Here is a 556,572-nt window from a genome sequence, read left to right on the forward strand (position 1 = left end):
ACCAGTATAAACAAAAATGACAAAGTTCTAAATAAAAAACAGAAATTAACACAACTTTGGCAGAAATTATATGTTTCGATGGGCTTCTCGGCAAAATCGACGAGTTCCAGTTTTGAAAAAATATTTTTCTAACAGTGCTAATCGTATTTAAGAAGTTCCTGAAGAGTTCCATGCATTATCGCTGTTATACAATTTTTAAATAAATTAATAAACCCCGAAACACGCAGACCTGACATACTAGGATGGGCTTCCAGCCGAATCCGACGAGTTCTGGTTTTGAAAAAATACTTTTCTCACAGTGCTAACCATATTTAAGAAGTTCCTGAAGAGTTCCATGCATTATCACTGTTATACAATTTTTAAATAAATTAATAAACCCCGAAACACGCAGACCTGACATACTAGGATGGGCTTCCAGCCGAATCCGACGAGTTCTGGTTTTGAAAAAATACTTTACTAACACTGCTACTCATATTTAAGATTTTTCTCCGTGAAGCTGGAAGCCCATTTTTTATTTTCTAATTATTTTGCGATATAAAGCAGAATCTTGCTTTTTTTATGCTAGAACTCTAGAACTCTTCTTAAAGAAGCGGGAACTCTAAGAAAAAAAAGGGTTTCTAAAAAATGGGCTGCCAACTTTACTGACCCCACCTTGTCCACAGCGGCTATAAAATGAGCGCCGGCCGAATAGTTATGGTAAATGTGATTGTGCATGATACGTGGGAAAATTATATGTGCGTCCTCACTATTTCATCATTCTCTTTTTAAGGGTATTTTATTAAGATCCAAAATATGTTGAGCGAAAGTCTTTCTTGCGACGTGTTTTATGGGCTGTCGCGGATATCGGTGCATGGCATAACTCTACGATAAGCCTTGCTTTTAAACCGAAATTGCCTGCGCTTTGTGGCGGGAGTTCACATGTCTCAAAGAAGAACTCTACTACCGATGGTAAGTAAAAGAGAGAAAAAAATAATACGGCATGATAGAACCGTTAGATCTTCCCTTCCGCTTTGTGGCGCGTTGTGACCGAAAGTATTCGCGGCAGGAAATACTTTTACGACAGAGCATTCCGCCCGTGACGATAAAAAGCACCAGCAATTCACATGGCCAAGCCGGACTCGCCTTTTCTTCTGATTTATTTACATTTTTGATATTCCCGACGTTACTGACACACGTTTCGTGAGTTCTTCGATCTGCCTCTCCATCGAATTACTTAATCGACATATGATTAATTCGAACGTACAATTATCGGTACGTGACGTATCTTACGATTAAAATGCTGCCAATAACGTGATTTATTTCAATTTTATGGAGGAGAATCATGTGCACGAGAATAACGCGATTATTTCGCGCGAGTTCCAGGAGCGAGAATGTTCGAGCGAACGTTGGAACGCGCGTCCCCGAAGGGCTGGTTCATTAACAGATTACATCGGCATCGTGGAATATTTGAAATCTCATCTCGGACGACGCGACGGCTTGTCGGATGGCATGCGGCCCTTCGCCCTTACACGCCTCTTGAGGCGGCCACTTGAGGCCTCAAGCATAGTCACTATATTGTGGGGGACCGGCTGGCTACCCCAAAAGTGCACCTATCGGGGGTTGGTTCAACGAACACTAGAGGCCTGTGCTAGAACGCAGAGAGTGAGAAAGAAAGAAAGGGAGAGAGAGAGAGAAAGAGAAAGCGGATAGTGTTCGCCTCTTTGATAACTACCAGGCGTTATTATCCGATTCGAGTGCAATTTCATAGTAAAACGGTCGCGGATATTAAATCATAGATGGGTGCAAATCGATACAGCGCGCTGTAGCTTCGTGTATGTACGTGTGTGCACGCGCGCGCGGCATAATATAATTACCATTTATTACCGCAATTTATACAACACGAACACAGTATTGCCGTGCACCGCGCACTGCTCGGTTAAAGCTGAGAAACGCGATCATGTTTAAATTTATGCATGGAATCGCACTGGAACACATTGTTATTTTGCACGTCTGTGTCGCGCGATCGCGAGCTCCCACTCTCGAAAATTATCGTACCAGCAATTTTGACTTAAAGGCTTTCCCCATGGCCGATCTGCGAGTTAATCGCTCCCATGTAATCGCCGCCTTTCTGCGATTTTTTCCAACTCTAACAGAAGATATAAAATTTGAAAGCAGTAACAATTGACCTGTTCCTTTATTCAAATCGGAGAATGCGTTCTTCGCGGTCGGACAATTGATCCTGCGGTCACGTCGGAATTCGTTCCTGCGCAGATTAAAGCTGCTCGACGATAACGGAAAATCCTGCACGGGAAAAAGAGGAGTCGCGCTGACACGCGGAGACACGTGGCGTCAAGCGGAAGGCTGATTACCCGACCATATATCTGAATTAGGCGCGACCATAACTCATTACGCTCACAATTCTCTTTCGTCAGGCGGTCGCACGTTGCGCGCATAAATCACAATTTGCCCTACTGGTGGTCGCAGGTGGACAGGAATAGCGGGATGCAAATCTAAAAAGTTACGATTGCGAATGAAACGTGTGACATGCGTGTAATCGATCCCGCCTCGACGTTTTACGACATTAATTGCGACGATGATGTTTCTCTTGATGCTCGTCCCTCCAGATTAATCCTTCCAGACATCGGCGATCCCAGGCAATCGAGTGAATTGAGCATCTCGGTCAACTGGAAACTGCATCGTTAAGACGTGCAACATGATGTAACAATGTAACGAAACATGTAAAACACCGTCCTCTCGATATTCCGATTGCGTTCTCCATCAGATTTCGGGACGATGTTTTAAACAAAAGTTTGATTGCACGTCACGTCTCCCTTCGGTACATTTTTTCTGAGCATTTCAATTACCTCGCTGGCACGTTTTTGCCACCGACGCACCGTTAATTTCTTGCATGTGCGATCGCGCGGACGAACGATCCCGCGAATGATGGAATAACGTTCCGCAACGGTATTTTTAAAAATAGGAAAGAAGAAAAAAGAGAGACAGATGGAGAAAGATTTGTCATTGCGGACGCGAAAGTGACACTTCTCATATTTCCATTAAGTAAGACAAGGTACGCCGGATGGCGGATATAACGCCGCTACCTACCGCTTTTACCGTGATTAGTGCGCGATGCAATGGAAAGCTGCGTACTATACATACGTACATGTGTCCCTACACCCGTGCACGAACGCAAATGTCAGTGCATCGACATATTCGAACATTGCATGGCATAGTTTGCGTTGCGATATAAGTTACACGATACGCGTACCGATGTCTGCCACATTCATATTGGGTTTTCCTCTCCGGAAGATACGGATTGTTTCATGTGATATAATCTCGTGACGCTCGTCCCGCCGACGTGTCATCTCCTTCGTTGCCGCGAATTTTTTATCCGCACCCGATATTAAAATAGAGAACATAAAGCTGACTGATCAAGGCACAACATAAAGGTTTATTATTGCAGACACTGAAATACTTGCAATCTAAAACTAGTTATAAAGAAATCAATATTTATAGAAAAACTTCTCTTCTCTTATAGTTGGATGCAAACTGTTCTTCAAAATTCTATAATTTGTCCTTGTATTAAACTGTAAACAAAGTTATTTAAAAAATTTTAAATTACAAACAAAATTCTAGCATTTCGCGTATATTCAAGACTTAATTTATTAAAAGTGGGATGCCAAGTTCACATAGATACGGCGGGCTCATTACTGCGTCTCGCGTTAAGCCGGGTGTGTTCAACGCTCGTTGACGGTGATCGTTGATGCGCCAAAGGGTCGAGGAAATCAGCTTTTCTTTTCCCTCCTCGTCTTCTTTTCCCTGTTGCGGATCGTGAAGGCGTCCATTCATTACGTGTCTTATGATAATTGACGACTCGCGGCGAGTCGAGATAGCTGCGCTTCGCGCTCCGGCTTTCTCGAGTCGCATCTAGGAACGGGATCAAGTCAATGTGTGTGCGCAAATTCAATCTCGATTCAATTCCGAGACGCAAGCGTCATTCCACTCAAGTCGAATAATCATCTGAAGATGATAAATATCGAGTGTCACTTCACTCGTGTGGGAATATGAAAATTAAATTTAAAATTTTCATATTCTCTCACGCGATTTTCCTGCACGACGAGTTTTAATGGAATTGAAAATAAAATCTTTTGAATTTATCATATTTTTATATGGAATATATATTTTACGTCGATTCGATGTTCATTTCATTAAGATCCAACGTAGCAGAAAGCGGTGTATTTTTTTTTGTTTAGTAGATTCACACAAGTTTCGGTACATACTTTTAAATGGTTCACGAAGGATATGATCTCGTTTCTACTCTCAGAAAGTTAGGAAAATTTTGTGCTCTCGTGTGCAATCAGTGCGATTAGTTTATCGAAGGGAAGCGTTTAATTGCGTTTAATATTTCTGCTCGGCGAGCGGAACCGGTGATTATCCCATAACGTTGCGCGAAATATTCAGTTTCGATTACACCGAACCGCAAACGTTACAATGCTAGAAATAATTAAACGCGTAATACTTGTGGGCAGCATAACGACGCGCGTAATGCACGCCTGCCCCGCGTGCCGATATTTTTGTAGACGTTAATCCGCACATGATCTCGGCAAAGCCATGAAGTTTTAATCACGCTGTTAATAGACGTCACGATTATCTGTCGCTTTTTAATTAATTCCAAATTAATAACACGCGCACACACGAGTGCGACACACTCCTGTCAAAGAGGAATTCGAAGCAAGAATTTTATTTTTCGCAAAATTATCATTCCAAATTATCATGTAGCATATAATATACGCAATTAACAACGGTCCGATTAATTGAAATGTAATAATCCTAAGACTGATACTTACAATCTTGATGTCTCGATTAAACAAAATTGATAATAACTCATCATACGATTCGATTGCCTGTCTCCCATTTGACTAATTGTAAGATTATTATCCAAGAACGGATAATACGCGGCGACGCATGTTCGATCGAGAGTTCGATCCCCTGATTCATTAGCATAGAATTTCAAACGAGACAGAGCGCTTTGTCCACGATGGGCATTATAATAATTTAGCGTCGCGCCGTGCTGCCAGGAATACGACCGGTTCGCCTGGTCTGCACAATTGGCTTCCACCTGATACGAAATAGATGCAACTCGAACTGGATGGGAGTCCATTCGTACTATGCCAAATGCGGTGCAGATAGTAATTGGCTTCCACTGTCCGCAGCAGCTTCGCTATACACGGTGCACTATAAAAAGACCATCTCCGTGTCGGGGAAACATCGTGCGCACGCAAACTTCACGCGTGAAACAAGCGTCGCTTATGGAATCGTGGCGGTTTATTGTTTTAGTTGCCTGCAGGTTGTAGCAAAAAAATAATTGAAAGGAATATGTATCGATTATATCAGACAATGCTTCTAAATTACTCAAGATGTACTGCAGATTCTTTGTAATCTTCGCACCTGTAATTTTGGTATCACCTTTTTTGGCATGATGAGAGATACGTCTTTTTAACGCGACACTGTGTATGTATATGCATACGATGTGCATATACATAAGCTACGCACGGTAATTCCGCGATTCTTGATTTCATTGCTCCGAAACGAGAAAGCCGCGAGACGGCTGGCCTAATACATTGGTGCAACGGCGACTTTGTTAATTGCGCCGAGAAGTTGTTTCATTAGGAAAATGGCTAAGCCGGGCTGGATGATGATATCGATTCTGCCGAAAGATCTTATTAGAAACTCGGCCAGGTGTATTCGCTGGACCGCAATTAAGTAATAACACCGTTATTACGTATGCAATCGCTACGTTTCCGTTATTGCAATCCTTAATACTCGCGCATTATTTAGCTCGGCATGCAAAGGCAAAATTTATGGGTTCGCATTATTTTAACTCAACTCGAAATTATTCCTCCGTGCGTCGAGATGCACGAATTTAAGAGATACCAGAAACTTTACTCCTCGGTAAAGAGGACAGTGCACGCCGCAAGAATGCGACGCAAGCGTCCAGTCGGGAAAACACAAAAGTCATCGGTAGCGTCTAAATTCAGCATTGCGATAAAACGCCGGATCGGATATCGCCTGCGTTGCTCGATTTTTCCGGATCGCATCGAGATTTACGTCTACCAGCAGCGCTCGAGAATTACCGCGATCAATATGCTCATCAATATGCATGATAATGAAAGTTGCGATCATATCCTCGCTTGCGAGGTCCGGGAACTCCGCGGAGTGTACCGTGAATATACAGCGTTCGATTACACCGCACGCGTCGCTTTAGATAGCGAGATACGGTCGTACGTCATCGCCACGACGAGATCGTCCTGGTCATGTCGGATCGGTTCTCCCGGTTCCTCGTAATCGACACGCAATCGCTAGCCTTCTCGACACCTATAAGGCCTCTCGCACGCTCTCAACGCTGCGTCTCCAGAGATCGACGTTACCCGCCGTTGCCTTTGGGTTCTCCGGGTGGTTTCGTATCCGGTTACGCACCCGGTGTGTGTTAAATGAGAGCTGACAAAAACACGTGTAACTTTCAATCGAGCGAGCAGTCGCTCAAAAGATTGCCGGCGGGGTTCCTTAATTGGGTTAAATAAATTCGTTGGTCGGACGACGCGTGGACATGCGTATGTGTGTGTTTGTATTTGTGTGCGAGCGGTGCGCTTTAGTGTCTTCGCCGACATCGTCGACACGTGTTGCAAACGTGAGGATGCGTCCCCGTGTGAATGCGATAAGATGGACCGTCTCTCTTACACAGTGTCAACGCGAAGGGTTGAAATTGGACGCGAGGGCGCCGTCCAGGAATTCAATAAACTTACACCCTAACGATAGTGCGAGTCTAAGCTGTCGTTCGCAGGAAGCAATTCACATGTATTAGCACGATTAGCACGGACGTTGAATTTTATAGCGTACTATAAAAGAAAATTTATATGTTATGTATTATCGTATAAGATCGTATGATTCTCTACATTGAAACAGAAAGTTTACTATATTATATAATTTTCTCGACATTAATAAATATATTAATATACAGCATTATGAATGCAACAATATACTTCATTGTAGCGGAGCAGTGAGACGAACAAGATGCAACAGCGGAAGCAAGAAATATTTAAGCTGAAGAATTTTTGTCTGGTCGTCGGAGTTTCCGCTTGAGATCTCCTTTTTCTTAAGGAAAAAAAGGAAGAGAGACCGCAAAGCGTAGTTCTTGGTCTCGTAATGTTCCAATTGTACGATATTATTTTAAGAGCACCAAAAACATATTTCACTTTTTTATATTGGAGGAATTAAGAGGAGCATACAATACCCTCTCACCCTCGCAATTTAATCAAACAGTCCGGTTATTATAAATAACAGGAAACTGATCTCCATCATGTTTGCTTGCATTAACCAGTGTAAATATAGGCTAAATGAATATTCCCGGATATTACTCGAGAGATACCATCTGTCACGTTTTTAGGGCTCCGGCGGATCGCGATGATGACACGAACTACGAACAGCCGTGCGGCGTAATGTCCCAATAACCCATGTAAATCTTTTGCGCTGCGAAATCACCGTGTTCGAAAGGAGAAAGACGAGGAGAAAATCTAAAAAGATTAAAACGACGAGGAACGAGCGAGAACAGGACAGATAGCGTGACGTAGTCGGACAGGGAGGAGACGAGGCGAGATTGGAGCACGAGAATAAAGTGCTGAAACGCGACAGCGCGGAATATGAGAGTCGGAGCCTCGCAGCGAGGCGCAACAACCTTTAATAGAGAGCCGTTCCTTACTTTGAACTGTAGCTTCGACACCGACGACGACAATTCCGCGTCATCCGCGAGATCAGACGGCGGCTCCGACGACGCATTGAGCCCCGAGAATATAGAAAATAGTGGAAATTGTAGAAGAGCGCAGAGCACGAAAAGAGTGGAGGAAATATCCGAGACAATAAACTCGATGGAATAACAATGACGGGGCCGCCGTGCTGTGCTTACAATTTTTTATCGCCACAATCTTATTTAATATTAAAATTTTTGAACTGCGCTCAGAATTTGCAATGTGCTCAGAAAAAGAGAGAGAGAGATAGCAAAAAAAATTAGAAACCTCATTACATCAAATAAATACAGATATCGTCCTCGAGTGCTCACTCTATTGTGAATCATGATATACAAATCTTCACATTAATTCCATACTGATCCGACTAGAATCCGTCATTGAAATTCTGCCCGTGCGTTGGAGATATACGGCATGCAGTAACGGAGAGACTGCAGTGAGATGATTTTTGCATGAAGAAAGTAGAAAGATAGAACATGCAAACATCGACCAGTAGCGGTAGCAGTTGGAAATTTGCTACCAACGTGCTTCGTTCTTCATGGTGCTTGCGCACTGCGTGGGAGATTTAAGGTCGTCGTCCCTGAATCGATCGAGAAACTTTCCGAAATCTGCGACAGCGATGTATCTCGTGCGGCTACGTGCTGTCCTCATTCACCATGTGCATACGTTTGTCACACGAGCATTACACGTATAGAAACTGTATCTGCAATCCCGCAGATAGAAGAAACAAAAAAGAGAAAGAGAAAGAGAAAGGAAAAGATAGAAACAGAACCGTAAAAAGAGATATAAATCCGACGAACTGCGATTGACACCACCGAAATTAAATGGTACATGTTGCTAATAAAAGTACATTAGCGAAGAGTTGTGAAACGCGCAAATTGAGTTGACTAATTAGTACTATTAATAAGTTACATTAATTTATTACAAGCAGAGCGCATGCTTCGCCGAGATTGTATTGTAATATCAACAAGTCACCCATTTTCATTATTTCTGCCATTCAATTACCGCGTTAATTAAATGCAACGACTGACAAATGAAGCGGATTCATATATTCATTTCTTTTATGAGATGTTTATCAGATGTATTGCAACACAAATAATGCAAGAATGAAATGTGTCAAAAACTATTTGGCAATAATCTTCTTGGAAAAATCTGAGAACGTCTGGTTCGAGTGGATTAACATTAGACTTGCATGAGTTTCAAACCATTTTTTGCCTCACTTGCCCGAGTGCACTCGTCCAAGAGCACTTTTCAAAACAGGTCAATAAATTTAATGTAAAATCACTGTTTTTTCTTTCAGCAGCCCGTGGTTTTTAAACTTTCGTCGCTCATAATGAATAATCGTGATACTCAAAAAATCAGCTCCCGAGGAACTCGCGCGCCAGTTCTCTCATTAAAATACTCGCGGCAGGCCTCGAGGCCTTCCTCGACGAATTTATTTTAGTAAGTTTGACTTCACAGTAAAAACCGGCAAGTTCGGAAAATGCATGTTTTATGTCACTACGAAAGTTCGTCTCACGTTTCAACGGCACTGTTATCTCGATCCAGTAATTACCGTGAAAGAGCTCGGGCGAGCTCTCTCGAGAATGGCGAGAATATAATTTTGATTCACGCGGAGATCGGCGGCGGAGGTTATTGAACCGCATAACCGGACTAAACGATAGTTTGGAGATCGGAGTTAAATCTGATTGCTTCGGGATTCAAGGTCTATCATCGTCATGCGATGTCCAAGGGGACTCGGCGAATGAGGAAACGACAGGGGAGAAGAGCGGCAGCCAAGGGGATACTCGGTGCAGCATCCAGCGACGGTAAGCCTCGCTGTCGCCCGAGCGAACAATGGGCTTCGTAAAATCGCGTGAATTAGTAAAGGGCCTCTCTGAGGGGGAATAATCGGAAGGAGCGGCTAGATAAGATCTCCGTTCGGCGCTGCTCGCGGAAAAGCAGGATCATAAAGTGCGGCGTGGCGCGCGCGCGCGTGCTCAGTCGGTCGTATTGTAAATTGATAGAGATAAAATCTACTCATCTCTCTTTCTTTATCTGCAGCGTGTGGGGGACGGTGGTGGTGCGACTGCTTGGTCACGGCGATGGCGAAACAGCGAGATTATTTCAAGGCGTATCTCTCGCGGTCTCATGCGATTTCGCGGCATCTCCGACGTGCACACGCGCGTTTCTTTCGTTTCTCCCGCTTCCCAGGGTAAATAGATGGTACAGCAGGGGTGGATGGCGGAGCTTCTCTCGATCGCGATAATTTCAGAGATCCCCGACGAGAGAGAAGAAAGGAGCATCGTTAACGAGAGCCTGTTCCGTGCAACGCGTAACGTGAAAACATTAACGATCGTTTCCGAAGAAAATCGCGTCGCGGGGTTTTAACAGTCGGAGACTGAAAGTCGAGTTTCATTGGTTCTTCGCGTCTAGATCCGCGTCCGCGGGCATTCGCGTGGTACCCCAAGGAAGTGAAAGAGGGAAAAGAAAGCGAGTCGGGGGCCGCAGACAGCTCCTTTGCGGTATCTATCTACGCAAATATTAGGCGAAACCGCGGAAGTGAAAGAGAAGCGGCTCCCCGATGTTTTCATTTAATATCCGCTGAAGGTGCGCTTGGCCCGCGCCGACTGCCAACCGGCATTCAGCGGAAAGATTGCGAGAGTCATTTCCCGTGACTAGCGCGGAGATGTTGTCTTTGAGATAGGCCACTCTGGGGCGATACGAATGCTGGGATGCTAGGCACGCTGGGGGAGGCCGCTCTGCTTGCTCCCGATAGTCCTCAAACCGTCGTGATAACGCGCGCGTTTACGTACCACGTGCGCCCTTTTCAAGGGTTTGCACGGAATGAGAAAAATATAGTCGCACAAAAGTTTACACGTTAATTTCGCGACGCCCGAGAGCGCCAGAAAGCAATCTCTATGTTAATGGTATACAATATCTCATCATTAAATTAAACCAGCAGTATTTCGTTGATGAGTAATTAGCAATTCTGCTAGATTCGAAGTTATTCTCGTAGTACATTTTATCGCGGATTGTACCCGGTATCTTTGCCAACGTTCACACGAAGTCGCGTCACATGTAAAGAGTCTTGTCAAAGAGAAGAACGTCAATCGCGTCCAACAGTTCCGCGGATGCATTACTTAAATGGGTATTAGCAGATTAATTAATGATTTGATTTAACACCGAGATTCTCCGGCGGGAATACGTGATGTCAGTCAGAGTGATAAATTCGTAACACAACGCGAGTGCTGTGTCCCACGCGCATCCGCTGGCGCATCGCCAAGGATCACAACTGCGCAGTGGATGATTATAGTAACATCAGGCGTCGTTGTTACATACTGAGAGCTTAATCAAGTAATAATTATTTCGTACCGCAGCGAAATCTTCGCGCCCGTTTCCATCCCGTAGCGAAAGCGCGAGGCGAAAATAGCCGATCGAGGCATTTCTCCAGGTCTCGTGACGAAATCATGACAACTGTTGATTTTCACCTGGGTACCCCGTAATAAACCGAAAACTCCGAAGTGATTTACGGTCGCAAAGCGTGCGGCACGAACAAAAATATCTTGATAACGAGGGCGAGCCAGCCGCGCGTATGTACTACGTACGCGATCGGAAACGAGAGTATATCATATCTGGCATGCCTGATTAATGCGGTCGGAGTCCGGATGTATGCGGTACGCGGCGATACGAGGCGAAAATGGCTGCTATGTGTTCCGAGGCGAAATTCCACCTGCCCTAGAGTTTAATGTCACCGTGGCGAAGTGTTCTCCCGCCGCGAATCGTCGCTCGCCCGCTCGCTCGCGGAGACAGCGGTAGATTACCGTCGACGGCGCAGCAATTCTTGCGGTGTGACACACTGTAATATTTCAACGCCGCCTTGACGATATTTTTCAGCGGCGCGGCGGTAGGTAGGTAGGTGGATAGGTGCACTGCGAAAGTGCAAAATGTCAGCGAATGATTGCGGCCTCCATGGTGCCGTCAAGACGGAATCGCCGAAAGAGGCTTGCCAAGGGAACCAACATCGCTCTTTATGAAAACTCGATCCGTGTTTCACATGATCATACTGCGGTGTCTTTTGATTTTCGGGGATGTCGAAATCTTGCGGAAATCAGTGTCGAGACATGTCGAAAATCTGATTTCACGTTCCGGTTTTTATTTTTTATTAGTATAATAGCGTCTCAATTGCGTCTAATTAGAGTCATCGCGGAAAAATACGCGGCGAGACGTAAACGTCGCATCACGCTGGATTCCTCCTCGCTGCTCTTCCCTCCGCAAGATTTCATCAGGCTCTCATCGTCGAACCTTTGCCTCGCCCGACTAGACGTGTAATTTAATCGTCCCTTTTTTGCGGGCTGCGGATGAAGTCAATGCCCGACGAGTGGCAGACGAGCGAACATTTCTGGAGCGCGAGGCGCGACGGAGATCGCAATTCAACGCGGTTCGTGTTTCTAAATATCCTCGGAAACGCTAATGGGGGTCCGCGTCTATCCGTCGCGGAGAACATCGTCAGGTGGCCCTATGAATGCGGACGCGTGGTCGCGTGTTGCAATCCTGATTGCGCACGGCGGAGGACGCGGGGCGGAGAAGTCAGTTTCCTTTTAGCTTCCGCCCCGAAAAAAGAAGATCGCGACCCTCGTGGCGAGGTGGGCGAAGTCATCAACGCTGATAAATAAAACGTTAGTGCTGCACACGGTGGCAACGACTGTCTGTCTGCATTCTATGTGCAGCGGTATTCTTATTACGCACGTTCGTACACGCACACACGCACCCTTCAACCCCGTCGCTCTCCTGTTCCCCCCTCTTTGGCTGGTCCGGGGTGCGTTCAGAAGTACGTGGGCTTGCTGCAGCGCACGCACACCGTGAGATCGCCACCCTCGGCCTATCTGCTTGTCTCTCTCTCTTTCTCTCCTCCTCTCTCCATCTCTCTCCATCCCGTCGTTCCTGCCACTTCAAGCTGGTGAAACGCTGCACTCCAGCCAAACAAAGGCAACCTCCGTCGTCACCCCTTCACCCGACACTACTCTTACCTAGTAGCTTAGCGTGTACGGCTCGACCGTAATATTCCGATCCACCATGTAGCACGTGTACGACCCTCTTCTAGGCACGCATGCGAGCTAACCCGCGAGACGCGTACGCTCCTTCATCCCGTGTGCGAAATGTAATTTGAGTAATTATTGCATATCGTGGCCGATTAATTATTCCTCAGGCTTACTTCGCGCGATGTAAAGCGCGAGTTACAATTCGCGGTATAAATTATACTTGCAGAACAGCTGCACCGCCATAGAACGTACTCCGATTTCTACAGAAAAATATATTACCGATTTCCGGACGAAGCTTTCCCACGCGGAGGAATTGACTCGTATTCGCTTCAGTGGATGTGGATCTCCAAAGATCTACGAGGGGTGCCTTCTCCCTTAACGCACGGTTATCGTTGCAACCCCGCATAATCGCTCAATGTAAGCGCGTTCCCTTGAGAGGCAGCAATTTGTAGACTAGTTGAAAAAGTCGACGGTGCAATTCCGACCGCAGACATCGGAGCGTGCATTCGCGTCGAGAGAGCGCCGTACGCTCTCTATCTCTCGTCTCGCAGCATCCGCGACTCGGCGCGCCCCTTCAGATCTCACGCCCGCGAAAACAACGAATAATGTTTTTCGCCTCGCCGAGGAATTGCGTTGAACGTAGCGATGCCTCGTCGCATCTGTTTCGCGTACAATAATGCAGCGAGCACACCTGGGAGGATGACGGAGGGTTGCTCGTGATGGTAAAGCATCGGTCCGGCCGCTCGCCGCTATATTTTTCTCCTTCGCGTCATTATATCGCGCGAGACAAAAGACCCACTCGCATGATTTTCCACGGAGCACTACCTGTTAAACCCCCGCCGCTCGTAATCGTCCTTATTGAGGCGATTCTCGTTACGCGGCAGCGAGATTTCCCGTTTTAATATGTATGAGCCATGAGAAGAGATCGCGGTATCCCTACGTTCTCGTTAACGAAAAGGGGGGAAAAAATGAAATTTGCAAACATCATAATGCTCAGGTACTATTGAGCAATTGTCTCGTTTTCATGAAAAAATTTAGGGCTCGCCGGTTTCAATTACGCCGCTCCCGGAATGCCAGGGGATGTTTCATCTCGCGAATTTAGCTTGCCGCGCGTGCAAACGTTACTTCAAAATTGCATAAAAAGTTGTTCCGCGCGTTGCCCGGGTAAATTATTAAAACTGGAGAAATGAAAAAATTCCGCGGAGTCTCGCCCGGTTTTAGAATGGAGTTCATTTTGCAATCGGAAATTTCGCTACCAACGTTCCACTCGTCGATTACCGCTATGCATGACTGTGTTCATTCGGCCGTCTACATCAAAGTGCAACGTTTACCGGAGCCACGGCCGGGATTACATTCGTTCCGCCGATCGTGCGCGCGTGCAAATTCATTCCCGCAAAATTTCCGCCGCGAAACGCGAGGAACCAAAAAACCCGAAGTCTCTCGGGAGCGAGAACGGAGGGAATTGACGCGTATGAGCGCGCAAAACCGCCGCGAGAACTCTCGCCGGCTCGCGATCAAAGCTCGCACGTTCGGTTCCCTGTGCCGTTAGAGGCTGTCGACCTGGATCTTGATCCCCAGCAAATTGTCGAGCATCTTGGTGCCACGTGCACTTCGTGGATTACGACGCTAGCGATGCAAGAATTTAAAAACACCCGAAGGTGGCGGCGACGGCTTTGAGCACGCGAGAGCCCTCGACTAAGTCCCAGCTTTCTTGAATCATCGCAGTGAAGCGAATTCTCGTTGCACCAGTGATGATGACGTTTCGAGGCTATAGTGCAACGTTACCCGAACGTCCTAACATCTTACATCTTAAACATTGTACGTTTCTTTCGTAATATTATCTTAATCTTAAAAAATGAATGGAATATTCAAAATACTTGATTGTGATATTCTGCTTGCGTCTTAGTTCGTCAAAAATTTAATTGTCGTATATTAATTCGCTCCAATCTTTGTGCTTCCCTTTTGCGAGGGAACACATGTTTGGGTCTAAAAATTAATCGGTTGCTGCGCTCTCACCTTTCGGTAGACGAGTGGTCCCCCCTTTACGTAGAAGTGGTGCTTATCCGTGTCAACGGTCTCGAATTGCTCTGGCGTTAAGAATTGTTCGAAGTCGACTGCTGCAGCAGCGCTGCAAACCGCGCTCGGGCGTTGTGTTTGTGAGATTATCCGAGTAGTAATTACGGCACGACGAGCAGCGCATGCTGGCGGCCGCGATGACTGCTCGGCTGATTATTTCTGACAAATGATCGTTCGCCGGGGTCTCGGCTGCGTCACGAACGATCACGAGCAGTATCGCCTGCAGCGGTGATATTGTTGCAGAACCGAGGCGGCAATGATCTGCCTGGGTGCTTGCGATGATCATGTACCACATGTCGCACTGCATCGCGGAAGTGTCGGATGTACACGGCATCTTGACGATCATCGCATCAGTATTATCCGATAGCGCGTATTACGCGCTGAATTTGCCGCGTTGACGCGAATCTGCTTTCGTATTTGAAAATTTGTACTGATTTACTTCAAAGTACACGTGTCGTGCATCTGGAAACGTAATTACGTTTCCGGTGACCACCGGAAGTGACCAAGCAGCGAGAACCGCACTGAATTTTGAAACCGCATTCGCGGCCTGTTTTTCGGGATCGAAAGCAGTTTCATTTACGCTAACGAGCCTCGCTCGCTCTTACATATGCGAATCGCGCGAATTAGCGGACAATGTTGAGCAAATTGCATTTACGATAACGGATGTTTAGTCCGCGACGGTATTAAGCACGAGGCGACAGTTATATTTGTTCGCATGCGACCGTCATGCACTACCGGCCGGCCGGCCAGTTGCATTTCATGCGGACTAAGCTGCGTTTTGACGTCGCTAACGTTAACACGCGGCGATACCATGGGGGGCAACTGTAGAATTTCCCATAACGAAACTCGTTGGCGCGCGCAAGCCCAGCATTCATCGGACGAACGCGGCAGAGAGCGCGGGATGGAATAGGAAGTCTCTTTTTTTTCCAGTACCGGTCCGGGTTACAAGATCGTGCGGAAAGCATAAAGATAAGGAAGGATACGGTATATACGATCGATGTGTAAGCCTGGTATGCGGCGATAAACGCAGCGTACTATCTCCGGGTATCAGGCTGGAGGAGAAAGACAGAGCAGAGTGCACAACCGAGCAACAAGAACGTCTCAATACGAACGTGAAACACGCGCTGATTAGGGCGCACTTAAAATTTATGGATTTGCGTCTCGTGCGCGATAATCGCGGCCACGCTGGCGCCAGCGACGAGAAAATAACGCTTCTCCTCCGAAACTCGTCCGCAAGCGCGCTCTCGGGTACGATATGGCATGATTTAGCGGTCGCGGTTTAATGATCAGACTGCACTGGATCTCTCAATTGCGCTTTGCAGCGGAATATCTTCAGATTACAGATAAGATCGAATTCGCGAATCAGTCATGAGTTTATCGCACGACGAACGGTTTACCTCTCGAATTAATACAAACGAATAGATCCGTGGGAAAAGACAAACGTACGCTTCGACGTTACGCCTCCCCGATTCGTTTTCGATATCGTCGCGCAACCGGCCGATTAACGCGAACATGATCCGATCCGAATCGCGCAGGTGCGTCGCGTTTACGCGTACGTGTGCGGAAGCGCGCGTACACGGCGCTTCCGATTTTCGCGTGCCTTTTTCCTCTTCGGTTTTTCGCTTCTCCTGCCGCACCCCGTGCAGCCCCGCGATGTCTTCTTTTTTCGCGACCCTGGCAAGAAAAAACGTAGGACGTTTCGCGGGCCGTGAACACGGGAAAATTATCGCGCCAGCGAGACGAAGGGTGGCCGGCTGCAACGTAATAGCGAATCTTTTTTCGGTGATTTCTGCCTCGGGCATGGAAAAATAGCCGGCAGGAGGCCGCATATTACGCGATCGCGCTAAATTATGATGCACTCCCTCCCCCCATTCCTCCGCCAGTCACCCGGCCGTTTTGATAGTAACTCGGTTTACCGCGCATTAGCATTAAGATAATTACCGACGAGTGGAAGCATAAGTAAAAGCGAACCGCGTTGTCTTTTTTATCGCGCGACCGGTAATGATTTACGATTTATGCATACGGCGAAAGCAATACTCGTGAATATTCAACGGGCGCTCCCCCGAGAAATCGTACGCGTCAAGTAAGCTGCGTTTACCGCATTATGCATCGTTAAAGTGAAGACCTCATTTTTGTTTCCTTCTTATACTCGTTGTTCCCTGATTTCTTTTTTTGCTCCATGCGTCATTTGATATTATTCCATTTTTATTGTTATTACATGTTGTTGCTATTTTATTAGTTTTCACTGTTGTATAAAATACGACGCGAATGAAAGTTGAGCCTGAAGATTTCACATTCGTCTGTACGCCAATGACGGAAAGAGCATTTGTTACGCCGGGTTTATATTTGACAGATATCGAACGATATTTCCATCCGACGTGCTTTTGTTTCTGTCCGTCGATGAGTACAAAGCTGCGGGCTCCAATATGCGATGATATTCGTTTCCCAGATGCATATTCTTCTTTTCCACGCGGATCAGAAACTTCACGCTCGGTAGGAGCGCAACGCGACGTGCAAGACTTTCCGCGAGCGTAGATTTATTGCCACCGCGAATCGAACTTTCTGATTAATGAGCGATAAGTTAAAACGTCGATCGAGACGACAACGGGTATGAAACAGTTGCCTTTACAAATCCAACATTACAGAAATTTTATACGATTATAGCTTCATGATAAATCTAACATTCAAATATCTGCAGACATAAAATATAATATTTTAGAGGACTTTACAGAAAAATAGAGGCAGAGACTCGCATCTCGAGGAACAGATTTTAAATTAGTCAAAATAAAAGAGAGTGATTGAAAAAGCACTACGATTCTTCCCTTGTTCCACCCCTCGCGTAATTATCCACAACGCGAACAAGACACATTGGGCCAGGGTTAACGCGTATTATTCCGTATACGGTAGCTCATATCTGGTTGCACGCGCAATGCGAACAACGAGGGGGCAAAAGGAAGAGAGAGAGAGAGAGTGAGAGAGAAAAGAAAGAGGGAGATGTAAAACAATAGGGTATCCCGGGAACGGGAGGAAGGAGGAGCGAGATGCGGCCGCAGAAAGGAGAATAAAGGTGTCAGGTAATGTGATATATGGGATCGATTTGAATCCGGGCGTTTAAGCCGCGAGCCATAATTCAATCTCGATCGCCTTTTCCTTCCCTCTCCGTCTCCGCGCGTGCCTCCACCTTTTCCGCCCCCGCATCCTCGTCCTAGGCCACCATGGTCTTGCTCGGTCCTACGTCGCCGCCATTCCTCAAGGGCACGGTCGACGCGAGATGCATACTTAGATGCGACCAAGCTATTCTCTCTCTCTCTCTCACTCTTGCATAATACATCCGATCCTGTGTAATGTATAACGTGTATTATTAGGGGTGTGATTTAGTTTTGAGGGTTTTTTTTGCTCAAAAACGCATGTATTTAAATATGATAATGAATGAATACCTTAATCAAAATATTTTCCTTCGTTTTCTATAACTTTTTCCCATCTTTCTGGCAAGAGATGGATTCCACCACGATAAAATCACTCTTCTTTTCAGTTGATCCATTCGTCCACGAATTTTCGCACTTCTTCGAAATTATGAAAGTGTGTATCCTCTAAAGCGTGTTGCATCGACCGGAACAAATAATAATCGCATGGAGCAATGTCCGGAGAATACGCGGGGTGCGGTAAGACTTGCCATTCAAGCTCTAATAGTGTTTGTTTCACTGATAACGCAACGTCAGGTCGAGCGTTGTCACGAAGAAGAATCACTTTCCGTCGTTTACTCGCAATTGGTGGTCGTTTTTCGTCCAATGCTTGCTTCAACTTGTACAATTGGTGTCGATAACGATCAGCCGTGACAGTCTCATGCGGATTTAACAGCCTATACCTTCTTCATCCCACCAAATACAGAGCATTACTTTTCAACCGTGAATATTGCGTCTCGGAGTGGATGTTGATGGTTCGCCTGGATCCACCCATGATTTTCTGCGTTTCGGATTATCAAAATAGATCCACTTTTCATCCCCAGTAACAATCCGAGATAAAAGACTCTTCTTTTTTTGCCTGGCGATCAACGAAATGCAAATGTTCAAATGGCACTTTCCGATAATTGATGTGGAACCCATTTCCCTTCCTTCTGAATTTTTCCCATTTCATGTAAATGTTTCGTAACTGTTGTACGATCAACATTTAATGCTCTGGCAAGTTCCGAAGTGGATTGTGTTGGATTTTCGTGCAATAATGCTTGCAAATCTGCATTTTCAAGCTTTCTTGGTTGTCCCGAGCGTTCTTTGTCCTTCACATCAGTATCACGACTTTTAAAGCGTCTAAACCAGTATTCACACGTCTTAATTGATGGGGCAGAATCACCATAAGTTTCCACAAGAATTCTATAACCGTCAGCCGCAGTTTTCTTTTGATTAAAAAACAAAAGCAACGCATGTCGAAAATGCTCTTTCGGATTTTTACGATGATATAAACACGACTGTTATTGCATCTATTGCTATAATGCTACTAAATGTCATGGATAATGTCAAGACTGTAAGAAACAACAGTTATCGGAAACAGCTATTGGAACAAACTGACACTACAGCCATCTGTTGCAAAACCCTCAAAACTAAATCACACTCCTAATACATGCGGCGACGGCTCCTTAAAGTCGCTCTCGTCTACACTGTCTTCTTCGATTACGGACGAGAACTCTATGGGATTATCGCGCCGCTCGGTTTGATATCGCGCCTCGTAATTTTCATCCGGTTATTGTGCTTTCCTGCGCTGCAGCTCTCAGTTCGGTAGCGCAGCTGCGGTCACGAACAATCATCCTGGAAGCCTCTTGCTCGCGGGAGCGAGACCGGTAACGAGGACGGGATGAAAATTTCTGAGAACTGAGCGTTTTGGTCTTTGTCACCGATCGCGTAACGTTACTCGGGGAATATCTCGGATAGACCGGAGAGTAGACCTGCATAGCTTGTTTCTTTAATGTACTCCTCCTTAATGTAAATTAACAATTAATGTTTACGTTAATTACAGTATTCGTTACGCACACGCGTTACACAGAACTCCTCGGTAACGTAAGCTCGTGATATAACGTTGCTAAACTAGCGTTTAAAAATAGCATCTCGCGTTCGGAGATGAGAGATAAACCGGAAATACGGTAACATCACGCGGGCGGAGGTGGAATTTACTTTTCGCGGTCGTTCACGCTGCTGAGACGTGACGGGAGGGTTGCAGGGGGATTTCCCTTCAAATGTATGCGTAAAGCGCATCGAGATACCTATATCTGGGACGAGTAAGGGGGGAAATCTGCTGATCAAGGCTCGCAGCGCGCGATGTAAATATTCGCAGCAGGTAGCACGCTGACGCGATGATAGGAACGTGCGATTTTATTTTGGAAAGGCGTAAGTTTTCCTCGAACCCAGCCCACTGAACGTTTCTCGTTGCCATTCATGCGCTGAACAATCTGACTCACCCCAGTCGTCGCCAATGCTTTTCACTGCACTTGTGGTAACTTCACGTCTGTAACGTTCACTTCTGGTATGTGGTACAATCTTCGGTAATTATGTACTTTAACGGACCCAGCCCCGATGACCTTGACCTTGACATATGTTGTCAAGGTCACCCTCCTGAGTGACCTTGAAGAGGTTTTAGCCGTCGCTCGTTGTTTATTAAAAAGTTATTAACAAAAGAAGTTTAATAATTTTGCACGAATTTTCAGCTGTCCACGCGAAGCAAGGACTTGAGTTTGACATATATTACAAAGGTCACCTTCCTGAATAACCCGCACTAGGTTTCACCCTTCGCTCGTTGTTTGTTAAAAAGTTATTAACAAAAATGTTTAATGAATAAAGCATAATTTTACGATACCATATACGTTTACGAAAGAGTATATTTGATGGAATTTTAGCTTAGGTTAGGTTAGGTTAAGTTAAAGCAGAGAATACTTTGTATTTAATTGTTTGTGCTTTTGGTTAAAGTGAAGAATAATTTGTACTTATATTAAAAGAAACTATTCTATATATTAACATTTCACTGCTTTAAATGACTTTCCTTTCTTCGTTCATATACATATTCGTCGTTTATATCTTTCAATATTCAATATTCTTTCAAAATAACTACTATATTTTCGAAATTTCTTTTGTTAATAACTTTTCCATAAACAACGATCGACGACTAAAACCTAGTGCGGGTTATTCGGGAAGGTAACCTTTGTAATATATGTCAGTATCATGTTCTTGCTTCACGTGAACAGCTAAAAATTCGTGCGAAATCATTAAACTTTCTTTGTTTATAACTTTTTAACAAACAACGAGCGACGGCTAAAACTTCTTCAAGGTCACTCAGGAGGGTGACCTTGACAACATATGTCAAGGTCAAGGTCATCGGGGCTGGGTCCGTTAAAGTACATAATTACCCAATCTTCCTTCAGCCGTCAGGAAAGTACGATTCCTAACCTTTTGGAAACATAAATTATAATAAATTATTGGAATCATAATTTAAAATTATTAAAATTCGCGCATTAATGCGTAATAATATTCAAAAGCAGGTATATACTCGTTCGTTGTCAGACTCGCGCTTTTTTCTCATCGAAAGGAAACAACGTGCATCAGCAAAGATGTACAAGCGTTGATCATACACTCGCGACCGACACGTTCGACGTCCGTAACCTCACTTTGCGCGTAGTCGCCTCCTCGCCTCTCGGCGCCTCGAAAAACTTTTAGGCGCCTTCTTACGTATCACCTGCACGTTCCAAACGCGTCGCACGATATGCACTCGAGGGGAACAAACGGATTTCCCCGACAATCACGGTTCTCTACGACAATCAATCGTTTTTCTCCACGACGCTCACGAAATCAACGATTTTGATTCACGTAGTGGAAAGTAACTATCGCATCGGTATGAAGTTGCCCGCGAATGCGATATCTGAATATTTCGAATATGAAATGAGTTCAAACATTGCTGCACTTGACCGATCAGTTATCAGTTCAAGTGCCGTTGACGAGCACATCGCGACGCATTACGAGAAACGTTTCCTCGGACCGACTTCCTTCCTCGGTAAGTTCCTCCGTTTCTCCGTTAAAAAAATTACGGTAATTTTCGACAATGCGGTCATATCCCCGGGATATTGTTGCACACCCTCAGAAAGGATTTCTGATAACAAGACGAAAAATATTCTTGACTAATTTAATCGTATTACAAGTATAAAAAATATAAAAATAAAACAATTTTTAATTTAAATCAGTAATTTCTATTCTTCTCTCTCGAATTAAATAAGATTGTCTTACTGTCTTCAGACAAGAGTAACATGTACAAATTTATGCTTATATATTCTTGTATGTAGAATAATTTGATATTAGCGCCACTTTATAGTAGGCTTTGTCGATGTCGACGCATCATTTTCTCACAGTCGCTCGTCGACTCGGCGCTTCCGCGTCCTTTATTTCGATAAAACGGCCAATATTTATGTGTTGCAATCGAAAATCGAGAAAGTGTTTCTGTGTTTCTGTTATTTACAATGAATAAGTGCAATACTCTACAAGAAATATTAAAAGATATGGAAATGTAAGTAAGTATATACAATATACTTACTTGAGAAATAAGATTCGAGATAAGACATTTCCATACCTTTTAATATTTCTTGTAGAGTATTGCACTTATTCATTGTAAATAACAGAAACACAGAAACACTTTCCCGATTTTCGATTGCAACACATAAATATTGGCCGTTTTGTGCAGATTCTACAAATTCTCTTACAAGAATAGAATAAGATGTCTTTTAGATCTCACAATATTCTTAAATCAAGATTATTTTGAACTTGCTACAAATTTTTATCTAAATCCTTCTGAGAAAATTAATGAGATAGCACCAAGATTATTTGAATCTAGATTTTCGAATTTTCTATTCAAAATTAAAATATGCTTCTTTTCAATAATAAATATGATTGTCGCTATAGCGATCTTATTTTATGATAGATTAAAGAGTAATAGCATTAAGTCCAGAAATCTTTTCTGTGGGTGCACGGTGCGGCGAAGGAGCTGACGAGTCCTGAGCACAAAAGAGAGAGAGAGAGAGAGAAAGCGAGAAATAGAATACGTAGGGAACGAGGGGGAAAGCGTGCCGGGGAAGAACGAAGATGGGACTTACGCGGTGCGCGTAAGTCGGACGGTGAACGAGAGACAAAACGTAGGAGAGCGGGAGGGGGGGGGGCATGGGGTCCCGTACGCGCTCGCTTCCGTGGCGGACGCCGGCCGGTCGGTCGGTCGGGGGCGTGGAGGGACGCGGCGAGGGGAGAGCATCCGAACGGGAACCGAGTACGGGGCAGTGCACGCGCAGCCGCCGCGACGTGCGCATCTCGTGCGCCTTCGAGCTGTTCCGCCGACGCGCGACCCCGAGAGGAGGCGAAGGAGCCCGCGAAATCGCGATCAACGCGGCACTGCGCGCTCGGGCCTCGCGGCCGCATCACGGTATCGATATTTCACGCACGTTAATGTATCGCGAGTCGCCGGTCGCGATTCGGTGTTTTCGCGCGAAGTTTCAAGTTTGTTTTTCGTCCTGAGCAGAGACCCGAAGCTGGCACAGTTCGAGTATCGCCCGGGGTGTCACGTGACCGCGCGAGGATACACGCGCGCGAAGTTGCAGTGACTGCGCGCCAGCACAGTGAAGTTGCGCGCGGTCGATCGGATGGAAATGGTGGACGCGCGGTGCGCGCGACGGGTACGATGGTTCCGCAGTTTTCGCGTTTCGATTATTGTTTAGATTATTACTCGCAACGCAATTGCAAAATGTCGATTACCGCGTCGCGTGCACGCGCCATTCCCGCGGCGCAACCGAACGATATCGCCTCGCTTCTGTGCAACGGCCTGAAGATCGCGCCGACGAGAGCTAACATGGCGCACTCGGCGAAATCCGCGTTCGTCTAAAGGACTATCGGCGAGGCATTCGCGCGAGTTCCTCGACGTATCACGCGTATCGAGTATTTCGGGGCGACGCGCGGATTTACGCGACCGACTCCGAGTGAATCGCGCGCCCGCCGAGATTCGAATTCCCGCCGTTGTCCGGGCGACGCCGGCGGTCGCGCGCGTGCTCCGGCAATCTCGGCGGTGGACGCGATCGCGAATCCGCGAGTGTGCAATCTCCGGGAATCGTCGAGGGACCGCCACCAGCGATGAGGCTGCTCGGGACGACGAGGGTGACGCGGAAGGCGGAGGATCCAGCGATCGATGATGACGCGCCGTCCTGCGGACGCCGCTGAGGTGCTCCATTTCCGCGACGACGTCCACCCTGCGAGTTCTGGTGAGTGAAATTGATTTTGAAAAATTATTTTCCATGCCTCTCTCGTACCCGGAGCATGTGTGTGGACTATATGGACCGATACGTCCCTCAGTCTCACATGATTTTCCCTGTGCATATCAATTAAATTTCATGTATATTTGAGCGAATGCATTGGAGCGAGAGAGAAAGAGAGATCAATTGTTCGAATAACATTGACTCCGGGAATTGCATCCCCGTTATACAATACGTATGAGCGTATGAAGCAACGTTTACCGTGATTTTTCGTGAAATGTGATATTTTCCGATAAAACTCGATGAAATGTCGCTTATATCCCGGTATTGCGTAACGCGACCCGTTTGATTATTGCATTAGCCACCTTTTTCGCCTGGCAATTACGTTAACGTCGATATGCGATGGCGGAACGTTGTGTGTATAATGGCTATTTTTTCCTATAATTATTGGATTATTCAATTATACGTAGCCGCAGTGCACGATTGCACGCAGTTGCTATAATTGCCGCAACGAAAGGATTGTAATATCCGGATGCGATGTATGCGCGTTTGTCGTGTAAATAGAAATACCGCACCCAAATAAAGTAGATGTTCCTAGATAATAATAAACTATAGATATGAATAATGTTCAGACGACAAATATATTCTGCGTTCTATCGATCACAAATAGCATCTATTATTAAAATTAAAATCTTATTGGAAAAATAATGAGCACTCGCGCGAATAAGAATTAAACGGGCATATTAATATCCGCGTATATAAATTTCCGCGCGCCATGCATTTTCACAGAAACACAGATAAAGCTATATTTTCTTCCCATAAAAATCCAGCTGTAAAATCGAGTTTTATAACACATTTTGTTAGTCGCGATATTAAATATCCTCTAATTGGTATTGCGATATATTAATAATCGTCCAACGATAGACAATGAACGCGGCCGATGTATTGTATAAATCGCGGCGAAATCGAGAAAAATAATAAAAGAGATAAAAGTCACGTCAATCTAGCGAGATATAAACTTAAACTTGCGACAGCGGTGCAATTTCGTCACGGTATCCAGCACTCGCGTGGTAAAAACAGCGTGTTCGGCTACTCGACGAGAAGATCGTTAGTCTGGCGCAGCTTCCGTGAAAGGTTGAAGAACGCGACACACGATTCCGTTGAAGAAGACCCACCTCTTCAAGTAGGCGCTTAAACGTCAACATCTTGGAGAGCGCAGTCACTCGCTACGAGTGCATCGGTGAAGTGCAGCAGCCCGCTACGTCCTCTCGTGATGTCTCGGTTTCCTCTCTTCTCCATTCCCCCTCGTGTCCGCCCCCTTGTGCCCCCTTCCTCTCCCTGGAGGAGGAACGGCAAGAATTAATGCGCGGTATAACGAGAGGAATTCGTATCAACGGAATATTTCCAGCTGTTCTATTAATTGCGCTTCCATTTCCGCTCCGCCGATCGCGCGCGCATATGATGTATGCGAAGCAATATTCGAATCAGGGTTGCTTACCGCGCGGATTGTATCCGAGATCTAATTTAGAGCATAAGGTACACTCGAACGAGAACAATCGATTGCAGCATCTGAATGGGCAATTCTCTCGTGTGTTATTTTTGAGCGCGAACCTCGCGAAGATTGTTTTGCAGCAGGTGACTTGGGATATTGTAATTTGGTGCGACTCGGATTAATTCGGATAATAATTGGTTATCGCACGGAACATATATCGCGCCGAGTAATTTCTTTTTTTTTGTGGCAATATAATATTTATTTTTACATTCGAGATTTTCATACGCGAAAACACCGCTCGCGGACCTCGTTCGGGGCGAGGTAACGCATCGCGGAACACGCTTGAAACAATATGGTTTATTGCAAAATTCGGAGCGGTGTAATTTATCGCGAGGTAGACTGTATTTTGGGGCCAGAGATAGCTCGAAGCGGAATGTATCCGAAACTATGTTTAACCGCAAGAACATTCGCGGCGGACTGTCATAACTTATTTCAAAATGTATTCGGTTTGCGTATCAAGTTAGTTCACTGCAAAGTATACCGACGTAACTTGCAACAAAGTATATTCAACGTAACCTGACGCGATATATTATATTATATCTCGTCCTACATGACGTTCGACGTATCGCGAATCACAGCGGCATAATGACACTCATGGTGAACTCTTACAATTAATTCCAAAATGTATCACTTCCGCTCGCCGCACGTGCAGTGTGCAGCAAAGTGTATTTGCACCGATATAACTTATTGTTATTACAGTGTGCATCCCCGGCGCCTTATCACTGGCGATATTCGGCGCGACGTAACTTATTACTATCTATATATTGCGAGGTAACTCGTTGCGCGGATTACACTCGGTACCACCGTTTCAACCGCAGAACACGCTGGCAATTAGTTACTTTATCGCGGGGGAGGTGCGCTCGGGGTGCACGTAACTTACCGTACGGCAATCGATAGGCAAAGGTGGGAAACGAACGTAGGTGACAGAAACGACGTTTCGGACAAGGGGGTGGTGGGAGAGGACGGGAGACGAAATCACGGCGTGCAGAGGAGAGAAAATTGGAGAGGTCGCATCGCTGATGAGTGTGCTGGCTCTTGAGGCTCTTCGGATCTAGGGGAGGTCCTACTCTAATTTCAGCGAGACGCCCGCCTTCTCGCCCCGCCCCTCCCTGCCTGTTTTCGCGGTCTTCGTTTAGGGCTCGTTGAAAGTGGGACCGCGTGTCTTGCGCGAGTATCGGGGAAAGGATGCAAGAAAGAGCAGAGACGAATCACTTGTCCTCGAGGAAGTTCCATCCGTCGAGTGCGGTAAGAGTGCCCGCGGAGATGAGATAGCGCGAAACAGAAGGGATGGTCTTCTTCTTCTTCTCGCGGCTTTCCGCCTCGCTGAAGAATTTTCCAATTGAGCACCTAACCCCGAGGCCGAACTAATGTTTAACCCCGTTAACAATGGGTGCTTTTAAGCAACGTTGCCTGCGCCTAGAAAACTCGGCCGCGCCACCACTGAAAAATGCACTACGTTACTTAAGCCGCTCGCACTTAAGTAATATTTCCCGGCGCAAAAGCCGGCCGACGGCTTTACGTGGCGTATATTCCGTAAAAGGTCGGCCTTGCAACCGCTGTAAAGTAACGTGTCCGTACCCCCTTACGCAGATGGAGAAAATGCAAAATGTAGCATATTATGTTTGTTGCTACATAGGATATTAGAGTTTCTTATGAGAATGCTGAATGGGTAAATGTAAATGCACAGTTTAGATGTTTTCATAAATGTTTTATTTCTCAAGATAAATGAATTCAAAATGTATAATAAAAATACATAGTGTTTATTAAAAGTTTTAAATATTAGTTTGTGATCATGATTATAAATACCGCAAATGGAACGATATATTTCTTCCAGCGTTTCAGTTTGCGCACCAATTTTATTAGGTGCAAGAATTAACGCTATTTCTTTACAACACTGTTTCGCATGTTTACCGTAATTAGCGATGCAAAATTTGCGGGACGCAAACGGACGTAGCGATCAAACGAAAGAGGAGCGGAAACGCGCGGCGAGGGTGGCGCGGTGTTTCATTTTGTACGAGGAGCATTCTCCACGGCCGGCTGGCTCGCTCTAAACAGGCAATATTACCTATTGACTTTGGCTTGTGGGGTTGGCCGATGGTTGACGGAGCCGGATACGAGTTCCGGCAGATTTGTCTATACGTAACTTGACTTCATGCGAATTTTGATACAAGGTTTAATTGCCAAAATATACTAATATCGGATATTAGAGCATCGTAAAAGAGAACTCGGTGTTCTCGTCCGAAAGATGAAACGACACGTCGCATCATGAAACATTCTACAATCAAAATTTAGGTTTTATTATATTATTTAAAATTCTCTTGGATGAAAATCAGGAGAGAAAGATGCGTACGTGATAATACGCCGATTTCAGAATCAAAGCGATTTCTTCCTCCAACATCCTTTTTCCGCCCGCGAAACGTTGGTCGTCGTGACAGTCGTCGAGGCTCCCGAGCCGTATATTCGAATTAAAGTCCCCTGGTTTTCAGCGGATGATTACTTTGCCAGAAATTTTTGTCGGGCCATGATCTCGGCGACGCGTTCATCCCGGCAGCTGTCCGACTTGTCCTGTGTCTGGTGCATCTCTGGCATTTTCACGCGACCTATTCAGCTCTCGTATCGGGTTCACGGACGCTCGTAAAATTTCGGGCACCAGTCGCAAGTACGTCGTAGGCTGCTTCATGTTTTCCTCTTCGTGTGATCTCATCCCAGCGTCTTGCTCCTTTTAATCTCTTAATGCATCTTTGCGGAGAAACATCCTCGAACAGCTGCGTGTTCCTCCTTTTTCGCGTCATACAGAATTCTCCGATCCGCTGTGATTATAACATATTTTCGTACCTTGTCGATATTGATCTTACGAGTTGTGTATCCGAGTGTATCTTTATTAGTGCGACGATTATTTTTTGATTTTTAATATGCAAATTTGCTTCGTTCGTTTATTCGTTGCTCGATAGATTTGTTATCGCAACAGAAACAATACCGTTCGTTTCTTTCGTAAAGAATATTTTTCTGATATTGTAATAATAAAACTCGTCGCGCTGTATGTGTGCCAAAAATAATCCCACAGCTCATATTTCGTATCGTTATTGTGATTTTTAATAATATTACGTTCCGATAATGTAACGTTCGCTCGATTTTAATTACAATTCGTACAGCATGCAATGACTTTTGCGAATATGCCAATAAGGAGTATTTGGAATTACGGCGAATAAAAAATTTGTGGTATTTTATTTCCTGTTGCTTAAATATGTTGCAAGAGACTGACGCAATATTTCAAGCTTAAGGCTGATCGATTACAATATTCAAGTATAAATAACATACATTTTAAGAAATGCAAAATTTTACATTTCTATAGAAACTAGTGTAGAGGAGATCAGGGAATCATTTACATCGCTTTTATTTAATTTTAATGTCGCAAAATTATTTGTCGTCGGAGAAATAAATGAACGAACAAGGGGTTCTTCCTTTATCACACGTGAAAATTTACAGACGGTATTCCATTTTGTGTATCTCGGTAATGAGAAGTCAAATATCGATGGATCATCAGAGATTACGCGACACGTCGACGATACACCATCCGTCATATTATCGGTTTACCAGAGTGTATATTTTTTTACCCCTATGTTCTCTAATTATATCCGTCGCTCTCTCTGCGTACGGTCAATCCAGATTTCGGACGGTCGACGGGCGAAATAACTCGAATCATATTACATGTACGTTAATACGCTGCGTAACGCACTGACTCGCGTCGAAACGAGCAACGAATAATAAACGGACGGATCGGTAATGGAACGCCCGGATACGAGAACCCGGCCGAGTCGATTTTTTCCCCGCAATAAATGAGTTATTCACCATTCAGCTCGGGGTTCGGCCTGTAATTCCATCGCAAGACCAAGTCACATCCGGGGATTTTTAATTTCTGGCGCAATCGAGACGTACCGACACCGAACCGCTTGATATCGTCATTATCACTCGCGACAGTTTCGCTGTAATTAACGATATCGACAGAAATCGCTGGTGCAGAATCTACCTGAAACTGAAGAATATCGATGCAATTAATTTCTGAAAAGCTGGCAGTACACAAAGATAAAAATTAAATTTAGAAAATTATTAAATAGATCAAGTTTCATTCTGTGGTACCAGCGTGAATTTTACTCGCTAAAAGCACGCGATGAAAGTTCGTAATTTTAATATGTATTGATTGTTAATTGGATTGAAATTCGTATTGTATCGACTTCTTTTTTCGAAAAAGTTGCTACCGGAAAGTTACACAATTTTCCTTATAAAGCTTGAGGAGATGAATAAGTGCATTCACCTGTGGTACCCCGGTGTTCAATTCGGATGGTCAATTTGCAGGAAGTCGCTGCGAAGCCTCTGACGACATGCATTGGCCTCGGGCTCTAGCTCGTGTCTCTTGTATCTCCGATAATTATTCATTTTCCTGCGCGTAATTTGGTTTGATTTAATTGCAAACGATGGGTCGTCCGTCGCGTTTGCGGAGGTTTGCCCCGGGTTCCTCCCTTGCACCTCGCTGCACTCTCTTTCTCTCCCTTCCTCTTTCTCCCTCTGACCCGGCAACGACCCTTCATGGATTTCCCAGACTGGCTCAATATAAACTGCAATTTAATTGCCGAGCCGGCCAATAAACCATGCTTCCTCCGTAATTTCGCGGCCGAGAGCCGCTCATTGCAAAATCAAGAACGCGCGATCGGATTCGGCGACGTTCGCAATTAAGACATTTTTCCGTTTTATTCCCGTTCCTCTTTGTTCTTGTCGCATTCTTAGCGCGCGATCTTAATTCCCGATGCTCGCCGATGGACAAATCGCAATTTAATTTGCATCCGTTGTAATTATACAACTATTAGCAAGTCTTTTGGTTTAATTATACATTAATTAAGATATTTGCAAGCGCTTGTGTAATACAAGTGTGCTGCAAATAGTTTTTAAATTTATAAAAATTTCTATGTACTAAAAAAGTAAGTACTTTTTTATAATAGATCGAGTCACAATTTGCAATTATTTAAGAATTTTCATTTACCGCCGAAAGTTACTATTCGATTAACGTACGTTTTTCCATTCCGCGGTATTCGCATCGCGTGTGGCCAGTCAGTGGCTGATCGTCAATGTAAAATTAGCGTGGGCGTAAATGAAATTGGCGTTTTACACGTCATTACGTTCGACCCTTCGGTTCGCATGTTCCTAATTATTTAAACGACGACACGAAAGGGTGATAGGCGGCAAGAGCGGATACTCTTCGAGGAGAAGCGCACCACCGCGATTTTCGGCGTTCCGCCGTTTATTATTCAGCCGCGCCGGTGGCGATTATCGAAGCGAGTTTCGAAATACCGCGAGCGAGCAGGCGAATACTCCACCCCGTTTATCCCGACGACGACGGTAATTACCGGGCCACTCGAGGCCGCCTCGCGCCGTTAAATTAATCTACCGCCATCGATATCGCGCCGGGCCGTGGCAAAATCCGTGGCCTTATGGCGGTAAATATGCAGTTACACCGGCCAGGACCGAGTCCCGTCGTATTTCATTCGCGGCTCGCGATTTGTCACCTTTTGTGCGCCTTTTACGTCGCGGCCTGTTTCTTAAACACTCGTTCCTATGCTCATCTATCGCGATCCCCGCGTTTATACTGGGCAATACGTGTTGCGTGTGTCGCTATATTGTACGCCGCTCGTTGTACTACACGCGCGTGCCCAGGGGGAATGGCGATGCTTATAGCTACCTAGTAGACGTAGGCGGTATCATGGAATATCGGGTGGCGTTCGATCGAGCGTCGTCGAGAGGAATTCCGGAGGGTGGTATTGTGTCGCGAGAAGAGGTAGAAATCCAACTGAGACACACCGGGAACCGGAGAGGAATTCCTCCGCTCGAAGTTACCGTCGATCTTGCGTCACTCGATACTGCATTAGCAGCTGGTACATCTGCTAGGAAAATCTCCCCGTCGTGGCTTCCTCGCTAATTAATCCGCCGCGAATCACTACGATTTTATACGTGCTATATATATGAGACATCTGAAACCTCGTTCAAGACATCCGTGCGTGAGGAATCGTAAAGTTTCGTTAGAAATTCATGCACAATTTTTAATATCTTGTCATATCTTGATTTACTGATATAATATATAATATTTTTGAATGGTTTTATGGGATGCCTCTTACGATTGCATTAAACTCCTCGGAGGGAGGCAGAATAAGTAAAAACAAAGCCCATCAGGGAATTCCGATGGTGAAAGGGATAACAGAAAAAATCTGTTGAATCGTTCACGTCGATTACCGTCAGTTGAAAGACTGGAAGAATTCTGCGGTTCTTTATTATTGCGCATCTGTCAGGAGCGTGATGAATGAATCGTGGAGTGAATAAGAACGCTTCCATGGAAACTCTCGCTTTAGTAAGTCTGTGTTTAGATGCAGGCTCCGTGTTCACAGTCAATCGGGGCTTCGCGTTTGAAAAACGACCGTATTGGAAGACTCAGACGCATTCGCGGTTGGCGTGTTTAACGAAAAGACCACGCGGTCCCCTCGTGCGCTATTTTAACGAAGTTTCTGCAACGGCAGGCATAATTATGTTTTCACTCCAAACCACGTGAAGGAAATCCGTCGCGAGCGTCGATACGACATTAAATTATTATTCGCCCGTGAATTGCTGGTCGCAAAAACGTTACGAGGTACTTTCGCCCGCTTTTCTTCAGTTTGATTAAGACGGACGTGTTCTCGTCCTGAGTGAAACAAAGTTCACACACCATCTGGCGCGCGGAATGCCCGCCGCATTACCCTTGAAAGCTCACGACTGTCTCGAGAGATGCGCCTCTCCTGTGGCGCGCGCGTATTCATCGCGTAATTAACGTCTGGTAATTATAGGCGCGCAACAGAGAAAGAGGAAGAGAGAAGGCAGAGAGAGAGAGAGGAAAGGCCGGACGCTGCATGTTCGCGGGGACGCGTTCTCGCATCTCGTCCGCCCGGTCGTGGACATTACGAGCTTTCACGAGGCCGCACCGCGTGAATAAGGAACTCTGAAGAGGGTGTTACGTGCATTATGGACCTCTCGACGATGGGCCGAGTGTCGGGGTCTACGAGCCGTTCATCGCTCGGTCGAGACCCCCGACTCGTTCTTAGGCCTTCTTTGAGCCGACCAGCTCTCTCTCTCTCTCTCTGCTTCTCTCCCATTTCTATCCGTCTTCCTCTCCTCTGCTCGTTCTCTCAATTTTCTTTCCTCTCGCCTCATCCTTTCGGACACTTCTCTCGTCGCGTCCAATTCAGCGGTTGCTTGCTCGCTCGGTCGTGTATTTCGCAGGCGAGCGCGTACCGTCGCCGCGGGGACGTCTTTAAGTCACCATCACGCCGAGAATCATCGTGTTCGTGGGAAAACCGATAGGAACGATCTCCTCCTCCTCCTCCTCCTCGCTTCCGCCCTCGCTCACTGTCTTTCTCTCTTTCCCTTTCTCGTGTATTCGGGACACCACTTCGGCATTGACAAATGGAGGTGGTTGACCTCCCGGTTCTTTAAGAGACGCATCAGGCTATTCTCTGTCTCCCTTTCTTTCTCTCTTCCTCTCTCTTCACCTGATGCAACGAAGCTGCACCGCGATCCTCCACCGTTGAAGATAGGTCGGGTGTCAATGGGATTAATGTTGCCCGATTAATGGGACCGTTCGCTGTAGGCGGCACGTAGGAGTCGGGCAGGCGGGAGTGTTAGCGAAGTGTTAGCGATAAATATAGCCCTCCAGAGGCTCGGGCAATTTTCGCGTAGCTCGTTTAGCTTTATCAAGTTAAGTTCGCGCGCCGAACGTCTTCATTCCCGTATGGACGAGAAATAGAGATTCCCTCGAATTTTGCACTGACTGCGCGGGTGGTCCTGCCGAATCATCACTCTGACTGCCAATTTCTTGATCCGATCGCTCGTATCAGGATGACGACGCGAGGAAACCAGGAAATAGGGTTCAAACCGAAGCGGGCGGCACGGCCGGGCGAAACAATATAATGGTTCATCGCGCGCCTGCAGTCGGCAGTACGTTAACGCGAATAATGCGGAAAGTTAGAGCCCCGGCTGATCGACGTCGACGTTGTACACGGCCCTATGTTCTCTCTCATCACCTCCGGCCTTGCGGTCAGACGGGCGAGCGGAAGTTATGCTCGGATCGGCTCGCGCGTGCGGGGCGGACTGCAACGAGCTGTTGCGAGCGATGAGGGAATCATTAGTCAGGTCGATAGGTCCTTCGCTGAGTCATAAAGATAACGCAGACGCCAGACATCCACCCCCGTCGTTGTACGTTTTTACGGTTCTCCGTTATCGTCGCGCTCGATATCCGACTCGATGTCCGGACGACAATAGCTGCGATTTGTTTGATTTTTAGTTGCACCGGGAAAACTGTTTTTATCGTTTCCCTCGGTGGTCCAAACGTAAGTTAAAAGCGACGCGGAATAAAATTAGCCGATGAAATTTCTTTATCTATATAAATACCTCACTCGTAATCGTATATCTCGTTGAACGTGCGTGACCACGCGAATGTATTGCGATTATATAATATATAAATATTATTTTATTTTCCATCCGATTTTCGTACTTAATGGTAGAATTAAACGACATTTAATTAAACATGAGGTAATTTTTTGGGATATAAAAGAGGGAAAATTGAAAATTTATTATTATGTTTAATAAATTACAATAATAGTTTATCATATTTTGTTAATTGTACAATTACAAACAAAATTATTGTTACTATAGTAAATACAATAATAAATACTAATGGAAACAGCTACAAATGAAATTCGCAGAAGCTTGCAGAGATAGATGCTCGCCGAGGTAAATGCTCGCTGATGTAGACGCTCATTTTCAAATATGAATACATACCTACTTGTTAACGGGCAGACAATTTTCTGGAGTCAACATTCTGCTCATTGAAAGTTTAAATTATTCGTTCGACTAGCATGAAGCTTAATTAAGTTAGCTACAATGAAAAACAACGAAAAATATGTTATTAACATTTGTTGCGTTACTTTCGTCTGTACCTCTTCGATTAGAAATTTTGCGCAGTAGGTTTTTTGCTAAAATTTGGTTTGCTTAACTTTGATTTTTGCGATGCACGAGTCTAAAAAGTATACTTCCCCGTTTACCCACGCTTTTATCGCGACATTATTGATTAACGTTATTGATCCTTTTAAATGCGATTCCACGCTATGTAGAACGTATCGATCATCGGACTGCAACTAAATAAAATGCAGCTGCGCGATCGTGAAATCCCAACGTTAAAGCATACTGTCAAAATCGCTACGCGCCTGACGAAGATCCGCGCGGATTAATTCGTTAATCCTCGAGATTAATTCGCGAGTTCCGCGTTCACGTCGATGTCGTTTCGCCTTTCGCTGACTGCGTTCCTGCCCCGGGCTCCGAACGCGCTCGCTCGGTTCCCTTCTTCGGTTCATTAATTACGACGGATTCCTGCCGCTTAACAAAACACTTTTCACTTTTGTCGGGGCCCAGGCTGCGCACGGAATAGGCACGAGTCGCCATTCGGTCGCGAAATTGGTCACGTGGCTGGAAATGTTTTGTGCGCGTGCATCTAAAAGAGAGGACCAGTAAGGGAGAGGGGAAAATAAAACGGAAGAGAAAGAGAGAGAGAAAGACAGAGGAGGACCGGTCCGGGCAAGGGGATGCGCCACTTCGATCGAGCCCGATTTGTTACGTAAGCGAGTGTGCCCGGTGTTCCGCGAGAGACCCGTGTTTATCACGCCGTGAAGACCCTTGTCACGTGCAGGCGCGGAAGACGGATCCAAGTTCGTAACAGTAACGCTCCCGTTGCAAGCAGCGCACTATCCGCACGTATTTCAATTTCATTTATGATCCCCGCCGCGCGTGAGCGCGATGAATGCAGAGCTGTTCATTCGGAACATATTCCCAGGACGATACCGCTCGGTATATCGCTCGACCGCGATTCAAGTCGGCAAGCCAAACGTCTCTGGACATTGGTCTCTTCTTTATGTATGTAAGAACGTGCGTAGAGTTTTTTCCAGGCCCACGGGAGATCTCTCGATCTCGCTTGCAATGATACATTCTTTCACGAAGGGCGTCAGTTTTTCTCTCGTAAAGTTGTTTCTCGCAGCTTTTTCTAATATTCGATGTGAATTAATTTATTAATTAAACTACAAGTGTAAATGACGAAAAGTAGCGGGACAAATGCCAAACGTTGTGTTATTAGTTAATCGAAACGTGGATGAGAGAGGAGTCATAAGAAAAAAAGGAATATCGAGATAGACTAGGAAACAAGATGACAATGTTACACTTTATCGATCGCCTCGGCGTTACGTTAGTCCGATCCCATCTGCAGTCTATCGCAGGAGTCTGGATTCGAGCACGTGACAGGACCATCTTGCGTTAGATATACAACGCAATTATGGTGCCCGTCGGGCGTAATCGCGTAATTGCAACAGACGGGAATACGAGTGGCGAACGTGAAAAAAAGGTTGCTCGCGAAAGGATCCTGTGACCGAAATACTTCGCGATCTCCAGCGAGTATCGACCGTCGGCGAGGCGGCCGACACGGTTACTTCCGGTCGACGGTCAGATTTCATGGTGAATTAAAAATTTCGCATCCTGCTGGCGCGCGCTCCGGCTGGCCGATGAATAAAACATCGTTCTGCGTGGTTAGCCTGATTATTTACACAAGTACGCGGTGGGCAATCGCGAGGGCCAAAATCGATGTAGTCGCCGCTCGTGAATATCGACTTGTTAACGCACGGAGACGCAGTCCTGCGCGTGTTGCACGTTTTTACCAACGTTCGTTGAAAAAAGAGAAGAAAAAAGTCGAAAAGCCATAAAGGAAAAAAAAGCAAAATCGATAAATGCAGTGGCTGGCCGCGAAAATTCGATGGACCGAATCTGACGAGATTGTCGATGCTGACGCGCGAGATAGACATGGACATCCGGATGGCAAAGTGCACTTGGACATAATTAAACGTACAGGCTCGCCATACGAGCTGCCTTCCGCCTAGTTAATGATCTCAATGATTAAAAGCTGGCCGCATACTCGGTGATAGGTTCGTGGCTTTCTCTCGGGAAGGGAGGATATCGAACGATGACGAAGAGCCGAGAGACGCGGCGAGAAAAGTTGGTTAATGAGAAGCTCCGCGCAGATTACCACGTGATTGACATGCAGCAGCCCGGCTCTCGTGTAGGATACGTACCTCGATATCAGTGATTATCTGGACAGATAATTGGAAGTGTATCGCTGATCCAATTATATCGTTTCGCTGCTTAACGCATCTTGCGTGCCTGTGTATGACGTGTGGTATGAACTTAAGGAGCCTTCGCACGCTACCTACTGCCTATGTAATTAATAACACGTGAAATGATACGTTTCAGCTTATATGAATCACATTGGTCGCATCTCAGATGAATGCACTGATTATCAAAACGTTTATATTTATTTATTTTGCAATCCTCGCGGAAAGACAGTGTAGCAAATATAAAGGATGTTTCAAATGCGTCTCTATTTTGATCTTCAAGGAATTGTTCAAATCATGCGTTTACATTTATTTCCTTCAGATCTCTAAATCATTTTTGTTTTTCGACATTTCTTATACGTTAAGAAAATGAAGCTAATGATAGCGATTCTGGTATTGCAAGCAATCGTCGGCCTAGCTCGCGAATATTCCTGCTCTAAGTATTTAAGATACGCTACAGGGTAGCTATCGAGGGTCGATTGGTTCCCTGTACGAAACGCATTTGCACGCGTTAGACGGACACGTGGCTCCGGTTCCTGGGGGATTCGCCGGCGAGTAAGCATAGCGAGCGGACTGTAAAATCGCGCCGGGGATCATTCAGCGCGAAAGAAAAATGGCGCACGGATGTGAAAGACCCCGTTTCGTGCGAACTTCGGCTAGAAGTGGATTAGAAGTGGTTCGATCAGGGGCGATTTCGTTCTGCTCGTTAATCTTCGCCGAATGCAATCCGCGGTGCGACACAACTCCGGAAGCGAGAAGAACGTCATCCCTTCCATATTGACGGAACAGTTACTTCGCTATCGCGAGCAGCCGTGTCGTCTCGGATTTACTCGGCTTTACTTGGTAACGAGGGAAAGCGCGATCCAATTAGAACCATGACCACGTTATTACCATAAAACATTTCGGTCGTAATTCGGGCAAACGAATTTGCCATGTCGCGCGGCGGTCCCCAAGGTTTATCTCCGGGGATTTAACGTCAAGGTATTTAACTGCTTCGGTTCGATCGATTGTTCCTATGAAATAACGAAATAATTAGGCGACTCAAGTAACTCGCTTTCCTGTTTCAAGTATCAGAAGTACTCGATGCCTTGCCGATTGTCTCGTTGGTGTCCGCACAGTTTCGTACAGCTTTAGTCGTTTTATGATGAGACATTCCACTCTCGTTCGGTTCAAACGTGGTACGAGAGAAGAGCAATCGAGTAACTGAGATAAGTCCTCTGCCTGCACGAGTGGTTAATAATTTGATGCCTAATTTGTTTGTCGATATTTATGGTGAAGCGTCCTTTCAGTAAACGTCGCGCAAAATATCCCGATATCGCGCAATTACGTAATTGGTTCTTTAAGGTAGCTTTGTCCGCGTCCACTGGTATTGCGGCTGGTATTAGTCCGATTCCAAGCGAAACAAAAGCGAGGATTCGATTACTCGATTGGACTACGAGAGTAATTACGGAGTAAACAGATGAATGCGCTTTACAGTAACAACCTCGCTATGATATTTCCATTAATCGTGATTACGCGTATACATATATGGTGTGACAAGTTCCGCTGATCTTTTCTTAAGAAAAATATTTATAGTTTTATATTAATCAAAACATTTAAAGATTTTTGAGGACTTTTACTTTTTTTGAAGTAATCTTCAAGACACAATATTCTCTACTTAATTTCGTGATTTGAGCTTTGCTAAATTTTCGATTCAAGAGTAAATTGCCAGGTATTGAGTAAAAATATAACACAAAATGATGTAAATCGAGTTTTTACTGAGGAATTTTTACTTCCAGTCTAAATTTATCCAAAAAAGTCCGTACGTTAAAATGGGCGCGCTAGTACCGGACGTGTGTATTTAAGCGTGCTCATTCGATGTTTCCGTTAATAATACAATTGAAATATCGTCAATTTGAAGCCGTCACTAATGCGCCGGTAGGCTGCACAAACCATTTACGTGAGTATGCACGACAGTCGACTGCGGTATTAAATATTTACCTGCTCGGTACCGAGCATCTTCTTGAATCCGGATTCCACTCGGATTCTCCTAAACAGTTATGTCTATTCTGGATATTGCCATCTAAGGACGCACTGTTAACTTTGATGAATGCCGTACGTTCGGGATAGTCTATCTTCGACATCGTTCCGGATACACACAACGTATAATATTAACGATAATGAACGTCGTCTATGAGCCAGAAAAAATCGAAAATTTATTCATCGCTAATCGTCGGACGTAACGTGTAATTTCGGAATTTATGAGCGAAATGATTTAATGCAGGGGCATAAGACACGCTGGAAAACGGAAACACTAAAGCATAAGGCAGTCATTTAATTATTAACTTAATTAGCGATAGGCTGATTTTCGTGCGCACGATATCGCGGACGAATTTGCATAAAAATATTGTCCCGCAACACGCGACGCCCTGCCTCGCATCTCGGTCACAACTGTTCCCTTTCGTTGCACTTGACATAGACGATATCTAATTGTGCGCAATCATAATGCTGCGCTTCCGCTGGCAACTCTCGCCGAGAGCCGCAATTTGCGAATTTGTCCGCGGCGGATGGTGCTGCGAGAACGAGAATAATGAGAGAGAGCCGAGAACGGGCGGTGCGAAGACAGATTCAGCGACGTGCGCTGCTGAGTTTTGCTTTCTATAGCTCGACGAATGAATAAAGCGCTCGTCCCATTCAAGAATAGAATCGAACGGTTGCGCCGGGTTTGCGCCCGCGTACTTACTTTTATCGCGGAAAACGTCTGTCAGCACTGATTATCGCTGCTACCTGTCGTTGCAAATTCGCTGGAAACTTTAATTTTACCTCTCAAATTCTTTTCTCGTTCGCACAAATTAAAAGAACACTGCTTGTCATGCTAATATTTATTAATATTGAATGGATTTGTATGATTTTAACATTAAAAATCTTCCTTTTTACTACATTATTCACGAAACATGTATGTTCATCATGTATGTTAAATATGTATGTGTGTTACATCAGGCGTGTCTGGGCTCCGTGATACTGGTGTCGTTTTTTTTTTATTTAAAATCTCTTGAATAATTTAAGAGAGGGCCAAAATTACATCCTCGCATAAAGCCTCGCGCTGGAACGGCTTGTTATGATCATTAAGCCGTAGGAGATGCTCGATGTTGAGATAAAAATCAGACGCCGAGAGCAGCGAGGCCGGCGAAATCTGGTTGGGTAAACGGTCTTGTAAGCACGCGCGTCTATTTTATGTGAAACAGTTTGTACGTAACCATCGATATCCGGCTTACGAGCACTCAGGCGATCCGAATTCGCATTTTATTGCTCTCTAATACTGCCACGAGAATGTAGGGAGAATTTACCTTCCCCCTTCGCTCGTTTAGCTTTATCTCCTTCCGCGGATCTTGCGTCGACGTCGGCAGAGGAAGGAAAACAGTGGGATATGTGCATTAAGCCGCCGTGGCTTTTATTGTACCTCCTTTCCGCGCGTGCTGATCTCGAATCTCTCCGAAATCGATCCCCCGCGATTGAACTTTAGACGGGCGACGGTCCTCCGCCTGCTTATCGTCGCAAGACGACGTCTGGGTCGTTGCATGCGAATATCTTGAGTTCTGCGCGATGTATGTAATACGTAGATATGAATAGAGAAAAAGAGAGAGATAAAGACAGCGAGACATAATGGACGAAGGGGAGTGGTAGAGGAATACTAGTGATTAGGCTGAGAGAGTTCTTTCCGGTCCTACGAGTCCGGTTCAATTGGCCTCTGCCGCACTTCGACAGACTCGTTATATTTGAAAGAGCGCAAGAGAGTAGTCTCACTGTCGCGACAGTCGAATTGTCGACATCACGAGTGCTATATTTTATTTTGGCTGATAGTGGATTTTGAGCTTACTCCGTTATCGATACTGAAAACTGACATCGAATATATTCATATACATCGGATTAAGAGAGCTCATATTTGGTTTTTAGATGATGGTCGATATAAATTTGCTACTTTAATTTACGTTAGTTTAATCCCCGGATTTCTCCGAATCTTGATGTGCTTTTCGTGATCACACGCGGAAGGCAATCTGCAACCGTCGTAGTACTTTCGCCCGGTCTCGTTTGGAGACGCGAGACGGTCTCTCGTTAATCCCGCGCTAAACCACACTTAACGCCCAGGGCTTAGACAATAGATCCGCGGTGCCAGCGTCACGGCAAGATAGAGGGGATATTCGCTGCAGGGGTGGTTCTGTCTGTCTGTCTGTCTCTCTCTCTCTCTCTCTCTTGCACGCCAGCAGCTTCCTCTCGAGCAGGACGTTGAAAGCCACTCCCGGGTCCCGGTGCCTTGCGAGCCAATATAAAGCGATATATATCCGTTTTCCCAGTGAAAACCAACCTAGTCACAGAAGGACCTGCCTTATTGAAAGTAGAGGACATAGCGAGAAAAAAAGGATGGAAACGAGGAGAGGTTTTATTGAAACCGCGTGCAGCACTGTTTCTATATCGCGTTCTCATCGTCGCTCTACGCTGGCGAACCGTCGACTTTTGATTCCCTGAACTCCTGGTCTCTGCGTGTGTATTACGAGATACGCGTGTGCGTGCACGTATGCATGATCCCATTGATTTGTTTAATAAATAACGCGGTATTGGTATTTATATTGCGAGCGATATAACGCGGTGCGCGAGCAGGGTGCGATAGATCCCGTCCTTCTCGACCCTCCACCGCCCACCTGATCGGATTTATTGGAATATTTGCGTTACACTTTTGATCAGTAGTAACAATCCCGCATGCACATCACGTCGCCGTCGCGCTTTGAAGAAGCTCTGAAGCGCGATACCAGACGAAACCCTCTGGATTCATCGGGCTTTTCCGATACTATGTTTAGAGGATGCAATTTAGAAGCGTGCTTTGATCGCGAGGGGGACCAGCATTTATTCATTTATGTCGCCGCCGAAGTTGCAGATCGACATTTGAGAGGCGTCACATTACGCGAATTGAAATTCACCTTTGATACAACGCATGTAAATGCATCACGGACGTCAAAACTAATCGCACGATCGATTCGTCGCGTCAGCGAGGATTAACGAGAGTGATCTCGTTAATCATATACACATATGATAATATGATACGTAGAAGGGATAATTTTCGGTTCCTCGATCGTTCCTCCGATGCGTTGCTCTAAATCTTCATTGTTGAGAGATGCAAAATTTCTCACACACGCTTTAATATAATACCGCGTGAGCGTGTTTTGCTATAGACGCGTAGCGGGAGCTCTCTGGTAGTACCCTAATATTATCCTCGTGCATTTCTGGTTGTCGGAGGAATTTCCATTAGTGGGAGCACGAAATATTCTTGTATCGCCCGCGCCCGCGCCTGCTCGACGTGAGCTCCTCGTTTCCACGAGGCGATCCTCGATACCGTTGGATACGTGTAATCTTCGACAGTGGGCATTATCCCCGTAGAGTAGCGAGCGAAACGTGGTAGTAAAGTAACGGGGCGTAGTTGTGTGTGACGGCAAGGAACTTGTCAGCAAATCGGTTTTCCGATGTCGCTTCGCGAGTCTTCTGCTTTGGGACGCTTCACGCGCTCGCGAGCGCAGCAGCTTTAATTTGGAATTAAAGCGGATGGCGTTTCCCGAGTTAACTCGAACACGTGAGAGATAAATTAAAGAATTGCATCGGCGACTACGCTGCTTCTTTAAAAATCGTTAGCGCTCGACTCGAGTTTCTCGCGTGTCTCTCGCGCGCGTTATCGTCGCTCGCGAACACGAATTAAACGTTGCGGGGCATTACGAAGCCGACTTGGATTCCCAGTTATCGCAAACGGGGATAAGGGGAGAAAAAATTGTTCGCTCGTATCGCGTGTGCCGTTCGCATGACAGGTATCATCATATCCCGCGCCGCAAGATTGGGGGGGAATCGTGCAATCGACAGCGCGTAAACGCCTAACTCATAACGCGTGAAGTTCGTGTTTGCGCGCGGCCGTGTCGCGTCGTTTCGTGCGATTGTCGCGAGTCGCGGTACGTGCCGTGTGCGACAGCCGGAGAACGTTTCCAATAAGATACGAGCAATAAAAGGCTCGTGCAACGCGGTGGGACTCGCTCGTTCGCTCGCTCGCAGGTTCGCACGCGCGTTTCCATTTGGAGTGGGTACCGATGCAGGGGAAATGCAAGTACGTATGAGCAAGCGAGAGAAAGACAGAGGGAGAGAGAGAAAGGCGAAAGGGGGGCCTAAAGGGGCAGGAAACGTCGTCGTTTTGGGATTTACGCCGATCGATGCCCGACCGTTAATCGGCCAATAAGAAGGGGCCCCATGTACGGATCGCGGGACAAAGCCGACCATTATTTTTCAGGCGCGCGTCGCTCGATCGACGCCTTGTATTTCGCATACTTTATTACACGGTATTACCCGGGCCCCATCCTCTCGCACGAGGTCCCATCCGCCCGCGTCCCGGTCCCCGTGGGCGAGGCTTTACGAGTTAAACCGTGCTCGGCAGGCGCGAGAAGAAGGCGCGAAGGACGAAGATAAAGAAAAAAAAGAAATGAGCGGAGAAAGGATGAGCGAAAATTCCTGAGAAATCAGGGAGAATGATGGGGGGAGGAAAGGAGCGTGTAAGAGATGAAAAGAGGAAGAGGACAGGGACGCCTCAGCCTCAGCCGGACTTAACGGACCGTAGAGAGCGTCGTCGCTCTTCGTGAATATATGAATCCGTATTTTTCCGTATTTATCCGACATTTTATTTCGTCGAGCTCGAATATTTCCAGAAACGTGCGAATTGTGCAGTTGTCAATCGTCATAAACGTTGTTCCGAGCGAGTTTGCGAGACGTCTGCCGCTCAGGCGAGACTTGGACGAAAGTTTATTCCTTTCACGTGTGTAACCGAACTTGCGTTTCGTTCCAAACGTGCGAATTTCGTTAGTCTGAGTTAGTCTTCGGTTAGTCGCGTGAATGTATCGCGTCAGGAGAAAGAGAAGAGTCTGAGCTGGGAGCGGAATCAGGAGGGGCGCGCCGCGGAGAGGAGATGAAAAATCTGCCGAAACGACGTTCATTGGAAAATTGCAACCGGCCGCCTACGGGACAGGATGATTAATGCTCGCGCATACGTACGTAGCTGCATCCCCGGCGGAGTGCATCGTCGGAAGTTTCGGCGAAGTTTCCGCCAGCGCACCAACTTTTTCCTTCAACACTCTTCTCGTAGTCGAGCCGTTGTGTAGCTTATCGCGCGGAAAAGACTGGCGTCCGTATCGGGGAGTCGGGGGACCACTCAGCTCGGGATATCCGTCGAACGTTTCCGCTTGGGAAAACGACTTGTAACAATTTTCGCGAGATACGTAGTCGGGATGGTACAACCTCTGCATGCAGGAATATTTCGCACAAAATGGATCTCCGGGTCCCCGATGACTGCTAATCGATACTGTTGATCGTCAATGAAACGTGCAACGCAATTATTACTCGCGAATTATTACTCGCGCGTCCGTAAATGCGGAAGCAGAGTGCTTTTAACTAGACGCGTCGGGCATGATTTCCGCATTTTGTTCCCGCGAGCAGCGGAAACGCGGATTATACCATCCGCTCGCGGTTCTGCGAAGCGGCGAGCATAATTCGCACTCGAGTCGAATTACGGGCCGAACGAGGCACTTGTCCGCGGGACGGTCGTGCCACCTCGAATTCGAGGGGGATGAGCACCGCTGTTTAAATGGCACGATTATCTGTCTCGTGCTTCAGTCGCCACTCTTTTGCTCTCGCTTCACTTCGCTCTCTCGCGGTACACAGTGCTACCGTCTTTCTCGTCCTCCCTTGTTCTCCGTTCCGCTGCACTCCCTCGCCATCGACCGCAGCATTGACTCGAGTGGGTTTTTGCACGGTACACGAGAGAGGTCGGCGACTCGCGTGACGCAGCTGCGGATCCTTAAAAACGGATCCATTAAAGTTTTTCCGGCGCTTTTCCCGGGGTCGCCGTCGTTGCTGGTGACGGTGCGCCGTGATCCGGGATTGCATTCACGTACATGCACGTGAGAATTGCCGGGGCACTGCCGCTGTCCCCATCGCTGTTCCATCCACCCGTATACACTCGCGAATACATTCGCGGAAACCCTCGAGAGACCCGCTCCATTTTTATGCCGGTTTCTCATCATCATGTGCAACGTGCAACATGCATCTCGCGCCGATGTCGCGTAAACAAGTCGCCGCGATTTCGCGCTTTTGTCTTTTCCCTCTTCGTCGTCGATAACGGTGGCGAACGCGAATAATACGAGATACATGAAATACATCCTCCTCACCGTTAACACACCGGAGCACGCTCGCGGCCGCTCGTTCGTGGGAAACAAGCACGAGGAATGCAAATCCCGAAGGGGAAAGGAAAAGGGAAAATCGGGCTTGATGATACGAATCAGCAGCAATTACGGTCGAGAGTACGCCTTATTTTGAACATACATCTAACATTTCAGATTTCTTGCCTGATCTTTTGCGTGAAGTATTTCTCGAGTTTGACGTAATGCGACGTTTTGTAACGTTAAACATTCAGCAACGAATGCGCGCGACGTTAAAATGCAAACATAATTTTATCAATGCGCTCACGTACAGACTGTTAGAAACCGTTTAAAAACACGGGAGATGCTTGCGAGCAATCTTGTTAACGCACTTACGTTTGCATTAATTTAAGCTGCAGCCGCGAGCAGCACGCATTACTCGGACAAAATTACGGAAAAAATAATATTTCAAGAGCACTCCTTTACGTGGGAGCTCTTTTGTAAATATACCGTATGTCACCATGCGAAATGAATACTAACCGTGACGGTTGCGCCGCGGACTGCATAGAAATATCCATTTGGGAATGTTCCACTAGACGTTCAATTTACCTGGCTGCGTCTATTCAGTCGTACGATTTAAATTCTGCGCAATCTGACTTACATTTATGCTTTCGCGAAGCTCTTCCAACAATATTCCCGCAGAGATAGATCGATGTTGTAAGCAGCCCACTCGACGCGTGTACCGGTTGCCCGGAAAGTCATGCATTTTCTCCGAAATGCCGATTGTCACCACGAAAAACGTATTAATTTTCTGTTGCGATCTTAGAAATTACGAAACTATTTTAAGTCGATCAAAAATCTTGATTGAAGAACTTGAGTGATCCTCAAGGATTCAAAAGAAAAATCTCATTATCCAGACATGACAACGATAAATTTTTTGTGACTTTGTGTTTGTCTGATCTCACAACAGATATAAATAATCATCTAAACTCTAAACTCATCTTATCTAGGAATTAACAAAAGCAATTGCTTACAATTGTCGAAAATCGTTTTCTCGTTTGATCAAGATTTCGAAACGGCGTGTGACACTGAAAGTGAGCACTGCGACTTTCGTCCGCGGAAGGTTCTTCCGAATTCGCCAGGAAACCATCGCCATAGAACAGAGCGTGCGCCTTCGGAATACCGTGTGTACATAACGTATCGATAAAAATGTGAATATGTTTGCACTGCATGCTATCGTGTATACATACCGTATGTACTTCTTTCCCAGAGTTTTGCGGAGTGTGCTCGAGACTTACGCGAGCGAGTAGGCTCGTCGGCGCGATGCCTCGAGAATCTCGTGCGAGCCAGAGAGTGAAAAGTTTGCTGGTACGGTCGCTTCTCCGTAAATTCGCGGCATGCAGTGAATCAAACCGACCCGTTGCTGTCGACGCAGTAGTACCCCTCCGCCCTTTTGCGCCTCCTTTTCCTGCCTTTTCCGTAGGTGACGCAGTCCCTCGTAATTTAACATTCTGCACCTCCGGCTCCGGCAAATCCGATTTGGCCGCGACGCTAGATAAACTCGCTCGCGCACTGTTAGATAGAGGATGAACCGGCAGGATTGTTTCGACTGTTAGGAGTGTCGGAGAGAAAGGTAGAATTTTATTGTATCCAGGATCAACTCTGTGCAGCCAAAGCAAAGAACGCAAGGTGTATGTTAGCAGAAGTTAAAGGAACGTGTATTTTCTTGCGAAATATCACACGGCGAAATTCGCGTAGAGGAATGAGCGACAAACCGCGCGAACCCGACAACGTTACGTAGCAGGAAACGTGTTAACATAACGTGTTAACGTAACGCTATAAAGCACGAGACGAATAGCTCGCCAGAATAATTGCACATGGAATATCGAGACGGATTTAAAAAGAGGAGATGCTCTCGAATGTAAGGGTACGCAGGAAAGGCGCATTCCCTTTCGGATCCGTAGGTGAGCCATTTTCCGATATTTGCCCTCTAATAATACCACCGCATCCGATTTCCAATTTCCGATGCAGCGCTGCGGGAGGCATTGGAGATACGAGCGACGCAGCTCGAGAAGACGAATGGCTCCATCTTCGACGGGCACGAGGGTGGAAAATCTGTGAACGGTGTTGTAAAAGCGAACGCGGTTATACGACGCGAGCTGGGAAAAATACGCTTCGACCGAATGAAAATTGCCGGAGACAACGTCCGCGCGCGCGAATCACGCGCGTATTACGTCGACCATGACGAGCACTTTAATTAAAATAATTACCGCAAATCGCACATATCTATTTAAGAGTTTTTACATATTCAACGAGGATTTTATTTTCATTAAGAGAATCTCTTTTACGTTTTTCGAGATTTAATCCGTAAAACTGCGTGGAAACCGTAATTTGTATTTTCCAGATGAAAACCATCGTCCTCTTAATTTTCGTGCGTAGTTAATTATACCTAGCTAGTGCATACCTGGTAATAATCTGAATGTTCATTCGAGAAAGATCTGCCTTTTTCTTCGGAAAGCAAATACCGACTCTGAAGCGCCGTACTCGTTCCTATTTGATTCGCTTAAGCGGCGATGGCAAGCCGAGATCCGCTGAAGTGTATTTGTATGCTCTCGGCTAAAGCAACATACTGAAAAGCTTTGCAATCCTCTTCTAGCTGTTCGATGGACTCGACGGTTTGTCAAGCAGAAGAGCGGAAAGCCTCGTCGCACGCAATTACCGGCTAATCCCACACTTCGCGTATGACGAACGGTGAAACGGCGACTGAAATTAAAATAATCCGCAGAATAACCAGAATAATCTCGGAAATTTTATTAATATCACCAACTGAAATATATCTAAAACTAAAATATATTTAGAACGGGATGCTCGACGTGTCTGTCATCAGTGCATACAAAATTTTTCATAATTTCCGACTTTTTTCTGCTCATCACGAAAAAAAGTTCTGGTTTTCGATGAGCGGAAATGGATGCTCTCTTCAGAAATGTAAGAGATTTCTCGGAGTACTCCGTATAGTGATTTAACCGACAGCGGAGGCGCGGCAGTAGTTTCTTGGCTTGCCTTAGACGCGATCTTTCCATCAGAAATTATTGCTTTGAGACCCACGGAGAAACTTGCTAGCCCCCGAAGTTGGTGTAGGTCGTCTAGACGCGTCGCAGACGCGTTCTATAGCGCGAAGAGAATTAGGGTAAGAGGAGCGAGGGTAAAATTCTCCAACGTCACGTGGGGGAAACATCTTGCAAACCGTATCATCTGGCGTTCTCCGGATAATCCGTTAAGTAATCAAAATTGGATTCTTCAATCGCGATCCTCGAGCCGCAAATGATTCAAGATTAGAGATTTCCACGTAATTGCGAATTTGCATGAAATCAAAGACAAATCAGAGTGGCAAATTTAGAATAGGTTTCCGTCTGGGATTCAGTTGCAGGGACGTTCAACGTTGAAAATCAAGCTTCTCTCCGAGATATCATATCAGAGCGAAGAGCCGTTTATCGACATGTACGATGACCAATGAGACCGAAATCCTATCGGCCGACATGGCCATTAGTGCTGACAAATCTGACGGATGACTTGAAGTCCTGGGAACAGTGGAATTTAAAACTGAAAGCATTCTTCGCGAGTATTGACAAGGGTAACCGACTGCCATTACGTCTTACGGAGGACCCAAACCCTTCCTGCTTCCCGACCTTGCTATCCGGTTGAAAGCGTCCTCATGGATTATTCACCGCGATACGAGAGTCGTGATGTGTCGTCTCTCTGAGTGAAATATTTTAGCATAATTTCCATTCTCGGAAAGTTTCTCTCGATCTTGGCGCCACGCGAGCAAACGTCGAGCCACTAGAATATTTCAGATATACAAGAATTCGCGGATTATCATACGAATGCATGTAATTTATTCATATTTGTGTGTTACACTCCGAATTATTTTATATTTAATGTATAATATAACGTATATCCATGGATCCATACTGCGCGTACGGATTTAAAACAAAATTAGTTGGCATGTTTAATTAAATCCGCCAGAAAAAAAGTAAAAAAAAGAAAGTAAGAGAGAGAGGAAAAAATAGAGGTAAATTCAACCGTGTGCGTAAAACACATTTAGCATTAAATCGCAAGGGAAATGCGTGCCATGACATTTCATTGCTTCTATTTTCGAGCTGCAGGATGACACTGGTTCGTCTCGGGACATGGGAATATCCAGCGTCTGCAACAGTCTGCGAAAGATGAAACGTATCGCGCGTATATTCCACAATGACAACCCGCAGACTCCGCGTGCATCCTGCAAATGGGAATAAATCCCATTCGGCGGGAGATTGCTCCTGTACGACCGGCGCTTTTCACGAGAGCGCGCAGGAAATCCCAGCGAAATCCAAACAAACCGGAGGAGGACCTGGCGTTCGTTCACCACCTACGAGATTTCGAAAGGGACGCCGTTTTATTTATAGGAACTTTCGCCGCGGCACATGGCGAGGCACGCGCGGAATCACGCGTGTTTCCGTGCGCGTGAGTTGCACGCCCGCGAGTAAATTATTTGGATAAGTCGGCGTGGCCTACGGCCTGCGCGTCTATGACGGTTCTATGAAGCGCGAAACTCGGCCACCGTTTTAGATACGAAGGGCGAAGGGCAACGAACGTGCGCTCCTGCTCTCGACGGCGCGTCAGTCAACAATTTGCCTCATTGTTCATAAATACTCCGAGCTGGTCGCGATGTAGACGCAGATTATTTTGATCTCGTCATTTCGAAAAATGTTTAGCGCAAGTTTTGATATTCGTGTGGGCATTTCGTGGTTTTAGAAAATTGTTTCATAGAATAATGTAATACGCAATATTTTATAATAATTCTTCTTTAAGCGCACGAAAAGATAGATTTAAAGGAGACCTTTTAAAATGTACGCGAAGTACAGTCTTCAAAGTTCTTAATCTATTATGGAACAAAGTGTATTATATATATTCACCGTTTATACATTAATCGAATTATTCTACCATTTAATTATTGCGGGAGTACAAGCTGAAACAATGTCGGTGGACGGTAGTGCTTTAATGGACGTCTCGAATAGTCTTGTAACGTGCCTATAAATATTCAGTTCTAAGTAAGCTGCTTTGAGTGACGGCTTTCCTTCAATACGGTATAAGTATTTTACAGAAGCGAGCTACATTACTTTATGTCGGTCTCGGATTTATTTTTTACAACTACACGTTTATGTCGTAACTCAAAGAGCCACGCCAAACCATTTACGGAGTTAGAAATCATTAGGGGAGAAAAAAATCAGGTTGAGAGGGTTGAGAAAATCAGGGTTAAAAATCTACCTGAGCTTGACGCCTTTGGGACGGTCCAATCGACCACTGAAAGAGAAATCAGTATTTTCTGATAGGCTATGTGTTTGAGTTGCATACGTGCATATGTTTGATTTTTCCGCCGCTTCTCTCTGTTCCCTCGGACCGCTTTCGATGTGGATGGATTATTCGTTTAATGGCCAGCTAAATATTGACTCTTGGTTATTCGGTTTGTGACCTGACTGTCGGCGCGCGTATTTCGCTGTACATAAGCTTGTCTGTGTCTAGGCACAGGTACACCTGCGGATACGAATTGCCTAACAGAGGCACGCTTACGCTGCAGTTTGCAAACGCGCAATCTATTTGAAGACTTTAACAGCGCAGGTAAATATCGCCTCGCGATCAAACGCTCGGCGAGTAAACGGCGCCAACTTAAAAGATTATGAGAAGAACCTCGATGAATTACGGCGTAGTCTCCAGGCGTTCCTTCCCGATCCGATGAATCGTATTTCATAGCCTCTTTATAGAAAAAACTGGGTATTGTAAGTAAAATATTTATACATGTGGAATACATTACTCGATATTAAATACAATCGCGTCATTCCTGCTTTTTAAGAGATTGCAAGTACGCATAATATAAATATGCATAATAAACAGGAATTAAATATAAAATAAGAAAATTTTATTATAAAATGAAATATATTACATGCGGAAATATACAGGGTGAGGCACCTAAAACAGGCCACCTGAATATCTCGGCTGTTATTGGTGATAGAACAAAATGTGTCAGACCAAACTTGCATGGTTTCGAGGGACACATAATTTGTCCTAAATAATTTTTTATTAGGTGAACGCGTAGAGGTCATGTGTAGGTCAATTTCGTTTTTTTAAATGGTATGATGTTTTTTACGTACCATCTAGTAAAGCGTTTGAAGATGCGCACATTGATCTACGGGTCAAAATCATTCAAGGTCACTGAAGGCTAAAACTTCTAAGTGCTAGAACTTTTTCATTTCTGAGTTTACGGTATTTTCAATAGCAGAGAACTCTAGGCAATATAAAAAATATAGATATCAACAACTCAGAACTTCTAGGAAAAGAAAAAATTTCTAACGGCTAGAACTTTTTCATTTCTGAGTTTACGGTATTTTCAATAGCAGAGAACTCTAGGCAATATAAAAAATATAGATATCAACAACTCAGAACTTCTAGGAGAAGAAAAAATTTCTAACGGCTAGAACTTTTTCATTTCTGAATTTATGGTATTTTCAATAGCAGAGAACTCTAGGCAATATAAAAAATAATGATATCATCAACTCAGAACTTCTCGGGAAAGAAAAAATTTCTAACGGCTAGAACTTTTTCATTTCTGAATGTACGGTATTTTCAATAGCAGAGAACTCTAGGCAATACAAAAAATAATGATATCATCAACTCAGAACTTCTCGGGAAAGAAAAAATTTCTAACGGCTAGAACTTTTTCATTTCTGAATGTACGGTATTTTCAATAGCAGAGAACTCTAGGCAATATAAAAAATAATGATATCATCAACTCAGAACTTCTCGGAAAAGAAAAAATTTTTAACGGCTAGAACTTTTTCATTTCTGAGTTTACAGTATTTTTAACAGCAGAGAACTCTAGGCAATATAAAGTAAATTATTTTCCCTTGCAGTTGGCCTTCAATGACCTTGAATGATTTTGACCTGTAGATCAATGTGCGCATCTTCAAACGCTCTACTAGATGGTACGTAAAAAAACATATCATACCATATAAAAAAACGAAGTTGACCTTCATATGACCTCTACGCGTCCACCTAATAAAAAACTATTTGGAACAAATTATGTGTCCCTCGAAACCATGCAAGTTTGGTCTGACACACTTTTTTCTATCACCAATAACAGCCGAGATATTCAGGTGGCTTTTTTTAGGTGCCTCATCCTGTATAATATATGTATAAGCAAAACATCTTTTTAAAAACTAAAAATATCTGAATATTTCCAACATTCAATATATTCAGAGGAAATAAATGTTGCAAAGAGATCGGATGCCGAATGGAAGAATGAAATTTCGTTGCGTGAAATTTCGATCGTGTGCTTATCTAAAAGAGTACGATTAACGTCGTAGCGGCATTATAGCGAGCGTCGCGACGCCCGTCAGATCATCTGGCCGTTTCTCTTTCGAAAGTAACGTCCGCCCGTCTCGTCAGCTGGCCGGTACGTCTGGTCAAATAAAACCGGTGTGTTTTTAATGATCCGCGAACAAATACGCGTGCATTCTGCGTATGCGCGCTCGCGCTCCGCGACGATGGCGTGTGTCGCATGCGTGCACTCGTGCGTCGCGTCGGAGCGGTTTCCGCCGCTTGCAGAGGCGCCGAGGGATCCGCGTGCGAAAATATATCCGCGCGTGGCGGTGCGTGAGGGCAAATTCATGGTTGGCTCGTGTAAAAATCACTGCCTCGCTCCGATAGACGCACTTGAACACACGCGCACTCGCTTACGCTCGATAATTAAAGCCGTCTAGCTTCCGCGATTTTCGCGCCGACAGTGCGATAAAAAAATTTTTTTCTCTTCTGCCGCATTCGTTCTGCTGCACATGCTGCGAGCGAATCACGAGTGCTTTTATTATTATTAGTGGGATTTACGTAATCTTTTTTTTCGATGTGATCCTTGTTCTTCTTCGGTACCGACCTGATGCAGCGGTCTTATTTGTTCTGCGCCAGCGATGCGATGAAACTCTCGAGAAAAATTCATCGAACTCGCGAATGTTCGTGGTTTGGATTACAAACGACGGGATTTCTCGCGTTGCATCGTCGCCAGCGACTCTAGCAACAAGTGATATCCGTTCTGGTCGCATTTCCTTTTCCACTCTCATCTCTATTTTCCTTCTTCGTTCGCCGCGCGCTTCACGTGGCGGTGAGAGCACAGCGCTTATGCCATTTTCTGTCTGTGCGTTTCTGCCAGCAGTAGCTTTGTGTCGCTCTGTATACACGGCGTGTTCCAGAGTGTTTTGCCTTTTAACGAGTGCGTCGCGCTCACTGATCAAAAGTTTCACGATGCGTCCCTCACAGAGACTCACAGAGATTCTTAATCGATAAAACTCCTTCCTCATTTTCATCTGTTCTCTCTATACTTTTTGTGTCTTTGCACGAATATCTTCTTTTCTTGTTATCGGACGTACTCAATTTACTGATTGTTCCACTCGAAAACCTTTCTCATATTTTACAATCTTCAACGTGCAAAGTGCGTATGCAACTACATTTTCAGCAACAGTTTAATTTTTAAAATGCACGTTTTATTCTGCACTTTCGTCACTTACGCTTACTTTGTCGCTTCGTCGACGATGAGCGGGATAAGCCGGAAGGGAAAAAAGCGCGTCCATGCGCGGCAAAGCAAAGGCAGATTTGAGCCGACGCAATGTTTCAGATTCAGGACGAGAAGGAGGGAAAGCTAATGGATCCTGCGGGATGCTAATGGCTCGCAGTCGTAAGCCCGCGCTCTATTTACAGCTTGAACCAATTACGGCTAATTCGACGGCTGTTTATTAGTCGATTAGTCGGATACATTCCGCGAGACCGCCCCTCGAGGACGTCTTTATGAACGATGCTCTTCTGCGTTTGATTATCCGCGGTGTGTATTCAAGCCTGTAGACGCGTCTTGACTCGCTGCACACTGTCGCCGGATCGATCGGTACTCGGATGTGAATATACAGATGAAATAATGTAGGGAAAACGGGTGGGATACTTGACAAACTTATTATATACTTCGAATATATATTAGTATATATTTTAATACGGATACAAAACTCTTACGACTCGCAACACGATGTGCTCGGTATCGTGGTCTCGCAGGATCTCTCTTTTTTTCGTCCTCGTGCTCCTTATAAATCCTCGGAAAACGTTTGCGTGAAACGCCGCATGCTTTAACCTCGAGCCGACATCATAACATGCCGAGCCGGATTGACAATAGTCGAGCCGACGTGATAACAATCCGAGTCGGTCACTCGTAAATCTTACATCTATTAATTGCCGATTCTTTTAATACGGCCGCTTTCAAACAACATAAAATAATAATACGCCGCTTATGTTCATACCGCAACCCTACAATAATTTAGATAAAGCGTGGCTGGCGGACGGAGATATTTAACGTGGCGTTACGATAAGTAAACGGGACAAGTGTATGGACGATACGATATGATATGATATATCATGGCGCTGCAGTATTTGGCTTTCACACACGGCTATCGGTTACTTCGCACGAATATTGAAATATGATGACATGGCTCTGATTAAGGATAATCAAGTGTCAGCAAGAACGAATTTATGTCAGACTTCGTTGAAAGAAGAGTACTTTACTAATGTAGCATTGCGTATATCGAAGATGTTACGTATATTCGATGAATAATGCATGATCAGTAATACGATGCTTAAAGAAGATGCTTCACTAACAATAAATTATTACGCGATGCTATTTCCGATGGCAAATAAGTCCACGCCCCTTAAAACAATGGCATTCGGATTTAATGCGGAGACAGTTTATCAGACGATATTGTCTGCGTGTACTAATGATGTCAATAAGATCGCGGAGGAAAGGCAGCGCACGACCGGCGGGGCAAATCGTTTATATGCCTCTCTCTCACAGAAAGCGCGACCTAATTAAGCGAAATATGATAGAACCTTACTTACGGTTTTGCTTCGACCGCCCAAGAAACCGCGTTCTCGTAGAGAAAGAGAGGTAGAAGGAGAGAGGAAGTCGGCACTCCACGAGAACGAACTTTGAAGTCGCAGGACTGAAAATAATTTACCACGATGCCTGTCGCTTTGAACGTCGCTCCCGAGTGCGGCATAAATACCCTCGTAATAGGCTCCGAGACTTTTAGGGAGATTGAGGGTGGGTAAACGCGAGAGAGCTAGAGATCTTAACTGCGAAATCCTTCGAGTCACGCGAGCCATGGTCGGAACCCGGCCCGCTCTCGACTCCGCCGGTGTAACAAATCAATTAGCAGGATAATTATTGCTTTTCATTCCCGAACCGGTTCCGCGCATCATCGTGCCACAGGAATCAAGATATTCGGTCTCTTCCTCGCGTCCCTTTTACCGTATCGCCTGCAACAGAGAACCCGGCAACCTTTTTCATCTTCCGTTGAACTTTACGTCGTTCACAGGATGATTATACGCGAGCTGCTTCGTGACCGTTCTTTGACAAACGAGTCGTGATAAATCAGTAAAAGTTTCGACGTGTGCGAGTTTTTCAACGTAATCCGGTGCGTAGAAAAAGTTCAGATTTTCTCCTCTTTATGAAAGTATTAAAAATGATTATTACACAACAGCTGGAAACAGGATTTTACACTAATGTTTCTAGTAGGATATAAAATAAGTAGACAAAACCTAGCAATTCTTGCTAAAATTAATAACCTAAACAATTATATATAGAACTAATTTGAAGGTAATATAAAATGTCAGATATGGAATGGTGAGGTAAATCTCGAAAAACATAAATCTTTGAGTCACTCGGGACTCCGAGTACCAAGCTCGCGCGGAATGACTTACCTATTTTTCGTGCGGGCGAAAGATGCGCTTTGAGACGTTGGTTTTCAGTCCCGAACGTCATATAGCGAGCGATTCTTGCTGAACACCAACCGCAGCTTTCTATCAGCGAGTAGATTGCATTCTTGTATCGGTGATTTCCAAACACAATCGTGTGTGATTTTTCGATTTCGTGGTTTTCGCAAGACGGAACCAGCAGTATCTTTATATTTCACGTCGGCTCTCAACGATGATCTCAACGGTGCCAGGGAAGGGACAGGGGATGGTGTCCATGGTAGAGGAAGGAATAGCGTGCCGGGCGAAAGATCGCTCTGAACAATTTAACCTTCTTTCGTTCGCTCACTCGGAAAACGGAAACACTTCCATTTCCCGAAACCGGCCGGAGAAAGTCGAAGATCGCTCCGTGCTTTCTTCTCGCGGCACCAACTTACCGCTTTCGCTTCCACTTTGAATTGTTTTACTGGTCGTGCGTGAGCCATCGTAATCGTGATCGCGATCGACCATCGATCCATTACGATCGACAGCGTTTAACTCGTAATATAACCACGCTTCAGTCTTGATTGATTGATCTTTCTGTTCAGGGAAATTTAGAAAACACATTTTCGAAGTACAATTTTTGTAGAGGAATCAATTGTGATTAAAAATTACTTATGACAATAGAGACTTTTAAGTCAAGATTTAATTATCATATTATTATATATTAGACTTGTTGCAATTTATTTTTACATGGCTACATTCTCGATGATAGACTTGAGCTGCATGAAAAATTAACATTCCGCGGGACTTGTTCGAGGAATGCCCGCGGTTTCAATATTTCAGAGTTGTAGATATCGTCTAATTATAGAGTTTCTTCAAGTACGCTTGTGGATCTACCCCTCCGGGATGAAATGTAGCATGATAATGTGGAAAAAGCCAGATCGTGCAGGAAACAGCGGTGGAAAAGCGGAAACCGCGGGAAGACGCGGGGGTTGGCGCGGCAGCTCGGGAAAAAATCACTCTTTATTGTTTTCGTTAGCTCCGCGCCTGTCCTTGGTTCGAGACTCCGCCGTATCCTCGTGAAGACAAGCAGAAGAAAGGGTGGAGGAAAAATATGGGAAAGTGTAATAGAAAAGAACCGACGGCGTAGGTTACGGGCGTTGAATAATAAAGGCTCGTACGTTCACGTTTCTTCCCGCCCTCGAATGCCCGGAATTCCGGCAAAACGCTCGTTTCTCTTATCGTCTGTGATCGGGAAGTTTCGAAAAAATAAATACCTTCTATGAGATAAATCTAACTCGGAGCAAAATTAGAAAAGTTTTTCACGAAGGGAGAGCGTACTGCCGGGCGCGATGTTGTTTCACGCGATTTATTAATAAAAGAAATAATTTGCGCATAGCAAGAGTTTCTGATTAATTTGATATTATAGATACAATGGAAGATCTCAATGAACGTGATTTCTCAACGAGTGATCGGAATTTGTCTTACGCGACCTTCCTGTCAGACATTTTGTCATGCGATGTATCGCGAGACATGTAGGGATCGAAGGGATCAACCCTCTACGCAAGTAGGGGCTAAAAGTTTCCCCATGGCGAGGTGTTTGCGCAGGCCAGCTGTTGACGGCTTGCCTACGGTCGCAAAAGCTTAAATACCTACTCTACCAGCCCGTGCGCCATTCATGAAAATTCAGGAAAGGGTCTGGATTTCCTATGTTCCCGCTTGGGGCCCAACTCAGCCAAAAGCACGTCATGATCGACGACTTTGGCCCTTAATTGTTTGTCCTTTGTCCGATAGGCGATTAAGCGGATCATCCGAGCGCACAAGCATATCGAGTAGGCTTCACGATCGATATTCCAGATAAAATCTTGTCACAAGCTTTTGTACGTGTGTCACGTCGAGTCATACGAGACCTCCTCATCAAAGGTAATCAAACAAGAAAACGATTCCAGTAAAAATAAAAATAAAGAAACTGATTGACGTATATTTGAATTTGAATTTAATACGATCATAAAATCTTGTAAACGTGATTGTTCTATAATACATACATACGTATCAAACATATATAATATATAACCACATCCAAGTTTAATGGTCGAAATTCTCCCGACAAAGCCAAGCGTCAGAGATGAAAGGTATCGATAGTACCCTCGTCACGCGGGTAGCAAAAGCGTCGCGCCAGCGAGTCGAAATCGACAAAGTCGCGAGGAAATCGCATGTCGCGCGTGGTGACACGCTGCGATAATCTTTAGCTAATTGGACGTGCGTATAAATACGCAAGATGATTGGGTGGTGGAAAGTTAGGCAAGTTAGGGTGCGTCGATAACAATGGATAATCCGCGGCGTTCACGGGGACCGCGCGTTCGAGAGTGGATCCTTGCGTGTTCTCCCCAATCTCGCGCCCGCCTGGATATCCGCTTTTGCGGGCTGTTGGGGGGTGGTATCCGTGCGCGCGGATATGTAGGTACTCGCGTGTACTCCATGGGTTTATGGATAAAGGATCCCAGCAGCCATATGGCGCCAAAGCGGAGCCCTTACCACCCCTTTTCGTTCTCATCCCCTTCCGTTCCCTTCCACCGCGTCGCGTCGTACCTTCCTTCTCTTTCTCTCATTCAGCCGCTCTCTCACACCCCCTTAGGCATCCGTCCTCCCCATCCTCCACGCACGCTTCAATTCTCTAATGGATTTGTGCTCGCTGATTACGTCAGCCTACCTAGTACGTACCTTCTATGCTGCAAGGTGCGTGCGCGCGTGCGTACGCGCCGGGATGTTCATACGACGTAATCAGGGCCTCCCCCATATTAGCCCGTTAAGCGGTACGCGTGTCTGAAGCTGTTATACATTACGATGCAGTCGCTGACGAAGGAGAACGGGCACGACTCCGCAATAGCAGGGATTGTCACGTAATAGGTAGCAACTGTAATCTTGAATTTCGGAGGATAACAAAGGAAGATGTAGAAATTGTCGGTGTATGTGTAGAGAAAATTTCAGAAATACACGAAGAAAATTAAAATTCAACTATTCATCGATTCAACCGATGGTAACTTTATCAATGCCAATAACCGTATGCAACAAATGTGGTACAAAATACATTTACTTACAGATACACGCGCGCACGTTGAATCGTCAATGGCTCTTGATAAATCCGCCAATCTGCGCGAACCGAAACAAATGCTTATCTCATAATGGACAATAATTGGGAACGCAGGCCGGTCGAGATGTCGAATGCAATTTCGATTTCCGCGAGACGCGTGCGGCGTGCACGTGATATCGGCGCACAATATCGCGTGATCACCAGCATAAAAATCCTTGGTCCATCGCGCGAGAAGATACGCGAGGAGATACGCGAGGAGGGCATCGGGGCGACGCGGGGTATCGGTGGTATCAATGGGGGCCGGAGTGTGTCGCCGGGTTGACGTATAAATAAATTAAGCGCGCGTAGCCGTTGTGCGGGTCGTCGTGCGTTTACGGGTGGTCCAGCCGGCCGGACGTTTATTTCAGGAGCGTTATATACGGGAAATCAATGGGACGTAATTCCATCGTCGGATTCCCTCGCCATGGCCGCGGCGCGGTGGCACGCGTGTGAGTGCGTGCATGCGTGCATGCGCGCACGGCCGTACAGGATTATTATTATTCACAAGCTGATGAACGCGCAGCAGACAACATCGCGGATGTTTCGCGAATATCAATTAGGCTGTGGAGAAACGACGAGGCCCGACGAGGCGCCCGAGACGACTCGAAGACGCTCACGCTGTAGCTTTCAGCGCCAGCTTATTGTATTATTGTGTCGCGTACAACGCGCTTGATACCGATTTCAGTTCAGCTGAAATAATGTGACAGATAAAAGCAACATACGTATATTCGGATAGAAATTACGATCGCCCCCTGTCGATGCATCACACTTGCGCTTTCCGCAGCAACCGCGACGGTACATTGAATCGTGAGGGTGAACCCGATCGCACTCGCGCGTCAATAAATCGGGCGTCGCGTGATTGATTGGAACCCACCTGAAATCAGCCGCGCTTGTAGCGTCCACCCTCGCCCTTTCGTCACGGGGAGGAAAGCGTTCCTCCGAAATTTGAAATTCGATCACGTGTCGACGCGCGTGCACGCGCGACCGAACATATCGGGCATGCATGCGGCGCGTTATCGTCGCGGATATGATCGTAACGGTGCATATTTATGGGACGGATTCTCGCGCGCCGAAGAGTCGACTTCGCGCCCGAACAAACGAAGGTTAACCGACGTTAACCGTTGACGACCAGGTCATCAATATTTCATGCCCGCTCGATGATGGCGTTTACTTCTTCTGGGTGCTGGTCAGGATCGACCTCGGGCAACGTCGTTCTCCGCTGCGCTTTCACGCGCGCTCCCGCGCGACAACGCGTCCAATAAATATGTCGCCGTCGGTGCATGAGGCAATTTATTTTTCTCTTTTTTTATGCCGTCCAGGATCCGCTATTTTCGAACGGGCTCTCGACAATGCTCGTGAATTCGATCTGATGAACTCGATGACGGCAAATGATCGCACGACGTCAAATTTGCGCACGAATCGCGAGACGGACAGAATCGAAAATTATCCAGTTTAATCAGTGGAACCTGCAAGTCGACGGATGCTTTGGTGGTGTCGACTGTCGAGAGTGCTCTTTGCGGTATCAGGAGTTTTACGAGCGACTCACGAGAGCCCTGAGAGTTTGATACGCCCGGTTGGACAAAAATGAGCGCGTTCGCGAGTATTGCGTGTGCCGAGCACTATAAATTGTCTCGTAGTTAGGTAGCAGCCGAAGATAGTGAGAACCCGAGCGTTTCGGTCCCGATAGTGCGTGACATCGAAGAATTTATTGGGCCATAAGGCTCGCGAAGGACGTGAGAATATTGCGCCATTTTACCGACAATAAAGCGAACTTTGTAGCCCACGTAACTATCCGAACGAGCGATACTTAATCGTAATGACACCATCAGCATCGTGTCCCCGCTCACCGAATCGCTATTGAGTTGTCTCCTGCAAGAGAATACAAGCACAGGTTCTAAATATTCTGAAAATCTATGTGCAATCATAATTCACAAGCATTTTTTATTTAAATTATCTGAATTCGTTGGCGAACAATATTTTCGGGAACAAGTCTGATTTAACAATTAATCTACTTTCTTCAAATCTCCAAGTTAATAAAATTGAATTTCGAGCATTTTTTTAAATTCTCCAAAAAAGAGATTCTTGAACAAGAGTTTAATCGACTGCATCGCAGTTGTACGGTTACTCAGTCGTTGGCAGCGAATACTCACATTCCGCGTCTACGACTTGCGTCCATTACGACCGAATGGCGTTTCTATCTCCTCCGTGAAAACGCACGAAGACGATATGTGCATGACAGTCCGCATAAACAATCCGCATACCTCGGCATTGCTATCTCGCTTATCAGGAGCGGTCAGACCGACGGGATCGACTTAGTTCTCCTGAAAAAATGAGCAGCTGGATCGATTCCTCATCTCGCATGTTCTCCTTTCGTCGTCTGTACCGCATGCTCCAACGACATCGTCTCCTTGCTAGCTCCGAGATTTAACGAGACACATGAGTTTACGCCACTCGCCACCTTCTCTCCATGTCCGTAAACCTATGCACCTCTCGCTACCACGTTTGTGCACACCGTGAAGCACGCACGTAGTCGCCGCGAGCGAATATTGCGCGCACGGTACCATCAAACGTCGTAATTCCCCCCGGGGTGGGTATGCACCTCGTCGCACGTGACACCGTAAACTTCTCCCCAAGTGCTCGTGCTGAGAACGTGACCCGCTATTTTTGGCACCACCTTGACAGCCATCTCGGACCTTCCGGGTATTCTTGCGATAATTGCGGCGCTAAAAATAATAGAGGAACAAAGTGGAGCGATACCACTCTTGATATAAATACAGCTGCATGAGGCAGAGATTATTATATACGAGGCTACTAATAGAATACCGGGAATATCATGGGAATAGTATTATTTGTTAAGTAATGAATGTTGAGAATACATATGAAAGGTGGATCCCTCAATTTCTGGAGATTCTTCTCGACATTAGTTCTTCCCGACTTCTTGAGTGAATTTTCAATTTCCCTGGTCTATCTTTTGAGACGGTTGTAATTCCACCGGGATTCGCCTCATACGTGATATTATAAAGTTCTCCTCGAATACGAATCGTACGAGGACTTCGTGTACAGAAATGCAGAGGGAAACGTAGGGAAATGTAAGAAATGTTGAAAATGCTTGAGATTTTCAATTTTCGATCCTCTCCTCCTCCGGTTAACGTGGTTTTTTCGAAGAATCCTTAGAGTTACGCCAGTCTTGCTGCTATACTAGTGTCGCGTCGTTAAAAATTACTGCCGGTACATAGAGATGCTCGGCGTTTCTGTGTTCAAGGAATTTTTCATACGAGCAGATATTATCGAGAATATAGATCCTGAGTTTTACGTTTTTCACCGACTTCCCGGTATCCCCGTCGGATAAGAGATACGTGATCGTCGCTGATCCCATAAATAAGTAGCATTCTTTTCCCACCACGCAAAAGCGGAGCGTGGCCAGAGCGAGACGCTCGTTTCTCAGGTAAAATAACGTCTCGGGAAATTCGTGCGGGCTGGTATAAGAGCCCGGAATTTAATATTAAAAGCTCGTTCGGCGCATGAAACGCGCGTCGAAGAGGAGCTTGTATCCCCGGCTGGGATTCTTGAAATTTATCTTTTGCTGTATGTATTCGTTAAGCTCCGAGTTTTTCCGCCTGCGAGTAGTCGACCGAGACTTTACGATCTTTCTCCCTTGCGCCCATCCATCCCATCGACCCCCTTCGCCCCGTGCCGTCTCTCGTTATCTTCGAGAGCGTCTTCCGCGTCATCTGGACCGTCGGGTCTGCGCTTCGTTATGTCGGTTTCCTCGTCGACCCGCCTGCACGATGAGGAAATCTTCGAAGATACTTTACCGCGTCCGGGCTTCATCAAATATCGCACGTTGCGGAACATTCATTGAACCTGTTGACTCTTTGGGCTTCTCGCCCAGAAACTTGAGAAGATCTCGTTGCCCGTACTCCCGGCCAATTAAAACGTCGCGAAAGTTAAATATAATGCGCCGGATACTCCATCTTTCCTCCGTTCTCCTTCGGGGTGCTTTTCAAGATTTATTATCTTACCTCCTTACTTCTCCCTCGCCCCTTAGGTGACCGTATTATTGCGGATCTGCGGCGCGATCTCGTCTCTCGGAACGGAGTCGTAAAGCATCACGCTTTTTCCACAAGCATCTGGTGTAAAGAGCACAATGCATCATCGACATGCTGCTCGCGTGAATATTTCGCGTGGAAAAAAATCAATATTCATATTTGAACGCCGATGAATGGCGCACAACACCCTCGGGCTAGCAGTCGAACGATAAACACGTAGCACGCATTATAAAAGAAAAAGCTACATTTAATCTCTATTTTAAATCTTGCACGAGGCGCACGCAGAAAAGAGTGCTCGCCCGCGGGCGAGATTTAGTGAAAGAGAAAGAAGAACGAGAGGAACTCTCATAGTTGTTACGTAGCGTCTCAATAGGACGCTCTCACGTCGCGTCATGCAAGAAGAACCTCTTTATCGCGTGCGACGACGAGGGTTGAAAATTCTGATACCGTGTCAGTGCACGTTGGCTCGCTATCATAATGACATATGTTAATTGCTCTGCGGACTACAAAAAGTTTTTCTATATTTTTTATGCGTGCAAAACATAAAATTTAATAAATCAATATCTAATACTGTTTTGATATAATTTTCTATTTTTGCCCGAATAATTGATTTCTTTGTAAAAGAAAGATGTATGCAACCAAGATACCGATACCTTGCAATTACCGTAGTGGACACACAGGCGGCTGGATACTTACACGTAGCAGTGAGACAGAGAACTAGAGAAACCCGATCGATAGTTCGATTCCCGGTTCACTCTCGTCTACTTGTCTACTGATTGCTGGCTTTGATCTCCGTAATCATCATAGCCCCACGAATCTCCGTCTCTTGTTCGGTCCTTTTCAACCTTACCTTTGGCTCCTTGCGCGATATTTGGCCACGTCTTTGGACGATAGTTGTAATAGTTCTCGTTCGTTAATGATGACCTTTCTGCTGTCAAACGACTTCGCGAACGTAATCTTCTTTACGCAAAGTGCTTTTGTGAGCTCGTCCGTAACTCGCAAATATACCAGAAAGTTGAAAGAATATCGTAGAAGCTTACTTTTGTGCCTCTACAGCTTCTTGAAAAATAAATAAGCTAAATAGAAAAATAACAACGCTCTGTATTGTAGAGGGATTGCATTGTGTAGGGTAGTGTTTGCGAAAAAATAATCGCACAATACCGATGAAGAAAATGACCAAACCGTGCAGCTCTCATCCAATTTACGCTTTCAATTACACGGCGATATTTTGCGCGCGAAGTTAATGCGACGGAAGACGGCTAAATTAATGCACGGAATGCAGAGACCACGTCGAATGCATCGGGCACACCCGTCACGTAATACGTTTCTCTCCGAGTTAATTAACTAACAAACGCTAGTTAATTACAAGCGGAAATTCAAACAATTTATCTCCCTTTCGCACGCCTTTCCCCACTGACCCGTATTACGTGTTTGCCCTTTCCATCCCTTTACATCGCTTTAATCACTTTACCCAGGATGTCTCACGCGTTTCCCGAGTGCTTCCAAAATATTTTCATTCCGCGAAATGTGAAAATTATTTTTCTCGTTGCGATCGGGAAATCACATTTTCCGCGAATGTTTCGATACATAGGAATCGACTTGGTTTCGCGCCCGCACAAATGCAATCGCGGGGATTTCCCGACGACGACGGCGGGGATGTTATTTCTTTTCGCGGTGAGGGTGAGAGGCAAAATTTGAAATTCATTATTTAATTAAGCTCAAGGAAATGAGCGCGGAATCGAACGTAATGGAAGGCTTAAAGGGATCCGCACAGGGGGAACGAAACGACAACAGCACGCTGGAACGGCTGCATGGTGCGTAGGAAAACATACTCGGTGGTGCGTATATACGTACACACGTACGTATATACGTACGTGCGAATCGGCACGATAGCCAATTTAAATGCAGATCGCGGTTTAAACGCCGCCGACGTTCGAACACATGAGTCCGCCGGGCGCGGGACACCCCCTGGAAACCCCAGAGTTTCTCTCTTTCTCCCTCTTTCCCCTGCTTGCTCTTCTCTCCTGTCGTTTTCCCGCGCTAATGCCACCGCTGGGATTTTAATCACGAGTTTCCACCCGGCGAACCGTGCGGTCCGTGTTTCTGCACGGTGATCCCTGCGCCAGGCTGCTCTCCTCTCTTTTTTCTCCTCGTCGCTCCGTAATTGCGACATTGTCGAATTCCTTCGCACCTCGTGTCCGCGTCCCGGTCGCCCAATAATTCATCCCCGATACGGTAATCTAAGGGGCCGACGTGTAATAATGTAATTTCCGAATTCGCGCGACGCGATCGGGATCGACGCGCCATCCATCAGCTGACTTCAGTCGAGCTTATCGCAGCTCGCGAAATTACGGCTCTCTCAGTGCTGTATGCTCGTGCAAATTGTTCGCTCCGAATTCTGTCAGTTCTCCGGTAAAAAAATTTCGTAAGCACCGACCGGTCGCCTTGACCTGCGGGGAGATCTTTCGGACAAATTGAAAGCCGCGCACGGTACGCTCGTCGTAGTCGAGTGACTCGGCTTGGACGCGTAAGGGTGTCGAGGCATGGCTTATGAATATTCAGAAATCGTGCGTGTCGTCGCTACGTGACGCATATATATTCGCGGGCAGCTGACACGAGGGTCGGGGTCGAGCCGAAGGAAGGAAGGAAGGCGGTATCGGGATCGAGGCGGAGACGTGCGGGGCGGTAAGTCTGAAAGGATAGAGTGCTGATGATAGCAGATAAGGTACGCCGTGTCTCTTGCCTATCGGTCTTACCCCTCCGCTCTCGGGTTACAAGAGGGAGAATCGCCGATAATCCGCTTACGCACGACGGACAGATAAACTGTTTATTATTATTTTCGCTCGTCCTGCTGCGATATATATATATGCAACTGCAGGATCTATCGTTGGGTACCCGAGGGTGCCCGACAATCTCGACGGATGTGCTTTCGACCACGGATATTAGCAGCTAAGATCAATGACGGTTCTTTTAATGGCGAGACACTCGTGGCGATAGACTCATTCGACGTTGGAAATTAAAGGACTCTGACAGCTTGGGTCTCGGGGGGGATATGAGCAGGCAAACATACAGTTGAATTAATTGTGAATAGACTCTACTTTAATTCACTCGATGAAGATGCAAATTGCGGAGACCGATGAGAGAATCCACTCTTAAAAAAGCCGTGTTAAATCAAATCGAAATCATTGTTGTCTTTTTTCCGCGACGCTGATTGATTATCTCGATTCGCGTTGTGCGTTATGTTCAGTTTAGATTACCATCGCGCGGCTGTCTTCGCGTGGAAGTTAACAATTTGTTAGAGTGTGATAATTGTGCATATAATAAATAATAGATGAATATTATTATTCGAAAACATTATTAATATTGAAAAATAAAATAGCGCGCGCCTGTGCTGTACTAGTAACAATATAAATATCCCAGAACTCCTCGGAAAAAGAAAAAAAATTTTAATGGCTAGAACTTTTTCATTTATTGTTTTAACGAATTTTAAATCATCGAGAACTCTAGGCAATATGCCAAATAACAATATAAATAGCACAGAACTCCTCGGAAAAAGAAAAAATTTTTTGGGCTAGAACTTTTTCATTTATTGTTTTAACGAATTTTAAATTATCGAGAACTCTGGGCAATATGCCAAATAACAATATAAATAGCACAGAACTCCTCGGAAGAAGAAAAAAATTTTTGGGCTAGAACTTTTTCATTTCTAAATCTAAAGGGTTTTCAATCGTCGAAAACTCTTCGCAATATGCCAAATCCACTCTTAAAAAAGCCATGTTAAATGTCTTCGCGTGGAGGTTAACAATTTGTTAGATTGTGATAATTGTGCATATAATAAATAATAGATGAATATTATTATTCGAAAACATTATTAATATTGAAAAATAAAATAGCGCGCGCCTGTGTTGTACTAGTAACAATATAAATATCCCAGAACTCCTCGGAAAAAGAAAATAAAATTTTAATGGCTAGAACTTTTTCATTTATTGTTTTAACGAATTTTAAATTATCGAGAACTCTAGGCAATATGCCAAATAACAATATAAATATCCCAGAACTCCTCGGAAAAAGAAAAGAAAATTTTAATGGCTAGAACTTTTTCATTTATTGTTTTAACGAATTTTAAATTATCGAGAACTCTGGGCAATATGCCAAATAACAATATAAATAGCACAGAACTCCTCGGAAGAAGAAAAAAATTTTTGGGTTAGAACTTTTTCATTTCTAAATCTAAAGGGTTTTCAATCGTCGAAAACTCTTCGCAATATGCCAAATCCACTCTTAAAAAAGCCATGTTAAATGTCTTCGCGTGGAGGTTAACAATTTGTTAGATTGTGATAATTGTGCATATAATAAATAATAGATGAATATTATTATTCGAAAACATTATTAATATTGAAAAATAAAATAGCGCGCGCCTGTGCTGTACTAGTAACAATATAAATATCCCAGAACTCCTCGGAAAAAGAAAAAAAATTTTAATGGCTAGAACTTTTTCATTTATTGTTTTAACGAATTTTAAATCATCGAGAACTCTAGGCAATATGCAAATAACAATAAAAAAAAATTCAAAAAAAAAATTTTTGGCTAGAACTTTTTCATTTATTGTTTTAACGAATTTTAAATTATCGAGAACTCTGGCAATATGCCAAATAACAATATAAATAGCACAGAACTCCTCGGAAGAAGAAAAAAATTTTGGTAAATTTCATTATTTTTAACGAATTTTAAATTATCGAGAACTCTGGGCAATATGCCAAATAACAATATAAATAGCACAGAACTCCTCGGAAGAAGAAAAAAATTTTTGGGCTAGAACTTTTTCATTTCTAAATCTAAAGGGTTTTCAATCGTCGAAAACTCTTCGCAATATGCCAAATCCACTCTTAAAAAAGCCGTGTTAAATGTCTTCGCGTGGAGGTTAACAATTTGGTAGAGTGTAATAATTGTGCATATAATAAATAATAGATGAATATTATTAGTCGAAAACATTATTAATATTGAAAAATAAAACAGCACGCGCATAGCGCGCACGCCTGTGTTGTACTAGTTGATTATTAAAAATGCAAGAGATGACAAGTAAAAACGATATACTCGAAATTCATTATAGAACATGTCGACAGACTGTGAACGATTTCGGGACACCTTGTACATAGGCAGTTTGGCGAAGACACGACTCCCGATATCAGTCAGTCAGTCAGCAAGTCAGTCAGTCGCGTTCTCACCCCTGCGTGTCATAAAATCCATTTTCCCGCTTCTGGAAGGGACGAGATTCGGAGGAAGGACCGCCGCACGAGGAGATCCGTCGCGTAATCCAGTTTTATTACTTTTCAGTCAGCGCGGGGAGTATGAGATATTCCCCACTTACCCGAGATTACTTCCATGGAGACTGCAGCAAACGAAGGAAAATATTTCTATGGTCGGCGAGACTCCATTATTTCTATTCTCGGTGGTTACTTTAAGCGTTAAACTCTTTTCATCGTTTCATCGTTGACCTCCTCACGTAGATGCGAAGCGAAACCGTTATTTAATTACTTTTTTTAATGAAGAGATTAGCTTGGATTAACTTTGCAAATTATTTTTGGAGGAAGAAGAAGTTATCTTTTTATTTATTCTTTGTACTTTATCAAAATATAATCCCAGAGTTCCTGATGCTCGCAATTAGGCGAGTGCCAAAGGATCGACGATGAAGTGCACGATGTCTGCGGCGATGTGCGAGTGTCGGGAATCGACGTGTGAGGGTGACCGTATATCACTTCCGCCTCCGTTATTGGTTAATCAAATAGTAGGACCTCTTCATTAGCCCCTGCCGAAATTTGCCGTCAAAATCCGTAATACCAGCCAGATGGCTCAGCGTGACCGTATCGGACTCCATTGAGCTCTTCTGGTCCGTGCCTAATCTACAAACGAAGTTACATACAGTTTTCCAAAAATGACAGCCTGCTGCCAAGTGTTGTATTGCAGAGAAATTGCTGGTTGTCATCAGTAAAAATTACTTTTAAAGAGAAAAAAGAGGGAGACACGAGGTTCTCCATCTTGTATAATTTCATGTATCATAATTCTCATGTTGGAAAATTTTTGTTTGAATAGAAATTTTTATCCTTTACAGTAAAGTCGAAAAGTTCAAAATATTCAGTGTTTAATAACTTTTTAATGAGTATTAACTTGGATTAACTTTGCAAATTATTGTGTATATAATATATTGAATGTAGATTAAAATTTGATTGCCAGAATTAGATTAAGCTGTACCTAATGATTTAACCATTGCGATCGTCACGTAACCGCCGTGTTCCGTAATCAATTTAAGTGAATTAATTATCCGTTCATTAGCTTAACTTCATTAATTAATTCGAGCGGATATTGATAGCAAAATGTTAAATGCCGCATTTGCGTTCTGCGGTTGTTCGCACGTATTGACGCGCTTCGCGCTGCGCGAAAACGATGCGGAATCATCGTTTGTAGGCTGTTAGGACCGCGGCTGCAACGCGACGAAGTAATGGTTGCGGCGGTGATTAAACACGACGAAGGGGTACTTGGTACGGTTAACGGTACCAACAATCCGCACTGAGAGATGATGACTCGCAACGCGATTGATTATTCCCACGCAAAGCGATTCTTGACCGCGATCTGGCACGCGAGATGTAACGAACGTCGATGATACGATTAAAGCGAGTTAATTGGTTTATTGCTCGACTGTTGCTAAACAGGATGAAAATGTTTGTAGTACACGCAAACACTTGCATAATTCTGTGGATTCGACGAAGTATACTGCGCTCCGCAAAGAAAACAAAAAATATCAAATGCGTGAAATCAATATTTGACACAAAGTGCAAAATTTCTGTTTTTAGAAACACGTGAAGATTATACTAAAATAATATGAGAGCTAGATTCATCATTTGATAAAAATGCAGTTTATTATAATCTCAATATTATCTCAATATTAATTTTAATTATAATACTCGAAGAGGGAGTTATGCGTGTAAGCATTTTTTATTAGATATCCACTAAAGAGTCTCTCTTTGTGAACGATGCACCCCGCTGCGAGATTATCGCAGGGTAGTCGGATCTTTTTTTCTGCGATCGCACAGGGGTGGCGGAAAAACTTCGGCGTGAATCATAGTATGCGGGGTATACAGAAAATAGACGGGAAAGAGGCACAGCAGGCGGATGCGCACACAGAAGCAATCGTAAGTGGGTATGTGTAGTCAGTGGTGTGCAAGATGGTAGGAGAAGATCGACGGAAATACAATTAGATGCCTTCGAGACACAAAGAAGTCGATGATCTCATTTGGCTCTGGTCTCGTCGAGAGGTGATTCGGGGATCTATCGATTTTGTTCTCCACTTTCTTGTTTGGTCTCGTAAATTATATCGGGCGTGTGATAATTCCTGCCCGTGTGTGTGTGTGTGTGTGTGCACGATTACGAGGGTGTATCGTGTTCGATCCGATTGCAAAATCCATCCGTTACTTACTTACGTACGTCACAAAAAGTTCGCCGTGCGAGACAAAGCATGCGTCACTGTTACATTACTTGTGGCGCCGATAATTAATATTTCGTGGCGTTAATTAAACTTGCGTTTCCAATTAAATCGCAAGAGCTATTTCTCCGCGTGATCGACGGCTGGCTGATTCCGCGGATACCGGCGAATCGACGTTTGAGTACTTTACTAATTATCCGCCGCGAGAGTAAATGGTGTTTGTGAAGTGCTCACGCGCAGAAACGGTCGGGTGGGATTCGCTAAACAAGCGGTTGTGTAACCCCGCCCGCGACTGAATATTTCATTACCGCAATGATTTATTTCACCTGTGATAACTGTGCTGGGTTTAGGCGAATAAATCCTCACTCAGCGTAATTAAATCATCGAATCGCATGACGAAATATTCATGGTTGGCGGTCGCTCGCTCCGCGAAACGGCGCACGCGTGTGCCTTCCAACGAGCGCATTCCGGGATGCTTTTCCCAAATAGATTGACAAATTATTCATTTCTTGCATAAAACACACAAACAGATATTAAAGTTATAGGATACACTATCAACTAAAAAAATTGTCGGAACGAGCAGTAATTCCGCGACTCACATGACCGAGAGAGAGTAGGGTCGACATGCGACGAAAGGTCAGGCAAGAATGGAGGGACTACGATACAAAAAGAGCTCCCTTTCACAGAGCGTTCCCTCTCGGTGGCCCTTTTCGGACGCAGCCGTGCAAGTGCGACGAGCACGGCGTCTCGCGAGTTCACGGGGCTCTCGCGACTGAAGTGGACTACAACTACGAGGTCCTAAGTCCTTAAGAGACGCACCGCCAACGTCGCTCGTATCTCGTGCCGAGATTAACTAGTACTGTTTATTGTTCGACTTCCGAAGCGCCCGGGACTTCATTAGCCGGAGTTGCGGCGCGGCTTCCCCGGTAAGACCGGTCCAGAGAAGACGCGACTACGCGGCGGCGGAGGTAGGGGGCAGGACTACAACTTGAGAAGAAGTTGCAGAAGAAACCCGGCCGCGTCTTCCCGGTGTCCCGTTAATTAATTAAACGAAAGGAGCGGAACTCAGACGCGTCGCGCTGCCCTGTGTGTATCAGGTGCGTTATTACCGTGCCGGAAGCGCAGCCGGACTGCTAATTTTGTAAATTCGGAATGCCGCGCGCGCGTTTGTATTATCGAACGCAAGCGGCTGCTCCGGCTGGCGTAAATAATTAGCGTCTCGCTAAATGGCAGCTTTACAAGGAGCCTACCTTGATACCGAGACGCGTGGCCCTCTTAATGATCTTTGTGCGTAAATGCTCGAGGAACGAGGATCTCGAGAGAAACTATGGGAAGCTTTAGACGCGCTGTACGTAGTCTACAAAATATGTAGTTGCAATACACTATAGTTTTCGATTAAATTATAATTTACCCTATAATCGACTGATGTATCACATCAATAAAAATCAATTATTCAATAAAAATTTGTTTTTCCAAGACTCCAGACGACACTCGCGTATAATATTCAGGATATCACGAGCAAATCACTTTCATCGTTCAGTTTCCCGCGTGCGGACGATAAGCGTCTTCTGCCGGCGCGCAGATTTCACCCCCGCTCATCGCCATTCTTTCATCCCTCGGGCCCCCCGCGGGTTGTGAGTCAGAAGTCATGTAGCGGAGGGGGCTGGGCGCGTACGAGAAGGTGCAGTTCGACCGATTTGGCTGACATAACGCCCCGTCTGCGCTGAGTTATGGCATCCATAACTAGCACCCACGTCTTTCATTAACCCCGCCATTGTCGCGTGTTCCGCGGTCGCGCTGTTAAAGGGGCACAGGGAGAGACGATCACGCAGCAAAGGGGACCGAAGCGGCGGGACAGCTTCTATTTGTTTTTCCTCCGCTCGTATTTGCTCGCCATATGTCCCACTTACTGCATGCTCGCGAGGACCGCTCGAGGATCACGAGAAAACTCGCAGGATATACCGCGTGACCCTCGACGCATCTTTTCGGGTCAGATCGATTACGCATAATTGTAATAATCTTATTGTATTCAGTAATTTCTTGAGGTTGATCATCCCTCACGCTCGCGCTGTTTGGGACACGTATCACAAGAGCGAACGATGAATCGCGCCGCTAGTTTGTCGTGTTCAACGAGAAATGGATGCAATCGTTCGCCGCGCTAACCGCACGCGTGAAAACTGACGCCGCAGTAATCCCCTTGATAACAAACAACATCGATCATAATTCTGCGCGGGGGTAGCAGCTCGTCGCATCTGTCGAGCGGAACAGAGACAGGCGTTCAGTAGAAACGAGCGTTTGCGAGGCGCAGATAAACGATATCGATCGATCACGCGAGCCGGCTCGTGAAAGGAAATCAGCGCGAAGATGCGATATGCAAAGAGAAAACTGCCTATTATAATCAAAAATGCGCTGTCGAGGTGAGAGTCGCGGGCGCGAACTTGCATTAATTACATCTTGGTTAATTGACAAACAATCGCTTGATTAGATTGCGCGTGTTTAGTTCAACAGCTATCGTATTATTCCGTCGATATAATCCCGTTTGTTTTTGATGAGATATAATTCGGTAGAGCTAAACTTGGTTTAAACCGCCATCGCGCACGTATAATCGATAATACGTGCATTATTATTCACATTAGCATAATTGCCATTTCCCTATAGATTACACATTACAAAATCGTAGAACAAATAGTACCATTAAAAGTATTAAAACTACGCACGCGAAGTTACTTAATTTCATTGTGCACGTTCGAAACGTTATATTTCGAACGAAAGAGAACGAGCTAAGCGTATGGTGATTCATTTGCTGCAATTTTTTTGTCCGTTTGTATGAACTAGCGCTCATTAAAACTATGAAGTGTACGGTACATACACATATCTTCATCTGCTAAGCAACTTTCTTCTGGAACGGAACTCTCGACCTCTGTGGCCGCGGTGTTAAGATTTTAATCAGTTTAAACTCAAATGTGTGCGCGACTTTAATCAGGTGCTTGACTCGAGCTTAAGTAAGTCTCGGCTGGAAACCTTAAAGGGGATTTAAAAGGGTGCTGAATAAATGTGCAAAAGTTCTTCGCACTGCAGTTCCCGATGGAGAACATCATAATGTGCCACGCAGATTGTCTTTAGAGGTACTAATGCTGTATGTTGCTATGATAAATTCTAAAATTTTTTAATTCTATAATTGCGAAAGTTGACATACTCAATGTTGTAGCGATTATTAAAAATCGAATTGCTAAATTTTTTCGCTCGATTCTATTGCAAAAAATGATTATCAGCGACCGTTTACGATGCTTGTGCTCGGCATCCCGGATGATCTGCCGCGTTGGAGGAGGGTACAGTTAAGAAAAAGGACGCGGGATGTCGCGATGAGAAACACGTTATATTTTTAGCGGGGCCTTTGATATAGCTGTGTGTGGGTGGGCTGTGCGGTTCCGCCGGCTTTTTAGTGTACGGCAAACATCGCCCGAAGATAAACTAATTTGTCCCGAATTTATAAAGTCTGCTCGTCTGTCTCTCGGGCTGCGGACAAGATACATAGATCATTTACTTGCTTAAATAAACGTCGGGGGAACGGGAAAACCGTACGCGTGTTGCCAGACTCGCGCGCGTATTTTCAGAAAACTTTCCGCCTGCTTTTCAAGTACACATATGTATAGCTGAAACCTACATATATATATATATATATTAGGGGTGTGATTTAGTTTTGAGGGTTTTTTTGCTCAAAAACGCATGTATTTAAATATGATAATGAGTGAATACCTTAATCAAAATATTTTCCTTTGTTTTCTATAACTTTTTCCCATCTTTCTGGCAAGAGATGGATTCCACCACGATAAAACGACTCTTCTTTTCAGTTGATCCATTCGTCCACGAATTTTCGCACTTCTTCGAAATTATGAAAGTGTGTATCCTCTAAAGCGTGTTGCATCGACCGGAACAAATAATAATCGCATGGGGCAATGTCCGGAGAATACGCGGGGTGCGGTAAGACTTGCCATTCAAGCTCTAATAGTGTTTGTTTCACTGATAACGCAACGTCAGGTCGAGCGTTGTCACGAAGAAGAATCACTTTCCGTCGTTTACTCGCAATTGGTGGTCGTTTTTGGTCCAATGCTTGCTTCAACTTGTGCAATTGATGTCGATAACGATCAGCCGTGACAGTCTCATGCGGATTTAACAGCCTATACCTTCTTCATCCCACCAAATACAGAGCATTACTTTTCAACCGTGAATATTGCGTCTCGGAGTGGATGTTGATGGTTCGCCTGAATCCACCCATGATTTTCTGCGTTTCGGATTATCAAAATAGATCCACTTTTCATCCCCAGTAACGATCCGAGACAAAAGACTCTTCTTTTTTTGCCTGGCGATCAACGAAATGCAAATGTTCAACCGGTTCGCAATGGCACTTTCCGATAATTCATGTCGAACCCATTTCCCTTCTTTCTGAATTTTTCCCATTTCATGTAAATGTTTGGTAACTGTTGTACGATCAACATTTAATGCTCTGGCAAGTTCTGAAGTGGATTGTGTTGGATTTTCGTGCAATAATGCTTGCAAATCTGCATTTTCAAGCTTTCTTGGTTGTCCCGAGCGTTCTTTGTCCTTCACATCAGTATCACCACTTTTAAAGCGTCTAAACCAGTATTCACACGTCTTAATTGATGGGGCAGAATCATCATAAGTTTCCACAAGAATTCTATAACCGTCAGCCGCAGTTTTCTTTTGATTAAAAAACAAAAGCAACGCATGTCGAAAATGCTCTTTCGGAAGTTGCATTTTTACAATGATATAAACACGACTGTTATTGCATCTATTGCTATAATGCTACTAAATGTGATGGATAATGTCAAGACTGTAAGAAACGACAGTTATCGGAAACAGCTATTGGAACAAACTGACACTACAGCCATCTGTTGCAAAACCCTCAAAACTAAATCACACTCCTAATATATATAGCCAAAATATCAATTAATATTCAAGAATTGCAAATTGAAAATCTACTCCAATTCGCATCCTAATGTTTAAATTAAAATGCATTGAAATCTCGTCACAGAGTCCTGTAAAATTTATTCGAAATTAATTACATTGATTACTTTTTCGAATATTAACAACAATTGTCCAATATTCTCGACCAGTCCCAATATACATCCCAAACCGGAAGAACCGCGCTCTTTTTCGATCCTGCGGTCCCGAGGGTTTCCGGCTTCCGATGTACATTGCCCATCGACGACGGTAACTGCGTTAATTTGTCAGCTGGCGATCGGGGCGGTCCATTGTGTGCAAGAATGTGGTGGTGAGGAAGGGAAGGAGAGTGCACGGGAGAGGCGGCCGGTTACACGCGCGTGTCGCGCACGTGATGCTTCGATATGCGATCGCCATGAGAACGTCGGACCGTGGTCACATGTGGCGATCACGTCGCACCATGAGAAACTCCCGGACATGTATCTTTGGCCGTGCGTTGATACGGGTACGCGCAGTTGTGCGCCGATGATTAATAGGAATCGACAGAAGCTGAAGCTGCGCGTCGCCGACGTCGCCCGCTCGGGAAATATCGCCGATAAATCCTTTGAATATAGTTTCTCTGCTGTCTGTTTCTCTATCTGTTTCTCTGTCTGTCTCTCTTGCGATCGCGCGGAAAATGAAATATTTTTCCCCCTGTCTGCTTCATCCTTCTTGTTCGTTAATAACATTCTTGTTCCAGCACAAACACGCGCGCATAATAAAGGAACTAAACGACTGCGAAATGCATTCTGATTAGGAATATTACATACCAATCGAGCGTTATTAATTTCTCGCGTTCGCCCGTGGGCGTCACGATCGGCGTCGATCAAAATGCACGCGATAATCGTGCTAATATGCAATTCCGCATGAAACATTGTCGAAGGGTTAACGATTGTAAACTGTTTCTCGTTAATTTCTCGTTAATAACAATTTCGTCGTTCTCCGTACGTTTTGCACGCGGATGCACACGAAAGGGCCCGGTGTCCGTAAAATGTATTATCATTAAGAACATTGTGTGGTTGATCGATCGTGATTAACGTACTGCGCTCAAGATACGCATGATGGCAATCAATGGCAACACGCGTATTCGTCCATTGTGACGTATTAAACAATCGCGTGCTCGTTTCCGTCGAACGTGCGAGCGATTTTTCGGGTTTGATTTCGCATTCAACTCGGAGGATACCTCTTCTCGTTAATGACGTTTTTCGATCCTCGCCGGAAACTGCGCGCGTAACGACCGATCGGTCTGTAACGTGCGTGAGTGCGTGCGTGCGCCCTGCGTGCGTGCCAATGAAAGAGTTGGAGAGACTGGGAGGCTCTTGTTAGGGACACAATGTGCACGTCGCTCGGTGGATGAAGCTCGGACGTTACGTGTCAATCGAACGTTATTAATTTGCGGTATTCATTATCCTCGTAGATAGATGGCGATTAGCGTCGATGATAATGGCACGAATTAGTCATGCCGGCGTATTATGTCGTATTAAACATCGGCTGCGCGTTTCCGCCGCGAACGCGAGCGATAGCGAGATCAATAATTTATGTGGATATGTACTTATGTCTCTCTCTCTCTCTCTCTCTCTCTCTCTCTCTGCATCACGATAACATGACAGAAATTCGGAAATATTTATCTTCGATCAGATCTGCGATTTTTCTTCTTTTAGTGCAAAAATATGTACAGCGCGATGCAGCAATGTGTCAAATCGCAATTAAATATAGAATCCTTTTTTTATGCCGGGAATAAAAAATCGCTAAACATTCAAGTAATGCCATTAAATTTGCAATAAAACGTATGCACACGTCACGGCCGAATATCACGCCTGAATTGATGCTTTTTCCAAAGCTGTTTTTCCAGACAGATATACTGCATTAATACTCAACGAACATGCACTAAGCTATCGATATATGGCATACTTCTTCAACGTGGCTTGATAGAAATCCCTAATACTGGGTGATTTAACGCGAATCGATCGCCGTGTTAATTCGGGACTTCGAAATTCTCGCCGGAGTTCTCTCCCCCGGGCGGGAGGGAGGATACACGCACGGCTGATGGCGACGCATTCACCATCAAAGGTGCGGAAGTGAGGGTCACGAAGAAAGAAATCCCCGGAATCGCCTTCGGCTGGGTGGCTCGGTGTCACGCGTGACGAACGCGAACATGTGCGAGATCTTCCGCGTGTATACACGCGTATTGTTTTCGCGTTGCAGGGGAATCTGCACCGCGCTCGTTTTACACCTCTCACCCTCGCCCGCCGTCCGCTTTCGCATTCACCCTCCTCGGCCTATGTGAGTTCGCGAGTTCCACGAGTGGGCGTTATTGTGTTACGGTGTACCGTCGCAGCAGCAGCTTCGCAGAGAAAAAGACAGGGAAAGAGAGAGACTCCCGACGGCGCCCTGGGCCACGAATTTGGGCGCAAACGTTATTATTTTTCGCAATTTGCTAAGCAGATGCTCCCTATTGTGAAGCCACCCGTTCCTCTGGTTCCTCCGCTCCGTCGCACGGAAGTTTATTTTCCCGGCTCGTCCACGTCCAGCTCCCTCTGCCCCAACCCACTCGGTACATCGCGATATTTTGTCTCCGTTCGTGCAGCGAAACGAATTTTTTGCGCACAGACCCATGCAATCGTGAAATCTTCATAGTCGCATGTACCGGCGCAAATATGCGAGACTTGCGAATTGTGAAAACATATTGTGCCAGCTAGAGAGTCAGTTTTAGCACTGAAATTTTTCGAATAATTTACTGAGTGATTATTTTAAGGACACAAACAATATACTTTTTCGCTCTCTGAGTCATTCTTTGCGAGGAGAAAGCAGCCACATTCTGTTTTGTATAAATAACCACATAAATAAAGGAGCAGAACAAGGAAAGGAAGAAGCATTTAAATAACGCTTTTTGGAGCAAACCCAGATAAAAATGTTTTAATAATTTGTCTTTTACATTTCCACATACATGTCGCAATTCTTTCAACCTTACTGTTTCCAGCTGCTTGCATAGCAGCTTGTACTTCCATTAAAGCACCCAGGAAGTATCCTCCTTCTGTCTCTTTATCCTCGTACACGGCTTCGTCTCAAGTTGCGCGTGAGCGAACGAATGGCGCGTATCCGTGCCGGGGGCTGAATATTTAAACCAACTTGCCCTGGCGCACATTGTTTCACCGGCATCCCCATCTCGGTGTGGACTACACACGTCGGAAAATAATGATCACCCCCGACCGTCGCCGCCGTCATCATTCCACCCCTTTCCTCCTTGTCTCGTTCTTTGCCGGCGCGTCGTCCGCGTCGCCGCGCTTGCGATACCGAAGCATCCGCGACAACAATGTTGCACTACCGGCGATATTGTACGGACGCTCTTCTTTCTTCCGTTCAAGCAAGGGGATTGGCGGTAGGGCGCCGATTGTGAGTTTTCTTCGCTGTACACCGCGATATCTCTGCTTTTTTTCTCTTGAAGATAATCCTATGAGATAGAACGCGCGGACAAATGCGATCGTGGATGGATAACGGAGTTCGCGTCTGCCTCTTATGATGGTCCATCGTCCATCGTCCACCATTTTTTGTAACCATTTGATCGGCGTATCAATGAAATAAAGGGTGGATGAACCCCATGGCTATCACGCGCGCCATATTGATTCGATTTTTCCTTCCATTTTTCGTAGTGTTCACGCCCGTTCCGTGATACGCGTGGGCTGAACGTTAACGTTACCGAATTGTACCCAGATTCGTTTGGAACGTTAAACGAGCTTGAATAAATGAAGGAAAACAGACGCGCAAAGGGTAGAGGAGAACTACCAAGTCGACGACGCACACCAGCAAGTTTCAGCGTTTACAGTCGTGCCGGCCGGTAGTCTCTTTTTCGTTTTTCTTGTCAGTCCTTTCCAAACATTCACTCTTTTCGAAGTTTATCATCATTTCTGTGATCTTCGGTGCCGCCAAACTTTCGGAGAAGCGATACTCTCGCGCAGACCGCACCGACGATTTTCCATTTCATTTTATCTATTAATACACCTTGCTTTTGGCAATATGTAATTATTAATTCAAATAACAGATATAAAGTAAGAAATAAATTGAGTACGACTATTCTGTATAATATATTGGGTCGTCCGGAAAGTTCATGCCGATTTTGAAGGAAAATTCAAAGGCAACATTTTTTTATGTCGATAACTATTTATTGACTTATGTATGCACCGTTTTGTTTCACAACCTTTGTCCATCTTTCACGCAACTGGAAGATTCCATTCTCCCAGAACTTCTTAGGTTTCTCGGCGAAAAACTCCTCAAGGTGGTTTTTTATGTCGATCAAAGAGTTGAAGTTCTTGCCGCTAAGAGAATTTTGCAAAGACCTAAATAAGTGAAAGTCTGAAGGTGCAATGTCTGGTGAATACGGTAGGTGAGGTAGCACATCCCAGCCAAACTCCAACAATTTTTGTCGGGTAGTCAAAGAAACATGAGGTCTGGCATTGTCCTGATGGAACACGACGCCCTTCCTATTAGCTAATTCTGGACGTTTTTCCTGAATCGCTGTCTTTAATTCGTCCAGTTGCGAGCAGTACTTATCTGCATTTATCGTTTGGTTGTGTGGTAGGAGCTCATAATATAGGATTCCTTTCCAATCCCACCAGACACAGAGCGTGACTTTTTTTGGATGAAGACCGGCTTTCGAAGTGGTTAATGCTGGTTCATTTCGCTTACCCCAGGATCTTTTTCGTTCTACATTGTTGTAAATGATCCATTTTTCGTCACCCGTCACTAATTGCTTCAAAAATGGTACGTTTGCGTTGCGCTTGTACAGCGAGTCGCAGATGGAAATGCGATCCATTAAATTTTTTCGGCCAAATTATGCGGAACCCATACATCATAGCGACTTACGTAACCAAGCTTCACTACATGATCGTGGACAGTGGTTTTCGATATTTTCAGTATCTCTGCTAATTCACGTGTCGTGTAGCACGGGTTATTCTCGATCAGTGTCTTGATTTGGTCATCATCAGTAGTAGAGGGTCTGCCCGAGCGTTCTTGGTCTTTAAGGTTAAAATCACCAGCTCTAAACTTAGCGAACCACTTACGTACGGTTCTTTCAGCTAAAGCGCCTTCTCCGTAAACAGAACATATCGAATTTGTTGCTTGTGAGGCATTTTTGCCTTTCCGGTAATAGAAAAGCATCAAGTGTCTAAAATGTTCTTTGTTTTCTTCCATCTTCAAAAGAGTACAAAACTGACACGAATCAATTTATCTGAAACAACTTTTTTCCTAAAGATGCGTTGAAATGTCACCTTTAAGCATATGTATATAAATCGTATGTTTTCAATAACATTGATATATTCAGACATGTTCCAACGCCATCTGTTAAAAATCGGCATGAACTTTCCGGACGATCCAATAGATAGTATTCCTACAAATAGTTTTAAAAATATTTAGACAATTTTAATCTGTTCTTGTATTCTTCGGATTCTTGTATTCATTTTATTAACAATATTTAGAAATGAGATCGTTTTAAGAACAAAATATTTTATTTTGTCCGTTACAGATACATCATGGAGGTGCGGACAGAAAGACCGCGAACCGCCGGCCGAATTGCGCCAACCGGAAGAGTAACACCAACGGTGCATCAAACCGGTGGAGGCCGAAGAAAAGCCATACCGGTCCCACCGCCGAGAGTGCCAACTCCTATGCCCACTGCGAATAATAATCAGCAAAGGTTAGAATTACGAAAGAATTATGTAGAAAAGATCAACTTGAAAATTCCGTTTCCTCGTTCGACGATTTTTTCGGAATACAACGTACACAATTATTCAGAATTTTAGTTTGATCAATAGCACGAATAGTCACGTTGACAATGCGACAACGAAGAATAAGTAATTCTGAATCGATCTCCCCGCGCCCTCCCGCTCCATTCAGTCGCACGGAAATGTTCCGGTGGCAGTGACTCGATTGTCCGATTCGCAAGTTCGCGCGGAACTTTACGCAACGGCGATATATCGAGGAGATCGTGCTCTCGGAACTCGCGAGCGCGCACGGTGCACCCCCTAATGCGCACCCATTCGTCCGACGACAGGGGCGGCGAACAACTTTGTCCCGCGGTCTGGTAGCGGATTTTACGGCGAGTTTCTAGTCGCATCAATTCCTCGCGAGGATAGGTGCCATTAAGTGCGTCGCGCCAAGGTGCAGCCGTGGGTAGTAGCATGGCTCAGGGTAGGTATGGCTGATTAAACTTAGTCCGGGGTAGCGCGCAGGGTTGTCTCGTTGCTGGTCGCTTCTCTGATCTCCTCCAGCAATCTGCTCGAGCGGTGCGCTGGCTCGTGCAGAACCGGGGATTTGCCCGCCGCCACTCGCGGATAATACCACCCTCGAGATGTTAAGCCTCGGTCGGTCGGCGTATTTTTCGGGGCTGGTGTACTGGTGCCCGCCGGGATGCTTGGGGATTTCCGAGGGTAGTTTATCGGGGCGCCGCAAACTGCGCGCGTAACAGTGGCGCTTGATAATTGAAGAGCTAAGTGGATGACGGTGGAATTTCTGACGCAACCGGGGTGATTATGCCGGAACTCACGTGTAATGATTTAATTGGCAATTTTATGGGGAAAGCGCTGAATTCTCGTTGAAGTCTCTTTTGTAATGTTACCTATAACGTTACGTTAATTTTATTTAGTTAAGAAGATGTATTAATCGTGAAGGCGAACTACTTTAAGCTAATTTCACAGAACTTCGGCTCCGAAATTAATTTTCACTAAAGTCGTTTTCATGTTTTTTCTGCACTCTTCTCTTTCAGTGATATCGAATTCGTGTAAAGCCTCGCTCTCGAGTATGTCGCTTACGCGTCCTGCCTAATTAAAGTTCTTCCCGTCTAATTAAGACGTTTTCCTTTTGCGCTGAATCTCGGGAACTAACGTTTTAGATAAAAGTGCCCAGTAATAAACGCCGTCCGGGAAAAGCTAGAGAGACAAACTGCACTTCCGCGTCGCCTTGTTGACATTGTTGATTATCGGCAGCTTGCGAGTACTTTTAATGAGCCTGTAATTAATTACTGTACAATCGCACCCTTTTCCTCGAGTAGACACCGGAAACGGTAAAGTGCACTAGGACGGCAGCGCGCGGCAGTTTTCCCCTCGACCGCGTGTATTTGCGCCAATTAAAGTCGTTTGCGATCACGACGCGCAATTTTTCAGCAAAACTTGTTCGCGCAGCTCACGGGGTCCTCCATTTCTTTCGGCGATAATTAGCTGACGTCCACGAGATTCTTTCAAGCCGCAACACCGTGAAACGACGTTCCGCGCGAATCACAAAGCTCGTCGAGATTCATATTCGTAATTACTCGTCCGGACATGGACACGACGTGTAGTCGTTAAAAGACCTTAATCTCAAGCTTGCGCTCCAGAGCAGGAAAGAGAAAGAGAGAACGAGGAATGGAAGGAGAGAATAATGGACCGTAGAAAGGGTGGAGGCGAATACAGAGATTAGGGAACTGAAGGTTATCTCGAAAAGTGGTTGTCGTCGTAGTCGCAGTATTCATAAGCCGCCCCGGGCCGCATCCCTGTGATTTTGCTGCGCATTACGTTGCTGTTCTATGCGAGCAGATCTACATTCTACCGGGCGGTCGGACTGCAAAACAGAGTCTAGCTCGCGCTTCGTGCACAAGCTCAAGATTATTAAATGTATTACGCGTATTGCACACATGCACGTGCACGATACCAAAATTGAACATTACTATCGAAATCGAGGTAATTACGAGCAGATATAACGCGCGCATTGCGATATCCGCGAATGGTCAAATCGTTAACAATCGTCATTTTTTAGTATTTTACAATTTATTATAATTTTTCTTAGTTTATAATAAGTCTATTTTTCTATGGTACAAATTTGCCGGGTTTTATTCCGTTGATAAGATTTCCTCTTCGTGACTATTGAATATATTTTTGGGTTTCTGAATATGAATTGATAACGCGAAACTCGAACATTGTAAAATTCGAGCCTATTAATTACGACTATTTCGACCGCAAAAAATGTTCGCATCAACTCTCGCACAATTTCCAAGGGAAATTGAACGCACGCTGGTTAAACGCTGATCATTGAAATTCTACGATTTTCTGGTTCACGGTATTTTTATGATTTCCGTGGCATCCCTTTCCTCGATTTCCTTTCTCTTTCCCGGCGCGCACGTACATTTCATTAAATACCCCTTTTTTTCTCGCCGCTATTCGCGGCCACCCTTCGTAAATATTCGTGCGGCGAAGGTTCTACAGCTATTCGCGATGAATCCCCGTTTCCCCGGGAGGGTGGACGTAGACGCGGAGTGAACGGTCGGGCGAGACAGGGGAAAGGGGCGGGTTGCGTCAGGAAGTTTGAAGTATTTTCCTCATAAAGCTTACGAGGTATCTAAAATATTCGCGACGATGCGGATTTCGCTTCGGGATTTTAATTAATTAACGGCCCGACACACTGACGGACCCAAACGAAACCTGTACGAAACCCGTTCGGTCCGTCAGACGACGTACATGTGTACATGCGTGTATATGTGGTGGGTTTGGGTGGAGGAAGCAAAGGTTCATTAGAACCTCGCGCAGCTTGAAATTCTGTCGACCACGATGTAAATAACTCACTCGTGCTTTATATAAAGCACGAGGGAGGGGACCTTTGTGCCAAAGAGCCGCCCGTATGCGTTCATTAGGCGGTGTTTAGCGTAGTTACACTGGTACATTTCGAATCGCGTTCGCGCGGACACAGACGTAGTGCGCGCGCGAGTAGAACCACGAGAAGAATCGTTGAAACACATCGAGAGGTGGTGAGAGAATTATTCGGTATCACTCGGAAACGCGAAGCCTCGCCGTGCCGATCCGCTTCGCGGTAATTGCATGGAGACCGACGGGAGAAAGGAACGCCTGTGCACGACTACAGGTAGCGTACTACATTAATAACTCATCTAGCGTTCATCGGAGTACGCGAGATCGTTTTGCAAACGACGCTCCAACTAGATGATGGTATTCGGAAAATGGTACTCGAGGTCGCGACGCGATCATTTTCTTTCGAAGGACGCAAACGCGAGAGATAGGTGGATGCATAAGAGGAACAACGATATCTCGCGTTTTGTGAAAACACCGTGGGACACCCCATCCCATGAGATTTTTGTCGCGAATGCATGAATTGCGCGAAGTGGATAAGGAGCACCGCAATTATCTTCGCGACTCGGCCGAGCCGCGTGGTCGCTTCCGCTAGAAAATACAAATACGAAAGACAATAATTCCAGTCTCAAAGCGATTCTCCAGAATCTGGTCCGTCTCATGGGAATATCGTGACTAACAAATGCCGGTTGCCATCGCGGCGGTATACACGCCAATTAGCTCGTATTTTTCGTCAAAGAGATCAAACCCCGATTCTGTATTAGTACAGGGCCGAGAGGTTACGGCCGTAAAGAGTCGTTGGTAGAGACAAAGTAGAGGCATCGTTCGAGAGATAATATCAAAGGATAGTTAAGCCGTAGTATTAGGGGGGTGATTTAGTTTTGAGGGTTTTTTTTACTCAAAAACGCATGTATTTAAATATGATAATGAATGAATACCTCAATCAAAATATTTTCCTTCGTTTTCTATAACTTTTTCCCATCTTTCTGGCAAGAGATGGATTCCACCACGATAAAACGACTCTTCTTTTCAGTTGATCCATTCGTCCACGAATTTTCGCACTTCTTCGAAATTATGAAAGTGTGTATCCTCTAAAGCGTGTTGCATCGACCGGAACAAATAATAATCGCATGGAGCAATGTCCGGAGAATACGCGGGGTGCGGTAAGACTTGCCATTCAAGCTCTAATAGTGTTTCTTTCACTGATAACGCAACGTCAGGTCGAGCGTTGTCACGAAGAAGAATCACTTTCCGTCGTTTACTCGCAATTGGTGGTCGTTTTTCGTCCAATGCTTGCTTCAACTTGTACAATTGGTGTCGATAACGATCAGCTGTGACAGTCTCATGCGGATTTAACAGCCTATACCTTCTTCATCCCACCAAATACAGAGCATTACTTTTCAACCGTGAATATTGCGTCTCGGAGTGGATGTTGATGATTCGCCTGGATCCACCCATGATTTTCTGCGTTTCGGATTATCAAAATAGATCCACTTTTCATCCCCAGTAACAATCCGAGACAAAAGACTCTTTTTTTTTTGCCTGGCGATCAACGAAATGCAAATGTTCAACCGGTTCGCAATGGCACTTTCCGATAATTCATGTCGAACCCATTCCCTTCTTTCTGAATTTTTCCCATTTCATGTAAATGTTTGGTAACTGTTATACGATCAACATTTAATGCTCTGGCAAGTTCTGAAGTGGATTGTGTTGGATTTTCGTGCAATAATGCTTGCAAATCTGCATTTTCAAGCTTTCTTGGTTGTCCCGAACGTTCTTTGTCCTTCACATCAGTATCACCACTTTTAAAGCGTCTAAACCAGTATTCACACGTCTTAATTGATGGGGCAGAATCACCATAAGTTTCCACAAGAATTCTATAACCGTCAGCCGCAGTTTTCTTTTGATTAAAAAACAAAAGCAACGCATGTCAAAAATGCTCTTTCGGATTTTTACGATGATATAAACACGACTGTTATTGCATCTATTGCTATAATGCTACTAAATGTCATGAATAATGTCAAGACTGTAAGAAACAACAGTTATCGGAAACAGCTATTGGAACAAACTGACACTACAGCCATCTGTTGCAAAACCCTCAAAACTAAATCACACTCCTAATATATAAAGCACCGGTGTCGGAGGGAAAGAAAGCGCTTCCGCAATTTCTGAATACGTATCCGACGCGCGCTTCGCTTTTGTAAACTTCATTTATCAATAGAAATTATTAACTTATTTTTTTCCTGTCGTTTTTTGCACGACTTTTGTGAACAACTCAGTCTACATTCGACTGAATGTTAAATGTGAGGATATCCGTGATACCATGGACAAGCGCGAGTCGTGTTAATAAATATGCGTGGTATTCTAGGATTTCGGATTTTAATTTTAATGATGAATACGAAATCCGGTCTTTCGTGAGAGAAAAATATTCGAGCAAGGCTGCTTGCCGCGACTTTTTAATATTCAGCATTAATTAGAATCCGGATCCTTTACATATAACGTCCACTTGAATGCAAATGAATGACACCAGATTCTATTGTTACTTTTGCAAACTGAGTCATCCTCGTCGTCTTACAAGTATAATCGCAATGTACAGTAATCGAATCGCGTTTAATAAAATATTCACTCTTCTTGTTAACGTCGCGGTAATCGAATTGTCTTACGACATGAATCAACGCATTCTCCGCGTTCATTTGAACTTTATCATCCCGGTTCAATATCCTCTCGCGCGTGATGCTCCCGTATGGGTCCAATTTGAGACGGGTTGAAAGACTCTGCCACTCGATTGATTTGTCGCACATGTCGAGAGTTAATTAGCTCCGAGCAGGCGATGGCAACCTAAAGGTTCTCTGGCGACCTTTAATCAAGCGATTAATCAAGCGATAGCTGGACGTTATCGACCACCGTGTGTGTGACGATCAAGACCACCTAGAACTTGGCGTTAATCAGCTTTCTTGTGCTTTAGTTAGTTATTCTTTTTACTGCAGCTTCCAATCCCGCTTGTTATCTCTCTCTCTCGATTTTGCAATCCTCTTTCTCTTTCAAACTGGATATAACTTTTAACTATGATAATTACTTCTATATTGTTAATAATCTTGCAATTTATAGTTGTATAATTTATATTACAGTTACATAAGTTTTATCATTTTACTCTTCTGAATATTTTGATGTTGATAAAATTCGATGATTTATGTCTTCAAAAATGATTTTTCTTGCGCATTTTTATCGGCGAATTGACTTTTAATGGCGATGCCTTTTTCCCATCAATTGTTCGTTGTTCTTTTCTTTCCCATACACAATTTCCATGATATACCAGTATCCCCCGAGATATGCACGCGGAACCCAACGACTCTCGACTGCAATTTACTTTTTTACGGCCGTTGATAGCGATTTATTTCTTTACGGCTTTTCGTGGACGATTTGCCGTTTTTACGACTGTTGATAGTAAGTCGCTGCACTTTACCGTATTCGATAGCGATTTATATTTTGTCGCTTCGTACCGTTTGCCGCCTTTTCTCGTCCCGCATCGATCTGCACCGGCGAATTCGCCGCATCGGCTTTTGATGGATTGTGCGAGTACGCGTGACTGCGTCGCCTCAAATACGCGGAGGCGTTTAACGAGGCAGATTTTCACAGGATCGACTGTTGAATACGGACATCCTGCTGCTACGAGCTCGACACTGCGTACGTTTAGATCGTGTGATTTCGCGAAATGCACGTATTAAACCGTATATGGTACACCATGCTAACCGCACGGGTCAAAGGCATGCGGGAATTTTTAACAAACCAGCGAATCGCCCTTTCTTCCATCGGCAAAAGGGATTCCGAGTCGCGAGCTTGTGTGATGTGTCTCAAAAATACCGTGATTTCCATCATTTCAATCTGTAACGTGGTCGAGAGAGATAATTATCATCTCTCTTCTTTCCCTCGTGTTTCCTCTTTTATCGTTTTTAATATACGTATCCATGTAAATAATAGAAGCCCTCGAAATTGATATCTTTTGCTTCATTTTTACTGCTACAGACTATTGCTTTAAGTACCAGTATATGCGGAACAATCGGCTGATACTCTTTACGTTAAGAAATGTTTTTATATTTTCGAAGAAGTGTTGATAAGCTATCAGATTTTCTAGTAAAGTTTGAGCTTGCACAGCACAGAACGATCTGCTTTATCGGCGCGCGATATACCCGGTGTCACGATAGAAAACCGTTGGTATCTCAATCTGGCGGTAGGTCACAGAGGCGTTGCAGGGCTGCTGCAGCGTCGGGACGCCGACAGTGCCCGGCGTCTCCGTTAGATAGGCGCCACTTTCCGGGGGTACCGTCGCCTCCCAGAGGGTGGTTCTCACCCCCCCCCGAGCAGCAGGTCGAAACTTTACTCTACCGAGATTCGTGCGGAAAACTTGGAAACCTCTGCGCTGCTCCGTAATTAATTAGATCCGGAAAATAGCGTGTGTCGTGTGCCGATATCAATTGCGGAGTCGTATCAAATTATAATTTTATCGCAAACTCGATAATAAATGCGTTCGATTTTCTTGATTCAGAGATTCGCCACCGAGCAAACTTGCCGTATGTGACACTAATTATATTAATTATCCGAGCGATCAGATTCATTTCTCGATCTCTCACGGTTGCGTTTCGTAAAAACGCATTTGATCAGCCGCTACTGGGATAAGCATGGGGTAAAGTGTCACCTAATTTACCGCGACGAAATAACGCGTGATGGAGCCTGCGAGTCATAATCGGGCATCATCTAATGCCGAATGCCGAATCGCTTTTCGTTCGCCCGGCACTCGTTATCCCGAGAATCACGTCGTATTTATCCGCATAGTGAATACTTTATCGGAGGCGCGGGTCGTTAACCTAATGGAAACGGCGTTAAGGCCGGCAGGGGGGATCGATATGGGTGCACTTTCGCCCTCGTCATCCACGAAGGCCGAGGCCAATCGTGAGAAAAGGCGTCGTAAGGAAAGGCGAGAGAATCCGCGCGGCTCTAATAGCGCGTGAACGCACTTAATGGAACCATTTGAATTATAATGCGGCCGATCGGGGCTGCGATTGGCAGTTTCCACCCGGCGATCTTGAAGAGAGAGAAAGAGAGACCGCGTTCACGTCTTGCCCCAATCTTCTTTTCCGATTAGAGAACCGGTACCGGTCAATCCCGCACCGTTACGAAGCAACAGCTGTAATGATAAAAGATTAATAATTACTACGGTGCATGCGCGCTTTACATTTTCTCCGCTCGTCGACATTCGTTACGTCGATTTCATTTTAATTGCGTGTAGAAGCGCGAATGCTTAATTAACGTGAGCGAGAGGCGGATGCAGTACGCGTGTAGCGAAAGTCGTCACGGACAAATGATAATGTCGCTATTGTGAGAGTTAAATGCTAAATACGCCTAATGAGATATCACTCGATTAGAAACTGCGCCTCACGAGTTGCCTTTCGTTAATTAGCATGACTAAAACAAAAGAAGTTTAGTCGGGATCTATACAAGTCATATGACTAATATATCAATCAATAGCTTTCTTTAAACGTGATTTTGATTTTATCAAAATATTCTCGAGAAAGCAGAACTCAAGATTCTTTTATAGTATTTGAACAGAAATTAAAATTAAATTAAAATAGTGTTTGAATATAATATTACTATTCCGAAATATAATTTGTACGTGTACATCCATTAAACAAACGTTTGTTTATTCATTATTATTATAGACTGAGGGATGTCGCGAGAGGCAACGATCATTAGATTACCGATGAGGGCAAAGTTCAAACGCGCTGCAGACCGAGCTACGAGCGTGCACTATTTTGCAACCGTCGAGATAGCGATCGATATTTCGGCCGTGAAGCTCCGTTAATGAGATCGGTTAATTCCACGCTCGTGCGTCCCCGTGTACACGTTTACAGGTCGTTACAGCACCCATAACCGTCATCCGAAACGTTTATAATAATGACGCTAACTTACGTCTCTATCTGTAGTATCTCAGATACTCTCACAATGCCCTCGCGGAGAAACGACGAGGACGAGCAAACGTGGGTGGTTCACGTAACTGACTTCGGGCTAAGGTCCTCGGACACGGTATAGACACCGCAGTAGTGGTCAACTATGGTTTCACACGTATACTCGAATCTGTAATCAATAAATAAGGATCACGTTTTACATTAATGTTACTATCTGCCAGGCTTGTACTATTTTTACAGCGATTTCTTTATTATTTTAGAACTGGATATAAATTAATATAGCTGTGCGTGAAATTTATTTTTATTAAAAATCGACGATTTACGATTAGAAGTATGTGTGAAGAAAAGTAGATTGTAATACCGAAGTGAAATCAATGTTTCTTACTCGCGTCGCTTCCGTGCTACTTGGATGCTGTCGGTTGACCACCTGTGGGTCCAGGATATGTACACAATCGTGGATGCAGGGTACATACGTGCGTGCATAAATGCGCGAGTTAGGCGCGTCTGGTGCCAATGATCCACTGTGAATAATCGACACCGTGTTTACCCGCGTTTACCTGCATTGGGTGGACAAGTGGGCGTGGGACATGGATCACAGGATTATCCTGTCCAAAGGATACCCTGTCTAAGGGATATCCTGTTTAAGTAGACACTATGCTCCAAGGCCATCGAGCATTGTCTCGTCCGCGAAACATGAGAATGCATCTCGGGAAAATTCGCCGAGCGCAGCAGATTACTTCTGTCTTGTTTAAATTAATTTTTTTAATTATATTCCTCAAAATATTTTATAAAAATATTCCTCAATTAATGTGAATTTGATTTTTAGCTTGCAGTTAGACGGTGTTTTTTCGTGATTTCATTATTTTCATTTGAAACACCTTTACAACTGGTCCTCGAGTTTTATTATGTGGAAAATATTCATTCGAAATCAATCGAGAAATGAGTTTTGCCTGATGGAAACTATTAAATATTGCGTGCAAATAATTGGACGGTTAACAATATTGCTTTTCATTTTATCGCTCGTGGGACAACGACCATCGAAACAACGTGAGACTATAACACTCGGTGACACGGATTGTTACCGGAAATATCTGTAACGGACAGTGCGTAGTGTTTTAATTTTATTTTTCGGCCGGTTATCTCGCGATATTTACGGTCAATATATCGCGTGCCGATAGTGTGCAACCCACCGTTTTATCATTCGCGTTGCACGCGTTAGATATAAACCGGCCATTATTATAAACACGTCCAGGACCACGGCGACCCATAAAATTTGCGTGAGACCGCTTTCCCGTGAATTACGAGGCGTAATAACGGAGCACAATGGAGCAGATCCTGATTGAATCTGCTGTAAGATTTTCCCAAGGCTGAGCAAAACGAGCGAGACACGTTTATCCAGCTTATTAATTGCGCGCGCGTTCGCCTCGAAATATACTTGCAATTAAGATATTAAACGACACCCCGTTACACGCGCAAACTGGATCGGCGATATTTACGCCGACGTTAAGGGCGTACTCTCTCGCGCGCGTCCTGATTAAGCAGACAAGATTAAGATTCAATACAACCATCATTAATTCAACGTACTTAATAAAATACAAAGTACTTAAAGAAGTACCTACACGAATACCTGCACGCGTGCAAACACTTGCCACATACAACATTCATTGATCCTCGTTTGCGTCGCGTAAAGGCGGATTCTGAGCTTCACACACGCACGACGTACACGTTGCACGATTCTCTTGAATCTCCTCATCAGTGGCGCAGCAATTTTTTTCTGTTCACTCTGCCTTTCTCTCTTTTTCTACGAGATACTCGGAATTATTGGGATTATTTGTAAGCTCGTTCTTTAGTAATGTGGCTCCGATGCGAGCACTTCTGGTTCATTGCCTGCGAGCATCGGGTCGCGATTGCATCGCCCTGAGAAGAAATCGAACCGCACACAGACAGGCTCGCGAGCGCGATATCGTTACACGGGTCCCGATGCCTTGGAGCGAGTCGACTCTGTTATCGGGCGGTGCTATCTCGGGCGTTAGCACACGCGTTTTAACGTCGGTGTAATTAATTAAAGCCCGAACCGGGGCGCGGAGCACTGTGCAAATAGCGGAGGCCGCGGAAATTATGCGTCGGTGCGTCAATATCAGCTCGCGGAATGCGCTTCCATATACTTAACGAGACGGCGCGGCCGCGAGCGAGTGAGCGAGACGCGGGGAAATTCAGAGTGCGGTGGTGTAATAACATATCGACCTGCCAGGTGTACACTCGCTCGCACTGAGTCGTTCATTGAGGGAGATACCCACGCGAGATACACACAATAGTGATATTTCTCTGATATCCTCCGCGCGCTATTTCCGTGCGGCACGATACCGCGCGAGCGCTAAACACCCTTGCACCGTTTATCCCGCATAATCCATATATTATCACCCGACTCTCGCCTGCGCTTCTCTCTTATCTGCGAAACCTTTGGCCGCTTTGTCGTTGGCTCTTTCTCGACGGCAGTAACGAGGCATCTTCGTCGTTGCGGCCGCATCTCACGAGCGATTAACAAAATCCACGTGTTCTCGTACGTGTATTATAATATTTTCGCGAGATTTCCAGATTCGCGTTTTCACCGTCCTGGATGCTGTCCGGTTGCGGATGCATACGTTTAGCTGTTATTTTATCATCACTGATAGCTACGGTGAACAATGCGTCATTACGAAATGACATCGGCATGAGCGATGGCGCAAGATTTCGCGCATTCTCATCTATGGAAATCTGAAGGAAGCAGTTGGCTTTCTTGGCAACAGCCACGCGAATCGTGTCACGCTTCCGCGATTCTCATATCGTCATATTAAGGGGGGAGCCTGCTTTAGAACGTTGAAAATAAGGTATAATTTTACGAATTTTTTTGGAGAAACTATACAGTAGATCATTATAAAACTTTGATGCATTTATTAGTACATGTTTAAAGATAAAAAAAATTATTTTTTGATTTGAATATATCGCCTGTAGCGGTCGTCCTGGAGGCATCTTAGTGCAGCCGGCATTGTAAATTGGTGAGCATTCTCCTGCCTCCAAATTTCATCCAAACTGAAAAATTGAAATATTTTCTTGTTATTTATGAATTCCCATCGTCGATGAACCTTTAATATTCATAAAAACATTAAGTTAAACAATTATTTTTGCATGAAAAAGTTCAAAAACTTTGCCTAAAAATCGTACTTTTGTGTTCTAAGCTCCACCATTTTAGCACTTTTCAACTTTTTTCTTCTCTCTTTGGTTCATCGACGATGGGAATTCATAAATAACGAGAACATATTTCAATTTTTCAGTTTAGACGAAATTTGGAGGCAGGAGAATGCTCACCAATTTGCAATGCCGGCGACGCGGCTGCACTAAGATTTCTCCAGGACGACCTCTACAAGCGATATATTCAAATCAAAAAATAATTTTTTTTATCTTTAAACATTTACTAATAAATGCATCAAAGTTTTATGATGATCCGCTGTATAGTTTCTCCAAAAACAATTCGTAAAATATACCTTATTTTCAGCGTTCTAAAGCAGGCTCCCCCCTTAAGTAACATCTTCTTAAGATTTTCTTTCCTGTTCATTGAACGCAACGTCAAAACGAAGCGACCAATTAATTTGCGAGACTGGATTCCAGACTATGAATTGTGATTCGCGCAACGTTTTACCGTTACCAGTGACACGTATAATTATACATATCGACACACGTCATCAATCGTTATCGATTTCCTTTACAAATGACCACTATTTTCCAAAGTGGTTATACCAGGATTCAATGTATCCAGCGATATATCAACCTTCGAAGCTATCCCCGCCCGAGTTCGTCTTCGAAGAACGTAAAATCGATTCTCCGACCCAGTCGGAAGATTACACGCGCGATAAGGCGCGTATCAATGAACAGGCGGAAAAGCGACGAGGTAGCGGCATTCGGTCGCAAGAAGGAGCACACGGGGATCACGCATGATCACGGGTCGCCGATAAATCTCCTTCGACGCTCACAATCGCCACTTATGGCGGCGATTTGGTCTGTGTTGCGGGATCACCGGGGGTCCCACAGGGTGTTCGGAGGCGCCGTGCTACATCGGCGCCGGGAATGTAATGCGGTCCACCACGTGGAATGCTCAGCGAACGCGTGTCCTAGCCTGATGTTGATGGATAAGCGAACCGCGCACCGCTGATGCGCGATTTGTCATCGTGCGGCTGATGCGCGTGCACGTCGTTGTTCTCCACATTTGTATCTTACTATTTGAGAGATAGATGTTGCTCGCCACTCGATCCTCGTGGCTAGAGACACGTTTCCTCATGTTCGTCACGTTGTCAAGAAAGAACGATACGTGGGCGACATGTGAGAATCTCGCTCAAAGTTAGTATTGATGAAATTTTTGGAGGGATCTATCAGAGCCTCCATATGTTCGATTATTCATTGATTTAAGATTGCGTGATCGAAAAAACGAGTTGTTCCACAAAAGCTCGTTTCAGGCGCGCGTATACAGAGTGAGGCACCTAAAACAGGCCACCTGAATATCTCGGCTGTTATTGGTGATAGAAAACAAATGTGTCAGACCAAACTTGCATGATTTGTTCTAAATAGTTTTTTATTAGGTGGACGCGTAGAGGTCATATGAAGGTCAACTTCGTTTTTTTTAAATGGTATGATATGTTATTTTACGTACCATCTAGTAGAGCGTTTGAAGATGCGCACATTGATCTACGGGTCAAAATCATTCAAGGTCACTGAAGGCTAAAATTTCTAAGTGCTATAACTTTTTCATTTCTGAGTTTACAGTATTTCAAATAGCAGAGAACTCTAGGCAATGTAAAAAATAATGATATCATCAACTCAGAACTTCTCGGAAAAGAAAAAATTTCTAAGGGCTAGAACCTTTTCATTTCTGAATTTACGGTATTTTTAATAGCAGAGAACTCTAGGCAATGTAAAAAATAATGATATCAACAACTCAGAACTTCTCGGAAAAGAAAAAATTTCTAACGGCTAGAACTTTTTCATTTTTGAATTTACGGTATTTTTAATAGCAGAGAACTCTAGGCAATATAATAAATAATGATAACAACAACTCAGAACTTCTCGGAAAAGAAAAAATTTCTAAGGCTAGAACTTTTCATTTCTGAATTTACGGTATTTTTAATAGCAGAGAACTCTAGGCAATATAATAAATAATGATAACAACAACTCAGAACTTCTCGGAAAAGAAAAAATTTCTAAGGGCTAGAACTTTTTCATTTCTGAATTTACGGTATTTTTAATAGCAGAGAACTCTAGGCAATATAATAAATAATGATAACAACAACTCAGAACTTCGCGGAAAAAGAAAAAATTTCTAAGGGCTAGAACTTTTTCATTTCTGAATTTACGGTATTTTTAATAGCAGAGAACTCTAGGCAATATAATAAATAATGATAACAACAACTCAGAACTTCGCGGAAAAAGAAAAAATTTCTAAGGGCTAGAACTTTTTCATTTCTGAATTTACGGTATTTTTAATAGCAGAGAACTCTAGGCAATATAAAGTAAATAATTTTCCCTTGCCTTCAGTTGGCCTTCAGTGACCTTGAATGATTTTGACCCGTAGATCAATGTGCGCATCTTCAAACGCTCTACTAGATGGTACGTAAAAAACCATATCATACCATTTAAAAAAACGAAGTTGACCTTCATATGACCTCTACGCGTCCACCTAATAAAAAACTATTTAGAACAAATCATGCAAGTTTGGTCTGACACATTTGTTTTCTATCACCAATAACAGCCGAGATATTCAGGTGGCCTGTTTTAGGTGCCTCACCCTGTATACAGGGTGTTTCCTAAGTAAGTAGACAAACTTAAGGAGGATATTCCTTGGCTTATTTTAAGAAGAAAAGGTCATATAAACATATGTCCTAAACTGCTTTGTTTTCCAAAAAAAAGTATCTGTCATTGTAAATACGTCTTGCTTGACGAGCGTTTCCATTAGCAAGACCGTATACGAAATGCATATCTGCCATTTCGGCGTTTGTGTAATTTACCATAATTAATAAAATTACTAAACTTAATAGGAACTAATAAAGTTTGCGTTAAAAATAACGTGATAGCAGTGATGCTGGATAGCGTGCTTTTGCAGTACGAGTCAACAGCGATGGGGATGGAGTGGGAATGGTCTCGCGGCAGCCGCGCGGCGCAGTCTGAAACGAGTGTTCACTTGCGGCGCCGTGAGACCATCCCCACTCCATCCCCATCGCTGTTGACTCGTACTGCAAAAGCACGCTATCCGAAAAGTGAACGAAAACAGTGATGTACTTTTTTTGGAAAACAAAGCAGTTTAGGACACATGTTTATATGACCTTTTCTTCTTAAAATATGCCAAGGAATATCCTCCTTAAGTTTGTCTACTTACTTAGGAAACACCCTGTATACCAGAGATCATACTACATGACTTGTGCCCAATTGATCAAATCTTGAGTGACGCGTCAAGCATGAAATAATTTCCTGAAGGAACCTACATTTGAGAGATATTCCGGAGAAAATTCTCCTGACACAGTTTGCAAAGCGAGACTCCACGACCGCGTATGATAACGTTCGACGAAGCGTTTGTGTCATCTATCAAACAATCGATCGCGAGAGGATAGATCTCGTGAAGGAGCGTGTTCCCGATACTTGACGTGAAAACGACGCCCTGTGCAAGAATCTCAATTATTCATGACGACTCGCACTCTTGAGTGTACCTTTTACGTGCTCTACACCATTGCACCATGCAAAGCATGGGGAACCCTCTGAGGACCCCTCCTGTGCCTTCATTTCCTTTTGCGAGCTAGTAACGATCGTCCGTGAAGCCATTCGCGCACGTCCAAGGCTCGCTTTGCGCGCCCAGTGAAATATTCTGAAATTATGCGGTAATATCTGGTGCGGCAGCGTAAACGCTCGTACCTACACCCATGTACGCTAGTTCGTTCTCGAGGGAACGTGACCTGTGCTACGGGAATGGAGAATGCAAAGATGCGAGGAGTTCCCCTCAGGATCTTCGGGGACTTTCGCTCGGGATCTTCCTCCTCTTGCTCATGCGGCGAAAATGTTCATAAACCGCCTCGTAAAGCACATTCGTAGCTTCCCACCATGCGTTCCCCGCTGGAGGATCTGCAAAACGGATACATCGGTATTAATTATGCTTCAATGGGTCCGCGGGAGCGGTTTCGTAACTTTCTGCCAACAACTTCGGGATTCCAACAAGTGGAAAGATTCAGAACAGGACGAAGGATGAAGTAGATCGCCTGCTGTAGTGAAATGCGACGGCGTAATGTCAGACAAAGGTTGCACAGGAATAAATGGTGATGTGAATGTCCATTTACGCTGCATTTTCCGCACTGCCTTGTTTCTATCTTTAACCCCCTTTTTACATATGCACGCGTCTTTCGTTTTAAAGATAAAAATGTGAGCACGTCGCAATTGAGAAGGTAATGAATTTGTAAAGTGAATCAAAGAAGCGGCAAAAAATTGTTGTTAGTTGTGTGAGATATGATTCTTCTGTGACAATAAAATCGAGAACGTATGAATCTTTGTTTCTGAAATAGCGAACGGTGAAAGCGCGCGGTGAAGCCATCGACCGCCAAAAATCTCGCGTTTAAATAAGCATGGGACGTTAATCGATGGAATCGTGCCACTGAATTAATTCGCTTGCGTGACAGACAAGAAAAACGAAGGGCCCTCTTTTTGTGGATGGCCCTCCTTTTTTTCATCCTGTAAGCAGTCAATGAATATGGACGGTCTTTGTGTCACGGCTCGCAGAGCCGAAGCTGCGTATACACGATATATCCGTTACAATTTATTTGATTGTCTGTTGGACGTACCAAGATTTTTCCATCAAACAAGTATCGGATTATACGGGATGCTTCATGCGCGAATAAAATTACGTCGGGGATAAGGAGTGCGTGAGGGAAATTATCACGATACCTTCCTCGTATTTTAGTCGAACTAGTACAAAGCTGGTCATTACGCGTATCTTCTCACTTTTACCGTATGTGAACATGACTATCTTCACGCCGTTTTAATTCTCGCTAGGCTTTTAAGGCTACCTTAACACAATACTTTAATGATCATACTTTGGATACTTTGCCGCGCAATTAAAGTACCGTTGATTTATGTTGATTTACGTGCAAAAGCGTTTGCTGCAAGAAGTTCGCAAATGTGTCTTCTTGCTTGTGTTTTACGACGCGAACTGCTTATATAGCCGTCTACTGTTTTATGAGAGACAACGAGAGAGGGTGGATTCGTCCGAAATGCAGTAATGAAATGTCGTGCCTAAGACACTATTGGACGACAAGACAACGCACTCATGAGATCCGGGAAGAATCAGGAGATTGTATAGATATACTGGCCATGTATGTGTTGCGCGATGGAGAGACAACACTGAACATTTGCACAAATGGCTATGCAGGTTGCACTTATAGACATTATTATCATATTTTTCTTCGGGGACTCAGGCTTCATTGAATCTGCGCCTAATAATTGCCATAAAAACGTTTCCCATTGTTACGAATTTTGTGCGATCGTGCTCAGCATCGTCGCCATGAAAAGTCGTACTATTCTGTTATGATCAATTATTGCGAATGGATAAACCTCCACGTTTCGTAGATATTAATACAAACATCGTCTAATTCCAGATTGTACGGCGAGATTGTACGATACACAGAGGCGTTCTATTTAGCTATGAGGTATACCTATGCATAGTTCTGTAATAAAAAGTGCAAATTCCAGCGCTGCATTGCGCGCCCATACCACGCCGTAATATCGAATTTTCGTATTGAAATTTAATACACGGTAATATCCCGAAATTCCCGGCGTAGGTGCAGAATTAAGCTGGAAGCTGGAAGGCAGTTCATGCACACCAAGAATTCCATATCATTATCAACGATCGCGAACTAAAATTCAGAGCGTGAGCACGGGTGTGTCTATTATCGGGGGCTCGTAATATTATGAAGTACAACAATACTAAATTAAATAAAATATACGTCCAGCCGTGATTTAAACGCGATGACCGCGTCACGCACATGTATATACGTCATTTAATTAAAAACAACTTTGCAATTAGTTTGATCAAATTTAGATGACAATAGAAATTTCCAATTTTTAGAATAGAATGATAGAAAAATATCAAATTGTAATTTGTAACTAGTTTTCAACTAAATCAATTTTCCGGTGCAAACCGTTCGGACGTCCAATGAGAGACGGTAATATTGTCAAATGGATTTCTATCTCGAATCTCGTTACTGTCATCTATTAACTCTTTTCAAAAAAAGCGGAAAACATCACCATCACATACCACTCACCTCTCGAATTATTCGAGTGTGAGGAGCACTTTCACGTAGGATACACGGGAATGGCATTTCATGGAAAAGACGCGCCTTCTCGTTATCATCATCTTATGATAACAGCAGTAGAGTGTCATGAACAATAAACGCCGGTAATCAATCTTGGGATCTTCTCCAGGAAGTTTCATATCCATTCATCCCGCGCTCATTTTCGCAATCCGCGAACGAGAATCTTGGATAACACGCGCGAGAAAATGGTGAGGAAAGTAGTCGTCCGGTTAGAGCATTAATGCCTTCAATAGTCCGGCCGCCCTCGGTGAAGGGAACTATTTCCAGACCGAGGGATTCCCAGATCCGGGCAGAATAGCCGCGCAAAGTCCTCGCGCCGAATAATCGCACGTGATAATCGTTAGGTTGAACGCTGATCGCTCAGTTATTCTCCTGCTAACTTGCCAGGAGAAATGCACTGTCAGTCGAAGATATAATCGTCTAAAACAGTTTGTTTTTTGCACTTGTTTGCCAATCACGTTTAAAGAATGTTTTTGGTCTTTTAATTATTACAAATTGTTTTCTTTATTTTATTGTTGCTGTTCATAGTAATTAAGAGCATAATTTCGGATACCCCTTTAAGGTATTTTCGCGGTTATTTTATTGAATAATCTTCGGATACCACCACTGTAAGACACGATAACGAAGATAATCGCATAATTCGTAAATGCTTCTTGCTGCGGATCCTCATTAAAAAACGCGGCGTTTCCTAATTTCCCAGTCATCCCGCTCGGGCCGCCCTTCATTAACGCGGCCGGGATCCGTCGTCTTCGGAACATGCCGATACTTGTCGTGCCTCCACAATTAACCGAATTAACGGGCAATTAGTCCGGGAACCTCGGCACTCGAATAGCGCGGGAGTCGGTCTAACGTCTACCTACCATCTCGGGATGCCCATCTTCCCTTCTTCAGGGCCACGTCATCCCGCCGCCCGCCGTCAATTTCTATCCGACGTTCCATCATCTCGAGGCTAAAGTGTCGATCGAATTACATCACGGCTTGTAGACCCCGGAGGAGAACGCCTTCGCGTTGCCCTCCGTGCCTTCCTAAGTCGAAGACCCTATTGCATATGAATATAAGTGTATTATCATAATATCGTATGCCGAGGGTGACTCCACTTCTTGCTTGGCTGCTGGGGGGATGAAATCTCCGGGATCGCGAACGTCGCCGGGGGATGGAAGCCCACTTTTGCGGGACGTATAGACGGCGAAAATCTCGATACGTATATGCTGGAATGCAGAACCGACTCGAAGGAATGCGCGCGGCGCCGGATATACGAGCTGCTTGCACGCGACATAGCGTGAAATATCGCGATACATTCGTCGAACCGTGAAATTCGACCCCTGAATAGAATGGTTATTAACTGGAGAAAGTTCCTGAGATATGATTGCTTAAAGCTTAACGTAACCATCGTCGAAGAGACGCTATTAATGTCCTATTAGCGTGACGCGACCGGAATCAATTAATGTCGATGAAATGAGTATCATATCTTTGATACATACATATATTCGCTTAATTATCCTTTCTACGTGGATTCTATGGTGTATATATAGCGCCGCCGGTGCAGCCAAGGGAATTATCCTTCTCTCTCCGACGAGCAGTTCTTCGAGCCGCTGACAATGCCATTCACGTCTCGATCGAGGTGTCTGTATTTATCCCCGAGCCCGCTCGGATTTGTCCGTCAATTAAACGAGCGCGCTTTAATTAATGCCAGCCCATCACGGCGTTGTAAGCCTATTCAGATATAATGTCAAAGATTGACATCCTGCTTAGGAAGTCGAGGAAGACGAGTCGACCGACAGCCCATAATGATGAGCGTATAAAGAACAATGACGAGAAACGAAACTGAAACTACGAGAATCCTTTTATAAAAATTCTGAAATTAATTTAAAATCTTTGTTTTCGAAAAAGGAAAATTGAAATCAAACAGATTATTTCTTTTTCAAGACTATTTATTACTTTAATTGAGTGTGTGACGCAAGTAATTAAAAAATTTAGGAACGATCCAAAGTCATTACAATGTGTTTCAAGAAAAAGTGAGTCTCCTTTTCATTGTCCCGGCGTCTTCTCCCGTCGATTACGTCAACATTGATTGGAAAGTGCGCCGATGCAGGCTGACGAGAAGCGTGCCTACCCAGACAACGAAGTTGAAGGAACAGAGAGGATTGTTACCTGTCCTCGGGATAATGGAATAAATAAAACAGGTCGGGCGAGCCTCCTCGTTCCACCGACCGTCCTCCCATTGTGCCGTCCTGACTTCGCAGGAATCAGCTTCACCAGTCTATTACGTCTGCTCCGTTTCTCGGATCGTTCGGGGAGAGCGCGCGAGGCCCTTCGACTTCCCATTCAGAACCTGCCGAACGGATGCTGGAAGATTAAAGGGGCATTCAATATCGAAAAGACTCGGCGCACATCTCGCTTTTTACGCGAACGCGCGACGAAAATCGTAACGCGCATTCTGTTAAATGCATGAAAGCGATATTCAAAGAAAATTCATCTTGAAATCGTTGTATCGTATTTATTTCATTTAAATAGGACGCAAACATTCTTGAAGATTATCGTGTCTAGCACATTTATAACTGCTTTGTTTCCTCGCACAAGGACACAGTTATTTCTGTAACATTTGCGACGCGACGTCGGAGTCGAAGATGGCTCGCAAGTGGGTCCATTTATATCCTTCAAACCTAACGAGAACTCGTCCCTTCGCTCGTCCCAAGTTTGCGCGGCGTTGAGAGCATAATATATCGGCTGGCATACGGAAGCGGGAGAACCGCGCGCGGTTGCGGTTCCGTAGTTTCGGCAGCAGCAAATCGATGGCCATTACTTTGATAGTCCCGTTTTTAGTTGGGCCTGCAAGCGCCCCTTCCCCCGGTCGGCTCCCGTTTCGCCGCCGTCATCTCGCAGAGAACAATGGGTCACGAATCAGGGGCGGCGTGCGCTAAATCTCGCGAGGTCCCGCGACCACGGCCACGTGAGTCTTAACGATGCGTGGAGGCAGAAGACGAAGGCCGTTTCGGTGGCCCGGCGCTGTCGTCTTTCTTTCCTCCCCCCCTGTTCGTGTTCGTGCCCGGTCTCATTCGTGAAAAGGGTCGCGGCGGGATTAACGGCGGCCGCGGCAGTTACGCCGTGTCCATTATTTTCCTCGTAGCCTTTTCTTCGGTCGCAGGAGCGGAAACCGCGCGATCATCGTCAGCTTTTCTCCCGACATGGGGAGTCTAATCGCGGCGCATTAGTTATATCCCGAGATTAATCGCGCTTCTTGCGAAGCCATGGTCGCGGGATCGTACGTAGTACGGACTCGTGTTTCCGCGGGCTTTTTACGGTGTTCGCGCAGTTTGCCGATAAAGGCTTCATTTCGCATTTGTTTCTGCTGTTCTATGTGGTTACACATGGAGCTTCATGCTTCCCTCAAACCGAGACGACAGACAAAAGACGGTATTAGAGGAACCACGCGATTCGCTGGCGCGTTACAGTTCTTTACAGCTCGCGGATGCCTCGCACCCTTCGAACGTTCATCATCCCCCGATAAGCCACCGTCTCCAGGACGCATCAGGGATATCAAAGGTGCGAGCTGGGAAACAGAGAAACCTCCTCAAGACCTCGAAAGGTGTCTTTTCCGAGGATCTCAGTCATGATATCGCGCGTGAAGAGATTCCGGCGCGTTCTCGAGGCTGAGAGCGATTGCGGAGCCGCGCGAGGAGGCACGGCGCGGAAAGTGGTTGCCGTCGAGAATGAACAAAGGTGGGAAAAGAGAAAAACAAGAAAATAACGACGCGTTCTAGCCGATTATCGTTATCGTCGATGCGCTACCGGCGATTAGGCTGCCTCGAACGCGTCCTCGTAAGCGACAGAATATGATATTCGGATATTACGGGTGTTCTACGAAGGCATACGTGAGAGTGGAAGAGGAAAAATAAGGCGAAGCCGGGCGAAAGGGATGAAGAAAAGCCAGAGAAAGAAGATGAGACAGAGAGAGAGAGAGAGAGAGAGAGAAGAGGGAAAAGAGGAGAGAGCAGCCTGGAGGCGAGCCGATACCATCTGATAGCCTATTTATCTTTCGACGCGCTTACCTGCAGCTCATCCCTTGCTTAGTGCATTACACCAGCTCCTTTACTTGACATCCCTGACTCGTTGTTCTCGCGTAACCATCCTCGTAACCAGGAAAGAGTGATCGGAGAGAAACAACCGACGCGGTTGATTTTCGCGCGGTGATTTTCGCGCGCGATTTGAGCTCTACTAGCCGAATATTCCGAACGAGCTGCACATGCGACCAGGTGCATCGAGCTCCGTCGTTTCGAACGTCGATCGTGCGATGAACGCGTTATCGATAGGTAGTACCGATCGATGCCAAAGGGGAAAGAGAGAGAGAGAAAAAGATGGAGAAAAGATAGCCGTACGCGACCGAAGACCAGACTCGATTGTATCGCGTTATGGGAGCGCGGCTCGTCCGCGCAATGGCAGATCGATATCGCGGGTCTTAACGGATTTACGACCCGTCTTATCTCTCAAAGACACCGACGAGCATCCCTCGCGATCGTCCGGCACGGGGTCGCTTAACGATTTCGTTCCGTAATCTCGGCCGTGCTCAATGCCAGCGATTGTTCGAGGTTTGGAAAGCTCGGCGCGCGATACTTACGCGCGATACCGCATTTTCTGGGAAACTTTTATTTTACCGCGCGCGAGCAACGGCGAGCTCGCTTATTGAGATCGTATACCGAACCGCCGGACGCGTATTTGCATTGAATAGAGGGTACGATAGGCACAGCTTTGCGCAGCAGGCACGCGGGTGATACATAGAGAGTCGGCGTGGACGGTTTATGAAAACGTAAATCTGGATTTCCTTACGGTGGCGACGGGTCTTTTATGAATACCGGTTTACCGGGAATTACCGGGGCTATAAATATCAGATCTATGATTACGTGATCCATATGTATCACGGGATTTGTGAATACCGTACGGTAATTGTTGCGAACACGTAATTTGCGATATACGCGCGTTGGAAGCGGAGCACGAATGTATCTTCAATTGTGCACCTTATCAAGGAAGATGATTATTTTAGGTAGGGCGAGATATTAAAATGGCGTTTATGTAAGGGTGGGACGCGTTCAGAGTGCGATAACTTCTTGGCTTTCCGGAGACCACGTTGTTGGTTTATCGCGTCGAGTGTTATCGCTCTTAGGTGCGAAGACGTCGAACGTATCGTCCTGTGTAAGTAGACGTAGTAGACATTGTTATTTCCTCGGAAAATACATCGTTATTCCTCGTTATATCCGGTGCACTTTTGAGCGGATTTCTCCGCTGCAAATGCTGATCGGTGGTTAATGTCGAAGATCATTGCAAAATATGAGGCTTTATTCATTTATCTTCATTTTCCTCGCATTTTCGAGTCGCTTATTTATTCAAAACTATTCTTGCCAGATTACGAGTTGTTACGTCGATGAAAGCCCAATGAATATTACAACACCTTTCCATCTTGTGGTTCAGGATAATTTCTGCGATGTGGGACAAACTTGGGAACTTTCAACATAAAACTGAAAAATTATTCATTGCATCAGTAATGAGAATGCAATTGTAATATCATCTTTATTTTATTTAATGCGCATGTAGAAGAAAACATGATTATATTGCAAAGAATTTAAATGTCAAATATATCACAGAGGAAAAAAAAGTATTAATCCGATTGATAAAAAAATCGTACCGTACGGTAATTTAACGTTAAATTTAACGATCGACGTTTCCAGAGGAATAAAACGGTCATATATCTTTTCGCTGAGGTATCGCTATAATTGCGCATAAATAACCGACGGGAAATAGCCGTCAAATGGATTGTCAAAAAATTTGCTGAAACCGCTCTCGTCGTAAACGGGCCGAATGACGGTCCGTGCGAAAAACCGCCACAGGTGTCGTTATCCGCAATATCCATACGCGCGAATCGGGCATAAACACGGTGCATAAAGACCGGCAAATCGCCCGAGTGCGGGCCTCCACGTGCAATATCCTCGAGATACCGCGGTTGCGAAAGTGCACCTTTGCCTATAAATGCGACCGGCAAATCGCCGGTATACGATCCCGCGCGATCGCGTGCCTCCGCATAATCAGAGCTGTTTACACCACCGACGAATATCGATTGCACGCGACATCAAGTGCGCGCACCTGCCTGGCTTTTGCCCAACCGGCGCACGGTATCGGTAGACCAATCGGTAGATTTATCGGTAGACCGCGCGTTTTTCGTGACGACGTGCTAAAATATTAAAAGATTACGACCAACGTGGATGTCCAGGGCGAATTTCAGCCGAGGGAACTATGCGACCGAATTATCCGAGGAATCTCCCCAACGCGCGAGACTTTGGGACATTCTGTAGACGAGTTGGATGAAGATAGTTGACAGGGATTGTTGGAGAGTTGCTGAGTTCGCGATATCTCGGCGCATACACCGTTGACTCTGACGGAGAGAGATCCGTTGGAAAAGTGTCGATCGCGCGGCGGGTACCAGGACCGCGCGATCGGGATCCGCCGAGAGGATCGTTGACCGATCATACGTTACGGAGGTAACGATCGATAATCTCCGGCGCTTTGCGGGAAATGATCGGTTAAGCAGATACCCGAAGCGAAGGGCCGCAGGCACGATCGAGGGTCCCGTCGATCGATTTTACTCCCACTAAATAGCGGGATTTACGTTTTATGCGGCGCGACCGGGCGCGCTTTATCGCTCGTGAAAATGGCAAGAATGTTGCCCGCGCCGTGTGCGCGCACGTTCCCGTGGTAGCTGCGTTTTATTCCGGGATGGCCGTGGGGAACGTTGTTAAATCCACGTTCAGGGGGAAACAATCGAGGCGTAAAATTTCGCGTACAATCTCGCTCGGTAGCAGTGACTCGCACAATGATGCGTGATGATCGTTTTTTCTTCGAGCTGATCTAGAATGTGGATTTAGTGTAGATTAATGAAAACATTTGATGTCTTTCTGGCGGAAGACAGCTACCAGATGCGAGACTGTATCAGAGCCCGCTGTGTTACTGGCAGTCTGCTGACTTAACGACAGTGCAAGGGCGGGTAGTGAGCGAGAGAGTGCCCGTTAAATTATCAAGTTTATCGTTCCTGCACTCGTAAAATCCAGGACATATCCGGGAATACACTATTGGCTCCCGATTCCGGCTCGAAACCTGGTGGGACCAAACATACGTCCAAACCAAACAAGATTTCGACTGTCTCTTTGGTTTACATATTTTTAACAAATTATATACAAATTATAATACAACAAAAACCTGAAAAATTCCCGTCAGGTTTTGTCCGCGAAATGAGAATATCCATTTCAAGTCGAATTTTCCGTTTTAAAGAGACAACCGTAAGTTCTCCAGATCGACGGTGCGAAGAGGCTCGATTTCGGCAAGGCACCGTACATCCTTGTTTCGCTCGCTCCATTGCGCGCGGGACGAGATAAGTTTCTCAAGTCTACCGTGAATTTTCATTCAGCGAGCGGCCAGCACGGATTTCCGTGAGAACCGTCTCGAGGGGTTTGTATAGGGGGATACACCTGCGGGAAAACAGGGGGACAGCCGGGCGACCGCGAAGCATTTACGGAGATTTAGAGCGAGCGTAACGGCGCGGTCCGTCTCGGCTCGGCATCGGATTTCGTCCGCTAGTCGGTCTTTCTCTTTTTCTCTCTATTTCGTATCTTCTCCGGCTTCCGCCAAGAAGAAGGTGCTGTAAAACTTGCGGAGACGAGTAAAAGGAGTACACGTGTAGTCCTGAAGATTATCTCCCACCGGCGCGCGGCCTTCGTGATCTCGCTTCTGCCGTCGTTCCTCTTTGTCCCACATCTCCTTCCTTATTCGAGCTCGCCTCGCAGATGGCTACTTTTTCATCCTCCGCGTTATTAACTCCCACACTCATCTCGCTGCGCCTTGTACGCGAGAAGAGAATAGAGAAGCACCACGTTTCCAACTTGGCTGTCTCAAATATATTCGCGTTGATGCGGACGAGTGAAACGGGACGAGCGATCGAACGGGTCAATGATCGAACGTTTCTCCGAAGTCTTGCGTTAACGTTAACGTGCAAGCTCGCCTTGGTAAATTGCTCGGCATTCGAGAATGCACGAAATACATGCCGGCAAGCTAGAAACTCAACTCGTCACCGCTCGAGGTGCCTTGCGTCTTTAAGGTACTCGAGGTGCTGATCCGTAGCCGGGGCAATAATTTAAACGGTTTCGGGGGATCCCGGTAATAATTTAACCCGGCAGGGAGGCCTAAACCGTCAGCTGCTCCACGACGCAGGCACAGGGCGACGGAGTCGCGATAAACTCTCATAATTCACTTATGGGATATCCACGGCGTATCAGCGTCTCGGCTCCCGCTCGCTTCGCAGTCGCGCGTCGCTTAAACGCACGCCTGGAGCGGAGGGACTCTCCATTCAATGCGAATGCGTGTTTCGTAACGTTTGCATATATATATACGCGCGCGATTATTCATAGATGTGCATTGTGCGCGCGCTTGCCGGGATTTCGCGAAAGCAGGAGCGGTTTGAGAACAGCGTGGACCCTCCAGAAAAATCAGGCATAATTACATAGTAAGATTTTGAGACTGTTTTGCGACTGCAATAATTGTGAAAAATATAAAACAATAAAATTATTTTTTAGAATTAAATCAATCACGAGACTTAAATTTCCAAACTTTCACATGGAAAATTGAGTTTAGTCACGAATTGGATGCTGCGCTAGGTCTTTTCTCGGTCCAGCCCTGGCAGAAACGAACGGCGAATGTAAATTTCGGTACAGCCTGCCACGGGATAGGCGGATAATTAATTTTGCGCGTAGCAATGCAGCAATGTACGGGCTGTGCGTAAGACGTCGCGAGGAAGTTAAAAGGTACACCTGCACGTGGTGTAACCCACCTGGGGATTAATGGGATAATTGTGAACGCACGATGGGGAATTCAGTCACTGTCTGACTACGCCGAAGTGCGCCTCGCGTCATTAGAATGCACGCGCGGTAAATAATAGTGCCTCGCAGTCGTAAGAAATTAATGGGAGGAAATCTTCCTGTGACCTCTCACTTTGTTGAGGCTTGGAAGTGACGCGACAGCTGGAAATTTTACATTCTCCTGTGCACAAAGTCTCGCCAAAAGTGTTAGAAATGCAAATATTCAATATCGAAACTGATCTCGAAAATTTGACAAGTAGCCGCGTATTGAAAACAAAGTGTGCTTCACGATCCGAATATAATTAAAAATTATATAATTAAACATAATAAATGATTTCTTTATGTGCGAGCACGAATAACAATAAATAAATTATCCGCTTCTTACTAGTGATTTCACTTAAACAGTCCTTCGTCCCGGAGAATTAACGGTCGATGTACTCGCATTCTTCCAAGAACGGTATCGTTACGCTATTCCAATGAAGACATCAGCACTCGTCGGTTGCCGACTGCGATTGCAACATTATAATGATCCCTCGTGGTCGCAGATACATATCGTATCGACCTCCTCTCCTCATTCCGAGCCGTTTCTGCGTTCATGTAAAGTGCAATCTGGCGCGATGGCCGGTGACGGTGGCAATGGTGTGGCGCTTGCACAATAGATTCAGTTTGATACATTGCCGTATGACACAGTAGACCGTTAATTTCGCGGCCTCCTGTTCCATGTGCATTCCCTCATCTCGCCTCGGCCGCGTTTAGATTGCCATTCTCCGTCAAACGTTCACGTTAATAACTCATCCAAGTAAATAATAGCAGTTAACGTCATGCGACCTGTCATTACCCAGATTTCAGCACTGTCGATCGACTCCGAGCGCAATTTGCATTCAATTTATCCGTCGTCGAGATTGGAGCTGGCGATCTCACCGCGCCAACAAGAAACAAACATAATGACCGTTTAACGGCTCCAGAGTGCTGATCGCGAGGGGTTCGGAAAAAATCTTCCCTCGCTCGCTCGCACGTCGCGTACAAGTCGACGTAATGATTTACGGGAATTGCACACGCGCGCTGCATCGATCGCGACCGGAATACCAGGCGGTGTTGTGCACGCGTCGCGACGAAATTCAGGCACGTTTCGACGCACTTTGGGCAAATCGAGGAGCTCTCGTTGCAGTCGTACGCGAACGTCCTCCTCTCGAGAGGAGACACACGTGCCCCGACTCCAAAGTTATTTCACGCATGCCGGGAATTTCGTGCACGCACGGCTGACCTGACATCGTTCGCCAAAATATTCCGGCAAACTGCCCGTCAACTACGATTATGATCGTGTCACCACCTGAAAAGCGACAGAAAATCACGCCAAATCGCTGATAAATTTCCCTGTGATTCGCATTCGCTAATTTTGAACAGCGCAATATACCTTTGAATACTGTTGAGCACCAAGATGTAATTATAAAGTGCAATATTTATGAAACATTTGTACTTGTTAATTTTCTGGCATTTGCAAAGCAATTTGGCAGCAATTTCTTAGATACGCAGCGCATATCAAATCGAGGCTGCGTCTTCTTCATTCTTCGGGTTCAGCTTACTCGAGTACATTCGATCTGAGGAATGGTCCCATCGCCAATTATGTCGCATAGCATTAATCTTACCCGTGCTCTCGCTTTCTACGAGAGCTCTCATCTCATCTTACGATGTACGATTCTGTTTTAGGAACAATGCCAACGTCGCCGTCCCGCCCACCGTATCGGCCGTGTCGAAGAAAGAGCCGCACGAGAACATCGCCCGGATAGCGAAGCGGTACCTCGACGATAACATGCAGCAGGCGTGGATCAATCCTCGTCTAATATCGATGGTGAGTGAATATAAATGCATCGATTATGCGCGGGCTGCGCACGTGCGCCCATCCGCGCCCATTATTTTTGCTCGCGAGCACTCTTGAAAAGATACGCGCACTTTCCGAACCGACCGACGAATTAATTTGCAGACTTGAGCATCAGGAAAGTTTTCTGATTAATTTATTGGATGGAAATACGCACACACGTGTACACACACTAATGTTCGTTGCTCGAAAGCCGAAACGCGGCGAATTTTTAACTCGCTCGTGCTATTTCTGCGATTTCCGGTTGAGGAGCCCGGGTGACGCAGTACGGGATCTCTCGGAGCATCAAACGACGGTACCGGGATTCTCCCAGCGCCGTTACTCGCCGGAGGAAAATGCTTTTACGATATCGTAAGAGCTCGATTCGGAAAATGGCCGCGGCAAGCTGGCGACAAGTTTTTTCAAGACGCTTCGAAACGGCTTACGAGGGATCTCGCGTCAGATGGCTGTACGATTTTTACGTGACGAGATTGCACTCAAATCCGAGCTGGAGCACTGGCGAACGAAGGAGCACAGCTTGGCTGACCGGACGGTCGCTTTCCTGAATAGAAAACGATTATATTATATCTCCAGGCTTGGTCTCCAGTTAATTGGAGCAAGAGATCGTCTCTTAGCGGATTTATGTTTATCGTGCCTTGCGTCAGTTATGATGGACATGCTAGCTATCGAACTAGCATCTAGTTTTCATGAAAGCGAATGTCTTGATTAACAGTCCGGAGCCTGTTACGGTTCCCGATGCATAAATATTAGATGCATCTCATGCCCCATCAAGGTGGACAAGTGGTCGGATCGGTGTTGCTGACGTTTCGAATATTGCGGAAATAAATCACGCGCGCACACAGCGCCTGCTCGAGTGTCTCATTAAAGTCGTAACTGAGCCGCTCAACGTCTCCGCGCGGCTTTGATTCCGCGGCTGGCTCGGAAGTCAGCTGGATGCATCTCATCTGTTCGCGCGACCCAGATATCGCTCGTCGGCGAAATGGGGATTCAACAATGGGGGGATGAATGCTAAAGCAACTGTAGGTCGGCCGATCTAAGTGTCATTAGGTTCTCTTCCTTTTTAATTCATTGCTTTTCAATGATGCCTCGCGAGAAACACACGGCGAGCAAATGGTGAAAGCACTCTCGAGCCTTTTCATTCTCAATATCTCGCGTCTTCCGTATGGTGGTTTTTCTGTGAAATTTTTATACCACTTGCAATGCACGGTACGAGTAACGCGGAACGCATAAATAAGAAATGTGGAGCTGTAAAAGTGACGTAGAAATATAATTTATACCGAATCTCATGAAACTTGCAAGTAACTCGAGCATTTCAGCGGGAAGTTTAAGTTCGATAAAACGACCGAAACAAATGTCCGATTCACCGTCGAGCGGTAAAATATAAATGCTCGGGAAATAATTAAGCTAAAATACTCGTTCGATAATTATCGAAAAATACGCTGCGCTAAATGAGTTGTTCGATTCCCGCTGGTTAAAAGAGTCGACATCATTGTGGGCAATCTTGCAATCTTATCCGTTTATCCTCGCGCGTATCTCCTCGCTTTCACGCGCGTAAATTCGGTTTATGTCGGCATTCCGCGCACGGTGACCGGTTATATGTCGTCGGCGGCTCTGCTCGGCACGGCGCATATCGGAACGCACTCGGGACAGGTAGAACGAGCGGACCGGTCATTAAGCGAGCCAATAACAAACTCGTGATCCACATAAACCTTCGTTACGTTCGCGGGTGCTATTAGCCCGTGCAAGGCAGCAATCATCGCCGGCAGGTAGGACTCGTTCCGCCGTAACGCGCCGAGGCGGCAGGTCCCGGTCGCGTCGTGCGAACTCATTATTTCCACCTCTTCCCGTTCCTTCTTCCCGCGTCGTCGTCCTTTTGCGGCGCCTTCCTCGGTCTCTTTTTGCCAGCGTTGTCGGCGACCTTACGTAATATCTCAGTTGCGTGTTTCCCCTCGTGCAGCTTGTTGCACCGATGATGACTCGGCTGTGTGTGCGCAACACCTGTGCGCGCCAGCACGCGACGAGCCCTCGGAAGAGGCGTGCAAGGTGCAGTGATGCGCGTTACGTCCCGGCGCAACGAATCGAAAATCCCGCGAGTCACCTCTCCAATACAAACATCACGCTCGGAGCCGAAAAATCTACGTGAAACCCGCGATCTACAGGGAAATCTGCTGACCATCATGCTGACAATCCGAATCGAAAAGAAATCGAGACACGATTCAAGTCTCGGAAGAAATTTTTTTGTTCCACATTCCATCCCAGATTTTTTTACACCATTTCGAATAATTGAATATCAAGTGCGTTCAAAGAAGCGATCCTTCGCGATATTTGATTAATCAAACCTATCGCAAGACACTAAATACATGTACGAGCTAAATTTGAGCACTGATCAGAGACCTGCCTGATCGTTTCTTTCCGTCTCTGATACCAACGTTGGCGCGTGCATTCATCGGTATCGCCAAGATTTATGATCGTTCCGTATTACTTGCACCCAGCGGCTTTATTAGCATGATTGGTCGCTCGGAGGATAGATCGCTGTGCAACCGGATCTCGTTCCCCGATCAGGAGGAGTATCTCGATCTTCCTGCCGCAATGCCGCGAGCTCGGAAGCGGCCCGACGTTCGTTCAATGCCACGTAGTTACCGGCGCTTCGTCAGGAGCCAACGACACTATTTGTAATTTGTTACGAGGGTCGCCTCGTTACAGCCGGCTTTAAATCCTTACTATCATCCTACCGACACTGCCCATGGGCGACGGGGGTTCCGCCCCATCGCTAAGTACCGAGCGTAATCCAAACCTCGGCCTTAATGAATTTTCTTATTTAATAAGAGAGCGCGTCTAACAACCGCGACGACGAACGCCGGAGTTGACTGGAAAAAAATCATTTCACTTGCGAGAATGCTTGCGAAAATTGTTGCGAATACGAGTAAGGTGCTCTCGTTGCCGTGGTTCGCGTGTAATCACTTCGATAATGATCTCGGCGAGCACTCGCATCGAGATCTTGCGTGTGGTGTAAAATCTGCATCGTGCGTATTTTACACCACATGAGACAGCCATTCAAGAACCGTTTCGTGTATCAAACGTCGTACACGAATCGTTAATGGAATTCTCCATATGATTCTCGTGATGACGCGCGGATACGCGATTGATAACGAGATATGAAAGTTAATTAAGGAGCGCGGTACCTCGTCTCCCGATTTCATCAGCCGTTTAATAATCCCGAAAATTCTGACGATCAGGAAGGTCTGTGTGTTCGCGCGCAGCCGCTCTGTATGTACGCAACGTACATACGGAGTGGCGGCTTAGTTCTCCCCCGACGCCTTCCCCGAGTGCCCTGCATTCGCCTCCTTTAATAACAATAATAATAAGAGGGGGACGGAGGGGGCCGTTTTAATCAGAGGGTTCGCCCGTCTGACGTGATTAACTCGAAGGGCCGAGGAGGACCGAGGAGGAAGAGGAGGAAAAGGGCGGATGCCGCACTGTCATTTCGGGTGTTTATCATATCAGCGAGCTGAAGGGAGTCGCCCCCGCCTGGGGATGGGGTTAAATCTTTCGACGTACGACTTGTACCTTCGTTTTCCATTGCATCTTTTCGTCGGCGGTCTTGCCCTTTCACCCCGCTCCCCGTCCTCGTTTCATTATTCAACCGCTTGAGTGAGTGGAGAACGTTCTTCGTTTAGTTTCACCGTGGTCTGCGTATCCTGCGAGGATAACGCGAGTGTTGTGCAATGTTAATTCACCGCCAGCGGGCTTTGCCGAGGCAAGCGGTAGAAATAGCACGAGGCGGAGAAAGAGAGATAAGCAGATAATGCCACTCGCCAATAAAAAAGAAAAAGGATAGAACCCTCGGGATATGCATTTTGCACGAAAAGCTGCGGCCGAGAGACTCCCCTGTTCCCCGTTAACACTTTCTCTATTGTCATTCTGTTATTGGAAAAATCGGTTATCGGAAAAATAAAGCAGCTCGCCGGCCGGGTGTAAAGCCGCGTATTTCCCATAGCCGAGCACTCTCATACCGTGGTAAATATCCTTCCGAGAAGGATGTAGCCCTCCGCAGGGAAGAGAATGGACGGGAAATGCGCGACTGTGCCCTGACTGACAACGCCACTCTTCCTTTTGGCACAAGCCGTGTCTGCGGAATCCCGGCATCGGGAAGAAGACTCCTCCGGCTCCGTTCCCTCGTTTCTCTCCTCGATCCCCTTTCGTCGATTTTACGTCTCGCGCTTCACTCCGGAGCTCTAATTAACAGGGTTTTCCCATGGGTCTTCGAGAAAGGCACGCTCTGACAAGTAATGGTGCGATACGAAGTACCATAAAACGACTCGATCGACCGGCCGTTCGAATCCACGCGATGGAAATTTTTTTAACAGCGGAAATACGATTTCTTTGTTCTTGCTAGAGAAAAGTTTTATGGATTTTATTGAAATTGCACAAAAAACCCAACTCGATTTTTCTAATGCAATTCGAGCTACATAAGCTCTTTTCTAGTCGCGCTCTATTATTTCTTCGCGTCTAAACATTTTTTAAAGAGATTTAATCATTCTGACAAATAAATCTTTCTTCATATTTTCATGCTGTGAATATTATTATTTAACGTTATTTACAAAAAAATGCTAGCGATTAGACGTTGTACACATATTTCTCGCATTTGCGATGCGCCAAAGCTCAAAATTGTACTATCTTTCGCGTTCGCAGTTCTTGCACTATCGCCGGCTAACTTGAGCAAAGCAGAAAGAAAAATTGTTTTCTTCCGAGGAATGTTTTGTCACCTTCAGGGGATTGTATCGCGACGAGATTCACCCCGCGTAGTATCGAGGTATCGATATTTTCGTCGTCGCGGGATTACTCGTCAAGAAATTTTTCACACGGCTCTGCGCGATACTCGCCGCGATATCGACGGCATTTTTGTAAAAGTCATGAGCTTGGAGACAGCTGCGCTTGTGTATTATTCTCGGATCAACGGCAAAGTCGCGAAACGAATGTTTCACTTGATTCTTCGAGGACAATTTATTTAGATGCCATTATCGTGTTGACTCTCGCTTGGTTCTGCGCGAACGCGGTATTGTTTCTCCATAATTCCAAGATGAAAAGCTGGTTTTAGCTTTCCGCTTTTAATGACCACTTTGCAAAATATATAGCATACATAATTTTTAATAATTAAAGGATTAGTCTCGCACTCTCCTGCCTATTATTTTGATAAGAGCAATCGATGATACAGTTTCACGTTGATTTTCTGAAATCTATTTCGTGTGCAATTGCGGCGACGATGTCAGTTCGCAGGTCGGTGACTCGCTGAAGAAACTAGCATGGCGTTGCAGGGAAGATAAGCGTGAAGCGCGGATAGGAGGTTGGTTTAATATTCGGCTTTGTTCGCTTCATTAGCGCGGCACAAAAGTGGCTTAAAATAATTGAGTCTACCCCGCGGGTATAATGGCCATTCTGATATCCCATTGTTGCCGAGCTTCGGACTCGTGATTCGCCGCATTATCAATGGGTGCTTATTTCCTCATTGTGCCCGCGCCCATTGTTTTTGTTTAATTTTTCAACCCCCGCCGCGCAACTTTCGGTCCCTCTTCCCATCGTCGCCGTCGCGTATCCGGCCAGTACGGTGACGAAAAATTGATTTATCGTCGGATAACCGCACGCGTCTTAAAGTTTTTGCGGCCGCGAGCATTTTTGCCGCTTTGCCAGCGCGGAATGATTTATCATCGGAAATTCCTTTATCATCCTTCTTGCTGATCTAGCCGGTACAGCGTCCTTAATTTTTAACCGTGGGTCGAAGCAGCGGATCCGTAAAAAAGTCGGCGGAAACGGGACGATTATACGCAGTGCGTCCCTCAGGAATATCGCTGGCGTTTTCGTCGATCGCGATTTCGGAGTCGATTTTTCTTTAACGGGAATTCTACCGGACGCTTCATACGCTATCGTGATATCTGTTTTCTTTTTCACGTCGAGTGCCTTGATAGAGACTCATTATAATAGAATTTTTAGTGTTTTATATAGTTTAGGAAAAGATTCATTTTCTCGTTTATTCTCATGACCGAGCTGCGTCATGAGCTGTGATTGAATGCCGCGTAAAATTAGCGCCGCGATCTTCAAGTCTCTTTTCAGCTATCTCTGTTGTTCATTTCTCCAACGAGGTGCAGGAGCGGTCTCGCGCACTCGAGTCGCGAGTTCACCGTCCCCGGCTACGTTTAATTGAATTTTTAACGCGAACGTTTCATTTCACTGGCATAAATGAAGACAAAGGCCGCGGTTTTTTAATTATCACATTTCACGAGACGAGATACACCCACCCGGGGGGGGGGGGGGACACCACGCTTCTTGCCCGTGGGAGTGCCATCGTGGTGCCTTAAGAGCGTTGGAGAACGAAGTGGCCGAAATAGCGCATTCATGGATTCGCGCTCATAACGAAGGGCAGAAATGGTGCACGGAAATACCGGAAAACGTCTTTAAAAGCGTCTCTTTTCCTAAAAGGGAAATGTGACCAAACGGAGACATAGTTAAACGAATATACACCTCGACTCGAAGCATACAAAATTAAAGTTGTTGCAATTTTTGTATAAAAACATGTAAATTAAAAATTAGAGCTTGATATTAGCAATTCAATTTTTGCATAGCTTCCGAAAATGCTCGTGCAATCTGCGACTAACGTTTCTCGCTGACTCTTCCGACCGATGGGATCACATCGAGTTTATGGTAAATTGGCCAAGAAATTCTTATCATTTCTTTTTTCGACCTCTCCGCTTCCTCATTCTCGGTTCCCTCTCCTTTCCATTATCCCGGCACTCCACTTTTACGCATCTCCTCGCTTATCGTTCATTGTGAAGCTTCACGCAAACAGTATTGCAGTCTATTTTTATATCCTCTGAGTAAATAGCTCGCCTTCTATTCTTATCGATAATCAAACATATCTAAGAGATTGCAGTGGTTTCAATCTCCGTTGCGTGAAACGAGACTTGTTTACAATGTCTGCAAGGAGGACAAGTAATCTGTAGAACTTTAGATCGATCTTACACAATTAGCGTCACCAGGCGTGCTGCAGCTCCGAAACGCGCGTTGACGCTGTTTTCGCGTAGCGTCGTGGCTTCTTGACAGCTTTTGGATTTTGGAGTAATTAATAAAGCGCGCCCGCGCGATTAGGGTGTAAGCTTGCTTTACCCCATGGCTCCTCGACCCCTTTTCGTGACGAATAGCAATGTGAACGAAATCTAAAGGGTCAAGACGCTCTCTTATGGCTTCGCGCACGATATTTTGATCGTTCTAAAGAGTAATCAACTTTTCACGAGTAAATTGCATTTAATTAAATATTTGTCGTAGCAAATGCAGTTTAATTGTTTCCATGTTTGTAGTCGCCGACTGCAACACTCGGTTCGCGAAAGAATGCGAGAATGCCGCAAGATCACGCGCAAAGTGGCGACATGATTGATATAATCCGCGTCTACCGAAGCGGGCTTTCTAATTCGTTCATCGAGCAATTGACTCCCAACACTCTTGCAGTAATCCTGACTCTGCAACCCTCGGCAACCCCTCGGAGAAATCGCCATGGAGAACGACTCTCGGTCCCCTTCTCACAACTCGACGCGAATCGCATCGGAAAATCAATCGGAACGGCTGCTCCCGGCGAAAATACGCGGCCGTGTCGCCTATTATTCATCGACGTCGCACACGCAACGGCGTAATGCCGCGGATAACGTCGCGAAGCGCGTAGCACGCTCGGCGAGGGCGAGCGTGCGTGCGCACGCTCGAGTGGCGAGTCCGCGCGTGAGGGCGTAAGGGGTAATATCGCGGAACGAGGGATACAGTCCGCAAATCCCCCGTGATCCCCTCTTCAATGCGGGCGTTGTGCGGCGTCTTAGGTTTATGGATACCTTAGCCCCGAGCCCTCTGATGATCTCGATTTAATATTTATAAACCGGATATATCGCGGCGCGCGTACCTGCGCCCGCGCGCCGCAACGACTCTCACACTTGCCGCGGGAGATTGACTCGATCTCACCCCCGACGTTTTTCCAACGATGTTGCTGGGACTCTCAACGAATGCCGCTGAGATTCGCGGGCACCGACGTCGTCCTCATTTTTCATCTACGAGTTTATTATTTTATAATTTTACCGTTGGAAATTGCGTTTCTTCGACTGGTTTCTCGTATCTTGCATTTTGTATATTTATTGATGAACCGTCACGTGTGTCTTGTTCAAAAGTGAGTTGTTAGAGCCACTTAAAAGGGATGCGAAGGTCGCGGCTTACCCCCTACAAAATTAATGCCTTCCATTTGCGAATGGGGAGAGATTCGAAAGCGGAGGAGCTTGCATCGCGCGCGGCCTTTACAGTAGCTGTCACAATCGCCGAATCGGGAAACGGAATTCCCGATCTTGCTCTCGCGTGTGCACGCGCGCGATTTCGTGCGATGTCAACGACAGCGGTTGCGCGCCCCTAAAAAGATTCGGGTCATTTGGTAAAGTGCTACTTTGTGTCACATAAAAAACGCGTCGACGTCCCTCATCGCCAGGCAGTTGCTTCACAGTCAGCGTTTTCCAATGGCCAGGACCTTCGCCCTCCGCGATTTCGGCGACGGAGAGGGTCGGCGTGGAGAGGAATAGCTCGAGGTGATGTGCGCGTCCTCCCTTATTTTGGAAGTTGCCGCATCTTCACCGGTACCTCTTCCGGTACATTGACCGAAAAAACGTGGTTCACAGACGCGTATTTTACTTATATAAGCAGTCGCCTCATAAATGAATCAGCGTCTAATTTATCTCGTATGTGAAATTAAGCGGAACGCGAAAGAATTCAAAGCTTTAAAAGCTTTCAAAAAACGGCGGAATACTCGCGACGACAATGAAATCTCAGCTTTGTGACGTTTTCATCGAATGAGGTTCCGCGGAATTCGGTTGGTATTGTAGTCGCGAAACGAATTACGCGATACAGGGTAAGAATGGATCGCTGTTCCAGCCACCGGCGTCGCAAACTCCCGCGGGAAACTTTTCCGGCGCTTCCCGCCGCGCAATCGTAACGACGCGCCGACGAGGGGGCTGAAGAGAGAGAGAAAGAGACGCAGAGACAGAGGCAGAGAAAAGAGACGAGGAAGGAGATGCAAAAAAAGCCGTGTGGCAGCTTAATCGCTTCGGAAATGCATAGTGCGTTGTCGGGGCAATAAGTTATCCGTGGCAAGAGAAAAGATTGGGCAGGGGTGGATTTCCGCGGGGGTGAATCGTGCGCGAGGGTTACAGGAGAGGGCGACGTGGAGCTCCGTTAATTTATGGACTTATTTTTCCTGGCATGCGGCGGCAATTAATCCTGCCCTTTAATTACTCCGTAACGCGGCTCGCGAAAGGATCCTTCGAACTGATTAATCGGATTTGGTCGCAGTTGTCGTCGGACAATCTTGCCGTTGACGAGAGATGGGTCCGTTGTATCAGAAACGGTGAACGAAATTATAGAGATTCCTACAAGTCTCAAATACGAAATTTTGCTTCTCTAATTTCCACAAGTCGTGCTAATTATTCGCAGAAATGTAGTAATATCTCGCACTTTTCTCGCAATTGTACTCACAATTTAAAATAAGCAATTTAAATAATTTGGATGAAGGACTACAAAATTAAACTGATACTTAATCGATACTTATAATGATATTGGTACGTTTCCAATTTTTATTGCAAGCGTCGCGTCGTTGCGACAAGATAGTGACAACGTATCCACAATAAGAGCTATCATTACACGCAGTCGTTACTTGAAAAGCGCAAGTGGACGACGTTGCTCCGAGAGGGCCCGGTCGTCCCGCATACATTCGCATACTGCACACGCGATGCGCCCCGCAACTCTGTAATTACATGCGCACGGTTGCCACACGATAACGATATCCCCATAACAAATCTCGGGCGGTAGCGCCGGTGGACGGTGCACGCCGAGAGTTTCCAGTTATCGCGGAGAAACGGCCGTCGAGATCGCCCGTCCGCCCCGTATCAACGTGCGAACTCGCTCGTATTAATGAAGTCTCTCGGGCTCGAAAGCGAGCGTATCGAGTTGCAATCTCATCCAGCCCCGGCGCATCGGCTTCTTTCCCCGACCGACCGTCTGACGAGAAACAAAGCAGCCGTAAATCCTCCCTCGGCCGCCCACCTCCTCTTGGGATTCTTCTTACTTCCGGCGGGAGTGTTTTGGGCGGTTGCCCGCCACTTGCCGGGAATATATCCGAGATTCGCGTATCTTTCCGCCCCACTAATTTCAGGGTCGGGGAGAAATGACCGTGAAACAGCGAACGATACGGAGGAGCGCGGAGATCGTTAAGTGTATTAGGAAACTGTTACTCTCCTGCGACGAACGCGTTTTGCGATCCCTCTCCGAGCAGCGTGAGCAGCGTCGGCTACGATGGAGACGATAAAGACGAAACTCGCTTTTGGATCTTCGGAACCGCCGCGATAACAGGACGAGCAAGGGAGAAATCTTGGATAACTGTTTTATGAAATCCAACGTAACTTGGAATTATCTTATTATACATCAGCTTTCTTCCTTTTTTTTAAAAAGGCATGATGATGAATTTGGAGAAAAATGTCAGGAACGTTTTAAAATGATTTTTTAATATTTTTTGGAATTAAATATTACTGAAACAGGTTTTTTGTTTTTCAGAGATATAAAGCAGTGCACGATTTAGACGTATCAGAATCGTTTCCACCTGTTTTGCTAAACGACAGAGCTGTGGGGAGTGCCGGAACATTTCTTCCATTTCTTGATGTTGCCGTCGGAGCCTCACGAACTGCACGAACTCTCATTTTCCCGCGCGGTAACCTCCTCCTTCTTATAAATCATACTTCTATTCGGTTGGTTAACCCGAGAGTTGCCCGCCGTATCCGTCGTCGGCGACCCTTCCTCCGCACCCTGCGGCTATGTTTATGTGCCATTTGCTGGGAAAGTGAAATAATCGTTGTCGTCGTACTTTCGTTGTCGGCGCGCTTGCCATTTTCCTTCCCCTTGGCCACGGCTGAAGCAATCATCCCATTTCTCCGTGCGCCATTTCGTCCGTTTCTTGATCCACCGCGAGAGCTCCTGTCTTTACCAAAGCAGCCAGATAAAAGATGGTAATTGTTCTGCTTCCTCCTACGCGCGTGTCATTTCCATCGTCAAATATTTGGTGCCCACATTTTGCCGAAAATATTAAACCGACACTCCGCTCTCGAGTGAATTAGCGGTTTTACGCGCAAAATTCTTCTCGTCCTCTCGTCTCGCGGAGAATGATATTCAACGAGTATTCTGTTATACTTTGCGGTCCATTATGCATCGCAAAATTCCCGATTCCGCGCGCGTTTTCCATCCGTCCGGCAAAGAGTCGGGCGTGTTATTAGCGAGTAATGCGCGCGATAAATGATTTTAAATGAGTTAATATCTGCAGCTTCGATATTAAACTCCGCGTGGCGTATCGGAATTCGTTACGGGCCCGGAGAATGTGCGCGGGTATCGACAAAACTTCCTCGCCGCTCTCGAAACGGCCGTGAGCGCGAGGGCCCTCGGACACGATATATTGTGGTCGGATCGACGTGTGCTCGTCGGATTTCCATGTTCAGGAATTCCGTCGGAATTCGCAGTCTGTCTCATTTGCGACGATTTCAGCCGGCTACGCCGCACTTTTTCGACGCGCCGCTGCGGTTTTCTCTGTAAAAGCTTTACATTCTTCCCCGGAAATTTGGTCGTTTTTCCACGCGCCACAGTTCATCGTTGCTTAATTTTAATGCAGTAAACGGCAAACGAAAATAGAGTTACGCGATCTCCACTCGCGTCGCGATATCAAAATTGGTTAAACGTATAAATATATTCGCGCGTGTTTTTAACAATCGCACGGCAGTAAAATGATAAATAGACTGCAATCGCCACACTAAACAGAGGAACCAGATACTAGAACATGATCATGCTCGGGTATACCTTGACATTCTCCGATGTGGGACTGTAGAGATGATGTATGCACGTGCCATAATTCAGAAATATCGAAGCGTTCAAAGGATCCTTTGGCAACCTCTTTCCGTTATTTCCACTTTAATGGCGCCGGGTCGTGGATGTGTATAAATTTCAGGGCGTACAGCGTTTAAGAATGCACACCCGCGGTTCCCACGCCGTCGGCGTGTAACTGTATGCATACGCCCGCGATTCACGGTGTGTTATTGCATATGCTTGTGAGAATATCTTCTCGCATGCTCATTTCGCGCTGAAAGCAACCGTGCTTTCAAATCATCCCATTAATTTATTTCTATCAGGGTGGTTAGACAACGCTCTTGACGGTCGACATGTCGAAATTGCATATCGAGTTTCGAAAATAATTCTTCGCTTAGAATCTTTTTAGTATTCCCGTATATACAGGGTGAGGCACCTAAAACAGGCCACCTGAATATCTCGGCTGTTATTGGTGATAGAAAAAAATGTGTCAGACCAAACTTGCATGGTTTCGAGGGACACATAATTTGTTCTAAATAATTTTTTATTAGGTGGACGCATAGAGGTCATACGAAGGTTCGTTTTTTTAAATGGTATGATGTGTTTTTTTACGTACCATCTAGTAGAGCGTTTGAAGATGCGCACATTGATCTACGGGTCAAAATCATTCAAGGTCACTGAAGGCTAAAATTTCTAAGTGCTAGAACTTTTTCATTTCTGAGTTTACAGTATTTTTAATAGCAGAGAACTCTAGGCAATATAAAGTAAATTATTTTCCCTTGCAGTTGGCCTTCAGACCTTGAATGATTTTGACCCCTAGATCAATGTGCGCATCTTCAAACGCTCTACTAGATGGTACATAAAAAAACATCATACCATTTAAAAAAACGAAGTTGACCTTCATATGACCTCTACGCGTCCACCTAATAAAAAACTATTTAGAACAAATTATGTGTCCCTCGAAACCATGCAAGTTTGGTCTGACACATTTTTTTCTATCACCAATAACAAGCCGAGATATTCAGGTGGCCTGTTTTAGGTGCCTCGCCCTGTATATCTTACTGTCTGCATCTTACTGTCGCGAACATTGTACAAAATATTTTTACATTATACAAAGTCAATATAGAGCTGGCGATTTATACTTATTTATAAAATTTGGCTTAAAAGCAAAGTACAACTTCAATATATAAAAGCCGTATTCTTCAACACGGCGCGTGAAAATGATTTCAAGGGTACGGCTGGGCACAATGCGGACTCGTCGAGAAATTCCGACGCGCGTCACCGGGGGATGGCCGCTTCTGCTCCACCCTCTCACAACCGCGGAGTTGACGGCTGATTGAAAAGTTAGTGCGCCCCCAATCGAGAAGATGAGTCCCCGGAATCAAATCACGGCTACGACGAGGGTGGATGCACGGGGGAAGGACGGGTCGCCGTGCCCTCGCGCCGGCAAGGGAGCGCAGGAAAGGGCCGTGTGGAGATCGTCATGGCGATTTGTCTCCCGAACCATTAAGCAGTATTGGAGCTCGCTTCCGCCAGGAAGATCAAATCTCTAGCGACTCGTTAGAAATGAGAACGACGTTGTTTCTCGATCCGCGCCGCGAGCAAGCGCTCGTCACTTTCGTAACGCCGATCGTCATCGATTTAATGTGGATTTTGCAAATTGCCGTTGGATCAGCGAAATGAGCGGAATGAGAAACGTGTTGAATGGCCCATTCATGAGAAATCTCAAAGATTACTCGACTCGTAGTCAATCTGAAGAAATATCTCTTAACCGGCAATAAAATCGACGGTTTCGTCGAACTTTCTCGCGTTTGACCAGACATCAGTTTCTCCACTTAGCTTGGCACGCGAAATCTCCGCGTGTAATTTATTGCAATCTCGGGGAACAGCTCGCGCTGTTCGCGTGAGATACGTTCGATTAACGTGACGTTAAAGGTTTGGATCAGTTACGAGATACCTCGCAGTCATAGATGCGATAAAAAACTTACTAAGGAAACGTACGGGATCGTTTAGCCCCCGCAGTGCATCGGGGGTTAACCGCGCGGTCTCTTATAGTGGTGTTTGATCCCTCGCACGCGTCGACCACGACTCGATCGCGCGCGGTCACGAGAAGCCACGGGCGGCCACGCGCCCGGGAGCCGAGAGGAGACTGCGTGTCAAATCGCAATTTGTCCGAAATGCTTCCCGAATCGCGAGAAAGAAAGGGACCACCCGGATCGATCGCATTAATGACATTTTTACGTGATACGGCGCAGCGACTCGCACGCGAGTTATCGCCCCGCGGAGAAAAAGGAGCGTTCGTCGTCCGCTCGTCTCGCCGGTAGAAGGCCTTTCGTCGCTCGCATTTAGTTAATCAGATTAGCGCTGGTAATTAGCGGATCCCCAGAAATTCGTTTGTGAACGAGCCTCGCGCGCGCTGGTAATTAGCGATAACAGTCCGTTAATTACACGCGTTAACGAGAGGCTCGGCCCCGCTTCACTATGCTCCGCTTCGCTCCGTACGCACTGCATCGCGCACGGCTCGTTTTCTGATGGATCCGCGAATCGCGTGGCCGCGATTCTCCATCCGTGTAATTAATTGTCGCAAGCACAACAAAAACGCTCGCGCCGCGACTCGCCGCTCATTACTTCCGCTCGAGAGAAGCGCAGCGGGGCGTCTAGAGAAGCAGGCGACTTTCATCCCTATCTGTCGCTTCCCTTTGCCTCTCGTGAAACAGGCGATAATAAACAAAAGAAAATTGTTTTTCTCCCTTTGGTCAGGGGAGACGATTTCTCGTTCTGCTTTCTGTCGTTGCAATCGTCGCTGCGGGGGTTGGTCCGTCGCGCTGTTTTTTTTGTGCACTGTAATTAATTACTTTGTCTAATTATCGCGAGTCGCTGCGACTTGGCGAGCCGCAGATAATGGCGATAAAATTGGGTTTCGATAAAAAGATCCCTGTCAACATCATTGTCAGCATCGATGAGGGTTGTTTGATGTACACGTTAAAAACACATATTTCATATTTCACATATTTAGCACTTATTTCAATATTATTATTGTCGTTGCAACTACCGCAATGTCAGCAGTCTCATGCTCTATCCCTCGCGAATATAAAAGATGATGTGAAGAACCGTTGCAGTCGCGTGTTGAGGAAATCGTTGAAGAATGACGCGACTTCAAAAACTACAGGCAATTACGGAAAATTATTATTATCTAGGAACATTACTGGCTATTTTTCTTTATCGAAATACCCTATCGTATCACAGCTGTTCAAGATCTGCTGGTGGCATCGATCACGTCTCCCGTATGCCGTAGGATGTGCGCATCGGTCGATTTCTGCCCAGGCGCGCTTTAATTAAGATTTATAAGCGTTTTCGGCACAATGCACGTCCACCCTCGACGAGCGCCAGGAACCGATCGGAAGCAATTCTCCCTGACGTGGGATACGCGGGACATAAACCATTCCAGCGCTTAACGCGCGTCCGGAGGAATCGCTCCTGTCGCGCGGAGAGCCACGAAGCGGAATCTGGATGGACGCACCGCAGAAATCCGCAGTGCGCTTTAATCAATGCTAACAATCCGTTTATGGCGCGGAGGGTTGGGGTCGCGTTCGCGAAAACCCGAGGGGCGAGGATGACCTTTTCCAGATCCTTGCGAGGGTCAGTGTTCTCCTCCCGCTCGTGCACGAAATTGCGTTACCGCCCGGCGAAGTTCACTTCATTGGGACGACACTGGCCCGTGTCCCGCCCTTCCTTCGTCTCAGAAGAAATCAAGCCATCTCCGTTAATGTGGACGCGAGGGAGAATTGATCGCATCGATAGCTTCCGCCGGATCACCGAACAAATGATGAATAATGCAGCGTAATGTAATTCATTAGTCTCGTTTCTCGGTCACATGATCCAAGAAGAAACATGAAAAGAAACTGATACAAATTAATTATAATTAATTAATTATATAACAAAAGAGAGAAAAGATAAAGGTTTTGTTTATTAGCCATATCAGATGTTACAGAAATTTTGACAGCGTTCTAGTAAGCAAACTTGTATCTTTGCCGCGGCAAGAAATCGCAGCAAAACTCGGCGTTCAGATTAGCGTGGCTTATCAACAGTCAATTAAAGTCTGGCGGCGATCACGTTTAATTGATGGTTCTTCGCAGTCAATTAACTGCTCGTCATACCATCCATTATGTTCTAACTTTCGAACATGGCGAGCAGTCGTCTCGCATTTTTCTGCATCAGGCAAATTCACGTCCTTCCTCTTTTTTTTTACTGCTCTTACTTGCCTTTCTCTCCGGTTCCTACAGACCTCTTTCTTCCTTTTTACGATGCCAAAAAAAACCGAGAAAGAATCGTTTACGAGGACGCCGAATGAATATTGCAAGAGCGATGAATTATTCATTCAATGATACATCGGCGATACGTCGCGTGTGTAGAATTATATGAGAATCACATTAATATCATATTATCGTACATGTTGTTCATTCTTTGCGAATGTAATCAGATCTTTCATGACGTTCTCGTAAGATCACATCGATACGTATCGATTTTTATTATTTAATTTTGAGCTCCGTTATTCGCAAGGATCCTCCTAAAGATACGGTTGACGCGTTGCCAACTGTACGTAACTGTACGTGTACTGTTAATTAATAACGCGAATCCTTTGCAACGTATTCGGCGATAATGTAACCTGATCCCTGCGATCATGTATATGTATATGTATCTCTCTCTATCTGCCCCTTCCTCCCTTAGCGGAAAGCCGTCGACGACGTGAGTGCATTCGGGCGCGTTTGCACTTTCGGCTGCGGCGCGGCGCGATGCAACTAGGATATGGTGGCGGCGGTTTTAATTACAATGCAATTTTCCTTGCGGTGCCCATCCCTTTGAAATGCTGTTAGGCTTCCACTCGAATACACGAAGCAATCACGTACCTCCTGGGCGAGGGAGCGTCACTCTGTCTCTCTCTCTCTCTCCCTCGTGCCGCCGCGACGTTTTGATCCGCGAAGATTAAAGGGTCCCGCCCTCTTCCCTTCGCCCTTAACGTGCCCGCGTCGTCACGCTCGTGCCCCATCGCGCGGTGGTGCGCCGAGTTTGGCACGGTCGCCGCAAGTGCGTAAATATGGCGCAGAGCGTTACAGCGAGCCCTTTCTCAAGCTCCCCGACCACGAAGGGACTCGCCTCCACTCGAATCCTCAGATTCGAGTTGTGCTGCGGGAAATCCGGCAGCGTCGTTTCCAAATAATTTATTTAATGATGGTAATGGAGCCGAGAGAGCGCTATGATGGATGCAATTAATTTGCAGAGACCGAGCTTTGATTTACCGCTTTTTTACGACGGACCTTTGCGCAAAAAAGAAGTGACAATATTAATAATAAGAAATATACAATAAATATATATTAATCGTGAAAAGTATGTAATATATGTTGAGATTTGCAGTTCTTCTTAATAAGTTTAGAATCTTAAATACGTACAGTAGATTGGACCATCGCGTTTCAACGTTTCATTGATGACGGTACTTCGTTACGCGGTATGTTTTCTACCCTCGAATACGTTTTTGCAGTCCACCCTCGGGCCGAAGTGCCGTATAAAACCCATTTACGATCCAATCCGGCCTGATAAATTCCAGAAAACGTACGAGTCACGGACGGGATGCGTGTTTGGTGTAGGGAGGATGCAAGAACCATAATGGATTATCGAGGGACGGCGTTCGGTAATCGAATACCATTTAGGATTAAAACCCATCAAATTTTCCTTCCTGCCGTTATCGCGGCAAGACAGTAATGTTTCTCTATCCACGCGCGTTCGCTCATCCTTGCGGTTTTCGTAACGTTTCCGCAATATTTTCCTCACTGTTATATTGAATTTTTACTCAAATTTTCAGAGTAACTGTTATGCATTTTTGCATAATTTTTTCATATATTTTTCATCTTTATAATCCTCATGTTTTTTTATCGCCAAAACGATAATCTATAAAGTCGTTTGATCGATTGTTAATAAAAATCTCTTCATTTCTTTTAATGATTCTTTTGAAATCTCGTTCCACTTGACTTACCAGTTCAAGTATTGTTATCTCTGAGATTCGATATCGACTTCGTGGAGGTGCGAACAGTTGCTCATGGCTTTAAGATCCCGTAAAATTGGGCCGTGACGGAGAAGTTTGCTTTTTATGTCTCTGTTCCTGCGACCCTTTGCCGGCGAAGAGAACGAGCCTACGAATGCCGAGTAATTTCTTTGTCGTCTTTTAGGAACGACGTTCCCCACGTATAAATCAAAGAGCTCGTAAGGGCGTAATGATTCAGCGGAGAGCTTTTGTCGCAGGCGAGTGGCCTTTCCTCTTCGGTTTTTCGCTGCGATGCTTAATATCTCGCGGGGAACTTTTCACGTAATAGTTCAGGCGGTTTTTAGTATCAGACAAAATGGAACAAAGAACGCCGGTTATATTGAAAGTTTCGCAATTTTTATATCGTTATATCGTCAAATTCCAAGAAATCAATATATTCTACACGCAAAATCTCACAATAAATTTTTATATCGTATTTCTCCCTTATCGCAATTTATTGCATAACTTCCAACTTGAAGGTCCTAATCGTTGATCTTCAATTTCATTATCTCTTCGCAGATCCGCTTATCTAACGCGTGCATTAAATGCCCTTGTGTTCCTAGTAAGATTATCCGCGATCGGCCCTTCTCTCTCCGCAACGTACTCGAGACGCGATCGGGCCCGGATGATCGATGGTGACGCGAAACTTCGGCATCGCGCGCGGTCGTGCAGAGCGCGCAAGTGGACAGCAAGCTGGAACGAAACGCGCTCGACGATGGCGCCTTCGTTTCGAATCCCGACGTAGGAGGAACAGACACTGACGTTCCCATCCGTCATGATGTCGTCGGGCAGCCAGCGGCCCTTCAACCCTCCCGCTCACCCTTCCTCGGAACTGTGTGCGATCGGCGAACCCCATGTGCGCACGTTGTCGACGTAATCGTGCACCAGGTGCCACGTTGACGTCCCTTAACGAAGGACGCGGCTTCCCCGCGCGCCTCCTCATCCCTCACCTTCGCGCTTCTCTTTTCCTTCTCTTTACGGGCTCCCTTTCCTTCTTCCGGGGTGAAGAAAGTGGTCCACAGAAGCGGGGCGCTCTCTTAACAAGCATCGGCCGCTCGTGCTATAAAAGAGCTTTTTTTCTGCTTGTTAGATTGTTTGCTCGCCATGGGTCCTTGCTCGATTCGGACACGGCGACGACGCCGCTTTATCGAGATTGCACTGGTTGGATTTTTTGTCGCTCCTGTTTCGGTGATCAGTTCGACCCGAGTCGGGTCGGGAACTCGTGGGAGTCGCCGCCGTCGCTGTCGTTAGGTCTCGTTATCACCCTCGTCGATACTGATAGTACGATAATGCACGTGCATTCTACGGCGCAGCTATCTTCGTCGATTACTAATAGTTTGCTTTGTCTTGTAATTAACGCAAATGATCATGAGGTACAATAATCTCCAATCTTCGGATATTCAGGCGAAACGAAGGGAGAAGGGAGAAATCGTTCATTCTCGATAGCAAGATCAGCCGCTCCAGCGGAACGGGTTCAGATTAACGGAATTCTTTGGCGGGCCCTTAATTTTTTCCGGATGCCCCTCGCTCGCTCACTCGCGCGCGCTGCCGTCCCGCCAGACTTCGCAAATCCTTAGGCCAAACAAGCGGCGGAGGATCTGGCAGGTGCCATTTGCCATTGAAATCCCGCTGCCATTAGAGACGTCCGATCTAAATCCCAGTGGCATTTGCGCAGCGGATTGTCGTCTTATCCGAATGGCCCTTGCTCGTCCTCCACCACGTGGCCGGGCACGCCGGGTCTTCTTCCCGGTTTTCTCCCTCGCGCATTTCACTCCTGTTATTTCACTACTTCGTCCTTCCTTCCCGTCTTCCTCCCGATCTCTGCCTCTCTTACCGGCTCCGGCCAGTCGGTCGATGTAGGACTTCTCCTGGACCGTTTCTGGCGGCGAACGTTACCCTGTTAAGATCCGCAAAGCAAACAGCAACCGACAGATAAGAGTGTCCTCCGGGAACCCGGCCGGGATAACAGACGGCTTTAAAAGGTTCGCGGCATTCTCGCCCGCCTGCGACATATGGCCCTTCCGTCCCGAATCTCGATTTTCCGATCTCGAATTTCATATACGCACGTCCGCAAATATTTTCGAAAATTCCCGTCAGATAGAGCGAACGTTAATCAGAGATTGTCATCTTACTTCGTGCGTGAGATTGAATTTTTGACATCGAGGTTTAATTGCACGCTTGTTCCCCATTAATCGAATGAGAAATAGATATTCCATTATTGATATTATAATAATTAAACAATTTTAGCATCTCCCGCTACATGAAACTAGTTGAAACGTAATTTGAAGTAAGTAATTCGATATCATGATGCACAATTAAATGTATCAGTATAATGAACGATGGGAACTGTGTAACGCTATCTATGCGTGTATCTGTGTCGGAACGCGGGAATCGCGCCAAGTGAGCTTTGACGGATTAACCCTGTCTCTCGCTGACGGGGCGCGGTAAACTCGTCGGCGGTGAATTACTCCGTGCGGAGAGACAGAACAAGTCAAACAACTCGAATGACTCTCGACAAATGAACGTTAGAGTTTGCCGCGGCTCCCTTGGCCTCGCGGTGAGCAAATACCGGGGAAGTTATGTAGTTGATTTTGCCCAACAAAGCTACAATTCGGTTGCTCAACGTGCGCCGCCAGCCGCACGTGTCTCGCGCTTCCATCTTGCCGTATCTTGTCTTCGCGAAATGCTAATTTAGTCGCGTATCGATGTTCCGCTATTTGTCAAGTGCCCGCAAAGCCGCTCGCGGCGATCCGCGTTTTATGCGAAAGGATATTTTACAGCTCCTCGGCAGTATGCGACTTGGTCTCTTTGCATGCATCGGGCAATCATCGTCAACAGTGGTGTGCACAGGGTATGCTCGAAATCGCGCGATCTTTCACGTATCTTAAGAATCAAGAAAAATTTGTCGATATCATGATATCAAGATGATTTAAGTTATGGCGAAAATATTTTTGATTTCTGAGGTACTTTCTGCACATGTCCTTTGTAAAACAAAGATTTTTTGATATCTTTATTGCCAACAAAGCTATTCAATTCCCCATCCTTCGGATGCGTATTCAATTAGTTTGTAAATTCACTCGGCTTCTGAAACTGTTCGTGGGTGTCGTTTTCTGTTTGTGCAAGATATAGCGGGACGATGGGAAAGATTGAATTGGCAAAACGCTCGAATAATTTAAGCTTTTATCAAGCCGCGGTCACGACGACACGGAACCGCATTAAACCGATTGCCGCGTAGCGCAATGCCGACACACACGTTTATCGCGATCTCGGAATTACGCGAGTACTTTCGATCGTTGAGTCCCAGCTCGAGTAAAAAAGTATCGAGTGAACGTCGCGTTTTCACGTGGCTCGATCTCATGAACGATCTCTCCGTTTAATTAAAGGAAAACAGCCGACTGAACGATCGCAGACGTGAACTTCGCGTGGCACCGTCGCGAGGACGTAATATGCACAATCACCTCGCTAATCAGTTAATTGCGTGATTTTCTACTCGTGGAAAAACAGGATTAGATTCGAAGGGAGAAAAAGAGAGACGGATAGCGAGAAAGCGCAGATGAGCGCAGCACAGTTTCATGATGTGGCGAGAATCACGCTATCCGGCTGGATCATTAACGCGGATTTGGGTTGAAATACGTCGAATGCATCACCGCCCCGCTGTCTAATCGATAAAACTTAATCAAGTAGAGCAGTATTATTTTATTATTTTAACATAGTAGTGCACGTGTGTGTGCAGTTATGTATTAGGAGTGTGATTTAGTTTTGAGGGTTTTGCAACAGATGGCTGTAGTGTCAGTTTGTTCCAATAGCTGTTTCCGATAACTGTTGTTTCTTACAGTGTTGACATTATTCATGACATTTAGTAGCATTATAGCAATAGATGCAATAACAGTCGTGTTTATATCATCGTAAAAATCCGAAAGAGCATTTTCGACATGCGTTGCTTTTGTTTTTTAATCAAAAGAAAACTGCGGCTGACGGTTATAGAATTCTTGTGGAAACTTATGGTGATTCTGCCCCATCAATTAAGACGTGTGAATACTGGTTTAGACGCTTTAAAAGTCGTGATACTGATGTGAAGGACAAAGAACGCTCGGGACAACCAAGAAAGCTTGAAAATGCAGATTTGCAAGCATTATTGCACGAAAATCCAACACAATCCACTTCAGAACTTGCCAGAGCATTAAATGTTGATCGTACAACAGTTACCAAACATTTACATGAAATGGGAAAAATTCAGAAAGAAGGGAAATGGGTTCGACATGAATTATCGGAAAGTGCCATTGCGAACCGGTTGAACATTTGCATTTCGTTGATCGCCAGGCAAAAAAAAAGAGTCTTTTGTCTCGGATTGTTACTGGGGATGAAAAGTGGATCTATTTTGATAATCCGAAACGCAGAAAATCATGGGTGGATCCAGGCGAACCATCAACATCCACTCCGAGACGCAATATTCACGGTTGAAAAGTAATGCTCTGTATTTGGTGGGATAGTGTACTATGAGCTGTTAAATCCGCACGAGACTGTCACGGCTGATCGTTATCGACACCAATTGTACAAGTTGAAGCAAGCATTGGACCAAAAACGACCACCAATTGCGAGTAAACGACGGAAAGTGATTCTTCTTCGTGACAACGCTCGACCTGACGTTGCGTTATCAGTGAAAGAAACACTATTAGAGCTTGAATGGGAAGTCTTACCGCACCCCGCGTATTCTCCAGACATTGCTCCATGCGATTATTATTTGTTCCGGTCGATGCAACACGCTTTAGAGGATACACACTTTCATAATTTCGAAGAAGTGCGAAAATTCGTGGACGAATGGATCAACTGAAAAGGAGAGTGATTTTATCGTGGTGGAATCCATCTCTTGCCAGAAAGATGGGAAAAAGTTATAGAAAACGAAGGAAAATATTTTGATTAAGGTATTCATTCATTATCATATTTAAATACATGCGTTTTTGAGCAAAAAAAACCCTCAAAACTAAATCACACCCCTAATATAAATGCCGGTTGATGTAATCCATTTATTTATTCCCAACGAATTCGCGCGATAACTCACGGAGCACACTCGGCCCGACATTATTCCGCAGCAACGCATAATTCTTTAACGTAACATTCGTTAAGTTGTTTAACTACGGGCGCATCAACTATGAGAGTGGCATCAAGCGGCATGTTAACGAATATCGTTATCGAAACCGCACGCGTCACCACACGAGGGCGAGTGATTTTACACGCGGCGCTTTTTTTCCTCTTTTCCCCTTTTTTCATCTTTACTGCAGACGTAATGCAGTCTCGCTTTATCTCGCCCGTGCAACGGAACGTCCTTCGAGAACAATCTTTCTCTCACCTGTACGCAATATTAGAAATACCGGATCGTTACTCCACGCCTCGTAGCTCCCTCCTTCCAGTTCTATCGGGATGGAGGGACCATTCGTTGCGTCTGCTCGCGCCACCCCGACCTCCCTCGCGAGGTTTTCACTCTCGACTTTCTCATTTTCGCGCGGGCGATGATGCGAGAGAGTCTCGTGTGTCTCGCGATGATTATTCGGAGTGATCGAGGGAGGTTCCCCCGGGTGGTGCAAACTCAACCGTAAGAGATTGCTCGGCCTCTATATCTTCCAGCGCGTCTCACTCCAAACCTCGCCCGTTATCCACGTATCATCTTTTTGTCTGCCGGGCTTCTGTCCCGGTGGCTGCCCGCTTTTCTGCCGCGCCATTCAGTCAATCGGGAAATTTATTCGTTCTTGAGGTGCGACTCCATCGAACAGTCTGCAATCGTGCTGCGTCTTGCTGACAAATAAGAGAGAAATCCTCTGAATTGTCGATGGACCCTACCATTGTCCAGTTTTTCGAGATTCGATGTTGCCTCACACGCATTTCATGATCATGCACTACATTTATTATCCGATCATTCTATTAAGATGAGATTAACGCGTTTTGCGCGTAAAAGTTCCTCGATTTATTGATAACCGATATCTCTCGACGGTTGATGCTTCTTTTCGGTCGGCCTAACGAGGAAGAATGCTCGCAGCGGATATTCACGGCCAGCCCCGTAAAACTCCGCCAAATGAACGATGACTGATTGCTGGGGATAATACGTTATTCGTAACCGCGATGCGTGAGCGCTCGCGGTAATCTAACGATGCATTCGTTCCCCGCGAATGTTCCTCGCCAAAAGGAGATGCGAGCAACAAAACAACCGAAAATATTCTCATTCGGTCGTGCAACCGAGCGTTTGTAATTTGATTGGCCACGGCGAAGGGCTGGAGACGGCATTGAGACAGGTCAGTCGCCGTGAAAATCGGATGTGCCGACCCTGATACCACTCCCTCTTGCCTCCATCCTTTGGGAGAAATTCAGTTGCAACATCCGGGCATCGCGGTGCTCTCTTTGCGGTCGATGTGAAACGACATTTGTCGCTCCGACGCTATGATCTGCTTTTGCTCAATTGAGATACGATGCAATAGCACACTGTTGTACATTGTTGTTATGCATGCACCGAGCTTTAACATTGCAGCAGCATCCAGTTTCAGGGGCTTAATTAAAATTGCGAGGAAAAAGAAAAAAGAAAGAAGGCGATGGTAGTTCACTCTCGTTAAAATGAAGCTGTTGGGAACGCTGTTAGAGAACGGAAGCGAAAAACAATTACAGTTCAACCACGCAGACGGTATGTGGATTATAATAAAGTGCACATGAAGCGCGGCCGAAAGGTCGGCGAGGATCTCCTTCTTGACGGCGCTTCTCCCCAGCTTCCTATACGGATTTCGTTAAGCAAATCACTTTCATTCGTTGTAACTTCATTGCTCGTCATCCTCGTGAGCAACCACGCGGCCGGAACTAACCGCGTTACCCGCCTTTATTTGGTGTTTGCACGCGGAACTTTGTTCATCGCCTCATTTACACGGTAACCAAGGGTACTGCGCTCCGCTTTTGCTCTTCCCCGCTATCTCGTTCGTTCTCTGTTCTGCGATACTTCCACCTTTTTGCTTTTGCGCTTTTGTCTCCTTTATTTAGTAGTTTCTATCTACCGCGCGCTCTCCTCTGCTTCTCCGGGGGAAATATTAGCCGCGGGCGCAGTGGCGTTAAAGGGGAACGGTTAAATTAATAATTCCGAATTGTGCGGGGAAAGAGACGGAGAGGGAGGGAGAAAGAAAGACACTCGCGATACCTTTGTAGTTGCAGTTGCAGTTTCTTAGCCGGCGAAATCGGCAGCAAATGGAAATCTGGGTCCGCCGACTTTCTGAAGAATCCAGTTGTCCGCAGGTGAATGGATTGGAACTTGATAGTTCCGCGCGAACCAGCATTATCGCAATCTCGCCGCGTAATTGACCAGTTCAGCTGGATCGAATGTATTCCATCTTGTAAAAATGATGCAGTCTACCTGCATTGATTAAATCAAGGAAGGTTCGCGGGAATTGGTGAAATCATTCGTTGCAACAAAATTAACAGCGAAAGAAATTACTTTATTAGTACGTATCAAGAAGACACTTCACTTTAATCAATTTCTACAGCTTAAACGTCGAGTTTACTGTAATCACATCGAATTTGTTTCCATCAAGGTATCGTTTCCGTTAACGACGTCTCTTGCTCTTCACGGAGATGCCTTTTTAATCGTCCGTATAAATTATCATCGCCCCAATACGTCAGGGTTTAATGATATAATTTTTTCATTAACGCGGTCCCTCGTAAAATATATACGCCGGCTCGATTATCCGTCGATCGCCGTAATTTTCACGCGTCGGCCTAACGAGAAACGAGGTCACTCCACGAACTCGTAACAGGGCACCGGCTGCACCAAGGGGGAAATCTTAGCGACGCCCGTAATTATAGGGCCCCATTTTGAGACGGGCCTCACTATACGACGGCGGAGCTTGTTATTGGCAGCGTAAACAACATGATTATCTTTTTCCGCAGTGGAACCGCAGCTGAAAAAAGAATCTATTAATATTTATGACGATCCGGGAGAGCGTGCGATTCGCCTGGATGCCCTATGGGGAAGTTAGGCTTGCCAAATTATGCGACGGGATGAGTTATAGGCTGCAACGCGCGATCGTTTCCTGCGCTTTTATTACCATCGCGAAACATACCTGCTACACTCGTAAATGAGTGATGAAGACGAATGATGAGTGCATCTATCAATTTCGCGAATGTCGTCGCGCGACTCGTGTCGCACAAACCTTGTTGGATAAATCCATATCGTTCTGATATCTGAAGATGGTTTCTGTCGTATTATAATATCCGAAAAAGAAATCGCACTTCCGTGAAGTAGAGAAATTACGATCATATTTCTAGAATATAATTATTTTATTCGCTCCTGTGAATAATCTCGCATGGTTCACCTATGAAAAATAATTAAAAGGATGTACAAATTTAATATCGTGAATGATGTTTATTTCTGCGAATTTTAGGGATAATTGAAAATCTTCTGCGGGCTACTCAGAGAGATGTCCTCTATAATATATGTGAAGATCAAGATAATTGAAGGTGATTCCGTTATATTAAATAATTACCATATATATATATATATATTTTTATAATTAATGAAAGGTGAATCGATGACGTACATCCAGTATGGAACTTTCATATGAGTATAAAATTTATTTGAATTTTATACGAAACATAAGGCGCACGAATGCGATTTCCCGCGGGCCCGAGCAACGTTTCTCTTTAATGATATTTAATAATGCCGTACGTCATCCGCGGCATCATCGCGAAAAAATGGTCCCCGCATCGCACTTACCATTCGTTTCAACAGAACGGATTCGATCATCGGGTCGAGTAACGAGCGTTTTTGTTTTTATTACTCCGAGAAATCGCGTGCACGGCACAATCGACATGCAATGGCGATATTTTATTTTGACGTACCGTACAATATTTTTTTTTATATCTGTCACTGGATTTATACGATAAACAGGATTCAATAATCTACCGGGATGGATGGCCGAAAACCCGGCTGTTATTGATACGATGGCACGTTTTATTCGCTTGCATATTTATTTGTTATAAATTTAAAAACGGTGATGTTTACACAGCAGCTGATATTTATCTTTGACGCGTGTACATCTGCATGCTTTTATACGCGAAACGTAAAGCCTCGAATTTATCTCCATGAGGGCGGGGAAGGGAGAAGGGGAGTAAATACGTTGGAGGTGAATTAAGCAAAATCTGATTTTCCAAATAATTAGACCGCCGCTAAATTATACGCGGCATTCGCGCTCGCGAATGCAAATATATTACACACGTACCTACACGCGTGTCCCACGACAGCCAAGAATGTAAGAGCGCAAACAGCACGGAAAATCGAGTTTATCAGTTCGCGAGGTAATAACGTCGTGAACTAAGCGCTAGACAAATTGAAGAATGAGCATATTAATTACGTCCGTACTCCATTAGGATTTACCGTAGACGCCGTCGCCACATTTTCACGTTACGAGCGAAGTCCCGTAAAAATAGATGGACATTAAATTCCCTCCAAGCGACGAATACCGGGTTAACATTCTCGGAACGGTCGCTCTAACGAGTATCACGATAATAAAAGTGAAAGGCGAGTGCACGCGCGCGCGCGCGGGTTCGCCGCGCTCTTCTCTGTGCGCGTTTTCTTTGTCGAGAAAGGGGTTGAAGAAATTGGCAGGAAGGAAGCAGGGAAGGAAGCAGGGAAGGCAGGAAGGAAGACGAAGAAAACGGACGTAGGGAGAGAAAGAGAGGCAGATGCCGGCAGCGTGATACCCAGCTATCTCCGGGCGCCTTCTCAACATGTTAATTGTATATTTGAGGTGAAGCGATAAACAAGGCCTCGTCGGTAGCTCGCTGCTCTTGCCGCAGAGAGTCTTCATTACTGGCTTGTAATATATAACCGCAGCCCCCGCGGGGGCATTCCCGATTCGCGGAGCGAGTTACGAAGTGTCGGCCGTACACGTACCGGGTGATCCGAAGAGACGCGCGGATTAGATTCGAACGATTGTTTTCGCGAACTGATCCCCCCGCGCGATCAATAATTTCCCCGGCTGGTTCCAGAGTCTGGTTACTTCGTGTAGTCACCTGGACCAAACTCTGGGTCGAACGTTTCTCTCGTTACCGGAATGAGCACCAGCCGAGGAAAGGGTACGTTACCTCGGCTTCGCGAGTCAACTTTCGTGGACCGTCGCCGCGGCTAATCGCACCCGGACATCTCGGTCGTTCATCGTGCCTCGCGGCGTTCTGGATAAGGGTTCCGCGCGGCAACAAGGCGAAATCGCGCGTGATCTCGGGTACATCGGTTTTGAAAGTGGTCTCTTGAACGCATACAGGGTGTCCCGCATCTTTTTTCATCTGCGTAGAGATCTCTATGATCTGTTTGAAATATCCTTTTACACTGCTTCTACAAGAGTCACTGAAAGAATTTGAAAGACTGAGTGTGTTCACGGGAAAGAAAGTGGCATCGAATTCAATTTTTATGAAAAATTCCAGCTGCGATTTATCAGGAAAATGTAGAAGAATGACACTAAACCGCGGGATATCTCGCACATCCCGCTTTCGGATTCCAACTTAACGTCCATTAATCGATTTGAAAGTAGTCGTGGGGTTCGTACATGAACATTCTCTGGGACGTCCTGTATACGCGTGTACCGATCGGCCTTCGAGTTCCGAGGTGCGAACCGGTTTCCCCGGCTCGATTTTCGACACGAGCTCCGAGGCCCCTTCAACCCTCTCGGTCTCTTCCGACAGGGTTCTTGCGCATCATTTTTGTCCCCCTTGTTGGAGTGAGCGAGGTTTTATTCAGGACACGACGTGGCGGATAGCGACGGCACGCCCTCCCGGTGTCAGATTTTATTTATCTCACGGCGGCTTTTTGTTTCGCGCTAAATACTCCGGCGTTTAAGAAGACGGGCTTCCCCGATTTATGGCCGCCGTCGTTGTCTCGAGTTCAGTTTCTTGCTCCTCTTCGTCGTTCCCGCCGACTCGCCGCGTGCGATTCACGCGGATCCTTCTCGAGGATACTCGTCCCGTCGCTTATCCTGCGTCGGCATCTCGTCCCCGTCGAAAGATACTCCGATCGTTGGCCGTAAACTTGGAAGCGGCATTATAAAGTAGCAAAAAAATTGTAAGAAAAATTACAAAGAGCACGTGATAAGAAGTTCGCGAAGAGTATTCTGATTAACCGTGTCCTGTCGCATTCTGTTCCAGATAAACATGGAGGCAGTAACCTCAACCAACTACGACTCCACGAATCTCAGCAGGAACTTCAATCAGGTCGGCTTCAACACCTACAATTACTCGCAGTTCGAGGAGAAGTACAAGCCGCGGCAGATATTCAAATATGGTGACGAGTACCTCGAGTATGGTCACCGACTCGGCGCCAATGAGAGATTTGCTCGTTCCAAGTACCCGATAGACAGCACGAGACTCGATCAGAGGTACTCGCGGAGCCACTCTCAGCCGGAACGGCAGCATCATCTGTCCCAGGAGACGCGCTCCAAGTCGCAGGACTCCCGTGAGCTCACGTTCTACCAGATCGATCCGCCCGTGAAGCCGGAGAACGTCCGCCAGCACGACGGCAAGTCGCATCAGAAGACGAAGAAGGAGCTGACCTTTTACGAGATCGACTCGACACCATCCTCCGGTCAGGAGAGGAAGGAGAGACACGAGACGTGCAAGGAGCGCGTCGATAAGTCGGCCAAGTCTCATGACAAGTTTCACGCCGTGAGCCAGGACAGATCGCAAGCTGCAAAGCACAGGCAGGCCCAGGATCAGCCGAAGACGGCGAACGCGCTGCCAACATCCAACTACCATCAACTGAACCGGTCGCAGTCGGATCTCACCGAGTGCCAGCTACCGAATTACCACGGTCATCGGAACAACCCGTACATTGACCCACCCAAGTATCGACAGTTCGACAGGCCGCCGCGCTATCAGGAGGCACCGCCGAAATCAGATCCGCCGCCCAAGTATTATGCCGATCCGCCCAAGTACGCCGAGGTGTCCAGACGACAGGACGATCTTAAGAGGATCCAGGTAAGCCGTAGTATATAAACCGTAGTGGGGAAACTCCCTTGAAACTTGACCGACCGCAGACGGTGTACTCGAGGCCGCTTCGCGATCTTATCTCTTGATGTCGTAACGATCGGAGTATCGTAGAAGCCACGTCCAACGGTCATCATGCAATTTCGTGTAATCCCGCACAACGCGAACTTCATTTCCCTTCGAAAAATTTTAATTCCAGATAATCGTGGTGCGAAAGAAATGCAAAGTAAATCTCGGAGTGAAGTAGGAAATGTTTTTATTACTTTAGATTGTTGAACTTTATATTGTTGCAATTTTTCCTCAAAAAATCTGCTACTTATTAGCTGCTCCAGCATCATTGCTCCCTTTCGCCGGCTCACGTGGCGGCCAACCGAGTGCACCCGGCGTGGCAGCTTCGGAGCCAGCGCGCGTGGATCGTAGTACTACACGCCGACTACCATGTCGCGTTATCATTTGATAGGAGGAGAGAGGCAGACGACAGGCCGGCGGAGGCGGCGGGGGTGGCGGCGGCGGCCTCAGCGGCTGCGGCGGTGGCGGTGGCGGCAGTAATTCCGGTGCAGGAAGGGGGAACACCGGCACTCATGGCGCCGAGACGCCCTCTAATCTGGCCAGTATCACGCCGACCGCGCGAGAAGCAACACGCGCCGTGACCACGCGGCAACGGCTTGCCCACAAGACGTGCGACGTGCTCGTCACCAGCAACAACAACAACAACATCAATAACAACAGCAAAGAGAACTTGCTGCAGGAGACCGGCGATGATTGCCACCTGCCGTTGCCACCTCGCTGCCGCGTGGAGTCGCTGAAGAGTCATCATCATCATCATCATCAGCATCATCAGACCCGCGGGATCAGTGGTAGCAACGGTGCTAGCGGTGCAGCCGGGAATGCCCTCGTGGACTTCGAGGTAACGGCGTGCGATAAGCACAAGAGCACGGGGTCGGAATCGAGTCGGGGTGGCGACGCGGTCCAAGGTCGTCCTTGCGAGAGATCCATGCTGAAGATCGAGAAGCTGTCGGGGAAGGCGGCGCTGCACGCCACCGGCGAGACGGTGGGCAAGTGCGGCGCGGAGAGGACCAAGTCGAGCGCGCAGGAGATCGCCGGCTACGGCAAGCACGAGGTCAGCAAGGTCACCAAGAGCGGGCATGATGTCGGGCACGGTTACAAGGTCGAGAACCTCCGCTACTACGGCGAGCTTAAGGGCTACGGGGGTGATTACAAGGCTTACGGCAACGTGGACAAGCAACCATCCGCTTCGTCCGGTGTGCTAGTGTCCGCGCACGAGAAGTCGCATCTGCTCCACGTGCCCATGCCCTGCGAGAAGGGCGACAAGTGTCACGGCAAAGGCTCGTCTGTCGCGTCGGATCGTGCGCAGGGATACGCTGGCCTGGCCAAGACAGGTCAGCAGCAGACGGAGAAGAGTCATCACAGTGGCGATCATTACTACCATCGATCGTCGCACTCGAAGCCGCCGAGCGCGTATCAGATGTACCAGGGTGCCAAGTATTCGTACAACGGGGTGCCCGGGACGCCAGCGCAAGCCAGCGCAGCCGCGGCTTTCTTCGCAAGGTCAGTGCTAATTCAATTTTCCAAAAGCGGAATACCATCGTGAATGAAGCGCTAGAACTTTTCAGCTCTTCCGGTGTCGCTGATCTTGGCGAACACCGACGTGTTCGTCTATCTGCGAAAGTAGGGGGTTGAGGGAGAGTTATGAAACGCTACGTCCGTGCGCAAATTTTTATTTCTCTTAACTTTGCTTAACTTAACTCTTGACATTTCTGATGTTGAATTTAATTTGAACATTGCAGGTTTTAAAATATTACTTTATAATAATTTCGATAACTTGAAATCATATCACGCGATCGATCGATTCGATTGACATTTTTCAACACTTTGGATTTCTCGGCAGGACGGCGTAACGACACGCTGTCGACGATTAATGATTAATAAATCAGAATGAAAGATCTTACATGAGCGGTCTGCGCGCGCGAAAGTTTAGTACGGCCATTACGCGATTTTTGTTTGTACGGGGAAATTTATACTCTCTTATCTCACATCTTATGTCGCGAGCGAAGCGACCAATTTACAAGATCATAACCGCGTGTATGGATCTCGTATTCCGTTAGCGCGTATCTAGTGGTCGAACGTAAAAAGTCGACCGCCAGGCATTTTTCATCGTTATCAAGCAAGTCTGCTACTTGGAGCGTGAAGGCAATCGAAGCGGCGCTCGCGATACGCCGGCAAAAGCGTTATTTATTACGCGAATCGATAGCTTCTTTGCTCGGGCGGTCTGCAAATTTCAAGCCACCTAAAAGCCCAGCACTTTCTCCAACTCGACTTTTACGCGTGACTTTACTTTCCAACTCGGCTCCAATTGACGAAGATTGCAACGCGCGCTGGCGAACAACGGAACGCAAAGTCAAAGTACGTGCAATCGAATAATCAATCGAGAACATCTTTCTTTTGTGAAGACATCACGCACGCGCGCGTTGAACAATTCATCCCCCTGTCTGCATCTCGTGCATTTTCCAGGTTTCAAAGAGGATAATAATAACTACCCGAGTGCAGTTGTCCGTACAGTAACACTCGGCTTTAAGCCTCCTTGTTTCTTCGTGCCGCGAGCGCAGGCAACGGAGGTGCGAAAGCCCGAATTTCTCTCGGCCCGTCGGTCTTATAAAGCGCATTTTCATCGCGCCAGCCATCCCCGCGGAGCGGGGCACGCATACGCGTTCCTCCTATTCTTCCTGGTTAGGTCGGAGCCTGGAGCTTTGATCTCGGTACTCGCGTACCCCCTGACGTTTTCCGTATATGAAAAGCACGCAGAGGCCGCGGGAGCGTGCACGAGCGAGCGTAAATCACACGCACGCGTGTGGTTCACGCGCCAGGAGAGAGAAGGTGAGAGAAAGAGAGGGTTCGCCACGCTCTGTCTCGCCGAGGGCTCCGCGGTCGCAGCCATCTTTCCCCCTTAACCTTAGGCACGATCCCAGCCCTTTAATAACCTTGCTCATAGCTCGTGGATATTGTAAGGCACAATGGCATTCTTGGGACCGCCTGCTCGTGGTACTCCCGTCTCTCCTTTTCTCTCCCATTTCCGTTCTCCGTTCTCCGTTTGTGTACGCATGCATGCAAAGCGCGCGAGAATCCGTGTGAGTTATTAGCGGCGGCTAATTACGAAGTGCGCTTAATAACGACGTGCGTCGGGAATCGAAAGTTTTCTGGACGACATGACGGCCGAGCGCCCGAGGGAGGAGCGCTCCCTCCTCGCCGTTTCAGCGCCGGGCTTGGTAACGCCGGCCCGCGCAAATTATTCAAAGCGAATGGGACTGTTATTATCCGGATGCTCGGCTATCCATGCATATAATAAGCCCGGGCTTTCAGCGAGCGAGCGCGACCACGGTCGGCCTCAGGCTTAACGCCAGGTTTTAACAACGTTCCGCGGCAAAAGCGATGACGCTGCCTGATTATCGAGGGATATCCCCGAACAGGGATTTAAGTTGGCAATTGGTGCATCCGCGGTCGCATTTGCACCGCGCGATTCACAGATTCGCCCTTTTGCGTGCACGGTTGAACCCCGCGCACCCAATCAGCCCGGTTCAGGGGCGCGCGTCACACGTAGCGTATTTTTTTCTTTCTCCTTCCCTCTCTCTGAAACACAACCGATATCAGCTCGCGATATTTATGAAACAAACATGTTCCATCTGTTACGAAAATATTTCTCGCTCTGTTTTAATGGACGCGACAGTGGTGGTGGTAGCGGCGGGTCGTCGCCGTTAAATGAACGAATACCGGGAGGATATTGCGGAAGCGCAACTTACTTGTCGTTTTTTTATTTTCTCTGTCGACTTCCTGTTGGCTCGTCAATTTTCCGACGACGATATTTTCATTCTCGCGTAAGCTTCTCCGCAAGTATCCTCCTCGTGAGTCTCGCTAGAAACTGTGGAATCGCGATGTATAGCGCGCGCGCTGTTACAAGTCGCTTAGCTAACCCGTCATTAACGCATAATAGCGTATAGCGGGCATCCCGGCGATCGTGCCTCGGATCCCAATGATCGCAACGCGATCGTGTCGCCACAATGTCGTTCTCCATGTAATGTCTCTTCGATTCTCTCTCCTTCCTCCTTAACGATTCCGTGGAACGTGGACGCTCATCGACGCGTAGGAAGTCGCCGTGCGACGAGAATCGAAATTAATCGCGTTCCGGGCGTGCCACTTGTACTTTTTTCTGATGCTAATTGAACTCTTCAGAATTGTTTTAGCCGTCCGCATTGTACTTGTATTATCAGGATCTATCATTTGTACTCGCTGTTACTGTTCCATCACTGCCGGCATTAATTGGCCTTTCTCAATGCGTGAATATGCTAAGCGAATGCAAATTTGGTATTCATAGGGTAACGTTTACGACCAGCAATGCATGCTGCTAGATACCCTTTCACAAATATTAATTAACGAGCTGAGAAAAATGACGGGTCGGTTTAATTGCGAGGCTATGATACGATTACAGAATCGAGATACAAGTGACAAGTCAGCCTGCAAGTTACACGTAATAAATCAAATATGGAATTAATCTAATTTTTGCGAAACGTTCCGTTTGCGCCAGTCGTAAGTCCTGTCAAAGTATTCGCGCGGTTTTTGCAATGACTTGAGCTAGCGTTTTCGAGATTTTTCTGCAGCCGTGTATCGCTGTCAGCGTGAAAACGAGTTTCGAAGATATTCCGGATGTTATCCCGCCGAATCGGCGAGCGAACGCCGGCGAACTTTTCGCTGGGAAAACTCGCCAGTTCGCTTCGCGTTTCTTATTCGATTCGATTCGATTCGGGAATGGTCAACGCGTTTCGTCTTAACCGTTTCCCTCCCTCACTCCCGCCCTCCTCTCACCTCGTCCCCCCAGACCGGATGTAAATCTGTTTCGCGAACACTGCCGCGAACTTGCCGAAGAGTGGCTGCGCCTTTTTTTCCAAATTTCCCCTGTAGTCGGACTCTGATGGAGGTCGATTTCCCGATGGGCCTTGCCGCTCGTAAAGTTGAAATTTCAAAACTTTCGCGTTCTCTCCCGGAGTTCTCTCTCTCGGTACACACGACGGGCGAGCCCGCGACGGTGCTCAGTGCACACGGCAAATAAAATTGACCTAGGCTCCTCCGATGTGCGACGGAAAGAAGGAGCGGGAGGATGAGGAACAGGATGAGGAGGAACGGCATCGGAGCGCGAGGAAGAGAGGTAGAGAAACCGAAGGCGGCGGGCCAAGTCCACCCGTATTGTTGGTCGTCGTGATTTTATTGCACCCTTTATATTGCCTCCGCGGTACTCTCTCGTTTCCCTCGTCGCTGATGCCACGCTCATTTCCCTCTCCTCGCGTCTCCCAGACCTTCCCGCGTCTACGTCGCTGTCTCTCACTTCCGAGCCCTCTCGCCGCGCGTCTCGCGACGATTTTTACGAGACAGCTTTCCTTCTCTCTCTCTCTCGCGTCTCCCGAGATGCATCCCTGAAAATTGCAATTCCGGGGACTGCGGTGGGGAGAGCGGCGGGAAGATTCGCTCGTAATCGAGAAACGGGAAATAATATCAGGAGGGAGATCCGGTCGCACGCGTGCGATCATGGGGACCATCGTGATCGAGGAATCATGCGATGCACGCCGATCGTTAGGACGCGTCTCGGAGGCGACCGGGCTTGCGCGACGGCTTTTGTGTCAGCCGCCTGTAAACGTATCTTGCGTCTCTTTAGTACGTTTCCTGAAAACGAAAAATCTGCAGGAATGCAAACGTTTACGCGACTGAAGTGGTCTGAGCAGGCGGAATTCTACTCGCGCGAGCCGGCGAGACGTCGCGAAGATCGCCGTCGTGAAATCGCGGAAAAGGGAGAAGGCATCTCTCGGGATTTTTCGTCTCGAGCGAGCGAAATGCAGGCGCGCGCGCGCCTTATTCCACGCACATATTTATAGCATATAGAATTTTGTCTTCGTCGTCGGCTCCGCGTGGGCATCGCAAAAGCACGCCGGGATCCTATTAGACGTACACGGGATAACCCTTAATTAGGCAGATGGGATGCGAGGGACGCAAATACGCGCTTGCACGCGCGTATTGCTCGTGGAAACGTATCCTATTTAATTTGAGAGCCGAGGAAAGATCGTTATCTCGTTATGTGCGCGCAGGCGGTGTTACATCGTGTGCCTGCGCGCGGCGGTGATTACTGGCGCGCGTATAAGAAACCGCGGAATTATCCGGTGGGAATAAAACGGAGAACCGTCGATGCGCAAGATTCGCAAGGCAGGACGAGTGAGAAGAGACCGCATCGTCCCGAATCGAGAATTCTTCTTATTCCTGATGGCTATCTCGTTTTTCCTTCCGCTTCCGAGAGAAGTACCACGGTTCCTTCCGTTTCCACAATAATTGCACGCGGATGTAGATAATGTCTCCAATTATCTATGCTTCGTCTTGTGCGGCCTCCGAATCGACGCGATCCCTTGCGCGTTTTTCAACGTCAAGCGCACAGACCGCAAATTATCTCCTCGTGATCGCTCGGTCGTCATTCGACCAGCAGCCGGGACCCGCGGAATGATCCGTTAGTAACCTGACAACGTGCCCGGCGACGACCCCGGACATATCCTGTGGGTCACCGGCGATCTCCCCGGACTCTTGGTTCAACAGGTAGTGCTCGCTCTCTCGCCGTAGAGCCCGAGCTCGCCGGCGACCCAGCCCTCTCCATTATATTCATATCATGTAAATGCGCCCTACCGCGCTTCGGCCGGCTCCTATTTTCCACCCCTGTACCAAGCCAGACGTAAAGCCGTAACCGGGCAGAGAGAAAGGGACGGAGAGGAAAAACGAGAGTGCGTGCGAGGGAGAGAGGAAGAAAGAGAGAAAGCGAGTCCAGGCGAGAAGGACAAGAGGGAAATGCCGTCTCTGCTTTACATTTATTCTAATGGGATAATACCGGCTGTCTTGGCACCCGGACGTGGCGCCTCGTTTGCCGTAATAACTCGTCGGCTGTATCCCGGCCGCGATACCATTCGATTATCTCCGTCGCCGGCGATTTGTTCTCTCACTTCTCCCGTTCGTGTCGTGCTCTCTCTCTCTCTCTCTCTCTCTCTCTTTCTCTATCTATCTTCCTGTGTGTGAGGTCGCGCTACGCGATCGGCTACGCGTCGTAATTGAAGAGGGTGGTTGAACGGCGCGTCGCGTTAATGACCTCCGCTGTCGCGTTTGTGGCTTATCGGATCTAAACGCTGATCGATAAGCTCGTAATCCGCCGACCAGCGAGCCAATCCTCAGGCTCTGATCCAATTTCGGCAATTAAGATTCCTTAAGACCGAGTCGCGCGTCAGTATTGTCATGGAATGATCATGAAATGATCATAGTGGAATTTTGATTGGATCTTTTAATACGAAACATTTTCTCTTTCTCTCTCTTGCTTTTACCTCTCGTGTTTCTTTTCGCTTAATTTTTCATATAAACAACAGCTTTGCATGTTTTCTTCCTCTTTCTCGTGATCTCCTTAAGCATCCTCTGAGCCTTCTTTATATCTTTATTAACGCTGCCTACGCTCACCATGCGCTATCTCTCCTCCATCTTTCCTACCTAGTCTGAGAGGATTTTGGTTTTAGTACCCGAGAAATACACACGTAGAGATCTCTTCGTACCTTCCTCCAATCTTTTTCTCTCTTGCATTATGAATCCGTAGATAAAAGGAAGCGTGGAGAAAACGCCTTGTACATCTCCTCTATTCTTTTCTTTTTCTTCTTTCTAGCTCTTTCACCTTCCACTAATACATCGATAAGCCATCGACTTGTCTCGCCATCGTCATCGTCATTGGCTTCATCGTGTGGGTGTCACACACCCGATCAGGTTTCTCTTCGCGCGCCACGTCTCGTCGCGCATTGATGAGATCAACACTAAATGATGCACATCTATCATTTTTAATTACGCAGCGGCAAAATGACGTGGAAGAGCGCGTCAGGAATTAATGCGCGCGCTTGATAAACGGAGCTCGCTGGCGTGATTTATTCGTTTATACTCGAAATTATTCATTCACCCGAAAAATCGCGGCGCCTTTAATGAGTCGACTTAACAAATCTCCTTGCGCGTTTCCGCGACATCTCGGCGGATCCGCACGTCGGACAGGATTCAGAAATTGAAATGGTTCAGCTCGAGGAAAACTCGTTCGTCTTCCACCTTCGTGTTGCATGTCCGCATCCCTTGTTGGAGATGAACCAATTTATTTCCGATCGCGATGATTTATCTGGCGCAGGGTAATCAATAGCGAGTAATCGACTGATTAAAAAGCTGAGGTGCGTAACTGGACGCCAGCGGAGTTCATTTAGCATAGGATGCTCGCAGGCCGGTGCAACATTTAATTTCAAGAAGTCTTCAATTTGTTCCGTAATCTACTTCTGCTTATTAATTACCTTTCCGGACACGTTAAATCGATGGCTCCGAGTTCCTCTTTCAGCATGATGCGAGTAATATCGGTTCGATACGATCGCGAATCCTTTAAACGTTCCCGGTACGTGAACGTTTCAACGTAATTATGAAATCTCAATAAGGAAGTGTGATTATCGACATGATTTCTAAGTCCGCGTGCAACGCCTTCGCGAGTGGACTTCTCTGCGATGTTACGATAAATTAACGTTATTATTCCGATTGGTCTCGTCTAATCTTTCTACTCCATACGAGGAATTCGTGCTGAAAAAACACGTTCCTCATCATCATCCTTAAGTGGAGGCATTAATGAGCACGAAGCATCTCTGCGTGCGAATGCGCGACGACAACGGTGACTCGTCGTCGTCGTCGTCGTCGTTCTCGTTGTCGTTGTCGTCGTCGTCGAGTCTTTTTCGGTGCTCCGATTGAGACCTCGATTTCGCCAATTAGAGGTGAAATGCCCGCATTACGTCGATTAACCGCCGGTGTCTTAACGAGTTTCACGGGAGGCAATTATTAACAGCCGATAGCCGGCCGCGAAGACGTGACCGGTCCCGCGCGTATCCCGCGCAGTTTGTAATTACCGTGCCGGATGTGCATGCATACGTGAGTCAATGTACAGGCAATTATGTCACACTTCGGTCCCGATATTACTTTTCAATTTGATGTCGCCAATACGCCGATGGATGCTGCGGCACTGCATCGATCCCTTTTTTCCCCCATTTTCTCTCTTCCTCACGATGCATGCCAATTAACATGTATCTGCGCGCGCGCGTATGATCATGATTAGCCGTGTTAAAGCAACGCGTTGCGGATATTGAAATCGCACTCAGGGCGAGATAGATACGAGAAAACGGTGGTTACGTCCGATCGCGAGCGTGTCCGTGCTATTACATCGCAAAGCGGCGGCGCGCGTCCAGATTTATTACAATAATTTTATCGACGAGCATCGTATACATGCGGATGATCGACGTGACGTTAGATTGTTGCGCGCGTTTCACCGATTCACGACAGGGAACAAGCGATAAAAGAAAAAGAGGAAAAACCAAAACAGCTGAAGAGCAGTGAAACTTTTACAGCGGTTTTACATCCAATCCGGGGAACTCGTTCCAGGTTTCGGACAACCCATTTCAAATGTCAGTACAAGGGACCTTTGGAGCCCTCTCCGCGGGCAGATCCGGTTTCTCGTCCAGCGCTCTTCCGCTCTCCTTAAAATTCCTCAGGCGTCGCATGCAAAGCGGAGAAACGCGCGCACGATCGATCAAGCAGCCTGACGCGATTCGAACGGCTTTACGGCACCGTCGTATCGCACGGGGGGATTTTCGTACCCTCCTCGCTCGCGTGAAGTCATGAGGGACCCTTGTACCTGGCCAAGGGAATATCGGGAGCGCGTGAGCGTCATTAGTTATCCAGCATTATGGCCGAGGAACGATTCGAATCAATTTGGAGGTTCGTAACCTCGGCTACACGGGGGGTCCGTGGTCGCTTCATATATCACGGTCCAAAGGCGACCAGCGGTCTAAAGGCGCGGCGGATCGACATTCTCTTCTAGATTTTTTTCGGTCGTCAAATGTCGTAAAAGGGAGGATCGAGCGCGACCACTATGCCTTTTTATCGGCTCAATTAGAACGCGCGATTTTACACCATCGACGGGACACCTGCGTTTTATATCTGGTCCCTTCGGTGTCATCGTTATACCAGGTCGCCTATTATATCAGATCAGGTGTATCAGTTGCCTCGTAAACGACAAGAATCGATCGCGCTGGAATGTGATTTCTCGTGAGAAGAGTTTTGCGAGCGCGTACATCTCATGCTTGATTTTCGAATTTTTTGTGTCGCCGAAAATGTCACGGATATCTGTGACAAAATAGCGAAGAATCACAAGAGGAAGTAAAGAGCAACGTAAATTTGAGATATTTAACTGTGTAAAATTATATCAATAATTATATCAATAAGTTTCAAGCATCTTTTGATTCTTATTCGGTAGTAACATATATTCCGTTTAATGTTTTTAACGAATATATGTTACAATCTAACAATGTTACATTGCAAGAATAAAATTATCTGCTTAAGATCGAAATAAAACGGAAGAAGGATTATCTAATAGTGATTATAATTTACTGAATCATTTTTATGCACATACGTTTTTTTATAATGAAACTTCCCGCAAAAATATGGAGCTAAGTAAATTCAAATATTTTTTATGTTTTACGATTTTTCGACCCGGCATCCGTGGCGTTTAATTTAATTCCACCGTCAAAGCTGCGGCCGCGAACGACCGTTTCATACTGTTTTCTCGTCGCCGGCATTTTGTCACGCGAGCAACAATCCAATCGATAAAAAAATACAAACGAGCCCGAGCCCACCAGCGGGTGGTTGTCAGCGAGAAACGCACGAGCGAACTCCGCTCCGGAATAAAAAAATATATATTGCCTTCCATATACGCGGGAGTCGTTGCGCGTAGAACTTTTAATTTGCAAAAAGCACAGTGCCGAACCATAGCTCGATGACTCGTGTTTCTAGACAAATATGCCTGCCGGCACTTCGACGAGTCGTGTATTTTGTAACTTGCACTGTTATTTGTTTGCCTTGTCCAGTAGCAATAGCAGTAGTAGTAGTTTGCGAACGGCAACTAGCACAGTTTTGTTTTTCCATCCGTTATGCACTCCCTAATAAATTTTAATGAATACAGCAATCAGCCTCGTGAAGACATCAATTCTTGTTCGATCAGCGGGCAATTGAACACGATGCAATTGTGACCGAAATCTAAATAGAACTTGATATTTCGCGACGTTAACTTTTTCAAACACGGTCGGTCGATTCAGTGGAAGTAAAGCAAATATTTTCCGCTAACGCAGCTTCATACAGATATTTAATTGGTACGCATCTACCGCACATGTGAGGTCGGGAATGAAACGCCGGTATCTGTTTGTGAACTGGCTCGCAAAAGGAGTCTCGTAAAATACCGGGCAATGCCATTAATAACAGGAGACGAGAAATGCTTTGTGGCCGCGAACGTGCAGTCGGTTTCAACGATTCGGCCGCGCCATCGAGCGTTTATATTTTATGCATACGCGTCCTTTTACGCACACGCGGCATTTACGCTGGATATTTTATAATTGCAACGGCGAAAATTCGAGTCCCGGCCGGCCGTAATGGTCGGCCACGCGGTATCATGCAATTTCAAAAGGTTCCAGGAAGATCCGATCACTCGCGCGCGGTACGCTCCATTTTTAAATTGGGCAAATCCACGGAAATCAGACATGCAGTATCTGCAGATGGAAAAAATATAATAAAAATATAATCTACCTAGAAACTTATGTATAATACAATGTAATGCATGTTTTTTACTAATATAAGACAGTGTGTCGTCGGGAAATTATTCGTTTCTCATGACCCCCGAGTGTCACCTCGGTATCGCATTTCGGCCGATGCGGACTGCAAGATTCAATTATAGATGCCGACAGGTAGACAGGTAGACGTTGAATCACGATTTATCTATCCCTCTACGATATTTCCCGCGATTTTATAGCGGCGCGTCCGCTTCGTTGTCCTGTCCGCGTTGCTTTCTCATGGTGGTTTCCCGGACGCTCGTTCGGTCCTTAAGTATTACCTCGTTTTGGAGATTCAATTATAGATCCTAGGCTCTAGCGCGGGAACCGAACAGATGCATCAGCGCATCGGCCATGCATCTCAATTTTTATGGATCCCACGTTACGAGGAGTTAATGCGCTCTGGCGCAGTACGCTTTACGGATAATACATAAATACACTGATAAAATCGGTGTTACAACGTCTATGGTCTTAATTGCGAGTATCGTTCGTGTCGCGAAATTTCAAGCCAACAAAAGAGCGTGAATTTGTTGAAGTATTAATTTAAATATTATTTTAATAATTATTCTGGTCCCCCATTTTCGCGTGAAACACGATCTTTCCGATGAATATAACTCAGTAAAATGAAGAGAAAAGGAGGGAAAGAGAAAGGGAAGAGAGAGAAACAAGATGCTTATCGATATAATAAAGGTACGATTACGGAATATTTCGATGATAATAAAACGACAAATCTCATACAAATTATCGGCAGGCCGCGTGAATAACTTGCCGGAATAATTAGCGGAATAATTAATCACAGTTAATTCGGCGTGAATCGCGAACGTATTTTTTTCTCTCCCTCTCACGTTCCACCGATCACCATCGCAGATTACTCTCCCGTCCCTCGAAATAAATATACGTATAACGTGTTTCTGCGACGGTGAAGTATTCGAGAGGGTGTAAGCGAGGATTTTTTATCGCTCCAGGACGCGGTCTCGACCTCGTCGTATTCCCTGCGATCCGGAGCACGATGGAATATCGTGTAATGGGTGACGATAAAACGCGTTGTACCATGCTCACAATCACCGCGACAAAATAACGAACGGCTCAATTAGGCGCGTCGTAAAATGCAAATGTATGCGCGTGCCGCCTTCGAACGTGCCAGGCCGGACTTTCCTTACGTTCGCTTGCACGCGGCCGAGCGGGTACACGCTCGCGCGTACGCGCGGATAAGTAGGAAAGTCGTCCATCCGGAACCGAACGGACGTAATAACTTTAATTGTTAATTAACGCTAGCTTTGCGCGGGCCGGGCACCGTGAAGCCCTTGTGCCCCTCGAATATTACCGTCGACAGACCTGTTCTTTGTTCTTTGTCTTTGGGACTCTTTGCGAGATTCGAATGCCCTCTCTCTTTCTCTGTCGCTCGCGCGCCTAAGCTCTCTGCCGGCTGCGTCTCGTCGCGCGAGATAATTAATACCGTTGAATTTAATTACACCAGGCACCGCGATGCGTTCAACGTGGAGATGTGTTTGCGTTTTTAATTAGTGCAACTCCTCTCGCCTCTCGGCCAACGCTACGCGTACGCGCGCCACGGGTCGCGCGCTTTTTAATATAAATTCGCGGCAAGGCTTGTCCCAAGCGGATCCTCTCGCCATCTCGTATCTCGTCCGGTCATTTCCGGCGGATCCTGACCGCTCACTGAGATACTCTTCGGTCGGGATCCTGCGCGAGCTCTCCCACAAAATTCGCCCCTCCGTTAAAGTTGCGCGTACTTGAAAGCGACTTTTCCTGTCAAGAAGAAATGGGCACCGTGCACTAAGCAGCTCTGTACTTATTGTTGAGCTCTCACGAAGCCGTCACTTTTTGCTGCTCCTCGAGATTACGAGGGCGCACTTAATATTACCGTTTTCCTCTTACAGGGAGCAAACCAGGTAGCCTGTTGCTTAATAATAATAGCACGGGAGGAGCTTTTTAATTCCCATTGCTGACTTTTCCATGAAATCCTTATGAGGTGCTTACGTGTTACGGAATTATTTAATAGCTCATTAATGAAGCGCAGTTGCATCTTGAGCGATATTACTAAAATTTTCGCTTTACAACCCATCACGACGGGAATGCGCAATGAATTGATAATGATACTCCTTCCCCTGTCGCAATTTGCTTTCGTGAATGAACGTCGATCCGTAATCGATCGCGAGCACGCTGACGTATCGCATAAGCTCGAGTGCAAAAAGCTATCGCATAAATAGGATTTGTCAAATGGACCGACGTAAAAAGGACTCGATCTTGCAAGGCTCCTGCAACGGGGCGGCTCTTTGTGCAAACTCAATAGTCCATTCATCATCCTGACTACTCGATCAACGCCTGGTATACGCCATTTTCATGAAGAAAATGGCGAAGAGAGTGCAGATTATGTCCCGGTCGAACTTTCTACAACATCAACTTATTACTCGATAATAATGTGTCTTACATGTACTTGCATATGATACGCACGAAGAATATAGTGCCAAAGTTCGGAATGTTCTCCTAATTTTTGCTCTTTTTTATGCGCTTTTTCGTCGAATGTAAAATAAAAATTGGTAGATCAATGAAAGCATTTTATTGAGAATATTTGAAAATATTATCAAGAGATAGTAATAAAGGTATCATTATTTTTGCATTCGGACTTGCTGGAACTTTAATAGAGAGTCGGTTTGACCACTTTTAGAACGTGAAATGAATCAGTTCCAGTTTTAATCTTTACGAAATTCGCGCTTTCCCTCCACGTGGACGGCACTTTTTGGCCGTACTACAAGAAAGAATGTCGCGATTTCTTTCCTTCACGTTTCTCGTAATTCTAACGATGAACGAGACAGAAATACCAAGAGAGAAGCCCATAGCGAAAGACAGATCCGACTGCTTCAGCGATTCTCGTCACATTCGAGGCTCCTTCACAACTCACTTCGCTCTCGGAATTGCCTTCGGTCGAGCAGTAGCGAACGTTTGAGCAACGAGTGGCACGTCTAAGATAACTTTGCGATTTTATTGGACGTCCTCGACGATTGTCCAAAGTCGCTAATTCCGAATTGCCTAATCCCGGACAGAAAAAACTTTCGAACTAATTAAATTTCAGGGCAAATCTCCAAAATAGAAATCTTCTTTCAGGATTCATTTTATTATTCCATTTATTAGGGGTGTGATTTAGTTTTGAGGGTTTTTTTGCTCAAAAACGCATGTATTTAAATATGATAATGAATGAATACCTTAATCAAAATATTTTCCTTCGTTTTCTATAACTTTTTCCCATCTTTCTGGCAAGAGATGGATTCCACCACGATAAAACGACTCTTCTTTTTAGTTGATCCATTCGTCGACGAATTTTCGCACTTCTTCGAAATTATGAAAGTGTGTATCCTCTAAAGCGTGTTGCATCGACCGGAACAAATAATAATCGCATGGAGCAATGTCTGGAGAATACGCGGGGTGCGGTAAGACTTCCCATTCAAGCTCTAATAGTGTTTCTTTCACTGATAACGCAACGTCAGGTCGAGCGTTGTCACGAAGAAGAATCACTTTCCGTCGTTTACTCGCAATTGGTGGTCGTTTTTGGTCCAATGCTTGCTTCAACTTGTACAATTGGTGTCGATAACGATCAGCCGTGACAGTCTCATGCGGATTTAACAGCTCATAGTACACTATCTCACCAAATACAGAGCATTACTTTTCAACCGTGAATATTGCGTCTCGGAGTGGATGTTGATGGTTCGCCTGGATCCACCCATGATTTTCTGCGTTTCGGATTATCAAAATAGATCCACTTTTCATCCCCTAGTAACAATCCGAGACAAAAGATTTTTTTTTTTGCCTGGCGATCAACGAAATGCAAATGTTCAACCGGTTCGCAATGGTACTTTCCGATAATTGATGTGGAACCCATTTCCCTTCTTTCTGAATTTTTCCCATTTCATGTAAATGTTTGGTAACTGTTGTACGATCAACATTTAATGCTCTGGCAAGTTCTGAAGTGGATTGTGTTGAATTTTCGTGCAATAATGCTTGCAAATCTGCATTTTCAAGCTTTCTTGGTTGTCCCGAGCGTTCTTTGTCCTTCACATCAGTATGACCACTTTTAAAGCGTCTAAACCAGTATTCACACGTCTTAATTGATGGGGCAGAATCACCATAAGTTTCCACAAGAATTCTATAACTCTCAGCCGCAGTTTTCTTTTGATTAAAAAACAAAAGCAACGCATGTCGAGAATGCTCTTTCGGAAGTTGCATTTTTACGATGATATAAACACGACTGTTATCGCATCTATTGCTATAATGCTACTAAATGTCATGGATAATGTCAAGACTGTAAGAAACAACAGTTATCGGAAACAGCTATTGGAACAAACTGACACTACAGCCATCTGTTGCAAAACCCTCAAAACTAAATCACACTCCTAATAACAATCCGTTTTAAGTGCGCTGCTCATGTAAGTTCATAGTAACTTCGAGGTCCATCGGTAAGGTCAAAGATTCAGAATGGGGTGCTGACTGCCGGACGTGCGAAGAAATCCCCGAAAGTATCGGAAGGGTCCCGGCCAGTCGTATTAAGATCGCATTTGGCGTCGGATCGCGCTAGATCCTGATGGATCGCTCGTCGATTACGTGGCTCTAATCCGGGCTCGCATGACTACGGCAATCCGGGGACTCCTCGTCCCGGGGAAATAATTTGTCATTCCACTCTCGTTCCGTGATCCTCCGCTATCTAAGATTCGGGGCCGAGCGGCCCGGTCGCGCGTCGTGTGTGTCGCAAAACATTTTCGCTCCTCGTGGCTCGCGATACGGCGATACATCTTCCTCACGCTACAACGCCGTGCCCGTCACTGCATTATACGGGGAGCAGGGAGAGACTGCCCTTCCGGACTATGGTATCTCGTAAACAAAATGGATATGAAAAAACAAATAACGAATAAAAATCGCACGACACAATACGTCGTGCACGGATGATGGATCGCGCGGACCTTTCGAGCCGCTCTTTCTTAGGGAACTCGTTTTATCCAATATCGCGCTTATTTTCACGTGCCGGCACGCGTTAAACTTTCGCCCTCGTGACGTGGGACACCCCGAGACACGCATTATTGCGAATCTAATCGAGCTTGATCTCCGCGGGATATTCAGAGAAATGTGAAACTTCACGCGATGGCTCGCCGAAAAATGTCGAGAACAAAAGTAAAGGATTAATTATCGCCTTTCGTGCATTTAGCGTCATCGGAATTTCCATTTATACGCGAATTATGTGATCATATTTTCTGACGTGTAATGTTACAGATAACGAACAGAATAGTTCACATGAAAAAATCACGTTATTACAAGTTTGAGAAAAATGTGAGTTGCTCGTTATCTCCGCACATTTATTTGAAATAATTATTTCTCAGATACATTGACTGCACTTCGAAGTTCACGATTCTGATACCATACCTTCCATCAACGCACAAACATCCGTTTTCGTTCTCGTTTTGATGTCCGCCCCCCAACATCGAGATGTCGACTCTCGATACGGCGAGTATTATATACTCAGACAACCGCAAGAGCGCCGGTCGTTTCCGAATGCAGAATGCGGCTGCCGCACGTGTGTCGACTCGGATCCCAAAGTTTGGCTACCCGGAAGGACGGGTCTCCCTTTGAGGTCTGCTCAGACAGAGAAAGAGAGAGACAGAGAGAGAGAAGGGTCTCTTCCCTTTCCTTGATATTCTTGAAAGTTGTGCGCAAGATAGGCGGACGGCCAGCTCGGACCGACGTGTGATTAAGTTTAATTTCGAGTTGCGGAAAGATGCCGAATCAACTTTCTCGCGGAACTTCATTCGCCCCCCATCGCTCGCAGACATGTCCGGAAGTTGCGAAGTGTTCACCCTTTTTTTGTTGTTCCGCCCATCGCCGAACGTTGTACGAAGCTTCGCTTGTTTCGCTAAAAATTTCACTGGGTCGAGCACCTGCAATGGACGTCACCCTTTATGGTATATTCTCTTATGGTATTACTAGATGACTCACCCTCGAGAATATATACCTCGACAAGTGTGTCTTCTCCTTCCTTAACGAACAGTAGCGTTACTTTTACTTTAATATCATTAATTACGTTCGCGTTACATAATCCGTTGTCAGAATTATCACCGTATCATCGTGTTAATGATGATTTTACAGGATAATTCTGTTAACAGGAAAACCATAAGATCGTGCAACAGTGTCACGGCGAGAGGATTACATGCATGCGCGTGCATTACACGCACGGGGAAGGAGGAGAGAGAGAGGAGGAAATGTTGTAAACATTCCCCGATCGAGATCAGAAATCGAGCATTCTCGTGCGCGTACGTATCTTCCCTCGAGCGCTATTAAAGTCGACGATCCGCCAATTAGAAATCTCGTGTGTATCAGCGGCAAACACACGAGGCAACGTACGTGCCGCCACCGTTACCACTATTACCACTATTATGTGCTGCTACTGCTATTACTCTGCTCGTTATTTCGATAGTCACGCGAGAATGCCTCTCTCTCTCTTTCTCTCTCTCTCTCCTCTCTCTCTCTTTCTCTCCCTTCACGTCTCGTTCGAGTACCCGCATCCACTTCACATCGTGCGCGCACACTCTCTACGTCTCAGCGCAAGACGCACCTCTCAATGATCTTGCTGATGATGGTCCCTCGGAAAAAATACTCGTTGGATTTTTTACATGCTGATATCATTGTAATGTTGCAACATGTACATATTTTTTAGCATATAATATATATATTTATTTATTATTAATTTATAAATTAAGAAGATATGTGGAGGAGACATTTAACAGAGTTTCGTTTTTCATTAAGAGTAATTACATTATTAATGTAATTACTAATTGGATTTGTTACATGTAATTATGAGATAATGGTCATGTTTTGCTTTATCTTATTTATTGATTTAAAAGCAGCGAGAATAAAACGCTGACAGAGGGACTGGATTAAATGGCTTTATGGGACACAATTCAGTTTAATGGATTTGGTTATATATAAACAGTTTCAAGGGACGACGCATGTAGGTTAATGGATTTTAATTCGAGTAATTTGGCCCTTATGTTCCTCCATCTAATTTTAGCTGCTCGTTTTTCGGGATTCCATTGATCGTGTCACACTCGCATCCCCGTTTGTCCGCTTTAAAGTCACGATTTTCTTGTTCTCCGCGCGTACCCCACCCCGTGTAACTCCGCGCAATTTTTATCTCGAAACTTTGCAACCCCGAGCTGCAGGCGAAAAGCCTATCCGATTTATCCTATAGGGTAAAAGCCGTGGAGCGTCTCGAAATTTTCGTGGCATATTGTGCTCAGCCGCGGTGGACGTTTCATAATTCCTACGGGGATTCCGAGTGGAATACCGTTTTTGCCCCATGGTAACACGTAGCGAATGCCGCGTTACGAATAGAAACTGGACGTCGAACGAAAGGTGATTAGCGACCGATGAAAAACAAGAATCGGATGGTAACGCAAAAAAGGTAACGCGCGCACATATAGTATTGTTACCCCGTGCGCGGGCGAAAAAAATCCACAATGAGGGCGGATAAAATGGAGGGGCGAGAGAGGGTGGTTAACGCTGGGAACGACTGGACGAAGTTTCTCTCTTTCTCTAATAGACTAGCGAGATAGAATAAATAGTGTTCCGAGTTCCATCGGACCCCCGCAAGTATCCGAAGCCAAAGTCGGGGAGTAAATCCATTTTCTGCGACCGCGGAATACAATATAAGCGCTTTCTGACAGACGGCTCGTCGTCGTCCCCTTCGGGCTAAGTTTTTGTCCTTCTCCTTCGCCGACCCTCCGTTTACTCGCGTCGGAACTTTCGGCTACTTGGGAAAGCCGTGTAGGATAATACGATTACAGGAATCCTTCCCGATATCAGGATATCCCTGCGAGATTAGAATCCGGAAAGCGGAAATCGCTCAAACGCCGCGTCGCATTGGCCTGATCACGTTGCTGCATTAAGTTTCTCCGCGATTCTCTCTCTCTCTCTCTCTCTCTTTAGTTCTTGTTTTTATGATATTATCATGGTTACGGAGACTTGGCTGAAGCCTGTCATTTCTGATTCTGTAGTTGCGCTTGCTGGTTACAGACTCCTTAGGTGTGATAGAACTGGTAGGCAGAGTGGCGAAGTGTGTATATACTATCGCGACACGCTCACAGCCGTGGAAATTCTGTCATCAGTTTCTGATAAATATGTTGGAGGATCTGAATTTTTGTTTATAGAGCAGTTCTACTCTTAGAAGATCGTTTATGGGCGTCGTGTATCGCCCTCCGAGAGTTGCGTTTGCGTCGAGTTTAGAATCTGCTTTGTTCGGAGTCTGCCAGGATTACTCTCACAAAGTCATTATGGGCGATTTTAATGCGGATCTATTTTCGAATTCCGCGGATAGTTTATATGAGCGTCGGATTGCGGAATGCGGTGGGTTGCATCTTGTCCCGTATGGGCCTACTCACTTTACGGCGACGTCGGCGACCTGGTTGGACATATGTCTTGTAGACTCTGCTGAAAGCATAGCAAACGCCTACCAGGAAGCTGTACCTTTTCTGTCTGCACACGAGTTGATTGCTGTTACCTACAAGGTTCGCGGGCATCGGCGGACTCGGGATGGGACGGTATTTACTCGGAATTGGAGGGGATTGGAAAACCTTTATTTCTAGAGTCCATTAACGCTCTAGACATGTCTGTGATTAATGGGTCTTGCTGTGTAGATGAAGCGTTGTGTAAGATCTGGAAAGATAGTCGAGACTGACAGGTCGTATAGAGGATCAGAATGAAAACAAGTTGATCACAACAGTAGGAGTATTGGCCGTACAGCCTAAGACCTAGGCGTGTGAACCAGGGATCCCGGAGAGTTCGAGTTCAAATCTAAGGCAGTCTCCTAGTTATTTTTCGCCTCTTACAATTCAGAAGTGGGATAAAATCCGCTACCCCTCGAAGACAGTTGAGATTCATCCGCTATCCCTCGGAGAGGAGGGAGTTGAGAAGCAGCTGGCCGGTAGTGAAGCCTGAACATGGAGGTCGGGACGGACTCAGAGGAGTGAACCAACATGGAGATTGGGAAGGACACAGAGGAGTGAACCAACATGAAGGTTGGGAGGGACTCAGAAGAGTGAACCAAAAATGGATGTTGGGAGGGACTCAGAAGAGTGAACCAAAAATGGATGTTGGGAGGGACTCAGAAGAGTGAACCAAAAATGGATGTTGGGAGGGACTCAAGTGGAGTGAACCGACGATTTGGAGACATTCGGGGACGAATGTAATGTCAGGCTGGCCGAGCTGTAAGATCTGGAAAGATAGTCGAGACTGACAGGTCGTATAGATCGGAATGAAAACAAGTTGATCACAACAGTAGGAGTATTGGCCGTACAGCCTAAGACCTAGGCGTGTGAACCAGGGATCCCGGAGAGTTCGAGTTCAAATCTAAGGCAGTCTCCTAGTTATTTTTCGCCTCTTACAGTTGGTAAAATTAAATGATTTCCTCTCGCAGCGACAGGATGGGTACGCGCAATCCTTTTCCGTCCGGGTGCGTAGGCCTCCGGCGCCATGGTTTACGCCCGAAATAAAGCGTCTTATTCGCGAGCGTAATCGGGTCTATGCCCGAATTCGCCGCGCGTCACCGCCGTCTTTGGAGCTCAGGAGTGCTTATAAGGGCTTACGGAGACGGGTCAGAGAGCGGGTTCGCGATGCTCGCTCGAATTATTGTTTTTCACGTTTGTCGAGTATTAGGGATGCACGTAAGCTGTGGATCGAGCTGAACAGTTTGCGTGTGGTGCGGGATGGGAGGGCTGTGGGTGAGTGTGCTCTGGACCCCGACGCTGTGAACGACTCTTTTTGCGGGGCTTTCGGGCGCGCTCCCTCTGAGATGTGTCTGTCGCGTTTGCGTGTCTCTGACTTCGACGACAGTCAATTTTTTTGCGCATGTTACTACGGAATATCTGATTAAGCACTTCCATTTCCCGGACTCTAGGGTGGCGGGGTGTGATGGCTTTTCGGGCTTCTTTCTGAGATCGTGTGCCGCAGCTCTTTTTCCGATATTGTTGGAGATTTTTAATTGGTCCCTCAGCTCTTCATGTTTTCCTGCGGTTTGGAAATCAGCTCTCATCACGCCAATACCAAAAATATCGAATCCTACGCGGCCGTCTGATTTTAGGCCGATCTCTATCCTCTCCGAATTTTCTAAAGTGCTTGAGCGCGTTGTGCGGGACGATGTCGTGAAGTACCTGAGTCAGTCTGGCTACGCGGATCCGACACAATTTGGTTTTAATGCTGGTGGTTCTACTCAGGCTGCCCTGCTGAAGGTTACTGACGATATTCGGAGGGGGGTCGACAATCGCAGGGTTACCGTGTTGGTGCTGTTCGACTTCTCTAAAGCTTTTGATACAGTCGACCACTTTATTCTTCTTCAGAGACTGGCGGCATTGGGTTTCTCCTGGCCTGTGCTTCGGTGGTTTTGGTCGTATTCGACGGGCAGGAGGCAGGCTGTTAGGGTCCGTCAGGGGACTTCCCGTTGGAGGTCGGTTTCGTCGAGCGTGCCTCAGGGCTCGGTTCTCGGACCTCTGTTATTCAATCTGTACACGTCCGCCGTAGTCTCGGTAATACAAATTGTCAGGTTGTGAGATATGCTGACGACCTACAGCTGTACCTCCACTGTGACCCTGCCACCCTTGGTGATGGTATTGCTCGCGTCAATGAGGATATCGAGGGGCGCTCTGCTGCTGGGCATCGGATAACATGCTGCGTTCGAATCCGGGGAAAACCAAAGCAATGATTCTCGGTTCTGCCAGGTACGTAAACTCACTCGACCTGAGTACAATTCCACCTATCAGAATGAGCGATTCTGTCGTTGAATTTGTTACCTCGGCTAGGAATTTAGGGATTTACATCACGCCAACTCTCAGCTGGCGCGAAACGGTTACTGCAACGTGCAATAAGATTTACCGCACACTCTATCAGCTGAGAACTAATAGTGGTTGCCTCCCGCTTTGTTTGAGGAAGACACTGATCAACTCGCTGATCTATCCTCAGCTTGATTACTGTTCGGTGGTCATGTCCGATATAACTGGGGTGGAGAATACGAGACTCCAGCGAGCTTTAAACGCCTGTGTGCGTTTCGTTTTTGGCGTGAGGAGGGATGAGCATATCGCTCCATATTTCAGAAGAGCTGGGTGGTTGAAGGTGCATGAGCGGCGCGATTACTTTATAGGTGTCTTGATGTACAAGGCTCTGCGGTATCGGGTCCCACTTCATCTGTCTGAGAGGCTTCGCTATGTGACTGATGCTAGAGACAATGTGTGGGCTTGACCTTGTCGTTCCTAGTTGTCGTACTGCGACTTATCAGAGCTCTTTCATTGTCTACGGTACGCGTCTCTGGAACTCCCTTCTCGCGTCCCTGCGTAGCTCAGCCTCGGTGCCGGTTTTTAAGCGTGCGTTGTATGATCATCTTTTGGAGCTCTCCGTCCATTAATTATAATTAATGTTCTTCCAGTGCATATTAGTGTAATGTAAATTTTGTATTAACTTGTTATTACGAGATGAATTGTATTAACTGAAATTCTGTATGGGTTTACCCACTTTTGTTTTTCTTTGTACTTAAGGGCACGTACCCAGTACAATAAAATAAATATCTATCTATCTATCTCTCTTTCTCTCGTTCGCGATACTCGTGCAAAAAAATGCGATTCCTTTCTCGAGTTACAATTTCTCTGATAATTCCATAATATACCACGCGCTTGGCCTGCATCCATTTATTATGGGAGCAACGAGGCAGCTAAAATTAAACCGTATATTTTACCGTAACGGAATAATCCGCGACGTCGTCCATTTGTTACGAAATTGACGATATCACGGCGACTCTCATCCATTACATCACCCTGTGATTTCTCAGCAGCGCTTTCGCGATAATATCGCGCCTCGTGCAAATTTGGCTTAATTTCTGGGGCACGGCGTTACACAACGGAATCGGTTGCCTCGTGCAGGTGAAAAGTTATTCGAGCGGACGCGCGTTAAAGTGGCACGCTGCACTTTAAGCCGTCTCGATCTCATTCGTTAACAACGTTTCTTTCGCGTCGCGAAACGAGCTCCCGGCCGCTTCTCGCTCGATTCCACTTTGCCATGTCGAAGATTGGGTACGCGCGTACGCGATACGTTCGCGGAAGCTGTGCCGGCAAACACGGGGTAATGAAGCTTCCGCTTGAACTCAACCTCCAGGACGTGGCGGCGGAGGGTGGGTGGACGCGACGCTGAACGGTGCCTGTTTATACTTGGGGGTGGGCGGCGAAATAAGTGAATAAATTTAATGGCGCCCTCGGTTATTCCATTACTTCGGGCGCCGATAAAAAATTGCATGGAGATACACGGAAACCGTGGACAACTTCTCCGCCACAGTTCCGCGCAAATATCGTACTAATAAACAACGAAACACGCACCACGATGAAATATAGTTGATTCCCTTTCTCCCTTCCCGTAAAATTCAATTAAACCCCGATCTATAATTTTGTAACGGGTCCGCCGTTTCATCGACGTTTTGTAAAATAGTAACAATATAGCACACTGCACGCGCAAATTAGAGGGACCGCATTTGCGCGTGGACGTAAACAACTCTTGAATCAGAATTTTCATTAAAATGCGAGAGATACAATGTGCAAATAAATATCATTTTAATAACAATCAGTGGTTCGAAAAATCACAGAGAGGAGGATTGTAATTATTTGTGTTGGATCTGTGGGCAGACATCAGCAATGCGATCGGGAGGAGCGAGATGAAGAGAGGAAGAGAGAGAAGGAATGTAGGAGAGAGGCGGGATGACGAGGAGACACCGATATTTCTCGAATGAACTCACGCTGTCGTGGCGTGACGTTATCGCTTCATCGTGTAATATTGTAATTATATTGCTGCACGTCACGAAAGGCTCGGCGCGGGTTACCGAAAAAAAATGTGGGGCCACGATTCGTCCCGGTGAGTGACGGTTACGTTATCCCAATCGTGGCCTTACATTTTAGGGTTTCGAGGGCGTGCGTGACTTATCCGCTTCCTCGTAAACTGGTGTTGCTCGAGTGGCTGCTCGCTCGCATTCACTGGATTTCGCGTGATTAACGCGATTTTTAATTACATCTCCCGTAAGGCGTCTGGCGATTTACGTTTCACATAATCCCTTTGTATTCGGAATTATATTTGAAATTGTTAACTATTTCAGTTTTATTCGGTTAATTTAATTCGGGTAACGTTAAAAAATATTCGCGAATATGAATTGCACTTGGAAAAGTACAAAAGGATTTAATTATTATTTTTATAATTACATCTGGGATTAAATAGTCTGTCTTTGTCTTCTTCGAAAGAATATTTTCGGAGCGAGATGCTCTGTTTCTCGATCTAATCAACGTGGGATTCTAGTTAAGCTTTGACTCGCTGTCTTCGCTATGTGTGCGTAAAATGCGTGTACCAGTGCGGAAGCCTCCTCGCAATCGGGAACGCGTAATTCTGCGTCTAGTTTATGTCGGATAATCGCCATCGAGAAGACGTCAGTGCAGCACGCAGGCTCTTACTTCCCAGCACCTCAAGAAATTTTTACGCAAAACTGGATGGCTTCTAACTTGAAACGGACACTTGCCTCCCGTTTCCGACTTAACATTCTCGCGAGAAACGCGCGTAAGGAGACGTCTACTCTTTTCCTAACCGCTTTCTCATTCGTTTCACGTGGATACGAGGAGAGACGGTTTTGACTTTCCTCGCGCGCGCGTCTCGTCCATCAGGTCGTGGCAAATTAATTGTCCGGGATCCATCGGGCCGGCTGTATCTGTCCATCTATCTGGATCCCTTAATCACGCGACGCGCAGCGCGTTTCTCTGAGCGCACATTCACGTTGCGTCGTCCTCCGGGCAGCGTAGCGCCGGTCTTATCTCAGACGGAGATTGGCTGCGGGCCGAGGCGTGTGCGCTGGGTTGACAATGTTATGGATCACCGAGGGTGTGCGTGCGTGCGTGCGTACGTGCGTGCGTACATGCGTGCGTGCGGGCGGGCGGACGGGCGTGCTCGGACAGCCGTGTAACCATTCGCATAACGGTCCGACCGCGGGGGTCCCCCTTTCGTCCTTCCTCGAGGTGCACAGTGTCTCCTTTTGAGCCCAGTCCCTTGTGGAGGATGGTGGGTGCCGCCACTAGGTCAAACGGAACGAACACGATGCCGTATACCGTCGCTACCGCGTCGCTCGCGAATGACGACTGGACCACCTGGGTGGTCTCGCTTTTAAAGGCACTTCGTAGCACGTAACCGCGGAGCGTTTTGCAATCACGAGATGAAGAATAATTATAGTAATGAAGATATAATTAGTCTTATACAATATTTCATATTTCTCAATTTTTATTAATAAAATTAATTAATGTTTATTAATAAAATAAAATAGTTTTTCTGTTGCGTCGCATTGTCATTCAGATTCGCAATTATTTGTTACTTTTGGTGTCCGTTCTTTCAAATTCTAGGTACTTTCGATAATCGCCGACTAACTGCCACGCAAACCGAGAACTGTCGAAGTATTTCTTGCCTTATTGCGTTATTAACCTTTATTAACTACGGAGAGACACCACACTCGTAATGCTTCTCACGGATGTCAGTGCACTTTCGTCGTTCTCTCACCACGTGCGGTGCGTCGCTGTCCCTTAAACAGGCTCGCGTGCATTTGTACGGTCGCCTTGCTCTTTAACCCACCCACTCACCCATCCACCCTTTTTCTGTTTCTCCCTCGCTATTGTTATATCGCTTGCTAACACGACATTAATACATTGCCGAAGAGTTATGAGGCGGCGACATGCTCAATTCGGGGTAGGAACTTTTCGGGACTTTGAAAAATCGCCTCGCGCGCTAAAAGCGTCAGAGATTAAAATTAAATCGGAGGGCACTCCCCCATCGGTCGGTGGTTGGAAACCGCCGTCGCCACCACATCACTGCCGCTCTGCTATCATTTGTCCCGGCAACGCACGTGTCGGCACGATTTTTCGCCGATAATTAAGCGCCACCGAATTCCACCGACGTCAATCAGCTTACTACATTGCGTTATCGGCATTTACCTTCGAAATCCCACGCGAAAATCATTTACCGCGACGTCCCTCCGCAACCGATGATACGAAACGAAGTTTTCGCACGTCGCTTATCAGCGAAACGTCATCCGACAGGTTTCACGCTCGCACCGAATCGCACAGCGACGTTAAAACGTTAAAACGCGCGGGATACGCGCAAGAAATTAGCCGTTCTCCTCGGTTAGTTTCCCGGCATCCGTGGTGCATAAGAACGTGCAATTTCCGCGTCAAACGCGCGATCGCCGACGCGCACGGCTTTGATGTCTAAGGGAATTCCGCTCTCGGCGGCGGAACACGGCGGAATAAATATTCGCGTATCGGTGCCTTTGAAAAATGCAGCCACGTCCATTTATTCCTGGGCGTATTCGGATTCGCGTTTTCGGACGATTCGCGAGGGGGATGGAGAGAATCGTGGCACGGGGGCGCCCTTTTTGCGTGCCCTCTCTCTGGCATCGAAGCAGGTTTTTGACGGAGCGCGGTAGAGTCGTTCGGAATTTAATTACGGCATCGCACGGACGCGGGGCGGCTTTTCGGGTGAGTGACCCGACCGAATTTACCGGCGTATTCGCGGTTAAGCCGAAATTGCCACCATCCGCGCGCGTACGCGCGGACCGACGCGCGAACCGATAATTGAAATGCACTTTTCCGTCGTCACGGCCCCGGCACGGCACTGTATTTAACCGCTGATTTTTTCCGCCGGAATAACAATCCTCCCCGGACCGTCTCTCTCTTCCTGCCTGTTTTGTCGTTCGCCGCTTCGCTTTCTGGCGAATCGGATCGGAAGCCATCGCGAATTCGAATCGGTGGATCTTCCGCACGATCAATCCGATTTTACTTTGTTTTACCGCTCGTTTCACGCGAAAATTGACTCTACTCCGTCATTTCCAGCTCGGGAATTTAAATAGAGTCCACGCCTCTCGCATGTAATTCAGACAATGCAGGAATTAAGATGCTTCTCAGTATTTTCTCAATTTTTTTATTGGTTTGATTGTTTCTTCCTAATATATTTTAAATTATGTTTTGTTGATTATCCGCGCTGTAAATGGATTATGTAAAATGTAGTGAATATGATTAAATTTTAATAAAGTTATATACGTGAGATAGGGCCAACTTTAGCTCGAAAATGTAATTTTTCAAAGTTAGAATGTGTAATAAACTTCATTAGACATAAGCCTTTTTTATGAAGTATACTTCTGGTATACCAGAATTGGTACTTCATTCTGCCACCCGCTATATGGATCGATTGCATCACGCAGGTTCCTGTGTTATCTGCAGCGTGTGTAGCAGACCTTTCGGAGAGCTCGGACCAACGCTTCGAAGAGGGCGATACCATTCTGTTTTCGCGTTCACGTTAAAGCAATTTTCCTATTATTTAAATTCTGCATTGAATATATTTAAAATAAAATTGTCGAAACAATTTGTACGTTAATTTGCTTTATGAATTAATTTTTAATAAATAATGTTGGACATAGCACTCCAAAAAACAACATCAAAGCAACATTAGAACTTCGTATCAAGATTTCTGAAAAATATTCAAGTACAAAATAAAGAAACTTGAAAATAGAAATAGAAAACAAAAGTCGAAATTATCTCTACTTGACCTCAGATCTTTAGATTTAACAGTTTCGACTTGATATTTTAGACTCAACAGCTCTATTCAATTTTTCATCGTTGACGAAGTTAATCAAGCAACCGATCGACTCATGCATATGATTCGAAACGTTCCCGCTCGAGAGAGACCATCTGCCGATGACATCTCGATCGGTCCACCTTTTTCCGGATTCGATCAGACTAAAACTCATAATAATTGCAAAGCCCCGCGCCTGTCGTCGGGCTTGCCCGTCGAATACGGGGACGAGTCATTAAAGCATAAGTCAAGCGCCGATCGTCGAGGAAGATAGTGTTCGCCGATCCGTCGGTCGCCGACATTCTCATAATTGCCAGTCGCTCGCTCGCTCGTTCGCTCGAGAAATTTTCCCTGAGCCGAGGGGAGAGACCGAGAGATCAGAACCGTGCCCTGCGCTGGTCCCCCGCGAGGGGAAGAGAGAGAAAGAGAGAGACAGAAACAGACGGGGAACGGGAAAGAAAAAAAGCAAACGGATCGGCGGACGCGCTAATCCCCCGGGATATAATCCGCTGCGAAAACGAATTAAAGACGATAACGCGCGGATAATGGCTTTTTGAGGATCGGTCGAGCCTGCCTCTGACTTCTGCCGCCGCCGAAGAGGCAATTTCGTGGTTTTCGCGATTCGCGCGACTCCCCCTCGTTCTTCTCTTTTCCTCTCTGCATTTCTCCCTCTTTTTCTGCGCGATTCCTCTCGGCGGTAACGATAACGCGACGAGGATCGACGACAAACGCGCGACAGCACGGGTGAGAAACGTGGAAACGAAATCACACCGGGAGATGACGAAGGGCTCTCTCTCCGAGCGCTGCCGCGCCCTACGGCGCGGGAGGGCCAAGTATCGTTGGGATGAGACTAATCGCCGAGATGAGAGCCCGAGTCGCATGGGTCCCTGCATTCCATCTGCGTATCGCTCTCCGTGATTTTGGCGGAGAACTCAAAATCGTGAGTGTTCGCCGTGAAACGCACCAGATGCTTACGAGAGGGAGATTCCCTCCGATCGTGTGTGCGCGGGAAACGACATCGCCGAGATGAAAAGACACGGAAGGAACTAAAGCGAGTAACTACTAATTTATCGCAGAATTGCTTGTGCAATGTGCACTTTCATGTGATGGACTCTAATCTCGATGAAATGGATACTTAATTGCGAAGTGTCCATTAGAACTCGCGGATAATGAGAGTCAGTGATACCGTTAGCATCATTGAAACTACTGGATAGCGATGATGCAATAATTGATTATGGAAATTACGGATCGGAAATAACGGAGATTCGCGCTATTATTTGTGCGGAGCGATATCGAGCGCTTAGAGTAACGGCAGTGTCGGCCGGCCGATATAAATTAATTAGAGATTAGCGGCGACGTTTAATATACGGTCGCGGGTAGAAAGCGGATGCGATTAATTAAGACGATGAAAGGAGAGCGTTCGCGAGATGAGAGTGCGCACGCCGCAGGCGGGGCTGACTGATATTTAACGCGAGTCGACCCACGGCGAAGATATCCATCTGTATGCGAAATAAAGAATCGTTGCTATCGAGCAATTAGAGCAAGAAGTGGCTCATGCTTTCCATCACGATATTTTTGTGACCGCGACTGATCACATTATGATGAATGCGACGTGCTTTCTATCGTGCATCAGAGCATTTTTAAAGCGCGCGGAACGGAGCAATATCGATCGCGCGACTTCACCGTGCTGATATCTCTGTATCTAGAAATCCAGTTAAAACGCTAGTACTGTCATCCGATTCCCAGAAATTTCTTTAATCCGCGCGTGATTTTCCGACGACGTTGAAATATTTTCCGATTGGACGCGCTTTTAATCCGCGAGTGCGCGAGCAAAATGTCCATCAAACTTCGCGTTAATGAAGAAAGAGCATAAATTTGTTTATCGAACGTCAGCGGTGAGTGGTCAGCGAATCTCGTTACGTGCGCGTCAATCTATTTTCTAATATCTGGTCCTGTCAAAAGAAGTTAACTCCATTAAAAACGTCAATCTTAATCTGCATTCCCGAAAAACTGTTTCTCTCTTCAGAAATCACTTGTTTTGTTGGTATTTCTGTAACAATAAAAACTATTTTCCTCTCATTTTCGCAAACATTATTATCATCGTTGTGATTTAAAAATTCAACGGGTGATTTAAAAATTCGCACGATGTGGAATCGAAATCTCCATTTAATAATTTTTTGATGAAAGTAGAAACACGACTCTCACGAAGCGGAGCTTTCTCTTGTTCCTAAGCGCGTGCTTGGGACTCGACGTCGTAAAACTGCATTGACGATCCCACCTTTAATTCAAGAGAGCAATCAAGAGAGCGCCGGGGTGTTATATCCATCGGCTGGCGATAATGTATGCGAATCCCGACACGGATATACACGAGGGAATAGAGAGAGACGGGCTGCGGGCCACACAATGCGGCCGCGCGATCGCCGGGTTTGTTCCGATTCTTCCTTTCGGTTTCCGGAGAAAATAGCATTCTCGAGGGGTGCATCAAGAATGCGACGGTGGAGAGAGAACCCTAGGAGATTTCTCCGTTCGCCTCTATTCACTCGTACGACGACGATGGGAGACGGACGGGGGGCATCGCGCGCCGGCGGTTACCGCCAAAAATATCCAAACTATTCGGAGCCATTAAGAGAATGAGAGAAAGAGAGAGAATGGTCGGTCGCGGATACCGCGATTCCCCACAATCGAAGGGGTCGTGCGAGCATAGACAATCAGTGCGACGTGCGATTCGAAAGATTTGCAGACTTCACCAGCTGTCTCCAGAAAAGAGACAGCCGAGACGCTCTCGGGATCTTGCTAATCCACCTCGGATCGCAATATCGCGGTGGATTATGATAATGAGCTTCTGAAGAAATGATTCCCGCTTGCTGCATATCGAGAACTCCTGACTTTTGATATTACATCTCGAGGATTAAAGTCGAACATTAAGACATTAATTTAGAACAAGTACTAGTCGCAATTAGCACGAACGAGTTGAATAAACGCGTTTAACGCAGAGCAAACCCACATTTATTACGCGTATTTATAGAAACCGGGATCAAGTCGATTAGATACTCATTTGAACGCAAGCGATCCCGCGAAGAATTGTCTCTCGATTTACATCGCAGCTGATTAAGAACGGCGGATGGGACATTTTGCGATATTCATTATCGGTGGCAGCTTGTCAGCGTAGGCAACACAATTATGGCAGCGGTTGATCCGGCCAGGACGACGGTTCTTGCTGTCCCGGCGGCTTTCCGCATGCGGGTCTCCTCGCCGGGCTCCGGCGGTACTCACCCTCCGGGCAAATTATATTCATATTTGGGGGATTACGTTGGCGATCCCGTCCCTCTACCGGCGACGGGATCAGAAACCTTAAAGGGACGCCGTGCTAATTATTTCCCGGCACGATCTTCCGTCCAGATTGAATTTCGCGATGGCGGCGACCGCGGCGTAGACGTCGATGACGGAGGCGAGAACGAGATCCCGCTTTGTGCGGGTGACGTCGAATACGGTCCATTGCACGCGCGTACGTATCAGTCGGCGTGCTAATTAGTCATGCCGCGGTGAGTAACGAGTGATAATCAGGACGGAAATACGCCACTTCTCGCCGCCGCTCGGCATTGATTTATGGATTTTGGCATGGACTGACGTTTGATGTTAATTGGATCGTAAAGCCGACGTTTTCCCTTCCCCCCCCTCTCTCTTTCTCTCTTGATCTTATATAAATCATATTTCATACTCTATTTCGTGTGAGATGTCTAAATGTTAGACTTCATTGACGTTACAGATTTGTCATTTAATAAAATCAAGCATCGATTATATCGATAGATCGATATGCTCGATTTATCATCTTAAATAGGTCTTCGTGCACTCGTGATTACTTTTCAGTATGCAGCTATCCCTAATGAAACCGTGGCGGCGAAACTTTCCCGGCATATCCGGAAGTTGGCGCGCGTTAAGTAAGTCGTTCGGGTGGCAGGAAGCGACGGGTGGTGGTTAAAACAGCGCTCTAATGCGAGCGCGGGAGGCGGAATCGCGACGGGACTTCGATCCGCTTGCCGCTGCTAATTTGTACGGCGCGATATTCCGTGCGGCTTAACCGAAAGTGTCAGATCGCGATCGTTACAATCGCGGTTACAATCCTGGCGAGAGTGCGATACCCGCACTCTCGCGTAAGCCGCACGATAGGTAACGCGCGGCTGTGTGGCTGCAAAAGGCATGCACATTCCGCCTTGGGCTGTTTTGAGCAACTCCCGGACTAACTCGCGAAAGCGCACACTCAAGTTATTCGAAAGTCACCGAGGAGGAAACATCGAAATTCGCGTTGATAGCACACGTCGCTCCGGCCGACTCTGCAAAGTCAAACTCCGGAACTACCATGCCGAGGAGCATCGACGTTCTCCTGAGAACACTCTTGCGAATGCAAACGGAGGCAAAGAACGAAAAAAAGATATGCAGGAAAGAAACGGCGCGACTTTTGATAAGCGCAACCAGTCCTCGATAATCCCACTTTCCCTGTCGCGGTGCCCGACTTCATTCGTTGATTCACGCGGCATGGACTGGCACTATCAGACATAATGAAAGAATCGTTCAAACGTTTCTGTGCGCGCTCGAATCCAGCTGCCAGGCAGATTCCCGAAGCCGACGTCGGCGTTCAACGCGACCGCGGCTTAATCCGCTTTCCCGGCAGGGAGAAATAAATCTAAATTTGAAGAGTTAGAGTCTGACTGCGGAATTACTGCGGGCGCCGTATCTCTCCGACGTCGATGTTACAGTCGTCAGCGCGAAAATGCACTTTCGATTTGCGCGGCGGACTTGGGCCATCCGTTACTACTCGCTGTCTCGAACCGACGTCGAGAGGTGTTTTAAACTTTCGCAATACCCGACCCGAGCTCCTCCGGCGTTCTCGCGAAACGAGCCATTCCGCCTGGCGGAACTTTTCGCCACCGTTCCTAGGGATGGGCAGGATCACCCCGAAGACGCCGGAGCACCGCGCGACCCTAAAGCGCCCCTCGCGATCATTTACTGTCCGCACGCGACGCCCGACCGCGAAAACGCTCCCGATGGCCGCATTTATATTCGGAGCGTGTCCATACGCGACCTGCGGCGGGATCCAGCCGGCATATTGCCGTCCCTCTGCCGCGCGAGGATCCCATTTGCCACCCCCCGATGCATGCGACACGCGAGGGAGACACGCGCCCTCAGGACCTCCGCCCTCGAAACAACGCGGAGCATGTAGGACGACACTCGGGCATGAAGAGCGAGAGAGACGTCAGTATTGTCGTGTATTCTGATATGCTCGTGGACTCGCACGTAAGGAGACTTTATCGTTACGAGGATGGGTGGAGGAAAGGGTCGGTGTTTCTTAAATCGAACGATACGCTCGGATAGGGAGGACATTTTATCGCGCCTGCATGCGCGCTCACCGAGAATGCGCTGTTTCTCTTTCTTCAAGAGTCTCTGTCGAGAACATTATCGGGTATGCGTTAAAGATTGCATAAATCATGATGCATGCACGGACGCATATTCGTATTTGTGGCGAGCCTCCGTGATGCTTGGAAAAAGTGGTTTTTCCACGGTGTGCTCGTAGAATTTATTGTAATTGTTATGTATATTGCGCAATTTCATAGTCCTATCATAGGATTTTGTATGGAAAAAGCTGGGTGGCAGTCTTATTTGGAATAATAATACGTGTGTTGTTATTATTAAGAATTATTTTTAATTTAACAGCGAGATGGAGATTGTTTCATGTGGAAAGTAGAACAGAAAATTGAAAATTTCTGTAACATTAAAAATATTTCAAATATTTTTATTGCTCTTTTGTCGTTTAAATATTAAACAAACTCTGTCGATCATTAACCTAGATTCCGGCGCACGCGTCGCCGCAGCCGAAGTAAATTCCTAATTAAAACATTCGTAATTAAAGTCAATGTTCCGTCGCGCAAACCTCGTCGGCGGATGGCTGAAATATTAAACGCGCGCGAGAGAAAGCGTCATTCGCCGGCGCGAATATGAAACGGACGGAATGGAATAAATACATAATCGGTTAGGCGACGTCCTTTCCGGTAAAGAAAGAGAAAGAAGATCACGGCGGAAACGCCTGAGGATTTCCGGAAGAGCAGGCGCGCCACCTTTGCGTTTTCGCGGATCTACGCGTCAGAGATTCTTGATAAATGTGTTACATATTCTCAATTGCAGCCTTAATTTATAGAAATTTATAGAAATTGTACTGGAGAAATTTCTGAAAGTGTGTAGAACTGTATCGCGTTTCAGAAAATTACTTTCTTTTCAACGGACATTTTAGATTGAAGGAGAAAAATGATTCTTCCGATTTAAACTTCTCCGACTTGGCGTTCGCTATTTCTTTCTTTGCCACAAGTTATTCTTTTACATATCTACATCGCGAGTGCATTTTTTGCAAGTAGTTCCGAGTGCAACGAACGCACCTGGCATAATACCGCAGGGCAATCTCTCGATCTCTGGTCGATCGAGGTATTGCGGAATGCTGTCGGCGCGTCATAAAAGCGAGGGTGCCCATTATTCGCGAGATATACCTTGTCGCTGGGTGCTTTTTTGTCGTCGGTGGTTTCCGCGTAGTGCGCTCGCGCGCAGCGAACATGCGGCCAACGGGCCGTACAACATATTTCTGTTTTTTTCCTTGAACGTTTCATCCGGTTCAAAGGCTCCCCCGCGTGCTTTTTGCAACGTGAACGACACCAGGTCACGAAGCGATTTACATTCAGCGATTTTGCATGCGCCGCGTACGCACGGGATCCTATTTTAACCAGCTTTATTCCCCATGTACGATCCCATTTACCGGAGATACTAAAAAGTGTACGAACATCCGAGGGAAAATCGTGGAAAAAATTCCTTTTATGAAACTCGAAAGTCCTTTTTTCTCGCATAACTGAAAAATTGTCAAATAACGCTGAAATCTCTCGTTAATCCTATTCCATGATTCCGTTCACGTATCAAACTAACGTAGGAATATATCATCGTGCAATTACCTACTTGACAATGATGTAAAACTTGACGAACTTTCCCGGAAAACCCTTTCACTTTGGAGTTATCTCGCTGTACTCGTGCCTGATAGCCCGCCGTTATCTGCCGTGCCGAGTCCAGTGCACTGATGATACGACACTCGGGTGAGATACCTCGGAACCGTGTCTAATTTACATTCGTATCGTCCCCCGAGTGAACGCGCCGGATGTCTGTCGGTTTGCTGCCATTATCCTCTAATCATTCGTTCGTACGGCGAAGCCTTACGACGTCCTTTCCTCGCGGAATTTGAGCACGTGTACATTTGATAGCGTGGAACTTAACAATGTCATAAGCGAACGCAAATTACCATTCGATGTTTGTATAATGAAATTATATTATATTTCTTCGAGGAACGCTGAAAATTTTCTTGCATCTGTCATTAGCAAGGAGTCGGCTTCTCTTCGACCTGTCACCTTTAAACCGTCTCGATCTCATACAGGTCGTATCAGAAAGCGCACGCCTTCTCCTCCTTTCTTTAGCTGATTTGAAGTTGATCTTGATTCACATTGTTCATATCAAGTAATTTTACGGTTGAATTCTCTCTACCGAATTTTTTTGTCGAAAAATATCATATTTTAGATCGCTCGAGACACTTTCGCATTCGCGACTTCTGATACGCCCTGTATATTAAAAGCGACTCGCGGTGCTGAAAGAGAGCGAGAGTGAGACGACATCGAGGGGTCGACAACGGGCTCGTTTGAGCGTGCTAACCGCCGAGGTTAAACCGCAGTCAGTCGTCACGGACGAGACTCGTAGGAGAGCGGAGGGTGGCTCCGATAGACAATGGGGGTGGTATCGTGGAATCGCGTCCTGGCACGCATTGTGCGTACCCTCTAACGACGAGCGATTACCGGCCCCCGTTTCCTGGGGTCGAAATGATCCCGCGAGCGCACGAATCAGCGCGCCGGCTGTCCGCGGAGCACGGAGGATTTTTTCTCCGCACGAACGAGAGCCAGAGAGCGATATCAGAAATTTGAGATCTACATCTTTCCCTCTTTAGAAACAAAATCTGTGCGCGAGCACTTAGCTTTCTCGATTCTCTTTTTTTACAGAGAAATGAGGAAGTCAGTTGGATAGCGCAATTATTCTGAAATTAGCCGTTATCGTGAACACCCGTTCGTATCGTATCGTTTAATTTCACAATACGAGAAATTACTGGCCGCTGTAAATATTTCTGGTCTCCCTCCTCCGCCACCGATTCCATTAACATATCACAGCTGATAAATGCGCCGCTCGCGCAACACTCTTTCCGAAGGGGGACCCTTTTAATTAATAGACATTCATTATCACTCGGTGACTTGTCGCCGGAACGGCGCTTTTTTCACGCTTTGTATCGCGAGAGGTCTATTAATAAGCTCGCCGCCACTTGACAACCTGTTAACAGCGGATCGCCGTAACTTTCGTCACCTTCTCTCCCTCTCAAGCCTTCGCGATACTAAACCGAGGAAATAACTCGTCGCGAGACTGCCGGTCCCGAGAAAAAGCCCGGGACGATATAAATGCGTGTCATATGCCGCCTTAAAAGGTTCGATCTGGCTCGCTAGCACGAACGTTTCACAGATATGCATCACGGGAACGAAAACCCTCGTTGTCCCGGGGTGGACGTGCGCCAGTCGCTCGAATACGACCGATCTAAAAATCCTGATTCATGGTGACCTGCGGAAGCAGCCGATGCGCCAGGATTTATGGCCCTCTTTTGGGTATAAGCTACGTTCTCGATCTCACCGACGTCCGGCGAATCTCGCGTTGCCAGAGTGTTTGCGAATCGGACACGATTGAGGGATACCGGAAAGATCAGAATCCTTCAACGTGTGTCGTGAGATACACCGTGTTTCAGCCTGAACGCGTGAAAATCACGATCGTGCGATTTTCTTAGCAAAAGTTCCGCACGGTTTCGTTGCTCGCGGATTTTTTCAATCTCGTGATCGAGGATACCTTGAATTTCGCGCATCGAGATCTTTATCATGAAAATTAATTGGAATTAATCGGAAAGGGAAACAGTTTTTATCATTCAAGTTTGATCACAGAAAGAGCTTTATTTGTCTCAAATATTTATACAGAAAAAATTGATAGAAATTTAATGAAAAATGTTCCCATTAGAAATGCATCGCATTAATTCGCACCCCGTCAATTACTCGTGTCCGTATTGCCGGCGAGCCTTTGTCCTAGAACGTTGATGAACGCCTCTCCTTCTCTTTCTCCCCTAGGATTTCCGCTCAACGGACATCGGCTCTAAATTCGCCGAGAAATCAATCACAGTCACTGTGGCTAGAATTGGACACCTTGTATATCCCGGCAGAATTCACCAGCGCGTACGGACACGGTCGATCCCGGGCAACGGTCCGGCGCTTTTACGACGCCGATCCGCGGTGATCCTCTTCGCACACTCAACTTGCGCAATCAGTCACGTTGATTTTTCTCTTCTCCCTGCGTGCTGCGGCCGAGCTCCGCTCGGACTCACCGGACCGTTGGAGCACGTGGAAATATCGCGTACCGGAATGCGAGGAACTCATTTCCGGGTGTGATGTCGTGTACGTGGTCGGTTCTGCACGCTCGATTCTCGCGTGAAAGTGGAGGAACTGCGGGCAATCGGAAACTCGTTACGCGATTTATCTATCATTGAAATTATTTCGAATTTATGGGCACATTGAGACGTACTCTTCTCTCTGTTTTATTAGGAGTGTGATTTAGTTTTGAGGGTTTTGCAACAGATGGCTGTAGTGTCAGTTTGTTCCAATAGCTGTTTCCGATAACTGTTGTTTCTTACAGTCTTGACATTATCCATCACATTTAGTAGCATTATAGCAATAGATGCAATAACAGTCGTGTTTATATCATCGTAAAAATGCAACTTCCGAAACAGCATTTTCGACATGCGTTGCTTTTGTTTTTTAATCAAAAGAAAACTGCGGCTGACGGTTATAGAATTCTTGTCGAAACTTATGGTGATTCTGCCCCATCAATTAAGACGTGTGAATACTGGTTTAGACGCTTTAAAAGTGGTGATACTGATGTGAAGGACAAAGAACGCTCGGGACAACCAAGAAAGCTTGAAAATGCAGATTTGCAAGCATTATTGCACGAAAATCCAACACAATCCACTTCAGAACTTGCCAGAGCATTAAATGTTGATCGTACAACAGTTACCAAACATTTACATGAAATGGGAAACATTCAGAAAGAAGGGAAATGGGTTCGACATGAATTATCGGAAAGTGCCATTGCGAACCGGTTGAACATTTGCATTTCGTTGATCGCCAGGCAAAAAAAGAAGAGTCTTGTCTCGGATTGTTACTGGGGATGAAAAGTGGATCTATTTTGATAATCCGAAACGCAGAAAATCATGGGTGGATCCAGGCGAACCATCAACATGCACTCCGAGACGCAATATTCACGGTTGAAAAGTAATGCTCTGTATTTGGTGGGATGAAGAAGGTATAGGCTGTTAAATCCGCATGAGACTGTCACGGCTGATCGTTATCGACACCAATTGTACAAGTTGAAGCAAGCATTGGACCAAAAACGACCACCAATTGCGAGTAAACGACGGAAAGTGATTCTTCTTCGTGACAACGCTCGACCTCACGTTGCGTTATCAGTGAAACAAACACTATTAGAGCTTGAATGGCAAGTCTTACCGCACCCCGCGTATTCTCTGGACATTGCTCCATGCGATTATTATTTGTTCCGGTCGATGCAACACGCTTTAAAGGATACACACTTTCATAATTTGGAAGAAGTGCGAAAATTCGTGGACGAATGGATCAACTGAAAAGAAGAGTGATTTTATCGTGGTGGAATCCATCTCTTGCCAGAAAGATGGGAAAAAGTTATAGAAAACGAAGGAAAATATTTTGATTAAGGTATTCATTCATTATCATATTTAATTACATGCGTTTTTGAGCAAAAAAAACCCTCAAAACTAAATCACACCCCTAATATTTGCGATTCGAGAGGAAATTGGTGATTAACAGCTCGTACGATGACGCAGCGCTGTTCGCTGTAAACGTATTTATGACTAGTCGTTAGCGGCCGAGCGGGGTCAACTCCGAGATAATCCCATAATTTTTTAACTGTCCCCACGAACGGTGTCCTCGAGGGACGTAACTCCGGGATGTTCTGAATCGAATAGATAGCGAGTCGGAGCTGCCACGAGCTGACGAGCCGGGATTACGCTTTGATCCTGCCGAGTCCGCGCTTCCCCTCGCGCAGAGCCTTTTACTTAACGCGGAAGTCGTCGTACGAAGCAACGAGACGGTCGGCTCCGCAAAGGATCCCGGGTACTTCCGTGTCATTGGGTATTCCGTTCAGCTCGGGCCGCGCGTTTGTTAACGCGCGCCCCGTTATCGCCATGATTTATGGAGCGTATATAAATACGCAACGGTAACGTATGCCACCGATATCTGCTTCCACTCTGCTACTTCCAGCGGAAATCTCTCGCGGTTCCGCCGCGTAAATTTTCCGCGAGAAATGAAATATAAACAGTCGGTGATCTTGGCGCGGCTAATTACTAGCTGACGCCGAGTTAAGGCGCGCAAGCGAGCCCGACCACGAGCTGCTGTGAATAACAAATTTATGGCTCTCCGTGCGGACGGGATCGCTCCAATTACTCTATCCGCTCGGGAAATTTGACGTTTAACCGCCACCGGGATAAAGAAGTAGGAGGGTCCGGACGCGAAATGAAACGGATCGTCGAGGAGATCTGTCTGACACGCACCGCCGCAGCGGTAATATTTATGACGGCGTAGCATGGGTGAAATTATCGAGCTAACGATCAACTGCACTCTCCTCTTCGTAATCCACTTTCCTTGCCTTTCCCTGCCACGCGCGAGAAATGTACAATTATTATTTTTATATAGTTGCAATTATTATAATTATTATAATTCCTGCGGAATCGCGAGAGAACAGCGAGACGCAAGAGTGAAATTTTCAGCTCGGATGCCGAGCGCATCCTCACAGCGGACCGAAGATTAGGAAGTGCATCGGGCGAGAGGTGTTCTTGGACTCGAGAGAGGAGGTCGTTCTGCATGAGATTGCAGAAGCGATGAGGAGGGTTGCCGGTGGCTCAACCGCAAACACCTCACGTACCGTCGTGTAGATTAAAGCTCGGCATCTCCGCACGGTCTCCCGCGTGCGCGCCGAAAACACACGGGAAATCTCGCGAGTTCACGGATCAGAGAGGGTGGGTGGAGTGAATCGGGGGTGAATCGCGATCGTGGAGGCGCGATGGAACGGGGTCGGGATGGTGACGACGCCGAGAGAAAAAATCAACTCACGAACTTACCCGGGATCAGACACGCGTTCTGAAGGGCTGGTAAACCCGGGGGTGGAGGGTCGGTACCGTTGTCGTCCGTCGAGAATAAGACGGTGTTCCGTCACGAGATCTCCGGCTAACTTCGCCGACGTATTAAAAGCTCGTAGGAATCGCACGTGATCGACGTCGTCGATCGCGACGGTCATTGGGATTTCCGGCGCGCTGCGAGAATCCGTTTTCCATTACGTGCATCTCGGCACATTCGTTCCCCGTGCCGCGGAACTCGGCCCCTTTACGATGTAATCTTGCATTATTATAGTAGTCTCGCTCATGAGAAGAACAGCGCTTCGCTGAGCGCGATTACGTAAAACTAAAGATGATTTGAAACATGCGTTGAATCAACACGAGTTTATTAAAATACGATGTCTAAATGCAACTTTTCTTTCGATTGTTACTGACTAATTAATAAATTCACTCATGACCAGTAGCACTTGCGCGTTTTACCGAAAAGTTTTATCTTGACGTCTCAAGGAAAACTATGACAGTTCTATTCCCATTAAAGCAAAATGAGAAATTAAAGCAGTCGCGCAATTAAAAGTCACTGTCTTTCCTTCGTTAAGCCAATCGTGATAAACATCGAGCCTACCGTCTCATCGCGACGTCTCATCACGGATTCTGCTGGCATGAAGGTCCGCCTACGAGCGGGACAATTTCACAGCCGTTAAGGGGGGAACCTGCTTTAGAACGTTGAAAATAAGGTATAATTTTACGAATTTTTTTTTGGAGAAACTATACAGCGGATCATTATAAAACTTTGATGCATTTATTAGTACATGTTTAAAGATAAAACAAATTATTTTTTTATTTGAATATATCGCCTGTAGAGGTCGTCCTGGAGGCATCTTAGTGCAGCCGGCATTGTAAATTGGCGAGCATTCTCCTGCCTCCAAATTTCATCCAAACTGAAAAATTGAAATATTTTCTCGTTATTTATGAATTCCCATCGTCGATGAACCTTTAATATTCATAAAAACATTAAGTTAAACAATTACTTTTGCATGAAAAAGTTCAACAACTTTGCCTAAAAATCGTACTTTTGTGTTCTAAGCTCCACCATTTTGGCACTTTTCAACTTTTTTCTTCTCTCTTTGGTTCATCGACGATGGGAATTCATAAATAACGAGAACATATTTCAATTTTTCAGTTTAGACGAAATTTGGAGGCAGGAGAATGCTCACCAATTTGCAATGCCGGCGACGCGGCTGCACTAAGATTTCTCCAGGACGACCTCTACAGGCGATATATTCAAATAAAAAAATAATTTTTTTTATCTTTAAACATGTACTAATAAATGCATCAAAGTTTTATAATGATCCGCTGTATAGTTTCTCCAAAACCAATTCGTAAAATATACCTTATTTTCAGCGTTCTAAAGCAGGCTCCCCCCTTAAACGCGTACTGTCCGCTCTCGAGACTGCTGGCATCGAGCTTTCCCCCAAAAACATGGACGAATCTCAATTTTGCGGTGAGTGCAAAACGCGCCACGTCTCGTCTCTTAATCTAATAGCGCGAATTCCGCCGACTTTATGGTCGTGATTCATTGCGGACGACCGCCATTGTCTGCGAGCTGTCTTTAACGCGCCACTAAATAGGCACGTGTAAAGAGCAATGCGACCGTCAAAGTTACTGTTACGATCCTCGCGCGCGTTTCTTCGCTATACGTTCTATTATACTTTCTCTCGTGAATCATCGAATTTTATTCCCGTACTTCCGCAAACGACGTGAAGACGATGAGCGCAGATCTTAGTTAGCATTAAATTATTCGAGTTTCGTCCGCTCGTGAAACAAAACTAACAATACGCGCGAGTCGCGGCAGTGATCTAGACTTGTAATTTAATAAGATTCTGATCGCGGAATCTGACGCTGCTGGAAATTATCATGGAATGCACCAACAGATAAAACCCGCGGTGGGCGGAAATAAACTGAGCCAGCCCGTTAATTGCGATTGCAAATTGATTCCGGTCCGTTCGTTCGATTTATTCGGGATGCCTGGACACATCGGCGTTTTAATTATCAAGTTTTACATCGCGTTGCCAATATTTTGGGAATTCGCTTGTCCCGAGCCTGTCACTTTCAATAAAAACGTCCGCGCCGACGAATAAATTGTAAATTCGTTCTCGTAATCTGCTTCAAGATAATGTTCAATCGGGATTCTCGGGCAATCTGTAAAGATTAATGACACGTTCGCGCTACGAGATCGATCCGCTCGTGGACGCGCGCAGATCCGGTACAGCTTCGGCGCGACGCGCGGAGCGGCGTCGCGACGCTGTCGGCCGTAAACGCGTGAGGGCCGCGCAGCCGTAATTTCGTGCCGTAAAAGAGGAGGCTCGCAGGAGGGTGATTTTAGGCTCGCATCGCACCACCCCTGAACTCGTTATCGCTTTACTGACCCTTATACGGTCGCCGACGAATATTTAAGGGCCACAAAAATCGAGCAGACGTTTCGGGACCGTTTGATCGACGATTCCCTGTCGCTTTTTGCATGTTTCTGCATATACCAGATGCGCGATACCAGATAGGGAGTGCGTTGCGCCCTCATAAACGCAATGCTGTTTGAGTTTCGCGAATCGCGATCTGCATCTAGTAACATTATGTATTACAGCGTCGTTAAAATTTAATTAAGTTCCTTTGAAACAATGTGCCGTATCCGGCGAGCGGAATTTACATAGCGAGTTATCGGGCTCGGATCTAATATTGTCAGACGCATAAAAAGACTCGCAATCGAGTCCCTCGATCGATACATGCGTGGGAGGATTTTTAGTTGTATCCAATCTGCGGGTTTTTAGATAGCGTGATTGCGACCGTACAGGCAGAAGTTTTTATGTAAATGCGTTATGCACATTAGAGTAATCTGGTTTACCCATCATGCATTATATTGCTTTGCGATGTCATCTCTTGCACATTGAATGCCTTCGACAAACATGACGGCAATGCCGGCAAGAATATAAAATTAATACTAATATTGCATGGAAATTATTGCATCTCGATAATGAACAACGGGAGCTGATGCGCGCGACATGGGGAGTGAAAATTATCGCTCCCCAATGTTCGCCCCTGGGTATAAAGAGGGGAGGGCGCGTAACATTTCAGAACACGAAATAAATCCGCGATCGTGCGGGATAATCGGGTGTAGCGAGCTCACGTGATTAAGAGCCCGATACATCTAATTAAGTGCTACATAATACGATACAGCCGTGTTGTGCGCTCGGGAAAACTGTAACATTTCCGCGACACGCTACGGAAAATCACGCGGCGAGGGTTTAGCGCGCTCGTGCCGCGCTGTGCTCGCGCGTATTAATTCCCCGTCGTAAAGTTTCCCATTATTTTAACAGCCGCTATTCGTAGGTCGACGATAAAACTTCCGTGGTACGGGATTTCACGCGGATCGTCCACGTGCGCACACGTGTCTCTTTCTCTCCCTTTCCTTAATGAAGAAAGGAAACGGGGATCGTCTGCGCGCCGAAGTCGCGTCAACGCTCGTAAAGCGAGAGCTCTTCTCTGTCGCGAGGAACGGCGGGAACAGATAGCCGAAGGGACGGAGAATGGATGACGAAGGGCGGCAAGTAGCCGAGGAGGACGAAGCGACTCGTACCCGTAGACGAACCGGAGAAATGGTCCGGCTTAATCCACGCGCGCACTTACGCACGCTCCGCGGAGCGGAGCGGAAAGGAAGAAGCGTGGCTCACTCGCGCGCGCGCGAGCTTTCGGCTCGTTTCTCCCGGGTATAATGCCCGCGAAATAGCCCCTTTAGTATGATATACGTATCACTTACGCGGCGCGATAATGAAAAGATTTGCCGGCTCTTTATGACTTCCGCGCAACGGCTAACAGGATCGTTCGTTTCTCGCCCCGCGGCTCCTCCAACCCCCGGCCGCCCTCCGCTCCGGCTCGCTCACGTTTTTCTTCCTTCGCGCGGATTTCCCGGTTTTCTATTTTTCCCGCGTTCGATCGGTATATCACGCGCACAACGTGCGACGTGCCATCATCGGTTCTTTATGTGCAAGCTTGAACAGGTTGTTGCGGCTTAGGTAAATGGGCGAACGCAATAAATCTCCGATTGTAGCATCGATCGCCAGCCTCTCTCAGCAATTCCGAAGCGCGTGTCTGTAGACTTATACTACAGGCACAAATATTTTTCATCGGCTTGCAAAAAATTTCGTGTCACTTTCCACGTATTTTTTCCTCGGCGCGGTAATAAAAACGAGACAGTGAAAGGAGTTTTGCGAGCGCGGCTTTCTACGCGAATACGTGCCGGGTTACTAAGTGCTCCGGTAATTTATGTTACCGCGCGGCGACTCGATCGATCCTGTGACCAGTAAGCGGATCGTTTTAGGAAGAGACGACACCGCGAAGAAGAAGAGGCTAATATACGATCGCGCTGTTTCACGAGGCGAATCGCTTCTTCCGCGACTTCCCGCAGCGATCCCGTAGCATCACTGAGGGCGTTTAACAAGTTCACGACGACGAATTGTGGGCGGTCGTGGCTGAGTTAGGGCGACGTCTCGGGGAAAATCGAGTCGAGTAAGCGTATCGCGTATCAGCCGGCAGTTACGCGGATGAGCGATGCCGCGAAAACATCGCATTTCGCTCGCTCGCGCCTCTATTTCCGCGCGCGCGTTAAATCATGCTTAAAATCGGAGCCCTTGCTCGCTTTTTACCTACCTAGCTAGCTGGTAATTTATGAAATCCACTCGTTCCCCGGGAAGAAACGATCGTGCTCGAGCACCGCGCACGGTTCTTAAATACACGACTCATTTTACGGTTTTCCTTAAGATTCTTCACGGTTAATCGTATTATCATTTATACATCGCTCTAATCTCGGGGTAGAAGAATGACGACATTTCGCCTTGACAAGAAAATTCCTTGATAAGAATGTTTCTTTCATATCGAGCGACGTTTCCGCATGTTTATTGGCCACAATACTCCCTTTATGTACCATATACAGTATTATGGAAAAGACTTAACTCTAGAGAGCACAGGATATAATATATTCCGCTCCACTCTACTCTACTCCTCGCTTGATCCTGCTCCCATAAAATTCGCCCTCTCGCTTGCTCTCGTTGCCGCCTCGAAAATTCACTCGCTCCGCACCGTATATGTATACGCGAGTGTGTCTGTCTCTGAGAACTTCGCGCAGCTCCTCTTGCAGGAGAGCTTGCACTCTATTTCCACGACGTCGCTCTCCTTGTCTCGTGACTGCGCGTATTCCGGTAACGAGCCCGCCGCGCCGTGCTATCGGGGAGGAAAAAGATTGGATTCCCAGGAATTTCGAGAGAAGAATTTTTTAATACGCGTGCATAAACATTCCGCATCGGGCCGCGCGACGACGGCGTCCCAACGACGTGGGAACGTTCCTCGCGCGGCGAGATCCCTCTCGATCGCGGCGCGTCGAACGAGAATGAGGGAGACGCATCCTGAAAACTGCGAGACACCGCACCATCCTTGACGATTTATGCAAAACGTCATCGCGGACCGAACAATAGAACGCAATTCGAAGCGGCATACAACATTCAATAAATAAATTAAAGGGATACCCGAGACAGTCCTGGCGATGCTCTTCGCATTCGGAGATCTTTACCCTCCTTGATCGATACCGGCCTTGTTCGCTCGGGGCAACCTTATTGTTAGATCATGGCGCGAAGCACAGAAACGGCAGAACGTAGGAATGCAGCGGTCCGCGTCAAAGGGTCGCGATCCCTTCCGACTGCGCCCGTCTGAATCGTCGTTGGCGGGCGTAAGAACGAGGGGAGGTTGAAGAGGAACGAGGAAAGAATTCTTCCAGATACTTTCGCAGCGGGAGACGCCTCGTTCCCGCTTCTGGGCGAATGCAAGGAAACCTTGCGTTGCTCGCGAAGGACGAGGGGCACGATCGTTAAAAGCCGCCGTCATCTCCGCGCTCGTCAGCTTTCTCGTCTTCGGGAAGGATTTTCCGGCGTCCTCAAAGAGTCAATGCGAGGGGTGGGACTGGTGCGAACAGGCTGATCCGAGACGGTGCAAGTAGAAAGCGCAGATTTTATAATCCGCGTTTCGAGTCAACTAATCCTCGTGCATTAGCCACATCCGATATACAGGGTGGGGAAAAGTTATTGGTCAAACTTTCGCCAGTCGATTCTACTCGTCGAGATCGCCAACATTGCATCATAAACATGGTGCCGCAAAATTAACTTTCAAGGTCATTTTCAATGTCAAATTGTTTAATTGGCTTAGTCGATTCTACTCGTCGAGTTGAACAAAAGTCTCAAAGGGACTATATGCCGGAAATCAATATTTCATAGAGAAATCTTCGTTTGAAGTTTTTAGAAGCCAAAAAATTTCGTAAAATTAATTGTGATGAATGTAAAATCTGCTTAATCTACCCGATCACAACCACCACGGCCACCACGTCGAGGCATGCTACAGCAACGTTATTCTTAGAAAAAATTTGGTAAAAAATTAAAACATTTTTTTTTAAATTTTACACTGAAAATTGATTCAAGATCAGCGGCGGTCTTCTAATAATCACGAAAAAGGTCTGGATATGGATGGAAAGCTTCTTAAGCACAAGTAACGAATGTCTTATGGAGCGATATATTATTCCTCTCCGAGGCAAATGACCGTTGCTTTAAGGAACCAACAGCCGTTGAAATGTTACTGGGTACCAAGATACCCCGAAGGGAACAAAAATCTACCACGCCCACGTCGTTGTTCCTGGGTAGCGCTAAGAGTAGATTAAGCAGATTTTTGACCTTGAAAACGAATTTTTCGGGGTCATTTTTGGGAGGTGATTTTCGCTAATCATGATCAGGATATTCAGAACATGATTTTAAGAACTTTATAAGCATCAGATTTATTTTCTGACTTCATAAAAATCGATTTTTTTGAAATTTCAGGCAAAAAAACTTAAAACGAAAATTTCTCTATGAAATATTGATTTCCGGCATATGGTCCCTTTGAGACTTTTGTTCAGCTTGACGAGTAGAATCGACTAAGCCAATAAAAAAATTTGACATTGAAAATGACCTTGAAAGTTAATTTTGCGGCACCATGTTTATGATGCAATGTTGGCGATCTCGACGAGTAGAATCGACTGGCGAAAGCTTGATCAATAATTTTTCCCCACCCTGTACATCCGGGGAAATCCTGAAAGATTCGGCGTCGAGATTTGTTTACAATGTTCGCTTCAGCCGAGATTTGCTCCTTTATTCATCACGTTTGATCCGGCCGCACGCGGCGACAGTTTTGATTAAACTAACTTTATGTAATGAACCCCCGCGAAGGCGAAACAAATTAACCGAAACGGGATTAATCCAACTCGAGGATTATCTAATAAGCGTGCTTATTAGTTTTCGAAAGTCCGAAAACTTTCTTCGTTTCCTATTTTTTTCTAATCTGCTATGGAGTTAATTCCAGCATATAATCTTGTTTGATCGGACAGAGATCGAAAAAGCGATCGAGAGCGAGAGGGACGAAACGTGCAAATGGTATTCGGATGGTGAGCCTGTTTGCGGTTGCGATTAATTGTCGAAATAACTGTGGACACGCGGAATCGTTTAGGTTCACGCCCCAGGACGTGGTACGTCCGGTTGGAACGTGTGTCTCCGGACATCGCGGGACATAATATACGGGGACAGTTACGGTCCTGGTGCGACGTATATTATGTTCCGCGTAAGTGTAGCCGCCCTGGGCGTTCGTTGCGTACCGCCCTACGTGTACGAGAAATACGCTCTGTGAAAAATGAACTTGGTCGGCCCTAAGTTTGCTCAACGATGTCCTCGCGATGTCCAACCATCGCGTGATGCATCCTCGATCGATCGGAATCGTCGAGTTGACGTCCGAGCATTCCGTGCTTTTCTTACCTTACCGTAAAGAACAAGAGCGTTTTTTAAATAAATCCATTACATGGAATCTACTCTGCCGCTGGAATCGCACGGAACATTGTTCAAGTGTAATGTACAAATGTTTAATTTTAATTTCGGATCCCACCGCGCAAGTAAATAAGGGGAATTTTATTCTCTCTCGCGAGCGCAAGGTGAGCCTTGTTTTAACAGCGCATTTTCACACCGAATTTCGTGTCGTGGCGAAACGAGATTTTATTTTCCACCCTTTCCCGCGCACGCGCCACGTGACACGGCCGATTTGTTCCTTCGTCGTCGAAATCAGTTGTACGATAAATAAAATCCGCAGGGAAAAAGGTATACGCAGGGACGAGAAACGCGACGAGTCTGCCACGGCTCGTCGCGCTCTACGCGCGATACACGCACGAATACGCGCGGTGGTGTTTCGCGGCTGTCACGTAGACGGCGTTTAAATTGAGCGCAGAAAAACGCGGCTCGTTTCGCAGCACGATCCCCACGTGCCGGAATTTTTCTCTCGCGACGGCCATTTCTCGTCAAGTCCTTGCACGAAATGACTCATTATCGTCGCCACTTAAAATAGAATTGTAGTTCTCCATGACATCTCTTCCTCTCTCTCTCTCTTTCTTTCTCATTTTATAAAATACCTACATATTTTTTATAAAATATAAATAAAATGAGAAACTCTAATGAAACAGACTGCAAAGAAAATCTGTTTCAATTAAATTAGCTTATTTTAATTAATTTCATTTCATTTCATTTATTATTTAATTAATCCTATATGAAAGACCGTCATCCATGCTGTTTTCCATGGAAAACGATGAAAGAATCACGCACAAGTCTGTCGCGGACCGAAAGACAATGGATCAAGAGACAAGTCGCGCCTTCGCCGCCGATTACGACGGTAAAGGCGGCTGCTAAGCAAAAGCTCTCGCTAATTGCACTCTCGACTTTAAATATCTTTTGCTCGAAATGTAGTCGCGCGTGCCGCCAGACGCGGCCGACGAGTCGCGCGAATATTTACGACCGCTTCACCCTCGCGCGGACCTCGGATGCTGCTGCGCGCGAGCGCCGCTTTAGCAGGCGCGCGCGAGAGGAGCAAGAGAGAGAATCCATTCTTTCCGTATTAAAATAAAATTAAACGAAGCCCCCCGTGACGAGAGAAGAATGGCCTGCATGAAAAATCACCGTCCGCCTCTCCGCGAAGAAAGGATATTACGGATGTTACGCTCCTCTCGCTGGAATCGTAAATCTTCCCGTGCACCGCCGTCGAGTTTCGCGGGGTTTTACGAGACACCAACTGGCTGCTCGTTGAGGCCGACAATTCCTCCTTGACCGATGAGCGCCTTACCCCTCGTACATCGTCGGACGTGATTTTCATCTTGACGTCGCGCCACACGCGCGGAACGGACGCACCGACGAACAATCGATCGTCTCTTAAATAAAACGCCAAAATGTAAAACTCCAACATGTGCAACGTGATAAATATTTATTGCTATTCTTCAGAAACATGGTTAACTTTACAATTGGATACAATATTTTATAAACATTTGACGCCGTCACTCGATGTCGATGCAGCTTGCACCGCGACAGAAAATGCCACGCTGGAGATCTTTGCCGATAATGAGAGGCTTCCGGCCAGTATCCGATAGTTCATCGATAAAGCGATACGAAGCTCGGATACCCGTCGTCGCAGACTCGAGACCGGTGTCAATTAGGAGCTAATTGATTTCGAGTGTAAATCTAATGCACGGTAAGGCGTTTTTCAACGGCGCCACGCGGCGCTTCGGTCCTTCACGGGGTGGTTGCGGTTGCGGCGGAGGGGTTGCAGGCAGAGCTTGCAGGCGAGAGCGGTTGTTCCCGCTAGATTTACGACGGCGAGGTGGGCCAACCCTCCCGCCACCCTTATGGGTTCTCTCGCTCGTATTCCTACGGCTCCTTCCGTTAATGAGTCCCGATCGTACGAGCGCCACATGTTTCCACGGCTGTGCTGCGTGGTGTTTTCTTTTCTTCCTTTCTTCTCGCCTTTTTTTCTTTTTCTTCTTTTTTTTGTTTTCGGGGACCAGAGCTTTTACGGTTACGGTTCGTGCGTCCGGTTCCCGCTGACGTACCGAATCCGCGTGTAAAATGTAACTTGACCGTTTTACTGCGCGCGCGTAACGCTGCGGCCCGGGGGCCGCCATTAAATGCTCGATATTTTCGGGTTTATGTTATATTCATGCCACTGACTCTTCTCTCCACCGCCCCGCTTGAACCTCGCCTACAATGGACGAATGGTGCCGCAACGGGAAAATTTCATCGGCGCGCGAAATACAGATAAGCAAACAGATATATCCGCTGGATATGGGCGATGATGGGAAATCAATCACTCGATTGATGCGCGTACGCGTTTATTGTTCGCGGGGCCGTCGAGGTAACTCTACAAAAATTTTATCGGCATACAACTCTGTCGTCGTGCACAGGCACGCCGGTCTCTCTCCCGCCGTTCCGTATTTTAATTGGCAGCGTTCGCGTCCAGGGACTCGATGGTACGCCATGTTCCCTTCACTGCATCGGAAAAAAATAGAGAGACTTTCGTGACACGTTCTCGTACGAAAACGGATGGTGGCTTTCGGCGCAGCGAACGCGACTACGTACCGCAGGTGAGATGCGCGAAACAGATCGCCCCTGGACCGCAATCCTCGTCCTTTTTGCAGTTGCTCTTCCTGTCCTGGCTATCGACCTCCCGCCTTCGTCTGTCCGGCAAGTGCAGAGCCACGATTTCCGGTTCGCCCTTTTTTCGGACATGTGTGAATGTCAATGTTGTTATCGTGGAGAATACTCCGCAAGAATGAATGAGAGAATTCGAGCGACAAAGTTATCGTGCAATTAAAAATTTTCCCCAAAAATAATATGCGAGATTGCGATGAATTGTATTATGTATTTTTTTTTGTTTTTGTATTTAAAAAGTTGTTTGGGGTGCTATTGGAATTATTAATAAATTTGGAAAAATTAAAATTGGGTTTTTTTAAAGAAAAACAGCAATTTTGAAGAATTTATTTCAATGTTAAATTAATATTAATGATAATAAGTTCTTATATAAATATAAAACTTAAATTATCAAAAATAGATAATTAAGATTTTATATATTATTAATTGATATATGAATGTTTAAAAACTTATATGTAAATGTATAGATTAATGTATATTGATTATTAAGATTATTATTAAACATTATAAATAATGATAATGAAAGAAAATGTAACATTATGTTATATAAAATATTATGAATCTGATTATATTAATGTATAAAATCTTAATTATCACAAATAACGTATATAATTGTTAATTAAATATTATAGTATTAGATTTTATGTGATCATATCATTATTATTTATTGAATATTATTACTTAATAATATATAAATACCTTATATAAATAATTAAGTGTTATTTAACCATTCAATAAAAATTAGTTTACTAAAATATAATGAGTTTATACTGATATTCTAATTGGCTAATAAACATTAAGTGATGTGATTATCGGACTACTCACAGATTCCATGGAGCCGTCCATCTCGATCACGTGGATGTCGGACTTGCCCTACGGCCAAACGACCAAGCGTGATTAGCACGTAATCGCGATGTAACAGCACGGTACGCACGATCCGTTTGATCGGCAAGATCAGTTGAATTAAGTCGATTCTCCGTACCTTCTTGTCCTGTATGATGCATGACTCGCTGGCCAGCACGGTGTACGTTAACAACGCGAGAAGAAGAAGTCGGCTCATGTCGGATTGCGCGTTTGTTCCTTGGAGAACTGCGATGCCTTACGAGGTGCAAGACTGCGCTTTATATCCGTTTTCGTTTCGCAAAGGCGCTCGTTACGAAATTGTTCCATCAGCGCGTTCTTATCGGGGAAGTCGTTAAACGCGCAGCCTTCGAAAGGCGAAAAACAGCCGAGACAAACACGAGCAGAAATTACGCGGCTGATTCCCGACGCTGCGTTCAGCTGCATCCGCGTGATGCGCACATTCTCACGCCTATTTATCTAAATTAGAAAAAAGAAGCACCGTCGTAAAACGCGGCCTCGATACACCTCACGCTATTTTCGACTTAAGGAACCGAGACGTCGCTATCTCAATTTTATGAAGCCTTTGAAGTACTTCCAATGAATTTTATCTGCGAAGGATATTCCGATGATGCTTGACTGATTCATTCTCACCTAATTGAAAAAGAGATTCCTTGCTTCTGGTTACCGCGCAAAATGGAGAAACCACGTTATCATATAATAGAATATTATTGTTCCTGGCGCAGCATCTCGATTCAGATTCAAAGAAGCATCTGGGTGAGCTTGCGTCTCTCAAGAATGCTCTCTTATCGATTGTTTCCGATGCGTTACGACGATCGGCGCAGACTTGCCGGCGATGTCTGCGTATCTTCATTCGATTTCGCAGTACCCCCTTAAGCGATATATATTTCCGGGCTCTCCCGGTCCTCAGAGACAGGCGAGAGGATACTTACTGCGCATTTTCCGCGGAATACCACGCCGCCTTCCGTGAAACAAGAAATACGAGACGTTCGTTTTCCGATGCTCGAGCACAGCCTCGAGTCCCGCGAGTGCAGTATGCATTTTCGTGTTCTCTTGCCGGGCGCGGCAATACTCCGGCAACTTTTCACCGGAGATCGACTTTAATGACCGACAACGAGGAGAAGGAGGAAGAGGAGAAGAGACCGCCTTTCATCCACTCGTGAAATGCAGGAAGAACGAATCGCCGTTACGAAACGGTGGGATTGAAAACCTTTAATCAGCCGCGCGAGCATTAATGCACTTTGTTATCCCGCGATGGTACCGTTGCAATTTGTCGCGGGACAAAAGGGGAGCGAAAGCGATGCGAAAAGGGTTGAAGTACCGCCGGCGCATCATAGTCTGGGGCCTGCCGGCCGGTTCTTAGCCGCGTCCGAATGATTATCGTGCGGCCCATTAGCACTTGAGCCCGCGCTTATAATCAAAGAACGCGAATAATCAAAGATGTTTTTCCGCCGACGGCGAAACGGCCGCATTAGGAAGTTGCACGCTCGGCGCATCGCGCATATCGTTATTCTCGCTACCTCGTTATCTGTCTTTGAGAGCCGAGTTCTCTTTCACGTCGATATGCACCTAGCCGCGTCCGCCCGCCTCCGTACGGAGAGATCCGGTGTTCGCATCGCATGTTTGCCACGAATGCGAGATCATTAATATCTCGCTTTCGTTGCGTCATTAGTTCGGGAACGGAATATCACCAGGGGAAGATTTATTTACGGCGTTTCCTTATGGCTTTGCGCCCAAACGAAGGTTTAAATATGCGTGATTACGTGTGAACATGATAATGAAATCACGCGAGAGGATCGCGTTAAAAGATTGCACATCTCCGCTGCGGTGAGCGTTACTTAAAAACCGAATGAGGAAAGAATATACAGGGTGAGGCACCTAAAACAGGCCACCTGAATATCTCGGCTGTTATTGGTGATAGAAAAAAATGTGTCAGACCAAACTTGCATGGTTTCGAGGGACACATAATTTATTTTAAATAGTTTTTTATTAGGTGGACGCGTAGAGGTCATATGAAGGTCAACTTCGTTTTTTTAAATGGTATGATATGTTTTTTTTACGTACCATCTAGTAGAGCGTTTGAAGATGCGCACATTGATCTACGGGTCAAAATCATTTAAGGTTACTGAAGGCTAAAACTTCTAAGTGCTAGAACTTTTTCATTTCTGAGTTTACGGTATTTCCAATAGCAGAGAACTCTAGGCAATATAAAAAATATAGATATCAACAACTCAGAACTTCTCGGAAAAGAAAAAATTTCTAACGGCTAGAACTTTTTCATTTCTGAATTTACGGTATTTTCAATAGCAGAGAACTCTAGGCAATATAAAAAATATAGATATCAACAACTCAGAACTTCTCGGAAAAGAAAAAATTTCTAAGGGCTAGAACTTTTTCATTTCTGAATTTACGGTATTTTCAATAGTAGAGAACTCTAGGCAATATAAAGTAAATTATTTTCCCTTGCAGTTGGCCTTCAGTGACCTTGAATGATTTTGACCCGTAGATCACTGTGCGCATCTTCAAACGCTCTATTAGATGATACGTAAAAAAACATCTCATACCATTTAAAAAAACGAAGTTGACCTTCATATGACCTCTACGCGTCCATCTAATAAAAAACTATTTAGAACAAATTATGTGTCCCTCGAAACCATGCAAGTTTGGTCTGACACATTTTTTCTATCACCAATAACAGCCGAGATATTCAGGTGGCCTGTTTTAGGTGCCTCACCCTGTATATACATATATATCTCACACGGGAAACGGAGGAAAATTAGAAAAAATTTATTTAGAGAGTATTGTACTGCACAGTTCTAAGCTTTTTCTGCGAAGGAACATCGTGCCGCTTCTCGAGTGAATCTATTATCGTTGCGACGTGTATGCTCCGTTAATTCCCGACGCCGCATACTTAAAGCGAGGGAAGTGCAGCTGTTTGCACAGCGTCGCCGCTACTGTTGGCAAAGTTGTCGCGTGAAGGAGTTCAAACTAGACGGTGGCGGAGTCCTCGACGGTCCGTCGACGTGACCGGAAGCCCTTTGTTCACCTGATTGCCGAACAACGTGGAAACTACTCATTAGCTTAGCAAATAATGCTCTTCCGAGTGCGGTCCTAACGTTCGCTTAAACATTCGCTCGCCACTGTCGTCGCGATTACTGTGCCACTTAAACCCCAGCATTACCAGCTTCCTTAGCAGCTATCGATATTTATAACGGATAACGAATAATGAATTATTATTATTTTGTTTAAGATATAAAATAAATAATAGGTAAAATATAAAATTTCGAGATAGACGAGACAGTGCCACGCAACGTTTGCCGAGCTTTCCAAGTTCGGTCTCGATATCCGGATGGAATTTTCTCTTCTCTGCCATTACAATGAGCTTCTAAAGATGAATTTTCGATGGGTGATGGTAGAATTATTCATAAACGCGTAGCATTTCCCCATTTCGATGATCTATACGGCGAGGTGAGACGCGCGCGAGAAAGGGAGTTCTGTCGGTTTGTTCGGATTGCCGAGCGTTTTACGAAAACAAATTGGAAACACTCAAGAAGAATAGAAACAAGCGTACTACTGGTTTACCGCAGCGGTCGCTGACTCCGCGAGAAAGAAATGCATGGACCAAATTAGCTGGAACAGTCACGGTCCAGACGACAGGTTGTGAATGATGAATGCTGCAGGTAATACTTCGCGAAAGGTAATTTCGAACTTTCCCGCGGTATACGGGAAGTCTAGACACTCGTTTGTGAGAATAGTACGAGCACAAATCTCATAAACTTCAGGACATACAACTAAGTACCTGAAGAGAAGATTACGAGCTTTCTGCCGCTCTGCCACGGATACGTTTAATAATGCTAACTTATGCAATTATAACAATAACGAATATAACAACGCTGACAGAGATCCCGAATAAACTTGGATACAACATTAAAATATATCCATGCGTTTATTCAATACAGAGTACTCCGATATATCATATTTCTACTCGTTTCTCGACACTTTATATGTAAATTTGAAAAATTTATATGTATATTCGAAAAATATCACGATACAACATTTAATGGAAATATAATAAAAATTGCTTTTGCCGCCATAATTAAACGAATCAAATGAATAAAATCAAATAAAGATAACATTTTATTTTCATTTGAAATTTTAACTCGCAACGATTTTTCAATTTTTAGATAGTAACAGTAATTATATGACTAATTCGTAGTATTACCGAGAAAAAATATACAGAATGATTACTACAATTAATTCTCCGTCACTTTCTTTTAAGAATTCGAAAGCACAGATGCCACCTTTGCTCTTTGCAATCCCCATAGCCGTGTACGCTCTCCAGAAGAAGCGCGTCGCTCTTGCGCCTGTTAATCCTGTTAATCGCGAAAGAACGCGTTCGTGGAAGCAAATCGAAAGCGAAAAAGGCGAGGCGACGATCCAGCTCGTTGTCACGCTAAACGGTCGACGCGTTGCACGCGAGAGTGAACGCGAGAAAAACGAATCACAGATTCGCCGGCAGATCGTTCGTCAGCTCCATATATTTAGAACCGTGGCCGCATGTTCTTGACGTGGCGACCGGTCCCGCTCTCTCCTTTTCCCCCGTTTTCCAGACTGACATTGTCGAGCGAACCTCGAGACTCCTCTGAAGATCAACGACGACGACGACGACATCAGCTCCGCTCCGACACGCTCTCCTCGCGTTTTCCTTAGGTCTCGGGAACTTTTGCGAGTAAGCGCGTACATCCGACCTAAGGCTCATCCGATTACCGCGCGGAGAAGCGGATTACTTTTTGCGAATATCGCATTTTTCACTTTGCGAGGAGGCAAAAAATTATTTAACGCCGGTCACAGTTGCGCGCGCGTGTGTGTCCGCTCGCGCGCGCGAACGGACGCGGACGCTCGCACAGACCGGGTATATTCCCGGGCGCTCATGCAGTATTCATCCGAAAGCGTTTAATAACCAATACCGTCGGCGAGCGGAGTGTAATATTTTTTATACCTGTATAGAAAAAAGCAAAAAACTAGAGACAGAAAAAAACGACGAATAAAATGAATAAAATAAAATAGTGATCCGATATATCGGCGCGAGATACACGGGCCAGCGGACGGGCTTCGTTCGGCGCGTCGATCTGTTTTCGCAGATTTTTCCGCGGACATTATCGCTCCAATGGCCGATCTTTACCTTTATTCCGTCCCGATTCTGCTCATAACCCGAAAATAACGCACTCCAATGTCGATCGTTGCTACGCGATCCGCCACGAATGAAGATTAATGATAAAGCTCGACGCGCATTAAACGGTACGGATAAAAGGTCCCACGAAATTATTCGATATCGATACGTATCTATATGTGTATACGCGTGTACGCATATATACGTGGACGCGGCACGTTATTGATATCGGTCGCCGGCACGAAAATTGCCGTGGACGGGACGCACGCACGCACATATTTACGCACGCATGCATACGGAGTCCGTGGGAAAAGCGGCTTAATTGGAGCGATTATCCCCTCGTTCACAAAGAGATAGCGACCAGCATTTCGTGATGCACTTACGTAACGATTATACCCCGCCGTGCACAGGGCAGTAACGAGACGCGCGTGTGCTCGAGACACATCGTTATCGATGGAACTAATGCGGGACGGAGATTAGGTCCTGTGGTCGATACGGCGATGCCCTCATCGTGTTTAAAACGGCCCCGGCGTGCCCCATCAGTCACTTTCCCGTACTTCTTGACTCCGTGGAGGAGCCCTTTGTCTTACGTGCGGATCGATACGCGCGATTAAAATAACACCGCGGATTCAGAAACGATAAAGCGTCGCGGCGCGGTTGACACGAGTCGATATAATTTCGCCAACGAGGATAGTCGAGTTTTTTCAACTCGCTGGAATATTCAGGATCCAGACATTTAGTATTATTAATAAGATCGATACGTGAAATCTCATATAATCAACGATAAATTATCATTTATTCATCATTGTACATGCGCGTGATACGGATTTTCGCTTGCCATCGCGAGCGCGCGAGCGGTACGTCGTATGCCCAAATCACGTTTCTGCGGTATTTTCCTTTTTTTTCCGGGGATTCCCGACGATGCACCGCGCAATCAGATAGCGGTTCCTCTCTCCTTGGATTTCCGAAGGCCGATTCGTCTTCCTCCGTCGACACCCTGTCGTCTTTCGGGCAACAAACCGGCAGCCTAAACCGTTTCCGCCCTTGCGCCTACCAAAATAATATGGTCTAATTCCGACGGTGTCCCTCGGGGAGCATCCCGGGGGAGCAATAAGGGGGGCCACGCGGAAATACTCACCCCGGCATTGAATTTCGTCCATCTGTCCGGTCACGGAGAGGACAGCCGCGAAACTTCTAATTTCCCCATACGTCACGTGCGCGAATACCGTCATGACATGGCCAATCGTACAAGCCTTCCCGCTAAAGGGACCATTTAACCCTTTTTCCCAGCCAGGAGCTAATCACGGAGCTATTTTTTGTGCTTGTAACATGCAAATGCGTCAGTCAGGAAGAGGCTCGTTCGCCAAATAAATAATTTGGCCCGCGCCTATCTACTTCGGGGATTCCCCATGTATCAAACGCAGGCATGGTGAAACACAATACACTCGATGGCGCGATAAATATACCTGGCCTGGGAGAGTTCGTGACTTAATCTACAAGGGTATCTCGAGCGTACAAGTCGCCTTACGCACCTATTCGTGGATTTATGGCGTTGTTCGTGCTTTCAGACCTCTCCACTTTCCGTATCGATATCCGCACGCGTTGCGTAATAATGCGCGGGAGTAACGTCGCCAGCGTATTTGCCGGTAATGGCGCAGACTTGCCTCCGAAAGCGAGCTTACTTGTACCGACAGCACTAGCGTATCAAATATACCGATATAAACGAAGGACGGAGATATTATTAAGAAAAATATTATATCTACGAAACACGGAATGAAAAAGAAATGACAGGGAAAAACACCTTGCAGATCTCTCTGCTAATCGCCAAAGTTAATTGATTAACGTTGCAAGACAACGACCTCAAAAACTCATCCTCTTCGCCGTATGTTAAAAGAACTTAACTAATTTAACTAATTTAAATTTGAAATATCAGAGAATTTAATTTGGATTCTAAAAGACGCATTTAAGCTTTCCTTAATTTCACGATTCATTTTATTAATTGATGTATTCAACTTTCAATTATCCGGCTCGACCATTTAGCGAGTCTTGATCTCGTCGACATATCGGAAATTCGCAAATAGATCGGCGCGATGAGGATTTCCGTCCCGGTGAAAGACTGCAATTCACGTCGTGGAAGCCTTATGGGAATCTTCGCGAGTCTATGGCAGGGAGGAGGCCCGAAAGCTGCACGACGTCGGATATATTTCGCTTGCGCGGCTTAGGGACACCATTCTCCCCGGCGTCTAAGGCGGAAATCCTGGGCAGCGCGTCGTCGTCGAGATTCCCGAAGTGGAGTATCGTGTTCGGGTGTCTTCCGCGTCTTTCAGTCGCGTCGCTCACATCCCCGAAAAGAAATCGCGAGCGCGGTGGCGCGGAAACGCGGATTCCCTCCGTCACCGCCGAGCACTTCCGCCTTACAAAGACTTTCCGCAGTTGAAGGCTAAACGATAAACCAAACAACGATACTTATCGGATGTTGCGCGCTTCTTTCTGGAATTGCATATTAAAATACTTCACTTGTTCAATCCAAGTCAGAACTTATCACGAATACCAAAGTACTTTACTATATAATACTAATAATTTCGGTGCTGATTCAAACGGACAAAGGGAGAAATCCAGCAAGAAGCTAGACGGAAATGATCGCGGAGAAATCGGTGACGAATTTCCGCGAGTCCAGCAAGTGCCGCGGGAGACAGTGGCATAATAAATCTTACCACTCAGCCGTCCGACAGCGGAATTTTGCAGCGGGGAAGAAATTTCAGCGCGGCGGCGACTGCGACGGCGACGGCGACGGCGACGGCGCTTTTTCCTCCTCGATATGGGAAACGCGTCTAATGGAAGAGAGGGCGACAGACGCTCCGGGATGTCTTAAAGCCCATCGATTCGGGGCGAACCTGTCGGATAACTCGGTAGTAAGACTTATCGCGCGTCGTAGAACGGCCCCGAGGAGACAAGGGTCCTTCACGAGTAGGGCAGTTTGTCGAAACCCTCGGCGACAACTATCTTCCGCAGGCAGTGGCTCTCTCCTTCTCTGCCTCTCTCTCGTTCGCTCGATAAGTGGCTTAGAATCCCGCCCGTTCTCTCTCCCGGCTCTTTGTAACCGCCGCTAGTTGTCCACCTTCGAAAACGATCCCTCGAACGCACGGAAACGACCGAAATGGCCCGCTTTTTCCAGCCGAGCAGCTCGTTCAGTCAGAAACGCGCCGCGTTTCAAGCGGTTCCCTGCCCATCGGCACGTGCGTCGATTCCTGCTCGTCGAGGTAATCCCGACGGAAACCGGCCATTTAACGCCGATTCGAGCCTGTGCAGCGGAAGCGAAGCGGAGCGAGAGTCGTGCGGGACGATTCCGTTCGACGCGCGGCGGGTTCTAATTCGCGAGCGACGTGATACGCAGGCTGACGGGAACAAGGGACAATAATTGTTTCTTTCGACCCCCGTGATCCCTGGATCTATAAATTAACGGCTCCTTCGGGGAGCCCTCTTCTTAATTGGGCCCCGCGTATTAATCCCCCTCCCGAACGCAACCGCAAGGATTTATTTGCGGGGCGACACCGAGGGGAAAGAACGCCAGTGATAAGCGGGAGTCGGAAACTGGCTGGAAACGTGGAAGGACACGTGGGATTACGAGGTCTTAACTGTGCGTGCCGAAATGGACGAGGATCGCCAGTTGCCTGACGTTGCGGCGCGAGACGTCCTCGGACATTCGAAACGCGTTGCTCGGAAAATATATCAGCGTTATTGTATTTAATATATTCCTAAGATGCATGTTATATTGAAAATTTTTTAGCTATTACTCCGGATTTTTCCTGAATAACAGTATCGAGGCGCAATAAGCGCTAAACTACTGCAATTCTGAAGCCAGATACTGCCGAACGTTCTTTACTCCTCGATCTCATGATGTCTCATTCTTGTGAAGATTTCAGCTTTAATAAAACTTTAATTAGTGATTCGTTTGGATGACATTATAAAGATTGAGAAAATGATAAAAAATTCGGAGAAAATGATAGAGAAATTTTATTTGCTCTTATCAGTTTATAATGTTGACAACAAATTATCACGGGATGACGTAGGGAAACAGTGATATCTCTAGTTATTACGACTCCTTCATCGGTATATCCTAATTTGATTCACATTTGCGGAGATTAATGATGCGTGCCGTGTGATATTGATGAGGCGTAATCACGCGTTCATTCGGTTTCCCCGATAACGCCACGCGGGGGACTCGTCGCGTCGGAAATGGTACGCCGAAACGCCACGTTAAAATACGCATTAATCGCACGCTATAATTTTTCGGCGCGCCGTCCACCCCGCCGAATAAACGAGCCGCGACTGAACGGGCGCACACACAGGGGGAGAAAGTAGACAAATTTGATCAACGGCTGCGACACCTTGACGTCCTATTCGTTTCCGGTTGTCGCGTCAGCTTGCTGGAAGCGACTAATTAATAATAAGCGCTTAATTAAGCGAATGGATGCGCGCTTTTGTCGGTTGCGCTCGCAGATACGGATGGATGCTGGACGCGACGCACGCGAAGAGGGACACAATTCAAAAGCGTGTTCCACGCCCGCGCTCGCGTGTTTACGGATACATTTGTACAATCGGATGTGCAGCCGCGTGGCGATGCAACCTGCTACTGCAAACGCTACTGGTAACGCGCAATTATTGGTAAACTAATATTTATCAGACACGTGCGCGCACATTTACCTGCGGGTTTGCCAAACAATACAAAATCGGCATGCGGTCGCGTCGCATAAATTCGCCGCGCTCGTTCTCGCGAGCTGTGCATTTTCGCAGCGCATCCCCCCGAAAAAGCCTCACGTGACATTTCACTCCGGGATGCTCGTTATCAAATTTTTTTAATCGAGTATCGAGTTACAAAGCGTTCCGCGCCGTGTTAAAATATACGCTTTGCTCTTTGCGCGAGAATTCTGAAATTTCGAGTAGCGGACGTCGCGTCGATTGGTTGGCTGTTTCCGCGTCTCTCGCCAACTAGGGCTTTCCGGAGTGCGCCAGATAGACAGAGCGACGAGGGATGCGTCGAATCAAAAGATACGTCAAGAGGATCCCGCGTCATTGTCGACGTCACAACGTTTTATCGCGGCGATTTTCGAACGGGCCTGCCCCTGCATCTCCTGTTGACTGAGGGAAGTTAAATAGGGGTGACTAGAAGAGAGAGGCTGTCGTAACGATTTGGGAGCCGCTTTGACGTCGCGTACCTCCACCCAGCTCCTTGTGAGTAAATATATCACGAGCATCCACACACAGACGCCGGATAAGGGATAAACAGCCGTGGGATCCATCTTAATTTTAGAGCGCGGCTCGCGCAAAGTATGGTTCTCATGGTGTCGCGATGGAGAGAGAGCAAGGCGCGACTAATTGAATCACGAAAGGAATTAGCGTAGTGGGTGCGCGTGATCTGCCGCGGGGGTGCAACTGAAGATTAATGAAACGATCTCGCTAACGATCGCGTCCCCTTCGAAAATCGTTAGTGCCCTTGTTACCCTATTTACCGCCCCAAATCGTTGCTATTATATTCAGTACCGTCGCGACCATCAGTATTATTATGCATAACTCATTTCTTGATTAATTGTTGTACTTTATTAGTACAACTTTACATTCTTCTACCGACTTGTGCTAACTCGGTCGAAATGAACGAGCGATCGCCCCTGATCACTTTCCTTTTGTTATCTACGAATCTGTAATTAATGGTCGCTCTGGATCCGCGTATTCGTGCCATCTATGAACGCACGCGGGTGCGTGCATCGCAATCTCCGATCGGGCTCCCGCGATTAGGATGGAATTTCAGGGCGTGCTTCGCGCGCAGGGGGGTGAGGAGGGTCCCTTCGTTCACGACGAGGGGTGCAGGTATCGCAGGTGCGCGATAATTAATAAACAAACTCATAGATATGCGATAGAACGTCCACGCGGGATGTCGCGTGAGATTTACGAGGGGGTAGCTTTGCCCTCCGCTCGCTTATCGTCGATTAGAAACGCGAGCGCGCAGCGACCTTCGATCGCCGTCTCGTTCGCGCGGAGTGGCCTTTTATTTTACTTCCTCCCCCGAGGGTGGCCCTGGCAGTTACTCGGGGGTTAAAACGCTTTCCAAGCGCCGAAGTATAGGGCGAACCATGCGCCGTGAGCCTTCCGCGGTGAAAGTCGTTGCATCGCGCAAAAACAAGGGTGAGTTACGAGCGAAGGGCGCGTCCGCCCGTCCGCCTTTCTCCACCCTCCCTCTGTACTTACGTGCTCGCGTTCAGGAGCCGGATAATTCGGGCGATACATTTGAATTTGCCGCCATTACCCCCAGGATCGCCCTTCCCGTTTATCTTCGTCCTTCTCCCTGGGGATGTTTCCATTAGGTAATTATCGCGTCGACGGACAGGCAAAGTCTGCATTTTTCCCGATAAATCGACTGACTCTTTCGATGAGTCTCAAGCTGCATCCGCGATCATCGAGAGTTGAAGATCAACGACAAGCGATATTCGTTCCTATACAATCATATCAGTAAAAAATTATTCACAAATATCTGTTTAATATTGGGTCGTCCGGAAAGTTCGTGCCGATTTTAAAGGAAAATTCAAAGGCAACATTTTTTTATGTCGATAAATATTTATTGACTTATGTATGCACCATTTTGTTTCACAACCTTTGTCCATCTTTCACGCAACTGGAAGATTCCATTCTCCCAGAACTTCTTAGGTTTCTCGGCGAAAAACTCCTCAAGGTGATTTTTTATGTCGATCAAAGAGTTGAAGTTCTTGCCGCTAAGAGAATTTTGCAAAGACCTAAATAAGTGAAAGTCTGAAGGTGCAATGTCTGGTGAATACGGTGGGTGAGGTAGCACATCCCAGCCAAACTCCAACAATTTTTGTCGGATAGTCAAAGAAACATGAGGTCTGGCATTGTCCTGATGGAACACGGCGCCTTTCCTATTAGCTAATTCTGGACGTTTTTCCTGAATCGCTGTCTTTAATTCGTCCAGTTGCGAGCAGTACTTATCTGCATTTATCGTTTGGTTGTGTGGTAGGAGCTCATAATATAGGATTCCTTTCCAATCCCACCAGACACAGAGCATGACTTTTTTTGGATGAAGGCCGGCTTTCGGAGTGGTTAATGCTAGTTCATTTCGCTTACCCCAGGATCTTTTTCGTTCTACATTGTTGTAAATGATCCATTTTTCGTCACCCGTCACTAATTGCTTCAAAAATGGTACGTTTGCGTTGCGCTTGTACAGCGAGTCGCAGATGGAAATGCGATCCATTAAATTTTTTCGGCCAAATTATGCGGAATCCATACATCATAGCGACTTACGTAACCAAGCTTCACTACATGATCGTGGACAGTGGTTTTCGATATTTTCAGTATCTCTGCTAATTCACGGGTCGTGTAGCGCGGGTTATTCTCGATCAGTGTCTTGATTTGGTCATCATCAGTAGTAGAAGGTCTGCCCGAGCGTTCTTGGTCTTTAAGGTTAAAATCACCAGCTCTAAACTTAGCGAACCACTTACGTACGGTTCTTTCAGCTAAAGCGCCTTCTCCGTAAACAGAACATATCGAATTTGTTGCTTGTGAGGCATTTTTGCCTTTCCGGTAATAGAAAAGCATCAAGTGTCTAAAATGTTCTTTGTTTTCTTCCATCTTCAAAAGAGTACAAAACTGACACGAATCAATTTATCTGAAACAACTTTTTTCCTAAAGATGCGTTGAAATGTCACCTTTAAGCATATGTATATAAATCGTATGTTTTCAATAACATTGATATATTCAGACATGTTCTAACGCCATCTATTAAAAATCGGCACGAACTTTCCGGACGACCCAATATTTGTTCTTCTCCACATATCTACGTAATGTTACATCCGTAAATGTCGTGGAAATTGTGATTTCACGCTCGATTATTCGACCTCTTCTTGCGGAATCAGCATACTATTTAAGAGCCGAGGATCGTTGCGGTAATTTCCACGGAACGGAAACCGCGAGATATCCGCCTCTTATCTGCCCGAGTACGCGAGCGTCCACCATTTCTAGGAAGGGCCGTATTTCTCAGATTATCGCGTGCGCATCCGCGCGAGCGGAACACAGGTTTTATCATCAGCGGCGTAATTAATTATCGCCCGGTTCGTAATCGGTCGGCGATTTAAAGCGCGAGATCGAGAAGCCCGAATCGGCAGCGCGCGGTTGCGTGATCGCGCGCGACCAAGAAATTCGCCGATCTAGCCGTAAGCTGGCCTGCTCTTCGTGTGCATAATTTAATAATTATTTTTCTCCTTTGATTGCAGGTAAGCGACGAACGCGATGGCCTACTTTGCGCGGCGAGGAATTGCGCTCTCGTGTTTTAGCGGAGTGGCCGGATGACGCCGAGTTCACGAGTAGCTTGACAAGTCGCCTCGCACGAGCGAAAATATTTTCGCTCCAGAGTTGCAATTCCGCTTGATGCGTGTATCCAGGTACGGCGCGCTATATCTTCGCGGCGTTACGATAAATTGTCGCGGCGCCTCGGCTAGACCGCCATTTACGTAAACATGTCCGCTCGCGCTCGTGTGCACACCTCGAGCAAAGTGGAATATAATAAAACACGGTGGAGGATCGATAGACCACGAGAGAAGCTAAGTGGGTAACGTAATGGTGCCTGGGTTAACGTGGAGGGTGGTCGGCGCGATGGTAGGGCAAAGGCGCCGGAAAAACTTGCAGTCGTCCTCCTCGGGATTCGTCTCGCGAGTGCTTGCCGGAGGGTGTTCTCCACTCGACTACCGAGGAAATATTTTCCAAGGGGTTTTCTCGCGATCTTGCGTAATCTCATTCGCGATATGTCGCGCGGTGGAGAATGGCGAGAGACCGATGCGTCGAGCTCACCGAGCGAGCGTTGCTTTATAATCTCGCGTTATTCCTCGCCACTACTTCCGTCGTCCTCGTTGACGTTGACGTTCCCCGACGTCGTCACGAACGCTCCCAGCTGAGAAAGGAGAACGAGACGCACTTTTACGAGCGCTCTTGCAGGCGCCGTAAATTTCGCGTTTTACGCCGGTCGCACCGAGAGCGTTTTGCCGCTACGGCTTTTCTACGAGGACAATGCATCGACGATGATCGGCGAACAATGCCGCACTTTCCCGGAGCTTTCGCGCTTTTGATAACTCCGACGATTAGGCCGGCGACCGGCGACTTACGGAGCGAGTTCCTCCCAATCGCGAGGATCGTCGCTCTCTCGCTCTGCGTTAGCGTAGGGATGGTAAAATCCGAGGGACCGTTTACGCCTTCCCGTCCCGTATTCCCTTTCCCTTCCGCACGTTCCGGTTTACGGTGGTTCAATTATCGACAGTAAGGACCAAGAATAGGGAACGCCGGTAAATCTCAGCTGAGCGCAGTTGTGGAGAGACAACGACACGAGAGTCGGGCCTTATAAAAAAAAGAGAAATTGACATCCTCCGAATTTCTCAGTTTCGAATTTCTTCATGACGAATTTGTGATTAATCTATCGCGTCTCACGCTTCGTGTTCGATGTGTCGCCAGATGAATTACGTTCGCGTGTCCATTTTGACGTTCGTTAAGGTAGATAGTCCAGCGCGATTCGTAAAAATGGAACTTGCCAGAAGAGAAATCCAATAACTTCTCGCGCAGAACTTCGTGATAAGTTAAAATCGGGATTAACGAATTAAACAGTTCAACGGGCGGCTTTAAATAAATCCCGTGAACGAGGAAAGAAGTTTCATAATCGTCAGCAAATCCGATGACTTCTGGCAGATGGAGCAGGGAGTAGGTAGAGGGATAATAGCATTTTATTTCCAGAAATACAATGTCTTCGTCTAAGATGTTTTTGAGTATGATACGTGCTTTGCATCGCACTGCGTGATAAAAAATAATCAATCTTTCCGCTCCTGATTTTTTATTCGTTTAGTTGATCTCGCAACAAGTAACAGCGCGCGTGATTGCTCTCTTCTTCCACTTGAAGGAAACGTCCTCATTGAAAAAGACCATTCCTCACGTCGAGTCTCCTGAGGCCACTTCATTAAGATGGCCTATCAAACGACGGTCTCTTCCGAACGAGCCGACAAGGGGCCGTTTCCTCGACCTGACCCTGTCGAAGACGAGGGACAGCCGGACTCTCGAAACACATTCATGAGTGATCCATAACGAAGGACAGACGGCCGAGCGAAGTTTCTCCTTGAGACTCCGGCACAAAGAGAGACGAGGGAAAGCCAAATGGAATCGCTTTTCCGACTTCTGGCTGCGGTGCTGCCTTTCGGGAAAATTCGATCGTCATTGGAAAAACCCTTTTCTCGAGAGCTTCTCTCGCTCGACGGACAAAAGAGCTCGACGTTAACGAGCACGATCCCGAACTCGGTTCTCCTTCGCTCGAAAGTTTCTCATCACGAAGATCTCCGGGCTTGCAAATTAACGGCGCGAATCGCACGTCTGCCAGAGATTTTATCGCTCTCGTTATTCTTTACGGGAATATAATTTATACGGGGAGAGATAATCCCCGGAAACCGCCGCGCGATCCGACGTGGATTTCCGGAAACTCCGCGATATATGCCGGCGTGCTCCATCTCGCGTTTTCGCACAAACGGCGCTCCCGCATACGACTCTTCGTATCCGTTTTACCGACTTCCAGGGAGCCGCGACGATCCGCGGGAATGGGGTCCTAAAACTTTCGATACTTCCTTCCTGCCTCCGTCCCTCCTCCGCGATGGCAGAATCGTCCTCGTTCCCGGCGATCCTCAGAGATAAGCCTAAAGACAATAGGGTGCGCTAGTAGGAAATGACAGCCCACGACGCTCGAAGATCCAACCCCAAGATTAAGGGTCGTGAAATCTCTCCGTCTACCCACGTGCCCTGCTGCTTCTCTCTTTCTTTCTCTCTCTTGTGCACCCCTCATGCTTTTCCCCGCATCATTTTATAAACTTGGCGAATCCCCGCTCGCGAGTGAGCGCCCACTCGAGTTCCCGGCTGAAACACTTGCCGAGCTACACGATTCAGGAGGGAATAAAAAATCGGAGAGGGCCGAAGAGCGCTAAGCGAGGAAGAGAGACGGAGAGAGGGCTGGTCCCTGCTACAGAAATGCGTAACCGGTATGTCAAATCCTTCGCGGACGAACGCAGGCACGACGTCTATCCGGAGATAAGAACAAACGGTGCGCTCGAGAAAACTTAAACGGTAATAGGAACGAACTTGTCTCTCCCTCTCTCTCTCTCTCTCTCTCTCTCTCTCTTATCTGACCGTGATGGTTTTCCCTGCCTTGAAAGATTATCCCCTGAGTGGCGGCGCTCGGCGTTCCCGGGCATTCTGCGTGTAACGCGACGCGTAAAGTGGCCGGATAAAAACCGCATGTGAACCGCGGGAAAGATATCTCTGAATGTACTCGAATATACTTGAAGAATGAGTATCCGCGAGGGAGAGTCCGAAGAGACAGACCTCGGTCACCTGCGAGGGAGAACAATTATAATGCTCGTGATATTCGAGTTCTTGATTGCCAAGGCAACGAAGCGGACTTTTAATTCAAGTAGTAATTAAGCGAGTGCTTTTAGAAAGCACTGTTGTCAACGTTTGTATTTCTGCAGTCATATGAATTGTATAATATAAGCGTATAATATAATTACACTTTTATTACCGTGTAACTACCCCCGCTTTACCAAGAGGGTACAAAAGTACGGATAGATTAGTGTCCCTCATGTCTACTAAATCAGTCACGCTGTAGGCACGCCTAATCACTAACTGCAGTCAAACGGCGCGTTAATCCGTGGAGTAGAGCCGATCTCGAATCTATGCAAATACAATTACCCATCACCATCTCTCTCTCCCTTTGCCATCGAACTGTGCGGCGCCCTTGGCGCCCGAGATCGGTTCTTATCAGGTCGTTTCTCAGAGTATCTTGCAAACGAGGCAGGATCATCCCGGGGACTATGTTAATGCAAGGGGGAGAGCCTTATCCCGCGGGATTAGCCAGGTTTGCGGGCCCATTCTCCACTCTTTTTTCCGACCAAAGTTTAACCAGAAAGGATCGATCGTAGTTTCCTCTCGTAGGCACGCAACATCGTGGTCTATTAAGTTCGACATAAACGTACGAAAGTGCAGGATAAATAAAATTCCCGTAAAGATCGCTCCATGATCAAGCCACGTTAACTGCAAGCATTTCTTCCGAAGACAACGTTCCGCCTGCGCGCAAAGATTATCGTGCATGCGTTCTTCTGCGTGCGATTTCTCGGTGATCCCAGTTAAATTGGGGATTTGTAGAATTTTTGCAGCTTTTAATTTAAGTTTCCCTCGTTTCATTACCATTCTCGCCGCGATAGGAACAAGCCGGCGGGAGCGTGTTATCCCGCGGGCGTGGCAGTATTCGGAACATTGCATGGTGCAATGATGGTTCTCCGGAAAATTGACGGAGCGCCGCGGATTCCGGCTCTATTAATCGCGAGAGTGCACTCGCTCGCGATTCCCCCGCAGATGCGGGGATGGCACTCGGTTATCAATGCGAGCGGCAAATCGCGGGGAATTCGCATCGTATAAATCAGGATTTAACTAAGGGCCCCGGGCAAACGAGCGAGAGAACAAGAGGGAGTCCCCGACAAATCGATGCGTTAGATCGCGCGCGTCTCGACCTCGCGCGTATTTCATCCGTCAGGAAATAATGATTCGCGCTGCATCACTCGTTCGACGGCTCGGATGAGCGGTGTCCCGATGCAAAATGACTTAAGCTCCCCTCCTGTCGCGCTAAGAGCGATCTGAACTCGATTTCTCCGAGATGACGCGAGGATCTCTCCATGAATTCGCAATGGTGTACAAGTGAGAACCCGTGGAGCGTTGTTCTTTACGAAAGGAAGCGTTTTGCTCGAGCAAACGAGCAGAAGACAACCCCGAGGAATAATGATGGTGCCACAAACGATGATACGATCGAGACTTTAATATGCTCGCCGCCGCGAGAATGATCCGCGCGTTCTCTTCGCCGGCTTGGACGTTTCGTAGGTTTTCCACGAACGCAGGATGTTTTCGCAAGGCACCGTCGACGGCAAACTCCCGCTTCACTCGTTCGCTCACTCGCGCCAGAAATAATCACCGGACAGAGCGAGTCCAAACTCGTAAAAACGGAGTTACGTTCGCCAGCCGTTGCGCGCTTATCGTGCTCGTTCCGTGGTCGACTTCTGACCGCATAGATAACGCGAGCGGACGCGCATCGCACTCACTTGCAGTGCCAAATGATTCGTAGGATCATCGTAAAATATTACACGTGAGTGTCGTCAAATGCGCGTAGCGCGCGCACGCCGACGCGCACTGAGACAATCAGTCAGCGTTTCGGAAAAGGGACGGCATTCTGAATTCTGATCGATCGGTCCGATGATCCTCGCCCGGTCCGAGATAGAGCGCGGTTTTACTGCGGTCCCCGTAGATGGATAAGGCCGCACCGGTCATTCGGTACGGCCGATCTGCGGCGCGATAAAAGAAAATTACATCTGCCGAGCGTAAATCGAAATACGCCGCCGCCGTCGCCGCGTCGATACGCGTACGGTTACGAGCCGCAGTTATGCCCGCGTGAGTGCCGGGCCTTTGATAGCGCAAAATACACGCCATGATACGACGTGGTTTCTTTTGTGTCGGTGGAAACGCCACTGGCGCTCGACAGCGCGCGATCGCATCATGCGAATGCAACGCGAAACGGTTGCAGGTAGTCATTAATTTTTTCAGTGGGCGTTTATCGCCGCGCTGATCAGACATTCGGAACGAAGTGTCGAATCGACATAATTCCTGTGCGCGTATTACAAGCTCGTGCGAGCGCATTGCGAGCCGTGTGTGTAATCCGGTAATAACTGGCAATTAAAGGCCGCGAGTGTGAGGAATTGATCAATTACGGTTTCCTAATTACGTTTCCTGCGCAGATAATCCAATCGCATCATATTTCATCAGTTTGAGCGCTGGCCGGGAGTCAGCGCGTTTGCGTAAACTCGCTGCTTTCTTGCTTAAACCGATTATGCCAGAACGCAGTGTAAAATAGGAAAGGAGTCCGAGAAGCTCGAGAATAATTGTGTAGCAGGCGTTTCAAGTTTCTTCATACGTTGTTCAGCATGGAGGGATGAGGGAGGCGCGAGAAGGAAGGGTCGGGCGTACTGTAGATTTCACGAAACACATTTCCATTCTCATTCCCATAAAAAGTTCTGGAGCGACCGCGGGGAAGCTTAAGGTAACGAAGAGAAGCGACGACCGCTGTCAGCGTCTTGCGACGAAGTGGCTGATTTTTATGAGTCCCAAGGGTCTTTCCCTAAACGTCATACGCACCAGCATCACGGTAAACCGTTCTCCCTTCTATTTCCGCTGCGCGGGACGTTAACCATTCTTCATAATTGTCAGAATGCCACGTTGATGGTCGAATGTGCACGCCGCTGAGAGACACGCTCGGTGAGTCTCGAATTTATTCCTCGAGAGTACGCGCGAAAGACTTAAAAGCCGACTTGAGAGACGAGTCGCCACGAAACGCGGGGGAATTGTACATTGTGTAGTTTTGATTACCGTATTTTTATCAGCGTTTACGAGGGTAACGCGGGGAGACCTTTTATGTACGTCTCATGCAGAAAACGGGGCGGTCGCCGAAATTATGCTGCCGACAGTAGTTCTCCGTTGTAACGTCATGCTCCGGTATACGGGGCTATATTCGTTTTTACGCCACTGCGATCGGGGATTGTGAAATCGCGTTAAACTCCCCCTCTGATAGGCGATTATGCTCAACGAACCTTCTGCACTTACGCACGGCGTCACGCAGCCCCCTTCGGATTTAACCAGCGACAGGCTCGTGCCCCGACGACGAGACAGAAAAAGTTCATCGCCAATAAAACGCCAGGCGGACAGTTTGCCGTTAATAGCGTCGGTGAAATACGGCGCTCGCCGTATCAAACACGCTCGAACGACACCTCGTAGCGTCTCCGCGCCGTAAAATCGATTACGAACGAATTCCGAGGGCCATCGACGGGCCATTTTAAGCCGCACTTATGGCCGGGAACAGCTGTTTAATTAAGATAATCAGTCGCAATAAGCAAGTAATGACGGGTAATGGAAACCAGCTAAACGAGGAGAAGAGGCGTAACGCTGGATTTACTCGAGATTGAGCGTCCTCCAAGATGAAACCCGACGTAAAGGACGGAATAATGCTCGTATCGACTTTGTACCTTCGTCTACGTCGTCGCTCCAGATGTATTTGAGTCTTTAAGCGAATCTTCAACCGAGTTAATCCCGTGCTGAATTAACGCTGCTAGAACTCGAGCGGGCCGCACGAGGATTTAGCTCGGACGTTCAAACTTACACGGGGACAGCATAAAGAATCGTAAGTCGGCAGCACGTCGAGCTAATCTCGCTTCCGCTTCCTTCGCGGCACAATGGAACTTAATTGACCGGAAGACGTCAACGCGCGCGCCGCCACGTTTCGTCGCCACGAACGTTCCTCGCCTCGCAAAATATTCCTCGTCACTTTCTCGGTCCAGCGCTCATTAAGTCGCGTTAGCACCGCGTTAGCGCCGGATCGCTGCATAATGTTCCGTGGTGAAAAGTTTTCCCGTTAAGCGAAACCGTCTCCCGGCCTCGTTGAATTAATCAATACGCTCGGAACGAGTCGCGCGCGTTCGCGTCTCCGCCGCGATACTCGAAACGGGCGCGCGAGATGATGGATCTTTAATTAAACGACACGACCCGCGCGTCAACGCCTCGCCGAATCCAAAATCACTATCGAGCATGGAAATGATCGAATTATGGTGTTACTTTATCCGACAAATTGCGGAAATACGAAAACACTGACGGAAATGTTGCGGAAAATCCGAGCTCAGGGACACGTCTAATATGATTGGCAGTTAAAATTATAAACAATACAATTTCGATTTAATCGTAACTTACTACACCGGATTTTTTCAAAATCTCGATACGACGAGCGAAACCGTGAAACTTCTTCAGAAGTTCACGACTATCAACTCTTCCAGCATTATCTCTCTTCGATCCTCCGCTCGTTTCCTCGTAGGTTTCCGATTCCGGTCGCAATCCCGTTGGAAAACAATCGGACATCGAGTTCCGCAAATTGGCATCTGCCTGCCGATAGTTCGATCGCCCGGGACCATTGTTGTTGCTGCGTGAACGAATAGTTAATTTTTCGCCGTCGCGGCGCCGCATAAAGTGGGCCAGTGTGTACCGATCTGTCGATGTGTCGATTACTCGGGACAATATACATTATTCCCCGGTGCCGTTCTCCTCCGCTTGGCGTTCGCGAGCTCGGCACGGTCTCGCGCGTCGATCGATACGTCAGCCCGGTCGATGAAAGCTCCCGATTTCCATATGCACCACGCGCCGCTACGTGCATTCGTATTTCCGTCGCCCCAGCAGCAGCAAGGCGCAATGCCGCCGGTCGCCTGTATCGCCGACGGTTATTGCATCGCAGTCAATATCAATCGACAGTGTTTCAACATTAATCGCCACCGTGCCCGCCGTTTTCGGCGGTTTCTGGGATATTATGTTGGAGTAACGGGGAGATCCGCGTAACTGCTTAACGAGAATGCCTTTTTCGCGCGCGACAAACGATTGTTTAAAGACGAGAGAAGATCGTCAAGTTAGAATACGAATACCAAGAATACACGTAGCGATGATGTCAAACTAACGCAAAGCGAACGCGACAAAATAGCCACGTATGTGCATCACAAGCGAATGGTAACGATGATGCTCTCATCGAGCAGCCAATTCGCATATAATAAGAGTAATTAATTTTATGTATATTTTAATCGCGATTTTCACGAGTATAGGATTGAAAGGAAGAGTGAGCGAAAAGCAGCATTAGTGCCGATCTCCGATCGGAGAGAACCGTATTGATCGAGCTCGACATGTCCGCTTTTTCGTACTAATGTCGCGTTTCCTCGTCGTGGCAATCTATGCATGTACAATTATTCCCGGACAAGGACCATCCGAGGTACACGCCGACAGCGGCAGGATCGAATTGCTCGTTTCCATTGGCCTGCTCGTCCTGTCATTCGACGCCGCAGGGCCGTCAAGGGCGGATACCCCGGCGTCCTGCAGTGATGTTACATCGAAGTGCATCAGCCTCGTAGTGCACTCCGCATTCCGGTTCGCCTGCATAAATATTCCTTCCGAGGAACGGCGTTACTCCAATGAATATTGCGACGATATATTACCCTTCCGCGTTGATGCCATAAGCGCAATTCCGTTTACTGACGTTCGCCGGAATAACTGCGACGGAGTCGACGGGATATTTATTTTATTGCATCGCTTGGATTATTGCGTCTCCGATAAAATGCACGGAAAGATCCGCGCAGATTTGCTTTTCGAAATCTCATTCTCCGGCGTTTCTCCAGCTGCAACCTCAACCACCCCCAAGTCATTCTGCGCCAGCCACTTCGTGATGATTTCATGCTTTCGCATTATTTCACGACACGCACGATACGTTACGTCGATGTGACGGCGCGTCGCTTGATTTCAGAAATCGAAGCAGGATTTCGCGCGTTTACCACGAACTTCCAAGTCAGCCTTGTCACGAGAGTCGATCGGCCGGCCGGCCGAATGCGTTTCCACGGTGTCGCTAATGCGCTAATGTCGATCCGACATATAGTCCAGCATAGTGCTGACGTGCCCGTTGTTTAGGACGGAACAACGACGTCGTTGTTCCGCCGAATAACGGATACGGACGTGCACGTACACGTACTCGGACGTCCCTCCGGCCATCCAGTGGGATGTCCCGCGAATTGCGTTTCCGTGCTGCGACCGCGTGCGAGTACGCGGGACCCCGTGGCCGACGGTGCGTTTTATGGTGGACGCGCGTATCACCGAGATGGGCCGCGGCAAACCGGAAATGGGTCAGAGCCGAACGACACGGTGCATCAATTTCTACGATCTCGCGCCCGCTGCTTTATTACCGCGACGGGGGTGGTCATTAACAAGGAGAAAAAGCCTCTTTCCCTCTTCTCTCTCACTTTCTCTGTCTTTCTTTCTCTTCTCCGCGGTACGTTTATTTTGCTAGTAACGCGGAAACCGGCGGCCGCCGTTGTTTTTCTCGAACAATGGAGCAATATTTGATGCCGCGGAAATGGAAATATATTTAATAACCGATACGCCCCGCGCGCGCGTTACGGCTGCGGCGTGGTTCGCGATACGCGGTTTGTTTTGTCCGACATGGATTACGCGTTGATGGAATATTATCGATACGCCGGTGGCACCATGGCACCGAGAGGGACGTGTACACCGTAAAATTTTATGCGTCGGACATTGTTACGCGCAAAACGAATTTTTAGCCAGCGGCCTGATTAAACGAAGGATGCGTGCATGACTTCGGTTAAGGAAGCCACTCATTCCTCGCTCCAGGCTTAATTTTATTTCGAGTAGGTGTCAGAATAAACAAGTTATTAAAATAAAGCTTAAATTGTAACGATATTAATGATAATAACGATAATAAATATATAGAATAAAAAAATTAGCTTTTTATTTATCTGATTCCTGATAATACAGATTTTCGTATTCGCGATAATTTTTACGAAACGCAGACTAACGAAATATTAATAAGTAACGCATTATCGCGTACGCTCGTACATTTTCCATAAGCGTCATCAATAAAGACTTCAAGCTCGTGGTGTATCGTACGTGGTGCAGTGCGAGGTTTTAATTATCCGTGTTGTCTTTCCAGCGAAGTTGATGTTGATCGAGAGGAACGTTTCCATTCCTGCCATTTGTCTCGTTGCCTCACGTCTTCCCGCGGGACCGTGCCGGCGATTTGTGTATTTTGACGAGTTTCGGGCTCGTCAGGACCGGATGTCTCCACTCGGGAGACCCGAGAGGCGCAACCAGCTGTCTCTGGTTTTGGCCTCCCTCGACACCCGCCGCCACCGCCCCCTTCTCCAAACGGTTTCCCCATCCGCAGGTCAGAACGCGCATCGTTACAAATGCAAATAGCGTCTCGCACGCATTTTTTTCCGCTTTATACCGCGCCGCAGTGCGACGAGGTCGGGCCGAGCGCGTTCGGATCCAGGAAGAGGATTATTAGCATAGAAACGTTAAATGAAATTTACGTGCGCGCGTCTGCCGCGCATTGTCCCGCTGGAACGTATGCAAATGCAACGAGACAAGGTCCGAATCGCCGATTTATGATTGTACTCAAAGGGAACCTTCCCGAGGACTCTTGAAACCGTGTCGATGACATGTCTCTTAAAATTCAATGATACGCGATGTTGCGAAGCTCGTTTATAAAATATATAAAATATATTATGAAATTTTATATTGCATTAAAAATTACATTTTCGAGAAAAAGTTTCCCGAAAGCTCTTGAGATACCCTAACCCAGAGATCTGCAGCCATCGATTGGCGCCGGCTGAAGAGATGATAATGAAATTCATGAGGTATAATAATCACCGCATTTAACGGTACATATTTTTTCCGCAGAAAATAGGAGAGTCCCTTCCAGCTCGCCCTTACACTTTTGACATATTATTATTTTCTCCACGCGCCCTTAATAAATCCCCCGCCGGGATTTTATGAAAACGTCGTAATAAACACTCGTAGATGCTGGTTCTTTTCCCGCTTTGCCGAATTCCCGCGCGCGCGCGAGAAATGCCGGATACTGAATCATTTTACCTTACTTTTCCGAACCGGGGAAGACAGGGGAGGTGAACGCACACTCGCACGTGCAACAAAAAGAAAAAAAACGAAAAGAGAGAAAACGAGAAAGAAAGAAAAGGGAAAAACGTCAACGAACCGGTGTCGGTGGCGCCTGCGCGGGTACCAACGACGCCGGGGTACTTTCTCACGGCGTGGCGCCGCGACGCCAGGCGTCGTCAGTAGCGCGGCGTGCGCCGTCATACTCGCATGTTACTCTTCATCGAGCCGCGCGTGCACATGCAGTGCGAGGTGTCGCACGTCTTTTCGTCTAGACACAGCTCTGATTTTTCTTTTTATCTTCTCTCTTTCTTTTTTATTTTTGCGAGGCGTTGCAAATTACATAATAAAAATTTCAGAGAAGACTCGCGATCGGTTCGCCGAACAGAAACGCGCACGTGAGGACTCAGAATTTCAAAATCAATCGCGGGATTAATTGTAGAAACAAGAATCCTGAAAAATGCCGTCGATGAACGTATCGTCAGGGTGATAGAGAAATTTTTCTAGGACAGTATTTGATGACGAACTGCGTGTACTTTGACGAGAAATCAAACGGAAAACGCATTTTCATATCCATGAATCAGATTTCAATCTGAATCAACATCGGAGATACGATTGCCAAGAAGGAAATTATCAGTGATGGACAAGTGCTCCACGTTCACCATTACGCAACGCTGGACTTTGTTAAGAAAGGGATGCGGGATGGATGAACGAAGAAGCGTCGCGATCTAGAAGCGGCTCGCGGAAATGATCGACGATAAGAAACGGAGATTAACAAGAACAATATATATAATTTTCAACATTCGAAGTTTATAACTTTCGAAGACTTCTGCCATAATGTGCAAAAAGTGAACGTTAATAACGAACATGGTACCATGTGTGTCGCGAATTAACAATCTTCAGCAATCTTGAAGAAGCAAGGTCGAGCCAGTTGAAAGATGGACACAAAGTAAGCCAAACGAAGAGCACTTTCAATCCTCGCGTATTCAATAGAAGAACGTAAAGACGTGCGTTTCGCGGGCTGCCGAATAAATTGCGATAAATCGCCGGTTCGTGCGGGAGCGAGCACGTGTCACACTTCTACAGCAATTTCGGGCCCCTCGTCCCGAATGTTGAGTCGCTCTCGGTCTCTCTCGCTTCGTTCGCCCCCGAAATATTACCGGTTTATTACCGCCTGCGCCACCACGTTGTGCCACGCCGCGGCAGCTGTCGGCAGACGTTTACCTCCCTGTTGCTCGTGCTATCAGTCGTTCGTACCAGTTACGGTGGCTCGACCGCGGACGGACCTGTTGAGACATTCGAGTGAAGTTTCGTCAGACGCACCGGAACTTTCGAAACTCGTCGGCGTGCTCTGTTCGATACTTGCTTGCGAGATGTCGACTGTCGGGCAAATCGAGAGTACCATAATGATAGAAAAGTTTAACAAGACATTAGAATAATGATTCGGGTATGTTCGATGGAGCTAGATCGTCCTGACAAGCTGTGTCTTCATCGAGCTTAATTAGAACCGTTCTAATCAGATTTTATCGTTGACTCTGACATTGTCGATGGCTCGCATCGCTGGGCGCGCTTCGCTGGCGAACTGTGAAAGTGTGGTGAGAGAATTGTGAAAACCCGGAATTTGCGTGGCGCAGCCAAGGATCCCGAGCAGAAGATTCCTAGGATTGGTGCGGACGACATGGCGACCGGTCAGGAAGGCAAGGAATCCCCCAGGTATTGCTTTCGATGCAACTTCAAATAATTAAAGCAGCACCGAAACACTGCATTCGACATATTCGTATCGAGGGATGCATTGAAACAAAATTCATTTATGTGCATCCCATGAGCCATTTATTCCTACTAATAATTTAATCGTAATAGCATCAGGGAATACTCGCTCTTAATTTTGATAACGATAACCGACGAATTTTCTCATAGTTTCTCCTTCGGAAAATGTTTCCTCGGGAAAAACGTTGACTCGTTAACATCCAATCGAGCCTCCGTAGTCTATAATCAACGAGATTATTCCTTCCACTTAATTGCGCGTGGCGGCGGACTCATTACCGTGACTCGCGATTAATTGCTAATGGATAATTAAATTCCAGCTGCTCCTCTCATTATCTCCCGTGTGTATCGCGATGTACAGTGTCTTCTCGCGCACGCGATCATCCGCGCGTGCATCATTCGATTACGAGAAACCGATGAAGAAAGAGTCGCAGCAATGCGATCGCGCGCCAAGGATCGACGATCGAGAGATTCGTTTCTGCCGATCGGACATTGGAAATAAAATCCCAAAGAGTCTTCCCTGTTCATTCGGAACATAGCACGTATTCGTATATAGGGATGCATCTATGAACGTGATCGACCATCGGACGCGTTGCAGTTACAGTTGCATGTGTCACTCGACTGTCGAGTGATACGTGCTGCAAGGGTGCCCTCGGCCGAATGTATGGGAATAGAATCGCGAGAGCAAAGTGACCATACAACGATTAATTAAAAATTGAACAAACCGAAATATGCGTCACTTTTCTTTCTGAAAATGAGAAACACGACTTGCGCTACAAATCCGCGATAATCTGTTCTAATTTTCGTAACGCAAGAAGTCTCGAGACGACATCGCGTAAAGCGCGCGAGTTGTCTCTTGCGCGTCCAGATTTCCGGCGCGAGAGAAGCAAGACATCCCTTCGTTCGGATCGCGCACGTATCCCGGTACCGATATCCCGATATCGATACGCGAATAATCACGAAGGGAGGACAAGGGTGAGACCTGAGGAACAGTAGATGCGGCGTTTCATTACTCAGCAGCAACAACGTAGCGAAGAATACCGGGAGGAAAAGGACCACTGCGATTCTTCCATCGACGGCGACCTCTGCCCTTCCGCATCCTCCGTCTCTACTTATTATGATCCCGTGTCGTTCTCCTCGAAGCCGTTCCTCCTCCCTCCTCGTCGACCCCCAATCTTCCGGATATTGTATGAACCGCGACAGACCGATCATCTCTCTTGCCCGTCTTTCCATCTCGCTCGCTCTTCCTCGTCCGGTTATTACGAAACTCGCTTTCAACGAGAAGACGAAGGATGCTGGAGGAGGAGCAGGGTAGAGCAGGGCGGTAGGACGAGGCGGTGGAAAACGTCGGACGTGTGCCCGCGAGGCATTGTCATTTTCATCGGCTTGCAGTTTTCCCGCGGCTTTTCCTCCATCTCCTCCACGTCGTTCTCCTTGCCGCCGTCTCCTTCCTCCTCCATCAGCGCGAAAAGCCAGCGGCAATGAAAATACGTTGGCCCTTTATTCCGCCGCGAAGCGTGCATCGGACGTACGTATGTACGTTCATACATGTCTGGGCGTTCGGTCGTTCGATACGTTCGGGGTGCGCACGGGGAAGGGAGACGATCGTAGAATCCCGACCGGTGTATTGTCGAGCCCTTTATTGAAAATTAACATGAAATGAAACGGCATCCGGCGTCACCGCACCGGACTGCAGCCGCGCGGACGATACCGCATACTACACCATTATTCAGGGAAACCGAAAACGCCACGAGCGAGCGCGCCTGTCGACGCTCACAATTTCACGATGGCGATGTGTTAATTAGCATCCGGTTTGAAATTTAATTACATTTCGTAGCCATTATCCGCACGCAATCTTGAAAAGCACGGACGGCCGAACTTCGTGCTTCTCGAAGGAAGCTCGATCGCTGAAACGCGGACGGTTAACTTCTTTTCCGGGCTGCCTCGATTTAATTAAACAGCAGATTTAATTCCGCATCGCGTCGCATTGAACATCGAGCCACAATCATCTCGGAATAAAAGGTATCGCGGCGTAATTAATTATTACGAGTTATTAATGGCTCGGTATCCTTTTGTCGAGATTTCATTGTAAGAAGATCAGTTAGTGGTGTACGACAAGTCGAACAGAATCTTCGGATAGAATGGTGGGTAGAAACGCTGTCGCGACGGAAAAGAACATACTGCAACTGTCAGGAAAGGCGAGGGCGAAATTGCCGCGGCAAGAGAGCAAGATATGACAAATCTCATCGCTGATGTCGATTTCGTCCACACATTCGTCGCGCCGGTTACACGTGCCCCACGATGCAGTCGCTTTGTACCCTCTATTTGTTTGTCCCTATCTCCCTAGCTGGTCGCGTAAGCTTTTCCTCGTGGATGCCGTCGTATTTGTTCTGTCGTTGATGCGCGTCAATCCTCCTCCCTCGGGACCACGAGAAGATATTCCGTCGGCTTTGTGAAGTTAGAGAGATACGCATTATACCCAGAGCAGAGAAAGATTATAAATTTAATACTTATCTCTATATATATAATTCTTGTAAAATTTTCCGGAACTTTCTGGATGTCAGGCGATGTCGTTTCCTCGATGCGAAAATTGTGACGTTTCCGAGGGAATGCGATTTTCGTGATTTTACGTGATGCCGTTGGATAAAGATATATTTTTGAATTGGAGAGAAGAATGAATTTTTCAGCCGGACAGCTCTATCGTGATCCTGAATTTCACGAAATTTCCTCCGCACATAATCTGCAATTTTAATCTCCGAATTAATTCTTCTAGTATTCGTATCAGGCACGCGTCTCGTCACACAATCTTCTGGAAATTAATCGCGTACTTGCGCACGATATCACATTGGCATAGAAATGGAGCCGCGGCTTATCTTGCGCTCTCAATCTCGCGGGCTAATTCAATCTCAGGTACCTTCAGTAATCTTCGGGCATTCGCGTATCTCGTGTTATTCAGCGTGATGAACTGACGGCCCGGGGAAAAGCCGGTTTAACCCGGCGAACATTTGACGAGACAGAGCGGCATCAAATTCGCGATCGAGAAGCCGCTCGACGAGGAAGTCGACTCGCGCTGGGCTCAATGAAATTTCATAAAGACGCGACGTTAACTTCATCGCGAGGTTTTACAGCCCGTCATGGGCAACATCACGTAATACGTATTTCGTGGAGAGCCTTTCGACGGCGGTTTACGACTAACGAACGATTCTTCGCTATAGAAAAGAAAGTGTCTCGTCAGCGTCAGCCTGAAAAGACGAGGAAAAGCTTGCCGGCGAGAGGCCGCTGGGAAAATTACGCTGCGGGATTTCGCATGCGGCGGAAAGGAGACGGACTGCTGTAATTTGTTTTCGGTCTCCTTTGGCTATTCGCTCTTTTTCTTCCCCTTTTTTTCCTTCCTCTCTTACATGTACTTTCAACGAGCGGGAGAGCGGGTCCCCTGGCCCGGATGAATCTTCAAGGAGTTCATTGATTAATATTTCCTGTGACTGGAATTGCGTTTAATTTTCGGACGTACGCGTTGCCATAATTAAAACCGCAGTCCACTCGCGAAGAAGAGCGAGAAACGAGGAGAGCATGTACGCTATTTACCTGTTATCCACGGGCTTTGTGAAAAAATACGTGTTTTATTAAAGCATCACGTCTTGCAACTCGACTCGCACGTTTCCACATGCGCATGCAACTTGCGAATGGCCAAAAGCGCCAACAGTAAAGTTCCTTTTTTCCGCGATCTGTATTTTCTCGGATGCGGTTGTTGAAGAATCTACGGACGTCGAGGTGCTCGCGGATTAATTAATCCCACGACTCTCCTGGTCGATTACGTTGCATTAGGGAAAACTTCCTAGATAACTGGGACCATAATTTTTCTCGCGCGACGATTACGTTCTCGCATAAAGTACGGCGTGTACATCCGGCCATGACTCGCGCCGCATAAATCAGCCGGCGCGTTACTCCACCGAACGCGAAACGTCATGCGACGATATTCGTGGATTACGGGTGGTTCTCGGTCACGCTAAAGACCGGGTAGAACGTCTTCGGAAGTCGTGCATCGTAATGAATTACTTTTTGTTTCCGGCACGGCCGTGTACCGAGCGAAGATCGGCAAGTCTCCTCTCCAAAGTCCATCGGTCGCGCTCGAGTCTGTCTGGAAATTAGTTTGAGTATCTCGTGAGAAAGGAGAGAGAGAAAGAGAACCTAGTCAAGGAGAGACTAACCAGAGGTGAACCAACGCGCGCGAGCGAGCGAAACTCGCACAAAATGACGGCAGATTGAAAAAGTTTCCTTGGTCGGCGTCGACGGGCATTCTCCTTCTCGCCAGCGGCGAGTCGCGGCTTATCCGGCTTAAACGGAAGTGGGATACGCGCGATTATGGTCTCCATTATTGAAAGAAACGAGCCTGGCGAAGTCGGCGCGAGCTTGCTCGCGCCGAATCGTAAACCGCGCGACTCACGCGACGTTTCACAGATTGCTGAAATTATGAACGACGATTCGAGCTGCGCGCGTGTACACGATACACGTAGCTGACCCAGGATTTCATTCATGGAATCTACGGGGTACCTGAAAACCACCGTCCATTTCGTTTAAGTAAAATGCTGACTCGGCGAGGATTTTAATTAGCAAACGTCGTTGTTGGTCGCGCGAGCTCTTCATTTTCGGCATTAAACGTCTTGGCGATCGAGCAGCTCCTAATTAATCCCGCAGCAGCAGCGGTTCGAAAAATTGTCGCGTTGTTTGGCGGCACTCGGTACATCGTCACCCACCGACGGTGACGATTAGCGCGATTATCCGCAAATACAGCAGCATACAGCTTGGGTAATCATGAGCGCGTTAATTGGTACCCGTTTACCACGCTTATCTCTGTACTTAGCGCGCGCGGGCGCGCGGCCAGCGATACGGACAATTCATTTCTACGCAAATGAAAGTAAGGTATTAGAGTCGTATTTCCCCGCGGACGTGCACCGCGTGTCCCGCATGCTAATTTGGATCTCCACGGCGTGGCTGGATTTAGGATCGCGCGGACGCGCGGCGATACGTTAACAGATTCGACGATTAGATCCGCCGACGAGACCGCACGCGACCTTTAGCCGCGCGATAGCCATTTAATTCATCGCTCTTGCGAGGGCAGTCCCGTGCACGAGTCGGAATAAATGAGGCCGAGATAAGCGGCAATTTTTCAGATAAACTTCGCTGAATAACGGAATCCGCTTCGAAATCATCCGAGAAATAATATTTGTTACGTAATTGATATTCTTGCCATTTATTCGGACGCAAATTTCATGTATCTCGAAAGTCTGGGCGACGCGTGTGCTTTATTTTCAGAGTAGCGCATTTCGAATTGCGAATAAATATCGCAATCGTACGCGCGCCACGTTAAAGACTAATGAAGCGGAGCGAGGCGAGAGCAGGCGAGAGAAGTTAATTACAGGCTCTCTTCTTACTTGTCGCCATTTTTCACGTGCACGGATTCATCCGGCGGCGAGAGTCGGCGGCAAATAACAGAGAGACCGCGCTTAGCGACGGTGAAGAGAGGAAGGTGCGAGAAAGGGTGGTGATGGGATAGGTAGAGACGAGGAAGGCAACGACGGCAAAGGTAAAGCCCTTCGGCGAGATATACCGATGGCCGTGAGCGGCAGCAAGAAGAGAGATGAAGAGCGCGAAAGAGCTTTTCTTGCCCGACCAGCTTCTCCCTTTTGCCTCCCACTCCCTCTTCTCGCCGTGGAAATCACCTTTAGGAGCCAATCGAGCCATTCACGCTAAACCTGCGGACCGCCGATTACGGATTTATTTATCGGTCCTATTGTCCTTTCTTCCCACCAGCTCCTCCTCCTTCGATCTTGTGTCGGAGAGCCTTTCTTTCCCGCCACGACATATTACCCTTCACCTTCGGCCGATCTTACGACGCCTTTCTATCCGCGTCGGTTTTCGCGTCCTGGACAATTTGTCAATTCCCCGACCAGCGTGCCGGCGTTATCTTAAATCAATGTTGCCTTTTCGCCGGGAAACTTGCTTGCGGTTAGCGGTGCGACGATTTTCGCTCGTCGTCGTTGTCGTCGTCCAAACGATAGCTTCGCAATGAAATCATTTCCCAACGGAAACTTCGTGCGGACGCGCGTGCTTTCGTGTTCGATTAGTAACCACGAACGGAAACTGAATTATTCCGCGGAATTATCGATGGCGATTTAAAAAGCAATGAGGAGAAAAACCATCGGATCGTTTAACTGCAGCGTCCCGTACGATAATGGAATTATTGTAATATATATTAATGGCCGTTGGAACAAACGTGCGCGGGCTCCCCTCGATATCCGCCGCATTGCCCGCAATAATATCGCGTAAAACGGTCTGCTCACGATAAACGCCACGTAAACGCGGCCCTTGGATTTTGTTAAACGCACGCGAGGCGCTCGATTTAACGTCGGTGCATCGTGCACCGGCACGAGCCTCATGAATGTTTAGCGCGACGCAACTTTGCGTCTCGTAAATGTCCGCGTTTTTCCGACGTGATTGAAACGACATGGTTTTAACGAGTTTGCCACATTGAACTGAACGTCGACGCGAAATTTCGCTGCGAGTAGTTATCATGGTTATCAGGTCGTCGCACGAACCTTCCCTTTACAAGTGTCGGGGTGAAGAATACCGCACGCGGTTTTATTTAGACGCCGTCTTCGTGTCGCATGCGAAACGTTACGAAAGAACAGTACATTTCTTCCCAAGTGGTGCAACGGGCAAACTGGCTTTTGTAGAGATGCATGAAATTTTATAATAAAGTAAAACTTTAGTCCATTGAGCACACACACACACACACATACAAATAATATTAATTAGAATGGGAACTTCTGTTAGTGCTTTCCCTTCCGAGGAATTTATCCGTCATTATGATTCATCCACGTAAAGTCTCCCGGAAATATGCACGGTATGAGAAACAGTTTTTTTCTCGTCGCTTGAAAAACGTTGCCCGCTGCTTGCAGCGAGCCTCGTAATTATCCGTCGTAAATATCCCGTTATACTGGATTGAATTGCTCGTTTCTCGTCTGGATCTACGCGAGCTACCAAGGGCCGCGTGCAGGAAACGGCACGGCAAGAAATATAATCGAAAAAAGATCCTACACGCCACACGCAATGCGTAATATTACTGGCGCGTGCATATCGATCGTACAGAAGTCAATCCGAGATACAATGTCGACCGTGGTGGTGCGAATCGAGAGATGGGCGTAAGTCCGTCAGGAAAACGACCAACAGCCTTTTCAGCAGAGCTTTCCGCACGCGGAAAGCCGATGTCCCCGCAAAAACGCGTGATCTGTGGTACGTTTCTTCCCTTCCGCGATTCGTGACGATCACAATGCACGAGAGCGAAAAAACGTTTCGCACAAGTGACAGACAGCGCGACATTCATTCTCCGCGGTCCGTCTGTCCGTCTCTCCGATCTTTTACCCGGCTAACCAGTCACTGGATCGAAACTGCTTCGAGTAGGAAATATCCCGATGCATTGGATTCAGACGATCACGCGGATACGCGATGAGTTGAAGCGAGTCTAGGCGAATCTAAGCGTATCTAAGCGGAGACGAGTGTGCGGAATGAATGCTAATGCCGCGATCGTTGTTCTCGCAGCGTCTTCGCATACGACCGCTGCACGTAATCCTGATCTCAGCTTGGACTTGGCTTTTTCCTATCATTGTTCTCGTCGTCGTCGTCGTCGTCGCGTCGCGTCGCGATGACGATCGTAAATCTTTCGGTCCCCGGAATTCACTATTGCGCTATTCGGCCGGCTTAATTAGCGCCGCTACGACCCGGGAATAACAATAGCGGAAGACACCGGGAAAAACTCCCAGACGGAACTTTCTTAATTATGCTAGCGTGCGTAGGGCCGTCGGATAAACCCTCCGACCCGTGACTTCACCCCCGCGCGATCTTCTTCCGTAATCTTCCCACCCAACTCCTCCTCCTCTTCCTTCTGCAGCCGCCTGTCCGTACTTTTTTTTTTCTCTCATCCCACCGACGTCGACGACGTCTCTGTTCCGTTTCTCTCGTCTCACCTCGGCGAGCGACTCCGCGTGCTACGTGACGTGCACGCTGAAACGTCCGACATTCGTCGTCGCTCGATATGTACCCTCGATGGTATCCCGCGCGTTCGCATCCCCCTCGCACGCACCAGGACCTACCTCCTGGCCCAGGACGCGGTCTAGTCCCTCTCTCCCTCCTCGTCTCTTTGAACTGCCGCTTCGATTGTCTCTCCTCCGCTCGCACGCTTCGCTCTTCTTCCCACGCGAACGAACCCAACGACCCCTTCGTCGTGCGTGGCCCGGACGATATGGAAATAAAATCAATACCATTGTTTCGCGGTTTGCGCCGTGAAATTGGGTCGTATTTTATTTGCGCCATCAAGACGCGCACGATGACGAGGAGGAAAAGGTGGAGGAGGAGGAGGAGAAGCAGAAGGACGACGACGACGACGACGGTGCCACCCTCGTAGGCACCCCAGGCAGAAGGGTGTACACGCCCTGATTTATTGATCGTCGATACGCCGATCGTGTGCTCTCCTTCTGCGTCCCTGTCCCTCCTTCCCTTCCTCTTTCTGCGGTATTTTTTTAGGCTCCTTCCTTATAGCTCGAGCGATCTGCCATCGAATACCTTTCCAGATTGCGTGTGTGTCGCGTCACGTACTTAACGATACCACGGCAATAGTTACGACTTCACTTGGAAGCGGCGTAAAGTCAGGAAACTTGGCATTCGAGTAGAAATGTATCAATTTTACTATCAATCTCGGAAAGAGGAAAAACTTGAAATATAAAATCTTTGCAACCTATTTACTTCTATCTTCCTTTTCCCGAGCTAGACTCATGGAGCCTATGTCACGTCCAGGGAATTCAAAGCGATTCAAGTTCTTTTTGTGTGCTGTCTATATGTCGGGCTTTAAGGCGGAAGTAGAGACGCGCCGCGATGAATGTAGTTTACCGGGTATCGATTACGAGCGCGATACTAGAGCGAGTCGTCGGGGAACGGCAACTTTTGCCGTGCAATGTGTCAATGAAACGTCGACTGCCAACGTGGAAAACATACACGGCATACAGCCGTGACGACGTTAAGAGACGGTGCATGGAACAAGAAGAACGATTGTCGCGAGAGTTATAATTGCGAGAACAGAGCTGAAAGCGTTTTGCGCCGCTGACGCTGTCGCTTGCGATAGCTATAGCTTGAAATATACAGACACGTGAGTAGGTCGAGATCCAGACAAGCCGGCCGGAGAAAAGTAATTCCGATTCACCGGATATAACTACGGGGGCGAATCGATAGAGCCGGACACCGCGTGAAACACCTGGGCTTCCGTCCTTTAACCGCGGACATAAATGGGGAATAATCTCATTGTACAGCGACTCCGTCGCGTTTACACACGCTTAGCTTAGCAATATGAATAATGTCGCACCGCGTGCCACAGTGTATTAAGCTGCATTAATCCGCAGGAGTATCTTTACCGCGTGAATGTTAATTGACGCTCCGCGGCGCGGCAGCTCGCGGTTCATCACCGCGGCTTTACGCGTCGTAAAACTCGTCGGCTTCCACTCAAGATTTGCCAGACACGTCGCGGATGAAACCACGTGAGGCAGCCTCTCGACGTCGCTTTACAACCGATCCCGAGGGCTCCGTTCCGGAAGGAGGCGCGGATGCTGCGGGGCGGTATATCTCGAAGAATGCGCTTCGGGGATTGATTTCCTCCTCCTGCTCCTCCTCCCAAATCGCGGCGTCGTCATCACCTGCGGCGAAATAAGGTGCGAACCGCTGTAACATATATATCGTAACATTGCGCGCACAAGACACACAGTAGGCACGCGAGTGGTGTGCATTAAAACAAAGAAGCGAGGGTGGAAACGCGAGTGCACTCCTCGATATGTCTGTGCCTATTACGTTATGTCAAACCCGACGCATCCATCATACAGTCGACGGCACTCAGACGCTTCTCGGACGCGGTCACGCGCGCGCAACGCCCTCTTTCGCGCGAGCGTGTACGCATGAGACGCGTGTAAATGCGTTAGTATTGTTCACGTACGTGTTAGGCCAGGCACGCGCGTTTTCTCCTGCTCCAAGATATCCCGGGTCCCGAGGGATGGCCGTGGCATCAGCGACACTGACGTGACCCTAAGGGTGACGCATGTCGCTCTGACACTTTCAGAAATATGCGCGGGAAGACATCTTTCTTCTTGGCGATTTCGCCCGGAGATGTCTTGGCCGCAGCGACATTCGCTTCCCTCCTTCGCGCCATATAAAAAATGTCCCGTTCCCGTCGTGCCTCGCGTGAATGATGCGCCTCCGAGGATCCGATTTGACTTTGTAATCTTTTGTCTCTGCTTACGGTTGAAGAACGTTGTTAAAAGAAACCACGCGACGACGCGTCTCACGTGTTTTATCTTGGTTTTGTTTAACGCATCTTTGTCAAGCTTAATTTTAATAATATGATATCATTCGTAACTAATTTCATAAGTTTTGTTAACCGCAGTAGCAAGCATTCGTTCGCGTACAATAAAACCTATAAATAATCGGACTTTTGCGGCAGCTCTTTTTTGGCACTGCTGGTGTACGGAGACATATGTGCGTGCATTAATCAACACTCGCCTCCAACGATAACGGATCACGCAGACGGCTTTTTTGTCGCAATTAACACCCACGCGTGACAAAACCGGTCGCCGCGCGACAGCACGCTTTCGTCGCGATCAGCGCGCGAGAACGCTCGTGTTTTACTATTTCCGACGGGTATTCTCATCCCTTTGAAAAATGAATTACGGGCCCACGGTGGCGAGACGTCGGTCAGTAATTTTAATTTGAGGCCCGCGGATGCTCGGCAGTGCGGTAATTTAGGACACGCGCCGGCGAGGGGAGTGAAGAGCCGGCGGGTTATATGCGCGGCGTCTCCGAAGATATTTTAATTGTAGAAAATTTACTATCGCCATGGGGCAATTCAGGGGGTACCTTTGATCTCCGAGACGGCACTCTGAAACTTGCGATGAATGTTCCACGGATCCTTAGGGCGATTTTTCGGCCGAGACTGAAAGTTTGATTAAGTGCCCGGGCAAAGGCGAAAGAGCCCGTCGATTTAAAACTGAAAGTTCATAAGCTCGCGATTCGTCCTACATGTAAATTAATTCTCGTGTCATAGAATTATTTCCACCAACTTGTTTTACGAATACAGCGCGCGTTTAATGCGACCAAATCGATTTGATTATGTAGAGAAAACTTGCGCGCTCGCAGTGCTCGCGTTCGATAAAGCGTATATACGCGAGCATTATCAGCGCGAGCGTAATTCATTAATTAATGTTCGTCGCGAAGCTTCGTGCGAGGCGACTTTTTCCGCCTGGCAAAAATAATGGTTTTTACTTGACAAGTGAACGTGGCACGTTCCCTCCGGAGCATGACTCGCCGTTCACGAGCGCTTCGAGAAACGCTTCGATTAAAAATAAACCAGCGGACGGCTCGCGCGCATTTCGGCTATGTACCATCACGAGAAAAGACGAGAAACACATTCGGTCTCCTCTTTTTCCCGCCTTCTCTTTAATCTCGCCGTACCGCCACGCAAAATAAATAGCCGCGACTTTAAACGTTAAAACAGGAAGCACCCTGATAAACGCCCGTACTAACTGTCGTCATAACTAATCATCCCTCCTTTTTTTTTTATCTTGGCGCACGCGAGCGAGTTTCTCCACTTAGCAGCAGGTATCGGCGAAATGATGCAACATTGTTTTTCCACGCGTGCATTTCCCTTTAATCCATTATACATACGAATGTCATGGCCGTATTTATATGTTTAGTCTGCCTTTTGTTCTCGACCGGCAATCGCGATATTATGTACAGTATTTAGTCGCTGTTTCCTGCCGCTAGGAAATTTTGCAACAACGTGAAAACAACATCCCGGTGACGGTTCATCAAGAAGACGAGCTCGCTGCACGAGATTCCCAATGATAAAATCAGGCAACGAACTCGCTACAGCAACGAGAAAACGTTGTTTCGTCTGGCATAAATTTCCGTCTCCGCGGAACAGCGAAATAATCCGCGTGATTTAACCCGCGGGCTAATTACCGATGTGAGCGTCGGGAAAGAGACCGAGAGACAAAGGGGGAAGGAGAGAGGGAGAAGAGAAGAACGAGATCCTCTTACCGTGCTGGCCATTGCTCGTTTTCTTCGGTAGGATTATGGAGCAACAAGCGAGGAGCAATCCTTTGTTGCTCGTTGTACGTCCAGCGAAGTGCGGTGAGAGATGGGAAGGGAAGACTGGACGAGGGTGGGCACGTAAGACTCGACGAAACTTGGCGAACGCGTTGCCGCAAGACGAGACTTCCATCCTCGCCGACTGCATATTGGTCCGGGGATGAGGGATTGCCAGTGAATGAGGTGGCAGAAATAGGAGCTTCGCGAGAAGACGGGCTATCCTCTCCCGCCAAGTCGGACGAAGTTGCAGTCGAGCGTTGTCATTGCGCTTTACACGGCAATCGAAACGCGAGAGTTACCGTAATTGCGGGCTCCTCCGCGCGAGAACAACTTTGGCTCGTCAGTTGCACCCAGAAAAAAAAGAAAACCGCAAATTTAATTCAAAAGATGCGAAGCACGATCGTAAGTAAAATCGCACGTGTTCGCTGAAAAATCCCGAGTTCTCCCCGAAAGCTGCTTTCATGTTGGAGGATAGTCCGATATTGAACGGAATTTGCATCCTCTACTTGTATTTAAACTATTGTACTTAAACTATCAAATTTAAGTACAATAGTCTACCTTCACCTCATATTCTTGTACGCTGTGTTCTACGGCGAATCTACGCGAATAATCGTGACGCGCGTACGCACGAGACCTACCCCCGTAAGACTCTCGAAAACTTGGCTTAATATTGCTTGAGTGACGAGGGATTAGAGATAGCTCCGAGGCGGTAGGGTTGAGATGGGGTGGAGAGAAAGTCGAGAACTTGCATCGGGTCGGAGTTGTATACTCGTGGCGGATTGCTTACCGCGTCGGAAATGCTGCCGCGCAGACTGACGCGAGGCTGTTCTTATGCTGTAATACGATCTCCTCTTGCCACGATTTGGTTATTGCATCGCGCTATACAGGTATACGCACTGCAAACGAGCATTCCGATAGTCTAAGGTACTTCGAAGAGAGCCGCGGAATCACGGCGAACCTTGCGAAGAGCGGTCTCGCCCGTCTGGAACGGTCCGCCTTCCATGTGTTTAGAATCTGATCACGTAAATGTTGTTACTTGCTATTGAACGGCCTTGCTATTGAATAACCATTTTGTGGAGACGATAAATCGTCACACTCAATGCTTCGGAATTGAAGGAAATTTTATATTCATTCTGAAATTGATTTTGCTTATACTCTCTCTCTCTCTCTCTCATAATTTTATTAATTTCGCCGTAATAATTGGAAGTCAACGCGTCGCTGTTTCTGCTCGAGACGTCACTCTGCATTTCCTCGCATCGTGGATTAACGCGTGTATTAACATTTTCCAGTCGTTAACGTCGCGGCCGCGATACGCTCCGCTGATGAATACCGAAGCGGAAGGTCGGAAATTGCGTGTCGAGCTCGCGGTCTTGCAGCTTTCCGTATGCGATGAGGATTTTTTCGTGGCATGGTCGGCGCGGCATTGTAAGATCCGCGAGCGATACAAGCACGGACGATCGATCGGCGACGGCACGGTCGTAAAACGCGAACTTGGCGAACTCAACGTAACCCAGAGAGAGAACTCCCGTCCGCAGCGTGCAGGCACCTGTCAAGGCACCGCCGCTTATATATTAACGCTGGCGGGGATGGTGGATGGCTTGGGGTTCGGCAAGGGGGTGGCTTTTGAAGTCGCATAGTTTCCTGCAACGGCACGCAGACGTTGCGTGTCCAGAAGACGACATTACCGATCGTCGACGGCGGTTACAGCGTGTCCCCGTGTGTACGGGCGCGTGTGTGCGTGCTCCCGTAACTATGCCTGGTTATCGTCACGTGCGGCATTATGGGAATAGTTTGCAAATTAAGACCGCGTACAACACACGAGGATGCGACGGGATGAGAGTACGCGCGCGATGATCGCTCGACACCGAAGTGCCTCGAATGACGATGAGGTTCCTGTTGATCTAGTTTAACATAATGGAACTTGTAACGAAAGTGAACTGTATGATCCCGAGTACGTTTGGAAAGATCCAGAGAGATTGGAAAAGTAGAGAAATACCGTCAGTTTTTCCGGTCTTCTATGTCGCTTTAGCTGTTCGTCTTCACGTTTTTCTGAGCCATTTTTCCGATGATGCGTTGATCTTCATCTGCGGAGAGAATGAAGCGACAGACTTGTAGTACGTACGGTTCACTGGAAATATCTATCTTCGGTTGCGTTTCTAGGAAGTAAAGATGAACCAGCGTCAATAGGCAGAGATGAAAGGGCTCTTAGAGTTACGACACACTTGGTCGTGTGTACCGTGCTACCGAGAGAAGTTCAAAAGCGGAAAAGAGATTAAGGAGCTTTCATGCGATTATTCTGTCATCCATAAAATCTACTTCGTTATTTCGCTTTCGGATGTGTCTGATACTCATTAAGGACTCATTAAGGAACATTTAAGTAACACTTATTCTCAACGAAAATTTCATTTCCTCAACGAAAAAGAACCGTCTCAAATATATCAAAATGTGCAATATTAAAATACTCGAAATGTATCTATAGTTATTAGAATTATCCTCCTTCCTACACGATAATTACGCTAAATACATATATTAGGGGTGTGATTTAGTTTTGAGGGTTTTTTTGCTCAAAAACGCATGTATTTAAATATGATAATGAGTGAATACCTTAATCAAAATATTTTCCTTCGTTTTCTATAACTTTTTCCCATCTTTCTGGCAAGAGATGGATTCCACCACGATAAAATCACTCTTCTTTTCAGTTGATCCATTCGTCCACGAATTTACGCACTTCTTCGAAATTATGAAAGTGTGTATCCTCTAAAGCGTGTTGCATCGACCGGAACAAATAATAATCGCATGGAGCAATGTCCGGAGAATACGCGGGGTGCGGTAAGACTTGCCATTCAAGCTCTAATAGTGTTTGTTTCACTGATAACGCAACGTCAGGTCGAGCGTTGTCACGAAGAAGAATCACTTTCCGTCGTTTACTCGCAATTGGTGGTCGTTTTTGGTCCAATGCTTGCTTCAACTTGTACAATTGGTGTCGATAACGATCAGCCGTGACAGTCTCATGCGGATTTAACAGCCTATACCTTCTTCATCCCACCAAATACAGAGCATTACTTTTCAACCGTGAATATTGCGTCTCGGAGTGGATGTTGATGGTTCGCCTGGATCCACCCATGATTTTCTGCATTTCGGATTATCAAAATAGATCCACTTTTCATCCCCAGTAACAATCCGAGACAAAAGACTCTTTTTTTTGCCTGGCGATCAACGAAATGCAAATGTTCAACCGGTTCGCAATGGCACTTTCCGATAATTCATGTCGAACCCATTTCCCTTCTTTCTGAATTTTTCCCATTTCATGTAAATGTTTGGTAACTGTTGTACGATCAACATTTAATGCTCTGGCAAGTTCTGAAGTGGATTGTGTTGGATTTTCGTCCAGTAATGCTTGCAAATCTGCATTTTCAAGCTTTCTTGGTTGTCCCGAGCGTTCTTTGTCCTTCGCGTCAGTATCACCACTTTTAAAGCGTCTAAACCAGTATTCACACGTCTTAATTGATGGGGCAGAATTATCATAAGTTTCCATAAGAATTCTATAACCGTCAGCCGCAGTTTTCTTTTGATTAAAAAACAAAAGCAACGCATGTCGAAAATGCTCTTTCGGATTTTTACGATGATATAAACACGACTGTTATTGCATCTATTGCTATAATGCTACTAAATGTCATGGATAATGTCAACACTGTAAGAAACAACAGTTATCGGAAACAGCTATTGAAACAAACTGACGCTACAGCCATCTGTTGCAAAACCCTCAAAACTAAATCACACTCCTAATACATTAAACATATACATTAAATTAATACTTCAGAGTAATGCGTTCACCAAGATTTTAATTAAATATCTACATATTACACACGCATTTCTCGTAATCACATTTAGCCGCGTGTTTTCCATGTTTCCATTTTTAGCAAATCTAAGCAATCTACACTTACGTGCCATTTACGATTCACGGATCCGCGAAAGAATGTTTGTGATTGTAGAGGAAACACGTTCATTCATTCGATCGATCGATCAGTCAATGATGCCAAGACTCGCACATTCTTCTCGCGGTATCGCTTAAAAGAGTCGTTCGTGTCCGATGTACGTCCAAGAGCGAGCACTTGCCTCCTCTGGTACTATTCAGAAGCCGGCACGTGGCTGACCGCAACAACGTCTATACCACTGCCGCTCGTGGCGGCGTCGTACATCGTCGTTGTCGTTGCGGCGGCCGAGTGGAGCGGATCTCGATGTGGTCAGCCGGTCCAAGCAACCGTGGTCCTCGGTCCAGCATCCCCCAGGAGACGGAGCGGACCTCTCGGCGGGTAATTGCGTGAAGAACGTCGACTCGAGATAGCCGGCACGCGCGCGGGGTGAGACACACGACTCGACGAGGAAACGCATTATCGGTGATGTCCATCTCGGTGGTGGTCGGGGAGATTGTCGTGAGCGCGAAGAGGAACGTTTTCAGGGGCGACATGCTATTCTCCTCGCGAATAGACGAGCGGATTTGAGGCTGCGTGCGACGCGCGGATAACGTCTTGTTTCCCCGTTTTTCCCTCGCTTCTCTCGCCTGTCTCGCTTGTAGAGGGTGAGGAGGAAGGTCGCGCCTTTCTCCGGAAAATTGATCTACGTTCTCGGGGCGGTAAGCTGTATTCGGCGAGAGTACAATGTTCGTCGCGATCGAATCCGACCTGCGGATAGTCCCCTCGCGCGACGCCGGAACGGACGAATGGACGGCGCATCGCGCCGAGTGCAATTCGAGAAGGGAGAACGGAAAAACGAGATACGTGCCTCCCCCTGCCCACGGCGCGAACGTACATCATCCGGAAACGCTGTTTCGCGCGACGCCTGAATGCCGCGCGCGGCCGAACGCGCAGATTTTGTCGCCGGGCGTCGGGCGCTGGTCTTCTATCACCCGAAAGCACAACCTTGCGGTTACGGTACATCCCATATAATAATGCGTTATCGTCGAGCGACGTCGCGTTCATGGCAATCCGGACCGTGCTTTTATGAAATTTAACGTCGCTTCGTTCGCTCGCGGATGAAACGGCGCCGGTTGGGATTATCGCGAGATACGTCCCGTGATATTCCTCGCGCGTAAGTCATCCGACATCTTTTATGGATAATACATATTTCGCTCGCGTCCAATAACGGCGACGACGACCCCGCAAAAATGGGCAACGCGCCGCGCGCGGGGTGGTACACTTTTCCTCATTGTAATGAAAAAATAGCGTTGTCGTGTCTTGGCGTTTTATCGAGTTTCCCGACCGGCCGGCCGGCCGGTCGGATTAAGCTGACGGGGAACACGGACGGGAGGGAAGATTGCGCGGGGGTGGCTGGTTGTGTGAAAGGGTGACGGGCGGAAGCGCGCGCTCAACGGCCGCACGTCCCGGCTATGGCCGCGTGGCTGTATCTGCAGTTTATTGCCGCGAGATACAGACGCGTCCAGGTCGAATACTCGCCCAGGGTAGGGGCTTGCGAGAGAGTTACGTTTTGTGATACAGGCCACGTTCGACGGACAAAGAGCGCCGTTTTCCGGGGGACGGCAAGGCGATGTCGTAAACCCGACACAACAATCGAGCAGCGCATCTCGCTCGTGCGGACCGGGGCGCAAAAGGTGGCAACTGGCGAAGCGAACTTCATCTTCTTTCCTTCGAGATCTCGCTCGTATCCGTCCTGGAAATGGCGCTCTAGAAACGCGATGAAACGGGGTTGTCGCAGCGCGACTGATCCGACAAAAAATTCATCGGACGTGCGATCATAAAACGTTTCTCGCGCTGCTTCTTACGAGCAGATATAACTGATCTCGCGATAATCGTCGTGTGAATTTCACGGAGATCCGCTCGGCGGATGGAATGATCGCCGAACGACTCGCGTGAGATTATCGTGCACGTTGGCATCTTGATTTTTACCGCACGTTGATCCTCCGAAGCTTTGCACGACGCGAACGTCGAGCGACGATGACGACGATGGAGCGTTATCACGCGTTAAAATATTCTCTCGCCGCGACGAGGGAAAAAAAGACGCGGAACTCGCGGAGAAGACTCGCGGGGGTGAAGAAACCGCCACGCAGCGCGTAGGCAAATTGCGCCGCCGCTCGATAATGCCACCGGTTCGTCGTAACTCTCGTTCGCGCCTTCGGGGAATATTTTTTCGCCCACGTCGCTTTCCATGCCCACTCCGTCCAACCCCCCGCGTCGCATCGCGCCGCACCGATAACCCGGAATTTTACAGCGGGTTGCCGTAAAGCGCCGCGACTCGCAACCCCTGGAGGTGCATCAGAGCCCTGTCTGACATTTTTAAGAAATTCCACCGCCCGCCTCTTCTTCCCCCCTCAGCCTCTCCATCACCTGCTTCACCCTTATCCATCCGTCGTCCACCGTTTTTTCGCCGTCGCTCCCGGCTGACATTATGCTAACCAGTCTCTCCGACCCTCGATATTTCGAGTCGCTCGTCGCTCTCCCGTTGATCTACGAGCTCTATCCGCAGTTTTCCTGTCTCTCTTTCTCTTGCACCGCCACTTGTTAACGCCTGCGAGACCAGAAGCTGCACCTCCCAGGACGAAATACCCTCGAACTGTCAAAATGTTACAAACCCGCCGGTCCCCGGAGAGCTCAGGGGAGAGCGCGGGGGTTGCCGGGACGGAAGTACGGAACGAGATTTCATCCTACCCTGCGTGAGTTATCGTCCTCGAAACCGATAGCGGCCTCTGATAACCTTTTCTTATCCGGATTACAATCCAGCCGCGTGCCGCATGAATGGGATTTTGCATGAATCGAGTTAGGAACTCCCATCCCGGGGAAAGGATAGCGACTCGGGATAAGAGCAACTACTTTACGACGATCGGCACAGTTAATAGATAAGTTCAAGCTGGTGGAAGCGGCTCGGCGCAAGCGAGGTTCTAATTTTAAATTCTATTCAATCTCCAATCTTACTCATCCCCGGCGATGACGTAAAATTTCAAGTGAATTCTAATTATAATTTCCATGCATCAATCGCGCTTTATGAATAACGTTTGCAATTCAATGTCGCTTTCACGGATTTCCCAGAACCTGATATAGGTAATCTCAACGCGATTTTTTAATTTATTAATTCTTTTTCTTTCCTTTTTAATTAATGATATAATTCTTTTTCTCTCAACGAAGGGAGAAAGTCATTGATAACGTTCTCCAGACGTCAATCTCTTTGCGGACGTGGGCCATTCGTTCACAACGGCATTAGGCAAGGGTTACTTTGTATTATCCGTTGCTCAGACGTGTTCCTGTCACACACCTGGCATATTTCAGCATATTTCGACGACGGGAACCCGATACGCGCCGTCGGGACTGCGGAATCGGAGCGATCGTCGCCCGTCGACGTCGGTTTATCGAAAATTTATTCGTTCCCACCGACACGCGACTGCCTGCCGCTTTGAAGAGGACCGACAGCCGCCGGCGAGCGTCGTCGCGGCGCTCGCAAATGAAAGTTACTCGATATCGCGTCAATAATGGTTCGACGTGCGCGACAAATGGCGCGCCAGCGAAAAACGGCCAAGAAAGGCGCGGAGCTCGAGCAAAAGGAATACCAGACAAACGCTTTTTCCATCGGAAAAAGCGCGGAAACCGCGCTCGTAAAAATGTCATTGCGCATCCGCGTGGTCCCGCAATTTTTGGCCGCAATACGTCATACACGCTCATATTCGCATCGCAGACGAGCCGCGTGACGTGAAAAAGGCCAGCGATATACGGTCGCTCACCGTCGCGATTTTGGTCCCCCCTCCCCCCCTCCCCCCTCTCCCCGACGTATTCCATGCTGAAGACATTTTTTCACATTACACCCGTTCGTTCAGCCACTCGCAACGACGCCGATTTATATCTCCGACACCCTCCTGTGATATCAGAGATCGATTCATGGGGATCGATTAGATCCAAAGTGTCGCAACTCGCGTGTTGCTGCCTCTCCGACGCATTATGGCTGTTCCATCGGAAACGTGATAAATATGGAAAGCGGATGAATTCTGTGAGACTACCGGCGCGCCGGGCAAGCTAACGAATTTATTGCGACACGCATTTTTAACTCTTTTACCCGCCGGCGATGAGAAATGGTCACCACCGTCTGGTTTCATCCTGATGCCAAAGAATGATGTCGAATAAAAATCTGCTTTTCGCAAGGGTGGATGTGGGGTATTCTTATTTGATACGCTTGTACATATACGCTTATATGTATCGCAGAATCCATTGCTGCGATAATAAGTTACATTCCTGTTTTGACACTTTGCGCGCGACCAGGCGCGATTCGATCGGCGCGTCACGCGCAATTCGACGATTCGTCTGCGACTTGCGTCAGGACTTTGCCAGAACGAGGAAATGCGCTGAATGCCGGCGAGAATATATGGCGCGTTTCGGAAGGATCCCGCGATCTGCCGGGGCTATACGGCCGCATGGAAGGGCAAACGGATTGTCGTAAATTCGCATTCGCGTAGACGCGCGAGCGTGCAAATATCCGCGCCGAGGAGAACTTTTGCCAACTTCCTCCGACGCTCATGCGGAACTTGCATCCCTGAGCATCGCGAGTATTTACATACTCGCTCCGAGGCTCGCCAAGCATTTCTCTCTCTCTTTCTCTTTCCCTTTTCGCTGGCTGCGAAGAGCCTTACGTTCTCTAATCTCGCGCCCTTTGCTCCGATAGCTGCGCGAACTTATAATCGAAAGGAGTTCGCGAGCGAAGCTTATCGAGTGATGCGCCAAAGCGGTGTTTCAAGCAGTTATCAAACGTTACTCGTTCGATCTCTTCTCCCCGAATCAAGAAACAGTTTCCGGTGATTGTTCACTTTTTCGTAACGACCAAGCAATTATAATATTTAGTATTCGCGATCACGTGTTCTCCATTGATTACCAGCGCGAGATCTCCCGTTGCAAGTTCGAAGATCAGGAAACTCACAGCCCTTGGCCGATCCCGTCCAATCAAACTTTTCCCGTAACGCAAATCAAATTTCCACGGTTCCACGCACGATCGGAGACCCAGGCGATTCTTCGAGGACCTTGTGCTTCTCGTCGCCAGCCTGAATATTTATGGCCGCTCGTCGAGAGGGGCGCACTCGTTTTCGCGAGTCCGTCGACAATGGAGATCGTCCTGTCGTCGTCGTCGTCGTTGTCGCAGCGAGCATGCCCATTAATGCGACGATAAATCAGGGCAATGTTCGAAAATTACGCGTGTAACGCGCCGTGAAATGAACCGATCGCCCGTCAAACCGTGCCGTCGTGAGATTCGGCACAAAGGGAAATAATCGTATTTCACTCCGTGGGGTTTCCGCTCGAGCCATTCTTTTCTTCCCGCACACGCTACGCGTTTCCTTCTGTTTTCATTCCCGCTGTGAATATTCGATGTTTCGCGACGCGAGAAAAATTCCGCGCGGTTCTTGAGTGCGTGATTGCTATAGCTCTATTAGCAGTTGTTACACTCAACAACAAGTGCGTCCGCGATTAACGTTAGACAGAAACCAGACAGCCGCGTTTCAAGGGTCAAACGCACAGCGAGGCTGCGAACGGCTTCTCATCACGTTCCGCGTAACGCACGTCAGCAGCTGCATCACTCCGTGCGCGGAATTGCACAGGTCATTCCTCGTGATGTCTCGTTAATGGACAAGAAGCATGCATGTGAGAATCTGACATTGAGGTCGTAATCTTATGTATAATATTACATTTGATCAAAAAAGGAAAAGAGACGTTGTGTCAAATGATTTTAATCGCAAAAAATTGATTTGATATTAAAGGTAATCTCTGATTAACATTAAGAGAGATCGACAGTTTTTCGGGACGCTTTGACTGAAATAAAATCTCTTTGCATCCTACGCATGTATCCCTCTCGTATTAGGAATTTCTACAGGTGACAGCGTGACGCAAAGTAATATTTCGTACCCACTTGCGAGTGCACGCGAGTGCAAGGCTACAGAGAGACACTCTCGGCGGAACGTTCGCGAGATAAATATTATTCATGCGCGATTGCGGACGAATTTATTTCGCCACTCGCGTCCGCTCGTCTTCCCCGTGACACCGGGCGTTCCGTCAAACGTCAGGAATTCCGCCCCGCCGTATAAAGCTGCGGCGGCCGCATCCCTTCGTGGATCGCGGGTGGATGCATTCCGGGTGCCTGCGGGCGAAATGTTTCTCCCGCAACCGTCCATGTAGAAAGGAAATTATATCGACAGCTCTTACGGGGACGGGGACTACGAGCAATGGGCGCTTTTCCTCCCTTTTCCGTTTTCCTTGATTTTTTTCCAGCGCGATCGGCACGGCGCCTTACGAGACTCGACAGCGGCGAGGCAGACGAAGGACGAAGGGCTTGGAAAAACGAGGATTCGGCCCGTTTCTTGAGCCTCAGTGTCGATCTACAGGAGTCCGTGGAACGACCAGACCGTTCTATCGCGCGAAATCCCCCCGTACCGCTAATGCAACTCGAGGCAAACAACGTTTATGTCCGATACGGGAAACTTTCCTCTCACATCTCCCTTCGATTCTTCCCTTTACCCCACGGATTTTTCAGATTCGTCTCGCGATACGCATTATTTTGTATATCTTGCTGTACTTTCTCTATCTATCCCGTATTTCTCATTTATATTTTCGATTATTGTTCTCGTCATTGTTACTTTTCTCTTCGTATCGCTTTCACGAAACAGTTTGTCATGTCGAGGTCATATGCACTGCAATACAAGCTATTGTCCGTAACAGCTGATTCGTTATGCACGAACAAACGGCGGCAGCGATTCAATCAGAGTTCGCAGCATCGATCAGCTGAGACATCCGGGCTTTCTTTCGATCGCGGAGCTCTCAGAAAGCTGCTCCCTTCTTTCGCGATGATGTCCCATATGATTTACGATGCGGGAGCCGTGCACGTACATCGATGTAAGTTAAACGAACCTCTCTCGTAGGCGCGATACTTTCATGGATGCTCATAACTGTGAATTTACTGCCATGCCGCTGCACGTACTCGGCAAAAAAAAAGAAGATCGACTCGTCGAGTATCCTATGCGAGGAAGTTTGCTTATCCACAGACGAGGTACACCACGAGTTATCGCCGATGGCCTTTTTTTATACAAGTATAAACTCTCGTTTACGAGTGCGTACTTTCTTGCGGAAATATTCCCTCGGAATATGAGATCGGCCATACACTGCCGCCGGCTACTTGCTCGCTCACTCGCTTGGTAGCGGGATTCTGGAGTGAAAAATCCCAAGGGATCGTGTATCAAATTTAGCGTCTCGCGGCGTAACGAATAAGTAATTTCACTCGCGAGTGAACCAACCGCTTTCGCTAAAACAAGAATGCACGATCGCGCTCGTTTGATGAATATCGATGAGATAATGAAGGTGATAATATGAGAAACGCGAAGCGCGGAGTGGAGTATTTTGTGGTTTTATATTTATTTCGCGTTTACCATCACGCTCGATCGGATTGCCACGCGGAACCAGCGCGATTTTATTGACAGACAAGCTCTCTTTATCCGTTGAAAAATGAGGAACGCGAGATTATCGATTCCGCGCCTGAAAAATGGACGAGCGAGGAGTACGAGAAGGCGGCCTAGAGGACAGCGGAGAGGACTGGTAAGGATTAAAGCAAATGCACTCTTGATTATCTCGCCGCGGTCGTGGCGCGAGACCGGGTTCGGGCTAAGAAAAATACGGAGAGAGCGAAGGTAATGCGAGAGGCCGATGAATACGCGGTCGGGATTTTTCACGGATCGATTATGGCGATTCAATTGGGAGACGGGGTGGGGGGGACGGGAGTGCGGACGGAATTTGTCGTTTCGACGTGGAGGCGAACGCGCCGGGACGCGGTTTATCCGCAGGAGGGGTACAAAGAGAGGGAGAGTCCTGGTGAGAGCGGCGACGTCCTCTCGAATGTGCTCTCCATCCATCCCGGCGGGATCCCGTCGGTGTTTTCTTTCCGTTTCCGGGCAACCAAATGGAGAAAGGTGCGTGACGGAGTCCCGGTGGTGAGACGGGACGGGACGACGCGGGGGACCAAGGAAGGAAGGAACTACGCGACCACGACGACTGCAAACGGGAGTTTGCCGAGCCACTGCGGCACTTCGGGGTACGCCGGTGCGAAGTAAAAAGAGACTAGGACGGGCTGTTACGTAATTTATGGAGCGGTTACGCGCAGCTCGTTCCCATCCTCCGTACCCGCGGGGGGCTCGATCGCGCAATGGGTCACGATCTCAAGTGTGCGCGCACCCGGGAGAATTATTCAAACATTTGTCGCACCGAGAGTGACGTACCGCACGACCGCAAAAGGAGAGTTTCAGAGGAGAGCGGAAGAGATAATCAGAGGGGAGGAAAGAGAAAACAGAGGAAATTATTGGCGAGGAAACGTGCGATCTTTCTCAGGAATACCTTTTCAAGAGACATTAATCGGATCCCAGTATTTATACAGAATGGAGATTTACGGATTTTTCGAAAAACTGAGAACGACTTTTCAGGTTTATACGCGTCGCACATTTTTTTCCATGATTTTGTTATGCGTATCCTAAATCCGTGCAGAAGAGAACGTCGTTTCATCTGGCGCGCACCAGATATTTAGCCGCAACGTGGAATTCTTAATGACACGGTACTCGAGTGTATTATTTCGCTGTGCTACGGATTGCCGCGAGGAAAGTCCAGCGCAAAAGCCGCGCGCACGTTTCATAAGCGGGAGCGATGTAAAATTTATAGATCGTAGAGGTAGCGTGTAAGAGGCTTAACTTTTCGGGCGATAATACTTCGCTAGTAATAGGTCGGAAGCCGGATTCGCACGCAGGCACACACACGCGACATATATAAAATGTATACATATACATATACGTAATAATGCGATTACTGATATCGGTTGCAACGGGTAGGGAGAGCCGCATTTCAACTACAATTATCCCCCGACAGTATGAAATACCGTATGAAATATCGTAGACTGCGCTGGCTGTGATAACGTCAGACCACGCCGTCACTGATAGTCGCGACGCGAATCCGTCGCGAGCGCGGAAACTTTTTCCGCGAGTATTCCGCGAGCGTAAAAGCATTAGATATTTTTCACCGGGTGTCCATTAAGGTGTTTACAGAACGAGGAAGGTGCGCGAAGGGGCTTTGTAACTTTCCGCAGGCAGGAAAAGCGGTTAATGAGGATGCAAATTTAATCCGTCCAGAAGAAATTTCATTTGTCACCAGTCTCGACAAATAATTTGTCGTGGCTCGGTGAATCTTATATAACTTTCAACGTTATGCGCGGTTATCAAAACCTATCCGCTGCCTCTTGCAAGAGGCAACGCGAGATATCGTCGATAAAGCTCGATCAGCACGACTATCGCCGATAACCATAATAAAAAATTTAAAAAGAATATGATATTAATTAAAGAATCGATAAGGGCGAGCTTTATGAACATTTTATTCTCTCGGAGAATTTTCCTTCGCGGAAGGTAGTTCGATGAATATTAAAATTACGACGGAACTAAAACTACCCGTAAACTGTCGTGCAACGTTTCGTACTGGCACATGCGAATAAAATGATTAAACTTTGCAGAATTTCTCACAATTTCAATGAAACATGCTTCTCCTCGTTTCGTACATTTGTATATGTGTTCTGTTCCTCGTGAACAGCAAGACCAGCATGATGATACACGCGGTTGCTCGGCGGTCTCGACGTTATCGTCTATGCTCGACCCTCGGGGGTTCATTCGCGGTTTTAGTCTTGTCGGGCGGAAAAAGCTCGATCGCGGCATGCACCGCTCTTGTGGCTTGTTTAATTAATCCGCCGCCTATAAAATTCTCCGTGGTTGGCCCCGGGTCGCGCCGCGTGCTCGTAAAATCTCGTCACTCGCGGCACCCTCGAAAGTTTTTAAATTCACGTGGCCATGGCCGATATCGGACGTGTCGCGGCGCGAGATATGCGACCTCGGTAATGGGACCGGACATTTAGAGCGTTTCGCGCCATAATTTCCTTGATTAAGCCGAGATACGTGGCGGATTGCCAAGAAGGGTGGCGTACCTCGGCGGCTTTTCCGCCCCGGCTGCCTCCCCGACGCCGGCGATGGTCGGCAAGTGTCCGCTCGCTCGTAAATAACATCGCGAATTAAGCGCGTAATTTTCGCGCGAATTACGAGCAGTCCCCCTCATCTATCTCGTCCGGGTTTATTTGCGATACTTTTACTATAAAAAAAGCGCGCCGCAAAAAAATTTACGATTTCCCGACGAAGTGCGCTGCCGGATAACGAATGTCCGACGCATCGAAATCTCTGCTGGGAAAATCGGTAATACGGCTGGAAAATTAGTCATTTCGCGAAACGCGCGCTCCGCGCGAGGCCGAGCGACAGGTAGAGAGACACGAATGACAATTGAGCGAGAAGTGACGGTGGGGATTAATGAGAGCAGAATTTTGACGGGAGTTAACTGCGTCGGAACGTAATGCACTTTTGCATCATTTTGTAGCGCGAAACGCGTGTATTTTTGCAAGTGCGCATTTCGCTCTGGAAGCGGCACGAGAGTCACGCGGTTCGATTTTAGTCCCCTTTTCTCTGCGCGCGCGTACAAATCGCGCCGTTGCGCAAGTCGTATTTCCGCGGCGTGCAGTTTAATATTCCACGTATCGGCATTTTATGCCCCGCTTTTAAGATATTAAACGTCAATGACGATGGGGGCGGATACGTGGGGATTTCGGCGATATTTCATTGGAAGTTTTGAATACATGTATGAGACCCCGTACGCATCTGTTCCTCCTGATTGATGAAATAGATTGTGCTCTTGTGACACGCACCTGCGTCTACCAACGCATCCTTTCACGTTCTGTTTTGGATTCTCCAAGGCACATATTGCGAGGTGGAAGATACATCACTTTCTCTCTCTCCAGAATGGGCGTTTCCCATCGGCTTTGCGTAATCTTACGACTGCCATCGGCTCGCAGTGAAACGCCGCATTGTATTTTTATCTTGCCCTCGTAACAGTCGTGGAATATATCAGATTTTACGATCTCAGCGCGGACTTGCGGAAAATTAATGTTTGTTCCCATTTAGCAACACATTTATAAATTGTAAACTCTGTTTCCATCTGCCAACTCGCGAGTTCAAGTGGCTCGTTACACGATGAAGTTAAAATTCCATTAAACGTACATTGTTCATACATACTTCTACACGTTAATATTATAGTTTCAAATGTTGAATGTTAATTTAATGAGATAATTGCATGCAAACGTATTTTTTTGTTAGCATTAGACATGTAACGCACGTGGTCAGGTAAAATATATGTTCCTCCTTTCGCGCAAATGTACCTCTGGATACCACTTGTTTCGCAAATAATTTTAATGTAACAACACAAGCGCTTTAAGTGACGCGCGAATTATCAAATTTCCAGTTGTTTTTCCGCGTGCGTGCGTTCGCTCTCCTCCGCGTTGAATTTGGATCATCGCGTTACTGTTGAGGAAATACAATTCGCTGGAAAGCTCCTGCGTCGCTAATGAGGCAGACTGCTTAATTACGTCTGCATTAATTACAGAAATATCTCACCGGTATCCGTCGTGTTTCATGACGCGTGCTACATCAAGTCGGAGAAAGAGTTCGCAGTAACGTTTCGGCATTATTTTCACCCGCAGTGACTCCGGCAGACGTTTGAGAGGAGCAGCAGGAACGTCCGCATAATCGCCGATGAGACAGACGGAAGACGCATTGACGCAATTGTCCCTTTGGCGCGTGGCCAGCATCGTTACGGCGGCCATGAAGGAAAAATCGAAAAGAAATCTGCATTGTCCCGGGGCATCGATAAAACCCCGAAAGCGCGGTCCTCTTCCCCCGAAGTTCAGGGCGTAATTTGCTCGTCGAAGTTCCGCTCCATAAACTTGATACCCGCGCGCGCACCCCGCCTTCTCTTCTCCACTTGGTCTCTCAGAAAAGCTGACTGTAAATAATTAAAGCAAGCATAAAACTCGCCGGGGCTACCGTGGTGTTCCGCGAGGCTGCGCTCGCCCGAAGCGCAGAAAAAGCGCATAAAGTTCCGACGGGGTGAATGCAGGAGGAGAGCACCAACCCCCCGCGGTCTCTCGGGCAGTTCTCGCTCGTTAAAAACGGCCACGTCGGCCGGCCGTTCTCGCGGCTCACCCGCTCGCTTTTTTCTCTCTGTCGCATGCCGTTTATTGCGCGCAATAGCGTTGATAGTGCGCGAAAACAACCCTTTTGAGCGGCCCAGCAAAACATGCCGCGTGTCGACGGATGTAACGGCGGCTGCGACGAGACTGTTCGCACGCTCGCTCGCTCGCTCGTGCCCGCGTTACACCAGTTCAGCGTCGTTGCACCGGAACAAAAAACAGCCGAAAGCTTTCGCGCGCAATATTTCGCCGGGTGCCCTAATTGCCTTAAAGGTTTTACATGGTTTCCGGCAGCTCGTGCTGCGTTCGGCGCGCGTCGATCCCGGTTGAGACAGAATTGACGAATTTTGACTGGTTTCATAATTAACTTTGAAGCGGCGCGTTTTCACGTACCGATATGCTTCGTGGAAATTTTCTCCTAACTCTAATCTACTCAGCAATTAATTTTTCAATCGTCTGTTACGCTCCGCAGTTTTCATTGCAAGGAATTCGGATATCGGAGATTTTATTCCGCTCCGCAGGTACCCATAGCGGACTACCTTTTATTATGTAATCGCTTCGGGGGTTGATACCGCATCTGCTTTGAATTCGTTACCGGAAGAGAATTGTTACGTTGCTCTCCCGTTCCCCGCGAGAAACGCAGCTCTCCCCGGCGTAAAAGTTTTGAGAGCCGCTGCTCTAGTGAGCGTTATATGAACCTTTTTACTGTAGCCATCTATCTCAAAAACTATGGTCGTCTGTCCGGAAATTACCCTATTATTTCACCGTGTGCTTCAAGGGACCAGCTTAGAGTGGCGTGATAAAGTCATCCACCTTTTCTCCCTTTGCCTCCCTCTTTTTCTCGACCCAAAATCTATTAAAGAAATCGTCGACGGACACACGTCGCAATCCTCGTACAAGTCGTTTCACGGGCCGCTCGCTCGCACCTGCTCGCGCGAAAGAGCAGCGAACGACGTGATTCACTTGATGAACGAACGAACGAACGGACGGACGAACGACCAGACGGACGGACAGACGGACGAACAGTGCGGCCGGCGCGAAGCGACTGCAACCCCGCGGCGATAACCCGTCCCCTTTCCATTTTTTATGACACCCGAACCCGGCGACGCGCGGGAACGCGAGGGGTCGACGGGGGTTGAACCGCGGTGTCGACCTCTCGGGGGCGAACGAGGCGCGCGCGCCCGAGAGGTCGCTGGTATTTCCAATTTCACAGAGCGTGGGTTAACGAGGCCCACGAGGGGCGGAGAGAAGTTAGGGCAACCACCCTCCGTAACTTCCCTCGCTCCCTCCGACGCCTTCGTCGCCGCCAAAACTGACGCCGACGTCGGGTACCGCCACAGCGCGCACCCCCTTTAAACGCGGCTACCTCACCGCGCACCCCGCACGACGTTCCATGAGGTTCCGGCACATTACCTTCGCTGATTACCGGGCCCACCCCGCGGAGTATGTCACCCAGTCGCCCACGAGACACATACCTTCCGGTATAGGGCGACCCTTTCGCAGGTACGGCCAACCACCTCGTCTAACCGAGATAGGCATCGCTCACGAAAACGGAGACGAGAGCGAGCCTGCTGGATCCTCGAGAGAGGCTCGAGTGTTTGGCCGCTTATAGGCGTCGCGTCGCTTGATACGTCCGCACGGATCCGACGATGAAATTTGAGACGCGAGTAATATTCCACTTTACTGATACACGTTTTACATATCATGTGATAAAATATTATAATGCGATGAAATATAATAAATTCAAGGAAACACGAGGCAAAACGTAATTAATTATATTAACGTAATTAATTATATAATTATATTATAAACGTAATTATGCAATTCTGTGGCAAGTGCTAATAATAATGTAATCGTGATGTTGGTTCTTGTGTCAGCAGGGCAGCGCAGAAATTGAATCTGTCGTCGAGTCCGCATCGGAGACGACGCTCCGGCGACGAGAACATCGGACCTGACGAGCTGCCCATTTTTCCCAATGGATACGCGGCGCTCCTTCTCAAGTCACCACCTCCGGCACCACCCGCCCTACTCAGGAGGATAGGCGTAAAGGAGCTCACGGGGGTCGGCAAGGTAAGCTATCGATATCGCTGCCTCGGGCCGCAGGCGACGAAGTTTCGCTCGTTCACTTCGGAAAATACCCGACCTATGAATTTATACCGGCCGATCGTTCCCATCACGACCACGATGGAATCTATATAGACATACCACGTCTGGACGTTAACCTTGCGTCTTATAAAATTGCTTGAGAGGCTCACGAAATTTTATAAGACACTTTTGATAACATGAGACCAGGACTCGATGCATGTAAAATAGACGCGACTTTAGAATCAAGTGCGTAAACCGCAAAAAAGTTTTTCTGGAAAACTGACGCGACGTTATTTATCGATTTCCAGATCCATAAAAAGGAAACCTGAATGGAATTAATTATTTCTCCTGATGAACGGATAAAACAAATTCGCTTCCTTGCGATTGTAGAGGAGGCCACTTCCGTTCGAATTAATCAATCACGTGAACCTGACGCGAACGCGTTCTCGCATAGGTAACGGCGTCTGTTCTTCCTCGATAGGATTTCCGCGCAGTTTAATCGGGACAGAAGAACCCGCAGCGGGCCTCCGCCTAGCCGTCTGATCCGGAAGCACGGTCGACTTCCGTTCGTTTCGTTTGCGCGGCGCTTACCGTAAATCCGCGGCCGCCCAATTCCGCCACGGGGGTGGAAGAACGCGGGATATCCGTCTTACGTGCACGCCAACCTCTCGTATGCGGATGAAAACAGCCGCGGCATGCACGAGCGACGCGTCTTTGGTACACGCGAGCGTGCACGCAACGCAGGAGCAGAAATGAACGTCGCGGATCCGTATGCGTGAATGATGTTAATCAAGAATGCATTCTGATGTTTTCTTTTGCTTCTAGATGATTGCAATTCTTGATTTTGAACACGACTGATGATGGAGAAAACATTTTTTGCAAATAATTCGCAGGACGTATTTCATAATATTGGGTTGGCCAAAAAGTAATTGCGTTTTTTTCCAATAGATGGACATACGTGTCTTGAAATGTAACTAACGTCATTCTAAACCGCAAATTCATTATGTAGGTTAACAACTCACAGTTCAAGCTTGTTTTAGAAAAAGAAAGTACACAGTTTCGTTAACAATTGTTTGTTTGCCGTCGATTTCAAAATGGAAAATCAAAAAGAACATTTTCCTCATATTTTGTTTTATTACTTCCGAAAAGGGAAAAACGCTGTGCAAGCTCATAAAAAGTTATGTCATGTATATGGCGAAGATGCTTTAAAACTGCGGCAGTGTCAAAATTGGTTTACTAAATTTCGATCTGGAGATTTTAATGTGAAAGATGCACCACGCTCAGGAAGGCCAATCGAAATTGATGATGACAAAACAAAGGCACTGATCGATTCCAATCGGCGTTTAACGACACGAGAGATTGCTGAGAATCTTAACATATCGAAATCGAATGTTGAAAACCATTTAAAACGACTTGGATACATTAGTAAACTCGATATTTCGGTACCACATGAGCTCAAAGAAATTCATCTCACTAAGCGTATTGACACCTGCGATTCTCTTTTGAAACGTATGATAACAGGCGACGAAAAATGGATCGTCTACAACAACGTCATACGAAAAAGATGGTGGAGCAAGCGTGATGAACCTGCTGAAAGCACTTGAAAAGCAGATATTCACCAAAGAAAGATTATGCTGTCAGTCTGGTGGACTTAAAGGTATTGTGTATTTTGAGCTGCTTGCAAGGAATCAAACCATTAATTCAGACGTATACTGTCGTCAACTGGATAAATTAAATGATGCCATCAAACAGAAACGTCGAGAATTGGTGAATCGCAAAGGTGTTGTTTCACCATGATAACGCTAGACCACGTACAAGTTTGGTCACTCGTGAAAAATTGTTGCAGCTTGGATGGGGTGTGTTACCATGATGTTACCACATCCACCATATTCGCCAGACCTGGCACCATCAGATTACCATTTGTTTCGTTCTTTGCAAAACGCCTTGAATGGTAAAACCTTTACTGCTGATGAGGATATGAAATCGTTGTTGGAATTGTTTTTTGCTGAAAAAGATAAGAACTTTTTTGAGCGCGGAATCATGAAGTTGCCTGAAAAATGGCAAAAGATAATCAAACAAAATGGACAATATATTGTTTAATAAAGTTTTTGTTTCCCATGAAAAATTTTATTTATATAAAAAAAAACGCAATTACTTTTTGGCCAACCCAATATATTAATTCAGCGGCTCGATGAGCACATATAAACGCGCATATCAAATTGCGTTGGCGCAATTATTGTGATCGGAATGAAACTCACGACCGATAACTTGATGCGAAATCAACGCGATACGTATATCCACTCTCGCGTTTATCCACTGATTTCTCTAATTTAATAATCACGTTGCACACGATCGCGCGCGCGAGACCGCTCCTGGACGACGCATTCGGATCCGCGGAAAGGCGTGCGTACGTACAAATCTTCGTGCGGCCGTGCGATTTGAAATGCAGATGAGCGTCTCGCGCCGCTATAAGCCGCCGGGATGCCTCCACTCCGGCGCGCCCCCGAGACTACAACAGCCCCTTCGTCGCTGTTTCCATTCTCCGTTCGCCGTTGGAGCCAGTCGGCAGAAGCGAGACGGAGAATTAGAACGGGAAGAGGGGTGCGGGCGTCGAATATCCGGTTTAAACTATCAAACTGGATATCCGCAACGGGAGCCCTCGGAAGCGGTCCCAAGTTCGCCAAACGCGCTCGAAACGTGAATCGAGATGGAGAAGGTAGAAATTGGGCGGAGCGGATCGGACTACTCGATAGATCTCTCGACTTTCCATGGCATTCGCAGACTCTATGTTGGTAGCATGATGCATATACATCTTCAGGATTTCTAGGCGATAAAAAAATAAACTATATTCCTCCTGCAAAACTCGCCATTTACAAAAGTCGCGGAAATCTTAAGAAAATTCCTCTTTCTGGCGAGTCCCGGAAGTGACATCGCGTATATTGTCATAGCATTTGTTGTAGAAGCTACGAAAAATTAGCTCTTTAAAAATCTTTCGATTGCATATATTCGTTGATTCGCACGATTGTCGATCTTACTGCATTACGACAAGTCATAAATTGTTTAAATGTGCACCGCGCGCGAGTGGTGTTGGGTCAAGTTCGCGTGGCAGGTCGGGGCGTTAGATTTGATCAGTGTGTTGATGAAGATGAAGTCGGACGAAACGAACCGAAGCTCCCCGTGTAATCTCCGGAGTGTACAGACGCGATATGCTTAAATATTTGCGCGCGGGATAACGATGAGGATCACGCGGCGACGACGGCGAGAATGATTTGGCCGGTCTGAACATAACCGTCCGTATCTCCTGGCGCGACGAGTGCAAGCGCGCGCGCGGAAAAGAGGACGCGATATGATGAAGAGCAAATTTCCCCGTGGTGCTTAATTATGATCGAGTTATACGGGACGTCCGGTAATGTCCGCGTCAAACTCCAGCAGCGTCTTTATAAACTTGGAATCTATCCTGACGAAGTGCTGGTGCGAAACATAATTAAGGGCATATTTTATTCAAAACTTGAGAGAACTCTTTTTATTTCGATTGACTCGCTTATGAATCATACGTTTTTGTATTTCGTAGGATACGTCGCTGATAATAAATATATCGATATTAATTTCATATTGATATAAATCGTACTAAGTTGATATTATTATATAAATATTAGATTGTAACATATATTCCTTATTAAAAACACTAAAGAAACGGAACGAATATATTTTACAACCCAATAGAAAGCCACGAGGTCGCTCAGACTCTTTCTTTATTCTCCTTCTTCCAATTACGAGCAAGTCACAAGGTTCATTCGCAAAGTAAAAATTCAGAGATCGCTCGATATTTTACGAGATCGCCGTGCGACGTTTCCGAACTTCGACGACGACGTATGTCTGATTTTCTTGCGGCCGGGGTGACGGTTCAGGAAGAGGATCCTGAGGGAGCTTAACGTGGTCGGGTCTCAGGAATTCTGACGAAGCGTGGGGCACAGTATAGTATTACATGAAAGGGATGCTCGTTACGTTTTGAGACGCGCATCCCCAGCGGGATAAAAGCCGGCGGCGACGACGACGACGACGACGACGACGACGACGACGACGAGCCAGCAGACCGGGGAATTGTTTTTCGAATTAATTTGTCAGAAATAACGGCTTATTGTTTACCGACGGGCGGAGCTAATTAAAGTGGAGGAACGGGGACCGCGACTGCGGAAGGATGCGGAAGGTTAAAGCGCCGTTCCTCCGCGGCGGACCAGCCATATTGTTACGCGACGAAGTTCGTCCTGGCGAACTAAGTCGTCCGCTTTTCCATTCCTCTCGCTTACCTCCTCGCTTCCACGCGAGGCATTCTACCGCGAAGGAGATATCCTTCAGCGGAGAAAATAAAGTTTGCCCGCCAAACCGGTGAAAGCGCTCGGCGCTAAGCGCGTTTGACTCGCATTAATTAACGGGCTTTCCCGCAATCCGCCGTCGACTCTTCGGATTTCGGTTTATTCAAGCTCTCGATTATCCGGCCGTTTCCACGGCAATTTCGTCACGGAAATTAAGAGGAACTCCGCGTACTCTGGGCAGCGAGTTCGCGCGCGAGTCAGACTGAACTTTACGCGATGACTAGACAATACAGCTTTTAATGCGTTTCACTGATCACAAATTTTCGATCTGTTCAACTTTATTCGAAATTTGGTTCGATAGCTTTTCTGACATTTTACAATCTTATTTCTATTGTACAACGTATAATTAACATTATGCTATTTGCTTCTTATGCTATTGCTCTTGGCGCTCGACGAGAAACTTCTCGAAGATCACCAAAGCCTTCCGGACATCGTCAGCTGCAACACTGGATGCTCGGCACAGGCACAAACTCGCAGTTTCTTCGCGCGCGTGTACGTGCCATCCTCACAAATAGATTCCAACTTACCGTCGGTAATTACTGCTTTCCCGACAAACGTGTGCATGAGAACCCGCGTCTCGCGAGGCGGTCTGTCCGGATATCTAGTGTCCTCCAACCGGGACCGGAGAAAGAGGGAGAGAGAGAGAGACAAGAAGGGCTAAAGCCGTCCGTGCAAAATGGTGGCCGCGCGAGCGGGTGCTTTATCCCGGTTTCGCGCTCGTTTAGAAGACGAGTCGTCTGCTACAGTCGACCGCTCGCTTGCTCGCCCGCTCGGTTGGTCCTTAAGCTAGGCCGCGTTTGAGCGCCGGCGTTTTGCCGGAACGTCAGAGAGACTTTAGAGAGCCACCACAATCCCGTCTCCCCCTTTCCTTTCCCGCGTCTCCGTCGCCGTTTCTGTTTCTGGCGGTACTTTCGGCCGGCTCTGTCCGGCTTCCAATTTGGAGAGCCCGGACTATCGCGGCGTGTCATTTCAACCGGAGACGCGACAAAGCTACAATATTATACTGATAGCGAACTCGGGTACATCGCAGTACACACGCGAATAGAGTTGTCTCGATCGCGAGATAGCCACTGCGATCACGGGTGATGAACTTCAGTGGCAGAAACGTTCTTGGTTGGTGCTCGGTGCGGCTAGCCGAGATAACCGGGATTAGGTTTTCCTTCAGATCGCTCGGAAGATGTATTTCATTTCCGCCCACTGCAGCGTATTATTCCTCCAGCTCGATTCCATATATCCAAGCACGGCCTTTCTCATCTTCAACATATTGGTCTCCGCCCTTGCAAGTTGATTTAAAAATTGCTCTGTGATTTATACACCAGAAACAATCTTTCTAAAGTATTGGGTTGGCCAAAAAGTAATTGCGTTTTTTTCCAATAGATGGACATACGTGTCTTGAAATGTAACTAACGTCATTCTAAACCGCAAATTCATTATGTAGGTTAACAACTCACAGTTCAAGCTTGTTTTAGAAAAAGAAAGTACACAGTTTCGTTAACAATTGTTTGTTTGCCGTCGATTTCAAAATGGAAAATCAAAAAGAACATTTTCGTCATATTTTGTTTTATTACTTCCGAAAAGGGAAAAACGCTGTGCAAGCTCATAAAAAGTTATGTCATGTATATGACGAAGATGCTTTAAAACTGCGGCAGTGTCAAAATTGGTTTACTAAATTTCGATCTGGAGATTTTAATGTGAAAGATGCACCACGCTCAGGAAGGCCAATCGAAATTGATGATGACAAAACAAAGGCACTGATCGATTCGAATCGGCGTTTAACGACACGAGAGATTGCTGAGAATCTTAACATATCGAAATCGAATGTTGAAAACCATTTAAAACGACTTGGATACATTAGTAAGCTCGATATTTCGGTACCACATGAGCTCAAAGAAATTCATCTCACTAAGCGTATTGACATCTGCGATTCTCTTTTGAAACGCATGATAACAGGCGACGAAAAATGGATCGTCTACAACAACGTCATACGAAAAAGATGGTGGAGCAAGCGTGATGAACCTGCTGAAAGCACTTGAAAAGCAGATATTCACCAAAGAAATATTATGCTGTCAGTCTGATGGGACTTAAAGGTATTGTGTATTTTGAGCTGCTTGCAAGGAATCAAACCATTAATTCAGACGTATACTGTCGTCAACTGGATAAATTAAATGATGCCATCAAACAGAAACGTCGAGAATTGGTGAATCGCAAAGGTGTTGTGTTTCACCATGATAACGCTAGACCACGTACAAGTTTGGTCACTCGTGAAAAATTGTTGCAGCTTGGATGGGATGTGTTACCATGATGTTACCACATCCACCATATTCGCCAGACCTGGCACCATCAGATTACCATTTGTTTCGTTCTTTGCAAAACGCCTTGAATGGTAAAACCTTTACTGCTGATGAGGATATCAAATCGTTGTTGGAATTGTTTTTTGCTGAAAAAGATAAGAACTTTTTTGAGCGCTGAATCATGAAGTTGCCTGAAAAATGGCAAAAGATAATCAAACAAAATGGACAATATATTGTTTAATAAAGTTTTTGTTTCCCATGAAAAATTTTATTTATATAAAAAAAAACGCAATTACTTTTTGGCCAACCCAATACATTGCCGGGGCGAAAAGTAAAATGTAATTTTTTATGAAACTCCAAATATTTTTTAATCACGTATACTCAACTGTTCATAATTCCGCCAAAGTAGTCACGATACATGCGATAAGCCGTGAATAATAGTGACGCAGGAAAAATTATTGCATGTTTCCTGATGGTTCGTAAACGATCAGGATGCACGATTCGCTCTCGCCGATAATGGCTATCGATGGAAACGAGCACCACGAGGATCAATTCCGCGCGGGCGCGCTCACGGCGAGCTTAATAAGCGACGTATTAGAAAATCTCTACGGAATCTCTTATTTCTATCATGACGCGGACGCACGCGAGGATCGATCGATCGCCGTTATTCGGACGTGCCTTGCCTGGAGGTACTGGCGCAAGGACATGCGCAATTTTGCCCGTGGAAGCTGCTGACCAGAACTCGTCGCGGTCAGCGGTTTGAACCTGCCGAGCTTTATTGAAATGTCCGGTCTTAGGCTCCCTCCTCGTCGCAGCCGCTTCGTTACGTGCAAGACGGAAGGGAACTCGGTCGCCTCGAACACCCTTCCTGACCCTAGAATGCCTAATGAGGACCTCTGATTTTACTCGGAGCCCCCAGAGCCGGACGTCGCAGCATCCCGGCCAATCGCGCGCGCCGCACTAAATACGGAGATCGAGTTCGGAATTCGTTATTGCGCGACGATGCTCCTTGTATTTGCAAATTTACGAGATGACTATGCTTTTCCGACGCAGATAAAAGGGACGAAATTAGAAATTAACCCTCGCGAACCCCCGATACGCCCCGAGTTGCTGAAAGGAAGCTCGGAAGTGTCGACGTCCCTACTTACTATACATGATTTCAAATATAACAGAAACTTCGAATTTATGTCGTACTAGAGAAATTCCTTAATATCTTGATGCGCCAATTTTATGTATTTGAATCATACTTTTTGACTAAAATTCGCTAAGAGCAGTAAACCGTGTCATCATTTTATCAGTAAAGAAATTCGCAGGGCAGAATCACGATCTTGCAGGAGTAGCAGATATCGTTTCTCACCCGGCGAGTTTGCACGTGGGATAGATCGCGCGGCGAGAAAATTAAGTCCTCCGCGCCAAGATTCATTACTCGCAGCGATATGAAAAGTTCCCTCTCCGTGGCGCGATCCGTGTCCACGCTAATTTCATTTCCCGCGCGCGTTACTCTAATACGCGGCGATAACAAGGTTTCGCCGATAGGGTTATTTTAATAATGAATTAATCTAGGGGGGGCATTATATAGGCGCTAGAAAGGGGCGAGGCAAGAGTGTTTGCGGACAGTCCATGGGGACCACCGGACCACGTGGTCCACGTGGTACCCACAGGATAATTGGAGGTCAGTGCGGTTTTAGGGACTCCTCCAGTCCCTCGCGGACTATTCTGGAGGAACACCTAAATACGGACCGCGCTCGACGGCCGGTCTCGCATAATTATCCGGATTTCTGCTTCGATTTGCCGTGCAGTAATTAAGGAATAGCGGCTACGATGGTATACTGCGCAGACCACGGCGTCAGTTGAGCGATTAAACGTACTTTATGACTACGATAGGCTCACGAGTACTGGATAAGATCGAGGTCAACTTTAAGACCTTAGTTATTAAAGATTTGGATATTTTTATTCAAATTTCTTAGAAAAGAAGAAATTCGTTGTTATAAAAACTATATTTAGTAGAAGGATATAGTTATATTTTTAGAATAGTGAACTCCTTTTTTGATTTTTCGTTAAAATTCTTTGCCGTTTTTACTTTGCTTCATTTCGGAAAGTTAATTATATAAACTTTTGGATAATCTGATTGTTATATTTTTAGGTAGACCGCTAAATGCGATTATACTACGATTTATAAACGTTCCAAACACGCTTCTAGTGGCGTTTAATTAGCGAATGGGCATTAACTGAATAGAGAGGGAAAATCAAATTAGCAGTGGAAGGAAACTGCCAGCAAAGAGGAAGTACGAGAAAAACCGTTTTGTTGTTAGCCGCCGGTGCTTATCGATTTGTGCTTTTTTCGAATGCTCCCACCGCGAGGGAAACTCGCAGCGATTAATGTTCTTTTACCCAGCCGTATCTTGTTACTCGTTATTTATAATTCGTCTAATGACTTCATTCAATTAGTAGGCCATCAAGTGCAGGCTCTCGATTATGCCGGCAGATTGATAACGCCATATCCCTCATTCCTGCATTTAATAAATGAGACGATGCAGGAGCCAATTCTCCTTTTGCTTAAGTAATCCGGTTAACTCGCGTTTCGATCAATCAAGCGCGAAAGATCGCGAGGGACCGGAAAGTGAAAAAGAAGCGTTTCTCGGGCGACGTGCTTCGCGAAATAGCATCCTGTGAACGTGCGGACTCCGTCGACGGAAATTAGTTATCGCTGCGCTTATAACCATTCCTTTTTTTTTATTTTTAACACCGCGCTGCGAGATAAATTCTTAACGAAGTTGTGGAATCGCCGTCAGAAATACCGCGCGTGGAAAATCAGTGATGCGTTTCAGCAGGAGCGTCTTTTCCGGTGTGCATTCGACATTCGCTGGGCGCGGAATCTGTTGGGACGAATATTTCGGAATGAATTCCTGTTTAATTCAGTGCCCGAGAAACCGCGCGTACTCCCGCGGGTGGCCGACACGCTGAATAAACCAATTAATAATTATCGCACGAGCCCATCTGACCCGGTATCGACGAATCGATTCTGCTGCATCGTTGCACGTGATGACGCATGATCGCCGATTACGAGAGCAGAATATTTATGCCTGCCATGCATGTCTGAAAAGATCCGCTCGACGTTACGTGGGAAAACGTCCGATAATAAAATATCTTCTTGCGGGGGATGATACTGGAGAATATAATATCGGAGAATCGTGGAAATGCACGGTGCGGTGAGCACGTTAACGGACACTATTATCTCGATGCTGCACGGACGTACGTGTGTTAATATCTCGATGCAAATTATGCGTAATTACAACATTTGATTAAACCGTTCGTAAACAAGGTCGCCGGTTAGACTACAGCAATGTCGTTATATTAGCGTGAAACGTATTCGTTGAAATTCACGATCGCATTAATTCAACACGTTATGTCTCGTTTTCCCTTTGCGGCGTATGACGCATCGATAACGCCACGAATTTTCTTCGGAAGATATCGGTGGAAATTCGCGATTCGCGATTGCGTCGATGCGGACGGGGAAAACACGTCTGTCGGCATTAAAGCACGATCGAATCGATGCGCTATAGGTGCATATTTGCACATAATTCGGTTATTTGCGAGCGCATCTCGCGCACCCAGAGACCCGAAATTCCGACCCGGACGCTGTATTAGTTCTTCGGTCTTTGTGCCGTGGGATCGACTGCGCCCACGATGCTCGTTTCCGAGGGAAGGGCAATGCTGCCGTCATAATTACACGCTCCAAGCGACTTAACGAGCATCGGTACTACTACTAAATATACCGCCAGGTACCGTTCCGCTGTCCCGAGATTAACTTGAGCTAAATGCGCGCGTAAGTTACGTCGGCGGGGCACTTTGGCTAAATAGCGAATCCATTAGTGTCTGCTTAGCGTAAGTGAGCCGAGGGATGTCGATAAATTAGTATTTATGGATGTACCATCACCGTGCCATAAATGCATAATTCCGCGGACCCTTATGCGAACGTATACCGAGAAATGTTCCGGAAAACGAGAAACGTTTTGTGTGCGCTGCTGCAACGAGAGATTTACGATCGCGATCAACGAGGCATTTTTGGAGCTTTTTCAGATAGACTGTAAAGAAAATAATTAAACGTCTGTTCTTTCTCTCTTTCCATACATGTATAGGTAGATGACAGGGCGATGAAAAATTGCGTGTAGATAAGCGGGGATGAATTCTGACAACGTTATCCGACGACGATAATCGGCGCGGCTTGGAAATTGAAGCGCAGCTTTGCGTTTCCGCGTTAGATTTCCGCTTCGCTTTCTTCCTCTCCCTCCCTCACACACTTTTATAACGTGTACGCTTACACTGACCACCATCCTCTCCCGCTTCATGTGCAATCCGAAAGAGTGTACCTTCGGCACACGGACGACCGCTCGAATCGGTCTGCCCACTTTCTGTTTGCTCGGCCGATGAATATCTCGGTGTAAATGCGGACACACGGTGGAACGGGAGTGCGCGCCGCACTCCTGGGGGCCCGCACCGTCGGACCAGCGAGGAAACGCTGTTTAATTTCGGCGAACACGCCCGCTCCGCGTCCGGCGCTTCCGCTGTTTCGCACCGCAGACGGTCCGTCTGGGATGAGGCATCCATCGTGAGAAAGAAATCTCTCCTCCAGCCTGCAGCTTCGCATCGCGACACTCGCGCAAAATGCCGCGCCATTGTGACTCCCGCAGGTACACATACAGGGTGAGGCACTTAAAACAGACCACCTGAATATCTCGGCTGTTATTGGTGATAGAAAACAATGTGTCAGACCAAACTTGCATGGTTTCGAGGGACACATAATTTGTTCTAAATAATTTTTTATTAGGTGGACGCGTAGAGGTCATATGAAGGTCAACTTCGTTTTTTTAAATGGTATATATTTTTTTTACATACCATCTAGTAGTTTGAAGATGCGCACATTGATCTACGGGTCAAAATCATTCAAGGTCACTGAAGGCTAAAATTTCTAAGTGCTAGAAATTTTTCATTTCTGAATTTACGGTATTTTCAATAGCAGAGAACTCTAAGCAATATAAAAAATAATGATATCATCAACTCAGAACTTCTCGGAAAAGAAAAAATTTCTAAGGGCTAGAACTTTTTCATTTCTGAGTTTACGGTATTTTCAATAACAGAGAACTCTAGGCAATATAAAAAATCATGATATCATCAACTCAGAACTTCTCGGAAAAGAAAAAATTTCTAAGGGTTAGAACTTTTCCATTTCTGAATTTACGGTATTTTCAATAGCAGAGAACTCTAGGCAATATAAAGTAAATTATTTTCCCTTGCAGTTGGCCTTCAGTGACCTTGAATGATTTTGACCCGTAGATCAATGTGCGCATCTTCAAACGCTCTATTAGATGATACGTAAAAAAACATCTCATACCATTTAAAAAAACGAAGTTGACCTTCATATGACCTCTACGCGTCCATCTAATAAAAAACTATTTAGAACAAATTATGTGTCCCTCGAAACCATGCAAGTTTGGTCTGACACATTTTTTTCTATCACCAATAACAGCCGAGATATTCAGGTGGCCTGTTTTAGGTGCCTCACCCTGTATATATTGTATTACATTTTTATTTCCTTTTTCTAAAATAAATTTGTAAATTGTAAATGTATAATTTGTTCTGTTAATTTGAGTATAATAGAGTACCTTGATTGTGCTAAATAGTAATTTTTCTTTCTTGGTGAGAGATACAAATTTATTTGAAGAATTCAGTGATTTTCTTGGATAGAGTTTATATACTTGCTGAGAACGCGAGGGTTGTCAAGCGTTCACGAGCATCGCGACGACGCCCGTGGCGGTTCTCGGCCCTTCGATAACCCGCAACCCCCAGGAGAGCTCGTACGACACTCCCTCTCTCTCTCTCTCTCTCTCTCTCCCTCTCCCTCTTTTGATCTCTCTTGAGAATCAGCAGTACCGGTTTAATAAATGTCCCTGACGCATGGACGGCAAGGGTACAAATCGCCTGGAACCGCAGACACAATGCTTAGTAATAGCAGTGGACGGGTTCGCGCAGCCGGTCCCACTGGCAGGTTCCCCGGGTCACCGTACTTCGCGATGCCCATTCGTTATGTACCCCGATTCCGATTGCTACTGCTGCTGTTGCCAACGTGGTGAATGCGCGCGTGCGCGCGCGATCATTGCGATTTGATTTCGGCACAAATCGACGGACAAACGACGGTAATTAATCCCGGGTCGTTGGCCCGCGGCGCGCCCGCCAGGTGTTCGAGCGGGGTCTATCGGAAACATCATCGCGTTGATACCTAGACACGACGTAGCCGCCCACTTGTAATACGAGGACATCAATCCGCGTAACTTAATTCGAGCTAGTTAATTCGAGCCCTGGAGGGATAGAGATGGAGTGACTCTGGGAGATTTCTTATCGAGTGCCGCTGGCGTTTGAAATATTACAGTGTTTCTCGGATAAACGTACCTTGATCTCTCCGTCATTTGGATTTTGGATCCAAACCGACAATTGATGCAGCCTCAAACGAAGCTGCTTGAATTATATACAAAGAGGTGAGAGAAGTCTTGGAAATTTTTGATGCTACCTGCATCAGCCTTCGCGACGTGTCCTCATAACTAAATTTGTGACCAACGTTCGGTAGTCTGAATGGAACGCGATAGGTACACGAATTCTGTTCTGTTCTCCGCCGTGTTCTCCACGATACCGTTCCAGACTGCGTTTCACGTACGATCCCGTCGACGTCGCGCATTTTCCCAGAGAGATCGGCGTTATTGACATTTATTCCCGCGCATGCAGCATCGCTGTCACTGTTCCGTAGACGCGAGACTGAGATCCTGAATAAACAATGCTGTCGATGTTCACACGAGCCGGCCCCGGAATCCTTGAAGGATTCATGTGCGACCGGATTCATGCGTGTCTGCTCCCGCATTCCCTTTGAGTTTGTCTCTTTACGGGAAACACGGAGTCGCATATTGCTCCGGCGAGTCTCGGCAAGAACTTTATTACGGTGTACCGGCGCTGTGCTGGCCACGAAAAGATGGCCGAGTCCCCGAGGAACACGTATGAAATACACAAAATCAATCTCGATGCTCTCGTGCATGCCGCCGCCGAGATACGAGACCGGAACCGGCGGAATCGAGTTCCGCTGATCTGTTTATAACGACGGTGACGATGCGATCTCGCGAAACGTGTGTACCAATATCGACCGTACACGGAAATGCGTTTATAGGTAAGTTCCTGTTGCAATATTGCCTTTGGAATCCACCGGCGCAACTTCGTTTCCTCCTCCCCCTCCCCCTCGGCTTTTGATCCCATATTACGTGCCGCGAATCTATCGAGGGAATAAATTGATCGTGCTCGACTCCGAACCACGCGATAGTTCGCTAACTGGAGATCTTGTTACAGCGCGCGTCTCGCGTTGTTCCGGCCATTAAACGAGCGTTTGTTCCGAACTGAACAAATCAAAATTAACGTAATTCACTAATCAGAATTAATTTCCATGAAACTTTTGACAATATAATGCCGAAATGAGATTGAAGTTTCCAGTGGCCAGAGAGAAATCTCTCGTCAATCTCGTTACCAGTTCCCAAAGCCGGAAGAGGAGATCGAGGTAGCCGCGAATTAATCCTTCGAGCGTGGCGCATCGGGTTGCAGACGCCTGCTGACTTACGGGGTGGAGCACGATGTTGTTCGGGTCAGTCGGAGAATTAATAGTCCACCGGTGAAAACCATCGGAACGAGCCCGCTCGAACGCAGAGGAACAGAGAACGGCGAGACGAGGCGGCGTGATGGGAGGAGGCCAGCGGAACGGAGGGAAAATTGCGTCGCGAACGAGTAACACGAGTCGTTAGCAGCTAATCCGCCATAGGGAATGTAGGGGGACACGGGTTCGAACGAGGGTGGTGGTGATGGTGATGCCCCAACCCTGTACCGAATTGTACGGGCTCAAGAGTTGCGCGAAAACGAGAGGACGGCTTTTTGGGGGCTCGCGAGAGGAAGAGGGTTTTAGCTTCACAGACGAGGAGCGCGGGGGTGCAGGGATGAGCGAGAGGGAACGACATGCTGGGGGTCCGAGCGAGGGGGCACCAGCCGGCGGGAGCTTTCTGTTGATTCAAGTGGGCACGTGATAAAAATGACAATGATGAGTTAATGCAATAACTGTGTACCTTCCGACCCTCGTTCGGCAGTTGCCGCGCACACATCTGTAGCATCACATCGTCCGTGTGCAATCGTGCGCGTAAAACGCACGCACGTAGACGGACACACGCACAAAATGCGGCGACGGGACGATCGGATCGCGACGACGACGACGTGTTGGTATAATTTTCGAGGGAGAGAGAAAGAGAGAGAGAAGATTTCTCGATGCGCGCGAGCAAAGTTGACGTGTTAATTACCGATATGAGGCTGAAATTTACGTGACTATCGTGCCGACAGTCGAATTAACGACGACAGTATCAAAAGCGGAGGAGGAATTGATTCCGGCGCCGTGCGAGCTGCGAGTAAACTGAATAAAAATATTCAATTACTTCTGACATCGAAATCAAATGTTTTTATCTATCGTGAAATCGCGAATAATTTCGCTATATAATAATACATCCGCCTCTTTAAAAAATTAATCGCTAATTTTTAATCGCGCATACTTCATCAATGAATTCAGATATTCCGTTATTTTTCGAGGCATAGTGTTCTTTGATGTCGTCGAAAAAAACGCGTCGGAAGTCTCTATGCTGCCGGCGTATCGGATTTGTTATCATAGACGGATCGGTGTCGCGCGAAATTCGACGGTGCGCGATGCATTACGCGTAAAATTAATTGATCGGCGCGAGAGGTCCTCGATATATTCGTGCACGCCCGTTTCGTTGGCGAATTCAAGCAGACCGGACCTTTGTAGAAGCAGATTACGGCGGTACGAATGATCGTCGATGGAAACTGTATTCCTGGTATTTAGCGGCGACCGTTGCCAATTTACTTCGCGCGCACGATAAACCCGGCTGAACGGGATTAATGTTCAGCAACCGGTGCCACCCTTCGGACCCACTCTTCGATCCAGCCTCGTCCTCGTGTTACGCCGCCAAGGATACTCCTCGTGCACGCGGTGTAACGGCATCGGTTTCCTTCCAGCGTCCTTTTTCCCGCTATGTACCGTAGCACCCTTACGGCGCCGAAGCGTGTCTCGGTGCCGAACGTGCCGGAGGTACAAAAGCGAGTTTCGAAATACCGAGCGGGTCGTTGCCCGTCTTCTAATCTCGTTGTGCGACGCGAATCTCGATTTAGCGAGTCGCCTAAAAGCAATATCCGCTGCAGTCGAAGCTATGTCCATTTTCGAAATGCTCGTATCGGCTTGTACGTAATTAGAATACGTGCATATTGAAAGAGTACCTGTATGTATCTCGGTTCATCTCGATTTCATGATTCGCAATTGTGTAGTGCAAAATGCAGTAGTACCGAGACATCGAGATCGAAATAGTTCGTAACAGCTCTACTATTTTAAAACATCGTAATTGAAGCTAGAACATGACGCGCGCGTATCACAGCGTGAGAAAGCTATCGTGTGATCTAGCAGGATTATTCTGAGAGTCCTCCGCGGCATCAAACGACAGATTCGTTTGTTTCACTTTTCTTCCAACACGCGAAAAAGCCCTACGTGAAATTATTCATTACGCGTAATATTTGCGGTTGGCGATTCACATAGTTCGAACGCGATTAAAGCCGGCCCGTAATAAATGATTATTAAAACGCGCCGGCACCGGACGTCGATGAGGAAATTCTCGATTACGCGTGATGAAACGGATTAACATAAATCGATCTCGCGGCTAATCGGTGCAGCCGAGGGTTTTCGAAAAAAAATACTCTACTGCGGCACGCGCGCGGCGATCGCGAGAAGTGTCGTCGACCCGGCATCGATTCCGGTATTTATATAAACGTTCATTCGCGTAATGGCTTTTTCATTTAAATCGCGAGAAAGCATCGGCGACACGCGGCTAAATTCTCCAGCTGAATCTTCCTCACTTTCGCCCCGCTATCAACGCTCGCCTTCCACGGTGACACGGCGAACCGTTCGGTTTTCGTGGCTCGTGGATGTTTTTCGAGTTAATTGGCCACCGGACAGCCGAACACTGCATCGGGGTCCGAGATTCGCTGCATAATTAATCCCACCGTCACCACCGGGTTCACGATGCACCGTACTTGCGCAATTCGAACGCTCGGTCGCCCCCCTCGCGCCTGATACAGTCAGTCGACCGGTTGGTCGATCGTTCGGTTACTCGAAAACATCGACTTACATATTCAGTGGACCACCGCTGCACTTGCTTGCTGTTCGTCCTGATACAACGGTAGCTTGACAGTGAGGTGATTTAAAGCCGGACGCGTCGGGCTCGCGATAAAGGGAAGCGCGCGGCGCAGTGGTGCTTCGCGAATGCATCTGCGTCGAATTTTGGCGAACGGTTTCCCCGGCGAATTGAGCCTCTTCATTTGGAATTATTCCGAACGGCGGCACGATAGTCAGTGAAGAGAAGCGAGCTCTCCGTTCAGCATGTAATGCTGTAGATACCAAAGAAATGGCTCCAGTTTCCGTTTAATAAAGAGCCAAGGATTGAACTAATCGAACTTAATGCATACCCGGCGATGTAACGGTTACATGGTCAGAGTACATGATCATGTTCCCGATACTCGTTCATTAGCAGCGTGGTTCGATACACTATCCTCTTTGGGACGTAATGCTTTACCGATGTCCGCGTCGGCAAAGTGTCCGTTAATTTACCCGCGAAATAATCCTTTCTCCATTAAGGTGCCGTTGCTTCGTTGTGGTAGGAGGACGAGGGAGGGAACTGGTCATTTACCAGCGCAAGGCGCCTCGTTCGCTCACATTTTCTAAGTGAACGAGTGCATCAGGGGACCGTCACAAAGAGAATATTCATAAAGTCGGGGTGAGCGAGCGCGCTCTCGTCCTGTATCCTTCGCGACAGAGGTGCATGCAGGGCGGAAGGACGAACTTCGGATGGCTGAGCCGCTTAACGACATACGATACTCAGTCGGTCCATTTCCATCAGCATCCACGCGGACTGAGCCTCCTTGCAGCCGATGGACTGCACACTCGCGTCTCGAATTTTGCGATAATAATTCGTACGTGCGTGAATACCTTCGCAAATTTCAGGCGAGTCACAATTCGTACGCATTTCGTACTCGAGTGGTACTCGCGGAATTCGTGCGAGAAAACGCGCGCGTCCGAGTGCGAAGAAATTTTATCGCGCGCTCGTCCCGTTCGCGCCGTAGGCCTCGGCCTGTTTTACATTTAAAACGCATTACCGCGCCGGCCGCTTCGAGGCTCGCGCGGCGATAAAATGAAATTAATGGTCCCACCCGCCGATTCGAGATATATCGACAGGATGGCGGGGGCGTCGGCGGGGGTGGCGGCAGACAGAGGAAACGCGCGTGAGGAGAAAGAAAGGGCGCATCGAGATACCGCGCGGGGGTGTCAATCATTCTCCCGCAAACTTGGAGAAACCGCCCCTCCGCCGTGGCACAATGCCGAGCCGATACATAAAGCTGAAACTCAGTCGCGATGGGAACACCAAGCTTCGGTAACGATTTTGCGTTTGCTGCTGCCTCAATAAACGTATCTGCATATATTCTGCGTCTACGGCTTCACTCTGGGATAATTAATTAAGATGAATCATACGTTAGCAGTCTAGATGTCTGAGGGTTCTTTAATCAATTCCTGATTGATTTTCTATTAGTGAAAACATTGGATTTCATCAACGTCCTTGTGTTCTGAAAAATTCGTGAATAGCCCTTCGGTTATTATAATGAGAAATTAAATGTTCGGCGCACTGTGTGAAATACAATTGCGAAAGAATGCGGCTCGGTCATCTTGAGACCGTGCTGTTCGCGCTCATAAATTTGGGAATTAATTAATGTCCATGCGTAATGGCAAATCTAGTTTTGCCTGCGGAGTTCTCATTATTTTCATCGTCTATTTTGCGGCGCTATTATAATTCATTAAATGTGATTAATTAACGGAGTGGTTAAATACCATTATCGCATCATTAAACCGTACAGAGGATAACATAATTACATTCATTCAATTGCGAACGAGTTCGATTTTATGAATTACTATTACGCGAGCTAATTGGCCGGCCCGATTAATCGATAGTGCCGATTTTCGTTACAGGATGGGGTAGAATATCGCGATGGGAAACTGCTGTTTGTTATAACGCTCGAATATTAAAACGTTAAATAATTTCACGAGCGATAGGAGCTCCAATAATAACATATTCTCTTTCTCGCTAAAAGGATTTATTTATTTATGTATTACATTATTATCAAGCTCTTCAATTATAATATTTTGAAGATTTTGGCGATACAAAAAAGGTTTAGCCTTCTTTAAACATTACATCCCCGGTAATCTCGGCTCGCGGAAAGTAGATTAGCTGTTTACGAACAATCGGCAGCAATTTCATGAACACGAGAATTTCATTCGATCGCAGTGAAAGCCGCGCGACACAAACACGTCGAGATGGGTAAGAGTGGCGGCGCAACAGAAAAAAAGAGAAAAGGCAGAAGAGGCGGAAAACATAGGAAACAGCTATTTTCCTGCGTTAGCCGTGCCGCTTTTTGCTCCTACGGGGGTGGGGGGAGGGTTATAGCCGGCGGGAATACCTCGCGAGGGTCAGAAAATATGAGGAGACTCTCCCGCGCGGTAATAGACGAGCACTATTAATTAGGTAGATTAAACTTTAAGTGCCCATCGTTAGCCGGGAGGGCCGGGCGGCGGGAGGCGGTTCGTTATCCTCCGGGAGGCACGGAACGAGAAGAACGAAAAAAGAAAAAGAGAAAGAAGAAAAGAAAGAAAGAGGAACTACGGGAGCCTGGTTTGCCGATGTGACATTTACACGCGGCCGGCAGAAAGAACAGCGGAAGGTAAAGGCTGTCCCGTTCTTTCTTTCTTTGCTTCTCTCCCCCTTTTCTTCCCGCGTGCACGAGTGCTAATCTCGGCAAGGGAATTCGTTATGAGAGTAATGGAGCGGCGCGGAGCGCGCGAAACGGATTAACGCGATACATCGTCGTCTCCCATCGCCGTTTCGCGAGCGGGCTCGTCGGGGCTTAATCGATTCACGCGGCACCGAGGCATTCGATTTTTGATAACCCGCCGCTAATAAATAGTGATTGCGGCAAAGGGTGGCTGGACCGCGGGGAGACCGCAGAATCCGTTTAATACCGGCTGGTCCACTCGCTGTATTGCGTCCTTTTTCTTGGCCATTCGCTTCCTCGGAGCCGGCCGACAGTGCTGCTTGCTCCTGCCACTTTTTCCGTCCGTGGTTCCCGCGAGACTTCCGGTACCCGTCTGGCTATCCGACGTTAATGGACTCCCTTAAGACTCGGCCGCTACGGTCTCGCACGAGCGGACGACGGACAGCCGGACGAAGTAACTGTTTTAACAGAAATTGTATTTGATATCTGCCCGGACTCTCTTTTATCCGGACGCTTTATCGGTGCCGCTGATGTTAATTTCGTTTGTTGGACGGCGTAAACTGATTTTCCACTTCAAGAAAGACAGGTTCTTCTTGAGCGCGCGCGATGCACCGATTCGCGCTTTCGCATTCCCGGTCGAGACGTGATACAAAAGCTAAGCAAAGCGGAGTGCGCGACTCGTACGAGAAGTAATTTCGTGAACCTTCGAAATTACTTCCCGCCTGCGTCGTATGCGGGATCGAATGAACAGAATTGTTATCGGCGTTACAGCATCGGGAGTCTCCGCGCGTTTCGCGCTTATAAGACTCCAGCATCCTCGAAATGTACCATGAATTCGTGTTCACGCGGCAAGGAGGAAGACTAGCACGACGGAAGGACGCAGGGATTTTCGACGACGTCACCCTTCCATTTTGAAATTAAACCTCCCGATTTCATCCGAGCGAGAGCTCGGATTTCCTAGGAGATCGCGTCGGAAGAATGCGAGGTGGGCGATGGTGTATCGCCTCCACCTTTGCCATCAAGTCAATAATCGATAGTACTCGTACTCACGGGGCTATGAACCCCGACGGGATCATCTCTCTCGCTCTCTGCCCTCCCACTCACGTTTTCCACCCCCTCGCCGCGCCGGCTCGCCGCGGCGCGGTCGTGGCCCGTTCAGAACTTTAATAAAATATCTGAAATACCAATATTGTTTCACGCTCACATTCGCGCATGTCATTATATTAGGACCGAACCGATTAAACGCGCGAATGCACATTCGGGTATACCGGATAATTTCCCCCCCCTTCTCGTCCTCCTCTTCTCCCTGGTCCGGGATGCGGGCAAATTACATAATTCGGTTGAAACTTCCGCGTCACAGGGCAATTCGTTGTGCTAGGTTATCGCGCACGATAAAAATGTTACGGGCCGCCAAAACGCATCCACCCTCTCCAATCGCGTTTCGCCAGAATATCGCCGAACGTCGGATAAAGCGCGCGTGCACGATGTACTTCGCTTTCATCCGTGAATACCCTAATTAAATTATAAGTATGTGTGCGCATCGCTGTACAGAGACAAATAAACGGGACCGGTGTGTCGCGCAATTGTGCAACTGCAATTACGATAATAGCACCCGACCGAGACGTCAGAGCGCGCCCGTTCAATTTGCATTGCTTCTCGCGCGAATCTCGCGATTCCGCACTGCTTCTCCGATTCCCTTGCGCTCCTGTCTTTTCCTCTCGTATTCCTCCAGCCCCCGTCTTGCGAGCGACTTTCGTATGAACTTTCTTCCGCTCGCTTTTGTATCTACGGGCGGAGGAGACAGGCGACGTCAGCGCGCGACGAAGACGAAGGTCCGAGGACGAAGTTCTCGTCCGAAAAAGTTCGTCGTAACGAGGAGACGGGGGATTAAACAGTACCCGAGCCCGTTCGCCGGGAAAAGTTGAGTGCGACTCGCCATGTCCCCTTCGTGGCACGCGATGTCAAGAAGACCGGAAATAATTGTTCCGGAATTTCGAAGCACTTCAGTCGAGACTCGTACATTTTTATCGATGCGCCACATTTCTCCTCGTGGAAAACGTCGTGCTGCCGAGTCCTTCAAATGATGATAAATTCAAATGAAAATAAAGATCGGTCTCCAACCCGTTCGCATCCCCTCGCGCGCGCGCGAGGAAGTTTGAGTCGTAATCCATTTCTTTCGCCGCAAATCATTCTCAGCGCCGACAATGCGCTTAACCGTTAATTAACGGCGTGCCTTGGGAGACAACGTTGCACTGCTAATTAACACCGGTTACACGGAGCGCGGCTTTAAGTCTTTCAAAGGCGCACGCCGAGTTCAAAACTGGGATCTCGTGACTAATTACGTCTTTAGATGCGCATTCGTTTGCGCTATTTACCGTCGTCCCGGTCGTCTAGTCTCCATGCGGCTGCGTTCTAACGCGTAAAGCGGAAAGCGATGCCGAGGGGATGACTTTTGGTGGCGGTGCCGCGAGAGTGCCACCGGCTGGAAGCTGCACAGCAAATCCGAATAGGCTTGCTAGAACATCAGCCTTCGTAGACGCGACTTATTATCGTGCACCGCGAAAGCACGAAGGAGCTTAGATCGCCGGGCAGAAGCTTTAAGGTGGCTTTAAGGAACCCGACGTAAGTCCGGTTGGTAATTACTCCATTATTCTCCTTGCGCGAGCGAGCATATAACGATAATAATAATTAATAATGCGCAAGCTGTGCTCACGACGTCAAAGAACTCCTCTCTCGTCTGCTTTATCGATGTCTCGGGTCGATGGAGACGCACACGTCTGCGGCGAATCGCCAAAGAAGTTTGGACGAGTTTGCACGCAATGAACAAAGTTGAATAATAAAGCTATTGCATAATGCTTTTCTATGTATCCGGATGCAGTTTCACATGCATATTCTTTTTTTTTTTTAAATAAAATTTGTAAAATTTGCAAGATTAGATAAAATATGTATCACAATCTATAAGATTTAAGATACGATTACGAAACATCGTTGAATTCAACTATCGAACGTGAATAAATATTCATACGCTATTCAGGAAATAAATGTGAGTAAACGTTCGTGGGGATAAAACCGTCGGGCAAATCCCTCGGGAATTTTTTATGAGGGGTCCGTTCGAGGCCGCAGCGGAGATTTCTTTCTACGTACGTGTTGACGAGCGGTTAGCGAGCGAGCGTAAGAAAAAGCGATTCGCGAAACGCGCGAGCGGGGCGTCGTGACGGCAGCAGACGCGGCCACCGCGGCGCGGAGAGCCGCGGCGAACCGCAAAAAGTGCGGTTTGACACGAAGTCGACCCTTCTCAGACCCGGCGAACAATCCGGCGGAAAACAATGCCCGCTTCCACTCCAACTTCCGCTATATTGCTTCCGTCTTCCTGTCCGGGGCTCGCTGTCTAGCCGCGAACGCATTTCGCCGGCCGCTTCTTCCAGCGTGTCAGACCGCGTTTCGGGCTTCTTGTTTGTCCACTTAATGGATAACACACGAATTAACAAAGGGCCACGTCGATGTTTTCCGCGCTTGCCAGACGAGTAAATTGACTGACGCCTGAGCGAGGTTTGCGATGGAGTTTCTCGCGATCGGAATTAATGCACGCCGCATGGCGGAAATTACTTCTTCGGCTTTATGAAGACAGACCTATGATAGGGAACGTACAACTCGCCTATAACGGTGCATGACTTGATATTGAAATTTTCGCTCGTTTTTTTGTAACTCGATTTATAATCACACGAAAGTTATCACGCAACTGATACGCCGCTATCGACGTTACGTCGAAATCAATACAAAGTTTGGCGCTTGAAAAATAGCGTGAACGTGCGTCGAAAACGTCGAAATGCAGCAGCTTGTTCTGTCGAGAGTAGCAGCCGGAGCTTAGAGAGTTGTACAAACTCTCTTTCGCCGAGGCGCCGAAACACTTCCGCGAGAAACAATGGTCCCGGTCTCGGGTTCCGGGCCTTCCGCCGCCCCTCGCGGTCCTCTCGTTCCTTCTTTTCGTTCCCTCTGTCTGCACAAACAGAGCTTTATCCTCGATCTCGATCCCCGCATACTTCATCACGGCGGCGTAATGCGGTGCACCGCACCAATTTGTCTTCCATTCTCTCGAGTCGCTTTGAGGATTCGTTCTTAGGAGAGGCGCGCACTCGCAAGGATGGGAATGCCGTTGTTTCGCGAGGTGACTAAATGAAGCGGTCACTTTTTCGGTATCCGAGGCAGCCGCGACTCACCGACTATGTTCTGCTGCGCAATCGCGCGGAATTTCCTTTTATTCCCAGTGCATAGGCGGGAGAAAGCGCAAAGGAAGGCGACGAGATAAGAAGGAAGATCAAATAAAAGGAGAATATCCTCAAATTGGGGAAGCACTTACGCGATCCTCTGGCGGACTTTTATTTTTAATGGCATCGATGGATGGAAAAAGTTGGGCGGCCGAGTAAATAAGCGACGGAGGTGGAAGGAAGCTGAGCCCTCTAAGCCGGCCGCCCCTTTTAAATTCTCGAGGCACAGCGGCGACGAGGGTGAAACGTTGGCACCTCAACAGAAAGAGAGAGAGAGAGAGACAGGGCGAGAACGATATATAAGAAACGTAAATCCACCGATTCCCTCTTCTTCGTACTCCTCTCTTTTCTCGCCGCTTTGGCCCGCCCTTTCCTTAAGTGTACATGTACGCGCCTTTACCTTCCTTCACGAGCTACGAAGGGGAGAGGAAGGCAAAGTGGAACGGAAGAGAGACAACCTCTCCGGAGCCAGCGTTCTTCTCTTTCACTTTCTCTTTCTCTTAGGAAGAAGAGAGCGCTTATCTGACTTGCTAATGCACCGGCGATATCTCACAGGATTGCGGCGAGGCGCAGAAGGGGAGAGGCTTTGGCGGCTTTGATTATTCGGACCATGGGCTTGGTGTTCTCCTTATTGTTCCCCCGTTCCCCCACCTCTCGGGGCAGGTGACTAGCGAGATAAATTTTCCGAACGTCGATTCGAAGATATCGCTAACGCGTTTCACAACTCGCGACATCAATTAGTCGCCGTTTGCGAATCTCCGCATGCTTGCGGCGTGTTCGTGTTGCTCGTTGATCAATGCAGAATCGAATGTGGAGGGTACGGACGAGCGGCCATCAAAACGCACGCGTGCTGTAGTCTAATCTCTAATGCATCCGCGTTGCGGGTTTTGACACGCGTCACGCGTGCCGGCGAACAGCGGCACGTTCGGCCAGGCGAGGAGATCGATATTGTTTCTGTGCACAGATCGTGGACTGAGAAAATAGAGGGTGCTGCCTAAAGTATCGTTTCGCTATGCAAAACACCGTGACATTAATATTGATCAAATATTTTCTTGCCATTTCGGAGTATCTTTCTTGGTTGAATTAAGCGGAAAGCCGAGAACCTTTGTAGATGTTTCGTCATAACAAGAAAATTAAAAATGCAGAAATTTGATTGGTTAAATACCTTTGCAGTGTTATTTTTTATTTTTATCTTGAGGACGATTCGCGGGGAAGTTGAGGGCGAAATATATATCGTACCACCTTTATCGCGACACGAGAGGATGATGTTCAGTTCTCTCTGCCTATAAGCGTTGTATGCTGATCCACCCCTGTATGTCGGATATTGGGATGTCGAGAATGGGCGTATTCGATGTATTATTAATCCCCGGATAACAATGAACAGCGGTGCAGAGCCGATGGAATTCGCAAATTGAGACCATGAAGAGCATTCGTAATCTTGGCTGGCGGTTTTCGCCATTATTATTCCATGCATGTATAGACTGACGTTCCCTTGACATTTCACGGAAGGAAAAATGTTTTAATGATCCTCCAACAAAACGTGCGTACCGGAATAGCTTGGAACGTGTAGTTTATTCAGCTACGATATCTATTGCGGGGATGATCATAGAATGGTAATCACATCTTGACAAAAATACCAGTGATGCTCGATTTCGTTTCATTTAATTCTGCCTCCCTCTCAAGAGAGTTGCCTCCTTTAAATTTTAGAAAATACTTCGGTCGTTTAATCCTTAATCGCGCCACCGGCCACCAGTCACTGCCATGTCCCCCTTTTTTAAGGATGAGTGATGTCTCGGGGGTGCACTATCTGAGAGATAACCTCCCGTCCCGAAGGGCGAAAAAGTTAAGTATATAATTACTTGGGGATGACGAAGCTGGCCGGATGGAACCCCAGAAGAATGTGCTGACTGTAATTTGAATTAACCGTGGACGACGTTCTTCACCATCACTGACTCTCGCCGAATGTGATTATTTCTTTTTCTTCTTAAGCAGGCTGATTTAAAATTAATTAAATAATGAAACAATCGAAGAATATATAAAGAATTAAATATCATTTCGCGATCGGAATTGTGAGTAACTGGTTGCATCGATTCGTCGCACTCATGTCGTAAATTAAATGCGTTTCCGCGGGGAGAGAGCGGCAATTATTGGTAACGTCGAGTGAAAAGGACGACAAAGTGATTTCTCAAGCCGTTACTTCGCCGATGCTTAAGACCGGTTAATTAGGGGAGTCGCAGACGAGGGAGGGTGCAGATCTCGCGGCAATGAACGAGGTTCGGTATTAAAATGTAAATACCCGGGGGTCGTCCACCAAATTGACAAATGAAAAAAAGAGGTCTGGAGAGGAAAAAAAGTTTTTGACCCACTGTTCAATTCCATCAACCCTCGTCCCACTGTTTCCACCCCCCAAGCCGTCCTCCCTCGAGGATAAACGTGTCCATCAGACGTCTCGTTATCGCGGCGCGGGCGAACATGCCGTCGGAATTCTTTCTTTTCGCGGAAACTCCGTGCTTAATGAAGATGAGCGAGGTTATGATATGCTCGAAACACTTGACGCGCCTGAACTAATTGCATCACGGAGATACTGCATATTTATAAAAGCTCGCTGTGTGCAAATAACAATACGAGCCATGCGCGTCAGTATTACGCTTTCGCGACTAATTAACAATTAGCTGCGCGAAGTACAGACGCAAATTTCATAATTATATTGAAACGATTACGCTCGCGGTGTACGCGGGATTCGCTCGCGGTGTCGCGGATAATTTCCACACATTCTCATAGATAATGAAGTCTTCATGAGGGATAAGCTTCGAACTTTTCTTTAAACATCATACGAAAAAAATTTGCGTTTTTCTCGTTCTTTTATACGTGCTCGTATAAAGGAAAAACGCTGGTTTCCTGTATTTTATTATATTATGTCATAATTAATTCGCTTCCCGTGTAAAAAAATATATAGGGTCCTAAGTAGGACCCGATTAATTTTCCTCAATATTAATATGGCCCTAGAATGGTATGTAACAAATATTTTTTCGGGACCTTATAAGGAAATAATAAAAAATATAATATCTAATCGGGCCACGATGTGGCAATGATAGGGCATCCCTTTTTAGGACATCCCTATTTATTCCTTATAGGGGCCTTTACTTTCATTAGGCCCTAACAATTTTCTGCACGGGTTGTTAACTGAAGTTTCCCCGTTTTGCATCATCGCCCATCTTGGCGCGGAATGTTTCCAGGCAACTGTCAGCACATTCCGCATTCATTCAGAAACCATCCACATATTCGTTATATTAGGGGTGTGATTTAGTTTTGAGGGTTTTTTTTGCTCAAAAACGCATGTATTTAAATATGATAATGAGTGAATACCTTAATCAAAATATTTTCCTTCGTTTTCTATAACTTTTTCCCATCTTTCTGGCAAGAGATGGATTCCACCACGATAAAATGACTCTCCTTTTGAGTTGATCCATTCGTCGACGAATTTTCGCACTTCTTCCAAATTATGAAAGTGTGTATCCTCTAAAGCGTGTTGCATCGACCGGAACAAATAATAATCGCATGGAGCAATGTCCGGAGAATACGCGGGGTGCGGTAAGACTTGCCATTCAAGCTCTAATAGTGTTTCTTTCACTGATAACGCAACGTCAGGTCGAGCGTTGTCACGAAGAAGAATCACTTTCCGTCGTTTACTCGCAATTGGTGGTCGTTTTTGGTCCAATGCTTGCTTCAACTTGTACAATTGGTGTCGATAACGATCAGCCGTGACAGTCTCATGCGGATTTAACAGCCTATACCTTCTTCATCCCACCAAATACAGAGCATTACTTTTGAACCGTGAATATTGCGTCTCGGAGTGCATGTTGATGGTTCGCCTGGATCCACCCATGATTTTCTGCGTTTCGGATTATCAAAATAGATCCACTTTTCATCCCCAGTAACGATCCGAGACAAAAGATTTTTTTTTTTGCCTGGCAATCAACGAAATGCAAATGTTCAACCGGTTCGCAATGGCACTTTCCGATAATTCATGTCGAACCCATTTCCCTTCTTTCTGAATGTTTCCCATTTCATGTAAATGTTTGGTAACTGTTGTACGATCAACATTTAATGCTCTGGCAAGTTCTGAAGTGGATTGTGTTGGATTTTCGTGCAATAATGCTTGCAAATCTGCATTTTCAAGCTTTCTTGGTTGTCCCGAGCGTTCTTTGTCCTTCACATCAGTATCACGACTTTTAAAGCGTCTAAACCAGTATTCACACGTCTTAATTGATGGGGCAGAATCACCATAAGTTTCGACAAGAATTCTATAACCGTCAGCCGCAGTTTTCTTTTGATTAAAAAACAAAAGCAACGCATGTCGAAAATGCTGTTTCGGAAGTTGCATTTTTACGATGATATAAACACGACTGTTATTGCATCTATTGCTATAATGCTACTAAATGTCATGGATAATGTCAACACTGTAAGAAACAACAGTTATCGGAAACAGCTATTGGAACAAACTGATACTACAGCCATCTGTTGCAAAACCCTCAAAACTAAATCACACTCCTAATACATTTGCTTCGCAGGGCGCGCGAGTAAATACGCCGCGTGTTCGATCCCGCCGCCGCTGCGTTTGGCGCGAGCAGCGATTAAAAAATAAAAAAAAGCAGTGGAAAAGAAAAAATCTCCGGGGGCGGCGGCGGAGCAACAAAAATGGATATCCGGGCGCGCACCGACGCCGGGAATCCCATCAAAGGCTCCATCGGCGTGTAATTGTCGAGTCTCTCCCTCTTCTCTCTCGGCGCGCACACGCTCGCGAAAGCTCCGCTTTACACGCGCGTGTCCGCGCGCGCGATCGCTGGACATCCGCACAAAGTAGCGGCTTGACAGCGAGCTCTCGCCGACATATTATGAGACTCGGGCCTCGTAAATGTTTAATGGCCGCGGCTTAATTGTGCTTTTGAATCAGGGTGCGCTCGGCTTGTCGAGCGGAGAGAAGGAGCTGGAACCGGAGAGCGAGACGGATCACTCTCGCTTTCTCGTCCTCTCTTTCCCTGACGGTCCTCTGATATTCATGCATAGATGAAATGTACCGAGCAACGAAGCCGTTCGAGGCCTGCTATAAAATGCATTAGAAGAACAGACGTGAGAACGAGAGAAAGCGGGACGCGCGATGCGACGATAGAGCGAAAGAAATACGGCAGATTGACTGTAAATTACAAATCAGCCGATTGAATCTCGAATATTCTCGCGTTGCTTTTCACAAAGTAGCATTTTGATGCGTTCATTTCGCATGCGAGACACGAGTTGTGATTTCATGTGACAGAAATGCAGAACTTTTAGTACATTGTTCGCCGTTCTGCGAAACAATTCTTTATAACGTGCATGCGTTCCTGCGAATTCTTCATTCTCGATATCGAAATGGCAAAAGATTCGCGCCGCGCTCGAACAGGAGGTCACGATCCATTAAGAACAACGACGCGCGCGTCCACGCGTTGCGAACGATTCCGCGCGCGTGAACCGCAACGAGGGATGTACGATTCCGTTACGAAAGGGTGAGAATCGACAGCCATAAAGGATCGCGGGAGAGGAGAGCGTCGTGCGAGCGCGAAGTGGCGGCGTGCTCGAGCTCGGATGGTAGGGACGGGAAGGTAGTGCACCCTCAGGTGCTGTTCCGGGGTGGCGGGCAACCCTTTCGGGGTAATAATCGGGAATGATACCCCAGAGAGGCGTCTGGCCTTCGTGTATTAGAACGAATGGTAATAATGGAACGGTGCATACTAACGATGTTTATAACCGAGGATGCGTGCCACCGTAACTCGTTATCCGCGCTCCTTTCGTGGGATTTTTTTCAAGACACAAGATTCGTGGCCATCGCTTCCGATGTCGCATGTCAAGAAACGAATCTCAAACACGATTTAAGGTTTTTTGATATTTCCTTAAGAAGATATCGAATGCGATATCTTTTTACGAATGAATTGTTTATGAAACTTTTTTCTACTTGCGTCTTTTAATAAATGAATAGCGGTGACTTAATTAGGCGATTGTAAGCTCGAGATCTAACAATAGAATTCATCAAACGATACAACGCTTTAGCCGATCTCGTATTTCGCATTTTATTACTTTAATACGCGGGATAATATGTGACGCAAACAGCTTAATCCTCAAGAAAACGGAGCTTAACACCGACGAACGATGTAATATATAAAGATATAAATGGAGAAACAGCTTGAGACAATGTTATCTCTAGCAATAAAATAGTCAAATTAGTAGTCGCGCGTAATATCTGCGTCGCGAGACTTTAATGCAATCGGGAGTTTAATTTACAAAATCTAACGATGTATAATACAGCGCGTCCAACGATTTCAAATAACCGATATACTTTCCCGTGTCAACTAAGATAAAGCGTGCATGACAGCGTATATCAATTTCTCGGCGGTCTGACTGCGTCCCACATACGTCACGATGGACGACCGACTCAGAAAGAGATAGAGAGAGCTCAGCGCGGAATTGTGCATATTTCCCGAGTTATCTGTCTGGTCACTGAACCTTATCCATAATTCGGACGCCACTGCGGCGCGGATCCTCCCGATATAACTCGGCGAATTATCGAATCGCGCCGTCGAATTAAAGCAAACGAATCGCGTGCCGCGGGCGAAGGCGAACAGGAGCGAGGGGGAGGGGGAGGGTGAGATCGATTTCGAGAGATTTGACCTCCCCGTCGTTGTCGTGAGCGCGACGGAACGCGCGGCGCAGGGGTCGCCGATGGAGAGATGGTGCAGCAAGGGTAGATCCACCGCGGTCCGCGGGGCGTAAGGATGGACGGAATTTAGATTGCTTATTAAACGTCGAATAAATAATGGCGGCAGTACCGACTTCCGAGTGAAGTACAGCGGCCACTTCCACGTTCCGGAGATTTCTGCGAGTTCACCTCAGGCCGATCGAATTACCCCCGTCGCACTCTTTCTCTCTCTTTCTCGCTCTCGAGATGGAGAGCGAGTTTGATCGTTTGCGTTAATCGGATTCTTCGGATCGCGTTAACCGGATATTGAACGGCGACGACTCTTTCGCGACATTTGTAAAGCGATATTGTTGCTCAAAACAGAGCAGATTGGTTGCTCCCATATAAAAATATGTTATATAATTCTATAATGTGCAAAAATATAGAAACAGATCATTTAATTCTGTAATTTGATACATCTTGTAATTTGATTTGCTCTTCTCTGATTTGAATCTTGGTACTTCCGGCGTTAACTAGCTTCTCCGTTCCATTTCGTCTGGTCTGTGTCGCAAAGCAGCGGCCGTGACTAATGTTCAAAGATTTCTCTGACGAAATCGCTCACGTGGACTTCTTTTCCGCGAGGCGAAAGGGTTCTGGTATATTTATTGCAAGAAGGTACCGGGACTTCCGAGTATTATTTCAGCGAGTTCGGAGCCGAGGCTCTTAGTGTTCCGTCTCGCAGGTAGTTTCGCCAGGTGTTGTTAAATTGCTCTTTTAATTTGCAAAGCACAGACGAGCGAGCGAGCGAGCGGCCGCGCTTTCGCTTTCTCTCCGAACCACCCCCGCCATTGTACAGCGCACCGTACAAAGGGGTTGCCGACTTTGTTGTTTCACAGTTGTGCCAACATCACCGGAGCATTCTCCAACGTCGTGGAACACTGGGCTGCCAGCAGTTAGTACAACCATGACGTCTGCTGATCCCGAAGAATAGCAGCCGGGAATGAGAACAGCGGGCGAAATTGCGAGAATTCACCGGTGAATTGTATTACGACATGAAGAGAGAGGGAGAGAGAACTTGACATTTATGCGAATTGTTAGGCTAAGGAGACGCTCCGCTACATTGCGTCTAAATATATTATGATGGCTAGTTTCTCAGACGATGCTCGAGTTGGAAGCTTCGAGAGGATAGATCGAAATAATCGAGCAGCAGATAATCATCTGACTTGTCATTCGCGTAACAAATTCGACGTTTACATAAAGAAGTCGAGAGACACGGTCGATAACTTCTTTCGCGATAATCGCTCGGACCTTAGCATCAAATATGTAAATACCGTGACGATTTGTAACGATGTTCTAACGTGTCGGCGGACTGAAGCAGAATCCAATATTTGCTTGCGTTTCTTCAGCTTTAAGAATTCACGTCGGAGCTTGGAGAACTGTGCAAAGGAAACCGAGTATTAATTTAACATTTAAGAGTCAGATTGGGAACGGCTTGCATGCGGCAGCCCACCATGAGAAATTCATGCATCGAGGTAAGAAGATTACGTTTGTTCAAATTTACGGACGCGACATGTCGTCATTAAAACGATATTTCGCTCCGATCCAGCTTGCTGCTCCCTCGGTCGTTCAACCCTGCGCTTTATTATAATTCCTCTGAAAAGGCACTCGTCGTGGCGAGCACGATTGAGAAAGAGAGAAAAAGAAATCCAAATCGAGAAAAAGCGATACCATTCCGACCCTTGAAAATTCCGTATCGAATTCGCTTTTGGATGAATTTACGTGATCTTATTTGCCGATTTTACGAGCGGAATCACCGCTCAGTTCCCTTCCGTGTTCCGGAATACACGCTACGATACATCGACTTTTAATCCAAATGGGGTAAATGGCGCGGAGTAACAGAGTCGCTCGCCAGATTCTTTTTCGTGCAACGCGAAGCTTCGATCTATACACGTCGCACGACAACGCTGTGGGGGGTTGAGCGACGCGATACATAATTCCGCTCGCTCGGCTGACGATACACGACGTCTACCTGGTTGAAATATGCAGGCCTCGTGAAATATTGACCGTGGTAAGTCGTCGCCGAGGTGCAGTCTCCTTTGGGCGCTGACCTAGGAATTAATCTGCTTAACCCAGTCTCTGTGCATAGGGCCGATTCTTTTGCTCGTAAAATGAAACGCTGCCTCCGCGAGACGCAACTAAATTCGACGTAAAAATAAATGTTTCATATTACTATTTCATAAATTAATTTTATTTATAAATTTTATAAATTATAAATTAATGTTTTCGCGACCTGTTGAGACTCGTTTCGCATCTCCGTATGAGGCATGACGCGACGGATAGACGGAGAGAAATAACGGATACGATAAAGGTAAAAGTCCATCGTGTTTCACGTCGTATGTATGTACGTGACGCGAAAAATTCACGTGAGATAAACGTGGAAAAAAAGCGAGCACTAGGAGGGATGCTCGCGGAAGCCACGTTTCGGACTTTCGCGTTTTCGCGCTTGACGTGCCGCGCGTTTCATTTCGTTTCGCTGCCGCGAGTTAGCATTCCGCTACTTAAAGCCGCGACTGGCTCCTCGGAAAATAAAACGGCGTTCTTTCACCGGAGGAACTTTCCGTTAAGCGCCCCGCGGAATTCGCGGTAGGACGCGAGAGCAACGGCGTCCACCCTCTTTCTTCACCCCTTTCTCCTTCTCTCTCCTTTTCTCGGTCGCTCTAACATTCTCTCTTTCTCCCTCTCTCTTTCTGTCTCACCGTGCTTTTGTGCGAAATAATTCAGACATAAAATACGTACCGCGAGTCGCGCGAGTTTGCGACGTAAGCGTGCCATTGTTTTCGCCGCTTCCCTCAGAAAAGGCTGCACGGCATGAAGAAGAGAGAACGGCCAAGTGAAAGTACGGGGAACATCTCTTGGAGGAGAGACGGAGGCTGAGAACTACCAGACTCGCTGATTAAAGCTGATCCTTGTCTCTACTGGAATCGCTTCTCCGAAATCAAATGCGCGTTTATTGCGATTAGAACGGAGAGAGCGATCAGCTAGCAAAAGCTTAGATCGACGAGACGAGACGCGAGACTAAGATCTAGTTATTGGCTTTACGTGGAAGTTAAGTTATTGGGAATCAGCTTCGAGGCGAAAATATGAAAATGACAAAATAAGCGTGCTCTCTTTCGATCCCGCTTGCAATTTACGCCGCACCTCCTAAATCAGAAACGACACAAATGGCCCCTCTCGTCTCCGCCAGATCCGATAATATATATTCCCTATTACTCCCGCGTGGCATATTAATTAATTTACGAGCGACGCGACGGCGATGCTCTACACGTGTTGCCGCGCTTTACACATGTTTTTACTTTGCGCGCGTATTATTCTTCTCGGACGCGGTCGACGGTCAACGAATGGGAGCAGCCATTGCAGTATAACAAGCAGAAATCGTACTCACGCTGCGAACGCACGGCAGCTCGGAAAAACGTCTGCACGTTCCGGAGATTTCATCTTTTTATTAGCCCCCGGCGTGGTTCGTGGCGCATAAACGCGGTCTGCCGTGCCACGCTCGCATTTCGCCGCGCACACGATCGCCAAGTGCAATCTGTAAACGCGCACGTATAGCCACCCTGCGATGGCATCGATATCCTCACGGGAGAGGCATCGAATGGACACCTGCAACACGCGCGTCCCGAGGTCAACCGGGATCAGGTGTCGCAATTACGACGTAATGTGCTACCGATGCTGTAATTAATATATTAGTTTTTTAATACGATGTTACAACAAATGGACTGTGCGGCCGTTGAATATCAAGCGCGAAATCTGACGCTGATCTGATGACGTTGCCCGTGGCGGTGTCGACACGCTCACTGGCATTTCGCAAGAAAACAGATCGACGTATCTGTCACCGTGACGAACGATGACGTATTGAATTATAACGCGTTGCCGCGCTCGGAAAATTGGCGGAAAATCCGGGTGCCGCGTCGATGTGCTTAACTTCCCGCGTCGCCGTGATTGTATTTTCCGCGTTGGCTTTTACGCCACGCCGGATATACCGTAACGAGAATCCGCGCTCGCGGCCGACGTGAGAGAGGTATCAACGCGAACATTTCGCGTAACGTAATGCGCAGCACGTGTAAGGATTATTTCTTGAGAATCGGAGCGAATGATTAATGCTGTTAATCTAGTCTGGAGTGTTTCTATTTTCAGAATTATCCAAGTGCAAATTCGTCGTGAGATCCATGACGGGAAATTCGCGACTTCCTGCGTGATTGCTTCGGAATGCGCGGATCAGCGAGTCTCAAGATACGTTCTACCGCGGAATCGATTCGCCGCGGAAAACTTGGGCGTAATGAGGTTCTACAAAGTGGCACGCCTTCGAGATTCACAACTAGTTTCCGCGTTACCGTACGGCCGCTCCGACCGCTCGGCGCGCGCCGAATAGCAATGCGCGCCGATAATTTGGGCGCGTGATGCACATATCCGCGACTCGCTTATGCTTGTTAAGTCGCGTTTCTGCGGCCTGTTATTCACACGCGTGTCACGCATCGCCATAATTTAGTTGCCCGGGAGTTCTCCGCGCGGAGAACCACCGAGAAACTTGTGCAATCTCCGCGCGGCACTCTCGCGATTACATCCAGATTTAATCTGAATCCCGGCGTGGTTCGCTGTTTTTTTCCGCGCTACCGTTACTCGTACGCGCGTACACCGATGCGATTTTCCCCGCGCAGATCCGCACGCGTAATCCAACTTTAACGAGCGTACCGCGCACGGGTTCGCAAGGCAAGCAGCACGCGGCGATCGACCGCGAATTGCATCGCGCAGTCGAAATACCGTCAGCGCGTTGCGGTGTTTATTTCATAAACACGCGTTCAAAAACGATCAGCGGCGAGCGGGGGATTATTTCAGGTGCGGCGGATGGAGATTCCGCCGTGAATCGCGCCGGGCTGCCGGTATAGCCGATCATGAACGAGTATTAATTCAAGCGGAAGGCACGCCGCCGCACGTATCCGTCTCCGCTCTAATCCAATTCAGCTTACCGCACGATTTTAGACGTAAAACTCGCTCCGCTTACGTAAACACATAATAAACACCGCCACTGCTACCGCCGCCGCCGTTCAGTTTAATCCCGTCCCACGGGAAATTCCGATCGGTGAAACGGATTAAAGGAAGACGCGATTTCATTTGGCTCGCACGCTTAATGCGCGCCTCTGCCAATTGAAATTTCACATTGATCGCGAATACCACCTCGTCTAATTGATCTCTTTCGGATGTCGGTCTCATCTTTCGCGCAAGCGAACGGGCACCGCCAGCCGCAGCCGGCTCGTTACGCGGGCGCTGCTTTATTTAACTCGCGCGCGTAATTTTGCGAGGTTGCGAGCGACGAGCTGCCACCGTGCATCTCCTACCCCCCGAATGGGGCGACGCGGAGAGGACTGCATAATACGTTTACCCGCGTAGACGTGCGCGTACTAACGATACACCCCGGATATGTGCGAGAGCTGAAGCATCCGCCTAACGACCGCGACTCGCTTCCTTGGCACCGCATGCCGTTCAATTATCCCCCGTGTCTCTGCACCCCTAATGGCAATATCGCCCCGGAGATAGCGCAATTCGTGCTGTTAACGCGAATACCAACGCGCGAAGTGTTACCTGCCCTCTCACGTGAAATTCGTCGCGCTGCTGGAACACGAGTTCTCGTCGAGCTCTCTCTCTCGGGACTTTTAACTCACACCTTCTATATATTTTCGTTAACCCCTTCGTCCCTCGAAGAGTTGCCCTATAAATTACCTAAATGTGATACGGACGTCGGACGAACGTGTAAAACATGTCTTAATTCTTCGCGTGTTCTCTTTCTGACATATTCTCTGGACTCTTTTATGATTTTTCTGAAACGTTTCTACCATATTTATCTCTTACTGTCATTTAGCTCTTAAACTGATAGGCATTGTGATGAATTAAGCACTCAGACGAGATGAAAAGTCGTGGACTACATACGAGGTTAATAATCTCGATACGATACGATGTCTCATATCATTTCATTAAAATCACAGAACGATAAATCGTTAAAATTTTTAAATTTGACTCGAAATGACTAGAAAATCTAATTAGCCAATTCTTATCACGTGAAATTCGATCACGTCGCGCTCTCTTCTCGCGGGATGCAAAATTCACGGACTAATTTGCATAGAAAGAAGAAGAAGGCAAAAAAAGACGATGTCGCGTCTCTTATCAGCGCATAGGAGAGCCTTCATTTATCACCGCGTCTCCGAACTGTCTTCGCTTCTCGCGCCTCGATTCTCGAGACGCGCGCCCTACAGGGCTTCTCCATTACCCCCCTACACGCACATATACATCTCGGCCCAATCTTCCATCGATTGCGCCCGTCGTGCCGTATCAGAATGCGGCGGTCGTCCTGTTCGCTCGCTCGCTCGCTCGTTCTCGTACGAGTCGGAGGGTGCTCTCGCGACAAGGGAAGGTCGGCAACGAACGGGGGGCACAGGCGGGTGCATAAAGCGAGTTCATATTTACGCGTATGGCGGGGTCGCGTGCCTCGTGGCATAACGCCAGCGGGCATAGCCGTACATTCACAGCGTCCCTTTCCTAGCGTCCCGGTCGGTGGTTTGCGTCGGTCGACTGGCCGGCCGGCCGGTGCGGGGCGTCGGCGTCGACATCAGCGTCGGCGTCGGCGTCGGTGCACGGGGCCCGAACGCTCGCGCGTACTGTATATCATTGATAAACGTCCATATCGCGAGCCCCCCTTGCCACTATCTTCCGCCCGACCGCGTTTACCTCCTCCCCGTTACGATCCAGACACCACCGTAACGTATCCATTCCCGGGGGTATGAGAAGCTCACCCCCTTGCCTGTAACGCGCATTGTTTCTTGTCCGACCTGTGTTTCGTGCCGATATCATCTACCGCCAGCGGACCGGCTGCTCTCAGGGATTAAGTTCGCATCCAGGAGCAACGTCGGATCCGATAGAAGCCACGGACGATGCACATGTTAGATGGAGGGGAGTCGGATCGTAACTCAAAGGGTGCTGATGAAATCATCGAGATTAATGGAAAACTGCGAAAGCGTCGCGCAGTTTTATTAACAAATTACTGCAAAACTGTACAATGGGGGATTTATGGTGTTTCGATTATTCTTATATTTTTACGCGTGGATAATTTTAACAATCACGTTGTTTAATCGTTATTATTACAAATTATTGCAAACTACATGTTCTGTATAATGGATAAATAATGAATAAACGATAGGTTCACTGAACTCTGCATGTGTAAAAAGTGGCGGCACAGTATGGTATATTACGCGAAAGGGAGAGAAGTACACGGCGCGAAATGCGAGGAAAAGAATCGAGTCATACATTTTTAATGAGGAACGATCACGATCCTTGCATCTTCTAATGTTCTCGAGATGGTGCGCTCGATGGAACTTTAATGGCGTATTAATGGCCGGCGCGCGTGTCTGCAAAGCCCATGCCGCGCTCGGCAGGGTGAGCAAGGTAAGGGCGGAGCGCCGGAAAAGAAGACGACGAAGCAGACGAAAAAATAGAGCCGACGGAGATCCTCATGACGGTCTGCACGTGTCGCTGCCACGAAGTAACGAGTGCTTTTACTCCACGGTCGACTTTAAGTTTTCTCCCCTCGGACTTACTATATCTTACTACTCGCGAGACCAGACGTGTCCGTTGCTCGCTAAAGTCCGCGCGTCAACCTCCTCAGCCTCCAGTTAGTTAGCTCTTAACGTATTATAACAATAGCTTCTCTTAACGCGGGAAATTTCATCACGCGGAGTGCACGTTCGTCATCTACAATTTATATCTTGACGTATTATAAGATTGTTCGCTGCCAAACAACACAACCCTTGCTTTTGCCGTGAGTAATGAAATATATAATAAAATATAAAAGTCGACAGAGCCTTTCCTTAACATCAAGACATAAACAGTGCGTGTTCCAATGCTGAAACGTATTTTGCTGAAACAAGTGCACACGCAAAAATTGAAATTCGAGTGCTTGTACGCGCGAGAGATGGTCGACGTATTTTTCGTAGACTCCGCTACTTCGTGCTAGTTTCTAGTCGACGTGCAACGGACTATGCTGCGACACGCCGGACACTTTGGGGAACTCTCGCTTTATCGAAACAGCCGCAACTGCTAGCAGCGGTTAAAAGGGTGGACCGACCGGGCAGCAGTAGCCGGTAGCCCTCGGGGGGTAGTCGCGGGATTCGCTACGGCCCTGTCGGCGGGTGCAAGGAGGGTGCGGCTGGGTGGTAGCACGGCAGGTACCGCATGATTCCCATGTTTCCTGGTTCCCAGGACTAATGTTCCCTCGGGCGGGATACCTCGCTATATCTGGCCACCGCCCCTCAAAACGACTGTTCTTCCACACTGCTGGTCGATTCTCTCTCTCTCTCTCTCTCCCTCCCCCTGTTTCTCTCTCTTTTTCCTTTTCTTTCCTCTCTGAGCCGCTCCCTGCTACCGGGTGTCATAATAAAGCCTCGATCTTCAAGATAACGACGCAGCTCGCCGTAAAGCGCTTTACATTCGCAGTAAAAGAAACGTTAATCACGGTGCCAGCTGGGGAAAGACCGCTGCTGCCTCTCTGCCTGCCTGCCTGCCTGTCGGATGAGCTTTACTGCCGCGCAGCTTTTATATCATATAATCAAGCTGCGGTAATAAAGCGTGAATTAACGGACCATGCACGTAATTCGATACGTGATTTCGCAGTGAGTGGACGCGGCTGGACACCATCGTCCTCGACAGCGTGGCTCGTAAATCGCGTGTAAACTATTTTATGTTATTCAGTTATGTGCATATCACAATTTCGCAACAGTTGTCTTCCCATAAGACCGGTCGCCTTTCGACGACGACGAGCGTTGTTGGACCATTGGACGGTGTTACGGAATATTGGCTCGTAGAGTCGACTTAAAGGTATTTGAATGAAGATCGCGTTCACACGAGTCTTATGAACTTCAGTTCTGCCAGGCACGCAATTTCTTATTCGTGATGCGAGCAATTTACATGAAACAAACCCAATCAAAATTACAAATTTCTATAATTCCGCTTGAAAATCGCTTCGGCTACTTAGCGAGATGCTTGAGGCGAGAAGAAGCTTACTGCTTCAATGTCTCAAATTTCTCGCGGACTCAACCTCAAACCGCGGAAAGAATGAGCTGGGTATTAAAGGATTAAGCCTTCTTCTCGATTATACGACGTTACCACCGGATTAAACACTCGGGCGTCAGCAGCGCGGGATGCTGCGTTAACTCTCCAGCCAACTGTCGCGAAAAGCAAATATTGCTCTACCTTGCTGACGAATATTTATTTCGTAAAACTCGCCAGCCAGGCGCGGCGCATCACGGTAAATTAGCGTGTCCCGTGTCTTATCGCGACATTCCGGGCAACCGATTAACATTAAACGGCGCGAACGAGCGTTTCCGTGGGTTCCTCGTCCTTTCAAACCGGCATGAAGCTAAAAGCCGCTCTGCAAATTCTTCAACCGGACACCTCGATTCGAGAACACACGAGTCGCACGCGATTGTACCGAGCTAAACGGATGTCGCTTCACGAGCGACTGGAGAAACGTAAGAGTCACGCAATTTCCTCGGGAAGCCGCGGCATCCCCGGACCGTCCTGCACCGTTAAGGTCCTCGTAAATTTCCTCATAAGAGTGGCCTGGCGGCGGTCCAACCGATGGGCTCGAAAGGACGACGGCCGGAAACGCGCTGGTCGACGCGAGTGGAACAGTTCCGACTGGGCGGACATTGAAAGCTGGACCAATATTTTCGGCGATTAAGGAGGCACACGAAGCGATCGCGGAGGGAAGGGAAATTGAATCTCTCGATCCCTTACCGTTCCCTTCCTCTATCTCTCTCGACAGTTTTATTTCTCTCTCTCTTTCGCTCTTCTTCTCTATTCTTTCGGTTGTTCCTTCGCGAAGCCGTTTCCACTGCCGTTTTCGTTGGCGCCTCTCCAGAAAATATCACCCGCTGCCGGCTGGCGCGTGTACCGACCCCGCCGTCATTCTGCAGCCATTCGCGGAACGACCGGCCAAAGTGCTAACCGATAAATATCGAAACACTTAGCCTCTGTTTTGATAGCGACTGCATTCAGTGCGCCCCGGCCCGCCTCGTGCCCTCTTCCCTTCCACGCATCCCTTCTCGCCGGTATTTTTCTTAGCGCACGACTCGTTCAACTTCGAACCCTCCCTCGATCTTGCCGGGCAGGGGTCTCGGACGTGCAAGTTGAAAGGCGGATCGGGCGCCGTACAAATATCCCGAGTGGCAGCTGTAACTCTTTCGCTCCTTTCGCGAGATGTACGCATGCTCTCGTCGGCGATGTATCGCAACACTTCCAGACGACCGAAGATTCTCCTCCGCGCTGACAATTTTCCCCGCACAATTTTCTTCCTAATCTCGCCTCGTCGCGATATAAATAAATGAATGAACTTTATCGCAACAGATTTGAATTGAACTTGAATCATGAAGAAACTACTTGCTACATAATTATACATAGCATGCTTCCATTTTTCCCATGCTTTCTTGAGAATGATTCACCATATTCTTTATCAGTTCTAACAAAGTAGACAATTTACACCTTATCGAATTCATTACCGTTGCACAGTGGGACAAAATCCCGAAAAGCTGGTCAAAACCTCAAAAATGAAATTTTGATTCCGAGAATTTTGAATGGTGGAAGATGTAGAGAGATGATTGGTGCATTAAATTCTATAGGTGAAAAAGGCCTACTCTCATACCTGCGTCTGTGTATTCAGTTCAAAATTAACCTTCGTCTAGTGTCACGCATCGCACGAAAACATCGCACAAAATAACGTGTTACAAAGAACGTGAATAACTTGGAAAGGAAATATTCAATTTAATTCAATGTCATGGAGATGCTTCCTGGAGGTAAATAGAATATATGTTTACACTCATGGAAGCTAAATTTAATTTTTATCGTGTTGAAATGAGATATGATTCAAAGCGGTTATGAAAACGATATAATTGTAAGAACTTCTATTTTCAACTAGAGGAAAAGTTACATATCCCGCGAAGATCAAAATTTTGGGCTTTAGTTTAATCTGTTATCTTACGAAATTCACAAGAACTAGCTGCCCGTAGCTGCCCATTCGGCTGTAATAATTTGTAATACTTAATCTAACCAACATAACCTTATTTTATTTATTTTAACTTCCAATCTGACGTGAAAACAATGCAGGCGCAGTTCCAAAATATTTAATGAATTAGTTTGTACTTTGTTTATTTTACAGCATCTGCTGATGAACAATTACAGTATACCAGAAAAGAAGTTTTTTTAATTATAAAAAAGCATTTGAAAGAGGAATTCTCTGTTTTAATAGAACACTTAGAAAGAAGTATCTCCGAAAAAAGTGGACGTTCGGTATATATCGTCGCGATTTCTTACGAAAGTGTTCGAGAGTCAAAACACTGGAAGATACTTTTAATAGGCTTTTAATAACTTCTGATCCATATATTTCCAGTCTCAGAAAATTACCGCAGAAAAAACTAAAGAGTTTATGTCGGGAAGCTGTAGAGCTATTACTCCCTTCTGCAGTGTCTCTTACAACCGGAACGACAGCGATTCAGAAATTGAATATAATTCTGACATGAATTCCGATTCTGACATATATTAATTTTATTAACAATTGTTTGTAACGATGAATTTCAATTCTGATGTAAAGTAATTTCATTAATAATTCTTAATACCGATTTTTATCCATATTTAAAACCTATTTTAAAATAAATAGCCAATTTTTTCAAAAATCTAACATTTTTCATAAATGCGTCCTCCATATTGGATCCGCCATCTTGTTTACAGTATTTTTGACTTCGGATTTGTAATCAGCGACCTCGAAACCTTATGTATACCAATGTTTTCTCGAATCTATGTACAATTAAGGTTTTGGCCAGCTTTTCAGGATTTTGTCCCACTGTGCGTCGTCATAAAAATTTAAATTTTATCTTTCAGTTTGACGACTCGAAGCAACGAAGATAATATGCTTTCGATACCGGTTCGTCATTTTTCCAGCGAGGGCTTCGCCCGATCGTAACGTCGGGAACTTCATTAACGCCGGGCCCGTTCGCTCGTTCTCAGACGCGCGAACCCGATATTCGGCCTGAGAAACGGGCACAAAACGTTCGGAAACGCACGGCAACGCGAAATAATTATATGGCTCGCCGTGGATGGTTTCTTTCGCGTCGCGATATCGAGTTTATCTTTATACGGTCGACTGAATAGAAAGCCGGGACGGATTGGAGGTCGGGACCGTAACGGATATCCTATTATCCATTAACGTGTACCACGCGACGGCATCCTCCTCCACCTTCTCTCCTACCTCTCCGCCACCTTCCGGCACTCCCTCCCGGTCATCCTCTCTTCGTTTCAGGACGATTTATCGATTTCGTCGGGCAACTCCTCTCGCGCGCTATTTAATTCCGTGGATATTTCGAGCGTCGACTACGTGAGATGCGAAGCATCTCGCAAGCACCGCGCGTGATGCAAGTGGCTGTAATATTATTAAACAGTTCATCCCGATCGGCTCAGCTGTCGTTTGACTATCGTGGATCGGCTTGACTTAATTAGCACATCCGTGTGTACATGCATACCGGGAACCGATAGACGAGTCATTGTCAAGAACCGCCATCTTGGCAATTCGAGCGACCGTGAATCACAAAGAGGATAGAGGCCGACCAACTACGAGCTCGTTTCGGGTCCAACTATTCGCGTTTCACCGGACGGTAGTTGCGCGATGAAATCCGCGTTTCGACCGGCCGCAATTTTGCGGCGACTGAAACTCCAATTGCAGGCGCAGTGATAGGTCGTTCATTGAGCCACTGCAAACCGCTTAATTCTATCCCAGCGTATTTAGTTCGTGGCTGTCGCGACTATCCGACTAACCGCCGACGCGCGTACAATCGCGTGTCCGGAGTCACGATGCAGTTGCATTCTGCGTTTTGTATATTCGAAAATATCTCCCGAGGTTGAAAAGGGAAGAGGAAGCGAGGAGAATAGACAGCTTGCCGGCCCGTCTACGGTCTTTCCTCGCAATTTTTCTCGATGCGTAATAAAGGACGCGGGATAATCACATTTCAAGGTGGAATTGGACGGCGGGTGCAACCGATTCACAGAGTACGCGTGAAACGGGAGCGACACGTACCTTTTCCGCCAGCCAGTTTCAAAGGTAAGGGGCGGCTTCTCCCTTTTGTGACGCGTATTAAAGCCGGTCTAACGAGGCCTCGATTTATCGAACATGCGGTTTCGGCTGCCCGCTCACCGCGAGCACTGTCATTATGGGCTATTTTGCGGCTTTTTCCGTTTGAAGTGTTAATCAACCGGCTACCGCAATGACGCCTCCGCAAACCAAGTCTAAATGGCCCGAAATGTAAACAGCCACGGCAACATAAAGGGTGATTTCCTCCCTTCGCTTTTCCGTTTGCGCATCGTTGCCTTGTGCATGTTTTATCACGAACGCCGAACATATAAAAAGTGTGCAACGTAAAATTCCTGAAAAAAATTCGGATTGCCAGAAACGTTTCTTTCCACAATAACTTGATTGGTTTTACTGAATGATTTTTTGCGCCCTCGAAATCGTTTTCCGTCACGTTGATTTTTCTCTGAACAATCCCAGGTTTCACGAAAATTGCCAGTTATGGCCAGATTCTAATTTCGTTCAAGCGAGAATAACGATCGTCTCGTGGAGTTATGCATGCGTTTTGAAGCGATTTTCGCCGGTCAATTCGCGTGTGATATAATTCCGTTCCCACAGCGCTGGAAAATTACATATTACAGAGTCGCGTCGCATAATTTGCGAATCCAATTTCGCTTAATGTCCATCACAATGAAAATAACGGCACGACCCCCGCGTGCGTATTATCGAACGCACATATAAGATACAATGCACGCTTTGTACGCAAAGGACACATCATGCAAAAATTCCCTGCCTGACGTGCTTTCATTGATATGCGTTACCCGCATATTTAACAACTTTACAACAACTTTATCTCACTGCAAACTCATGGACGATAAAGTATTTCCGAAGTTTTCGTTGGATAACGCGAACAACATCGCTGCCGCGTCGCAACACTCAAGTTTCCGATAATCATGCTGAAAAAGAGAGAGAGCTCGATTGTGCACCGCGAAAGTAACGAAAGTCTAAATTAAATGAGCCACTGATCAAAGCTGATTTATATCCTTTGATGATCCTTTGGCGCAAGGAGGACGCGGTGGTGCGGAATGGCGAAAAACAAGATTGTACCACGTGGCGAGAGAACGATGCGACCCGCAGCAGCAGCGGCAACAGCAGTTCGGACCACCCCTTCGTGCGTGCAGTAATGCGACTCCGTAATTACGTTATTCGCGGCTGATCGGCCCGCCAGTACGTCCGCGTTAACGTAATTATCAAGGAATCGATCACTTATTCCGCTGCGCTCCGATATTCCGAGCTTCGCCCTTCTCTCCGCTCACCCTCCCGTCCCTCACGCGCGCGCGCGATTCCCGTCCCCGTAATTCCTCGTCGTTCCGTCTGCCCTAAGCTGGTCTGCACTACGTCCGCCCGACGAAAAGTTTTCCGCGATTGGACGCCGGATGCAATTAAATTGCAACGCGACGAGCACGCGACGGGAAATGGTCCGAAATGAAAAAGGGGCTATGAGCTTCATGATTCGAAAAGCTGCCGGACGAATTGGAACCGGCGTGTATCGATATATCTCCGGAATACACCGTATTCTCGCTTACGAAGCCTCATAATACCCTTTTGCGCATCCCTTTTGGTCAGCCCGCGTCCGCTCGAGCTTCCCGCATCGCGAACTCGAAAAAAGAATATAGTTCACCGTTTGGTTCGATTTTCGCTTTGAAGAACGAAGAATGATTCAGTTTTTCGAAGTTGGACCAGCTCTCGTGACAGGAATTTCGTTATCCAAATTTAATCAGAGATTTCGCGATCGTCCCGTTACGTTGCCGCGCGATGAAATACGATTAAGCTCGCCGGGTCTCTCGATGTTTCATCAGATAACACTCCGATAGTAGATTGGATACGTCGAAAAGACATCCGGCTTTGAACCTCTCTCTCTCCCTCCACCCATCCCCATCAGCTCTCACGCGAATACCGAAGTCCCTCGGGTGTCGAATGGCGCTATCTCAGGTAACACTCTTGCGAGATATCTATCAAGCCTTCATTTTCCCGGTGCCGTTTGAAAAATCGAAACGCAGCAAAGACTCCCCGGGGAGAGTCCTGTGCTGCTTTCTTCTTCGTCGAGACCTTATCGGAGTACGTTGCGACAGAGGCCAAACCTCGGTTTTTGCAACGGACGGACAGACGGGGGTGGTACAGTGAACCGGGAGACATTCAACGTTTGCGTGCTGGCGGAATCGTCTCATTTGCATAATGCTGTTGGTACTGGTTGGCTGCCGATGCGACGAGCGGCGGCGAGGGTAAAATTGCGCTTCGTGAGAAAGTGAAACGGCAAGGACAGCGGTTCTGCCAGCGAACCGCTTGGGATCGAGTGGATATCTGACAGGTGCGAATGTGCTTCCTAGACGCACTTTGCATCTTCTTTCTTACGACGGATAATATCCAGCTGAGTATCGCAATCTGCATACAAATTCGCTTAAACAGGAAGCGAATAAAAAAAGACTGCCGATTGATACTAATTGATCTCGTGAGAGATACGAAATTAAATATCTCGGCGATATTGTTACGAAATATTTTCAACGAAGTGTTTAATTAACGAGAGAATTTCAGTTGCAAAATTAAGACCGGAAGTCGCTTCTGGTAAAGCACAGCAACAGTCTAAATTCGGAAAATGTCGTTCAGTTTTATACTGCATAATAAAAAGCAATTATCGATTTTATTATATGTATATTCAATCGATCGGCGATAGCCACGCTCGCGAGTTGCGTCGGAAACAATGGCAACGTCGGCAAAAAATCGTTTATCGTCGGATTGATATTGCACTAAAAAGGGAGTACAACTCGCGTAATCGTGGGGGGAGGATTTTGAATGACGGGCACGTTCCTGCAATATGCATAACCGGGACTCGGAACACGGGAAACCTCTTTGTGAGGCGCGCGATCGGTTCACTAAATCATTCATTGCCTTGGACCGTCTCGGATGACTAATTAACGTCGGCGCAGATTGCTTTATCCAGCCTTTCCCCGCTTATCTAATCGATGTATGTATAACTCCGTGAATTTTCCGACCAAAGAAATTTTACAATGTTAACCCTAAACATTAAATATAATACGTATCGTTGATCGTTAAACATTTTCTGATGATCACAAGTTAAATCTATAATTTAACAACGTTACGCAAAATTCTACATCGTTCGGAAGAAGAAAGCAATCAAAAGTACAAAAGAAGAGACACATTCGTAAGAGTTAACTGTACCACGCATCCTCCTTGTTCTTATTAAACATTTAAAATATATGTAAGATAGAACGTATCTTTTGTGAACGTAATGTGCTATCGCACAATCTTATCTCAAGGCACTCTGCTTCTATTCAAAGCACTTTCGCGACTTTCCACATGCGATCATCAGAGAAATACGAGACAGTATTCTTGGAGGGAAAAAGGATCTATCTTCTTCCTTCATGCCAAGGCAGTAAGCCAGGAAGGGTGAGTGATCCCGGCTCTTTATTTCCTCTTCGACATCGTTAAGCGAAGGTCGAGCCCGTACCGCGCGACCCGGCCCTTTCAGAGCGATTGAACGATTTGAATTAACGGCCCTCCGAAAAGAGGTGCGGAGGCGCACGGGCGGAGGGATGGTTTTTATCGGGTCTGATACGAGAGTAGCCGATGTCCCGGGATAAGGCGGGACTATAAACTAGAAGCTGCGAACAAATCAATGTGAGTGCTCTCCGGTCCGAGGCGTCGCGACGGAGACGAAAGGTGGAGAGGCGAGTTCACCTCGCAAGCGCATACGCGAACGCACGTATCGATGCAGCTGCATCAGTCTGCTCGTCAAGAGAAAAGGGGCGTTTTTTCAGTCTATTCAACTCATAGAGCACGGAAACGAAACCGTTTGATTTTGTACGAGAAGCTTCTCACGTTCCTTGTAGTTGTACCAGAACGAGCATAAGTCGCGCTGAAAAAGTTTCTGTTCAACAAAGTTGATAATATTTGGAAGCAGTAATTTTACGTGTGTCTGAATTGGATACCGATATTCGAGAATCTTTGGGACTTTATTGTAACGTCGAGACCCTTAAGAAATTTAAGGATTACCTTTTCACGGACTTAAGTTTCGAGACGTGGACAGAGTCGAGATTAAAGCTTCGAACTTGTTCGAAATTTTCTTCGAGCTTTAATTATCGACATACAATCTCTTCGCGAGCATGTAAAAGTTCATTGCTACTGAAACTACCATAGTACTTTATCGGATGGACGACCGATGGGAAGAATGAACGAAAGCAATGAAATATTGAAGGCGGTGACTTCATATAGAAGCTGGGAAAAGCGAATCGACGAGCTGGATCGCGTGAAATCAGTGAAAGTATTGCGGGCTCGCTTTCCTGAAATTTAAAAACGCGGGGGAATGGGGAGGAGAAGGTAGGAAGATCGTCTGTACGGATGAAAATTTCCTGGACTTTGGATGGTTCTTGAAATGGGATGAGGATTTTCTATGGAAAAGATTTCATGAAAACCCCGGACGAAGTCTGCGTCTGACAGTCCACGCCACCGAGCTTGGACACCGGAAGTCCGTGAATTGAAAGCTCGTATGCTATGAGAGGGAGAGATAGAAGGAGCGAGAGCAAGAGCGAGAGCGAGAGAAAGAGCGTTGATATCCGCGACACAAAGTTCCTCTCGAAAACTCCGAGTTTCGTGAATTCGACAGCGTGAAAAACGAATTTGTGATTCTGAGGCTTCGATTCGAAACGCCGCGTTAATTTAATCGAGCACATTATTATTCCATAATAAAATTTTATTTCATCATTTGTATCATGTGATACTCTTGTTATGTACATGATTTTGCTGAGTTCCGCTGTTGATATTTGCAAACAAGTTCTGTATATTCTTTTTAAATAAATATAAAGTTTATATAAAATCATTGCTTTTGTATTTGAATTTTGTATTCCCATCATCCACATTTCTCTTTATAATCGAATTTTATAGTCCTCAAATTCCTAGAATCACAATTTTTGGAGTCTGTTCTCGTGTTTCTTGCGTTATAAATAAAATTGGAATTGATACATATCAAAACGCGTAATTTACATAAAAGGTGCAATAAAAGAAATCGAAAGGGCACGAGACCATCCACCACGTGCGCCAGCTTTCGGGTCCGAGGACCGGCATTCTAAGACGCCCAAGTAGAAACGGCCAGCGCGGGCGGACGCTGGAAAGAATACGGTAAGGATCACCGGGTGGATAGGGACAGACCGAGTGGACGAAGGGGTGAGTTTACCAGCGAGAGAGCCGGGGGCAGGACAAGTCGGTTTATCGGGTCTCGCTCGACGGCGCCATTGAATGAACAGCCGTTTAGACCAGGCGGCGTATTGTCGAACCAGACATCACGGAAATTCGAGTGCACTCTCCCCCCCGGCTGTCCCCCGCGTGTTCTCCTCGGATCGCATTTTCTCCTCGCTTACGTGTTAGCGCCGACTCGAAACGTCGGCGACACGTGGAGACGCTTTAGCCGATCTGTACATCGTTCCCGTCGTCGTCGCGCAAACGAAGGGCTTCATGCATTTTTGATAAACGCCATCGTCCTCCAATACTCGCGACTTCCTGCTTGCCGGCGCGCGTACGGCTCCAAAACGTACGTGACGGTGTGGCGCTTGAAGAGTCTCGATAGATTTTCGAATGCTATTAGGGACCGTCTGGCGTGTATGTTGTCACGACGACAGCTGCAACTGCCCTCGAAGGGACTACAACTTGTAATTGAAAACGATGGTATGTGACAATCCTACTTTGTTTAACTTGACTGTAACGTCTCCTAAAGTACATCAATTTTTATTCCTCTTGAATTGTATAGGTGTATACATAAATCCGCGTACATATGTTTCACAATATGTGAGACAAGACCTTCGCGAACAACAGTCCGTTTTAAATTCAGAGACGAGTGCGATCAAAGTATCGTTTTGTAGGTATATCGTCCCCGAGATTTAAAAGGGGTTAAAATGCAGCTAGAGGGTTGGAGAGAAAATTGAATTCGAGGCTCGGCCGTAAAGGGGCGCGGATGGCGCGACTTACGCGAAAAGTTTTTCAGTGGCCTTAAACTCGCGCGTGTAGCGTCGTCCTCTCGTGGATTTCGATGTCACCGTAGGCAGCTTGGCCGGCGAAGTGAAATTATCATCTACTTTCGGATGTTGAGAGCGCTTAGTCCGCCTAAGCACGGGCAATTTACGACACTTTCCGGAGGTTTAATCCGCGCGTCTGCACACTCGAGTGTCCCTCCTGCGACTTCACACACGTCGTCTGCTGCACGTACATACGACTGATAAGCGAATCGACTTTAATACTTTACGCGAGAAAAATAAGATAACAACTTTTATTAAGATCAACTTTTATTCTTATGAATAAATTACTAGATGTATGCAAATTTTAGTCACTTTGCATGTTTTATTCAATTGAATTGAAAACTTGAGATACTGGATAACATACGTAACAATTTTCCTATAATAATAGCTTAATAATATCCATAAAATAATGATGTACAATATACGCTACATAAATACTATATACGTTTTCATTAACTAATTGCATAATTACTCCTTTAGAAGCTAACGCGAAAAAACAGTTTCGCAGAATCTTCGGCTCGCGATTAATTCGGACATCGATTTAACTAGGATGCACTGCGATCCATCTCTGTAAGATACAGCAGTATGCTGTTACCGGTTTAATCTTCCGATCGGACGCGCGGAATTTATTTCCTCACGGCAGGAAAACGATTCGGTCCGCGCGGCGGATTGGTGAACGAACGGGATGGTGGCTACGCGGCACGACTGCTCGGCAGATTTTGCCAGGTGCAAATTAAGACGCGTCGAGGATCGATAACGAGTGAAATACGGCGAGCGTCATCGCCGGGTAATCCGATGTATTACACGTATTCGTGTGCCGGCGAGAGACACGGATACCGGTATCCCCCGCGTCGCGTAATGCAATTTGTCCGCGTGGCGGGTTGCGAAAGGCAGAGGAAGAGAGAGAAAGAGGGCCAGGAGAGTGTGCGTATTCGTAGATGTACGTGCGGAGGTTGGAAATTTTTTCGGAGGCCACTCGAGGATCAAGCCCCCTTTATTAAGTGTAGTCTGGAGGGCGAAGAGCGGTAGGCAGTGCGAGCGAGCGTTGCCAAAATTTCCAGCAATTTTTCATCCCCCTTTCGCTCGGCCGAAACGAAGCGGGAACGAGGTGGACCTCTCCGCGTCCCTAAACTCGCACGACGCGTGTACGCAGCCGGCGCGGAGTCGAGTAATAAATGGAACGGAGGTGCGGACGCGCGCCTACTTTTCAATTCGGGAGGCCTTCGGGGGTCAATAAGTGTCGACGGATGATGTACAGCGTTCTCCGCCAAACGTAATAAGGAGTACCGGAATTCACGGTGGGGTGGGACGCAGCTTCCATCCTCGACGACGGTCACATCCGACAAAATTTCGTTGTTAGAAGCGATCTAGTTAGCAAAGTTTCTTCCTTGAGATTCTCAGCTCATTCCTCTTATATCATTTTTAGCGCATCAATTCACTGATCTGATAGTATGCGCGCGACGAATCGATACCTCCTCAAATGACGCGGCATTTCGTACGAGGTCGTTGATCCGAAAAGCATATTAAACTCTCTATAAATTGGCACGCTATAAATATCTGATGCTTCAGGCGAGATTAACATTTACTGCACGTCATGCTTCTCTAAAATCGTCGATGGAGACGCAATTTAACGAGTCCATCTCGAATTTCTGCCTCGCATTTAGCCGCACAGGTAACGCGCCGTCGAGGGAGAGCGTGACTGAAATTACTCGCGAAGGAGACTTTTAATATAAATTCATACTTGCCGGCGTAATGAATTATTCAGGACGCAATTTGGAAAAACAAATGGCGAAATAGCGCGCGTTCGCCGCCGCCGCTGCCGCCCAGCCAAAAGAAACCGACCGACGCCGCGCGCGGCTGCGTCGAGATTGCTGGAAAAAGTAAGAGGAATAATGCAGGGAGTACTAAATTTTTCCCGTTTCAATTCGCGACTTGTTACCGCGCGGAGATGGATGCTGGAATTTGTGCATTTTTAACGCGCGCGCGCACGCGCGCGACATCAGCGTTTTTCTACACTTTTCTCTTTCAGATATATGAGAGTCAATACATGCTAATGTATTGACTCTCAATAGCAATAAAAATGCCATTTCGAAATGAAACAGGAAATGCATGCACTTTGAAGTCGAATACAGGTCCATTCGTAATTATACAGGGTGAGGCACCTAAAACAGGCCACCTGAATATCTCGGCTGTTATTGGTGATAGAAAAAATGTGTCAGACCAAACTTGCATGGTTTCGAGGGACAAATAATTTGTTCTAAATAGTTTTTTATTAGATGGACGCGTAGAGGTCATATGAAGGTCAACTTCGTTTTTTTAAATGGTATGATATGTTTTTTTACGTACCATCTAGTAGAGCGTTTGAAGATGCGCACATTGATCTACGGGTCAAAATCATTCAAGGTCACTGAAGGCTAAAATTTCTAAGTGCTAGAACTTTTTCATTTCTGAGTTTACGGTATTTTCAATAGCAGAGAACTCTAGGCAATATAAAAAATATAGGTATCAACAACTCAGAACTTCTTGGAAAAGAAAAATTTCTAAGAGCTAAAACTTTTCATTTCTGAGTTTACAGTATTTTTAATAGCAGAGAACTTTCTAGGCAATATAAAAAATAATGATAACAACAACTCAGAACTTCGCGGAAAAAGAAAAAATTTCTAAGAGCTAGAACTTTTCATTTCTGAGTTTACAGTATTTTCAATAGCAGAGAACTCTCTAGGCAATATAAAAAATAATGATAACAACAACTCAGAACTTCGCGGAAAAAGAAAAAATTTCTAAGAGCTAGAACTTTTCATTTCTGAGTTTACAGTATTTTTAATAGCAGAGAACTCTAGGCAATATAAAGTAAATTATTTTCCCTTGCAGTTGGCCTTCAGTGACTTTGAATGATTTTGACCCGTAGATCAATGTGCGCATCTTCAAACGCTCTACTAGATGGTACGTAAAAAAACATATCATACCATTTAAAAAAACGAAGTTGACCTTCATATGACCTCTACGCGTCCATCTAATAAAAAACTATTTAGAACAAATTATGTGTCCCTCGAAACCATGCAAGTTTGGTCTGACACATTTTTTTCTATCACCAATAACAGCCGAGATATTCAGGCGGCCTGTTTTAGGTGCTTCACCCTGTATATACATACATCGCACAATGCAAAAATGGAATACTCCATTACTCGATTTTTTCCATACTTTCCCATACAGGGTTTCTCCCCTGACGAAAAATCGGGACAAATAACGTAACGATTTGTTTCTCAATCTCACTCGCATGATACATATCTTCGCACAAACGTGCGTTATTTATTTCTCCCCATTTTCATTTCATTTATCTCTATGACAGGCCGCGCGCGTGCACTGCCAGAATCGCGCGAAATTCCCAAGGCTTGCTCCGGCAGCGTGCGCAATTACGTGTTTCGCACCTAACGTTTGCGGGCGTGCTGTAAGTATCTTTCTTTCACGACAATTTTACCGTCGTCCTCATGATCTGACGAGCTTCCGTACAGCTGTTGCAGCACGCCGCGGTGGCGGAAAGGGCTCGCAAGAGAGCGCTTTAACGGCCGATGATAAATCCCACCTGCCGTGGCAGCTCGCCGATGAAATCGCCCTGTCGGGGTGGCGAAACGCGGGGATTATTTCGCGTCGCTCCTCGTATCCCGCGAATGCGGATGCCACTCACCCTCTCGCCTCCTCGAAAGGGCGGGACAGGTCGCGACGCGTCCCCGAAACGAGTTGATTGTATCCCGAGACGCTCATATGTACGCGGCCGGGTTGACTACCCGTCCGAAACACGAAAGTGCACTCCGGCGAGTTACGAGTCGGCGAGGCGCCATTAAGAGCACTGCTTGCCTCGGTTATTAAGAGTTATGATCGTACGAGACACTTATTAACTTCCTCCTGGGCGGCCTACACTTGTTACACCCGCTGAATACGCATGCATGTCATTACGACGACGTTGATCCTCGGGCCGGCGCGCGGACTTCCCTCATTTTGTCTTTTTCGCCTTCGTTTTTTTTCCTCTTTCTTTTACGAGCTTCTTTTAGGACCGCTTAGGGCGGGCAACGTGGTGCTAATTTTATGGTTAGCTGAATTTTCCGTTGCCCACGTCGTTGTACGCGGGGCCGCGTAACGCGGAGGAGGATAAACGACCCGCTACGCTACGGGGATTACCTCGGGACGTGACATCGCGCGATGCAGCCTGAAGATTACGTGGGAGGACATTCCATTATCTCTTTTATATCCCGGTTCGTTACGTCGATACGTTAATCATTTAACCGTGACAACCGTGCGGGCTGCGTATTTCATCGTACGCGGCTCGCGTTAAGTTCGCAATGAATCAATATCTCGTGTATCAGACGTGTCCAGGACGGAGCCATTCCTCCATCAAGTCCTTCAGCAGGACAAAACGCGTGTGAAAAAGAGAGAACTCCCGCAGATATTTCGGTGAGACGACCTGTAAAGTCGTCGTACAGCCCGTCATTCCGTCCGACGTACTCGTGACGCGGCTCATCTCTCCCTTTCTCATCTTCATCTCGAAGGGGAGAGACCTCTCCCTCCTCCCTGCCTCGTAATGCCCACGTCCGGAGCAGTTTGGCAGTTTAACGAGACAGTTGCCCGCGGTTGATCTACGTTTAGATATTTTTCTCATCAGCTTTCGTCCCGGTATACAGTGCCCCGCGAAGCCCCGGTACTGCGCCGGGGTCGAAAGAAGAACTCGTCGTCTAGGGTGGACGTGACAGCGGCGAAGGGGGACAAGGTTGGCGGGAGGGACATATTTTTCTTGAAATTTGTCGCGGCTATCTGCCCAAAGGGATCTACCCTCGTGTATAATTCCCAGCCGGAGAAGCTGCAAATCTCGACTCTTCTATCTCGTCCCTTCATCCCCCGCCTACGTCCCGCTCTGCGCCGCCACTGGCAACTGATATAAACGTTCGAGTCTTCCGCGCTTACGCGCAGCGGGGCAGAGAGGTGAAGAGAAGACGCGGTGGAGAATGGTGGATTTACGCGCGAATCGTACGGTGGCTTAAGCCCGAGATCCTCCGCAGGTCTCGTGACGAGAGACGACCCCCGGCGCGACGAAGGAGATGCTCAAACTCGCGTTCCTGAACTTTAACTAGCTGGAGAGATATCCCGTGTCCTCGCGAAAGGAATTCCAAATTAGGATACTGATAATACTGGTCTGTTCGTACTGGTAATCTTAATAATTTATAAATTACTTTCCATGTCAATTAATTCGACAATTAGCTATGAAACTCCAACAATCAACCCGCCGTCGACTTATTCATATCCCTAAACACATACATACTTTCATATTTAGATAATAAAATAAATGCTTCGACACTTTTGCAGGGCACGCGTCAGTTTTCCGCCTGAAGCTTCTCTCTCCGAATACACGAAGTTATTCCTCCGGTTTCTCACGCGGACCCTCGATGTGAACGCGATCCCGCACACGTGGACCACGGCAATAGACCTTGACAAAGTGCGCCGAGCCACTCCCCCGGACTGAAATCCACCCTTAAGGCGCGCGCGCGAGTTCGGCGCGCGGCGCTCTCCGCTCGCGAAGCTCCTCCGCTCGGTGCTACAAATCTTCTCGCCTAACGCGCGCGTTACGCTTGTCCTGTGCGAGGCGTGTCGCCGAGGAGTTAAACGCACGGCCGATTCTCGCAGATGCCTAAGACGGATTTAACGACTCGCTCGGCACGGCTCGTCTCGCGGGGCAGGGATTACTCGCGGTGGCTCACGTATATACGTGTCCTCGGTCACGTTTATTCGGCGGAATTAACGGCGATAACGATCGCCGTAACTTGGCGGCGAACGCGTGCTTCAAGCCGATAAGGGATTCAAGTAATCCCTTCTTCGATAGAATACGGAACATCCTAGATATCCTGGTGTTGATTCGAACGAGCTGCTCTTCGATCAATTTGAACTGAAATTTGTATAAAATAAATTGAAATATCGACAACCGTTGATTGATATGTAAATTGTACGCAGATTATGATACGTTTAAATTATTATGCAAACAATGCACAAGTAATAACATGAATTCAGATATATATTTCTTCTACGTAATCAGATAATTTTTTTCAAACAGACTTATCGGTGGATTTCAATTGGGCATTTCAATTCACATCGTTTATCGGGATGCTCGGCGCTCAGTATTGAAAGGAGTGAGTTCCGCGGCTGCGAACATCGTGCAATCGGGTTTTGCACGGGCGAGGTGCAACGACCGCCTCCGCGATTCAGCGCGTCTAATCGCGCGATCACGCGGAAAATATGCACCCCGTCATGTGCATCGACCCCAATGTAGGTCAGCGAAGTCAAGGTCGCGTTCTTTAATTCGCCGGTTCCCCGAGCACGCGGCACAGGGGAAAATCGCCCCCTCGTTTTTAGCTCGTTTAGGACGTGCCGGTGAAGGGGGACGGGAGCGTCAAGGCGCACGTTGCGAGAGACAGCCCGACTGTGAAACTCGCTTCCCCTGCTTGCCGCACCACCGTCGAGGAAGCCATCCCTGGCATCCCCCGGTCGGCTGCTCGATCCCCATGGAAGCGTACATATTTAACGTGACCCCGTGTGAATAATCGATGGGTGAAGGCGCTAGCCATTTGTACTTCTCTGGTTACTAACTGCGCCTTCTTTAAAGATTCAGACCACCCCCACGAGCGAGACGTTCCTTTCTACTTTTCTAGTAGCAAAGTGCAGCCGGTCGCGCGACGGGCGGAAAGGAGGAGTCCTCTTACCTGGCTTGACAGTTCGATGGTGACGGTTGTACCAGACGAACTTGGCAAACAGCATCTCAAAGCGGTGGATATCGACATTGTCTCGAACGCTGCCTGCCGCTTGCAATAAGAGCATTAGACGCTCCACTTGTACGTTTTGTTTTAATCCCGCGCGATGCGTTGATTTAATTTACGCCAAAGTCGTTGAAATGTCTCGTTAAATAATGAAATCGCTCGTACAAAATGCGATTCTTGCTGATCTCTATTTCATCGATATAATTACGAGTGACTACTCTGCACTGGTAAAGTGCAGTTTCATAAATAAAAATATGAAATTACAGGAAACCAGATTTAATCGTTTGATATATTACAAAGGTAACTCGGACGAATAAATACGTAACTTTATATGAAAAAAAGTGATCAACGTGAACGCCATTTGTTAACTTCTCCGGCGCGTTTTATCGGCCGAAACGCAGTACTGTGTACTTTCACGTTTTAATGAAATTTCGGTGCGTTGGTTTGGGGACACCGTACGTCGAAATATACCTGGGCTCGACAAGCCCGCGCCATTGCGAAGCGGAGGCATCCGTCATAAGTCAGATGTCCTGAAAGATGCACCGTGAATTATTTGTTATAGCGCGCTACGAGCGGTCGAGCTCCCGCTCCAAAGCGACATCTCGAAATGCATTTCGTGGGGAAGAGACCAAAAGGAAAGAGAAAGAGAGAGAGACTTATTTCCTCAGGGCGGACAACACAGCCCGGCTGATTTAATAACGTGTGCCCGCCGCCTAAGTATTATTAATACCGCGGCGTACTCCCACGCAACCTTTCCTCCCCCCGGTCGCAGGAAAGGGTTGAAAACGGCACTCCATTACGAGTTACGACGGTCGGCTTTAAACTTAACTTTGCCCCTCTGACTTCTGTTCCGCACGAAATTTGCATCTTCACGTGCGCCACGTGCGTTACTCGCGTGATAAACGAGACGTCGAGCGGCAGATACCTTGGTGAGCGCGCCTCCGTACAGCTTCCTGGACCTAGTCGACGATGTCGTCTCGACAATGTCAGAATGTCGGACAACCGTTTTTAACAAAGGTCACAGACGCGATATTCTTCGCGAACTCGCTATTTCGAGGCCACCTTGACGCGATTCGGATCGCAGATCGAAATATCCGAGACGGGCGTTTCAATTAACATACCGTCAAATATAGGCAAAAGTACCGATGTTTTAGTATCAAAAAAAGAATTGGGTCACGGTCTGCTAAAGATGACTCCCGCAATGTTGCGACGGTCAAATGGAGGGGAAGAGTCGCGATTAAATCGCCATGATCGACCGAGATCAGGCGCGATAGGTCTCTCATGAATAAACCCGCGCTTTTTCGAGCCGTTCTCCGAGTGGAGCCGCGCAGATAGAACGATAACTGGAAATTGAACCAGAATCACGTTTCCTCCTCCCAGCTTTTTCCAAGAGGGTTGCGTGCCGCGCGGTTTGTGCCGTGCGGTCATCCTGTTCCTCCGTCTTCCCTTTTTTCGCGGACTTTCCCAGATTTCCCGCCGCTTGGAGACCCGGGCAAATGCGCTTCTTGTACACGTAGAAGTATCTGGGCTCCGTCTTGAGCTTGTCGCGCGAGCAAACAGCCCGAGCTAATGAAAACAAAACAGTCTCGCAGCCGGGCTAAGGCTCCCCCCAGCGATAGCAAGAACCTCCACCGGCGGTTGGCTGCACCGGCAAGGTCTACACGAAACTGATAACAGACGCCGAAGAAAGGCGGATTACGAACTCGGGGGATCTCTCCGTAGAGATTCGGTAGACCTGCGCGGCGCGCACCTGATTTGCCTATTCAAATATGCCCTCTTAACACGAGCGATAATTCAAACGGCATTGTCTGCCAACGTTGCGCATTCAATACACGACTCGAAACGCGAGCAAGACACATTAATCGTAATAACGATAATAATAATAATTCGATGAAATTTCGCGCGACGACAGCCCGGTCTTGACAAACAGAACCGCCAAGAGTCATCCCTAATTGCCTCTCTTCCCCCGCGAACCAATATTTAACGTAAATGTGCTCGCGAGCGCGAACGCGTGACTTGGCGCGTTTCGTGGGTCTTGCCGGAAGTGCGGCAACCGCCGAAATTGTTGTGCGGTACTCTGCGTCGGCGGCGGCGACCGGGTTCGCTAAATTACCATTTCCGACTTCATCAAGCCGGAGCGGAGAGGAAACTTGCCGCAGTTATCCGCGCGGCTCCGCTCCGTGGGCCCGGTAAACCCAACCACCTTCGCGCCGGCACACTCCGCATTGATATTAATGCTGCCGCCCTCCCCGTGGATTAATATTAATCGTCGTGGCCCGCGTACGTGCTCGTGTTGCGTGCTCGGGGCCACCGGGGGGCTGTTCCCCCCGCAAACATCCGTCGTTAGGTATCTGCCGGCGCCCTCGCGCCGTGCGTGCCCAGCCACCGCGAAAATTCGAGTCGACAACCGCCACGCCGGCTCGGCGAGGCTTCGAGGGAGAAACTGCGGGGGTGGGCACCACCCGTGAGTTCGTTTTAAGAAACCCCTTCGCGCACAACTCACTCGGAGCGTTCCGAGCCCCGCCCGCCATGGTTTACAACCTGCCGGCGCAAATCGCGTGCACCGCTGATACGTACGTACGTATATTGCGTAAGGCAAGCGTGACGGCAACTGGAATATTGCCTTTTTTACTTTGCGCCGGCGTTTAGGATCCATTTGGATCTCGCTCGCGAGCATTCCGCACTCTGCGATTGATGTAACGCAAACATCTCTGCGTGGCATGTGAGCTTTCCGTTATCAGTTCCTGCTCTGAGTTACTGGTTTTCCAATCTACGTTGTGAACGCATTTTGTGGCGCACGCTTGCTGGAAGAGGAAAAACGTCGAAGAAGAGAGAGGTTCCATGCGAAGGCAGCTCATCTAACGAAGTAATCCTAGTTAATCGACACACATTTTGATGGCACTTTCTTTATGCACTTAATATTACTCGTTCCGGAAAGCCTACCTTTGTCAACCGCAATTTCCGTAATTAACGTCGCAGCGTTTGCAGCGTGCGTGGTATTTTCGCTTCGCGCAGCCGTAATTTCTGCCTCGCGTACTCGCTCTGCTTTGAGGAATCCACGCTAAACGAGCACACCCGAAATACTTTGTAAAACAGTTACACGGGATTTGATCGCGGAAGTAATCGCGGGTTTTAACCTTTTAAACCCGTGAAATCGATCGCACGAGCGATCACAGAGCTCAGCCGGCCGGCAGCCGGAAAGAAGCGAGCGCAACGTTCAAAGAGCGCGCGAACGGTATGAACCTGTCGAAATTGTACATTCCATGGGGGCCTCAAAGCCGCGGCTCAGACTTCGTTACGCGGCATCAACCCTTAATCCGCGTTGCTTTTTCGGCGAGTCGCCGTTCGCGTAGCGCGTCACGCCGCGCTTTGTGCCGCGCGTTACTTTGTTGTACCAGTCACCGTCGAGAAAATCATGAAAAAAATAAAAGAATCACGTATATGAATGTGTATGCGCGTACGTATGTGTGTGATGGGACTGCGATCCGCGACGGAAAATCCTCCGCTCCCCTACTTTTTTCCACGAGCAATTACACCGTTCGTTTAACTGCGCGCGTAACCGAGTTATGTCGGCAGAAAAGATTTCTAACAGCCGGATTACCAGGCTTCGACATTGCGTTGCATTGCAACGACGACGACGACGACGACGACGACGAAACAACTCTCTGTCTCCCTTTGACTCTCGAGTCGAGAGACGTACGAGTGATTTTACGCAGACGAAGAATATATTTTTGATGGAACGAGAGTAATAACGTCGCATGAATCGTGGAGAATATTCCTCTCGAGATGCAGCTTGGCTCCGTGCAACTTGTCGCGATTAAAGAGCAAAGAGAAAAATAAAAAGGGTGAGAAACGAGATACACTTCTATCTTGCAGTATCTCGTTAGAAACGATTGTTATTCCGACAGCGTTCGACAAACAAAACTTGCGACTGCACGTTTCGCTCATTTACAACTTAAAGATTTACATCAAGCGCCTCTCGAAAATTCTTTCTCACCTTTAACCAATAGCGCTAACAACAGCGTTCGCAGATTCATCTATAATATATAAGGGATTATCTCCCTTTCTCGCGTCGCTCCAACCCTTTCTACTTGTCTCGCGAGTAACTCGAACATCGTTACCATTTACGGTGCAGATTAATTCCCGATCCGCCGTGCAGTTTGCGACGAGTCGAGCGAATGAGGCGTAATCGAATCGTAATTAAGTCATTACCGATACAATGGCGAAGAACATTGAACGCGTCACGCGACAAGACACGAGATTGTGTGACGCGAGCGGATCCACTCTCGAGCGAATGTTCCGCGAAAAATTTCCTCGTCGGAAAAGTCGCGAAGCGCATCGCTACAGACGATCGAATCAATTTTTGTAGTCGCGCGACTAGGCTTTGCATAATCCAAAGCGATAAATTTTAAATCCGCCTGAACCGCGCATTTGAGTCCGACGTGCGTTATCCTCGTGAACGAATCGCGACTCGATCGCTTTTTTACGAAATTGTAACGCGGTGCAGATCGTAACACGCGCTACACGGAAAAGCCTCGTAAAATTGGTGGCAAGCTTGCATTCAACCGCGATTGCACAGTGAAGACCAGCTTGCACGGCGTACGAGCTCGTTTAATAAAATATGATCCGAAACGAGTTATTCCTTCTAGAGTCAGTGGAAAATTTCGATTAACTCGCGCGCGCGCGAGCTCACTTTTTATTCGAATGAAGAAAAACATAATTAAAAAGCTTCTCAGTTATCACGAACCGAAAAACGTCAACCGGAAGCTTTGCAATCGATGCAGTTGCAGTCGATGGATCAGATGTTCCTCTTCCGTTCTGCTATCAGCTTCAAATCTTCCCATAAAACCGAACCTCGAGTTTCTTATACGAGCCGAATACAGTCGCTGACCCAAGAGTTTGCTCTCCAGTCCGATTCCTCCGCCAGGAACGAGACAATTACGTGACTGCCAATTCGGGGCGTGATTCATGACTTGGAAAATACGAGGTAATTTTCATTTTTTATCGTTCGCCATGTGCTCGAGAATCAATCTCGAGGCGACCGTAAAATCGCGGTGCTAGCAGACGGGGCGTCATCTCGCAACGACGTTAAGACAGAAAAAGAAAGACGACGAGCATATATAGGTATGTGTATATACACGTACATACATATACGTATAGATACATATCTCTCGTCCGAGGAAAATGGCAGGAGCACGATTTACGAGCGCCACTTCGTACGATGTGGGCTAAAGTTCGCCGGGTTTATGCTCGACATTAAACCTTCACGACTGCTGTAAGCCACCTGCTCGCGGCGTACAATGTCCATTTGAATGTACTTCATCGATTATTATCCCGGGGGTCGAATTAGGCAGGACGTGATGGGATCCGTATCGACGACGAAGCGACCTCAAATGGATGCATGATTGTCGCAGTGCAAATGCGCGACTAGCTGAATTATGTATTCGGCATATCGCGATGAAGCCATTTTACGGTTCTCGTCTTTCTTTCCGGACGATTAGATTCGCGCGGAATTTGCGAGGCGAAAGCGAGAACTCCGTTGCAGCAACGAAAGTAGCGTTTGCTCGGTCGTGATCGATCAACGGAGAAATACGATAATAATTATCACATTTCTTCGCCTTGTCTCTTTCTATATAGTTCTCATTTTTTGTATGATTGATCGTCATTTATGACTTCAGATTTTCCATAGACTAGAAAAGTAAAAGTTAATTTGAAATATCACTTACACATCCCAAGTAATAATTTTTCAACCGACTAAACCGGGATTGCATCTCTCCTTAATTCCGTGCAATCCGCTTTGCTGGATTTCCGAGTGAAGTGCTTAAACGATAAGTTGCCAACAATGTAAATCAAACGATAAACTTACAACTGCTTAAAATTCCTGCGAACTCTCCGCGGATCTGCAGCCTCGCATTTCCTCGCGAACGAGCACGAAACATCCTCATTCTCTCCCTTTAGTATCTGCCGTATCGAGTCGACCGCGCCGTATAATTCGGCTTCCGTTTCCCGCGCTCTTCTCGTACAACCCGTCGAGTAATTGTTTACGCGCCACGTCGGGCTATCGAACATGACGCACACGAGCGAGCACGCCGACGTACCTGTTGAAAGCTCCAGGTGCGGGTGCAAACCTAGCCAGGGGTGGGTGGTTCTGACCTACCCTGTCCTGCCCTGTCTGCCCTGCCTGCCGCCGTTCCTTTCGGGTCACAGTAATTCGATACGAATGCGAGGAACGGACGCCTTTTTGCGTCGGCTGCGCACTTGTTTATGCCGCGCACGCCAACGCCGACATACCGGCGGAAAGCGTGAAATTGAATAAAGTTCGCAGCGGGAGAGCAGGCGGCCGTGCGGGAACGCACCTCGGGTATATCGAGCGGAATGATATATTTGACAAGGTCTATATTGATACATGCATATTATATGCGTGAAAAGGAAGAGGAAGAGGCCCCGCAGTCCCGGCCGTCTGACCACACGCGAGCTCGTATCACTTACGGTTGCCCGGCTCGCGTCGCCTCTCATCCTGTATCGCGCTTTCTTTTCTCGTTCTGTACCGACACATACATCACGCTTGGTATCGCAATAAAACTTGGGCGACCAGAAAAGCAGAGGAAGAGAATCGGCTTGGCTCGAATCCACGATTTATAGTTTCAAACGTAAGATTGGTAGCTCATGCGTAAATTAATTCTGAATGATTTTCTCATATCGTCGAGCGTTACTTTGATGTTCCGAAAAGAGACATTTTAATAAATGCAGATGGAATTTAGCTATTTATGGCAACGATAATATATTATAAGTGGACCGAAAGTGGCCTGCATGCATCGTGATTCATTTATGAATATGTAGAGGCGTATGATAGCGATCAAACACCGGAAAACTGCACGCAGAGCGCGAACATGAATATGCTAAGCGCAATGCGGTATCAGGGGATGCACAGTGATTCTTTTTTTCTCGCCAAGCCCCGATTTTCGCGCGCAGATTACAGCGTGGATTCCACGTGCAGAATGATTTCGCAGTTTTATCTGTCCTTTCGTCTCCGGTTGGCCGCACGACGCGAAAAAGCGCTGTTATTCTACTCCAACTTAAGCTCTTCGACATTATGAAATAAAGAGAGCAAATTTACGAAAATGAAATCGGGGGAAGTCTTTACTTTTTTCAGTCGCAATCCCGAATTACTCTCAAAAATTTAACTCCTCTCGCGCTGGCAATCTCGAGCTGCTCGAGCGTTCCCCTCGGGAAGGAAGGAAGGAAATTAAGTTTGAGATACTTCGAGATTTTTTTATCTCGCTCATGTGCATATACCCTAGGTAACTATTTTTAATAATTTTGTTTGCTACACCCTTTAGGCAGATATAGTTAAGCAGCTTTAACATGGCTTGCATAATTGATCTGATTCTTCCGCATTAAACATTCAATATTTTACTATAGTTGGATAAATACGAACTACATTTCCAGCAGAGATCTAAATCATGCAACAATCTCCAGAGAATTATTCAACAGCAAATATACAAATGCATCTACCATTTTCTGTTTTATCATTTATTCATTCGCTACCATGCAACACGTAATTTCTTCTTGCACGTTCTAGCCGTAACGAACACGAGTCCGGTTCGGAATGTAGAGGCAAGACACGAAGGAGCGAAAGGGCACCGATGTATTATCAATTTCCTCACGCGCGGAACGAAGGCGGTGAAAGCGCTGAAGTTACAGAGCAGCGGTGTACTAAAGCATTAACTTCATCGCTTACAATCTATATTTTCTTCTTTGACGGGCGTACCGGCTACAGGAAACACGAGAAGGTTTATTAGTATTTCAGACAGGTATTCCTGTTCTATCCACCTAGCAACTCGATTTAGCGGAGCAGCCGGCATTCGCCGAGCAATGAAATTACACGTAACGATATTGAGTGTTACGGCATCGGGCGCGGGACAAGATAGATAACATTCGATAAAAGGGTACAATGATCCCGAAATTTGAACTCGTCACTTAGTGACTCGTTGTCACTTAGAGTACGATGTACCTGCCAGGGAGATCGTGCTCGAAAGTTCTAAAAAGCGGGGGGGACTTTAAACGTTCAAGTTCCTTCTTGATCGATTCGTGAAATAAAACCTTCTTCGCCTTCTCCCTTGCTCGGTAACTTCGTTGTGTCAAGCAACCGGGCATAAATCGTGATCTCCGATACACGCTCGTATTTTATTTTTATCGAAGTACGAAAGAAGAAGAACGCTTCGAGATGGAAAGGACGAACCGATCGATCGCAGAGATAACTTCGGCAAAAATTGGAAGTGGTTCGAGCAAAGACGAATTCGTTTCGACTGAGTATCAGAAACGGGCACAGCGAAGGGTTTTCGATGCATAATTCCCGGACCGCGCCCACGTCGACGGAACCCTTCGGCCTTCGTCGAAAAGCATCCAGCAAACCGCGACGTCAACGTTCTCTTCGTTACGGCTGCTCGTCACGCAGACCGTTCCTCGGATATAGAAACCGAGAATTACGAGCGCGGGGAAAGTTCGGGCTTTATCTCGGGCTTTTATTACATCGGCTGTCAGGCGTCGGGCGCGGGCGAGAGAACGCGTGCCACGGAACACGTGCGATTTAACTCGCGACGACAATAATTGCGCACTGCACTTTACGAGCGCTCGTCACGCCCGTATCATTGATTCCCTGAACCATACTTTGGCTTGTTTCTTTCTGCACCCTTTGCTGCACGACGTGACGCATAATCCTTGTAATCCCCGCGGGTGGCCTCTAATAATTTTCTCCGCGAATCGCGTTCGAACGGTCGCGCTTTAATCGGCCGACAAACCGACCGTCGTGGTAGTTGACAAAAATCGCGGCTTGCCCCCGTGCATAGGTACCATGTCCCGTGATTATTCACTATTTTCGCATCGGTGTTTCGCGAGATATCGTCGCGGAAAACACACGATAGCCAGGCGGGACGATAATTACACGCGCGTGTAAACGACTTGTCGTCACGCGAATCGTACATTAATCCACCGCGCTCCGCTCGAGAGGAGAGAAATTCGCGCGCGCGCGGATAAATAATAGGAATGTACATTTTATTATAATTGCGATATAATCGCATGTTGCCTCGGGTGCCGCTTTGACCCATTTGCGTTGCAGTCGCAATACTTAATGTTGATAACGGTAAATAGCCTGCCTAATGAGAAGTACACGACGGTCGCGTAATGCTCGAGTGCAAAATTGTTTTTTCGACATCGAGTGTTTGTTTAATCTTCGCCGAAGTCAAATCAAGGAACTTCAGCATTTTAGCCGGATACAGAATGACGAAAGGAACGTACTTCTCATGCGCGACGGGATTTGCGGATATCTTCGTCGTCAGTGACGGAGCAGGCTGAATCCTGGTGCTCGAATTCCGACGTTTCTTAACCCTCGTACGTGATTTCGATACTTTATCCCCGGCCGATAGACGGCAATCGTCGTGTCTTCGCCGCCGTGATTTATTACACCGCGGCTTTAGGCAGAAGCGAGCAATTTACATTCCCCGCTACATGTACGTTCGGTTTCATGCTCGGCTCGACGGTATATCCAAACGTCGAGACGTCTCCCTCGGCTGCTACGCTCCACATCGAAATTACCAGGGATTACGTACGGACGAATTGCCCGACGCACGTGGTACACACACGGCAACGATAAAATAGTGTACTCATGGCACGCTATCAGGAGTCCGTAGTGTTATCGCCAAAGAAAATGGCGTCTTAATTAGAAAATATCTAATCTGATGGATTTTCCAGTTCTGATTAACAGAGATTGTTTAATATTACAAGATAATTGTAGAAATAAACTGAATAAAAAAATATTTATTAATATTGATTATTATCGGATATCATTTTTCTCCTCTCTTTGCCTGAAAATCTACCAAAAATAAATTTCATGTTGTATTTTTTTTCCATTTGAAAAATTTAGGAAGGCAAAATTTCTGCCTTGGATAAAGTACTATAATGACGGGGGAGTACTTGTTAAAAATACTCGCGAGTGCTTTATCTCTCATCATATCTCGGGCACGCTCGTCTTGATTATCCTCGAGATCAGCGTCTAAAATTTCGCGTAAGAACGAGCGAGTGGTGTCTAATGGACCCCCACCGACTGCCATCATGCTCAAAGGACGCTGGGATCCTTCAAAGGATCGCCCGTGCCGAGTTTCATTTGCATTCAAGATTACGATGGATCGCAGCACAGCGTGCCTTTCTGCTGTAGCACGACGCGAGCCTATCTTTTCCGTCGTACGGTAATTGGGTCAGCGGGGTTAGATGCACAGAAAAACGGACGGATGACGATGGACGAGACGCGAATATCCGATACAGAGGAGACGGCAAGGACTGGGCTGACAAGAAGGCCGACTTCTCGTCGAAACGAAGTGGCCTGAAATTAGTTTACCTTTGGAAACCAATTTCTTTCTCTTTCGTTGCCCTCCGCCCGCCTGCCACTTCCTGTCTGACATAAGAGCGATTTTTCTCCTGCGCGCGCGGGAAGAAGGGAAGAGGGATTCTCCCGGGTAACGAGAGACGAAATTGCCAAAGGGAGGAAAAATAATAAATGAAAGGCACGAGTCTCGTGAGCGCGCTAGATCAATGCCTGATAATACGGTAAGTAATACAGCTATTCTCCACTTCCGTCGCATTACATTGCATTTATGCAACCAGCTGTGTGTCACGTGCAACATGCCCACATACTGATAGTCCACCGGCCTAATTACATTCCGTACCGCAGTATGATACCGCGACTCTGTGAAAACGTAGAAACACGCGCGATCGAATCTATTCCAGTGCGATAACGAGCAGAAAAACGCCAAGGCACGCGACGTGAGAGTCGCGGACCTTTTAATGAGCTCGCGAGGGAGTAGCGGATGGTTTTCACGAGAAAACATTAGCGACATCATTAACTTCTTAATGACAAGCTCGTTGTTACAACAATAAATTCTTCCGGCTTGGCAGCTATCACGATACAAGCCTTATTTAAAAATCGATACTTGGAATATTATACTCGCGTTTAGTCTACATTGAGGAAAATGCCAGTGTGATGAATTGAAGATAGAGACTTTGAAAACTGATAAGTTTGGAGATTTTCTCTGTGCGTTGCTCATCATGTTCGCCACTTTTCGCCATTACTCTATTCCATCTCGGATGTACATTCACGCCCATCGGTGTATACACGAGAACACCAGATTATCACGATGTAAAGTTAAAGCGGATTTGCGCGCGTCCGCCTTCGTAAGTTGAGGAATGTATCAAGCGTTTCTGATTTGCTCGGAAAGAAAGGAGGATTGAAGAAAGAAGGATGAGAACAAGAACAAGAAGAAGAAGCAGAGGACGGAAACTAGTAGAAGTTGGTGGCGCGGAGAAATTTATGACTGTCATACTTCACGGCGCGTCAAGCTGTGTTCCTTACGGCTTGACTGCTATAATCTAGGCACTTAGCATCTCGGAACCCGAATGTGATATTTTCCAGCACGAGGAGGAACGCACGAGAAACGTTTCCGCTCGTTTACAGAGGATGACGTACATTCTGCAAGATTGCAGTCGCCGATTTCGCGAAACTTTGTTCGCGAAAGGACATCGAATATGCTAACAGATTCAAAGCGACAAATTCCTAAGCAGATACCTTCCTTTGACGATTCCGTTGGTTATCGCAAACTGCGCGGGCATCCATCTCCATCCACATCTAGCCGGCAGAATCAATAATCAAAGAGGAGAGCCGAGCCGGTCAGAAGACAAGATGGAAGATCAGGAGAGCAAGGTGAACGTCGAGCAGCAAGCAGCGATGACGAGCGAGCATTTCGAGTTGCTCCTTTCCTTGGCGGCGTAATATTAAACGTATAACATATACACGGCCAAGCCATTATACAGCCATTACGACGTCACACCGTTGTACCAAGGTATACCGGCGTGTGCGATTTCAGGCTCGGTCCTGGGCTAAAGTAGCGTGCGGCACGCTCCCGCGCCGTACTCCCGCTATCGCTGCTTGACTGACAACCCTAACCGACGCAGGACCCCTTTCGCACAAGCCAGCCTGAGTCCGCCTAACTACCCCTCCGCCTGCCCTCCCGCTGCCCGGTACACTCTGCCCTCTTCACCCGCACCTTTGTTAACGGGACGACCGCGGAAGTATTGCGTTACCGCGTGTACGTTCTTTCTCTCCTCCCGTGCCCGCCACGTCGCGATGCCTGCATACTGAATCGCGAAATTCCGTCCGGCCGAGATAAGCCGCATACCGGGTAACGCGCGAAGGGCCAGGGTGCAGGGAGCAATAGCGAAGGAATAGAGTTCTTCCAGCGTGGGGCAGGAAACACGTGAGGAAGGTCTCTACATTTTGTCGGAGCGCAGATTAGAACTACGTGGGAAGGATAAACCTTGCTCGGATGCTAATGCGACCGGTTGAGAAATATTTTCCGAGCAAACAATCTTACAGTCTGGCTAATCTTGTTCGCGGTAAATTGACGGAGAATTATTCATCTCGATAGAGCGGCTAGAAAAAGAAAGCCGCGCTCGGTCTTAATAACGTTGGAAGAAGAATTGCATCGAATCGACGCGGTAGTATTCAATTATCTTTTACTTCTTGATTAAATATTGAACGAAAGGAGAGTTAATAAATTTTCCTCACTTTGTTCTTAACGTTTCGAAAGACGTGAGAAGTACAGAAAAAAATCCTTCTGCGAAATTGACTTCTGATCGTGTGGCAGGAACGCGGGATTGTGTGCGTATCGCCCTGCAGGTGCTGCTTCATCGTCGGGGAAAATTCGACGCTGATGAGATTGCGTTCGCCACGTCTCGCGAAAATCAGATTTGTCGGTAGTACATCCCTTACGAGGGGCGAAATGCCCCTGACCCATTTCGTGGCGTAAATTTCGTTCGAATCGCCCGGAGGTCTTCACGGTGTAAATTCCTTAACGGCCGAGTCAGAAACTTTAGCTCCCCTTGTAGCTCGCCCCGAGGCCGGACATTTAGATGGTTTTAGCGATATCGAACCATAAATACGTATCAAGCATTAAACGTCGCGTCCTGCGATATATTTCAGTGTTGTATCGTGAAAAACATTACAAGAATACATCCATAAAAAAACATAATACCGTATCTTGAAAAATATCGTACTGTTTATTCAATCTTGAAAAAGTCACGTTATTGCAGTCCATTAAAATAAGTAAAAACCGGATTAGTCACGTTGCCTAGTAAGAGTAAGCACTAGTAAGAGAACGAGGAGTACGTATAATAATATTGCAAACATTAGATGTAAATTAATTAATTAATCCATGCATTTGCGTGCGGCGTGCTCCTTCCCTGCCTGCGCGACAGATTACGACCAGTTTACACGCGAGATCGATTCGCCTCGCGTCGGCATCGTCGATCGTCGGAATCGCCCCGGGGTGCGACTGCCGAGACGACGGTTACTACAGTTTTAACGAAGGGCTGGCACAACCGCTCCCCACGGGGGATGACGATTACTTAAATAAACCGCGTTCGGCGAATAATATTCGGTTAAAGAGCGCGCAGTCGCGACGCGCGAGCCTTTTGATGATATTCGTTGTCGAAGTTAAATCCCCTCGGGTCTTCGCTTCTCGTCTCTTGCGAGCGAGGGCCACGCCACGACAGACTGCGGAGCACCGCAGTGTGCCTTGTCGGAAATCGGAGTCGAGATGCACTCCGGTTTCAACAATTAGTTTCCGTCATTCACGTCTCGCTCTCTCCCGCCGCCGCAGCTACCCTCTCAGACAGCGCACGTGAAAGCGCTTTGCGTTCCGCCAAACAGATCCTATTTAACAATGGCTAATATCTCTACGTGGTGTTATGGGAGAAAGAGTATTGCTGAAGCTGAAGCCTGGAATTATGCGTGCTGATGCGATAAATCAGATTACGGCAGACGAAAGCGGCCATCGCAAATTGTTGTGAAATCCCGAACTGCCGCAAAGCCGGATACCTTAGATGTCTGCGAAATAATTAATAACAAATTAAACTATCCGTTCCAGTTACAACGGATGCGAATAGTGCGCTTTGTTATTAATTATTTCATACTTTGTCGTTGCTAAATGAAGGAAATAAAATGTGTGATAATTTATCAGCAATCTTGACTATGTTTGCGTTAATATCTCTCCCTTGCTTACATGTATTCAATCATATTTAATCTTGAGTAAGTTTACGCCGCATTACGCGTACAGGATGTGCTTTAAAGTTGCTACCAAATCCTCGCAGATTACCCAACTTTTGCGCTAAACTCGTGCCGGCATTGTCTCGTTCTCGGTGCTTCAGTAATTGTTATTACAGATCATTACGGAACTTTTGACGTCGTTGCTATTCGGGTGCGTGCATGCGTACACACGTGTATGTGTGTGTGTGCTCGTGTGCGATTCTGTACCGGATAGCAATTTCGCTTTACGGACGCCGGATCAAACCGTAAACTTGGCATATGGCTCGACTGGGACTAGCGCGGCGTATGCTACGTATCCCTTATGCAGAACGTGTAATAGCCAGCAGCGAATGAGACTGTGGCGGTTCTTAGTCCGTATCTTGTCGACGCGTTACGCACTGACGCTCGTCCGAGCGAAATATCATTAATGCCGTGCGAAAACACTGCTTTGTGCAAAAACATTGTTTTTCACAAACCAATGTTTTCCTCACGCTCTAAATGCAATTACCGATCCGTGTTATCGTGCATTTCGACCTAACGAGTTATACGTCGCGTTACAGAATTGCGCGGATAAATACTCGCACGCGTTTCGGCCGAATTTCATCTCGGCTTTCCATTCCGCGCGTTTTCGCGCGCGTCACTTTCAGTTCGCAAAATGATTTGCAACGACGTCGCGTTACATCGGACTTGTTTATCGTTGACGCAGATCGATCATCGCTCGATCCCGCACCGCGCGTGCAAGCCGATGAGCCGACGATCGAGGACCAGACGGGAATTTATGTGCAACTTTGCGCGACGTATCGCTCATTTATAAGCGCCGGACACGTCGCGCCATGATCGTAAATTGGCGGATAATACCAGCGGTAGACGAGTGCCGTCATAAAACACCTGCACGCTGTAACTTAACATGTGTACGCGACACATAAGCGCCTTCGCCGGTCTTCGAGCGTTAAAGAATTAACGTGCCACCTCCGTCCCAGGTGCCTCTTCCGATGACGACACTCGAACGCGATATACACGGGAGACGTTCTTTAATGGCTCATCAAACGTTACGCCGTTACTTCCGCCACGGTTAATGAAACCATTTCACAGTAATCAAATTTGCGGTTCGCGTATCGCAAACTCTGCTTGCAATGAAAACATTATTAAGTTAACTAATACAGGAGCGAACAATTTTGCAGTCACACTAGTCGAGACTCTCACCAACAATAAGAGCCAACGTTCAATTCGTGTAGAGGCACTTGAACGATGAGCAGTTCAGTAAATTACTCGACGGATACAGTCCTTAGTAGACCTCGAGGAGATCGCTATGATCACCGGCGCGTTGATCATAGTTTATCGCCGAGCTTTCGTCCGAATCAGTTACGTGTTTCAGGCCGGACCACGGGCTAATTAATTCCAACGTACCGGCGCGTAAACCTGGATTCATAGCCCGTAGAGAGGACGCATAAATTCGGGCAGAGCAACGGTAAACTCCCCGTTCCGTTTCGCGAACTGTACGTACTTGGCCGAACTTTGATGGTTACGAGAGTCAGGCCTGGCTTACCGTAAGCCATCACTTCCGAAATGTAATTTTCGCGGCACTTTATCGCGGCACGTAAAAGTCCGAACCCATGCACGGGATAAAGGCTAGTCCCACACGAGGGGACACAATTCTCCCTTCGATTTGACGAGCGAGGGAAGAACGATATGTCGAGGAGGCATGTCATCGGTGCTACTCAACGAAATCAGAATCGCGAACGCGAAATCAACTAATGATCATTGTGGCGATGGCGGTCGGTTTGAAAGCTCGCATATCGTGTCGCGCATCAATTCGCAATGGGTCCCATGTAAAATTCAACTTAACGGCCAGTCTCAATTTCGTGTGGAATACGCGCGTGTGCGTATGATACGTTCTCTCCGAGTGTTACGCTCGACGATTGATTACGCGCGGCGAAAACTCGCGCTCGTGTTCGCGGGAAATCGATAGCGCTCATTCCTACGGGCGGAAACACTATCGGCGACGGTGCCATGAAAAATTCAGTCGCACCACTTTTCCGCGCGATTAGACTCCGACGGTGTGCAAGGAAATGGCGTTAAACTTGAAAATATGAGAAGCGAGTAGTGGCGAGAGCTTTGATATAAAAAAAAATGAAAACCAGAAAAAAGATGCTTTAATTCTTATTTTCGCATTGATAAAATGATAGACGTTAATTTTCTGTTTTCGAGCGAACTTTACTTTCCTTATAAGCTAATAATACTACAGATTATTGCATGTAATAATCGTAACGTATCAGAGCGATACGGCTCCGCAAAGTGTCCCTCTCGAGCCGGCCTCGAGGACGCGGGGACCGATCATCCTCCAAGTCCATTCGGGCGGAACCGATATCCACCCTCGAAATCAGCCACGTAACGAAATACCGGGTGACTACGGGTGAGCAGCACGTAGGGACGAAGCTTGCAGCTCGCAAACAGCCGAATTTCGTGAAACGGAAGGGACACGGAGGGCGTAAATTCACCTTCGAGACTGGGACACCCTTGACGGAAGGGTGGGCGAAGGGTGCTGAAGGGGTCCGCGATCGATGCATGCAGAGTTTCAGCAATAAGATCGGCGCGGGGAGCCGTTTTATTTCCGGTCGTGGCGATTGTACCGATTCGGTCCTCTCGCAAAACTATCACGCGGTCGGAGGGATGCGCAAGAGGCGACAAGGGTGCCGCTGTGGGGTGAGAGAGCGGGGTTGATGTCAGACAACCGCGGGAGACGGAGACAAAAAAGACGCACGTCTGGTTTTGTACCTGTGCGCGGTCGCAGCGGCGGGGGCGTTGCCGCATGCGAAAGATAGGACGTGCACCGCAATCTGAACGAAATCTCCAAACGCAATTTCCTGGACAGACAGACAGACAGACAGACAGACAGTCAGACAGACAGACAAACGGACAGACAGACAGGCGAGCGGACGACTAGCGGTGCGAGCAGATTCGCGAGCAGATTCGACCGACGACATCGATCGTAGCGGTGCACCGAGAGGACCGGATGTGGTTTTAATAATGCATCGCGATGACTTCACGCGCGCGGAGAAACGCGCCGCGGCGCGTCTTATCGCACCGGGACGCTCGAGTTCGCTTAAATCACGCGCGGGCGTATCTCCATTCGTGAAATGTGGCGCAAATCGTAGATAAGAATAATTGAGTCTAGAGAACCGACTCGATACCAGTTACATCGTTCTTTCCTCTCCGCGTGTTTCCGATCCACTTTCGATCCGCTTTACTATTCTCCTGCAGACAGCAGTCTCTTGCAAGTAGACTCTTTTTAGACTTGCAGGAATAATGTAATATTGTCAAGCAGTAGCGATTTTGTCACTTGCTGACACAACTCAACGGTTAATTGAAATGCTGAGAATAAGTATCGGCAATAATAAATAAAAGAAATAAAAATTAAGAGTCGAAATTTCGCAAGCGAAGAAGAATTCGCAATGTTACAGTTCATACAATATTTACAAATAAGTCACGAATGCAAGCGCGCATCGATCGCCGTTGTGCAATTTGCAAAATGCTGAATTGACAGAAATGGCAAAATGTTAAAAGCCATGGTTAAGTGGGGTCGCGGGTCCATTCGGCGTACGATTATTAAAAAAGCAGCAGCTACACTTGTTTACCAGAATGCTCAACTGCCCGTTCGACGTACGCGAGCGATATTCGATTTCACGAGTGGCCGGCAAATATCTTCTCGCGTATTTGGATACACGCGTCTCTCCGCTATCACGTTACCCGTTGTGTCCATTGCGGCTCGAATATCGTAATTAAATGTCATGTGCCTGGCTTTTTAAGCTGCACGATTGCTCGATGTTTGCCCACATTTACGTTCATCGAGGAGCGAGTCTTTCGGAAAGTTGCAACTAAATTATTCATAGCGCAGAAATTTACATATTGCAGCCATCATGCAAGAAAAACGCGGACCGCAATGTTTCAATTAAAGTCCATTTACGTACAACTGACACAGTCTCGCATGGATAACAATGAGATATCATCGTAGCCAGATTATCTCGCCGTTATTTTCATACTGTTTATGTAAAATAATGTTACGTTAATCACGACATTTACATAAAATAATTGGCAAGAACGTCACTGTGGATCGCGGTGGTTATAATTGTCGTATCAAACACGATTTTGTTACCTAACGTTCCGTCGTGACGTATATTCCATAAGTATCGTGGTTGAGTTCAATGACCGTTCGGTTAACGTGGATCATAGTAAATTTAGACCTGACGTTCATTTGCTAGTAGAAACCGTCTGTCAGACAATTTTGATGAGCGCATTATTCGGTGCGAGAGAAGAGCTGATTCATTATGCAGTATTAACCTATTGAAACGGATTCACCGGGCGCTTAAGTGACGGGAAAGCTTTATCTTTAGTCGACAAATGTAATCTACTGCGCCTGTCCAATTGGCAGATTCCAAAACTAATTTAATTTCACAATGATTAATGTAGTTCTCATTAAATGCTGTAATGCTCGCGCGATCACGGTTGAAGAGTTATATTTACGCTCGCGCCGCTAAACGAATGATGAATAATACAATTAATTCCGTTAAAACGCGCCATCAGTAACGTTCATATTTTATGAAATATTCCATTTAATCTTAGAAAAATGCAATTTTTACATTTCACATTTTCGCAGGAAAGTCACTCTCAAATTAGCATTTAATTCTCATCTTCCACAATTAATCTCGACAGAAAAGAAATTTAATAGCAATTTTCTTCTGTTTCTTCAGGTGAAAGTCATGCTGAGAGTGTCGCCCGGAGACGGAGGCAGTTTCTTCAACGCGGATAAGCGGAAGAAGCAGGTCACCCTGGTGGATCCGGCATCCGGTCAATCCTCATCGGCGGAGGATCGTCGGCCGACCGTGGCGGCGCCCAAGATGTTCGCGTTTGACGCGATATTCACCGAGGAAGACTCCCAGGTAGATTACATGCAAATCGCAAAAACACGTGCGGATATGGTGGCAAGTGTAACTGAGACACTTCGCCGCGGGATTAAGTCAACGGAGAAGCGAGCGGGATTTAATTTCTGCCATTCAGAGTGCCCCGTTAACGTTTTAAATTTCAAATGGCACTCGAGCGCGACGAGCAGGGCTCGAACAAAGCGGCATTTATAACGAGCGCGTTTGAGGCCGCTCGATACTCGAGAAAGGGATCGTGCACGCGAAAGAGAGACTAGGAGAGAGACGTCGAGTCAATGACGCGTCTTCGTCGCGGCCAGCTGCTCCGGAGAGTAGTGAGTAGCAACAGCCCTCGATGAGAGGGCGGTTGCTGCCCCGTCCTCGAAGACACTCTCCTTCGCTCGCTCGGTTTGTTCTCGCTTCGGAAAATCCTCTCCTTCCCCGCGGCTTGATTCTTCGAGGACCTCTGGTCCCGGCTCGGCGGAATTCTACGAGGGGAGAACGCCGGGTCTGAGAGAGGGCTTGAGGAAGTTCGCGGTAGATAAAAGAGGAGGAGAGGGCTGCGAGAGAGCGAGAAACGGCGGCGAGAGCAGGAGAGAGTCCTGGGACGTGTACGTGCCCCGCCGAGGACTTACGTCCGTGGTGGAAACGTAAGAGACGTCCCTGCCGGGCGCATAACTAAACTAATTTCCCGACCTCTAAACTCCACTCCTCTCCGACAGGAAAATCCATCCCCTTCCGGGCGAATGTTGCTCTTTGCCTGTGACTTCGCCGGCGTTGCTACCGACTGCGTTCTCGTCGGACACTTTATCGCGTTACCGCGCGGCCGGAATATTTTTCTCCGTTCCTCGTGTCGTGAGACGCGGCGGTGCCGCCTCCGTTTTTCGCCATCAAGATATCCGTAATCTCCCGAGATGCGTTTTTTAAGCTGAAAATGCGCAGAGCGAATATTTCTCTCATAAATCGTCGTCTGAAGATAACGTCTGACGTGGGTTTCGTCGTCGAGACAGACTTTTGGTGTTTCACGGTATCATTCGAAATCAATTTGTCGATCGTTATCACCGATAATTCTCCTCCGCGTGCCGATGTACTCTCCCGACGAACTGCATTATGCAATCTTGACGGACCGCACTGCCAGAACAGATACCCATGATCGCGACGGCGCGGGCGTTATATACACGTATTGAGATATTTCGATGCTCCTGAGAGACATTATTGAGCGTCGGATTCAAATGAGCCCGGAGCTACTGGATATTCCCGTATCTCGCTCTTGCGCTCCGGCTCGACAACGGCTATCTCTTCCTTGTTCCCTCCGTCGCTCCGTTCCTCCAGCGATATACCACGTCTCGTACTCCAGAGAGAAGGAAAGAGAGAAACAGAATACTCCGTCCCACTTACACTTTCCTCTCTTCCGCGTCTTCCTGTCCGGTCGGACCTCCCTCTTCTCTTTCCCTTTGGTATTTCACCCTCGCGGCGGCTGTGTTTAGAAGAACCATAGAAACCAATCGATTGATTCGATCAAATGTCCGTCGGCCACGGCGATTGTCATCGAAGGACACAATAGGCCGTCTCTGCTTCCCCTTGCACCCTCCTGTGCTAGCCCTTTCCCCTTTTCTCCCTGCGTGGTCCATCGAATCTGGCTGCGAACCAGCTGGGCTTCTACACGAGGATGGGGGGAGGATGAACTCCACGGGATGAAAGAGCCGAATTCGAAAGAGCGAGTTCCAGCGTCCGGCGCGACTTTCCGTCCTTCCCGATTGGCCGTCAAACGCATTCTCGCTTGAATATTTTAAAGACCAGTCGACCGCGCCGGCCATTCCATTGGGCCTACAATCGTTCATCATCATGCCGGTCGATCTCTTTGACGTTTTTGTAGAATCGCGAGGGGGGGGATCGATGCGGCCGATCTCGCCTCCGCCCTTCGAGAGCTCCGCTATCGATAGCGAACTTCACGAACGAGCGCGGTCGTGACAGTGGATTTTCCTCTTTGATGCCGGATGAACGTAAGAGTGACGAATCATTGAAGCCAAAAAAAAAGAGAAAAAGAACAAGTCAAAATATAATTTCGGCGCAATAAAACGCAATAATTTCTGCGACTTTCGTTTTATAACGTCATATGAGGACGTATATGCAGCCAAAAGCTGGATTTTGAAACGGCGAAATTCAACTATAATTCAACATTGTTTTTCGACTGAACCAGACACACGTGCGCGCATGCGAATGATGTGTAACGCATCAGCGAAAATCCATCGATTTTTACGTTTCACGTTCCACGTACCATCGACAAGCGAACGATGATCGCGACGGCAAGTGGACATTTATCGACAATTCCCATCCGTCGACGACGGTAATTTTAGCGGTGACATAATCCGCATGATACGTGTTTGCGCGTGCTGCATCCGCCCGGCATCTCCATAAATACACCCCGCGGGCAATTTACGTCTATACATTTGAGCTGCAAGTCAGCAAGGATGTCCGCCGGCCAAAGAAAATACGGCCGCAATCGAAATTGCAGCCGCGCCGATGTTTGCGATGAGCAAAGCCGTATCGGGCGCAATTTCAATTATTAACACTTCGACCGGTCAAACATTAGCGGACCGGTTGTAATCGCGGCGCGAATCCCCGGCGAATCGCGGCTTATTTGATAAAGTCCACGATAAATCGCGATAAAGCTGCAGATTCATTTAAAAGTCGTTCGCTTTTAACATGGTGCACGAGCGTAGGGTAGAAGTCATGCTGCAGTGTGCGAAAAGCGATGTCGGCAAACTAAGCTGGACCAAGTAAACGAGTTTATCCCCGCGCACGAGTTGTAACAGGAGGAAATGAAAAGAAATGGAACGGAATCCTCTTGTGCGGTCTGGAGCGCGCGAATCGTGCGGAACTTCCGTCTCTCTCGGCGTAACCGATCACGCGAGCGGATACACGTGGCCCACAAAGTGCACCGAGCAACTTGCCGGAAACAATAGACGAGGTCGGGAAACTAGCAAGCCGCGTTTTCACGACGCGAAGTAATATTACACCTCTCAAAACGGCTTGTCGGAGAACGAGGTACTCGAAGGCGCTTGTTCGCTTTTCTCAATGGTCCATAAAACGAGTTCAGTTAACGCTCAGAGCGCCGAGTTATAAATCCAAGTGTAGTTACTTTCGTTTCCTCGAGACTACATCGCTTCGATATTTTCTTTTTTTTCACGTTAAGTTTGTTGTTGCAGCAAATTCCTTTAAACGCGCGCTTAAAAACTAGTTACTGGGAGAATTGAAAGAAAAGTGATTATCGGAGAACACAAATGATCGATTACAGGTCCACAGTCTGCGTGAAATGAGCGAATATTCCCCTCAGCATCTTAATACCCAACGTATCTCTGCAGTAAACTCTAATGAAACATATTTCATTAGCATTATCGTGATCCGCGCGATTCGTTTTACGTCCGTGTATGGTAAGCAACGGCGCGTAAGCGGCAAAATCCGCCGGAAACTAAGCCGGCTACTTGAGTGCCAACAATGAGCTGCCAATGGGCAGACCGCGCGAACGAAACCCGGCCGCGAATCAATCGACATCCATCTCAATTATGCGCGTCATACGCGCAAACAGCCACGCATTCGGCACGCACGCACGCGGTATATCGCTGTGTGCATACCTCGCCGACAATTCCAAGCCGGCCAGGACAATGCATCTCGGCCGGAATAATTCACCGCGGCCATTATAGCCGCGGCAGGACAAGGGCTTTATTATTGACTTACGACTAATAGTCACGCTGTGGATTACGCGAAGGCGCGCGCGAGCGTGTATGCGCGTCCGTGTATGTACTCGGTCGTTGTGTGGGCGTGTGTGTGTATGCACGTCACCGATCTATTGCTCATTTGCCAGGGTATGTAGATTGAACGAGCCGACCAGTGAGACCTATGAGCCCGCGATACCTTGCGAATCCTCGTGAGAATTCAACTGCTTCGCAAAAATGCATAATTGATTGTTGGGGGTGTTGAGATTTTATAACTAGTTCCCCAGATTCAGCAAAATATTAGGAAATTACGTTAAGAAAGTGTCATACTTTTAGACCCGCAGAGATAAAATCGGAATAGCATAAAATATAAATCACGAGACGAGAATTTCACGATGAGAATAAAATGTCAGCATGACAATCTGCATTTTGGTTGGTTGGATACATGTCGCGTGAACACGTTACTAAATTTGCGTTCTCGTCATATTGAGTCTATGTTTATTAATACAAGTTGTTTTAAAATACACGTGTCGGACTTGGAAATAAACTAAACTTGATTTAGTTTATTTGGCAGTTTTGTCGACATTTCACGCACTAAATTTGCGAGTTTGTCATGATCAAATTCAGCAGTCGCTTTTAATACTCGCCCTGGCACGGAGATATTTCGCATCGGCAAATAAGCATGTGACCAGCTCTCGTCTCGACCGTTTACCAGCAAATGCACGGTAATCTATAAACCAATCATACGGTTCTGCGTCCGGAGTATCCTGTCTGCCTCAGTCGCGTCTACACTCCTTGTCCCTTGGACCGCTCTGTCCGGCGGCATATCCGTCGTATCTTCCCGAGTGACGTATTTCCATATTACAGCGGGATTAATTTGCGCCGTAGAGCGCGACCGGCTGTTAAGCAACGCTGATGAAGTTTGACAGGTGCCAGCTGATCGGCGGCGAAGACAAGCGAACAATCGCTGCACCTCACTGCATCTCGGAGATGCCCGGATCTCGGAGATGACAGACGACCACGGCAAACTGTGATCAGCCCCGTCCTCGCGGAGTACACTCAGTTGCGACGTGGATCGAATAACGACGTGTGAAAATGACATTTGCGGCGCAAAAACGGAACGGGACGTTTCCCGCGCTCGGATCCGTTCAGCCGAAAAGAACTCTCCGGACACTAATCACCGATCTCGGCGAGAATTTGATAAGCTCGTCGTCCGTCGTAGTAATTACTCGCGAGTGAAATTAGATTTACCAACAAGATTTCATGGACTACATTCGCTACACCGGAAATGAGGGGATTATCGAATTATCGGATGATACTTCTCGGAGTGTCAGGCGGTTCGATTTTCAGGAAATCGGATATCATCGAGAGAACGGGACGGGTAAAAAAAAGTGAAAAAATCGAGCAACGAAGAGGAAAGTTTGAAAAGCGAGGAGGGGGTGCTGCCGAAGGGGAGGTCTCACGGTTTCGATTTTGCATCGCTCAGGCAGGCACCGGGATTTCGCGAATGCTTTTTTGATCCGGCAAGCCACTCCCGCCCGCGCAGGGGTTAAAGGGCGACGGGATGAGGACCGGAGAGAGGGGAAAGCAGAGTGAGATCCGGTAGGCCAGGGGATAACGCCAGCGCAGGGCGGACGGCACTCGCTCTCTCCCCAGGCGCCAATGACGCCAATCTCCCGTGTAAATCGCGACATATTTCACGACATCGCGCGACGGAGGGGTGCGAGCCGGCTCTGCCATCCTTCCGCGCCACCCTCCGCGCGCGTCCTCGTCTCTCACGCCGCGCACCATTTCGCGGATCAGCTGCCGGAGGTGGATGAAAAGTTTTCCGAGTTGTTATCCCGGGAGTTATCGCGCCACCACGCCGACGACGGCTCGAAAATTCCGCGATGTAAACGCGATCGGCCTGCGAGCGGCGAACCACCAGGCTCTCTCGCCGGTTTCCCCGCTTATTGGCATAGCCGCGAGCTTCCTCCGAATTTATCGGCTGACGTTTCGTAAACTGCTGCGAGAATCTGTCAGCATCGAGGCGATTTTTATCACGTGCGTACATCGTATAATCGTACGGCTCGTTTATCAATGACTGACATACAGCATTCAAGCCGCGAGTAGATAATGACCCGCTGTAGCGCAGTAATTTTAATCATTCGTTCGTCGCGACTGTATCACGAAGAATGCAGCTCGTTTCCGCTGTGGATAATTACAAAAAAATTCGCTCCGGTAATTATTTATTTATTCGCGGACATTTAATCACCGTGTGTCGTTATTTATTAAATTATTAGTCATCGATCACGCTGTGGCTGCACGGGCTCCGCTTAGGATCCGTTTTTCGCGGCCGCCGGCGCGAATTATTTATAAACGAACAGGTTAAAATGAATCACGGTATGCCGAGCAGAAAGCGCGTATCGCAATGCAATTTTTGGAATTACCGGCTCGTAAATTCCGACAGGGGTATTTCCTGGACGTGCGTAAGCGTGTGTTTCGCACATTTTACTCCCCATGCCGCGCGTACCCCTCCCGCCCGGTGCCTCGTCTACAACCGCTAACCGCTCGTGTCTCGTCGCGCGTATGCGAGGGCGAAAAGCACCCCCTCAGGGCTGTTTGTTTTTGATACGGTTTTCATCGAACAACGTAGACATTCCGTGGCCCGCGCCACCAGCATCTACATGCAAATGCGATTACATCTTGCTCGTACAAAAATGTGCTACTGCCTTGCTTACTCTTGCCAATAACACTCCAAAGTGTTACGGTAAAACGGAGAGATTATCGTAAGATAACTCGCGAGCGCGATTAAGAAAGAAAAAGCAGTTGGTTCTGTAAATTATATTTTTATTTTATGTCCTGAAAATAAATACTTAGAAATAAATACTCTTAATCAGTTCATTGTAATTAATCAATCATTATAATCTGTTAATTGTAAATATGAAGAGAAATATCAATTCAGGCCGATAAACAAATATTAGAAATGTCAGAAAAAGGCAAAGTATCCTAAAATCCGCTTCAATAATATCAACGAGAAATTTCTTGATCGACTCAAAATCGATCAATTAAAACGTCATTCATTATTAAAAAGCTAAAGAGATGTAATAACGCAAATTATCGAGTGACTATTTTCGCAGGGCCATTATAAAAGAAACATTCGCAGGCGCGAAAAAGAGAGATCGCGCCGCAATTGTCAGAAACGAACACACGTGATTGGCGTGATTGTGAAAAGGTCGATGACGCTGACAATAGATGATTTAACGTCGGCCACGATAAAAATGCTGATCGCGTCTTTCTTTTTTTCAATCGATAGCAAAATTTCTGTTCAGCACGTTTTTCCCATTTTAGCGTTCATGATCGCGCCGAAGGAAGAAATTACGTGACTCGCATTCGCTGATGCGCGAGTGCCGAACCGACGAACAAACAAGCGATGATATAATTATCTGTCGTCCGAAAAAGCGCACCGCCACTTAATAGCGCATTTATTTGACTCTCGTTGAACGACGTAGAGGAACGGTGCTCCGCACGGAATATTAAAATAGCAACAAAATAGAACCGCATCCGATCTAGCCGGATTTTGTTCTCGCGCGCGATGCAAAATTTCGAGCTTCAGCTCGTTTTACATGACAATATTAATTCCGCGACGCCGCCTCCGGGCGTTCCGCGTCTTAACGAGATTTCGTGCCTTTCACTGCTGTTTCTATAGCTAAATTAATATTGATACATCAGCAGCATCGCGCGGGAATTTGCATAAGAACGTCGTCATAGCGCATAAACGCGTCGACCAATGGAACGCCCGACGTAAGCCGCTGTATTGTACTGCCAAGTTTATACCGAGAGTCTTATTGGTCGAGACGCTTATGCGCGATGCTCTTATGTAAATTTACCCGCGATAGGCTTTAGTTTATGCTTTTACAAAAGCGCAACGCTAAATAGCAAGTTCTGCTATGGTGCTATGGTACGCAAACGAAGCAATATTTCTTGTCGAAGAGAAGCGAGGTGATTTCTCTTTTGTACAAATCTTATGATCGATACCTCTAGTCGTAATTTCCTCTACAAAAGTGGAACCTCTCGCATTAAGATTCGACTGAAAAGAACATAATATCATCTATGTTAAATCGCGTTGATGCTTTCTTCGTTGGAAGAAACAACGGTCCAGTCTTGTTTGCGGAATACTTCCTCTCGCGTGGATTAATTGCGTTTATCGTCGTACAAATGGCGTGAAGTACTTGAAAGAGGCAGACTTTTCGTGCCGTATTCCCTTATCGGCAATAAAAGTGTTTCGCGAGCACATTGGATGGAAGAAGCACGAAGTTCACGAGCCGTGAAAGCACCGGGCGCTCGGAAGTCGAGGAATGTCCATGGCGGAAGACGTCACCTCCGATTCCTCCCCGAGACATCTGCCGGGCGAGGCATCTGGAAAACTTGCGAATTAAGAGATTCGCTGGCGAGGCGCGGGCACGGGAGAATCGTTCGATTATTTCCAGCCATTAAGGGAACCCCTCCGCGCTCGTGCCACTTGAGCGTCATGAGGGTCGAGGCGCGTTTTCCTCCCAGCTTCTTTTCGAGAGAAACTTTCGACACGAGTTTTACATTTCGCGCGTTCGGTGAAAGGCGACGCAGGGACGGAGAACGGATGATTCGACGACGGAGAGCGAAGTCGACGAAATCGCAAGCAGTGAGGGCGGCGGTGAGCGACCTTCGTCGCCGGATTCTTCTTCACGAAGACAGGCCTCCGAGTTGCGGCACATTCGACCCTCCGCGCAATTGGTATTCCGGTCCGGTACGCCAATATTGCGTTACCGAAACGCGTCGCGCAAACCGAATTCAAACGACTACCGAGCGTGATGACACGACGCCGCTTGTAAGTCACACCGCGGCGCGTGTCTTTTAATTCGCGCCACCCCTCCGTCCCTCGAAATAAACTACCCCTCCTGCTCTCGAGATGAACGCGATTGAGACGTCACGTTCGCGTCTATCGATTTTTCTCAATTGCCAGTACTCGCGATAATCGTAAGAGGGAGCGTTGATGAGTTACGAGAGAATTATTTTCAGGAAGCTATCGGCTCGAAATTACAGGAATCGCAAGATTCCTTCGTTCGTCCATTATCCTAACTTGCACATCTGGCTCGCTAAGAAACTTCATTCGAAAAAAAAGTTTCACGACAGTCGCGACACAAAGAGCCGACTGGACCAATTAACTAATTTTCGTCCGATTTTATTTTCGGTTGCACGTCGCGCATCGATTCCGCAGATTTCGATTATTAAAAGGACATCAAAGCCCGAAGTGGATTGCTATTGTTACTCATTTTTAACTGGCGAAAATCCGAGCGAGCGAGCGGGTTAAACAGTATTACGCACGGGCGTCTGGCCCGAGGGTGGACATCACAGAGGGGCGTTCTCTCGCTGGTGAAAATTTTCAAAGGCCCGACATCGATGGGCTCTCTCGCACGCGAATGTAGCTTCCAGGACCCCCTTCCCGCAATTTCTCCCGCCGCTACAACCGCACGGACGCGAAATCAAGTGTTCGAGATTATGACGGTGGCTCCGGTCACGTATTTCATTAACTGTCATGCCGACGGTTCGGTCAGGCGGGAGAAAGAGAGAGAGAGAGAGAGAGAGAGAGAGAGAGAGAGAGAGATTGGGGGCGAGATCTCCTGGCGAGCGAGGGCTCCGCAGGTACCTGTGAAATATGTTTGCTTTACATCCCTCGGGATGATCCCGTTATAATTATGAATGTCGTTGTTGTCACCGTGGTAAGTGTCAGATATAGTTTCGCGCCGATCCCCCGCGATTCCGTATGGTTTCGTATGAGAGGAAATGTCTGATTACGTTTAGACATTTTCCACTCGTCGTCGAAATATCTTCGATATTAAATCAATATTTTGCAGCAACTGGTTTGAGAACAAGTAATATGAACACTGCGGTTTGAAGATAAAGGAGATTAAATATTGTGCTTGAAATAACTGATTTTACATAAAGATGAGTCTCTCGTTATATATACAGGGTGTCCCATGGGAAGTTGCTGAAAGTAAACGATTGTTTCTCCCCTCCATGACTTCAGAAAGGGTCTTACGGTTAACGGTCGTTCATCTGAGTGTCCGCAGTTTTATTCTGGTTGTGGTAGATGCAAGCCCGTGCGCGTCAAAATGAGTAATCTGACGACGGAAGAAAAGATTTATCTTGTCGAGTGCTTCTTTCTAGAGGAAAAGTTTATAGCAATGCTTACAGGGGGTTTCGTACTAAATACGGAACACAAAGTTAAGAGCGAAAACACGCTGAAAAGGTTAGAATTTATTATTTCTTTAAACGTATGCGTTACGTCACTCCATTTTTTGGCAATAAATCTGCATTAAAATAATGTTTTGTGTTATTTTTATCAGAATTATCGATAATTTTATGCAGTATGGAACTATTCAAGACCGTAGACATGATCTGCCAGGTCCTTCTGTGTCTGTAGCTGCAGAAGAAAACATTGAAGATATTAAGAAGTATTTTGAAGAGAATCCAAATTCTTCCATTCGGAAAGCTGCCCAAGCTCTTGAAATATCCAAAACAACGTTACACAGGATTTTAAAACATTTCCTGAAAATGCATCCCTATCAAATAATATCGCATCAATTGCTAACCAAACGCGCTATGACGAAACGTGTGGAATTCTGCAAGACGATAAATGGAATGTTTGAAGATGGAGAACTTGATGCAAAATTGATAATTTACACGGACGAAGCACATTTCTGGCTAAATGGTTATGTTAATAAACAAAATTATAGATTTTGGGGGTCGGAAAATCCCAACGTTTCCCTAGCTAAACCTTTACATCCACAAAAAATAACAGCATGGGCTGCGATCTCGGTAAAAGGAATTTATCTGCAATTCTTCGAATCAACAGTCACTGGTGAAAGTTACAAGCAGCTTCTCGAAACACAATTCTTCCCTCATACAAAAAAAAAGAGGCCTGGTCAGAGGATTTCATTTCATACAGGATGGAGCGACACCACATCGAACCCAGGAGGTCTTCGAAACAATCCATAAAGTTTATGGCAATCGAGTCATCGATCTGGATACCCCAAATTTGCCCAGGGGGGGCTAGAATGGCCACCGTACTCGCCGGATTTAAATCCATGTGACTTCTTTCTTTGGGGATACATTAAGGACCATTGTTATGCCGGAAATCCAGAAACAGTGTCAGATTTAGTAGTAGCTATTAAAAAGGTCGTCAGCAACATTAAAGACGACATGTTAGAAAAAGTTTTCACAAGTTTTCGTAAAAGAATTGATTTTTGTACAAATTCAGATGGTGCACACTTTGAAAATATTTATCATTAGCTTACTTGATTATTAGCATATTTTTCATTAATAAAATAAACTAATATACAAACATTTTGCTAAATTTTATTTATACCCATTAAAAACTGCAGACTTTCCTCTTTCCAACGCAATTTTTGTTTTTTCAATAACTGCATACGTTTAAAAATGACAGCTGATTAGTTTCAGCAACTTCCCATGGGACACCCTGTACTATTAAGTTATGTTCTCTAAAAGTCAGAATATATATGACGGCTTCGCGACAAAGTGCGAACAGCGGAGTTCAATTTAATTGACGTGCGATCACCCGCGCATAAATCAACGAGCAATTCCCTGTCCAGAATTCCTTTATCAAGGCGCAGTGAAAAGGAAAGGCAGTTTCGTCGGCCGTGAATCGGTGTAAATCCACGGCGATATCGGCAGACTCGTTTGCGGCTACACGCTGTACCGCCCTCTTTGAAAACGAGCAGCGACAGATTGGCATTACCATATTGGGAAAGGGACTAGACTCCTTATTTCCCTATCCTTTCGCCGTCATGGGAAAGGAAAAGGGAGACGGAAGAGAAGGCCGTCGTCGGTCTCTTTTTCTCTCCCTCTTTTTCCTATGACACCCCCGTTACCTTACTTCGACTCTCCATCTCGACCGTCCTTCCGGAACATCCCCTTTCCGATCCCCCGATACACTTCTGCCTCCTCGTGCTTTCTCTTTTCTCGCGCACGTCCCTTTTTCCATCTCGGGCTCATCCGATTCTCGTCCACGAAGATTTCAATCTTGTTTGGTCGAGGCATCGACACGTCCTCATCTTCCTGTCGATTTTCCCTGCAAACTGCGGAACCCCTTTTCGTTTCTTCGTCTCTTTCTCTCTTTCTCTCTCCCGTGTTCGGGCTTGCGTTTGTTAAGAGGCGAGGAAGAATGGTCGTCCTAACGGCATTCTATATCGATCGCGACGCATCAGCCGCAAGCCCGATTGGGAATCCTCGGCAGCTTCCGCAGGAAATTCGCGGAACACGCCTCCTGAACGAACGACCCTCTGATTTTCGCGGGTCTCTACCTTCCCCGAGTTTCGTCGATATTCGAAATCCCGATCAGTGGTCGGCCGGTCGTCCACAATTCTCTAACCAGGGACCAGCCCTTTCCGAAGAGTGACGGTCTTGCTTGAGCTTGAGAGCGTTATTTTCCAGCCTGAGAAAAGTCTTTTCTAGTCTATGAATATATTAAGAGCAAACAAAGGGCCATCTCCTATAATCTCGCAACGTCTTCCCTCCCCCCACGAGTTCCTCTACTTCACTTTTCACTCCGGAGACGTTACGCGCGTTTATTAAACCCGGCCCTACGCTTTCTTAAGCACTTTACGGGAGTCCGGGCGTGCCGCTCTTCTCCACGAAAATGCTTGCTGTTCCGCCTTTCTCTGTTCTCCCGTCGCGATATTATTACGAGGCGAACGCAATTAAAATCGCGTCCACTCGGTCGACCTAAAATTGCACTGGCGTTTCAAACGCAAGAATCGACGATAATTCCAAGTTTGAATTTCGAAATTGCACGAAATTGATTACAATCGCATTTAATTGATCACTTCTTAATTAAGTTTCGGCGATCGTCAAATATGTATACATTCGTTCGTTATATTTCTTTTCAGACCGAGATCTGTTCGAGCGCTCTGACGGATGTGATTCACGCGGTCATCAACGGGACCGATGGTTGCCTGTTTTGCTTCGGACACGCTGGTTTGGGTAAGTTCAAAGACCTATGACGTTACGTACTCCTTTCTCCCTTTCTGATTTAACGCGTCTGATTAGGAATTTTAATTCTTATCTTGTGCTCAATGACTCGTTTGCCTCAGTTTCCCGAGTTTATTGCAAATTGCACAAGATACGATATGTTGCGCGGGCAACGTCCTCGCATGCTGCACCTCTCGAGCGCACATATAAAGACGTTACGGAGCTCTCTCGGAATTTAATAGACTCCCGCACTCCGAGAAATAACGCCTATATCTTAGAACCCGCGCGAGTCGAGACAATAGTCCGCTGCTGGAGCTCTCTCGCCAGCTTTATTCGACGAGCTCTCGCGCGCTTTGCGTTGGCGAGGTAACGCTGGCATCGGTACTCGACTGCGCGAAACGCGTCGTGGAGAATAAAAATAATTATGCGAAACGTGAATATCTCTCGCAGAATTTTCATCCCGCGGGCCTCTTAACGCCGTCAAATGCAAAATGGGTTCCACTACCATATTACTACTTGCTCCCCAGGAGTACTTATCCCCGGTGCTCCTCGAAGAGCCCGATGCAATTGGACGACACTCCGCTTTCTGAAACAAAATAATCGCGACATCTACGAAACAAAGAACACGACTTCGTCTTTGGATTAATACGACAACAATAAAATATCGAAATTATTATGCTACACAAGAGCTAAGTCATTATGAAATTCTAGCTGTTTTAGTTACTTTACTGTTTTAGTTATATTGTAATTATTTTACAATATATATTTCTTTTTCTTGTTTAATACTATCAACACTGGCTAAATGAACTTTATCATTTAGAATTTAGATCCTTGGATAACTATAGATTAAACATAACTACAGATCGATGAGACGAGTTTTCTTGTATTCTTGTAGGGCAGAATCTTGTATTATTAACGCGACAGCAATTTAAATTCTCTTTTTACTGCTGGAGCATCGTTATTCGTTCGTAGACGTTTCGATACGCACGCTTTTCTTGACCCGTGAAATAAATTATTCGAGCATGTTCTCTCGAGAGAGAAATATCGCGAAGATTTTCTATTCAGATCCTCCTACCTTCGTTCGCGCGATTCCTCTTCGTCCTGCGAGAAACACGCCAGTGAAGGCGCGGAGAGTTGTTTTACATTTTAAGTAGTGATATCGAGTTTGCATGCAAATGCACGATTATGCGTGGAAAGTACGCGAGATTCCCCGGGTGGTAATGTCGGCGCGGAAAGAGTGCGAGAGAAGGGAAGGAACCGGGGACACAAAGAGGAATGCGAATGAAGAACGAGGAGACGAAACCGGAAGGAATGGTGATAATGTATGCCACTGGGACACACTCTCTCCCTCCGATTTTCCGAATCTTAATGCAGTTCGAGAGATCCTGCACATCCTGTTCGCTCATTTTCTGCGCGAGGACGAGTATTGGATTAACGAATTTACTGAGAATACTACAGTCATTTTGCGTAAAGCGCAAATTTTAAAGCACACGTTTATTGATCGAAACATATTTTCAGTAAAAGGGCAATGAATATGTAGTTATTTTACACATAAAAGTTATAAATATGATTATTCAAGGAAAACCATGCATCGGCAGTGGAAATATTTTCGTTTTTTGAACCGTTTTTATAATTCTGCCAAAAAAATCGACAATGAATCCTCGTTAATATCGCAATCGCAGACGATGCTCGTTAAAATATTTTTGATATCGACCGACTAAAGTTCTGATAACACGATAGACGCCTTTGCGCTCGCTCCTGCAGTCGGTATCAGAACCAATTAAACTTTGTAAAATGATACTCTCTCGTGACGGGTTTCTTGGCACTTTCTATGTTTCTCGTCGGAGGATTTTTTATATTTATACAGACAGACAGATAGATGGAATCTTATTTAAACACGGTATATGCAAGTAAGATAATATTAATCGAACCGGACAGATCTCGTTATTACGAAAGTGGAGTTACAGATCGTTACAAAAGTCCCCACACGTAATAAATTCTTGATAAATTCTCCCCGAAATCACGCGAGCAAAATACCGCCGGAGGAACTTTACTTTCAAGATTTACTTCATCGTCGAATGCGCGTGCAATTCCCTAAAGCGCTGCGGCCTTTAAAGGGTCTCCCTCGTTCTTGGACCGATATGGTTTCATAATTCCGCGGCGCGTCGAGGAATCGTCGGTCCGCAACGTCCAAGTTCGCGCAGTCGAGCGGGGGAGAGGAATCGATAAAGTCGAAAATAAAAGGAGGCGCATCTATGAGATAAGAACGTAACGACCATAGACAAAGAGCCACGTAAAAGGAAGCCAAACGAACTCGCACGGTGAATTTTTCCCCCGTCTCTCGCGTTCTCTCTCTCTGTCTCTTCTTCTCTCTTCCAAAAGGTACTTCAGGCAAGTCCGCGAGCAAACTGCTTTTGATCATCGCTACGTGAACGTTTCTCTCCCTCTCACATTTCCTCGCGCTTCCCGAATCCCGCGTTTTCCTTTCTCGCTTCCTCCGACTTCTTCTCGGTCTCCTTTTCAGTCCGATCTTCCGCTAACCCTTTGCCTCCTCACGCCATCGTTCTCGACGAGAAAAAGGATGACGGGAAAGAGAGACCGACCGCACGGTTAGAACCGAGGAGGAAGACAAGTCCAAGGGGAGGATTTGCGTGGATCTGTGAGAGGTGGAAGGAACGCACCCTACGGAGGCAATCTAATCTGCTCGACGATCTTCAGAACGGCGCACGCCTTTTATTTCGCGATGCGTTCGCCAACCGAGTACGTACGTCGTTCGCGTACACGCGCCTTCGTCATCCGCGGTCTGACAAATCGCGTGCAAAGAGCTCTCGGGGATGGGAGCCGCGGCGAGATGGGGAGAACGTGGAGGAAGACGAGTGAAAGGACGAAAAAGAGGGCGAAAAAGAAGAACGTGGGATGAGAGAAACTTGCGCTCTCAAAGCAACGGGACTTGTCTCTCGCGAAGGGACAGAGGGCGAGCGGAGGGCTATACACGGATATAGCGACGACAATGGTCCCGTTTGTACTTTGTAGCGCGTTCCTAATTACCCTGTGCGCGCGCGCAGATACCCTGCCAAACCCTTTGAGATCGTGGAACGACCGTGAAAGTGGATTATGCAACGACGATGGCAAGGGGAAGAAGCACGCGTGCTTGATGCACCCGAGACCACCCTCTCGTCCCCCTCTCAAAAACATGAGGCTTTGACAGTGATAACCTTAGTAAGCGATTCAGTCAAAGGAATGTGCGCGTGCTCCTCTCGTTTCGGCTCTGCCCTACACGGCTTAAAGGATTCTGGTTCCTGCCAATTATGCGTGTACACGATATAAAGCTCGATGCAATGCGCGAGTGTATTATTTTTCTTACAGTAAATTGAAGCGTAAATCTTAAAAAATTCTCTTCATAAATATATGGTTGTATAAGCTAAAAGTTTCTGTGCTGAAAGCTCGTAGAGCTGAATCGGGAGATAATAACGTTCGGTGATTCATTTGCAAACCGGAAACCTGAAACGATAATCGTTAAGCCCCTAATTGCTCACAAATAAATCAATTAATGCAATCCCGAATATAATATTACTTCGCTTTAATAGAATATCTCGAAACATATGAGATTGCTTATCGAGAAGAAACGATAAAAAACGACACGGGAATTAACGAACCCGTAATTAATGTCACGATGCAATCCGTGTTGACGTTTTTCTCGCGCAACAGGATACCCGAGCGGAATTTTAATTATCGCTCGCACTCGCTTCAAAGTATCTTCGCGTGCAAGTGTCGATCGTCGGTCGCCCGAGAATGCAGCAGTCTCCGCTCCGTTTTTCTGCCTCGTCGTCGTCGCGAGCCTCGTGGCGGCATAGCGCAAATTCTTGCGGAATTTTTGCGGTTTGCCCACTCGAATCTCGCCGGCGGCGATGCGCAAATTTTCCGAAGCATGGATTGCCGGGTAAGTTTCCCGAGAGAGAAACGCGAGAGGTCCGTTACCGGCGAGACGGTCTCGAACCCTCTCGTTTTCCTGTCTCCCGCGCTTCTAATTAAATAACAACATAATTCACCGTCTTACATTAAGACAATTAAATAACGTTTAAGATTCAACGGCGGCTGCTGCTTTTCCATTATTCCGCCTTTGCCCACGGCTCTCCGCCACCCTCCGCGCCAACCCCTAGGATATCGTAAGCCTCCACCCACTTTTCTACCGTAAGTCGTCTCCGCTCTCGTCCGACTGTTTTATGATTTTAATAAGAGCTCTTTTATTTCTCTGTCAATAGTGGAGCGTTTGAGCACCGCTTTCAATTTCGCCGGAAGTTTCACGCTAAAGTTCCGCGCTCGCTGCAATACATGCCGCTGTCGCCGTCAAACGCCCCGCCGTTTTTGCGCGCACGGGCTGTAATGACGTGCCGATTAATTTTAATATCTGACTCGCGCGCTGTTGCAAAAAGCTACTTCTATTTCGGTAAAATTCTGTTCCTGCAAATTCTCGCTCTTCTATTTTGGCGCAATGACCGATTGTCATTCTAGTCATTTTAAACGTATCCACATATATATACGTATATACATACATACATGCATATACACAGTGCCGTTCGCGAAATAGTAAACAAATTAAACGGCCCGCTCGTGTCCGACCGCAAATCTGGCATCGCAATTATTGCACCCAGCCCGGCCGCGTACATAAACGGGATTTTCGAACTCGGCCATGTGAATTGATTCGTCGCGACACGCGCGAGGGAGGCGGAAATCACGATTATGCCAATCAACAATGAAGCTTGTCCACATACCGGTCGCACCGGTGGCAGCAGTTACGGGCGTTAATACGATCCCTGCGTCAATAAATCCGTCAGTCCGGCAAGGATCATTCGAAATATTAGCTTTGACCGCTCATCGCGCGCTCATCGACGCTTATGAGGGAGTACAAAATATTCGATTTTTATTGCACGCTCTTCCTAAATATGATACCTCTTTTCAATGGCTAATTACAAATTTAATTGATCATCAATGTGCAACAAGGTACTCGGGAGAATCGAAGTCGCGCGACTTCCGGCACAACTCGTGTAAACCAATCGGTTTTACTATTAATCGCGATGAATAATTTTCAGTCGCACCATTTACATTTACATCGCGCCTTTAACGCCTACACAACGTCTATACAAGCAGTAATCCCGCGGTTCACGTAATCAGCGAGAATGTCTAACAGTTTCTCTGCTCTAATTCAGGCAAGTCGCACACCATGCTAGGCACACCGGAGGCTGGTCACACACTGGGTGCAATCCCTTGCGCCATAGCGTGGCTCTTCCGTGGGATATCCGAGCAACGCCAGCGAACCGGCGCCAGGTTCAGTGTACGGGTCAGCTGCGTGGAATTGACCACCGGCCAGCAACAACTGAGAGACCTGCTTGCGGCGCACGCGAACGGTGAGTAATCCTTCCAATTAGCCGGCAAGTGTCCTCGCGTGAAAGAGCCCAGGACTTTTTGTTCACGGCGTCTCTTCTCGTTCCTGGCCAATTAACGTTATCCACTTAGCGCCGATCCGCGACAAACGACGTAGATATTACATGGTATATATATACTTGTATACATGTTATATCATGAGTGGATTACGAAGCACTCGTCTCCGTTCGAAAAAATGTCGAACTTTCTTCAGGATAGAATTATCCAGATATAAATTAACTAATGCATCATTAATAAATAAAATCAGAACTTAAATTGCGATTGTTAGTATACAATAGTATACAAATTAAAGTATCTCGCAATTCAACGTGCAGAACATCGTAGGAGAAATCTGCAAAATGTCGACCTGGAGAATCCTTCATTTTACTTCCCGCAGAATTTTCTTTTATCGAGGGAACGACCGGCAACGATCTCCGTGAAAATGCGAACGTTTCATGGCCGTGATCGAGTTTAAAGACGCGGGACACGGCCGGACCGCAGAGCCGCATACGGAAATTGCAATGGCTCGCACGTTCCATTTGCCTGATACGCGCATTGGTCCGACGAGGACGACCTCCGACGTTCCCGAATCGGTTCCCGACGAAAACCGGTCGTGTGGCCGATCCTCGAGAGCATGGAACGAGATTGTCCTCCACCAACCGAAAGTGATGCACGGAGGATTCCGCGGTAATATTCAGGAAGTAGGACGATAGTCGGCATTCGGCCGCAATTTGGTTTCGTCTTCACGGACGGCCGAGTGGACGATTTGGTCCGTAAAATTGAAGGGCAGGATTATTTCCTCCCCTTACTTCAAGTTGACCGCCACCCGACCGCGTTCTTTCTCTCTCTCTCTCTTTCCCTCTCTCTATTTTACTTTTGTTATCTGCTCCTTTTATGCCACACATCTCGAAGAGAAGAGAAGCTAAGGACTCGCCGGACTAATAAAGAGTCGCTTCCTTGGAGGGTGAATTGCTATGGTGCACTTATGGGAACGATCGTCAAAGCTCTCCCGTCAAGAGCATCGCCCTGAAAATTAACTGAGCTGTCCGCTCAGGAACATCCTCCTTCTTGTCTTCTAGAATGTGATCCATAAATTCGCGCGATATCTCTCCGATGTCGGACATTGCACCAGTTATAATCTAGCTGTACGGATCAAATATACGGATAAATGTCTGCAACTAAACGTCTCGTGTTTGCGAATTCCGATATTCTCTCGACCTGTTTCTTCATCATATATTACCTGCGGAAATAACTTGGACAAAGAGAAGGAAGAACTTCTCAGAAGATTGTCAGCGATGCGTTTATGACAAATTTATTGTCAAGAGAATCTTCTGCAAATATCGATTTCCCATGCATCCTCGATACGTAAAACAAGAGAATATATTCTCAGTTTCGATATTACGATTGTAGAGATACTCTCCAGCGCGTAGAATCGAGTGTATTTTCTCTCGGGCACGCTAAAACCTAATTGTCTGTTATGTCGCGAGGCATCTCCTCGGGGATTTCATAGCCGCGGGAATTAAGACGTTTATTAGTGTAAGTTACCGAATGTTCCGGGTACGTGCGATGCGCGCACTCCACGTAAAACTCGCGTTAGATGCGTCGTTTGAATGCTGGCTTAACGACCGCGTCGCGCGCCTTTCCGTTCTCCCCGGACTAATTAAGATGCGATGGAATTAATTTTCCAGCTTATTAAATAATTAACCTGTATCTATAGGACTATCTTGACTTTGTAAATCTATCCTTCCTGTTTCAGCTGTCCTCTTCCTCTTTCTTCCTCCAAATCTTATTTCGACTCGGTATCAGTGGCGTAGCCTGGTATTTGAGCCTCTCTTCACTCTTCGTATTCCAAATAAAGGATTCGTTTGCTCTTCGGTTCTTCCAGCTCTCCACGATTATTTTAAATGATAATACGCGGATAACTTGTGTATCTCAAGAAAATGAAATATAACGTAAGACATAAGTGCGTGTAACAACTTTCAATCTTCCATTATTTTCTTTCTCGTATCTCTATTTATATTCATCTTTCCTTTTTCCTCCAATCTATCCATCTTATCCCTTTTCTATCTTGTATTTTTTTTTTATCTTTTCTTGCTTAACATACGAGGACATTAGTTACGCCACTGTGCTGCAACCAGCGCGTTCTTCGTTCGAGATTTAAGTCGAGTAGCGGCACCCTCCAAGTTCGCGTTTTCCCCGAGGAACTTGATAATCCCGCCTGGTAATTATTTAAAGTTTTCGACGGCCCGGATCTTACGCGAGCGCCGCCGACGAAAAGGGGGAGAATGTCTCCGAGCAAAGGTTTACTTTGTTACTCGTAACTGTATGCAATGGAATATTTAATTAAGCTTACGCCCTTAATGCAATAATTGAGGCAACTTGCGGCGGAATATTTAACACTTAGCTGAGCTTAAAACTGGAGCCGCAACTTGTTCACGCCGGGTGTCACAAATGAATGCATTCGTGAATAAGTAACCTGTGCCGCTGCTGCCGATTTATATTCGCCGTTATAAACATATGACTTACCCTCCCTCCCCTCTCTCCCGGATATACATCATACAATACATGAATGCGCGCGCGTTATTCATCCCTTAATGCAATTTATACATGCACATTTAATATTAATATTATAAATATCAGAGCTGTTTTTTCCATTAGCACATTAATCAGTAATGTGCAAATGTCCAGTCGCTCAAATGGTTACTAAAAGCGTATTTACTAGTTTATTGTATTCAATGTGGCGTTCTATTAAATACCAGATGCTCTTAAAAAAATAATCGCGCAGGCGATACATCATTATTATTGTAGATAACCTGTTCGAAAAATCACTTGCAGATCATTCGAGTCGATCATTATATCGTTCTGATTGTTTAATAATGTAATTATATTCGTGGCAGTTATCTGCAATCAAGCCGGATATTTACAGTAATAACGTATAGTTTGTGAAATAAATAATAAACATATCAACGAGAATATCGACCGGTGCATGATGCTACATAAGCATAGGAGAACACGATACATCGGCATAAATATATTAATATATTGTTATTAATCCGTAATACCTCTCTCTCCCTTTCTCTTTCCCGATGCAAAAGCCATTTTCTCTCATTCGGCAAAATAATTTTGAATATCATGCTTTATATATACGCAATAAGTCCTTTCGCGCAAGAAATTGATAAACAAAGCGAGCCAGAATTATCTTTTCATCACTACATTAAAACGCAAATTCTGAAATATTAAAGATTTTGAAGTAATTGATGCGGAAATGTATAATAGCGTCATCAAAGATGTACAGTTTTCGTAAGATGCAATAAATCTTGATTTGACATTTGCAAATAAGAGGAAAAGAAATCTATATTTTTTAATAGTAAAGTACGATTATTTACTTTTTCGATAAAAATCTTATTTCTACTGATGTGATAATATCACTAACATCCGATTACCTGTTTATTCGACAATTGGAAGAAACGGGCTTTGAGCTTGACTATACGAATTCCCGCGTGGCAGATTCCCTCGAATCGTATTCATTTTAATTGGCCGTATGTGCATATCAATGGGCGGTCTGGCGCGAACGACAGAGAATATTTTTTATCCGCCCGTCCCTCGTCCGCGATAATTCCGGTTATTGTTTTATATTTCTCCCACGTATCGGTCTCGCGAAGATAAGGGCGAGGGTGAGGAATAATAGAGAAGAAACAAAACGTCTTTCTCTCTTTTTCGCGCTGACTCGCTTGCGCGCGGCTTTTAGCGTGTACGACGTAAAAGTGAGACGAAAGGAAAAAGCGCAAAAAACTGCAGGGGGAAGGCGAATTGAAAGGGAGGAAAGTGAAAAGGGGTAGGAAAGGACAGCGACATGTGCGAGACGGGGGTTGCTGCACGGCGTTTTACATTCCGTGCTTTCTTGATTGCACAGGATACAACATTCCCATCCTCCTATCCTCTCATCCTCAGCTGTATCCCAGATGAAACGTGAAAAATCACCGCTCGAATCACGGCGCGATCGACTTATTTCGGGAAGAGAGATGAAGTGGTTTGTCTCTGAAAAAACTCAGTCGAAGCTTTGAGAAGAAAATAAACATTCAAATATGCAGTTAAATTATTAATCAGATTGATTCAAACAGGTTTCTTAAAATTCCTTCAACTGCATAAACATATTTTGTGTTAACATTCTTTTGATAAATCTCAAATTAAACAGTGCAGCAGGAAATGTCAACCAAAGTTTGAAACGATTCACCACTACGCCGACTATCATTTTACGAATATTCAGTTACACGAATCGTTTGTTAATACTCAATTTAAACTGTCATCACACCGCAAACAGTAACCGCGATACCGCATCGACTAGAAGCATGGAAAATACAACAGTTTGATAAACTATCAGAGTTGTTACCACGACTCTTGCTCTCAATTTTCAATTTTCAATATTCAATCAAATAATTTCTAAGGCAGCGCGTAATCACAATCGCACCATCGAGAAACAATTTATCATAAATCGATATGAATAAAGCTACCCTTTCTAAATGATTTTGCGAATGTTAATATTAATTTCTAAAATTTCTCGTTTAAATTAAAAAAGTTTCTACATAAATTTATCTAACATTAATATATTCATTACAGTTAGAGAGAGTTTGTAATTATTTCTTGCATCATTTATTTTCTCCAGAAACCCTTCTTTTACAATCCACTATTTTAAATTTAAACTGTGTTTAATTTTAAACCGTGTCTCAAAATTACAGGTTTACATGTTCCTAACAGGTTGACTTAAGATCATCAGGATCGTAACCGACGGTATGTCGTGTACGTGAGGCACAAAAGGCAGGCGCCGTTAAAGTGTCGAGTGGAAGGCGTACCATTCTCGAAACGGCCGTAAGTTTCCTTCCCCATGGGGAAGTCGGCCACGGTCCATTGCCCGACACTGTTCGCTCGGAAGCCACCCGGTACATAAGACGACGGTTTTCTTTAATTGCTCACTGCAAAGTACATCCGTACAGCCTATCCCCTCGTAAAAGTTACGGGGAATGCTTGCGGCGAATTATCCCCTAGGTGAAGGAAGCGACTCGCGTTGAACTCGGCGATAATTAAACACGCTAGAACGTTAATAAATGTATATTACCTATAGAAAAATTAAAAGTGTCACGACGCGATGACGCAAACAAGGAAAGAGCGTTAAAGTAGGAAATAAAGTGAAATTTTGGCAAAGCACGCAACTACGAACGTGCAGCAAACTGGATATTATACGTGGCGTTGACTTTTCGAAAGGAGAAACGATAAATCCGTGGCTTTAAATCAAAAGCGCAGTTTACATTAAAAGCTCTCCCCGCGGGACTTCCCGCCGGCGCAAAAAATAAAGTTGCCGACTAAACGAGCGGCCGCGTGCGCGCATTACGACGGAAAGTGATTTACACCCCGGGAAAATACGGAGGAACACGCCTCTTCATCTCGGGGTGTGAGGCACGCCGTCGAATTTCGGCGACAAGCGATAATTCGCCCATTAATCCCGGCTCCTTCGCGGTAGAACTTTCGCCAACCCTTTCACGTCGCTCGCATATCCGCGCCGTTCGTCCAGCGCACGGGGGTAATATTCTCTGGCAACACTTATTTCAGCGAGCGTACGTTGAGCACGTAGACCCCGTCGTTCTCCGGCGACGAAACCCGCTCGAGTGTCTCCACTCTAATACGCGATCCGAGGGTTCGTTAATTTTCTTCTGGCTCCCGAGTCGTCTCTTCTTCACCACCGCAGGGGAAGGGTGAGCCGCGATATTGCACGTGGATACACTGGGTGTCCTGCGACATCGAGCGAGTCGCCTTATTCCGCGCGCGCAGAGTGGTCCTGCTAGCTCGCAGTCGATATATCAACCATGACACTTCTGGAAGAGCCGGTCGCGGCCGCGTCTCCATAATGCACTCCCGTGCGCCCAAGTGAACGAAGAAATAAGGACACTTCGAGTGATGTATGATGCCTAAACGTGGCGGACGCTCTCTCGGCGAGTTATCACTCTTCGAATATTATTCGATGACGTTGGTCGTCTAATCGGTTTTATACCTTTGCGCCTCTTATGCGACGGATATCTTGAGCGTCGAAAGCTCGCGAACAGCGTCGATAGCGATAAAATTTTTACAACTGTTATAAAGATCAATTTCCCGAGAGGTCACGTTGTATAATACAGATTCTATGTGCTGCATCGTCGAAGGAAGGGACCTCAGGGAACTCGCGTCAATGACCAGGGGCGTCGCATTCTGTCTCGCACTATCTACTGAGTCCATGAAATGAAAGTGTTTCAGGATATTAAACCGTCAGGAACTCGTAAGGCGTTATTAAACCGTAAAGGACAAAATTGCTTTGTTCCAGAAAGAGCTACATGCATAATTCTGTTCTCGGTTCACTGTTCCACGTAATACCTCTTCGATCGGCTATCTCTCTGCGACGCGGTGGATTAAAGAATTTGTCGAGACGTGCATAACGATGGTATTGTCATTAGCCTAAACTTTTTTATTAAAAAAAAGATTATCTTATCAAACTTCGAAGGTCTCGTAATATTAAACGATCCTCTTATCTCGTAATGTGAAATGGTGATATTAAAATGACAGTATTATATCTGTAACGTGCACTCTGATGATCCAACATTACCGTTGCCTTTAAAGTATCGCAATAACGAAGCGATTCACGCTATCCAAGACGCCATCCAACAACCCCCGAATTCCGGCGCCGAGAAATCCCGTAACAGCGGTCGCCGCCTTTAATAACGATGCAAGCCGGATAAAACTGTCCGAAGGGCTCTGATTCATAACGATACGTCACGCGTGCTCGGGGCAAGAAACTTCTCGTGGAAATATTACGCGGCTCGGGAAACAAGTCGCGTAGCGGGACGCAGCCGGCCGTCCGGAAAGGCGAAACAGATTTCCTTTACTGCCCTTTTGCCACAGCGACGACAACGACGAGGACGAGGACGAAGACGACGAAGACTGGTACAATCGAGAAGGGAGCCGAAAACGAGAACTGTATTCGAAACGCGTCGAAAAACGATTTATTCAGACGAAGGGTGCGGCCGTACCTTTTCTCGAGCCCTCGCAGACACCCCCCGTGAGCGTGCGCCAAACTCACCCGCTCGCAGGATTGCCCTAAAAGCAGAAACCGCGTCCATCATGCATCTCCGCGCCGAGAGGAGAGTGCCGCTCGCGGATCGCCCTTTTACCTCACACTCGCGGTACTCGTTGTCGCGGTGCCCGTCGTCGTCATCGTCGTCGTCGTCTCTTTCCTCACAGTACTTCCGCACCACAGGGCACAGATGCCGGTAATATTACATCCTCCGGTCCCTTTTATGGATATTGCTACGCCGCTCCTGCACCGTACATCCACGCTACGTATCTGTGTGAATTATTATATACGCGGGCGGCGCGCACACACATAGATCTGTCACGTATATCCGTGCAACGCCGGCTAGACCAGGCCCGGGTCCTTATTATTACCTCGAAGTGTAGCGTGTCGTGAATTTCGGGGCGTCATGTTCCAGTCGCGAAGTTTAAGCTTCGTTTCGGAGCCGTTTGCGTCAACCCTCGGTCAAGGAGTTGGGAAATTTATATGGTATAATGAAATCTGGCTTCCCCATAATACAATGGTAAAATGTTATTCTATGTGTCTGTTCACCATATTACACGCGTCTGCATTGACGCGTCGATGCAACTATCATATGACTTTATATTGAAGCAATCTCACTCGCTCTTTAATGTAAAAGTTAAAATCACTCGGAAATCGAGAATAGAATCCATCGATTTAATAATAGTAAATTCGCTGCTTATTTTATCGCGAGTTTTTGTGAGAAGAGCGACGAAACTGCGAAGACTCGATTCGAGCCACTTCACGCGTCTCATAAATATTAACACCTCCCTTAATCTGGATTCTTACGAAGTCTCGCGGAGAGAGACTATCGCTCTCGCCCACTTTCGCGATTCTATTAAGGGCTTTCAACGTACAGGATCCACGGAATTATCTAAATTTCCACCAACAGAGAAACGCGCGCGCTATCGTCGATTTGTGCGAATATTCCGATGTCGCGTTTCTCTATCTTTCTCTTTCTCTCTCGTGCTCTCACTCTTGTTGGATACGCCTCGTCGAATTTCATTATCGAACATCTACTACGGTTAAGTCGGTTCCCCGGGACTTCGCAAATTACGGAAATCAAGGGGGCTCTGGGAAGTCTAGAGGATACTCCGGCTTCCTGCCTTCGCGCGCGCACACACACTCCTTGTTCTCCGCATCGCACGCTCAACTGCTCGACGCGAATCGGCTTTCGCTCAGACTATGGTACCTCTCGTCTAATATGATCGGATATAATCGAGATCAATCGGCCGCGATGACTCGACGTAGGGCTCGGGGAAGCTCCCGCTCGCCGGAAGTACGTGGCGTAGGTTCGTCGGCCATTTGCCCGGCGCGCGGCGGCATAAAGGACACGTGGTAAAAGGTTTCCGGCGGAGGAACAGATGTGAAAAGTCGCAGACGGCCTGGCGGAAATAAACTGCGGCATATGCCGTCGTGCTCCGTCCTTATCCTTTAACGTTCTTTTTATCCTTACGCTCTTTACGACGTCGTGCCGGAGGGATAGGCGGAGACGAGCTCGCGCCCGGCTGTAAAAGGCTAATTGGCAATTTACGAACGTGCGCGGAGTTATCTAAACACTGTAGAAACGCGAGCGACGTCCAGCATATCAGTCGCGGGCTTCGCCGAGCGCACAGGGACGCGGTCGCGTAAAACTACGCGTCCGGCTCCGGATCGGTGTACGAGACTCACAGTGAAAAGGTAATTTCGGGTGGACGGATACGCTCGTGCACAAGCGCACGATGTCGAGTATAAAGCCAGCCGGAGTACTCGGAAAGCATTACTCGAATTAAATTCTCGCTGCGCCTCCCGTCCGAACCTCTTCATGGACCCGCGTTTCGCGGGCACGAAAGGAGTGCATTACCAAACGTCGCGCTCTCAACCAGTTGGCGTTTCTTTCAACTACTCCTCCTTGGATCGAGCTTTAAGTCACGTTAAAACACGCATGTGTTCAAATTCTGATATACAATACTGAATACTGCTCGCATTTCCGCGAGAACCCTACTCGAAATCCACTCGTCAGTTTTACGGACATCCCGGAGTTCTTCATGTTCCATGTGCGGAATATGCTTCTCGTAAAAATGACGTGTTTTTCCTCGCTGCTAACCGCGACTCGCACGTATCGCGGACGTTTCTTGATCGGAAATCCGCATGAATTCGCCATCGCAATTTTTTACGAGCGCTTTTATGGATCGCTATGGATTCGAATGCAACGACGCGAGGAAATCCTTGGTCTGCATTTTCAATCCACCCTCGCGGACGACGCGCTTTCGAATATCCCTGCGCGAGAAACGACTGAATGCGCGCATGATGTTCGCGATTGCCTCAGTGTTCCACATTTTATGACTCGAGATATTTTTCTAAATAAAATGAGCACATTTTTCACGTATAAATAATAACTGTAATTATTTATTGCGCTGCTGGCTTACTGCATTTATATAGACATGTTTAACTATCTTTACACGTTTCTTTTAATAATAATATATTTTTGATATATTTGAATATTATTAGAGATGAGTTTTCATATATATATTTCAAGCTTTCAGTATATGAGCCCTGTGTCTCAATCATCCCAAATAGTCCGCATGCCATCAAATTCTACGTCGCTCGTGATTTCCTCGGTCTCGCTCAACGTTTCGTAATAGCTCACGTAATCCCACGACGTTTATCGCCTCGCGCTCAATCCGGGATAATTGATAGCTCACAGTGCTTTCTTCGGGATTTCCTTTCAAACCCTTTAGCCGAGTAACTAGCCTCTTAACTGTCTTTCTCCGTCCACGAGCAGACTGCTTTATTTGCACGGCGGAGCAGTAACGATATACGAAGATTGCTTCGACCGGTCCAGGATCGTCTGATCCACGTGCATCCCTGTTCCCGTGCCGTAAGTGCCCTTTTACGCTGATCGCTGTTTACGCTGTGTTACGCATTATACTGATTATTCACATGCAGAGCCGCGACCGATCGCTTTCGAGCGGCGTATGGGACGCGTGATAAAGCACGATAGCGAAACGCAGTGTAACTCCTGCGACGTATCTTCCGACGTTTTATCGACGTCGTAATTCAGGACAAGACGTCCCGCGGATATCGCGAACCCCGCTTCGACCGATTTACGACCCCCGACTGGCGCGCGCACCTGCATCTCGATCCTCTCCTCGTCCCGTTCTCGGCGGATATTATTTTTCCGCGAAATAATGGAATCAAATAAACGAAGAATACCGGGGATGGAACGGGCTTAGGCGAGCTCGAGATAGAATCTTGTGTGCGAGGAGGGATGTATTTATTTGGAGAAACCGGGGGTGGCCCGTTCTTCCATCGTCTCTTTATGATCGAAATACATAGCGATCGTTGCGTCACAGCGCCGTAATATGACAGGGCGAAGATGGGAACGAACGGGCGAACAAGCGGCAGATGCACAAGCTATTTACGCGTTACGATACGAGAAAAATCCTAACCACGTAACCACGTGAGATTTATCGCGCTTAGTTAGCTGGAGTATTTCCCGGCAACGAAAATAAGAATTACGCCTGCGATAAATGCGAAATAATACTGTTATGTAAGAGTGCACATTATTTCGCAAGCATTTTCCACACGAAGTGCGCTTCGCGCGAGAACGCGGTGACAAGCGTCACGTAACCGGTGATTCTTTTGCTTCCAGACTCGGAACAGTCGCCGGCCGTGTATCTCAGAGACGATCCGCTGTTCGGCACCCTTCAACTGCAGCAGCACAGCGAGCTCCGCGCACCCACGGCGGAACGTGCGGCCTTCTACCTCGACGCGGCGGTCGCCGGTCGTCAACGAGAGGATAGCGACGCTCACATGCTCTACACGTTGCATGTGTATCAGTACAGCGTCGCCGGCAAGGGTGGAGGTAAAATAATTCTACCCCAAATCTTCCCAAATCGCTAATCTGAGTATGAAGTCGGAAACCGACACCGTGCACAAGAAAAGTCGTCCCGCGACATTTCAGACTATTTGATTATGCATCTCACGCTCATCGATCTCTCGAGGAAATCGTGAATCTCAGTTATGTCAGTAACATGAATGGAAAACGGCTATTTAAAAATTGGTCATATGTCTCTTTACCATTTCGAAGTTCAAGTATAATGACGTTTATCACTGGCTTCTTGTAACATTATATGTCGTTAGTTTCCTGTTTATCATTGTAGTTTTCGATTTCTATCAATTTTTATCACGACATACAAAACGAACACCGTTTCTCTCAAATGCACAGTCGCCGGGGGTAGAAGCCGACTGCACCTGATGGACTTGGGCAACTCGGAGCGCGGCAAATCCTCGGGCGGAATCCCCTTATCTGGCCTGGGCAACATCCTGCTCGCAATCTTCAATGGTCAGAAGCACCTGCCGTACAAGGAGCATAAACTCACTCAACTGCTGAAGGAATGTCTCGGCTCCTTGACCTGCCATGCGGCTATGATAGCCCACGTGTCGCCCAACGCTCAGCACTATACCGAGACGCTAACCACCGTGCAACTAGCGTCGAGAATCCACCGAATGCGACGACGGAAGATCAAGTTCGTTGGCGGTGGCACGCAGGGTGCCGGAAGCGGTGGGAGTTCCGGCGAGGAGGCGGCACGGCAGAACAGCGAGTGCGATCCGAGCTCGAGCGATCTGTCGGCCGATACGGTGATCTACGTTGGACCAAGCGCTGATGACGCCACTGATGGCGAGCACCCGCCCGTCTACATACCCAGCTTGAATTCAGGAGACAATCGTTGCGCGATGGGTAGAGTGCTTCGCGGTTCTGCTGCTGAGAGACCGAGTAAGATTCCGGAAGAGCGCAGCCCGGCCCACAAGTCCTCGAAGACGGTGAAAACGCTGACGCAGACCGCGTCGAAGCAGACCTCGCCGGCGCACAGCGTGACGCCGAAAGCGAGTCCGGCCAGGAAGAACTCGTCGTCCAAGAGCGCCTCGGCTGCCAAAGTGAACGATTCGCCCGGTAGCAAGATCCCTGTGGCCGCGCCGAGCGGTGGATCCGATGAGCAGTGGATAGACGGACCGAGGATCTCCAAGTCGAAGGTCGCGGAGGCGAGGCACATGTTGAAGGACTCACATCACAAGCGCGAAACGTGGATCGACGGGCCGATGCAGCTGAGCGGTGCGCCGGCGTTGCAGCTGCACGCGCAACAGCATCAGCACGCGTCGGCCGGCTACGGGTTCATGGACAGTCACAAGAAGAGTATGATCAGGAAATGGGTGGAGAACCAGTCGTCGCAGATACAGCGAGCGAAGCACGCCGCGCCGCGGCTGGAAAAGATGTCTTCGGGCCAGTCGTCTGGCCAGTTCAAAGAACTTACACAGTTTAAAACCTGCGGCGGCATGGACGACGACGACACGTCGCTGTCGACTGCCGAGAGCGACAGCCTGAAGGCGAACGAGATCGAAGACATCACCGAGAAACTGAGCGCCAAACTGAACCTACTGAACGTCAAGTCCAACACGGACTCTGGATTAGATCTGACAGCCAGTCCGGTGATGGATGATAGTGTCGACAAGGGAAAGCTTGACCTGCCGGATGATGAGGACGACGATGAAGAAATTGTCGTACCTCCACCGTTGCCACTGATTGAACCACTCAGCAATGGCGTGAGTCGAGAGGTGTCCATGGAAAGTCTAAATCTATCGCACAAGGACATCGTCCTGCCCTCGAGGCACTCGTTATCCTCCGAGGACGAGATTTTGGAGATTGTCGAGGTGGAGGACCTGGAGCCGGTACCTATGCAGGATTCGTGTCTACAGGTGACTGAGGAGGACATTGCGCTCTGCATGGGTGAAAATCCTCTGCCCGAGAGCGATCAGGAGGAACATCCTTTGAGGATTCTCAGCCAAGAGAATCTCACTGTAGTATCGACTTTCACAGGTGAGCGAATCAGTGTTCATATAAATATGTCTATCTCCAAGAGAATTTCTTCAAATACTTATTATACTTTAATAGCAATCTTTTTTAAAATTTAAAATATAAATACATCATGCCTTTCAATTCGCGATATCGATTTAATTTGATTTAGTATAATTTATATGATATATCGAGAACGTCCTGTACTTTTGATTAAAAAGGTAATAACTTCTCTAAACTCTTTTTCTTTACGTGCCCCCACATTTCTCGTTCGTTCCATCGCGATTGCTTCCGTCGTCAGTACTCGAACAAACTTCTGTGAAAACTACCCTTCGCGTCATCTTGAAATCGACTTCTCGGTCTCAGGAACACGTAATAGGCCATCCGACAGAAAACAATAATCCATTTGCCACGAAGAGAGAAATCCCGATGCAATTACATGTCGATGCGGCCCCATTTCGAATCAAAGCAGACAGTTATCTGAGAGTTTCGATATTTTCGATATTTTCGATATTTTCTCTCATCGTTCGGTGGTTTCTTCTTGCGCGAGATACAAACTTCGACAAGCGTAAGAAATGGTACGAGACGGAAAAATCATTTCTAGACTCCATGTCGGTGATGTCGGATACGGAGAGATACAGGGCGCACTACGCACCGCCGGTTAGCGCGGGTGTACTTCCAAGGCCGTACTTTGATCACGAGGACTTTCTCGAGCAAGAAACCAGGCACAAGTTCGATCAGCTAGCCCGCCTCCACGAATTGTACCAAAGCAAGCTCGCGCTCGCCAACGTCTCCAACTCGGTGACTTATCAGAGGGAAAATTCATCCACTGTCAACGTGCGAGACGCTCCATGTAAGTCTCGCCAGGTTCTCCAATTCGATCGAACATTCACTCGGACATTCGTATGGCGCAAAAATCCTCTCGGATCGGATGTTGCCCGTCAGGATTACCTACCATATGCGAATTTCGTAATCTTTTAACATTCAATTCGATCGTGATCGTCGATCGCGTTGAAGATACGGTCTTGCGCGCGATTTTAACCTATCCCGGAATTCGCGTAAACGCTAGTATTTATATCAAAATTCTTTCTTGATTGAAATAAATTTACGAAACTCCAGATATACAGGGTGAGGCACCTAAAACAAGCCACCTGAATATCTCGGCTGTTTTTGGTGATAGAAAAAAATGTGTCAGACCAAACTTGCATGGTTTCGAGGGACACATAATTTCTTCTAAATAGTTTTTTGTTAGGTGGACGCGTAGAGGTCATATGAAGGTCAACTTCGTTTTTTTAAATGGTATGATGTTTTTTTACGTACCATCTAGTAGAGCGTTTGAAGATGCGCACCATTGATCTACGGGTCAAACTCATTCAAGGTCACTGAAGGCTAAAATTTCTAAGTGCTAGAACTTTTTCATTTCTGAGTTTACGGTATTTTCAATAGCAGAGAACATTAGGCAATATAAAAAATAATTATATCATCAACTAAGAACTTCTCGGAAAAGAAAAAACTTCTAACGGCTAGAACTTTTTCATTTCTGAATTTACGGTATTTTCAATAGCAGAGAACTCTAGGCAATATAAAAAATAATGATAACAACAACTCAGAACTTCTCGGAAAAGAAAAAACTTCTAACGGCTAGAACTTTTTCATTTCTGAATTTACGGTATTTTCAATAGCAGAGAACTCTAGGCAATATAAAAAATAATGATAACAACAACTCAGGACTTCTCGGAAAAGAAAAAACTTCTAACGGCTAGAACTTTTTCATTTCTGAGTTTACAGTATTTTTAATAGCAGAGAACTCTAGGCAATATAAAGTAAATTATTTTCCCTTGCAGTTGGCCTTCAGTGACCTTGAATGATTTTGACCCGTAGATCAATGTGCGCATCTTCAAACGCTCTACTAGATGATACGTAAAAAAACATATCATACCATTTAACAAAACGAAGTTGACCTTCATATGACCTCTACGCGTCCACCTGATAAAAAACTATTTAGAACAAATTATGTGTCCCTCAAAACCATGCAAGTTTGGTCTGACACATTTTTTTCTATCACCAATAACAGCCGAGATATTCAGGTGGCCTGTTTTAGGTGCCTCACCCTGTATAAAAGAATAACAATAACGTGAATATAAAATTAATAGTGGAACTCTGCCACTCGACTGAAGACAACGAATCATCGTCGGACGAGTGATAAGATTTAATTGAGGCACTACAGCCAGCTACCTGCGGTTTACATCTACTATAACATTAACGCAGGACAAATTCCAGCAGCGACCGTCTTCCGTCCGCCGTCTCGCTGTCAGTCCTTGTCTCTTTCGGATGTCTTGTTCAACGACAATGCGAGCAATCATGGCAGCATCTACAGCGAACCCGCATACATAGCCGGCAAGCCCGATCAGGAGAAGATCTGCGATAATTGCCGTCAGAGCATGTCCAGACCCGCCACAGCCTCGTATTGGTATCCCAGCAGCGTCGCCCATCTCGCCAGTCCCAGAAGATACTGCGGTAAGCTGGGTGAGTGCAACATCTCTAGTCTGAGGCACCCGGACGGCGCCTCGAATCCCAATCTCAAGGAAGAGATCGAGAGGATACCCGGAAACGGCGCGTCCGGCTCGGACCCCGAAGAGGAGTACATAGAGGCGAAGAAGCTGTTTACAGCCGCCGAGAGATCCGAGCGAACGGTCACAGGAAAGTCTGACTTTGAAGAAGACTTGAAAATCCAAGGTACGCGAAGACCAACTATTATACTGTATTATATATTACATTCCAGAAAACATTCTAAACTGTTTTCAGAATCTTTCATAACAATTGCACGAACACTTTACTTATTTTAACATAGAAAGATTAAACTATAATAAACTTTTATATAAATACCGAAAGTCTTGAATAATCTTTTTCAAGAACATTTAAAATTCATTTACAAATCAGTAAACTTATTTAACATAAATTAATGCTACCGCATCAAAGACAAATTCCGTAATAACTCCGCGCATTTTTGTATTTTATATTTCATTGGCAATTTCAGGTGGCACACCCCTGCAATTGCCAATGCCTTCTCCGACGCCGTCCTCTGGACGGATGCAACGGAAGATCCTTAGCCTCGGCTCCTCGTTCGGAATAAACAAAGAAGGCTCCGATTCCGGAGCAGACACAACACCACGCGCAGCTACCAAACTGTCGCCAGCTACGCTGTCCAGACATCGCGCTGAGAGCTCCGGCTACGACAGCATCGTTAGGGACAGCGAAACCAGCAGCATCGCCAGCGACTCGTCCCGGCAGACCGGAGCGTTGCAAGAACATCAAAGTGAGTATCGAGCATCTGACTTCGACTGACCATGTTTGAAAAAACATTTTGGCGAAAACGTAACTGAGATCGCGAAGCATAAAGTCTATTCTTCCAAAATGGAATCGATACACATCTAACAAAATTACTTACACTAAAAATAGAACGTAGAGAACTGCTTCGAAACCGATTCGGTTCCTTATACGAATACGAATTAATAAATAAAATTAAGAATAGAAGAAATAAAAAAAATATGAATTAATCAGTTGATTAATTATGTCACTCGTATGACAATTATCACTCTTGAACAATCATCATTTATTCGAAAAAAATAGTTTAGCTATTCCAATTTTTGCAAGATTACTCAAATTTGGTCGCAAAACACGAATGCGTTTGCCGCGAGAAGCGTCCGCATGCCTAGAAAGGATACGCAACCCCTCTAAAACGACCCCTCCGTACGGTGATTCTCCTCAGGTGGCGCGCTGGGGGTTTTAACCTCGACGTTGTGCGGGTGTTTCAGCGGTGGAACGGCGGGCGGCAGGGTGCGGGCCTCGGCGGTCGCGGGCCCATTGCCGGGCTCAGCCGGGGCCGCCCGCGGCACCGGCGATTCTCGCGTACACAGGCGAGGACGTAGACATCCTGGACAGGCGCGCGCGGGTACGCTCGAATCCACGTGGAACGATGTCCAGGATACACAGCCTGCGCCTGCACCAGCGCCTTCTTAGGCTGGAGCTGCGCGATGCTAAGAGGCGCCTCATGGTGCCCGACAACCGCTGGGACTACAATCGTAAGTACGCCGATTCCTCACGATACATGCTACGCGATAAACTTCGATAAACTTCGATAAGCAGATTATTTAATTTCTCCGTTACATTGTGTCACATCTATTTTGTGCAGTTTAGTAATGCCCGGAATCGTACGATAAATGATGGTCATCTTCATCTGTCGTATCTTTCCTCCTCGTTTTTATTTATCATTTTTAATGTACGAAAATATAGAAAATAAATAAAAAACTTCAACAGTCAAATTGGCCATCGATGATCAATTTTTCATTTACGATATTATTCAGCAATGCAACGAGTCATATGCAAGTAAGCTCTTCTTTATGTTTGAAAAACAGTGTACGTGGAGGACAGCATGGACTGGCGGGATCCATCATTTCTGGAGGCCCTGACGGTCGAGACGTGCATCTTGCAGAAGAGAGTGGAGGCCTGTAAGAGCCACGTTCTTCTGGTCACCTGCTTCGACTCTTGCCCTCAGCAACAATACACGCCAACATCGGCCGAGATTAAAAGCACCTAACGCAGACTCGGATCAGCACGCACCACCGCGTGTTGATCACTGATCCCGCCCACCCTACGAATTTAATCGAATGTTGAAACGAGACGAGCGAGGTCGCCGAATGAAACGGAATGAATTAGCGGGGAGATTATTGGCGTCGATGTCGCTCGACTCCGTCCAGTAGTTGTTAATTAATGATGTATTCTGGTATCGTCATCGTCATCGTACGTCGTCGCTATCGTTAAGTCTAGGTACGGTAATTAGCAAAATTCAATAAACGAGAAATAAGAAGGAAGCTAAAGCGAAAGTTTCAGCACGCAAGTGCACGCACGTACACGCACACGCACACGCACGTGTCTTATGTCGAGATCGCATCACGGAGTTGTACACGAGGAGCGCATTCATGTGTAGAGATTTCGCGGTCGCTTCAGTTTCAACGGTGTCTCTCAGGATGCAGAGGACAAAGAGATGTCGGGTGATTCTCGCATTTCTTACGTAGATACTTTACACGAGATCCGATTCCGATTTATCCGAGCGCGATTCATTAGCGTCGCATTCTCGCCGGCGTTAATAATTTAACGGTGAGAGTTGGTGCTTCGTTCTTACGTCTATCATCCGTCAGAGTCATTTAGAGCGTTATCACTGCCATCGCATCTGACTGCCGTTACTAAACTATAAGAGAAAAATGTTCTAGACCTAAAGACTGCCGGCCGACCGGCCGAATTATCGAGTTCATTGCAGATACAGTGATGCACTGAACAACAAGATGACGAAATCGTCGTGGTAGGCTAGACACGCTTATCCCAATACAATACGTGTTGGTATTCGAGTAAAAGGATCGATCAAGACGTACCGACTAAAATACAGTTCAGTGAAAATTGAGAAAGACCATGAACGAGCAAGTCAGGTATGATTGTTGAAAATATGCAATCTCGATGTGAAGATTGATGAATTTTTTCCTTTTCTATCTGTGCTATCAGCTAGAGTTCTGATATTCAAGGGGAGATAAAGAAATCGTCGAGCGACGTTAGTTAACCCGGGTTGTCGATGGAAATGACTCGTAAAGGTGGACTTAAGGTGCTAGGAGTAAATGCGAATTTGTTCATGGGGAAAATCGAGCTTCGTTTCCGGGGGGAAAAGCCAAACGAGAGCAACGCACTGCCAAAAAAGTGCAAGAGAATCTTTTCTACGATTAATGAAATCGATCGATTAACGAAACGCGCCGTACGTAATGTATCTAATGCACGCACGTTAATTCATGGTATTATCGTAGCTTTAATCGTTATCAGCAGTTACCGCACTTCGTAGGGTTCTGTAACTCACTTAGACGCGAAAGAGACGTGACAGAGAGCGAGAGAGCGTATAAGAGAAAGAAAGAGAAAGAGGCAGACGAAAAGAAAAGGATAGAATGAATGAAAGAAAGAACGGAAGAAAGGAAGATCACGCGCGCGCGCAAGATAAGAGAGAAGAGAAATAGAAGTAACTATAAATCGTAAACTTTTGCTAATCGTAAGAGACGTTACGGTTCTTGCGAGTATCGTGGAAACTCGAGGAGAAAGAGAGACAGAGAAAGGGAGTGAAGCGAGAGCCGGAGGGAAACGGGAGCTCGAACTCTCTCGTTCCCGAACGTGAGAACGTTACGCGAAGAGAGGACGCGGAGGTAGGATATAGGCACAGACGGGTATGAGATCGGGGAGAATGAAAATAGACGGGATGAAAATAAATCGGTATGGGAGTAATGCGAGGCAGAAATAGAGGCATTCTAGTTTTCTGATGCGAGTAGACGACGTGGTGGACCGACGCCCAATATCGATGGAGAACCACCTCGTTTCTCTCGTCCCGAACTTTTGTACCTTGAGGTTCGTTTATGCATGATACACACGTATATACTCGAATATATAAGCGCATACACACGCATACACGCAATACGAACGTCCACGTATCCACGTGGGTAACACACCGAAACACGCACACACCGGGCCTGCATTTGCACTCCGCATTCAACGCTATACGCGATTCGATTTGTTTATCGAGTGATATCCTTAAAGTAATTCGAGGAGTAAAAGTCATCATTGCATCACCTTCGCATTATCGCATATTGGAAATTATGTGATCGCGTTTAACGTTGAACAAGAAATGCACATGCGGATCGAAGGCACGAACGTCATTTTCACGGATTCATAGAGTGGCGACAGATTGCCGATCGACAAACGGTTCGCCGTCCACGGATGAAAAGTTACGGACCGTCGACCCCTTCGTATCGCCCCATTACTAATTAAAGAGATCCCGTACGCTCATTTCTCCGTGTCTCATTCATCGATGACCAAAGACGCGAGTTCGCCGCCGAAACGTCGTCATTGCTTCGTCTATTGATTCGTTCTGTTACGAGCGAGTGTTCGATTATATCGCTGAAGCGATATCGTCCGTCGCGAGAGGAATAAAATTGGATACTTTTTCCTTGCTAATTCATCGCTCGAGCTATCGCGACCGACTATGGTGGTCGTTATAATTCACGGCGCAGCGTTTCGTTCGCCAGTCTTCCCGATTATATCCAGGAAGCGAAATCCCACCCATGTTTTCGCCATCTCGAAAGTCGCGGAAGTCGTCTTTATACTTTACGTCACGTTTAGATTCGTGCATGTGATGTTGATTTTACCTACCGTCGCGTGTCCGAATTCACCCTGAGTTTAAAGACACCGCCAAGAGCGTGTCAGTCCGTCTGCCGTGAGTACAGTAATAATAACGAATTATAGTGATAGTAATTATTAATTGTAACTAGAGAGCGACCTACTTCCACTTTCCACTGGGAAACAACACGCGTCTCTGTATCATAGTACTTGTATCATATTTATATTTTATATGTACAAATTAGCCATGTAATTTCTTGTAATAAAGATCAATTTACAACGTGTACCGTGAGTCATCTTTTCTCTCTGTTATTTCTCAATTTCAGCTGCCGCGCAAACCACTTATTTTACACCTTTAAAATGTCACTAATTATCCTCGCAAATCAACTGCAAAAAAATATCGCAAATTAAGAAAAGGTAGGTACATGTAAGTTCTACGAATCAAGCGTCTCAGATTTGTCGTTTTTCACGGCGGATTGCGTTACTTCCAAAATAAATGGCACGCATATCGTCAACTGAACGAGCGCTGGAAGAGAAGCGACCCTGACGAATTCCCGAGACATTTTATTGGAATGTTCTAGGCCGCGACGCAATTCTAGACGACGTATGCGAATGTAGGTCCACCTCCGTTTGTCTGGCGACGTTGATACTTTGTTTCACAACGTGAAGCTGCACGCGACTTCGCGTAGAAACGAGCACGGCGTCCAGAATGGACCGTGGAGAAATTGCGTGACAGATAACGATAAAATTAAGACATTATAATAAATGATTCCATTAAATAGATTAAGTACATCACAGAAAGGTCAAATCTTGATAAAAATAAGAAAGTGTAAAAGAACTTTTCTTAGAACTTAGATTAAACAGTTTAATCGAGTTAAAGTTTAATTGAGTTAAATAATTAAGATGTCTAGATGAGTCATTAGATTATAAAAGGCATAAAGATTCAGATCCATCGATTTGAATGCAATGTAGACAACGTAATCAAAATGCAGAGCGACGCTCGAAAATCATTGCCTCAGTAATGCCCGTTAATGCAATCACGGAACGTGTAGCCTTGCAGTCAATTATGCTAGTCACCGATAAAATATGATTATGGTCACAATTAAATCCTTAAAATCCACGCACTGATTACAACGTGTATCGCGTAATCGCGTAACCTTGGCATTTGAATAGTTCGAAGATGCAATTGAATCAATGACGATTTCATGCATGCGAAGAGAATACGCGCCGCTGTAATACGCGAATGATAGCCGCGTACGTGCAATTTGATCGCACGCGCGCACACATACCACGTAATTTACGAATCTATCACTGAAATCACACCTTTATCACCTTATTACAAACCATTGTTGACTTAAACGCGGGAAACGTTTTAACTGTGCTTTCACGCGCTGCGAAAATGACGATGCACATCGAATAATTTTCGGAATATTTCGAAATAGGTACGCAAATTATCAAGATTCTTTGTAGAAATTCGTTATAAAGAATCAAATTCAAGTAAATAAAATAAAACTTTGTCCTCGACACAGCCTGCCACCAATCCCTTAATCCGGGCAACAAATGTGAACGCTTGCAATTGAAATGCACGCTTAAACGATAAATCGCAACGTGCATGATCACGCAATGCAACTTTCGCGTAACAGCATCGCCTCCACGAGGATTTCATAAGATTACATGAGCGTTATTTATCCCACACGATAAAATCTCTCAAAGATCTCCTTCCGGCAACAGAAAATAAATCGTTCAATGTTTTACAAAGAAAATAGAAAATAGAAAACTTCGGTAATTTATCAATCTGCTGCTATTTCCTGTATATTTGGTCATTCACGAACGGCTGAGATCAACGCATCATCACGTCAAGCGATCATCACTCGTCACGAGTGGTGGTTTATAGATAGAGAATGGAAAAGAGAGGAAGATAAGCCCAAGAGTCACGTTCGGAGAGATACTCCCGATTGCACGTTAGGCTATTAGCTGCGCCAGGATCGGGGATGGGGATCGGAGCGTGTCACGAAATTATCAGCGAGCCTGGCGTTTCGTCTGCTGGGAAGAGCGACAACGACGACGACAAACGGGCGGCCTGCGGAGCCGCGGCGGCGGGAAAAGGCGATTAGGGGGCGACAAGAGCAGACAAGAGCTCGTGGCCAAGTCGAACAGCAGTAACGTTAAGGCAGTCCGAGAGAATGGCTCGCGACGCAGCACGCTGGAGCGTCCTGCTGGGCCGGCTGGCCCTAATCGCGCTGGCCGTAATCGCGCCCTACACCGCGGCCCTGTCCCGGAACGATCTGTATCACTACACGGGACAGGGTGCATCCACCCTCGAGAGCGGCCCCAACGGGATGCTGATGTCCGCCGAGACGGCCCTGAAAACACCCATCGCCTTCTACGACAGGATCTACAACTCGATATTCGTGAGTACAGATCGCAATCCTGGACGCCGTCGAGTAATGTTCTGGATATTCCGACCTTCGTCGAATGCTTAAATGGTCGAAGAGAATATTATGATTATCATGAATATTTTTTTGCTGTTAATGAAACTTACACTTTTATAAATTTTCGTTGGTTGAGTGATACTACTAATATATTGAAGTACTATAATGAAGATAGATGTTAATAATGTTTTCTCTTTTCCCCGATATTCTTAATGCACGAATTTTTGTGAAATAAAAGATGGATTTTTTCACAGTCACTCGCGATATATTCAGAACTGTTCACTTTCATCTTATAATCATGCTCGTTGTCCACCAGAAAAATCTCTCTTTACGCACATAGCTGTCTTTCTTGTTTCGTCCTATTTTGTAAATGATGATACAATTATTACCAGACATTTAAAGAAACTTGTGTATACAGAGATCAATATTACATATACACATGTTGTTATCGACATATCACAGTATGATATTTTTTGAATCAATGTCAATGAAAATTTGCGAAAGATAACGAGAATTGTAGTGGGAAGCTTAACCGACTCTGTGACAAGCATGCATATAATTAATCCTTTGATCTTAATTAGAGCGTATAAAATAGCTACACGAGTTCATAAGCGGCTTAAATGTTTTAAAGTTCGTAAAATAATAGAATATATCATGCAACGCGCTTCATCTCTCTGATGACATAATCGTTAAAATTTCTACTCTATTAAACATCCAAATTTCTTAGAAAGCACTCAACTAATAAAAATTTTTATAAACTATTATAACCTTATATTAGAAATCGGTATGTTGCGCCGTTTGTATTTGTGAACACGAGTCAAAAGTTAATATTAGATAAGTTGGCTATTTTTGTTTTTATATTCGTAATCCGATTAGCAGTAGAAAAGATCATTCCAGTCAGACAAACGCGATTAAGTTTGATAACCCGCAACAAATCTGCGATCATGTTATATTTTTGCATTTGCTGCAATATTTGTCTGATAATCTCGTTTCCTTTGCAACGAGATAAATTGCATTTTATTTTTTGAAAGAAAACAATTTATAATTTCGAGATATTCTGGAGTTCAAGTTAAAATTGGCATCAAATTTAGATCAAAAGTAATTCTATCTCATTTCCTATCCTTAATCATCATTAATACGAAATTTCCTGATTACATTCCTGATCACATTTGCTCTAGAAGAAAAATCTATAATGTAATCGAATGAGAAAATCTATTATTGATACAAATAGCAATAAAGTCGTCAGATGCATCGATATGCTTATTTTATCCGCGCGACTATGCAGAAAGAAAAACTTTTATAGAATGTTTCCGGCCATCTTACAGATTAGAAAACTTAGCGTCTGTCGTTTACGCGACGAAGTTCAATTTATCGTGATCTAAGAAAAAGTTGCGAGACGGCGAGACGAGCATCTAGTAAGACGGCGGCGCGTAATTCCTTGGTTAATATCAATTTATTGTGCGCGCTAGACGACGATGACGGAGTCGCGCACGCATCATTCTCTCAATTCGGCTCGCGGGCCTAATCCGGTCGACATCTTCTCGCACGACACGAATTCATTGCGCTCACGATGACGAACGAATGACTCTCTGGACGGCACAATCGCGCTTAATTGCGGCGGACGCGCCGCTCGTCGCGTATAATTTACGGGGGCCTCTTAATTCGTATGAATGAACGAGCGACAGCGGCGCGAACCGGAAGACGATGCAACGCGCATCTCCAGATGCCGAAACGAAACGCGCCGAAAGTCCGGCCGGAGGGAAAGCGCGCCTCGAGGAAGCGCGCGATGCAAAAATGCAAGCGATGCAAGAATGCAAGAGAATGGTCGCAGCAGTTCTCTCATAATCTCAGTTTCGAATAAAAATCTGTTCGTATTCGATTCTGAACGATTATCGTCGAAATCATAAGGCATGAAAAAATTCCGAGCATAAATCTTATGAAACTGATTGTGAGATAATTTTGTATTTGCAGTGTCAAACTTTTCAAGTCTCGGACATGACTTTCAATAATTTAATTTAAGTTACGGACTATGAAAACGTTAAGCAAACATATCGAAATAGCTTCTGAAGACTCGTTCGCTTTCTTGAACATCCATCACATCTCTCCTTCCCATTTCGAGGAGTAAGAAATCCTGGGATCATCGAAAACGCAACGAGACTACATGCTCCGGTCCGTTCCTCGTTAGCGGCAAAGAAAAGATGCTCGGATCTTGATCGCGCTCACTTGAGTCATCGCGTGAACATCGGTGCGAGGATAGATGATCGTGGAAACCGGCAGCGATCAGAAAAGTTCCCCGCGTGAGATCTCACGTCGCGCGTGATCTCACTTTTCCGCGAATCATTGTACTACCGTGGAGGCGGCGGTGCATGAATGAACGTTAATTATGCGCCTGGTACTCAAGCACAGATTAACGCGCAGGATTCATCTCCCCGGAGCGATTTATTGCGAATCAAGGTGCATGAGCTCACGCATGGAAGCGTTTGTGCATTACGCCTCCGCGAGGAGGCGGAAACGTGTCATCAACATCTTCTCGAATGAAGAATAGTCTTCCTAATGAGACCACAAACTTTAATTCAACAGAAAGAGGGGCACCTTCAATAAGCCGCGATTAACTTAATCAGCATTTTATCAGCTCTTTGAGGAGACACATCTTTACATCGGAAAGATACATATCATTGAAATGATCAAATTATGCAGGTATTGTATAAAGTACCTATATTAAAAGCTGATTGTGCAATTTTCAATTTGGAACCAAAAATTGTCATAATTTATTGATGCCGCGTGCTTTCAAGCAAGGCTGCGATAGGAATATCGGTCCGAATACCGATTCTGGAATTCATTTTCGAATCAACATAACGTTTGCAAGTCGCCGCCAAAGCGCGGTATTAGAGTCATGATCCGCCGTGATCCGTTCCATTCATTGGGGTCCGTCAATAATTCAAGCGTCCGCACAAATCATCGTCGCATTATTGATGACGTGCGTACGTGCGTTTCGCTTAGGGACGCGCGTCGAGCCGAATCACACGCGGAAACTCGGCCGGCCGGACGGGCGCAAAGTATAATGACGGATAATTGTGAGAGACTAGGCGGATTAAGAGCCTAGAATGGGTGATTCTCGATTTTGCAGGCATGGAAGTAATACGTGCACTCTCCTACCTACAGTGATTGTATCCTCCTGACAGTACAAGACACAAATATCGAGCGCTACTGCCGTGCTTCGCACGGTGAAAATCAGTTTTGTATACTCCGTGAAAATTCTTTATTGTCTTTCTCAGCGACAGAAGCAAGGAGCAGTAAATATGACAGAAAGAAGAATGTTTTAATTTAGGATCTCATTTAGATATTAATTCGATTAAAAATTCCGAGCTTATTAAATTCTTACGTAATTTCTCTTATCCTTCGATGTATGTATATTTATTTCTAATGATTCTTTTGATCTTAACATTTTCCCAAGTTTTTCAAAACACTATGCACAAAATTACCATTTGACGTTAACAGAAATGAAAAAAAAACTGAGAAACATTAAATGCACCGTTTGATAGCACAAATCATCAGGCGATTCACGTTTAAGTATTACCATATCAATTATAAGTCACGCATTAACGTCATGTGCATCTCGCGGAAACATAAACATCGGCCATTAATCTTGATAATTTTTCGCATTAATTAAGCTGCATTCGAGGAAAAATCGTGCCAATGCGTATCCTACATCCGCGTCGCACGGGAAAATCGCACGCCTCGCCGTGACCAACTGGCCATAAAAATAACGTCACTTGATTCTTCAGAAAAACATCGTGCTAAAAATAATTGTACGACGTTTCTTACTTTTGTGCACTGAACGCGTACGAAAAGCTCGGCGGAGCACTCGCAATCGAAATACGCGATAACGGGCAGACAACCAGTCTACGGCGTGGAACCGTCGTACAATTAGCCTTGGCATTTTCCCACATTATTTAGCGGAGTGTCAGTGGGAGGAATTGCGAAACTCCGCTCGCGAATTCTTCCAGAACGTCATCGCCGGCGAAGTTCAATTAGCCTCGGCACGAAATTCTCAATTAATTGCAACATCTTTTCGAGTTTCCTTTCTATGACTGGACTTCCGGCCTACATATCTCGTCGCGCGAACCTTGAAATCATCCGCTACGACTGAAGCTGCAGTTTCGCGACGCTGCAGAGGATTGTTCAACCGTGCTGAAAATCAACTTTATATGTATAATATATACTTTAATTCTCGCATATCTTCCTTGATCCAACGCACTCATTCCATTCATTTTTTTGGATAGCCATCTTCGCAGTTTGTCAGAAATGCCAAAAGAAGAGAGCGCGTGCCACGTAAAACTTGCTAGCCGAGTAAACTCAAAAATAAAGACTTCGCTTGGAACGCAAAGATGGGTGGAAGTAAATTGATATAGGAATTTTACTTCGTACGCGTTATAAGGGAGATCACGTAAGAATTTAGGAAGCTCGGAATTTTTAATCTCTCAAAAATGACGCAAGACGATCAAACGATAATCGTCATCGTACAATACTACTCCTCGCAGAGCGCTCGTACGCTTGTATTTGCTATGCAATTTTTCTGGTGCAATTCAAAATGAAAACAGATAGTTTGAATAAATTACTTCCGCCGGTTACTCCTCTCCCGTTTAATGAATCTGTTTGTCGCACGCGCACACTTCGAAATAGGGATTCAGACAATTTGATAATAACGGGATCAATTGCAGGCGCTTTCTTAAAATCGTTAACCATTCTAAAAGAGGAATAAGGTAGTTTCGGAGACATTGACAGAAAGCTGGACATTTGTCACAATCTGCATCATCAGTATTAATTGACATTCATTAAGGTACAAGATTGGTAGCTGCCTAAAAAGAGATTTATGCTCCAATTTAAAAGACTTAGCATTCCGGGATTCCAATGGACATTCCCGTGCCCGTTTAATAGAGCATCGGAGCACGTGGGCGGTATTATTATTACGCGGGCCCCAGGTCAGTGGCAAATCGCGATCTGGCACAGATGCATATCGCGACGTATCCGCGAGCGAACTAAGACGCGACGACGGTCTACTTAGAGGACCTGCCTACACGACAATCATCTCCATTTCGTCGGTTATCGCCGACGATTCGCAGTCATCAAAATGATTGTGGCCGATTGCGCGATTGCGTTAGCGCGCGCGGCACGCGTTACCGAAACCGGCTGCCTCTTGATTACCGTCGCAGATGACTCGTGCGCGCACGAGCGAGCGAGCGACCACTACTATGTGCTATTGATGATTCCGCATGCACCGAGGTTACCGCGGATAACATCGAGGTCCCGGGATCAGCATACGAATTCATGTACATCCGTTCTATGCACGCGCTCAGCCGCGCTTACGCGTCGTCGAGATGTACCATGGATGTTCATTGCGACCGTTCGTTGAGATTGTTATAACGGATTACGAACGACGGAAATGTTTGCTACCGCGCGTCGTTAAGGCGAATTACGGTGATAATTTTTCGTGAATATGTATGGAAGATATCCAAGCTGATAATAAAACATCTGTGTTTGTTAAGCGTTAAATAATACAGTGAGAAATTACTTTCTCTTTAATAATTGTAAAAAATGTGTAAAATAGTAAATTTTTTTAATTGAAAATGCTAAATTAAAACATGAATTATGAAATCTTTGTCGATTCAGAAAGTAATCTTAATTAATAAAATCACTACCGATAAAGAAAGAAAAAATCGTCGAACGATTTCGCTCAAACAAATCCCTCGTTTCTATCCCCGTCCACCTTTGATATTGAAACATTCGTCGATGTGTGGACCGATCAGAAATTATTTCCGTAGTCGTATCCGACTTGCCAAACACTAGAACGTTATCGACGGTATCAGGAAGAGAATCGAACGACCAGCACGGATTCCTCCTGTTACTTCCAGGCGGTACTATCTATTTTCACCGTTTTCTCCCCATTCATCGTGGTGTGTGTACGTGTGTGTCATCGGCTCAGCTCTAACCTATGACCTCCTCCGCGATAGCCTCGACGGTGATAGTGGACCGAGCTCTCCCACTAGCTGACTTACGCGAATGTCAAAACGTCCGAGCACGTAGACGAGCTTCGGCAGCGGCTATCGGTATCGGCTTGATGTTCCCAGACATCGATTATCGGATGCCTCGATGACCGATACTGATTACCGGCCCGTAAACTTTGCGCGTGTGCCCATAACAGAACGAATAATATCGATTGGACGTCGGAAATTGGAAGGCATTCGCTTGTTTGAGCTAATTGTTGTTACGGTTGCTGGATTTAGCGCTCGGAAACGAACCATACGCGATATGAACAAATTACATCGAGAGAAAATCCAGAAATTCTCTCAACAAAATCGCTCGTGTCAAACGTCTCTCAACGATGAAATAAAAGACTAGTACCTTTGCCCAACGAAATCATAAAACGAGTCTAATGTCAGGATAGTGTCGCAATAGGGATTATTACTTTGTCGCCCTAATTCGTGTCAATTCGCCTGAACCGGGTCGTCGGTTAACGATTGCGCGACTTGAGCATTAAATTCGACGCGGCGCCCGTGATATTAACCTCACGTGAAAACAATATGGGTCATTTGAGCAATCGGACCAATCCAGCCTGAACTTAGAATGGCGCATAAGAATTACCAACCACAAATCGGAACGTGGGAACACGAGACACGAATGCAAATCGGACGTCAAAATTTCTCGTGAATATTAAACGAACGAACAATACTTCTATTCATCTGCTTTAGAATCTGAATATTGTTTTGCAAATATTCATCGTTTTTAAGAGAAATCATAAAATTGATACTTTTCTTTTAACAGCCTGTTCTAAAAAGATTGAAAGCTGGTACGTAATTATGACGTAAGTTTAAATCGTTCATTGAAAATAAAATTAGAAGACAATGGATAGCGTAATATCAAGTTCACTTCCTTGATTTAAAAGTTAAGCAACATTGTCATGCCAAGAGCGAGCACAGTGTGAGAACCGCGTCGATCACCTCCTCCCAGCGTAATATTTCGAGCGGTTGCGCTGCTCTTTCGGGGGAGTTTTAATTTTGTCTGCTTAATGACTACGAGAGCTCCTGTTTCTTACGAAGAGACAGCTGCGCTCCGACGCTGCACGGCGAGTGCAACGTATCAAATGTGAGGCAAGAGTCGCGCGTTTGGCGCACTTCATTTTAGCCAATTGACGAAACGGATGAGCGGTCCCGATGACATGCACGCGCGTGCACGATCGCTCTTCCTTCTCTCGTACAGAGAAAAGATCAGAAAAGAGTAATAAAGAATAATTCCAATTTTATTTCTCCGCCAGTTGTACGATCCTTTCCCCCCGGAGATTAAACAAAGTTTCGCAATATGAAAGAATGATAAGAAACGAGGAATAACTGGATTCGGATCTTCGAAAGACGATTTTGTCGTGTACCGAATTCTCACCTTGCGATTATTTTATAACGTTTATATAATAAACTATAATTTATATCCACTGTCACGAGATATATCAAACTATTAATTATAACGTTACATTAATAATAACATTACATAACATTAATTATAACATCTTCGAATAATACAATCGCTACTCGTTAGATTTCTTTCTTTCGCTCTACGAGTTTGACTAGAAAAGCTCGTTAACGTCCTGCAGACACATTTCGTCACTCTCACCGCGGCTCCTCCAACGAGATCATCACGATTCCTTAGCTAGACTAAGCTTACGCGAGTGCGACGCCGTGTTCCCGCGTCATAACGAGCGCACGAGTCGTTGGGTGAATGACTCCTCGACGACTCGAGCACTCGCTCGCTCATTAACGTGCGTGCGTGTGCATCGCGGGATTCGCGCGACCAACGTCTATGATACGGGGGTCCAAGACCCCCTCTTTGATTACATCACCGTCGATTTTCGCCAGCACGTGCCGACGAATTACCTGCTGACCCGCTGACGCCGATCCGACCTTTCGCACATCGCTGGACGGGATCTGATTTACTGTCGCGTGCCGACTCGTTCTCCACGCCGGAATTAACGCGGCGTTACCACGGGTCGACGCACTCTGCCATCCAGATTCGCGTTGCAACGCGTCGAATCGCGACGAAGATCGCGCAATTATTACAGCACTCTTATAAAACATCGCCGAAAAAGATACTCGAGTGTCGCGAATGTCGTTAATTAGCGTCGCTTAGTTAATGAAACTGCAGCGCTGTAACAGAGGAAAGTTAACGCGCGTTCAGGATACTAATGATAACGTGGTATCTAATTGATCATCGTGCTAGGTTGAATAACGTGACGTGTATGTGTAGGATTATAACTGAATGTTCAAATGAATTATCATTTCTATCTCAACGTCGGAAGACGCCAGAGTAATCGCCATACATTTGTATTCTGCTATACTTGTGTAGAATGCTCTTATACACACACATAAATAGATAAATGAAACTGTTGAAGGTTTCGTGACCGATTTATTTCTTCATATCGAGCATACTGGCAAATGTAGAATAGAAAGTGATTAACAAACGTCGAAAATCGGTTTCTCCACTTTCAGGTAAATGGGAACGGGGTTCTCTCGTTCGCCAGGGCCATGCAAAGGTTCTTCAACATCGCGTTCCCTCTCGATGATCCAGTCATCTCGCCCCTCTACACGCACGTCGACACGAGGGGCTCGGGGACGGTTTATTGGAGCGAAACCGATTCTCCCGAGATTCTTGCCAGAGCCGGAGGGCTGGTGCGAAGCGCCTTCAAGAACGCCATCGACTTTGTACCCACACACGTCTTTCTGGCCACTTGGGTGGATGTCGGTTATTACAACGAGCGGAACGATAAGGCAAGTTTTGAGCATCTTTGAGCATTCTGCACTCCCCGTTTCTTCGACGAGATAAGTCTTTAGTTTGACTTGACGAGAATTTCTGCCGGCACTCCTCTGACTTCCGAGATCGCATTTGGAATTGAACGTTTCCTCGCGTAGGGAAGAATAAATCCGCGTAATAAGCTTTCGCGAGAGCGGCATTCAACAGCGGGGTAGTTTTTCAGGTGAACACTTATCAAGTCGCTGTATCATCCAACGGCACGCATTCCTTTGTCGAGCTGTTGTACCCGGAAAATGGTATACAGTGGATACAAGGTGAATCGCATCCCAGCGGGCTCCCAGATGCCAAGGCGCAGGCGGGATTCATGAGCGAGGGCAGAATGTATACCCTGAGGGGCTCGGGCACCGACCAAATTCAGAATGTCGACAAGTGAGTAATGGGGGAGAACGGAGGCGGCGCGGCGCGGCCGTATTCACGCGCGCGACGTATTCATGGGGCCTTTGTAATTGTTTTCAGGTGGTCGAACATAAATAGGCCTGGCCACTGGCTATTCCAAGTCGGCCCGATCGACGAAGGAGAGAACGTGAAATTTCCAGATAATATAGAAGGTAACGAATTTTCTCAAAACAATTATCAGTACGATAAAAAGTCAGTAAAGTGTCAGAAAGGAAATGTATTATAAAACGTTTCAAGGTATCAACATATATTTGCTCGATCATATATATTTTTGAGAGATCAAAACATTGTTTAACATGTTTCCAACTTTCTGTACGAGTATGACTTGATATACATCATGTATATCATTATTGAGATAACCAAATTCAGGAATAACAGTGCCAGATGCTATACCCACGAATTAACCAATATACATTCGTTAGACACCATGACTATGCATCAAGCGGCCAGCTGTAGGACCGGCGCCACCACTTGTCACAGCAAGGCGACCTGCGTCGACTACGAGATTGGGTTCTGCTGCAGTTGCAAGCAGGGCTATTTCGGCAATGGGAAATCCTGCCAGCCAAACGGTAAGCTATTCATCAGCGCGGCGTTCGCGATTCCGTAAAAAATTCGCGTGCTCGCGGTCACGAGATAAGCTCGAACTAATGGCATGCAAACGCGACCTTTGAAGTGTTCTCAAAAGGGGGAACCAAAGAAGGGATCTCTCAGCGTTTCCCCTCACAACACTCGACGACGCTCCGTCTAACGCGGACAAAGGTACGCAGAAGTCGCAGGGCAAATAGATGCAGTAAATAGCTGCGTTTGCCCGCGTGCTCTCTGATCTATTCATAGTTTCCGAGACTGATTCTTACGACTTCCATGGTAACACCGTAAAACGGCAATACGAATACCCTGAAACGCGAGCTGTGCGGCTCTTTGACGACCGTCTGCGCGTAGAAGCGCGCCTGCCAATAATACCATTTCCATAAGAAGAGAGCTGCGACGTTTCTTTAAGAAATACAAAAGATTGAGATTGTATCTCCCGAAGCGCTACTTTGCGCACTTTACACAAACCTCGTATAATCTATACAATATCTCGCATGCGGAAAACGATTACGCAACGATGGTAATTTATCAAAGGAGATGAGCGATGATATTGAAAAGGGAAATATATACTGCGGAACTTTCTCTGAAAAATTCAATTTTCAGACGTGCCTCTTCGTGTGATCGGACGGATAAGCGGCACGCTCAACGGCATTGAATTCCCCTCGAGAGATCTTCAGTGCTACGTGCAAACCAAAGATGGACGAACATACACCGCGTTATCGAGGGTACCCGAAGAAATTGGCGCCAGTTTCCAACTTCTTGGCAACTTGGGCGGAGTAATCGGCTGGCTGTTCGCGAAACCTGTTAGCGACACCGAGAACGGATACGAGCTTACAGGCAAGAAGCTTACGTTATATTTATACTATAGAACTATAGAATTCTCGGAAATAGAATCTGTCCACGTAACATCTTTGAGATATCTCAATCTCTTCATCTGATTGAAAAACCTACACGATCTTCTATATCTTTTTAAGTAAATTAATAACTGACGGAACTACATGATACGCTGATGTTATGAAAAACACAATAAAAATTTTCAGGCTTCTCTTTAAGAATAATCATTTCTACATCCGGCACTAAGTACAATCATGATCGTCCTAATACCGCATTCGACTAATTTATAATTGGAGAGATTCACGCGATAACGATCACACACAGACGTTCATACGAGCATGTTCATGAACAGGCGGCTTATTCAATCACACGGCCGAGCTGGTCTTCCCAGCGACCGGCGACAAAGTGACGATACACAGCAAGTATCTCGGATTGGATGTCTTCGGTCAGCTCAAGATGGAAGCGGACATCAAAGGTTCGGTGCCGTACCTGGAGCGGGACACCCGAGTAGACTATGGCGACTATGACGAGCTGTATACCCGCGCCAAACCAGGATTAATTCGCGCACATAGCGAACGCACTTGCAAACTCCTGCGGGGCGGCGGAGACGAACGAGAACTTACCTTCACGCAGGATCAGGTAATTAGTTACCATGAGTGTCCGTACGGAATCTTCGATCCTGAGGACGACACGACCAGGCTTAAATTCTCCCGAGGCATCACGACGTACGAGGCCACCGAGAACATCATCCGATTTGCCATCAATACCAAGATAACGCCTCTCGAGGAGGAGGACCCGTGCATCCAAGGACGACAGACCTGCGGCCATCATAGCTCTTGCGTGGTCGACGGGGACAGTTTCAAATGTGTGTGCAACGCGGGGTGAGTGTTTGATCTTAGAAAATCTCTTTTAAAAAATTTGAAGAAAGTCGCTCCTTATACTTGAAGATCTTAAATGAGTCACGATTCTTTGAACGAGTATCGATAATGTATTATATTTATTATACATTGTTAGTGTAGCATAATACTGAATTTATTATGTTTTTCTAAAAGGTATCAATATCTGTACGAAGAGGATGGCAGTGCGATCTGCGTGGACGTGAACGAATGCACGGCCGGTAATCATATGTGTTCTCCAGACGCGCAGTGCATTAATCAGGAGGGCAGTCACATGTGTCAATGCCGAGCTGGCTTTACAGGAGACGGTCGAATTTGCGAAAGTAAGTGCACTTGCAATTATTTCGTAATAAAGTGTTAGTTCTGCAGTCGCAGTTACCGTATCACGATAACAACCGCCCCAAAGTCGGTCATTCTTCTCGCCACTGATAGCAACGAGAGGAATCTTAACATCTGACAATATTTTCTCGATCAAACATTATTTTTTAATTGTCTCTCTTCTGCAGGATTATCGACTTGCGAAAACATCCGCTGCGGGGATTACGAGCAATGCACGATGATCGGAGGCGCGCCTACGTGCATCTGCATGCCTGGTTTCGAGGACACAGAACAGGGTTGCTACCCCGCTCAGCATGGTAAGAGCATTTTCGAGATATATATTATGATATATTATGATCGGAAGCTGATATTCGCCGATAAACGCGATAACTATTCATTTACAGTGTCCTGCAATGAGGAGGAGAACTGCTCGCCGTACGGACTCTGCAGTTACGATGGAAATAGAAAGAAGCACGTGTGCATCTGCATGCCCGGTTATGTCGGTGAGTGAAACGCGAGGATTCTTTTGCCTGTGGTTGATAATTTATCAAAAACAATTTCGAATATGAGATGTATAAAAATCGTAGCATCTAAGAAATAACTGCGAGATTCTGTGTATATAAATCGTTAATATTTGGATACAATATCCTACTTATCACAGGCTGTTTATCTGCAGTAGGTGTCCACGCATGTGACAAGGAATACTTGGTAACTCATAAAAATGTGTCATCTTCGTTATTTTTTGTCTCTTCATTAATAATTCTTCGTGCTGTTATCTCTCATAGAACCTTTTTTCATACATCCAAAATATATAATATGCGTGCTATACATTGTAATTTGATAAATGTTTGATTGCCTTAATTGAGTATATTTTTCCAAAAGAATTTAATTTTTAATATTTTAACGCGCATTAGAGACGAAATGATTAAATTAAATATACTCAATTGTCGTTTATCGCATGCAACTCGATGCAAGTGTAATCCACAATCGTATAAACCCCTCTAAACTTGTACATTTTCTATCCGTTATTCCCATACACGACTGATCGCAGGCGATGGGTATACGTGTTACTCCGAGTCCGATGTCGCCACGACAGACGAACCGCCACGACCGCAGTGCCTGATTGGGGTGTGTTGGTGCCCGAGCGGCTGGGACTACCGCAACCATACCTGCGTCAGGCAAGAGGGAGAATACACGACGGTTGACTACAATCGGGACTGTAAGTTGCGCGCAAAACAATCCCGTCATCGGTAAATCGTACGACGTTTCCCTCCGCATAACTTTTGCGTAACGCGACAGTTTCGAGCTCGAACGACAAGATCGATCGCAATTTCTCTCAGTTATTTGAACGTGCATCGTAAGCATGTTACATGCATGTGGCATGCATAGCACGAGGGAATTATTGACAAATAATGACATTTCTTAATTGCAACGATAATTAATCGAGCATCAATGTAATAACTCCTCTTGTCGAGATGTTTGTAACGTTAAAAAATTGAGGATTCCCGGAAAATACTACCAGGATACGGAACTGCAAAATTTCATGATAAAAATTCGGACATATAATGAAAAAAAACAGTCCGTGTAACAAATAAGAGTAATATTTTATATAATGGAATAGCGTAATGGCTGTATTACATTGTGCAATTATTACATATTCAAACCGCAGCACCGTTTGAATTTGAACATGCGTATATTTTCCGGGAATCGTTCAATTATACAAGCGAGTACTAAAATATCCAGTCGCGAATTAAAAACGCGGTTTGTCCGAAAAACAATTTTGCACGAATAATAATCGCATGCGAACGTATTAACACGAATAAATTGCGTCCTCGCTCCCCTACACGACAACCGTATTTCCTGACGAAGCAGATGTACGATCGTTAACAGTATGCGACGAACATCGTTCGTCGATACATCATGCGTTTTAGTATCGGCACGTCCGCTCCAGGAATGCATCAACGGCGTCTGCATATGTCCCCGGGGATACAGTTACTCCGATTTGGAACAAATTTGCGTTCCGCTACCAGGATACCGCCACGACACGAAAGGGGGTTCACCAGGATTTAACCGTATGCACTCACGATGCACTTACGAGGCACTCACTGCTTGGCTTTAAGTTTACCCATGTTCATTAACGAGCATTAAACTGCTTTTACATGCCTGGGAGACCATCCTCTTTAACGAGCGTCTGCCCCCTCCGTATGACGAGCTATCCTTTATTTCCGCGCGCGATTGTTCAATTTCATTAACCCGCCGCCGCGATGCGCAGCCCGTCTCGTCTTATCGCGATAATTAACGAAAACGCTCGCGGACTCAGACCGCGAATTCAAACGCACGCACGCGGCAACGTTTTTGCGACAAAACCGCAGCAGTTGTTGGCGGTGTAATGAAACGCGTCGACGTCGTTTTCACGAGGCACGATACGAGTCGCATGAACTCATAGCAAGCGAACGAGCTTGTACACCTGGGCTTTTTCTTGAGAGGCAGGCCGAGCAGGGAAGAAGTTTACCCTGTAAATAAGTGTACTCGAAGTTCCGCCATCGTGCGAGTCCTTAAACTCACTTTCAGAAACTTACGATGCGCAACCTTTTAGTGAATAGCGCGAACGGAAGATTGCCTCGAGAAATTGGGAAATGTGTCTGCAGAGCGTATAATTCTCCTGGGAGGGAACTGCGGGGCCGTATTCAAGCATGATTAAAATATCTCAGCCCCGTTAAACGGTGGAACATGCATTTTTCATGTTTCATATTTACGTTGTGAACGTAGAAAATATTTTCCTCGTCTCAAAATAATTTCATGCGCGCGTACGATATATGATTTCGTATCGAGATGCTCGGGCGCTTCGGGCAGAAGATGTTTTCAGTGTTCATGCGCGAGATGTAAACGTTCCGAAAGCTGTGCATCAAATGATATCAAACTAGATTTGATATCCCGAGGATTCTAAACCTGCGTCAACTTTCGTATTTTCCGGTGATATTTTCTCGCGAAACTTTCATCCCGCGTAACACTATAATAACACTATCGATTCGTCAGAGAGAGAGAGACGCGGAACGAACACCGGGTGTCCCAGAATACCGCCAACGAACATACACTTTGCACGTGGTTGGCGGAAGAATTCGATAATTACGTGCTCGTAATTCCTCGTGATCGCACGCTCATAAAACCGCGGGCAGGATCTCGCCGTGTCCATTAAACTCTTCGGTCTCGCTATCGAGACAGCCAGCCATCGTCGCCGCTTGCCATGCAATGTATCATAATCACGCACACACGCTTGTGTCCAGTATCATGCAACGTGGTGAACAGGTGTCATCCCTACGCCCAGTGCATCTACATGGCGGCTACCGGCGACTACGAGTGCCGCTGCAATCCGGGATACGAGGGCGACGGTATGGAATGCATCAAGACAGGTATGTAAAATCTTGCATCTTGCGTCTCTTGCGCTTAGCCAACCGACAATCGATAAGAATGCATCGGAGAGCGCATGTTAAACACCCCGCGGCAATATATTGCAGAACGTAACGCAAACTTGCGAGGAAAACTTTCTCACGTGAATACGGTAAGATCAGAATTTTTAAGTTATTGTTGTTGCGCTTTTACTAAAAGCACGAAAGTTTCATAAAAAAAAAAGAAGAGCATCTCAACAAAATTCAACATCAAACATTTTGTTTCCTCGAGGCGTAACAGCGCTCTTCGATACGCTTCTTCGTTCATACTTTTGCAATCGTATTTTCCTAGAAAAGTCGAGAATCGCGCGAAAGGAGTGTGAAGGTACGTTAATCATATCATAATGCTGTGACTTGCTCATCTTTTTCTTCGAACAGAGATATCCTGCTTGGAGGTGGACATCTGCGACCCGAACGCGTCCTGCCAGCACGAGGAACCGCTGGCAAAGTGCGTGTGCAATCCAGGATACGAGGGCGACGGAACAACGTGCAGTCCTATCGGTGCTTCCCTACTTTTTTTTATCAATTTTTGTTCCGCCAATTTCGCACGTGTCGCACTTAGGCGCGCCTCTACAAATGCCGATTTCTTCGATCTTTCGATCGCGACGATCTTGAGCCACGCATACATATTGCCTCCTTTGCATCCGCCGCATTACCATATAAATCGAGAAAACCACGATCGTGATCTGGCTCTCGGGCGTTCTCGGTTCGACCAGTAATTATTTCAAACGATATCAAACTCGCATGCGTTCTCTTTTACAATCGCCCCGCGCGACGCGGAATCGACTCGAGATACGGTCCAGGTCCCTAATGATTTTCTCATGTTCCAGACGAGTGCAACGACAATTCTGACTGCGAGGAGAACGAACGGTGCACCTACCATCCCATGAGCTCACGCTACGAATGCACGTGCAATCCTGGATACAGCATGGTGGACGATCGATGCGTGCTGTCCGATTGCGCGACGAATCCGTCTCAGTGCCACGTGAACGCGCAATGCGTGCCGTTCGGCGACAGTGGCTACAAATGCACGTGTATAAACGGCTATCACGGCGACGGTATGCGGCAGTGCGTGGAAGACCACATTGGCTGTAACGTTTTGAATAACTGTGGTCGAAACGCAGTCTGCGGATACAATCAGACGTCGGCGAATTTCGCGTGCATCTGCCAACCGGTGCGTATAGACTAGTACCGGTGCCATAATACAAGATAATCCACGTATCACGTACGTATCGTGCAGTCACACGTAATGTATTACGTGATACACGTTGCATACGTGAGTATGTAAAGTAACATTGTACGCGCGCTACCAAGTTAATCGTGAACTTTGAGAATATTCTGAAATTTAGCTTGATGGGAATTTAAAGATTATACAGGACAGAAACTTGCTCACGTCGAAAATAAAAACAATTCAAACCGTTCTATTATCAATTTCGTCTCAATTATATTCACTTTCATCAATAATCTAAGTATCAATAATCAACTTTATTTCGAAACTTCATATATTCAATAAAACATCAAATTCCAAAGATCAGATATACTTGTTTTCGACGACGCAACATCTGACGATCACTCTAACGGCGAATCACGGTGTAAAACGGAAATGTGATCGTGATTCTGCTTTTAGGGCTACTACGGCGATGGGTTCACATGTCTACCGCACACCTCGTGCAGACACGACCCGAATCTATGTTCCGTAGATGCAACCTGCGTTTCGGCCGGCGAAAATCAGTTCACCTGCGTCTGCAACGAGGGTTACACCGGCGACGGTATACACTGTAAACCACGACCGAGGCATGACTCCAACTTTTTGCTGGTGAACCAAGGGATGGCCACGCTGCGGATACCGTTTGTACCCACGCCTATGAGCCCGGGCCACCCGATCTACATCGCTTACTCGCAGATGGCGATCGCCTTGGACATCGATTGTCTCGGAGGCAAAGCTTACACCAGCGATATTACCGGTAAAAGCTCATTTGTATTCAGATAAAGCTATCTACTCCGAATGTGGCCAGCGTGTATCCTTGACGCATCTAAGCTTTCAACGCTCATGGCGAAATAATACAGTTTCCATGCTATTATAGATGCAAACGCAAAGCTCCAAGCCGCGTAACACGACAAACTTCGAATTTGACCATTTGATTTATTGCTAACAACGTTTCCCGATGAAGTAATTATGATCCGAGAACGGGATAATCTTACAAGATAAAATCGCAATCTGTCTCTCAGGCAACAGGATAGTCGAGTTATCTTATAACGGATCGATGGCGCAGACGTTCATTCCGAAAGTTAGCAGTCCCGAGGGATTGTCGATCGATTGGGTCTCGAGGAACATCTTCTGGACCGATTCCGGCAAGACGACCGTCGAGGTCGCCAGTCTCGTGACAAAGAAACGCAAAGTCCTCGTTTCCGATGGACTGGTCAATCCGAGGGGAATAGCTGTTCATCCATACCGGGGGTAAGGATGCCGGCGCGGGGGAAATCTATTTGCAAAACTTTTCAGTCCCGCGCACTTCGGAATTCCTGTCGATCTTATCTGGAATCTTTTGCGCTATCTGTACGAGTGAAAGGAAAGTAGAGCGATGCATCTCCTCAAGAGATTTAGATCGCGAATTATTTTACATTGCATGCGAATTATAGAAAATCATACAGCTTTCCTTAAATTTTTAAGTAACTGAAAGTTGTTGAGTTTAGTTGACAGAAATCATAGAATGCTTTTAATTTTACTTTTCAATTTTTCAATGTTATAATATTATCGAAGTACTTACATTAGTTATTAAATTAACATATTGTTGACGCGCACAGTCGTATGTCAAAACTCACGAAAATTAATTAATACCGTCGTTTTAGGAAAATATTCTGGTCCGATTGGAACCGCTCCTCTCCCAAACTCGAGTGGGCCAATGAAGACGGTACGGACCGAGCAATCTTCCTTCAGGGTGATTACGTTAAGCTGCCGAACTCATTAAGTATCGATTGGTCGACGGATGAGCTCTGCTGGGCTGACGCCGGCACATCCACGATAAGTAAATACAGATTTTAATCACGTGAACGCTCCGAAATAGCATCCATTAATCCTAGCGGAAGAATGTGTGACGGCGCTATATATATTTCGTTATCGTGGTACTCGCTGATTTCAAATGATCTCTCATTTTCAGGCTGTATCGAGATTGACAGTAGGGAAGTCAACGTCGTCGCTAACGAGCTTACTTATCCGTTCGGCTTGGCAATTTCGCAGAATTATTACTACTGGACCGATTGGAAAACGTAAGACAAAGTACACGTCAGCAATCGCTGACAATTCTTGCATCACGCTCTCCTCTGCGTTTCAGACACAAGATCGAAGTTGGCATGAAAACCAACGGCGAGAGGCGACAGCCCCTATCGGTCCCGCCAGGTGGAAGCGGAAAATTGTACGGCATCGTGGTCGTTCCCGAATCATGCCCGAGAGGTAAATTTTCCTGTTCCCGCAATTTTTAAGGGCAGGAGACATTCTCGAAGTGTAACTCCAAGTCGCTGCCTCGGCCAAGTTTTAATCGAGACCAAAGACAGAGTTAACGAGACTTCGGAATTTTTCTTGTTTCTCTTTAATGACAAATTCTTCGGAGGAAAAATTTAATATCACCGTGGATTCCATAAATATTCACGACCGTCCTCGTTCGCAGTAACCAATGTGTGCCAGTACGACAACGGAAGGTGCAACAAGGATCAGCTCTGTCTACCGGACGGCCAGGGCGGCAGGACGTGCGCGTGCGCGGACGACGCGACAGGACCTTGCACCGACTATCGTTATCCATCTTAGATTCGTCCACGATCTCGCCACTGGGAGGAAAAACGGAGTCCTGCACTACGTCCGACTAACAATACGGTAGCAGATAAGAAAGTCTCATACTGGAGCTCACGTCGAGCTAAAGTCGCAAGTAACTAAGCACTAGACCAAGTGTTTAATTAGAGCTATCATCGACATTGTCAAGTAACATCTACTTTTGTATCTAACAGCCGCGACGCGCGCGATCCAAGTTGTACTGCGACCCGGCTTTATTTAATAAAAATAAACGAAACGACAGATGACGTTGGTTTTATTCACCACGTATATATTTATTCATCACGTTTGCACTAGTTCCGCCATCCGAATCTTTCCGGATTTCTCTCGCCTGATTACTCTTATAATTAAATACATGAAAGTAAAATAGAGACCGTAATGTAGAAAGTACAATGGAGAGAAACTTAATAAAAAATTTCTTTATAGAGATTAAATATAAAAGAATTATCTAATATAAGAATTAAACCTGGCACAACGAGGAATGAAATTTCATTAACCGGCAATCACGGTTACAGAAACGATCTCTTCATTTACGGTATATAACGCTAATGAGTACGTACAGCGTTAATAAGTAACTGTAATACTACCGCTTACACTCTAAAACTGTACAAAAGAAAAACGAAAAGCGGAAGTAAGCACGATTTTTCTTACCAAGAACGCAGTTCTGATTCTCTAACTTTCTTTATTCATAAAATAACAACCGATTAAGTAAAAGCGAGTTGGTACCTAAAAACACGTTCGCTGCTTTATTCCGGGATTTCGAAGGGATACGTGTTCTCCTTTCAAACACTTCCTGTGTGATTTCCTCAGTCCCCCTCTGTCGTCCGAATACTGTCACAAAATACTTCTTTTGAAAATGGTATTTAATCGACCGCGGTGAAATTCGACGGGCGATACGGCGGAAACGAAATGAGAAGACGATATAAAAGATAAGACGGCGACCTCAAAAACCGACAAAGGAAAGACTCGGTGCTCTTCAATGGATCCGCGCGAAGCGACGAGAATCTTTCGGAAACGCGTCTCGAGAGAGAGAAACGGAGGGACGCTCTTTCTTCCCGGTCGCTCCATATAATAATGGCAGAATTCTGAAAATGGAAGGTAGTCGTAACGAGCGATTATCTCGTGACACTCGTCGGGAAATTATATCTCTTGGCGCCCGGTGCTCGTGCGCTACGTGATAAAACCAGCGAAACAAGTGCCGTTCCATTAACGAGTATTCTTTCTCAGGGGTTATTGCGAAAACGCATTACGTAACGCACGAGGCCACGTGGAAAACGAGCCGACCTAAAATAAATCGGAAGATCGATGCGTCACACATGAGTATCAACGAGAAGATCACGTATGTGACTTCTTTTTTAACGGCACGCACATTTTCGTTGTAGAACGGAACGGCGTGAACGCGCCTATCTTCGAAATCAGTAGATAATAATCAATTCCGATCGATGAGCTGAATCGATTACCTGACCGAAGGTTACATTGTGAAATAGATATAACTGGATACATGATGGTATGTTTCTTTGTATCTCTGGAAACCTTGAAAATCAATACGGCACGTTATTTTCCATATGAAATACGACTCCTGTACCTTGATTGTGTATAAAGTTACGTTTATGTGTAATCGGTGTTACAGCGATACAAATTATAGTCACAGAAGTCAGATAAAAGCGGTTCAGTCTTTTCACGTAAGAGTAAGTACTTATCAGTCTTTGAAAAAATTAATTATTTGACACAACAGAAAGAAAAAGAGAGAAATTAATTAAATATACAAAAGGAAATTACCTTTTATATTAACCCATTTTTAAGTAATTATAAAGCATTTAACGTGTATCTTCTTTTTATAATCGTTTAATTAAAAGTTACGTAATTTACACATTTAAGCAGAAATTAATAAAGCACGTGAGAAAAAAATATTTCTTTTTATATTATAATAATATAAATATTATTTCTTATGACGTATTAATTCTATTATACCAGTCAATCTTGCAAAACTAATAGATATTGCAACGGAATAATTAACTTCGTCTTTGATCGAATGAAGGTAAATTTGTTTCATAGGAAGGAAAGTATCTCAACGCAACAAAACGCTTTCGTTATACTTGTCCTCAGTGTACTGCATAAAACAATGCAACTAGACACAGGAGACAAATAGCGCAACTTCATTCCTGTTTTTCGACGACACGAGGATCGTGGTGTATAAATTAGACCGGAAACAACTTGGAGCAGCTGAACGTTAATTTATAGTCCGTAGTAAAGCCATGAGAAAGCACTCGTAAATGCGAGCGCAGTCAAATGATCGACGCGAACAATCGAACTTCATCAACTAATAAATTCTTTTGAATTTACTTGATGAGTCCCCGAAGAAAGATAAAAGAATCTTTAAATCGACTGATTTTACGATTCCATAAATATTTATACATCTCGGAATACAGAAATTCCTGAATTTCTCACTTCTTCATCTTTGAATCTCAAGAAATTAGAGAACGCGACTTGATAAAGGAAGAATTAATGAAATCGGAAATAATTCAAGAACTTCGGATATTTCAATATTTTATCGTGCGAAGCATTAATCACCGAATTCTAGGATTCTAGAATTAAAATGGCGGGAAGGGCTCTTTTAACGTTCCAATTGATCATCGTACACGTAACTGCAGTTAGCAATTTACGCAAATAAGCACTGCCTTTGGTGATCGGGGAACGCTGAATACCCCGGTGGATTGGAAAAAAACTGGCTGATGTCTGGCATCGACAGGTGCTCGATCAGACTGTCGCGCTATAGCTTTTCAATAAGAGCGCCCGCCGAGGAACGTAATACTGGCCCACGTGCAATGTTCTGCCATCAGATGATTATACTTCAACCACTCTTATCGACACATGAACCTTCGACTAACGAGTTTTAGAAGATCGAGATTTTCCGACATTTGTCGATAAAGTCGACAAATATGCTCGAAGTTCGTACTGATCGTACCGATAAACATGTCTCATTACTCAGCACGCGAATCAATCAATTTTTCACCCAACGATGTCATAAAGATCTCAGAGAACTTCGTAAAACGGAAACACCGCAGAGAACATTTTGTCCGGTTCCTTGTAGATTAGTTGAGATCCAAGTTCCTTTCAACGGTAACAAAGTTTCATTTACTAAGTTAAGTAAAACTTTCATCGCGAAAGTTGCGGCTAACAATTATCATAATATAGTTGAGATGACCTGAGGGAGTTTGCCGCAATCAAAGCGAAATGAAAATTGATAACGAACTATTAATCTCGCCCATAAAATCGACGTATCTTCTCTTCTTCTTATAATCTTATTCTCGTAATTCTCACAATTTAAAAGTTTCCAACGTCAATCTACTCCTGTCCATGCAATTTCGATCCAACGGCTCATCTGTAATCACGAAAGAAACGTTCTCCGCGCGCGTCCGACTAGTTTATAAATCCTATTTTTCCTTCATTTACCTAGTTATTGTTTCCACCAGAGAGCTTGCGCGCGCTTTTCGTTTCCTTCATTATGAATAATGCATAGCGTGGCTACAAGATCCGACCGTTTACTATCTTATTACAACGTTACAAAGGAAAGAATGGGGCAAGCGCGAGATTAAATCATTAAGATTAAATCATTATTCTGCATTCAGCAGGGCAGAGGAAGATCGTTGAATGCCTGCATCTCAAATCCATGCCTCTTAGCGCGTGCATCGCGAGTTGAGTCATCCCTGCGAGATCACCATCTGGCTCGAGAATAACCATCGTAACGATAATACGTGCATCCCATCTAACGTGTCGAGCGCGCATCTCGACGTAAACCCGGCAAAAGCGAGAAAAAGGCAATTATTATCGTAAATGCCTTCTTGGGAGTAAATGTCTTTTGTGGGGCAGCTTTTACAGGGGCTTCGCGCTAAAAGTGTAGCCCCAGGTCTCGGGAGGATAATGCGTCGGTGCGACGGAGACGGCGCCGGAAGAGTCGCGCCGAACGCGCCGAGATACAGCAGAGAGACTGCTGCCGGGTGCAAACCGCGGCTAGTAGTCAGTCGGCGGTCGGAGTCCGCGCGCGGCGTATCGTGGAGCGACGAACTCGTAATACTCGCTCGCTCGATCGGCGACGTCGCGACGCCGCGGCTGACTCGGTGAAACGGGAGCACGTGCAGGCGTACGTACGTACGTGCATACATGCATGCGTGCGTGCGTACGTACGTGCGTGCGTGTCACGGCAAGTGAAAAGTGCGCGTGTTTGTCGGACGGAAGCGCGGTGTGATCATCAGCAGTGATCGAGCTCGGGTTTTCGAGCGGAGTGCCTCGGGGATACGGCCTCGTCGACCAGGCACTCGTCTCGCCTGGACCAGTCTCGTTCTCTCGTATGTATCCACGATCGCGAGTCGCACCCGGGAAAGCACGCAGTGGACGCGATCCGGAGCAACGCGTTCCGGTGGTCCGCGCGACAAAAATATCCGCGAAAAATCTCGGCAGTTTGCCAGATGGCCTCGAGAGCCTTCGTCGCTTCGAAAGTAGCTTCGATAAGATAATCGAGAAATCATTGTGAAACCAGAGGGGGATGATGAAGCGCGAGATCGTTCCATCGTCGCGAGCGAGCGGCTCCGAAAAATCGACGGACTTCGCGATGACGTAAGGGTGTTCTTGCGTGTTTCACGGAGTTTCGAGATTCTTTTCGGGGGTTGTGTTGCGTCCGATTACATATCGCGTCGACACACCGCGCGCACGCACATGCACAAAGAGAGAGAAAGAAAGAAAAAGATAAAGAAAGAGAAAGAGACAACGGCAAGCGCATGAATCCACGGCTATTCTTGATGAACGGAGGCTGTGTCCGACTCTCCTCCAAAGGGAGCGACACGTCTGACAGCTGAAAAGGAATACCCGTGCGAAGAAAAGAAACGTCAAGTATTCCAGGCACGCGTGTGTGACAGCGAAAACTCGTTCGTCCGATCAATTTCTCTTCATTCTTCGGAATTCTTTCCAATTGCATAAGTCGTGCTTCTCAAACATGACACTATTCGAATTTCGAAAATCTCTGGTCAAGATACTCTCACGCCGAGTAAAGTTATTTAATTATTTCTTGATACAAAGAGCGCTGTATGTGACTGCGAAAGGGTCTAAATGCGCGAACAACAAGCGCAAGTATTCCATGCACGTCTCGCTTCTGTCGGCGATGTTACTGCGAAGAAATCCTCGTGCTTTCATTAAGCGAATACGCAGCGCGAATAATTAATGAACAAATGAATCGTTGATAACTAATTATCTAAACTTTTCCCAGTTTAATACCGCGTTTTAAACGCGAGCAACAACAGGAGTCCCGGGATGCCTGTGCGATATTTAAAAACTCTGATAATTATAAATTCTGCGAGATACTATTTTATCTACGGGAAACCGAAGCTCATGAATAAATAAATTAGCAGAAATACGGTGTGAGGGGAAAATCGAAACGAGTCGTGCGTGTCTGACGTGATGCCACTTTTTCCCCTGAGTGTCACAAAATTTATTCAAAACGAATCGATTATTTTTTTTTTCGCTTTTCTTTCCGCGATCGCGAATAGAATCTGAAAAATATAATCGGCGAATAGAAATAGGAATAGGAAATACCGGAAAACCCGCTGCAAATCGAAACGCAGCTATTTCACGGAAAAACTGCCATTTCTGCAAGCACAAAGTGAAATGCAAGCTTTCGTCGAGGTCGAAAATCTTTCTACTTAATGACAGTCTGCGAATTCCAGCAATCTTTGATTACAGATAACGTTAACGCGTGATCGAAGGAAGGCTGTCACGTACGATGTAATTTAATTGGATTGGATGTAATTTAAAAGGATATTGCCTAGGAATCATTCAAAAAGTTCTCGCACGCAATGTGTCAAGGGCGGAGAATTGGTCGACAAAATTGCAACGACATCCGAAAGCATGTAGACGGAATTCGTTCCGAATTCTTGCCGAGTGGAATCATGTATTCAGTTATGCGCGAACAGAAAAAAGCGAGAAAGGGAAAGAAAGAGAGAAAATGTGTGCGTATCGAGAATGCAAGATCCCTAACAATATGAAGACCTTTTAATGCAAAAAATGTACAAAACAGGGGACTGTTAACTTTAATGTCATCCTTCCATGAATATGAATATTTTTATGGTAACGCAATTTTGATGTGCTATTAAGGCACTGAATAAATGTAAAGTTACATTAAATTAAAGTTACGTTAACATAAATGTGACTCTTTTTTAATAATCAACTCTCGCTTGACACTTATTATGCGATCTTTCCCCTCGTCACGCAAGCTCCCTCCATGACACAACAAACATAAAAGAAAAACTTTATTTCACTCCTTTCTCCCGCAATTTATAAAATTATAAAAAAGCCCGTTATTTCCCAGCATTTCGCGTTTCGAGAATGTATCTTCGACAGTATTTACGTAAAATATTGCCGAAATAATTCGCCCACGAAATTGAACGAAGCCCCAACGGAAAGCCCGTGTTCGCGCGACACTTCGCGGCGCCGCTGTGTCGCCGAGTGCCGTGCGATTTTCACCTCCGCTCTGGTTGACACTGCGGCGCGAGCTAAACGACCGTTTTTATTCCACGCGGGGAAAAAGAAGACCCGCATAGGGTACGAGAAAGAACGACGCGAGGCAGAAACGGCGCGGACGCGAGAAAGAACTCCAAGGAACACCACCCTCATTCGCGCGAGACGCACGTTCGCATTTTAATCGGGATTAAAACTGCGAACGTCGCGAAACGTCGTCGCCGTGTCTCGATTCGTTAAACCGATACAGCCATTAACGACCCCCGTAATCTGCGCTGAATCGCAGCATCGTTCGATCGCCGCCCATCCCTTTGCCCGTATCTCTCCACGCGATAGTAACTCGGTTATTTCGCGCGGGCGTTTCTTCCGTCGTTCGCGGATGTGACACGCGTTATTCGCAAAGTACAAACCCTCCGCACAGCACGTGCGCGCGAATGCAAGTGTGTCGATTGTGTCAGTTGCTTGTCAAGAATACCGTGCCAGATATTACGCGCGACTTATTCCGTTGCACGATTTCAATGTAATCCTGTTTACATCATCCACAGGCGTCGCGTTAGTCCGCAAATTCTTGACGAATTACTTGGATCTGTCACTCCAGATCGGAATACATAATAACAAGGCATACTTTTCATGCTTTGCAAGTCGTACAAAATTTACGAAGGATCTAAATTTACGTGATCTAAAAAAGCGACAGTAACGGTAAATGGATTTGTACGCGACAAATTGTACTTTTCGGAAATGGAACGTCTTTAATCGCTTCCGGCGAGGCGCAACGCGAAGACGACGGCAATCGAATGACTCGCGCGAGGAAGGGTTTATCGGTTTTCAATTTTAACCGACGTCGCCTCGGCTCTCCGGGAGGACAATTGTCGCAAAAGAGGCCACGGCGGTACGCGAGGGGCGCACACAGGATTCCGTACGTTCACACGTATTCGCGTGCACGTAGGTACGCTACAGCCCTTAACCCTTAACCCGCCTCGTATTGCAACCCGTCTTCTTTCCAACATCTGTCGGCGACAGAGCGCTCACCGGCGCGCCACCGCTCCCGTTAAATTCGCCACGTCGATACTATCCGGTGTCGAGCTGTATTTCACTTGTAAATGATTTTTTCCCGCGAGTCTATCTCTCGGCACCTCGTCCATCCGTCCTTTACCCGCCATCCCTGCACACCCCTTTGGCACAAACGTGTCCCTAAAATATTTATGTGCGCACAGATATCGGGCCTGGAGCGCGGCTCGATCGTGCCTACCGCACGTGAATGCGCCGCAGGCCGATTAATATCAGGCCACCTGGCCAAATCGCGTTCCGATTGTACAGGGAAGAGAGGAAAGGACGGGGAAAAAAGCAAAAAAATGCCGTCATTTCGGAAACGCGCGCGCTCCGGGCGTTTCGCGCGATCTCACGCGCGCGCATCCCCTCTCGGTTCGCGCTGAATTCCCACGAATTTCAGGAATCACGTCGCCGTGGGAAATTAATCGGGCGTGCCCGCGTGTGCGTGCATGCGTGCCTGTGTATGTATGTGCGCGGGGGAGAACGCGATCGACGAGAGTGGCTGTTTTTCCGAGTGCCGGAACTTTCCCCGGATTCGGCGAGTGGAACTGGCGGCGGAACAGGAAACGCCGAGTGCAGCACAAGTGCTTCGCCAGGGGCGGCGCCGAGTGGAGCGAGTCCGTGCGTGCGCGGTGCTGGATAATAATAAACTGTGCTGGATAATAAGCGTACGGCCACGTGGGAAAGCCCGACGGGACATTAAATGAATGTTGTTGCGGCGGACCCTGGCGATCGCGACGGGAAAATCGAGGGGGCACGGCGGGATCGCTCGATTTAAATTCATAGATGTGCGAGCGGACGAGCCGACAATGGTGGCTCGGCTCCCGCAACAAGTTCTGCTGCTACTCGTACTCGGTGAGTAAGATAAAGCCCACGAATAACAACACTATGAACACGTAATTCTACTTTTCTTTGATAATATCGATCGTATTCCAACGAGAAGATGGAGAACATTTGATTCAATTTTCAAGATACTCTTCTCGCTGTAATGCAGTTAAGGAATACCCGACTAAGAAATTGTTAAGAGAATATCCGTAAAGGAGACACGACAATAGTAGAAAATATTTGTTTAGACACCTCTAAAATTTAATCTCGCTAGAATTTGAAATTTCTAAAAATTAAGATACTATTTTTCGCAGCTTGTAAATGGAGAGACAGATGTTCCGGCATGTCGGATAACCATATCCAGAATAACTCGTGTATTTTTACCTTCAGCTCATTGGTCGTGCCGATGTGAGAGCGTCGATGCGACAGGCTTATTTTAAAAATGTAGCTCAACCCTCGGGAAACTGGTGCGAGCACGAACACGCCATCAATTCGTACTCGTGCTTTCCGAAAATTAATTGTTCCCCGAAACTTCATTTACGCCACCTTCAAAATAAGTGTGGCTCATATATCCTCTATATTTAGATACACGACCGAGTTAACCAGCTATGTGTAAGCGCGCGTGTGGGATAAACGCATATAGCGTCAACTGATTTAGCACTTTCGCCGTTTCGCACTTTTTTCCTTGGGGACGTCGGCTTGCGTGATATCGAGTTTCGATGTTGCAACGAGGACGCAGGCGACGCAACACGGATCTCAAACTTTGTTTAATCCCGCAATGTGTTTGTTTTGAGCGAACGTTTGCCATTTCTTACAGCTGGAGAATCGAACAAGAGAATTAATTAATGCGAATTCAAACAATTCCGATAATCGACGAATCAATATGAATTCCCCGACACTGAAACAATGCCTATTATTTTCTCTGCGGTGCGGAGAAAATTTCCATTTCTGAGAATCCTACAAAATTAATTTGATTTTCGCGTACAGCTTTGCAGAGCAGAGCGGATTTCACGAAACTTTCCGTGAGCTTTTGCAAGTTGCATCACAGGTAGTTGCGATTCTGACGGCAGTAAAGAGTGACGTTATACGAGCAATTATTAGGACGAAGATCCAGTGCAAACAGTACAGACAAAAAGCACGATAAAAACGAGAGGCTCTAACGTGACGCGTCATTTAATCGTAGCGGCTTTTACACGCAGTTTCAAGAAGGAGTGAAGTTTAGTCGCACGTAAAACGCAAACGCCTTCTCGAACCACTTTACCCTTGCTTCTTTTTATCGCGTGCTGTCCATCCCCCGTCTAGCTGCGTGATGGCGAACGCAGCGCTGAACGACGTTGTTGCGCAATGCGACGAATCCACCGGACGTTAAATTTTTCGTTCGATCCGAATCCGGCATGGATTAAGGTGATACGTTCGTTTAATCCGCCTTGAAGGCCGGATAGAGCTCGCGGGGTGAGAAGTAGAAGTTTAATTAAGCCAGATTACAGGGACCGAAATGAATAAAGTTTCGTCAAAGAGGATCACGCGAAAGGCGCCTTACGCCGGCAAAGATCCATCTTGGCTAAAGTAAGATCAAATGTCGCGGAGGCGGAGGAATAAATGAAACATTAGATCGCTTATATATACACGCATATAATGAATGCGTACGTATATGTTTATAGGGAAGAACGAAACCATATAAACATTCGCATATTCATATAAAAGTTAATCCGAAGATAAAACATTAATAAATAAATCATTATGAGTCTTGAAAATTTCGAAGACAAAAATCGAATTGTTAATTGAACTATTTCGAAAATCGTATACGTGCATTTCTCGTGTTCGCAGCACATACCCAGTATTCACGTGCGTAGTAAATAAATAGTTATCAAAATCGTAAAGCTATCGTATAAAGCGAAACAGATTGCTGAAAAATAAATAAAACACGTCCTGTCCCCTTTTTCAATAAAAACTACAATGATTTGTTGCAGCCGTTGCTATCGCAAATTATGGACGGACCGGACGTTCAAGTGCCGAAACGATTTCCCTTTTTGTAATCACATCCAATTTCCACGTGTAAACCACACGGCATCCCGGTGTAATTTCGGTGGACATGACAACGCTTCGATTTTTGCGCCAAAAAATTCCGTCCAATTTTGCGAATCGATTCGCACGATCGTGCGCTAACGTGCAGCATTTTTCTCCCGTGCTTTAAATCGATAATAATACAAACGCTGACAGAGCCCTTCGTTGATCACGTAGCACGTCAGGTACTACCAGTTGCATCGTTAATTCGCGGCGAGATACGCTCTCGGCGAACGTACCGCAATTTCCCGGCACAGCCGCCGGCAACGATCGACTTTGTGCAATTTGTAGATTTTCTTGCCACTTAGCGGGGGCCCCGATCAAAGGGCAAATAATATCACCCCGCGTTATCCGCCCAATTCATCTCGAGGCAATCGAACACCGCGCGATACTGATCGAAAATTGTCGCTACGCTCGATAATTGCCTCGAAATAAGAGGAACCACATCGAAATTGAAACGCGGTGAGCACGAGCGCGCGTGCGAGCGATGCTCGTAATGCGTAAACCGAGCATGAACGACGCGCTCATTATCGACGGTAATTATGAACGTGATCATCCGAGATTAGAGGCACGAGGTCCCCGCGTTCCTGCCGCTCCGTTTTCCCTTTCATGCTAATACTCATGAATCGCGGATCACATCTGAGCAAAATTGCATAATTTCCTTAAACTGAAAATCTCGCGGATTTTCTCGAAAGACTTTTTTTCCGACGCTGGACGAAGACTTTATTTAGGAGAGATTAACTGTGGGACCAGTAAAGATTGTACGACGAAGACAAAGTTCCCGGTGAGGAGAATTCTCGTGAGATGGCTTGATTATTCGTCGTTATACTTAATCATATTATCGATACGAATCGCGAGACTGTTCTGGCGATGTAATATTGCGCGCAACATTGCACGAGCGCGCAACATTGACGAACCCTTTGTTGATCGTCGAGTATCGTTGCTGCACGATGCACGCTGCATCGCTGATTCGTGGCTAACACTCAGTCAATTGCGGCTTACTGCGCCCGCGCTGCTGCAATTTCAATCGAGCTATTAACATTGCGCGCCCGTTCGCCACGGCAATTAAGCGCCGTTTAATGCGTGTTTCACGGTTTAACGTCGTGCGAAAGGGCTAAGTGGCAGAGCGGAGAAAAATGATCGAATCCAGTTCGAGTGCTTTTTGACAGGCGCATGAAAAATACAAATCGGCAAACGATGCGCTGCAACTCGATTGTACATTAACGTGACTGGCGTGCATCGCCGATTGCACTCTGCTCCGTCGCATTGTACGTCGTTTTGTAAATGGCAGTGTTACAACGCGATTCCTGGCGAACTGTGTAACGTTTGCCAATCACACTCGCATCGATTCCGAGAAATTACGATTAATAGTACGACTGCTTTAAACTAAAAGTTATTATTTTAGTTAATTAATTATTTCGTATGTCCGCGTAATTTAACGTGGATAATAATCTTTGTCTTCTTCCATTTGTTAATTAATTCGTAAGTCTGATGTTATGTACAAATAGCATTATATATGACACGGAATATACGTTCGATAAATATTAATAATTATATTCTTCGTGTACACATTGAGGCCAGCAAGTGAAGAATGCTAAGTGGAAGCACGTAAAATTAGCATAGATCATTAGCGAGTGTCATTAGGATTGTGAGATGGATTGAAGAGGTTCAATTCAGAAAAGATAAAGTCAATTTACAAAGAACCAGAAAACTCCTGTTTCAATGAGACAGCTATTGTAGAAATCGCGCAATTCTTCCTCTCGCCGGGGATAAATGCATTGCGCACGATTGTGCCTCGGTCTACTGGTTTCTCGTTTTGAAACGAGTGTATGAGATAAAATCTCACAGGTGGATTACACGACATTGTAGCCTCGCTCTGTCAAGAGATAAGTTGAATCTAAATTCAAGATCAATAATAAATGGCCGATGTACATTTATCGTTATATTCGGATTTTTCTTTTATCCCAGTTTCCCTCTCTTTTCCCGAAGACGGATGTAATTTCATAAAATCTGTTTTTTTCATCCATTTAGCTGATATATTAATGAAATAACATTCTTTGGTATTTTCGTCTTTTATTTCCTAAAAATATTTTCGACTAAAATTCCCAGCGTTGTTGAACTCAATTTCTATAAAAAATAATGTATCTTGACTGACACAAATTCAATCTGTACGTTACAATGCGTAATTTGTTATTTGTTACACAAAACATCCGATCTCATTTGTAATGTTGACGTTTAACTGGTACGGACTGACTTACTTTTGAATAACATGATAATATTTTCGAAGCATTGAATAGAAATAAAATTCTTTGCTTGTAGGTGATTAAATGAAACAAGTTTAATTAAAGTAAGAATTATGCGTTTGATTTTAATCTGTGTGCATGTGATTAATTACTGTTCAAATAATATATGTCCTTTCGCAATAGTACATAATACGAGAACGATAAGAAATAAATATTAGATTGAAAAAGGAATAAGAGAAGACTTCTGTACTAATTAAAAGAAAACGCGCAGCAATTTATATTTCCCGATACCCGCAAATAATCGGATTGCAAGAAATACAGTTGAACGTAATAATTCCGCCTTCATCACAGAAACGAGGCTGGATTTATATCAGGAAGATCACTTTAATTAAAAGTTGAGTTGCGTAACAAACTGGGAATTCCGAGCAGCGCAAAGAATTCTTTTTTTAAATTCATTATCGCGCGAAAATGAGTATGAAGTCTGTTTCTCCGGCAATAATCAAATTAATCGTACGACGAGGAATGAGAGTTCATCATATGCTCGTTAAACTCCTTAAGCTTCTTGGGTATTATAGTTTCTTGTGCTTGATCTTCGCGATATTATCCGCGACGGAAGTGAGTATATATGGAGCATCGAATTTTTGCGAGCTTTTGCAAGCAAATCATAATTGTTGAAAGAATTGTGCATCATAAAAATATGAACCACGTGATTATAATCACACACAATGATTATAATAAGGCTAAATATAAATACAATTATATTCCATTATTCCCGATTTACTCTTTAAAATATGTTATCAATATTCAACAAAACTGTTAAAAATTTTCCATAAAATATTTCTTTCTCAAAAAAATAAAAAATTGCTATTTCTAAAAGAAGCTTACGATAGTGGATATTGGATTCGCGGTACAACTTTAACGAAGGTATCAAAAACGTTATTGCATTACGTCGTCAGTTATTGCTCGCGAAACAATGTCAACTGCAAAATTCGGGATTCTGATATTACAAACATCGAATCGCGGAACATGAAGTCACTGGGCGTTTACGTACTTTAGTTTGCACGCGTTTATAACAAACAAAAATCGCGCGGGGTACGCATTCTCTATTGGAGAATAGAACGCGTCAGTGCGCGACGAGCGGTAGCAAAACTGTTACAAAACAATTTTCCTGTGAGCGGTTAGCATCTAAATGCAAAATGCATTACACAGTCCATTTAATTGAAAATTTTGCAGTTCCACTGGGCGCGTGGTTTGCATCTCCACGTCAACCACGTCGTTTGAATAAACCGTTATTGTTAGCGATATCGACCAATTTGTATTTTAATCAATTGCTCCGTTGCTTTTATATTTCTACAATGGTTGCACTTTTTTTTCTTCTCTTAGGCATCACGCACACAGACACGTACTCGCCGATGCATACAAGTTATGGTAAATTTATACCTCGGTAAACGTAAATGAAGTTTTCTGTCGTGACGTGGAATTATATCGCACTCTTTCGCGCCTCTCCGAGATCCCCAATCAACCACGACGCGTTGTCAATACTCGTCGACAGAACGGCATCTTGGCGCTGATATAATAGATGACTAAAGTTTCGAGCAGATATCTGGAGGATCGCGTGACAAGAATCGCCTGCGAGCTGCAGGACGAGGATAATCCGTTCGGACATCGATCGTGTTTGCATGATTCTGGGATGGCGCATAAATATATCCGTTCCAACCTGCGTTTCCCATTCAAATGCACCGTCGCGCTCGCGGGAGATTTCCGGGTGCATCGAACCAATTTGTAAGTTTCGGTGGGACGTTTCGTGCTTTGCATTGCGTATCGGAGATTTGTGGCCAAGTGGACGTGTAATCGGGACGGACGAAGGGATCCGGGAAAGGGAGGAAGAAAAGAAAACCAATGCTGGAGCGCATGCCGAAGGATCCCAAACATAAACGAGACTGATATATTTACATATAACTGCTTTTGAAATTGCTGTCAACATTTACCGCTAAATATTCTCATCAAGGAAATTTTAGGAGCTTTCCTATGTGAAGCCTGAGTTTTCATTCAAGTACCATCCCATCAAAATAAAGTTAAATCCCTGCATTTTGAGACCCCGCGAGGTTCAAACTTTCTGACGCGCAATAATCCACCGCTGCGAATAATCGGAAAGGCGAAAATGAAACGGGTGCTTTCCGGACTAAAAGCGAGGGCAACAATTTCCATCTTCCGGATATGTCCCGATTCCCAGCGGAGGAAGCCGAGAGAGAACTCTTTCTGCAACGTCGGCGGCAGATAAAATGCACGCGATTAATAGACGTTCACCGTCTTTTTGCCGGGTTATCATTCCTGCGCGCGAATTGTTCCGCCGGACTCGATTCTGGCCTGAATTCTGGCACACCGACAGATCGCCGATGATATATAAGTTATTCGTGATCGCCCGTGACCCGGAATGTGTCCCGCGTTGGTACGCGCTTCCACACCGCACGAATAATGGCATAATAACAAGTCCGAGGAAAGAGGATGACCGTGATGAAGAAAGCCAGCAATATAGCGCGAAAATAAAATTGATCGTACGAGGAGGACAGGCGAAGGCTGACTTTTACGTTCCGAGATAGGCGGCAAACGAGAGAGCTGGTTTTTCTGGAGATTTTACGAGCGCGCCGATATATTCACCGGTGTGAATATAAATTGGGGTAATTGAGGCATGAACGTCGACAATGACGAAGCACCGTCAGCGTTCGCATCCCGTTTATCAGCGAAATTGTGGACGCTCCGTCTCTCCGAAGAAAGTCGGCTCGCGCTTTGACACGACACTCCGAAGTAAATGAGAACGAGCTACGAAGCTACGAGATCTTAAGAAAGGAAGGCACTTGTATTTGAAAAATTGCTTGTTTACGAGATGTGAGGGGTGCGCTATAATGGCGTGACATAAATCTTCTATAACCGTTAAAAGAAGTGTCTAAAAGAAAAACAGAATTGTTATTACGTACGACATCGCCTTATGTAACTTCTCGTAAATATTTAATTTTTTATTATTAATTATATAATTTTTTTAATTAATTATTTTAAACCTATGTTTCAACTGCAACGTTCACGGGTCTGATCCTCCGTTTTCGCGGGTATTTCATACTTGAGCTCGCCACGGGTACAGCACACGGTAAGTATTTTACAACAAGCACAGGGCAGTTTGCTATTCATTACTATTCATAAGAAAAGCAAACAATAATGTTTTACGATGCAATAAAATGTCCCGTTCCCTCTTCGCGATTATACGCTTTTGTTAATGCGAAGAGGAATTTAGGGTCGTTCCAGGTGGAGATAATATGTAACTAGCACCAACAATCTCTTTAAGCTATATTTTAACGTGCTCTATCCCAGAAAAAAAATGGAAAGCACATGAAAATCCGAAAACATAGTGAGCTAATAAATCCGCCGAAAAAATTAGCAGACTCCGTTAAAATAAGTAAAAAATAACGTTTTGTCATAATTAACGTTACGCCCTCGTATTTAATTAGATGCACGTAGGTATATACAATCTAATAAATACTACCACTCTTCATCGATAATTTCTTCATAAAACTGTCGACGATTCGTGATTCAATTATATTTATTTTCGCAGATTTTCCATCAACATTCAATTTACTCTTATCGCAATAAGAAACAGTTGAGTTCATTGACACGGGACATTCAAATAAGTTTACGTGGCAGGTGTGCAGATTCTTCGAGGAGAGCGAAAGAGGGTAAAAGTGCACCGAAGAATGACGGAGCGAATGACGAAGGGGAAGAAAAGCCTGAGAGCGGAGCGGAATGCTCGAGCGAGCATCGACGTTGAAAGAGAAAAACCGCATTTAACTGCATAAACGTGGTTACGGTAAAATTTAAAGTCTATCAACGGCGAAGAAGGAATATTAAAGTCGCGCCACTAAATTCGCGAGTGCTTCGCTACGTCGCGTACGAAATGACAGAACTTCCCGGACTCTTGAATACTATTTCATGATCCAAGGAGAACCACGCAATCATCCGCGAGATGAAGGGAGAGAGCTCAACGGAGCGCGAGGGTGGAAATAGATGGTAGGATTTAAAAATAAATACACGGATCGCGGAAGATCGGCTTAACCATAGAAATCGATTATTCACGCTAGAACATCCACTGCACTTTTCTACGCGCACGCATTATGCCAGACAGCTTTGCCGGGCAGCGATAAAATACGGTATTTCTCGCATTGAACGGTTCGATCGGTGCGAACGGAAAGAGTGGAATTCGTTCGTACGGTTCGTGTTTAAACTCCATAACTTATGCACTCTCACATCGAATATAGAAAAAATATATTCGCGTAGCAATGCGGTGTTTTATAGTGCGACGCTTTTTCGTGATAGTTTATGGTATTATTCTTCATGCAAAAATGTGAACTATAATTTTTTCCAAAAGAAGCTTAACGTTTCTGTAATGTTGAAAACGTTACCTTCTAACACGGTGTCGTAATGACAGAAGTGAATTAATAATAATCCACTGATTTTGTAGAACAAAGGTAGAAGTGAAATACGTGAAATCCTGTGAACACCCCGCTTGTCGAATAAATCATCGAATTTGCTCCCCCACGCATATTTCACGCGACGTACGTGTCCTCTTCCGCATGCCAAGTTAAATTAATTTTCAAACATTATTATCAATAGAAATCAAAATGTCGATAAAGCGACATGTTATACTGCACATCCTAATTTACAGAGAACGCGTTTGATATCTTGAAACGTTCATGGACCAGTAACTTTTATCGGCGCAGTCTTTCGAGCGTGCAATGGTTTAATTTTTTACATTTTCAGCTGCTCAACGAATGCGTTAAATCGTGTTTTATGCTTTAATTCGCATCTCGCATTCGCATCGGAAATTCTACCGAAATGTAAAACGCATTGGAAATATCGTTCCATACGTGACGCCAAAATCGCTATGCTGTTCGCAAAAATGTCGATCGAAAAAGCGGATGAACGCACTTCGGACGATTGCGTTGAGAGACAGAAAAAAAAGAATGACTATCACGAAGCACTCCAAATGATTACACACCAAGAGGAGCATCACGGTGCCACAGGGTGGAAAATGCGGGACAGTGGTGTCATTTCCGGCGGCGCGGCAACTCGCTTCCTGCCGGAAACTTCCGGTCAACGCTAGATTCGAAAACGCTCCGCAGCAACTTCTGTTCTCGCTTTATTGTTATTACACACGAACGCATCTCCAACGAGGTGTGCTACGGAGATATACGTCTACCACGTGTCTATCCACGAGAAAGAAAGATCTCTCCCGCTTCCTCCGAGGAAAATATGAGAAGCCTCGAGCTTACTTCAAGTTTATACAATTTGTTGCATACATTGTCACGCACAAGATATATCACGCTCATAATTCGTGATTTCACTCACGGTACATTCGCGGAAAATCTAAAGTAAGTCCGAAGTCTCTTTCTAGTCGAAACTCGCTAGATAATAATAAAATCGGATTTTCTAAAATTCAGGGAAAATACTTTAAATGTATTACCTTACACGAATTTCCATTTTACCAATAGAAAATTTTATTCCATTTTCTTGGTTTTTTAGCAAATCTTCTCTCAAAGTAAGTCAAAGCAAGGAGGTCGTCACTTGAGAAGCGTCGCGAGTTTCTTCATCACCTGTGACTTTTGATCAGCAATTAAAATTCGGGGGCGGTACTCATTCCCTTTCATTCCCTTCGCAACTGGTTTCCGAGTATAAAAGTACAAACGAAGTTGCTCGACTGCGTTCTCGAAGGAAAGCCCTCGCCCGCTCGTAACAATACATAGCAATCTCGGCAATGTTTGTCGTGCCGCTACTAGAAATTACTCGGCCGCCTTTGTTGCGGCTTCTCTTTGCGGGCATGGACATTCTCCTGCGGAAGCACCTTGCGCCTCAAGAGAAAGAGACCAACGAGGCACGAAGGGAGGGCACCGAGTTCTCCGTGCACACCATCGTAAAACGACTTCGCGCCGGTAACGAGACAGCTCCATCACGGGACACAGGGATATTGCCCTTTGAAATTGCCTCTCGCCGGCATACCGAACGAAACCGTAGAATTCACGAGTGGACACCGCCAGGTAAAAAGGAACAGGAGGAATAGAGGCAACCGTTGTATGGCGACATTGGGCGCGATACGACTCCACTCCGTGCGGCGAAGATGAGATCGTAGTTTATTTCGATCTGCAAGGCAAACGGTGACCATCAAAGACGAACAAATACTAGAGTTTCTGACTGTGCGGCCCACATGCTCAAATCTATCGTACGCGGGAAATAATCCTGACAAATCCGATCCGAGTTTGCATGAACTGAGTAGGGAGTCTGTACGAGAGTGCAATATATTTGAGGGAGTGCGCGCGCTTGCACATTCGTACTCGACTTTTTGCACGGCGCGATATTTCGAGATCTTACGCGGATAACGGCTGCGAGCGAGATGAATGTTAATGGCGACTGCGTTCGCCAGAAACTGCCGCAGCATTGTTGCTATACACGCCCGTTATATCGACGGGATCAGAGTGGTAGTTCTATGACCTGGCCGGCGCACGCGAGGAGACGAAGAGATATTAATATCTCGTACTCGGGCCATCTCTTAATTCTCTCTTTCCTTATGTACTGCCTTTCCAGATATAGTCCAACGTTGTGTAATCGGCCAGATTAACTCGCTCCGATTATTATGAGCTCGAGCTACCAAAGAGAATGTTATGAAAAATCGGGGACAAATTATAACGCTCCATTATCCGCATCAAACCGATCTCGTCGCAACGACTACCCGTGTAAGTTTTTTGTAGCGATTGAGGATTAATTCGTAACCGTGCGAACGATGCAACCTCTCGGTGCAATTCTTCGGCTCCCGAAATTTAATGAATTTTCTGCGACCGATTCCGCAGATCCCCGCGACTTACTGTTTCATGCGAAATTAATTATCTTCAAAATGACACAACGAACGGCTCGCAGTACGTGCACATGTCTCGTTGGTGTTTCAATCTTGGATGGCACGTCGACGAAAACCACGCCGAAGCTTGGCGTATTCATTTTGTTAATAAACCGCACCCGCTCGTCCGCTTGCTCATACGGATATATATATATATATACATGCATACGGGATTGACCCAATTCTCATTAAATTCCTGGCAGTCGTTACGACGCCCATTGCTCGCCCATATACGCTCGTTGTACGCGTACGTTTCCATATATCTCGCCTGGTGTAGGACGGAAAAAAGATGAAGAGACAGAGCGACGAGACGGGGGAAAAAAGAGGAAGATCCGCCAGCGAGAAAGCCAGTCGTTTCTTCAGTCGGAATATCTGCGAGCGTTTGAGAGACAATACTTTGTTCCGGGCTTTGTGAAACGCTGAGGCATGCATGCGTCCCCGCGGCAAACGATTGACCCACATATTACAAAATCGCGCACTCGGCCGTGAGTTTTACCGTCTACCGACGTCGGACTTCATTGTTTTCGCCGCGTACAGCCGAACGGAGCAAAACTGAACGAACAGACGGAAAATAATAGCGGAGATCGATTCGCTGAATCCGGTGAATAAATGCGCTTATGCACAGATTACAAAAACATTTTACAACGCTGCCCCTTTCATTGTTTTTCGGGACCGATTGAATAAAATGGTAAGCAATATTGTCGAAATAACAATAAACGCCAAATTATCGTTATATAAACGTGTTCAAATTTATGGATTATTGTTAGACTACACAAATGTATATTTATATACAGGGTGAGGCACCTAAAACAGGCCACCTGAATATCTCGGCTGTTATTGGTGATAGAAAAAAATATGTCAGACCAAACTTGCATGGTTTCGAGGGACACGTAATTTGTTCTAAATAATTTTTTATTAGGTGGACGCGTAGAGGTCATATGAAGGTCAATTTCGTTTTTTTAAATGGTATGATGTGTTTTTTTACGTACCATCTAGTAGAGCGTTTGAAGATGCGCACATTGATCTACGGGTCACACTCATTCAAGGTCACTGAAGGCTAAAATTTCTAAGTGCTAGAACTTTTTCATTTCTGAGTTTACGGTATTTTCAATAGCAGAGAACTCTAGGCAATATAAAAAATAATGATAACAACAACTCAGAACTTCTCGGAAAAGAAACAATTTCTAAGGGCTAGAACTTTTTCATTTCTGAATTTACGGTATTTTCAATAGCAGAGAACTCTAGACAATATAAGAAATAATGATATGAACAACTCAGAACTTCTCGGAAAAGAAACAATTTCTAAGGGCTAGAACTTTTTCATTTCTGAATTTACGGTACTTTCAATAGCAGAGAACTCTAGGCAATATAAAAAATAATGATATCATCAACTCAGAACTTCTCGGAAAAAGAAAAAATTTCTAAGGTCTAGAACTTTTTCATTTCTGAGTTTACAGTATTTTTAATAGCAGAGGACTCTAGGCAATATAAAGTAAATTATTTTCCCTTGCAGTTGGCCTTCAGTGACCTTGAATGATTTTGACCCGTAGATCAATGTGCGCATCTTCAAACGCTCTACTAGATGGTACGTAAAAAAACATATCATACCATTTAAATAAACGAAGTTGACCTTCATATGACCTCTACGCGTCCACCTAATAAAAAACTATTTAGAACAAATTATGTGTCCCTCGAAACCATGCAAGTTTGATCTGACACATTTTTTCTATCACCAATAACAGCCGAGATATTCAGGTGGCCTGTTTTAAGTGCCTCACCCTGTATATATATACAGTTTAGGTTATGAATGTTTTATAAAATGTTACGCAATATACAGTATGCTGGCTTTCTACATGAAAATAACCGTAATTTGTATCCAAATGAATTCGCATCGGTTATAATTATTTATATACTCGAATTCAGATCAACAATACACATTTCGCAGCGTAAATAAATAAAAAGTTTCACAGGATAATTAATCATATTGATCTTAATTGAAGCATGATTGTATCAAGCAAATGACATGCACCGTTAATTTGGAATAAAGCACAAATACTTTATGATTATTTAATGAATCATGTATTTAATAAATCATTCATGTATCTATGAAATCGTATAACTGCCAATTACGCTAGATTTTCACGATAGAACGCTGTTACATAAATAATATTAATTAGAGACTCTGCGTCTCTCTTCTCCCTCCTCTCCTTACCGCTCTTTCTCTGCCTATTACGATAATTTGCGAAACGATCGTGTTGTTTCTACCGCGATATTATCAATTTACGTCCGAAGCAACCATAATTACATCGTGTCATTAGCGCGATAACAAAGTTCATTATTAATGACAGGGAAGGCGAACAATGTAAACAAATTTGCCACACTCGGCCATCGCGCTCACATGCATTGCTCGGCTATTAATAAATTGTCACGAAATCTATGCGCGACGCATGTATCGCGCAAACACCGTTTAATTTCATTATACACCATGACGGTACTACATGTTTACTTTAAGCTCGCATTGCATCTCGAGCACGGGGTACTCTCGTGTGTAATCACCTAACTCAAATTGGTCCTGCACTCTGCACTTGCATGTACATATATGTATTAAAGCATTCCAAAATCTGGAAGTTCCGCTCTAAACGATCACGTGGCAGTTTCCTGCATATTTGTGACTTTCCGTGAGCACGACATCACGTACGCAACGTTAAACCGAACAACGCCTGCTTATTTTTCGTATGTAAACGCACTGACCGAGAACACGAAGAAATAACGTGCGAGATCATCGGATTTCATCTTTAAACTTCAAGTCTATCGGCAACCAGATTATTTTGATTAATTCGACATAAGTTTTATTTTAACAGACAACGTCCACAGGATATTCCACCGCAGCGGAACCGCAATTCGAATATCGGATATTGAAACAGATAAGACCAGAATATAATCTCTGTTAAATGGAGATCGAGCATGCTGGGGATAGTCCATCAACGGAAAACCCTCGATGGTCGACATCCTGCGTGCGACGTAGATTACGCGTCGAAAACTACGCTTCGAAAATTCCGCGACGCGACGGCGTTGACATTTAATCACTCCTGACTTGAGTGCCGGCACTTCAGGGCCGTTTAGCCATTTTTTCGTACGTCGACGACAGGAATAGGAAACGGTGATGTGTGCACGAGGCTTTTCGAACGATAATAACAGCAGTAGCCGATCGGATGCGACGTAAATTAGAACGGAATGCTTTTGTATCCTAGCAACACTGATGCTTTCCCACCTTTTTAAGTTTCCTGATGCGAGCGTTGCGATGCATCTCCATGCTTTCGGGATCTAATCAATGTTCGTGCGGAAGCGTGGATCGTAATCGCAATCAAAAACCAGTATCGCGATGTGACACCGGTAATGCCATAAATGGACTCAATTATTCGACTATCGCATTCATTTTGTACCGGCAAATGAATCGAGTAATCGAAAGAAATGATACGTATCTTCTGTAATATAAATTTAGTAGTTAATATAATTTTAAGTATCACTAATTGATTAAATTCTCAGTTGCAGCGGAGCATGCACGAAAACTTCACAGGCGTATGCAAACTCCTTAATTCGCATTAATCTTAAAATAGTAAACTATGTTGCAAATCCGGATTTGCGCTGTGTGCTGCACGCGAAAATTATTCCGCACGTTTTGCGTTTTACAACGGATTTAATTCAGCTGATAACTTCTTCAAGGAATGCATTGTATATATAATATGTATGTTTCCGAGCCGTGTTTATTAGTTATCTGTTATATGAAGCGCACAAGCATACAGAGTTAATAATTAATTAAATATCCTGTTGCATAGTCCCGCTGCCGTAGCTTCAAACTCCCTTCACCCTCCTTCCGTACAAACATTTCCATACCTAACTTGTGGCGGCAAGAGCGCGTAGCAAGAGTTCACCTTTAAGGTTCGTAAAACCCCTCTTGAAAGCAATCGCAATGAAATTTCAGCTGCAGCAAACAATCTCTAAGCGACTGGGACACTTCTGGCCACTAATTAAAGTAACTGTACGTTTTTCTAACCCACGAGAGTCATCAATCTTCACAGCGGAGGACCGAGGGACCAAGTAATTCGCTAACAAGGACGGCGGAATAATTTTCTCTCCCCATCGCGCGCTCATGAAGCGAGCTTCGATGTCCCAACCGCAGCTTTCGCTTTTTCTGTCGCGGCGTCCTACTTATCGAGGACAAAAAGACGTAAGGACAGAAAGATGGCCGCAAGAAGTACAGTAAATGGTGGCGGTCTCGGTTAACATCGCGACGAGTCTTGAAGGGTACGAGCGAAGAACGTTACGATAATGTTCTATGAGGGATAAAGGGGAACTTATGGTGCTCGAATCCGGAAGCCTCGCTGGAAAAGTTGGAGAACGAGAGACCGAGAGTCGAGAATAATAGAAACCACTAGACGTGGCGGCCACGAGGACAAGGGCGGAAGGTCGGAACGTAGCGGAAAGAATGAACGACTGGATCCTCGCGGGATCTCTTTGAGCCTGATCTTGGAGACCGAAAGGGCGAGATGAGAAACGGAAAAGACAAGAAATAAAGTACGAAAAATATCAGTGCCCAGGCGAATACTGTAGTAAGCGCAATATGCAGCTCTGCTCGGAAATTTACGCCACGTCTCATGAATTGCGGCGAGTTGATAAACAGCGCGATCAAATAAATCTTAAAATTGTGTTAAACAAACATTTGAAAAATTGACGAGCACATTCCAATGTTCGTGAAAATATTGAATAATTTATCACAATGTTTTTTCTAATTCGCCACGCTTTCGTATGTGCATTGCACATTTAGTCGCGATTCTGCAAATTATGTATAACGCGGAGTAATGAATAAATCTAGGGTATAAATGTGGTAGGGTATAAATTCATTAACGCAACGTATTATTATGCACTATGATTATTATATGCAATAAAATGGCACGCATAGTATATAACATAGCGTAACACATGACATAATATATGACACAAAATGCACGATGCTTGCTGGCGCGAATCCTGCGTGTATTATAGGAGAGAGAAGAATGTCATTGTGGATGGCGACTTCCACATTTAGCAATTAGAGTGCGTCAATGCCGAAATTGTTATCGTGGCCATTTCAGCACGTTATAATTCAACGAGACCGCTCGGCATATAACATAATGGCCTATTATCATACTAATCATGTTCCAATCAGATGTGTAGCATCGATCAGACTCCGCGACCGCCCATGATCAACCGTCATCTGCATTCGTGATCGCGCTATTCACGTCGCTAAATGTATCATCACTTGGAGACATCTTTTCCCGCGTATTGATTACGGTTTCACGACCCCATCCGTTGCGTTACATTTGCGTTAATACGTTTGGCACGCTGCCGTACCGCTGGTCAACGTTTCCCGCGTCTCGCCCAGCCGTTTCCAGAGACGGCGGAAAATAAAAGTTTTTAATGCACCATCACCAGAAACCGCTCGTTACATTTTCGCCCGCGATCTCGTCAGCTCGGCTTCGCCAAATTGTCGCTAGCGCACATTTAATCGACGATCCGTAAATTCGTAACTATCCACGTTAAACCGTTTAACGCGATGCAGTCCAAGAGAATCAATTCGGAAAAAGTTGCTTTTAAAATATGTATATATGGAATTTTATTATATAATTTAGTTGATTAATAAATTACATTCTCAAGCTCATGTCGTGGGATTAAAAGTGATATGTTGAATCCAACGAAGCGGGCCATATCTTGCATCGCGCGTAACAATGTTTTTGTCAAACGTTACTTAGCGAGAACGGCGGGCCACTTTTACTGCACGGGAAACATTCCTCCCTGGGGGTAAGCGTGTGATTTCTCCCGACCACATTGCCAGCATGGAATGGCATCATTTCTAGCGAAAATACGCAAGCGTTCTCGTTTCGCGCCAGCAAGGCTATCAGCGTGTCACAACAAATCTCTCTTATTACAACGCATGCAGCATGCAAAGGTGCATAATGGGTGCCGCTATTATTACCGCCATTAGACTTCATACTTTGCGTAAACGATCGTTACACTGCAAAAACTTCGTTTCTCTCCGCTCGCGAAATTGTTTTCATCTGCCGCGTGATTTCTGATCGCGATGATCATACACGTATTGTGTTAAGCCAGACTGAATCAACACGTGATGATACAGAAGGGTTCACAGTCATCAATAAAATCTCTTACAAGTAAACCTACGAAAGTGTCACTCTCCGATTTTTCTGAAATTTGGATATGTTATAATACATGAAAAACTAAGGGACACGTATTTTTTTTAGCGGCGGAAAAACATATTTAGGGGGTGAAACGACCCCCCAAAACGGGGGGTAAAATGGAAAAATTGCGATATCTTTGAGACCAGTGAAGCCATTTTAATGATTTTTGGTATGAAAGTATCTTTCGATAGAAGACGAAAATCGGCCTAGGTATGTTGGAAGGGGAGTGAAAATTCAAAATCCTATTAAATACTCATGGTATAAAAGTGGGTATATAAAAGAAAAACCGTTGGAATTTGATAATCCCGTTGATTTCTGTTTTAAAATTGTGAGACATCTTGCGGGTTCTGCAATGTGTGTGCAGTAATAAGATGTGCTTGGTGTAAAAAATCTTTGTGCATAATACATTTTTTTAACGAATATCATGTATGCAAAACTTTCAAAAAATGATTTAATTGTCAAATCAGCCATTTATAAAATAAAAGTAATAATAAAAAAATTAATGAAATAAAAACACAAAAACAATTAAAACGACAAAAAAAATAATAAAATTGAAATAACAAAAAAAATCTTTCGTTACCTGTACATAAGCGTTCTAACAATGAATCGTGTTCTGACACACTTACAGAAAATAGTGAGAGGCAAGGGGACTCACTCTAATCATTTTTCATTTCATTTTTTAGCTACATTGTTTAAACAAATTTGTTATAAACGATTAATATTTTTAACATGTTTAATTCACTTCACATAACTAACAATAAATGTCAAAAGTTGATTTTATTGTATTTTGAAAGTCGCATGTCGAGTTACTGTCTATTCAAGTAATTTTTCGAGTTTTCGTCCGCCATATTGAATTTTGAAAATCTGATTTCAGATTCGGATTCAGCGACTTAAAAAACCAATATATTAAAAAGATCGAACAGTTAAAAAATATAGTTTCACAAGGTGTTTCATGTGCAATGCCAAACGAACGCGGCAATTTAGGGATTGTTTACCCCCTGAATATTTATATAAAACAAAACAAAAAAATACGTGCTCCTCAATTAGCTTTCCTCTTAAAGTTTTAATAGATTTTACTTCGATCAGATCAAAACTGATTTTTTGCAGCAAGAAATTGGTCACTTTAGGGGTAGTTCACCCCCTAATTTTCACTCCCCTTCCAACATACCTAGGCCGATTTTCGTCTTCTATCGAAAGATACTTTCATACCAAAAATCATTAAAATGGCTTCACTGGTCTCAAAGATATCGCAATTTTTCCATTTTACCCCCCATTTTGGGGGGTCGTTTCACCCCCTAAATATGTTTTTCCGCCGCTAAAACAAAATACGTGTCCCTTAGTTTTTCATGTATTATAACATATCCAAATTTCAGAAAAATCGGAGAGTGACACTTCCGTAGGTTTACTTGTTAGAATTGTGACACGTTGCGGTCGCCGTCCACCCACGAGATCGGAACCTGGAACCTTCCCTGTCTGAAATTACTCGCATTCAGAACTTCCTACATCTGAAACTTATCGCAGCTTCCCTCGTCGATGGCATTCCATACAAGTGCGCTCACACTTGCAAGAGATTCTTTTTAATCGTACGAATTTGCAGTAATATAAAGTAACAAATATTTTAATAAATACAATGACATGGAATGTATGTAGATTGTATGTATGTGAACTATCTATCGAGAGTTAAGTTCTTTAGAGAGAGAGTAAACTTTCTTTAATAAAATTTGTGACTTTTCAAAATATTTCAAGTGTGCGGTAATCATTATTTGTTCAACATGTATTCTTCTAGCAGCGAGTTTAGACATTTCAGAAGGAGCAGAAGCACCTTATTAAATACAGAATGCGTCGTCTGACGTTGACTGAGACAAGGGGCAAAAATACGTCTCGGATACGTGCTCCGAAATTCACCGTGGGCGATATCGCGTACGTGCATAAGATGAAGGATTGTGCTCGTTTAAGGCGACGCACGACACACGTCGTGAAATCTTATTAGCCGAAAAACGTGGCGGAGCGCAACGAGGCATCTCCTAAGACTCGTAGCAACGCCTCGAGAGGAAAGCGAACGATAAAGCTCTAGGTGTCCCCGAGTATACTGCGTTTTGCACTGCGGGAGATCCGAGACGGTGCACGCTTTGTCGGATTCCCGAAGGAGATGGAGAATCGCAATTTGCGAGAGATCCCGTTCTACATAGCTTTGCCGACGTATTCTTATTGAAATTTCCTTAATAAGTGCATCTAACTCTGAGCATGAGGGGACTTTAACGACTTATAAAGGATTCCTGAATCAAGAATAGTCTTTATTCAGTAATTAAAAAATTTAATTTAATCTGAACGTGTGCGAGATAAGATAAGACGATGTGTTCGCAAAATCGTTTTTCGACAATCGCCTTCAAGAAATCTGGAATATCAGAAGTACAGGCATGCCGCGCCAGCCATTCTCGCGTTAACTTTTTTTACCGCACAGCATTCCCGCGAACTGCAACAAAGTGCACATATTTTCTGTTTCAATTTTATCCGACGAACGTTTTGGCAGACTCGCCATTCCTAGAGTCGCACACTAGAAATTCCCGTGTCATTCGCGCGCAGATCCGCAAACGGCCGTATGTTCTGAACGGAACGAAAAACACGGACGTTTCCAGCGAAACCTCATTCTACGAGCAGCACCGAGTTGGCTGGACGACGCCTGTAAGTCCGTCCACCTTAAAGCGGATACGTCGAGATTCCCTCCCGCTTCCCTCCTAGACGAGACGTGGTACTGGGAACAATCGTGACCGACGTGATCCGACACGGTCTTCGAAGTTTCAAAGAGGAACCAACTTCACGACCAAGTCGCAACCAAGTTTCGAGATACTGTGTAACTTGAGAGGGTTTCGCAAGCCGCCAACGCCGCCGCGACTTAATTAAAAACGGAAATCTCTTAATTCTGAGATCCGCACAAAGAAAACCGTACAGAACTCTGCATCAAGGCGAAGAAATCTTTTTGCACTATTACAGGTTAAGTAGATAATCGCGTCAGCTTTCATAGCGAGCGTCCAGTTTTACAATTCTCGAGTATCATTCAATTATGAAGCAAAGTTGGTAAGTAATGTCGTAAATATTACAAGTAACGTCGAGCTGCGCTCGACGGTGGACGAAGAACAAATCAAACGACAATTCAAGTTCGAGGATCGATCGGCCAAGTCTCTTATCGGCCGATTCGAGTCTCACGTACGTGGAAAGGTTTCCAAGTAATCAGAATAACAGGCAATATTGCGAAGCGAGAGTTATTAATCAACGTACGCGATTCGCTCCTCCGTACATAGGTAAAATCGAAACGTTCGACGGCTTAACCGACGAATAAATCAATTCTATGCACAAATGAACCTCCCCCGTTGTTCGCGGCGTCGGGCAAACCACCGAAACGAATTAATAGCGTCCACGGGAAGCGAGCGCTCGCCAGAAAAAAACATGGAGAAAAAAACGCCAACGAAACGAATTTGGGCGCTGCAACTCGCGGGAATGTAAGCCGAAATAATGCCCACGGGGTGAATGCTGGGAACCTTATTTACTCGTGGAAATGAAAACCGGCAACTACACCGGTGTAATTCGGTTGGTTCGCGCCAATGTATCGTAAAAGTTCGGTGCCCGGTGCACGTACACGTGACTATATCAACTTAATTGCCGCGGGCAGTTACGCAAGCGTGATTATGCTTTGCGTGGTATCAGAACGAAGTTACATATTATAACAGGTACAACGCACAGCTGGGGTGCACGTACCCTGTGCATTGCGTCGGTTTTTAATATAAATCTTACATCCTTTGCGACGTATGCTTCGTGTGTGTGAAGCTGGCATCGTATCATTTCGCGGAAAATCATTAATTATTGAGAGTTCTGGCTCCCTTTTTAATAGTTCTAGAGTTCCTTATAGGTTAAACACATAGTTCTGGCCATTAAAGCGAAAAAATCGCATAGTGCAAAGTGAGACGCCAACTTCACGCAGCGTCTCACTTTGTCCTGCGACAGTTTTCGCCATAATTCCGGCTAGATTTTAAAAGATCACAGTTCTACATGCGTTCTAGAAAGAGTTCTAGCGAAACAATTTTTTTCATCTTTTTATAATCATTAAAGCTAAAAAATGTTTAAGGGAATGACGACTGGTTAATTTCAGAGAGTTCTGTGCTTTATGAAATATTTCTCGTGTAGTTCTGAACATATTTAACCATTTTCGAAAGAGTTCTGAATGCAAACATTAACAATTATTTAATAAAAACTTTTTATCGTCCGAGAAAGACGTATCTACGGAGATATAGGTGAGACGCTGATCGATTTTCGAGAGTTTTGTGAAGATGAAAATATTTCTCGTGTAGTTCTGAACGTATTTAAGCGTATTCCAAAGAGTTCTGACCGCAAACATTAAAAATTATTTAATAAAAAATTTTTATCGTCCGAGAAAGACGTATCTACGGAGATATATGTGAGACGCTGGTCGATTTTCGAGAGTTCTGCTTATTCTAAAACAGTTCTCGTATAGTTCGGGACATGTACAATGCCTTTCCAAAGAGTTCTGACAGGAACGATTAGAAAATTTTTAAAAAAATTATTTCACCCGAAGAGTGGACGTTTTCGACTTTACCAGTGAGACGCTGGTTGATTTTCGAGAGTTCTGCTTATTCTAAAACAGTTCTCGTATAGTTCGGGACATGTACAATGCCTTTCCAAAGAGTTCTGACAGGAACGATTAGAAAATTGTTTAAAAACTGATTTCGCCCAAAGAGTGGACGTTTTCGACTTTACCAGTGAAACGCTGGTTGATTTTCGAGAGTTCTGCTTATTCTAAAACAGTTCTCGTATAGTTCCGGACATGTACAATGCCTTTCCAAAGAGTTCTGATAGGAACAACGATTAGAAAATTTTTGAAAAAATTATTTCGCCCAAAGAGTAGACGTTTTCGACTTTACCAGTGAGACGCTGGTTGATTTTCGAGAGTTCTGCTTATTCTAAAACAGTTCTCGTATAGTTCCGGACATGTACAATGCCTTTCCAAAGAGTTCTAACAGGAACAACGATTAGAAAATTTTTGAAAAAATTATTTCACCCGAAGAGTGGACGTTTTCGACTTTACCAGTGAAACGCTGGTTGATTTTCGAGAGTTCTGCTTATTCTAAAACAGTTCTCGTATAGTTCCGGACATGTACAATGCCTTTCCAAAGAGTTCTGATAGGAACAACGATTAGAAAATTTTTGAAAAAATTATTTCGCCCAAAGAGTAGACGTTTTCGACTTTACCAGTGAGACGCTGGTTGATTTTCGAGAGTTCTGCTTATTCTAAAACAGTTCTCGTATAGTTCCGGACATGTACAATGCCTTTCCAAAGAGTTCTAACAGGAACAACGATTAGAAAATTTTTGAAAAAATTATTTCACCCGAAGAGTGGACGTTTTCGACTTTACCAGTGAGACGCTGGCCGAAATGTCGGAGTTCTGGCTTTCCTAAAATACTTTTCGTATAGTTCCGCACGTACTTATGAATTTCCTAAAGAGTTCTATGCATCAGCGACATTGTATAATTTTAAAAAAAATTAAAACTGCTCGAAAACTGCATTTTAAGACAGAAAAGGGTGAGACGCTGGCCGAACTGTCGGAGTTCTGGCTTCCTAAAATATTTTTCGCATAGTTCCGAAGGTACTTATGAATTTCCTAAAGCGTTCTATGCACCTCTCATACATAGCACTCTGTAGGAAAATCATAAGTACGTGCGAAACTATAAAAGTATTTTAGGAAAGCCAGAACTCCGACATTTCGGCCAGCGTCTCACCTTTTCTGTATGAAAGTTCACTTTTCGAGCAGTTTTAATTTTTTTTTAAATTTTACAATGTCGCTGGTGCATAGCACTCTTCAGGAAATTCATAATTACGTGTGGAACTATACGAAAAGCATTTTAGGAAAGCCAGAACTCCGACATTTCGGCCAGCGTCTCTCTGGTAAATCGAAAACGTCCACTCTTCGGGTGAAATAATTTTTTAAAACATTTTCTAATCGTTGTTCCTGTCAAAACTCTTTGGAAAGGCATTGTACATGTCCCGAACTATACGAGAACTGTTTTAGAATAAGCAGAACTCTCGAAAATCAACCAGCGTCTCACTGGTAAAGTCGAAAACGTCCACTCTTTGGGCGAAATAATTTTTTCAAAAATTTTCTAATCGTTGTTCCTATCAGAACTCTTTGGAAAGGCATTGTGCATGTCCGGAACTATACGAGAACTGTTTTAGAATAAGCAGAACTCTCGAAAATCGACCAGCGTCTCACATATATTTCCGTACATACGTTTTTCTCGGACGATAAAAAGTTTTTATTAAATAATTGTTAATGTTTGCATTCAGAACTCTTTCGAAAATAGTTAAATATGTTCAGAACTACACGAGAAATATTTCATAAAGCACAGAACTCTCTGAAATTAACCAGTCGTCATTCCCTTAAACATTTTTTAGCTTTAATAATTATAAAAAGATGACAAAACATTTGTTTCGCTAGAACTCTTTCTAGAACGCATGTAGAACTGTGATCTTTTAAAATCTAGCCGGAATTATGGCGAAAACTGTCGCAGGACAAAGTGAGATGCTGCGTGAAGTTGGCGTCTCACTTTGCGATTTTTTCGCTTTAATGGCCGGAACTATGTGTTTAACCTATCAGGAACTCTAGAACTATTAAAAAGGGAGCCAGAACTCTCAATAATTAATGATTTTTCGCGAAATGATACGCCAGCTTCACACACACGTATGCTTCATATCAAATACCGAGAAAGTCGGTTATTTTTGTAATTTCAGTACGGTAAATGCATCGTAAAAATACGATGCTGTTCGAATGTTAAATGCGCGAACGTCTGCAGATGCAGATAACATCTCCTATCTATTCCCGGCGACGTTCTAATCATGGTGCCGCTGTGCTTAAGCACTTAACTTTGCAAAGCCTATTATCTCAGTAATTGCGGATTAAAATTGAATTATATCGTTAACTGTATATACCGATCAGAATGACATCGAAATCAATAACGCAAATTATCTCACGAAAACGGCTGGTTTAACTCGACTTAATAAAATTTAACGGTATTGATGAAAGTCATCGAGCGTGCATTATTATGATTTAATATCAATTTAGGGAGGTCAAGTGCCATCGGCGCGATCATTAAAGTCATAAACGGAATCAATAGTAAATTTATAAAACTCGGGGAAACGGAGATAACTGTTCCGTCATAGTTCGCTCTTGTTTCCGCAGAGCTTAGACGTGATATTTTCCCAGATGAAAACCGCGAGTCGGTATAATAGCCGCGTCAGCTAGCTTAAAAAGTATTTCCTGCTGCTTATCCTTTTCTCGCCTCTTTCACTTACGATTTAAACGTCCTCCGCGACGCGGCCGTCGCTATTATTGCGAAGAGCGAGAGATATATAACGCGCTATGCACACAAGAAGTAACAAACAGCGATATAATTCTCGTGGCTGGCAGGAATGCATTTGCAACTTTTAGCGTCCAATATCTCATGGCCAGAGCCACGAAAGGATGCATAATGCGATTCGTTTGTGCGCGCAATGGTCGCGGTAAACGCGGGCAGGAAGCGCGATGCGGCCCTTGCATTTCCGATTAAAGCCGGCGAAACCTTAATTAAAACGTGTTACGTGCAAATAGGTAATCACCTGTATTACATCGAATATCGAACACGCGGATAAAATATTCGCGCCCGATTCTACGCATTCCATGATGGTAGTTTAGTTCATTTCATTTACAATTTACGGCTGATCAAATTTTCTCTCGTGCCGCTCTTTAATTACGACCAACAAGCCAATTTAATTAAATCAAGCCCGGAGGACAAATACGGTCAAAAATTCACCATATATTAGCTTCAAGAGTCGAGTATGAGATCAACGAATAAAAAGAAAGTCGCGATTCTATCGTTTAATCCACGGTTAAATGATCTGTGTTATCAGTTGAGTAATCAATTTTTGATATTAATTTTTTATTATAATTTTATAATGTACATTGACAAATTTTGTTCGTGACTGTTCTGCGCGTAACGAAATTTTCACCTCACATCTTTACATGCATACATACATACATCTTTCCAGATCGTGGATTGATCTTCGTGCATTCTCATCGATCGCAGGGGACAAAAATTCTAATAACATGCAAATTTTTCCTAGAAAAAGGAAGGTATGATCGACGTATTTTCCGACCAAATCGCGATCGCGTCTCCGTTTTTTGTCCTCCATTTTCATACGGAGAACGAATGCTCGCCGGTTTTCACTAATATTTCACCATGCCGCGCACCGCATCACGAGAAACTCGAGCTGTCTTGGCGTTTTCTTAGGAACGCCATACGCCATACGCCATACGCGCGTCTATTAAATTTTTCCGCGTTTCGCTTCGTTCTCCACTTACGGGTATTCTCGGCGTCGCATCGCGCCAGATATCTCTCCGCAATAATTGAATTTCAGCAACCGATTTGATGGGAAGGTGTGTGCGGTTTATCGCGCGAGAAGAGAACGAGAAAGAAAGAAAAAGAGAAAGAGGAGAATAATACTGCCAAATATATCGTCCCCGCGCGGACCACACCGCTAATTGCCTGAACCCGGCGCGAATTATTAACGGACCGTTCACGCAGCACTCATTACCACTCAATATCGATTCGGCCACGAATTTTATTTGTCCCTCCGATAACTGCCTATATCGACGTAAATACGCTATGTGGCGTGACGGCCGCGATACATAAATGCCGATTGCAATATTCGACGCGCCTTCTATAACGCGCATCCGACGAGTGGTGCGTAAACGGCATAAATACGCGTATACCGCATCATTTACGGTTTAATTACCTCGTCGATGCCGGAAATCCGACTGTATTTAACGTCCTGATAGATCTAATATCAATCTGCAGCAAGTAAACGAAAATTTACGCCGAATCGTTGCAACTGCCAATTAATTCTGCCGTTCATCAAGTTGCTACCGGTTGCATTATTCTTCTTGCACAAACTATCAAAAATTCAAACATTCAATGGCCCTCGAACTGAACAAAGGAGGTTGACGTAATCGATTTCCAATTTAATTACGTCGATTGACTTCGCGTGAGTTACCTCGACGGAATCATTTGGGTTCCCGTAGGGAAAATAATTCGCTCTAGTACCAGGTGCGTCACGAACGCAGGGATAATGAAAATAAACAAGTGCACGCTAAATGCAAACGCGATTCCCGAGGTGCACGACGCTTTACCGTCTTAGGAGAGAATAAGCGAAGTTTCGTTCCCAGTTACAGTCGGAATAATGTACAGAGTTGTCCCACCTCGCGGCATTAATTAACAAACGGCCCTAGTAAAATTGTACACGGTGCAATTTCTGAAACTTACACGAAACGCGGATCGTCGTACAGCCGAAATCCGATTAAGTTCTCGATAAGGAGACCATGCACTCTACCTTTCGCACGGCGAATATTCTGCACGCGTGTGCATCCCTCCATGCGAATTTTTGATCGACTTCGCGGCTTGGATGCAGAAAACGTCCACGAATTCTTTGAAGTTCTTCGAAGAAGCGGCGTCGAGCGAGCGGAGAATTGTTAACCAGACCCGGGGTCGTTGAAGAAAATCCAATTATTACTTTCCCCCGTTGCTGAGGAACGTACCGATATTTTGTTCTTTTTTATTACCACACGAGAGAGAAATTACTCGCGAAGTCGCAGAGTGCTGCGTCGCGTAATAACACAGCCCGGCTTTATTAACTCTTACTGACCGTTACTAAGTACGTTTCTGGATTAATAATTTTTTAGTTTAGTTACCGCGTGCACAATTATAACGCGATATCGTGTGCTGCTCGCTACCATTCTAGCTGTAATAGGAACGAAGAAATAATTTATGCATACGGTATTAAACGGGAGAAAGCACAGCTGCACGCTTACAAATGCAACACATATGCTCATTATTGAATGAGACTGCATAGGTTCCCTAACAAAGGATATTATCGTCCGTCAATTTGACGTAGCAAAATTAATTATCTCGCAAAAAGCGTGACAAGCCCGTTTCACGATTAGCAGAATGGATTTCCGCGCGTATATCCGATTTTCCCGCGATTATATTCCCATTATATTTCTTTTGCCGCTTATTTGCGGATGCAAAGCAGGCGCAAGCGATGCGCTTCCGCTGTTGCGACCTCCAATGTCGAACGAAATGTACTCGGTTCTCCATTCCTGCACCAGACTCGCCAGTGTTTTCCTCGCCGATATAATGTATTTTACCGTCGAGCATGCCAGCGTAATACTTATGATTCCCTGGCGAGTATATCGCACACTGGCGCATCTTGCGCGCGAGTCGACGCAACGGAAATCGTTTTCGTTGCAAAAACCGCGCTTGAAATTTCGATCGGTGACTCGCGACAAGAAAATGATTTACGTTTGAGGAATGTCATAATTCGGCTCGCGGGCGTCTACGGGGATCGCACGAAAATCAGGAAAGCGGATGATGCGCTGCGGCCGAAAAATGTGCGAGAGCGCAGCCTCTGCAGAAATGTCTGCAACCGGATTGCGTAATTGTACGAGCACGTTTTAATGTATTCCGTGATTAAATTCTGCTGGGGTCACTGGTTCTCGGTAGCATTATATAATAACCTTACGATTCTTCAACGGCATCTGGAAAATGCGTCGGGAATTTGCACGAGCACCGCGCATAAAGACACATACGCTGGAACGGGAAGCTGCGAAAACAGAAATCCGCTTACTGGCGGCCGGATTTCCAGCGAATTTCGCACTATTATCTCACGCCAATTAAAATCTCCTGCATAGTCCGACCGAAAAGCGAGACCGGCTGCGTCGACGATGAAGCGAGATGCGGGAGACGCGGGGCGAATTTTATGAGCTGAACGATCTGCGGAGATGCAAATTATGCGGGACCATATGCACGTTCGGACCATGAATGCAAATCGCACGGAAAGAACTCTACGTAAGATTACCGTATATGAGTTCTCGCATGCGTCGCATGCGAACGTTTAGAGCGCGAATTAAATCAGTCCGAATGTTATAAAGCGTACAGAATTACGAATGTGAGCAGTTTCCGTTACACGATTGCAGGTAAACGAACACGAATATGGAGTAACGCGAATCAAGAGGATGTTACATGAGGATGTATGATTCGAAGCACATCTGCGAAACACCCCATAGTCGACACGTGTACGCTAGACACTTGAATCCAAATGCGACTGTTTGATTTTCATCTCGTGTTTAAATTGAACGCAATTTTCATTTCAGATAAACCGGAACACAACAAGCGGAATGTGAATATGCCACTTATTGTTGTCTAGCGAAATGTTCCGAATGACCAAGACTCACGATAGTAATAAAAATATGCGAACATTAACACTAAACCTATCGACAATATGCGAACATTAACACTAAACCTATCGACAATTTATATATATACTTATTTCTATCGAACATTATCAATATATAACAATAAGTAAGGGACAAAAGAGAATGAGATTGCTGCTAAATTCTGAAGAAAGAGTGAGAGTGAAGAAAATGACCAACGCATTGAAATTTCTGTTCATGAATTTTTGTTGACAAATTTTTAATCAAAAGTTTAAAAACGGTCCGGCGTGGTAGGTTTAGTGTTAATAACTTTCAGAGATTTTAAGAAAACGAAATCCCACAATCTCGTACTATTCACATTTTATCTGACTTGTAATATCTTATTATCATGTATAATTATTTATGCATATAATTTTGATAAACTCACAGTTGCTCAGTCGTTGTTTGATACTCCTTTTCTTCCTTCTTTCAATGGTCCATAAATGGGTGTTCAGATATAGTACTTATGAACACGGCACCCCCGACATCACTTGTTTGCGAAAATTTTAATTACGCGAACCGCGCAAACTAATCATGTGGATCAGTCGAGTACGATTTCACAGCTCTCAAAATGGCACTCCCAAAGTGGCGTGTTACAATAGTATTCGCAAGTTAATCATTCCCAGTTTTATTAATCCGAGCGATTTTACTAACAAACATTTTCCACAAAAAATGTGTAATAATAGAGACGGAGTGGCGAAAATCGCGCGTTATTTGCGATGCATTCAACTTTTTCACGCTTCGCCGAGACGGTTGATTCAATGTAAAATATTAAAAAATGGTGCAAAAATCTATGTATATTAATTCAATCAATTCGAAATTAATTACTTACAAATCGAGTTTTTTATAAACAAGTAGTTAAGGATATATTTGTTATGCATCCATGGCTTCAGTACAAATTAATATTTCGTGAAATTAAAGTCGTTGCTGCATGTGCTTCAACTCGTGAGCTCGTCTTTGCATGGAATAACGATGTCGAAACGTTATATGTGTACTCGGCTACACGTTCAGAAAGATTGGTGAGAATATATTAAATAAAACGTATGATGTCAACAACACTCACGATAACACGATACACATAATCCACCGTTCGTCAGGTTATCATTTATGCTTTGAAATGAATAATGAATTTAGTATTAATTCGATAATATATTTCACATTTATGCATTTTTTTGTCGATTAATATAAAATCTGACTCAAAGTAAATTGTATATGTAATTCAATGTCGCTAGAAATATAACAATAAAATAATATTGTTACGTCCGTTATATTACTTCGAGTTGTCTTGTTTCGAGTGAAAATATCTCGCAAAATATTTACTTTAAAAAGTATCAGATCAATATAAACTATTATTTGCTGAAATCAATACTTGTGTGGAGATACTGATAATATATTATTATAGAAAGTAAAATAAAACCGCTACTGGTAGAAAATACAATAATAAATTATAAGAAAAATATTAACTGCTTTCATAATAGTGTCTAAATATTCCCGGTGTTGCTTGAGAAATATTCTTGCCTCGTTTTACCAGATCCGACCAGATGAAGTAATAAAATATTAAAATAAATCGAACTAGACTGATTGAACCTTTGGACTGAGAGATAATCAGAAGAAATTGAATGACTATACTATAAAAATAAGAGAGCACATCGAGCTTAATGTGCATTTTAACCCAAATTTGGGAGTCATCGCGGCGGGCAATGCATCAAAGTGTGAATAGCAGCATGCATTTTTCATCGGTTTCCCGATGCGTCTGAAAAGGTTATCTGGCACACTTCCCGCACGGTTACAAAGGCAAGGAAGATGCATATAGTCGAATAAAGAGCGAGAGGCACTCGCGGATCGATTCGCGGCGGTAATCAAATTTCGCAAGATGAGCCTTTGATGCGGTTTTACAGTCGCGTAATTCGCTAACACGAATTAGGACTATACACTTCGCAAGTGTGTTTAACTTCAGAATAAACGTTGTAAGCGCGAGACTGCGAAGCAAGACGAGTAGTTAAACATTAAACGCCGCAGGTATACGATAGTTGCATTATGTCGTTTTGTTAAATCATTATGTATTCATGTAACGCGTAATCATAATCCACCGCGTTCGTCAGGTCATCATTTATGCTTTGAAATGACAATGAATTTAGTATTAATTCAATAATATATTTCACATTTAATACAATTTCGCTATATAGCGATCATACATACAGTATCGAAGTTCTAACAATCTTCTTCAGTGAAAAACGTGGCATTACACGCGGGGATAGTACAATATCAGATTTCATAAAATGCGGCACATATTGCGGCCGATATCGATTTTAATCATTTACGTTCACGACAATTTCCATGCAAACGCTTTTATTTCCTATACGGTGATATCGAGACCGCTCGTTCACTATAGAAGCGAAGCTTTTAACGTAGACACTCCAATTTTAAGGCACTACATTTTCATCGTCTTGTCTCGCGCACTGTAATAAATTTTCGCACGACGATTATGCACGGGATGTCCAAAAATCAAATAATAAATTATTATCTTACTGGCCTTGTTGGCAAACGCAATCCATGTTGTGTTCCATTTATTCGATCTTATAATCCATCGTTAAGTTACGATGCAGAATAATTCAGTGCGATAATGCACCAACTTCACAGTTTCGAATTTTTCAGAATCCACCGGAACGGTTAAGGCTGGCGACTATCTCACAATGAAATTTCGTAACTTCAATTAAAAACGATTGCCAGCAACGACACCGTTGTAAAATACGGATCACGCGCGCATTTACATTCAACTCGTTATCATCCTAAAGAGCGGCTCCTAAAGGGATGTTCGAGACACATAGACCGACTCGCAACTTCCCGATATCTGCGGAAAGGTAAATTAATGCGGGCTGGTTTCCCTGCAACGAGTAAACTACCGGCGCACGAATAGAGGCGACCCCTTTGGTGCGGAGGCGACCGGGCAATCAAGAAGTTAATTACGACAATGTTATGCAAAGGCGTCCGTCTTCTCTCGCGTTGTAATGGCACGACGGCTCGGCGATCCACGCCAAGAAATTCTCTCTTTACCTGCGTTCGACTTATAACCAGAACGAGCGGTACATTAAACGGGCAGCGCGAAGTTTTACCCTCGTCTCGCCGCGCCGCATTTTTTCCAGCCTTGCAATGCATAAATCTTCCGACTAATGTCGCGCAATTTGTAATCCGCGGCAGCTTCCAGTACATAAAGTTCATATATTACATCGTATGAATCACTACTTTCCGCGCGCTACTCCGTTTCGGCAATCGTTAGCGTTCCAATATTCGTTATATCAAGCATAATAACGACATAACGCGTGACGAACACGGCGAATAAGTTACCATTAAACGTTGATCGCTGTATCACATTTTCGACGAATTGTGGACTTGCGAGCATTGCAAAATTGAGGACATTTTAAATACGCCTTAATCGGAACTCTCTTTTTAATTGCGCGAATTGCGAAACGGAAACGAGACAGGAATTCATCGGGGGCGACGATTCCGAGTGTTAAGTCGCTTCCGCTTGTCGTCTATCGACCATCGAAGGATTAACGGTCGTTCGCACGATTCCGCATCCACGTCGGATCTACGTGCATCGACATCCGGTTCAGTGACCCGAGATACATCCCGTATTATGCATTCATAGACTCGGCTCTTTTCCTCTCTCTCTCTCTCTCTCTCTCTCTCCCACCGCACAGTATCTTTATGAAAAAGTTCTCCCATTTAAACGCTTAAAATATTAAAATATTTTAGTGGACTCGAGTGGTTGAAAGGTAGAAAATTTATAAGATGGTAAAGTCTGATAGACCCCAACCATATTCACATTTTTATTTAATTTAGTAACGTCCAACTCGCCACACGCGGCTATTTCCACATGCATATTATTTTCCTCTTGATTATACGAGTATTTCAATATAATATCTTTTTAATTGCAACATGGTATTGATGTGTGCATTAATATAATTGCGCGTTATTGCAAAAATCGCGAAAATTTCTTGAAGATCGCGTAATTGCTGCAATTAGAGTACGAACGGTATGAGGGAAGCTTTCGCGTCTATTTCTTTGCTAATTTCCGCAATTTGTTGGTAAAATGACCCATAACTCACTACAGGGAGGGGCCCACGCAACTAAATACACTGTAGGATAAGTAAAGCTTAAAGCGTACCGAGATAGAATAAATGGTCGGGTGGCCGAGCGCAAGTGGAACCATCTCCCTGTGGTTAGCCCTGTACAATTTTGATAAGAAAAGCTCCAACTTGGCCAAGAGCTACGCGTAAAACGTTCTTTAATACCTTCTCGGGTAATTAAACGATTTCGCACGAGATGCGGCGAGCGAGCGCCACAATAAAAATCATCAGTCATTTCATGCGAACGCGGACGGGACATGCAGGAAAAACTGTGGCGATTGCATCGCCGCAGACCCAGAAATTAGAAAGACGCGACCCAACGTATCATGATACACATATACACGCACATATTATACATACGCGTACATACGGGTACAGAGTCAACAACTGAAGAAGGTAGACAACACGCGAGACGGAAAGCGAGAAAACAATAATAGAGGAAGCCGTTACAGACAACCGTCGTAATTTATTAAAATCAAGTAAAAGTTGTATTTTGCTATACGGATTGCGCCGATGCACATGCACGTCATATTTAAAACCGCGAATCAAAGTTTAGAGACAGTTAAGCGTAGCCCGCGGAATGGATAGGAGAGCGAAAGGTTTTCTCTCGGGAAGATTTTGAAGTCTTCGAGAGATTTCCAGGAGGACACAGAAGTCGAGACTGGCGAGCAAACAAGCAGAAGTTCATTCGACCGGTATATCTCAGCGAGTGCGGGCGCGTTCAACGGGTGTATTCGGAATTGAGATTTACAATAAATTTCGGACGGACTCTCAACGCAAAATTAACATTTTCTTCTTTTGTTACACCCGGACACATTATTCTCCTGACACACAAAACACAGATAACCAAAAAACACGTGTCGAATATAATCTTCCTCCGTCGTCGTCTTGCGAGAATTTCATGAGAAGGGTGAACGAGAGCGCGACACTTCCGAAATAATAATCAAGTCGTGGAGCGTGTTGGTCCTCCTCGCGCAGCCTCTCGCCGCGCCGTGGCGGTGCAGCAATCTGGCCTCGCACTCGACGACGGAAGAGGAGGAGGAGGAGGAAGTTACCCGGAGAGGTCTGGGTACCGCGTTCACACGAAGGGATCGTCATATTTTCCTGGTGTCACTCGTAACTCATTCCCTTCACCCTGCTTTAAGCGCACCGCGTGAACCGGCTCAACCCGCTCGCAAAGACGAGCGAACTTGGTACATTATGTACGTCTCGTTAGAGCGACGAGATCCGTTCGTGCCAGAGACACGGTACACGTGCGGGCGCGCGCGTTGAATAAGAAAGTCGCTCGATAAAGAGAGGAGAGGACTACCGCCCGCACGTTCTCGTCGCGCGCCAAGAAGCCGATGAAACTTGTAAGAAGCGTTCGTCACACGCGATAACTACCTCGCATCATCGTCGAGACGGGACGGCCGAGTTTCGAGTCGAGAGGAACATTCCGAGTACCGGCAAACCGCCGACGAAATCGTCGTGGGAATTTTGCATCGAGTCCGAGAATCATGCGGCAAGATGGATTGGATGTTAACTCGTGGTAACTTGGTTGTACGGAGAACGTTGAGAAAACGAGCTGCCATTCGATCGATTCGAAAAGAATGGGAAAGATGAGTAAGAGACGAAGACGTAATCGAAAAATACTGGGAAGTTTCTTTTATAATTATAACAACAGCAAGAATCTTTTAAAAAATTTTAGACGAAAGAATTAATTTGAATGATCATTAATCACAGGTATAACAGCGGGAATGTTTAAGTTATGGATGAATTAACTATGGAGTTTGATCATACATTCATCTTGCTTAAGAATTATTACTGCTATATGTATAGAATTGTATCGCAGCTAGTCCTGCATAATTAAATTTTCCAACAAATTTTGAAATGAGAGTACGCAAAGAAAACTGAATCTTCTAAACAGGAAAAGAATTTATCTGGTAAATTCTGGCACCAATTGAACATGGGCGTTTCCATCATCCATCAATTTCTTATTTCATTTAGGTCGGGAAATTGATGTGCACTCGTTCTTTTTCGCAGCCGCAACCTTCGTAAGAAACTTCTCTGCACAAAGATCGATCACACTCTGCTATCTGACCCATTGTTACCATGAATAATATTTAAAAGTACTTGAAAGCACACAATACGCGCATCACATGTCAAATAGTGATTTAAAATAATTTATAATATTAATTATGTATTCGAGACGGATGTAATCATTTCTTAAAATAATATTATATGTCCCTTTGAAATTACGATTCCCGAAAATAAATGAGACGCGGGACCAGAGACATGTGTGTCATAATTTTGCAAAGCCTAGGTACATAATGATTCTGATAACGTCATGGAGACAAATGCACATTAATCCGGAGTTGCATCCTATTATCTTGTCGCTGGTCTACCGCAAACTAGTCTCATCAATGCGACACGCAATTCCCCAAGATGCAATACGATCTCCTCCTTCACGCATAGATTGCATCCCAAGCGACAGTAAATCATGCAATCTGATAATCTTGCATAAAACGATAATCATAATTCTTCCGTTCTCTTTTACGAATATATTTTTCAACTAATTTTCGTAATACGATTATTCCAATTCAATTCAACTATACTTATTTTATAATATATGCCTGTTATATACCAAATTTAGCTTTATTTTACTAAAATAGTCTAATATTTCTTTTAAGTTAATACAGTTTCTTATTTTTGAAAAATTTTGTTTAAGATATCCATGCAGGCTCTCAGCGAGAAAACCGATACAGCGCAAGGATTATGTCAAGTAGAAAAGATCGCGCATTATTCCGCCATCAACAAGTACATGGCTTGCCAATTTCCGGAGTACTTTCGCGGCCACGCATGTTTGCGTCGTTTCAAACCGGTCTGAACGATTGATCGTCCAGAAAAATTCAAAGATATTCATATTTTTTCTGGACTGGTCCAGTATGGCCTTTCAGCAAAATAAACATTCACATGTGCAAATACACACAGCACCGGCGCGGATACATCGAAATCGTATTTGCGAAAGTGACTGAAATTCGCAATCTCCCGCGCTTTGCAGGCAGCAGGTTACCACACCCAATATTGTTTTTCATAACATCAGATGGAATACAAAACGGTGATGACTTCTGATAGCCGATCGACCAATCAACGGATGCTTATTTTATACGAAGGACCAAATACGCGGCATGCATGCTCTTCCTAATTGTCAGTCGATAGTGTATACGGTCAGTAAACGCGAGTGACACACGTTCTGCTTGTGCAAAACCGATCTTGAACGTGTATTCTGCTGTGTATAATCGCATAATTGCAGCACTTATTAATTTGTCAATTTACCAACAATTAACATGCCACGAAACATGGTTCAAATATCTATACGTTTAGCATTTTTTTACACACTATTTCTATACTTTATAGTTTTACAGAACCTAACTTATAATTATCAAAGAGAGGAATATCTTATTCGGTGAGAAAATAATGTACAATATTTATAAGATATATAAGATATACTTAAAGATAACCACTTATAAGAAAGCATATGATAACCCGCAATTTATTACGTTGGCATAAAGCAGCTCGTACTAAATACTATGTACATAATTTGATCCAGACCGCCTGCGAACCGTTAAATCTGAATTTTTCATCAACGGCAATAAATCAAGGTTTCGATTATCGCGTTTGAGATATATGGTCGCGAGATTTTCACTCTACTCTAAACGATTACTCTGGCTCGAGACTGCGTGCACATTCGACGTGTGATACGGCGACACACAATCCGATTATAACGTTGCAGTGGAAATTTCGTTGCATCAATATCAGCGTGCCATCGACTATTATTTGTTCTGAGTCCTGCGCCGGCAGCAGCAGGCAGACGCGTTTCGATCCTACAGGATTCCCGTAGTGACATTTACTGCACGTATTTTCCTCGGTGGCAGCTGGCGCACGCCACTTTGTACAGCCGCTCAAATCGTACGCGACGACTCTCACGCCTGTATGCACGAAACGCGTATCTCTCGTTTTCGATGCATAAAGTGCAACATTAGTCGGTGGAAAATAAAATTTCGCGGGGAAAAAAGCGTCTGCTGTGCTCCGTAAAACGGAAATAAATAAGCTTCGTGACGTTCGCGGAAGCCAACGAACTACTGGAGAGCATGCAACAGCGTAATTTGCAAACAGCGAGAAATAACTACGCTGCTGTATTATTGCTGATATTTTATACGATACATTAAGATTCTTGTTCTCAAATCAATCGATGCAAAAAGTCGGACTAAAAGCTGAGGCACGGATCATCGCGTTTCCTCTATTGTTTGATCGTTCATTTTCTTATCGAAAACGTAACTTTTTCATTCTCCGATTCATTACTGCCTCGTTACGATAATTATGAGATTACATTAGTTATGAGATAGGAAAGCGCAATGCGTGCTCTAATTGCTCGTATCTGGTATTGTTCGACAGACCAGGTCTGCTACTGACGAACACTAACGGACATAATGGGTTATACCATAATCGGAGCCTTGGTACGGAGATGCTTAATGCACCGAATACGAACTGGACTTTGTGCGGTATCGTGCTTACCTTGCGTAGCTTGCGATTCCACAACGGCTCTAACAATAAGCCTAAGGGGACTAAATACGTCAGTTGCAAATATGCGTGAGGATCTCGTATCACGCGTAATAAACCGCGCTTCCACAGAGAAAGAGAGAAAACGATTGATAAAACACTTGATGAGGAATCAGGACAAAATAGAATACGAATAAAATACGAATGAAATATGTACGCATCGTCGCAATTCGCATCATCGTTCGCGATATTTTCGTGCGGAAACTGAGCGGATTGCGTACCATATTTCGGATAAAACATATGGGAATTATTTAAAATGCTAAGCAGCAGACATGCGAGCCGCGCTTAATTATTATTATTATTATTCCTTTTACCTCTTGCATTCACGGTAATCCGCTGTGTAGAAACATTATGGAACATTAAGCTCGCGCGCGCTTCGTGCGCGATGTTAATTACTTCGGCGTTTCCATCTCGTCATGATACTTCGTAAAGTCAATACAAATTTAATTTCTACCAACCAGATCGCAAGAAGTAAAAGAACCTGGGAATTACTAAATCGCAGGATGATACGTTTGCGTTAGATGATTACAGCGACGCCATAACGTAGTTTCGTAATATTTTTCAAATGTATGAGATACTCCCTTACTTTGATTGAAATTTTTATCTGAATAAATGTATCTTGAATTTATCTAAATCAATCATCTTCATGAAATGACGCGTTAACGATATAATGTGCAGCATCGCAGAAACGCGCAGGTGCGCGCACGTTGCAAGATCACGGCAGATATTCGACGTTGTTGTACCAAAACATGACGGCAAGGAAGAAAGCCCACACGAATCCGCGCGTGCACGACCCGCGTTTGTTTGCAAGCTAAATTGCAGCGGAGGAGGGAGTGCATGCGAGGCCAAAGGAAACCCCTGATGCCGTATACACAAACGCGCCGAGGTGGTTTCAAAACACGAGCGCGATCTCAAAGCCCGGTCTCGCCGAATGTGGGTTACAAAAATACCGTGTGCCGTTGCACACCCGGAATCCCCTGGCGCTACGGCGCGTGCCGCGCGTCCCGTCAGGCAAAATAGCCGGCCCGGAAACCCTACGTGATATTTCGATTAATGCGAAATGGAGGTCCGCGGGGGTGGCCCGCGCACGTATTTCCATTCGTGGCCACTGAATGCACGTACGTATGCATGTACACTTAATGCACTGCTACGCGCATCTGCACTCGCGGAATTACAATGAAAGTGTACTCACCGGTCGGAGAGTGTGAAGCTGCCGTTCTCTCGTCGCCTGCGATGCTTTTCACGTCGGTGAAAATTAAGCGTGCACGCAGACACATTTAAACGAGGATGAGCAGAGAAGGACGTGAGCTCCCACCTGGATCCGCATCTCGGGGCTCCAAGAGTCCGTGAGACACGCGCGATTCGGCGGAAATGCGAGCGAGCGAAGATGCGATGGGGAACGCACGTGCACGTTCAGCCGAGCGAGTAAATCGCGCAAATGGAACGAAAGGATTTTTAGGGTGACTGGCACTGTTGAATCGTCATGTCCTTGGTCGACGACCACGATGCAGGCGTGCACGTGCACAGCACACGACACTCCCGTTCGCGAGTCTCACGGTCGGCCGAGCGGAGGAGGTTAGAATCGCGATCCGCGCACTGATCAACGCGTCGCACCACCGATTGTTCGTTATTTCGCGCGGCACTCCCGATGTTCGTTGCTTGTGCGATGTAACAATGACCGGAGAGATCTGCCGGCAGCCATTATGTGACACCGAGCATCCAACGGCGACTTCAAGTCGCGACAACTTCACGGCGGTGCGCGGTACCTTGCGATCGCGAATCCGAGTTGCGTTTCCCGAGTTTGCGACTAATTATGGACTCGTGCACTAATCAAAGTGATGTATCGATGATTGCCCGTCTCTTCGTACGACACTCTCGATGATGACTGCCGGCGCGACGCAATAAAATGACGAACCACCGACGCGTGAGTATCACTGATTCGTACCGTTCCGCCGACGATCACCGAATGACTGCGAAAGAAGCCGGGCATCCGAAGGCAAGTTCAGGGCGCGGCAACTTCACGAAAAACTCAGCTCTCGCAGATTCGAACATATCGTTCGGAAAACAATCACTATGTACGTATCTATAATATTTACTCAGTATTCCACAAATACGCAGTGTACGTTTCACTGAGCGAACAATGCTCAATTATGTCCACCGATATAGCTCCTCTAGAAATCACGTTCAAGTTTAACTTCAGCGCGGAACAAACGTGAAACGAGCAACGATCGATACGAAGTGAAGATACAGGGTGTCCCATGGGAAGTTGCTGAAACTAATCAGCTGTCATTTTTAAACGTATGCAGTTATTGAAAAAACAAAAATTGCGTTGGAAAGAGGAAAGTCTGCGGTTTTTAATGGGTATAAATAAAATTTAGCAAAATGTTTGTATATCAGTTTATTTTATTAATGAAAAATATGCTAATAATCAAGTAAGCTAATGATAAATATTTTCAAAGTGTGCACCATCTGAATTTGTACAAAACTCAATTCTTTTACGAAAACTTGTGAAAACTTTTTCTAACATGTCGTCTTTAATGTTGCTGACGACCTTTTTAATAGCTACTAAATTTGACACTGTTTCTGGATTTCCGGCATAACAATGGTCCTTAATGTATTCCCAAAGAAAGAAGTCACATGGATTTAAATCCGGCGAGTACGGTGGTCATTCTAGCCCCCCCTGGGCAAATTTGGGGTATCCCAAACCGATGACTCGATTGCCATAAACTTTATGGATTGTTTCGAAGACCTCCTGGGTTCGATGTGGTGTCGCTCCATCCTGCATGAAATGAAATCCTCTGACCAGGCTTCTTTTTTTTGCATGAGGGAAGAATTGTGTTTCGAGAAGCTGCTTGTAACTTTCACCAGTGACTGTTGATTCGAAGAATTGTAGATAAATTCCTTTTACCGAGATCGCAGCCCGTGCTGTTATTTTTTGTGGATGTAAAGGTTTAACCAGGGAAACGTTGGAATTTTCCGACCCCTAAAATCTATAATTTTGTTTATTAACATAACCATTTAGCCAGAAATGTGCTTCGTCCGTGTAAATTATCAATTTTGCATCAAGTTCTCCATCTTCAAACATTCCATTTATCGTCTTGCAGAATTCCACACGTTTCGTCATAGCGCGTTTGGTTAGCAATTGATGCGATGTTATTTTATACGGATGCATTTTCAGGAAATGTTTTAAAATCCTGTGTAACGTTGTTTTGGATATTTCAAGAGCTTGGGCAGCTTTCCGAATGGAAGAATTTGGATTCTCTTCAAAATACTTCTTAATATCTTCAATGTTTTCTTCTGCAGCTACAGACACAGAAGGACCTGGCAGATCATGTCTACGGTCTTGGATAGTTCCATACTGCATAAAATTATCGATAATTCTGATAAAAATAACACAAAACATTATTTTAATGCAGATTTATTGCCAAAAAATGGAGTGACGTAACGCATACGTTTAAAGAAATAATAAATTCTAACCTTTTCAGCGTGTTTTCGCTCTTAACTTTATGTGTTCCGTATTTAGTACGAAACCCCCTGTAAGCATTGCTATAAACTTTTCCAAAGACTCATATAAACTTTTCCGTCGACGGATTACTCATTTTGACGCGCACGGACTTGCATCTACCACAACCAGAATAAAACTGCGGACACTCAGATGAACGACCGTTAACCGTAAGACCCTTTCTGAAGTCATGGAGGGGAGAACCAATCGTTTACTTTCAGCAACTTCCCATGGGACACCCTCAATAGAGGCGCGATATTCAAATTTGAAATTTCTTCGATTTATCGTCTGTTAATTCGTCTCTCTCGAACTTTAATAATACAAAAACAGGAAATAAGACGATTAATAACAGCGAGAGAGTGAAGAGATCGAGAGCAGAGATAAGCGATCCTAATAAAAGAAAGAAAGAAAGATAAAGATAATAGAGATGGACGTAATTCGTTACATAAACCCTCGCTCCGGACGCCGTGCGAATAAAAATCGCGAGTTCCATCTCTGTAATCGTCGCGTTTTGCTTCTTCGTCGGTCTGCGCTTTAAATCCAGCGGGCTTCTCCGCGTAGTCCCGGAATAATAATCAGAATGGATGTTACTTCTAAGGTCGGATAAGGCGGCGGTTCGCGGATGAATGGAATGCACAGGGCAGGGAATAGATCGTCCCGGAACGGCCGGCGTTGCTCGGGGTAATTCGTAGCAATTTAAAGCGATTTAGCATTGGCCTCTCGCTGCCGGCCCCGCGAGGATTAATCGGACGGATGTGACTGAAAAACGCGTCGGGAATCCAGAAGATCCCCCCCGCTTCTTGGCGAAGCGAAAACCGAGGGAAAGATAAGAGGGACGTGGGCCGAGAGAGCGAACACGAAGTTCCCGATCTCTTGCCGGATCGCCAAGAGGAGCCGCCGCGCCGTTCTCCGGCGCAGACGAATTTAATTTGTTGGTGGCGGATATTTATCTCTCGACTGGCGCACTGGATAATTAATCGTCGAACGAACAAACACTCGTTCACGATTCGCCTGCAGATCCGATAAATCGTTACATACTGCAGGAAATTTGATTTAAATTATAGTTTAGATTTAGTTTATAATTATAGTTCCGAGTCACAGATTATTCGATCGCATAAAGGCCAGAGATATTCCTGGATGATCAAAACTTGGTCCTGCGTTCGATCTATGCACAAACAATAACGGTCGACTCAGAACAAAAGGAAACCGATCGAGACAGCAAGGAAGCTCGGAGCAGAGGCAGGCTTTAGCTTTCCGACATGATAAGTCGGTTTTGGATTGCGGCCGGTCTCGCGGCTTGATTACACATTCGATTCGGAGCTAAACGAAGAATATATATATAATAATAGATAAATAGATAATAAAAGATAATAAAGTTATTTTTTTGGGGAGAAAAAAGGGTCAGAATTATTACAGTACGATTAAACAAGATCTTCTTATTTATCTTAGATTTAATAAATCTATTCTTTACAGAAAGAAATACTTGGATCAACAAAGGGACAAAAATAATACAAAGGAAAAAGAAATTCTGTCTTTTGCAAGCACAAGTGAGTGATATATTGTTAGCAAGAGGCACCGTTGTATCATCGTTCGCCTTTCTATCAGCAATTGCATTTGTCGCGATTTTTGTGAGATTATTATTCTGTACAATACGAGCTAACTGATTCCTGCGCCTTGTATGCATCTTTTACGTAATACTGATGTTTCATTCAAGAGCATTCACGAAGGTGGACAATGCCACCCCTTGTTGCACGTTGCATATTGGAGTTCGCTGAAATCAGTTTGTTATTCGCGGTGCGTTAGAACAATGACTACCATCGATCTGCACAGCATCGAGCCGCGAATTCGCGCTGGAATTTTTACGGTCGGTGTATCGTCATCACGCGTCTCGGCTAAAAGCGCAGTTGCACGGTCGCCAAAGTAACAATCGCGCATGCAGGGATGCCTGCGGTGCCGTGGACTGAATGGAAAGCAAACATGTACACGTGCCACGCAACCTATTCGCCGGTTGATGATTCTTTTATCTTGCAAAGAGCACAATCGGCGGGCGGTTTGACTTGTGCGCCGCTTGCGCGTATTGTTGCAAACCGCTGAATATCGTTGAATATTTTGCATCTCGGCCACGCGGGGCGGAAACAAATTCAAAGGTGATCGACGCGGTGTGCAGCTCGCATAATGTGCCCAAAATTTAATTACGCGCTGTTTACCGCCGTTCATTAGCACATCTAGTTTCCCGACGAACGTTTCGTGCATCTCACGTCGTTAGCAACGACCCGCAGCGAGATTTCAAAGTTCCTGCGAATAAACAAATCGACGAGATCAGTGAGCGCTTGACAAATTACTGATAAGAACACGCAGGAGAGAGAGACTCTTTTTAAAAGTATTTTTCGCATTCATTGATTATCTGATTTCAGTTTCCAAAATTAATCTCCAAAGAGTGTTAATCTCTTTAATTAACAGGCGATATATCGAGCAGATCGCTGCGGCTCAACTTTATAACGTTTCACTGCTGCACTCACGCGTTTACGCTTGGATATGAAGTGGCGTCAAAGCACTCGCATTCATCAAGTTTTTGCAGCGCACTCACGGCTGATTATCGAGCATTTCTCGCATTCAGATTTGACGTATAATAGACACCCGTTGCATGAATATAATACAGCCCACCATCCTATCGATCAGAACGAATGACTTGAATATCTCGCACACTGTATTCCGGTTCGTGCGTAGCTGTGGAATTGAACATTATCGGTCCGCTTCGCGTTCTCCTCAATGATAGTCACATACGACAAACGTTTCTCGCCTTTAAAAATAATCTTTCTGTTTTTAGAAGCGGCGGGATTAATTTTCCGCGACGTCGCGCAATGTCCTTGGTCGCATTTATCCACCGGGATGAAATTAAAACAATGCGGCTCCGTGCGTCGCGGAAAATAAAAGAGCGAGGATCGATCGTTTCGGCACGGTAACATCCCTAAGCGCGGAAGCGCTCGTCGTCCTGAAAAGGACGTCGACGTATTAAAACGCGTATTTCCTGTGACGCGCGGCCGTCGCGGAAATATACGCGACTCGTATATATCCTTAACATTGCACATTGACGTCTCGCCATTCACGCCCCGCGAGATATCGGAGTCTCGTGCGGAACTGGGCGAACGCTCGCATTGTTCACGCCGCGAAAATAATATATGGCCGTTTATTCGTTTCACAATTCCGTGGGAATCCCCGCTGAAGGATATCCGCGCGAGCCGTACCGTCCTGACCGTATCCTTTGATATACGACTTACGCGCGTTAAAACGTCATTCAGTGCGAAAGTCCACTTTATACCGCTCGTCACGCGACCGCGTCCGGCTTATCCCAGCTGTCCTGTTTGCCGTTCGCCAATCCGGCTCTTCCTGATGCAAACGTCACGCATAAGGATCCCAAGGATGTATAGCGAGATGCGTTTTGCAGACCAGCCCCTGCTCCCCGGTTCCTTTTTCGTCTCGTATCAAGACGGGTCGTCTCGCAAGCACGAGCCTCAGTACGGTCCACGGATGTCCCGAGGGGCGAGCTTTATTCCTCTGAGCTTTTCAGATTATCCCCGAAACGGTGTTAAGCAGGCATCACGCCGGAGAGCCACTTGGTCCACCGCGTGACACGACCTGATGCCTCTTCGCCACTTGATCCGCGCTTAATTGGATCAGCTTGCAACACAAAGCTTGCAAAGATGTCTCATAGTTTTGCAAGAACTCGATTCGGGAAATCATTCGGACGTGCAGCACCATCAAGGCGAACCGAAACATTCCTCAATGCTCGCCACGATATCCCAATTTCATGATATTTTTCCAATATTAGAGTTACATAATACCGGCGGAATAAAACACTGCATATTTGTGATATCAGATTCTCGCGATGTTGTCGGTAATATTCTTGAAAAATTCTCTTCACTGTGATACTTCTATAATATAACATGGAACATAGGTTAATACGCGTTCTCATTGAGATTACGCGTATTTCAGCCATCATATTTTCGTTGCGATGGCAAATTCGTATATCGAATTTTTGGTGAAAATGAGAAATCACGATTTCGCCGGGACAAAATGTGTCGCCGATATGAAAATGATATGTATTACGTTATTATGTAATACACGTCACTTCAATCCTATTCGAATATGAATAATGTAGTCGGACGATTTTTTCACGCGGAAAATATAAATGAGCTATCCTCACTAGCGGCCACTTCAATCTCTCATAAAATGACATGTAATTCAATTATACTCCAATTATCGACGGTAATTCAGAAAGTACAGCGGCGCTGATGGGAATGTTCCATGCGAGAGCCACGAGAGACTATTCTCGATGGGTCCCTGCAAGAAAGAATTGAGCAGTCAGGTGTGTTGAAGTGGAACACGGACGTTTCGAGTGGCCGAAGAAACTGAAATGGTCAGCCAATGGAGCAGAACTGCTTTAAGATACTCCGTCGAAAGTCCCATCGAGCGTCATAAAAGCAAAGTTTCTCGCTGTTGACCCCGAGATATCTGCGCCAACGGGAGAAAACGAGGAGGAAAAGCGCGAAAAGAGATCTCGACGCGGCGTAGATCGTCCATCCGCGTTAATGTCGGTGGGATAAGTCTCGGTCGAGAGCCTGCTCCATTCTCGAAGAAGAGAAGCTGCAGAAGAGGCTGCACAGCCTAGCGACGCATCTCATTTCAATCCCGCGAATTCTTGGAGCGCGTGATAAGCGAGGCGCATCGCGCCTACTAAATCCCGTCGAAACGCCGCGCAGCGCAATAAATGCTCGTCATTGCGGGCCTTCTCATTCCTCGACAATGATCCTCGCTCTCGTAAAAGGTGCGCACAATGTATCCTATCGTCGCACCTCATACGCGGGAAACGGTTTCACGAAGTCGGAATATACCGGATGCATGCTAGGCGAGGGAAACCATCTCCAGCTGTCATAACGAGAAGCACTGACTCCGAAACATTCCGCGCGTTTCCTCTTTCTCTATTTTTCTTTCTTTGCGCTGAATTGATGATTTTTATGACACTTTTATACGGTAATCCACCAGCAAAATATTTCTCTCTCATAAAGTATGAGCTAAGGGGAACTTAAAATTTCTTTGCGGCACCGTATCATTCTCAAGGCTGCACGTACGTGTGAGAACGCGTGTGTACATGTATTCTCAACGATCAAGGAGGGCAAATGCATATTTTTCATTCGCCAACGCGCACGTTAAAGTTGACGATGTAATGAAATTGCCTCCTCCCTTCCTCTTGCTCTTTTTTTACCGCCTCGTTAAAAACTGGCGGATCATTAATTTAACATTCGTTAACGAGAATTTGATGAAGTCACCGCCGATGCAACGGTCCGAAAAGCCCTTTATATATGCATACAGAGATAAAGTCTATTGTTTCGTTTGGGTACTCATTAATGAAGCCACTCAATTTCGCGGCGACGGAATTTCTGCAGAACTGAAAGCACGATTATTTATTCAAGCGACGATGGTGATAGCACCATTGTTTTTGTCGTGCGTAACAAATGGGCCGCGCTGTTCACAAATGGACCCTTACATCCCTGCCGAAATTACATCGCAAAATGGCACGGGCTCAAATTCGCTTCCCTTTATTTAAGGGTATAAAGCCGCCAAATTAGTCGCGTGCATATTAAAAATACAGAAAATATGCAATACAAAACCCATTTTGCGAAATCCATTATAAACGCATGCGAATCAGCATTTCAAAAGTACTTCGAAACTTGACTCTACATAAATGAAATACAACAGAGTAAATTGGAAATCAAGAATACGATAACGGTATTTCGTACTTCTCATCATGTACACAATGTAAACTGTAAAAGACACGTTTATAATTTTACTCTCGAGACTCAAGCACACAAGCTCGGTATTGTCTCAGCAGCGAAACAATAACGATCTCTCCGCACGGCACGAACGTCGGATTCTCTGCAGCAATCTCGGATTATCCGTATCGATCGAAAACCACACACGTATACATCCTCGTACTCATCTCGCGCGGTACGAAACCAGATTGTCGCGACGCGTTAAATATGCGATTACCAGGTAGAGTTTGCTAATGGAAAGATATTGCGATTGATGCTCTCTTCGCGCGTTAATTTCACCGTGCCGCGAAGAAAAGCTGACTCATCATTCAGATCGCCAAATGCATCGAGCCAGATCCGGCTTTAACGAGAATAGCCTACTGATGATTATGGTCCCTTGCCGATGAGTATATCGTCCGCGATGCGAGTGCACGGAGTGCTGCTGACGCTCAAACAAATGATTTATTTGATGCACTACGGTCCGCGGATTACGGGTTCCCATCAAAGGTGGCGAACGAGATGCTTCCACCGCGATGATAGTCGAGTAGGATCTACCGCGCAAGTTACTTACAACGTCGGGCTACTGTAAATATTTGGTCGGCGTTGCACGCGATGCCAGGATATCCGCTAAATTACGCGCGAGCGAGCGAGCAGCAAACAAGAAAATGATCTGATTTTCCTGCGCCCCAGCGATATGCGGAAATTTCACGTGGGAGTCGCATTCTGTTTTCCCGAGTTTCGCAGTGTGATTTGGATCGAGCGCGTATTTGCCTTGTTTCACGTAAGTAAGTATCGAAATGCTACGCAAACTTGCAATACTTGAGAGATAGTTTTCAATCGTTTTCTACAATGTTAACAAATATAAATAATCTAGCATTGCGATATACTAACATAACAATTACATTTGATCCTGTTTTTGTCTTTTGACGTTTTTCTCAGCTTTTTATCTTTTTGTCTTTTACACAAAACATGTTTGTCACTTGGTATAACATATTAGCGCGGTCTTGATCCATCACATTGCAAATCCGCACATCGCTGTGTTAACTATAACACGAGTAATGATCTCGACATATTTATGCAGGCGATCATGCAAAGACGCAAACGGATCAGCCCATCTATCTTGCGGCGGATAATTCAGCTTTCCTTACTGGGACTACCCTTTTTATTATTCGTACGTACGTTTTGCGGTAAAATTTGATCGAGATATGCCGTGATAATGCCCGGCTCTATTATACTCGCCTCCTCTTTTTCTCCGTCACCACCGTCTGGTCCAGCTTATCCTCAGCTGATCCCCACTAAGGGGCGTTTGTCTTTCATCTCCATCGTCCTCATATCGACCGCGATTCGACGACGCTATTTTCCTAGAAATGATCGCCGCAACAATAGCTGACTGAATCTCGACGAAAATCGCGCCGTAACCGCGCTTTTATGAGAGGCAGATCAGCTTACGCGAGATTCCTTCCTTCCGCCGAAATTCGGCGATTCCGTCCCGAGAATTTTGAACGATAGATTTTATTGGTCATAATAATAGCAATTTCAACGGTCAGAAACAACGCTGATGCATAACAACATGGATCAATATTCGGAGAGTAAGCATTCCCAGAAAACACGGAGAACACGGGGAAACTTGCTTCCGAAAGAAACGGGAATTCGTTCAAGTATTCTCGAATGGTCCGGGAGCGGTATTACCAAGAGTAAAATAATCAAACAAACCAGGAGTCTTTAAATTATATTGTTCGGCGGTAAGAACTTCGCCCATAATTCATAATTTTATAAGAACTCGTTCTCCAAACCGTCGGAGAACGGTGTTCGTAAAACTTATCCACTTGGTAAACTCATTATCCGAAGCTCTAATTGGCTGACTTTGCAGCGAGAGAAAATATCATCGACGAGGACGAGCTATTACACCTGATCAATTATTTTATTCGCGCGGATACATGAACAAATAAAAGCGTCAAATCGGTATTTGCATTTCGAGCGCGCGATAAACCGACAAACATGAACAATTATATTTATTCTGTTTATTACATTAGTAAAATATCCAACTCGAAATATGTTGATATCCTGTAATATCATACACGCGATGTTAATTACGTTTATGCTATTAATGATCTCTTTGCGTGTAATTGAATCAGATTAATCCTCTCTTGCGCGCAATCAAAACGGGAGTCCCTGATCGCATACTGATTTCAACAAACGACCATCCTTCCGTTTTGCCTGGCATGATCGTTTGTCAATGTATGTACGTATATAATCGTGTCGGTCGATCGTTGACTGTGAGAATCACCCTTTGTCAGTGTCTTAACTTTTCTACATTTTATTTCAGATCTGCAATTATTTTCGATTTGCCCGTGAAGCACCGTACACTGACTGGATAAACACGCAACTGCATATACTGCCTGCGTTCTCGTTTGTTTATGCAAAAATTTGGCAACGAGACGCGCGGTGAAAGAGCGAGCGGTAACGATACATTGTTATCGGAGGCATGGAAATCCGTTAGGTGGAAAAACACCGGAAACATTCCGCAGAGCGAAGCCTCGCGAAAAATTTCGCTTAGCCGAAGGAAAATCTGCGCTTGGCAGTCGTTTCGCAAGAACGATTTCGGTTGACGTCGATCTCTGTGAAAAAACGGCAACGTACGCTGTCCCTTTTTGCCGTGAACGAGTTTCCCTAATGATCCTACTTGTCGCGCAGCGTATTAGCGCCGTACACCGGTATACCGTTTGGCACGGCCGCAAAACGTATCCGCCGCTAAATAATCGGCGGCCTACCTAAAGCACAGCCGCAACGACCGCGTGGCACTGCTATAATTCTGGCAGACGGACGGTGACACGTGCAATTGACGTGTAATTGCAGACGTGCGTTCGCGACACCAGACGTCAGTTACGAGTGCACTGGTGCACCGTGCGAAGACTCGTCGTTCTTGCCACGGTAATGTTACGGTACGGTATTTGCAGCGACACCTTTCGTTAACAATTCACAGTGATACGATCTCGTTTTCAGATCGAGATGAACATGAGATTAATGAAAAAGAGAGCTGAAAGAAGAGAAAATTGGAATTTCTCTTTACCGTTTCTCTCTCTGCATGGATTCTGTAATTTCTGGATTTTTCTGGATTTTGTAATTTAAACCGTTCAAATGAGTGGCATGATTCCGCACTCAGAATTACATCACATTGTGAATAATTCGCATTTCACGCGCGTAAAATACGGCACGATCTTGATGCAGCACCCGAACGACGTCGTAACGATATCGCGTAAAAAATCGCCTGGCCCGAATAGACTTCCGTGATGGATGCAAGCTTTCACGCGCGGGCGATATTTATTTATCAAAAACCCGCCGTGTGAAATTCGCTCCGACAAATGGTAACGGTACACCGGTCGGCTCCACAGGTCGTTCCACGCCATTTTATCGCGACCATGAGCCGTGCGACCTCGAGTTTCCTTCCTATAAATTTTCTCCTCATATGACTGCACTCCGGCGGGTATCGCAGGAGTTTTAACGAACGATATGTATCCCGGACAGTTATACCGGCGCGAAGCGTACGTAACTAACGCGACCACTCGCAAATCACGCGTGCTAAAGCGGATTGATGCCAAAGTGATGCAAGAATTTCGAGCTTTAGAGCAGCGGCACGAGAAAGCAAATACTAAAAATTTTATTTCCTTTTTCCAATATTCCCTTGTTGCACGTATGAAAAATGTGCGGCCGTTAAATCACTGGATCCGAGTGCATTCAAGCACGCATTCTCAAACGCGAACAGTGCGGACCGCGTTAATAATTCGTAACGAGATAATCCGTTTCTCTTCGCGAAGAACCGCCAACACTAATTGCTCGGTCAAACGCCGAAATTCTTCCTCATTATGTACGCGTGTTCGCGAATCCGCGCGATTGCGAAAAGTCCGGATTAAGCTCGTTCGTTAAGAGAACTGTTCACATTATAGAGTAATTAAATTCGCGGACGCATCGCGCGCTTATTTGTATGGAACCGACGCGGGAGTGGAGAGAAAAAATAATCGGACGCCGTGTTAAAAGCATTTTCCCACTGCTAATTCACGAGCCGGCTTCGCTAATGCACCGGGACCACTTTCTCCACTTTAGCGCATCGTGATGACTTATTTAATTTAATTTTAATTCACTTTTTGTTACTGACGCGAATGATGAAACCACTCGAATCGACACTGAACAGAAGCATAAAATGGACCGTTTTATGGAACGTATTATTTCAACTTACTGAAACAGCTACAGTATTCTACAGTAATAAAAGACCGAAAAACATAACTTCTCCCTCGGACGAGACCAAATAGGACAAGAAACTGCATCTCAGACTTGAATGTCGCACTTGCAACACACTGTGCAGCATCTCGCGGGAGCTATTTTTCGCCGGAAAATACGGTTTAAGTTTCTGTTGTTTACTTCAAAAATAAGCACGCTCATTTATTTATTTATATTTTAAAATTTCACCCGATTCAGGAAGTCGTAAAGTAGTCGGTATTACAATGCTTCAACATTATTTTATATAATCCATAATTGACTCGTGCGTTGTTTCCAAGTTCTCGAAAAGTGAACAAGAAGTTCTCGACTGAGCTAAGACACTCGATGACAAATTCATCCTGACTGCGCCGCAAATATACACATAACCGTGCGGTTTCCGCGTAACGCGCAAGAAACAATCACAGGATGTATTAATTATCCTTAAAAGCACGGTGTAGCCCGCTTCATTAAGCGTAAAGACCGTTGATTAATGCCGCCGCCTGTAAGAAGCGAGCTGCTGTAACGACGACGAATTAGTAAAACCACGCGCCTGTGCTTGGGGGTTCAAGGGATGTAACGTTGCTTTATGGTAACAAAAAGGTCGAGGTGGTATCGAGCGGACAACCGCATTGTTAGCTGCGAAACGTTCGCAGTTTTGCCTGTGGCCAAGAAACTTTTCGCCACATACACACGCATCTGTCGCACGTAAACTTTTCATGTGCACGCGACAGGGATGCTTTAAGTTCCAAGCGAATGTCGACTACTCTTGTCAACGACGTTCAGTCCGAGAAGAAGGAATTTTTCCCATGTACGTCAGGCATGCTAAGACCACACGATTCATTTGAAACACGACGACGGTTCAGCAGCCGCATTCTTCGCTTTTTTGTTGCTGACGAAATTCCGACGATGCCACTCGCGGAATTTCTCGATTACGAGTTCGAGTTGGTCGTGAGTGCTTGTTCTCCAAGTTTGGAATAATGAAGCTCCGCGAACGAACTCGGCATACGAGGATTAAGGGTATAGTGCGACGATACGAGTGAGTTGTAAAATGAAGAAGGAAACCGATTGGACCGAGCGAATCTGTTTTAATTGACTTTTAACTTGGAATAAAACGTGAGCAACGTAAAAATGAAATTGAAAATTAAATTTCGATGGATGTACGTGGGCGCGGTGCGCGGAACGAAAGAAGAATAATACGTAACTGGAGAATAAACTCTGTAATATTTCATACGGCGAAATTACAATGCGGTATAATTAGTTTAAAATCTACTATGTCAGCTTAATTACTATCTCATGCACTCATACGGTGGATGAATATAATTGGCGTATGGATTATTTCTCCAGGGGCAGAGTTTCAACCTTAAGCAGGGAGAGCCCTCGCATCATAATAAATTGGCAATATCACGGCGAATTAATTAACCGCAAAATATTATCAAGAATCGTCAGTATAATTGTCACTGGTCAAATAATTCATTAAAAACATTATTTTATTTCAACTAGCATGCAAAATCAAGCGGGAATACGAATAATGAGAGTGTTTTGTTTTATTAAACCGCATGAATGTTAAAATGAAATGAGTTCAGGTAGATTGTTATTTTATCCGAAAAAAGCTTTTTAAAAATTAAATTAAAACATATTTATCAATCTAATTAGTTCAGCTTAATCATTTTGTTTTTGATTCAAGCAATATAAATCCCTGAATTTTTTGGCACGTCTTCTTCCACATATTAAAATATATACATATGTGAAGAATATGTGCTTTTTTGTGCAATTACATATAATTCTCCCACATTGTTCGAGGCGAACAATTTCATTAAGCGTTGCAATCGTTGGACCAGTTTTTCAGTCGAAATTTTGCTACTAAACTCGAGGAGAACAGAATTTGAATTTGTCCTGCGATGCAAGTAACGCAGCGAGATGCCTCGTCTGCAGTCTGTTCTATAGGGACACTGGCAGGGCCTGGAAGGCAACAAAAAGACAAGAACACCAGAGGAGGAAAGGGTCAGACGGAAATAAACGGGGTGTTAACTGCGAAAATTCAATTGAGGACGACGCACCTGCGACACGACGAGAAAAGGTGGCACGAATCGCGCGGGCTTTTTCCGTTCAAGTAGCACCACCCTGCAAGTTTAAAGTGTTTCTCAAAGAGCAAAGGAGAACTCGCATATTCCCGTTATATGTAATTCTCCGATGGCGCGAGATTTTGTCGCGTTTACACTGTCGCATGCGAAGAACTTTCGACCACTTGAAAAGTTTCTTCAACCCTCTTGTGCGCGGTCTCGCCATCGGTTTTCCCACTTTCGGAAGAAGTTCGCGGTTCCAGCAAGTTGCTGGTGCGTAATCTACCCATTAAAACTGATCCACTAGCTGCCACAAACGATTTACACCGCAATCAAAGTTGTTTTACTTCTTACGAAAGGAATAATAACGAAGAGAGGAGCGTTTTACTGAATTGCGTTGAGTTGTGATAGATCGATATTACCGTATATCAATGAAATTTTATATATTAGTATGCAAACAATGAAAACAACGTTGAGGTAACACTTTGCGAAAAGCGCATTTAAATTAATGTTATTTAATTACGCTAAGTTTTATATTTTTTTTCCACACAGACATAAATCTTTTGATAAGGTAACGTATATTTTCTGGCAGTAAATCTTTCATTGTGTATACGTACTCTGGAAGCATCTCCGAAAGTCGAGCACACCAGAGGGAGAAATTAAAGCGGGATGCCTCGTATTTCGCGAAGCTCAGGACGGATCCGTAAAAATATTTGCTAGTGATGCGCTCGTTTTTCACTGGATGTTTTTGTCTCCCACCGAGTGGCCGTCAGCGACGCTCGTCGTGGAGAAGTAGCCCATAATTCTCTTCTAACGGATTCCTGAAATGCCCTGGCGCTCGCCCGAAAGAAAAGAGATACCAGTGAACAATAATTTATATTTCTCGCAAACGAGACTGACGAGAGACCAGGACCAAAATTGTCGACCGGTGTCTGCAACTCGTCTTGAGACGAAGGGATCCACGTGTTCCGTTCGGAAACTGAAGGACGTAAAGTCACGCGAGACACGGAGGAAGAGGAATCGCTCTCGCGGCGAGAAAGGAGACAAGCCGCTGTAAATTTAGAATTCGTTGCATTCCAGCTGTCGTGAGCATACATCGCATCCGACACTCGCATATCGAACGCAAGAGCAGCGTTGGCACATCCGTTAAAAAAATATATATATATATTCTCATTTTATTTTCAATATATCATCTCTATTTCTCTTGCAGCGAGGGACGTAAAAATGGAAGCTGTCCGGGATACGCACGAGGTGTACGCGTCTGCCTCTCTCGTATTTTGCATTTTCGATGGGTAGCAAAGTAAATATACCAGTCGATATTACGACGACTTCGTAAACGGCACCAGACCGATGCTAGAGCAGCAGTCCGCTACTTGGAAAGGAGATTGATAGTGCTGAGGAGGACACTGGAGACTCCGGGCTCAGCATGAAGACCGATCGAGGTCTGCGACGATCTCCCTTAGATACTGGCTCCGAATCCGCGACGGAAACTTTCACCCACTTGCTCGGACCAGGGTGCCCGTCGATTTCCGGCGTGTTCATGGATTCTCGCACGCCGTCGTTGTTCACCATCCAAGGAGAAAACGCGATTGCGCGAGACTCGAAGTGGATACGCGCGGAGAAGTCGGCCGAATTTTCAGTTATCCCGCGCGAACAGCGCGACGATTTCAGTTCGGTATTAAACGAACTCAGCGCAGTCCGTCTCGCAAATCGCACGATTACGTGAAAAAAGCTGTACCTATGTGTGAGGTGGATTACGCTCGGCGTGGGTTACGCTGTTGCGTTCAGTCGAAATTTCAGCGCAACGGCGGCGATAAGCTGTAAGTAATGAACGTTTTCCCATGTTTCGGAAACATTCGCGTGACAAATATCAGTTTTTCTCGTTTTTTCTGCTTTTTTTTCTTTTTTGTACGTTGCACATACAGTGACGCAGAGTCCGATTTTATCTTATTATTTTCACTAGCCCAAGTAATCCACGGTGCAAATACTGTGCGCGCGCGAAATCTCGAAAAGCAATGCTGTACGCAGCAGGTCGGATATTCGCATTTTGCTGGGAAAAAAAATATGTACGCAGGATCGAACGAATTTAATACAGACGAAATAAAATGAATGAGATGTTGTTGTCGACACGGGTATTTTCGTTTAGTTGAATCGCTAGAACACACGTGCGTATTTGACAAGAGAATGTTCGTTGCTTGTAATTATGTTTTCCATTACTTTAATTTGTTTTTCTTAATTACACTCTCGTGTATAATTATAATAATTGCAATTATTATTCCAATATAACCTGTGATTAATTCCAAAAGTTTATACACGTGTGCTTTCGTAAAATTTTAGTTTTTGGTAGCGGAGTAAACGCATCGCTTGTTATTGACGGCTTTTCCAGCTTTACCGAGTTTTCCGGTTGATAGAAGTTCAATCATTAATGCGATTGGATAAAAATACGCAGCGGTTTTAGCGTAATCCCATTATTTATCTCAACTACGAAGCTCAATAATGGAATGGGGATTGATGAGTGTTCTTCATTTAAACGTTCCTCGTTAAAAGAGCTATCGGGATTTGAATCGGTGGAATTGATCGCAGCGTGTATCCCGCGCCGGTTCACGTCAAAAGTAACGCATTTCGCAAATCCGAAGAATCACCAAAGAAAAAAGAGAAAGATATGTGGCGCATGAATGAACCTCTTGTTGAAGACCAGATAACGCGGGACGTGCATCACCCTGCCATAAATCGGCGCCATTCGCATGTCGCAGCCGCATTTTCATCGTGTCGCGTAGCGGCCGCGACCTCAGGAAAGATTTATTTAGTAAAGTGATTTAGTGACAGAGACCAGTCCGTAAATCGGTATGAGAAAAAGAGAGAGAGTGAAGGAGAGAGAGAGAGAGAAAGGGGGGGGGAGAGAGGAAGAGACTGACCGAGCGATGCGCGCCTGCCAACGGTGCACTGCGTTGATAAAGGAAACGAAATCCAGGGAATTGCGATTGGACGAGGGGAGTCTTGTTGGACGCCCAAGGAAAATATCGCGGAAGGAAATATTGCCCCAGGAAATATCGCTGTTCCAAAGAATCGACGTTACTCTTATTACATGGCACCATATAAATTCTGGTCGGTATTACTTTTGTAACTTCATGAAGACTGACCGGCCGCCTGAAATATTGATCGGTTGTAGAGCCGGTATGCGGAATCAAATTCGCTTAATTTGAATAGTTGTGCCGGATGTTTTATAAAATTTTTCAGATTTTTCCACGTTAACAAGGAATATAGGTATAATAAATTTATACAGCGTTATCGTGTGTAGCATTTAAATTTTAAATCATCATTTATTATCATGTATCAGATTTGTTGAAAAACGTACTATCAAATGATTACATGATTTTTTTCGTAGCAGCTCTAAATAATTTTAGCAAGCTTTTAAATTCAGACATTACATTGTGCAGCGGCACGCAAGAGATTGCAATCAATTTTCTATGACACCATAAATGCTCGTACGTTGATGGAGATACGCGAACGCCGTTTGTGCGAGTTTTGCCAACAAACGCAATGAAATTGAAGCATAAAATGACCGGCATTTTGTCCAGGATAGATCTTCAAGGCGATTGCACGCACGAGCCTGTCCTGTAAATACGTTTCGCATTCGAGTGAGTCGTTCAAAACTTCAGGCGACGATAAATCTGCCTCGTACGTACGTACGCGCAGCGTTTACGCTAGCAGCTGGAAGACGTAAAATGCGCAAAGTGACAAGTGTCGATGAAAAACTTTGCTGCCCGTCGAGGGATTTACGGACGTGTACGAAACGACCAATTCGAATACTCGCTTCACCGGTTCATTCGTGCGCGTCATCAGACTCTGATCAGAGTGCCAGAAGCTCGTTTAATTGCACGTCGATCGAAGCGGCATCCTTCAGCGCGCGGACTTTACGTGCATATAGATTTAACATCGTTTCCGGTAATCTCGTGGAATAACACATTCGCACTTGTTATGCGCCGTCCCGTCGTCCTCCTTCTCTTTTTACATCCCTTTTCTTTTTCTTGCTAATGGATCTCTTTGATGACCCATTCGACGAGATGCTTTTGCCAGTCAGTAAAAAGTAAAAGGAACAGCATGCCGCGTTACCTTTTCAAGCGTTCTAATCAACTTCCGGAGTCGCGTAATAAATCTAGGAGAGAAGAGCATTACCGCGAGAGCGTGCCGTTACGGTAATTCCCGACCTTAGCGAGTTCCTTACGTGTAGATCGACGAAAATTTGTCCAACGTGCTAAAGCGACTCGTACTTAATAACCCGTATATATTGAACGTGGATTATTTCTTGTCTCCTGCTGCAAGAGAAGAGAGAGAGTGCGGAAAATCGCGACGGGCGAGCGAAGGTAAAGAGAAGAATATTGAGTGACATGATATTTTAGAAGGCCGAGCAAAGAAACTGTCAAAACAGTCAAAAACGAGACAATGCTTTTCGGATCGCCGATGACAAAGAAACGTTAACTTTATTACAAGACAAAGGGCCTACATCGGGTGATCTCGTTTCACGGTAAATGTGAAGATAGAAATACGGATCGATGAGCTCCATGAGCCGCGGACCGTGTGAGCACGATTTTATGTCAACGATCCCCTTCGGGGATGAAGGACGTTCCCTTTAATGGAAAGACGATTTAATAGACGCGAGACTGCTAGTTAGATACTATCACAGAGAATTATCGATGATACTGCGGAATTACGAGCGGCCTTCGTGAGATGAAGCAACGTGTATATCTCACGCGACGACAACGGGCTTTGATGAGATTAAGAAATAAAAGCCAGCGGGTACTATATAGCGCGACGCGCAAAAAATCAATCTATTTCTCATGTAAAAACTTTATTCCGTGTCTTTGCTCGCTGCTTTTCCGCAGGGAGGAGAGAAATCCGTGGTGTTCTCAGTCGCGCGATTTCCAACCACGTGTATCGATTCCACCAGCGCGAGCGGTGGAGTGAAATCGCGCCTCTCTTCACCTACAAATCGAGGTCGACCTAAGGGATTCCGTCTCTCTTGACTCTCTTGACCATAAACGTGGAGACGTGGTAGCCGCTGTTATCCCGTTTCCAATTTGATGGCGTAAGCGTCACGTCGTTTTTCTCGTATTCGCGAAAACAATATCCAGTCAAGATCCGTGACCGGGAATGAGGGAAACGGGATTCCTCGTGGGTTTTCTGTCTTGAATGTGAACCGATTTTTCCGCATGCGTTTTTCGCGTGTGGCCTCGATAGTGTGTTATTCGTTCGCACATATTGCGATCATATTGTCTTTTTACATTTTTACATTTACATTTATATTATACATAACTTGTACATACGCGCATATTTTTAGAGAAGAGCGGAAAGGAAACGAGAACATTACTACAGATACTAACACGAGAAAGCAAGTTGCACGTTGTGCGCCCAACGATATCTCGGCTTCTTGTTTCCTTTAGACGGAAATACTCGCGCATACACGCGACACACTTAGTTATTCAAGGCGATAAAACCACGGTGTGCTTTATACCGGTCGTATTTCAGCGGAATCGTCCCGTTTCTGGAAACGTGTATCAAGCACGCTTAATATCACGACGCGCGCGCTGGAAGTCCGTACGCAAGCCTAGTTCGCGCGTTGAATCATCATCAGCAATATAACGTACTTATAACTATCTTTCTCTTCGTTGCAGTTTATAGCAGGTAACGGAAATGGAGTGGAGCCAGAAAGTGTATTATCGAATCTAAAGCTGAGTTTTTCCTCTCTTTTTTTCCTCACCTTGCAGAAATTGTTGCATTTAAATGTCCGGAAATAGATGTTTTATTATGAAATTCTGAATTAAAATTCTGCATCTAGCAAAATTTATGTTTTAATTGAGATAAATTCAAATCCATATTTAGAACCCCCTGGCGAATAAAACATTTTCTATACTTGTTATTAATTGAGATAAGATCGATTTTAAATTAACGAAGAATAATAATATAATTAAATAATCAAAATCATTTTAAAATGAACGGTTTTTCATGATTTAGTGGATATAAGCGAGCATAGATCACATCCAATTCTGCAGAATAAAGAACACACAGTGTCAATCTTCCACGATTTTTACTTCGAGGAGAGTTATATTATTTAATTTGGAGGATGTGTAGAATCTGGTGAAAGCAAACTTGTCACTTTCATATGTACTATTACGTCCCACGAGGATCACAGAATCTCGAGAAAACGATATATACACGGCTACTATCGAGTGACAAGGTTTGCATATGGGGATTATATGCATGCCTACAGGATCATACCAGGGGCCAAGGGAATACTTCGGGAGTCGTGAGACTTTTCTACGGGACGTGAGAACTTTTCCGATCCGTCATGCAACGTGTTCCTTCGCGCGGCGTATCTCGCCTTTCACAATCGTAACGCGAAAAATAAGTTATGGGTGCCGATCCCGCACCCATAGGAATCGAAAGAAGCAAACAATCGTGCAGTCTTACGCGCGTGACCGCGATACAGAATTTCGATGTGTCCGTTCAGCTCCACCGTTTTCGAATTTTCCATTTTTTCCGTCCAGATATTTCAAACAGTACGTCAACACTTTTCTCCGAATTGCGTTGTTATTCGATCTAATAGTGCTATGAATTCGTGCGATATTTTCGAGTGAATTTGTGATATTTTCGAAACAAATATCCGTACGCGGAAACACTAATCTCGCGCGCGCTATTTGATTAATTTTTAATAGCGCGGCCTTTCGTGCCGCTATTGACAATATAACAATTTTGCAATAGCTTTTATTTCGCGTCGTCGCAACACTATAGTTTATTAAATTTCCTTTTCACGCTAAATGCCGATCAAGCTGCAGAAAATTTTAATCTTACGAATAAATTTGCATTTCACATGAAATGAAATTAATCGAATTATCATTATCCCGAAGGGATCGCTTGAAACGTTGCACATTACAAAATAATCAATCGCTACAAATAACTTCTTCCTGAATTCTGTACGCTAACCCGTGCGTATTTTCAAGCTTCTTCATCTTTGAAGATTTGTAACGTATCTTTGATTCGCGCAATTAACATTTATGCTAATTAAAGTATATGAGAACACTTGAAATTTGTAAAATAATTACTTCTATTCATACAAGATGGTTAATAGGTTTCTTAAATATATATAATAAAGAATTACAAAAAGATATTTAAGAACAGCATGAGATTCACTGCTTTGATAAATGATAACGACAGATTGAATATTTGATAAAGAGTAATCATACACATATATATCTCAAGATTTGTGTTAGGTGTAATATTAGGTGTAATATTATGCTATTAATCACACGACAGCACGAGCGCAGAAGTATCGCCCGTTTCGCTCGAGATGCGAACTATATGCGGCCATTTTCGAGATGAGATGGGAAAGATGGAAGGTCTTTGAAGAAAAAGCAATGGCGTAAACAGCGCGATGAATGTCTCGAGCGGAGAAGGTATTATCGTGGCCGCGCTACAACCTGCCGGTATGAGAGACAGAGAGAAACCAACGTGGCAAAGTGATGGAGTGATACGGGAAAATCGAGAAGCTACAAGGAGCTACAAAATTGTTTGCCGAGAAGCACCAGGATGAATGAGGGAGAAAAAAAGAGAGAGGACGAGACGCGTACCAGGCGAGGATTTGATTTACTCGCTGCAGGTGGATGTAGATTTCCGCCATCCTGCTCTTAAAAACCTACTCCTGGACACGTCCGAGACATGACGTCGCAGAAAGTTCTCAAAGACATTCAGCGATGCAATTCTAGCTATTAGTTTTAATAATGAAGATTCTAACGTTATGTTTAACGTTACGAGATTTAATGCGATAAAATTAATTTCAGTAATCAATTTGATTTTGGAGTAATTAAAATCATTATTTGATGAATGATGACAGACAGTGGATGTCGATTTCCGTCAAAGTAGTCAAGATATCGAAAGCAATATTCTTTTACGTAAAATTAAAATCAAACTTATTTTGCTTTAGCGTTTCTTTATTTTCCATAGTCTCACCTGTGTAGTCTGAGAAAGCAGCACGAACTACCACGACGTTCGGCTGCAAACTTTACTTGGAACAACGGCAACTGGAGCAGGCGGTTACATACGAATACCCCTCTTCAGGAAATGAGCGGCAAATGGAGCGAATGAATTTTGACCTCGCCAGTGCACGCGGTTACTCTCGATAAGAACAGTGCGCACCTTTATCTAGCTGGGTCTAGAAACCGATGGTAACACTGGGGATGCATAAAGTCCGATATTTATGAGGCGCAGGTAATCACAAAGAAGTAATCGGCGCGGGAGCTACACTTGAGAAAATACCGCCCGAAGAGAATCAATTCGTAAAATAACCCACAAAACAGACAAAATGATTAATGGCAAATTTGTGCTAATCTAAACGATTTATCCGGCGCTCTTTCTCAAGTCACTTACAAATCTGGATAATTATTTCATCCACATTTCTCTCAAGGTTAAATCATATATAAATGTATGAATCATGTGATAAATCAATATAAATTATCAATTTCGATATTATTCAGGTATACCAGAAGAATAACATTATTGCCACAGAAAAGCTCGCGTAAATTATTTTCAGCTTGCCGTTCGGTATCGAGGAAGACCGCGCTGGGAATCTTTGGAGAGCACCAAAGTTCCGGATAAAAACACTCCTGGAATAAACTCTTGTCACGCCTTAAAATCACTCGATGAAGAGGAAACCTCTTGTAAGCCCGCCGACTTAAAAATTTGCGAGCAACTCGATGCTGACGCACGACGAGAGCTTTCTGCCTCAGTAAAAAATATAACGAAGCTCAGCTGCCATCGCGCAATGAGCGGTTGCGTGATGTTATCACATTTTAGCCCGGGGAGGGAAGCCACATTGCATGGACCCTATAAAGGTACGCTTTAAGGGGGGAGCCTGCTTTAGAACGTTGAAAATAAGGTATAATTTTACGAATTGTTTTGGAGAAACTATACAGCGGATCATTATAAAACTTTGATGCATTTATTAGTACATGTTTAAAGATAAAAAAAATTATTTTTTTATTTGAATATATCGCCTGTAGAGGTCGTCCTGGAGGCATCTTAGTGCAGCCGGCATTGTAAATTGGTGAGCATTCTCCCGCCTCCAAATTTCATCCAAACTGAAAAATTGAAATATTTTCTTGTTATTTATGAATTCCCATCGTCGATGAACCTTTAATATTCATAAAAACATTAAGTTAAACAATTACTTTTGCATGAAAAAGTTCAACAACTTTGCCTAAAAATCGTACTTTTGTGTTCTAAGCTCCACCATTTTGGCACTTTTCAACTTTTTTCTTCTTTCTTTGGTTCATCGACGATGGGAATTCATAAATAACGAGAACATATTTCAATTTTTCAGTTTAGACGAAATTTGGAGGCAGGAGAATGCTCACCAATTTGCAATGCCGGCGACGCGGCTGCACTAAGATTTCTCCAGGACGACCTCTACAAGAGATATATTCAAATCAAAAAATAATTTTTTTTATCTTTAAACATGCACTAATAAATGCATCAAAGTTTTATAATGATCCGCTGTATAGTTTCTCCAAAAACAATTCGTAAAATATACCTTATTTTCAGCGTTCTAAAGCAGGCTCCCCCCTTAAAGCCTATATTGAGACGCCGTCTTTCCGAATACCGTACAAAATACGGTATACAACCCGTTAAGCGTCGTGTCTTTTATACCGAGCTGCAATGTGCGTTCAACGAAGAGAATAAGAGTGTTTCGCAGCAAACGGAGAAGAACTAGACGAAGAACATGATTAATTAATTCATTATCAAGATGTTTCGTGAATCGAGGAAGCCGCTATTGATATTTGCATCAGCTTTTTGTCTGTGCACCGTCGCATCGAGTAGCGATAATCAATTTGACAAAGGGGCAAACAGTCTGTGAAAGAAACGAGAGACACAAAAGCCGGCACCGACGCGCTCGTTAAATCAAGGCGTGATCATTTTGCTGCGAATCAAGCTGCCTGTATTTCCGCGCGAACAGCGGGATTTAAATCTAGTTAGTTATCGAGAGTTGGAAGCTAAAAAAGAGAACGCGCACACGAACGATAAGTTAGAGAGGCGCGCGCGGAAATTGTATCGCGTTCGTTTCCGTGGATGCAATCTGTACGTGCAATTTAGTTGCACGTTTTTCTTCCCTCGTGCATCGTATTCCACTCAATCGAAATGAGAATTAACCGTTCTTCGGGAAAATACGTCATTTTCCCTCTTCCTTTTTAGGGGACATAAGTGAACGCTGCGATTAAGCGGCGCGATTTATTGTGACACGCTCACTGAAGAATTATGGAGTCATACTACATTTCAATATTTCATAATTATTCTCTAAGTGAAATACTCTCTTAACGGTAAATGTGTCTGTCTCAATTGCGATATCTGCTGAAGACACATAGACTTTATCTTCTCGATGAGTCACTCTGCGTAACTTTATTCTATTGGGTTGGCCAAAAAGTAATTGCGTTTTTTTTAATATAAATAAAAGGCGAATTTTTCATGGGAAACAAAAACTTTATTAAACAATATATTGTCCATTTTGTTTGATTATCTTTTGCCATTTTTCAGGCAACTTCATGATTCCGCGCTCAAAAAAGTTCTTATCTTTTTCAGCAAAAAACAATTCCAACAACGATTTGATATCCTTATTAGCAGTAAAGGTTTTACCATTCAAGGCGTTTTGCAAAGAACGAAACAAATGGTAATCTGATGGTGCCAGGTCTGGCGAATATGGTGGATGTGGTAACATCATGGTAACACATCCCATCCAAGCTGCAACAATTTTTCACGAGTGACCAAACTTGTACGTGGTCTAGCGTTATCATGGTGAAACACAACACCTTTGCGATTCACCAATTCTCGACGTTTCTGTTTGATGGCATCATTTAATTTATCCAGTTGACGACAGTATACGTCTGAATTAATGGTTTGATTCCTTGCAAGCAGTTCAAAATACACAATACCTTTAAAGTCCCACCAGACTGACAGCACAATCTTTCTTTGGTGAATATCTGCTTTTGAAGTGCTTTGAGCAGGTTCATCACGCTTGCTCCACGATCTTTTTCGTTTGACGTTGTTGTAGACGATCCATTTTTCGTCGCCTGTTATCATACGTTTCAAAAATGGATCATTTTCCTCACGTTTCAAAAGAGAATCGCAGATGTCAATACGCTTAGTGAGATGAATTTCTTTGAGCTCATGTGGTACCCAAATATCGAGCTTACTAATGTATCCAAGTCGTTTTAAATGGTTTTCAACACTCGATTTCGATATGTTAAGATTCTCAGCAATCTCTCGTGTCGTTAAACGCCGATTCGAATCGATCAGTGCCTTTGTTTTGTCATCATCAATTTCGATTGGCCTTCCTGAGCGTGGTGCATCTTTCACATTAAAATCTCCAGATCGAAATTTAATAAACCAATTTTGACACTGCCGCAGTTTTAAAGCATCTTCGCCATATACATGACATAACTTTTTATGAGCTTGCACAGCATTTTTCCCTTTTCGGAAGTAATAAAACAAAATATGAGGAAAATGTTCTTTTTGATTTTCCATTTTGAAATCGACGGCAAAGAAACAATTGTTAACGAAATCGTGTACTTTCTTTTTGTAAAACAAGCTTGAACTGTGAGTTGTTAACCTACATAATGAATTTGCGGTTTAGAATGAAGTTAGTTACATTTCAAGACATGTATGTCCATTTATTGGAAAAAAACGCAATTACTTTTTGGCCAACCCAATACATTGCTCGAATTTAAGTGAATATTCTTGATAAAAAATTAAAAACTTTCATTAAACCACCTATTATCAAACGACTATTTTGAATACAGATTTTTTGACAAAATCGAGTGATTATTTGGCGCTGTTATTGTGTTTCAGTCACTGGAGCGTCCACGGGGGAGACCGAGGACCCGCGGTCGAGCACGTACAGCACTCGTAAGACTCGATCCTCGCTGCCGCGAGCCTGGCCGTCCTCGAGTGTGGAGCACACCGCGAGGGAGATCAGACCCTCGAGCGGCAAACTGCCCGAAACTACCCCTTGGAGCGTAGATAGATCGAGCCCCGGAACTCGATCGGACCTGAGTTTCCTGGGGACGGTGGCGGAGAGATCTGAAGAGGACGAAGACGGGACGAGGTTACAGCCATCGGGGGGCAATGACATCGGAAGTGACGCAACCGTCGCACGCCATAACCCGTCCATCTCCTCAAGGAGCGGCGAAACGAGCCAGACGGATCCGCTCAATCGGATTCCCATCGAGTCACCATCCGCGCGGTTCTCGACGATTGGCCATCGCGCCGGGACCTCGCCGGCTCCTGCAGGCTCTCACGACGTAATTTCGTAGCGAATCTCGTAGAATAGTGGTAGTGCTCGCTCGAGAAGTCGGTCACGATCAAGGCTGTAAATATCGGACTGTCCGAGCAATATCAGGGCTTTCAGGGATTTTAAAACCATTAATTAGTTTTTCCACTCGCATCTCCCTGTTCTCCGATAATTTGATTTCTTAAATATTTGAGGTGGAACTGCGAGTGGGGCTAATAATCGCGACTATTAATTATCCAAATTGCGCTGATCGATAATTAAATCAGATTGAGTGTTTGCGCGAACATCGCGAACCTTTCATGACGGAACTCTGCGAGAACCAGATGAAGCTGTTCGCGACGCGTATTCTGATAATAATCGGCCGCGGTAAGATATCGATGTTAAACAGCAGCAACGGATTTCTCCGCGTGATATCGCTCATCATAACGATGACGTAATAGTCGTAATTATTCAGCGGTGCTCCCAATACCGTAATGCGGGCGATAACTATAATTTAGCACTGTCGTAGTACCAATGCACAGAGCGGAATCGGGCTGCCATTTAATTAACGGCTCGATATCCCGGTATTAAAGGCTTATGGTTCACCGATCGTATAAATTTTCGATCTCGCGCGGTTCTCCCTCTTCCGGATTTAACGCGACACACGTGCGACGGCAACAGCAATGGCGAGAAACTTTGACTGCGTCAAAATTGCTCGTAAATGCACAGAGTCTCGTACGCGAGTCATAAATTTCCGCCTGACGAAACTTGCCGCTGTATGAATTACAAACGGGGACCATTTCACGCGCGGCGATTTTCGCTTATAAATTCAAATGTGACTTTACGTTATCTGTGCAGATAGTGCCGATGCCCGAGAAGCTCTCGCGCGGGAACTCGCAGAGCACGACGCCCAAGACGATGTCCTCGAAAAACATCGGGATGCCACGACGCCAAATGAGGCACGTGCCAGACATCTGCGAGAAGTTTCAAATCGGGGACGAGGTGAAGAGGGAATTTTACAGCCCCAATTATCCCGAGGCGTATCCAAACCAAACCGATTGCGTTCGAGTCTTAGAAGGTAAGTCGCTCCAAAAGTAACAGAACTTCAGCCGAAAAATGGAAATCGACGATTTGAAAGAGATAGACAGCAAAAGAGCTGTGAAATTCCTTCTGAATATTGAACTAAACGATATAAGCTTCTCGATAAATTTAACTCGTAAGAGTGATCTCATTAGAAATCAGTACCTCCGCGATAGTAACAATCATTCGCCGTCATTTATTATAACGAAACATTCTGTAAATCCAAATTACTCGTAAGCTGGAGACTCGTGTTTGTCTGCGGGATGGTCGCAATGTTCGCGATTATTAATCGTCGGAGATAAATAATTAATCTGGTAATCACGGCAATTGCGTTGAACCGCGACTCTCACAGCGCTGACCAGAATATCAAGGGTACAACCACTTTCGCGCGCCGATAGCGGCGGCGGTGGCAGTGGTTTGATGATCAATAATCGATCCGCCACACGTGCATGTCGTATCTCTCTGAGAAATCGGTTTTTGAGCGTACATCGTCGAAAGCTTCTACAAGATTGCCCGCAGCAAGTACACGCTAGCCAGATTTCACTTTACTGCCGCGCACCGTTCGCCGATAATGCGGGGAAAAAGGGCGAACGTGTTGGGAAAGGGCGAGCTCTTTCCGGACAGGGACGAACCTTTGATCCGCGATTCTCTCGGAGCAAATGTTTTAAACAAACATCGTTTCCTTTCGAGCAAATTCCTGGCTAAGTAAAGAGCATTAGATTATTTCTTATTTCTTATTTCTCGAAGACGGTATATCTAATAACGTAATCAGATTGCCGTCCACGGAGTCCGGCATACATGAATATCGTAACGTCTCTCTCTGAATATCTCTAGCAGACATTCATTGATTCATATGCTATCTTATACATTTTTTAATTATTACAATAGTTATATAATTTGATGCATTGTATAGGCACTGTATTAATTTGGAATTTGGGTCAATTGACTGTTTTAATTTGAATTAATGGCAGCGCAGGCAACATCAATTTCCTCATTCATGTCAAATAATGAAAGCATAAATAACAAAAATGTGAATAAATTTGTTTGATGAATTTTTAGCGCGCTTCGCAGGTGTGTCGGCGTTACTGTTGAATAAAAGCGGACGTTGCTATCAGAATGATTCTCATTCGTATCTATTCTACACCGCGAAGCTCCGTGAAAGCGCTCTGTGTTCAGCCCCGTTTCATATGTATAAGTTCCATGCAACTTCGTAGCTTAGAACATGACTAAACTTTCTTTGAGAGGAAAGAGGAGCCGCGAGTGATTGATACACCCCAATGGTTCGGTTCATTGGCTTGGGATAGCGCGAGAGGATAGTAAATTTTCCTAGACTGGCCCGCCTTCGCGGGCCACACAAAAGCGGAAGGAACGTATAAAGGAAACTCGCCCATTCCGACGACCACGGTTTCCACTTTAATCGGTGCAGTATTTTTCATCGGTGGACGCGATCCCGTGGATATTCATTTAATAGGTCAGCCGCCACGTTGCGCTCTGGGAAATTCCCGATGAACATCGCCAAGTTTCTCGATAACCAGATAACAGCGATATCGGAAATGGGCAAAGAATCGACAACGACTCTTTCATCGCGAGACTTTCGTTACGAAAGAAACTCGGAGCACGATATATTCTTCTTCGATGCTCGTCATCTTCGGCGTCAGAGGAAATAACGCGCGGCGACGAACGGTTTCTCGTTTTATCCTCGTGCACACTAGAACACGGCGACGTGAGACGATCGCAGATAGGAAGCCGAGCGAGGGAAAAAATTGGTGAACGCGTACGATGGAATCATAAATCTTTGTGAGCCCGACCGCTTCTCCTTGTCCGTGGCTGCACGAAAGCAATATCTCGATAACGGATCGACGTGTCTACGAACGATCGGGGGAAACTGCTCGCTACCGTCCGGCGGAAAATGTCCCCTCCCGTTTCGAGCTAATCACGCGTGCGAGATTCCGAGGTTTCAGAAGCCATCTATTTTCCGTCTTGCAAATTGTAGGTACCGGCCACATCAATCTACCGTTCGCTCACGGATGCCGGACGGAGCTACGGTAAAGTGTGATTTGCATTGTGCATTAAGCGATGTACACGAGACAGCGTTCACCGAGTGAATTCGTCGATTCGTGGAAGATCTCCCTTTTAGCCTCGAGGCCTTCGAGATGCGCCGGATTGGGCAACCTGGTGGCAGCTGGCTCTTGTTTGAATTTGAGTCAGGGTCGCTCGCGAGTCTCGCTCGTGAATTACTGGGTTCTCCTCGCGCGTACGAAAATAGCGACCACGACGGTGATCATGGCGCTCCTCGACAAATCTCGGAGACGGCGGAGCGCATGTGGCCTCACGTACAAACCATGCCACCGTGCACAAACTCGTAAACATAATCTGGAGTAAGCAACGCATAAGCGGAAACAGGAATTATGGAACATCAGATATATTACACCTCAAAATATTGATGAGAGGCGACATTGTGCAAGAGCGTGCTGCAGGCATCACTCATCGTCCTAATCACGATTTCCGTTCTTTGGATGTCAAGACCAAATCGGACTTTTATCTTATTATGAGGCTCTTATAAAATAAAAGTAGCTGTTACTTTCCTGAGTAACGTTTGAATAAAATGTAATAATTTGTGTATCTGGATTTTTAGGACAGGCAATCAGGCGTGTCTATTAATTGGCTTTTTGTCGATCGAAACTTGATGTAGGTAACGAGCAGGGAACAGTAATTGGCTTTGTATGGAAGGAAATTTGTTTGTCATCGCATAACGGCCATGATTGCGCTCGGAAAAGTGATTATAGCGTATTAGGCATCTTATGTAAATTATGTCATGTAATTATCTCGACGTCGACGTGGCTGGGATTAAGGAAGTTTCGCCCTGATGACAACCGTTGCTGTATATCTCCTGACGTTCATCCCCGAATCTGCTCATCGACAATTCCAACACGTCCACGCAAAGAAACATTACAGTTGTCAGTCTAGAACCAGTCAGTTTAATCTGCAAAACCGCTTCGAACTCCCGATAATTTGCGTGGACGTCCGTATTCTGGAATATTTCACATAGAATCGTAGGTACTGAAATCCTCATTTAATAATGAATATTGAAGTTAATGTGGAATCATTAATGGCGGTTTAATTTGTAAATGATGCGTATGCACAGATCGTGAAATCATTTGTAAATCAACGATATTTCAGCAATTATGAGGCAATTTGTAAATGATACGTATGCATAGTACGTGAACTCATGAATCAACAATGTTTCGGCAATTGTGAGGCGATTAAATTAGGCAGTAAACCCTGTTCTTCTATTTCCAGTAACAAAACGTTGCACATTGCGCCAATTGGTACAGTCACGTGCGGCGATCGTCGGAACACTCGGTTGATTATACGATCTGACAAACTTTAATCCGGTCGACAAAATATCACCGCGGCATCCGGAGTCACGTTTCCCGGAATTTCCAAAATATGCGGGGCCCCGCGCATTATCTGGCAATCCGCGGTCGCCACTTGGCAGGCTATCAGCAACGAACTTCTACGGAATCTTGAGAAGGATCTCCGTTGCTGCCATACGTCGCGTGTCGTACAATTTCCTCGCCTTATAAGTCACTGAATCAGTGCAGCTCGTGGAATTCCTGAACAATGGTGAAGCACGCATGCACGGAGGTTCCATTTGTTTTAATTAATTTTAGGTTCGTGCATCTGCCAATCAAGTGCTTAAAAAACGATAAGATAATGCAACGTTTCCAAGCAAATCTTCGTATTATGTATTAAATCTTCGTTAGAATTTGATTACACCGGCGAGTTTAGATCGATTATTCTTATTTTTCAATCGAGACGCTTCAAGATGATCAAAAAGATCAAAAGATGGATATAATCGTATCACAGATTTTTCTGTGTCGCATTCGTATCACTTATATGTATCGTGAATCTCGTCGAAAATATCGCCGCTCAATCATTATTGTATCATTCTTCGTTGGCCATCTGGCATTGCTAGGTCAAGCACGTACAGCGCACGTGCATTACTGTTATTTTGTTAGTATTGGGACCATTACTACTATTGACTGACCCCTTGACCCCAGAATCGAAACGAGATGTCTTCGGTAACGATTGCTGGATGTGCCGGAATCCCGATTTCATCAGATGTCCGAGAGATAAATGCGACCGAGAGCAGAACTTACGTCACGTACGACGAAATGCTCTTATGTTTTATCCGCTGCAACGCCGAATCAAGATACGAAGAAGATATATTTTGCTGAGATTATTTTTGTTCTAAAGACTACATTCTCGATAGTTCGGACGTTGTTTTTCGCTATTGTTTAATTTCTCTCATCGTTACACGAGAAATTAAAGTTGGGATTAAGTTTACCCGAGATTAATTGAAAAACAAAGCTTTGCTTTTCAATTTTACGAAGAAAGTTTATCCGTACGCGCGATTGCCCGAAGGTGTACATCGCGTATCATCAATTTCCGCTCTCTCTTTCTCTCTTTTGCAGATCCTCGACTTCCGTTTTTTAAATTCGTGATCTCCCATTTCATCCTCCATCACGTGCGAGAAAGCAGCGCGCCGCGCAAAACCTTGCAACAGTCGGTTTACCATAGTCGCAATGTTGTAAAATGACTCCGGCCACAAAGGGTTCGTTATCTCGATGACTGTTGCAAACGGTGCCCGCTCGTGACGCACTCTCCCTCACGTAACAACGTCACACGATCCTCTTACCATGGTGCGAGCCCTCCAGCATCGTTTCGAGTCCCAGTTTCGACTAAAGCATACGAGCGAGCAAGCGGGCGAGCGAGAGAACCGCGTCGTTTTCGCGGTTTCCAAACGGGCGAGTGATTTCTCTCGCAACGCGCCGAAAGCCATGCTCTCGGACGCGGAAGTCCGTGCTCCGAGGCATTCGCGAGGGTGGAATGAACTGTAACCCCGATTACGTAAACTTACCGCCCCGCCGGAATCCGCCACGAGATCGACGCTCAATCGATCGGAGCGGCTGGCCCTGCGTTTGATGCCTCGATGTTGTGCCGTATTGACCGATGCAAACATGCGAACCAATGCATTTATGTTGCAAACGGCGAGGCGAATAGCGTGGTTGAAAGACACGGCGGTGCAATAATATTTCTGCAATGAGCGAGAAGTCGCAGCGGACAGATCAATTTGCACGTGCATGTCACGTTTCCATATCCTTTCTAACGGTGAAATATGTTTTATCTGGCAGTTTTATTAATCGGCGTTGTCGCCGATATGAATGCTTGCGTTATCTCCGTTATTTTCGATACGCGGCCCCCGCATTAGATCGGCCGCGGTGAGTTTCACGATCGTTCAAATTTCCACGCAATATCCACGGAAATTACTCGGATTCCACTTGCATACTCTTCTTGAAATGATCCTCGGTGCGCGCGAACGTCGATGTCGACTGTATTCCAGTTGGAGAATACCGGCTTAGATGCAACAATGGCAAAAAACAGAGAATTCCTATCGAAATATCGATATCGTAAAGTTTACTTACATTTATACGGTATGGATAGAACATGGATATTTCTATCTGATGGATATCGCTTCCGAATAAGGTAGAAAGAAAACATTTATTGTTTTGCCATCCTGTGTACGCTTATTTCCAGATATTTACTTCGCAAACATCGTTAAACTGGCATGATCGGCGCAGAAACATCAAAGTCGTCACGGAGGAATTAAAATGCGGACGAAACGAGGAAGCGGCTGATAGCCGATAGCCATTTTATATAATAATATTAAAAGTTTTTCTCTCTCTCCCCGTGTGCGCACATATCTCTTCGTGCTCTTCAAATATGCGTTGACAAAATAACATATATAACAGAATCTAGTCGGCTTGTCGAGCAAATATGTTCAGATACGCACGTCAACAGGCTTTTTGCTTTTTAAATATTTTAGCTGACGGAACAATTTCTCCCATCGCTAATGCTGCGGAACGCGCACTCTGAACACGAATAGTGTTTATAAATATCATAAAATATTCCACGCTTTGCACGGGTGAGTGGCTTTCCAATCAATGATTATTCGAATGTCAATTTCAGCCAGGAAATTTCGCAGTCTTCGTCGAAAGATCTTTAATGAGTTGAGAGTCGATCTAACCAGCAGTCGGAAATCAAAGAGCGCTGTAATCTTATTTTATGTACATCATGACTGCATATTACATTTATTTGATTTCAGGCAACGTGAAAATTGAATTAGAAACGTCTTCCAACTTACTTAAATGCGGACTGCTCTGAAATGACACGCAAACCCATGAAAACGTTGGATCTTACTGAATTCCGCGAATTTTGCACGTCTGAGCTAAACCGGTTGCTGTTCTCGATTGTGATGTACTACGAATGGATGGTTTAATGACCAGGCGCGTTCAGGAATCTCACCGAAACTGGTGCTTGCGATCGAGCGAGGACAAATATCGCGGAAGCTATCAAGAAACTTGCGAACTGTCCGGCAGAGTGTTAACGGAATTCCTAGCTTCTCCGATTATCTTCTCGACGCTCGAGCACATCATAGAGAGTATTTCCCCATTCCACCATAAACCAATCCACTCTAACTGGCTGAAGTGGTAGGCAGCCTCCAGGCATTCTCAGTTAAATCGTTCGCTATTGAATCTCATGGCGCTGACACTCTCCGATGGTCGATGCCGGTTACAAGAGAGTTTGCAGAATGAAAGATTAGAACTCATGCAGAGGAATGGAACGCCTGTGCGATTGCGATCCAACAATTCGCCTGAACTGATACCTGTTCACTTTGGTTCTCGAGCGAAATACTTGATGGCGGAGAAACAGACATGACTGATGCAAACAATCGCAGCAATTTAATAGTATAGCACCCGTGAAATCGACAAAATGGTTATTTACAAATATATCGTAGAAGTGAATATACAGAAAGGTATGAATTTTTACGTTAAATAAAATGAATCGCGGTGATATTCCTATTTGTTACTGATTTTGCTACCCGATTTATGGGATAATGGAGATTTCGATAAAACGAGTGATCATTACAAGGAACTTTTGGTAATTATTCACTGCTGTGATTCGATCCTCTGTTATTTAAGGATTAAGCGTGACCAGAATCTGTAAGCAACGTTGTTTCGAGTTTGCAGGCAGCCAAGCAGAGATGGGATTACCGTAACTGTCGAAAGTTTTCGTTGGAAACGCAACTTTAGACACAAAGAGAGAACAAGAGAGAGAGAGAGAGAGAGAGAGAAAGATGTATAATCTCTTCTTCCATGTATCACAATGCATAGGAAATATTCCAGCGGATATAAACATCAAATTTACTGATCTCATTAACCGATCCGTCATAGATTTTTATATAAAAAAATTTATTTTTTAGAGAACGCATTTAATGCGATAAACATCTCATGGATATGGTTCAGCGTACAATAATGTTGCATTCTATTTCTCTTTCGTTGCATCTCTAGATCTATTCTTTTGTTCTTCATTACCGTAAATTATCCAAACCGTATATTTATTGTTACGTGTTTTAATTAAAATTAAAATTACAAGCTATCTTATGTTATGTATGTTTTAATTAAAATTAAAATTAAAAGCTATCTTATGTTATACAGAGTGAGGCACCTAAAACAGGCCACCTGAATATCTCGGCTGTTATTGGTGATAGAAAAAAATGTGTCAGACCAAACTTGTATGGTTTCGAGGGACACATAATTTGTTCTAAATAATTTTTTATTAGGTGGACGCGTAAAAGTCATATGAAGATCAACTTCGTTTTTTTAAATGGTATGATATGTTTTTTTACGTACCATCTAGTAGAGCGTTTGAAGATGCGCACATTGATCTACGGGTCAAAATCATTCAAGGTCACTGAAGGCTAAAATTTCTAAGTGCTAGAACTTTTTCATTTCTGAATTTATGGTATTTTCAATAGCAGAGAACTCTAGGCAATATAAAAAATATAGATATCAATAACTCAGAACTTCTCGGAAAAAGAAAAAATTTCTAAGGGCTAGAACTTTTTCATTTCTGAGTTTACAGTATTTTTAATAGCAGAGAACTCTAGGCAATATAAAGTAAATTATTTTCCCTTGCAGTTGGCCTCCAGTGACCTTGAATGATTTTGACCCATAGATCAATGTGCGCATCTTCAAACGCTCTACTAGATGGTACGTAAAAAAACATATCATACCATTTAAAAAAACGAATATCATACCATTAAAAAAACGAAGTTGACCTTCATATGACCTCTACGCGTCCACCTAATAAAAAACTATTTAGAACAAATTATGTGTCCCTCGAAACCATGCAAGTTTGGTCTGACACATTTTTTCTATCACCAATAACAGCCGAGATATTCAGGTGGCCTGTTTTAGGTTCCTCACCCTGTATAATACACTTGCGACATTTTATAGTGCTCTTATGACACGTCCGATATTTCAATTTGGCCATGTATTGGCGATCTAATCTTGACAGCCAGGAAAATGAGTGCCGATGCCACATAAACATGTCGTGAATCCAGATACCGCTCGACGTTCACTTCCGGACGAAATATTACATGTTTCGGTGGCCTTTCCCTACATCGTCCTTTTGGAGATATCCTTTCCATGTAATATCTCGTGACGTGGCACAAGCAAATATTGATCTTCCATTAGTCCTGCCGCCTACAGAGCAGCGAAGTGTCTCGTGCGCTCGAGGAAGCCCATTTCCTAATTACGAACTTGTATACGAGATTCTATTATGTAATTTACGAGGCGCACGAGCACGATCAGTACATTGTCCGATGCTCAAAAGTGCTTGTCTGTCTCCATAGAACGTGTTTATCAATCATCTCTCTCATTGTCACATATGAATACTATTGCGCGAGCAAAACTCATTCCACGGTAAATGTGTTCCGACAATTAAGTACAAACACCACGAAATTTTTTATTTGAAACTAAATTAAATTAAACTTTTTTTGTGGTACCACTTCAGGATATCGCGCATTCACGTGCGAGCGAACGCTCGTTTCTAGCAGCAGGCAGATTGCAATCCCGCAGATGCCAATTTCTTTCGATTGCCAGGCGCGATATTATAAAGCGCGCACGCGGACGAGAAGTCTTTAAAAGCGGACCGCGATAGAGCCGGTCGCGCGGTTAATGAGATCACGGCCGATTGGAGGCATCCGAATGAGGCTGCGGGTCCCGGATCGAAGCCACGAAGTCATTCGGCTCCCCCTTAAGATTCCCGGTCGCTCCTCAGCATCCACGAAGAAATCGGAGTTCGTTAAACAAGCGCGCTCGGTCGCCTTCGTTATCGCGCCGTAACGAGCTGGAGAAGCGACGGGTTGCCCTTTTCAATTAATCCCTCGACATCTCACTTCCCCCTTTCACACACCCCGGCAATGCCCGCGGGTCGCGCACCGGCAACTCGAATTTCAATCGGCGATAATGAAGCCCGGGTTCACGACACGGGCTCTAGATACCAAACCCGTCCGATTGTTCTAAGCGGACTCGCTGCGACGCCGTAGAGCCAGCACGAGACTCAACCACTTGAGAGAAATTACAGACTAGTGTAAATCTCGTTTGGAGAATTCTTCCGGGAGTGGTTCCGGCTTTGGAAAATCGACGCTTTCGTACGTACATTGAAAACTGCTTGCAAACATCAGCGGTTGAAAGTCCCTTCTGAGAGAAAGAGAGATAAAAGCACGTTCAAAACTGGCAGGGAAGCGGATGCTGCTGGATTAAATCAATTATTCGCCGCCCGAGAATAAACCGGCAACGAAGGAAGAACTCTTATTTTAACTCGGAACAAAGCAGAACGTATCAATCAGCTTTAAGTTTTTGCTGCATCAGCTGTATCGTGATTTCTCTTTCAATTTCCCGGACTTGACGTCTGATCGAGATTGCAAGTGGACCGCTCGCGTGCGTCCTCGTGCAAGACAGTTTCCGCCATCAAATGGGACCGATGTAAATAAACCTAGCGCACGATCGCGGCAATTTTTCGTGCGGAACTCCTTGTGGTCCCTTGGCTATTTGAGACTCACCGAGACGGCCTCATGGGCCCCTAGTGTTCGTACGTTTCACGGACTGCGGCAACAAAGTTCAGGGAAGTTTGCGGTAAACGAGCGAAGTTTATGGGCGACACTTCGTTAAGATCGATAGGAAAGTTTGCTCAGAATGCCGAGGTAAACCTGTTGGCTCACCTTATACATTCGGATGGAATTGTTTGCTCGAACATCTTAAATCGCGCAAGAAGGATTTGCAGCATCAATGGAGGATTTGAAAATCTTGTGTGAAACTGTCCATCACAGAGATTTACGAAGATGACTCTAACAAAATTAAGACCGAAACGGCGCTTTGAACGCGAGATGGCGATAAATCCTTTATGCAACGCAATCTTCTTATATTGCACCGTTGATGATACAGTTATTCCGATACTCGTGAATCACATTGGCGGGAGGGTGAAGGAAAGGAAGCGACAGGAATTACAGGATACGATGGGGGTGAACGAGGGTAAAAAAGAGGGAATCGTCGCTCCGGACACGAGTAGCGGAAGCCACTTCCGCGACGTCGACCGGGAGAGATGGGCATGGGGCAAGAGTCGTGGCTGAGTTCCAAAGTGGGCCAGCAAATCAAGTTATCAACCACTCAGGAGGTAAGGGACCGTCAAAGGGAACCGTTTAATGCGATCGCGCGTAAATCAGGTCCAGGCGAGAGGCCGCCGTCGCCGTGTTTCGCCGGCGAAATACCCTAAGAACTATGAGTGCCATCGTGCAGCATTAGGGGACCATTAATTGCGGTAACAGCGCCGTTGCGCGCTTCTCCTTGAATGAGCGGAGGACGTTAACGACCGTCCGCGGCACGTTCGTACCTGCATTCGTTCGTTTGTTTGTTCGTCAATTAATGGCTGCCGAAATTGGTTGGGTAGAACCGCCTCCCGATTAATTGATTTGACTGTTTGCGGATATACATTTTACGAAGCGCGCTTGAGGCGAGACCAACCCGGCTTTTAAGGATTCTATTATTTCGATTTTCATGAGAAAAAATATTGGAAATGTCGGATAACCAAAGAGGAAAGTGAAATCGACTTGCAGTCGCTGCTTAACTTGCCGGCATTGCGAATTTACCTAAATGACTCTTGATTGTTTAACTCATCGCTATTAACGTCCAATATATCTTACTATTTAATGTCTCGTTCAAGTCACATCTCCCAGCAAGACGGAACGTTTAAAATGGAGGATCTAAATGTAGATAGCGATTAAGATAGGTAAAGCCCGGTATTAAGTGGGGTTAAACTTTAAACGAACTTCCCAGAATTCACGGTGGCTGAATTTAATCCGCAGTTGAACCGAAAGAGCTCTTCGAGCATAGGGTGATTCCACTCGCGAATAACGGCTTCTCGAACGGATTAGGCTGACGAACTGTCGAAGACCGGATCGCGTATCGTGGGTGCATACATTTTTATGGAAAAATTTGCGCTAAGTAACTTTTTTCATGAGCAAGACAAATACAAGTCCGATCGGCCGATGAAATTGTTAACTTGCGAAAGAGTACACTGCAGCTTAAACAAACTTCCGATCTACCTATAACGCTGCGGGCACGGAAGCTACCTCTCGGAATAATCTCGACGGAAAAAGTAATTAAACTGAAGTTTGTTGTAGCTGTATGCGAAATGTTAATAGACCATGGATCGTTATCTATCGAGGGTCGTCGGCAAACAGCGACACCACTTTGGCTGCGGGCTAGTTAGTTTCTTCTCGCGGACCGATCATCCCCTCGTTTCGTCTCTGCTCTCCGGCCGCCACCGTCGTCGTCGTTGTGCCATCCCCGTTCTCCCTCTCGCTGTCGTGGCCATTGTACTCGCTGACCAACGCGTCGCCTCGCGCTCCCCCATGAATCACTGTGAGAACGGATATCATCTCGCGCGGTGCGGCTGTATTCGGCGAGAGTGGTTCATGCGCGCGTTGGTTTGTGGACGGGGCTGTGTTCAAACGCGCCCGGGTCCGTGTTCGATCATCGGATCCGGGATCTGGATCATAGGTGTGGTGGCGAACCGTTCTGCCGGGATAAGGTGGCGTCCATCCGGCAGATATCAGCAACGCGACCGTGCGAGGATAGATAATCCTCGCCGCGATCGTAAATGCGATCTGGAGATTATCGCGCTCGGTGATTCGCCGGAAGCGAAGAGCCGGATGTCAAAGGATCAACGCCGAGGGAAGCTGATCGTTGTACTCCACGAGACTATCGAGCGATCGTACCTCTCCGGGTATGAAAGAAATTTGCGACAGCCCATTGCCCATCCGGTCACTTCTGGGTTATTGGATATTTCGGATTATTGGATGATGGCCAGGAAATTGGTTCGAGGCGCGTCGTATGGACTGCAGAAAGTCGGACGGAAGACAATTTCTACGTGGGAGTTATTTTGTTCGGGCGTATGATGTATTCGCGCGACGCGACGTATTACACGCGGTCGTTGATATGTTCACGAAGATGCACGTGCTAATATTTTGTAGGTACGTTTTTTTCCTATTTCTGTCTTTTTTATATTTCATATTTAATAATTTTATATTTCAGTAATTTTCATTCATTCAGTAATTCATTAGCGATGAGTAGGAAAGTGTGAGTGTCGCTGTTTGGATCTGTAACCGATTAGCTGTAAAGTGCGGGATTAGCACGGCCCAGTAATTCTCTCGAAACTCCGGGCATAATTGTTCTTCCCATTGCATTGATCGCGAGGTGTGACTGAAATTGCCCGGTTTTCGAACGCGCGCGTGATCTGCTGCTTTTCTACGTGCATATTAATTATTATCAGGACGCTAAAATAAATTATGGCCATCGGCGATTCATTATGACTAACTGTTTGCTGGTTTAATGTACATTGGATGGAATTTCATATCTCGCGCGCGTATCCGCAGAAAATATTCACAAATTATGGCAATGGAAAATTATACCTGTAAAATGCACGATATAATTTATCTTATTCGAAAGATACAGAAGAGCTTCTGGTCGCGTGAAATAACGCCGGTTGAAACGCGAGAGAAGTTACTTGGCGAACGAAATGGAAAAGGGTTGCAACATCGTAAAGACATTTTAAATTATTATTTCTTTTGTTTCCCCCTTCTGCCAGCTCAATTAACTAAAGTGCTCTTCCTGTCTTGAGGAAAATGGTTTCGGTAGCATGAAGCACTTTAATTTTTTGAACTTTGCATATTTAACTTTAGTGCTCCTTCTATTTTCGCGTCTCTTTCTTTCGCGTTACATTTCGTTTAACGTTTAAGACGAGAGACATTTTATTGTCGAATATATTGGAAGCTAAATCAGATTTGAGTTCGTCAATTTAACGTTTTCTTCCCTTATAGTTTTGTATGAAATACAGGATGTATACATCATATATTCATACGAGGCTTCTAAACAGTATAATTCGCATGCGAGTTATCGATTACCTGAGAATAATAAATTGAGTTACGTGCGTATTCATGAGCTGAATATTTCATTCATTGTAAATTATGGAATAACCGCAAAGGCGCAACGCACTCCATAAATCGTGTGAGGAAAACTTCGTCGTTCCATAAAAGCTTAAAAAGTTTTCGATGTTAGCTTTGTCTCATACACTATGAAGGCGAATCCGCACCCATGTCATTTCTTTCTCGACGTTCAATTTTCCCGCAGTTAAAACGTTGTCTCGTATCAATGATTTATGACGTCACGCGAAATAAATACATCGGCATGCATTGCAATTTTTGAGAAATTGATACGCGACGCGACGTGTAGAAAAAATTTATACGCAACGTAACGTTTATTATTCTCTTATGCAGTTTTTCAAAAGTCATGAATAGAAAAGTCATTTTGATCCAAGCAATGTTTTATTTAGCAAGTACATAGAATCACTAAACAGCCACAATGACCGCTTTTTCCCGGTTCAGAATGGGATTGACGTGGATCGTAGGATTAGCTTGTGACGTCACTTCTATCTCATAATATTTGAGTATATCATATCATTCCTTTCATCTTTCTTTCTCTCTCTTCGTCGCCCATCTCTGAATCACCTCTCGTCGGCGAAAAATCCGCGCGCATTATCTCACACAGTAGCGTGCCGGCAATAAACATCCAGTCCAGGGGAGGAAACGTGGTATGCGGAGGAATGCATCGTTTTCCAGGAGTTCTGTAAAACAGAACTCGATTGGCTCGAGCAACTTCCGGCAAACGCAGACTCGCCTCTTATTTGGCGAGGCTCTATAGAAAATTCGATAGCTATCCGAAGGGAGGCGTCGATCGTTACTACGAGGACCACGCATCCTGGCAATCGCCGGGGAAAAAAAAGGAGGACGCACAGAGGAACGTTCGCAGAGGCATTCTCCATTTTTTTACGGCGCTGTATTTTATTTTAGACGTAAAACTATTTATTTGCTTTATTGCGCGTGTGCGCCTGGCAGAGAGGGACCGCCACCAATATTCGCTTCCGTGCCTTTTTTTAGTTGAATTCCATTTTCTTCAGTTAGGCTGTTTAATTCTGACGAGTTATCTCTTTTTATATATTTTTTCCCGCGTTTCTCTCATGCAGCAATCGATGCGATTTTTGCAACAAAAAATACCATGATATCTGAAAGATTGGCACTGCTGGTATATTTGAAAACTAGCTTCTCTCTATAATTATTCTCCGTGTGCTCTCTCTATATTTATCTTCCTCCCTTTGCCCGACGCGCATCGTCCACCGTTGCATTTTTATTCGTGTCGCTTGCGCAAAATACCAGCGCACTATCGGCATCATCCAATTATACGCGAATTGCCGGGAAAAATTATGCTTGCGCTGCAGCTCCGTGCCTCTTTAACGTCGGTACGTGAAACCAATGCCGCATCGCGATATTTTCACCAGGTTCGACCATCCAATTTCCCTTCCCGCCCCGGCATTAATTGCAACGCGCAACACGAGTGTCCGTCCCTCCGCATTCCGCAGGGTGCGCGTAAAGGCGCCACGGAAAACTCGATGGTCTTGAGATCCGCAGGGGCGGGACGCCGCTCGTTAACCGGAGAGCCACGTACACAGTCGATAGTCGTCGGAAAGTGGCATAATTCGGAGATGGGGACGACGACGAGGGTGGCGACCACGAGAATGTGGATCGTGTGTGCGTTACACGGGGATACACACGTACAGACATGACGGCACACAGATCCGCACGCGCGCAAATCACCGAAGCACCCGCAAATACGCTCTAGCGTCTAACCGCTGGCAGAATGAAGCGGATATATGTACACGCACGCGTGTTTCTCTGTTTGTGTCTGTGTACGTGCACGAGAATATGCAGTCAGGATTTCGTCGGCGAGACGAGAGGACTTCCTCCATGACAGAAATTGTTCCGTCTCCGCGGGCCCGCTAGAGTTCACCAACGCCAACGGGGTGACTTCGTCGCGACACGAGATTCCGCGTCGCTACGCGTCGCGCTGACAAGCGCGCTCGGACCAGATATTATCTAGCAGAATGAAATTCAGCGGGTTACGGTTTATGTCGTCCTCCCAGGCGACGTTTCAGCACGAAGAAGAAGATGACGACGACGAACGAGAACGTCGGCGAAGAGAACGACGACGAGGAGAATGAAACCGCGAGAGAACCACCGAGCGCTCGTAAAGCTTCCTTGCCGTCGAACGGCCGCTATTTTATTACTGAAGTTCTCGCCGCTCTCGATTGTTTCCATAACTTATTAGTAATATACGGCAAGAGCGATTTACATGTATATGACACATGAGAGTGAATTCGAGTTCCGCAACGAGGAGGAATTTCGAACTTCGCAGCGGTACCTGCTTGTCGAAAAATACCTTTCGGATTGGATTCTCGCTGGAAAGGATGTACCATAAATTGATCAAGGAATAGAAAAGAGAGACGTAAGAAGAATGGAGGAAAGTGGAAAAAATCCGCGACACTGTGAGATGTTCCGGAATGCTCCACGTTATCGAGAAAGACTGGAGAGCTTCGCGTATCGAGGCAACATAAAGAGAGAAGCTAAAGAAAGTTCGATGTATCCCGTGTAGCCATTTCTCAAGAGCGTGGAGGGATATCGACGCAAGATTCTTCGAATGATATTAAAAGACGGACGTACAATGTATATTAATCAATCATTGCGACGCACTATTGCGCGACGACGTGATTTCGCGTTTTCCTGACGTGGGGGAAGAACTTCCAGCACAGATGGAAGTACGGCATTTCCATGCAAAAGCAGGGACAGGAACTCCACAAGAAAGTTCATCGAGACTTTTTGCTGGCCGAGAAGCTGTCCGTGCTCCATCGTCTATTTCCCGTTTTTCCGTCTCCGTTTTCCCCGGTTTTAGAGTGCCCGATCCTTGCCAAGGGAAGTCCGGGGATGGGACCCATCGGGTCGCCATTCGGATGCGGCGCGCGTAAGCGAGAACATCCGGTCGCGGAGACGTGCAGCGATTTTTGCGGCGCCCGTTTCGAGCGAGATGCTGTATTTTCGGCACGGTTTTCTCCTCCCTCCCGGCGTGGCGATCTTTCTCGCCAACCCGAAAAAGTCGATGCGGCCGAGCATTTTGCGCGCTACAAAGTGGACTTACGCGCGCGAGTCCTCGGCGAGTAGTAAAGCGTGGGCTTTACGGCGGAGCTGGCCAAAGTTTCATTCATGGGCGAACTTTGACGCGACAATTGCTCCTCGAATGAAAGCGGAGGACTATCAAACGAAAGTCAATTCCACGTTGGCTCTTTCGGCGTTAGCGTGTCCCAACGCGGGCGGCCAAAAGCTCGTTTAAAATTCGCATCAAATGAACGTAAATTAAGAAATTGCGACAGTATAGGCGTCATTATGGGAAAAATTCAGAGGAATTAATGAAAATATTTAGTCCTTTGTGCTGATGCGTTTTTCTACTTATTTGTTTTGTAGATACAAAGTTTATATTTTATTATCTCTTTATTTCATAGCTCGATGACTTCTTATTAATATTTTCTATATTTTAAAGATACAAACATGGTCTTAAAATAAATTGTAAATGGTTTCAATAATTGATGTTAATTGCAACGAGCCGCATTTAGGCATAATATTTCGCCACCGATGACTTCTGCGCCCGATGAATCTTTGGTGTTTGCAATCTTTTTCAAGGAATTCTCTAAAACTGCAATTCCAACGAAAATTACCCGTGAAAAGTTTGGCAAAGACGGCCATGCTCGTATGCATCGATTCCTAGGAGCGGCCTTCGAATAAATTGAGTCGTCATCGCGTGACATACTGCGACCGAGATCGCTTTCGCAGATTTTCGACGGATGAGATCTCCAAATTGTCAAAAGCGTCACTAATTTTACCGAAGACGCTCCGGCAAAAGGGAGGCCTCCACCGTAATCGCCGTTCTTGGCGCGATCTTGACGTCCAGAATAGACGGACTATTTTTGGGAACGCATTGAGAACTATTTATGCCCAAGGATAAATATATCGACAATCGCTATATGGCCGTGAGTCAACGTTTCCTTCATCACCGTGTTGATGCCTGCGTTGCCTGTGTCGCGATTAAACCATGGAAAATTCATCAAGGCCCAAGCGTACCGTACATGGCTCTAATTACAATTCATTTACAGATAATTTGAAATTCACAAACGCACAAACGATGTATCGACAATGGAAGGTGTTATTGATGCTCGTTGCTCGAGGAAAAGGTTCATTATCGTAGCGCTCGTGCGCGCGGATGCAATCGACATTCGTGGCAATCGCCGCGGCTGCAATAACACGTAGACACGCATAAGGGACGTGTTACGCGGATAATAGGATGATCCTGCGGTTGCCCAGGGTAATGTCTAAATGCCATAGTCAAGTGGACCAGCGTGGTTTCATATACCGACATTTATGCACGCATACTCGCCCACATGCAAGCGCACACAGACGCACGGATTACGCACGGGAAGATCGCGGTATCTAACTAGAGAACCGGAAGATAGAGTGTATCCTAATCTAACGATCGGTCTCGCCTGAATAATTTCCGGATAAGTGTTGTACGTGCGGAGAAAGTGAAGTCGCGTTTGCATCCCCACGGCCTCATTATAGATCGCATCGCGTAGGAATTTAGTGGGACCCGATGACACGTCCCGACCTCGTCCCCTTTTCTGGAGGGTTGCCTCTTCTTGCGTACGCGATAACAGGTGACGTTAATGCCACTTTCGAGTGCATCGTCATTAATAAATTAAGAAAAGAACGATTTCAAAAAATCGGCACTTGTTTAACTTATTTACAGAAGTTCCTTCTCATGACATCGCGCCTTTTTTTTGCTCTTTGTCGGCATGGGGTTTCAAAACCACTGTAGATGTTCCATGATCTAATGCAAGTATTACGTTACGTGGAAAAATGCTTTGCAAGCGCTATCACATGGTAACCAACGAGAAAAGAACGCAGCTTCGTGTCACAAGCCGAGCGGATGAGCAATTTGGCGCCGAGCCAGCCTCACTTCCGGGGCTAACGACATTGGAATATTTGTCGAGTAACTCGTAACTCCGAGCATAAAAGACGTTCGCGCAACCGATGGCAGCGCGAACAAAAATGCGTTCTGCGTATTATAGCTGCGACGCACGTTTCCGCATTTTCGGGATAGAGGTGGCGCAAAATAGGGATTAACATAATCGAAACGTGCTATTTGTGCATACATAATGATCGCGCGTTAATAATTACGCATAATAACGTTGCAAATCACGTAGGCGGTAGTGTGATACCTGATCATATGTGTGATCTCATAGATCGGATGTGCTTATCGTAATATTATACGCATTATACACATTTTAAATAATACACGCTATTGGCTCATTTAGTTGCAAAATATCGCCGCAGCCATACATTAATTGCGGTTATCGGTTAACCATAATTATTCCGGTAAATATTCATTAACAAATCATCACTTGAAATCAGTCAGCAAAACTGAATTCCCTCATTTTGCATTTTACATATAAATTTTCGTATGTTTCATATATAATTCATATATAAATATTCCGAAAAATCATGCCACACCGCATTCATCGATTTTTTCATCTTTTAAAATTAAAATTTTTTTCAATTTATAAGCGATTTACTTGCGATTAACTGTTATTTTATAATATGTCAATCATTGCTAATGCTGACGAGAAAATAGGAGTAGAAAAATAGGAGCTTTTCATCTCCATCGTAGAAAGTGCACAAGTAATTTTCATATTCTTTTAATAACTGGAGACTCAAATTATATGAATTAAGGAGCTGACAAGCCTTCTGCTAAACAAAGTGACGACAAGCACGCAATGTTTGCATTCGCCAGCCTAACGGTCCGACACCTCCATCGTGCTCTATGTTCCCGCTAGGAATTCCATGTGCACGGCCGTGAAATCTACCCCCTTTCCCACCTACCCCTCGTCTTATTTATGGTATACTCGCTAACGGCTCGTCTCTGACTTCTCTCGTTTCAGCTGACAAAGGTATGCTGGTAAAGCTCGACTTTCGGGACGAATTCAAGCTCGAGGACAGTCCGGGCTGCCGTTTCGATTTCCTCGAGGTACGTGACGGCCAGCATAGCTTCTCCAACCTCCTCGGTAACTTCTGCGGACCGAATTTCCCTCCCGAGATCACCTCAAAGACGCGATACCTCTGGCTGCGATTTCACAGCGACGAGAACATCGAGGGCAAGGGCTTCAAGGCCGTGTGGAGCATGATACCGAGGCCGACTTATCGTAAGTTTCAAATCACCAAATTTCTGATATTTTCCCCTGGACAGCAGTTCCGACCCAACTCCGTTCAAGATTCAATCTCGAGCACGATCTGCACAATCCTTAAATCCTCAAGTGTGCAGAGTCTCCTCGAAACTGCTGTCGTGTGTTCCTCCAATTCCGAAAATAAAAAAGACATCACAAATTCCGGCAAAAATTTAAAGATACTTCTTTAACTTAAAGAATTCTTTAAATTATTTTTAGTTTGTCAACTTCAGAGTATTTCCTTTACAAATCATTATTGCTGATCCGCGTTAACCTTACAGCCCGGTCCATTTCGTATTCGCTCCACGGAACATTAAAAAAACAGACGAGTGCTTCTTGAGAAAAATCGCCTCGCGAGACTGCCCTGGCTGGGCCCTCAATTTTATTAGCGTCTAGCCGGTTCCCTTCGCCTTCTTCCTCTACATGCACTAGAAATTTGTCTCGGTCGCGGGCTCCGTCTAACTCTGATCTACTGGCGACCATCCGCTTCTCGGGTGCGATGCCCGTATATCCTACGCGCGCGTAACCGTGCGGATTACCAAACCGATCGATAACGAGCTCGAGATCGCCGTCCCGGTTCACCTCGCGCTCATCCGTATGATTCTCGCGTATTCCAGCGAGAGGAAGAGAGAGAACTTGTTGCTGATATAATTGGCCCGACACAGTTGTGATTGAAACTAATTCGGCCGATGCACCTTAATCTAATAACACGTAATAACGACCCTTGCGAAGCGATCGGCATAACCGATCACTCTCATTTGTGCGGACCGCGTTTACGAGGCCGCAGAATTGAGAGGGCAGGGATAACGAGGGAAAAAATGAACGGTGCTTCGCGTAAGCGGAAAGCGCGGGGATAATAATGGACGTGAGGCAGGAAAAAGCGCACCGAATAACGGATATGACATCCGACGATAACGTACGATAAGCTTGGCGCACGATATTACGGTATATAATATAATATAATAAATCGCCCGTGTGGCCGAGATTGTGAACCGGCGCGGTGGAGCGAAATTCCGAGCGGCCGGAATTCCTCCGCGCGATCTTGTCGCAGCGAGAGGACGAGAATCCCAAAGAAAAGCGTAACGAGCGCGATAACAATTAACGACTCGTGGGGTGAATACGCCGATCGTCGAATAGTCGGGCTACCACGTCGTGCGTTCTTGCACGACGAGAATTACGAGATACTTTGGAAATAGATGGCCCGCGGCAGGCGAGCGGCGTGCAGAAGCGAAGGACCAAAATTAATTCGCAGTTAACCGGGTGGGAGGGTGCCGTGAATACGCGGAGTCTGGTTTTAATCGGGCGCTTAGATCGATACGCACACGACGAACGAGCGAGAGGCGAGCGCGACCGGAGCGATTAAACATTGAAATTTTTATCTCACCGTTGTTGATTAACTCATTCGTTACCGAGTTCCAATATGGATGCCTGCTATTAAAACATTTCTCTATGTCTTTGGCATTGCCACGGTGCGCTTCTGTTAATGCATGTCTTAATGCATTTTTTAATGAAGTTAAGAGAGGAAGAGGGCATCGGGATTAAGCAAGAATTGATGGTATGCATGTTGAATCCATTTTTATTTTTTTAGTCTTTACATATGTTTTTTATATAAAAATACCATCAAAATTATAAATGTATAAACATGATTGGTGGACTAAAACTGTCGCACCGTAGTTATTCATGTCTACTTGTCGGTTATACGCCACGTTAGAGAATCTGAAGATTGGCACGTAGTAGCATATTACCTGCCTAGAGTAGCTCTCATTCATTATTTATGAGTGAGGGACGTGTGAAAACCGCATTAACGCGTCTAAGTGCTCTAACTCGGCAGAAAATTGCGGTGAAGGTGTGAAATAAAAACGCTGTTTATTCTGCACGCGAGTTGTTCTGATTTTGTCGTGGAGTATCGTAAAATACTGCGCTGTCGGAGTAATATATTAAGAAGAATAGTTCTCTCTTTCTCTCTCTCTCTCTCTCTCTCTCTCTCTCTCTCTTTCTCTCTCTGCTACATCATTTTGTCCCGCGAAGCGTAAAAGGTTTCTAAAACATTTCAAGTCACTAAATTAGCGTTGAATAATTTTTTCGGTCCAGAATCTAAATGTTATAACGATGTCAATCGTAAATCAATTATTATAACAATTCATCAGATATTATCCAGACTGTATAATTAAAAATTATAATGATTGACGAGTACACAAGTATCGGAATCCGGGCGTTGACGTGCGAGCCTAGGAAAACTGTAGAACTGTAATAGGTTTGATTCACAGCGGGCGTGCCACCGGACCCGGAAGAGTGCATACTTAACATGACGGGTACGCAGGCGATCATTAAAAGCGACGACGTGCAAAACATAAGGATCCGGGCTGAGAAAGAGGGACTTCCATTGGACTGCCTGTGGGTCATTCAAGTGCAGGAAAAGTGGAAGGTAAGATGCCTTGTCCTTTATGCTATCATTGATTTCTGGATCAGTAGAGGATCTAGAGAAGAGCAGAAGAGGATATCTGCGATGCTGCTCTACCATCGAGAATTTAATATCAGCTAAGGCATAAAGCACTCCTCCCTACATTTCTTCAGCGCTGCAACGTCGCAGTCCTTATTCTATTTGAGTGCACCTCACTACGCTGAATTTCAATCGACGCGGATATTTGTTATCGGCCCGCGGCAACGCGTTTCCTGTATGCCGCGCCGCATCGAGCGCAAAGTAACGCGCGTTGCTGAATAATTCGCGATCGCTGCCGCGCGGGGCGGAAATAACGGCGCGGTTTTACGTGAGTTTAGCTCGCCCGCGATACACCCGTTGCAGAATTTACATCGCGGCTGATAGCGCAGCTGCAACGTGACGGCGGGATCTTTCGGCCTCCGAAACTTCGTTATTAAAATTGTTAATGAAGCCGGAGCCCGTTCTCTTCCCGATGCTTCCGCCGAAACTATGCATAAAGTTAATACTGAACGACAAAACCCGCGGGACAGACGCGTGCTTTTTACGACGTTCTCGGGAAGTTTCAATAGCAACTTTGTGATCAAATCCTTAGACTGCATCTTACACTTAATAAGGCTCCGATGTCATTTCGAAAGCGAATCATTGCTCGATGCGAACGCGAATCCGTCGCGAAAGTTGCGATTTCCTGAACTGGTATTGCTGCAGTGAAAAAATTAAATTGCATTTGACAATTTTCAGATCCAGCTGTCGTTCGACTCTTTCAAGCTCCAGCGGCCTAACGAGTGCGACGCCAACTTTGTAGACATCTTTAGGGAACACACCGAAATCGCACACATGAAATCGCATGAGAGGAATTTTTGCAGCAGCATCGCCGAAACCGTCGTTGTCCCGTTCCACATTGCTTACGTGAGATTCTACGCGGAACCAAAGGCCATGAACAGTTGCTTCGAGGCGGTGATGACTGCCATCAGAGACAAGGAAAGTGGTGAGAAATGTAAGTGCCGTCCTTATTCTTGAACGTAGTGATAAACACGCGTGTACGCAGCCGAACGTGTTTCCAGAACGGCGAATCGGTATCCTCGCACTTTCGCGGAATGCTCAGCGTCGTCATAAAATCGCCGATTAAGATGCTACTAAAAATTTATCGCTGAATATTAAAATCAAGACGTCGAGATGGCACGAAATTACGATGCGCGGACGATCGACCTGCGGCGCCGCGAATTTAACACCGTGCGCTTTTATAGACGTGAGTAATTATGGCATCGTTAGACGGATCGTGTTGGCGGTGATTTACAGGTTGAATTTTAGACGCCCGTCGCTCGATCCAACGCGATAAAGTCTCGGAATAAGATTCGCGCGGCGCAGATTTAAATCGTGAATAACAGAATAAGTGACGAGCTGCAGCATATTCCGGGTAGATAATTAAATGAATGTATTAGATACAATCAAGTTAATAAAGCATGAAATTATATTTGCACTTTATAATTATGCGGTAATAATTAATATTACCTTGTTAATATTATCTTGTTAAATAATTAACTGACCGTGCAGAAAATTGTTTATTATTCAATGAATTAAAGCAGCACCGCAGCAAAATTTCACGTTTTCTGCACTTTGACAAGATCCTGCTAATTTCCATTATTTTGCTCTTAATATTATATTTAAACTGCCTAGTTAACTTCGAGCATAATAACATTAATTCTGTTTTTTACTAATATATATACATTCTACATCTGATATTTTATTTTATTTTCATTCAACATCTCTATAAATAATTAATAAAATAATTCCTGCTTAAGTTATTGAAGCAGATATGAATAATGTGGCAGTTTTAAAATATTAAATAAACATTTCTTGCGTCCCACAATCGATGAATTTCTGGTGCAGCAAGTGAATAAGACTATTGCGAGACAAAGGTACACATTTTCGCACGCTAATCTATAATTACGCGTGCTTGATCCGATAAGCACCTTACGCAGCCGGTGAAAGCGACCGCGGATAATCGTCGGTGCAAGAGAATATCAAATCCCAAATTAACGATTGCGCACTCGGTCGAATGTTAAATGAGGGTGACCCGCGGAATCGCAGTTACGTGTGCGGAATTCACGCGGGTTTTAACACAGCACGAGAAGAATCTCCGGCTTTCCGCACCTGCCGCCAACGCGGAACTAATATCTTGCCGACTGTTCAGCAATTCCCTTATCCAGACCACCGTCGGGCGATAAGACTTCGTCTTGCAATTTTCCCATGCGAATTAAGGGTCGACTGTCACGGCCACGTATTTCACAAGCGACGGTGGCCCGTCTCTCTTTCTTTCTCTCTCTCTCTCTCGCCGGCGATTAAGCTCACACCGTAAATCTGCCTGGGAATTTTATACACGTCATTACATGTACGTCACGTGCGTCGATGTATACGTCGAATAACGCGACGGAAATTTGACGATTATCCGTATTAACGAAAATTCATCTCAGACACGTTTTGCGTTAAATGGGTGAGACTTGACGTGATGTCGGCCTAATATCAGACGTGCCGATAATCGGATGAGCGCGTGTAATTGTTCGAAAAGAGACTCGTAGATAGATAGAAGCGAAAATCTAGTAACTAGAAGCTGATGTTAATTAAAACAGTTAACGCAGCTCCGCTTGTTCGATAAAATCGTATCAACATAACGTAATCTTCTTTTTCCACTTTGCAGCCTGTCTGGAGAACGAATACGATTGTGAGGACGCGACATGTATCGCCGCGGAATTGGAGTGCAACGGGAAGGTGAACTGCCGTTTCCGGTGGGACGAGGACGACGCCAAGTGTGACGTGAGTTTCACGTTAGCTTTTTGCCCGAGCCCTGTTTCGAAGTCTTCGCTACCGGCGATCTACGTTATTCAATTCCCGGATTTGGCCCATTTCCGGCGTGTCCTCAGACTACATTCTACCGCCGCTCGCCCTTTGCCTCTCGCATCATCGCATTTTCTTGCCGCTTCACAGACTCCTTCTCACTTTCTCACCTTCTCGTAAACTACGACGTGCGGAAATTTAAATCGCGCGTCGTGGCGCGAGCTTGCGAAACGCAACGGGAGATGAATTTAGGAGCGCGAGGCATGAGGATCATTTACGGCGCTTCCGACATTTTCGAATTAAGAGATAAGAAGCGCTGGGAATGATATCTCAGCGTAAGCAACACAAAGAGCGAAATTCAGAGGAGGGTCCGTTAAATGTTGAAATTATTGCTGTCGGGGATAAACGAAAACGGGAGCGGATGGAGGGAGAGAGATGCTTCAAATACATGTAGCCCGGGAGCGAGTTGCGTCTTCGAATAACGTTTTCGCTCGCAACAATCGTAGCGCAATAACCACCAGCTGTAATCTAGCGCTGTTCGCTCCTTCGCTCACGTCTCGCCCGCGTTAGTTAAATAAAATCATTCGCGCGTACCTACGTCCTGCACCACGAGGGTGCAACCCCCGATATTGCAGCGGCGTGGCGAGAACGATACGTCGTGTCGTCCTAATTGCCCTCCGAGCGCTCCGGCACTTTACCTGCCCCTGATATTCCCGGTTAATTAATTTATTCGGGGGAAGTTTTACGGCTCCTCGCCAGTTTAACTCGACTCGGCGAACAAGGCTCCTCAGAACTCGTAATCTTAGAGCGACAATTTACTTCTTCTAATTGCGAGCGGAATCAGTTTTATAGGCCGCTTTTGTCCCCTTCTCTCCCGAGCCGAGTGATTCTACGTTATTCGTTATTGTATTACATTAAACATTGCTGCGATTTCATTTCACTTTCGGCGTTATTAATCACACTCGTTCTTCCGTAAAAATGTCGGATTTGTAAAAGTAACTTAATTTGATAACGCGGCATTCTCTCACCGAGATTATCATTGCGGTTTGCACTCGGTGAGGAAGGAAGGACGGATGCTTCTATGCAGGGAACTGTAACTCGATTCTCGAAGTGAAAGGGTATCGCGAGAGGCATGATTATCTTCCGAGTACAAATGGTAGTCTCTTTAGAACATAGCTTTAGTTCATGATCTCACGATAAACGCTGAGAATACTTTGTCTCAAGAACTTTATAGTCTTTTAACTGGGATTATCTCAGGGCTTTTGGAGGGTTCATTTTACATCGCCCAACCAGGTACGCGGAATATGAAACCCTGTGATGACGAACCGCGTTGACGAGACGTAATCATTTCACGATCTTTTACCGCATCTCTCGCGTCTTGATCTCGAGCGGACGACGCTGCGAGAAAAAATTTGTTTGATACTTGCGAAATGACGTGATTCAATTCGATGGCAGTAACGATAAACCTTCATTTGGCATTCTGTCTGAACTCACGCTTAGTATCACCATTGATTAACGAGATTAAAATTATCAGTTAAAAACCTAATTACTTTCTTGACTTTTTGGCAGATTAAGAGGAAATTTATGCGAATCTCTACCAACTTATCTCTACCAACTTATAATTTAATATGGTTTATGTTATGCACAATGTAATATTTCTAAATTACGGCAAAACGTACGAGAGTAGGTGCGCTATAAAATTCATGCAGCTCGTGTATCGCGCTAAATATTTACCGCCGACGTAATGAAGATTAGTATTAAACGCCGATGCATAATTCCGCGCGCGAGATCTGGCATTAGATAGATCCCCATAGAACGGCACGGTCGTCTACCAGGATTTACCGTAGTCTCTTATTTGTTAGCGCCAAACCACGAATCCGGGACGCGCGAACCCACGAGGGCTGTTTCTGCGACTTAATCGCTCTTCAACCCCGCAAAACGTCCCGTTCCTGTCGCTTCCGCCCACGCCGCACCGGGCTAATTAATTTATTTGGACGAAGTTTTGCACAACGGAGGGAAAGGGAGGAAATGGCGATGGAACCCGCGCTCAGTCTCCGGATTTCGCGAGAAACCCTCTTCGAGGCTGCGCTCGCCCCCGTGATGATATTCGGACGTGCGCCCCGACAGTTATACGAGGGTGGGTGTTTCCGGTTTCGGGACGTACAATACTACATGCTTTTGGCAGACTACCAGAACAAGGCACCGACGAAACGACGGCGCGATGCCACCGACGGGATATTAATCTAACGGCGAATAATGCAGCCGATATTGCCGCGCGCGACATTCCGCCGCGGTTACATCGCCACGTTTTATATCTTCGCCCGAACATTCTTGGACCGAACGCGGAAATCAAGCGATGAGATCAAGCGGCGAGATTAAGGGACGATGACGCGGCGGAGATTTGCCGGTTGAACAAATAGCGGATTATGATGTTGCGTAACTTTGTTCTGAATTGAGCAGGTTAACGGAAAATTCATCATTGTCAGGATTGCAAATAACTGTCAAATCAAATGTCTATGAAAGTTAAATGCTAAATTGAAAGCTAAATCGAACGAATCTCGGACACAATGAGAATCTGTTTCCCGTATAAAACTTCTCGTTTTGAGCGATTTTCTAACTTGAATTTATTACTCTATTTATTTCACTGATCTCCTTTTGTCTTTCTTTCTGTTTTTAAAAATGTATTATCAGCACAGGGCGATGATTGCTCGTCGAAAATTGTTGGTAATTCGAGACACTTGTTAAATACACTGATTTTTTCACATGTAGGGTGAGAAAGATGAATACACTATTATTTCGCATTTTATTTCAGTTTTCATGAACTGCGATGATTTAATTATAACATTGGAAAAATTGATTAATTGCGAAATCCTGCTCCACGGTGCAATCAAAAAGTTTTTTAATCAAACGGATATATATTTCCTGATGATTTTATTATTTTTGACATTCTCCTTTTTCATTATTAATTTGAAATAGTGTGTTTTTTTTTATTAATATCTACAGTACTTAAATATCCGAAAAAAAGAGAACAGTAATTCATTTAATTTGCTCTATTAAATAGGAAACAGACGTATCGAATTATTTATAAGAAAATTCAAATTATTCAAGATTCCTGGTGCGCAGAAATGTCTGTTTAATTCTTCTTGGTAAACTATCTTACCGAAAAAGTACTTGTTTGTATATTGAATTTGTCTTCGGAATCTCACTTTAATTTCACACAAATAAGTCTCAACTAAACGATCAACGACTATCAGAGTCTTCTACTTTAAAACGTGGATATATGCACTTTGTCTCTCTTTTGGTCGGAAAATGTTCTCACTTACTTGTCAGTCGCAACATAGCGAATTTATCGAGCAAACGATGGAGCGGTTGTTTATTCCGACAACACGTCTGCTCAATGTGTCACTCGAACGAATAAATCGATGAACAAATCAGTACTGAATTAATTCGGCAATTATTGATTACACGGAATTAAATATCATTTCTCTGCGTGTCCGATTGCGATTGCCACCGCTAAAACGGGCGTAACTTCGTTCCGCGAGATACTTTAATGCCAACGTTAAAAACAGATGTTTCGAGGAGCGCGGTCGACCACTTTTTCAGCAGGTGCAAGCTTCATGCATAGCTGTACAAATTCTGTGTTCAATGTCGGATGCATCTCTCTCTCGTCTTTTCACCCGTGAAAATCTGCAAAAAAATAATTTTCCGTTTAGCGCGCGACGACGCTCGCGTAAGTAATTCGGCAGTTAACTGTAATTGGACGTGGAAAATGACGCTTTTGTCAGACTAAAGGTTCCGCCGCGCTCGAGTTACAAATAAGTTCCTCTCGCTAAAGGAAAACGATTTCTCTTTCTGAGTAATTGCATCGCGCGCTCCGCTCCGTGTCTCGCGGAAAGACATTTATACTATGCCGATGTAATTGTGGAAAGACGCAGCTCGTAAGTCCTTCCGCCATTAGATGTAATGGATGCCACATAACTCGGACGACTCTTATTCCGTTTATTCGCAATAATCACGATTGCGGACACGCGGATGGAGGTGTCCCGGCGATCATACGGTACAAAATGTGCGGACATCAAAAATCCTATGTGCAGAAACGATATCACGATATAAAATTAAAGTAGAACCGTGCATTTTGGCGTTACGCGTCATCGCTCTGCAATTTAATTCAGCCGCGCACAAAATGGCGATTAATTAAATTAAAAAGTGTAATAGTCAAAAATGCCATCCACCTACATGTTCTCGTCCCGACTCTCTGTGCCACTTTCATATCACCACTTGCGCACTTCTTTTTTATTTTTTATTTTATAATCGCAATTGTGTCCAGCTGCGAACGCACGGAGATTGAAGCGCGCGCATAAAAGTAATATTATCCATTCGAATATTTGTCCAATGATTATACGATATGTAGAATTTTCGCGTTGTGTTCCACACGTTACATACGTGCAATATTTTGCGAATTGCTTTTATCAGCAGCTCCAGGCCCCACAAACTGCTAGAAATAATATCCGTCTGTCGAGTTTCAACACTCGCGCTCGCGGATTTTGGTCAAATTTATTCTTGTGCGAGAGTCGGATTTGCATTTTTATTTATTCCCCGCGAAGCTCTTACATCGTGTTACGTACACGCGGGACTCCACAGTTGTGTTCGTATGCCGAATAATGCAGTATGCTAGGTTACTGTCTGGGCGAGTACCAGGCCATTCGCCATCGGGGATCGAAGCGATACTTGTGCTTTTTCTGACATGAGCAAGTTGAAGTACGAGCGCCAGAGACCGCGTGCAAAATGAATCGAACTTTATATCTGTTCAGCGGCTTTGTAAATCTTTCAAAGAGTTGTCTGAGAATTATGTATGGGATACTCTCGTAGAGAGTTAAGACCATTGCATTAGTCAAAATAAGTCGTGTAATAAAGTATCATTCGTCAAAAATAATGTAACGTAGAATGAGACTGAAGAATTAATTACGAGGAAAAAGAAGGGAAGCTGCGCTTTGATAATGGCAACGTTTTCCTTCGTTTTTTTAAGTAACATGCATTCAGAAATAAAGTAAGTAAGCTAAGTAAACAATTTGAGGATCGTGATCACGGGCACCGGTTCCCATAAACTATTGGAACCATGACGACCGCGCCATTGGGCGACAGTAAACCAAGTAAACCAAGGATTTGGTGCACACCCAGATAACGCTGTCGTGCGCGCGAGAGAACTCGACCACGAAATTGCTCGCACGAACGAAACGTGTGACAAAATCGCGCGCGGCTTCCATCCAATTTTATTCCGACATGTAGTGGAAGGACGATCCGTTCCTTTTATCACGCGGTGAAATCGTAATAGCTGAAAGCACGACGCGGTGCAGGCAAGCGGCGTAAATCGCGGGAGCAAAATCGTCTGGTGTCGCCAAGGATGATACGAGAAATACTCTCTTTTTCTTTCCCTTTTTGCGAGAAAATGAACGTGTCTCCATGTCTTAGAACTGCTACTGATGGCAGAGCGCATTGCGCAAACGGAAAGAGAGGAATATTATGTGCCCGGGTGTGGCACTGACATTTGCATTCAGAGACTGTTAGAAATAACACGTCAGAAATAATATCCATGACACCAAAATGAAATTAGTTATGCTAGATTCATAACTTTATTATTATGCTTTAAAATAAGGTATTTAACATTGCTTCATTTGTCGAGATTACTCCTGACCTGCCATCGAGATTAAGGGGTTAATTGACGCGCAAGTGCTCTAACAAGAAGAAAGCTACATGATCCCGATCATGTGAGTGACACGGTTCGTGCGGATCGATCTCTCGCTGAGATTAACTATGTGTTTTCGACAAACACCAGCAACAAAGCGAACCGAAGGAAATGTTCCCTAATGAGCAGCCTCTTTAGCGTGCTTGTTTATCGAGCGAGATTGGTCTGGAGGGCATAGGGGAAAAAAACAAGGGATGCATTGGATTGGCAACTAAGTGCACGCGCGTACGAGGGGGGTTTCTTCCTCCTCGCTAATGAGAGGTTCTCGAATCTTTCCCTCGGCAGTCTTCCCCAGCGGCGACTAATTATTTCCGCTTTGCGGAAACTTTCCACCCGGAGTTACCTTCGATTCTCCTTTTTCCCCGCTCACTTCCAGCGCAATTTGATGGAGAAGGTTTCTAATACCGTCCGGTGGGAGAACCGATGTAAAATGCTCGTCGCGTAAACCTCGCACGATAAAAGCGACTCGTTCCACCGAAGTAATAAGATTCTTCGAGCCTTTGTCTACGATCGAACGAAAATAAAAGATCGATCTAAGATCATATCCTTTCATTGGCGATCGTGAAAGCGCGGAAGAGCTCAAAGAATCTGCGTGATCCCACGTTTGCATCTTCCATTGAACATTACGGCGTATATAAAACTTTATGACGTGGCTTGATCGAATGCTCCTAATTAAACGTCCCTTCACCCCATACCTCGGATCCCGAATATTAAATGCGACCGCTGTTTGCGACATGGCGAACACGAGTAAAGAGAACACTCATCTGATCGCTCATGATCGCGGCACAATCCGGCGCGCGAAAACTTTCAATCCCGTGGAAACGGCTTTACGGGGCAGCGCGAGAATCGACGTGGAGAAGGGAGAACGTAACTTTTACTGGGGTTGACAGCGCGTTTCCGGAAACTGCACGTCCGAAGAAATGCTACCCTGGAGACAACGGCGGCTAGCCGGCTCGAAATTTGCGTTCGCTGGAAATACTCCAGTTGCACTGTGTCTATATGGACTGCACAGATCGATCAGTCGATATCGTGCAGAGAACTTCGGATGCGAGAGAGAGAGAGAGAGAGAGAGAGAGAGAGTGTGTGTGTGTGTGTGTGTGTGCTGTCCTGTGCGAGCAGACGGGCGATACGTGAGAATCTACGATACTTGTTGACGTTAAATGTTGCTGTGCGTGGTAGCGATAGCATGTCCGAGTTACCGCGAAACACCCTGATGAATGACACCTGCACCAGCTTAAACACAGTGGATCTAATTTGGACATGGTTTCCCCAACGCCAAGATTTCGTATTAATACAGAATATCCGCTGTGTTGTCCAATTGACACGCCGCTTTGCAGAACTATGTCGACGTTCTTCATCAAATTTTGACCGAACCGTCAGATATGCCGCTAATGGATTAAATGCATTATTGAATTGCTCTTCTTCTGATCTCCGAATTATTCCGTAGCTCGGTGTTTGTTGCAATCAAACATGCGCACGATACGCTAATTTTTAAACGGTTGCAGTGTGCCTCTGTAAAAGCGTATTATTTTTTTATTCCTGAACCGCGAAAAACATAAATGTAACGTGACTAAAACTGCACAGGCTGAGTAATAATTATTTTATATTATTTTGTGACTATATTTGTTTATTTCTGTGCAGAGTGCTGCAATCGTTTGGTCGTGTACCATTTCGAGTGGTTTAGTGGCTTCAAACAAAGAAAATACCGTGTCCGACATGTTATTGACGATCCGTACGAGCAGCATATGTTACTATTGATATCAATGTTACTAGAGTTTGATACATATGTTAATGCGACGTAACAGATGTATTTTTGCGGGTACCTTTTACAGTGCGCGCGCACGCACATGGCAGTCTCGTATAAAAACTCTATTTTGCGGATGCATGTGCATAAATCTCTCGCGAGAGCCATCTATGTCAGTTCGCGTATTAATAATTCAACGTGGTGGTCCCGCGACCGGAATTTTCAGAGTGCTGGCATTTGTGGACATCGAGTGCAGCACCGTAAATAGCGGAAATATTTAGAATAGCTTCAGCGTACCTTTATCTCGCCGGTGGCTCAGCACCGTACGCGTGGACAGCGTGGTCAAGAATTTCTATTGCTGGAATAGTACAAATTGTCCACTTCCCCCGCGACGGAAACACGTGAAGGCTACACCGTCCGCCGACAAATCGATATCGCCAATTTTACGCTTACGTTCTCGCGTCGCACCCTATTGATATTCGCAAAGAGAGATTTGCGATGTGGAATTCTAACTGCGATGCACATTGGGCTCTCCTTTCTCTCCTTTTCTTTCTGCCTTTCTCTTTCTGCTTTTGAAAAATCCGACACACCGACATCTGCAAAAAGCATGCATCGTCGTTTTAGTGAATTTGCAAGACTGGAAAGATCACATGGGATGAAACGAAACATATTTCAGTGCGCTTCGTGAACTCCGGATCGTATCGACGCCAATCACCATAAATCAGAATGTCATTTTACGTACTCGTACGAAAACCGATGTCGATCACGAAGCGGAACAAAGCGCCGACAAAAGATAATGCACTTTTGGGAACTTTCACGAATATATCACGTCCGGCATATCGCGGATCGGTTAGCTAATTTTATTTTTAATGTCATTTAACATCATTTCCGGAATAATTCTTCAAAGTACACGTTTCTACGTGAATATTCTGTGATTAAGTGAGCTGACGTTTTCGTCGCTCAACGGATTCTACATTTTCTCGCGAGTGAGAGGGAATTCCTCGTTGAGAGAGAGATTATCTTGATATTCGCACGAATTACATGGCAAACCGAAAGTGGACCCATAAACCCACACGTCTATGTCATTTATCGCGCAGCTTCTCGACGGCGCAGATGACGAACGGTACCATTTGCGCGCGGCCTGCAGCACGCATTTGCGGGAACGCATGATGATTCCGCGCGTATGAACATAACAATAAACCACTCAGACTTGCGGAAGCAGAAGGAAGCATCCACTTGTGCAATCCCTCTTTGCGGTCTCGGGACGGCATCGCGGCTCCGCTGCTTAACTCTTCGCTCACGAGGGAAATAGAGAAAATGAGGGAAAGAGACATGAGAGGAAGAAGAGCAAGAGATATGAAAGAGCGACTTAGAGGAATAACGCCGAAAAATGCCGGCGCCGAGATGCTCGTGATAATAACGCGCGCACGCCGGAAAGAGGACTTAATATCCGCACGATTCTCGTAATTGCCGCGCGCCGACAGATTCTCCTGGGCACGATTTGCGGTTCCAGTTCCGTCACGTCGCCGTCCCCGTCTCGTCGACACGTTCCCCGTGCGCGCGAAACGTGACATCCAGAGTTGATAAAAAAAATAAAAAAAACAATCCCACCCGCTAATATAAAAGCATGATCGATGGACGCGCGTGGAATGCGAGCTGCTCCCGTATGGAATCGCGGAACCGGGATGTAGTTTAACACTTTCGGTCGTACACGCCCAGTTTGGAGTACGCCCGCGATAAATTGGAAGAAATCGTTTCGCGCGCGCACAACAGAAACTGTATTACGAATTGTCCCCGACACGGAAACACGATCGCCAAAATAATGTATTTCACATCGAGGTCTGGTAGCACGCGCTCGTATTATACTCCTTGTATTAAAGTGCAAACTGATTTTCCGTCGCGTTGAGCATTTCGGAGCTGGACAAACGTATTTTCCGGAGTGTTCGCCTGTACATGGGTGAGTGCGCGGAAGACAGATGTCGGGAAATTATGGTACGGCTACTGGGACACGGAGGAACGCATTCGAGAACAAAAGAAGAGAGAACGACGTCTGTTTCTCTTCGAGCTGCCACGTAAACGAACACGACTGAACGCGAGCCACATGCGTCGTCGATATAAATTACTCGGCAGTTTAACGGCGTGTTCTTCAGTCAGTCTGGGACGCCATGAGTATAGTCGTAATGTCGCTGTTCCATGTGCGAGACCAGCCCGTTGAAATTCGTTAACGCTGTGCAAGCGTTGAATACGTTAACGTGACTTGCGTGCATTGTGTCGCGTAATATACGCTCGTGGTACTTTCCGCGCGCGCGAAGTTTCCCTCGGTCACTTGCTCTCAGCATTATGAGATTACCTTGTCATGATGGATGATGGCTCTCTCGCATCACTGGCGACATCTCCATGCAGTCGCACATAGCGATGACTTTTTCAGACATTTGAGAAATTTATTCTCCGAAAGTTATAAATATAAGAAAAGATTCGAAAAAATAAAACGTGTGGGCCTCGAATCTTCGAGGAGCCAAAGATCTTTTTGAAGCATAGTTTATCCTTTAATCGCGTTGATTATAATATATTTTTATTATTATAATTATTATAATTAATATAACGAGATGAAGTTAATTAATAACGAGATCAAGTTGGGACATACCTCAGGCGCCGGTAGAATAAAATAACGTATGCCTTCGTCAAACGGGCCCGCGTGAAAACCTCGTAAGCAATTACGAAGTTCGCGATCTTAACCCGTCTTATACCTAACCGAGGCCTTGTCCGCCGTCTGCGTAGTAGTATATTTGGTGATTTAACTATGGCGCTCCTACTTGCGCAAGTATGCAAATTTGCAACGCTTCGCGCCATACGAAGTTGCAGTGTTCGCGAAACTTGTTCTAATCTCGCGAAGAAACGCGAGATCGAGGGCAGGCGTTCGTGAAACGCTCAAGAATCGACGAAATGCGTAAAACTCAAACTCGGTGAGCTTGAAAAGAAGAGGCGGAAGATATTACGTAAACTATCGAGGAAAGAGCTGAATAGAGACGAGAAAATTAATGTCGGAAAAATGTCCATTATGAGCAACTTTACGTAAAAACATATTTTTACTCCCTCTCGAGGAAGCTTCAAGTGGCTAAGAAAAAAAATTCTCGGTGAGGGGAAGCCGTCTCCCTGGTTGCTCGTCAAGAAGTATTCACCTGCCGCAAACGCTTGGTGCATCTAAATTTTAATAAACTCTGCATAAAGTAGCGCGTTCGTGGTTGCGCGAGGTTGCTTTCACGCTCGATATTCGCGCCGCGAGACCACTTAGAGCAAACGAGGAGCAAACAGGCAAAATCCGCGTGGCGGCGTCGCCATTCTGCTAGGACAAAGGGTGGCACGCGACAGACACGTAGGGGTAGCAGGCAGACACAGGCGGGGACGAAGACGGATCGCGTCGATCCACCCTTGCTTTGTGCATTCTGTGCATCGCGGTGTTTCGCAAGTTCCTGCGCACCCGCGCTTCAATCCCCGGCTCGCTTAATGTGTAACGCTTTCCTGAAATTTCGCGGAGGCATTTGGTAGCGCGAGACGCCCCCGTCCTAGCCGGTGAACGTCGGGAACTCGGGATACGAGCGACGAACGACAAGAGCGTAGTGCTCGCGTAGTCGATGTCGCGGTGCACCGACGAATCCGCGCGGATCTCGAAACGCTATTGTCACGAGAGAGCATCACGCTTCTGTGTTCTACGGAGAAAGGTTCCACGTCGGAACGAAAGGATAATTAGCATGCTATCTCGTTCCTCTGTTCTCCTTCCTCACTCGCGATTCTCTCGTTTGATTTGAATGAAGCATCCTGTAACGGATGCAGTCACGCTGCGAATTACGGAATGCTTGTCATTATAGCGCTGATGCGAGGTCGGGACTGTATTGCGAGCGTGTGTCGAGATGCTCCTTCCATAATCTATTATCTGTGAATACCTCTGCAAGAAGGATGCCGGAAATAAAAGTCATGGGAGAAAAGGGAAGGCCATTGTTTCTGATTTATTTATCAGAAAGCAATATACAACGATTTACTTATCAGAGAAGAGAAGACACATAAGATACATAAAAGATTTCGACGTGATACAGTTCGTATTTTCTAAATTAATTGAAGATGAGAATAGAAATTTTCTCTTTCCGACGCTCGTGCTTTACGTGAATGCCAATTTCACGTAAATTTCATGTTACATGTAACGCGACATTGCATTTGCGGAAACGGCGATATTAAACGCGCGCTCAATTTCCTTTCTTGCAGAAGAATATGTCACGACTGATCGATTCGCAGCACATCGTCATAATTCTCATCGTCTTCTCTCTAATTATGTTTGGCATGAGCTCCGCCTTTCTCTTCAACTGCATCCGCAAGCTCGTCCGCGATCATCGTATTATCCAGGTGAGTGACTCTTATTTTTCCAGCGAGCTCCTCGCAGGCTGCTTCGTAGTTTCTGCAGTTTCAATAAACGAAAAAAGAACGAGAAAACATCGTCTCCACGGAGATGCGCCGGGGTTTCTTCCACGACATTACAGAGGAGGATATCTCATAAGAGTCATCCGTGAACGGTCCCCCCGTAAATACTTATATTTCGAACAATTTATAGAATTGTTCGTTACGGAGCCGCGCACAAGTTTCGCTTATGGATTTTATTAAAAATCGACCGTACGTTTCCCAAGTGATAAGCAGCGAGAGCCTGCTCGTAAAATTTATAGATTCCCGCTTGACATGACGTCACTTCGATGATCCAGTCTTTATCGCTTGCCGTTAAAGTTCGCGAAACGACGAAAGTATTTATCTCAACGTAAGTTCGTACGTTCATGCGGCGTACACGGTATGTTTGAAAGCATAACGGGATTGACGCTATACCGATTCAAACGCTAATTACACGTATAAATAATTCGCGAATAGATCTTTAGATTTGTTTATTGGTTTATCGTGTCCAGCATATTGATGCTGCATCGATGCCAAAGAGATATATTTGGAATACAATAAACGATTTTTATATATCCCGTTATTTTTCAAACATCGCTATCATCGTATGCGCGTTGCGGAAGTGCCGGATTTTTTTTGACCATATCGCATTACTGTTCCATAAATGCTACTACAGTTTGCTGAATGTTTAAAATGGAAAAAACGTTGTAAAAACTTTTTTCAATGGCATAAAAGAGTCGTTTATTTTGCAGTGAATTATTAAACGCTGTTATCTGTTTAATCGTATTGCAGAGAGGCGCAATAACGTTCGGTCGTATTTTTGGCGGTAATCGTATTTTCCGAAATAACAACTGCGCCATATCAAACATTCATACATGTGTTCAAACATACACACAAATTCCTCTCTCATTATTATACAGCGCAATGTCGGTGCCATATGAAATATCATTAGCGGTTTCGTTGTCCAATGTTCACTTTACAGGCGCGATTTATTATTAATTTATTAGAGTACAATGAAATGAAATCGATGCCTCAGGAACCTTAATTTGTCAATTTAGTATGAAGCAGTTTTACATCTAGAATTTTTATGTTTAATTGCACATTCCTTTCGCAGAGTCTCGGCTTATTTATAATTCCCTTCACTGCACTTCACGCATACAGTGAACGCAGCGATTTGTGATAACGCGCGGTAATGCACGCGAAATGAAACAATAACGGTCATGAATACGGATGGTTGTTTAAGATCAACAGAGTTACAGTTTATTAATTAATCTCGATCAGCGGTCCCGCAATTATTTCTCGGGATGGAACGAAAGCTTCATGCGCTATATGTGTGTAAATCTAATTCTCGAGAAATCACGTTTCAGCATCGAAGCAACGTATTCTCCTAGATTAACAAGTTCTTCATGTGTCCATTTTTTTATGCATGTTGTTCTTTCTCATATTGTCGCACAGGAGCACATAAGGCAGTCCAGGGAGAACCGCTTGGACGAGCTGGGTCGGAAAGCAACGCCATGCCCAATCTCGACGTCCAGAACGGATCTGCGCGATCGCGGCAGCGAGTCGTCGAGCCTGGAAGTCCTGCCTAGCAAGGAGCTCATGCCGACCACAATGATAACTCAAGAGTACACCAAGGACCTAGTCCTCGAGATGGCTTACAACGGGGGCGAGATCACCGACATCCACCAGAGCAATAACGTGAGCAACGCCACTCAGGAGCGACTGCAGGAATCCAGCGAGGAGCCGGAGATGCGCGACAATTGCTGCCAGACCAGAGAGAGCCTGTTTGAGCCGCGAATACCGGACGCTGTGATGCCGTTGGGCTTCACGACGTTTGGAGTACGCGCTCCCAGCTCCCAGAACGGGACCAATCATCACCTTCATCATCATCACCATCATCACCATCATCTCCAGCAGTCGCAGCCGCAGTCGCAACAGCAGAGTCCGCAGCGATCTCACCCGAGCATCCAATCGTCGCAGCCGAGCTTGCAGTCGTCGCAAGTTTTACAGCAGCAGAGCGCCTCGCAGTGCTCCGGTTGCAGCCCAGCATCCCGCGGACGAGACGGCAGCATGGGTGTCTGTCCGAAGCACAATCCGATACCAGCTCCACCAGGTTGGGCCACGCACGAGTCCAGCTTTCCGTTGCCGCAGCAGGCTCAGTACCCGGAGCAGCTGGATTACCCGTCTTACCAGCGGTACCAGAGCCCCAAGCCTAGCAGGGAACCAAGTGGCGTGTATCGACAATCGCCCAAATTCGCGCGACAGCCCACCGTGGGCTCCGGAGAGAGATACGGTAGCTCCATGTATGGTTCCGGTCACGGTTCCAGCAACACTACATCCAGCACGTCGCAGCACTCGTCGTCGGGCACGTCGAGTGGTAAACGCCAGCAAGGGCAGCTCGCGACGACGGCGGATCCTCGGTATCGGGCGGAAGCGGTGATCGAGGTGGACCAACGGCGACCGTTCAGCATAGAGAGCACGAAGAGTGCGCCAGACGTGATCGCGACGCACTGACGCCGGGGTCCTGGGGATTGGGAGCCCTACAAGAGACGCCATCCCCGTCAAAATACCTCGGCGGCGGTGCACAGCGAGAGCGGCAGCACCGGCAAGGTGACAGTCGCCACGCAGAGCTCCCTCGACGACGACGCCTCGACGTGCTCCACCGTCGACGCCAACTCCTCCTCCTGATCCACGTGTTGCGACGCGCTCGATCGCGCGCGATCGAGCGAGCAATCGCCCGCGACGAACGGCGATAAGCGTGGCTGCGGAGAGTCATCGGGGACCGGCCGGATCGAAGACAGACACGTCGAGGAAATTATCGGCGACTCGGTCAGATCAGAGGGAGGCGACGCGTCCAGCTCCAATTCAACCAGCATCGTGAATGCAGAATCTCGATGCTTGGACGGCGCTTCCGTGTTCCAGTCGACGAGTCGTGTCACCGTTCGACCGAACACTCCGGCTGACTCGCCACCAATCTCGAAGACTCGAGCACGACCCGAGGCGGCTCTGAAGCTGCACGATCTGCCGATCCTGCGGCCGCCGGAAGGTTTTCGAGTACCTGTGTTTAGATGCAGGACGCCGTCTCTGTCCTGGCAGCACTGCGGGTGTCCGTCGCATACGCACCTGCCGCCGCGACGACCATCGATCAGCCGCAGTGCCTTCGAGAGTTGCAACACGGTCTCCATGTACCGCACTTGGCCTAATCTGGCCGCGAGGAGATTTGGACGACCCTCAAGGAGAACGGTCGGCACTCAGAGCTCGCTGGACGGCGCCAGATCGTCGCTGGGCGTTCTCCGATGCGTCGTCAGGTCGATCGACATGACAGAGAGATCGCTGGACCAGGAAATCGGAGTTTCTATACCTTTCTAACGTTTCCGCGAGCTTTGATTGAGGGATGACAGCCAGAATTGTACATCAATTTTGTTGTATATCAATCAATGTATATAGCCATCACGTTTCTGTCGATGCGTTATTAGTGCGATCCAGATAGAAAGACTGCGGTCGAACGCAATCGGAACACGTGTTCCCTAGAGGAAAGAGAACCTCATCGCGATCCACCGAACGGTCCAGGTAGAGGCGTCATCTCGCGACATTGCGTGAACGGAAGTAATCCTCTCACGCGAACCGTGCATTTTACCACGCGAACATCGTGGACGACAATCGCTGCCTTTCGCGCTTTCCCGCCGCGATGAATGAATGAGTCGCGAAACAGAGAAGAAAAGAAGAAACCCGGATCATAGCTTAGACCTCGGGTCAATATTTAAACGCGATTTAATCGCTCGAGACACTCGTGGTACATAGAGAGCAGAAGTGGTAGAGAGAAAGACGCGCTGTCAATTCCATGAGGGGATGAAGGCTTTTACTCATAAATTTGCACTTCTGAAAAAGTTTAAGGTACAGTTATTTTACAATAATTGTTTTCTTCGGTAAATGATTTTAGCACGCTTAACATTGATTCAAATTATCATGCTAACGGGATCAATGTTGCCGGGAATTAAGAGGGATTTATACTTTAAAATGCAAGCTACAACTCGTTTCGAATGTATTAAATCAAAACCTCGTTATTTCCTCGGCCGGCTGGTTGTCTTCGTTTTTCCTCATTACAGTGCGAGGTAACGCCTGCTGCTGCAATTTTACCGCGTCGTTTTTCTTCCGAGCGGCTGAATAGTTTCCTGATGCTTGCGACCGGGCAACGTAGTGAGAGACAATGTACGCCTCATCGATGCTGCTTATCGATTTTTCCGAAATCACGCAGGCTTAATGGAACGTAACATATCGGCAACGAAACTTCATTCGTCCCTGTACACCGCGGCACCGTTCGGGAACAGAGGCGGGCACCGGGAACTATTAATCACGTCAATCGAAGAGGAAAACAAACTTCCACGAGACGATCTCTCCCTGCTTAGCCGCGGCAAAAGAAGCGAGAAAAGTGGCCGGCGTAGTTTCCTCCCGCGCGAGCCGTCAGAAGCGACTAATTATTTTCGATCAGTTCAGACACACCTCGCCCCGCAAATTGTCGGCGCCCGTCCGAGAACCCGAGAAAGAAACCTGAGGCGAACACTCGATAAAGCCATCGGATTCATAGAACAACGTGCCACGCGGCGCGTATTCCCGTCACGTCGCTCGACTGTATGCGTTCGCGAAACGATACTTCTTCTTTAACAACTTTAACGGCGTGCTCTGGAACGTTTCCCGATTTATTTTTCCTAAAACCACCGCGTGGTCGCGTCAGGCCGGGATTAACGTTACGAAAAGAAGCGATTCTCGTAGAACCAACTTTATGGCAGATGCGCATTCATGTCCCGCATGCGATTCTGTATGTACCAATTGAGTCGCGGCGCCAGATAGATAGACGTGCGGAGTTTCGATCTTCGTTCTAGTACTCGATACTTCGCGAAATGCGACCAGCATTCGATCGACGCCCCCAGAGACGCGATCGCGACGCTGATGATGTTAGGCGAACTATTTTTCCACATGATGATTCCTGCGGAAACGTGCGGATCTGTGCGCGCTCGGTCAGCAGGCGGTTCAAGAAATGTGCATTTGTGGTACACATTTGTAACACACATATATACACACACAGAGGTGCACGCACGCACGCACGCACGCCTGATCGCGATCGGATCTGCATTTCGGATCGGTTGGCTTGAGGCTGTCCACTGCGAGCGCAATATTTCCATCGACGACACGGGAGGCGCAAATATCCCTTTAACCGAATTACCTGCATAAAATCGATAGTGTTACGTTTATTTAACGGATGCCGCGGGCGACGTCTGGAATCACACACACCGTCGGGTAAACGCGAACCGCTAATTTTCTTTTTGTCCTTTAGATCTTTTGGATTGTACGCTGTATTCCTGTGGCTAATTTCTTTTTAACGAGCGACGCCAGTCGTTTATCTCTGTCTGATTTATAATCGAGTCGATGAGCAGAACAGCGGTATAAATCAGAAGCTTAACTACGAGGCACATGTAATGCATAAATGCATAATTTATTTACTTAACATATGATTTTTTAGGCTGTAGTTAAATACTATAATTGAAGTTTATTATAGAAGTCTTTTCAAGTTATTTATCTTTTCTTCAAACTTGAACAGATATGATTTATACTACTATTTCATATTTAATACATCGATTACATTTCACATTTTATGCTGCCTTTATTGTATAACCTGCTAGGTATTTTTATTTATCATATATAATTATTTATACTTATTTATAATTTCTTTACGTAAGGTAAATGCTCCATAATTGTAGCTTTAAGCGAAAACTCAAAATAATTAACATGTTATCGATAAAAGTCCAAATTTCCTGATTTAGAATACAATTGTTATTTGTTACCAGCATCGTTACTGTTGTTAGCAGTTATCAGAAAAAGAAATGGAGAGACAATTGTACATGGGTGTCATATATGCACGTATGTGTGTGTTGTGTGCACGCGCGTGCGTATGTGTGCCACGATCAAATCTGATGCGAATGAATCAAAATCTTCATCGGAAGAATCAAGTTCCCACGTCGTTACGAGGAAGCGTGAGCGATTTGTACATATGTATAGCCGTACATATCCGACGCAGCAGTATTATCGGCGATGACTATGTGCTGTATACGAGCGCAGTTTGTACCCCCCTTCGTGTCTCTCTCTGAGCCTCCCAGCACAGTCGCATAAACGGGGTGCAACGCGCCGCGAAGAGATCAGAAAGGGGTAGACCATGCGTGTGCGGACCGTTGTATCCTCACAACTGGATCGCTGATTAAATTAGTCAATTAAATGCCGATCAGGAGCGTGCGCGAAATCGTCGCGACTATCGATCGGGAAAGCCGCGTTCTCACTGATGCGCACGAAATCTCTTGGACAGAGGAAAAGGAAGATTCAGGATCCAGGATCCAGGAAGCTGATCGAGCACACGAGATCTTCGCTTGTGAGTACAGACCACGTGCGAGCGCGTGTTTTACGCGCTAAACGGAATGTACAGTGTGTACACATTTGTATATATACGAAGTTATCCACAACCCGCGACTATGGAGAAGTTACAAACGCACGAGACGAATTCTACAAATATAGTACTTTTAAAATAAGAACCGCGTTGATTTTCTTTACCCAATTTCGATGTTCAGGCAAGAAGACTCTCAAGGTAAGTCACGTCGAGTGGTGGCAGATTGACGGGCAGGAAGAACTCGTCGGTCTCCGCTTCCTTTATCCCGCTTGTATATTCCGCTTTGTAAAATCGCCGTCTAATGAGGGAACTGTAATTGCGGCGCAACACTGCACTCACAACGTTGATTTCGCCACGAGGCGAAATATCGTACCTTTTCATCGACTTCTCTCCGGCTTCTGTCAGTCTCCCGATGTAAAGCGTATATCTGGCTGTTGTTTGTTTCAACGTATCTCACAATTAGCCTTAAACGATTCAAAAGTCAGCCCGGTGAGAATTTATCCCCTCGCGGTAATTAAGAAGTACGATTTTACATCTCTGCCGCAAGGGGAGAAACTTCGCTCGCGTGGCGGATAGCAACCGCAAATTTCGCCTTGCCATTTTTCTCACTTTTCCCGTGTTTTACATGTTTTCATCTCGCCGCGCGAAAGCTTCAGCTACGTGCGGCGAAATGTAAAGCCAAGTAATTACGTGTAAGATGAAAAACCGTATTATCTCCGATAATTCCCGGTGTGTCTGTCGCGCATAGATCATGCCATCGCGCTTTCTGTGCCGTGCAAATGCACCGGGCGAGGGCAACGCGGTTTTTATTATTAATCACGCATTATACATTACATGTAAATTCATTCCATTCTCTTTCCGCCATCTCGCACGTAATCCGGAAGCTGAAAAAACAACCGTTTCGTTAAAATATCCGCTCGCGATTCGAGTTAATTCTCGATTATGACACGTAATCCACCACTGACTCACCCAGCATTTCCAAGCGAGCGAATTATGATCGATCCGTTTTTAATCTGTCACGTTGCAGTATCGAATCGTGGTTCCGCTAAGAATTTAATCAAAAATCATTCAATCGATGCTATAGATACATGCATCGCATTCCGGATCACATTCAATGCCCCATGCCGAAATGGGATCATCGAGGAGATCTGATGTATCGCTCGGGGCGTAGGAAACAATGAGACTTTGATTTCCTCTGCCGCTTTCGCGTTTACAAACGCGCGAGGAGGACTGGCGCGGCGATCCTCCCCCCTCTCCTTCATGAATTTATTCATAGCAAATATAAAACTATTCATGAACTAGATCCGACTGTGCGGGGTGTATGTCGTCGCTCGAATCATCGTAGCGGAGAAATGGCGCGTGAGTTACAGGGTGCTTGCGCCGTGCCTATGCGGCGGACAATTTATCGCCGCGGTGACATCAAGCGTGCATAACGACGAAAAGTTTCGATACGCTGCGGGAAAACGTCTCGCCGTGCGGATGTAACAATTTTTCGGCCGCGCGTTTCCGTTGCGGGCGGATACAGCCTGCCCGAAAAGTACACAGCAGCGTCCCGGTGAATCGCCAGCTGAACTTATCCGTGCCTGAAAAATTAAATTGCTCAGCATTTCAGCGTTTCAAATTTTTCTTCTTATTAATCATGCTTAGATACTTGTGACGACTCGCGTCAGTGCAAAATTTTGCTGCGTTCTCGAATGTTTTAATTTTAATTTTGAAAATTAAAAGATATTAGAAATAGAGTTATCTTGAAAAATATTTTACTATTTTTATCATACTTCATCATATATTGTTTACAGATGATTTGTTATGCAAGACCTCGTTTCGCGTTTTTTATCGCCAGCGTTGCCTCGTTTGACATGTAGAGCGCGATGCATTAAGGGTATACAGGCTTTTGGTCCGGATTGTACAAAAACGGACCTCTACGTGTTAGCCACTAGTCCTGCCGTCTGTTTGTCAACGCTAACTAAATATTTTTGCCCTATAGAAGAGTTGTCACCGCGGCTGCGGTACAAATGCGCGCATTCGTCAGCAAAGGAATGACAACGTTTGTCTGTGCTGCGGCAATGTGTTAAGTTTTAAGTCATGGTGTAATCTTGATGGACGCCCGTTTTACATTCACTGTAGAATACAAATGTTCACGGGGTTTTCACACGTTCTTGTGCAAACCAGAGTGATAAAATTGTTCGTAAATCGTAAACACGCGCTTGTACATCATAAACCTGATAAATCGTACATTTCCCTGCGTTAATATTTGCAGAAGTCAACAGAAAGATAACGATTGCGCGTTGATAAACTGTGTAGAGGATCAACACGTTGAGAGGATTAACGTATCCCATGTAGACGGCTCTTTTACAACGCAGCTAAAACGAGAGAAGAACGACAGAGACATTTTGCGGAAAAAGGGTTCGCTGCGCATCGCATAAAATTTGCAAACATTCGCGATACCGATGTACTCTCTGATCCTACCCACCCTCTCCCACCCATGTATTTTTGTTTAATCGTTAAATCGGATTACGTAGCTAGATTTTTTACGTCAAAACCGGAGACACTACGTGCGTGCACGCGGGCGTGGTTTACCGAAATCGAAATTAGCGATATCTCCGCCAGTAATCTGGATTACAGAGTCCGCAGAATAATCAACGAAAAATGGAATAATCGGCGCTGCATTTGTGCCGATTAAATTTTCACTTATTGATAACAAATATCCGCGGACGTCACAAAACACTAAGAGCGAACGCGGCAAAACGCGAAATGCCTGGTACCGGACAAAAACCACACGAAGTCGTACACGTAGAGTGCTTGGCAAACACAAATCGTACGTCCCTTCCGTTATTTTTCAAACGCAAATAGTAACAGTGACAAACTGCGCCTACGATCGCCAGAAACTGTTTGTTTAGCGCGCGAATGTTCAACCGGACACGAAAGTGCGGAAGTTCCGCCGCGTTTGCAGCCGGAAACGGGGAAACTGCACTTCGTCGCGTTCGTTAACGACATTTCTTTGCGCGCTCAAAGAAGCTTCTATATTTCAGTTCATTAAATCCCGCCACGGCGAAGTCGTCCTGAAGTACTCGCTCGTCCGTTTCGATATCTTCCACCGTCCGACATTGAGATAAAGACCAAGAAGACTTTCGAGGGAAAGAATGTCTTGTGTATTGTATAATTCTCTTTCTCCTACCACCGGTCGCGAGCATTTAATTTTCTTTTAATGAAGCGTACTTGAGACGGTCCGCGGGCTATCGCGGAGAATAAATTTATCTTGATATATACAACTACATACACGTTGTTATATCGTGACGTTGGAAGTCTTCAATAATCAAAAAGGAGAAAGATTCAATTTCATACGCTGTTTTCTCGATTATCGAGGAAGCTCTTGCCTAGCTTCGTAACGAATTTGAAAACTATTTTTGTATTTGCACATGTTATTGATCCCCGGTCGGTGATCCTTAAAAAACATGGTCCTTAAAAATTCCGCGCGGATTCATTGTGGCGTGATCGTCCGCATAACTTCGGTAATCACAATCACACGTTGAACGCAGCAATGCGCATTTTACGCGACCGCGACCGAGGACAACGCTGATTGCATTTTTCGAAGCGAGTCAGCCCGAGATCTCCGCGCAGTATGACGACATAAACTCTGAAATGAGCCAATCTCGGCGCCTTCGTGCCACGTGAAAGCCGCGGAAATTCCGCGAGTATCTGTATTGCTTCGCGGATTAAACATCGCCCGGCGCGCAAGAACGCGGGAACGTTTCCGCGGGGAAACGAGAATCTATCCCCCTGCCTCTTTGCCGTCTTTACGACATTTATTCTTAGTAAATGCATTTGTGCATCCCCTTGAGGGGAGGAAACCGCGACCGCGCCGTACACCCCCATCCATTCACGCTTGTATAACTTAACGCCGTTCGCTCTCACCGGTAGTCCGATAATCGTTTTAAGCGCGTTTCACTTCGGTCGCTATTATCACTTTATTGCATCTTACGTGACGTTACCGCGATCGAGCGCGTTTCCCCTCGCGCACGAATCAACTTTACACGGCATTCTAATGGTAGCGAGACTAAAATGCAAGGAGAGAACATCATGAGCATCAATCGAGATGTCGGATCCGTACCTCTCAAATTCTCGCCATCTCCTGACTACACGTAAATCAGATAATCGGATCACGCTGCCGTCATTACGGCCAGTCAGCCTGCAACCGGGATTTGCCGTCCTCGATATTTAATCTTCTGCTCCTAAGAGACCTCGAGGAGGAAATCTAGAAGAGGCCAGACGGACGTAGTATGGACTTAACTTGCAGGAAGCTTGCCAGAGGGGAGAAACACAAGAGAACTTGTGCATGTGCAGGTAAGAACATGATCCAGGCTTGCATTTACCTCGTATTCCGGTTCCTTGGTAACGCTGAAGCTTTCTTCCGCAATTATTCGCATATGAAGATAAATAATCGCAGGATAGATAAATAATAGATAAATGCAGTTTTGCAATTTTTTTTCTCTTTATGCAATTATAATCAATTTTATCATCGATTTTATTATCAGTATAAATATTGTAAGTAAAACTTGTTTGTCACTGTCGTATTTATACCGGGTGTGTGACAAACATGTTGTTTGAAAATTGCCAATAACAAGATGACTTACCAAATTATTTGTCGCGTTATAAGTTACAAACATCATTTCAGGTGTTTGCTTGGAAACGGTTAGTTATTGTCATCGTCCGAATAAAATTTGCCTGCAATATTATCATGATTTATACATCCAACAATCTTGATACATAAATATTTTATTTCTTACACAGTAGAGCACAAGGGTGCACTAACTGTTTGCTGGTTAAATTACAGCTACCGTTCACTAGAGAGGAAGTACTAAAAAGAGAAGAGGCAATAGACATCAGACATTTGTCCCGCAGCAGTAAATTTCCTGCCTGTGATACTTTTAAGGTTTAATTTCAACGACTCAAGTTTCTCGTTTAACGTCCAACCGTCTTTGTTATCATTCGCAATTACAATTGATACGATATAGTATTCGGAGGGACTAGCTTGCTGACATAATCTCAATGTCGCTGAATCCAGGAATTGTGAATGCAAACTGATAAGGCTTCCAATGGCTTCACGAAAGAAGTTAGAAGACTGTCGTTGTCGCCTTGATGGCGACGCTTTTTTCCTAAATGTCCCCACGATTTCTCGTTCCGGATACGGTAATGGGCATAAAGCAATCGCGATGGGATTCGCGTGGACCAAGAGACATTTCGACGACGCACGGATGGGGTTCGCGAATTACGGCTGCGGAAGTCCCGCGGCTGGTCTCCGGAAAAAGAAAAAAAAGATCAAGAAAGGAAGAAAGGAAGGAAGCGAATGGCACGGGGTGCTGCTTTCCGGTCCATCTGTATTTATTGTCGGGCGGGTTACGGCACCCCAAGTCGAGAGTTTTATGCTCATTGGCGAGGATCGTGCCTTTATGACGTCCCGCCGTAAAATAAGCATTCCCGGAGCTTTCCCGAAGGAGGTGGATCCCGACACGGCGCTCGCGTAACGCCGCAGGAATCGCGGAAATGGAGTTTCTATATTACGTCTACGTTTATACGGCATACACGCATCAGAGTATACCCAGCATTGCAGTAAATATCGATATATTGGAGATATATACGCATGATATACAATGTCTATCCGTCCGGATATCAATAATCGGAAACGTGAGCTCCTAATGTTATTCTGAAACAGAACTCCCAGCGCGTAGAAAAATATTCTGCACGCGAATACAGAGCGTTGATCCCTGCGTTTCGAAATGCCCATCGGTATTACGAGTATTGCACGAAAATAACGAAACAGGTAAGCATCGTGCGAACATTTGTATAAAAGGTGAACATCACCGATTGAATTGGGAATTCGGGAGTTAAGGAATACGACTTTCTCTCTTTTACAGGTGAAAACGCGCACGCATGAATCTTCTGCTCGTTTCTGCAAGCAGATAGATCTCTCTGTGTGACAGTACCATGTCGTAAAGTAAATTTTTCTCCCTCGCGTGCTTCGCTACGTCGAAACGAGGAACCACGGTTTTCACGAGGACGTTGCTGTTTCATCATTGGTTTTCGCGAACGGCAGACAGTAAAGTTTCTAAGAAGAAGAACGTACTGATTTGTTGCGTAATTCTATCGAACGTCTCACTCAAGCCTCATATTATCGTTTAACTCCTGAATCCTATTACCAACTTCGAGTCGTGAAACATTCGAGGTTTGAAAGTACTCTTTAAAGGGCCGCGAGATAAATCCCTCGCAGCGACTCTTGAAGAGTCGATTAAAAGCCTTAAATGCATTTAAGTGCAATTTAATACGTGCGGATCTCATTATAAGTTCCGCGAAGCTGCAACTTTTTCCAGCGACCATGTCGAAGCGAAAAACTCATGTTCTACTATGGACAACCAACGCCTGTGCGACACGGACGCTGTGCATCTCCGTGCAACTTCTTTTTTTTCTTCATTACACTCTTTCTCGTCACATTTCTCACGTCCATCCCTTCCATCACGTTTACTCGATCAAAGTCCAAGAATTCTAATGAGACGAAACGAGGTGGACCGACGGTGGTACGCGAGACTCGCAGAAAACTGGATTTAAAAGTCACATTTACGATTGAAAATTAGTGTATTCTTTTCTTTCCCTCTTTCTTTTCTCTCTTTTCGACTCGTGGATTTATTTCACGTAACGCGAAACTACATAGGGCTGCATTGGGCTACATTGCAGCCGAATTCGCCACCGAACTGGTCTCCGCGATTCACGTTCTGGCGCCACGACTCCCGCGGAGAACGGAGAACGGATGGGACAGTAAATTCGTCTTTGCTGTCGGACGACAAACGTAAAACTTCATCGAATGCGCGTTTGTTGCTATCTTCATTGTCGGTGGGACGAATTTACGCTCATTGGAAGATCACGATTTCATGATGCCTCGCTGTCGAAGTCGGCTGATGTACGGCCCACTAAAGACGCCTCCGGAGTGTGCTCGGCATCGTCCTTTTAAACGGCCTATTGAAAAATTGCACGTTCTCTTCGTCGTACAGATAGGTTCGACCTGGCGCAGGGCCGTTACGTTCCCGAAGACGATGCATCTCCTTGTGTCTTGCCTCTTGCAGCGGCACAAATACACGTTAACGGCGACGCTGTCAAGCGATCCAATTATTTCGTTCAGCCGAGCGCTGCGGATTAAACGGTGCGTCTCGATAATGCTTCATTAATAGCCACGTTTTAACGACGTCGGAGCAACATCGGATACGCGCGATAACCTGCGTCAAAAAACAACGATCACCGATAATGCTCCATCACTCGGACTCAACGGTTCGCAATCTGTGAATTGCGCTAATTAGAACCCGATAGATGGGGAAATTATTTCCAACTTGACTCCGGCTAATTGAGCATCGCGGCTAAATTTGCCAACTGCTAAACAATTTCTGTTTACACGTTCAATCGCGCGAATAAATCTTTCGAGTTAACTCGAGAACGATTCATCGAATGAATCTCCGGAGGAAATGCCTCTAGAGAACAATCCGTACCGGCCATTAGCCGTCACCTACCGAGCAGATTCCATCGTATTTCATCGCGAACGTAAAAACGTCAACGGCCGGTGCTGCGGAAGGCGCGCAGGCAAACAGCCGATTTAATTATTGCTTTTATGCCGGCTCGAGAAGGCGCGGCACGCAAGCAGCAGAAAAATTTACATAATGTCAGGAAACGTTTAGCGTTAATTCCATCGGCATGGTAGCCTGCAGTTAACTTTAACGTGATGTCCTTGTACTGCAAACACGGAACCGTACGCGTAAATTATTGTCACGGATTTCTCTGCGCTCTTACAGCATGTAGTATTCATAATTACGCGAAATGGAGTTGCGGATGAAATGATGGAAGAGAAATAATATACAATTTAATATATTCATTAAATATATTTCAATATATTTAATATATTCATTAAATTTATGATGTTTGTAGATACGATATTTGCCCAGTTGTTGTTGTACATATGGTAGTCCGGAATTATCGGTTTTCAATAAGCGAAAGGTATGTTTTGCGAACGGAAATATTTTACGCATGCACCGATGCGTTCAATCGGTATTTTTGTACATATTAACAGCACGTGATACGCACGCGCACGCAATCTGCAATACGGGAATGGCACGCGAGCCGTCCGATATCACTTACGTGTGCGAAGTAATTGAATTATCGTTGTCGGTTCAAATACGGAATACAGGGACTCGGAATTATCGGAAGCGGCAGGGGGAAGAATGGAGGGGAACGGGATCATCCGTCGATGCATATTAATGAACATTAGCATAGTCCTCGTGCTAGCACTTTGCGGCTAAATAAATTAGTGACTGAAAATTGAAAAATGCGTTTTCGCTGGATTAATGCCCTGACATGCACATTCCGTTGCCTTAAACTTCCGAGCCCTAATGGAGTTGTCGATTAAGGATTTAAGGCTAATGCTCCGTGCAAATACTTGCTATCTAAACCCTCTGCTTCCTCTTCCTTTCGTGTTAGCTAGCTTTAAATAAAGAGAACGATCCTCGCGGAGACTGATCGAGAACGGATTCTTTGCACGAGCGAGGATCGGTATTGCTCTTAGAGCCGAAGAGGAACGTAATATGGCGATTTATATCCCCTCAGCTTTTTTACTATACCGGCAAGCTCTCAAGTAATTCCTCGTGTTCTGAAAATTATTGATAACGTCACGAAAAGTATCGGAATCACGCGAGCTCTTACTGCAAAGGGGTACTATTATATTTCTTACCTTTTAAAAGTTACATACAGAAATGAGGAAGAAAGATATTCATAGATCAACTAATCGTACATTTCATGATGTTGCAATGTTCGAGATTTTCACGAGATCGATATATGATACATCTAAATTAACTCTATCAAATATTATCTACATGAAAGATGATATTGAGGAATGCGTGTAATCTCCGATATCGAGCAATTAAAACTAACGACGTGCTATTAAACCTAGCTAGTATTTAGTTACTCGCATGCTGCAAAGCACACCCATTGCTCACGTCGATTCCCATTCATGTTACTATCGAGTAGTATCGAGGCGCGCGTAGCACAATACCCGAAACAAGCGAACGAGTGCATCAATGCATTGAAGTTGAACGTCCCTAATTTTCCGCCAGCAGGCAGTGGAAAGAGAGCGACACGGCGCGTCGATTCGGGATCGTCAATTTTCCGGGCGACGTGTCGCCGGCCGGGATAGGCCGGGACATCTGTACTCGCCGTTTATGACTGTGTAACGCATAGCTGTAAACAGGCCCGTAACCGCGCGAGCGTTCGCGCGCGGATATGCCATGCCGGAAAGATCCGGGAAGAACGGGTGATCCCGTGGAGAAAGGGTGGAAGCTAAAGGGTGGCGGCTGGTGAGAGATAGCGCAGGATGCAGTTTCGGCTTTACGACGTAGCCCGGTGTCTGTAGATAGCTGCGGATCAGCCAACGTCACCGTCGTCGTCGTCGTCATCGTCATTGCACCAGCGGTGCATCTACATCCACGGATCGCAATCAAAAGTCTCGCGCAGATCGCAGAATTTGCAATACCGGCTCGGATTTTAATTTATATCTGGACATCAGCTGGCGGTTTTAATAAAATGTAAATACGCGCTGATGGGTCCTCGAAAATAAATTAATATCATCACCATCGATCGCCGGCCGCGTACTTAATTAGACTTTTCTCACGCTCAGAAAAACTCCTGGCGAGATGAAGCGATTAACGATTAACAGATGGACGAGGGTTAATTCGGTGACAAGGGACAAACGCGTTGAGTTGATTGAATTGTGCAATTCAGGGTAGCACGTTGCGCGAGGGGACGCGATCCTTGTTAGTGTTTTATGAGTGAGGGATTCTCAAGAACTTTGCACAGTTTAATCTCTCAGTCGAAGCGGAGTTGGTCATTACGTACCTTCCAACAATGTACGGCTGCGAAAGAAGGCGGACTTCTTGCTGGCGGGTCTTTAATTAAGTCGACTGGAGAGGATCTGGGATGAGTGGCGGAAAGCGGACAAATGGAATAATCATGCCGTAAATGTGACAACGCGCCCCGCGATAATCAAATTAATGGTCTCATTGCGAGATCATAAAAAAATAACTACTCGCTAGAGACAAGTGCAATGAGTTTACATAATTGACGACACAAATTGCCGGGACATGATTTATAAAGTCATTAAAGAGGATGTAGTGATTTTACCGATGGACAATATCGTGGTACAATAATTAAATCTATTATAATTGATCCTATCTCTAATTGGAAAGCTTAATCTATCCACATCCCTGCCTCTGTCGCCCGATTTTTTTCTCGTCGAGTTGGCCTCCTGCGGATTACTGTAACTGAATTGACTTTGCGAGAATCGAACGTTCGTATATTTCGGTCGCTGTATGTGCACGCTGGAGTACGCAACTGGAGTGTGCGGACCACGTGAAATAGAATCGTTGCTTTTCCGATTATCCCGGTCGATCGTGGCACCGAGACTCGTCGTGTCCTCTTAGTTCTCGTAGAAAAAATACCCGAGGACGACAGGATATCCAATTGCGGCGCTCATAACCTTCTCTGGTGGAAATCCTCTTCCTCGGAAAATTGCATTTGCGATAGAGCGGATGGCGAAGGGAACGGCTATTCAATCGTCATACGACGGAGGGACGCGCTGGTAAAGGTAATATATCGCGATATATAGCTATGTATTGCTAACGACGTGTCGCGCCATTGACAGCATATTTAACATCCGTCGCTGCGTTGAAGCGAACTAGTGAGAAATATTTCGATTTGCGCAAATTAAATATCGCAGAATATGATTATACGATTTCAAAGAAAAATTTATTAAAAATTATATTTTTTTTAATTTGACGGTTACGAAATAATTCGTAATATAATTTTGCAGAATGGATCTTTATTCAACATCAGATTTTCATTTAAATTACGAGATCTCTGTTACAGATATTGCATCGTGTTTCCCAAGAAATAATGTCATAGGACTGCGATAAAAATTACATTATTTGATGAATACTATCTGATACAAGCGAGACAATGAACTTTGTTCGCGTCAATGCCTGTTCGTTAGTCGTTAAATGGAGATAATGATCTTAATGACTTTCATAATTAAATAATTATGAGCTTTTGTGTGTGATCTCATCCAAAAAACGTACTTTAATTGTGTTCAGGTAATTAGTGCACGTGTCGTTATAATTTTTCGTCCAACGTAAATGGAAAATGAAAAAAGATATTTCTGTGAAATTTTTATGACAAGGTGGAAATCCTCGCAAATATTTCCACCTTTTCAAAACTGTTGCGTTGTGTAAAATCAGTTTCACAACAGAGAAATAAAAAGTTGCTTTAATGGATGGTAATACGAGCTATATAAGGGAAGCCGCGTAAAAAAGTACGACAGCTTGTAAAGTTTTCAAAATTAACGGCTCAACCTCGGCGAGTTGGATTTAGACTGCTGCTTTCACGCAATTCACAATAATTGGAAATATACGATTTTGTATTAAATTACATTGCGAAAGAAATGTAGATTTTTAGGCTAATTATATATAAAATGAGAAAATGAATTTCTGACTTACGATGGTATCTTATAAATAATTTTTAACATGTGTAGTATTACCATAATAAATTGCTCCATTATGTTATACGAAACAAGCCTTTCAATGCCAGCTTTTGTAATTATTGACCACAATAAAACACGCGTTGTCACAGTCGCATATGCGTTATGAAAAATATATTGAACGCATTACACATATGAACAATGGAAATGATATAGATATAAATAACTAACAATGCGTGGAAATTTCTGTCTCTCTCCATTTGTACATAAATACCCAATGCATATTGGACAGAGATCCAACTCAATAACGCCAGCATTTACCGGTAATTGCAGCCGGTTACAGCTTTATAGGATTCCCGCAATTATTTAGGACGAGGATCAATGATTTGACTACTATGAGTTACGTATCGTGGTTTTCCGGCTCTGCACATGAATAATATAATTGTTACAGGACGTATATAGAATTATATTTATATATTAACGTAATTAATACGCAACATATACGTATAACAACGATTTCATAAATTACCATAATAAATATAAAAATCTGTTATATTTCCAGAAAACGTGTAAGCATGTACGCAGAACTAATGAGACTAAAAGAATTACCGCAAAATGGCAATTTTTATGCGGCACATTGGCGATACGTCATCCGATTAATTCACATCGCGACTTGTTTTATCGGACAAATGCGTAATAAAAGTGGACTTCATTATGCTCTTTACCTTTCTATGGGCAGAATCCGCAGTCAGGGATGTTTTAAATGTTTAACTCGGCGGGTCAGATATGCGTCGTTCGTGAAACGAATTGTTCCACATGAACAAAATTAACTCACCTAGCAATAAAGAAAAAAGAAAATAAAGAGAGTATAAATGAAAATTTTTCATACAATTCCAATGACAAGTTGAAGTGTGCATCGTTTTAAAAAGAACAAAGTGCAAATAGTAATAAAAAAAATTTACAGATCTACGATCAGAAAGAAATTAAAATATATATTTTTCTTTTTAATTCTTGCTTCATGATATTTTACAGCTTATAACAAACGATTTATTAAAATACATAAGATGCATTATGACAAGAACATAAGCATACGCGGAATGCGAAAAGTAAAAGACACGTTCCACACGTTCGCTACATACATTTTTCACAAAGTTATAGTATTTTGAAGATTAGACATACCACAAACAATTTTTCGTCGCAAGTACGTGTCACGAGCACGTGGTCGCGAGCACGTGGCGAGCACGTGGCTGAACGATCATTGCGGTCAGTGGCAGTCACATGACCCGGTAACCACTCGCCTCCACTACTAGATTCCGATACACGGCTCGATATTTTATAATTAACAATATCTTTGCACAGAAAAATCGCAGCGAGATGTAATAAATTTCATTTAAAAGCTGAGACCACCGCATCCAATAAATCATCGACCATTTATCTAGCATAATTAATTTACGAGATTGGTTAAAAAGAAAATTTATTTTATTCAAAAATCAGTCGCTGTACATGAAATAAGGATTGTTGGAGCACTTGACAAGTTTTACAATTTATTCATATGTGATACCAGAAATTCATTAGTTAACTGGATCATTGAAAACATATGTTAATCATCGGGCATGAATTTACTCGTCGCATACATTTATTTTCTAACTCATCGCGTGCATCAACTTTCCGTCCTGTTCTAGCTGAACCAGATTTCAACTTATCCTTCTTGTTCCGAACGTTCTGAGATCCTTACAACAGCTCTTACGAGCTCGATAACGGTTGCATCAATCCTCGTTCATTTACGAAAGTATCATCGCGCGCGGATTTCCGCGTACGTACGGCGGAGATCCCGTTTCATCCCCGAAAGGCGTCGAACTGCGCGATTCCGCGCGGGGTTGCATACTCTTGATTAATTCACGAATCTCCCCGGTCTGCGCTCCCCCTCAGTTTCTCGCCCAGTTGCGACAATCCGGGTAATCGAGTCACTTGCGGCTGAGCGAATCCAACAATGCAGATACTGTTACGCGCAGATAGCGCCGCGAATGGCCCGGGATCCATTAAGACTTGAATCGCGACGCTAGAGCGTCGGTTGCACGACGCGCATCAGGACTTCCCGGCGCATTATACGTGCACTTTGCACCTGTAATAGCTATCTCCTCGCGCGCGCTGACGTATCGCGAACGGCGATGTCAATTACACTTGATACATCGGGCACTGCGCATGAGAAGAGATAGCGTAGCGTTTCCGGTGTGACGGACGCCGAATAGCGGCGGCAATCTGTCCCTTTAACGGGCCAGTATATAGTAGCGACCTGCCGATAGACTCTATAATGTATCGTGTTCTCCCCCCCCCCTCTCTCTCTCTTTATCTGTCATTATCGCCCCTATATATCTTCTTTTAATTTTTATATTAAACTCACAAATCGATATCCATGATGCCCCGATATCCACGTATTGGGTAAGTGGAATTATTATCTATCAGTCTGTTTTTAACAAAGTGTACACGAGACTTTTACCCCTTTTTTTTTACTGTCGTGACTATGAATATTCATTATCTATAGGCTAGAAAACGCGCGTGTCCGGAATATAGATCGTTTTTATTTACGTAGCGTTTTATCGAAACGGTCGAAACCGTTGATATGATCAGTGGCAACGAATTTCTGCTATTTTTGCGTTAATCGTCAGTTATAGTAAATTTAAACTGCACAATCTTTCGACGGAACGTATTTTAGACCAATAAATACATTTCAATTAGACAGATAAAATGTTATTTTTTTAAATTATCTTTTTTGTAAATAATTTATTAAAATATATGTGTGACATGAGATACTCGTACTTATTTTAGATCTGACTTTGTCACTGTGAGTAGTTGAGAAGTAAAAGCAGGAAATGTATCCAATGTATCTCTCCTTCGTCAAGCTGAAATATGAATACGCTCAAGCTGACACGGGAAACCATTGTTGCCCGACGATGCTGGTGACAATTAATCAAACTTTTGAAACATCAATGAGGTTACATTCTGGACTAATTTGCTTCGAGGTCGCACTTTGATCACCTGGTAATCCTGTTAAACTCTAGCTATTATTTCGTCCATTAATCACTTTACTTTGCACACACTGTATATTCATGCTTCCTTTCGCTCGATCCCGTCCCCCTTCAGGGTTCACGTATTCTAATCGATTTGATACAGGAAGCAGAGCCTAAAACAATGTTGAATACAACTTTGCGTATCTCGCAGAATTAATTTTGTTAAAAAGTTAGTCACAAATAAAATTTCATAAAATTATTGTAAATAAGTAAGTGATGATCATGTTCTTAAGTCGTCCCTAAAAATTTGTCTTTTCAGAAAAAAAGATAAAAAAAGATGCATAATACAAGCGCAGCATATTATTTGAATCTATTTTCTTACAAAAACTGTGAAATAATATTTTCGGAAACTTTCAATATCGAATTGAAGATCTATCGGAAGCTGGAAATTATTCTCGATGTCCAAGATGTTATACGCAATTCTGAGATCCACGATGTCCGAATTAAAATTTTCCTGAGGTTACCACGTAACCTCTTTTCAAACACGCGTGACGTTTCCAACGTTTCCAGGTTCGCGCACGGATTAGTTGTATAAATCGCGTGACTCAACATTCTGCGGAGTATTAAGCTTTACAGTAATTACTAGCAACGATACAGCACCTCATGTGCCCCAGTCGTGGAAACGTCATTACGAGTCTTTACACATAATGCTTCCGTAACAATATTATAGTTGTTACAAAGAAAACTGAAGAAATAAACTGTAGACAAGGAAAAAGTTATTTAAATAAGAGAAAACTTGATTTTTATTATATATAGAGAGATTATATTTATTATATTATATATCTAGAGAGAGAGAAAGAGAGGGATAAGAGAATGGCTTGTTATTACTAAAAGAAGATAAAAAAGATTTGTTACTAAGTTACAATAGCATTCATTTCGTTAAACATTTGTTAAGAGAAATCAAATAGAATGTAAAGATTATTTTTCTGATTTTTTCTTTTTCATTTTTAATATAACTTTTGATTGACTGCAGTATCGTCGCGAACCAGTGCGAGTGAAAATCAACTGACAATGAATGCGAGTGAGAATAAACTAAAAATAAACGAATCTCCGTCAGCTTTGCGCCCGTCGCGAGCACAAAGAGAGTCAGGATCGTTCGCGTTATCCATCCTCATTGCCCGGAGACCCTTGCGATGGTGGCCACCCCTTCGCCATTCCTCGCGGCCTCCATCCTCAATTCGCTGGGGACCCACTATCCCCGGGCTCCAACAAACGTGGCGCGGTCACCACGACATGTCGGCACACACGGATATTGGGTGTCTCGGAACTACTGGATGTCCATTTAACCGTACATTCCCTGTGATAATAAATCTTCGGTAAACGCGGAAGCACATCGACGTGCCGACGAGTCGCCGCTCGAATAATAAAAGATAAAAAACGTCCGTGAGGCGACGCAAACGTACAACGAGAGAAACAACATATCCTCGATCGATTGTAAATTGTGGATGGACCTCGCGTTCACTTCATGTTCACTTGCCGATCAAAGTAACAATTTGCGAATTCAAGGAGTCGCGGTGAAATGCAGCAATCGTTGTGTCGAGAGAATCGACTCCAAATTGGCCGAAGAATCCACGATTAAAAGCTGATTCTTGGACACCTTATGTACTCCCGGAGAGGCGCATGTAGTTCTTTCACCATTCACGGGTTTTCCTGTTTCTCCTCTTCGTGCCCACAGGGGATGCGGGAGGTTGTTGAAATCCAGACGTTGAATCGAGCGCACCCCTGGGTACGAAGATTACGCCCTTTCTTTTTCCCTTTTTTATCTCGACCACAGTTCCACCGCGTCCGCATCCCTCCCGATCACCGATTTTTCTGGATTCTTTCTATCTCCGTCTCTTTCGTTTCGCGATCTCCCTACGATCTTCACGCCTCTCACCGCGTCCGTATCGAGGAGCTGATAAAACCGAGAACAATCGACGGGGATACGAGCGATGCTGTCGACGCGAATTGACCACCACGCCTTACTGGATCTTCTCGTTTTTGTGAGGAATAAGAAAGGAGCGCCCTGTAAAATCGCGAAATGATGAAGGGAGGAGAAAGAAATCGGTTTATGGTTCCCTGTTGAAATAAACTAAGCACATAAAAAAGGCTCACAAAAATGCTGATGCAATAGGGAACTCCAATTCGCGTGTCGAAAATAAAAGGGGAACGAATTTTATCATTTCGCCGAAAATGTATGCGCATAAGGAAAATTCGTCTGTTCGTTAACAAGCGGCTGTTCATTCATCACGCATGAAATTTTGCTTTTATCTCGAAACGATGCAATAATACCGAAAACCTTTTATGTCAAGCTAAATAATTTTTTTTTAATATTTTTGAATTTTTTAAGACTATAACGATGCGCGTGATGCACTGCATGACATCTTTGGTCCCTATTGAATAATAACACGTCACGTACGAGAAAGTTTAATCACCTAATCACAAGCACGTGACGGAACAATTTTAATTTCACCGAGCCATCATCTTGCCAAAAAAAGATTATTCTCTGTTGCATGCATCTTCACTTATTATTTATATATTGCTATGCATAATTATATTTAATGGATACTGATTGACAAGAAAGAACAGCAACGATGACGATTATTGGAGAAACACGTGTGACAATCCTGAAACGATGCCACGATCCGCGAGTTTCCGCAATATTTCTCTGGATTGACGTTATCGGCGATCTTTATTAACGCGCACCCACTAACGGCGCCGTATGAACTCTCCGGGGCTGCTGGAAGATAATGGCCGGCTAATGGTCGATATTTTATCAAACCAGCCCACACGACGTTACGTTACCCGGCACACCGATGTCTAATTTTACGCTGATTAATGCGCCGTAATGTCGGACATTACGCACGTATATTTGCACGATGTCCCGAGGTTAATGCAAACTGTTAAGGCTGCATTCATTGCTGGAGATTTTCGTAGTATCGTTGCTCTCTGAGCCGTGGATAAACTGTTGTTCTCTTGCGTCAACAAAGATTAAAGTATTATCTCGCACGCATCAAGAGCATGTAATTATCTTGTGCATTATTTCCGTTATTACACTCAAAGATAAATACGTGACAGTATGAATGTATTAAGAGGAGAAGAAGTACAGTAAGTAAAGATTGCGAGATAATGTGAATACGTAATCCGGACGAGGATCTGAAAAGCGATTAGTGATGTCGACTAACTCGCGGAATTACGTCGTTTACGTGGCAACTGGTCCGATAAGGATCTAGCAGTTGCAGAATTGCCGATCCACTGCCTAGTCGCTGCCAGCGAAACTACGTCGTACTAAAGCGTTGTCCGAATGGCAGTCACGGAAACTTCCAACCGCAAATCGTAAGCATCTGTCGTCTGAAACCGCCCAGGCTCACTCGCAAATCTCCGTATTCACTGTTGTAATTTACGGCACAGGCATACCTATATACATGCAGATATTAAGTCCAACCCACCAATGTAAGAGCCGCAATGTAAGACGTAGCTCGATGTAACTCAATGTACGTTCAATTAACTACGAGCTAACGCAATCGTCGACGAAACTTTTACTTGCCTGATGAACGTAAAATTTGCGGATTGCTAATTTTCAATAGCGAGAGAGATTGCTTTGTTAATATTAAATTAATTGTAAACAGTTTCTGCAGATAGTCAACAGTTGAATAATAAATTTAAAAAATATTATATTATTATAACACAGTATCAAATTTTAATATAACATAATATGATATGATATTATATAATATGAAATCTAATTTCAGGTTAAATTTAATTTTGAAAACGGAGTTAACTGAATGCAGCGTTCAGAGCATATTATTGTTATTGTTGCTCGCGAATTAATTCATGTTATTATGTGAAGCAGCATTTGAACCATAGAATAGACATGTCTATGGTTTGAATATACCGACAATTAACCCTTCAGAATTTCCACGTCGCCGCGAGGAATCGTAAGCGGATTTTTAAACCTGCCGACGATAAATCAAAGCCATTGAGGATACGGCAATTTGAAGATACGAGCAAGGGCCGTCTGGAGCACGCGTGACCGCGGAAGTAACCGGAAAAAGAGGGAAAGAGAGAAAATGAAAGAGCGGCCGTGAAATTGCGGAAAGACGAGAATCCGATATAATAAAAACATTTAGCGGAGAACCGTTTCAGCCCGTTAATCACTCCCGCGCGGGCGAGTAATAAAATTCCGTACGTTTCCAACCGGCGGCAACTCGCTGAAAGCTCGGACCCATAACTTGCCCGGGCGAGCTGCAAGTTATGAGAGTACGTGCGGTGGTGAACATACGTCTCGGAACGTGGCGAGGTACGCGAAAGAAAGACGCGTTTTCTACCCGTACCGTAAGCGAAATTACAGAGTCGTCGCGCAAACAAAGCGGTGCAAATTTCATTTGCCGCGTCCGAAAACCTTTTCGTCTTCGATGGGTTGTCGCGAGAGAATTTTCATGGGGAAACTCCGCGGGCGTGCGTGAAAAGAAGGAAGAAAGATTTGTATGAAATGCATTACGAAACGAAAAATACGAAATTGGAAAAATTGCGGAAGAATCTTCGCAAAACTCGATACACGCCGGGGCACCACTGTTACTTGAACTCAAGGGTTACTCAAGGTATATCCTGATCCAGATGGAATTCTTAAAGCGGAACTTTCGAATAACGCCTTTATTTGTTCGACGAAGCAATAACTGAGAAGTTCATCGATAGCGCCTTCTCTTCTCTTCGCACAAATGCCTTGCTGCACTTTTTCGGCGCACGTTTTCACCGTCTGAGGAATTCCGCTGTGGGAATTATCCTGTTCCTCGTTTTCGCATTCCCTTTCCTGGCGCATCCCTTTATCGTAGCATCACGCTGGTGATCCACGCGAATCCATCACGAGGAAAAGTTTCGCGCGGGATAGTCGACAAAGTTTGCTTACGAACGCGAGACGGGATCTTGTTTGGAACTTTATGAATGGCTGCGGAACTGAATGCAGAAATGCACGTAAAAAGGATGTTTTCCGCGGGGAAACTGAAGAACTGAAGAACACAGACTGCCATCGTGAAATTAGTCAGTACTGGCTGTTTCATGCCGTGTTCCGAGATCCTGTGTCTCAAACGCGTCAAAGAAGAAAAGAAGAATTCTCCTCTTAACGAAGAGATCTCTGACCCGAAGAAAATTAATTTGTCGCGCTACAATATCGTCGATCGTACATAACGTTTTACGGTACGCCGAAATCGCACTCTCTTTATTTTTTACGAGACACTTGCTCGAGAAAATGCGACGGGATTTGCACGGAAATTCCGAGCTTTATTACGACTGTATTTTTTCGACCGTGATGACTTCCTTCTAATTTCACTCTGTATTTCCGCAATAACATCCTGACGAAGGAAAACGGTAGTTACCGGAAATTTCCGCGACTTTGTTTCTACTGAACGCGGCACGCAGTAATATCACACCACGAGAAATGGAAAATAATGATGTAAATAGTATCTGAAATCTTTTGAAAAAGCTTTCCAGGTGAAAAGCTTTATTCGCCATGAATGGTATGATATATCCAGTTTCAATATTATCAATATTATTATTATTAATTTAGATAATAATATCATCATTAATTTACAGTTGCATTTTTGTACTTACTTTTGCAAACAAGCGCAAACAATCGCAAACAAGTGCGACGTGCGTATTATTTAACGTCTGCTTTGCCTCTTATATATGTGTATGTGTGTGAATGTATGCGAACAGTGCAAAGTAAAGTTACAAACGCTTTGGCTGCCCGGAGCGCGCCCTTACATCCCGTTCTCCATTATATTTCGACCAGCCGCAGACTCCGCCTCGGTCGCCCTGATAATTTACATCCGGCCGAACTTTATGTCGCTGCAGAAAGCGCATCCCGCCCTGGTGTAATATCGTCGCCCGGCCATCGAGACGCCGGTGCAACTTCGGCGGCGCGAAACCGTATTTAATATTTTAAGACTATAGCTAATATATGGCTATTGCAATCACGACTCGATGCGACTCTCAGTTATACGAAGTATTATATTCTATTTTGTATCCCGAAGGCCAATTTAACAAAATAAATTCAACAAAACTTTCCTGTTATAATATTCTCTTCTTTTGCGAATAAATATTATGCGGAATAATCTTCGAGAAAAAAATATTTTTCTTCTCGGGCTGCTCTTGATATTGTACGCGTAAGATATAGTATAAATTGTTCCCCTGATTATTTAGAGTTAGGCGTATAAGGAATACCGCGAAGTTAAAATGCGCGATGGCAAGCCGGGTGTATAAAAATGAACCGGGAACATCCACCCTCTCCGAGGAACTGGCCGTAATGCCGCCGTCTGGCCCCCGCGGCTCCATCAACTCAAGTTCCTGGACAAAGTTTAAGAATTACTAAGAAACATCGCAGAAGTTCCGCGCTCCGTCATCCCGCTCCGGCTACAGAGAATTACATTTCGTTTTGCTCATCCATCAACCATGAATTCGGCGTGTGTTCTGCGCGAGCATCCGTTTTCCGTTTGGATGTCGTTCAGTTTGCCAGTGTTTTTAATAACGTCATCGTTAACTGGCTCGTGCAGATAATTGAAAAACCTCGATGTTTTTCAGAAGATTCTTGTGCGATTGTGACTGTTAATTCAGCTTGCAGCCGAGCCAGATTATCGAGCGGGCCCAATTATCATTAATTATTATAGCGATGAATCTCCGATAATAAATCTCTGAGCACCCAGAACGTTAACTCCAAATTCCATCGTGTTTTATCATTACGATAATTTGTATTATGTAGTAATTAATTTTAGATTGCTGCATTTAATGCATCGCTTAATCGACATCAAGGGCTACCCGCGTTGGGGATGCAAATAAGCTTTCGTTAAAATCCCACCGATGACCAGATATGGGTACGTAATTTATCATCGAGATCAGATCACCGAGTGTGTAGGACTGAGATACCGTGCTCGACGATTAAAGTACGTCAAAGGGTTGACGTGCAGACCTGCTCGTTAATTACTTACTCGTTACGCGAACTCGTTTTGCTTCCGATCCTGCGCACCCTCAAACGTGATTCGATAATTATGATCGCGCTCAATCGAGGGATCCATCATTCATTAACCCCGATCTGCGATAACCGACAAACGTCAGGGAATGAAGATAACGAAAAATTTGTGTAACTTTTCAGATCGCGGAATTCAGGAAAAATCATTTCACGAATTCGATGCTGAAACGCGATGACAAGACGCTTCGGCAACTACTTTTGCTCAGCCAGTAACTAGTTAAACTGATAACATCCTTGCCTTCGCGCCAGAAGGAAACTAGCATATCGAGTTTATCCGCGAAACTTGGTGAACGATGGTGCAACTTCTCTGAAACAGATGCTCAATGAACCCGCGCAGTCTCTGATCCTGTTATTCGCGATGAATTGGTAGAATATTAATACATCTCGCGTTACTGGACCGTGAACGGCTGCAGGAAGCACCATAAGTGTACAGTAACAAGTATGCATTAACGATCGTGGGATTTCGTCACTAATTAATGAGCGCTCAACTATCTAGCAAGAGATATATACGTGACCTGTTAAATTAAATTCTCGAAAGCAATTCCTGCAAAAGTGCTGTCAACGCTCAGAATTTCCATTTTATTAAATTGCAGTGACAAACCATTAAATTACTTCGTGATCTTCGTAGTATTCTTGCTCAGTAAAACTTTTTGATATATTATTCCTCTAATTATGTATTCAATTAAATCTCATGTAAAATGGCTTCGAAAAACTAATCATGTGAAAGTTGAGGAGTTATTTTAAAAATATACTAACAATATATATCGCAAAATATGAGCGTAAACGGAAAAAATCGCTATTCGCGATTTAATAAAGGTATATATTTTAATATAATACCTAATTAATTTAAATTACTTTTGGATAATACCTAATATTTTATTAATGATATAAATTTTCACATATATATATATATATATATATATATATATATATATATAAGTGCCGTCTGTCTGTCTGTCTGTCTGACCGCGAACTACTCCTTGATTAATGAACCGATTTTCTCGAAATTGGTACCAAAAGTTTGCAAATTTTTCAGAAATGGTTACTATGTGGTTTTTTAAGTTTTACACCCCCATCCACCCACCCACGCATCCACCCACGTATTCACACATTTATTGACTGATTTTCTCAAAATTTGTTTCGCAGTGTCCAGTTATTAATCGTGATACTTTTAATTTCATTTCCATATTATTTTCATTCACCCCCATCCATCCACCCACGCATCCACCCACGCACTCACATTTATTAACCGATTTTCGCGTAATTGGTACCAAAATTTTACACATTTTTCAGAAATGGTTACTATGTGGTTTTTTTTAAGTTTTACACTACCACCCACCTACTCACGCATCCACCCACGCATTCACACATGTATTGACGGAACGCATTCACACATTTATTGACTGATTTTCTCGAAATCTGTTTCGCAGTGTCCAGTTATTAATCGTGATACTTTTAATTTCATCTCCATTATTTTCATTCACACCCATCCATCCACCCACGTATCCACACACGCACTCACATGTATTGACCAATTTTCGCGTAATTGGTACCAAAATTTTACAAAATTTTCAGAAATGGTTACTATGTGGTTTTTTTTAAGTTTTACACTACCATCCACCCACACATCCACTCACGCATTCACACATGTAGTGACGGATTTTCTCGAAATCTGTTTTGCTCTGTCCAGTTATCAATCGTGATACTTTTAATTTCATCTCCATTATTTCATTCACACCCATCCATCCACCCACGTATCCACCCACGCACTCACATTTATTGACCGATTTTCGTGTAATTGGTACCAAAATTTTACAAAATTTTCAGAAATGGTTACTATGTGGTTTTTTTTTAAGTTTTATACTACCATCCACCCACGCATTCACACATGTAGTGACTGATTTTCTCGAAATCTGTTTTGCTCTGTCCAGTTATCAATCGTGATACTTTTAATTTCATCTCCATATTATTTTCATTTACCCCCATCCATCCACGCGCGGAGCGCGGTCCGAAACGCTAGTCGAATCATATAATGCAAAATGGCTGAGAGACAGTAACAAATAATGTGCTCTCATACCGCATTTCAATAATTACGCTTAATTTACATTTAGCATTCGAACAAGAAAAATAATCTAGATCTCTGTTTAAATCGGATTTAACGCGAGAGATAAAATTTATTTTCACGAGACGTAAAGAATCGCTGACAAACTTAACTTCTATCTACCATTTAGAGCTTGCAGTACGCGAGCTATAATACACTAAATTACAGTAAGTGCAATACGCTAAAATAAATTTAATCGATCGATTTTAACGTTACATAATTGAATTAATTTCAGAATTAAAACACGATCGGAGATCCGCGAGAAATATAGCACGTGGAGCGTTCTCACGACTCGCTCGGAAAACGCGACGATCTAATCTGCCGATGTAACGGAAACTAACTCGCGGGCTCAGTACATATCTGGTCTACGTGCTAAAGCCGCACTCGCGGTATTGTGCCGAACGGAACGCTGCGAGCGTGGCACAATCGAGATCTCCCGATCTCGAGAAGATCTTCGAGCTGCATCTTGATCGCGAGACATCGTCTTATTGCGTGCCCTAAAGGGATCGATAGTGCATTCTCGAGCCGTTTACGAGAAGCCATGGAGGGAAGCTCATCCGTTCGCTCTCACATAGAAAAATATGAAGCGCTGCATCAATGACTCGGAACCGACTTATAAAGTGAGCTTTCGGATTACCGAGAGAGAATATAAAATTTTTATCGCCAGGAGGAAACGATGCGTATCATATGCTTATCAGGGAAGAATAATTGGGGAACAATCACGCACGGAATAATGTTAAAAAATTATATGTTTAAATTGAAGAGTAAATCAAAAGGAAAAGTTTTGATGAACTGTGAAATTTTTTAGTAGAAGAAATTCCCTTATCCGTCTTAAGACGCCGTAATTTACTATACTGTTGGTAATAAGAAGACAGGAGTTAGGTTGCGGCGGGGAAGTGCGTTTGTCGTTTCGGAGCGTGAAACGGGAGCAAATTTGATTTCCTCGCTTTTTAGTGCTTTCAAAGTAAAAGCGTGTTGTCACGCCGCAACGATTTCACGCCGTTACTTTGCGCGGAGATGCTTAAAATATGCTTGATATACTTTCATAAAGCTTTTCAGCAAAGCAGGCATAGGATGCTTTTGGCGTGATTACGGCGTTAATCGAGAACGTCCGGGTGCCGTGCGCATATTTTTCGGCTTCTGATGTATCCACCTTCCTACAGCTACCCGTCCAGCATCCGACAAGATCGATACGAGCCGGGAGCTTCACGGGACGTTTGCATGCTTCACGCACAGTCGCGCATTACAAAATAAGGTTCGTCAGGATGCGGGTGAGGAGTTTATCAGAAACTTTCCGACGCTTCCCGTTTATCATGACGCGCGGCGGGAGGATCGACGCGATGATTAACTCGAAAGAAAATGAGAACGATGCGAAAAGGGGGGGGGGGTTGCCTGCTGCAACGGTTCAACGATGATTAATACGCCGGCTTTGTCAATGTGTGACTTGCGCGAGCTCGTTACAAATTAATTAAGCCACGCGAGTGTCCAAAAGAATGTGATTTATCGCATCGCGTTTACCACGACGCGCGATTGCAGTTGCGAAAACGAGTTTCCGGAATCTCAGTTACATCTGGGAAATTTTCATTGGAACGCCTTCAGTCGCGATCACGTAGATTTTTAATAAGATATTGGCTTTAATATCGCAACGCCATCCGCGATGGTCATGAAGCATATCTTTTGCATTACTGATTCTGAAAATTACATGCTTCGTTAAATAATCTTGTAATCTTCTACATTCAATAACGTTCAATAATTGATCGTCAGATTATAAATAAACCAGGCGGAAAATCCAACCATAAATTACTTGATCAATGAGCTTCATCGATCTGCTGCTGGAATCCGGCACGGTTTTCGGATGTTTGCGAAGCGGTGTAAGTGCGACTTAATAACGGATGAATGCTTAAGCGGTTATATCGATTCCAATCGATGTTCTTTCTGTTTGAAGTTTATCGTGGGATTGTACACTTTGACCGGCGATGTCTCGCAAAGTCCAATCACGCCGACCTAGTTTTATCAGTTTTCGTTTTTTTCCCCTTTTCCTTTTTTTACTTAATCGAATCTCCGACGTCAGACGCCAAAGTACTTTGCAGTAATGCGCTTTCATCGTACCAGCTGGAAGGAACCCGGCCGGGCAATGCTTCCTTGTGATCAAAAGAAACTCTCGACGTCACGTTGCCTTTGTTCGTGCCCATTGGAAATTTCGTTTACGCCAATCTGCTACGCCGATGCAACGGGGATTCGCAATCGGATTAATTAATCTTTGTCATTAAATCGGAAGAGGATCAAATCGAGACGATGAGTTTCAAGTGTCCCCTCGTGCGCGCATAATCCTTCGTTTTGATAGAGAACACCGGAGAGAAATAATTTTTATACTGTTTTATGTAATAATAACCGAACTGTATAATGAGTGATGGATATGTCTTACGTTAATCGTACCACATAAAATTATATAATTAGTGAAAGATTGTATAAAATAAAAATTCCATAAAAACGTGATTACATTGTTTTGCATTTTTATTTCTGAAGATCAACATTTATTTTTTTTTTACATATTTTGTGACGCACACCGGTATTATTTGTAATGAGAACGACATGAACATCATTCATCGTCACGAGTGAAGGGTACGTAATGGGCTTCATCCAAGTGACGAATAAAGCGAACGTGTTAAAGACAAATGACGCAGTCAATCACGTTTTACAATCAATTAAATCGCGAACGTTCCGCGTGAATTCCGGGAAGCGGTAGCGAAAAATGTCTGTCATTAACAGAATAAAGATTAAGTGTTACATAACACTTGACATTACTTGCAGTGAAGCTCATTCCCTGCTTGAACAAGGCAGAAGATGTAAATCGTGATGTATTTGACGCGTAATGATTATTCGTACAAAACTTACCTTTTCTTTGAAAAAGTACAAGAAGAACGCCAAATATACGTGCTGCTTGATTTTATAGAAAAAGTATAAGATAACATCATTTCCACACGAGTAGAGATATCAAAATATCGTTTCAATCTTTAAAAATTTTAAATTGTAATATTCGATTGTTGTATAATTCTTGTTGTATTTTTGCAAAAAATACTGCAGCACCAAACTTTTTACATAAAAACAGATTTGACGCTGCTGGATTAACAATTTATGTTTAAAAAGCAGTATTGTCAAGTTTCTCTTTCATTTAAAAATTTTATGCTACAGTATTTTTTTATAAAAATAGGACAGAAATTATACAACAATCAAATATTACAATTTTTTACACCAAAATCGAAACGTTTTGTATAGCGATGACGAATATATATATATATATATGTCATATAATATTTTGATAATTGGACTTTGCATCAAAATATCTCTAAGGTTGAGAAAAATAATTTGTCAATTGTTACGCTTGTACGTGAAATTTACTTTGTCAGTTGCAACGAAGAGCCGAGAAGGAGGAAGAATGTCCGAGTTTCCCGTTCTAATTCATTCCGCACACGAATGGGGTTAATTACTCTCAACGTCGCCCGTTATAAAAGTCACCAAGTGGGGTAGCTTCCTGGGAAACTACCGGTAGTCGATTTCCACGGGTCTCTGTCCGCGGGTGGAGACAACCGGTGGAACGTCGCCCTTTCAGAAATGCTGACGCGGCGCGCGCGCGCCGCTGCGAAAACAGTACTGAAAGCGCTAAAAAGAAACTCGCTTACTCGGCCACCATTCTCCAGAACTTTACAATCGCTGGGCGGAGTGCATTGCCGCGTGTGCGGGGGTTATTACGGTGAGAGAAATTTCCAAAGACAGACACGTGGGCCACTCGCGTAATAAACGAAGTGCGAATTACGCTTCTCCTGTCTCTCCTGATGCGACGGGACACTCAATTTCCGCGGGCGATGAAACTTAACAAAAGTTGCGGTCGGAACAGCCGCAATTGATCGTGCCAATCTTTTACTGCGAGCGTATAAAGTATTCCAGAGAATAAGATGAGACTGGGACACGCGAGTGAAAAGTCGCTGAGATGTAATGGAAAGTTTTTACCGCCAAGGTGAAAATAATATTTCCTGGCGGTCGTGGGAAATCGTCGGGGAGCATCCACCGTTTCGTGAGAAACGACACGTCGCGCGTCGTGGCGGAAATTGTGCCGAAACACAGGGAGCAAATTGTATTTATGCTCATGTGAAGAGGATAAGTCACCGGTGTGAATCCCGGTGTATATTGCGGTCCAGATTTCTCACTTCTCTCACGACGGAGGTCGACTTTTACACGTCGCGGGTCAGGGTCGACGTGGTTTCAGGTGATGGCACAGAAATACATAATCCTAATGGAACAGATTCAAAGAGGATTTAATCTTCTTATGAAATAGCTACTTTGAAACTACTTCAAACGCATTACATATACAGACACAGCCTGAAGGAGCCATTGTCTTGATATTAAAATGTTCACATTTACGACCTCAAGGTAAAGATATATAATAACAAAAGAGAAAAACAGTTTCTTGACAGGAAGAGCTTTGATGCGAGTCTTTTGTGGAGACTATTATGTTAATACATCCCCAAGAGGATACTGTGATGCAGCTCTTTTTGCACACATGTGTCAACAGTGGATCTGCACATAGGTACGTACCATTAACATTCTTTTACGTTTGCCGCTACATCAGCGATTTTTAACTCAAGCCGAGCGTTGATTTCACAAAATCCTACATTCCGATAACGACCCCCTCCGAAATTAATCGCGAGTCAATAAGAAATTCTCTGATTCTCTTTTGTCGACGATATTATAGACGACCGTCTATACAAGGGTGATATTATGTAATAATAGACTGTCGATTGCACGTCATCGAGAGATGAATCTCCAACAAGTGCTTCCAGTTAGTGAAGCAGACGTAGCTGCGTCATCTGGAAAAGAAGGAACTCTTGGGAGCTCTTGCGCGGGATGTATGCATTATTTGATTCCGCGCTGCACGCTGCGGCGAGTTCTGTCTGTGACCGGCAGAGACGAGATCATATTTTATGGCGGTATATGCGTATGGGGATGCAACGTATCCGCTTTCTCAGCCGTGGACGTCAAGGCAAGAGACAGGAAATTCTATCTCTTGCATGGTGGTTGCCTTTCTTGATACCGGCGCATATCTCAACGCCGTCAATTATAATGATAGTGACGCGTGTTGCGATCTTATGTCTGAATTATTACGTGATTATCAGGTCGTGATGTTAGACTGTTATTATACTAATAATTAGATACCTTTGATCGCACGCTTATATATGTATAAGTAGAACGCTGACGATCGCGTCGTTTGAAACTTACTCTCGGATACGCGTTGGCTGAGTTAATAGCTGCGAGTAATACGATTTTATTGAGAACTTTATACTTGCGGTGCTTGCGCCGTTATGGCAAACACTGTTGGCTAGTAGTACACAAACTAATTTCTTGATTATGGAGTCTCGCTCCGCGAATAATCCTCTGTGCATTAACCATTTAATATACGTAATACCACTTTGCAACGATATTCGCTAATTTACTGGAATTATTACAACATAACCAGCCGTAATGTAAAAGCTTTTGTTCTGTATGCCGCGACTGCGCGCAGCCGTTCGCGGCGACACGACGCGAAACATCGAATTTAACGCGTAATTCTCCGCATACCAGGAAACATTAAACATGTAAAATATTAACGCATTTATGCACATGTTTATAGTGGAATTATAAATGAACTGTAATTATGATTGATTATGGTAGCAACGCTATACTAATTATCAATTGTACGCAGGTTGCCGCGTGAAAGGGGGAGTGCGATAAAAAAAATAGAGCGCTCAGGGAAAAACGTAAATGGAACTCTGACACGTGGTTTACGAAGTTTGTAAAGCTCGCACATACGAGAGAGACCAGAAGCCGCGTCGCCGGAAGCTGCGTACATGCGATATCACTTGGCAATTCAGCCGCGGATCAAGGATGCACTGACGCTCGCTGGTGCGAGCGGATGTAAGCACGACGTATCGGCAGACGTATCAGCTTTCTTTTTTTCCCTCTCTTATTTATTTCACGCAGGTGGAGAGCATTCGCTCTATTACCCCCGTGACCCGGCCGATGTGTGCTCGTCATCGCGTATACCGTTCTATCTTGCGGCCTCTCACCGAGAACGGCAGGAAAATGCGTTATCGCGTCATCGTAAAAAGACACGTCGCACGGTTCGCTGCCGCGGCCACGGTTCGACGTGATAAAGTCTCACGAGACCTTTTTCGGAGCACTTTTCCTCTTTCCCGACTCTCTCGTCGTCGACTTCGTCGTCGCCACTGCGAAGCTCCCACGAAATCCTCGTTATTGGTCGATGGCGGGATCTGGAGAACATCGACGAAACGGATGGCAAGAGGCAAAGGGATCCGAATGGCGTCTCATCTTCGATTTGGGGATCCTGTCCGACTTGAAAACAGCCGGGATAAGCAGAGGACTTTTACGTCCGACTCGTTTTGCGGCGCGATAAACGCGAGTGGTCTCATCTTAACGGTTCTACTTAATGTTGAACAAAAGGTGAGACTTGGGATCGTCGTTATCATGAAAATGTCAGTTTTTTAACAGAAGAGTGCGACCGGTATTTTTTTGTTACTCGGCTTCACCTGACGCGGCCGGGTCCGCGGCTGTCAGGTCGCTAATTTATTAAAATATACTAAGACGATATATGTACTGGGCGCCAACTGATTTTTATAAAACCAGTAAAATTAATAAGGTTTCAGGGGGTGGATAATTGGGAGGACCCTTTTTATATAATATTGACTATCGGAACAATACTATACTCTACATAATATAGACGATCGACAAGATATGATTGAGAAATAAATAAAAACGTTAGATGAAACTTCCAATACTATATAATATAAATTTGCTTTAGGCAGAATTGTACAAGTTTAGAGTACTCACAATTCACGACGGGAGGTCTCTTACTCTGTCAGCCTTTATTAGGTATATTATTTTGCAGTCTCAACTGTAACCGTCTACGGATGATAGTATTTCGTCAAACGGCGATCCGGCTTCTCGGGAGTTGACTCCTGGATCCTGTTAACTTTAGACAAGCACAGCCATCACAAGAGTGCCACACGGTGATCCTACTCCTTCGAGCATAGACCGGGTACGGTGCCGTCGGTCATTTGCGCATGTGTTCCTTGCCATCGATGGATCGATGTCAATCGATATTTGATGCTGACAGTCGATATAATTGGGCATACGCCCCTGGTCATCGTCCATTCTCGTCTGTTCTATGGGTCCACATCGGTCGCCTTCTCACTGCGTCTCCTTCGTCCACAATTCGATGACCAGAATTGAGAGAACCTCCCGTTTGTCGAAATATGAGCAGTACAAGGTTTATAGTGCAACAATTCAATAATATAATACAATAATTTAACAATTCATACAACAGTTTCCAAAATCAATGATAACTTTCAATAATTTCAAGAATTTCAATGACATATTAATAGTATATAGAAAAAATATAACCACATATAAACACGAACATTTACCAAATAAATATATATATAATAAAATATTTACAATATTTATATTATTACAAATACTTCCGACGAGCCGGATCACGTCGACGTTGGGGGAATAAACTTACACCGTCACAAGAGTGAACGAGAAAGGAAGGCAAAGTAGTACGGATTACCGCCACACTATCCAGTTTGCAATACGATTTTTACAGTGGATATGTGGATATACGAATATCCGCGCGAACCATGTACGGCGCAACGCTCGGTTAATTATATACTCCGTTCGATTAACTCGCATTATGTGTGGATCACGTAAGCGACATAACTAATTTCCGTGCGTACGAATTAATAATTCATCGATGACGCTATTCAATCTTACTGAGCATGAAATTGATGCATGCTCCAAGTCACGCGGCAACCGTGCGTGTGATTCGATGCTCATTGATGGCAGATCAAAGATACGCTCATCAATTGCATAATTGAGCAACAATCGAATTTCACTGAATTCGTAGGAAAATGCTCGACGACTGTTCAATTATTTGTGGCGCAACTTTTCACGCATGATATCATGCAGGAGACGTGCTTGTTTCTTTGGATGCTTCATTTATTCACGGCTGATAAGGCTTGAGAATATCGCCTGAGAATCTCGCGGATGCTTCTCTGGTGATTACTCGCGAACAAGAAGCCGTTTCCGCAGGAAACTAATATTAAATCAAACACAAATGCGTGAGCCCGAGAATTCCGTCTCGTGAGCACGGGAAGATGTTCGAACGCGGCGACGGAACGATAAGCCAGAATGGAATAAATAAAACGGAAGACCGAGCACATTTTTCTTCGGCATGAAATATTAAATCGAGCGAAGACGATTTCGCGACGAGTAAGGAAAAAAAACAGTTTCACGCGCACGTCTACCGTGCGAATTTTCGGAGCAACTACACCCACAGAAAAGATTTCTGGACTTAATGTTATTACTCTTTAATCTATTATAAAATAAGATCGCTATAGCGACAATCATATTTATTATTAAAAAGAAGCATATTTTAATCTTGAATAGAAAATTCGAAAATCTAGATTCAAATAATCTTGGTGCTATCTCATTAATTTTCTCAGAAGGATTTAGATAAAAATTTGTAGCAAGTTCAAAATATTCTTGATTTAAGAATATTGTGAGATCTAAAAGACATCTTATTCTATTCTTGTAAGAGAATTTGTAGAATCTGCACAAAACGGCCAATATTTATGTGTTGCAATCGAAAATCGGGAAAGTGTTTCTGTGTATTTCTGTGTTTCTGTTATTTACAATGAATAAGTGCAATACTCTCCAAGAAATATTAAAAGATATGGAAATGTCTTATCTTGAATCTTATTTCTCAAGTAAGTATATACAATATACTTACTTGAGATTGCAACACATAAATATTGGCCGTTTTATCCGAATAAAGGACGCAGAAGCGCCGAGTCGACGAGCGACTGTGAGAAAATGATGCGTCGACATCGACAAAGCCTACTATAAAGTGGCGCTAATATCAAATCATTCTACATACAAAAATATATAAGCATAAATTTGTATATGTTACTCTTGTCTCAAGACAGTAAGACAATCTTATTTAATTCGAGAGAGAAGAATAGAAATTACTGATTTAAATTAAAAATTGTTTTATTTTCATATTTTTTATACTTGTAATACGATTAAATTAGTCAAGAATATTTTTCGTCTTGTTATCAGAAATCCTTTCTGAGGGTGTATTGGGCGCTGTTATATATAAGGTTGTTTATCGCTTTATATTTTTAATCCGAAGGGGAGAAATATAATATCAAATGTAATTGCTTCCTTCAGTAAGAAACATTTAATTTCCGTTACTTCGCTCAAACGGGTTCCCAAACGTTAATTAATCGACGTAGCAAGGAAAATGCTTCCGGCCGAGGCGCGTGTCTCGCATGATCTTCGCCACCGTTTCGGTCAATTGCTCGTACGTCCAAAACTACCGTATAAGGTTGTCGCACAGGGAGTGCTCGCTGAATATTCGGTAGTTTACGATATGTAGTAATTTCCGAGGATAACGACAGTCTCGCAAAATGAACTTTATCATGTTAGTTCGAGGGCGATCCACGATATCACGCACATGCGAAGGCGAAGCGGTACCATTCATGAAACGTGCACGGTGATTGCCGATGGCGAGACCGCGACACATACGAGCCTTAGGTTTCGTTATCAATGCAGTTGTTTGGGAATTTACCGCATCTACCGCAGCCACGCATCAATGTATACGCACGCATGTTACGTGCAACGTGCTGCGAGAGTTCATTCTCGATGCCGGAACGCCGTAAAAAATTCATTTCGCCATGGCAGATGCGACATTGGGCGGCAAAGCCGAGCGAGGAGAACGCATCACCCTCGGTCGATGAATTTATGACACGTCGAGCGTCGAAGCGTGCTGCTTTGCCTATTCGAGCAAAATGGAGAGCCGAAGAAAAAAAATAATGCCAAGCCCTGCCTCGCGCATCCCGTCGGCCTGAAACAGATTCAACGGATGAAGAATCTGGGCCACGTAATCGTGATGGAGAGAGACCGAACCCCAAAGTTTATGCCGGGTTTTCCGCGGTGAATTGGAACACAGTATCTGCAACATGGCGGCCAGAAATCGGAGATTTAGCATTATTACGTGGATTTACCGTTTCGTTGCGAAAACTTTTCTGCTTGCAGTCCGCCTCGGCGCAAACGCGACGAACGAGGGATAGCGGATTAATTAGTATCCGGATTATGAAAAGTGTGCTCGAATGGGCGCAAAAATGAAGATAATGGAGTGATAAAGGAAGACTGTCACATGTGATAAAAAGCTCTTGGAGAAATATGAGAGATAAGTTTAGTAACACAGAAAGAAAAATTTGTGCTACCGTAGCTAATCATGATTTGCTAAAAAATGTTTGCTGCCGTAGCTATAAATTTCTAAACTACAGCAAAATGTTTGCTCTTGCAGCTAATGAATTAGGAACCTTATCTAATAAAATAGGTATCACAGCTAAAATTTAGCTGTCCATATATTACGACTGAATTTAGTTACCACACGCAGTTTTTAGCTATGGCAGCTACTTTTTTCTTTCCGTGAAAAGGAACTGAAAGAGGTGGCGGCGCAGATGGCAGATTGATATTTCATTAATAGCGCTGAGAGTGAAAAGAAGCGATTGATCCTCGTCTCTCCGCGCTCCTAATCGGCGACATCGACTTTAAACCGACCCGATGGCTCTCTCGTCACGTAGAGCACGTTCCATCAGTTTAACACGCGGTACTGGCGAGTTCGCAAGCAGTTGTAACGGAGTTACGACTAATCGCACAACACGAGCCCCGATCGATGGCGTGGTGTATACACCGTTGATTTTCCTGGTGGTTGTACGACGTCGTTCCGCCAGGAACTTTCCGCGTGCGTCCGCTCCGAAATCCGACACGCGCACACGTGCCGCGCGGGCACGCGCGCGGATTCGTATCGACAGGCGGAAGACGGATCGACAGGCCGTGTCCTGGTACTTCGCGCGTTCGTATGCACCGGATGTTGCCCGGCCGCAATTCCGGCCGTTCGGACGCCAATCGTCACCGTGAACAACTGCTGGACAACTGCGAAATGAAGTAGAAACATACATGGTTCTGCGTATGCTGCGGTTTCCGTGGACTTTCCGTAGACCAGAGGGATGACAGAGAGAGAGAGAGAGAGATAGATAGATATTTATTTTATTGTACTGGGTACGTGCCCTTAAGTACGAAGAAAAACAAAAGTGGGTAAACCCATACAGAATTTCAGTTAATACAATTCAACTCGTAATAACAAGTTAATACAAAAATTTACATTACACTAATATGCACTGGAAAAACATTAATTAGAGAGAGAGAGAGAGAGAGAGAGATTTCTGAATCCACAGCGAACGTGACAGGGATCGTGGAGGTTCGCCGATGGCCAACCGACGGATTTATCGCGCTCCGTTAAGTCACTGTAATTGAGATGATCACGTTCGACAATCGGGCCCGGTGAGCCCGATGATTCGAGATGGTTTAAGGGGACTAACGAAGGGAATACCGTCGAGGAGATCGATGAGGAGAATACGATTCCAGCACGGTGATTCTGGATGCATGCATTCCGCTATTGCCTCGTTGCCTGGCGAGTCATGTGAACATTTTTATGTGAAGAGTGTGTAATAAAGCAACCGTGCAACAAGAGCACGTAAAAGCACGAGCCCATAAATATAATGTTTTTCAGGAACGGTTATTTTTGAACATTTATGTAGAATAAATGAACGGAAAAGTGCGATGGAGCAACATAATTAATTGACTTGCAACTGACTTTACTGAAAATTCAGTTTAAGATATAACAGCTAGAATTTGTCGTGCGAAATATTCCCGAAAAAAGCACATAGCAAAGATATGTACAAAAGGTTTGCAGAAGCAAAATTGGATGACGATCAAAACTTGTTCGTTGGTAAAATAAATTTATAAGTACATGCCAAATTTACGAGAGAGTAATTATAGTGCTTTGTAAAAAGAATTCTTTATAAAGCTTTATAAAGCCTTATAAAGCCCTTTGCAGAAAGAATCGAATCATCGTGACTTTCGTATCGCTTTTATCGTGACGCACGAATATGATGGATGAAACGGTAAAATTTTTCAGAGATAGAATCTGGAGTACGTTGTGGATCCCTCCTCCGTTAATATTCGTCAACGAATGATGATCTTTCGTATGCATAATGGATCATTCTTAATTACTACAATGCGACAGCAGCGAAAGTAAGCGTCGGGACGCATTACTGCGATACGATGCGACGCAACGCGAACGATCAAGTGGGTACGCTCGACTTTTTCTGCTATTTTAATAATTTCGTATTCACTCACTTCCGCGTTTACCGCGGCACGGCGACGCGCAGGATCATATTTTACGTAGTGGAACGAGGAGACTGTCTCGCGGACCGCGCCATTTTTCACAATGCTCGATGATTAATTGCTAAAATAATATGCGCCGCTATTACCGCTTACAATAATGCACTGTTATACGTAATTATCGAGCGATCATGCTTCACTGCTGCGTTGCATTGTGCATGTATACAACGCTGGAAGTCATAATTATAATTTAAATAATTTTAACGAATATAATTTAAATGCTCACGGTAAACAATTCTTATTTATCAAAAATTTATTACAGAAACGAGAAATTACACGATGCGAGATACAGACCAGTCAAAATAAATATAATTAATAAATATAATTAAATATAATTAATTTTATTAATCTTGATTAATACACTTAGATTAATCCTATTGTTTGAAAGCGAAATAGATATCAGAAATATCTCTCTCACAATATCGTCCACTGATTAATACTCGGCAGTTTTGCATTTATTTCGTTGTGCTGGAGGTATCTCGGCTACTGTTGTAATTGGCACTTCCATTTCAGCCACTTCAAACAGATGAGAGACAAAGGCACGGATAAGATCAAAGCGTCTTCGTACTCGTTACGATTTTCATCATGTGCTTTCGTGCGCGCAGCCTACCTGCGTGGCTTAACTCATTAATTCACCAGGGAGTGCAACTACGCCCGCAAGCTATGTGGTACGCCATGATCCAGCGCAAAAGTTAAACATAGGGTTTTAGCCGCGTGCACTTCGTAAAAATCCCCGAAACCGATGGTACAAGGCAATCCTTTTTATTATACAAACCGTGCCGTACTTCATCATCCCTTCAAAGGACCATTAAGCCCTGCGACGTTTGCACGGAAGCACAGCGTGCTTCTAGCGAATTATGTCGCGTTATTTTCAACCGGATTCGTCGTCCTTCAGAGAGAGTCGTCATTTCGCCATTCAGTACACGAAGTGTTTCTAATTGGGATTCAAATTGAGATTTTGGAGGAGTAATTGCCTCGTGTTTTATTTCATTAGCATCCCGGCAGGAACGGCAACTTCACAAGGTATCCTTTGCACATTTATTATACCACGCCGAATTAAATGTTCCACGTATACATGTAATATGCGAGGAATCGGACGAAAGAGAGATAGAAGTAGAATTAAATCTAATCGAGCAGCCGATGATTCGCAGTTTCGACTTGCACTTCGATTCGGCGTTTCGATGGATAATGACACGGTGTGAAACAAGCAACAGAAGAGAAAACACGACGTGAAACAGCACAACGCGCGCGGTAACAATGCGCGGAAGTAGCGCAAGCATCCGGTTGACTGTGCGTAATTAACACCCCCGATCGTCAGCTGCACATACCCCACCTCGCGATTAACTCCACCATAGTTTCCGATTCTAAACAGCAACGCGGACTAAACACGGCAGTTAATTGCCAATTTTCCAGATATCAAGGCGCAAAATCGCTTATGTTTGTTTCCCCCGACGTACAGTTATTTAATCTCCCTTCTACAGCCTGTTGTCCTGCAACAGGGACCGAGTTAGAGCCGGACGAACTGCAGTCCGAAACTCGTGGAAACCTGTACATGCTCTTCTTTCTTCTGGACTGCAAAATCCGTAAAGAAGATTAGACTCATTTCGCGGTTCATTGGTAACTCGCCTGTATCCCGAGAAGGGTCGTTCTTTTTCTCAGATTACGATATTTTCCGGCCGGACTGATGAATTCTGTACAGATGAGAACGATTTTCTCTGCGCGATCTCCCTCTTCCTGTGTGATCTTTCCTTTTATCTCAGAAACTCCGAAAGATATCCTTTGCACACTTGTTACATCATGTGTTACATCACATTTTCTTCTTTCTTTCAGCCATCGCAAGGATCGCGGCATGCATTCTGATTGCGCCTCGCGATATTCGGTTTACTCGGTTTTCCTGCGGAGCGTGCACGATGACTCGCTCGATGGCTTTCAGGAGGAACACCATCGCTGCCCGGTCGTCAGTCTCGCGGACAGTAACATCAGAATCCTTGAAAAATGCAGACATTGAAAAAGGCGGTCGTGCCGGGAACGCGATGGCGGAACGTTGGAACGAGGAAGACATGCATTTTTCATCCGGAGCTTTCCCCTGCGCTCCACATCTCTCTTTCTCTCTTCTCCCTTCTTGTTCTTACTTTTCTCCTCTGTCTACCGCAACTATAATATGATACTCCGGCACGCGCGGAACGGCTTACGCAACATCTCGTAGAGAGCCTCACCCCATGGAGAACCATTCATCGTTGTCGCCGACACTTTGCAAAGTTGTATATGCTACGCTGTTAAACGCGATCGTTGTCGATTCCGTCAGTAATGAGAAACCTGTACGCGCCCTCCTCGTCGATATTCGCATGCATAAGTGAGCAAAGCATTGTACGCAATTGCGGGATTCAAGCTGGGAGAAGAAACGCGCCGATAGCGCAATGTATTTCGTGGAGAAACAGTTTTTAACGAGATAAATTTCGCGCGAGACACGTTTTGATTTCAAGAGAAAGCAAGAAGCGGTTTTGAGCAAACCGGAATTGTATGAAGCGGATGCAGCAATAAATTCCGATTGACGGGAATACGCGCGTGTCGTGGAATACGCGCGTATTGGCAACGGGGCAAATGTCACGACGAAATAATGCAATTATCGTCGCCGTCAGAACGTGCTGAATATTTAATCGGCTTTTTGCACGATGTTAGAGAGAAAATTGAAAAACGCTGGAGAGATTTGCACGCGTCGTGCGTATTAAACAATTCCGTCATTCTCGCAGCGTGGACGGAATACGCGAATGGCGAACGTAGCAGCGACACATTTCATGAAGCTCGCGAAACATTCGCGTGGATCATTCGAGCAATGCGCGCGATAATACCCACATGCGAGTGCGAGTGCACCGAATGGAATAGACCGAAAAATGAACAGGCGATCGGCATAATGAAGGGGGAGGAGGGGTCGGATCAAACAGAATCGGATTGTTTGCACCGTCTGCCCGGATCAATCGCGACGTTGATCCGAGGCCAGCCGAACTAGTTGAACGCGCGTCGACTTCTGTTTTAAATGATTTTTAGGGCATTTACATGGAAATTTACGTTTTTCGACACTCGTCTGTTTTTTAGCATTTAACATTTATCCGCGCAAACAGCTTGCCGCTGCGTTAGCAAACAGAAAGGTTAAAAACAATCGATTAAAAATTATTTTCATTTTATATTTGAGTATTCAAAATATTTATATTTGAGTTAAAATATTTATAAAGATTTATTGCTATTTTCTTCTCTTGGATGCACACTAATTAATTGTTTCATTGCCGTTATAAAATGCTATACAAGTGGAAATCAATACTCGCAGATTACGTCCTCAGTGAAAGCTTTTCTTAATTATTTACTCCATTAAGTATTAACGATCATGGATATCGTATTCCGGTTACGATGCGGCTCATAAACGCACTTCCTTGAGAGGTATCGCTGCAACCACCGACGCGTCTACGTATATTAGCACGCGGATTATTAATTACAGCCGCCGTTGAGGCCAAACCCCGTCGACGTCTATTTGATCCACTATCCATCATGAGATCGTGCCTCGATGGCAAGCCGGAAGATGGGGGAGACCGATTTCGCTGACGCGAACGCGCCAATTTTCACGACGTGCTCGGTGTTTGAGAACTCGTCAAAAGTTGGTGAGCGAAACAGTTGTTAACAGTTGTTTGTGCGACGCAATATTTCGTAGGATGTAATTGGCGGGATGGAGACATGGAAGGGGAGCGAACATTCGATGAGTTAATTGCACGTTCTTTGATACAGAGAATAATTGAATCCCTTTGCGTTTCCGCTTTCAGATTGCTGCGCCACGTTTCTCCAGTGCTGTCTGCATCATCGGACGCCCCGTAAACCGGCTTCTCGCCATGACGTCATTTCTGTACCGTTCCCACATGACAGCCGTATCAATGCTGAGCCGCGAACTCTCGTGAATCGACGCGGTGAAGCGTAAGCAGATCTATTTCTCTCGCGACCCTTTCTTCCCCGGGAAGAATATTTGTAACCGTATCAAGTCGATCCGCCGAAAGCGAGAAACTGAATAGCCGGAATTCACAAGCTAGCTGTTAACGCGCGCGTAAACGACCACGAAAGATCTCCGGGCCAACGGTAACTCGCGCGGTATATCTTTAAAGATTTCTCCGTGTTGGGAAGTGCATCTCGGGGAAGTCGGTAGTGATGCTCGTGAAATTATTCAAGATCCAGAAATTGAAATACTCGAATAAATCTCGCGCGGATTTATGACCGATCAAACGCGGTGTCCATCAGTTCCTCGCTTCCAGATTTATATAAATATTCTGTCGTACGTGTGTGCGTGAATGATGAATATTCCATTCTCTCACTCCGTCTCACGAGATATCGCCTGTGCGGTTGATAACGATATTCATGCATTCCGCGTTCCAACGGGAACGCGAAACACAGGAGTACCTACGGGTCGTGTTTCCGCAGTCTATTACTGTAGTCTACTCCGCTCATTAAAATCCACGTTTCGCCGCGAGCGATAAGTAACAAACGCCCTTTCGTATACGAAACGTGAATGGACAGTCAATCTCGCATTGGAAACTCAAAGTCGGAACCGAGAAAGAGAAAGAGAGACAGAGAGAGAGAGAGAACAGTGGGATGTTAAGCCGAGTTTAATTCGTAATTGAGAACGAATTCCTCCGATCCGGACATTGCACTCGCGATCGCAATGTTACGCGATGGCGTTTCCGTTTTCGCGACATAATATGTTTAATCGATCACCAACAACAGAGAGAGATAGAAAGGGCAGAAAGAGAGAGAGAGAGAGGGAGAATTGTGCGAAACATTGGCGCTCGTACATACATCGATTCAATAGGTTCCGGCGATGCACGGCGTACAAACGATGGGATTTCCAAGAAAATTAATTAACCGAGTTTAAACGCGGGTGCGTCGCGGCCAGATGGCCCACCGGTTTACCGTTCGTGCATAAAGCTTCGAAGCTACGGGCGATGGCATACCGAGTAACGATCGCGAAAAGGCAAACTGAACTAAACGCCGACAAGAATAATTCCCGCGGAATCAAAGCGGAACGCTTCGGAGTATATTGAAAAAGCATGGCTGTGCAGCGTATATCACGCAAAATGTGCAAAACCTGAATTATGCAGATGCAAAGGAGTGTGGAGAATCGAGAATCACCTCGCAGATTTTTTCTCTTTCTCTTCCCGCGATTTTAATGCAGCAGTTAAACGTGACTTTGTACGTCACGCAATTAGTTTTTCCGAATTGCGAGATTTAACGTGCGTTTTGGGATAATTTACGTTTTACATTTTAATGAACTACGGAGCACAGTGCAAGCTCTGATTCTGGTTGTTTTGTGGTGCTTCGTAATGAGTGCAAAATCATGCCCCGCTCGCGTGTAATTATAACGGAGCGGATGAATTTGCGAGTGCCAGAGAGTTATTATTATATCACATCTTATTATATTATGTCACATTATATTATATCATATCCAGCAGATTCCTGTTGAAGCTTCTCCCTTCTGTCTTTTACGTTTTACATGCAATAGAATGGCCCTTGTAGTGCAAAGCTCATGTCATTATCGTTGTATGCGATAGAAAGGACGAAATTAGATTCAAACGTGTCGCGAGTATCTTCGTTGCAAGAAACTATCTTTGGAAACCTATCTCGGACGCGAGCAAGCAAACGAGGAAAAAGATCGGCCGACGAGACGGACACAAGCGATCGATAGGACAAATAAACGGCCGCCAGCAAAGACGGAGAAGCTCAGGTGGCGTTAAGTTTCTCGAGGTGACAGCAATGTCTCGCAGAGATTCGCGAGAAGCATCACACGACGCGAAGCTGACTTGGTGAAATGAGGAGAGAAAAAGGAAAACTAGAAGGTGGAATCAAGATTAACCGGGAAGCTGAGTTTCCTTCCGGTCGAACCGCTAGCCAACCTTTCTGCCATGACCTTTCCTCACGGCTACGTCTCCATCGGTCCATTTAGCGCCTTCCTCGCTATTGCATCCGCCCAATAAGCTTTCAATTCCGGCTGTAACAAATGAGGGCCCAGAAGAACTGTTTTAGTTTACTCGCCTTCCTGATCGTTTCCTGTGCCGGAACATGGCAAAGAATTTTCCGCACTGAGACGATAAATCGTCATTAATTGATACGATAAGTCTCAAAAATAATCAAGATTGAATGCTATATTAATTATGCTCTATCTCTTGCATGTAACTTTGAGTCACAAAAAAATTAAAATTAAAATTTGAATAATTTGCGTAACTATAATAAAAACACACAGTTAAATTTTTATATATCATTTTTAACATATAAAATAATAATTAAATATTACTTTTTATTGATCAGCGCGATTGTTTCAGCCATTCTCTTTAGCTCGCGCGATGAGAAACGGTCCACCATCGTCGTGTGTTCGTATGCACGTGTTACTCGCGTTTACGTACCGCCACTCGCCGGCATTACGGTATTACTCTATTACGAGGGTAGAAAATCCGGAATGCACTCGCTTAACGCGGAGAAACGGTTACTCGTTCTCACAAAGGATGCTGTGGTTATTTGCCGAAGCGTAGCGAGAATTTTCAGTCGCGTGGAATCATGATTTTAAACCGCCTTTGAATGGCGCGATAGTCAAATAAAAATAAATTATGGAATAAATCGAAACTCGCACGAGCGATTGTAAACGTTATGAAAAACGATTTAACCGGGAGGAATATTAAATAATTGTATAAAATTTTTGCACCTGAATTAATTCCGGTAACGAGATCATTTCGCTGGCGGATTGCGATTCACCTCCGTCATCAATACGAAACATTATGAAAATCCCAATCGACCGTGGAACAAACAAAACAAAAGCACGAATACGCATCGAACATTTGAAAAATAGGAATATAATAATAAAAAAAAAGAAATATCGATCTCATTGTTTTTGTTATTCGCGAGCATTTGCTGTAAAAAATATCGTGTAAATCTCTCTTTCTCCCTTTCTCCTCTCTCTCTGTATCAAACAAAATTCAAATTCGAGATTGAACCATGAAAGCACGAAGCTTATTAAGAGTTCACTAGAACGTACCGCAATGTTCCATGCGAATATTCACTCACAAGCTTCTCTTCCCTTCGGGCGAATTACAATCCACCCTTTTTAATTACTCGCCGCATTAAAAAGCCGCATTAAAATGCTTGCACGATGCCTCTTGCGCCTCTCCCTTACGTGGAACCAGATCTTGTACCTTAACGCAAATAAATTACGCCACAGCAAATATGCCTTCCTATACTGAGTTTCGCTAAAGTTGTGCGGAGAAGGGCAATCGTCGCTTTCGCGGGAGTTTCGTAGAGCAAAGGCCGATTCACGAGCGATGGAGAAAGACAGACAACACAGACAGGGAGAGAACGAGTAGCTGCTTAATAGACCCCTCGCTTGGAAACAACGCGCTGTACATCACACGTGTAACGCGACTTCGACAGCGCCCTTCAATACCGCGATCTCCGGGATCTCGTTTCTCTTCCCCCGGGATCTCCCCCTTCCTCCCTTTCCCGTTTGCGATATGCAAATGCTCGTGATTTAATGGCAACGTCTTATATGCATGCGAATCTCTTTACGTAACATCCTCAACAAGAGAGAGAGAGAGAGAGAGGCGCGTGAGGACTTACGCGGTGTTACAACGACGCCCGCCTCGTCTCCGGTCGTCTTCCTCGTGGAGGAATTGTGAGAAAGCTTCTTGTCGCACCTGCGACTCCCTCGGCAGGTAATTTACGACGGAATACGTGGACTTTGATGTAGAATGCTGATTAAAATGAAAAAGACTGACCGAAGGGAGCAGACGTTTCGAGCGGGATCAACTGATGGCATAATTGGAATCGCGGAGCAGTTGGAATAAAACAATTCATTCGGAGAGACGTTGAAATGTAAAAGTTATTAATTATACGAAATGTATTATACTTGTGATTCTTATTATATTTTTACAGAGGAAACGAATTCAAGTTTGAAATGGTACGATATGAATCTGCAATGAAACGTTTGTGTCGGGTAGAAGCCCGACCGTGCGTGCACGTGCGAGTGCGGGCGTTTAGATGTACGTGTATCAAAGATAGCGCGAATCGTTTCATATCAAATAGCGAGTTTGTTATGCGAAGAGTGTCACAAATCACTCTGCTCGCGGTAGCGGCGGTTCCTCTGAAGCCGTCGCGCCGTCGAGATCAACGATGCCGCAATCTTGCGGTGTCTGATCAGAGCGACTTATCGGATCTGATTGTTCAATGCCGACCATCCAATAGAAAGATTGTAGCCTTCCGATTGGGTCCTTCTTATAACCAAATCCGCGAATCACCTTTGAGAGTTGAGCTGTCGTGATGATCGGGTATTGCGAGCAGTCAGAACCGATCGAGAGGTCGAGCGATATACCACGCGTCTTTAACAAAAATCCGTTCCGGATTCGAGCAAGTCTGACTTTGTTATACGCACGGTAGGCCCAGAGGCCGAGTCCTCCAAGGCGTTGCCGAGCCGTGTACGATATTTCACTGTATTCGAGTGGTGTTAATAAATTACTTTCATTAATCGAAACCACAGTGTATATTTTAATAAATAGACGCTGAAGTACTAAACATTTGTCATAACTTTTATTTCACCCTCATTTTGCGAACACGAACGCAGAGAATGTAGGGAATATACTCTATCAGCGAACAATGTTTTTAATCCTGAAGGAAAAGGGTAGATACTTATATACCGCGATTATCGATTGACTGTTGCGACTATTTATGTTACGCAATTCAAACTTGATAAATCTAGCTGAGCTTAATATTTATGAGACACCGACGCCTAACGGCATATCGATTCGTCAATTTGAAAATATTATCACCTTACGGTCAGGTCCATATAAATGCAAATACATCGCCTTGCGGAAATTAAATTCTTAACGAAAAAGTTTTGCCGCCGTGCAATCAAAAATAGGTAACGGATATGATCCAGAAATTCGCGATACTGCGAAGAGTACGGATAATGAAGACTTATAAAATCATAGCGGTTAAATTACTTTTAATAATTTTCTTATGCTTTTTTTTTCCGATTTAATGGTTTTACTCTGTATGCCATAAAGTCCATCTATTACGTTGTAATTTCAACATTGAATAATAATTGAACATTGAACATTGAAAAATAAGATACAAACTTTTGTTTTATTTATTCTCGCATACTATAAATTAATGTCAATAGAAATTCAAATAAAAATATTATTTCGCGTTTGAAAGTGCTATATATACACACGGATGTATAAATCGGTAGAAGCTGTTTTCAAAATGCACGATCGTGTTACGAGGAGCAGCCGTAAAAGCCTAAAATAAAAATGAATAAACCAGCCATTTGAATTTACGTATTCTTTGTTACGAGATAGCGCGTAGTTTTTATAGAATCATAAGACGTCCGTATAAATTATGCTTCTCTGTAACTTTAATAATGCGTCGTTGTATAGCCGGGCCAATTGAAACGCGGAAAATTACGGTCTTTATGGGCAGATAAAGTTACGGCTTTATTGGAAATAAATTCTCAGGTTTATTGCAAAGAATTAAAATTTCATCTCGCGGCGGCACGCGCGCGGACGGCGCGCACGGGAACAAATCTCCCTTTTTATCGTCCCCCCCCCCCCCAAGGAGAGGAAGGGAAGGAAAGGAGCAGGGTATCGCACTCTGTACGAAAATCCATCAGTGAAGAAATACGAATCGACAAAATCAACTTGGACTCTATAAAAACTCCCTGGGCTCTCGCATCCCCGTCCTGAAGAGGACACGTTGCTCCAACGGAGTTAATCTCGCCGATCGCGGATGTGATAAAGAGTGTGCACAGCTTAGCGTTAAATCAATTATAGTTGAGCTAACTGGCGAAGTTTCGGTGAATTCGAACCGACAAACCCGCCGAGCTTATTCTGCTCGCGGCCGAGTTGGCCACGCGCGCGATTGAAGCCTGCAAGCTATACGAGATGCTCGATGATTCCGCTCAACGTGTACATGTGCGTATCGACATCGACGACGCATCGATACATCTCGGGAACGTCGTAAGCGGGATCTTTAATCCGTATACACGGCGGAAGAAACCGCGATGAGAGAAGCGTCGAGAAGCTTATGCGTGCATTCAGATTACGGGAAGATTACCGGATAAGTTGCGCGTTACCCCGAAAGTCTGCGGCGATGTTCTATCCTGTTACACCGCGAATCGAATTTGCAGCTCGCTCGAACGGGGTTCGATACGTATAATCCCGCCGCGGGAGAGCCACCGCTATTATATTAACTTCGCGAAGTTTGGTTTGCGGCTGACGAACGTCGCTTCATTACTGTCTCTCTGGTTACGTACAGTTAAGTATTTCATTTAATCCTAGAAGCAATTATGCAGCTAAGTGTTTCATTACTGCGCGCGCGTACATCGTACAATTGAATCGCGTCGAATTCTCGAATGAAATCCATTCGATTAATCACTTTGGTTGCATCGATCATTCCAGACGCGCGATTTATTTATTTTATCAGCATCACAATTAACGATTTCTACAAGAGTAGTAATACAGAAAAGATTCTATAGTAATTTTAATTAGTTTTTTTTCAGATTATGATATTAATCATGAAGTGGGTCCGTTAGCAAGGCGATTTAATTGAGGACTGTTGATGTTGATTGACACGGTCGCGAGATCGGCACGATTATTGTGCTGAGCGCGTTAATTTTCAATTTTCGCGTCTGATGAAATCAAATCAGGACGGTGTTTTAATATAAGCGAGGAGGAGGGCGTGAAATGCGGACCCCATTGTTTGTTATCAGCCTTGTAAAAACCGTTCAACTAACGATATGGCCGAGATTAATTCGAAGCGACGTGTGTCCACGACAGATTCTCTCTCTCTCTCTCTCTCTCTCTCTCTCTCTTGTTTACAGCAGAAAACTTGGAATACTCCTACGAAAATTGCATTTAATTAAAATCTTTTCACGCGCCGGAACGTGAATTTGCAAGATACCCCGCCTCGTCACGGGTTTAAGACAGCGTCCGAATTTTAATAAAACACGCTCGGAATTATTTCCGCGTGTAAGTTCTGCCGAGGGAAATGTTTAATATAAAATATTTTTCGTAGAGCGCGGACACGCGTAAATTTACTGTTGGTTCCCCGACATATTGCAGACGGACTTCGAATCCCGCTTTGTCTAAGTCGAGCGCGCACAAAGCGGCCCTTTCAATCTACCAGATATTACGTTTAATATCAGCAAATATTGAAGCGAGTAAAAGAGAGGAAGAGAGAAAAAGGGAGAGGGAGAGAGAGAGAGAGAGAGAGCGCTAATCGTGTTTAACGTGGTGCACTGATTGCCCCATAATTATTAATTGTCTGCTAATGCGGTTTTGGAAGATTATGCAAGAGTTACGTGAGATGCAAGTAATGATGGTTCCAGCGCATCGTTTCGCGATGTTTAAATAATCATTTTATGCAACGGCGCGCGATTCAGCCACGAGCTGGCGATGAAAGGATGACAGAAGATGATTAATCTGCTTTTGTCTCAGCACCTGATGACCGGAGAACGAATATTGATTATCGCCAAGGTAACAACAGCTGCTTGCGTTTATCAGTTCGGGCACTTTCTTAGATTCTTCTCACATACATCATGAATCATGTGCATTAAGTTTATTTTTACAAGCGTGATTTAAAAAAGATTATAAATAAAATAAAGAAGAGCCGTTCACACGATTGCAGCAGAGCATAAACGAAAAATGGTTCGAAAAATGCACATATCGCAGCGAGAGCGAAAATAATCGCAGCGAATTTCCATCGTGTTATCGGATTAGCGACAGCCGCGCGAATGGACCGAAATCGCTTATTCGAGAACCCTCGTTGCGAGAATGCTCTAATCTTCGTAATAGAATTACTAGCGATGGTGGATCAAGAATTACTCTTAATCAGGAAATAAAATTTTCGCATTCGCTCGTTGCATGTTGCCTATTAAGATCCATGATATTTTGCGTGCTAATAATCGTAATTAACCGTTCAAATAAGCTTATTCCTCGAATTTGCCGGGCGATCATTTATTGTTCATCCGCGCGCGAGTGGACGTCACCCGATGTCACGTGATTTCCGATACGCCGGAAAATTTCGTCTGCACCCGCATCGGCTATCCGATTACCGCGACTTCGCAATCGACTTTAGGGATTATCAAAAGTTCGCCGAGCATCGGGGCCGAAGAAATTCCGCCAACGCAAGTTAGCCAGGAAGATCCTCGCGAATCGTTCGTGCGAGTCTTTCGAATTTTCCAGACTTCGCGCGTGAGCAAGTCGCTCGTTTATCAGTTTTCAGGCAGGGGAAATGATTCCCTCTCGTTCGTCCTCGCAGAAATCCTTCGCGCCGTCAACGCCGTATCGGACAGCTGTTCTACTCACAAACGTTCATGATCAGTTTCGCTCTCGCATGACTTACGCATGGAAGTTTCAACGAGAGTTTCAAGTAAGCGTCTTTCTTTCGATCCAGATAAGAAATTTTCTTTTTGTTTTGATTTTTTAGAGTTATATAAGGTGCACTTTCGCAACTGTTTGATCCTCTTCGGATTCTGCGAAGCAACGAAGCGAGACTCGACAGCTCGCGCAAAACCAAGTCGAATAAATGTACGATGTGAGGAAGCGAGATTGTAATCTTTGCTTCCTGTAAGAGTCTTGTAGATACAGATATGTCAGACACATTATGTGGATGCGCGATAGCGTCCATTTCCCGTGTTCTTTCTGCGATGGAGACGGAACGGAAGTTGCGACTTGCGTTCGCCACATCCTTAGGAGCTCTCAACGGCTTGGCGAGCTCACATTTCGACGGCGTGTAACCATCCCAACCCACGACGAAGTTTGACAAAGGATAGGCAAGTCTTGGACAGCACATCGCGTGAACAATGGCGTCGTCCTCGACGCCACCCTCGTCTGCGCTTTACAGCCTCCTGAGGTACGCTCGTCTTGTCGGTTTATTGGCGAATGCGCGCCAAATTGACAGCGGAATTCGAACGCTTGCAAACGGCGAAGCAGACGTCGAGGAAACTGTTCCGCTTTGGAGTCGAAGGGAAGTTTGTTCTCCGAGCTGTCTCACGATCATCAAATTGAAAAGAAAAGGATAATAAAGCAAGAAAGCTCATCTCCATCATTCTTCTACAGCTTCAGCAGCAGGGAAGTCCTAATTGAAAGGATTGAAGATGAAATAAATATCAATGGATTATCGCAAATGCATATTTTTGTTATATAAAAGGTAAGAAATTTTTTTAATTTTTAGTAATTTTTAACCTCGATTAAATATTAAGTGAAATACGATTTATGATTTTCTGATGTGATTCTAGTGTGTCGCCGGAGAACTTTGTGTGCTGTCCACTTTACAACTTTAACTATCATCTTAAAAGATTCGTGGAGATCTTCAAATCTGTGCTATTATAATGAAATTCCATCACCGCTGCTATAACGGTTATCGAGTGAAATATCCTTTGAACCTGTCTAAGACAAAGGAATTCTCATTCGTGCCGAGAATTGCTCAGTGCAGCCATTTGTCCAATTTTAATTACCTACTACATACCATGCTAATTGATTAATCTGTGCGCAAAGAGATCGTCTTAAAACAAAAGGTACATTCGTAAATCACATATTAGATGAAGATAAAAATATTATTCTTAACGTACATTTACACGCATCTCTTATATACGTGTGCAAAAATTGATAATGCCATTCAGACACTTCAAAAAAGCATATAAACTCTTGTTTTATTACAAAGTATTCAATCGAGTGCTCGATAATTCGGTTAATGACGCGACTTAAACGAGTTTCTTAAGAGACTGCAAACTTGGCTTGGAAGTTCGAAAGGTCTTAACACGAAGATCTCAATTCGAAGCGCGGCGTATGGCACGAGGTAAAAGACGAAACGATATTCCGGCACAGACAGTTCTCGCCATATACTTACAATAGTGGCGAGCCGGTAAAAGAGCAATTTTTTGGTTGTACTAAAAGGCCGCTCTAAAGTCTGAAAAGCGAAGAACATGGTTGGGAAACGTTCCCGTGCATGTACGAGCGTTAGAAACATATTCGTTGCATACATTTTCTACTTTAAAAGCATATAATGTTGCGGAGAATTGTCGAAAATTGCGGCAAATAAAAAATAATCTTGTGCATCATATCCCGCATCGTGCACGCTACGCAGCGGAAAGTAAGTTGAGTTTGTTGTGCGCACGTCAGCGTGCGGCGATGAATAATGCGAGGTATGAGTGACCGAAAAAATTGGCCTAAAAATTTCCATGTAACAGCTCCATGTTACTTGGGTGCATGATCGAGACATTTAGTGGCGAAACTTTTACACTCTCCTTGTCATGTGTGTCGTTGTAATCGAGCATTAAAACCGAGTGCTTCCTTATGTAGCCAATCAATAGCTGTCTCAAAGTTTGGGATCATATTATAGCATGCCGAAACTTTATCTTTGGTCTCGTTCCAGTTATCAAAGTTCATCAAGTTAACCGCGCGATGCTGCCAGCCGTCAAAGTGTTGTCTCGTTATCGAAAAGTCGTTTGGCCACTCAACTCGTGAAATTGATCTGTTAGTCACTGAACTGCTCGAAACTTGACGCTCAACAAATCTCAAGTAGTTGCAAATTTAATCACGCCATGACTCGATTCAAACGCTCGAAAGTCCTTAATAGTAATACGATCTCCCTTTTAGTTCTCTAGAACGGCGCATCTTTCGTTACAGAAATAGTTTATCTAGAATTAATTAAAAACACAAACATATTATTGTAACTAAATACGCGTAAAATAATAATTCATTTTGAGTATCGAAATTGATAGCATATAACATATAACATGCAAAAATTTATAAATTAACGAAAACAGAGGAAAATTGGGAAAACCATTATTAACGACTGCAGCAGAAGTCAGAAACATGAATGAGCGACAGGATTAATAGTTTGTGCAACAGTTAATAATTATCGCAATCACAGATTATCGAAAGCATATAATACAATGCTTTCGGATGTGAATTGCCCATCGAGAGAAATGATTGATGAGATATAATAGTTTTGATAATTTGACAGATGAGGGGTCGTTAACAATGGCAATCTCGCACCACACCGTACAGTCCTGCCGAAATGCAAATTTCATTTTCACATCGGCGAGAGATGAAAGCAAGTGGTAGCTGCGGGTATAGCGGCTATCAAACGACAAATGACATTCCTTTGTGACATTAACCGCCGCTACGCTAAATGTTTAAACACTAACGATTGAATTTCAACTGGGTTTTGAGGAATATGCGAAATGATCGTGATGATGACTTTTGTTTCCGATTAAACGGCGGTTTGCCCTTGTCGATGGATCTTCTTGTGAACCGGCGATTCATGCGTTTTACAACTATTGGTCCCGTTTGTTCATTAAACATCTCGCTATTTGCTCATTGCGAGATTTCATGGTTCCGCAAAGGTAATATATTTCTTTCTACTTTTTATTACACGTCACTATTATTTATTTACGCATATTTTCTTGTATAAATGTACTGAAAATGATTCGCGTACTTGTGGTTGAATAATTATGATTCTGGACGGGTTGAAGAATCGTAACTGTGAATGCGTTTTGCAATAAAAGCCCCTGTCGCGTATTCTCACGGAGCTTTGGCTGCGCTATTCATCTCCGTCGACGTAAGTTTCGCCAAGTCACTATCAAGGAAGTAATTATAATATGAAAGAGCACAGTCATTGGGGAAATCAACGGCGTTGTTCATGGGATACTTATACGCGGGAAAGATATTGTATCGTGGGATCCGCACGCGTAAAACTGTTAACTGAAAATTGACGGATGCTACGCATAAATATAGATTATTCAGATCTTATTTCGTCAGTTCTTTTTATTTTTGGTTTTTATCTTTTCTCTGTCTTAATCCATCTCTTATCTTCCGTCCATCAGAAAAGAGGAAAATAATGTATTCATTTGTCTCTTGGTAAAATATGTCTTCGCAAGATAGAAATTCGCAAAAATGGAAGGTACTCATCACCATTAATTACAATAATCGATTTTTTGGTGATCCAACTTGCTCTAATAATTTCTATTGCATTTTTCAGCTGCGCAGCCTCATAAATCGACGGAACATCGTCGACTATAGTCACCCCTGCGCCCATCACATATGCTACCGGTAGTATTTCACGGGGACGATATAAACAATTCATACATAAATAAGAGAAGCTTATTTAGTTAGAAGAACGTGACTGGATAATGCTCGGAGCCCTCAGCGCGGGATAAAATTAAGATGCTTCCCCAGCATCCTCGTGCGAGGTTCCTCTAAGTAGTCAACTCCGTTGTCGTCGTCGTCGTCGTCGTTGGGAGGGTGGAAAAGAAAAAAAGTACCCGGCGCTTCCTCCCACGTTAGACGGAAACTCTAATCAGATGTTCGCAATCTCAGCTCGAGAGACGAGAAAAATTTATTTCATCTCCGATAAGATTTGCTATACACGTGCGAGCTATCGTTTCTTCCAGGAGAATCTCTCGATTCTCGATTGCATCAAAACTAATACACGATGAATGACGAAGACTTCCGACGTTCGTCCGGCCGCTAAAAATTGTCAGCATTCGTAGAAGAATGACCGAGAAATAATCCACGCGGAATGGAGCGTGCCGACGAATTCTGGTCCGATCTTGACTCTCGTCGAGGAAGAACGGAAGTTTATTACGCGTTCTACGATCTATCACAATCACGAGTACCTCTACAACTTCGTGTCTAAGGAGGCAAGATCTTCAGTAAAATTTTGACGGTTCTTCAATAGGACCTGGTGGGCAGATGTAAAATACACAATTATTATCTCCCGCCGAGATAAAGTCAAAGTTTCTTCGATAGACATTACTCGACCAAAAGTTGAAAGGTTTACAGAACATCCCAATTCTCGTGCATCATTTTACCATGACACATTGATCGATTTGGCTCTTTCATTTCTCGGTGAAAAATGTCAGCGTGCCAATTACGTCAGTTGTCAATATAACTGTAAAGGCAGTATTCATATATCATCAATCATGTACATCAATTCAAGAAGAAAGTTTTACTTCAACAAGTAATAATTCTTTTAATTATTTATCTATTTTCGTATAATAATGTAATAATCTATCTCCTTTCAGTTGGAATCTTCTTTCTCACAATCAAGATGGGACACTTTCCCGAGTTAGTATTTTCCATCAAATCTTCATCGACGTCTCTCTACGGAATCAGAATCACTTAGCCGAAATATTCGAGAGAACCGATGGCCGGTTTAATTCGACGCGGGTCGCAAGCCGGACAAAGAGGCAAATCAAATGAAGTGGACGAGATTGAAGCGAATGACGTCAGCGCGATTATTCGAGGCGTCGTCGCTAGAGCTGTCGAATTATCGAATTGACCCTCGCCTCTCTCGGAGCCGCCTTAAGTGGAAGTTCCGGTCGTTGAAAGCGCGTCGCGTGTTGAGTGTCCGA

At 45.5% G+C, this 556,572-nt stretch overlaps 7 protein-coding genes and 1 long non-coding RNA gene across 14 annotated transcripts; 6 read left to right on the forward strand and 2 right to left on the reverse strand.

Annotated features, from left to right (window-relative positions):
* The first annotated feature begins 23,171 nt into the window (after positions 1-23,171).
* On the forward strand, positions 23,172-140,298 carry LOC109611550. 2 transcript variants are annotated; one of them, XM_020034401.2, is made up of 4 exons: positions 23,172-24,143; positions 81,073-81,243; positions 110,096-110,237; positions 139,417-140,298. In XM_020034401.2, the coding sequence occupies exons 2-4, from the start codon at positions 81,080-81,082 to the stop codon at positions 140,260-140,262; spliced, it is 1,152 nt and encodes a 383-aa protein (XP_019889960.2). In that variant the 5' UTR covers positions 23,172-24,143; positions 81,073-81,079; the 3' UTR covers positions 140,263-140,298. The 2 variants fall into 2 exon arrangements, with proteins under 2 accessions (XP_019889960.2, XP_026825426.1); XM_026969625.1 differs by lacking the exon at positions 23,172-24,143 and having other exon boundaries at positions 81,045-81,243.
* On the reverse strand, positions 87,370-92,365 carry LOC105287616. Its single transcript, XR_895488.3, has 3 exons — positions 90,503-92,365; positions 90,122-90,286; positions 87,370-89,339 (listed from the first exon to the last, which is right to left on the reverse strand). It is a non-coding gene; the product is annotated as an uncharacterized LOC105287616 (long non-coding RNA).
* A 90-nt stretch (positions 140,299-140,388) lies between the features above and the next one.
* Positions 140,389-141,177, forward strand: LOC113561935 (kelch-like protein diablo). The gene is made up of 3 exons (XM_026969595.1): positions 140,389-140,400; positions 140,714-141,119; positions 141,161-141,177. The coding sequence occupies exons 1-3, from the start codon at positions 140,389-140,391 to the stop codon at positions 141,175-141,177; spliced, it is 435 nt and encodes a 144-aa protein (XP_026825396.1).
* A 48-nt stretch (positions 141,178-141,225) lies between these two features.
* LOC105287618 (kinesin-like protein CG14535) lies at positions 141,226-359,683 on the forward strand. Of its 2 annotated transcripts, none has more exons than XM_026969485.1 (10): positions 141,226-141,822; positions 249,087-249,276; positions 324,796-324,984; positions 337,607-337,700; positions 342,896-343,093; positions 353,858-354,070; positions 354,434-356,080; positions 356,661-356,909; positions 358,337-358,792; positions 359,094-359,683. In XM_026969485.1, the coding sequence occupies exons 1-10, from the start codon at positions 141,248-141,250 to the stop codon at positions 359,399-359,401; spliced, it is 4,119 nt and encodes a 1,372-aa protein (XP_026825286.1). In that variant the 5' UTR covers positions 141,226-141,247; the 3' UTR covers positions 359,402-359,683. The 2 variants fall into 2 exon arrangements, with proteins under 2 accessions (XP_026825286.1, XP_026825287.1); XM_026969486.1 differs by having other exon boundaries at positions 358,340-358,792.
* LOC105287617 lies at positions 190,316-194,275 on the reverse strand. The gene is made up of 4 exons (XM_020034394.2): positions 192,535-194,275; positions 192,378-192,425; positions 191,481-191,616; positions 190,316-191,390 (listed from the first exon to the last, which is right to left on the reverse strand). The coding sequence occupies exons 1-4, from the start codon at positions 192,610-192,612 to the stop codon at positions 191,338-191,340; spliced, it is 315 nt and encodes a 104-aa protein (XP_019889953.1). The 5' UTR covers positions 192,613-194,275; the 3' UTR covers positions 190,316-191,337.
* Positions 359,684-359,778: 95 nt separating the features above from the next.
* On the forward strand, positions 359,779-363,543 carry LOC113561902 (kinesin-like protein KIF26A). The gene is made up of 2 exons (XM_026969487.1): positions 359,779-360,138; positions 360,472-363,543. The coding sequence occupies exons 1-2, from the start codon at positions 360,033-360,035 to the stop codon at positions 360,651-360,653; spliced, it is 288 nt and encodes a 95-aa protein (XP_026825288.1). The 5' UTR covers positions 359,779-360,032; the 3' UTR covers positions 360,654-363,543.
* A 1,858-nt stretch (positions 363,544-365,401) lies between these two features.
* Positions 365,402-385,096, forward strand: LOC105287615 (nidogen-2). 2 transcript variants are annotated; one of them, XM_011353254.3, is made up of 20 exons: positions 365,402-365,670; positions 374,226-374,504; positions 374,711-374,916; positions 375,004-375,095; positions 375,366-375,512; positions 376,135-376,368; positions 376,718-377,246; positions 377,418-377,584; positions 377,768-377,896; positions 377,984-378,082; positions 378,631-378,798; positions 380,864-380,989; positions 381,404-381,526; positions 381,856-382,199; positions 382,653-382,989; positions 383,255-383,483; positions 383,876-384,051; positions 384,184-384,292; positions 384,358-384,476; positions 384,691-385,096. In XM_011353254.3, the coding sequence occupies exons 1-20, from the start codon at positions 365,443-365,445 to the stop codon at positions 384,825-384,827; spliced, it is 3,978 nt and encodes a 1,325-aa protein (XP_011351556.1). In that variant the 5' UTR covers positions 365,402-365,442; the 3' UTR covers positions 384,828-385,096. The 2 variants fall into 2 exon arrangements, with proteins under 2 accessions (XP_011351556.1, XP_011351557.1); XM_011353255.2 differs by lacking the exons at positions 380,864-380,989; positions 381,404-381,526 and having other exon boundaries at positions 365,403-365,670.
* A 3,732-nt stretch (positions 385,097-388,828) lies between these two features.
* Positions 388,829-503,185, forward strand: LOC105287614. Of its 4 annotated transcripts, XM_020034388.2 has the most exons (10): positions 388,829-389,194; positions 392,806-393,260; positions 458,300-458,751; positions 459,579-459,798; positions 479,145-479,405; positions 481,694-481,851; positions 482,605-482,860; positions 484,562-484,677; positions 496,443-496,580; positions 498,069-499,127. In XM_020034388.2, exons 2-10 carry the CDS (start codon positions 393,113-393,115, stop codon positions 499,125-499,127), a joined length of 2,808 nt encoding a protein of 935 aa, XP_019889947.1. In that variant the 5' UTR covers positions 388,829-389,194; positions 392,806-393,112. The 4 variants fall into 4 exon arrangements, with proteins under 4 accessions (XP_019889947.1, XP_019889948.1, XP_026825271.1 ...); XM_020034389.2 differs by lacking the exon at positions 496,443-496,580 and having other exon boundaries at positions 498,069-503,185; XM_026969470.1 differs by lacking the exon at positions 388,829-389,194 and having other exon boundaries at positions 393,113-393,260; positions 498,069-503,185.
* Positions 503,186-556,572: the final 53,387 nt, after the last annotated feature.

This window comes from Ooceraea biroi, chromosome 5 (genome assembly GCF_003672135.1).
Source record: "Ooceraea biroi isolate clonal line C1 chromosome 5, Obir_v5.4, whole genome shotgun sequence".
NCBI classification, from domain to species: Eukaryota; Metazoa; Arthropoda; class Insecta; order Hymenoptera; family Formicidae; genus Ooceraea; species Ooceraea biroi.

Bases quoted from the DNA above. Each gene is read 5' to 3' on its own strand.
- LOC105287617 (XM_020034394.2), bottom strand. From the start codon at position 192,612: ATGAGCCGACTTCTTCTTCTCGCGTTGTTAACGTACACCGTGCTGGCC. The intron at 192,426-192,534 runs GTACGGAGAATC...GTTTGGCCGTAG, and splicing joins GCATCATACAGGACAAGAAG to GGCAAGTCCGACATCCACGT. The intron at 191,617-192,377 runs GTGAGTAGTCCG...GTCCGAAAAAAG, and splicing joins TGGACGGCTCCATGGAATCT to GGCGAACCGGAAATCGTGGC.
- LOC105287618 (XM_026969485.1), top strand. From the start codon at position 141,248: ATGCTGAAGATCGAGAAGCTGTCGGGGAAGGCGGCGCTGCACGCCACC. The intron at 324,985-337,606 runs GTAGATTACATG...ATTTCTTTTCAG, and splicing joins TCACCGAGGAAGACTCCCAG to ACCGAGATCTGTTCGAGCGC. The intron at 337,701-342,895 runs GTAAGTTCAAAG...GCTCTAATTCAG, and splicing joins CTTCGGACACGCTGGTTTGG to GCAAGTCGCACACCATGCTA.
- LOC109611550 (XM_020034401.2), top strand. From the start codon at position 81,080: ATGGAGGTGCGGACAGAAAGACCGCGAACCGCCGGCCGAATTGCGCCA. The intron at 81,244-110,095 runs GTTAGAATTACG...ATTCTGTTTTAG, and splicing joins GCGAATAATAATCAGCAAAG to GAACAATGCCAACGTCGCCG. The intron at 110,238-139,416 runs GTGAGTGAATAT...ATTCTGTTCCAG, and splicing joins ATCCTCGTCTAATATCGATG to ATAAACATGGAGGCAGTAAC.
- LOC105287615 (XM_011353254.3), top strand. From the start codon at position 365,443: ATGGCTCGCGACGCAGCACGCTGGAGCGTCCTGCTGGGCCGGCTGGCC. The intron at 376,369-376,717 runs GCAAGAAGCTTA...GTTCATGAACAG, and splicing joins GAACGGATACGAGCTTACAG to GCGGCTTATTCAATCACACG. The intron at 380,990-381,403 runs GTATGTAAAATC...TTCTTCGAACAG, and splicing joins TATGGAATGCATCAAGACAG to AGATATCCTGCTTGGAGGTG.
- LOC113561902 (XM_026969487.1), top strand. From the start codon at position 360,033: ATGTCCAGGATACACAGCCTGCGCCTGCACCAGCGCCTTCTTAGGCTG. The intron at 360,139-360,471 runs GTAAGTACGCCG...TTTGAAAAACAG, and splicing joins CAACCGCTGGGACTACAATC to TGTACGTGGAGGACAGCATG.
- LOC105287614 (XM_020034388.2), top strand. From the start codon at position 393,113: ATGTTGTTGCGGCGGACCCTGGCGATCGCGACGGGAAAATCGAGGGGG. The intron at 458,752-459,578 runs GTAATTTCGTAG...TTATCTGTGCAG, and splicing joins CTCCTGCAGGCTCTCACGAC to ATAGTGCCGATGCCCGAGAA. The intron at 496,581-498,068 runs GTGAGTGACTCT...ATTGTCGCACAG, and splicing joins GCGATCATCGTATTATCCAG to GAGCACATAAGGCAGTCCAG.